We start from the raw sequence: 576716 nt of genomic DNA, 5'->3' as shown, positions 1-576716 counted from the left end.
GAGCCAGGGTGGTATAGTGGTTAGAGTGCTGGACAAGGTCTAAGAGACCCAGGTTTGTCCCCACTTGGTCATGAACTCACAGGGTGGGTCAGTTACACACTCAGCTGAAAATATTTCACAGGGTTGATGTGTGGACAAAATGAAGCCACTTTGGGTCCTCAGTGGAGAGGGCAGTAAACCAATGAAATGCAGTCTAGGAAAGCTGGCCATAGAAATAAGTATGATCACCTCCAACTTTCTAGCCCAGATGACTCATTTCAAGGAGGAATTCAGTTTCCTATTTCCAGAGAAATAAGTGAATTGGCTGTTGTGAGTTTTCCAGGATGTGTGGCCATGGCCTGGTAATTTTAGTCCCTGATGTTTCGCCAGGAACTGTAGCTGGTATCTTCAGGGGTAGGACATGGCAAGATAGGAAACTTTTTGTGCCAGAGTGTAGTGTGTGAACAGTTACTGGACATTTTGTTTACTTCTCAGGGTGCGTGTAGGTTTGTGTGTAACATCTCACATCCCTTTCTTATCTTGGAGTATCCCAGGAGCTGGAGTGGATTTTCAAAGCACCGTTCCTGTGTTTGGTTGGAGTTCATTAGCAAGTCCATTAGAAAGTGTTTTCCTGTATCTTGGTGGGGTTCATTAGAAACAGCCACAAAGTCTGGAAAACCCACAACAGCCTATTGACTCTGGCAGAGAAAAGCTTAAACATCCCAAATAAGTTAACTGATTTAAATAATGCCAAACTTGGAAGCAGCCTGGAAACATGGTTCAGGTTTGCACACTATTATGTATTAACTCATTCAACAAAACCTTATAGCTGAGTGAAAAAGAGTTGGAATGTAATCCATGATACACAGTTTAATAGATAAGGACATGAAGTCTCTTCCTTGCATTTTTAGCAAGTTAGATCAAACATATTTCTTTGGTGTTACCACAATTGCCAAAGTGACTGAAGTCACCTCTTTGCTGCACGGCTCAGATTGTTTATGTGATGCCTCTGATGGGGACAGGCTGGGTTAGGATTGACAAAGCCGCCAGATGTAAATCAGTTTAGATCCTAGTCTGCCATGGATTGTTAAATCAACTTGACAAGATCTGAGAAACCAGATTACTACGTGTACCTTAGGCAAAGACCTTAGAACAGGGGTAGTCAAACTGCGGCCCTCCAGATGTCCATGGACCACAATTCCCAGAAGCCCCTGCCAGCGAATGCTGTCAGGGGCTTCTGGGAATTGTAGTCCATGGACATCTAGAGGGCTGCAGTTTAACTACCCCTGCCTTAAAATGTTGCGAGACCCAGAAATTGCTGTGGAGTTGAGTGTGTGTGTGTGTGGGGTGTCTATAGACTGGGTGGGAAGGGAGGAGCTTTCAGTGTGTGCTAGAATTGATTTGGATATACTTGTGACCCCAGTTGTGAGCAACGATTAAAAGACAGTCTGTGTTGTGTAGTAGTAGGGACTAGGATGTGGGAGAGCCAGGTTCAATTCCCCACCCTGCCAGGGAACCTTGCTGGATGACCTTGGGCAACAAAACCTGGCTCTCCAGAATAGCTGCCCCTCTTGACTACAAAAGCACGCTGGCTTCAGGATCGTGAACACACAGAGGAAGGCAGTGGCACACTACCTCTGGACTTGCATACCCAGGGAATTGATGATCGCCACTATGGGATGGTAGGTAAATTTCCTCCAGGCCAGGTTGGATTCTGGAGATTTTGTGTGTGTGTGTGTGTGTGTGTGTGTGTGTGTGTGTGTGTGTGTGTGTGGAGGGATCACTTGGGCATGAAACTGGGGTCACTGTGGGTGGGGCAGGTAGTTGTGAGTGTCCTGCATTGTGCAGGGGGTTGGACTAGATGACCCTGGAGGTACCTTCCAACTCTGATTCGCTCGCTTTGACAACTCCAAAGGGATCGGCAGTGACTTGACACGCCAGAAAGAGAGAGAGAGAGAGAGAGAGGGAGAGAAAGAGAGAAAGAGAGAAAGAGAGAAAGAGAGAAAGAAAGAAAGAAAGAAAGAAAGAGAGAAAGAAAGAAAGAGAGAAAGAAAGAGAGAAAGAAAGAGAGAAAGAGAGAAAGAGAGAAAGAGAGAGAGAGAGAAAGAAAGAAAGAAAGAAAGAAAGAAAGAAAGAAAGAAAGAAAGAAAGAAAGAAAGAAAGAAAGAAAGAAAGAAAGAAAGAAAGAAAGAGGGGGGGCTTTTAAAGAAAAAAGCAGACCCTAAGAGGTAAATACGGAGCATGAGGCATCAAGGACACACCCACTTCGTCTTTTAGTATTTACCATTTATTGGTGACAAACACTACGTTTTACTTACATTCCATGGGGAGAAAAAATTCCAGCGTAAACAATGAACTGAAGCAGTACTTAACTTGCAAGGCTATCGTGCTTTACCTGGACCATATGCAAAAACTTTACTGCACACATCGCCGTGTGCAATAAACACAACATCAAAAGCAACACAGTTTTATATATAAACATAGGTAATTTTTTTCAGCCCTACATGGAGATGTAATTAAACAGTATAAAGCACTCAAGGAAAATCAACCTGCAGCTTTATATGCACTACACTGAGATCATATCCTGTAATGTACCGAGTTTGTGTGCCTTTACACAGACACACACACACAATTTTTTTTTATTATTATTGTTTTTAAAACAAAGCTGAGCGACCGTTGAGACTTCTGTTGCATTCAGGTTCCCCCGCCCCCTCCCCCTGCAAAATCAAAAGGATCAAATGAAGTTTAAAATCCCTAAAACGTGTAATTATTCGTTCAACCGTTGGACAGTGAGGCTGGGCTTGCCTCAGTTCGACGCGTTCTCTTTTATTCTTTTTGTTTTAATTAATGTCTTTAAATCAAATGGCAGGCACACCGTTTGTTTCCAGTGAAATTCCCCCCAACAATTTCATTAAAAACAACCAAAAAAAAAAAAACCGAACACATACACGGATATGATCTTCCCAAGTTAGTTCATAGGTTAAGTGTGTCAACCTCAGACAACAAAGTTTCTAAACTGTGCTATAGCTCTAGGTACAATTAAGAAACTTGTTTTCAACTGAAAAATTTATAGTGTCATTCAAAACAATGCAATGAAACTAAAAATTTTTGTTTTTTAGATCACTGTTTGGAAAAGCAACGGTTATGATTTAGACACTACAGTGATCCATGGCCGCTGTAGTGCTCTAAAACAGTTAGGTTACATTAATTAGGAAGCGTTTGATTTTCTCTGGTGCTTTCAGGGTTGGGTCCAGTCAGCCTTTTTAGGCAGTGGTATCCAGTGTTTGTCCCAAAGTGTTTGAGCTAGCCGGTTTCAGGAGAGGGTCATTTTCCATTTCTTGCTTCACGCATCTAGAGAAAGGAGAAAAGAACGAGAGAGTCCTTTGCATTCGGCCCACTGGCGTCTGCTCCTACGGACCAGCGGTTCTGAACAGATGATGCCCAAGAGAAGGCAAAACAGCAAAAGTGCCTCGAATGTTTCTATCTATTTATTTCAAGTGTGCTGCCAGACAGGAAATTAAGCTGCTTCTGGCAAGGGAAGCCTGCTCTGCTGAGCAGACTGTATAATTTACAGCACTATAAAGCATTTCTTGAGGAGTGCGGAATGGAGAGAGAGCATTATGCTTATGGCAACACATCCAAAGCTTCAAACCAGAATGACAGGACAATTTGTCCTCAGAAGCCACTGCAGGGCAGTCACAATAAGGACATAAAACCAGCTCTGCCACCCTTACCAGGGTCCAAAGCAAAAATGAAATAGGAGGAGTAGGACCCACTGAAGGACCAGATACAAGGCAAGTAATAGGGCACTGGGATACCAGTATGGTGTGTCAAATGTTACAGTATAATGAACAGACTTCTATGGAGTCTTCAAACTTCAGTATGACTAAGAGATTGTTTCTCTAAATTTAAATTTCCTGTTGAAAACACCGAAAAAGCCACACAGCAAAATGCGTTAGGATTTGTTTAATATTCTGGACGTTAAAGAACCACTGAAGTTTATAGGCTCCATAGAAGTCTGTTCATTATACCCTACCATTAGATGCACCATACTGGTATCCCAGCATCCTATTACTTACCCTTACCAGGGTGACAACATAGCTTTTGGGATTTGCAGGCCCAATCCCCCAAAAGGTTTTACACGAAAAACATTGCATAAAGGTTCGTTATCTTTCTTTGTGTGCTGAGCATTACAAAACTGAGGTTGCTTTTGCTTTAAAAAATAACATGTAAAAAAAGAGGGGAAATGTTAATATCACTTTTACTCACACAGACATTGGTCCATTTCCTGTTCTTGGCATCTCTGTAGTTTGTTGGTCCAACTCAGACAGCAATTTTAAGATGTTTAATGCAGCCTGGAGCAAGGAAAGAGGCACATGAACACTCACATGTTACCATGTTCCACAAGGATAGCTCCCAGTGGAGCTTTTCAAACTCACAAAGGAATTGGTTTCAAGGACAAACAGGACATTTCCCACCCACCAGCTTGTAGGAAAAGTCACCAGGAAACACTTGGTGTGGTCTGGAGTGTTCCCACTGGGCAGAGACAGTGATCCACATGACGGTCACCTCTAGGCTGGACTTCTGCAACTCACTCTATGCAGGCCTGTCCTTGACTTTGATCCGGAAACTGCAACTAGTCCAGAACACAGCCACCAGGGTCCTCACAGAAACACCTTGGAGGTCCCACATTCAGCCCATCCTCCAGCAGCTGTGCTGGCTTCCGGTTGAATTCCAGATCAGACTTAAGGTTACGGTTATCACCTTCAAGGCCATACATGGTCTCGGCCCAGTGTACCTGAGGGATCGCCTCTCTGCTTACACTCCCCAGTTCCAACTCCAGAATGTTCCAATATTTGAATACCTCAATAGGTAGGTATGCTTGATTACATGACACGTAACATTATCTGACAAACGCAACCTATATTTGTTGCTTCTCTCACGTTCCCGTTCTATTTAGCTGGGATGGGTCACCAGCAACAAGACCCCAAGTTCTACTAAGCATTCAACACAGTAAAAAACCTGGAGAGGGCCAAGAATGACGCCGTGCCCTTTAATCCGCAGGAAATTATGCCAACTAATAAGACTGAAATTTCTGAAAGGCAGCTGAGGGGATGAGAATCCAATTTCCTTACCATATCATGGCAAGATTCTACATCTTTTCCAATCCCATGGCTGATCAGGGGTGGCTGAGAGGAACAATTTATAAGAGACACAAATTCATTCTTGTTGTTTTTGGGGAAATCTTTGTATTCAACCTAAAAACGCAAAAAAAAAAAAAAAAGCTATTAACTTCATTCATGCCTCCATCTCCCTCCACACAGGAGACCACCCAAATGGCTCATTTTTATCCTCACATAGCTGTGCAGTAAATTAATTCTCAAGTGAATTAAGCCTTGCATTTTAAAATACTTTTAAAACCCAAGTTCTAAATATTAATTTTATGTATTTAAATGGTGTGTTTTAGTGATGTCATCCGCCCTAAACCTTTGGGGAAAAGTGGGATATAACAATAACAGTAACAATATAAATATAAATAAATACATATAATTAGGCCGAGAGAGGACGAGTGACTTACCCAAGGTCTCCCAGTAAGCTTCCATGGCAGAATGAGGATTTGAACCCAAGCATCCTGAATCCTAGTTCGGCACTCTAACTGCTACAGCACGCTACTTATTGCCAAATAATTGTCCACAGGCCCACTCACCAAGGACCAGCCCTCTGACCCTCAAGCAAGCAAAATTCCCAGCAGTCTACAGAGTCTCCCATCCCAATTTGCACAGCCTGACTTCTCTAGAGCAAGCAGCGGGAAATCCCTCTTTGGATGACAGGAGGCATCAACTCTCCCCCAGGCGCTCTGCACATGCCGACTGATGGGTCCTCAGCTCTGAGTAAGCCAAGCCAGGATTGATGGGCTCTTGTTTGTGGACATGCATGCTGGTGTTTCTAGATTAATATCATGATCAATCCATCAGGGTTCCTCTGACATATGGGAAAAAACTGCACTGAAATCAGAGGATGCTCGCCAGTGGCTCTGTTCACACACACACACACACACACACACACACACCCAATACAAATCTGTAAAACTGCCTGCTTTTCCTTCTGTTCTGGAAATTCGTGATAGCAAAGTCTTCTCTGAACCATATCTGTGCCTCTCCATTAAACTCTCCCATCCCTGCTATTAATTTATCAGTACCAATCTTCACTTTTTGTCTGTTTTGTCATAAACAGAAGTTTATGACCTGGATAGCCCAGGAAAGCCTGATCGCATCAAATTTCAGAAATTAAGCCGGGCAAACCCTTGGATGGGAGACCTCCATGGATTTGGGTGGTAGTTCCTCCAAGGAACACTAGTGGTCACAATGCGGAGGCAGGCAATGGCAAACTGCCTCCAAACATCCCTTGCCTGCAGCTCACACACTATACAATAAATAAATAAATACAGAAGCTTTGGCTCTAACCATGTTCCCTACAAGAGTGGGAAGGTAGTATATTTTGGGCAATTCTTCCCTTGCACTGCTGCTTGCTCTTCGGAGCCACCAGTCCCCAGGGATTTGAATTCAGAAAAGGGCACAGCAGAATTCAGGAGGGATACACCTCTCTAAGTCCTGCTCTGTTTGCACTAGATAGAAGCTGGGAACCTAAAAGGTTGAGCAGCAGAATATTTATTACGTATTAAAATGCATTCCATGAGACACATGAGAATATACTCAGGCTCAGAGGGTTTCTATAAGGGTGGCACTTTGAAGAATAAGTATTCTAATGGGGGAGGGGGGGGCTCCAAGAGATCTATTTGGATACTTTTCATTAGTGTGGGAGGCCCTTTATATGGTTTACCACCTTATAAGTCCCCATTATTAGATCACGTGATTGCATTTAAACATTAGACAACCGAAGAAGACCCCAAGGGGGGTTGAAATGCATTTGGTTATCTGTTTTTTTTAAATCATTTATCCATGTGTCAAAAGGTTGTGGATCTGAGCAATAGTGCATTATATATGTTTCAAAGCCTTATATGAGCACATGTATTGAAATAAATATTTGAATTTTAATTGTGTAGACCAGGGGTAGTCAAACTGTGGCCCTCCAGATGTCCATGGACTACTATTCCTATGAGAATTGGGAACCTGGTGTAGACAGAGAGGGTTACTTTGTTCCCTCTTTTGTTGTTTCATTGCACTAGATAGAAGCCAATCCACAGCTTGTAAGGTCCCCCAAAACAGGATTTCTACATTCTGCTTGATGCCCAGAATACTATCCTCTTTAAAAACAAACTGCAGTGTTTTTAAAAACTACAGAAATATTCATTGCTAATATAAATGCTCTCTTGATACCTAGGTACTGTCAGCAAAAGAAAACATCTTGGCACTTTAATCGGTGGAGGAATGGCAGTATCATAGAATCATAGAGTTGGAAGGGGCCATACAGGCCATCTAGTCCAACCCCCTGCTCTACACAGGATCAGCCCAAAGCATCCTAAAGCATCCAAGAAAAGTGTGTATCCAACCTTTGCTTGAAGACTGCCAATGAGGGCAGTAGTAAAAGTGGTTCACGCTCTATGGTCTCCAATGGTCATGCTTCTATAATCTAAATCCTTCAAGTGACACTTTTGTCAAATAGCTCAGTTCCTGTTTTTCCATGGTAACTTCTGGATCTACTATTCTACTTTACTACATGTAGTGATTCTCCTCCCACCCCCCTCCGCGCCTCCCCCTGAGGAAGCATTCTAATGCTTCAAAACCAGCTTGCTGGGAGCAGCGGTATATAAATGTAATAAATAAATAAATAATGGGAGTGACATTGTAATTGAAACAGTACATTTGTCCAGAGAGGCCACAGAAATTCCCCTGACTACATGCATGTCCCATCAAAGGAGCAGGGCAACTAAGCGCTCTGCCTAGTTATGAAGGGCACCATGTGCTTGGCGGGAAAAGGATGCATGAAGCACCATGGGCTGAGCCAGGGATCCCCTACCTTTTTCAGCCTGAGGGTACTTATGGAATTTTGATAATAGTCTGGTGGACACAGTCACAAAACGACTGCCGGAGGAGGAGGAGTCAGCTAGAAAATGGCTGCTGCAACTTTCCTTGGCTCATACAATGCAAATCCTTGTGCTGTTGTGGCAGCTGCAGCTGAAGCAACATTTAAAAAATCTGCAGTCCATCAAATCTCCAATGGCCAATCAGAAGCATCCTAGGGCAAAAGCCCCCCTGGCTCCACCCACCTTCTAAAAGCACTTGGTGGGCACCAGGAAATGTGTTGGCAAACACCATGGCACCCCTGGGTTAAGGTACAATGAAAGGAACGGCAGCTATGACCACTACTGTACTCTGTCAATTAAGATGTAGACAATGTAGCTTTCAGGGCTACCTGCCCTCCTCCAGAAGCAGCAGCCACTGGTTACAGCTTTGAGGAACAAGGTTCTCCTATAGGAAGGCAGATCCTACAAAGATGCTAAAAGCTGGTTTACCTGGATTCCCTGAACACTGGAAAGGTAGTCCAACTGTTCTGAGGGTCTAGCGAGTGGTCCATGGGGTACATGGCCCGAGGAGCTGTTTTTTAAAATGGTCTCGGCGGTAGGGGACGTGCCACCGTATAACAGCTCTCTAGCAATCATGGCCGTCACTGTAGCCTTGGCAGGATTCGGGGCTGCCCTACTGAACTCTTTGGTGTGGTGTCCTTGATTCACTCCTACAGCCTGCGCGACCTCGGGGACCATGGGCAGAATGCCCGCAGGGAGCTGTTGATGGCTGAGATAAGGCATCCTGAACTCGTCTTCTTTATTACCTAGGCAGAGATAAAAATTGGACAGCAATTATCTGTCATGCACACAATGAGAAATCGCTATTCTCCAGAATTACTTCTGAAGCCCCAGAATCCACCCCAGCCCGCAGGGAGACGAGCGGCACTCTGCATGGGAACAAGGCTTACATGCTCCTTCTCCACTGGCTGACTCGTTTGGCCTACGGTGTCAAGTCAGGCCATGCTAAATTATTTTAACTTTTTAAAAATTGTAACTGCTGCTTCGCAGAGACTTAACAGAACAAATCATGCCAATCAAGTGGGGCGGATGTAAACTTCAAGGGATCTGCCATTCCTGAAATGTTTTAATCCCCCCCAACTGTATTACATGGGAGCTAAATATAATTAAGTTCACTTACTAGCAGTTGTTTCTTCGGAACCGGGTTCAAAAAAGGTTACTTTTCTTACGTCACCTGGCTTCTTTACTGGTGTCTGCCAGGAAGAAAAAAAGGAAACAATTTATTTTGAAATCTGCCCACCTAACCTCTGAGGAGAGCTTACAGCACTTTAGAAATAAAAAAGCATTTATACGGTTCAAGTCTACAAAATAAATCTTGTAAGTCCAACCCCAACCGGTCCAATAGATAATTGAGACTTTCACAAGGCCTCAGTACATCATGACAGAAGAGCTATGTCCGGAATAGGGATGTGAGTTGGCTTACAAATACCCCTGTGAAATGCAGTAATGGGTTTAAACAACAAGTACAACGATACAGGCTAGATATCAGGAAAAAAAATTTTCACAGTCAGAGTAGTTCAGCAGTGGAATAGGCTGCCGAAGGAGGTGGTGAGCTCCCCCTCACTGGCAGTCTTCAAGCAAAGGTTGGATACACACTTTTCTTGGATGCTTTAGGATGCTTTGGGCTGATCCTGTGTTGAGCAGGGGGTTGGACTAGATGGCCTGTATGGCCCCTTCCAACTCTATGATTCTATGATTCTATGAAATATGATGTCATCCACAGGAATGGCACGACCACTGAGTGGATAATCTACACAAATGTGTGGGCAAGAGATGTAATCCTTTCCCCAGGCGACCAACCCATTCCAGATGTTCAAGCCCATAAGGAGGCAAGAAACGAGTTTGAGAGGGCAAGGAATTGAGAGGTGGAAGGGCACTGTGGCACAACATTCCCCAAACACTGCCTTTCTTGGCACAGACAAGGTCAGCTCTCCATCTCGGTCAAGCACACAAAGTCATCTGGTTCCACCATCTGCACCAGGATGACGAAGAGTTGGCTTTTCGTACTCCGCTTTTTGCTACCCAAAGGAGTCTTACAGCGGCCTTCCGTTTCCACTTCCCACAACAGACACCCTGCAAGGGTGAGAGAGAGGCTGAGAGAGAGCTCTGAGAGAACTGTGGCTGGCTGAAAGTCACTCAACTGGCTGCATGTGGAGCAATTAGTGGGGGATCAAAATTTGGTTCCTCCAGATTAGAGTCTGCTGTTCTTAACTCCTGCAACACACTGGCTCCCTATTGGTGGGCTCCGTGCTTAAACTCTTCTATCAGCTGTGGCCTCCAGAGTCTCATAGAGACACGCATCACTAATTCAGCCCACCTGTGCCGAAGCAGCAAGGCCATAGTTTAAGAACACATTACCTTTTCTTCTGTCTTTAGCGCTGGCTTTGGGGGCTGGGGTTGAGGGGCTTTGAATCCTAAAACTTCCAGCATATTTTCAGCTGCGTTTCGCTTTGCTACTTTCTTATTGGTTCCCATCCCGTCGGCTGTGTGCATCCCAACTTTCACCTGCAGCAGACAGAAACACTTAACGGCAAGAAACCCTCTTAAATGAAAATGTGAACATTGTCGACACTAGCCTATCCATCTCAAACATGGCCTGACAGTACAGCCAAATTTAACAGGGATTATTTTTTCCCTTGTTCACTGCAAGGTCCTTAATGCCGTTTAATCGCAGGGGCCGCAACCTAAAATACACAAAATAACTTTTATTCTGTGAACATTCATTCATTCATTCATTCATTCATTCATTCATTCATTCATTCATTCATTCATTCATTCATTCCATTCCATTTCATTCCATTCCTCGCCACTCCCCAAAGGCTCGTGCTGGGTTACAGTGTCAGATAACCCCTCACAAAAAAAGGCACTTATGTGCGTGTGTCGAATTACGCACTGGTGCCCGTGCCTCCCCCCCCCCCCCCCGTGATGTGGCGCTGGCTGCGTCGGCCTGGAACGGTTGATTCGGACGCTGCTGCGCACATCTTGAGCTTCATTTGCATTTTTATCCCTACTTTCTTCCACCAGTTTATAAAGGGCTAGAGAACAGATAGCAGATATTGGTTTTTATAGGCCACCGTTCTCTACCCGAAGGAGTCTCAAAGCAGCTTACAGTCGCCTTCCCTTTCCTCTCCCCACAACAGACACCCTGTGAGGGAGGTGAAGCTGAGAAAGCCCTGATATCACTGCTCCATCAGAACAGCTTTATCAGTGCTGAGACCAAGGTTACCCAGCTGCCTGCATGTGGGGGAGTAGGGAATCAGACCCAGCTTGCCAGATTAGAAGTCAGTGCTCCTAACCACTACACCAGGCTGTCTCTCTTTTCTTTGGGCATGTTAGCTACAGTTCATGTAATACCTCCCACTCCCCTGTGAAATTCACTGATTATTCATTCATTTCTGGGTTGAATTCTGCTTGATGAATTTAGCCTTTAATTCTGGGATCCTGGCTACTTAGGAACATTTTCTCTCATACTTCACTGTCTGAAGTGAAACCTCATCTAGAGTCAGCACTTGGTGTTTAATGGCATCTGTGATGTGAAATTTCCTAACCAAGGACATCCGCCGGACAGCTTCCCTATCTGCAAGGGAATTTAGCATTTTTCAGGCTGAAAGACTACTTCTGGTTTGAAAGTGAGATGCACTACTGCCGTGCATTTTAACGTCCTGCCAGGAAGTGTTCCACGGGGTTCTGCTGTGATTTTACTGTTGGGTGCTTTGAGGACCCCTTTGGCCAAAAAGTGCCCATGAAGCAATTAGGCCGCCAACCATGCACCTGAAGCCCTGCAAACAAACCTGCATAACGAACTCCCTGCGCCTGGGAAGCCCCCGTTCTGTGATGAGCATGTATTCGGGCTCCTTCTCTTTCTTGGCTTGCTGTATCTGAGCCAGTCTGCTAATAGGATTCATACCTTGACCGTATTCAGGGCTTGTCTGTAACTGGGGATGGAGAAAAGGAGGGGGAGGGGAGAGGAGTCAGCCAACTGCAACAATTCCAAGATCATCCTGCTATACTACAAACTATTCAACTTAGACCTCATATATTTGATGTTCCCTCGACCTGGCCAGCCAGAGGCAACATAATTATTTCAGATCTTTGAAGATAAGAAAGGTCAAGCCCTGGCCAGTCTTTGGATGGGAGCCCAGCAAGGAAGCTCAGGGTCGCCACACAGAGGCAAGCAATGACAAACCACCTTTGTCCATCCCTTGCCTTAAAAACCCTACAGGGTCGCCGTCTGTCGGCTGCTGCTTGATGGCACTTTCCACCCTCGCATCTGACACTATGCTATGCTCAGTTTCTGCACACAGTTGTCACAAGTGGGTCAAATGCACACATGCACACACAACTAAGGCAAGAACACCTTGTGAGTGTTCAACAAAACAGAATAACACAAGAATGGGTTGAAGACAGAGGAGAGCAGCAAATACAAGTATCTAAACCAATGGTTCCCAAACTTATCTGGCCTACCGCCCCCTTTCCAGAAAAAATATTACTCAGCGCCCTGGAAATTAATTTTTTTTATTTTAATAGTTATTCATCGCCCCCAAATGCACCTGTGGACCATCGCCGCCCCCCTGGATCGCTGCAGCACCCACCAGGGGGCGGTAGCGCCCACTTTGGGAATCACCGATCTAAACGAAGGCAGGTTTTTAAAATCAGCTTGTGTCCTTACTGATGCATCATACCCAGCATCAGTTTCCAGACAAGCCTGTCCCAATTGCCTAAGCCAGGACTGACCAGGAAGTCCAAGGTTACGATGCAGGCAGCAATAGCAAACCATCTCTGCTCCTCCCTTGCCCGGAACATCCCATGGACTGCAAGTTCTTCTACCAGGCTTCTGTAAGCCAGAGCTCCCTGGATCAGATCCATTTAGACTACTGGCAGTTCAGATTAGCATTCTCTACACCAGATGAGGTGAGCTCTGACTCGCAAAGGTGATGCAGGGACTCCCGTTTCTTGCTCCCTCGGACTTAACGCAGCTCCCCGCTTCCCATTTCCGCAACAGCCAGGGACTCGACTCACTTTTACTATCGATTTTGTTTTCTTTTTGATCCGCGGCTTCATTTTCTCCACCGTCGGGAGAGGCGGCAGCTTTTTCAGCTCTTCCAGGACAGCTATGGCGGCGTTCTTCTTGGAGATCTTCTTGCTCTTGCCTTCGCCCTCGCCCATGAACTCGCCGACCGAAACCTTAGTGACAAAGCTCTTCATGTGAGGCGGACCACTTTCCCGGGTCACCTGTTTCAGAGGGAAAAACTGAGTGAAAGCGTGATAAACACTAATTAAAAGTGGTAAGGTACAATGGTTGTAGCAAACTTCACTCACAAGAACTATACTATAAATCTAAAGAGGGGAGGGGTCAGCAAGGGGGGGAATTAAATGGGCCCATGCTGCTTGTTAAAAAAAAATAAATACAACCGCCTCCTGGCTTAATCTGAAACCCCTCAGGACACTCCCCTCACCCCTTCCTTTTGCAAGTCAAAAATGTAAATTCAAAGAAGCGTTAGCATATTTTAGGGACTTTATGCTTTTTATACCCTTGTTCCACTAAGTAAGTTCGATATTCACCGTTCGGAATGCACATCACACCCCCCCTCTTGCAACTGATTGAGTTTATATACAAGCGAGTATAGCGTATAAAATTAAAGCATAGTAAATCTTGGCATGCGGCCATGCTTCAATTAAGCAAACACCCAAATATTAGTTTGCAGGGAAGGAGCAAAGGCTGCTAAGCACTCTAACATGGCTCTGAACGAAGTCTGAGGCCAGGGGCACCTTTGGACCAATGAAGTTTTATTCTTTGACCTGGAATAAAACTTTGTTGTTCTTAATGGGGCCATTGGACTTAGACTTTGTTCTGCTGCTCCAGACCAGTCTTGGCAGAGAATAGCTCATAAACAAGACGCAATGCGTTATCTGAAAAAAATGATACACACTTGGACATTCATAGCACCAAACTGGGATTAATTAACCCTTCCCCATCTTTAACTAAGTTGCATCCAAATACAGCCATAGGTGGAAAGCAGCTGTAATGGAAAACAGTGTTGCACTTTCCTGCGAGTTTTGTTCATCTAGTTCTCTCTGTGCAGCATACATGGGACTGTTCATGTGCTCAGGCCAGCTACCTGAAGATTTCCAGCTAACATAGTAACGGAGGAGTGGCCCTTCCCAAATGGAGCCGAATGGGCTGTTTTCCTGCCTGTCACATGTTCCAGGGAGAGGCCCCACTTCCTCCTGCAGTTCTCCTTGACCACCGCTATGAGCCAACAAATAGATTCAAGGAGCTCACAGGAGAGTAGGAGGGAGGCATGTGTGCCTGCACAGAAATGACTACAAGAACAACGGTTTCAGGTAAGTGCAACACTGTTTTCATTGTCATTGTTCTGTGCAGTCCCACATGGAAGACTAGCAAGCTGACTTACAAGGTAGTGTGGTGAGCTATATTGGAAAATACCACTTTTGGTACAGATGGTTAAGGCTCTTGAGGAACCTCTTCGAAATCTCATGTGAGAAGACAGACTTCCCTTCTACTGGAGCATGGAAAGCATAGAATGCTGCTTAATGGACTTTTTAACAGAAAATACTGATAAATCTGTATTCTTTAACGATACTGACTGGTTGATCAGTGTTTCCTTGGCAGTGGTTCCAATGAGGACCTGCCCGGAGCCCGTTCTGGTGTCACGGAACATCTACAGTTCAGATCTGACCTCAGAACCGACTGGACTGAAATCACTGACAGAGGGCAGTAAATGTGGATCGTGTTTTCCCATAAGGCAGTCTGAAAGCAAGAAGCATGGTCTGCATAAGCCTTTGGGGTAAACTGCTGGCAGATCTTACATGCTGATACGTTGTGGTTATCCCCAAAACCCCCCAAACAGCCAGAGTGCTCATCCAGTCAAGTAATCTTCACAGAGCAAGAGGAACATTTTTAATAAAGATATCCTATTTTTTAGATGAAAAGACCTGAGTTAATGAGGAACATGCTTCTCAAGGGGATGGCAAACAGAAAACTGAGGGGGGGGGAAGGAAGGGGTCCCTCCCCAGAGTATATGATCACTGGTCAAGAAAACAGCCTGAACAGCTCCAACTGGGAAGGATCTCTCCTGCTCTGTTATTAGGCTAGCAAGACATCTTCCAGTGGCTGGCCTGTGTGCACATGCACAATGCCATGTGGAACGGTACAGAGCAATGATGATGAACTATGTTATTTCAAAGCCCAGCCAAACCATTATTACACTAAACCCTCTACAAAGCCTGTAACACACACCCCTCTCATCTTCAGAGTCATGAAAAGAAAAAAAATCCTATTTTATTTCTGAAGCAATATAAACAGACAATATTCAGTAAAGGGCTTGCAGTCAGAGTTGCATCCCCCGACAACCCTGCTAAAGTGCACCCCCACAAACACACAATTGGTCCCTGGGCAGAGGTGAATTGGTAGTGCTCGTTTGATATTTTGGAATATATCTTGTGCTACCAACACCCAGCCTCTCAGTTCCCTTTGTGATACATTTCAAGGACCCAAGGGTGAAGAGTCTGGACATGCTAACACATCAATTAAAAGGTCAGATATATCTGACCCAAAATGTCCCCCCCCCCCAACACCCCACTATTCTTCAGTATTCTATATAAAAAAGCCCGTGTTACAGCAATTAACTAAACCTACCTCAAAATTCACAGGCAAGTTCCTTTTAAGTGCAATCTCAAACACTTGGCTTATTTCAGATTTATTGAGATTTTCGTCATCTGGTTCTCTCCCATTAATCTAAGAGAAGAACAATGATATTGAGGAAGCTTCTTAAAACCGGCTCACTAACAGCACAAGGGGGTTAGTATCGAAACTGTACACATACTTCCTTTAAAAGCAAGGTTAAGCTGCCCTCTAGATGCCAGTTCTCCATTGCTCCGACATGCAAGTGAAATGCCTGAAAGTTACCAACCTGCCTGAAAACCAGCGTGAAAAATATTGAGTCTCTCTCCGAAAGACTCAGGGACCTAAGTTAGGAAATGTTAATCTCAAGGGATTTACAGAGAGTTACCTGAAGGAACTGGGGCTAGCAAGAAAGATCAATCAGGCTTTTAGCCTACAGTGATTCCAGTCAAGAAGGCTGAGGACCGTCACTCATCTCCTTGTTACAGGCCAGAATCTCAAGAGGCCTAAATATTTCTTTGTGTCTTTCAGAACTGGTACCTATTGTGTTATGGGGCATGCCACTTCTGGAACCAAGAAGACATGCAAGAGAAAGCTGCAGACAGGAGCCTGCTGCTCCAAGAAAAAGGAAGGAAGTACAACATCCCCATCGGCTGCCTCCAAGCCCTTGGAAAGTTTGGATTTCACCTACAGGTGCTGAATGCTGGCAGGGCAGAGGTAGTCCAACTGCGGCCCTCCAGATGTCCACGGACTACAATTCCCATGAGCCCCTGCCAGCAAATGCATTTGCTGGCAGGGGCTCATGGGAATTGTAGTCCGTGGACATCTGGAGGGCCGCAGTTGGACTACCCCTGTGGCAGGGCATGGCATATCCTTGCTTTATTAGAAACAATAACTATTGCAATAAATTATTTTCTACCGGGGAGGTGTTGGCACTTAACTACTTTTCTCTGCGTGGGATACAGCTGGATGTTGGGATGTTTATCAGGTTTTTAATGTTCATTCTGGAAGTGCAGAATACATATGTTTGGAGTATAGAAATGGAAGCGTCTTCCAGTTTAAGTCTGGCAGGACAAAGTTTTATCAATCTTACAAGCAAAAACAGTGCATTTTCTTTCTTCCCTTAAGCGGCTATGAGCCTTCGAGGAGGGTGGTGTATAAGTATAATAAATAAATAAATAAAGCAATCTAAGTTTAGGGCCAAAACAAGCTATTTTTGCAACATGAAGGGATGCAAATGTGCATGTAATTGCATTATTTTATTCTGCATCGGCTTATTGTAGAGAGAGGAAATTAGCTATGCAAGAAACCCCAAGCCTCGTCTTCTGGCACATTCAAATATTACTTCATAGAGGTCCCCCCCATAAATCTTAGAACAAAGTTTAAGGGACATCTTTGCAGTCATAAGGACTGGAGACGGGGGGGGGGGGGAGGAGTGCCATTAGGCCAGAGCCCACTTAACGGCAATCCTGTAAGGTTTCTAAGGCTTGCCACTGACTGCCTCCCTGTAGCAACCCCAGATGTGCTTGGTGACCTCTCTCCCAAATACTAATTGGGGCCAATTGTGCTTGATTCTGAGACCTGATGAGATTAGGCTAGCTGGGGCAATCCAGGTCAGAGCAAAAGGAGTAAGACGCCTGCTTACAAAAAAAAAAAAAAAACAATTTTCAAAATACTGATTTTTGTGACTCCTACCCAGTTTTTAATTCTGTACTAGCATGGAATCTTCAGGGCTTTAAAATGGAGGAGAGGAGAATTATTTAAACTGCTTTGGGTTGTGTAAGAGCCAAACATGCATCTTCCAAGACTCCAGACCTTTAGTGCTTTTCTATGGTTCAGGAGAGTCTGGAAGCTACATCATTAACGTTTTGGGCCTCCCTCCCAATCCTCTGCTGTCCCCAGCCAAGCCCATAGCTGACAAACTAAGCTCAGTGACTGTTGTCAACGTTGAGTTATGCCAATAAAGGTGTCTTGAATCTCGACTGTTATGCTGATCGCGGCTTTATTGTTTCTCCTGGCTTTATTGTTTCTCGTGGTTTTAAAGTGCATTGTTCTGTTTTTAAAGGTAAAGGTAAAGGTATCCCCTGTGCAAGCACTGACTCATGTCTGACCCTTGGGGTGACGCCCTCTAGTGTTTTCATGGCAGACTCAATACGGGGTGGTTTGCCAGTGCCTTCCCCAGTCATTACCGTTTACCCCCCAGCAAGCTGGGTACTCATTTTTACCGACCTCGGAAGGATGAAAGGCTGAGTCAACCTTGAGCCGGCGGATGGGATCGAACTCCCAATCTCATAGGCAGAAAGCTTCAGACAGCATGTCGTTGCCTTACCACTCTGCGCCACAAGAGGCTGTTCTGTTTTTACTGTTAATTAAATTTATTGGGTTTTTTATTACTCTGTTGTTCCCCACCCCAAGACGATAAATCCAAGAGGGGTGGGTACGCAAACTGACCCATAAATAAAATAATCGCAGGAAGCAGTCACCTAGTACGGAGAGCTGTCATAGAGACTGAAATAGTACCTTGCCCCTCAGAAATGAGCCCCCCCAACCCCACTTACATGCTCCCGAGAACAATTCTGGGAACATGATAAAAGCCTTAAACAGCAAGGTAAATAGGACCATACATTCTGAGCCAGAGAGCAGACAGCACATACTGGCTGTTGATGGAATGGTGAAGCACCTGTACAATTTCACTGTGTTTTATTCTATTTTATTCTGCTTACTGTTTTAAATGTTTAATTTACTGTTGCAAACCACCTCGAGCCTGCTTGCGGGAAGGGACGGTCTAGAAATTGAATTATAAATAAATCTAAATCTTAATTTTAATAATTGAATAAAACGTAACTAGAAGATAAAATGTAACTAGGGCTATTCTGATCCGCTGGGCTGATTCTTCCCCTCACAATATACCTATTCAAGCACGTATTCTGGCTTTTTTAGTCGGGGGGGGGGGGGATCTGTAAGCTTTGAGTTACAAAATAAGAGATTTAATTGTGCTACCAAATGCATTTTAAGCAGGCCACTGTACTACAAGCCTTTACTTTGGTATTTCCGCACACACACGATGTCAAATACATGATAAAAGTTATATTGTATGGAAAGGTTAATACCACAAAAGCGAGACGAAAACTGGCAGGGTGGATTCATCCCTGATAGCAGAAAAGTTTGGGGCAGAATCTCCCTATCAGGATACCTTCCACGTCTGAATGAGAGGCTTTAGTTATTACCAGCTCAGAAATTTTGTAAACATACAGAATTACGTTTAATTTTGTTAAAAAAAAAATAGGAATTTAACATTCTGTGTGAACTATTTCTGGTGGTGCCAGTTTAGATCCGATTCAAACACGCACAAACTTCAATTCTTTTTAAAGACCTAGCTAAAACCATGCACACACAGAAGTCTGAAGACGCATGCTTTGCTACTAATTCACAGGAAGTGGCTCCTTTGCTGGTCAGCTGGGCTATGTGGAAACATCAATGCATTCTGAGAAGCCTTCCAGCTACAGCATCCAAAGGCAATAAAGCGTATGGTATAGCGCTATGCAGTACATGCAATATCCCCCCTTTAAATTGCCATCATGCAACATCAGTCAGCTGCAGCCAACTGGAGACAGGACAGAGGAGAATGGCAGGAGTCAAAATACTAAAAAGGCTATTTTTTTTCTTCTTCTGCTCGACATCCCACGAGAAACCCACAGGCTCTAAATTGGTAGCTGTGCCTGGTCTTTATATTCTGAAATGCTATACATTTTTTTGCTGTGTGTATGAGCACGTCTGTGCCAATGAGTGTTTGGTGCAACTTAACACCTAGCCTGCCCCAGTGGCGTCAAATCCAAAGTCTACAACATCTTCTAGTCTTTATTTTAAGACTTACAGATCTGGCTGCCTGATGAAGAATTCGAGGGAAACTCCAAGGCTGGCTCACTGCTTTAAGACTTTTGGGTTGGGCCTAATAAAAGGCACTGCCGTTTTATGGATAAACAGACCAACATGGCTACAGGCAATCTTCAGATTCTCATTTTACTGTCAACAGGAAAACAGGGAGTAGAGTGAAGGTGAAATGGAAAACTTAAAACATCAAGGTTTTGAGAAGTGCCTGACCAGCCGAAATTTAGGGCTTGCATATACAGTGCAAGGCTCTCCTCTCTAGTTAAAAAGATTTCCAATAGTGATGTTGGAAAGGTTTTACGCCCAAGGCCTTGCAGCTGCTGCTGGTCAAGGTAACTGTAGTGGCAGGCCAAACACCTCTGGCAGATTTAAAAGCAAGGCCAAAATTAAGCAGTTTAAAATCCAGTTCTTCTCTCAGACACAAGTGAGTGAAGCCAGCAATTCAGCTCTGCTGCTAGCAAGCGGCATTATTCTTCACACAGCCCAACTATACAGGTGCAACTGGACTCCCTGTGAAACTTTGACTGAATTCCACTGCAATTTTTTTTCAGAAACAAGCACTGTGAAATGTGCTAATCATGATGTGCAGGCCATGAGAAATGTGCAAATCATGATGCAATTGTGGTATCACTTAAATACAGGAAAACTGGTCCTCACACACCCTTCTTACAGAGCTCCAACCCCAGGTATTAGTAACTGCTTTACTTCTCTAAATTGAATTCACTGCTTTTACAGGCTTGATAACAGATTTGCCTTAAGTGCCCTCCTCGTGACTCCAAAATGAGTTGGAGAAGGCTAACTTGGTGACCAAAATTTAACTTGCAAACCTGCCTCAGAGACAAAAACTGAACTCAACTTGTAGTGAAGTTCTGGGTAAAGCCATTGATTCCTAGATTCATTATGATTTTGCTGAGGCAGTGGAGTTAAGCTACGTAGTCACTCAAGCACCACCAGAAGATACATGTTGTATTTGTGAATGGCCTGGGACTAATGGGAAAGCACATCTGTCTTCTGGTGGAGCAACGAAGAGAGAGTACAAGATGCGAACCCAGTAATGGAAGAAGGCAGAAATATGGCTATTGCCCCCAGTTCTGTAAAACAGCAGGGGTCCATCTACAACCTATAGGGAATACTATTATTTACTGAAAAGTGGCATTTTAGACTACCGATATTGCGGCTAATCAGATTTTGCCACAGAGTACGAATTCCTATTACGTAACGGATACTAAACTGCTCTGACTACCAGTCCTGCAATAATGCAATTTCATCCCTACCAAATCCCATTTTGCTTCCTGTTGGCCGTTCCGCCAGCAGCTTGTACACATATTGCTGTGTACCACCTTCAATGCATCTAATGCCATGGCTGCATATACCTCCAGTTAGCTGCAAGTATTTTTAAGCAGTAGGGTTAGGTGATTTTAAAAGAATGAAAGCAAGAGAATTTGCCACAGAACATAAAGTAAGAGCCAAGCATCAAGATAACCAAAATGTCAAAGGAACCAGTATTAAATGTGATTGCATGTGCAAGCCTAACGCCGCAGCAATTGTTCACACCCAGCAAGCCAAGAACAGAAGCGTTCAATGATTTGCAAAGTACACAGACAAGTGGAGTTGGAGAATGCTTGAGACATACTACCTCTGGTTTCTCAGGCAAGGGCTCGTTTTGCAGGATTTTCAGTGCTTTAGCAGCTGCGTCATGCTTAGCAGCCTGTCTTGTTCTACCTTTCCCGCGAAACTGCTGTCCCCCAATAGAGAGCTCTACTTCATAGAGCCAGGGTCCCACAGGAAATGGATAGAAGTACCTGGAAAACGGAAAGACTTGACATTTCAGGGTTTCGTTTAACAACAGCGTCTATCTTGCCAGTAGCCAAATTTCAAACAAGGCCCTAAAAATGGAAAGCCAAGACTGAACACCACACAGTCACTGCTAGCTCTCAATGTTGGATTTCATAGCACTTTGGAATGTTTATCCAGGGGTAGTCAAAACTGCGGCCCTCCAGATGTCCATGGACTACAATTTCCATGAGCCCCTGCCAGCGTTTGTCTATGAACATCTGGAGGGCCACAGTTTGCCCACCCCTGGTTTATACCGCATGTTACAATTAACATTCAAAAGAGTAGCACCAACATATTAAAAGTTTATTTAAACTCCAATCAGCAGATTTCCACAGCCTGTGGCTATTTTCCACACTCAGATTTTTAAATAAAAAGTTATATGCACAAGTTTAAAACACATCTGCCCATTTTATTTTAGGCCAATCATCCGAAGGAAAGAGAGCAACCGTTTTTGAACAGCGCCAATAATGCAAAGCACTGCATGTCAATTTCTCTTGCCAGGTTTTTGCATGTCAAGAGGAGGGAGGGACCAGAACCAGTGGGATGAAATTAATTCAAAAGAAATTCCATCTAAACATCTGGAAGAAGTTCCTGACAGTTAGAGCAGTTTCTCAGTGGAACAGGCTTCCTTGGGAGGTGGTGGGTTCTCCATATTTGGAATTTTTTAAAGATAGCCATCTGACGGAGAGGCTGATTCTGTGAAGGCTTAAGGGGGTGGCAGGTGACAGTGGATGAGCAATAGGGATGTGAGTGTCCTGCAAAGTGGAGGGCGTTGGACTAGATGACCCATGAAGTCCCTTCCAACTCTGATTCTATGATTCTATGAGTTTTACCCAGAACTTTTCCAAGAGGTTGTCATGCTGCAAGGGAAAGGAGGAGAGCTATTGCACAGCTCCTCTGAGCACAAACAGAAAGGAGGCAGCCACCAGTTTACTCTGAACAGAGATTAAGAGCATCCAAAAGCCTCATGAGGAACGGGGCAGACAGAGTCTGCAGAAACGCAAGTTTATTGGCCAGGAGGTAAAACTTTCCTTCCCAGTCAGTGCAAAGCAGGAAGTTCTGCCAAAGTGTACATTTTTGGGCCACACACTTTTGCCCACATTCTCTCTTTCTAGCACAATAATACCCACTTCACAGCTCTTCTGAACACTGTGTCCCCACGTGGCTCTTGCCCCATGTTGCAGGAAAGTGGGAAAGGACTTTGACCACTGGGGCTTTCAGCTGACTGGCGGTTCATCTCCACTAGATGTGGGCACGGACTGCAACACAAACATCAAAAATGCACAAAATGGGGAGGTTCGGAGTTTGCACAGCCATGCTGTCCACGAGCCCCTACAGGTCTTTTTGGCTTTGGCAGCCACAGTGTTTTGTAGGAGTCTGCTTTTTCGCATGTGTGTCTCACACGCCAGAAAAGCTGACATGTCATGAGGAGGGCTTCATGGAAACTTCAACCTCTCCCCTCTGTACTTGACAGGTATCTACGGCAACCAATAGGATCCCTCCCATTCTTGCCTATGGGAACAGCAAACTATATATGTTTCCAGCAGTCGTGTGCAGTCTGGAATGGACCATAAAAAATTGATCTAACACTTTCTGGCGCAGCAGCAGCTAAAAAACCTGAATCCTAATGAGTTCATATGATTTTTATATTGAAATAAAATAAAACTACCATAATACCGTAGGCCATATCTTAGATATGATATGGATATAGGCCATATCATATTTTTGCAAGCACCGCAAAAATCACGCATGCAACGGGGCCTGGGGCCACACTGGCGCAAAAACATAGTTGAAATACATAGATCCTCATGATTTTTTTCACTAGATCATCCCAAACTCAACATCAGATCACTTATAATGTCAACAGCCACAGTGTTGTCCACAATGATCATGGATCCATGCCTTCATGGCAGCACCAAGGAGCAAAAACATGGTTCCAGGGCTTTCACACTGGGTCACCCCAACATCAAGATCAAATCACATATCATATCATTTCCATGGCCACAGCTCGTACCACAAAAAGCATGGATCTACACATCACAGGGTGCAGCAGAGCAAATGGATGTTCTCTCAGGTAGGATATATCATCAGCCACACTGCTCACACCTGGACCTGTGATGTGGGAAGGTAGGTGGGTGACCACCTGCCAGGGGCAGGGGGGTAGCTCCCACCCAGAAACCACGTCCACAATGAGGGGATGCACTCAGGTGGCTCCATAGTGAATGTCACATCTCTAGCACACTGGGAGGCAGCCTACCACGTAACAAAACCAAACTGGTCCAAGAACACAATGAGATTTGTGTAATTTCAGGGTTTGAGGTTTATGATGCCCCCCCCCCCCAACCTGTGAACCCCCCTCAAGCCTCCACTTCCCAGGTTCGCGGCCACTTCTAGTCTCCACCTTCAAATAGGCGCCACCAGAGGAATGGGATTATATGGATTCTGGGGCTATTAGCCATGTTGACGGAAGGGACCTTTCATGTTCAGAGGCAGTCAACCTCTGAATGTGCCAGGGGACAATATAAGGGGATAGAGTCTCAGCCTCTACACCTTGTTGTTGGCCATCCAGTGGAACTGGTTGGCCATCATGTAGGATAGGATGCTGGACAAGGTGGAACATGAATCAGATCCAGAAGGCTCTTCAGATGTTCTTAACAGAAAAAGCTGCAAGCCTCCCCAAGCTGCAGGCCTCTTGCCAGGGCTGGAAGTATATGCAGCTCTTTGGGCTGATGGTAAACACAAATGTGGTTCTCTGTGAGCCAGAGTGAGTACCGCTACTCTGACATCTCTGTGCAATCAGTCAAGTCTTCTTTGCATCCTGCTACCCAACCCCCAGGAGAATGCAAGGCTTCATCAGCTCATTCAGTCCTTTTCACCTTTGCTATATAGTCTTCAGGAAAGCAGACTCTACTTTTTCACCGAGGCCGTATTGCCCCAAATACTGGAGAACGTTTCCAGCGGCTTCCACCTACATTTCCATGCAGTTAAGTTTGAAGCTTTCTTGTTCTGAGAGACAGCTGGGAGTAGTTCCTCTGAAACTGTGATGCCCAGACTTCCATTAAAGAAGACAGAATCATTGCACAACCTACCGTGGGGGATAAGCACCACCTCTCATATTATAGTTGTAAGTGGATCTCATCTCCGTGTAAGGATCTATGGGCTTGTACATAGGTTTCTTCCCCAGTTTCATACAAAGCGCATTCAGCTCCACTGTGGGGGTTACACTATCTAAAGGAAAGGAGACAGAACAACTGTTAATACTGGATGTTTAGGAGAACCATATTGTGCCTTGAATGTTCATTCCCTTGGCAGTCAGGGGCAACAGGGCACATGTGAGAAGCACTGGATAAAACAAATCAAAACACGTGTTTTAAGTGATCACAGAAAGCAACACTGCAGAATCATGAATCTGACTATTAGAAGCATCTGTTAGTTGATTTATGGAAGCTGAATTTTAGTGCAACTAGCTCCCGAAGAACTTACATTTCCTGCTGCAACATATAGCTCGAATCGCATCTGAAAAAAGGTATTGGAGAATAACTAGCATTTGACAGGAAAGCCCAGTTCCTTGATGTGCAGAAAGCAGAAAAGCAAGCACAAAGCAGTTGTGTTGTTTAAACTAGTCCGTATTACATCCCTTTGGTTTGTTTATGTATTTATTGCAAGTTGGACTCAGGCAGGTTGGTGCTACTGATATTACTAGACCTCTCAGCAGCACTCGACACAGTTGATCATGAGCTCTTAGCTCACCGATGCCAGAATACGAGGGCTGATCTCCTTCCTCTGGGATCGTGGACAGAGGGTAGCAATAGGAGAGGGAACATCAAACTGCCGACAGCTTACTTGTGAAGTCCCTCAGGAAGCAGTCCTCTCTCCTATTCTGTTCAACATCTTCATGCACCCTCTTGCAGAACTGGTAAGGTGGTTCAGGCTGGGTTGTCATCAATATGGAGATGATACCCAGCTCTTCCTCCTAATGGGTGGCCGCCCAGACTCTCCCCCAGAAACATTAGCCAGCTGCCTGGAAGCAGTGACAAGATGGCTCAAGCAGAGTCATCTGAAGCTCAATTCTTCAAAGACGGAGGTCCTGTGCCTGGGTAGGGAGGGTCCAAGCGAGGAAGCGCGCCTGCCCACCCTTGATGGCGGGCAGTTTCCAATGGTTCACTCCGCCAGGAATCTGGGCATGATCCTGGATGCTTCCCTCACAATGGAAGCCCAGGTCACGAAGGTAGTGTGGCTGGCATTTTACCATCTCTGCAAAGCCAAACTACTAGCGGCCTACCTAGCCCCAGAACACCTAGCCACGGTGATCCATGCAGCGGTCACCTCTAGACTGCTGTAACTCGCTCTATGCTGGCCTGCCTTTAGTCTTGATCTGGAAACTACAGCTGGTCCAAAACACAACAGCCAGGGTCCTCACAGCAACACCATGGAGGTCTCGCATTCAGCCCATTCTCCATCAACTACAGTGGTTGCCAGATGAATTCTGGATCAGGCTAAAGGTTCTGGTAATTACCTTTAAGGGTATTTGTGCTCAGGGCCCAGTGTACCTGAGGGACCACCTCCCTGCCTTTGTGTCCCTCAAAGAGCTCTACACTCTGCCACCACCAACCGGCTAATGATCCCTGGCCATAAAGAAGCCCGCCTAGTCTCAGCCAGGGCCAGAGATCTGGGCCCTGACGGAGCTAAACAGTTCTGCAGGGCCTGCAAAAGGGAGCTCCTCCACTAGGCATTGGGTTGAGACTGAGAGAAACCAGCAACATCCACAGGGCTCCTGCTTCCTCTCCCACAGAAATCTATCCAAACGCTCTACCCTGGACCTGTTTGCACCAGTACCCCGGTTAAAGTTATTAATGTTAATATTATTGTTGTTGTTACAGAAAACTAAGTTCCATGTACTATTTTCTATGTTTTTACATAAAACTGCCCTGAGCCTCAGGGGACGACAGTATATAAATATAAATACATTTTAAAAAATGAAGTCACAACCAACTTGTCGTGACCCTGTTGGGTTCTGAAGGCAAGGAATGCTCAGGAGGGCTTTGTCATTATCTACCTCTGCATCCTGCCTTCTTGAGTGGTCTCCCATCCCAACACTGACCCTGCTTAGCTTCTGAGATCTGATGAGATTGGCTAGCCTGGGCCATCCAGGTTTAATAACACTGGTTTTTTGTCCGCTTCTCCTCAAGCCCCCATACTCCTTGTGCCAGTCTTTTGCATTCTGCATTTGCTGCACTGCCAGCCAACTCTCTCATTTGTGTACAGCTCTGTACAATGCAAAATCTTCCTCCTGGAAGGTCACAACCAGTGGCCAGGATGCCAAGTATTCTCTGGCTATGTATATCAGAGCGTACACACTGGCCTAGCATGGCATCCCTCAAAACCCACACACACTACTGACAGTCAGAGGACCCCAAGGAGATGCAGCTCCAGAGGGAGGAAAACCCATGCTCCCCCCTCAGGACTTGCCTGGCCCCTTGGGCTCCTTTGGGCACCAGGCCAAGCCATTACTATTTCCTCAATTAACTAAGGGGATTCTCCCCAAGGACTCTTTTAGTCATATGCTTTTAGACTGCCCTGCCTGTTGCATGTGCTTTTTGTGTCTTGGTTCCTCTCGCTTTGATTGCTATATTTTCATTCTGCTGCCTTGGCTTGCTTTATTGACAGGTTTTATTGTTTTCGTTCTGCTGTTTTAGCTGCAAGCTGCTCTGAGCAGGTCTGAAGAGACAACACACAAATTTCCTGAAATAAATAAATAATATCCCACCCAGAGGCTTTGGTACATGCAGAAAATGTGAGACCTCAATTGACTTTAGATTTTTGCTCAGCTTGCATGCTGTTGCTTCTATCCACAGAAAATGTAGTGGTTACGATGCTGAAGGAGGATCTAGAGCAGAGGTCCCCAACCTTTTTGAACTTGTGGGCACCTTTTGGAATTCTGACATGGGGCAGTGGACACAATCACAAACTAAGTGGATGCAATAAATTTGCATTATATTGCCCTACTTAGGCAAGCAGAGGCATGACCTAGCCACTCTGGATGACTTCGGCCCCAAATGTAGGAGAAGGACGCCTTTTATTTTGCACAGCCAATCAGAAGCTCCACAAAAAACTCCACATGTGAACCCACCCACTTTCTAAAAGCACTTGGTGGATGTCAGGAAAGGAGTCAGTAGGTGTCACAGTGCCTATGGGTAACAGACTGGGGACCAGACTGGGGACTCCTGATCTAGCAAGGAGGCTAGGATGTAGTAGCTACCTTCATACCAGAGGTCTGCATTTGGCTAATCTGAGCTGAAAAATACCTGAAAAAATCTTATTGGTACCTTTCGGATATTAATTCAGCCAGATTTTTTAAAATACTGATTTGGCTATCTGAAATGGCTGTCCCAAAAAATCCATAAAATATTTGAGGTTGTTCAGGACCTCCAAACAGCTGCAATTAAAGTTCATTTAAATGGCTCTCAGTCCCTTTAAATGCCTTTGGAGTGAACTCCCATATTGGAGAAGGCATGTTCCATGTTCCATTTAAGGGACCATGTTCAATTTAAAATTTAAATGCCTTTCCTCCACTGCAATGAAGGATGGGGGCAGGTTTTCGGGGGATCCACAGAATTGGACCTTGTGGTCCAATCTTTTTCAAACGTTTTGGTTCATTTTTTTTGAGGAGGCATGAGCACCTATGCTGCAAATCAGGTGCCTCTACCTCAAAAAACAACCTTCCCCAGCCCAAGATAGATGGTCTTTTTATAACCTATGATGTCCATGGATGATAATGGTCTCCATGAGCTATGATGGAGCCAAAAAAACCTGGCATTCCCAAATAGTTACTGAATCCATACCAGAACTGGGATTTGGGAATATCAGGAAAGACCAGTATTTTCTGGGTTCAATATATTGGAATACAAAAAATACTATTGCTGGATTTTTTGTTACACACCCCTACTTTAAACATTGGTGCTGCCACTGCAATTTTATGGCTGTTGATGTTGACCTTTGTTTTAAAAACTGATTTTATTGTTTCATTATGCTTTTTATATTGCCTTCTTGTGGTTTTACAATTGCTACTAGTTGCTTGTTTATATTGGCTGGTATCCTACAAAAAGTCAAGGGAACACTGATTTTCCCCACAGTCATTCTCCATCACTGCACAGGTGATTACTGAGGTTGTGGGGCCCACATGGACAAGAGGCATGCAGGGGGAAGGGCTGTAGTGAAGCATGGGGAAAAGGATGAAGTTTTGCCTCTTCCACACTCAGTGTATCTTCCATAGCACTTCACAGGATACAAGCCACAGTGGCAGGTTTTATGCAATTTTTTTGCCTAGGTGCGTTTTATTCTGCAAACACCTTGGATGATAAGTGAAAAAGATGGAGAAGAAATTATTAATCTGGCCCAGTTTTGCCTAAATTGGGGGCCTCCATCTTTGAAGGAAATGTCTTCTTTGTGAATGAAGGTTTCCTGTAAGCCTTGAGTCAATCAAGCTTATTTCCTGGAAGATTGCTCAGGATTATTGACTTTAACCCTCTCTAAACAGGCTCTGTTTAAATAATTATTAAAAGGCATGCATCACTTCAGACACTGAATACTTGGAGTGGCAGCTACATTTATGCCCATGTAACATAATTTCTGTTTCCCCCCACTTTCCTCTAATTCACGGGCTGCCTCTCAGTTTCACATCTGCTACCTGAAACCAAGGAACAAAAGGCAGAAGGCAGTCCAGGAGCAGACCTAAGTGTAAGTTAGGGGGAGGGCGGGATATAAATATAATAAATAAATAAAAATAAGTAAGTAAATCCTCAAAATTCTGGGGATTAGAGTCCTTACCACAAAGGGTTTGTTTTTAACGGAAATCACAGGATTTGCAAGTGACTTCTCAAGACTGTACAGAGAATATCTGCTGACACTATGACTTCCTTTAGCACATATCCATTCATGTAGGGCGGTGGTCCCCAACCAGCGGGCCGCGGAGGCCCTGGCACCGGGCCGCGGCTCCCTCTCCCCGCCCCCCCCACAGTAAGAAATTTCCCAGGCCGCAAGCTTGCGGCCTCGCAAGCTTCTTACTGTGTGGGGGGGTGGGGGTATAGGGAAGCAGGGCTGTGCGTGCGCACATGCACCATGCATGGCCGAAAACGCGCATGCGCGGATGCACGGAAGTCCCGCGCATGCATGGCATGCGCTGCCGGGCAATCGCCCTCCCTGCTGCCGCCAGTCCACAGCCTGTAAAAGGTTGCAGACCACTGATGTAGGGTACAATTCTTCTGGCTGCTGGGTCACCAAAGATCACCAAAATGTAGGGGCAGCAACTGTTGAATGAAGCTATACATTGGTTTTCAAGTCTTGGAACAGAAGGGACATGGCTATATCTGTACCAAGGTTTCGTGAATCCTTGAGGTTTCTTGATGGCCCTGGGACGGTTTCCTGAATGGGTGCGAGTTAATTTTAATATGTTTTTAAAATTTGTTAAAATTGGGTGGTATGACCATATATGGTCATGTTGAACCCCCATGGCCAATGATGGGGCGGTGCTTAGGTGGGTGTGTACACAGCTACACTTCCCAGCCATATTCCACATGACTGCACCACTTCCAGGGTTTCTTGAAACCTGAAGAATGCTTCACGGGGTTTTCTCAATGGTAAAAAAGTTGAGAGAGGCTGCTTTATACACATGAACAGCCACAAGCCGTTTTCCACCTTGAGCTGATTTTCGAGAGCAGCAGACTATAAATCCAATGAAGCAATAACAAAATAAATAAAGGAGACGGCACTCAGATCATTTAACCTCAATGTTCTTCAGCTCATGTTGTTCCTGCCACCAGTTAAGAGCCGCTGAGTGTAGGAGAGTTCCAGCAGCGAATATTGCTGAGCGAATCAGCCCTTAAGGTAGCCAGTGTCCCACTCTAAGTAGAACTGTCATCCCCGCTTGCCTCCTTTCTGCTGAAAACACTTGCCATCATATTCTCAAATGCCTCTCTAGCAATGGCAACTCCTCTGAAGCCAGAACTTCTCAGGATTGTAACAGAGACCACCTGGCACAATGGAGCCCCGTGCCTACCAGCCCGAAATCTGCTGCATCCACATACCTGGGTTCTTTCCTTCATTACGTGATGGGCGAGCTGTAGGTTTAGGAAACCGCGTCCCTTCCAAAGCTTTGGCAGCAGCTGCGTGTTGAGCTTTTTTAATACTAGTTCCTTCAGCTTCCCAGTGCTGGTCCCCAAGAGTCAGCTGCACTGTAAACACCTAGGAAAGGAGAAGGGGTCATAGGGATGATCTTCTAAAATGTTCAGGTGCTCACGCGAAGGTTGCAGGACCAGTACTGCAAGGCCAGTTTGGTGCAGTGGTTAAGAGTGTTGGCTCTTAGCCGCTGCATCTGGCAAGTCAGGTTTGATTTCCTGCTCCTCCACGTGCAGCCAGCTGAGAGACCTTGGGCCCGCCACTGCACTGATAGAGCTGTTCTGATCGAACAGTAACATCAGTGTTCTCTCATCCTCACCCACCTCACAGGGTGTCCTGTTGTGGGGAGAGGAAGGGAAGGCGATTGTAAGTGTCAGCAGATATTCTCTGAGACTCCTTCGGGTAGAGAAAAAGGGAATATAAGAACCAATTCTCCTTCGTCAGTAATATCAGGGCTCTCTCAGCCTCACCTCCCCCACAGGGTGTCTGTTGTGGGGAGAGGAAAGGGAAGGTGCTTTGAAACTCCTTCAAGTAGAGAAAAGCGGAATATAAAAAAACAACAACTCTTCTTCTTCTTCAACAAAAGGCAAAAATACAATGCAGTGGATCCAGTGCAAGATCTCCGTGGATGCTTCTGTTTGTGTATAACTTTTCATTGATTTCAATCTCCTCCTGAAGCACCTCTCTGACCACCCCCATCCTATTCCTCAATGGTTCCCCCCCCCCCCCCACCAAGCAACATAGAAGGGGATAGTTCACTCTGCAGAAGGAGGGGGAGACAAAAAGGCAGAGTCTGACAGGCGGAAATCCCTCTCATCCCTAGAAATTAAACACAGCTATCATATCACTCCTTGCCCTCTTCCTCCAAGCTACACATACCAAACTCAATCTTTCCTCATAAGGCAAGGATTCCAAACCCCTCTTAACCATCCTAGTCACTCTCCTCTGAACACGTTCCAACTTACTACGGTGCCCAGAACTGCACACAATATTCCAAATGAGGTCTAACCAGTGTGGAATAGAGTGGCATTACAAGTTCCTTTGCTCTAGATCAGTGGTTCTCAACCTGGGGGTCAGCACCCCTTTGGGGGTCAAATGACCCTTTCACAGGGCAAGCAGCTTGGCTAAGGGGACGCCATCCACACAACAGCCTTGTGGGGTAGATCGAGATAGAGTGTTCATCTGTCTGGAGCAGCAGAAAAGAGCGAGATCGGCATGGTGGGACAAGAGGCAGAACTGAACTGAGAAACCCCAGGGGAAAAAAAAAACAATTTATATACAATCATCAGCATTTGCTGACAGGGGCTCATGGTAATTGTAGTCCATGGACATCTGGAGGACCACAGATTGACTACCCCTGCAATCATGAATAATGGATCTTCACGCTATTGGTCAGTTTCAGTTTAATTTCTGTGAAAGAACCACAACATGAGGTATTAATGGGTCGCGGCATTAGGAAGGTTGAGAACCACTTCTCTAGATTCTGTGCTCCTAGAAATGCATATCACATTAGCCTTCTTGGCAGCCATATCGCACTGTTGATTTATATCCAATGTACTGTCCACCAATACTCCTAAGTCTCTTTGTAGCTATGTACTCCATGGCTGTGATAATGACATTATGCAGCATAACATGTATGCCTCCAATTTATTTCTAATGCTTATCCTTGTCCTAACAAATGACTTTGAGGGCAGATGACCATAGCACTTGGGATCACAAGCTGAATGCTTAACAGGGAACAGCCCCATGGGACTGCTGAGGCCTCTCCTTATTGAAAGATCATATGCAATCCAAAAAGCTGCCTGCAAATCATCCAGAGCAATCCACACAATAAAAGTAGCTCCACACTGAAGGTTGTAAAATCTGGAGAATTAGGCTAATATGCTCGGGCACGAGCATGTTTTTTGCAACCCAGCCATCAGCAGCAAGAGAAATTCAAGCTAGAAGCATCCATGTTGTATTCATTTTATCTCAGTAACCTCTTACAAGGCTTGGTCCCCTCCTTTTAGTATGAACATGAATGAAAAGCAACAATATTTACCTTTGAGTGAGCTGGACCCTGCTCACTCAAAAGCTTATACTCCGGCTGAATCTTGTTGAAACGGGCTAACTCATTCACAAGACACATTGGGGTTTTCTCTTTGGGGTTTGCCATGTTAGAAGGAACTGCAAGACAAGGCAAAAACAGCAGCTTTAGCATGTGGGAATAAAACTGATCAGCAACAAATCAAGAACTTGCCTCTTTAGGGCAGCTTTAAGAGGAACTTAAATTAAAAGCTGGAACGTACTGTGCAGACACATTGGCAGAACATATCAATCAAGCATCCCATAAAAAAAGGCTCGACCCATTTACTTTGAGGCAGGAGTCAAGCAGTTTCAGAAGATCTGTTCTTTTGGACTGCCCAGAGGGCCAGAAAGAATTAACATGGTGATCAGAGCAAATATTATAGTTGCAGGAACTGGCCAATAAGAACAATCCACTTATCTTGCTTTGCAAGGAAACCTCTATCAAGATACCACCATGCTTGCTTTGATGTTCAAAGGCTGTGGCCCCATTTTCGACCAGCAGAGGATGCTCTGTTCAGAAGTTCTCTAAACATTCACTACAAAGCCTCACCTGGAAATTTGGGGTGGGGGGTAAGGGATGATTCAGTGCTAACTTGAGAGCTCTGCTATCCCTTTGAGTATTCAGTGGCTTTGCATTTCTCCAAAGTCTTCATTACCTACTAGGGACCAAGCCCATTGCATTCAGGAATACAACAGGCGCTAGATTAGGGGGGTGGAGTGGAAGAACTTTGCGGACGGCTTCCCCCTCCCCCCAGGACCTGGAAAGGAAGCTGTTAGAGAACTCACTGGTAGGGGCAGCTCTCACACAGCAGGGATCTGCTCCAAGCCTCAGAGGGAAGTGGAAGGAGGAGGCAGTGGTCAGGGGTGGGGGACAGAAGGCAATTGGCTGGCTGTTGAACAGACAGGCAAGCTGGTTGGTGGAGGAGGCACTTAGGGGCGGGACAGCCACCCTGAGTGGGTGTTAAGCGCTGAGTGGCATTTAAGACATGAGAAACGATCCTCCTCCAAGGCCTTATCAGAAATATTAAGTGGAACAGATTTAAGCTACTTAAAAAGAAACCCACACAACTAAGTCTCTAGATTCATCCCTTCAGCTTCTAATCTGACTCCCCCTTTCCCAAGGAGAACCTATTTGAACCTCTCAAGCCTGACATGGAGTCCCAGTTAAGCTAGTCAATCCAAATGTCATAATTTTAATGATGAAAACAGAGCCCATTAAAGCCTTGCAAACAAGCCAGGCCCAACCTACAAAGGTTCTATTTGCTAGACAAAATTACATGAACAACTGGCATGGTAACTCTTGAGGTCTTGCCACATAGCAGTTCTAACAGCATGGAAAACTAGTCCTTGATAGTCTCTGGCAAAGCAGAGAGCTGAGCATGCAGGGTGCAATGGTTAATGCTGGATTAAGGTCTGAGAGATCCAGATTCAACTCCTCACTATGCAACCTGAGTGACCTCAAGCCTGTTGTGAAGAAGATATGCAGATAAGGACAAGGGGTTGGATCCAGACTGAACTGGAAGTTTATACCAATTTCCCCCTCAGACCTACTCATGTCCCTCCTCAGGGTCTACTACCCCTTGGGAAGAGCATTGAACACAGATCAATTGGCTGCAGTGGAAGGAGAAGGCAAGCCAACATGCAAATGCTATGTCTGAAGGCCATCATGTTCTATTCATTTCTGCAGCCTGCCACAAGGACCTCCAAGGAAGAGAAGAAGCTGGCAATGGATTTGGCCTTTGCCTCCCTCCAAATCGTTACGCTGGAACCAAACCGAAATAGCCAATGGATACCATGAAAGACGCATAAACATTGGACTAGGGGAAGCACAAAGAAGCCCATCAGTGCTGTAGGCACTCAACTTTGCAAGGTCTGCATCAGTGTAAGATTAGTCTCAGAGAATTAGACATGCCAAACAGTTAGGTCAACTAGCATGCATCAAAGGCCATGGTCCCTTTGATAGACTCCACTTTATACTAGATATTTATAAATTAAACAAAAAATATGCCTTATTATAAACACCCCCTGCATGGCATTTTTGTTACATTTGACACACATGGTTTGAAGAAAGGTTTTGCATTAAGCACAACAGATACAGAGCAAGAGTACTTTTTGGGCTTACCTGCAGCTACACTGGTAGATGTAACAGATGCAGAGGGTAAAGCAGAATTTTGAAGAGGTCTACCTGCATTTTCCGAGGGCAGAGAACTAGCGGGAGAAGGAATACTCAAGGGCTGTGCAAGAGATTGGTTCTTGTTTAGAATTTGGGTGCCGGACAGACCAACAGATGCGTTCTGAATTTGAACTTGAGACATGCTGACTTCCATCAAAAGCAAATCACTGCAGGTAAACTTGGCTTTGAATGCAGGTTATTTCTGTACTTGAATTTCTACCTTAGGAAGAAAAGAAAGACCATTTAATAATTACTCCCCTACCCTTTCCAGATGCCTATGGGCAATGGCATCTCAGTTCCTACAATTTGTCACATTTGAACATTTTGGAACTTATAACGGAACATATGGAACTCAATTATGGTCAACAACACCATGTAGAGGTTGCCATTTCTATTGCCCTCATCAGTACTATCGACTGTCTTTGAACCATTCAGTAAATCTACTTATAATTTGCTCCCTGCCAGAGCTACCACAATTCCGCAAAATGGACCTCTTCCGCCAGGCATTAGTTTGAGGTCCAACAGAAGCAACACCTACTGGGCCCCCAGAGCCCCTCCCCTCACACAGATGTGCCCTTGGAACAAACAAAAGGGCAACCCTGGACTGACCATCCTATATGATTCAGTTAGCTGGAAATGTTACTGTTAATATTCCACTTAAGAAAAACTTGTTACCACCAACTGTTACTGTTATTGTTACTACTGTTGTCATTCCGTTATCATTATTGAACCATGTTGTACTTGTATTATGATTTTTTATGAACAAGTTTTCTGCAAACCGCCTTGAGCCGCGAGGGGAGGGCGGTATATAAATGTAATGTATAAATAAAAACTAAATAATACTGAATCCAAACTGTTATTAAGTCACTCATGTCTGTAGCCAAGATTTCCTTGAGACTGCATCACTGCCCCAGGGAGTTAAATGTGTTGTTCTCAAACAGGTAAGCATTATAGCTGTTTACAGGAATATGATTGGAGGAAAAAGAGGAAGATGTGGGAAAACAGTGAGCAAACTGAAGCTACCACAGAAGCGGGTTGCTACTGGCCATGATTCCTAGATGTAACATGCTTAAAATCTTGCAAATGCTAAAGCCAGATTCTTTGTGATAAATACATAACACTATTCATGCAGGGGCCCCCTGTTCTTCTGTCGAAGATGAATGCTCCATGTGTGCAATAGGATATTCCCTGTGGATACCACAATGATCTTCCTTTCATTAAGAACAGGAATCATGGATGGTGGAAAGGTCTGGATTGTCTGTATCATATATTCATCCATATCATAAACCACTCTTAGAGCAGAAGATCTGTGTGATGTGCACTTAGATACTATTATTTTACACTGCCTAAGGGGTTGGGAAGGTTTTGAATGGCTAGAAGACGTTGTTTCCTATGCCATCTTATGGAAGCTTTAAAAACGTCTCGCACATACAGCGCTAGATTACAAGTTTCCAGCTTTAAAAAAGGAGCCATTACAAACTAGAATCTGGGGGTTAGCAAAAGCCATTTCCTTAAATATTCTGTAGGGCTCCAAGCACAAGCCACAACCAGGCCTTTAAATTTAGAAAGGATGTGTCTTACAAAGTTAAAAAAAAAACCCTTGTACCCCTGGAAATACAAAGGAGAGCACTGGAGAATTTTTAAAGGGTGTTCAAAAGAAAGGTCAATCCGCTGTCAGGCATATCATAAATAGGTTTTTTTTTAACCAGTTACACCAGTAACTCTGCCCCTCTGCTAGCTTCCTAAATTAGGCACATAAAAATTCCAGAGCTCCAGAAGACCCTGTTTCGTAGATGTACAGAGGTCAAACCACAAACAAGTCTGTGGATTTGGAAAGGGGATCACACAAGGAACCTCAGGCAGTGCTGAACTTACACACTGGGCTGGGCTTTTAGCCCTGTACATGAGCAAAATGGATCAGAAGCTCTGCAGGGGCGGTTAAGGAAGGACTGTTTGTTTTCAGGTCCAATTTCTTAGTTTGTGACTAGGGGGATACAGATAAAAGACAAAGCACTTCAAATTCTCCCTTAGCACAGACCAAAGCACTCTCCCAGCACCTGATAACTCCACAGCTTCCGGTGCTGCAGTAACCAATATTATGCGCATTAGTGATCGATAGCAGTCCTCAGTTATTCCCCCCAAATGTTTCCTTTTTGTCAGTTAACCAGAAAATAAATTTATAGCTTGGTTTCATTAAGTCTATGGGATGTAGCGGGCAACTCACTATTTTAAGTTTATGCATTTCCGATTCGGCAATAACACTGCCAGTAATTTACAACGGTCTGGCTAAGTGCCCCAAGTGGAAGGTCCCAATGGCTCATTTTGAAAAGCAGGAATGCCTCTACCTGCCACAAGCATAAAGCTACGTCCCGGAACGAGAAGAAAGCCCGCCAAGTCTTTAAAGATTGTGTTGGGAGAATGTTGGGATGAAAACAGCAAGAGTTTCAATAAAGAGGTGTCCCAGAATGGGCACAGCATGGACAAAACTAGAGCCAATCAACTAAGAAGTGACCTTTGGAAAGTTCTGAATGCTCATAGGGAATCAGCTGCTCATGAACAGAAGAGAATGACTGTTCAGGTGTAGGGTTGTGCACGGCGATGTCCGAATCACCCTCGAACGGCCGATTCGGACGCCGCCATGCACAACCCTACGGAGTAGCAAGAATCATCTTCCTTTTTGCTTAACATTACCTTCAGAGACAAATCCAGCTAGGTAAATTATAAAATCTAACAGGAGTTTCGCAGCTTCTCCTTTGAGACTGAGCACAGGGTAATGCACTACTAGCATAAATAGAAACTTGGGAAGAAACAAGTGAAGTCAGACCACTGAGCTAACCTGTACTAGTAGCAAAGCAAACAAATGCACTATCTAGACTGCCTAACAGAAGGCCTTGGCTCTCGAATGGCTGCACATGCCTCTCTGCCCCCCCCCCCCAGCTCCATTGTCCTTTTCAGAAAATCTGGGCACATCCCATTATTTCAACATGCAATTCATGCTTTTCACCTATAAAGACATTTGGAATGAATCACTACTGTGCCAGGAGCACTGAGTCACCTGGAGGCAACAAGGCAAAGCTGGATTCTCCAGTGAGTATTGACTTCAGTTTAATGCACTTTTCCACAAACCTCTATTAGAACCAGGATCCCCCAGATCTACAATCTGGCCAATGGTGTCCCCCACTTACAAGGACATTGCCTCAGTATGTGTACAAGTTCTAAAAACACCATCTTACACAGATTAATATGCAGGGTGTTACTGAAGTTTTCAATCAAGTTATTTTCCCTCGTTGCTCAACAAATCGCCAGGCAGCCATAGAATCTGGAAATCTGGATTGCGGCATCTGGGATTTTCAGCATTCGTATTATTGTAATATCTCTTGACAATTCTCAGTCGGACAAAGGTCTTTTTTCTTTCAACAAAATCTGTTTTATGGTATGTGCACCAAACTTTTTTATTATTACTTCTTGAATTGTCACTGGCAAAATCTTAGGCACTTTAAGGTGCTATTTAGGAGGGTTGACAACATAAGGGACGTCCCATCCTGGTAAAGAGAACAAAGCCGCTCTTTGCTCCTCCTTGCCTGTGTTTCATGCTTCTTTAAAATCACAGAATCATAGAATCATAGAGCTGGAAGGGGCCATACAGGCCATCTAGTCCAACCCCCTGCTTAATGCAGGATCAGCCCAAAGCATCCTAAAGCGCATATACTTTCTATACTAACTTTACACCATTCAATGGTTCTGCATGAATTCATTTCTTAACCAGCTGCTTTGTATTCTGGCTCCAGCGTTCAATTAAATGGGGTTTTTAAAAAGCAATAATGGAACTGTGACAAACTGGGGAGAAGTCAGGTTTAGGATCAGAGCGCAGCTTTTTGCTCTGGGGAAAAAAACTAGCAGGAACCCCTATTTAATAATTATAGGTTACAACACTTGTCATAGCTTTAATAAAAATTAAAGACACTGTGAAGATTAAGTTTCATGATAGAAATGATTAGAAAATATGGTCAGAGCAACACCACCCAAGGAAAAGGGTGGTGGTGGTGGAGAACAGCCCAATATATACTGGAAGACACTGAGCTGCCAAACATATCTGGAAATTACCTCTAGCTTTCTTCCCCCTGTCTCCTTTCCAACACTTAAGACAGACCAACATGGTCAAGGCCAAAGACATTAGTAGCAGCATTCCACTTAGGTTAAGATCCTTTCATTCTCAAATATGAAATACTGACTCAAGGATGCTTCTGACAGGAATAAGGCTGGGAGAGCAAAGCTGAGGAAGAGGACTGGAGGCAGGAGACAGGACATCAGAGAGACCAGAGAACATCTGCCTGAAAAAGGACGGAGGTGGGCAAAGAGCTGGAAAGCAAGGACTCAAGAAGGAAGGGTATAATACAGGCTTTCTCAACAAGGGTTTCGTAAAACGTTGGGGTTTCTTGACAGCCCTGGAAGGGTTTCCCAAATGGATGTGTTAATTAATTATTTAAATGTTTTTTAAGAATTTGTTAAACGATTATTGGGTGATATGACCGGATACGGTCCTGTCGTCCTGCCCCTTCCCTCCCCAAATGGTCGATGGTCTGGAGGGGGTGGGAAGGGGAGGGACTGAGTGGGCATGTACGCAACTAAGCTTCCCTACCGCATTCTGCACAATCACGCCACTTCTGGAGTTTCTTGAAGCCTGACAAACATTTCAGGGGTTTTTTAATGGTAGAAAGGTTGAGAAAGGCTGGACACAAAAGAACTGGCCAAGACTGTGGGCTGGACATCATGTGTTACCAGATATTGCACAGAGGTCTTCAGTACTTTTTGACCAAGACTGACAATGAGAGCAAGCAAACCTTTAGTAGCAGAATAGTTATCACAGGACTCCTGTATGTTAATACAGGCTATTAAAAACTTTTCTTAGGAATTTATTACCATCATTACAAGTTTCTGTACCTTTAGATGATCCAGGGACAGTGTACCTTTGGCTTTAGTTCCAAGGGGATTATTTATATGTTGGAGATTGCCTATAAAGAAAGAGAGAGAGGGGGGGGGGACATCATGTTAGAATGCTACTTGGAGAAATTAGAACAGAGTGTACTAGATCCAACCAGCTTTTCCTGTTGAAGAAGGAAGGAGTCCGCCTCAACGACCATCAAAAAAGCCTATGCTGGGGATCAAGGAACATGCATGGAAAAAAGCAATGCAGAACACAGCAGAAAAGCTTGTTCTTCCAATACAGAATGTTAGTATTTCACAATTCCTATTCATCACTGTCAAGAGTCAGGAGCAACGGACAAGTAGATTCTTCTCAGGCAAAAAAAGAAAAAGAAGAAAAAAAAAACATTTGGAGCTTACGGATGAACAGGTCAAACCTGTACTTGTAGATGCAAATATATTTTTGGCCTATTCTAATTTAAGCAACATTCAGTGAGACATGTGTATCATGGAGGATAATCAAGAATGAAGACCCATTTTAACTTTATTCTTCCCCAATTTAGGACAGGTGCCTGCGTTCTTAACTATATATTGGTGCTACCTATCAGCAATTCTTTCTGACCTAACACATATAAGTTTCCATGTATCAATCTAAACTTCACTAGTCTTTCATGTCCATGGTGCATGCATGGTGGTCCCAAAGCATGCAGCCATGCTCATCTCTTCCCATTTTTGGAGCAGGAAGGCTCTACTCCGTCATCCGCATCCTTCTGCCTGTTCATGAGTCCTTCAACCATCACACAAAACCATACTCCCGGATAGCTTCTGCAAAGGCAAAGAAATCTGGCTGGGGTTTGAGCATCTTTCCTACTCTGTATGGTTCTAAAAAGGACCAGGATGTAATGCAAGGCTGCCCAAGCAAACTCTGATTAAAGCACACTGATACGCAACTCTGGAAATAAACAATGAATTAGGCATACAGCTCGCCCCCCCCCCCTGCAACATAAAAAGCACATTGCTGAGAAAGGTAGGAAGACTGCAAATTTTATAGAGCTGCAAGGACAAGTTGGGCAAGACACAGATCTGGGAACAGGACCAACGTTACAATACTTGATTCCTAGATACAGGAGAGCTACCATGAAGGATGGATGCAAAGCACTGGGGAACAATCTGAGAGCTTTGTTCATCCAAGCAAAGCCTTCTGAAGGTGTCATTTTGCAAATAGTCAAGACAAGCAACTGACTGTTCAAGTGCCCTCTGCTCTGTGGTGGCTCCCGCACTGTAGAACGGCCTGCTTGCGGTCAGGAACATACCCATTCTTCTGGCACTCTGGACAGGCTTTCAGCCTTGCATTGTAGTTTATTATCTTATTTTTACAGTACGGTCATCTACATATGCAATTCCACTGTTGCACTGCAGGCAGCTGTTTGGGAACTCACTGGCAGGGGCAGCTCTCACACAGAAGGGATTTACAGCCGCAGATGGAAGTGGAAGGAAGAGGAGGTGGTCAGGGGTGGGGGATGGAAGGCGATTGGCTGGCTGCTGGGCAGACAGACAAGCTAGTTGGAGGAGGAGGCACTCAGGGGTGGGACAGCTGCCCTGAGTGGGTGTTAAGAGCTGAGTGGCACTTAAGCCATGAGACATGCTCCTCCTCCAAGCCCTTACCAGAGATATACTATGTGGAACAGATTTGTAGTATGGAAAAAATGTTGAGGCTTCAACATTAGATCATCATAATACCTATGTATTTTGTAGACACACAACTTCTCAAGATTTAAAAAAAATGTTTTGGCATCAACATGCTATAATGTGTTTAACAGTATTTAACAGTAGTGATAGGCACAAGCCACCCAAAAGTGGTTTGGTTCTGGGTGGCTCCCTAACTTGCTGGCTTAGTTTGGTTTGGGGCGGTGCTTTGAACCAAATCCCAAAACGAACCAACACCACCCCAATGGAGCTGGCAAATTCACTTCTCCCTTTCTCCCAGCTGTGATGAGCTAGGGGCAGTGACCATTCTCGAAAAGATTTCTCTTCTACTTTTCTCCCAGCTACGGCTCGTCAGGGCTGGGAGAAAAAGCCTGGGAATGTTTAAATGGCTGCCAGCCATTTAACCCATCTGGTTCACTCCCCCATGCTTCAACGAGGGGAGTTGCCAGGGGGTTTAATGACTTGCAATCGTTTTTTTTTAAAGGTAGAAGAAGAGTTGGTTCTTATATGCTGCTTTTCCCTACCCGAAGGCTTACAGTCGCCTTCCCATTCCTCTCTCATTCCTCTTGTGTGCCCCTCTCCCAAGTGGGGCACACAAAATATACAAAGTATAACAATGAAAAACAAAATATCATATGTCATGCTAGGCCACAAAACAAGAGTATGTCTTTCTCACACAATCATTTATTGCAGGGGTCCCCAACCTTTTGGCACATGGGGGCTCCATTAGCATGCCCAGTGCCTAAAGAGGGCCACATCTTAAACAAAAATGTAACAAAATCATTAACCTATTTATTTAGATCAAAAGTAAACATTCAAAGGTAAATGAAGAAATGTTAACTTTAATGCAATCCATTTTGGAATATTATTTTACTGTGGGATCCTTTTGTTTAGCTCCACATGCTTACCTAGTGTGATTTTTGTGACTGTTTTCTGTTAGCCAAGTCACTGATGTCCATGTCAAGGTTTGTGACAGACTTTCTTAAAATGTCATATAAATGTTCATCTGTAAGCCTTGACCTACACTTCAATTTCACAATTTTCATCTTGGAAAAGATTTGTTCACTGATGTATATGGTGCCAAGGACTGAATATGTTGATAAATATATCAGATAGATCAGAATAGAAATCTAACAATTTTCTTTGTAAATGTCTCTGAAATTATCACTGGCTTGCTAATCAATTAGTTCCATCAGAATAAATTTACTTGCATCTTCTGATGCTACTTCAAATAGATTCTGAAACATTCTTATTTCCTTTCCAAGCTAATGGCAATCAGTGAATCTGTTCTGAAATTCCACCTGCAATAAGCTTTGATGTGTCTTTCAACATTGAATTGTAAATTCCCATCCTTCTCAAATTTTAGTCCATTGCCGCATGAGAAGCTTGAACAGTTACCTTCACTAACTTGCTTCACAAAAATGTTTAGTTTTCCTTCAAATACTTTCAATTCAGTATACATGTCACACACAAACTTTCCTTTCCCCTGCAAACTTAGATTCAATGTGTTCAGATCCTCTGCGATATACGTTAAGAAAGCCAAATCAAAAATCCATTTAGGGTCAAAAAAATGCTTCTTGATGTTTTCCTTTCTCCTTAAGGAAGACATCAATTTCAAGATGAAGACAAAAAAAAATTGAGGACTTTGACTTTGCCTCTGTTAAGCCACCTGACTTCCGCATGGTACAATACATCCCCATATACTGCATCTATCTCTGAGATAAAATGTTGATACTGATGATGAGCAAGGCCGTGGTGCCTGATGTAATTAATGCTGGATACAACAAGACACATGCTTTCCTACTGAAGAATCTTACTACACAAGCCTTGCTGATGGATGATGGAGTGAAATTGCATGGAAGTATACCGTTTAATTTCAATATCTCTTCATTAATTTTTGCAACAGCACCAGTTTTACTTCCCACCATATTTCTTGCACCATCAGTTGTGCTTTTCAACTTATCCCAACTCAGACCAAGATTTCCCTACTGATTTACACACCTTCAAGAATATGTTTTCTACAGTTGTGGTGCTTTTCAAACTCTGCAGTACACACAACTCTCCTGTAATTCTGAAGGTGGAATCTATCCCACTGATAAAAATTAGAAGTTAAGCAGAGTCTATAATGTCATTGCTCTCATCTAATGCCAAAGAAAAAAAAATCAAAACTTTTTGCCTTGACAACCAGTGACATATGCAGCTCTTCCCCTAGTTCTTCAACACGCCTGGTGATAGTAGATGCAGAAAAACTGACACAACTAACATAAATACCTTCTCAGGGCACATTTCCACCATTACTTTAACCATGCCCCTTTTTTTTTTTTTAACAAAGTCATCATCAGAGAATGGTTTACCACTCTCAACAATACATTTAGCTACATGACAGCTGGCCCTCACAGTAGACAGGTTCTCTTCAACATGCTTTCTAAAACTACTTTGCTGTAAAAACATTGACTTTTTAAAGAGAGTTTGTCTTGTTCACCCGCACCTCTCCTTGATATATTGAGTAGCTTGTATGACGGGATTCAAAGTGCCTTTTAATATTGTACTCATTTAATGCTAAGACAGTTCCAAGACATATCAAGCAAACTGCTTTAAAACAAAGAAGTACTCAGTAGTCCATTTGTCATTAAAGACACAGTGCTCCTCTGCAAGTTTTTGTTTCTTTGAAACAGAACTTCCTTTTTCAGACAGTTGTGGAGTTTCAATGTTATCCTGGAATAAATAAAAATGAGTAGTATGATTTTAGGAGCCTAACTCCTCCATTTCCCATTAAATCCACTCCACTCTAGCTGCTATTAGCTGGGGATTTTCAATTCAACCATAGCAAAGAAAAGACCCCTGCCTACCCCCCCCATCCACTACAGTTCTCAAAAGTACTAGGCTATGATCTATTTTTTAAAAATGGATTTTGAATCTGGCCCACCAGATGGTAGAGTTGCAATTACTAAGTACATTGAATATTATGAGATTTATTTCTTAATAAACACAGTCCTTTGAAGTTTAAATATACAACTACTAATGTGATTTAATTTTAATATGCTAAAAATTGAGGGCCCTCCAAAAAAGGGCAAGTAGACAGAAAGAATGAATGAGGCCAACCTCGCACCTGGAACAGAGGATATGCCATTAAGTTTTCTTCAAATTATATGCAGGGTACACATACACATTACTGCTTGCAAGCCAAGTCTCAGTCATGAGAAGTAAAATGGCAGTAAAATGGAAGGGAACTTGGATGGAGGAAGATGTAAGAAGGGGAATGCCATAAGCTTCCCTGCTAAGAGAGTACTCAAGGGGCCAGTCACCGGGTCCTGCAATCATAAATATATAACAAAACTCCTAGCTGGAGTGAGGAAGGGAGGAGAGGCAGATTCAAGCAAGGCCAAAATTCAGAGCAACCAGCTCTTGTTGTGGAAGGAAGAATGCTTTTGTTTGCAGCAGCAACCACATCAGTATCTTTGGAAGCCACTTGCTCTGATGGGTAGAGCCTCTAGAAATGTTCAATATGCAAAACACTTTGTATCCTTTTTTTGCAAAAATGCCAGGGCTTTGACTGTACTTTTCCCAACATTTTTTGCAAAAGCAGACCTGACATCTCTTGAACCCACTCACACAGCAACTTTACCTTCCGTATATACATACATAACTTCAGGATAGTAATTTATGGAGAGGGGGAGTTAAAAAGCTGAGTGGTATGGGTGCCTGAGCTTTGCTGGCTAGCAAAGCATCTAGAATGGCCAAAATACTATGATGGAGGATAAGAACAAGAGGGGGCTGATGGAAAGAACCATGGAGACCAAAACAATGTTGCTATTGTCTTTTTTGCAAGAAAGGGACAGGATGAACAGCAGTAGATGGTGCCTCTTGAGGCAGGAAGAACAGTATGGGCCTGGGGGAAAACGCCCTGAGGGTGATAGCAGCAGACAAGCAGGTTGGCGGTCAAGGGCCACATGCGGCCCACAGGCCTCGGGTTGGGGACCCATGATTTATAGTAACATAAGTAAGCTGCTAATATATCCAGCACAATGTTATGACTCCACTACATAGCATAAGGCAGGGGTAGTCAAACTGCGGCCCTCCAGATGTCCATGGATTACAATTCCCAGAAGCCCCTGCCAGCAAATGCTGGCAGGGGCTTCTAGGAATTGGAGTCCATGGACATCTGGAGGGCTGCAGTTTGACTACCCCTGGCATAAGGCATTCCACAAAATGAATAAAATTAATGTGAAAGTCTTGGAGATGCGCTAAATTGTTTTATAATGTAGTAAGATGATTTTCCAGAGCATATCTGAATTTATTGCTGTGGAGATGTTAGACCCTGATTCATTGTAATGCTGTGGAGCCACAAGATCGAGATTTTCTGAAACAAATACTGGCTCCCGTACCTATGCGTTAGCCGATGATGACGATGTACTCTCTGAAGAAGGCTATTTGAGACGGGTGCCTGCTGAAGGATCGCATCTACATCTGCAACATAAATATTTTTCACTTGGAGAAAATCATCCGACTGCATTGTAAACCATTTGGTACATCTCAAGGACTTTCGCATTAATTTTATGTGTATTGCCTCAGGCTACGTGATGGAGTAATAACATTGTACTTGATATATTATCAGTTTACTTCTAATGTTACTATAAATGGCTGTGGGAGAAAGACGTATGCTATTGTTTTGCAGCGAATTGAACCTAACAACTAACTCTCACACCGGCACCTTCTCTGAACATTGGTCTGCGAACTTCAAGAAAGCCTAAGTGTGGACTGAATATTTGTTGGTGAACCTGTTCTGTTGTGACCCTATTAAGCAGTTCGGCCTTCTCAGCGCTATGAAGTTTAACTTGATATCCAAATATGCTGGCCGTCTTACCACTTGTAACTGTATCACGGTACTTCTGGCCGAACAATAGTTGGTTTGCTACAGAATTTATTTTCTACCTTCAACTTTTGTTTTGCTTTTCCTGCTCCCCCAAATGTAAAAAAAAGATAATGTGTAAAAGGTACAGCAGTTCATAACTCGCTCAAGAGTTGTCTATATTTGCAATGTTTCTTATAGGAAACAGAGAGATCTATAAATCAACAGATTTAGACAATGTAAGATGAATCACCTCATGAGAAGGAAGGACTTCCTGGAGAAGAGCCTAATGCTGGGAGCGAATGAGGGCAAAAGAAGAAGGGGACGACAGAGAACGGGGTGGTTGGATGGAGACACTGAAGCAGTCGGTGCAAACTTAAAAGGACTCCGGGGAATGGTAGAGGACAGGAAGGCCTGGAGGATCATTGTCCACGGGGTCGCTATGGGTCAGACACGACTTCGCAACTAACAACAACGTAACAAAGATGCATCATTTATAACTACATATAATTGTAGCATATGACATATTTAAGGGATTTAAAGTATGCTGAACAGTGCAATTGTATATAGTTACAAATGATGCTGTCGTTAAATCAGTAAAATAAGTTTACTTTTGATAGAAAAGTTTTGCACATATTTCTTTTTCCTAAAAGTGCTGCTTTTTTCAATGCAGTCCGCCCTCATAATTTTCTTCTCCTGTTGCTTCAAAGTTTTCAGAACTCTAAAATCTTCAGGCATGACTCTAAGCATGTTAAACTAGTGGCCTGGACCTCAACATAGGTACAATCTTTAACCGCTCCTGCGGAGTGGATAAAATGAAACAGTAAGGGCCCCAAGTGCGGGCCATGTCCGGGATGAGGAAGGGTGCCAATTGGCCTCTTCCCCTGGACTGACGAATCGATCCGCCCCCCCAACGTTGGTCACATGCGGCCGACCGCCGCCGCCATTTAATGCCTCGCCGTGGAGAGGGCAGGTCGTCGCCTGGCCGCGCGGCCAAGAGGAGCCGGCGGTGGCCCCAAACAGGACAGCTCGCCGCTGGCCCACGCAGGCAGGAGCTGCCGGCGGCGGCACCCGTGGCGATGGCGCCCGAAAAGCGACGGTGTCGTCTGTCCCGGCCCCCAGCCCGCCCGCTGCCATTTGCTGCCTTGCCCCCACCAACAGAGGTACGCGGCAGGACAGGGGGGGTAAGAGGAGGAGGAGGAGGTGGCGCCGGGGAAGCCTCACATGCCGTGCCACGGCCGCCCTCGGGTGTGGGGGTCCCGGGAAGGCGGAAGCCGCCCCGCCAAGACACGAGGCCCGCTAGTGCCCACTGTATTTTAAGTATAGCAGGCTTAGTTTCTAGTAACTATATATCTTTATAGCGTCAGCTTTATTTTTTAAAAATAAAACAGACATGAAGTGAAGATGCAAGAAGCAGCAAGAAGAGAAGCTAAGTGGACTCATGTTGCAAGTGGCTTTCAGGTTATGGAAAAAAAATAAACAAAACTTATGGATTTATGGCAGGGGTGGCCAAACTGTAGCTCTCCAATGTCCATGGACTACAACTCCCATGAGCACCTGCCAGTATTCTGAATAAGTAGTTCATTGATTTTTTTCAAGTGTCAAGCTTCAGCCCATTTCTTCCAAAGTCACCACAACTGAAAGGCATACACATTAGACAAATGTGAAATACTGCAGAGTACGGCTTATTCAAAGTCAACTGCCTGCTAATGGCAACATTAACAAAGGTTGCACATTTGGTTCTCAGAAGCTTCCAGTAGCATTTTGGCTACACTTTTGTTGCTCTGTAATCTCCTTTCCCCCCAAAGTCTTACAAGATGAGTGTACAAAGACCTTCCTAGTGATCCATGTGACAGTCACCTCTAGACTAGACTTCTGCAACTTGCTCTATGCAGGCCTACCCTTATCCTTGATTAGGAAACTACAACTGGTGCAGAACACCATGACCAGGACTGTCACTAAAACATAATGGAGATTCCACATCTGGCCGGCACTCCAACAACTTGGCTGGCTCCCAGTTGAATTCCAGATCAAGCTTAAGGTTCTGGTAAACCTTAATCACCTTTAAGGCCATACGCGGTCTGGGCCCAGTGTATCTGAGACTGCCGCCCTGCCTATACCCCCAAAAGAGCTTTACACTCCGCCACCTCCAACTGGCTGAAGATCCCTGGCCCCAAAGAAGCACAACAAGGGCCAGAGCTTTTTTGGCCCTTGCCCCCACCTGGTGGAACGAGCTCCCTGAAGTGATCAGGGCCCTGTCCGAACTCTCACAATTTCACTGGGCCTGCAAAAGGGAGCTCCTCCACTAGGCATTTGCTTGAGATCAACCAACTCAAAACATCTACAGGTCCCTCCCCCCCCCCCCCCCGACTGAGAGGTCGAACCTAACTACAGATTGTCAGTGTTACTGTTCTGCTGTTCTGGTTGGTGTGTTATATCATTATTGTTATCTGTTATATTGTTATATGTTCTATGTAAAGGTTTTACAATGTTTTATGTAAACCACCCAAAGCCGTATGGAAGGGCAGTGTAAAAATCCAAATAAGCAAAATAAACATAAAACACACTTGGGAAAATTAAGCCTGCTGTAAATGGACAAATTTACTAAAATGCTTGTGCCCACTGAATATACAGCAGTATTTTAGCACTCCTATTTTCCCACACTGGGCACAGAAAAGTACAGGGAAGTTCTACAGGAAACCTGCGCCACCCTAAAGACTAATGGATTCATAGTAGCATACACCTTTGTGCACAACAGATCACTTCATCAGAAGTGTGTTTGCTAGAGTCAGCCACAAAAGCTTATGGCGTAATAAGTTTGCACCTCTGTTTTTATTACAATACAAATTCATACAACCTGGGATATGCTAGTGCAGTGGTTCTCAACCTGGGGGTTGGGACCCCTTTGGAGGTCAGATGACCCTTTCACAGGGGCCACGGTAGGGCAAGCAGCTTGGCAGGAGGAGGGCTGCCATCCACACAACAGCCCTGCAGGGTAGATCGAGATAGAGCGTTCATCTGCCTGGAGCAGTGGAAAAGAGCGAGATGGGCATGGTGGGACAAGAGGCAGAGTTGAACTGAGAAACCCCCGGGAAAAACCAATTTATATGCAATCATGAGCAATGGATCTTCACGCCACTGGTCAGTTTCGGTTTAGTTTCTGTGAAAGAACACTTGCATAATTTTATGGTTGGAGGGTCACCACAACATGAGGAACTGTAACACGCGGCATTAGGAAGAACCGCTACACTAGTTCATAAACTTCAGGGAAATGAATGGGAGACGTCAAAGCTCTTGCACCATTCCCATTCATGAAGGCTTTCCCAATGAAATGCATCGAGTGGTTGTAAAGCATGCGGGGGGGGGGGGGGCGCACACAGCAAAATCTGTGCCATGCTAACCTGGTCTTTTTGGCCTTCCTCATCATCATCATTTTTAATAATGGGGAAAAAATCTGGTCTTCCAAATGCCAAGATGGCAGGCTGAGTATGTTTTGAGAGACCCTGCCAATTCCTGCATTGACGGCACACAATAAGGGGACCTGCAGTAATGCTTTTTGTTGCCCCACGGAAACTACTTCCTAAACAGCATACAAGAGGAAATACGTTCCACTAAATAAGGCTTTACAACAGACCATTATGCTAGAGAGCCAGGAGCTTCAATAGTCAGGGGAATGATTGCTTGGACTCGTCCATGTTTGCCAAAACAGAAGTGTGAAGACTATCCAAATACGCATTGCCCCTACATGATACATGACAACTGATTTTAACTAATGGGGGCTTCAAGCTTGGCCCTGAGTTCCAAAAATCTATGGGGAAGTACTGTGGCTTAATGGTAGAGCAACGTTTTTGCATGTAGTGAGTCCCAGGTTCAATTCTCCACAACCAATTAAAAGGAACCAGTGGTAGAGGAGGCAAAAGACCTTTATCTGATAACCCTGAAGAGCTGCCACTGCCGCCCAGAGTAGACAATACCTGCCTTGATAGACCAGTGGCCTGACTCAGTATAAGGCAGCTTCGTGTATGCATATGTCCAGAGGACCAGTGATTAACAATCATACAAACAACTCACATGGTCAGGAATTGTAACTCTACGCTAGGCAGAGGCTACATTCTCAAAGTTCACTGTTGCAGCCACTTTTATGAAGGCTGGGAACCTAATCATAACATTAGGTTCCAGGGCGCTCACACATTCCTGCTCAGCCTTTCAATAATAAATCACCAAAGAAATTGTGATCATTCACACACTTGGCAGCAAGCCATCAGGAATTGTGACATCAAGAGATAAGGAATCAATGACAGACACCACCTGCACGAATTAGTCCTCATTAAGTCCTTGCAGAGTCACGTCAGTGTCACAATGTAAGATTAGGTAAGGATGGCTCCTTTCTCCCAGTCCCTTCTGTGACCAAAAAAGCTTTCTCTCCCCAGCCCATTCCAATGCACGTTTTTGCTTTTGGTGGTCATTCCTTCACTTATTCTCCCTGACCTTTCTTGAACACATGAAACTACCTTATACTGAATCAGACCCTTACTCCATCAAAGTCAGTACTGTCTACCCAGACCGGAAGAGGCTCTGCAGGGTCTCAGGGTGAGATCTTCTGTACAATCAGATCTTTTAACTGGAGATACTAGAAGAAGAGTTGATTCTTACATGCTGCTTTTCTCTACCCGAAGGAGTCTCAAAGAAGCTTACAATTACCTTCCCTTTCCTCTCCCTGCAACAAGACACCCTGTGAGGTGGGTGAGGCTGAGAGAGCCCTGATATTGCTGCTCGGTCAGAACAGTTTTATCAGTGCTGTGGGGAGCCCAAGGTCACCCAGCTGGCTGCATGTGGGGTGTGTGGAATCAAACCTGGCTCGCCAGATTAGAAGTCCGCACTCCTAACCACTACACCCAGGGATTGATCCTGAGACTTTCCGCATGCTAAACAGATGCCACAGTCTATTCACATGTTTATTTATGTAACCTGTTTTACTCATTTGTTTATGTTCTAAATAAAAGAAATATTTATTTGGCAGCAAAGCTGTATTTAGCACCTTTCCGATGAGACTGGCTCTACAGTAGACACCTTGCGATGGCCGCTTTCGCCTGACCAAGATATTCCTTAGCAATTAGATATGACTGCTTGCATAACACAGAGTAGAAGGTTGATGCAGAGATGCTAAACTTGTTGTGAAACACTTGCTAGTAAAGCCATGTGCATTTGGAATCCAGTTGTAGAACAGGAAGGTGTGAGAACTAGTCCACTCAAATAAAGTAGTTCAGAGACATTTGGGGGCAGGTCAAACTTTTAAATGGTCAGTAATGATAACCTTACTAATGAGAACAAGCTGCGGTGACTATGTTTCAGTTCATTGTCCTAGTGTTATCAAAACTGAAAGGTTAACTTCTAAATTAGTCCTATTTGTCAGTATGGCTTTTGTTAAAAATACCGTGCAGTTTAAGCCATGTGGGCTGATGGTTTAATATAGCAACCACCACACTGGTCTCTTCATTACCAGTTATTCTGACACAAGATCTGGGCACATCTCTGTTCTTTAAATACCACATCTGCATGACTTCTTAGCTGTCACACAGAACTTCACTTTAAGCGCTTCTGCAGGGATCAAGTGTGCTCAAAAGATGGTGTCAAACAAAGTTTCATGTATCAAGAATTGGTAGAGCAGTTTTATTTCCATGAAACCCGAGATATTAAACATTTTCAAGGTCTCATGTTAATTGCAACTGGATAGCGGCTTTCCATAGCTATGCAACAGCTTGAGCTTTTTCCTTTGCACTTGTACACATTATTGAACATGATGCAACAGATGCAAAGGAAAAAGCATTTAAGTTTCACAAGTGATTTCAACTTGACAGTGACAAGAAGTTTAACACATCAAAGCCGTTTCCTATGTTGCTAAAGCAGACAATTAGATTTGTGGGCATGTAGTGTGTGTGTGTGTGTGTGTTTGTGTGTGTGGGAAATAAGCCATTACAGCCCTTAAGCCATTCATTACTTGCATTAAGCAGCTGAAAGCATTACATTTGTGGCAGAACTGCAAAAGCTCTTTTTGAACAAGAGTAAAATCTGGCAACGTTATTTCCAGGCTATAGTGAAGACAGCAGAAAGCTGCAGGAGCTAAAAAGAAAACTTATTTAGCACATAGCAGGGAATCCAAGCTCAGACCTCAACTTCAGAATATAATCTCCCTATCACCACCTGCAAATTCCGTTAAAATTGCTATGTTAGCATCATTTAAGCCTCTTTTAAGGCATTTAATATCCGACTGGCAAGACATCTTACTGACTATACATTATCAACTGCTTAGCAGAGAGTGACAAAAATGGGTTGCCATTTAACTTTGAAACACACATTGTTGTACAGGTATTTTAAGTGACAAGATGTGCATCCCTGCCTGCTTCCACCATCCCAAATGCACAGGAGAAACCCCAAATAAGAATCCAAATTATGAAGGAAAGAAATGAATGTGTGGAAGTGTGGTGTGTTGATCTTAGCTCTGGGAGACCCAGGTTCAAATCCTCACGCTGCTACAGAAGTCCACTGGGTGAGCACGAGACAGTCATTCTCTAAGCCTAACCTACCTCACAAGACAGTTGTTGTGAGTATATAACTTAGAGCAGGAGATAAAAATATTGTGAGCAGCTTGCTGGAAGAAAACCAAGGTCTAAATACCTTAAGCCTATCAATAAAAGCCCAAGAACAAATTGTGAGTCCAAAGACACCTTTAAGACCAACAAAGTTTTTTTTTCAAGGTGTGAATTTTCACGTGCATGCATGCTTCCTCAGACCTTTCATGCCTGCACCCGAAAGCCCACCCCTTAAATAAAACCTTGCTGGCCTTAAAGGTGCCTTCGGACTCACATTTTGTCCGGCTACTTCAGATCCACCCGGCTACCCACCTGAATAAATGCCCAACGCATTCAGCATTCAACCCTGGGGGACGGATGGGGCACCAATCCAAGCCCTTCCTCTCCCAGCCCACCTCAGGACAACCATGCCAAGCGGCACCCTGTTCGTCCAACGCCTCCCTCACACCGCCGCCTCGCATCTTCCCTCACCACGTCCGCACCAGGACTGCCAATGCCCAAACCGCTCGACGTGGTTTCAATACTGCTTTGACCTCACCCCCTCGCTTCATCACCGGCTTTTGCAAAAACAAAAAAAATCCACTCCCTTCATTCGCCAGGGCAGCCCGAAGAGGCTGAGGAAGCACAGGCAAGAAGAGGAGGAGGAGGACATTAGACTTGTACACCGCCTCTATCCCGCAAGCGGCTTACAAATCAGCTCGGGACTCCCAGCGAGGAAGCTGAAGTTCGGGGAGGGAGAAGGGCGTGAGCCACAACTGTGGAGGGGACCCCCTCCTTCCCTCGAGCGGGAGGCTTGAGCCCGCCGCAGCCTCCCGCCGCCCCCCGGAGGAGCCAGGGAGGGTCCCTGCAGCCCCTCCCCGCTAGGCCCCGGCCCTGCGCGCGGGCCCGGCCTGGGCCTCTGGCCTCCCCCTTCCCTGGCCGGCCGGCCGCCCCTCCCCGGCTGCCCGCCCTCCGCCCCTCACCTGGCGGCTGCCTGGGCTGCGGCTCCCGGGCCGGCTCGTGTGGGCGGCGGGCGGGCGGGCGGGCAGTCGGGCGGCTCAGTCCATGGGCAGCTCCCAGGCGGGGGGGTCCGGGGAGGGGGGCGGCGCGCGAGTGGCGGCGGCGGCGGCGGACACAGGGCAAACACTAAAGAGAATGAGCGGGGCCAGCTCCGGCGGGGAGGAAGTGACGGCGTCGCGCGAGGGCGGGGAGGGAGGAGCCAACCAGGCCCGCTGCAGCTATTTATGGCGCCGCCCCGGCCCGGCGCGCGCCGCCAATCGGAGCCCGCGCCGGCGGACTACCGCTCCCGGCATGCTCGCGGCGCCGCCGGCCGCTTTCCGAGCCGCACTACATGTCCCAGAAGGCGCGGCGCGCGGTCGACAGCCTCCAGTTCGCGGGAGGCGCTTCCCTGGGCGGGGGAAAGGGGCCAGCCTGGCGTGGGGAACGGAGCGGGGCGGCGCAAGCCGGAGCCTCGTTGCAGGAAGGAGGTCTTGCTTCTGAGTAGGTGCAAGCGGGCAGCTCTGCAGCGCGACAAAAGTTGAGTCCAAACGCCCCTTTAAGTTCAACCGGGATTTATTGAATAAACCTTGGTTGGTCGTAAAGGGGCGCTTGGACTCAACTTTAGTTGCTTCTGAGTGGCTGCGGCCAGGCTTTGGTCTGCCGCGTTCACAATCCCGGGGGGATTCTCAAGATGCGACTTGGAGGAAGTTCTGACGGTCCGATCCTGCGTCTGCCTGCCGGGGGGTAATGCTTGGTCTCCAAGCGCTGCAGAATGGGACGGTGCGGACAGGTAAAGGGGTGCGTATTTCCAGAACCAGGGGGGTGCAGGGGCTAGGGTGGCAGGCTAGGATTTGGGGGGAGTGGGGTCGGATCCGGATCCCTGCTCTGCCCTGGAAGATTGCTTGGGTGACTTTGAGCCAGCCGCACGCTCATCCTGCCCTGCCTCACAGGGGGTCAAACGAGGGAGAGGAGAACGCTGTTAAGTTGCTTTGGGTCCCCAGTGGGGGGAAAGCAAGAGCATAAGTACAGTCAGTAATAATTCTGTGTACATCGTTCTAGCATGCATGTTTCTGGACTACCCCTTTTTTGCCCGGATGTGGTGACTTTGTTTGCAGGAAGCTTTTATTTATTTATTTATTTAGATTAGATGTCTATACCGCCCGTTTCTTTGCAGCTCATAACTTACATGAAACGTGACAAGCCCAAGGGTTTACAGCCTATTCTTGTGACCTCTGGATTCTTGCTATCTTACTCTGCTGCAGATGTATAGACAAGGCCTACCGATTTCAGTGAGCTTGCTGCTTCGTTAGTATATGTTAGAGCAGGGATCCTCAACCGGTGGTCCCCCAGATGTTCATGGACTACAATTCCCATGAGCCCCTGCCAGCTTTTGCTGGCAGGGGCTCATGGGAATTGTAGTCCATGAACATCTGGAGAACCACAGGTTGAGGATCCCTGTGTTAGAGTACTGCTGTGTAGTTCAAGCATGTGCGTGCTTACTCAGGAGTAAATCCAGCCTTCTTTCCGGCTGATAAAATAACCAGCCTCAGGCAGATCCGACCCAGAAGGTCTAGTACTAACAGGCTGGCCAGCTCCCACTGTGAGTGAGGAATCCCAGGTCCCAGTTTAAAGCACATTTCCAAAATCACAAAAAAGTATAATTAATAACCTTCAGGTGTTAGGCCGAAGCAGCAGAACGAAGTTTGAATCCAACAAAAGTTTTATTTAAGATACACGAACTTTCTTGAACAGAACATCTTTGGTATTAACAACCTTGTGTTTGATATATTGTTCAAGCCAGCAGTGAACACTCATTTTAGTGATACTGAATTCATTGGATCATAGAGCTGGAAGGGGCCATCTAGTCCAACCCCCTTCTCAAAGGATCAGCCTAAAGCATCCAGAATTCTATTACACCATTCCTCTCATAACCCCCAGACACTGGCTGGGTTGTTAACATTCAAGAAACATCTAATCTGTGGACTCTACCAATGATATACTGCAGCTCTCTAAAATGTCTTTTTCAACACGTGACCTAAACATGTTATTTGAAACTCATCCCCAGAATAGAAGCAAACTATTCTGCTTAGAAAGGATCATTGATCTCTCCCCCCCCCCATACAGCTGGATCAGAGCACCCACCCACATCATCAGCTATTCTGATTAAACCTGTTACGTGCCTTTGGGGCATTTATAGACTACTGGGTCAAAAGTGAAGAGAGAATCCTGGGTCTTGTAGTCTCTACCAGGAAGGCCTCAAAGCTGCTAAGCCAGGCATGTTGCTCTATTTAAAGCCAGTCAGCCCCCAGGGGACTTCAGAAAAGTGCTTATGTGGCAATTGGGTGAGTGCTTCTGCCGGCATTAAATTGACACATGTCCTGATAGTACTTGCAGTGGCAAGAGAATGGTGCTAGATCCTTAATGCAGAAGAATCTCTCTCAGCATGCTCCATTCAGAGCCACAAATAAACGGGCGTCTGGCAGCACCTTAAAGGTAAAGGTAAAGGTATCCCCTGTGCAAGCACCGAGTCATGTCTGACCCTTGGGGTGACGCCCTCTAGCGTTTTCATGGCAGACTCAATACGGGGTGGTTTGCCAGTGCCTTCCCCAGTCATGACCGTTTACCCCCCAGCAGCAAGCTGGGTACTCATTTTACCGACCTCGGAAGGATGGAAGGCTGAGTCAACCTTGAGCCGGCTGCTGGGATCGAACTCCCAACCTCATGGGCAAAGCTTTCAGGCGGCTGCCTTACCACTCTGCGCCACAAGAGGCTCATGGCAGCACCTTAGAAATGAACATTTTATCGCAGTTGTGAGATTTCAAGGATTAGACCTATACAGCATGGTCCAAAGCTCTCCGAAGCAAATGTTGTGGAAGTCAAGTGGAGCTTATTCCTTAATGAGTGTGGTTATGTGGAAGTCAGTGATTCCAAATGAACTGAACAGGACTGATAGCCAAGTGAAAGTTGCTTTGTCTTTCGATGACATGTGTAAATGGTGGGGTTAGGATCCAGAGTCATCTTTTAATGGATTGTTAAATCCAGGTCCAAACAGCATCCATTAAAGGCTTAGGTTTAATAAGGTGACTGTCTTATGCATAGTTACCCTGTATTAAGCTCCATTAAACACAATGAGATATACCTCTAAGTCAGCCTTTCTCAACTTCTTTGCAGTTGAGAAACCTCTGAAACATTAGTCAAGCTTCGGGAAACCTCAGAAGTGGCACAATCATGCAGAATATGGTTGGGAAGTGTAGCTGAGTACACATCTACCCGGGGCCCCTCCCCTTCTCATCCCCTCCAGACCCATCAGTGGCCATTTTGGGAGGGGAGGCAGGTAGACATCACATGTCTACCTGATATCACCCAATTAATGTTTAACAAATTTAAAATATGCTATTCTGCAAATCCTACACCTGTGATGTTTGTTTGACTGTAGATTGGGGAAGACTGGGGATTATAACACCGTTTCATGGGTTTTTAATGGTATTAGGGGATTGTTAATTGATTTTATGGGAGTTTTAATCTGTTGTGTATCCCGCCACGAGTCTTTGGAGAGTGGCAGGATATAAATCAAAATAATAAATAGATAATAAATTTAAAAATTAACTCCCACCCATTCACAAAACCCTGGTTTTGAAAGCCTGCTCTAAGTAAAATCATTAGAAGTACTGTCAAGTCACCAACTCATTCACCTTCGCTTAAGAACATGGAAGAAGCCCTGCAGGTTCGGAGCAGTAGTCCACCTAGTCCAGCCACCCTGCTTCACTCAGTGGCCAACCAGTTGCTCCGGAGCAGGCTTTCTCAACCAAGGTTTCTTGACAGCCCTGGAAGGGTTTCCTGGATGGGTTGGAGTTAATTAATATTGTATATATTTTAAGATTTATTAAACTTTACTGGCAAAAAAATAGTGCAGACTACTGAAAGTCAAGATTTCAACTACTGATGAGGGTTAAAGAATAACATGTCGAAGCAGGATTATAGCTGAACTCCAAGAAGACAAAAGTAAATACTACAGAGGAATTTCACAGCTCTAAGGTTGACAATGAAGGAACTGAAATAGTTAAAGATTATTTATTCCTTGTTTTGACCATCAATCAAAAGTAAGTCTGCAACCAAGAAATCAGAAAGGAGGTTGAGACTCAAGTCTAGCTATGAAGGAAAAATTCTTAAGTATAAGGAAGTGCTGTGAAGACCAAGATCAACTTAATTCGTACTGTGGTATTCCCCATTGGTGCATTTGGTGTGGAAGTGGGAAAATAAAGACCGGAGGAAAATTAATTTCAAATGTGGTGTTGGATGAGAGTTTTACAGATCCCTGGACTGCCAAAAAGACAAATAAGAGAAGACCTGAGATGGATTGACTCAAAGAATCCATGGCTTTCAGTTTGCAAGAGCAAAGCAAGGCTGTTAATGACAGAACCTTTTGAAGGTTATTAATTCATCGGGTCTCCACAGGTCAGAAGTGACCCAATAGCACATAGCCCACACAGGAGATGGGAAAGTGAGCCTCTATCAGTCAGAGCAGCCAATGCTTGATGGGTCAGTAGTCTGGTTCAGTACAAGAAAGCCTCAGACGTTCATCTGAAGCTCTTTTCCTCCTCAAATTATTTTTCTCTTTCCTCCTCTGAGAAGATTGATGGACACAGGAACAAAGTCTTAGAGCTATAACTTCCAGAGTCGAAGTTGATGCTCTCTTCCTTCAGAACAGTCTACTCTGCAATGACACTTGTTGAGCAGGCTTGGATTGCAGTTGCCGATGGCCCTGGAAAGAGATGTCCTCTTCTGTTAACTTAGGCTTAGCATGGGAAATGGGCAGTTGAAGTTTTTCATGGCATAGAAGTCAACAACATCACATGAGAAATAACATCCCATTAGGTCTGTATTAAAAAGACAAAGCATTTTTTTTTCTTCTCTAGGTCTGTTGGAAACCTGAGTTTGGACCAGTTGTTTATTCCCGCTTCAGCCTAACCTACCTCACAGGATAAAATGGAAGAGGGGAAAGGATGGGATGAAAATGTTTTATCAGATGGAAATAAGCAGGAATCCCATGCTACCTTAAGAACTTAACATTTCATAGCAGAATAAACTTCCATGGACTGCAGCTCTAGCCCCCAATCCAATCCATGGCCATTTATATTCACCTCATGGAAATGTCTTGACAAAGGAGAAGGACAATTAGTCACTCCTCTCAGGATTTTAGTTGGCACATTATTATAAGGATGATATTCTACAGTGTGTTGGTTACACGTCCCTCTGAAATGAAACAGTGCTTCCTTCCAAATAACCCTGACCCAGAAACTTTGGTGTTTCTGCTTTTGTCGGTCAGATTTTTTCTTTTTTAGCAGATACCGGTTATGTAAATTTGGATCAAGCCATCAACTAACCCAATGAACCAGCTCAGATTTGTCTAATAAAGCAACTGCCCTCATTATAAGATTTCCCAGTAGGGCACACGGCCTTGAGGTCCGCATTACATGTATTTCAAGTTACATTATGAATGCAATTTCAGAAGGAAATGTAGCACTAAAGTGTGGGATTTCTTCCCCGCCCCTCACTGGGCAGCAAAACTGTGAGCAAGCATATTACCGTACTTCAAGTATTTAAGGTTGCCTGGAGTCCCCAATTTCACCATCACCATTCATTCAACTGATGACACAATAGCAGCTTCCAGCTTTCTAATTTACTCTGGAAGTTAGAAACTCATCAGAATTTGTTGTAATCCTAGCATAGGCTGGATAGAATTGTTGATTTGTTTTATAGTATACATTCAAATCACTGAAATAACTTCTGGGCCATCTTGATGGCGGTTTAAGATATCCCCCTATGTCTACCAAAGGAGGTGATAGTATGGGGTGTTTTTAGTACATCTGGGTTATTGGTAGATTATGTGATACTTTTATAAATTGTTAGGGGTAATTTTATTGGGGATTTTATGTATATATTTTGTAACCGGTCACGAGCCTTTTGGGAGTGGTGGGCTAGAAATCTAATTAATATAATCATCATAATAATTATTATAATAATTATTATACACTTTGAGACCTTTTAAGAGCAGGCTGGTCTAAAATGTGTTATAGTTTTAGAGAGTAGGCCCATTGGTCTATAGTAGATTCTGAATTCTAGTGCAGTAGCCCTTTAGAGACCAACAGAAGACCTGACAAAGGAATCTTTGAGCCTTGAAATCTAGTGAGTCATTTGAACGACACCCTCACACCATTTCAGAATGACAGTCATTTTCAGAATGACAAAGTAAACAGATGAGCTCTGCGAACCTACTTCACACGGTGGTGGTTGTTAGGGGGAAATGAATGTATTTTGCCTGAGCTGCGTGAGGAATGGCAGAGAAAAATGTGACAAATAACATGTATGAATTGCATGTTGCTTGACTGAAAGCTAACATCTTGTTGGTCTTGGTGTTTCTGGACTGGAATCTAGCTCTTCAAAGTGTAAGCTACAATATACCTGGGAGGCAAGTGTGGATTCAAATGTGGGTCTCCCAAATCTTAGTCCAACCACTGTACCACATTGACTCCTCAACATCTAACCTGTGTCTCAATTGAATTAAACCTTCATTGCAGGAATGATTGTCTCATTGTGTATTTCTGATATAGGGAACTTTGAGTCTTGAAAGCTTATGCTCCGAAAACATTGCTGGTCTTTAGGTGCTTCTGGACTGAAGTCTAGCTGTTATAATTTGAAAACCATCTCTGTAAAGAGATTTGGATTCATGTCACTATCAAATGCACCTTGGGGCTGGATCCAGCCATGTTTTCCACTTGTACAAAACAGGGGGTCCATTGCCCACACCCAAAGCTGTGTTAAGGATCATGGGACCAGCCTGGCTAAAAGCCAGATAAGAGGGCCGTAGTCTGCAGGTGAATTGGGCAAGATTGAATGAGAGAGGGTGGGTGGATGCAGTTCCCCACTCTCTTCATAAATCAATTTCTCATTTATCAGTTTGAATTTCGAATAGTTCTTTAATTGAAAAGCACATTGTTGAACCTTAGCTCTCGGCAAGCACACATCTGCATCCAACTTTCTTTTAAAAAAGAAATTGACAAGTTTCAATGTCTTTCCACCTCAATTAAAAAAAAACAGCGGCTGAGAATGAAGACATTTGCTTAATGCAGGGTTTCGTGAAACCCTGGGGTTTCTTCAGAACCCTAGAAGGGTTTCCTGGATGGGTGGCAGTTAATTAAACAAAAATTGTTTAATGTTTTAAGCATTTATCAGATGATGTGACCATATATGGTCATGTCAACCCACCCACCCCGCCCAAAATGGTCGCAAAATGAGTTCAGTATTTAATATTCTGCAACCAACCAGTGACGGTGTTAAGATTTTTCAAGGAAGGAGTAGCATCATGTAGCAGGTAATAGCTGCATTTCCACATCTTGTCTTGCACCCACAAGAGTAGCCTTTTGTTTATGATCATTACAGTCCAAGGACAGCTTAATATCCAAACAATATGTGGAAGCAGCCTTAGGTTTGGAGTTGTTATCCGATCACAAGTGCCACAAGACTGAGGAAGCCCTAACCATCAGAACTTCTATTTTGGTCTCAGTTCCCACCCTGCTTTCTTGCACAGGCTGTTCTACTTTGCATATAGACTATTTTATTTAATGATGGTCATTTACATCCCAGCTTTCTTCTGAGCAGGGACCCCAAAGTGGCTGTCATAGCTTTCCTGTTTTATCCTCTCTAGCCCTGTGAGGTAGCTTAAGTGATATGCAAGTGGCCCAAGGTCACCCACCAAGCTTCCATGGCATAGCTCCTCCAAACCTTCATGTTCAGGTAACTTCCTTTTTGGTTCTTTGTTTGGAGTCCAGGACCATCTTTGAGACCAACAAGATTGAAAGCACCCTTTCAAACCTGTTTGTCTACCAAAAAGACTTGAAAGCCTGCACAAGGGGTAGTCAACTTGTGGTCCTCCAGATATTCATGGACTACAATTCCCATGAGCTGCTGGCAGGGATATATGGGAATTGTAGTCCATGAACATCTGGAGGACCACAGGTTGACTACCCCTGGCCTACACTGTGAAACTCTTGGTCTTGAAGGTGCTCCTGGATTCCATTCTAAGTATTCTACTGCAGACCAATCTGGCTCCACTGAAACTTGTTTCCTTGAGGCACCTTTCCTCTTAACCAGCCTCTCTGGAGCTCTTCCTCACTGTCTTTTTTCAGACTGGTTACAGTACTTCCTGATCTATATACAAACATTTCTTCAGATACCTTCCTTCCCTCTGACCACCACCTCATTTCAATCTCTTCTGCTCTCAGCCTTAAGTTTCAAAGCCTCCTTCCACCACACTGTTCAACCCACTCTGTTTATGCCACCTTCTCCCTTCTGCCATTCAGCCTGTCTTCTCTTTTGCATCTCACAAGATTTTTCCCCTGTCCTCAGCAATTGCTTTTTGTTTTAAAATTGCCTGATTATTGAAAAGGACAAATATTGGCTTAACCATAAACAAGATTTAAAATCATAAAGAGATGGGATAATGGTTCTCAATTTTATAGGAAATGAGAACCAAAGACTCATGAATCTAGATAGATTAGCTGCTATAGCCTCTGGAGCTTTATTGATCCCTTTAATGTGTCATGTAGACAGAACTTTGCCTCCTGTTGATGATTTAGAAAAACAAGAAGCATTCAAAATGAACAGGAAGCATTTTAAATAAATACCTTAGTTCCGGTATGTGACATCAGGATTGTCAGCAGAAATTGATATGGAAATTATTTCATCAGTCATAAAAGCCAATCGTATGTGTTTTCCCTCTTAATTTTCTCCTACAAAATGGGGACACTTTCTCCCATTTTGCCCATTTAATCCCTTAGGGCAGGGATAGTCAACCTGTGGCCCTCCAGATGTCCATGGACTACAATTCCCATGGATCCCTGCCAGCAACCGCTGGCAGAGGCTCCTGGGAATTGTACTCTATGGATATCTGGAGTACCACAGGTTGTCCACCCCTGCCTTAGGGCATGTTGTAATTGCATATTGTTGTAAACTACCTTGAGCCCAATGGGAGAGAGTTGGTCTAGAAACTGAATAGTAATAATAATGGCAGAAGAGTACAATTCCTGAAAATTTAATAGAATAAAGAATTACAGCTGGAAATGTTTCTTGATGAAACCGGTGTTTGTGTAGGCAAATACCATTTATTTATTTAGACTTTTATCCCAGTGCTCCTAGCACAGCCGGCTCATGGCGGCTCACAAACATAAAAGCCAATACAGTCAATATCATGCCGCCTTACTACTGTACAAATGTGCAGGTAGTAAAAACCAAAAGAACCACATGAGTACAGGCGTATGGAATTATACTATTGGTTGATCCGGCAATCCCCCTCATTCAATAATCCGGTTTTGCTCTGCGCTTACTTTTAATTTGGGAAGATCTCTTGGAAACCTGTTGCCCTGATCTTGCATTTGTCTATCATTTCAATGGATAGAATCATAGAGTTGGAAGGGATCTCCAAGATCATGTAGTCCAACCCCATGCACCCCCTGCATAATAAGCAAGAAGAATGTGAAATGGCATCTCAACAAGCTCTTTAGGGAAAGACTCCCAGAGATTTTTATGAATTCGATAAACTTAAAACAAAAAAGGTATTTAAAGTGTGTTTCACTTGTGTAAGAAAAAGCATAGCAAGCCTGTAAACTTAGCCATTTTAGTCTCCTTGAAATCTGCATGAGTTTTAGGATGGAAGAGAAGACTGTGTAAAGGCAGAACACTATTGAACCGACATGCCTTGGAGTCATTGCATACAGAAGAATCTTTTTATTCTCACCACTTAAGATGCAGTAGTGATTTTCTCAAGGCCACCGTGTGGCTGAGGGAAGATTTCAGCCTGTACATGCAACAGCAGGTCCCACTATAAACATCCTAAACGGAACAGATTGTGCAGATACAATCACATTATGAAACATTGATGATCTTTCCATGTGCAACCAAAACAAAATTGTACAATTGGAATAAATCTTTTTTTTTCTCCAGGAAATCAAAGAGATACATGTTTCCAGATTTGTCTGGGAGCTCAACTTCCGCTGCAAATAAACATTTTTTCGCATTCACACTTTATTCAAAAGACTTATGTTACCCTTAGAAGTAAGGGTCACTTAGCCATGAGCCATCATGACTCTCTCCCTCCGCCATATTGCTCCCCCGCTGCATTGGTGAGCTGGCAGCAATTTTTGTGATCGCAGCAACCTCCATAGCAACAGAAATTGCAGCCAGTCATTTATCCGTGATTGTTGCCCAGTTCAGACATTACATTTTCTTATGTAAACATGTACCTAAGAAAGGCTGGGGATTAGGGTGTACACTTTATGTAAACAGCAAAAGCTCTAAGATATTCAAAATCATACAACGAAGTTCAAGGATTCACCTCTTGCCACCTGGACTGTGCTATACCAGAACCAGTCTCTGGTACTTCCAACATTCCTAGTTGCAAGCCCCCAGCAAAAAAGAATTTCAACATACATTCTTTAAAAAGAGGTTGATGGCCTTGTCCTGGTTTTCCTACAGAAAGTGTCTTGAGAACCCATCTCCCACACACAGATCCACGCTTACCTTCATCAGCAGAGGGGTGGTCTGAATTGCCACATTCACTGGGCCTCAGGCTCCTAAAAGGAGAGCTGCCTGGTTTTTACTCTCAAGGGACGTCAAACTCTGCACCTTTGTGAAAACTTCTAGCTCTCCTGTTTATATTGCACTTTTAACTTGCAAAGGTCTTTTCAATCTTCAGCAACTCAACGACATTCATTAGAGCAGGGGGAGTCAAACTGTGGCCCTCCAGATGTCCATGGACTATAATTCTCCTGAGCCCCTGCCAGCGTTGTAGTCCATGGACATCTGGAGGGCCGCAGTTTGACTACCCCTGCGTTAGATGAACCACTAAGAGGCCAGCAGTTCCCTCCCCACTTCCCATTTTCTTGATCTGTTTCTGCATTTTTGAAACCCCAAAACCAGCTTCACTGGATAACAGACTCTCTCAGATACTCACATCCCTATTAAATAAAAACTAGCTGATAATTCTCCCCAAAACAAAATTCAGCGACCTATGGATTCCTCTCTACCACAGATTTTCAGTGTTTGGATATTAAATTGCATAACACCAGCAAGTCTCAAAAGATACTGAACATAGTTGCTTAACAAGAACCACCTGCATGGATTACATTTAATACACATTTATTACTTATTTTTTTTAATAGCTATGAATTTCCTGAAAAGATCCGAGTATTTTTGTAAACGAGCACTCCTTACACCTCTTCCAATGGAAGTCAGAATGGTATGAAGGGGTCCCTTCAAATACAATTTTAACTTCATAATGGATCATGCCAGGGTGACAAACAAAGTTACACACACTGCATATGGCATGGGACCAATGGCACCATTTGCAGACAGTTACAATTTATTCTAACAGAGTAAGACATACATTGCTAGGCAGACCCTTTAAACAAGAGCTTATTTATTCACAATTCAGATAAACTTTAAAGACACAAACAGAAATAAAAATGACAAACTGGGTAGGGGGGGGGGGGGAGAAGGATTTTTAGTGACACAAAATGAGTTTTGCAGCCAGTGCTATATACCTTTTAAAATGTTACCCGAAACACGGCAGATGCGGAACCTCAATCGATTCCAAAATGAGAAACTCCTATTTACTATTTCCCTTGGAAAGCAAACTGGGGATGGGAAAGTCACTTTTGCTTCTGCATCTATGGTCGTGTGAATGAGATTGTTCAGATTCTGCGTCAAGCAAAGTATTTTTGAAGGGGCGACTTGCTTCGCCCCTCTCCGAGCTTGGCTTGGGAGTCAGTCAGTAACAGCGGCTTTTTGACACGATTTTGAGACTCGGATGCCAGAATCAAAGAGGTCAGAGTAATGTGACGCTCGCAGCCTGTAGGTATCCCTGGAGAAATTGTAAAGCTTCTGCATTCAGGCTTGTGCTCAGCATCGAGGGCACCTTAAAACACAAGTCAGGGATTAACACACACATTCAAAACCACACGATTAATGGCAGCTTCAGCTTAGCGAGAGCCCATACGCTGTACAACTTAGTTTCTCAGGTGGCAAGGCATTAAGGAGCACATGCTGACATTCGACAGGTATTTTGTTTGCCTGTTCGTTGAGGCATGGCTAGTTTTAAGACCACTGTCCGTCTGAGCCTCATCTTGTTTCCAGCCATTAAGGCCAGGAGTGTAAGAGAGGGTTAAACACTGGACAAAACGAGGAACAAGGAAGAGGTGGCACCCTGTATTCGATTCAGTGCTTTTGCCTGGTCTTCCCTTCCCCAACCATCCACTGCCAGCATCATATCAGTTGGAAAGGAATGCTGATCTTCTGCTCTCAAGTAGCTGAGGGAGGAGGCTAAGGATGGAACAGCTGGATAGAGCCAGACATCCCCCCCCTCTCTAACAACATTACCTGGAACAACATTACTCAGTTAGCCAAACCCAAGTGCTGGCAAGAGTGACGTGACACATTTGATCTCAGGATCAGATCTCGTGGTATAGTGGCTATAGCAGCTTTTTTCAATTTTTTTTGCCAAGGAAAACCCCTGAAACATTCTTCAGGCTATCGAGAAACCCCAGAAGTGGTGTGATTGTGCACAATATGGTTGGGAAGCAGAGCTGTGCACATCCCCACCTGGGGCCCCTCCGCCACCCCACCCAGGCCCATCACTGGCCATTTTGGGAGGGGGGGCAGGCTGATATAATCATATACAGTCATATTGCCTAATAAAAGTTTGACAAACTTTAAAAATCTATAAAAAATTAACTAACTCACACTCATTCATGAAAACCTGGTTAAGAAAACATGGGTTATAGAGTTATGCACTGCCATGAGACAGCAATGTCCAAGAAGATTGGTGTATAAATTGCTTAATAAACTAATAATGTGTCTGACTACACCTTGGGAGAGTCGGGCTCCAATTCCTGCTCCCCAACAGAAATTTGCAGGCCGTAAACCAGGGGTAGTCAAACTGCAGCCCTCCAGATGTCCATGGACTACAATTCCCAGGAGCCCCTGCCAGCGAATGCTGGCAGGGGCTCCTGGGAATCGTAGTCCATGGACATCTGGAGGGCCGCAGTTTGACTACCCCTGCCGTAAACTCTCAGCATCACCCACCTCAGAGTTGTTGGGAGGACAAAACAGACAAATTGCTTTGGGCCTGGACTGAAGGGTTGGGTTGGGGTTATTCGCTCTCTGTACAATGAGGCATTTCCCATGGGAATTTCCTTACATCCGCACTAGAAAAGGCAACGCAGCAAATATTTCAAATACTGCAACAGCCTTGGGTTCTGGTCCCCCACACATTTGGAATTATGACTAGTTGCAAGAGGGCTTAGCGGAGAGAAAATTCACTCAGGATTAGAATATGAAAACAAAGAAGCTTTTAAAGTTTGGAAAGCACTGCAGTTTAGGAGCAATGTCAAGAAGAGATGGAGTCATTTTCTCCACCGCAGTTCCCCTCCCCACAAGCCTATCCCCGAATTAAGAGATTACAGGAACACACTGAAGTTACTCACCCTGCCTGGACATGCAGTAGATAATTTATGAAGAGACTGTGCAAGGTGGATTTTAGGGTTGTTCACCATTTGGCCCACGGGATCGTGTTCTTTCTTCCCAGCAAAGGCGAGCTGGGAGAATGCGGTCTGGTATCCGGGTGTGTCTTCTATGTCAATGAAGTGCTCTTCATCCGGAAGGGTGTCGTCTTCAGGCAACTCAAAGAGACCAATGAGGGCCTGAAGGAGAGGTGTCCTAAACATGAGATACAGTGTCAGTTTTGGAGGACTATGCTAAGATTAGAGCAAAACTAGAACTAGAGCAACAGTAGCAGTAATAGTAAATTTAAGCAGAGGAGGATTTAGAAAATTCTGCTCTAAGGGAGCGAAAGGGTACTTATGCTCCAGATGCCACAATAATCTGAATGGTGAACTTCTATCAAAGGAACACCTACCAGAGTTTTGTGTACTCTGTGTCCATCATAGGAGGACATTCAGTGAGTATTTTCGTGATGCCGACGGCACAAATTTTCTTTTCTACTTGTCCAGACACCTTCTGTATTTCCGGTATTATGATCTTCTCCAAAACCATTCCAAACATCCTGTTAAGTGTCAAAAGGAACCTTTTAAAATGTTAACCACAGGAGTGAGATCAAAGGCATTTGTTAGGTGTTGCATTTAACAGGATTTAGAGAATGTACACGTTATGGTCTGCAATAACATTGACCAAATTATCTGAAGAGAGAGGGGACCTGCAGAGCATTGTGAAGAATGTCTCTACAACTCTGATGCTAACTGAACAGATGCCTACTCAATATCCTCAGTTGGATCCTACAGCAAAAATACTGGGACCTTCCCACCCACAATACTAATTTTGGGACTACTGTAGATGACCTCCCAAATAGTCTGTTCTCTGCTGAACACAACAGGTCTTATGGTGAACAGAAAAACAGGGTAAAGCTTAAAACTGAGTCAGTAAACACCCCTGACTAATCTTCCGCATGAGGTTTCTAAGCAGTTAAAAGCAACACTGCTCCTTTCACTTTCCGAGACACTTGTTCATGCTAGCCAAGCTATAAGAAACAGGGGGAAACATTGCTTAATTGTAGGCAATCACCACTAAAGAACTACTGAGCTGAAGATTGAGCAAAGGAATTTGTTTTTAGAAGTGTCTCCCCCACAATATTTATCTTTAACCCTCCCCCCCGCTCCAGAGGAGCGGGAGGAATAAAGGAGTAAGGGCAAGTGGGGAGGAGTTAGGGCGGGCCCTGTCCGGGATAAAAACTCGGAGGGCCCAATCAGGAGCCGCGAAGCGGCTCCTGATTGGGCCCTCCGAGTGTCACTCGAGGGCCAAGCAGCCAATGGGGAGCCGCACAAAGCGCGGCTCCCCATTGGCTGGTTGGCCCAGCCTCGCCTGGGCCGGCCAGGGAGTTGCCGCTCAGAGGAAGAAGCCTTCCCCAGCGGTAAGTCCTCCGGCCGGCTTCCCCTCGCCCAGGGAGCCTTCTGCCGGGCCCTGGGGCAGGCTCGCCTGCCCTTGGGCCCGCCAGAAGGCCACAAAGCCCACTCCTGAAGTCCTGAGCCTTCTGCCAGGCCCTGGAGCAGTCTCGGCTGCTCCTAGGCCTGGCAGTAGGCCGCGGAGCCCACCGCCCCCGTCCCGAGCCTTCTGCCAGACCCTGGAGCAGCTGAGCCTGCTCCTAGGCCTGGCAGTAGGCCGCGGAGCCCACCGCCACCGTCCCGAGCCTTCTGCCAGGCCCTGGAGCAGCCGAGCCTGCTCCTAGGCCTGGCAGTAGGCCGCGGAGCCCACCGCCACCGTCCCGAGCCTTCTGCCAGGCCCTGGAGCAGCCGAGCCTGCTCCTAGGCCTGGCAGTAGGCCGCGGAGCCCACCGCCCCCGTCCGGAGCCTTCTGCCAGGCCCTGGAGCAGCCGAGACTGCTCTTCGGCCCGGCAGTAGGCCTCAAAGCCTGCCGCCGCCTTCCCGAGCCTTCTGCCGGGCCCTGGAGCAGCCAAGCCTGCCCCTGGGCCCAGCAGAAGGTCCCAAGGCCACCTACCTTCCTCTGTTCCTCCCTTCTTCCCAGCATTCCCTTTGCCCTTTCCTTCCTCCCAGCATTCCCTTTGCCCTTTCCTTCCCTTCCTCCCAGCATTCCCTTTGTTTTTCCCTTTCTCCCTTCCTCCCTATCTTCCATCTGCCTCTTTCTGCTACCTGTTTCTCTCCCTCTTCTTCTGTCTCTGTCTTCCTCCTTTTCTTTCTGTGTTTCTGTCTCTCTCCTTTTCCTCCTTCCTTCGCCCCATCCCTCCACCATCATGCTAGGGCCCACTGTATTTTGCCCACAGTGGGCTTAATATCTAGTCAGAAATATTGCTGCTTACATAAAACCCATTCCCATCATGCTCATGTTTTGGCTTGGCCAAAAGGACACGGAACAGGGTTCCACAGATGGTGTGCTAGACTCAGTTGTCAGAGCTCCACCCTGCTTTTCTCAGAAGATGGGGCAAGTGAACGATAAATAAATTTATAAATATTTGCCCCCCCCCACTCCAACGGCCCTCTGGGCTGGAGAACAGCGTGGACCCCAAGGATATAGATATGAGCCTCCCCCTGACTGGAAACAAACAGTATTTTAAAAAGGGTACTGACTTTGGCTGTATACTGTCAAATATTTCTTGAAGTGCTATTGCTCCGTATCTTACACAGTACAAGTTGATAAAGACTAAGAAACCTGTTGAGAGAAGAGTCAATTTTTTTAAAAAGCTGTAAATGACACTCCTTAGAAGAGTTTGAGAACAAGGTGTTCTTGTTCTCTAGACTCACACCAGGTCTCTTGCAAAGCTGCTGTCATCGAGAGGGACTGAGTGCCACAAACCTTCCCCAGCCCACAGTAACAACTAGCTCAACCCAAAGCCAAAGCTTTCAAGTACCACCCACTCCTCCCTTTGCTTTTCAAACCCCATCGGTCCAGTTCACAGGTCCTTCCCCCTGGGGGGGGTGTGCATGTGGTGGGGCAGAAAAATCAATGAAACGTTTTAACGGCTCAGACCAAAGACTGGAGTGGATGCTCTGATGCTCAGTATATACATATATAAATGCAAATATAAATTAACATACATTTGATGTTAGTCCAATTGAAAACAGCAGCATTTCCAGGCAAACGTGTTTGTAGGATTGTGCTGTAATGATCACCAACTGTGCAATCCTATTGAGAGTTATTTCATTCTCAGAGCCCAGTGATTTCAATAGTCTTAGGATGGGAGTTGTGCTCCAATCTCTGACATGCGGGAATACTGGGAATTTGTTCAATCTAATAGTCTCCCCCAAATTATACAGCAACTGATGGAGATCTTACTTTTGATAAATTTTGTTGTTTTGGAATTCTGAAGTCTTTGGAATAGCAGAATGAAAATTTGCTTCCTGTACTGATCAATGGACTCACTGGAGATAGAAAAGGAACACAGTTTGTTATTCAGGCTACTATATACCCCCCTCCACCCCCCCATATTTGACATAAGCATCATTGGAAAGGCTAATAAGGAACAGGAGAAATCTAGGCATTTGGTACTCACGGAGGCATGTGTTCTATAATACTGTTGAGAAGATAGAATCCTTGGTGGTCATTAAGCTTAGAAGCAATAAGTTTCTGGAACACCCCCAGTAGTCCAGGCTGTAGGTTTTAAGACAGAAATGTTAAATTATTATTATTTGGTTCAAAAGAACTACCAAGCCGCAGAAACCACTCCAATGGAAGTTGTCACTTACTAACATCTACTACAGTTAAAAAAACAACAGTGTCTTGGAATCCAGTGTCTGCTCCTGCACCCAAACAGGAAAACATCTAGTATTCACCAAGTCAGACTGTGATTTTCAATTCAGACTAGGACCAATAACTGATGAACAAGATGATGAACAAGAGATGGAAAATGTGCATAACAGGAGTGGAGGGAATATTCAAGGCTGTGGCTGAGCCAGTCTGTAAAGGAATTTGTGCAAAAGCATTTGAAGAGAATTTGCCCAAAGCGTTTCTGGCTCACTACAGTAAAATACAAAAAATCTGTAGATTCTACTTTGGGGGACTGCCATCAGCGATTGCCTTCTGTCTCATGTTGCCCTTCGGCAGCTAAGCAGAAACGTAGCTGAATACAACCTTCAATTACTAGAGAAGAGCTTAAAAAAAATGCTCTGCTTTTCACTACCCAAAGCAGTCCTAAGGAGGCTTACAAGCACCTTTCCATTCCTCTCCCCACAAAACCCCTATGAGGTAGGTGGAGCTGAGAGAGCTCTAAAAGAACTGATCTGTGAAAAGAGCCCTGAGAGAACTGTGACCACCCCAAGGTCACCCCGGCTGGCTGCATGTGGAGCACTGGGGAATCAAATCAGGTTCTCCAGATTAGAGGCTGCCGCTGTTAACCACTATGCTCACCACTCATGTGATCTTCGTTTGTGTAGCCATCCAATAATATATGAGGTGGTCTGCCAATCTTTTCCCCTTTAAAACAGTTAAACAAGGCATTGCCCAGAATTCTGGTGTCGCAATCAACTTCTACGTACTATTTTGTCGGCTGCGGCGCTTGCTATCGTGTTGGCACCTCTTTCCAAGTAGGCCTGAAGGAGTCTCACCAGAGGGGGAATGTTGCCTGACCTTTCCCACAACACTGGCTGGAGCAGATGTGGGAACAAGGACATGTAGGATGACGGGATATCATTTTTATGCATCTCCAGCAGTAGAGACATCACTTGGAACACATATGGAATGAACTCTGCCAAAAAGGGCAAAAGGAAGTCTGTTATTACGTACAAGTAAGGGGAAAGATGCATATAGATGCATTTATCTAGAGCAGGGGTAGTCAACCTGTGGTCCTCCAGATGTTCATGGACTACAATTCCCATGAGCCCCTGCCCCTGGCAGGGGCTCATGGGAATTGTAGTCCATGGACATCTGGAGGCCCACAGGTTGACTATCTCTGATCTAGAGCACTTTTTGACTATACGTGTCTGGAGAGGGAGCTGGGGCTCAGTGACAGGACTTCCTGCTTGCAAAGCACTGGGAGGCATCTCCAGTTATAGAGGTCTGAGATAACAGGGGTGGGAAATGGCCTTTATCTGCCTGAAATCCAGGAAAGCTGCTGCCCATGAAAGAAGACAATGTTGAGCTCGACAGGCCAATGGCCAGACATGTTACCTGACAGCTTCATCTGCTGAACATGTTTTAAAGCAGGGGTAGTCAACCTGTGGTCCTCCAGATGTCAATGGACTACAAGTCCCATGAGCCCCCGCCAGCGTTTGCTGGCAGGGGCTCATGGGAATTATAGTCCACGAACATCTGGAGAACCACAGGTTGACTACCCCTGTTTTAAAGAACGCATCTCCATCAAAAAGACTTGGATAAGGAATAACAACCTCCCCAAAAGAAGCTGAAAACCCAAAACTCATTCCTTTTACTGCACTTAGCTTGTGCAAAACCTATGAGGTGATGCTTGGGATAAGCATGAAGCAATTGTCAATCTCTCTTTAAAGTAAAGCATGACACTGTGAATGGAGGTTAACAAAGTTGGATTAAATAATGACTTGCCTCCCAAAGGGCCGTTCTTTTATAGCAAAGAGGCAGCTTCTTGGATCACCCGTGGGGAGGGAGTATCTTACCACTTCTCCCCGCTGCTGCTTCTCCACACTATCCCTTTGGTGCCCACTGACCTGCAGGAGCACGGTTCTGAGAATTAAGAAAGCTGCAAATGAGGAAGAGTGACTGGGGGCAGGAGGGAGGGCCTTTAGCATGATTCCTTAAGATCCCAGCCTGTGTCATTTGAACTACGTGCACTTTCTGCAGCCCCTGACTTGGGCCATCAACCAATTTGCGTAGTTTAGTTCAAGCAACTTAAAATATATATATATATATTTTCATACCTTGCACATCATTCTGCAGAATTTCAGTGAACACCAAGAACAATGCCTCTTCGAAGCTTCCAACTGCGGCGGGGTTCGCTTTACAAGTTATCCTTATTGACAAGCAAATTGATTCAAACATGTAATGATTGAAATGAGGCTTGCTTGGATTCTAAAGACAAGACGACAGACGAAAAGCCGACAGTCACTGATGTGATTTCACAACAACCAGAAATAGGGCTTTTGTACCTTGTGTTAAATGAAAACTGTCTCACAGAACACTAGGCAGCTAACTACTTATATGACCATCCCCAGCTTCCCCCAAATCCTGCCAGGTACTTCCAAGTATTGGTACGTAGCCTAAGTCATTACCTCCCCTCTGGAATAACCTGGAGCCTTCTCATACTTTAATGTGCTTTAAACTACACAGTAACTTTACACAATGCTAAAATCAAAGTATACAGAGCAGCAGTATTCACACAATGGCTTGTAGAGAGTCATTGTGGACCAAAAGAGGCACATGTAGTTCCAGCCTCTGGAATAAGAATGGCAACTTACCCCATTCCTCTGGTGGCAGATGTTTCAAGGCAGAAACCACCTGCCAACCACAATCCTCACAGGGCAAGGGTTTTGCCCACTTTTAAAAACATGGGACAGGTGTGTCACTGCAGTAAAACAGTGCTCAGAAGAGCTACACATGACTTGTCAAGGAGCCACATGTGGCTCCCAAGCTACTGAGTATCACTGATGTGCATGACCTTATTGTGAGGACACAGAAAAATTGTCATTACAGTTCCACCCCTAAACTTGAATTGTGCCTGGTCCTTCCAGTCTAATCTTCATTCTAAGTAAATGCAAACACATCCCTTACACACCTAAGTATTCCATTCAGAGTGTTCTGGACATGTCTCCTTCTCTAGCAACTAATGAGTATCTAGATTTGTAGATTAGGTCTAGGGCAAGTAGTTATCCTTTATAGTAGTCACTGAGGTCATACAAATATCGAAAAGAAGAACAGGAAGTTCTCCTGCATATGTCAACAGCAGGGCTTTTGCACTGGTCACATTCCTTATAACAAGGTTAGCACAGTGGACTTGTGCTCCTAACACCTAAAATGTGACTACACGGGCTACAGGAGAGGAAAAGAAAGACCCACAGAGTGATCAGAGATTAGAACAAATGTTAGGTACGTTTCAAATTCTGAAAATGCTGCATGGAAAACGCCCATAGCAGCCAGCGTTCATCTGCACACGTCAAGCCATGCTACCTTCCATATGAAAAGACTCCCAAGTGTTTGTGAGCAACCAAGTGTCATTCTCCCCCCACCAAAGCAAGCCGGTAAACTCTTATTATAACTTCACAAACACCTACTTCTGCTGTTCAGGGTCTACTTATACTGTATTCAAAGCGTTAGAAGTCTAAGCAATTATTATGTTCTATGTACTATGAGCTGTAAACTTTTACTGTAAACTACCCTGAGCTGTAAGGGAGGGCAGTATAGAAATGTAACTAAAACAATAAATACTTCTCAGGCAACAAGACTGAACACACCTGGATACACAAACTAGCTTAGTGCACTTCTGGATCCTTGTCTAATCTCTTTCTTTGGGTTGGATCCCAAGACCAGAGAGGCGTTCCTTACAGAAGGACTCTTCCTGCCTCCTCTCTTACCCCTATATTGTTAAAAGCCTCCTTGTCACCTGAAAAGCTGCCCATGAGTTTGGGGAATCCTTGGGAACAGTGAAGGACAGCAAATATTAAGTCTGTGAAAATGGCACTCCTTTTCATCCTTGGCATGTGTTAAAGTGTCTTCTGTTCAAGCAGGCATACTTTTCAGTCTAACCCACCGCTTGGTCCTGTCATAACTGTACTGCACCCGGTCTACAAGCAAGGCTTGTGGTCTGCAGAATGACTGTAAACAAGCACCTAATCATGCTAACAAAAAATACCGGAGGGTGATGTCTTGATTAATAATGACCATGATGTATACATATTTACCTTACTGACAGCAAGCAGTTTCTGCGTGAGTTGAGTGATGAGAGAAGGGATATAAGGAATTATGGCTTCCTGAAGCAGAGAAAAGCTTCTCATGATGGCTGGAAATTCAGAGATTTGTATTAATGTAGGAAAGATTGCAATGTCCTTTTATAAACACCCAACTTTAGGGCTTACAGAAAACAGGCTGCAACTATAGGAAGCATTTTGTGAAGCAAAGGGAATTGTTGAGGTTCAAAAGCTTTACTTGTTGAGGTTCAAAAGCTGGTCCAAACTGATGTTGCTTTGAGGCTCAAGACCAAAGAACAAAAATGAAGCCCCTTAGATCATTCCTACAGTTTTCAGGAAACCAAATTAGGGATCAGTCAGTCAGTAACCTTTTATTGGCATAAAATATGTATAAGACATAAAAATAGGGTTTAAAATTTCAACAAAATAATAAAATAGGCCATGGGGTTACATAACCAAACAGATCTTAAAATGATTAAATAAACTATAAACGATAAAATACAAGGTAGGAAACCAAATTAGGGATCCTATGCTAGTCCACACCCCTAGCTACAGCAACTCTAAGCTCATATAGACCAATTTGCTGTCTCTTGGCTCCAGCTGATTTTTGTTCATATGAAACGTCACTACAACCTTACTGGATTGTTAAAAAAAAAAGAAGGGGAGGGAGAGCTGTAAACCTCTCTGCACACTAAAGATCACTGCATAAAATTTTTACATGGCTGCTTGTTTCAGCCTACCAAGCCTACCGAGGCTATATGGGCAGAATAAAATTTATTTATTCATATCCTGCCCTTTGGTTACAGTTCAAGGGTGGCCAGCTAACTTACAATTTTACTTTTTAACACATAGAGAAATTGCCTCAAGTTTGCAGAACAGGCTGTTCCAACAATCTGTGCCAGAAGAAAGGGAACGTGCTGGCCATTGGAACTGGCATTCCTCTGGTCAGTGGGGGAGGAAACACTTTCCAGTCCTTGCTAATGGGCTTCTTGTAGGGAGGGGCTCTGAGCAGCTGCTGGTCAACTGGGTGGTTGGTGAGGCTGTTCCGTGTTTTACCCTTTGCATAACCTTTGCATTAGGGGACACAGGGGGGGGGTTGTATACTTGCATCCACACATATAGCATCCCTGAGTGCACCTTTTTGTCCTAACACAACCTCTTACCTTTCATAATATACTCATTTTCAGATGATCCTGGGAGTGTCAGGGCTTTGAAAAGGTTTGTTAGCAGCATTTCTACATATGGAGCCATCTCTGCTGCTGTAATTCTAAAGAAGAAAAGGCAGTGTGTTCAGGAATCTCTAGCGATTTTAAAATTGCTCAAGAAGAAGAAGAAGAGTTGGTTCTTATATGCCGCTTTTCTCTACCCGAAGGAAGCTCAAAGCGGCTTACAATCGCCTTCCCATTCCTCTCCCCACAACAGACACCCTGTGAGGTGAGTGAGGCTGAGAGAGCCCTGACATTCCTGCTCGGTCAGAACAGTTTTATCAGTGCTGTGGCGAGCCCAAGGTCACCCAGCTGGCTGCATGTGGGGGAGTGCAGAATCGAACCCAGCATGCCAGATTAGAAGTCCGCACTCCTAACCACTACACCAAACTGGCTCAAAACCCCCCCCCTTCTAGGAAAGGCAGTCTATTGCAGCTGGAAACCATTGCAGGGATGTGTAAGGAACAGGAATGGAGGACAACACAGAGTAAAGCCTCTCTAGGAATGAAGCACAGTCCATGTGCCTGATTTTAGAACTTTTATCTCATTGTGGATGGTGTGATCCATTAAAAATACTTCGACAATACTTAAAATACATGTGATCTCACTAGAGCATTCAAGCAGACAAAAAAAACCCCCAGATATAAACTTACAAGGTTGTGTTGTTAGCCCCTTTCATTGTAAATAATCTTTCAAGCGCATGAGCTGCATATGTATGAACGACAATACTTTCTGCTTGAAGGTAATTTATTAGGAGAGGAATGGACACCAAAAGCTGGTCTTTAGGAACCTAAAAACAGACGCATGGGTTAAAGTATTTTAGAAGCACTTACCAAAAAGCATGGTAAAATTAACTCGGTTTCAACCAAGTTTCACCTACTATATTATGATACCTGCACTTGCTACGAGAACTGTTTTCAAATTTCTGTCCTTGATAATGGAGGGAGAAGACCACAGGCTTCTTGAATTGATAGCCGTATCTTTCTTAAACCTTTTAAAAGGGTCCTCACGGGGACCCCGTGGAGGGCTCATGTTCAACCTGCCCTCCAGCAGCTGCACTGGTTACCGGTGGAGTTCCGGATCAGTTTCAAAGTCCTGGTATAGACCTTTAAGGCCCTACATGATCTGGGCCCTGGGTGCCTGAAGGACCACTTTCCTCAGTATGTTTCCTGGAGAACACTAAGCTCTGCTAATACCAACTTGCTGGTAATCCATGACTCCTACTATGTTTGCCTCGCCTTGACCAGAGCCAAGGCCTTTTCAGCCCTGGCTCCGAGATGGTGGAATGTGTTGCCAGCTGAAATCCAGGCCCTGACAGAGCTGTCAAAGTTCCACAGGGCCTGTGAAATGGCCAGGGTTATGTTTGAGACTGTGGCTATTTGGGAATGGTTCGGGCCTCCCTCCTCGTCTCATCCCCACCCCCCGTTATAGCTTCTCCCAGTATGTTGCATAAAACTATTCCAGTTAGACATTTCAGAATTTAGACTTAACAATGCAACTTACTTGATTCCTGAAAATCATGATGTACTTGATACCATCTGCTTTAAGTACAGGAAATTCATTGACTGTAAAAAAAAAGTTTGTTACCTTAGCTGTCATTATTGCAGGACAGAAAATCCAACAACATAGTATGACACTTGAAAGAATTACAATGTACAATTCCAATTTACAAACAGAAGCAGTAACTTCACTGAGTTTCTCTACAGCTAGTGGTGAGACAGAAACACCTAGTTAAATTTATACACTGTCATCATTTTCTGCTGAACTCTGCACAGACTTTTCCTTGTTCTTCAGTTTATATACACTTTGAGTAGCTTTAATTGTCATAAATTCTTTTACATTAGTTTTGTCAGCTGACCTTTGGACTTCAACAGGTGGAAATCCATTTTTAAATGAAGACTTCAAAGTGGTCAGTTAAAATGTCACATCCACACGATTTGATTTTCCCTCCTCTATTTCCCACCCTGAAGAATTCCAACTTTGCTTCGGCACACACAATACCAGATTTTCCAAGAACTTTAAATCTCCTTAAAATTTTCCCCAAAGGAAAAACCAAATCATCTTGTTAACGTCTGAGTTTTTCATCAGCAGCTACACAGGGGCTTTCTGCTAGCAGGAGCTACGGAAGTCCTGATCAATTTGTATTTATATGTTTAAGAGAGACCGCAGATAGAATTCTAAACTTACCATTAGGAGACTTGAGATCTGGTAGAATATGGTTCACAAAGAACTCTGTCAGATTTACAAGTTCATTGGCTTGGGTTATTCCATGCTACCAAAAAAAAAAAAAAAGGAAAGAAAATACAGCAATACTTGAAATAATCCAATCCAGAAATTATCTTTAAGCTATGTGGGAATCCAGCCAAATGGGCACTGCTGAATTGCTCACACACTTTACAGTTTCTTCTTAGGCATTCTGCCCTGAGATTTTGAATTAAAGAAATAGAATGTAACCCGAGTAGTTGCTCAATAGATTTTTTTTTAGGTATTTCAAGCATTTAGGTATTTCAAGATTTCAGAAAAATGCTGGCAGGGGCTTCTGGGAATTGTAGTCCATGGACATCTGGAGGGCCGCAGTTTGACTACCCCTGCTCTAAAGTGTTAACTTAATTTAGGAGGAGATTTAAACTGTTATTTATTTATTTATTTATTTATCATATGGCGGCTACACACAAGAAGCGTATAAGATGCAAAATCATTTTTTAACTACTGATTGTGAAAAGAGGATTCAGTTTACAGATGACCACTCAAACTTAGGTCTTGTTAACATTCCTTCTGCTACCTTTCCTCTTAGTCTGGGAAGACATCATGAGAATACACATACGGACATCCTGGCTTGCCAGGCATGTGAAAATGGAGGAGAGAATACTTTGGGCAGAAAGGTGGGATATAAATGAAGTAAAATATAAAAATAATGTTAGACGACAGACATTTAGCATTTTTGAAGAGTGACATTTAAAATATTAACTAATGGTTTTGATTTTAGGGCCTACTGCAGGTAACTTCTGTAGTACTAAAGTGATTCCCATCAAGACCAATGGTACCTTTTGAGTCTGAGCTTTTGAGGCCAAAGATGTTACAAGGTAAATAGCAGCATCTTTGTGTTTCCAGTTGACCGAGGGATTCTTTGCATATTCTTGCAGCATAGAGTTCACATAACCAGAGAAGATCCCCGTCACAGGCCCTTCAAAAAATCTGCATAAACCTCGCACTAGATCACAAGCGGCTCTACGTCTGGTATCGATATCTGTGAGAGACACAAGTGAAAATAGAAGAGATGGCAGGTTACAATCAGCACCTTGATTTTGAAGAACTACTTGGCAAGGAAATGAGAGTAAGATACATTCCACTGTGAACACAGAGCAACTAATGTCCGAGCCTGTAATTTTATAGTGCTGGAGCAATTTCATTGAGTAACAGAAGCCTACTCTAATCGTGACAGGCGTATGAGCAATGAAGGATCACTAAACATGCTTCATCCAGGAGAAATATTTATCATCTGGTGTATTTGTGGATCATTTTGACCCAGTTGCCATGATGATTGTAGGTAGGATTTTGGGATCTGTGAGAACTATCATCTATGCTGCGGACCGTTGTCCAACCTAGCTGCTGAAATCAAGTAAGGATAATATTAATGAGTCCTTGGTGTCCATCATAAATCAACCACTGACTCGGGGTGCCTTTCCTCTGCCTCTCAAAGGTTTTCTCTGTTCGTTACTAAATAAGCCATTGCTACCAAAGGACAATGTGGCCAATGAACATAGAGGTTGCAGAACTCCCTATTGTCCTGGATGATACATCTACTCTGGGCAGAGCTAAAGGGAGGAGACAGTGCTGGTGGCTTCAATTCATAATCTCGGTTTCACTGTAGACGGGAGCCATCCATCTTTGCTGCTCTTATTAGATTTATCAGCAGCTGATACTGTGAACCATGCCATTTTATTATTGAGGCATCTAGAGACAGAAGTAGGTATCAAGGGATGTGCTTTGGAGTGGTTTAAACAGGTCCTTATGGCCTGGATTAGGAGGACTACTATTCAAATGTAGTTGTCATCAGTGTGGGTTGACATTAGCAGGCTGCTGTCAACCAGCTCTGTATTTCTTTATCCAAATTTGTTCTAGTGATCTTGAGACACTGCTTGACTTGTGTGGTTAAATGCCTAAGGGAGAACAAGATGAATCTGAGTCCTGAGAATACAGAGTCCCCATAATCTGAGTCCTGGCTGGTAATGCTGGGACTCCAAAGGTTACGCTGCTTTCTCATACTTGATGGCATCCCGTTAATTCTTGTTGACTTGGTGTTATCAGCCTAGGGAATATTCTGGACCCAGTATTATCGCTGGGGAAGCAAGCTAATTTAGCAGCAAAAAATATTGCTTTCTACAATCTTTATTTAGCCTGCAGGATGCTTCGCTACTTTAACTTGGCTGATCTGGCCATATAGATCCTTGCCACATTGACCTTGAGGCTAGACTATTATACTGTTCGTTACATGGGCTTGTCCTTGAAGGCGATGTGAAAGCTAGCAACTAGTAAAACACAAGCTAAGAAATGGTTACTGCATCAAATGTATCCCCCAGTAAATGCCACCTCCTTGTATCATGCCAGAATCTCAGGACAAATGTCAAAGTACACCCATTATATATCTAAAGCCTGAAAGGACAGCAGTTTTTAATACACTAATAACTGATTGTCTACTCTAGGATCAGAAGATTTTCAATTTTCTCTATCCAAATTAAGCAACTGTTTCAATTTCTTAATGCCAAGATAAAAACTTGTGATTACCAGATCCTTCTAAGTCTCTTCGGATATATTCTTCAGAATTATCTTCAAAAGCTTCTTCATCAGCCGCTGCAAAAAAAGTAGCCCATAGAAAAATAATTAGATTTGTATTAACATTAAACCACTCTTTTAATGAAGTCACTAGAATCAAGAAAAGTCTATCAGGGGCATTTAAAAACCTTAAGAAACCTTAACTGGGATTGAGAATATATGCAGCTGGAACTGATAAGTACAAAACTCTTATTGGTATCTGTGATCAAGTTCAGGATTCAAATGATCATGCAACTGTTTCCTCAGCCCATGCAACTTGTACTTTTGAATAACAATCTCCCTTGTTGCAATAAAAACTGCTTGTCGCACTAAAAACTGCTTATGAAGCCCTTTGTGAACAAAAGGGGGGGGGGGAAACGTTTATTCATTCAAATTTATATACTGCTCTTTACTATGACGTCTTGGAGTGGTATATAAAAAGAATTTGGCTGAAAATTCTGCAGACAGCATGAGACTCATTAGCTTCTGGATCCAATTGGCATGCATTTTGTGAAACAGTATGTTTCCATGGCTGCTAAGCATAGAAAGACTTGTGAGAATAACAGGCTGGGAAAAACAGAGTGGGTCAACAGCTCTTGCCACAGTTGTATTTCATTTCATTGTTGAATTTCGTCATGTTTTATGGGGATTTTATTATGTTGTGGAGTTTGTTCCTATTGTTACCCGCCACAAGCTGGTTACACAAGGGGTGGGCTATAAATTAAATTATGAATAAATAAGCTCAAAGCAACTTGTTTGTGCTGGAAAAAAATAAAACTTTGGGGGAGTGGGAGGTAAAATCAACTTTTCTAGTTATCTGAAGGAATTTCACTTCTTGTGATTAACATGTACAAGCAGAGGAGTGTTTTTACTATCCTGCCTACCCAAATGCATGTTGTAAGCCAACTTAAGATATTAAGTTAGCAAAAAGGCTATCGCTTAAATTGTCTGATGTAATATGCCAAATGTTCTGAAGCTCTCTCCGGTGAGCATTCAGCAATTCCTGCTTCCTAGAAAAACCATCAAGCTTCCTTTTTAAAAAGTAAAAATATTACCTCTGAATTCCATGTTGGGAACAATGACTTTCTCACAGATACTTGTGAGTGTATTCTGGTCTTCAAAAAGGTGTGTATAATGGGGTCTCTCACAAACTGAAGCAAGAAACTGGATTGCGTTGCTTACCAACTGCAAGACAGACACACAGCAAGCTTAATTGAAATAAGTATTAAAAAAATTCAACTCAATCTGGATACAAAACAGCCACACAGTTAAGCTTACCAAATCATATTTAACTTCTTGACCAGTTGTGACTAATAAATTCCAGATTGCTGTGACAAAACGTGGCAGGTAAGGCTGAAATTCTTCATCATATTTTTGGGCATACAAGGCTGCATTATCACAAATCTGGGATTTCAAAAGCTCTAGTAGACCGGCTTCCTCTTCATCCTAATAAATAAAAGCACATTCCAAACGCTTTATTATTTAATTTTGACTTTTACCCTGCCTGCTCCAAACAAACATGCCTATGTCATAAAACACTAAAGTAACAGAGATAAATAAAATAAATAAGAATAATACGCTGTTACTATGCTGGAAGGTTTAGGCAATTATTTCTTTATCTGTTTGTTAGATCAGACTGAATTTATTGCAAAAAATGTTTCCGTTATATGGAAATATTGCAAAAATTATGCGATTACTTACATCGGTCTGTAAGAGTTTGTTATCCAAAGTTAAAAGATTGTGGAAATTCATCATCCAGGTTTCCATGTTATCTTCAAAAAATTCAGGAAGGTCCTAACAAAATTAAGATCCAGATTTTAATTGGTTCAGTTAGAAGTAGCATATTTCTACTCTATTTTGGCAAGAAATTTGCTGAAAAAAAGGACAAAATATCAATTGAGGAAGAATACCAATACACCCATTCATGAATCCTGGAGGATGCTAGCTATACAGGGAAGGACATCTATTCTTACTTACTTAAATAGGCCTAGCACCCTCAGTTTAGAAACTGTCAAAAGCCATTATTCATTTTTCCCGTTGCTTCCTATCACAAGCTTTATTAAACTGATTTCTTAACAGAAGGAAGAGGAGAAGCATCCACGTATGAAAGACCAAGAAAATTGAATTTTTAATGCAAAGAGGGAACTTGCACATTCCTTTAGACTTGTTAATCTTGCTTAAATAATTTATCCTAGCACAAGATAGGCACAAGCACAAGATTATCCTAGCAGCCAGATTTTTGAGCAATTATAAATATTTCATCATCTTCAAACTAGCAATATTGAGGTCTTTGATCACCCTGCCATCTGCTACTGAAGTAGCCTCCTGAATTTTCAGGCACCTAGGGACATGTCAGAAGGCAGCTCAGAAGAGCAGTTCTATCAGCTAACAGGAAAACAACAAATGAAAATAAAGACGGCTTACCTGAAAATTTAAGCTGTAGAACAGCTTAGCAATCAGAATCAAAGAGGAGAAGAGCACTTTCAAAGCACTGGCATCATTTGCATGAGTACTGCAAAGCTCAATTGTTGCCTGGACAAAAAGAGATTAGCACCAGCAGCAAGATGTAAGTAGAATGCACCTGACAGTGGTTTGTTTCGGTTAAAAATATATTTATAGTGAGGGGTATAAAGGTAAACAACTTAACCATCAAACAAAACCAGCAGCTAGGCAGCATAAAGGATTTGATACTGCTACCAACATCTCTGTATTTATCAACCTTTATGTAAACAATAGAAACAAACCAAACCTCCCACAGAAAAGGTGAGAGTGTCTCACCAAATGTGCAAAAATATGATTTTATAACTAATTAAAAAACGAGGGGGGGAACCGCCAACTGAAACATACTAGACTGACATTGGATTGTTACAGCCAGATGAATTTAAAGGGAAAAAAGGGATAGGTAGGAGAAATAAGTCCTGAGAATTTAAATAATCCCGAAGGACAAAAATCGGATGTGTCCTCTTTCTTCCCCGAATGATTACACACAGGCACCCAGCTCATTAAAAACTTTTATAAAATAAAATTGTCTCACGGAAGGTGAGATTGTTCCATCCACTGGATGAGAAACTTGGATGCAAATTTCAATTCAGAAACTAAAGTGAGCAACCGTATCTACATGCATCAACCTTAGGAATGCATATTTCATACCCCAGGTCAAGTGAGCCCTAGCTACTTGATGCTGGATTTCATTCTGTAAGTTATTAAAAGTGCCACTGAACTCCTGCTTTATTTTGCAGCTACGGATCAATGTGGGTTACCCGTTTGGAGCAGGGGTAGTCAAACTGCGGCCCTCCAGATGTCCATGGACTACAATTCCCAGGAGCCCCTGCCAGCAAATGTTGGCAGGGGCTCCTGGGAATTGTAGTCCACGGACATCTGGAGGGCCGCAGTTTGACTACCCCTGGTTTGGAGTAATAAGTTAATCTCTTAGCCAAAAATTGCAACCCCACAGTCTATATAGCAACACAGGAAGGATGGCTGTGATGGGGAAAAAGACCTTTCCACAGGTGACAGACATTAAGAATGCAGAGACGAATTCTCTTAATGTAAATTCTAGACTTCCCAATGCTGTACCTTAAAAAGATTTGTCAGTGGCAGTGCAAAGGCGTCGAGGACAAGTTTGATCTCCGTCCACAGTTCATTTGATTTAAACTCGTGACGGTACCTGTCAAAAACAGGAAAGTCATAACTTGTATCTGATAAATTTTAGGAAGGTTAACAGCCAGCTGTATAAGGAAGCAAGGTGGCAATCAAAAGGCATTCTTGCGTTCTAATTGGAACTCAGAAATTTATGCAGCTTTTCCATACCTTTTAAACAAAGAGTGTGCTGTGCGAAGGACTCCGTTAATCACATGGAAGTCTCCACTCTGAAAGCGGTTCACCATTTCTGTCAGGAGGTCAGGCCACTTCTGAGGGAAATCTTCTCTACCAATGATGCTGATTGCATCGCTTAACTAAAAAGAAAGTATACGCATGTAGTGATTGGTAAGAAAATGTACCGTTGAACACACATGAAGCTGCCTGATATTGAATCACACCATTAATGCATCCAGGTCAGTACTGTCCACCTAAACAGGTAGTAGCTCTCCAGGGTCTCAGGTGGGAGGTCTTTCACAACACCTGCCATCCAGTTCTTTTCGCTGGAGATGCTTGGGATTGAAACTGGCCTCAACCAGCTCCAATCTAGTGGAACCCTCTCCCCTGATGAGATCAGGGCCCTCTAAGGGCCAGAGAGCCCTTCCAGAGAGCCTGCAAGACAGATCTGTTCCACCAGGCCTATGCCTGAGGCCAGGAAATTAACACTGAGAAAGTGCTCCCTGCTCACAAAACAATGCACCACCCATAAAACACCAACAGCAGAAATGGAGTTCTTCATCAGGTTTAATGGAGACCGTTTGATAATTTAATGAATATAGTGTAATTTAAAACATTTAATAATTATTTATCAATACAAATTTATGACTTGTATTTGCCACCCCTGAGCCAACTGGGAAGGGTGGGCTAAAAATTAAGTTGTTATAATAATTATTATTATTATCGTCATGATCATCATTATCTTTTTCATGACCAGCCAATGCTTTATGACTGAGCTACAGTTCCCTCCCCACAACTGTTAAACACACAACTGCTAATGAAAATGGTAGGAACTTGCCTACTGGCCCCGAATACAGCCTGTGTACTGTCTAGTACAAGGGTAGTCAACCTGTGGTCCTTCAGATGTCCATGGACTACAATTCCCGTGAGCCCCTGCCAGCAAACGCTGGCAGGGGCTCATGGGAATTGTAGTCCATGAACATCTGGAGGACCACAGGTTGACTACCCCTGGTCTAGTATATCCAAAGCCACAAGTTCCTGCATTTCTGTTTTTTGTTTCTTCAGCAACTTCCAACTCACAGTGCATGAGAGGAAAAAAAAATGCCAACCTGTCCTCTAACCAAGGAGCCTTCCTCCTACTTAAAGTGCCTTTCTGTTAGAGGGAGAACTGCTTAAGGTGAAGGAGCTGAGTGAAAGAGTAGCATACAGGCGAGTAACATGGATCTACAATCACATCATAGCCAAGACCATTTCCTCCCCATTCATGCTTAGCAAAGCATGAGCAACCCCAAAGACAGTAAAACCCAGATTCCTATTCTTGCCTGTCTATCCCTTGCTGAGCAAAGAAATCGTGGCTTTTACGACAATGGAATAATTATCAATTAACTTTTAAGAATCATTTCTATATCTGCAAGAATACACAGATATTCTAGCTGGGTTTGAAAACATTGTGTTTTGCTTGAATCATACATTCTGCCTTATTTTGCAATGCATATTTCACACCCAGCACAGCATTTTCCCCTGAAATCACACATCCCATGTTGAAATAAAAATGTTTCTACTTGATGTTGACACCTTCTCACCTGTTTTTGAATTTGTTCTGGACTGCTAAGCATCAGGTGTACTATGTTAGCTTTAATAGCTATCCTGTCTGCTTCACAGATTTTGTTTGGCTCATCTTCGATCTACAAACAAAATGTTCATTCATTCATTTAAAATATTTATATCTTCCCTTTCCACAAATCCAAAAGTGGCTTCAAAATGTAAACATATACCATTAAAACATATAAAACAATGTACAGCAGGTTAACAGCAACTGTTGCAGTATTTACCATGACCATTTGCCAGAGAAACATCAAAATAATTCTGCTTTGCACCTTTTATGTGAGAGAATGTGAGAGGCTTGCAGTATCATATCTAGAAGGCCGTTCCAAAGTGTGGCTGTAGCCATGAAAAACAAGTGTGCATGCGCTAAACATAAGCAGACATTCCCAAACCGAGAAGGCCGCCAACAATGATGCACAGGATCATATGGTGAAAGCTGGTCCACCAGATATGTTGGTCCCAGACAGTAAAGGGTTTTAAAAGTAGCAAATAGTACAATGAATTGTGACCAGAAACAAACAGGTAACCAGTGAAGCTGCCCAGCCAAGTGTTACAAAATCATTAAGGAGAAACTGATTAAAAAGCAGAGTTCTGTTCCAACTGAAGAGTTCTCAGCCAGCCTTTCATATAATGCATTACAATAATCTATCCTCAACATTACAGTGGCTTTTGATCAGCATTACCAGGCACTATAACACCAACAGCATCTCTGCACAAAAATGTTGTCTACAAAGAACACTCTGGATGAGCTCAATGTGTCTCACGCGCAAGAGCTATTCTATACAAATAGCAGCAAATATTTTACAAGAAACTTTCCAAGCTAGTGGGTCATGATTTTTGCATCGGTTTGAGCTGTAAGTGACACATGGATGCCCAAAACCTAATAAGCCTAGAACTAAAGCAGTCTGACACAGCTCCAGCTGTACATTCTGCTTTGGGAGAATGAATGCATCAGGATAGATGGGTGGAATTTGCTGATCAAAGCAAGCAAGGTTATGTTTGGTGCAGGCCTTACAAAAGAGATACAAATGCAGTAAGCTACTACTGGCTAGCTTCAGTTGTGAAACTTCCATTGTTACTCACACACGCTCAAAAGTACTTGCAGTTCTATAGGATCCAGTCCTACAGTATGCATTGGCACAATTTATCAAAATACTTACAATTCTCCAGTTCCTTTTGATGTAATTCTTGAATGTGACTGAGGCACAGACTTTGATAACATTATCTTGTGACTTCTCTAGCAGCGTTAAAAGTAGCAGTGGATAATTTTGGCTTCCTTCAACAGATTCAAGGAATTTTTCCGCTGTAAAAGAATATCCTGAAGTTACCAAAAACTTTGAACAATTTGGCAGAGTTTCACTTTAATAGCTGTCAGTCAGCAGTTGCTTACATTTATTGTGGCTCATAAAGGAAAGAGCTAGAGAATAAGGTTCTCATTTTTAGAATACTTTCAGTCTGACCAGGGCTTTAATTTCCGCCTTGTCAACAACAACCAGTTTAAGCTGTGCTTGCTTAAATTCTGAATCCCCCCCTCCCAATTTCTAGTGTAGTTCAAACAATGTTCTTGTTTTAATTCATTTGGACTCTGAAATGACAGATCAACAAGAGCATCCACCCAGTTCTAAATCTTCTTCAGAAAAATCTTAGCTAACAGCTGATTGTTTAAAAGTCAACACTGCATTAAGTAGAGAGAAGAAAGACAGCAATTTCCTAGGATATTTGAAGTTTGGAAATGTATGTGATCCTGCAAAAACCAGTCTAGGAGAAGGTGAACGTATGTTTTGCATAGATTATATCAGGGTTCCCCAACATTTTTGAGCCAGCTGCACTTTTAGAAATCTGACACAGGGTCAGCTGCAGAAGGTGGAGTCAATCACAAAATGTCAAGAGAGTTAAGTTATGCGTATTTCACGCAGCAGCTGTTTAGCAGGATGCGTTTCAAAATGAACATACTGAATACAGATATATGCCTAAAGAGCTGACTAAGACACACTCATCTGGCAGTATCTGGCAGATCTCCAATGGCTAATCAGAAGCTCAGCTGGTACCACCTGGTCACAGCCTCGTCCCAAAAAAACTGGCAGGCAGCAGGACAAGGACACTCAGAGGGACCACACTGGGGATGTCTGCACTATACATTTGACCGTGTAGAAAATTTGTATTGTTCCTCTGTTTTTGAGCTAAGAGTTTAAAAATCTTCCTATCCTAATTTGTCCAAAGTCTAATGAGTACAAGTGTGAAAAAAGGCCCCCAACAGGACTTAACAGGGATAATGGTTTCTTATCTAACTATATATGCTAACCTCATTCAGCCCTCACACCTGCATTTTAATATATTGCCTTCACTTTTCTGGAGCACTTCTACATATGGGTTTTTAATGTTGTAATCCACCCTGAGACTGCTGTCGGACAGGAGCAGCCAATATATCAAATCAAATAAATAACTCTCCTCCTACCTATATATAACACTTTAGGAAATTTGTTTCAGTGTATCTGAAGGAGTTTGCATCTACACATGCTAAGTCTCTGAACATCACTTCACAGAGGCTGGTGCGTTGGCTGCAGCCTGATGTTTGAGCCGGGGCCTGCTGCCCCAGCTCTTCCTGCTCCCACACGGGGGAGCCTTTTAGCAGCTGCACCCAGTCTGCCCCAGATCTGTGCCTTCACATAGGGAAGCGTTTAGGCTGGCACACTTTGTCCGCCCTGGATTTGTGCCTCCAGAAGGGCAGACAGGGCAGCAAAGTTCCATCGCACAGGTTTTTTGTTTGTTTGTTTAGGAAAGTGGTAGCAATACCACATTCCTGAACAACAACAAAAATACCCCAACTGGCTCCATGGTGCTACGTAGCACTTCTGAGCTGCCTGGGGCGTTTTTTTGTCCCTTCTGAGATGCCATAGTTGGGGCAGCAGCCAGACCTGGATATATCCATGGTCCCTGGCTGGTGCCGACACTGAATGGAACCAGAAATTTGCTCCACCACGGGACGAGAGGTAAGGTGGGGCAAATTCCTGGTGGAGAAAAAGGTATCTCGGTTCTCGCTTATACCCAGAATTGGACTTTATTGGTCTTGTAGGTGCCACTAGGCTCTTACTCTGTTCTCAAGTCTGTTTGTTAAGTCCGATTTGTATGCTAATGTATTGCCATTCATAGACCTTATCAACCATCTTAGTCCAAGCTCAGCCATAATCACTCAGTTACTTATGCAACTTGACTCTAACCAGCCCTTCCTGGCAACTAACCCCGCCCCACACTGATATGTAATGCTTGAGACAATTCTGTTTCACTGAATCAGAAGAAGTGCGCATGCACATGAAAGTTATATATCTTAAATAAAACGTTGTTGGCCTTAAAGGTGACAATTTTGTTCTGAAATTATTTCTGTACCTCTTCCAATTCCCACCTATTTCACCTGATCAGAACCTTGCTATTGGCAGCTTTTATATCAAACTGATTTTGTACGACATTGGAATTGTCAAGAACACTTTGAGAATTCTTTAACTTTTGAAAAGAAGACTGGTCTCATGCACAAGCTCCTGCTGGAGTCTAAATCATGGCTTAATATTATTTTCTTCTCCAAGGCACTGCATTCTTTTGTGGCACTGGTAGACAGCCTCATCTTTGGCATACATGAAGCTGTGTTACTTCTTAATCTGAGCATTAAGCCTGCTGCTTCAGAGAAATGTTATGTCCCAGAAAGTTTCAAGCTTGTTTCTTTAATATGGGATGTTGTTAGTCTGCAAAATCCTTAATTTTGGGGCAATACTGTTACTCCTGAAAAATATCTAATGAACATTTTGGCAAAATAGCTAAACAGACACCATTTTTCAGACCACATGCGGTTTACCAGGACGCCTTATAGCAGGATCAGGATCTAGCGTCTTCTTCAAATATTCAGTCAGAGTCTGCAAATTGGCATCACTCAGCTCCATAACTGTAGAACCTAAAAGGAGAAGAAGAGTTGTTCTTATATGCTGCTGAAGGAGTCTCAAAACAGCTTATGTACACTTGCCTTCCCTTTCCTCTCCCCACAACAGACACCCTGTGAGGGAGGTGAGGCTGAGAGAGCCCTGATATTACTGCCTGGTCAGAACAGCTTTACCAGTGCTGTGGCGAGCCCAAGGTCACCCAGCTGGTTGCACGTGGAGGAGCACGGAATCAAACCCGGCTCGTCAGATTAGAAGTCAGCGCTCCTAACCACGATACCAATCAACATGAGAACACTTTTAGGGTGTTAGATATATAGAACCACCAAGTGACCCATTTTATGCACCTCTGCACGCAAGTTTTTTTTAAAGGACCTAGTGTTAAGAATGTCTCCCTGTGATGGAAGAAAGTACAATATGCTACACACCCTCCTGCCAACAAAAATGAACTAAAAATATAACAAAAGCAGAAATAATCTGTCATTTAAATGCGTGGTTATCATCAGTTACACCCTGTGTGGCTGTTTCAATCCATTTAGGCACCTAAAGCATGAATTCTCAAATGCTGCCACCAAGTTCTTTTACTGTAGCAGGAGCATTGATCTGATTCAATGATTTATGGAAAGCAACAGACAGACTGCAGGTCACAGCTACAGTCCATTTTGAGAACTATGGGCCCAGAAAATCATTAGTAGCATTTTCCAGTCATGGGAAACTTTCAAGATAAATGTTTCCAGTACAGCAGGCTTTAAAAAAATCAAGCTAGTTTACATTTGTACTACCAAACAAGGATTTTCCCCTAGTACACCATTTAACAGAGGGCTTTGAGCATATCCATTCACTTTACTGCCTAAAGTAAACAACTTATCCAGCAGTTTGAAAAACATTTCAGGTCCTTTATATATGCAAGTATCATGTATTTAATCACCCATGCTACCAGGTGCCTAGATTTTCTCCATCATATTCTGCAGTCTGTAATAATCCACAGTATTGCTCCTCTTTCGACAGCACAGACCTTTTATGTCTCATGTTTGCCACAACATCCATTCAACAAGAGCTTTTAGGTTTCAGAAAAGTTTCAAAACAGAGACATGAAAACTACCCAAACAAACAAGAAACCAAACAGCATTAGCACTTCTTTGCTTATTAAGCTAGAGAATATTAATTTTCATCACTATTCCTACTGTACATTCGCAACAGCAAGAGACCGTCACTTCTAAAAATATCCTACAGCAAATACTTTAGAAGTCCAATTTAATTTGGAGAATTTTCCACTGAAAATGAGCTGGGGTCAGTTTGCGAGACCTGAGCAAGGCTGTTAATGACAGAGTCACCATAAGCCATAAATCAGAAGCAACCTGACAGCCTATAACACACTCACAGAACCTTTATTTAACTTGCATTTTATAAACAAAGAAATCCAGAAGAGAAGATGTGTTTGCTTGATACAGCTGAAATAACAAATAATCTCATGAATAATCTGAAGGCTAGTGAATGCAATGGGACGCGCGCTTTCATGAGGCAAGCCACTTTACCAAATGCATGGATACCTTACATAACATCCAGAAATATAGACAATGACCATATATAAACAAGAGCATACATCAGGCCTTCTCAACCAGGGTTTCATGAAACCCTGGGGCTTCCTGATGCCCCTGGAAATGTTTCCCGAATGGGTGGGAGTCAATTAACTTTTTATATATTCTTTAAATTTGTTAAATGTTTATCGGGTGATATGACCATATATGGTCATGTTGACCCACACCCTCCTCCCAAAATGGCCAATGATGGGCCTGGAGGGGGTTGGAAGGGGAGGAGCCTTGGGTGGGGGTAGACACAGATATGCTTCCCAACCGTATTCTTCACAATCACACCACTTCTGGGGTTTCTTGAAGCCTGGAGAATGTTTCAAGGGTTTCTCAACAGTACAAATTTGAGAAAGGCTGGCATACAGAAAAGGAGAGGGAAGAAATGTTACAGAGGGATGCCAAAAGGCTCAGCATTCCAAAACGTGAGTTTTAAATTACAAAATGGCCCACAGGAGAAAACAAGACCCAGTCTAGAAAACAAGTGATTCAATATATGAGCAAAGAAAGATGAATACAAATATACGTAATGACAAATGCTTTGTCAACAAAATAATTCAACGGTGTTAATTTGACATCTTCATATCTAATAGCCAAGTATGGACTGATGTGCAGATAACCCCCCCCCCTCCAAATAAAATGATGTTTTCTGTGGTTGATCTCAAAGGTGAGTTCTAGACCTGCATTGGGCTTGGCAATTGGGAGGGGCGAATTGCGATTCCTCCCATGAGTCTCACAGAACCCACTGAAGTTATATAAATCATCCAGTTGTTTTTCAATAACAAAAAGGAAGCTGGACAGAAAAATATAAAAATTGCAATAAGGTTAAGGTATCCTCTGTGCAAGCACCGGGTCATGTCTGACCCTTGGGGTGACGCCCTCTAGCATTTTCATGGCAGACTCAATATGGGGTGGTTTGCCAGTGCCTTCCCTAGTCATTACCATTTACCCCCCAGCAAGCTGGGTACTCATTTTACCGACCTCAGAAGGATGAAAGACTGAGTCAACCTTGAGCCGGCTGCTGGGATTGAACTCCCAGCCTCATGGGCAGAGCTTTCAGACTGCATGTTTGCTGCCTTATCACTCTGCGGCACAAGACGCTCATAAAAATTGCAATAAGGCACACTTAATATTGTATGTTTAATTTATTATAAATATTTAGATCTTGGTCTCTCTATGAAGCATGGAGAAGGCAACTGAGTTATTGTTTGTGTGCATGCGCATAGGTACAATAATGCACAGGTATCCCAATGCACAGTTCCTTGGAAAAATCTGAGAAAAACTTATTAGGACTCTGTACCTGCCTAATTTAACTGGTGGCATTTCATTTTGTTACTAATTTACATTGGTAAACAATGTTGTTTTTTCTTTAAAAAGGAAAAATATGGTATTTGATCATTTTCCATACAATGGTACTGGCTAATTTTATACAGGAAAAAAACCTACCCAGAAATTAGGGTACTTTGACATTCCTGGTAAACTCAGGAACAAGTTTCAAAGAGCTGCAGACAGCGGACTAGATCCTAGGCACTTACAGATCCTAATGGAAACTGGCATGCTCTAGCACAGTGGTCCCCAACCTTTTTGAGGCTGGGGACCGGCAGCAGCAAGGAGGGTGATTGCCCGCATGCGCATGCCAAGCACGCCTGGCAGCACACGCGCGGCTGAAATCGTTTATGCGCGGCACTATCACGCATGTGTGCAAGTGCTGCACAAGCACGATTTGGCCGCACATGGTGCATATGCGCACGTGCAGCCCGGCTGCGCATGCACAATGCGCATACGCGGACCTGCTACCCTCTCCCCCCCCCCACAGTAAGAAGCTTGCCGGGCTGCAAGCTTGCGGCCTGGGAAGTTTTTTACTGAGGAGGGGGGCGGGGAGAGGGAGCCGTGGCCCAGTGCCAGGGCTTTCATGGCCCGGCACCAGGCCACGGCCCGGTGGTTGGGGACCACTACTCTAGCAGATGAGGATGCAAAGGAAATTAAAGCAGACTTGGTGTCTTTCCTCTCCATTTTTTATGGTAGCCATAGATTGCAAAAAGATTACCAGCAGCTTTAATAGCATTAGATTATCTCTATATCATCGATATACATAAGGTTAAACTTGTTGAAACTATCACTGAATTCTGACACTATGAACAACATCATTCGCTTAATATTTATCATGTTTATCATGGTTGGCTCTCCAATGGACTCCCTCTCTCTTCTGAAATAATTATCAGAAGATGACCATTAATGAGGTCAGCTCAGTGGGAGCTGGGATGTTTGCAACAGGCATATTTTCTCCACAACAGAAACACAAAGTGACTTACAACATTCTCACCTCATGAGTTAGGCTAGGCTGAGAATGTGTGACTGGCCCACGGTCACCCAGCGAGTTTCCATGGTAGCGGAGATTTGACTCTGGGTATTCCAGATCCTAGTTCAATACTCTGACCAGTTCAGCGTGCTAGCTGATACAATTATGCAAGCTTTTATATATCTGACTGAAGCTCTTCAAAGTGATGATCTGTAGTTTTGAAGGTTGTTAAAACAAAAAACGGTCTTGTAGCCACCCAGAGAGTAAGATTTTAAAGCATGAGAATGAGTATTTGTATACATAATACATCTTACTTTTTACAAGATGCTTGTTTTGCTAGAACATACTATATACCTTTTGGAATTCAGAATAAAAAGACATCAAAATACTGATAAGAAAGAAAAAGCCAATGTGGGGTATGGTAGAATGCTTCCCATTTGTTCAATGAAGCTCATTGGACGACCTTGTGCAAGTCACACTCTCTCAACCTAACCTATCTCACTGGGTTGTTGCAAGGATAAAATGGAGAGATAACAATGTAAGTCAATTTGCGAGAAAGGGGGGGTACAAATGAACATAAATGACACAGGCATCTGTGTTGCATTGACCACACACTCAGGAATTGCTGGGCTTCCTTTTCTGAGTCAGAACTTGGAAGTAGTGTTTGAGGGGGGGGAAGTCAACAGATTAAAGATGAATCTAGACAAAAACATCCATACCAAAGATAAACAGTTCAAAATCAACATTATGAGACATTTATAACCACTTATTTATTCCACTTACTAATAAGCACAAGCAATACCAAAATCATTGAATTGTAGACTAGGAAGGGACCTCCTGGGTCATCTAGTCCAGTGGTCCCCAACCTTTCTGAGGCTGGGGAACGGCAGGGCCACGGGCCGCCCCCGCGCATCGCACATGCGCAAATGCGTCACGCGCAGCCGAAATCGCGTATGCACTGCACTTTCGCGCATGCACAAAAGTGCCGCGCATGCGCAATTCCGGCCGCGCATGGCGCATTCGTGCATGCGCGGTCCTGATTTCCTCTCCCCGCCCTCCCGCAGTAAGAAGCTTCCCGGGCCGCAAGCTTGCGGCCTGGGAAGTTTTTTACTGCGGGGGGGGCGGGGAGAGGGAGCCGCGGCCCGGCGCCATGGCCTTCGCAGCCCGACACCGGGCCGCAGCCCACAGGTTGGGGACCACTGATCTATTCCAACCCCCTGCTTAGTGCAGGACACTCTCAACCCTATCACTAATCCACTCTAACCTGCCACCCCCTTGAGCCTTCACAGAATCAGCCTCTCCACAAGATGGCTATCCAGCCTCTGTTTAAAATTTTCCAAAGATGGAGAATCCACCACCTCCGGAGGAAGCCTGTTCCACTGAGAAACCGCTCTAACTCATTCTGCCTGTGGAATCAAAACAGACAGCTCAGTTTCTACTAATTTCTAGAGATTCTCCTGTATATTATAGACCTCACCTCAGTGAACAGCTCATAAAATTTATTTTACAAGCGTATAAAAATTCCCTTAAATTGATTTGTTACTCCAAGATGTTGAATGGTTACTCTCAGCAGTAACTGATTGATGACTACTATTCTAAACAAAATTTTATTTCCAAATATTTATGCAGTATACAGGGCACTTTAGAACAAAGAGAGAACAGAAAGCCAACCATCAATATTTCTATAGACAGAAAAACAATAAAACGAGGGAAAGCAATTCAGATACTTCAAGAACACACCTAAGAGGACTTGCCCAATTATATTTTTTGTTGATAACATATGGGCATGTTCACACAACAACAACAACAACAACAACAACAAAAAGAACAGTTTCTGCACTCTGCAGAAGCCCTTTTCGCCAGCGTGCTTAGTGCATCCCCCAAAACCAAGGGAATTTTAGCAAAATAACAAAAGGGCACTTCTCAGATCCAATCTTTACTGAAGTTGCACTGAAATAAATTGGATCTATTTCCAAGCACTTAAAATTGTGGTGAATGCAATCACACCCTTAAGGATACAGCAATTTCCTGATGATCCCACTGATTACAGGGCAAACATCAAGGTTGGCTGTGGCTCAGGTACAGCACCAATGCCCCCAACATTTCATGCAGAAAGTCCCTGGCATGTCCACTTAGAAGGAACAGGTAATAGGTGGTGTGAAAGACCTTTACCCAAGAAGGATGCAAGGTATACTTGCAAAATGGGAGCAGAGTGCTTTAAGCATGCTGAGCTTTAAAGAAACAGCATGCTTTGAGCATGTGTAGACCTAGCTTTCTCTTACAACTTGGTACTTCCACCAAACCTTTGCCCACCTCGTATTAGGGGGGGGGGGCGGTATTTCCATAAAGGTCTCCAATACACCCCAGCTTGTTTCAAAAAGGTATCAAGGTTCACTAGCTGCTCTTTACATTCCCCCTACCTATTTCTCTCGTGGGGATGAAGGCCTTCTTTCCTTCCAGCCAGGCTCAAGGTGTCAAAAGATGAGCTTACTCCTCCTGGGTCGTTAGCGAGGGAAGGAAAATGGAGGGGGGGGGTGAGAGAGAGGCAGTGTGATTGAGGCTGTTCAGGCCACACTAGCCCGTCACCCGCCAGAGTGACAGTTTCGAAGGCCAATCAACGCGGCCCTTACATTGCGGAACAGGCCCAGGAACCAACGCCGGCGCGCGTAGCCAAAAAGGGGCGGGTCCGATGGACATAGCAAGTTCAGTTGCTTCCCTCCGTAGTTCTGCGGGCCCACAGCCCGACCACCACCCAAGGAAAACACGGGAGCCTCGAAGGGCCCTCCCGGCTCCCCCCTTCCTCTTCTCTCAGCTTCCGGGGAAGGAGAGGCAGGCTACCGCTGCCAGCGACGCACCCTCACCTGACGGGTCTCCCGACAACACTGGCGGCGGCGACAGGAGCAGCAGCAACGCCTCCTGTAGCTCCGCTTCACATTCAAACCTCGGTGAGAGGGCGCGGCGGAGGCGCGCTGACGTAATGTCGCGGACGCCGTGCCGCTTTCCCGCCGGGAGCCAATCACGGGCCGGTTCCTCCACGGAAGCCAGCCAATCGCAAGCGCGGTCCTTCCTGAGGCGGACGAACCGCATCTTCGCAGTGCCGTCCCAGCATGCAACGGAGTCTGGCCAAGCCGCGTCGAGGGAGCCCAGCGCGGCTGCACGGAATGGCCTCGTCGCCTTGGCTGGAGGGCAGATGGGCCGGGGCTGCTTGGGGGAGCTGGCTTCAGACGCCAGCATTTGGGGGGGGGGGGGGTGATGTAAGAGAGGTTCTCGCCGAACCCTTTTCTCCGTATTTTGTGTTATTCAAAACAGGGATAGGCGCACCTTTCTTCCAGGTAACTGTAACTCGGGTCAGGTAGCAGCGGCCGAACCAACATGAAACACAAATGCTTATGGTGGGTAGTCTCCAAAGTCGTCTCCTGCCATATACCGCAGTTTACAAGGCCAAAGATAACACAGATTAAAGCATTATTTACTTAATTTATATACAGCCCTCCCAGGAGGCGGTATATGCAATACCTTAAATGTAATACCTGCAACACGCTGCTACCCCTCATAAAATTCAGCAGGCCAAATAAACAGGGTTTTTTTAGACCCTGATTTTCACTACCTGGAGGAGTCTCCAAAGTGTCTTACAATCGCTTACCTTTCAGCAGTGGAATAGGCTGCCTAAGGAGGTGGTGAGCTCCCCCTCACTAGCAGTCTTCAAGCAAAGGTTGGATATACACTTTTCTTGGATTCTTTAGGATGCTTTGGGCTGATCCTGCGTTGAGCAGGGGGTTGGACTAGATGGTCTGTATGGCCCCTTCCAACTCTATGATTTATGATTCTATTCTTTCCTCTCTCTACAACGGATCCCTTGTGAGGTAGGTGGGGTTGAGAGAGCACTGAAAGAACTGCAACTGGCCCAAGTTCACCCAGCTGGCTGTAGGTGGAGTGGGGGGAAAGCCTAGTTTGCCAGATTAGAGACCACCGACCTTAGCCACTACACCATGCTGCCTCAAGTCTTGAGACAACAAATGCACTATGAACATTCCACATTGGAACTGGAATAGAGACAGAAATTGCTTGTTCTGGGAGACATAATGGCCACAGAGAGTCCAAAACTCTCTACTTTGTAGGGGCTGAAATAATTGTTACTCGTGATCTGAGTAAAAACGCATGAGTTCATACCAGGAGAGATTATCCTTTGCATGGGGGGGGGGGCGGGGTTAAGATAGTGGAACAATAAAACAATGTGGAAACAAACTAGAGTCTTCAGCAGCCTTCAAACCTAGTTCTTATTACCTCATACAAGCTTTTATGGATTGACTTCCATTATCCAAGATGCCTTCTTCCCATCCAAAAGAAATATCCTTGTTTATAGGAGGCTCATAGTCTGTGACTCTGCCATTTCATTGTTTTACAGAGAGACCAGACCACTGTTTAACCTTGTCAGTCTACCTTTTTGTCAAGTAGCATATCGTTATGGCACAAATTAGTCTCATGCAGAAAAACCCCAGTGCATTCAGAAACGGATATCACTTCATAAAATTTGAGAACCACTTATCTAGAGTAACTGCAGGATCGGTATCCTCAGTTTAGTAATCTGAGCCAGTGTTTTGAGTAGATGGAGATGTGGAGTCATGTTTGTCTGTAGCAGCAGAAAGGAAGCAGGAGTCCAGTAGCACCTTTAAGGACTAACAAAATATGTGGCAGGGTATGAGCTTTTGTGAGTCACTGCTCACTTCTTTTGAGTAGTGAGCATTGCATTAGGGCTTGAGAAAGGGAGACTGAGTTCCTAGCTCAGCTATATACCTCGCTGGGTAATATTAGGCTACTCACCATGACTTAGTCCAGCAATGCACAACAGAAATTATTCAGGGGCTGGAGAGCCTTCCTTATGAGGAAAGGCTTTTCACTTTACAAAAGAGACAAGGGGGTTAATGATAGAGGTTTATGAAATGATGCGGTGATAGCTTCTCACTCCTCCCTTAAGAACTCAACCTCAGGGACATCAATAAGTCAATGGACAATAGATTTATTACAGACAAAAGGAAATACCTTGTTACTCAATGAGTAATTCAATTGTGGAGCTTGCAGCCAATGGGTGAAGCGACTATGAGCCTTTTCTTTTTTGGCAACCCAGTTGGATTTTCAGGCCAAAAGACATTCAGATAATTATTCATATGAGATTATTCAATTTCTAGACTGCTCCGAGGGTTTTTTTTAATTTTGGTAATTTAATTACATATTAAAATTCTAAAAATAAACAGTAAGGCTATTACCCCTAAGAAATTAAATACTAAGAATAACCAACAAATTTGGCTGCCTAATCTGGTTAGTTTGCCATTGCCTGCCTCTGTTTATCAACCCCAGTATTCCTTGATAGTTTCCTATCCAAATGCTAGCTATGGCTGACTCTGCTTGGTTTCCAATATCCGGCTAGCCTGGGCTATCCAGGTCAGGGAGACATACAACACAAGCACACTTAAAAAACCAATTTAATTCATAGTGGAGAGTTCCAGCAAAGGGCTATGACCATTTTTACTAAAGGAAGCCTTCATATCTAGAAGCAGTAAACATCTGAATGTGAAGAGGCACTGATGTACTTTTTAACCCTGCAGAAAAACCGGTTGGTAAATTATGTAATTAGGAGGCTGAACTAGGTGGACCATTGGTCTGGTCTAATTCAGCGGGGCTCTTCTGTCTAGCCTGACCTACCTCAGAGGATAAAAGGGAGAGCTGTATATGCCAGTTTACTTGGAGGAAGGGGAACAGCAATAAATGATATCTATGTGACTGGGATTCTAAAACGAGTGATAGTTTGGTGCCATGTTTTCCTAGTTTTGCATATAATCGATTATTTGGGTACTTAAATCTGGTGACACCAGGCTTGCAGAAAAAATGCAATTTTATAATCCCTCGGTGGCATATTTCTAGGCAACCACAGCATTTTCAAAGCTTGGTTGTCAGTAAAAGCAGGGGGAGAACGCGGGACTCTTTCCAGACCTAGTTTGGCTTTTGAGGGAAGACTGCTTGGGCCTGGCTAGGGTTGCCAGCTCCAGGTTGGGAAATTCCTGAAGAATCTGTAGTGGTCTGAGAAGGGCAGGGTTTGGGAAGGGGAGGCACTCAGCTGGATATAATCCCATGGAATCTACCCTCAAAGTAGACATTTTCTCCAGGTGAACAAACCTCTGTTGTCTGGAGTTTGTCATTGAAAGGTATTTCCAGACCCCACCTGATGGCTGGCAATCCTTGGCCTGGCAGCAACCTCTGGATGACAGATACCACTTGACTTGCATAACTCAACTAGGCCTGGCTGTTTTCTACTGTACAACAGCAGCCACCGTATGATAGCCGGTGTGGTATAGCAGTTAGAGGTTGAGATTAGGATCTGTGAGACCCAGATTCCAATCCCTATCTTGCTGTTGAAACTCACTGGGTGATTTTCGACCAGTCACATCCTTTAATCTACCTCACAGGGCTGCTTTGTGGATAAAAAGGAGAGAATAATGTAAGCCACTTTGTTCCTACTGTGGAGAAAGACAGGATATGAATGTAATAAAGAATATAGCTCAAGATGGGAAGGAAAATAAAAGTTAGGTTGGTGACTAGTTTAGAAGACGCTGAGGCAAATAAAGGGGGATAATATGGGGGGAAGGGAGCGAAAGAGTAAATAGTGTGGAGAAGGGAGTACAGGGAAAGTGAGGCACCTGTTTCCACAAGTACTTGTGGATTCCCTGTCATGCAAGCAGCCCTGGCCCAGTGGCTTCCACTACATAACTGGACAGTTTTCTTAGGTACAGAATGCCAGGGAGGCGGGCAGATAAAGGTTGTGTGGGGAGGAGACAGGGTAGGTAGGCAAATTCTTAGAGGATTGGGGACTTTGAGGAGCAGGACTTCAGAAGACTATCATGCTACAGATTCCACGCTCCAAACTAGCCATTTCCTCCATGGGAACAAGGGTATTTGGTGAGAGGTGTTTTCCTGTTCAGAGCAAAGACAGTTCCACTCCCATATGTATTACACACATTGTTGTTTTGTAGAGAAAATGCTTAATGTAGTTCACTCCAGTTCAGATCAAATGCCAAACTATAGGTTGCAATCCTGGAAATAACAAAAGCCACATCAAATAATTCGTATGAACAAGCCTGAAGCACTCTCAAGATCTACTGCTACAGCTGAACCATGCTTCTGTTTTCCTCTTGAAAAGCCTTCAGTGTCACCAGCAGACTGGATGTAAACAAAGCGTTAAATCACTACATTTAAAAACTGACATTTGTTTTTAAACTTTATTTACCACCTGATTAAAGCATGGAATACAACAGTATTATACATAATATTTTATGTAAAAAACTTTACATCACTTTTCATATTATATAATTATTCTGCTATTCTCTCAAAAATGTATACATCCATCGGGCAAGGAATGCTTTTCATTAACTTAATGATATTAAATGCACTTCATAATAGAAGATCTCTTAAGAAAAAGTAGCTCGTAACTCATTTTAGGCATTATAGAGATAAAACATTTGCACAAAGTATAGTTTATTTAAAGTTGCAAAGATATTCTGGACAAATGTCAAGACATTTAGGGAATGTCACTACTTTGTTGTTCGCTTCGAAAGCCATGGATCACGTCGCATCATTCGGTTCATTCTAAAATTTTCAGGGGCAAAAATTTTCCTGGCCATTTAGAGTGGCTTACATTAACTTCAGCAGTGACCAAACTGCTGTTCTAAAATACAAACTATTTCACCTAACCTGACTAAATCAATTTTTATTAAAACTAAGCCAGCTTATGTGCAAACATGCAGGCTTAAGACATCGGTGTCCTGTATAGTCCTGGTGTGAAGTTGAATCACTGAATTTTAGCTAAAAGAATTGTGCTGGGCATTTGTTCCATGTTTCAGAATTCACAGAAATAAAAGCTCTCTTTCAGATAGGGCGTAAAAGAAGATAATGCTGCTTGCTCCACCACAGAATAATGCAGGGATCGAATTTAAAGTCATCTTAACAGCTTCTCTCATCAATAGGTTCACCCTTTTCTTTCTTACCTGTTTCATGCAGGTTGCCACTTCAAGTACTGACAGAATGAGACGTCTACATGTAGGTCTTATACATTTTGTAACACTGCATTTTACATACCCATTTGTAACTTTTCTGTAACCGTAAGTTGTGAATACTTGTTTAAAATATAAACGAAAGTATGGTGGCCCGCTGCAGTAATAATGCAATGATGGTTAAGAGATCAGGAGCAAACTAGGCTTCTGTACTCCTGTCTTTTCTGGTAGAAATTTCTCCCTTTTCTGCTTCAATCATAGTTCAGCATTACATCTGCACTGCCACTAAGTATGGTTAGCATTAACTAGGGAACACATCTTCACAGCTTGAAGCAGGTTTGCCAACCAGGGTAAGGAGAAAGCCTATTAATGTTCCATATGATAAACCACAGTGTAAATGCAGTTCTTAACCATGATCAAAGCTGGTGGGGGGAGGGGGAGGGAGAGGAGATTGCACTAAACAGGACAAAAGGGCACCTGTGTCCCATGGCTTGCTTGATCTCTTAGCCATGATTACATGGACATTGTAAGGGCAGCAGATGGAATTTCTGCAGAGAATACATGCCATAGTTATGACTGTCCATGGAATTTGGTGTTGCCAAACAGAAAAAGGGAAGAAGAGAATATACTGGAGAAACAGCCACTGCAAGAACACATTCAGATATTACATGTACTACTGCATCACTCTCTACAAATCTAATACACGCACGAACTCTCAAAAACATCTGGAATAAGGCTGTTATGGAGCCTCTTCCCATCCCATGATAACACACATGGTAATCTAGAGTTTTATTTTCCAAGTATCTTTAAAGTTCAGCCAGTTGAAAATGCAAATGTTGACTGCTAAACGTAGTTTCCTAAGGAAACAAAGTCTTTAACTCTCAGGCTTTTAAAAGGTTCTACGTTTTATGATCAGAATATTCTACATATAAGCAAATATCTCATACAGCTATAAAGCTTCACAGTATTTTACATTGCAAAGATTTGGAAGATACTATTTGAATCCCGTATGTATTGCACTTCTCATTCAAATTTTGAAAGATTAGTTATAATGCTGCCATAAGTTTCTAAAGTGAATCAAATGGAACAGGTGACGTTTGACAAATAGGGATGGGACCAAGCTACATTTGAACTACACATTAATAGCAGAACCATAACAGTGAAAAATAAATAAATAATCCAATTACAAGATTGTGGAGCAAGATAAAGAATTTTAAAAGTATATAAAAATAAATGATTTGCAAAACATAAGTCTTAATTTGCTTTCCACGTAAATGAAAGTTAGACTCTTTTTTTGCACTTAATCTTTTGCCTGTAACTAAGTGCTACCCATGATACTTTTCTTATAAGTTAGCTTTAGTTTTGCCACCATACTTTACATGGGACAAAATGCTGTACTTGTACTGTAAAATTCTTTGGTAAAGAAATTAAATCTCAGAAACGGTTTTCACTCATCCTATTGATGACCCAAAGCAAAATAAATGTAAAACACAAACTGCTCAGCTATAAACAAAAATTAAGGTGACAAAAAGAGAGCGCCAGTAAATAATAAAATAAACTCAGCCAACAATTCCAGTCCTCCAGTATCAAACACATTGGCCTCCAATGCTAAATTCATTTTAATTTGTAAGCCACCATTTTCAAAGGAACTCACTTGAAAAGATCTTTGTTTAGAATTACAGTTAATGACTCCCCCTCACCCCATTTTAATACTTTTACAGTTCTCATTTGCAGATATGGGTGGCGTAAAATGTAATTGATAATACTTTTGCAATTGCATTGTTAATACACTTGGACAGAATCCATTTCCTTCTTCCCCTCTCATACAAATAATATACTTGTTACATCAAAGTCAAATTCAACTATACAGGTGCTAACCTGCCATCCCTTACAAAGCTACTATTGCCTTCAGTGGGCCAAAAATACTAAAATGTGGCCTTAAAAAAGAAAACAAAAAAATCCTACAGCCAAAAATGTCAGAAGAGCTAACAGAATTGGTCTGATAAAAATTTTTAATTTATATCCTATTGCCCTCTAACAGACTTTCATTGCAAGTACATGTGCACTTATTAATCAGGTGGTCCCAAAAGGAACCTGACTTTTCTCCCTTTTACCACCACTGATACTAACCAAGCAATCAAACAACCACTTCTCTCAGTTCCACAGTAAAAAATAGAATATATCGACACACCTTAAGGATAGATTGCTTCTACCCAAACGCTAATCTATGCCCTACTCAAAAAAGGGTTGATCAACCGGTATAAATTTTAATTCATTCCATGTGCACTTCGGAGATTTACAGTTTCATTTTACCATTTGTTCCATATTAAATATTTAAAAAACCAGAAGGACTTCCAAAGCTCTCAACAGACCTGCCCACTCAAATTATCAGAGATTTCAAACTGGATCAAGAGGGTGTGATAAAGGCCTCGTGCTGGGTTTTCAGGGGGCCGTATTTCGTTTGTAACATCATCTCTTCACAAATGACTTGTTGAAGTTGGAGACCACAGTGTGGATTTCCACAGGTGGTGGAAAATGAACTACCAGCTACAGGCCAATCCAATATGGCCCATCGTGTACTACCATACTGCACTTGCTCTGTAACACGCAGCTAGTTGGAGATATAGATGGGTGCAGACAAATACTGCTTTGGATTTTTGCTGGCTCAGACTTCCCAAACATCCTCGTGCCATGTGCTTACAAGAAGAGACACCGTAAAACCATTTGAGAAAAAGGACCCAGTTTAAATTTGGATGTACAACAATGAAAAAAAAAAGGAGAAATACTCCAGCTCGATTTTTCCAATGATCTTCACTCCCCTTCTTATAACTTAATATATTTGCTAACATCACAAGCCTATATGAATATATTCAGTATTATCTGTGGGAATTAGTTTCTGTTCATTAATCGATTCCAGCAGATTAAGGGGCATTCGCTGAAAGGCATGAAAAGAGGGAACCATTGCAAACAGATTTGAAGAGACAAGCTTAGTGATAGGAATGACTTGACATTTACTGCATTAAATTGTGAAAACGCTAACAGCTATTTTATAGGAAAGCCAGAGTGGACGAGGTTTCCTTCCTTCAGAAATACCAGCTCGATCAGTTTAACCCTGCAGCTCTCAAGGTTTTTCTTCTTTTTCTTCAGACGGACCTGCTAGTTATGAATGTCTCTCCTCCTGCCACCATTCTTTAAACAGATATTGCGGAAGAGCAGCCACGGAGCTACCATGCAAGCGAATGGGTCCCAGTTGTCCGTAACTGTTCTTTGGGAATCCAGATTTTGAACACTACACCTATACGCAGGAAGAACTTCCGCAGCACAGCTCGGAGCTCTGGGATCAGGTCGAACTGCATGATTTCACAGAGATAGGGGTAATAGGTTGACGCGTGAGCCTTAAACTTGGGAGGAAGAAGAAGAGAGGAGAAAAATTAATGACCTTACGAAAACAAGAGAAAGGGAAAAGTTACTTTCTGTTGACTTGGTTATTACTATACGATTCTGGCATAGCTATATCTTGGTCTGCTACTATCAACAGGTTTTGGACCCATCACTAAGCCTACTCACTAATTTCTTATCAAACCAAGACCCATCTAATGTAGATCTGCTAACTGGCAACCTGTGAGCCAGATCTTGATCCTTTTCTTTATGTATTTACTTCTTTATGAGCCTTTCTTGGTGAGACTCAAAAGTAGATTATACAGGACATAAAACAGTGCAGGCAGACCACTTAAGAGAACCAAACACTGCTAGAATTACAGAATAATGTATATACTATATACAAAACCGAGTTGATCACACAGTACAGGACAATGTAATAAAAGCAGGTAATCATTCCCAGGACTCCAATCATCTCATTATAAGGCACCCTCCTGGACTGTTTCATTCTCCTCCTAGTTCATTGTAAAAAATGCCCTCCTAAAAATTTCTGTTCTGTACGTTCTGTGGAACGAAAGAAACATAACTAAAAATTTCCACCAGTCCTCTGAGACTGGCATGAAGTAGCCAGAGCACCCCTGACTGCATACTCTTTGCGCCTGTGAACTGCTTCTTGTTGACCATCCAATGATCTAAACAATGCATTTTCATTTTGTTATCTCAACATGTAGCTATAGATGAATGGCTTGAGAACAGCTTCTCACAAGCAAGGTGGCTATTTGCAACCTCTTAAAAGAATTCAACCTTCATGTCTCACGGCCCAAGGAATAATATACTTAATTTAGTGGATGGTCATGCAGTGTGGTTGTCATTCATCACCAATCTCTTCTTGTCAGAACAAAAGTGATTTAGGGTCTCTGTATTTTGCTTGACCTCACATTAAACCTTGAAAGCAGGCAACTGCTATCCCAACTTTTCACCCAGAAAGTTGAATTAAAGACTGCCTGGGCTCCATGCAGTTGGGATGGAGTTGCCTTTGGACCCACAGTTGAGGCTCTAAATGGTGTGAACCAAGTAATTTCAATCCGTACTGGTAGAGCGACTGAATGGGCTGGTCAGCTTCTACATTTTTGTGAGTTTCTCTTTGGGGTTTTGAGGAAATCCCAGCAGCCAGAAGGGACTCCTGAGCCTAACTTATCTCTTGTCGCACTTTCTTGAATGTGATTTTGACTATGAGACAGGAAGGCTGCTTTTCTTACATAACTTCATGTACATAAACAGATACTTCTTGCAGAGCAGTGTGACTTTTTTTTTGTCCTGCTAAACCCATTTGGAATCAGCAGCCTAGATCCTCTTCCAGAACCAGAGGCTATTACAGAACACACGCAGCTTCAAGTAAAAGTGCAAAGGTATATGAATGAAACTAAGGTGAAATATAGCCTATTTGAAATATAGTTTATTTGAAATTCCAAATCAGGTCTAGCTCTCAGTGTTGCAGAGGATCAATTGAGATCACATGATGGTGTTTAGCAAGATTAGGTGGCCACCACAGAAACTTTATAGTCACATGAGTTCCTTATTGGAACTCAATTCTCAAGAGGGCGGCCCTCCCCCATACCATTTTCCCAACCTGTAACAGCCCCTGGGAGGAGTTGATATTTGCCCTGTTGGTGGTTTGTACATATACTGGTGGGCTGCACATGTAGTTGCCACTGCATCAAGCAGCACCCCCCAACTCCTGTTTCAGGTCACAAAAATGGCCCAATGGAAAGCAAGAGCCACAGCCCCAATCCAGATCAGGTCCCCACACGCTTGAGAAATGAGGTCCCATGTCGGATTTTAACTCCATGTGGTGGTAATGAGTCAAAGGCTTCAACGTCTTCAGACAACTCCACATCTGCCACTTCATTCTATCCACAGCTTGCGCACTGGTCGTGGCATTTGGTTAATAAAAACTTATCTCTTGAAACCCAAACTGATGTTGAAGTATGTACCAGATTTCAAAACTGTAAGAGTTCTAAGCACATGAAGTGCTTGCTCATAGGTTTCCTGCATGGAGTCTTGCCACTGACTATCGGTATTTCTCCATCTTTGATCTGTATATGTAGTCTTCCTTGTGCATTATGTAAAAACAAAATCCCTCTGCTTAATCCAAAGGTAATTTTTAGAAGCCAGATGGTTAAATGATCGTTTATCTTGACTGGGACCTCAAGACTGTATGAACCAAGGAGAAATCTTCTGCATAAACTTGTGTCTTACCGCTTCATTTCTTACCTTTTCATCACTGACTTTAAGTGTTTTTGTTAAAAGCAGCAATAAAAGATTCGTCCAGGCTTCTCTGTGGCTTTCCGAGTTCACAGTTATAAAATAGGCCAGTGCTTCACTGCATACACTGGAGGGAAATTATGGATACTTTAGTTCATACAAAAAGGAAGAGTAGCCTAGTGATACATGCAGGTTTTGATGGGAGCAGTTTAAGGAAAGGAGGAAAGGAGGAGTTTAAGGAAAGCTGCGGGAGCTTTTGACGTTTTGCAGGGCCTGCAGAACAGAGCTCTTCCACCAGGTCTATGGTTGAGGCCGGCGTGCCAAGGAAGATCTATATGACCCCCCTTTCATGATAGAGCATTGTGTATGGCGGCTTCAGGTTCCATCTGCTCCCCTCTTCTCTCCTCCCTTTCTGAGATTGCTAATGGGGGGGGGGGATGGATTGATTGTTGGAACTGGATTTTTTCTGCTGTATCTTTTCTTGATTTGTGATTTGGATTTCTGTGTTTTATGTCTGGGGCTTTAAGGGGAGTTTTATTGGGGATTTTATTCAGGCTGTTGTTACCCACCACGAGCCACATGGGAGTGACGGGTAATAAATTGAAATAATAAATAATTAAAATACCTCCCCTTTTTTTAAATGTGTGGAAATATAATGTTGCTTTTTACAAAATCCTACTGCTGAAGACCTTACTGAATATGTAAGTGTTGTCACTGACTCAATAAAGGGGTGAGTTTCTTCATCTGGCATACAAAAGGCAGTAGAATAATTCAAGAGTTAATTCTATCTGGCTTTCATTATTTTCTGAAGGAAATAGCCATTTTCTGCTTCTTTGTCCCAGGAGCTTTTGCTACAAGTTGAAGCTCTTTATTTGATTTTGATACTGCCCTCCCAGTGGGCCGGCCCAAGGCAGTTCACAGCATTCTACATAAAACAATGTTTAAAATACAATGGATTAATTAGATAAAAATATAAAATTAAAATTGATTTGCCAATGACACTGCACTGATCATCTTAAACCAAACCCTGAAAATCATGAACAATGGATCTTCAAGCCATTGGTCACTTTCGGTTTAATTTCTGTGAAAGAACACTTGCATAATTTTATGGTTGGGGATCACCACAACATGAGGAATTCTATTAAAGGGTCGCGGCATTAGGAAGGTTGAGAACCACTGTTCTAGGAGCTCCTTCCACCAAGCAGGGGCCAGGATGGAAAATGTCCCGGCCCTCTTGAGGCCAGACATACCTCCTTGGGGCCAGGACCACCAACTGATTAAGCATCTAGCGCTATCAAATCGAATTAAATCTGCAACATTCCCTACATTTCATCATGCCCTGAAACCTTCCTCCCTCCTTTTTTTGCTTTTGAACATCTAGCCTGATGAGTTCTAGAGAACCTTGCTCTTGTGACATTTGAGGCTGGTTAACAAAAGACATTTTATTGGGTCAGTTTTGATTTTGGGTCCCCCCCCCCGATGGACCAACTTGGGGACTTGTGATCATTTTTCTACTTTAAGGTGACCAGATTTTAACATTGGTAAAGCGGGACACCATTGACCGGGGGGGTTCTTGATTAAAAATTTGGTCTATATGGAGCAACAAAAAGTTTCATAGAATGCATAGAACGCAAAAATAGTATTGTAATACATATTTTTTAAATTTCAGCATAAGTACAATTTGCCAGGTACCCCCAGATGTCCCTCCAGAAGTGGAACAATCTGGTCACCTTATTCTACTTGGACTCTACTTCTAACCTGCCACGAGCCGTAAGGGAGTGGCGGGCAATAAATCGAAAGATAATAATAACAATAATAACAACAATAACAACAACAACAACAATAATAATAATAATAATAATGGGCCAAAATTTGCCTTTTTCGCCTCCAAACAACTTTGCTTATCTTACTGGAAAAACAGCGGCACACTGAAATCAAGATCAATGATCCCTTGAACAGAGTGGCATGGGAGGTGGACACATCCAAAGCCAGATATCTAGGAGTACCCGCACACTCCCTATCCACTAGCTTCAACAGAAGAATTCAATCTGCTGCATGTTTTATAAATGGCTTTTTTTGGGGGGGGGGCATTTTCATTGGACTTTGGGTGTTGCTTGTTTATCTCCTTTTGATATGAACATATGAATTTTGGTAGATAGGTTTAAATTTTAAATAAATCTTTTAATTAAAAACAAAACAGAAGCATTCAATCTGTGTGCTTATCCTGTTCCATGTCTTAACCATGTTCCTATAGTGAAAAGGAGGGCCTGGAAAAAGAAATCTGCTATAGGCACTCGAATCCTGCAGACATAAGCAACCAGCATCCCAATGCTACAAGGGAGGGAATCATTCTTACTTCAGAAGTCTCTCTTGTATAGCATCCCAGGCATCTCTACGGTTTTCATCAACATACATTCGGAAAAGGATTCTCAGACAACAAGCCAGACTGCTGGTTTCTTGTTTTAAAAGATTGGGTTTCGACTTCCCCTTGAATCCTAGAAAAACAAGGGCAGTTAGCTGACGTAGAGATGTAAATTACGGCCAAACCAATTTCACATCTGAAAGCAGAGAGCAGTAATAGCCTAGTTATGGAGCCTAATGGGTCCAGGATCTGGTTCTTAAGATTTCAATGTTGATCTGGTAGTGAAAGATCTAGCTGTTTTTAGCACTGCAAGGCTCAAAAATCAGGAGCCATGGAAGCCAGGTACTATGGCTTGGATCCTAGAGCCAAGTTCCACACACTCTTAGTTCCAGCCACCATGCAGTTCACTTCATCTTAAGTGAGTATTTTTGTTCATGCAAGATCACTGGTTTTCAGTAAGCCTTGCACAAATGGAAGTCCTAACAGTGGTGGAAGCAAGCTGGGATGTGGCCGGACCAATGCACATGTGGAATGGAGACACAGGATCCCAACCAACCTCCTTACATACTGTATCACTAGGGCAGCTGGTCATGGAGCAGAACCACCACGGGAAAAACTCTCATAGCCAGCCAAGACTTATTAATTCAAGGTGATGGGGTTGAGTAGGTGGAAGGAGATCAACACCAATAAATGGATGCCAGGATGCATACAGACTGATAGCTGACATCTTTGGAAACATATGGCAGCTCAACAGCCCTTTTCTAAATGGAAAAGCCACTCGGGGTGGGACAACTGGTTGTAGACAGTACAAGAGGTTGAGAGCTAACCCCTTAGTAGTCCACAGCTCTTCTAACTCAACCCCCCCTCAAGCAGTTTTTATGCCCTGCAAGTTTCAGGCAATGTGACAGGGCAATTCCCACGGGCAGCTGGGAAAGTGAAATGTCCCTGTTATTTTACTGCCTCTCCAATTCTGGCCACTCCCTTATTTGCACTATCATTTCATGGATATATGTGAAACAGGTAGTTTGTCTCTGAGCTAGGAGTTATAAGGCTTTGTTCAGCGTGTGAATAAGAATGATATTCTATAGAGCTGCTGACAAATATGCCTTGAGGGACATTCCCAAAGTTTACAAAGTTGGCTCTACCATCTTAATGCTTCAGTTCCGGAGACTCAAATCTGAAGAATTATTCAGTGATGCAAGCAGCATGAACAGCTATTACACCAGTGGTGTATATTTGCTGAATACTCTGAATTACACATTTAACAAGAAAACCAAAGCAATGATTCCATGTCATCAGAAGAACATTTTAAATGTTTTCAATTTCAGGTTTCAATCAGTGTAATCTGTAGGATCACGAAGCAGAGAAACTTGAAAGGCGTTTTATAACCTCTATATGCTTCACACTTTTATGTGCTTACCAGCCCTCCACAGGACAGTCCGTTGTTCATAATTTGAGTTAAAAGCTTTTGAGAATGAATGAGACTCTTGCAGACAGTCCAGCAGCTTGAAAAGGTGTTGTGAAGACATGTATTTGTACATTCCTTGATCTTCAGTGTCAATGTGGATGTCTGTATCTAGGGTATCCCTCTGAAGAAGAAAATCCAGTTATACAAAGCCGTGCTGAAAGCCCAAGTGTTCTAAAACCCAAATGTTTCCCCCCTTTTCCAGGTACTTCTCAATTTTGCACAGTGGCGGTTTTAGTGGGGTCTAGGCAACATTTAAGGATGGACCCGAGAATCACTCAGGCGGTGTGGATGAAGGATCAGCTACAGGGCAATGGGAGTCATCACATACAATTCATGTATTGTTCATATGTTATATGTAAACCGCTCTGAGCCTCCGGGGAGGGTGGTATATAAATATAATAAATAAAATAATAATAAATAATAATAATAACCCTACAGCTCATCACTCTCTCCCTGTGCCTGAGTCTCGGGCAGCACTGAGGATCAGTGCTGACTATTTGGTGGTGGTGGTGGTGGTGGGGCCCCCAGTGCAGTGCCTGGGGCATCTGACCCATATTCCCCCTGTTTGAGGTTACCAGTCCTATTTGTAAATGCACTGTGAAAGCACTGGGGGCCCATGCACCATCAGAATCAGAGGAGCACATCCTAAAGATTTTCTGTGCCAAAATCAGTGAAAGTCCACATGCTATGCTGAAGCACAACTGATTCAGAAACAAGGTGTAAATACCGATTTGAATGTGTATTCTCTCTTCTATACCATGAGAAGGGGAACACACACAGACACAAATAGCAGTTGCTGCACTGAAGGAAAGATATAGAGCACAATTTCAGTCACAGTTGACAAAATATTAACTTTCGCATACACTGGGTTGGACCTGGCCAGTTTTCCCGCTCCATGCCACCCAATTCCTCTCTTGCTAAAAGTCCCTGTTCCACATGGCTTTTGTCCATGCAGGTCCTATGATTTGCAGAATAGCCTTTCTGGTATTCACCTTTAAGACCAACAAAGTTTTCTTCTGCATATGAGCTCCTCTGCACGTGCAGAATTCAACTTTGTTGGTCTTAAATGTGCCACTGGACTCAAACTTGGTTCTGTTCTGACTTCAGTACAATTAGAGACTTGCAATATGTACTTTAAGAAAAACTTGCTTAGTTCAGTGGCTCTGCCATTCTGCACAGCATAGGTGGAGTTCTACACCCATTGAGATGGACTAAATGTATTTATTTATTACATTTATATAATGCCCTCCCACTTGGCTCAGGGGACATGAGAACCAAATAACAGATACAACGTAACTGCATCAATTTAACAATAACGCCAAGAACAATAGAACTGTTAACATTTCAACCAGAACTCTGCAGGTTTTTTTGCAGATCTTGATTGGCCCGCAATGTGATTAATGGACGTATCTGAATGGGAGGGAGCTCTGGGGGCCCAGTGGGTGTTGCTTCTGTTGGACCTCAACCAAATGAAGAAGAAGAAGAAGAAGAAGAGTTGGTCCTTATATGCCGCTTTTCCCTACCCGAAGGAGGCTCAAAGCGGCTTACAGTCGCCTTCCTTTTCCTCTCCCCACAACAGACACCCTGTGAGGTGGGTGAGGCTGAGAGAGCCCTGATATCACTGCTCAGTCCAAACAGTTTTATCAGTGCCGAGGCGAGCCCAAGGTCACCCAGCTGGTTGCATGTGGGGGAGTGCAGAATCGAACCTGGCATGCCAGATTAGAAGTCCGCACTCCTAACCACTACACCAAACTGGCAGAAGAGCTCCATTTTGCAGGCCTTGCGGAACTGTGCTAGCTCTGAAAAACTGGCTTCAGGAAGAATTCAAATATAATCCATATGATCCTTCCTCCCCCCCCCCCCCCCCGCCATACCAAGAAGCAAATGCGAACCCATCAACAAACGGAGAAGCTGTTGTGGACCCGTAACAGGTGAGAAGTTTCTCACCTGAGCAGCAGCCATATGCTCAGCATCTTCCTTCTTGCTAGTTGCTGGGTAAAAGACTATGTTGTCAATGGTCTGAATCAGTTCCAGTTGTACAACACACTTGATAAGGAGGCTGGCAAAAAGTTTCTGGTCTGGAGGAATAGCAGGGTGATGGCTTTTAGTCCAAAAGCAATTTCAGTTTGTTCACAAAGTTCAGCAGATGTAGGCACATATGCCACTTTGACCCCAAAGACCCCAGACCATTTCTTTCACAAGCACATACTGTATGGCCTCCTCTGCAACAGGGACCTGTGAATATCCTGATCCAATGCCCCCTAAACTACTACCAGGTAGCAAGCATTCTAATTATGACTCTAGCTATTGTATCCCTGATCCCTGTTTTCAGGTGAATAAATCAGTTGACTTGAATTTCACTAAAAAGGAAGGAACTAGAAAAGCATGTCTGAGCTATTGAATGTTGACCTCTGAATCGAATTATGCCATACACACAGGTCTTCAAGTGGGGGTGGAGTGAAACTAGGGGCTTAGACCCTATGAACCGTGAGCAGATCAGAGTTCACAAAGGATTTCTGTGACCACTCGCTTCTCACTGGAGTTCCTTGAAGTCTGACTTTCCAAAGCTACTACACCTGAGAATTTGTGGGCTCTTCAAAATAACTTGGGATGTGGTGCAGGAAGCAGCTGCCCCTTTCCTTGCTATAATATAAGCTTTTGCTCCATTTATGAAAGGACTCACACAAGATGGGGGGGGCACTTCTCCCATCTCCCATTAATCCCAAACTTGTCTAAGTGTTCTCTTGACTATCAGGAGCAGCTTTTGGATGGACTTAGGGAGTTCTAGAGAGAAGACAGAGGTGGCAAAGTTCTCTTCTATGACCCATGCATAGGATTGGAGTCAAAGTTTCCAAGCCCCTTGGAATCAGACAAATATGGCAAGGTGTCATTACAGTGGATGTCTAGAACAGAGCATGAGAAGTGTATGTATGTACTTCCAAAGGCCAGGAGAGCTCTACAGCATCATGGCGTAGACCACTAGGATCTCTCCTTAGGGCATTAGGAGCAGGGCTGCTTGTAAGGATGCCTGCAGATGCTGAGGAAGATGAAGGCAGACTTACTTGAATAAGGGCCACCTTTCCAACTTTCATCTGTGGGATTTGAATATTGGCTCTGTCCTCTTTCTGAAGCATTTTTATCAATACTGCTTAAAGACTGGCGATCCAGGTCCACTTCCTGGGAATAAACAGAATCTGCATTTATGTTTGTTACAACATTTCTTTAGAAGCTACGCAAATTGCTGCTACTATCACTAATTTCAAGTTTTTAAAATTGTTTTCTTCAAGACCTTACAATAACAAAGACATCCTATCTATCTATCTATCTATCTATCTATCTATCTATCTATCTATCTATCTATCTATCTATCTATCTATCTATCTATCTATCTATCTATCTATCTATCTATCTATCCATCTATCCATCTATCCATCTATCCATCTATCCATCTATCCATCTATCCATCTACCCATCCATCCATCCATCCATCCATCCATCCATCCATCCATCCATCCATCCATCCATCCATCCATCCATCCATCCATCTATCATTTAAACTTGTATGCCATCGCTCCCAGCATGGCTCGCGGCGGTTCTCAAAAAATACAAACAATATCCCATAAAATCACACACTATTAAGTGTCCTAAAAGCAATCCCCAACATCGTACAAAATGGCAGCGTACAATTTGACCCATGGGGCATTGGTATGGGTGCAGATGATAACTGTGACAACTATGTCTGGCAGACAAGAATGGAAAAGGGCTCCTGGCACGTCTAGCACTGTGCCCAGGAGCCAGGAGAGGGGGGGCTTTTCCCAGTGGAGATACGGTTAGAGCACTTACGAAGTGCTTTTCGGATGAATCGTCTTCCATTCCTGCCGGCCTCCATGTCAGCAATCTGCAAAGGAAGAAACAAATTCGATTATAACAGTGATTGTGAGCCATGGGAAAATATTTTGTAACGTGTGGAATTCTACTCACACATGAGGAATTGTGGTTTTGAAAATCTCTAGCATGCAATTGCAGGTCTGGTCCCAGACATCCGGACTGAATTTCTGCCCATTTAGTATTACCAGGCTTTCTAGGCAGTTGGTACCTGATCGAGCCAGCTGCTCGTTATCTGTTGGGGGAAAAAAGGAGTTAATCTTTTTTTTTTTTATGTAAATCAAATTAACATTTACTGTGACTGATTTTTTCTGGATCCAAGGGTGTTTGTAAGCAACCAGCGCTGAAAACTGGATATGCTGACATGTAGCACTTATTACCGTCTGAACCAGGGGTAGTCAAACTGCGGCCCTCCAGATATCCACGGACTACAATTCCCATGAGCCACAGCCAGCAAATGCTGGCAGGGGCTCATGGGAATTGTAGTCCGTGGACATCTGGAGGGCCGCAGTTTGACTTACCCCTGGTTTGAACCAACAAAATGTTGCAGAACTTAATCAGGAGCAGTTCACTCTCTGGTCCCTAAAGAATCATAGCCTTATGCTACCCATTCAACGATAACCATGGTTCACTTGAAAAAACAGGCTTTAAAACCATAACTTGGCTTGTACATCAAGCTTGATTTTTCTAATGGTTTTTACCAGCGATAAAAAGAAAAAATTACAAGTGGGAAGGTGACGTTGTGGGACAATTACAGAATGGCCTACTTGAGGAGTCTATTTCCTATAGAGCAAGAAAAGTAATTCAGTGAGGGGGTTAGAATTTGTGGCAGGTGGCTGTCATAAGCTACAGGGTTTCTTGAAGGCTGTTTTAGATTTATTGTATGTTATTGATATAATTTTAGGGGTGAGGGTATTGATGTTGTATCCTAGCGATGCATTTGTAAGCTGCCTTGAGTCTTTGGAGGAAAGCTGGATATAAATGTTTTAATAAACACTAAAGCAGGTTCATTGGTAGAGATGATCAGCAGAAACATATAAAACACTATTTTTTGTGTGTGTTTCTCACTTCCAGGGGGAAAAATGTTACATATGATGTTAAAAATCCAGAGGCAGGGTAAAGGTAAAGGTAAAGGTATCCCCTGTGCAAGCACCGAGTCATGTCTGACCCTTGGGGTGACGCCCTCTAGCGTTTTCATGGCAGACTCAATACGGGGTGGTTTGCCAGTGCCTTCCCCAGTCATGACCGTTTACCCCCCAGCAAGCTGGGTACTCATTTTACCGACCTCGGAAGGATGGAAGGCTGAGTCAACCTTGAGCCGGCTGCTGGGATTGAACTCCCAGCCTCATGGGCAAAGCTTTCAGACAGCTGCCTTACCACTCTGCGCCACAAGAGGCTCTTAGAGGCAGGGTAGTGGCTCCAAAATGCATAGAAAAATTTAGAGGGCGATTTCTGTTCCAGCCAGTGTTCCAAATAGCCCTAATAGGACAAGCCAAGAACTATTCAGCTCAGTTATTCTCAATGGGGGTCAATGTAGCCTCCCTGGGATGCTGTGGCACATTTGAAGGGGCCACAGACTGGAAAATGTGAGGAGACCAAGGGATTTATGGAGGCTCCTTGGCCACAACCAGGCTGAGAATGGCTGGTTTAGCTGATCTACTGAAATTTCAGAGACTAATTTAGCAAATTTCAGCATTTAAAACACCACAAGTGAAAGGTAACTGAAGGGATGGGGGAGCTTTTAAGACGCAATTCTTCATAAGGGAAATCAAAGTAAAAAAAAATCAAAAAAGTTCATATCAAAATTGTAAAACCTTTCCCGAACACAGTGTTAGCAACAGCACCAAAAATGGTTTAATTAATGGGTAGCTGAAAGCATCCCATACTTAAGGTAGTAAAAATGTATTCATTTCAAGGGGGGGGGGGAAATCAGACTTTTCCTTAAGCATTTATTATACAAAACCACCAGAGAGGGATGGAAGAATGGGGAGATGAAGATGTGATTTTTATATATACCTTCCCACAAATGGTATTCATTCAGAATAATGTGACATGTATTTAAATAAGCTACCTTGTTTTACACACCAGTGTAACTGTGCAAATATGTCAGAAAGAAGAATCTCATTCAAAGCTTCATAGAAATGTGTGAATACGTCACAGATTGCATAAAGTGCATGATTACATGTCGTAGTCATCCATTCGGATTTCTGTTGAGAGACAAAGCCCTTGTGTTAACGTTGTCTTTGCTGCTAATTCATTCTTCATTTGCAGTTGCATTTTGACAAACTCATTGTGCTGTGCAATGCATCACAAAAAGAAAACACCACCCTCTCAATTGAGAGCTCCTAATTTCATTAACACCCTGAACTGGATGGCCCAAGATAGCCCCATCTTGTCAGATCTCAGAAGCTAATCAGAGTTGGCTCTAGTTGGTATTTAGATGGGAAACTACAAGGGGAAGCCAGGGTTGCTACGTAGAAGCAGGCATTGGCAAATCACCTCTATCTCTTGCCTTGAAAGGCCTACAGCAGGGGTAGGCAAACTGTGGCCCTCCAGATGTCCATGGACTACAATTCCCAAGAGAATTGTAGTCCATGGACATCTGGAGGGCCACAGTTTGCCCACCCCTGGCCTATAGGATCGCCATAAATCAGCTTTAACGTGATGACAATAAATACATAAAAATAAATTATTTTTCTGAAGCTGGCTTTGATCATTGCTCTGAGGAACTTGGGTTACTGGTTTATAAGGGTCCCTTTGGCAAGAACTCTCAGTTACCTCCGTTTGCTGCTCTGGTAGCTTCATGTTATCAAATATCCTAAACACAATGCGAAAGAGATCCTGCCACCAGTGCTTCTCAAAGGTATGACCGTAGCTCTTCATAATTTCAAACATAACCGTTAGGCCTCTGCAAGAAGAAAAAAGACAATAAGAACGCCAGTGAATAGGGAAGAAATCTGAAAAGCTGGAGAGAGTTCCAAAGCCCCAAGCACTTTCTCACTTGTTTACCTTGTTCGTACGTCTAGCTTGCACCGATTGATAATACAAGAAAGCTCAAATAAAATGGGAAACCATCCTCGAACCCAAACTCTGTCTCCTGGAGCAACATTCATGTCATCACTTGTGTATTCTCTCAAAACCTGTAAACACAGATATAAATATATATACATAAACACACACGCAGGTGACAGTGCAATCAGCTTTAAGAGAGCCAGTTTGTTGTAGTGGTTAGGAGTGCGGACTTCTAATCTGGCATGCCAGGTTCGATTCTGCACTCCCCCACATGCAACCAGCTGGGTGACCTTGGGCCTGCCACGGCTTTGATAAAGCTGTTCTGACCAAGCAGTGATATCAGGGCTCTCTCAGCCTCACCCACCCCACAGGGTGTCTGTTGTGGGGAGAGGAAAGGGAAGGCAAATGTAAGCCGCTTTGAGCCTCCTTCGGGTAGGGAAAAGCGGCATATAAGGACCAACTCTTCTTCTTCTTAAATAAATGCTTATGCTAGCTAATCAAGCCTCACAGCAGAAGTCAGACATTCAACAGCTTGATGAAATGAGAAAAGCTCAGCATAGAGCAAGAGATTCATGAAACTGAAATTTATTTACGCCAGGAAGTCACCCAAGAAGAGCTGTCGCATTTTTATCCCACCTTTCCTCCAAGGAGCTCGGGAGAGCATATGTGACTCTCCTCTTCCATTTCAGGGAGAAATTTTAAGTATGTCTGCACAGGAGTCGTCCCATACTACTCAGTAAGGCAACCTTATTCTTGAAAGAGCCCCCATGACGTAGGTCTTTCTGAGTATGAATGACTAATCCCAACTTCACCCACTGGACTTCACAGCTGAGGATGGATTTGAAGCCGGTTCTCTCTAAACACAGCTCAACACTCCAGCCACTATTTCTAGTGTCTTTAAAATAAGTTTAGTATTTATATATTAGTATTTTTGCTCTCCTGGTGATGATAGAATGTTAGATCCAGGATATTAAGATGTTAAATCCAGGATATTTCACGATACAACTTTTCCAATGCATGTTAACTTTAGTTGTGGCAGGAAACAACTAGGATTTCCTAACGCAATGGTGAAAAACATATAGGTTTTTCTAACTAAACATTACAATGAAATATGAAATAAGGATTCCTCTGCTAGAAAAGAAACTCACGATCCTCTTAAAGTGAGTCTGCAAAAGGAAAGAAATACAATTGAGAAAAGAAGAAAAAGAAATACCTGAGGTCTTTCCGAAACATATTTAGCACAAAACCGAATAAGTCTAATTGCTTCCATGCTGGTGTCTGGAAATGCAGCATTGCAAGCAAACTCTGACAAGCATTTGACAGCATCCTGGAAGGAATCTATTGCTGCAGGAAAATGCTGCTGAAAAATGTTGGCTGAGGGGGGGAAAAAACAGATGAAGAAGGAAAAAAAAATCACCATCTGTCAAATTACTACTGTGCTGGTGCATCTTTATTTTATTTATTTATTATTGTATTTGTTGTCCACCACTCTTGGCTCAGCCAGCTCATGGCGGTTTACATAAAAACCAGACAAAAACCTAATCCATAAACCAATATTGGAGGCAGATAATCCGCAATGTACATCATCCTCCATGGTAGATTAAAGGTAAAGGTATCCCCTGTGCAAGCACCGAGTCATGTCTGACCCTTGGGGTGACGCCCTCCAGCGTTTTCATGGCAGACTCAATACGGGGTGGTTTGCCAGTGCCTTCCCCAGTCATTACCGTTTACCCCCCAGCAAACTGGGTACTCATTTTACCGACCTCGGAAGGATGGAAGGCTTAGTCAACCTTGAGCCGGCTGCTGGGATCGAACTCCCAGCCTCATGGTCAGAGCTTCATACAGCATGTTGGCTGGCTTACCACCCTGCGCCACAAGAGGCTCTTAGAGAGCTCAATAAATGCAGAGGCCAAATCAGTTGGGCTGTAAATGACCTCAGCACACCAATTGCCCTTCTGTAATAAATACTGACACAAACATATCACACACTTGCACTTTGGACAGCTGATCAACTGAAACTGGCCTGTATAATATGGAACCCTCCACCATGCAGACTGTGCCTGGCCAAGGCTTAAGAAATAAACCCTTTCTACTACGTGCCCAGGTCTGAAATCCGTTCCTTGCAGGCCACACTTACTGGCTCTATTTGGCTCAAAGTATCACATGTTGAACTGCAACAGCGGAATTCACCATAAAACTATACTTGCCTGACATTTTTCCTACATGACTTGTCTAGCATTAAACATGGGGAAGGATGGAACAGGACAAATTAGCCACATCCCTTAAAATGTTCTTTAACTACAACACGATAGTTGGAAGCCAATTGTCAGAAAGGTTAACAGCAATTGTTTCTAACAATTTCCACCACTGTTTTTAAGAGGGGAGTAAAAAATTAAAAGGACTTATTACACGTACGTGCTTTTTAACAGCTGCCAGTAGCAACTACTGATTGGAATGTGGGAAGGCAGCACACAAGGGAAGAGGGAAGAGGAGAAGAACGGCACTCTTAGAATTCAAGCCACAGTTCTGATTTTGCTAACAGGGTATTCGGTGGCAGTACAGCAAGCGGCCCGGCTCATTCTCAGAGTAAGCCCTACTCGTGCATCATACATGAGCAGCAAAGAGTGGCAAACGCTTGCAACACTGTGTACAGAAACTCACTCAGAATGGCTGCCAATGACAGATTCTCCTGCTCTCTCAAGTGAGATACTGCAGGGGATTCAATTTCTCCTTAAAATGAATTTCTTTGAATTTTAAAATAAAAATACCTTTCCAGGGTTTCCCATAAGGTGAAGAAAAAACAAATTAACTCAAGTGTGTGTGCTCAAAGCAGATTTTGACCTTGGCTTCTATTACTCTTTTGTTGCATCAGCCATGCCAAACTTTACTTACTAACTATATGTCCTGTTGTCTGGAAGGCCAGCTCCACAATGTTCCCATCGTGATCTGATGCTGCCTGATGAAATACCGCAAAAATATTTTTCCACCCTGAGCGGATATTAGCAGCTTGAGAATTCACCATCTGAGTAATGCAACGGATCACCATGTCACGAATCGTGGGAGATCTTATTTTCAGAGAGGGAGAGAAATACACCACCTTATTTATGGTACTGTTTATGACACCAGCATAGTATATACTGTATACCAGGGGTAATCAAACTGCAGCCCTCCAGATGTCCATGGACTACAATTCCCAGAAGCCCCTGCCAGCATTTGCTGGCAGGGGCTTCTGGGAATTGTAGTCCATGGACATCTGGAGGGCTGCAGTTTGACTACCCCTGCTGTATACTATATGCACATGTATAGGAAAGCAAACTAACTGTTGGAGTTGGAAGGAACACTTGCCTATTTTTCTTCATGATGTGCTCAAAGGGTCTCAGAAAGTCCTTCTGGAACCGGAAGTTGGCCAGTTCTCCCTTTTCTAGAAACTTCATTGACAGCTGTCTCAAGGAATCAACGGCAAATATGGCCACATCTTCATTAGGATTACAACCAACCTTCCAAGGAGAAAATGGCATTGCTTCAGAAAAGAGGCATGCTAAACACATACATAGGTATAATGAAGCACAGGCTTTTCAAGCCAACTGATAATATGAATGGGTTGTAGAGGCATCACTCCAATCACTATACAAAACAGCCAGAGTTGTCAGAGCTAACCTAGAGATGGGATTCTCAAAAGAAGCATGAAATGAGCCTCCATCACTCTAATCCTTCAGTTCAGCCATAATTTATAGGCAGAACCTTGCTGATTTCAGTGAGGCTCCTTTCTCTGTTTTTGGCTCAGCAAACAAATCTAGAAAAAAAATCTCAAGCATTCACATATAGCTATGACAAAAGTTCCCATCAGTCTCATGCAAGACCACCAGAGGAAAACACTGTAAAGCAGGACAAGGGATTCACAATAAAACAAGAAGGCAGACCTAGTATGGTATCGCAGAGACTCTGCCTCACATGGCAAGACATATTTCTCTATAGATGTTCAGACCTACCATTGGACAACCTCACATGCTACATTTTAAACAATGTATTGGCTAATTACAATTTTAACTGGTATAAGCTTCTCCATCTGGAAGCCTGTGATACCTTCAAAATGCTAACCATTTTATATGTGGTTCCCTCTAAGCTCCCGAAGTATAATTCGCAAGTGGAATAATGCTATACCCAACAGATGTTCAGTAACCGTGCTCGAAATGGGCAGAATTACTGACCTTGTTATCTCATGAGGCCTTCAGACCAGCTGGAGGATCTTTCTAATTCCACTGAGGTCACTTTCCAGTCATATTCCAAATACAGGCTTGAATCCAACCAGGTTTTCCATGGATGAAAAAGGGAGGGAAGGGTCCCATATGACCACCAGAGTGGTGATGCTGGAGATCATGGGACTCCCATAGAGAAAAATCACTTGGGACAGGGGGTGTAGTGAGGAGGGGAATGAAGCACGACTGAGTGAAAGAGTTTACTGTATCAATCAGCGTATTTCTACCTAGCGGTGTCGATATCAAGTTCAGTCCTTAAGAACAGGACAAGGGAACTGCTTGCTGCCAAAGGGAACAGGAGCTTGAAGTTACACCAGTAACTGTGTACACCAGTTACCCTTGGCATCTAAAGTGACAGTGAAGAGCGGCTTATTCATAGCCTTTACCTTATTGAAATGATCTCCAATCACATGCCATATTCTGGACCACTGTAGCCTAATTCTATTCATGTTGTAGTAGGAGATCTCGACAATCTTCTGTAAACTGAACATGCGAGGATGGTGAGGAGAAGCCAACTCGTCCATGGAAACAGCACACAGCCATCGAACAAAGTCAACTGAACATTTTAAGAGGAAAGACATGTCAGGAAGTAAGAAATCAGCCCAGTCCAACTGGCTTTTCATTTCAGTGTATTTTGCAAGACTTACTTACCGATTGCATTTCCATCCAGCCTTGTTGACCCCGTAAATATTCTGTGGAGTGACAGTTGGACAGACAATGGTGAAGACTCAATGCGTGAAAGAACAGTAAACAGATACTTATAGTGGAAATAAGAGAGGCGGGGCCTAGAGCAGAGGTCCCCAACATAGTACCTGTGGGCACCATGACACCCTCCCTTTTAGAAAGTGGGCAGCAGGGCTTCTGATTGGCTGTGCAGATTAAAAGGTATTCTGCTAAACAGAGCATCTGCCTGAAATGATGAAGAAGTGCTATTAGACTTCGCTGTATCCTCTCTCCGCCTCCTGTAGCAGCCATTTTGTGAATTTCAAGGATTTCAAAGATGCCCACAGACTCAAAAAAGGTTGGGGATCCACAGCAGGGGTGGTCAAACTGTGGCCCTCCAGATGTCCGTGGACTACAATTCCCATGAGCCACTGCCAGCAAACAATGACAGGGGCTCATGGGAATTGTAGTCCATGGACATCTGGAGGGCCGCAGTTTGACTACCCCTGATCTACAGGATCATGAGCAGAGTTCCACACATTGAAAGAGGTCTTCTTGTCTCCTCTTTCATGCAGTAAGCACCTGAGCTCACAGCAAATCTTCTACTGTGGACAGAGGGACCCTCTGGGACAGCATGAAATATGGCAGAGAAGATTGTAGTTGGATAAGAAATGTGAAAAACTGAGACTACTGCTACCAGCTTTACACAATAAGCAGGGACTTCTGCTCACACAAGTAGGGGTTAGGATTCAACACAGTGAATGTTACAAGTTGACTGTTCTAATAAGGAAGTCTTCATTTTATAGAATTCCACATCAATTAGGGAAAAATATGGTTTTAGATTTAGGGCAATATATCCCAAGGGGGTAGGCAGAAAGAAAAGGATTTGAGATACAGCGATGGTCACCTCTCTTTTGTTCCCCGTTCAAACTTTTTTCTGGCACCTTGGTCCACTTGGTCCAGGGACCTATTCTGAAATATTGCTGTATTTTAGAAGTAGTAAAACAACAACACCACACTTTTGGGGCCCAAAAAGAACATATTGTGACCACAAGCATAGAGTTTCACACTTAAGTGCAAAGCCAACACACGCTATTAGTTACCTGTCGACCGCCACCACCACACTTTGTGAACTGGTTTCTCCCACCGATTCTTGAATGCTGGCTATTTGCCTTTTATCGACTCCTCCACCAACAAGATTGCCTGTTCGGGAAGACAGCCCCCCCCCAAAAAAAGTTAAATCCAATGAAGAGCACATCACTAGTATCTATTATGATTGTATTAAGGTTTCATGAGGAGGTTGACAACCAAAGAAAACGCAAAACTAGAGGAATAGTGTCAAAGTAGAGTTTCAAAGAAAGAACTCAGAACTCAAAAGCTAATCCAAGTTCAGAATGTGTTTCTGCAAGACTTACAAATAAGACAACAAATCATGAGCTCTCAGGGATGAATTACCAGCAGGCTCCTGAAAAATCTATCGATTATCTGGCACTAGCAATAAAGCCCACGGAGCGAAAAAATACAATAGGCTCTAGAAAACTGTTGCTCAGGAGAAAGGTAGACACATGGGCATTTTTTTCTTTCTTTATAAAAAATGCATCTTGTGGCCCCCAACAACTCACTTCTTAAAACAGGAGGTGAATGGCTTCGAGTGGGGGTATTCTGCCAATAGAAGAAAGGCAGTCAAAGGGATCAGCCCAGCAACCACTGACAAAACCAGACTGCTTTTTTTCTATTGGTAGAATACGCCCCACTCAGGCCCATAGCCGTTCTTGCTAGGTGAGCAAGCCAGGGCTGGCACTGAGGGAAGGCCAGGGGGAGAGCCTTCCTGGCCCCACACAGATCATGAACTAATTGCCTCCTAAAGTCCCGCCTCTCCTCCAGACCTCTGAGCCAATCACCTCCAGTTTTAAGAAGTGTGTTGTCTACCAGTACGGTATGCATTTTATTATATGGGAAGCACGCCTGGCCTCGACCAGGTCCTGGCCCTTTTCGGTCCTGGCCCCCGTCTGGTGGAATGAGCTCCAGGGAGAGCTGCGGGCCCTGCGGGACCTTCCATCGTTCCGCAGGGCTTGCAAGACGGAGCTCTTCCGCCAGGTTTACGGCAGGCTTAACATCTATGCCCCCCCGGGACCTGAGGATTGGGATTAAAAAGACAGGTACCATCAGTATCCCCTCTCCACCCGCTAGTGGGAGAATGGGTAGTTGATTAGCCGCTCTTGCCAGGCAGCTTTTAATTGTAGATGTGTCAATGGGATTTTAATGTATTTTATGGGGTTTTATACTGTTGTAACCCGCCACGAGCCGCAAGGGAGTGGCGGGTAATAAATCCAATAATACTAATACTAATACTAATACTAATACTAATAATAATAATATGGAAAGATAATGACAAGCACTTTGATAGTAGTCAGAAGTACTCTTTAGATGACAAGTAGTGTGTAGTGCTCAAGATGTCATAAGGAGTAGGATCTGCCATAACATTAAAAAGGCATGGCTTGACACATGCAGAGCCAGTTGACAAGGTCTTTCTCACACAATGACCAGGGCTTGCAGCTCCCTCACTGCTACCATCAAGTACAAAGAACACCAGCTTTCATTAAAACTTATTTTGAAGTAAACTTGGTTCTGCTACTTGTGACCAACATGGCTACCCACCCGAATTTCAAGTAATGGCATTTTAATTGTTTCTCTGTACTGTTTTATTTATAAGCCAGCCAGCTTCTGATGTGAATACGCTGCATAAACCCACCAACACCAGGTCTAGAACCCCACTGGTCACATCACCTTGCAAACAGGTTGCCACTTTTTATGTTGCATTCATCTCCCCCTCCTTTAAAAACACACGTACACTTAAAAATGGCAGTGAGGTCAAACATGTGACCCACCATAGGATGGGACATTACCAAACTCTCAGTCACAATGACTACTGAAGGACAAGGTAACACAACAGAATATCCTGTGTAAAAGAAACAAAGTCTGCACACCCTATTCACACCCACACAAAGAGTACAGTGCACACCTTATTCAAGTAACAGAACCTGATTTTCCTGGATTCACAGGGAGTAACTTAGAACTGAAGCATTGTATGGAGACGCATTGCATGCATTGTAAAGCACACGGTATATATTTGGGTAAACTATCTGCTATTTTTATAATTTACACTTATCCTCTTCATATACTAATTTATGTGCTGTAAGTGTAGGGGACCTTTGTCCATTTGATATCCCAAGAACATCAATATTAATGAATGGCCCTCTGCCACAATTTATTAACTGATCCAAAGGATTTGTCTTTTGCTCAGTTTTTAAATTTTCAAACCACCTGAATTCAGTGGAAAACATGTTATTAACTGTGTAATAAGAAGTCTCCCTGTACTTAAGGCAGCTACTGATGAGATTATTCGTCAGTGACGAATCAAATAGATGCTTCTTACCTAGCCCAAGCCCCATGAACTCTTCACCTCCTGATGTAAAACCTTTGAGGCTCCCTTCTCTCTCTCGCCCAGACCCAGACAGGTAGCGCGTTTTAACTCCAGTACCTATGAGCTGTGCTAGCTCCAGCTGGCTGATGCATTTCAAGATCTAACAAAATACATACAAATACAGTATCAGCGCAAGCAACTGCAGGCTACATGAGAAGTTCCACAGAGTTTCCCTGCAAATGCAAAAGTCCAAATGACCAATACTTTTCCATTCACTTTCAGTAATCAAAGGCAGGCTGGTGTACAAAACGGTCTTGGGAACACACTTGCTGGAGGGCTTTACCCAGCAGGTGTACACCTACTCCTCTGGGCCACACCTCTGAGCTACTAACCACTCTCTATGACACTATCCCATTGACAGGTATAGGTCACTTGTGGAGTGGTTGCGAAGGACCCTCTATTTCCAGGGCAGGGTTTACGACCATCAGTTTCGCTAGGTGCAGGAATCCTTCTAGTTTCCAAGCACACACTTCTGTTAGATCAATAATGTTCAGAGTCCTAAGGGACACTGAGTGATCCCCAGCTTGTAGTGAACATCAATCCAGGCCATTGAAATATAAGGAGGCAAAATTTACTGATCCATGCTCATTGAAATGAAAGCATATAGGCAAGTGTAGAATAGAAGCTAAGATCAATGCAAGCCTCCATAAAGAAGTTAATTACAAGCTTTACTACATTCAGTTGAAGATATTAACTTTCTTCAGATGTTTGCCTTTTTAAACAGAACTCATTGGAGAAGGATTTAGGGCCTAAGCCAAGACAGCTCCCAGAAAGGCTGTGTTTATATATGATGCTAATTTGGTCTAAGCCAATGTTAATACGTTTCCAGCAATTAGTACTTCTGACACTCAACATCCTCTGTAGCTAAAATTCACTTAATATGTAAGGATACCATGTAGACATGATTTGCTTATTTTATTAGTTTTTCTAGAGGATTAACAGAAAGAATGTATCAATACTTCAAAGATACCAATGAGTGATTACAGCAAATAGAAAATAACCGTAAAGTAGAAGATGTTTCTTTTTGTTTTACACGCATCGCTCAAGTCTTGTCAGAGTTTGCATAAGGTGCATTCAAATGAGTAGCCGTGTTGGTCTGAAATAGCACAATAAAATCAGAGGCCAGTAGCACCTTTAAGAAGATCATAGTCTGACGAAGGGTGCGTGCACTCGAAAGCTCACGCCTTGAACAAATCTTTGTTGGTCTTAAAGGTGCTACCGGACTCTGATTTTAAGGTGCATTGTTCACTTTGATGACCAGCAATATAGGGACAGAGTTCAAGACCAAACACTAGTGAAGAGTATGCTATTCGGGTCTAGTGGATCTGAAATTTTGGGGGGAACTCTCAATTTTGGGAGGGTCCAATAGGCCTGAGAAGGAAAAAAAAAGAATTTAGCCCAACCCTTGGGTTGGCTTCCTTCCCCTGTGGTGTGGTTTAAACCAGGCTGCAGGAGAAGTGGTCCCCTCCAGGAACTTCATGGGATGGGGAGATCTCTCCACACCTTGCACAGATCCAACTGAGAGTACTTCAAAGTTTAAACTGCCCGGCAGCAGAAGCCACGTGCAGGATGTGCTGGAAGGCTCTCCCTGCCCCACGCTATCATAGCTATTTTTCCTAACACACATGAGATACACTCTCAGCACAGAATTATAGGATAGCGAAGAGTGGTGAGCCTAGGCATATGCCATAGGAGGTGGTCTCCAAAAAGTCAAAAAAAAAATTACATATCAGTCGGAGCCATAATCTACAGATCCCACTCAGCTACACTTTATAATTAGTTCAGACTTTGTATATAGAGTGTATTGTTATAATTCTGACCACTGAAGAAGACCCAGTAGGGTCGAAATGCGTTTGGTCTTATGTGCAATTAGTTCTGTATAGTTTTTATGTAGTTCTTATTCTGTTTTTAAATTGTGCGCCACAATAAATAATTACTGTTTTTATAATGTTTTATTGTACAGCTCAACTTCTGAGTTCTCACCTATACCAGTAGCCATTCAGATAAAGAATCTGTAATTGGCTTAAATGGTATCTGAAAAAATACCAGTAAAATATTGGGGGGGGGGGGAGAGATTTGGCTCTGTTTAGCTGAATGCACACCCCTAGTGAGGACTCCATCTGTTAGAGGTGACACCAAGGTTATAATGAATAATACCAGAAAAACTATCCAAACCATTACACAGCTTGTATTTTTAAAACACTCCGCCTAAAACCATTCTCTTAAAAGACCTACACAAAGTAGCAGTGGGATATTTTCACCGAGAGTTCTACAGTCACAGGTACTGAGTAAATTAGGCCTGATCGTCCGATTAATTCAAGGCAGCCTCTGCAAAAGGGATAGCACACTCCAAATCTCACTTGGCGTTTACCTCGTGCCAGGAATTCCCTAGATAGTTGCCGTCAGTGTGGGCCACAGTAATAAGAGTCTTGATCGTATCTATGTTCTTTTGTTTCATCTCTGTGATGCTGGAGCTGGCGGTCAACAAGGAAAAGCGGGCAAGCGCTTGCACATAAGCGTCTCTCTCAAGCTAAAACGTAAAGAGACATTAAAGCAGAAATAAGCATGGGAGATAGGACAAAATAAAGAGGACGTTGAACATTTGAGGACTCCACTCCTCTTTTTTAAACAGTGTGGGTGCAAGGAAGAGACAGCCTGAAAACAGAGGACATTTCAAGGGAGTGGGATGTGAAACTAGTCATCATCACGGTGGGAATAAGGTGGATTGAGGTTAACGGAAGGGGGAAATGCTTTTTAAAATTCAATGAAGCCAGGTTGGATAAGTGCAGTTCCTTGGAAAAGATGATGAAACATTATTTACGATATCAGTTCTGAGTAGAGGCTGGTAGGCACTGGGTTGGATCCAGACTAAATTTTCCAGTGGCAGAACGGCACTCTCCCATCTCCCTTTTCCAAGTGACCTCCATGATCCTTGGGGACAGGGGGGGTCTGAAGAATGACATGAGGGGAGTCAGAAGCAGAAAGGGGAAGGAACTGCCAGTTTAGTCTGAATCCATACACACTTCGCTTCAATAAACTTTGGGCTGGGCTGTCATGAATACGCAGAGGACCCCCAGCTCCATCTCCTCATGGATGGCTGCCCGGACTCCCCCACCCCCAACCATTCGCCAGATGTTTGGAAGCTGTAGCTGGGTGGCTTGAATACCAGTTTGACAGGATCAGGAACTTTAATGCCGGCCTAGATACAGTAAGCCTGCTACACACTCACTTGCATGCCAAAAATGCAGGCTATTCGGATAGCACATCGTATTCCTTCCAGGCACAATGATGCCACTTCGGTGTCATCGCAGTTCTGAAGGCCGACACTATAAGCAGCCAGCAATGGAGTCCATACGAGCTAACAAAAGATATAATAAGAGTTTGTGCATTTAGACTGAATGCAATTAGTCAGTCAGTCAGTCAGTAACCTTTTATTGGCATAAAAAGTATAAGACATATAAAAATAGGGTTTAAAATTTCAACAAAATAATAAAATGGGGTTACATGACCAAACAGATCTTAAAATGATTAAATAAACTATAAGAGATAAAATACAAGGTAGGCAGCATATTATAAAAGCATCTTAGTTAAAACTCTGGCAACTAAAATGGTTATCTCTGGGTCTTTGTCAGAGAGCAGAAATTGCAAGGTCATAGATTTACTTACAGAAGGCTTGTTTCCCAGCAAGGCAACAAAGCTGTCATCCCGACACTGCTCATATAAGGGGAAGTCTAACAAAATGTGTGAGACAGAGTCAGGGCAACCAGAACCACACGGACAGAGTCTCGCATGGTATGGGATATGGTGGAATCTTCCCTCTAAGACCTTTGAGGGGAAAGCATACTGAATGCAATTAAAGGTAAAGGTAAAGGTAAAGGTATCCCCTGTGCAAGCACCGAGTCATGTCTGACCCTTGGGGTGACGCCATCTAGCGTTTTCATGGCAGACTCAATACGGGGTGGTTTGCCAGGGCCTTCCCCAGTCATTACCGTTTACCCCCCAGCAAGCTGGGTACTTATTTTACCGACCTCGGAAGGATGGAAGGCTGAGTCGACCTTGAGCCGGCTGCAGGGATCGAACTCCCAGCCTCATGGGCAAAGCTTTCAGACTGCTGCCTTACCACTCTGCGCCACAAGAGGCTCATCTGAATGCAATTACAACTACATTTTACCTTACTTTAAAGATCCACATTTACAGGACATTTATCGGGAGTATCACAATTTTGAAAACATTGAAGGCATCTTCCACCTGCTCTCACACTCCATTGTTTCTAGCGCCCCTTCTACACTGGTGCAACTCATCACTACAGATTCTTGAATAGCTACATCTTCTTTGCAAATATGCCTTCAAGAGAAGAGATGCACAAATTTTGCAGCTGGCCTGTTTGGAAGCCACCTGTGACTTCAGATTCCCTTGTACTCACTTTGAACATTGGCCTGACGTGATCCAGGTGAGTTGCACTAGTAAAGGGGGCCTTTGCATGGCTTACTGCCTCCATCAGAGCTTTAGCGGTCTTTGCCATCTGCTCCATCTCCAAGTTGTACAGCAACCGCCGCTGCTTCTCACTGGCTACATCTAAGAAAGGCACACAAAGCTATTAAACATGCCATGCAGGCAATCCCATGCGTAATTTCCAGACAAGTCACAATTTAGACTTCCAAACATATACCACTTTCCATATTCCAAAAGAAACAGCCCCTTAAAGATATTCACATTTCATGAGAGACGTTTTGTGCTGAACATAAACCAATCTAAGAACATAAAGATAATTTATAGTATTTCTCAAGTGTTTCAGTGTTATAAATATAGGGCTGTCACTGTCTGTCAATACTACTCTTTATTCCTTTCCCCTGCTCCCTGCTGAGAAGGTAAAAGACTACCATCAGTAGTTTGACAGCTCTGAGCAGACAAAAACCAGCTAATTCATGTCTGTTTTCCTCTAGGAAATTAGAAAAATGTTCATTATGCACAGTTACCATTATTTTATCAATAATAGTTTTTAAACTATCATCTTTCTTATAAAATAAGGGACTCGGTAACATTGAAATTGCAGTGCACTGTTTAATGCCAAAATTCTTCATTTATGTACAATATATGAGATCTAACACATTATTCCGTGTGTTCGAGAACAGTAGAAAGTTCTTGGGAATACAATTTGTATCCAACTTCTTGCCCAAGTTTGTATACTCTCTCCTGCTCACATTACGTGAACAAAACATCCCTAGGAGTTTATCTAAACTTCATCTTTCACTGCCACCCCAGCCTGACTTTTGTTTGTTGCAGACTTCAGGAAGAAAGTAGACAGACTTCCACACCCTTGCTTTCTCTCATTCCAATGCAAGGTGCAACTTTCATTAAGCTGTAGATAGGACTGAAGAAAAGTCTGCAGGGCTTAGCCATGTAGCAGTAGCTATTCCTACTGTTGTTCTTCCTCTGCTGGTTCTCTCAACCCCGTTTTCTGGGGACATACCAGAATTAAATCAAACTCATGGCATCTGTACAGAACACCCTGCTTCCGTTAGCAGGTTATCCTGTATCACTCAGGGATTCTGCTGAGGCAACAAGCAGCAGCTCAGCTAGCAAAATTACAGGCAGATGCAGCAGTGAACCACCTGGCTTCAGTCTTCCTATAATTCCCACACTTGTTGCATATGCTCCAGATACTGTTGCATTAAAATGAGGGTCTATAGTTAATGACAGGCAGTGGAAAGAGACCTCAGGAATTTCTAACAGTGCATAAGAGTCTTCTTCACTGATGGAAGTCTTCCCTAGTCTAACTTTTATAACGTATTTCACTCAGAAGGATTGGTATCATGAAGGGAAGCTTAGCTTCCCTTTGAAATAGCCACAATGTACAGCTAACTCCTTCGTCTTATCCGAGTCTCAGTTCATTTGCACATTAAAACAAAGCTTCTCTTTTATACAGCTACATTCCAATAACACCTCCACCCCTTCCCCTCTACTGGAGCTGGGTAACAATGCTCTTTAGGTTATTTCAAATGTTGGGCTTCAATCTCATTTCATGGTAAGACAGAAATCCAAATGACCTAAGTGTTCCATTGTGCCTTGTTTGTTGAGTGCTCCTGTTTTTCTCTTTCTTGCACAGGAATGCATGCTGATGAAGTTGAAATTACCTTGTAGAGCTGGCAAGATTGTGGTCCAAACTCCCCAAGACATTGCAAGATCAAATTTCCCACCACACCCAATCAACTGATTACATGTACCTTCTTGGAGGAAAGGGAGGAATCAAGTAGATGCACAATTTCATCCTCACAACCCTATGAGGTAGCTTAGATTGCGTATCAGAGAGGCTGACTCAAAATCACCCGCTGTGCTTCAGAACTGCATGAGGACTCAAACCCCATATCTCCCTTGAGTAAAGTCTAATAATCACCCATCCAGTTATACTGTGTGCCAGCAGAAGTTATCCCAAAGCAACAAAATGCCAAAATGCTGGCCTTTTTATCTGTTGAGATTTACTCCTGAAACCTTACTTGGCTTAGTAGACTTAGTTGCAATTGCATATTCTTTTGTATCTTTCATTGCTATTTTCTTCCCCTCTATTTCATCGTAGATAGTAGACAAGTACTCCTCCGGAAGATCTTTGCTGTCATTGATGCCACGATTCATTTTTATGTATTGCTCTTTCGTCATCTTATTCTTAACCTTTAAAGGCAAAAGGGAACGTCAGTAGGTATGTTCTGGGACCTATGCAGAGATCGACATGTCCACAGGAACTTGTGGCCTGTTTTTCTCCCCAATGGAGACCCAAAGAGGCTTATAACATTGCTCTCCATTTTATCATCATGACCGTCCAGTGCGAAAGATCAGGCTGAGCAAGAGGGACTTGGCCCAGGGTCACTCACAGAACTTCCACGGCAGAGGGGATTCGAAGTTGGTCCTCCTGAATCTAGTTCAGCACTTTAGCCACTAGCTCAAGAGGGACTACACAGGACTAGCATCATAGAGTTGGAAGGGACCTCCTGGGTCATCTAGTCCAACCCCACACACAATGCAGGAGACTATGTCGTAGATTTCGGCAAACTCAGGAATAAAACCCCAAATTTGCGGAAAAACACAAAAAAAGGTGACGAGGGCTACCTAAAAAGCTCAATAAAATAAAGAATGATATGTGCACGTGCACAGACATCGCAGAAAGAAAGCACAGACTTCCTTGTCGGCTGAGTTCTCACAGGAACATATGACCAGTTCTTGGTTACCATTCTGAGCTACAGAGACAAGAGATCAATGTGAACGAGTCCTGTGGGGAATCAGCAGCAGGTCTTGGTGCTTTCCTTCAAGCATCAGGTGATGCCTGATAGAGGGAACTAGAACCTACAGCCGACTGCCAAAAGCACGATCATCCAAGGCAGAGCCCTCGTCACTGGGAGGAGTTGCTTGGGTAACGGAATGCTCTGGCAGCCGGAGTCACAATGAGGAGGAGGAGAAACGGGGGAGGGGGGGGAATTAAAGAGCTATGAGTTGCATGGGAAGTAACATTATAAAAAATAGATACCTGAGGACTGTGCAGGTCTGTTGTCAGCATTATAATAGAATATGCTAAAACATAGGCAGTGTCCGCACTAGCAAAAAGAGTCTGTCTGGAAAGGAAAGAAAACAGATCTTTAGAAATCTTGCTCACGCATGTCATTACATGCAGAGACCTGATTAAGAGAAGAAACCCTTAAGAAGACAGCACTGCAGCCATTCCCTAATGAAAAGCTGACGTTAAGCTCCTCATCCAGCTGTAGGGTTGGGTTGGGTGGGGTACCTGCTTCCAAAGCTTGTATTGATGTTGTCAAAGGTCAATTCTACAATTTTGTAAGCTCAGGAATTCAGAGTATGGCAGAGTCATGGTGTTTACTCAACCATAGCAGGGGCAGGAAGCCCTCTGCCTGCCAAATATCTAGTGCCAAGAATATGCAGCAACACTCATATGGAATTCAGTGTCTCATTATTAAAAACTACAACATAAACATATATGGTCAAATTTTTCCTCAGGTACAGCTATACCTTTATATCTAACCTAGCAATTTATTTCCTTCATGAACATCAGAGAGGCATTTTATTTTTGCAACAACCCTGCAAGATAGGTTAGGAGGAACGTGCAAGACTGGCCCAAGGCTACACGGGCAGCTTCAAGGCAACATGAAGACTTGAACGCAGACCCCAGACCCTTGACTCTCTAATTGTCTTAGCATTCTAGAGTTTGGACACAAGACGTTCATACTTCTAGAATACTTGTTGATTTGAAGATGCAAGTCATTGCTGATCACGGCCCATTTAAATAAAATAGGTGTAACACGTGGTAATTAAAAAGAGATTCCTTTAAATAACTATGAATGTACTTTCTGCCTGGACATGCTCATAATCAAGGGTAGCCTAAGAATCATCTATTCTGAACTGACACTTCTAAAGATGAACTTTTTTAAATGATGGTTTGACTGATGAGTTTCAAGTTACCCTTGGTTGCATTCAATATATCTAGCAGCAAATTTTTCCATTAGCCTATCAATCTTCTGGGCTTCACCAGGTAACCGAAATCCTTCCAGAAATATACGTAAAGCAGAAACAAAGTCCTTTCCACAGAAATCAAGTTGATCTACATAGGCATACATCACTTCCTTGTTGAACTTGTTACTGTCCCCCAGAAATTCTCCTACTTGGCTCTGGCAACAGAAAAGGAAGACAAAACACAGAAAAGAAAACACACTTGTGAAATATTTCTGAGCAGCTGACACTTATAAATTGCTTCAGATATATATTGCAAGGCCAAATCATCATGTTCACCATCAGAACTGCCACAACATTAAAAGCCATCAATGGAAAGTAGGGAATGTGAAGGTGCTCATGTTCCACATGGTCTCTGTGCAGAAACAAGAGACTTAAAGTACAATCTCTTTACTGGAACTTGATCATATGTGTTCATGCTCCCAGCAAGACCACTCTTCTTCACAGTCCCAGCTCAACCTCTGTGTTTTTCTTCAAATATCAACATCATCTAAAACAGTGGTTCTCAACCTTCCTAATCATAGAATTGGAAGGGGCCACACAGGCCATCAAGTCTGTGACTGTGAAATTTTTTTTCCTGATATCTAGCCTATATCGTTGTAGTTTAAACCCATTACTGCGCGTCCTTTCCTCTGCAGCCAACGGAAACAGCATCCTGCCCTCCTCCAAATGACAACCTTTCAAATACTTAAAGAGGGCTATCATGTCCCCTCTCAACCTCCTTTTCTCCAGGCTGAACATTCCCAAGTCCCTCAACCTATCTTCATAGGGCTTGGTCCCTTGGTCCCTAATGCCACGACCCTTTAATACAGTTCCTCAAGTTGTGGTGACCCCCAACCATAAAATGATGCAAGTGTTCTTTCACCGAAATTAAGCCAAAACTGACCAATGGCGTGAAGATCCATTGTTCATGATTGTATATAATACATTGTTTATAAATTGGCAGCACCTTCAGGAGGAGCGGCAACAGTGGTGGCAACCCTCCCCCCCCCCCGCTACCAAGCTGCTCGCCCTGCCGCGACCCCTGTGAAAAGGTCATTCGAGTTGAGAACCACTGATCTAAAGGCATCTCAAGGCCTCATATCGGCCACTTTTCCAAGGCAGCACAGACTGACACACAGCAGATTACACTGGACACTCCTGCTGCATACAGAACTCATTCGGCTGCAATCCATTTCAATTCAATTTAGAAAGGCACCTTCTACAGAATTTGTATTTTAAAGACAGAATTACCACTGCAAAAACATGCCTGAGTGAAAAAAGTTGTAAATCACAGCAGCAAGGCGTGTTAACTAAGCCCTGTGGAATCCGCAAACAAATCACACTAGTTCCTCTGTTAAAATAACTTGGCTGCCTCATTCAGGCTCCTGTGGATCGAAGCAGCCAAATACCATTGGCAAGCTCAATGATGTGATATTTACACACATATACACAGACACATATTCCCCAGGTGATAAGCTGTGTGAAATGCTTAGCGATGTGCACCACTGTTGAAAGCACAGCATTTGGGGGGGGGGGAGAATGAAAAGTTCACTCTTACAGAACAGAGGCGTTCTTCTTGGTGTAGAAACTGTGCTATTTCTTCTACCGTTATGCCAAGCATTCCCTGCTCCTGCAAGTACTGCAGGCCTCTCTTCGATTTTTTGTTAAACCTGCCGTGAGGAAGGAAAGATCAGTCAGATTCAGAAAAGAAGTCATTTGTATTTTTAGAAGACCAAAATAAACGTGCAGCCTGAAGTATGTGTGGTCAGAAGTTATGAAATACAAATCAGATTTAAGACATGCACTTGAATCCCAACTAAGTATGCTACAGTACAGGGTTGTCAGCACCTCCAGCAGGGGACTGGGGGTGGGGTTGCTAGATCCAGGTTGGAAAATATCTGGAGATTTGGGCATGGTGCCTAGGGAGGATAGGGACCTCAGTGGGGTCCAAGGCCATAAAGTCCACCCTCCAAGGAATGGGATCTCTGTGAACTGGGGATGAGTTGTAATTCTGGGAGATTTCTAGGTCCCACCTGGAGGCTGGCATTCCTACAAAGTATGTTTCATATTCTATTTATACCACGTGCCTCCTGACTGGTTCGACCTCTAGTCAGTCAGGAGAGGGGCTTATTGGAAGGCACGCCCGAATGGCTAGAGGTCTTGTCGGTCTGGGTGAGGGGCCAATCGGAAGGCGCTTTGTGCCTTCCAATTGGCCCCTCGCCCTGACTGGCCCTGTCCACTCACTGCCCACCTAGGCCTTAACAAATTATGAAGAGGAACAGATTCACAGCATCTCAAGAAATAGAGGAAAGCTGTACAAAGACAGTTAAACAATTTATAATTACTACCACATGAGATCTAAGTTTTTTAAAAAGTGCTACATGCTTTTAATTCAATACGTTACAACTAACTATACAGGCCAACTAAGCAACAAGCAGAGTCATTCTTTGGTCACTGTAATCTTCATCATGATCTTCAGTCTGTGGTCTGTTAAAGACTTTTGCTATTAATTTGTCAGTTTCTCTTTAAGCTGCATGATATAACACAATGCATAAGAAATGTAAGAGAGAGATAAATCTCTCAAATGTGCCAGCTAAAGAATTTACAGAAGATTTTACGCAACCTGGACGGCCAATGCTAGTCTAATCTCATCAGATCTCGGAAGGTAAGCGGGGCTGGCCATGGTGAGTATTGGATGGGAGCCCACCAGGGAAATTACACCCAGGCAGGCAAAGGCCAAACCGCCTCTGCCGGACAGTCCCACTGAGTTGAATGCTAGTTTCTACCCAGGAGGTGTATTTACAATACCAGCCTTAATGTTTCCATGCAACATCTAAATGACGTTGCCTCTCTTTTTCACATTCTTTGCTGCCACCCTTCTTTTCATTTCATTCATGCGGTAAGTAATAAAGCAAGCCCAGCAAGCAGAATTACCTGCAAAACATACCTGAGTAACAAAAAAACAGTTGGGACTCACAAGTGCAAACACACCCGTAAGCAATGCCCATTTCACTCTATTTCCATTACTCCCACTCACAGTTCAATCCCGTGTTCTATTATCTCTTTTTGTTGCTTGATGACCTCAAACTGCTCAGGGTCGTCATGGAACGTGGCTTGGGCGCAAACGCTCCCAATTCCCGAGGAGACGGTTGAATCTAAGGAGCTTGCGCTACTTCTTCTCCCTCCCATCTCCAAGCATTTGCCTTCACCCATTTCCTGATCAGAAGACTTATCGGGACCTACGTATGAAAGTGAAGCACAGGAGATGCTCTTGTTTAAGATATAAGTGATTAGCAAAATAAATTGGCAGAAAACAGACACTTCACTCCCGGGAATCACACCACATTTATGCTCTGCAGGCTGAATACTTTTGCCCGCAGCTGAACTGAGGGAGCAGTTTGTATAAATCCCACTCTCTGGTCGCCTTCGTCCTGGTCCTTCTGGCATGATTGAATGCACTGCTCATGTTTTGTTATCCTGCAATAAATGGTCCTCATTATGAGGGCTTTGGCTCCTGCCCATTGTGGGCAAATATCATCTTCCCCAGGGGTAGTCAAACTGCGGCCCTCCAGATGTCCATGGACTACAATTCCCATGAGCCCCTGCCAGCATTTGCTGGCAGGAGCTCATAGGAATTGCAGTCCATGGACACCTGGAGGGTCGCAGTTTGACTACCCCTGATCTTGCCACTGAACCCTCTTTTATAGGCTGATGTTAACTCAGAGGCAACACAAGTTGTGGCCAAATTTGTGACTTTTATGATATCCGTAAGACACTCCTCTGCTACGCATTAACATGACAACTTCAAAGGTTTTGTATCCTTTAATATTATCAGTGACATAATCCTTTTTAGATTTTATTATTTGTAATAATATTCCTGACGTGCTCCTTGTTTTAAATATATTGTATAATTCACCCCAAGACCTCAGGTGGATGGGACTTTATTGTTAATACATAAAGAAAACAGATACTCACTGACAATTTTATATAACAGAATTAGATTTAGACCAAAAAGTAATGTAGTCCACCAGTTTACCCATTCCTAAAGGCTTGCACCCCACCTAGAATGTTTACAGATGCAAGGGGAGGCAAGATTTATGGACCCCACCCTCAGCAACAGTCTAACACCCCACCCTGAGTTCTGCTCCTGGATGATGAGGGATCCCCTAGGAATAGCTTATGTCGGTATCAGAAGTATCCCATAGAACAGGGGTAGTCAACCTGTGGTCCTTGAGATGTTCATGGACTACAATTCCCAGGAGCCCCTGCCAGCAACTGCTGGCAGGGGCTCCTGGGAATTGCAGTCCATGGACATCTGGAGGACCACAGGTTGACTACCCCTGCCATAGAAGGCAGAATGAGTGCAAATTATCCCCCAGGCTTTCATGTGCAGAAATTCTGAGAGAATCCAAGCCGATGTTTTCCCGTAAGTTTCTGACAGGCCTGTGTCATAGGACCAACTGGCTTTGTACAGTAAATGGGGTGCTTACAGCCCTGGGGTGCCTCAGGACAGGAAGCCCCTTTTTTCATCACGATTTTTTCTTATGCAACAGCATGGAACCAGGAAGCTGCCATCAATACAGACCCCAGCAACTTCCTGAGGTACATCCTTGCTCCCTGTTCTTCAGTATTTTTTTTAAAGTCACATTACAAAGCTTGTCTCAGAAATTCCTGCACTAGGATAAGACAAATTGGCTAAGATCAAGCCACTGGAACGTGAGGGAAGATAGCCAGAAACTTATGGGCACCCTTATTTTAAGTATGCTTTTCTATTCAAAAAACCACAGCAATGTCTCACCGAGGCTGGCCTGATGGTTTGGGTTCACGTATAGATCTTTGCTCCATTCTACCATGCACTTTAAAACAGAGACTAAACATTCAAGACCTTTCTTCCTCAGACTTAATTCCTGTATAGAAATTAAAAAAACAAAAAAAAAAAAAAACAAAATGCAGAAGGAGCAACTATGCTATCAACAGGTCAAGGACTTCACGTACCAAGGATTAAAGGAATATGTCAAGCCAGATATAATTGAGAACAAAATACACAGTGTGACCTTCCAAACACAGAGTGAAAATTCAGCTTAGATCCCCTTCCTTGATTTTCTTTTCTTTATGGTAAAGACGCTAGACCAGCCTTTCTCAGCTTTTTTATCGTTGAGAAATCCTTGAAATATTCTTCAGGCTTTCAGCGATTCTGCAGAATATGGTTGGGAAGCATAGCAATATACATGCCCACCTGGGGCCCCTCCATTTCCCACCCCATCCAGGGCCATCAATGGCCATTTTGCGAGGGGGCGGGTGGGTCAACACGACCATACCTGGTCATATTACCCAATAAATATTTGACATTAAAAAAATATATATATATTAAAATTAATTAACTCCCACCCATTCAAGAAACCCTTCCAGTGTTGGTAAGTACTGGTAAGTTGAGAAAACCTGCTCTAGTAGACTCCGGGACCAGAACTACAGCTTTAACTGTGGTTTATCACCCCAAATTACAGTTAACATAAACATGCCTGTAAACCAAATATGACAGCATGCCAAATTCAAACCATGCTTTATAATTCGCCAGTCAATCACCAGCCATGTTCTCCTAGTGCGTAAGTCTAACTAAATCATAGTTAAGTCTTGGCATTTGGCAAGATTTCTGAATAAAGCCAAAATACAAAAACGTAACTTGACATGGATGTAGGAATTACCAATCACCAAGTCAACAATAGTCAATGGTTTTGGTGGAAATATGCAGTTAACCGGATTTTAGGAGCTGAAGGTTGGCTACACAAATTTGATGCCTCCCCTTACATCCCCTGACCTATGTATGAGTCATCACCATTATCTGCATTCATTTAATTTGGTCTGAGACAAAGTCCTATCTCAAGGTGCTATCTCAAGTTATCAACCAAAAACTGTCCATGAGAACAAGCTACTGAAGTTAACAGAAGAACTAGAAGATGCTAATTCAAGGAATCAGTAACACAAAATGCTGATGTCATTAGCAGCGCAATCCTAAACAGTTACTCTAGTTTAAGCCCACTAATTTTAATGAGTTTAGACCAGGGGTAGTCAAACTGCGGCCCTCCAGATGTCCATGGACTACAATTCCCAGGAGCCCCTGCCAGCATTCGCTGGCAGGGCTCCTGGGAATTGTAGTCCATGGACATCTGGAGGGCCGCAGTTTGACTACCCCTGGTTTAGACTGTGTAACTTTGCACAGATTCAAGTGGGTAGCCGTGCTGGCCTGAAGCAGCAGAACAAATCTAGAGTCTAGGGGCACCTTTAAGACCAACAACGTTTGATTCAAGGTATGAGCTTCTGTGTACACACACCCTCCCTCCAATGTCATGGAATTAAAGTAATCTGTTCTAATTTATAGGTAGAGAGTGAGAGTAAAATTAACATACAGCGTAATATTCTGCACAGGATACTGCTGTAAAAGTCTTACCTGTAGAGGTGTCATTCCTAATTCATGACCACTCCGTCCCTGTGCAATTTTGGACAAGTCATTTACTAGTCGCTCAAAAATATTAGCAGCATTCAAATCACAGTCATAGTTAACGTATATGTCCACGACACACTGGGCATCTGAAACAAAGGTTTACGTGAGGAGAATTTAGTAGCCTGAGAACAGAGCACAAAACCAATACCACTCCACAAGTAGGATATATTCCATTTTTTTAATATAGAAAATGCATAGGAAAGGAACAAAGGGCAGGTTAACAAAATATACTGGCTGTATTAGAACATTAAAACTTAGGGGTTTTTTGTTTTAATCTGTATTTCCCCTTTAAAAAAGATATCAGCACTTAATGTTCAGAAGGCAAGGAATGCTTGATGTTCAACCATATTATTAAGATCTTGAGGTGCCAGCTCTGGGTGGGGAAATACCTGGAAATTTGGGGATGGAGCCTGAAGAGAGAAGGGACCACAACAGGGTACAATGTCATAGCATCCATCCTCCAAAGCAGCCAATTTCTGTGGAGTAACTGGCCTCAGCCTTTACAATATACTATGTTCTGTACCTGAGCTGTGTAGGTCACAGGCTTAAAAAAAAACAAGTTGAAAAAAAAATTTTTTTCTCGATCGAAACTAGCTGAACACTCGATTCCTAGTTCTTTATTGCCTTCTTCATTGCTTACTATCAGCATCAACAATTTGTGTTGAAAAAATAAACTCTAAATTCAGTTTGACAATAGAGTTGATGGTTTTTCTCTCCACCTGGAAGCTGGCAACCCTATCAAGATCTCTTACTTTGACCCAGCCTTCCTCTATACTCCAAGAATCTCCAGTCTTTGTCCTTTGACTGACTATATCAGTTTAACAATATGAGCAGAACAGAGGGGTACATTTCAATGCAAAATGCTCAGTTCTAAATCCTTCCTCAGCCAGCCACCAAACATTCTACACAAGTGGTCTTCTCCCTCAACTATTCTTGGAGAAATGGATATTTATATTGGGTTGGATCCAACCGCATTTTCCCCTGGTGGAAGAGGCTGTGCTGGGAATCACTGGGCCTGCATGGATAAAAACCACGTGGGATGGGGGTAAGGAGAAAAATTGGACAAGTGAGAGGAAAAGCTATCTGGGCCCAAGCCGTTATTGTCTACCTTTCTATTCCTACCAGTGCTCCTCCTATATTTACGTTCTAAGCAACTACAAAAGGAAATGGTCCTTCAATGAGGAGAAGATACTTATTTCTAAAATGAAATACCTGCAGAAATTCTAGTCAAGGTCTGAATCACCATCCATTTGTGCTCAAAGGAACTAGAAGAGGTTTCTAAAATGTTCAAGAAGATTTCTTTGAAAAATACCTGTTGAAAGAAAAGATGAGTTGGTTCTTATATGCTGCTTTTCTCTACCCGAAGGAGTCTCAAAGCGGCTTTCATTCGCCTTTCCTTTCCTCTCCCCACCACAGACACCCTGTGAGGGAGGTGAGACTGAGAGAGCCCTGATATTACTGCTCGGTCAGAACAGCTTTATCAGTGCCGTGGCGAGCCCAAGGTCACCCAGCTGGCTGCATGTGGGGGAGTGCAGAATCGAACCTGGCATGCCAGATTAGAAGTACGCACTCCTAACCACTACACCAAACTGGGAAGCACAGATGACATGAGCCTATAGAACACAAGTCCATGCTCTTGAGTACCTCATTACTTTTTTATGAATACAGTCACCTGTTACAAGAAACTATTTACCACTTATTTTCAACCAGGTAAAAAACCAGGAGGAGACAGAAATGAATAAAGCAATGCGATTTCCTTTTATGTTTTCATATAACAGAAAGACTGTCAAGCACGCAAAAACAATGAAGTCCTCTTACCTCAATCTGCATTTTTAAATGGGTCTTAAAGTTAGAAAGGAGGGTGAGGAAGATGGCCAGAGACAACTCGAAGACATCAGGGACAGAAGACACCCCATTTTTGGATAACGCTACGCAGAGATATTGCTTGATTGCATTTATAAACATTTCGTGTGTCCGGAAGACTGGGCCAGCATTTTGCAGAACTGACAGAAGCAGCTGGAGAGACACTATCTTGGAGCGCAGTTCATGGGACCTGAAAATAGGAAAATTGAATCAAGTTCTTTACGGGGCCCTGCTACAAATTGCTTCAATTTCACAGTGTTCTGGACTGCACCTCACTGTTCCACAATGGATATTTTCTAAGCCAGGGGTAGTCAAACTGCGGCCCTCCAGATGTCCATGGACTACAATTCCCAGGAGAATTCCAGCATTCGCTGGCAGGGGCTCCTGGGAATTGTAGTCCATGGACATCTGGAGGGCCGCAGTTTGACTACCCCTGTTCTAAGCCATTTCAGTACATACAATAGTTTTGGCTACACCCATTCCTTTAAAACAGAGCTTTCCCAGTGCTAACTTTTGCAATGCTGGAGTTTCACTGAAGGCCACTTTTAAAACATATACACCCTTTACTTATATACCCGATGAGTACCTTCATCTGTTTTATATTACAAGAAACTAAACCATCACTCAAGACTATCTCAGGCTCCTCTGCCTTCTATCGATAGATGGGTAGAAAGATGGCATATAAATGTTTTAAGTAAATAAATACATATCCCTAAGGTGCTATATATATTCATTTCTTCTGTGTACAATAACTAATGTGGTGGTTCTCAACCTTCTTACCGCCGCGACTGCAACTGCGGCAGGGATGGTGTGCACAGGCACGCGGGGGCTCTGCCACTGCTGCCCACCATGGGCCACCACCACCAACCCCTGCCACCCACTGCCGCCTGCCGCCGCCTGCTACCACCGCCACCTGCTACTGCCGTTGCCGCGGCCACCAACCCGGGCGACCCCATGAAAGGGGCCAGGTAACCCCATTTGGGGTCAGGACCCCAAGGTTGAGAACCACTGAACTAATGCATACACATTAGTTTCTGCAGGAAACAGGAATAACACACAAGCCTTTGAGCCTGTGAAGCCAAGCCAAGCAATTGCCCCCACTGGAATTTCTGAGAACGTGGTCTCATTCCATCAATAATTGAAAAACACTGTCGCTTACTAGTTTCATTAATGGGTAACATTAACAGCCTCAATGCCAATACAAGGCACATTCATTATACATTGATTTCCCTATACACATGGCAACAGACAGAATCCTACTACTCTACAGGGAGAAGGCGTAGCTCTTGAGTTCCTTTCCATTATGACGGCCATTTCTAACACTAAGAGGGAACAGACCCAAGGCTGTGCAATCTACGTGGAGGTTAGCCTCCGGGGTGGGGGGTGGGGCACCTGGAGTAAGGAGTGATGAGTTGAAATTGCTCCTCTTCTCCATTCTGTGCATCCAGCTCCAATGAGGGGAGAGGGCAATTTCATCACCTTGTCTTTCTTCATCCCCTCATAGCTGTTTCTCCATGCAGATCCAGTAACCCGGGAAGTGGTCTTTCTAGCAATCAGATGGAGCTTGAGTGAAGGGGTGGAATATGGGAAACTTCCATGTGTCTTCTGCACACTAAACACTATTTGGATTTTCCAAACTAGCTACATCACATGGATAGTTGAACAAGAATCTGACTTTATTCTTTCATTTTGGTAATAAGAATTATGGATGGGGTACAATTTAAAAAAATGTATCTTTTTTTTTACTTGGGATCTGGTGGCCCATCACCCAGAGGTTTCATGGAAAGCTTGCACAGTGACCGGAACACAAGGAAGGCATCCTTCTGTAAGATATGGGAGAACTTGGCAGCTGCCTGTGGACCAGGGACATCTGTTTCCTAAGATGCAAAGTCAGAAGCCATTAGTTAGAACAGCAGCCATAGAATACATAGATGTTTAAAAGCAGGATATGGCCTACAGCATTGAGATTAAGTTAAACAGGAATGTTTCTCAGCCACAATGCTTATGTCAGGTTAAGAATGGAGAGAAAGTAGTATTTGTAGTCAAAAGAACAACACTGTTTACGTTGTCAGAGGACCCAAGAACTAAGCTAATCTAAGCTACAGCCTACCAAATCAAATAAACACATCAGATAAAAACAGAGAGACTAAACCCAACAATATTACGCCAATGGGCAAACAACTGCCCAAAGCTATGAATTTCATTTTCATGTGAACTACGGCTCGACACTGCATTCTAGTGACCACACTATAGTTGCTAGAGCTGAACTGTATTTGCAACCCGGTCTGGAGGGAGAGAAACCCACTGTTTGGCAATTCAGATGCAACACCAAACAACTATATTAGGTAACTCACAATCAACTCCAACTGGATATAACTGGAAGGAAAACAAGCATAGGGTTTGTTCCCACATTGTTAAGTCATGCTTTGGTGTTACATCAGAACTAACCTTTATCTTTCCAGAACAGCACTGTGAATATGGGTATTCAGTTAACATTTAATTGGAAAAGATCAACTTAAAGATGTATTGGAATCTGTGAATGTCGCCCATTTTAACACATACACACTCTGAAAAAACTTCTATGATCAGCCCTCTGGCAAACAAGTTGCTTAACCATTTCAGCCAATTAATCATTAGGTTAACTAATTAAAAATAAATACCACACATACAAAGCCTCTTATGGTCTTGGGCTCTTAGAACCTCTCCACCTATATCCCACTATGACATCTTTGCTCATCTGAACAGAGCCTTCTACTGGCACCACCCTGCCAATGGGCAAGAGCAACAACTGCCTGAATATGTGCATTCTCTGTAGTGCCCACTCTATGGCATGGTCTGCCTGATGAGGCCAGAAGTCTCCCACATGTTTGGTTTTCCACAAACTATAAAGGAAACATGGCTGTATTGCAACAGAATGATTCAGCCATTTCTGCTATAACATCCAAGTCACAAGAGCATGGATGAGTGCACCTGCAGCCCATAAAAACCCTGTCAGATTGTCCACGGGAAGTCTGATCGATCAGGATTTGATCTGCTAAGCAACTGAGACACTGAGGAAAGGAGAAGACCTGATGCAGTTGTGGAAGCTGATCTAATAAGATTTTGTAATTACCCTGATCATATAAGCCCATGATTTCCGATCAAGAGAATAATGTGTGTAAAAGACCGTTTTTGCACACAAATCCCCTTAGCCAAATTGAGGCAATAATGAGTTTTGGTAACCACCTCCTGTCAGTTAGCTAATATGTAACGGCGGAATCTAGTACTAGATGGTGTGGGGAAATAAACCTGCCTTGAATCTTCTTGAGAAAGGTAGGCTACAAGCGCTGTATATTAAATAATATGAAAATTCCCTGTGTTGTCACAAAATCCTTTTATAACTGTCAATTTTTCAAGCTTTACACTCAGGCTTAAACAAGAGGCTGATGGAGCATGTAATGCCCGGCTGTCATGCCTGCTGTGGAGCCACTTTTAGTTATGCCTTTCAAACATTCTAGTTTCATTTCATCTCTCTCTGCTTCCTACCGATCCTTTCCAGAAAGCCAGGGAGAACTTGGCAGCTGCCTAAGCTAAACGAATTGCACACTTATGAATCCTACCAGGTTATCAGTGGAAGAGACCGACTGTCTGTCATCTGGAATTCCATTTGCTTGTGCATTTTCACTGATCGCGCTGGGAGAGGCAGGGGCTACAGTTTCCAGTTCAGACGGAATTCTATCCAGTTCAGATGCAGCTTGCTTTTTTGTTTCTTCTTCTAAAGAGGCTAAGAAAACAAATGTTTTACCATACAGTTTCTCATATTTATTTTTCAATAATCTCAGACAGGTCAATTGAAAAACACTTGATAGAACACAGAACAAATTTACAGATCAGTGGCACCTTTAAGACCAACGAAGTTTTATTCAAGGTATGAGCTTCATAGAACACAGTATTGCTAAAGAATCAGATATTTCTCCTGTTTTATGACAGAGACAAGAGTCTAATATAGAATTCCTATAAGTGGAAGACACTAGCTGCTTTCATATTTAACAAATTCAAGACCTATAGTTTAGGAGAAAGTGGCAAGAAGAGAGTAAGACTTTCCCAAAGACGTTTTACCTCTAACAGCTGAAGTGACCACCTCCTCCAAGATTTCTTTAATAATTTGTTTGCATCCATCAGTTTCTTCTTCTGATAAAATATATATTAAAAGTCATTTGAGAATGTGTCCAATATCTTAAAATTTATTTTAAAGATATTTTCAAGAATTAAGTTACACAACACCACTTCATAGGTGAGTTTGTCCTATTTCTGTCGGGTTTTTGTTTTGTTTTTTACACACAACATGAACCTCCGGCTACAAAAAACTGCTCAGGCTCATTCTAGTCAATTATGTATTTATTTAGTGCATTCCTGCACTGTGTCTCCAGGGAAGCTGCCTGAGGTAGAAATGGCCCTACCAGTACAGGTTATTCATTTCCCAGTGGTTCATGGTTACTATTAGAAGGCACAGTGGCCATTTGAGCATTCCTATGCACCTCTTGTGGCACAGAGTGGTAAGGCAGCAGACATGCAGTCTGAAAGCTCTGCCCATGTGGCTGGGAGTTTGATCCCAGCAGCCGGCTCAAGGTTGACTCGGACTTCCATCCTTCCGGTAAAATGAGGTCGGTAAAATGAGTACCCAGATTGCTAGCGGGTAAACGGTAATGACTGGGGAAGGCACTAGCAAACCACCCCTTATTGAGTCTGCCATGAAATTGCTGGAGGGCATCACCCCAAGGGTCAGGCATAACCCGGTGCTTGCACAGGTGATACCTTTAGCCTATGATCAATGTAGAGAGCAGAAAGTTTGGGATACAGAGTAACAGCAAGCAACTCCTGGCCTTTTAAATTAATCATCTTCGTATCACAATATCGGTTACTGGGGATTAATATTAGTGGTAAGACAAAAGCAAGGGCTTTGATATTATATGCACTTTACACTGGGGGAGTGACTATATCAGCAGCAAAGAGCAGTAGGTGCCTCACAGAGTGGCCTAACAATAAGTGTATTGCATTGTTCCAAAATCTGGTTTTCCAATTCCCCAACCAGGATTACACCAGACGCATAACCCCAGGATTACACCAGAGCACTGGAGGGATTACGTCGGCCCAGCAGCGGGCAGGGCTGACCACTGGGCAGCTTTTGGGTGGGTGGAAACAGGCTGAAGTGTCAGGGCGATGTCACTTCAGGGTCATGGCCAGCATCACTTCAGGGTTTCCTCAAAGCCTGCAAAATGTTTCAAGGGTTACTCCACTGTTCAAAGATTGAAAAAGGTTGGACTAGAGCAAGAGGCTGCAATAAGATGTCAGGATAAGCTGAGGTGAAAGGGTGAGTGTGGCCCCTTGCCAGTGCAAGGGGATCGGGTCCATTTGTTCTGCCCTCCACCCTTCTCTTCTTCAAGTTTCTCTGAAAACACTTCCTGGAATGATCAAGCACCAACTGGTATTGACATCCAGGCACAGCTGCCTCTGTAACCTGATGTTTATTCCTCCACAAGCCTGGACTCTTTATATACAAATACCCACTTGCCCAGGCACCTCCATATGGATATCATAACCAACCGGAGCATGATCATTGTAGGAAATTTCAAACAAAGTTCCATGAAGGAGAGAAAGGGAAACACAAAGAGAAGTGTTGGCACATGGAAACAAGCTGTACTAATGGGCAAGTACATTAGCTGTACTAATAGATTGTCCCAAAATCGGACTGTAGCCATTGTGCAACCTCAGGAGTACAGCACAGAAAGACATAAACATTAAACAGCTGGCGCCAAAGGAACAGCACTGTCAGATCTCTCTTTCATTAATGTTTCATAAGGTCCAGTCCAATGCTTGCAAATAAAAATGGTTTAAAATAAGCTGGTCCCTCTATGTCTCATTCTATGGATAAGTGTCTAATATGTAGAGTCCCAGTCCCAGATGTAATACATCAAAGCATAATTGCAACCTCATTTGCTTAATTTCTCACTGAATGAATCACTAGTTTTCAAAGCTTAGACATAGTACCTATGTTTCGGCAATGTGTTTACAAATCTATAACAATTTCCCCTACTAATAGTCTCCAGGAAGGCTGTGCACCTTGTATCATAGTTCCAAATATAGTACTGAAAATCAAATAGTAATTGGTAATGTTAGAGTAATGACATTTTTATCTCCATTTTTTCCTGTGGCTACCTATTCTCCATGCAAATAATTTTTAATATTGCCAAACAGCGTTCATTTCATATTTGATACTAAAAAGCTTGGAGGAAACTATTAGAATCTATCGACTGCACACATGGAGAAATTGCACTGTTTTGAACTTCTAGGATTGGAGAAATTAGTGTTTTAGTTTCAAAGCAGTAGATAGGAATTAAATCTACATATAGAAGAGCTAAATGTTATGAATTTCAAAAGCTTTGGTGACTTGCAACATGTATAGCAACAGGAGTTCGTAATATTTTGCTTATTCTTGACGAGTGGGGGTTAAAACCTGCAAGAGCAGAAAAAAATAGCTTCTTAACAATTGTTAAAAGGAACACTAGCAAAGCTCCAAGGTATCAAAAGTCTCCTGAGAGGAAGTATAAGTAAGCGTTCTTCTAAACAAATCATGTTACTTTAAGTCAGCACAAACACCACAAGCTAATTTACCGAATCCTGGAGGAGTCAAATCATTCTTTGGCTTCTGCTCTCCATTTTCTGTACTTTCTGGCTCACCATTAGTCAGGTCTGCTTTTACAGGAGTTGAAGGTTTGCTCTCCGGTAGGCTATGTTGCAGTCGGCCAATCTTTGGAGACCCTGACGCAGTATAAATCATGGGAGAGTGGGATTTTTGCTGATTTGTTTTTTCTAGCTCTCTAGCCTCTTGTATCTAAAAAACAAAGGTGGATATGTTTCTAGAGCATACACAGAATAAAGCAAAGCAGTATTTGACAGGGAAAAAAAGTTGGCTTCATGCAGTTACAAGAAGCCTGCCCATTTACTGTGTCAAACTTCCATAAGCTGGATCCACCTTCCAACCCATGACCTGAAACAATTTCACAAGTGTTTGGATGCAATTCTTGGTGAGCATTCTCATGGTTCACCCAATTCAGACTTCAAGAACTATTTGCCTCTGTTTTGTCCGCTGTTCAGTTTCAACATTTCCACAATTTATTCAGGGCTCCCATATTTAAAACTGCTAAACTCAGATCAGGAGCACCTTAAGAGACCAACAAGGCTTTTGGAATATGAACCTTTGAGAGTCAAAGCTCCCTATCATATCTGCAGGCCATAGTCTGGAGGCAATTCCTGGCTACTATATCATGCTTAGAACACTCTGGACATCCTGGAGAACTATAATTCCAGCAAATCAGGGAAGGAAAGAGGACTCTGTGTACAAAATGGAGTGCATAAGCCCACAATATGCTCTCCAACAACAAACTTAATTGGACTAATGGAGCCAAAATGCATTGCTAATTAAGCCATTCTTTCTATTTTACCAGAATTCCCCTGGAAGAGAAGCAGTAGCAAAATACATGTTTTCTAAATGAAATGTTATAGATGGATAAGTAAGTCACTACATACTGCTTGGTTTTCCATTCGTGTGAAAATAACGTTCAACATCTGAGTGAGGGTAGCCTTGGCAGTTGTCTGATTGATGAGATTTTTACTGGCTAGATAGATGTTATAACAAGTTCTAACCGTCTGAAGAATTGTTCCCTCATGGATTTCTATATATGGGGATGTGACAGCAGTAAGAAGAGCCTGAAGAAACAGAACAAAACACAAGAGAACGACAACAGAGGAAGAAGCCTTATATATCTATATTTATGTGCACACACAGGAACAGTACTAGTAATATACAGCACTCCTAAACAAAGGCCTAATTTGATTTAGGGATGAAAGAAGAGAAATTCATTTCATAAAATAGTCAAGGGTGCACATTACACTCATGGTTCCCTCGGGAGTGGGGAATTGATGAAGCACTCTGGAGAAGAGCAGCCTTTTGCTAGCAAATACACAGGCTCTTTCAGAATATCTATTAAAGGTTGGGGATCTCATCACTGAACTGAATAGGGCTAAAGGTATCCCCTGTGCCAGCACCGAGTCATGTCTGACCCTTGGGGTAACACCCTCTAGCATTTTCTTGGCAGACTCAATTCAGGGTGGTTTGCCAGTGCCTTCCCCAGTCATTACCGTTTACCCCCCAGCAAGCTGGGTACTCATTTTACCAACCTCAGAAGGATGGAAAGCTGAGTCAACCTTGAGCTGGCTGCTGGGATCAAACTCCCAGCCTCATGGTCAGAGCTTCAGACAGCATGTCGGCTACCTTACCACCCTGCACCAGAAGAGGCTCTTTCTGAATAGGGCTATAGTATCCTAAAAATGGTAATGACTGGGGAAGGCACTGGCAAAACCACCCTGTACTGAGTCTGCCAAGAAAATGCTAGAGGGCATTACCCCACGGGTCAGACATGACTCGTTGCTTGCACAGGGGATACCTTTACCTTTTTATCCTATGAGCTTAAAAGTTAGTCAGAGCCTTTAAAAAAAAAAGCAGTGAATTTTCTCCTGCGAAGGCAATTAAGATTGGCTTTGTTACCAGCTCAAAAGGAGTCTTAAAATAGTAGAGGTGATGCTGCAACAAGACATATCACATAACCACTGTACACAGTCAGTCAATATCCACTAGGCAATGGGAAATCAGATCCAAAGCTATAAGGGGCAGACGCTAACAAAATAAAACTGGGTCTAGAAATAGAGGACACAAAAAGCAGACAGCATTCATATTTAGCAAGATGTCAACCCACTGAATACACACAGTTTGGTACCTGAAGGAATCAACTGTTGAGTCTCACTAAATTAGATCTGGTGATTCCCTTACTGAGATATAATACAAGCTTTCTCTGTAAGCAAAACTCTCAAACTAAACAACAAAGCAAAACCAAAATACCTTTATTATCTGTAGCTGCACGCCTTCATCAGTTTGAGGACCCTGAAAACAATTGCAGATTGTTTCAACTATCCGGTCTATCAGGCGTTTCCCAGGAGCTCCACTGTCAGGAGCATTACCGGTGATATGTCCATACGCTATGAGTTTCTAGGGGGGGAAAAACCCTGAATTAGCAGCATTTTCAAGCACTAAATACTTTAAGTTATCTAAGGATACAAAATGTAATACCTTCGGGGAGGGGGAAGGTTAAAAGGAATTGAAGCCGCTGATAGAAAAACTGACCACAAAATCTAAAGTATACTCTGATGCTGCATCTAAGATCATAGAGAGACCTTAGATGCATCATCAGATTAGATTTATGTATGACATAAAAGCCCCATCAGAAGTGCTCATTAACCAGAGCATTGCATATGCAAAATGATAGAGTGTTTGCAAAGCTAGAAGGAAAAACCAATGATAAAAGCCTATAAACTAAAGACTCAAGAAACTTCAGAAATTCGGGTACAGGGAAAAGAAATGAAAGCTATCCATTTTTTTAAATCTCATATTTGCTGACTAGCAATAGATATGCATATTCTAATCACATCACTTATATAATAAATAAAACTGCAGCAAAGCTTGGTGACATCTTAGTTTAAATGGGATACCTGTAAGCAGTCCAAGGAGGTGCTGACAATTCGCGGAGACTTTGACTGGCAGGCCAGTTCAAATGGCAGGAAATATTTATCTGCTTCAATGAAGTTTGCTTTTGGAGTGGTTACACTGCCTGGACTAATGAGGAATAATAAAATAAAATAAAATCACTATGTTAATGAACTCAGAGACATGCATTTTCCAATTAACTTCTCAGTCACAGAAAGCAGGCAAATAAAAACATTCAACAGTGCAATTTTAAAATATGAATTAGATCCAAGTTGTTCCTATACCTGAAAAGGGATTCATAGAAACTAGTTGTGCATAACCAGGACCAGACTAGATTTGTAGAATACACAGAGCTGACTGTACACGTCTTTTACTGACAGTCCTTTGTAATTCAAAGACCAGGGCTGCAATCTTTCATACCTGCTTGGGAATAAATTAGTGAGCAGGCGAATGAAGACCTGAAGACCAGGGCCACAGTCCCAGATGTCCATGTTTGTTCAAAAGCAGCAGACACATACGCAGGGGCTCTCTCCATACTCTCTGGACAACTGCAGCTCACTGCCAGGCTCCATTGTGCAACGCGACAATCAGCTTAGCTGCACCCTGAGTATATCTGCTGGTTGAGAAAAGTCTATGGAGAAACTCCCTCTTGCATGCATGGTTTTTAGGACCACAAGGTGTGGTTAATTGAATGGCTCTAAAGAAGGCATATCAAAAATCTCCTTCCGTGACCCTATTCTGATGTTTTTTATTAGAGGTGAAATCCTTAAATGTGAATCAGTTTACTTGCAACATTATTCCTTCTCTTTTGGCTTAAAGGGAAAGATCATCAGTCTAAATATTTTTAATTGCTCACTCCAGAATAATTCAGTAGAAGAAACCTCATATGAATCTTCTAACTCCCCATACGACATATCTGCAACATGGGAATACACCTGCATCCTACTACCATGTCCAAAATCCAATTTAAAAATGAATGAACTGGGAGGGGTAGGTTCCAGTGAAGAAACAAATATGAAATAGTACTAGTAAAAATAATGTTTTTAAAAAAACATCTGAAACTGAAGAGAGACGACTCTATTTGGATTTATTATTGCCATATTGGTGTCCCAGTGCATCTGTACTACTTCAAAATCCAATTTAAGCATGAAAAGAGAAGGATTAGCAGGTCTACATACAGTGGGGCAGGGGAAGACGTGTGAAAATAAAGGTGATCAAATGTCAAGGTAACTCCCTAAAGCAACAAAGTACCACCTGCAGTTTTTATGGACCATGCCTCCATATTTTCAGTCAATTTTAGGCAGGTAAGGAAGGAAAATGCAAAAGCGCCCAAAATTCAAAGAAATCCAATGTGAAAAGCGACCAATATAGTTTTTGTCTGGGCTTCTTTAACGTTATAAAAGACTATTATTAAGACTCTTCCTTAAACATCATTAACTCTGTATCAGGCACAGCATCCACTAAGGAAACAGCTATGCAGGAAACCACAACAGAACTAATTTTAAAAGCTAATAATATTAGAGAGAAAGCCAAACATCAACAGGCAACAGGGTTAATTAAATACAACTGTAGACTGGTATCTGATCAGGCGAATTAAAGCCATACTTTGTGACCAATATGAGAAAGGATCCTAAAGAAAGAAAGGTAACAAAGAATTTCTGCTAGTAAATAAGGGCCAGGTCATCAAAAGCACTGAAAGAAAAATCTAGTTGAAAGAAAAGGAAGTGGTAAAAAACGATATCTTTAAGATGTGTGGGAAGTCGTTTCTTGCAACTGAAATACAGTGGTACTTTTTATCTCTTACCACTTGTAACTGCAAGAATTGCTTAAACCTGTACATGTTCTCCATAGTCTCCCATATGATGCAACTACCTCCACTGGAGACGCTTCTGGATGTGCACTTGCCACATCCCAAACCGTCTTGCTGTATTTATTGCTCAGCACCACACAGCCAGGAATGTGGCTGTGATCCTGGATGCCTCCTTGTTGATGGAGGTCCAAGTCACTGAAGTAGCTCAAGCTAGTGTTTTTCCATCTATGCCAAGCGAGACTACTAGTGCCCTTTCTGGTCCCAGAACACCTGCCTATACTGATCCATGCAATGGTCATCTCCAGATTAGATTCCTGTAACTCACTCTACACAGGCCGTCCCTTGTCCTTGATGCAGAAACTGCAGCTGATGCAAATGGAGCTGCTAGGGTTCTCACTAGAACACCGTGGAGAGCCCATATCCAGCCGGCGCTGAAGCAGCTGCATTGGTTGCCAGGTGAATTCTGGATCAAGTTCAAGGTTCTGGTTTTGACCTTTAAGGCCATTTGTGGTCTGGGCCCAGCATATCTGAGGGTCTGTTTAACTCCCTATACCCTCCACAGGACGATTCTTTCTGCCAATATCAACAGGTTGGCTATCCCCAGCCCGTGTGAAATTCACCTGACCTCAACCAGGGTCAGGGCTTTTTCAGTCCTGGCCCCTGCCTGGTGAAATGAGCTCCCAGAAGAGCTATGGGTCTTGCAGGAGCTAATGTATTTCTACAGGGCCTGTAAGATGGAGCTCTACTGCCAGGCTTTTGGTTGAGGCCAGATGGAGAGGACATCATGGGCCCCTCCTCCTCCAATGCTACCCCAAATCCCCATCTGAATCATAGAATCAAAGAGTTGGAAGGGTCCATAAAGGCCATCTAGTCCAACCCCCTGCTCAACGCAGGATCAGCCCAAAGCATCCTGGGTGGTATCTTCTTTTATATGGGTGGTATCTTCTTTTATTGGGTGTTGGCAGCAGGGCAGTTTGGTGGGGGGGGGGCATTTTACTATTTTAATGTAATATGTCTTGTTAGTTTTCATTCTGTATTTTGATGTAATGTTAACCGCCACAAGCTGGCTGGCTGGAAGCGGCAATCTACAAATATGATGATGTTTATGATGAGGAACCATGCACAAGCAAGCTTGAAACATGCATTCAGATATGTCTGTAGCACACAGAAGAGAACATACCCCTGACTGTTCATCATTTGTGTATCACTGCTATATTTTAGAAAGCTGCCTGAAGAGATAAATGAATTCTGGACATGCCTTTTCGTGCAAAGTGCAAAGCATGTTGGTACCTAAAAGCCATGCTTACATTTGCACACTAGACTTGATCTTTGATTTTCAGCCTCCAAATTACAGCATGTACTCACCTTTGCTTTTCGAGTTCTGCTTTTATTTCATCTGTCAAATGGGAGAAGGGAAAAAAAAGAACTGTTTACGCTGCAGATTCACATCATGAACTAACTGCTGATACCAGACAAAACTTAGCAACTTTTAGCACAGATACAAGACCCCAGCATATATATTACCCATGCAGAGCAAAAGGCACATAGAATAGCAGTATTTGGATAAGGAGACTCATTTTTCCAGATGTCTTTTAAAGAGTTCTTTTACAAATAAGAAGCAATAGATTATTATGCCTGATAAACAGCTGCCTGAAAATTCTGCTGACAGCAACACTGCTCATGAAGCTTGTAATTAATATCTCTCAATAGCTAATGCACAATTTAGGATGACTAATTTTTTATTACACCATACAAGATTCTCCAAACACTTGCATATCTTCCACGGGAATAACCCTTGGGTAGGAATCAATCTGTAGGATCACTTTGTTCACCCTGTGGGTGCTGCAAATCCATGTAGAGAAACACTATGTTATGCAAACGGTCCGACTTGCCCATATACAGGTAACGTTATAGCCAAGAAGGAACAAAAAATTAACTTTTATAGGAAGAAGAAGAGTTGGTTCTTATATGCCGCTTTTCTCTACCAGGAGGAGTCTCAAAGCGGCTTACATTCGCCTTCCCTTTCCTCTCCCCACAAAGACACCCTGTGAGGTGGGAAAGGCCGAGAGAGCCCAGATATCACTGCCCGGTCAGAACAGCTTTATCAGTGCTGTGGTGAGCCCAAGGTTACCCAGCTGGTTTCATGTGTGGGAGTGCGGAGTCAAACCCTGTTAGCCAGATGGGAAGTCTGCACCAAGGAGAAATAATCCTTCCTGGGTACTATGACAATCAACTGATCAGAATGAACCAATCCCTAAAAGGTATAGGGACCAATAACAAACATCATATGGACCTTGACTTAGGAAGCCTTCCATACCTGTGCTGGATACAAAGCTGGAAAAGAGGTATTGGTAGTTTTTAAATCCTACTGAAGCACTATTAGAGACAAGTGCAACAATATAAAAGCATAACTAGTCTCAAAGCATTTAGAATGTCAACTATTTCAATAGGAAATTGACAATAAGTTGCTGTTTACCAGTGTCAATTTCTACATTTCTATACTCCACATGACAGTGGCAAAAAGTTGGGGCAACAACACATACATTTCCCCACTGTTTCCATTTAAGATAATTAATGTCTTGGAACAATCATGCTGCTATTTTAGAAAATGGTTTCCCTCATTCTCATGGATTATTGAGGGGTTTTTTTTGAGCAAGAATCTATATACTATTACCCACCTGCAGATCACTAAATTTGCAGATTAGGACGACATGGAGGTTAATGAGATTTTCCTGTAAACTTGGACCACTTTGGACTTGCCTCTGCTGTTGGCCTTGACAGGACCACACTGGCAGAGCAGCACGGGAGTCACACTGGGCTCACAGGAAGAGAAGGCACAGGCCTAGGAGTCACACAGGACACATGCCTGGCAAGAAAGTGGAGGGAGTGAACCCCCTGCCGTGAATATTATCGGCCTACTTCTAATATCTATTTTCAAATGAAACCTATCCTTTCATTCAATCAGGCACGTTTTATTGCACAAACCAATTGCTAAGAGGTTTTTCACTGAAACAGCAGGAGATCAGTGTGATTCAGAAACTAGAAGACCAGTTCCAAGTGTAGTCACTTGAATTAAACAATTTAAGAACTGGTCTGAAGTGAATCATACACAATACTCAGCAGAATCTGTTCTAGAGCTACCTGTGTGGGAGGTCACATATTCAATACTGCTTCAATTATCTGCAAATCCTTTAATTTTCTGTTTGAACAGAGCAGCACATACATATCGCTAATGTTGTGGTTGAGTAAACTGCTACTCCAAAAGTGGTCAGGAATCCTTTGGGCTATGTACTGCATGTACTACATATTGCACATGTACCACAAAAACTTTGTTTCTCCATCCTTACAACATTCCCCTTTCCTGACACAGCCAATAATTTACATGGGCCACACAATTCCAGAACAGTCTTCATGGAAAACAAGAGATTACAAGATAAAAGAAGACTGCAAGGGAAATTCACGTATTTTTATGGCATACAGGTTGCTTTAGCCATGTTTACCATGTTGCATTTTACCCCCTCCAAGAAATTATATCACCTGTACATAAGAAATGACCAGTACAAAATCAACCTACGGAGATAACAAAGTCACATGTAATCCAGGACTAAGTCAAACTGATACCTTAACTCACACATGGTGGCAACTCAGGAAAAACAGCATCAGACAGAATGAAGAGGGTATTGCATAAGATTTTCGGTGCTAATGCTGCCTTCAACAGCCAAGAAATGTTTTATACCACCAATATTCTACTTGCCCAAGAAAATTATAGCTAGAACATACTGGCCCTACTCTTTGTGAATTATGCCACAACTTCTACTGCAAGGGACAAGTCCTTTTGATCCAAGTTTAAAATCTGATTCAGCAATGGAGATCAGCTTGGGTCAGGCATTTTATTCAGCCTAACCTACTTCACAGGGTGGTTTGGGGAGGGGCAGTTGAAAATGAATGATTGGAGGCCTCTCTGTGTTCCTTGGAAGAAGGGCGGATAAAATACGACAGCCAAACACTGTGCAATGGGAAGGTAAGAGTATAACTTTATCATAGAGTTGGAAGGGATCTCCAGGGACATCTAGTCCAACCACCTGCAGAATGCAGGAAATGCATGGCTTCCCTTTGCCAAGATCTGTTCTGAAAAGTGTGCATGTATATGGGAGGGAGGGAGGGAGGGAGGGACTGGCTTTTGTGAGCAAATAAACAGAGAAGCAAGTAAATGTGGGAACAACCAGTTTTCTGTAAACTGCTTTCTCTGCTCAACTCCTGCTAATCTAATTGCATCATTAGAAGTTAAAATCCAATGCTTCTTCAGCAGAAAGAACTAAGTAGTCCATTTCCTATTCCATGAAAACAAGGCATCTTTGGGCTTTTATTTATTGAACATCAGCTTTCCTGCATTCTCTCCCCATTCGACATAATACACTGCCTCAAGGAGACTTTCCACGTGCCTTTCCTTTCTTTCCTGTACCTGGAGAACTGCAGATAAAACCACTTTTGCAGAGTCAGCTCTAAATAATGCCTTCAACCCCTAATCTGAAGTCATGGAGCAAAATGGCATCAAAATGGAAACATCTGAGGCAAACAATTTTTGTAAAAGGTCAAAAGTCAAAGAGCAAATTTTCTCAAGCAACCACCAGCATCTACTAGGTCCTTTCATATGCATACTGTTATTTGAGAAACCCATCGCACTTTGGTAAACTCCTCTTTAGCAAGATGACAGCTGTCTTAACAGCCGTCTTCAAAAGAAATGGCATGCGAAAGATAGGGCACCTGCTTTATGGGATCAAGATTAACAATTTTCTGCTTTCTATAGTTAAAGAACTGTTTCTATCATAAAATGTCCCCCACATACATGTACAATTTTTGAAGCAAAAATTAAATTAAAGTGAAATCCAGGCACTGGAAGACCAACAATGCAATCCTCCTATGCAGAGTCACTCTGGTGCAAGCCCAATGAAATAAATAGGCTTAGACTGGAGTGTGCGTTGGATGGCACAGTAAATGGCCTTTGAGTAAGGCTGGTTCTAGATAAAAAGGAGGCTTGTGAACAATATTCTTGAACATCAAGACTGCATGAAACATGCTTTGGGCTGATCCTGCGTTGAGCAGGGGGTTGGACTAGATGGCCTGTATGGCCCCTTCCAACTCTATGATTCTATGATTCTATGACATTTAATGCTGTTGACATGAGAGAAGTCTCATGACAAGCGTCTTAATTACCGATTGAAAATATTTACTGAATGAAATGAAATATACAGTTTTGCTGTTCTGGTTCTGTTAAGACGCCAATATACAAAGAGCACACAATCTTTAAACCTGTACTCTCTCACGTGATAGAATACGCAAGTAATTAGAGTCACATTAAACAAAGCTTACTTTAAAATTATGTAATAATGTGATTATGTATCTATAAATTTGCTCATTTGGTTGTCTCTTTGTCACAGTACAGCATGGTCAGTAATGAAACTGAGAGGCTTCACTGTTCTCATTAAATTCAGTGCTCCAAAGTAAATTGGCTACATTCAACATTGTGGAACCTGGGTCTCCAAGAAATTGGGAACATTCAGGGAGTTTTAGGGTGCAACACAGCTGTGTGTCTGAGCACACGCATCTACTGCACTGAGCAATTCCCACCGTGTGATCAGCATTGTGCAAAATGCTTTTAATTTTTTTTAAAATAGGGATGAGAAAATTAACACATTTCATATGGGGCGCTAAAAGATTGAATGGTAGTAAACCAAGATAAATATAAGGCTACAAGGGTCTATGAGGGGAGGGGAGGAGGCTTGGTACAGCCTCATATCATCAGATCTCAGAAGCTATGCTGGGTTGGTATTTGCAAGCAAGATCACCAAGGAAGTCTGCAGAGGAAAGCAATAGCAAGCCATCTCTGCTTCTCACTTGCCTAAAGAGCCTCATGTTGAGGTTGCCATAAATGGATTCTAATTTGATGGCAATTTGTAAACATAGATACATGGGTCCATGAAGGGCTCCCTAAAAGTTGGTTGTTTTGAGAATACAAAAGAACATAGAGTTGGTTTGATACAGAGAAAGACAATGAGGTTGCTCTAGGCAAGCAAGCAGCATATATGTCAAGTGTGATTAACAATATCTGTTCCATAAGTAAGTGCCCTGACACTTTGTTCATAAACAGCTCATTTACTATAAACATACACACCAAGAATAGGTTCTCTTTGACCTTTTCCGCACTGCAGAAAATGGGCTGGGCTGCTGGTGGCTCTGTGCAATGGGGCAATCAGCCCTGCCACTTCCTGGGCACTCATGAGGGAAGATTTCCACTGACGGACCTGGTCTGACACAGATTTCTGCCTCCACATCGAGGCAGCCAGGGCAGGAAGGTTCTGCGTTGTTTTCACGTTATCACACAATCTCACCTTCATTAAAATTTTAAACTGCCCCTGTGGTGCTGCAAAGCGTTGTGGAACCAAGTAGGGGCATTTTCTGTCCCCTCAAGGACAGCATAGGATGGGGAGGAGCTGGGCCTGGAGAGCCTGGCTCTTCCCCATCCACATGTGCCTGCACCTGGATAGGGCCCCTCAGAAGACTAGGGAACGTGTTCCCTTGCCCGGAGCAATGGAGGGCCTGGGATGGGGACAGGCAGGCCTTTTCTGCCTGTGAGGAAAGAAGTTCTTCTGTTCACAGCTACAATACTGGCTACCATAGAATACAAGCTGCTTCCTTTCAGACTCAGGCAAACTACTGCTTGCTAGTTAGACTGAATCCCAAATTGGATTTGTGAAACCATCTTAGGCCAGTGTAAGATCAACTTTATACAACAACCTCCTGTCATCCTATTGACTGCCCATAACCATCTACTTCACTGCTGCACAAGAAGTTCAAAATCATAACTTGCAAACGTCCGAATAAACCTTTAGACATATATTTTACTTATCACACATCAAATGTGATAAATCCTATAGGCTTCAACAGTTTCGAGACCAATTAGGCCATGTCAAAAAATGCTTCTTATAAGCATGCTTTCCCAGCTTCTACCATCTTATAATGTGCGTAGCTATTACATTGGCTGTCATATCTCTTCTGTTAATTACCAAATGTTAGTTCTTCATAAAGATGATTCCATGCTTTACTTCAATCTATTACTTACAGATTAAACCATTACTAATTTGCAAACAACACTCCTGCCTCATGTTTTCGGCCCTATATATTGTCTCAGCGACAGCCACCATGTGGCAGGAGATACCCATTGGAAAGAAACCCTGGGGATGGCTCTGGCAAACAAGAGAATTACACTGCACTGATGCATGCATTCTATCTCCAGCTGGCATCTCTACTTTCTCTCTCTCTCCACTACTCAAGACGCATGAACACATGAGGCAGTCAGACCACTTAATGGTCTATCTAGGACAGCACTATCTACTCAGACTGGCAGTAGCTGAGCCTAAAGTATAGGTCTTTCCTATCTGCTACTACCTGATTCTTTCATAGCTGGCCTAACACTTAAAACACATCTCAGCTGTCTAAATTAACTGGTGAAAAAACTTGTTAACAACATTTAAATAGATGGCCTGCCTTAGACGTGATATTTCACAACAGAAAATGATGAAATCAGTTTTCAGTTATTAGAAAAGGCATTTCATGCACTTTACCTGGAAAAATGTAGAGTCATAATAAATGAATAAAAACTCTGTTGACAGTGTGGGTGGCAGTTTCTTAATGGTCACATCCAACAGCTAATTCCAAGAAATGTTATTCTCATTGCTTTCATTCTACTAATCCTTTAAAAACTCAGAACTCTAGTGATAATGTACACTTCGTTTTTATAGCAAATTTATAAAATGGTTTGCCACAACTTATTCCAGAAAATACAACTGTATCCATCAAAACATTACAGACAGTACAGTTTTCAGTAACAGAAATAAATATGTTTTACTTAGACACAGCCCAACCATTTTTTTTTTGTAAATCCCTGGCTTAATAAAAAAGGGTTGCTCCTTGCTGCAAACCATCTGCAGCAGTTAGTACTGCCTGATACTATCAGATAAGCAAGGTGAACCTTGTGCTTTCTTTTGGGAAGGGGGAGGAACCTTTACTGTTTCTCACCACAAACAAACCTGACCAGAGAATATGCTAGACACTTCCTGTCAGAAGACAGGGAGGTATGTCATCTGCTCATTTGCAGGGGAGGATCCAACGTGGCAGATAAATGTGCCAGGCAGTGACTGATGACAACTACACTCACTAAATACACTCAGCTGTTTATTAACACTTGCCAGTTGGAACATGTTCATCTGGGAGTTAGGAAAGCTGGGAAAAATACTTATATATCAGGAAATGCCCAGGGGGCTTGACAGGGATCCTCCAAGCACCTAAATCCCTACAATAGCCCACTGGGAACAGGAATTGTTCATGGGATGATAAAACTTGAACAGCACCTGGCCTGTAAGATATTAAGAACACAATATACAGGACCTTCCCTGTCAAACAAGAATATAAGTAATGATTTATGAAAAATGTGGTTGTAAAATGCGCCTTGGAGGGGGTCTGTCATTTAGTTCTGTTGTGTTACACTGCAAATGAGCTATGGTCAAAGATCCTACAGTCACATTTGGCATTGGACTCATCAGAACTTCTTCTCTGAGCAAACATGTGTGAGATCTGATTGAAACTAGGCCAGTCACCCCTACCAAACCCTGCTATACACGAATCGAGTATGTGATGCTGGAAATAATTCGGCTACGGAGTTACAGAGATGTAAACAAACATCCATTCATGAGAAGGTCTTTCTCCCGGAGACAAAATGCAGGTTTGGTTCTGAGTTTCAGGGGGTCACCTGGTTGGTCCCCTTCACCTGCTTGTGTAGGGATTGTGCACAGGATTTTTTAAAAGGGGGGGGGGGTTCAAGTACCTTCCAGAACCTTTGTGAAACTTCTCAATCACTTCTTCCTCACTTTTCCTTTAATGGTAAAGCTCTTTTCCTTTTATTTTTCTACCTCGTACCATTGTCAAGAGATTTCCAACGATTCAATGAGCAGCTTTTTTTTGGTAATATTTCTTTCACTTAATCTTTTTTTGCGGGGGAGGGAGAGTTAACCCCCCCCCCCACCTTACCCCCCCGCTCATGGGCAGGCTCTCATTTCTATGGGAGTGGGCCCCACGGAAGCCGCCTAAGGGCGGGGGCAGCCCGAGCGACCGTTGGCAGGTCGGCCTCCGTGGGCGGCGAGCGACCTATGCCGGGCTCCCTCTGAGGCTCCTCGGACTCACCCAGCGCCACCTGGCAGGCTCTCCGCAGCTGCCCGTGCGGGGGCCGCTTCGCCTCCTTCTCGGAGAGGATCTTCTCCAGGGCCCGCGACACGAACATGCTCTTGGTCCGGGTGTCCTGCTCGCGGGCCGAGGGCGGCGGCGGCTGCATGGCCGTGACGGGCCGTCGACCCCCGTGCCGGTCCTTGGCCGAAGGGCGGGAATCGGCGCTCAGAGACTCCGGCCGCAGCCGGGCTCCATGATCCGGAAGAGACGCGGCTCCCTCGGAGGGAGTGGACAGCGACACGGCGCCGCCATATTGGAACCGTCACGTGACGCGCCTCCGCTCCTCGAGGCCGCCTTACCGAACGGCTCTCCCCCCCCTCAAAGCTAGTGACGTCAGGGGGCGGGGCGCCCGGAGGGGATGAGTGAGGGAGGGAGGATTACTGGGCGGAGCTTGCAGAGCCAGGAGGGAGAAGTCGCACTCTGCACAGACTGACTCCGGTGGATGCGCGTTTGCGCTGGTGCAGACTTTGTACACTGTACGTCCCGCACGTGTAGGAAAATGCACTTCCGATGTTCTCTCGCAGCTGGATTTTCCGGCGCAGTAAAATCGATTTCTGGAGTGCATTGCAAGTGCCTTAACCATTTTTTGCAGAATAACTTGATGGAATGAACGCAGCCTCTTTGCGGAGCTCTTGTCCTGTGCCTGGCGCTGCGGAGCATGGCAACAAACATGTATAGAGCCGAACAAAGCCTTGAATAAAACTTTGCTGGTCTTAAGGGTGCCCTTGGACTCTGCTACCTCAGTTCAACATGTGCTACCCACCTGAATATGTCTGTAGAGCAGTTGAGCATGGCAGCAAGCCTGTTTATAGAGCAGAGCCAAGGTCCAAGTGAAAGCCAGAAGAATTTGGAAAAAGCCAATTTTTATCAAGGACTCCCCCCCCCCCCTCCAATAATATTTCCTGTAGAACCATGGGAACAGAAACTGTGACAGAAACCAGGATGTGCTTTAAGGCAGGAATTGGCATACAGGCTTCACCCAGGCACAGAAACAATAGAACTCACACTCAGGATAGGGATCAATGGAACTGGCTGGTTCCCTAGCTTGTGGCCAAGACTATTAAAGCAGGAGGGGAAATGTTGCAGACCCACTCCAGAGCTCCCGCAGACCACTGGGGGTTCGTAGACCCCTGGTTGGGAATCCTTCATCTAAGGCAGGGGTAGTCAAACTGTTGCCCTCCAGATGTCCATGGACTACAATTCCCAGGAGCCCCCTGCCAGTGTTCGCTGACAGGGGACTCCTGGGAATTGTAGTCCATGGACATCTGGAGGGCCGCAGTTTGACTACCCCTGATCTAAGGTGTACTGTTGCATTTGATATACTGCTTTCAGTTGCTTTGTGTTTATGTATCTGCTATTTAATACAGCAGGCAGAGTTTAAGGTTTGTGCACTTCTCCATCAGTGATATTTTTATGGTGCCCTCCCTACAAGGAACACAGTCACTTGGATCAACCACTCTCTCTTAGGTTCATCTGCCTCACAGTGTAGTTAACAAGATAAAATGGAGGAGAGGTGAATGCCACTTTGGGTCCTTGTTGGGGAGAAATCAGGGTTATATGAATAATAGTTGTGAGGATTCAGCCCACAGTCCTGCTTCTGCAACAGAGGGTTGCGGTGGCCACCACAAAGCTGGGCTGATTCTGCACGAACTTGGTTTTTTCCATTGTGGAGTCTGCTGAATTCAGATCGATTTGAACTCGGGTCTTCCTCTACCCCCCACCCCAGTTGAAACAGAAAGTGTTCTGCACTTAATTGGGGAAGCTCAGAATGGGGGAGAGGGTGAGCCAAGCGCAGCAGGAGCCTCTTTCTTTTCTTGAACGAGAGGGGGAGGGGAGAGGATTGGCGACAGCAGAGGAGGGGGGGGGGACCAAGAGGCAAATCTCTGCTGAGAGAAGTTAGGGCTTCTGGAGCTCAGTCACTTTAAGACAAGCCTTGCAACCAGGATCCAGGAAGTCTTTGAACTGATGCCGTCTCCAATCAGGGAAGACTTATTTTCTGCGAGACAAGGAGTTAAGTCGAAAAAAGCAAAAATCTGCACACTTCCTGATGCTGGGTTTTCCAATATTGAGGGATATCGTGGGGGGGGGGGGGAGGTAGGGTCATTCTGGATCAATCATGCATGTTGCAGAGGGAAAATTTAAAGCACCCAAAATCAAAATAGAATTCAGTGTAGACGGGAGGGATTTAGTTGATCTGGGAGTGGGTAAAAAGCCCCGTGCAGACTGCCTCCTAGGTGTAATGGGAAACAAGGATTGCAATTCTCCGTGCATGTCAAACTTAACATGCTATTGAAACAATAATAATATATGGCAATAAGACAGCTGAAGGGATGGATATACATATGTACTAATTCCCAGGAATTTTAAAATACACTTCAGATATTGATAAATTTGGGGGCTACAACCCATTTTATCAGGTGCATGAAGTGATTCTTAAGTGGACACAGGGACACTTAGATGGGGGGTGGGGACCAGAGACAAAAACTCAGCCATTTGCTGGGGAAGGAGTGGAGGAAGAATTAGGGAGACAATTGTTGAGGCAGGAAATGGGGAAGAGCTTCAGCTTCAGAAGCTGAAGAAAAGTTGAAGCCATCCCTAAATCACTACAGTAAAGTGAAATACAGGGTAAAAATTCCTTCATTTAACCAAGGAAAACAAACATAATATTTTTATTTATTTATTTATTTTGTTATATTTATATACCACCCTCCCCTGAGGCTCGGCAGTTCACATAAAAAAATGGAAAAACAGTACATGGAATTTAGGATGTATAACATAATTACCTAACTCTACATAACATATAAACAGACTACAATAACACTGGCAACTGAAGGTAACATTCTATTTGAAATAACAGTTTGAACAGGTCCATGGTTCAGAACGGGTGTATGGATTCCTTCATTTCCAGACGTAAAGCTGCATAGGGGACACAATTTGGGGTACCAAGAATGTTAGATTGAATACCTCCCACAGCTTGGTTGAATGAACTAATCCAGACAGGAATGCGATAAAACAATTGGGACATCCATTTGGAGTTGAAGACACAAAGAGCTGCTGGCACATATTGTATTTAAAAAGCATGGTATTGCCAACATACAGATTTTGGCAGTAGCAATTGCGTTTTTCCGCTGTACAACCCAGCTTGCATTTTGTTGGAAGTAAATCCCTAGCTATTTAAACTGTTTACATGATTCTGTATAGTTGCCACTAACTCTCCATTTAAAACACTTCTGGGATTTTGAAAATACCATTATTTTGGATTGCTGATTGGGAATTCCTGCTTTCAAGTGTCACAAAACACTGATTGATAGCAGTTCAGCTGGTTGCTGCTTATCTAATTTTGATTAATGCTTTTCAGCTAATTGGAACCTACCAACAACATGCTCATGTCATCATTGTGGTTGAGGCCCACCGTAACACCCCCTGAAATATCTGGCCTCACTGTGAGGAGGAGGAGGAGGAGGAAGAGGAGAAACTTCCTTCTTAGAGCACTCCCCTGCCTGGGTATTTTAGAGTGGTTGACTGTATATGTTGGTTGTTTTAAAGTTTTAAACTGTATGCTGATTTTACTGATGTTACCTGGCTATGAATAAAAAAGTTGTTGTTGTTATTATTATTATTATTATTATTATCATCATCACCATTATCATCATTATTATTAATTGGCTTTAATATACCTCCCATCCCTGCACAAAGGCTCAGGGTGGTTTACAACATGTGTCACATGTACATTGTTTATGAAATCACAGCTAAAATTTTTATTAAGAACTTATGGTGCTACGCTACTTCTGCTTCTCAATTCATCGATCTGCCTTCTGGTCTGTTTCATGGACAGTGATACTTTAACTGGGTTCTAACGCAGTGGAGGGAATAACCAACAGAGGAATGGAGGGAGGCCCATAGGTTTTACGGGGTGCTAGTTTGTTCTGGCTTCAACCAATGGCCTGGTGGAAGAGTGCTGTGGAACTTAGGTAGTTCCATCAGGGCTCCAACAGACAGCTTGTTCCACTAGGCTGGGACTACGGCTGAGAAGATCCTGGCCCTAGTTGAGGCCAGACATGCTTCCTTTAGGTCAGGGAGCCCTGAGGATCCTCAAACCAAACTTTAACCCTCGGTGGCTTCTGACCAGATCAGCAGAGTAAACTTATGTAGAAAGACCTCCCACCCAAAGCCATTGAAATCAGTGGGAGTCCTTCTGCATAGAACTGCACCATTAGCTATAAGCACAGGGCTCAGAGATTTAATTTTGTCTGACTGGTGGTGGAAAGTGCAGCTAACTTATGGCAACCCTGTAAGCTTTTCAAGGCAGGAGACATTTTTGCCATTGCCTGCCTTGGCACTGTAACCCTGGACTTCCTTGGTACTCTCCCATCCAAATATTAAATTGGAGTGATCCTGCTTAGCTTTCAAGATCTGATGAGATCAGGGTAGCCTGGGCTTTCAAAGTCAGGCTGACTAGCACTATCCATTAGTGCCTCCAGCAGGACAGTAGTGGGTTTCCTGAGATGCAGGCAATCTGAAGAAGAAGGAGGAGAAGGAGGAAGAGGAGCAGGAGGAGGCTCTACCCTACCCAAAGAAGGCTCAAAGCAGTTTACAGTCGCCTTCCCTTTCCTCTCCCCACAACAGACATCCTGTGAGGTGGGTGAGGCTAAGAGAGCCCTGATATCACTGCTCGGTCAGAACAGCTTTATCAGTGCCGTGGCAAACTCAAGGTCACCCAGTTGGTTGCATGTGGGGGAGTGCAGAATCAAACCCGGCTCGCCAGATTAGAAGTCCACACTCCTAACCACTACACCAAGCTGGCTCTCTCTGATTATCATGTGCTGACTGTATCTTACTTCTCACCTGGAAGGCCAGTATTATGAAGAGGCCACCAATCTGTGGGCTAGTCCCTCCCAGCTATCATCAGTGCAAGAATGAACTATCTCCTGGATCCAAGTCGTGACAAGCTATCTCCAAACCAAGGCAGTGAGGACCTGGCTAAAGGTAGTGAAGTAGCAAGCCAAGGGTGTACTTTTGCTTTAGGGTCTCAGTACACTGGATCAGTGCTGACCACCCTAAATTCTTTTCCAGTCCACAGTTCCTGCTTTTGGTCTTCTGGGCTGCGTATCTGGCTGCTTCGAATCTTGGCTCAGGTTCATTGTTGTGCTTGTAACCCTGGTCAAATCAACTCTGAAATTCACCGAGTAACCTGGCGCCAGTCACTACCTTTTAGCTTAACTGAATTCTCAAAGCTAGTAGGACAAAATGGAATGATAAACTTTTAGGCTGGTCTGAGCGCCTCAGAGGAAAGATGAGATTTAAAAGTAACAAATGTTACGGACAACATGTAATCCAGGTTGGGAAGGGGAAAAAAGCAGACATTTCTGACCAATGCAAGGATGGGCTTAGTTTTGCTCCCTAAGAGGTCTTCCCCTCAGGCAAGCTTGGCATTGTAAAATAGGTACAAATATTCTTCTGTAAGATGGAGATCACACAATTACAGGATGTAGCTCATGGAGACAGTATTTGAACTCCTAGAGAAGGTTTTGATTTTTGTTCGCAAGTACTGAGATTACCATGTGGTTTGGTTGCGCAGGAACATTTTAGCAAAGCTCTCATGATGCTCATAAACAAAGGCTCTCAGCTTGGACATAACCTGTCCTGACAGCCACCAATTCTTATAATTAATCTTTTTAGCTTTCCAGAGACATGCTTGTCAGGTTTATTTTAATGCCAAGCAAAATCTAAGAAATGGCATTCCTGAATGGGGGATGTTGCTATGAAATGGATATATATGGGGAGATATCTCACTGATTGGAATTCAAGTGGCTTTTGAATCTTAGTAAGGGACCTCTGTTGGATGAAGATTTGTTTTTTTATTCCCCTCTTCTCACTAACCAAAGCAGCTTACAATTGCCTTCCTTTCCTCTCCCCACAGCAGTCACTCTGTGAGGTAGAGGGGAGTTAAAAGAACCCTGAGAAGAAATGTGATTGGCACAAACTCACCCAGCTGTCTGCATGTGGAGGAGTGGGAAATCAAACCCAGTTCTTCAGATGAGAGGTCGCTGCTCTTAACCACCACACTCGATCTGCTGAATATATTACGCCTTGGGAGATTTTCAGACCACTGAAGGTCGTAATCCAGGGGTAGTCAAACTGCGGCCCTCCAGAGGTCCATGGACTATAATTCCCATGAGCCCCTGCCAGCCTTCGCTGCAGGTGCTCATGGGAATTGTAGTCCATTCAGATCTGGAGGGCCGCAGTTTGACTATCCCTGTCGTAATCAGACAAGTTCGGACCTAGCTAGGTTAGATTACTGCAGATCAAACAACCTGATCACAAACCCCTTGAGGCAAGAATACAGTATGTCGTCACCACTTGGTATATTCCACCTTTCTCCACAGTGGGGACCAAAGCTTCCATCATTCTCCTCTTCTCCTTTCTAGGCTAGGCTGAAAGAGTGTAACTTGCTTAACATCACCTAGTGTGCTTCCATGGCAGATTGATGATCTTAAACCTGGGTCTTCCAGACCCTGCTCTGAATTTCTAGTTGCTACACCGAACTGGCTTTTATAAGGTGATCTTATGTTGAACAGTAGGAAGCAGCCAGGTCTAGGTGACTCATGCATATATGTGTGTGTGTGTGGACGGGGGAGGCATCAAGTCACTGGTTGCTGCCAGGTCTGGCTCCTCCCTCGAAAACCAAAACAGCCCTGGAATGGGCCCTGGCAACAACAAAGCTTAGAATGTTGTGGTTGCCTAGCAATGGCCCCTGCAGGCTTCTGGTATTTAAAGCTAAAGGTGCCCCTTTTATCATCTTGGGTTTCCTAATCCCCTATTTGTTTGTTTGTTTGTTTATTTATTTGTTTGTTTGATTCCAGATTTTCCTGTAAATGTGAGGCATTTTCCTGGTTTACAGAAAGAACTGTCTTGTCCATTCAGGACTCCCCTCACCAGATCTAAGTATCCTCAGATTTGGCCAACTTCAGTATTAGAATATTTGACATCAATTTGTGCTTAGCTATTGTACCAATAGCAGGATTTATCTTTCTATAAACTGGAGTTACTTCTGTCTCAGGCCAACTGCCCATGTGGGTTGCATTGCTGAATGCCCAGTTCAGCACAAAAGCCCAGTGCTGCCTTAAAAGGCCAGACTTCTGTTTAATTTGCTGCAATAGAATAGCTTGGCTACCCTTAAAATTTACATAGATTTTGATGATGATGTGATGATGTTATCTGTTCAGTTGTGTCCGACCCTTGGCAATTCTATAGGAAAGTTTTCGCCCTACGTTTCTGTCAATGACCTCTTCCTTTAGTTGGTTCATGGTCATCCCTGTATTGGCTTTGATCGTCTCGAGCCAGCAGATCCTTTGGTGACCACGTTTCCTTTTGCCGCTGACCATGCCGAGCATTAATGATTTTTCTAACGAATCTGATTGCATGATGTGTCCAAAATAAGTGAGCTTTAGCCATAATATATCACCTTCTAATGACATCTTGCTGGTAACTTTGGCTGCCCATGGTATTCGCAGCATCCGTCTCCAACACCATAATTCGAAGGCATCTCTTCTCCTCCTGTCTTCCTTCTTCAGGGTCCAGATTTCGCATCCATAGGTTGTTAGGGGGAAGACAATGGCGTTGAGTAGCCGGGTGTCGGGGACCCGCTTGCTAACTGAAAAAACAGGGTGCCCCTTTGAAGAAAACGTCACGCCAGGCCTGGTGAACGATACAACAGGAGCAAGCTTTATTTCAGCAACGTGGAGTCCGCTGGTATGGAGTAAGAGCTTCCACCGAACTCCAGGTGGAAGCTCCCTTTTATACAAAACCCACCTCCTTAGGCTGTATTGCCCCACCCAGTACTTGCGGAGGGAACATGCTGATACAATCATGACTCATGCACATATGCGGGGTTTTCCGGGGTTCCTGATGGCCCATTTTCCTGGAACAAAGGGCCATCTCCGGGCCCTTTTCAAAAGGTGGAGGGGGACATTGAGGTTCTTTAGCGGCCATTGCCACCTCAACGATCGGGTGGGGCGCCCAGCTGCCGGCTTGCCTATGATCACCATGCCCTACCTCCGTGATCGCGGGCGCCTCTGATGGCGGGGTTCGGTCCGGTTCCCAAGCCACCAAGGACCGAACCACGACATTCTGCCCCCCCAAAGGTCCATTCTCCAACCCCCCGGGACGGCCAGGATACCGCTTGTGGAAACGTTCAGTGAGTCGGGGCGCAAGGACGTCCGCTGCCCAGACCCATTCCCGGTCCCCCAAAGCGAAGTCCTTCCATTCCACGAGGTACTGCAACTTCCCCCTGTGGAGTCTAGAGTCCAGGATATCCGCCACCTCGTGGTGCTCCCCCCCCGGCAGGACCTCGGGCGCTGGCGGGGAAAACACGGGGTGCCAAACGTCACCGTCCGGAGTTTTTTTTAGAAGGCTCACGTGAAAGACGGGATGGATGTGCCGGAGGTTCTTGGGGAGCTTGAGCTTGACCGAAACTTCGTTGATCGGGGCCAAGACCTCGAAAGGCCCCAAAAACCGAGGGCCTAGCTTCTTGCTGGGCAAATTCAACCGTAGGTTCCGGGTGGAAAGGTAAACTCGATCCCCCGGTCGGATCTCCTCAGCTGGTCGTCTCTTCCGGTCGGCGTCCTCTTTCTGCGCTGCCTTGACTTTGTGGAGCTGCTCCTGCAGCGACTTCCAGCAGCTCCCGGCACGCTTCCCCCACTCGCGAAGGTCGGCCGATTCCCGGGCGGGGACCTCTCCAAGCTCCGGGAAGTGTCTCAGGTCTGTCCCGTAGACGACGGCAAAAGGCGACATCTCCGTGCTGCTGTGGTCTGCGTTGTTGTACGCGAACTCGGCCAGGGGGAGCAGGGGCACCCAGGTGTCTTGATGATAGGAACCGAAACACCGCAAGTACTGCTCCAGTACTTGATTAACCCGCTCGGTCTGCCCGTCCGTCTGGGGGTGGTAAGCGGAGCTCAGCCCTTGCTCGATGTCTAACAGGCGCAGGAAAGCTTGCCAAAACCGGGACACGAATTGTGAGCCCCGATCGGAAATCACCTTGTCCGGCAGCCCGTGCAGTCGGAACACGTGATCCAGGAACATCCGAGCCAACTGTGAAGCGCTGGGGACACTGGCGCAAGGAATGAAATGGGCCTGTTTGGAAAATAGATCTACCACCACCCAGATCACCGTTTTCCCCTTGCTGGGAGGCAAGTCTGTTATAAAGTCCATGGAGATCACTGACCACGGCCGGGTCGGGACCTCGAGCGGGTGCAGCAGACCTTTCGGCTTGCCAACCCCCGGCTTGCAGGTCAGGCAGACAGGACAACCACTGACGTAAGCTTTTGTGTCCCGCCGCAGACTGGGCCACCAAAACCGCCGCCGGGCCAACTTCCAGGATTTTACGAAACCGAAGTGCCCGGCGGTCTTAGCATCGTGGCAGAGGCTGAGGGCTTCCCGTCGTAGCCCTTCCGGGACGTAGACAGCCTCCCCCCTCCGCCAGAGACCGGAGTCCAAAATCAAAGAGTCCCGGAGCTCAGCCAGCTCCTCGTCTGTCCCGTAGGCTGCCACTAGGCGGTCTCGGAGCGGGGCGGTCGCCGGGTCGGGCTCCCATTCCTCCCTGGCCCGACGCCTAGTGACGACCCCCCGTCCCAGCTGCTCCTCACCAAACACGGACCTGGTGCAGGGAGCGTACCCCTCCCCATAATGCGGCAGACGGGAGAGGGCGTCCGCGAGGAAATTCTCTTTGCCGGGGATGTGACCAAGCTTGAAATTGTACCGCGAAAAGAACTCCGCCCACCTCATCTGCTTGGCGTTCAGGGATCGCGGTTGCCGGAGCGCCTCCAGATTCTTGTGATCTGTCCAGACCTCGAACGGCTCCTCTGTTTCCTCCAGCCAATGCCGCCATTCGGTGAGGGCGAACTTAATCGCAAACGCCTCCTTCTCCCAGGTAGACCAGTTCCGCTCCGTTTCGGCGAATTTTCGTGAGAGGTAGGCCGCCGGCCTCAGCTGTCCCGCCTTGTCTCGCTGCAGGAGAACCGCCCCGGCTGCTGCGTCACTGGCGTCGACTTGTACCACCATCGGCTGGGTTGGGTCGACGTGCAGTAGCGTGGGCTCAGACGCGAAAGCTTGCTTGAGGGCCAGGAACGCTGCCTCCGATTTCTCATTCCAGCCGAGCGCTGCGCTGGGCCGCGTGGCGCGAGGACCTCTCCCCTTGGTACCTAGCAAGTCCGTGAGGGGAGCCACTACGGAGGAGTATCTGGGGATGAAGCCTCTAAAAAAGTTAGCAAACCCCAGGAAGCTTTGTAGCTGTTTCCGGGTGCGGGGCCTTTCCCAGGCCAGCACCGCCTGCACCTTCTCGGGGTCCATAGCTATGCCCTGGGCTGAGATGCGGTAGCCCAAATAGTCCAGGGAGGGACGGTGGAATTCGCACTTAGCCAGCTTCACGTATAGGTGGTTTGCCAGCAGGCGCTTTAACACCTCCCTCACCAGGGTCACGTGCTCTTGGGGATCTTGGCTGTAGATCAGGACGTCATCCAAATAAACAACCACCCCCTGAAACAGAAGGTCCTGCAACACCTCATTAATTAGACTCATGAAAACCCCAGGTGCCCCGCTTAAACCGAACGGCATCACTTTAAATTCGAATAGTCCCAATTGACAGTTAAACGCTGTTTTCCACTCATCCCCCTCCCGGATGCGTACCCGGTAGTACGCCTCCCTTAGGTCCAGCTTAGTGAACAGAGTCCCTTTGCCCAGCCGGGCCAGCAAATCCGGGATCAGCGGGAGGGGGTAAGCGTTCCCCGCTGCGATGGCGTTGAGGCCCCGGTAGTCCTGGCACAGCCGTCGGGACCCATCCTTTTTCCGGACGAACAAGACTGGAGCTCCCATGGGACTGGAAGCGGGCCGGATGAAACCTCGGGCCAGATTTTTACCCAAAAACTCCCGGAGGTCCTTGAGCTCACCCTCACTCATCTTGTAGATGCGCCCTTTGGGTAGTACCGCCCCCTCTGGGATGTTGATAGCGCAGTCCGTGCGGCGGTGTGGGGGTAGCTCGTCCGCTTCCCGCTCGCTGAAAACGGCTGCGAGGTCTCGGTACTCTGGCGGGACCTCGGGCTCTGGTATCTCCTGCTGCGCCGCCGCCGCTCCCCTGGGACGCGCCGCCGTCCTCTTGTGGCTGGAATTCTCGTGGGGGACCCGATGCCGTGCACCCACCGTCAAGTCGAACTTCAGGGTCCCCGCCCGCCAGTCCACCACGGGGTTGTGTTCCTTCAGCCAATCCAGGCCCAACACCGCCCGATATCCCGCTACGGGGACCTGGATCAGCCACCGCAGCTCTTGGTGGTCCCCTATGTGGATGGCGATAGGACCCACCTCCTCCCCGAAAGGTCCCCCCTGAATCGGGCTGCCGTCCATCTGGACGAAAACCAGGGGAACCTTCCGAATGCGCTTCGGTAGCCCCAAAGCCCGGGCTATCTGGGGGTGGACCATGCTGTGGTCGCATCCAGAGTCCAAAAGAGCCTCCCCCACCCAACTTAGTCCGTTCTCCGGGTTCCGGAGCTCTAAAATTACCACGTTCGGAGGTCGCGCCTCATGCTGTAGGGGTTTTCCCTCGCACCGCGGGACCTGCTGCCCGGCGCCGTCTACAGCAGGTCCTGGCCGTTTCCCGTCGCCTGGGCGCTTCCCGGTTCGTTGCGGAGGTCCTCCGCCCGGCGTGCCTGCTGGGGGCGTGTCGCACCTCCCCCCTGGGAGAGCCCGCGGTCCTCCCCCCCTTGCCGTTGGCACGCTGCTGCGAAATGTCCTGACCCCCCGCATTTCAGGCACAGACCTTCCCGGCGTCTCCTTTCCCGCTCGGGGTTCGGGGGTCGTTTGGGGCGAGAGTTGTCGGGGCCCGGTCTCGGCGCCTCGGCTGACCCGCCTTTGGCCTCCCGGGGGGGTGCGGCGGCCCAACCCAGGCTGGCTTCCAGCTTGGCGACCACAAAACACCACCCCTCCAGTGTAGACAGATCTTCTTCCGTCCCCTTGATCACGGCCCATTCCCTGAGCTTCGGGTTAAGGCCCTCCCGGAAGTACTCGATTTCGGTCTCCTCGTTCCAGGAGAACACCTTGCCTGCTTCCCTCCGGAAAATGTCTATATAGTCCATAACCCCCCTAGTACCCTGTCGAAGTCCCTTGATCCGACTCTTTGCCTTGTCCTCAGCCTGGGGGTCCTGGAATCGTCGGCGGAGCGCGACCACGAAGTCCTGCAGGTCCCGAGTTGCCGGGTCGCCGCGCTCGGCCAACCCTAGGTACCACTGACCCGCCTTGCCCTGGAGACACGAGGCCACCCCCCAGACCAAGTCCTCGGAGTCCTCATACCGGTCTCCATACCTCCGGGCATGCGTCAGCGCGTGGAGGAGGAACTGCGGGAGGTCGTCCGGCGTCCCGTCGAAACGCGCCTTAAGCTCTGGGGGGGAACGTTTTGGAGAGTAGTCCGACCCCCTCCGGATCCGGGATTCTCGGCGTCCGCCGTCTCGTCCTGCTCCGCTCCACCGGCTACCAACTTGCCCAACGACGCCGTGCCGCTCCCTGCCTTGCACGTCGCTCCTGCGTTGGTCCGGCTCTCGCCGCCCCGTCGGCTCACCCGCTCCCCCGAGATCCTCTGCTGTCTCGCCTCTCCGCTGGCCGTCTCGCTTACTCGGGACTGAAAACTGCTCCGGGTCGGGGTCCGGGGCCCGCTCACCAGTGCCGGGCTCGTCCTCGTCGCTGGAGACGTCCTCACTCGACGCGATCCCCTCCGCCGTTGTATTACCAGTCCCTCCGGGCCCGGCCCGAGCTTGCTCACGGGCTTCAGCTGCCTGCAAGCGCCTGGCCAAGTCCGCCATGGCCCGCCGCAGGTCCTCTAGGGATTCCTCAGGTCCTACCGGGCGAAGCGCCTGCCTCAGCTGGGTGTCCCAGGTTGGGGCCAACCCCCCAGACCTCGGCGCGCTCCCCGCCGTGCTTGGGAACCCCATGGCCCGGCGCCTTCCCTTGGCCGCCGCTGCCGAGGGTCTCGGGGTCCCGGACAGCTGCTCCTGGCCCCCCGATTTTCGGAGGAAATCTCCCGGGGACATTAAACTCATGTTCCCGGGGTTCGTGGGGGTCGAGACCGCCCCGTTGCTTGAAAACGCCATCTCTGGATCCGTCCCGATAAGCGCTCGGATGCGATGCCGACCCTGGAGTTCGGTGGGAAGCTCTTACAATATCGGGGACCCGCTTGCTAACTGAAAAAACAGGGTGCCCCTTTGAAGAAAACGTCACGCCAGGCCTGGTGAACGATACAACAGGAGCAAGCTTTATTTCAGCAACGTGGAGTCCGCTGGTATGGAGTAAGAGCTTCCACCGAACTCCAGGTGGAAGCTCCCTTTTATACAAAACCCACCTCCTTAGGCTGTATTGCCCCACCCAGTACTTGCGGAGGGAACATGCTGATACAATCATGACTCATGCACATATGCGGGGTTTTCCGGGGTTCCTGATGGCCCATTTTCCTGGAACAAAGGGCCATCTCCGGGCCCTTTTCAAAAGGTGGAGGGGGACATTGAGGTTCTTTAGCGGCCATTGCCACCTCAACGATCGGGTGGGGCGCCCAGCTGCCGGCTTGCCTATGATCACCATGCCCTACCTCCGTGATCGCGGGCGCCTCTGATGGCGGGGTTCGGTCCGGTTCCCAAGCCACCAAGGACCGAACCACGACACCGGGACTTTGTATTAAGGCTGATGTCTTTACTTTTCAATATTTGGTTCATGCTTAACGTTGTGTTCCGGCCCAGTGTTATTCGCCATTTTATTTCAAAGTGCATCCACCACTTTGAGTGATCATAGAGCCAAGAAAGATGAAATCATCAATACCTTAAATGTTCTCATTCTCAATTGTGACTTTGGTTTTAGCTGCATCTAAAACCACTGTTGTCCACTTGAGGGCACCATTGATCTAATTTCACTGCAAGAGATGTTTTTTTTTGTCACTTAGGTAGCACAATTCTAAGCCTGTTCCCCATACCTCTTACTGACCTCAATAACTGTAAATGTCTATTGCCAATTTAACAATAATTATAATAATAAGCCAGTAACTACAGTGACACTGACTCCCCAGCAAATGTGTTTAAGGTGTATCTTCAGCCTGAACACAATATCCAAGCTATCATTCTTAATCACAGTCAGTAACACTTCCTCCTGTAAATTTGTGCTTCTTTCTTCTTTTGATAGCTCCAAACAAAGGATGACACGTTGCTTTAGAAGTTATGCTTGCATGTAATACAAATGCTTCTATCCAAACTGGGGCACAGATTCTTTTGTTTATTTATACCCTACTCTCCCCCCTCAGTGGGGATCCAACATGGAATATCAGATTAGGATCTGGGACACTCAGATTCAAATCTCCCCTCTGCTATGAAAGCTTACTGGATGACCGTATGCCAGGCATGTACTCCCAGACTAAGCTACCTCACAGGGTTGTTGTGAGGATAATCGGGAGTGGCGGGAAATAAATTGAAAAATAAATAAATAAAATAAATATAGAGCAGGGGAGAATGCCGGAAGCTTCTTTGCATCCCTGCTGGGAAGAAAAGTAGAGTATAAATGAAGTGAATAAATAAAAATTCTCCCCCAGTACCACCATTTTATACTCAGAGTGCGCCTGCACTGGCTCCCAGTTGAATTCCAAATCTGCTTCAAGGTGTTGGTATTAACCTTTAAGGCCCTATGTGGTGTGAGCCTGGTGTACCTGAGGGACTGCTTGCCTAAATATACCCTCCAAAGGACCTTAAGATTGTCAAGTAAAAATAAATAAATTAGTGATCCCTGGCCCCAAAGAAGTACATTTGGCCTCAACTGGGCCAGGGCTTTTTCTGTTCTAGCTCTGACCTGGTGGAATGCACTCCCAGAAGAGCTGAGGGCCCTGACAGGACTGGTCCAGTTCTGCAGGGCCTGTAAAATGGACGTCTTCCACCAGGCATTTGGTTGGGGCCAATGAACATCTACACGACTTAACTAAACATCACTGGACTCCCTATATATCCCCCCCCCCGGCAAAACCAACAATCAAGATGCTCTTGTTTTAGTCTGGCCGTACAGCTGACTGACTGTTTTTAGATTCTTTTAATTTTTAAAATGTATAACTGTTATAAATGTATTGTATATATTTTGGGGATCATGTTGTAAGCCTCCCTGATCTGGCAACGCTGGGAGGGGCAGGATATAAATAAATACAGAAATATAGGAAGGAAGGAAGGAGGAAGGAAGGCCTCTGTGAGGTAGAGTAAGGAAACAGAGTAATGGGGCTTAGGTGTCACTAAGTGAGCTTCACTGGGAGCACAACCATTTGAGCCAGCTTGGTATAGGGGTTAGGAGTGCAGACTTTTAATCTGGCTAATCGGATTTGATTCCCCGCTCCTCCCCCACATGCAGCCAACTGGGTGACCTTGGCTTGCCACAGCACTGATAAAGCTGTTCTGACCGAGCAGTGATATCAGGGCTCTCTCAGCCTCACACACTTCACAGTGGGGAGAGGAAGGTAAGGCTGTAAATCACTTTGAGACTCCTTCGGGTAGAGAAAAGCAGCATATAAGAACCAACTCTTCTTCTTCTTCTTGAACCTGAGTTTCCCAGATTTTAATCTGACACCAGCATTAAACAAAATTATGCATCTCTGTGTGGAGCCTGTGGTACAGTGTTTAGATTGCCAAGACCTGGGATGTGTTTTGGGAGCTAAATATACCAGCCCAAACGTCTTGAAGGAAGGGTGGGATAAAAACCGAGAACTAGTATAGGCACAATAGGGAAATGAGATGCTCAGGATGTACATCCTGACTTTCCCTTCAAAGGTTGAGTCTGGATCTGTGCTAAATCTTAGCGATGCAACAGGTCTCTTCATTTTTTTTTTTAATGTGGAAGCTGCAAATTGGCACGGCTTCTGTTTTGAATTTGTCTCCAGCCCTGGTTAGCTCAGATGTTTCCGCAGCATTCTTTGAACAGAAGGGGTGATTTAGCGGCCTTTTATAAGTATTAGACAACCACTTCCTTCATCTCTCTGCACAGCTGCAGCTGCATGCAAGCCACACAGCTCTTGCTAAATCCAATTCACAGGCACCCCAGGCAACTGAGCGTTCATTTGATGTTGTATGTAAAGGGACATCTTACATATGCCCAGTGTGTTTTTTTCCAGGGGCAAGGGGAGTTAATGTACTGAGTATCTTTGTGTTTGATGTTTCAGATCCCCAGTTAATTTTAATGTCTTCTTTCTTTGCTTCAGTCTGTGCTGTTGTCTTGTCCACCCACAACATGCGTGAAAGTGAGCTGTGTAATTGTCTGGGTTGTCCCTTCTGCCATGCTAGCGGCTAAGGGTTGCCAAGCTGTGGGTCTCCAAATGTCCATGGACTACAATGACCATGAGCTCCTGGCAGCATAGGGCTACTGTGCTTTTCATATGCAAGCTCTGGCAAGGGCTCATGGTCACTGTAGTCCATGGACATCTGGAGAGCCACAGTTTGAGAATCCTTGTTCTAAACTACCAGCAGGAGCTCATCTTTCTGGGATGTACACTAGAACTGATATCAATGTATACCTTATTCCATATGTAATTTTCTCACCCCCAGAGTTCTGAGTGGGCTGGAAAGGCAGCATGGTATAGCCCGATCCTCTCAGATCTCAGAAGTTGGGTCAGTTTTTGGAAGGGAGCCCTTCAAGGCAGACTTTGCAGAGCAAGGCAATGGTCAGCCACCTCTGCTTCTCACTTGCCAGTTTGGTGTAGTGGTTAGGAGTGCGGACTTCTAATCTGGCGAGCTGGGTTCGATTCTGCACTCCCCAACATGCAGCCAGCTGGGTGACCTTGGGCTCGCCACGGCACTGATAAAACTGTTCTGACCGGGCAGTGATATCAGGGCTCTCTCAGCCTCACCCACCTCACAGGGTGTCTGTTGTGGGGAGAGGAAAGGGAAGGCGACTGTAAGCCGCTTTGAGCCTCCTTCGGGTAGGGAAAAGTGGCATATAAGAACCAACTCTTCTTCTTCTTGTCATGAAAGCCTCTTGCTAGGAGTTGTCATAAGTTGGCTGCACCTTGATGGCCCTTTATCCACACAAGTCCTGGATGCGGCTTTACCTCTGACCTTGTGAGCTGCAGTGCAGTGGAGAGCCAGTTCAACTTGGAGCTACAATCAGGACCTTTCTGCTTTTGTGCAGATAGGCCACAAATCAATTCTGCCTGGGCCGTCCCTACTGTCATGCTAGGGGCTAAGAGTACAACTCAGGCTAGGGCTCCCATGCCATTTGATGCTGCAAACATTCTTCTTCGTCAGATAATTGCCTTTTTTTTTCCTGCTCAGGAGGCTGTCTTTCCTGTCTCCCCACATTGTCAGCGTAGCTGAGACTGTGAGGAAGTGAGCTTTCTATTTCTGCTTTGCAGAAATGTGCCTGTTTCTGCTTTTTTAACTTCCTCCAGCTGGTTCTGTCTTAATCCAGGGCATAGTTTGGAAAACGGATCCTCTTTCAGAGAACTTTTCTTTTCCTAAGCCATTTTCAGGCCCGTTGGAGATCCCCTTTCGCAAAAGAGTTATTTAAAGCCAGGTAACTGTTAGCTGTTGCAGAAGATGCGGTAGGCTGAGCTAGCAGAGACATTCTCTAGTAGGCAAAATGAGTCTCCATCCAGAATGTTTAGGTCCAGCTGGGCTTGCCCTATGTGAGCATTTCTGACAATCATTGAAGGTTGCCAAACTTATGCCAAGAAAGTGACATGGGTAGAATGGGGTGTGTTCTGAGGAACCAAATCAATCAGTGGAATTATTCAAACATAAAAAACCTCTGGGTCTCAGTACGAATTGAGCTAAGGCTCTTGCAGTTGCAGTTTCACCTTCCTTTATTGTTATTGTTGTTATTGTTATTATGTAAATGTTGTTATCGTTGTTGTTAACACCTTACTGTTACTTGAATGATGTTACCTGTGCTATTTTGTTGTTTCCTGTAAACCGCCCTGAGCCTTCGGGGAGGGCGGTATAGAAATACAATAAATAAATAAATCGGTGTGTGTGGGGGGGTAGGAATCAGATTTCCTACCGGGTAGGGTTGCCAGCTCTGTGTTTTGGAAATACTTGGAGACTTTGGGATGGAGCTGGGAATGTCCAATGATCAGGACTTGGAAGAGCACCCACCCCCCTGAATAAAGAAGATACCATTGCTCAGTGCCACTGAGGGGTGTGGTGGAAAGGGCCTTCAAGTCCCAGCTGACTTAGGCAACCCTGTAAATCTGCCATTGCCCGGTCTGCGTAACGGATTTCCTTGGTAGTCTCACATCTAAATATTAACCAGGGCGAACCCTACTTAGCTTCCAAAATCAGAGTTCAGGCTAGCTTATGCCCTCCAGGTCCAGGCACGAAAATAAGAAAGACTTGCTAGACATAATCATAGAACTGATGCTCTCTGCTTAGTGGGTTTCTCTTTGAAAATAAAATTTGCATCTTTCCCCCTTTCACATTGCTTGGATAGCTAGTTGTGACCCTTGGGGAAATTTCTGCTCCCTTGTCTGCTGATGCTTGCTCTTCGAAGCAAAATGCAGTCATTGAGAAATGGGGAGGAAGTTTGGAACCACTCTCATATTGATGAGGTGATACAAAACTGTCACCTGTGTTCCGTTTTTTTGGGAATTCCAAAGCTTGCGAAGCTTACGATAAATCCGCCAGTGATGGTGTACGAGAAGTAACAGCCTGGCTGGTGTCTAATGCTGCAGTTCCCTCCCACCCACCCCCATTAAAAAGCAGAGGAAACTGAGTACAGAGAAAAGAAATGGGGCTGGAAACATGCCCACATCCATGAAATCTGTCTGAATCTTGGTTGTCCAAAACACTTGTGGTTGATTGTTCACCTACTCTAGCCAGGATACGGGAGGTTAGGGGCAGGGTCCTTGATTTGTCTGTCGCTGAGCTGGATGGCAACGTGGTTGCTGAGGCCATCAGCACAATCCTAAGCGGACTTATACACTTAAAGGATGCAACTCTGCATAGAATTGTACTGCAGATGACTTCCGGTATTGCAAAAACTGAAGCGTGTTCAGTGGTTTCACAAAAAAGTAAAAACTTCTTGCACTACCCAGAAGCGTGAAACCATCCCATGATTTCCCCAGTGTAGTGCCCTCCTCTTTCCCATCACCTCCTTGCTGACTCAAGAAGGGCTTCTGATTTGGGTTCTGCATTCTTTGCATTCACTGGATGCTTTGGACTGCACTGGAAATCTGACTTACTGTACATTCGGTGAGGAAATGTCTTTGGGTTCTAAAGCAAGTCTGTAAAGTACAAAAGAGGGCGGGGCTATGAGTCATGCTTTGCATGGAGAAGCTCCTTGGTTCAGCCCCTGGCCTCTTCTGCAAAAAAACATTAGAAGGTGGGTGATGTCAAAGACCTCACTTGCCCAGGATTACCTAGAACAGTGGTTCTCAACTTTCCCAATGCCACGACCCTTTAATACAGTTCCTCATGTTGTGGTGACCCCCAACCATCAAATTATGCAAGTATTCTTTCACAGAAATCAAACCGAAACTGACCAATGGCGTGAAGATCCGTTGTTCATGATTGTATATAAATTGGTTTTTTTTCCGGGGTTTCTCAGTTCAGTTCTGCCTCTTGTCCCACTATGCTGATCTCGCTCATTTCCGCTGCTCCAGACAGACAAACTCTCTGGGCCATTCCGCACCAGAATCTATGTAGCAAATTGGTTGCGGAATGAAAAAACGCCATTTTAAATAGTGGAATTCGTCGTTATGCATACCTGCCTTTGAAGTGGAAGTCAGTTGCGTTTCTATCGTTTCCCACAGGTTTCCAGTCTCGGCAAAAATCGCTAGCCAGGAAGCGATATTGCCGAGCTTTGTCCCGCCCCTGGCCGTTAATCAAACGAGAAGCCAATGGGCGGCCATTATCATGCTCCCGAAAAGCCCCTTTCCCTTGAAGGAAGGTTTTTTAAAAAAACAACAACACACATTGCAACAAATCCGCGAAAATAGAGTGAAAAATAAAGGGAAAATAGAGTGAAAATAGAGTGAAAAATAAAGGGAAAATAAACCAGAAAACGTGGCTGTGTGTTGCTTGGTGCTTGGTGACTTTAAACAGCTCTGGGGAGGGACTGCAGCCGGGGAAGCCTCACTGGGTAAACCAAGGCTCACCGGTGGGTTGATCTCCGCTCGCTCCAAGAAAAAAAAATGGCGATTGCTTCGCCGGAAGATCAGAGGAGAGAGCCAGGGGGAGGGACTTTGCACAAACTGCAACAATGGTAATGCATAGAACTTTCCCGCTAGTGTTGCAGATTGGTTGCAAGAGTGTAGCACTTTCCAGAGGGTGAATCCACTTTTGGGGATTTCCCTGAAAGCGCTACAACGAAGCGCTTTTTGCAGATCGGTTTCAGGAGTGTTGCAGATTGTCAACAACGTTGTGCATAACAGCAAATCAGTAGCGATTTCAATTTGCAACCATTGTGCAATTTTGAACGAGTGCGGAATGGTCCTCTATCTCGATCTACCCTGCAAGGCTGTTGTGTGGATGGTGCCCCCCCCCCAGCCAAGCTGCTTGCCCTGGCGTGACCCCTGTGAAAGGGTCATTCGACCCCCAAGGGGGTCCCGACCGCCAGGTTGGGAACCACTGACCTAGGGAGTTTCAGAGTAGAACAGGAATTTCACTTCTACCTGTACCCTTCCTATTTAGATAGAATCAGGTGGGTATTGGTCTGAAGCAGCAAGACAAAGTTTGAATCCAGTGGCACCTTTAAGACCAACAAACTTTTATTCAGGGTATGAGCTTTTATGTACATTATGTACATTATTCACTGTCTGTATCTGAAAAAAGTGTATATACACATTAAAGCTTATACCTTGAATAAAACTTTGTTGGTTGTAAAGGTGCCTTCACACTTAGGTTAGACCTTTGGCATATGCTGCTCTACCTGCTCATGAAGTTATTTCTGCCTGTATGTATTTTCCTGATCTGGACAGCCCTGTTGTGTTTGTTGTCAGCCATTCAGCTGTGTCCGACACTTGGCGATCCAACGGCACAGCTGTCATCACAATCCCCAATCCCGCACTGCTCCCCTCAGCTGCGCAATGTTCTGGCCGGTGCCCATTTTGATGATGTCTAACTACCGGGCTCTTTGTCAGCCTGGTTTTCCACTGACCAGTCCTAACAAAATAGGCCTCGTGCCCAGGTTTGGCCACATGGATTGCTGGGAACTTGCATTCCAACTTGTTCTCCTCCACCAACATGAACTTGTTTTCAAGTGCAGGAACACCCTGATGGTGATGACGTTAGCCATTCAGTCATGTCCAACTCTTGGCAATTGTATGGGTCAACTGTCACCATATTTTTCAATTTTCACTACTACTTTTAGTAATATAATGCTCCAACCAGTTTCCATTTTGATCGTATCTACCCACCGTGTTCTTTGTCCTCCTGGTTTCCTCTTACCACTGACCAATCCTAGCACAATCGCTCTCTCCAATGAGTTGGATCACATGATATGGCCAAAGTAAGTGAACGGGAGTTTCATGATTTTGCCTACCAAAGAAATATCAGACCTAGGGACAGACTATTTGCCCATTGGGGAAACTGGCATGTACTAATTACTATGGCTACATTTTCCTAAGGGGGCAAACAGCGGCTCCCTGGGTCCATTTCAGGTTGAGAAAACACTGGGCAGGGGGAGAGCTTAAGCCCCTTCTTCTTGTGCACCATGGACCTAATCGAAATCTGAGTTCCCAGTATGGAACTCCAAGCACATGTCTTAGAAGTAGTCTACTATGTAGGCTTTGTAATGTGTGAATGAATGCTCTGGCAATGGAACTGAAGGAAATTCATGCCTGCCTGTTGTTTATCCTGAAAGTGAAAATATCTGTCTGAGGGATCAAAACAGATGCAGCTGAATTGTAAAGCTTGGCTGTAAACAATGGATCATTCGGTGTGTTTAGGATGGTGAAGTGTAGATACGTATAGTGTTGTCTAGAAAATGTACTTCTTGTGCGGACTGGCTCATGGTCAGGTTGATGGGGTGGAAGTTGCTGAGGGCCTGGATAAATAAAAGTCAGGTACAAGAGGGGGGTTGATAGCTGGTCATGCCACCTGCTAAATGTTTAACAATTTTAAAAATATATATGAAAAAATAATGAACTCCCGCCATTCAGGAAACCCTTCCAGGGACGTCAAGAAACTCCAGAGTTTCACAAAACCTTGGTTGAGAAAGTACAAAAGTACATAGGGTTGGAGAATACAGTTTATGTATTCAGTTACAATTATGGTGCCAGTGCCCAAGGCTGGGTTGTTAAATTTGTGTGTTTTGCATAGATAATAGTAAGTGCTTGTTCAAGGTTTGTTTGTTTGTTTGTTCATTCGTTCGTTCATTCATATGCCCCTCCCCCCTTTGAATGGACCCGGGGTGGCTTACATCAGTCAATAAAAAAACATACAAAATTAAGATGCCATACAATAAAGATGCCGTATAAATGCCATACAATAAAGCCAGTACGAACTAACTCCAAGGCTCCTACAACCTGACCATTAAGAGGTTCAGCTACTGGCCAGGCACAGAATGGAGGATGATGGGATTTCCGTTGGGGGCCCATATAGATTTGTTCCTGTTTCTGTGGGGGAATCCCTTCAGAAGCCTGCTTAGTTATTTTTGTTATATACTGAAAATCACTAAATTAGCCTTTTCACTGTTTTTGCTGTTAATGATATGGAGTCTGATGGAGACCCCAGGTGAGCTACTGTACAGAAGCCATTTGGAGTAGGGCAGTGTATTCTTGGTGCTTTGGGGGGCAATAGTGGAGGGCTTGTGGAGCTCTGGCTCTGCTGGCTGAGAGTACCTGGGCTTTGGCCACGATGTAACACAGAAGAGTGTTGGTCTGGATGAGCCTGATTCAACACGGCTTCTCTTATGTTCTTATGGAATCACCAGCTCTTCCCTTTTAATACCCTTGCTCTTAGATGGGAAAACAGGAAACTCCATTCAACTATCCGGGAAGCTGATAGGATATCAGGGTGCCCTAATAAGGACATCCCCTTCATAATTCCCAGTGCTAGGGATACTAGCAGTCAACAATTATAAAGGAAATCTCTTTCTGCGGTGTAGCCTTAGGCAACCACCTGGTGTGAGATCCTTTTTGAAGCTATTGTTTTCCAAAAGGAAACCAATTAAGCAAACTGAAACAACATTTTTTTTAAATTGTAAGGAAGCATTCTCCTATCAATAGAAAACATTTTTAAAAATGTCGTTTTACATGGAGACCATAATTTGATGCATGAATACCAGGAGAATTTGGGGGAGGGGAGGAACTTACCAGGCTCTGAAGAGGCATCCTAGAAAAATCCTAAATAAATAACACAAACAATTCCATCAACATCTCCTGATCCTAAATAACCTTGTCAATACCTTCACCTGTGCTTGAGGAATCTCTGTGGTTGTTTTGGTAAACTGAAACTGAATTTTCAGAGGTATTTCTGCACCACATTTTCTGAGCTGAGATGTAGCTTTGAAAAGCTGGAGCTGATTTCATTCTATCCTTGGCCATGTGTTTAGGGTCTAACTAGTTGAGTGCCCATAAGAGCCTCTTGTGGCGCAGAGTGGTAAGGCAGCCGTCTGAAAGCTTTGCCCATGAGGCTGGGAGTTCAATCCCAGCAGCCGGCTCAAGGTTGACTCAGCCTTCCATACTTCCGAGGTTGGTAAAATGAGTACCCAGCTTGCTGGGGGGTAAACGGTAATGACTGGGGAAGGCACTGGCAAACCACCCCGTATTGAGTCTGCCATGAAAACGCTGGAGGGCGTCACCCCAAGGGTCAGACATGACTCGGTGCTTGCACAGGGGATACCTTTACCATTAGTTGAGTGCCCATACTTTAAGGATCTAATCAGGTAGTTGTTGTTGTTATGTGCGAAGTCGTGTCCGACCCATCGCGACCCCATGGACAATGATCCTCCAGGCCTTCCTGTCCTTCTAATCAGGTAGGTGCTTTTATTTCCCCATCCCCTCCAATACCAGTTCTTGTATGTATGCCACTGGCAGGGTTGCCAGCTATGGGTTGAGAATGTTTTAAGGACTGGAGTGTGGGATCTATGGCATTGTTCCCCACTGAAGTCCCTGCCCTCCCCAGGCTCTATCCCATAAAGCAGGGGTAGTCAAACTGCGGCCCTCAAGATGTCCATGGACTACAATTTCCATGAGCCCCTGCCAGCAAATGCTGGCTCATGGGAATTGTAGTCCACGGACATCTGGAGGGCCGCAGTTTGACTACCCCTGCCATAAAGGATCAAGGCGTCACTGAGACTAACAAAATTATATTCCTGCATTGCATTCGGTCTAGTGCTCAATTCTTCCAATATAGTGCTGTGGTTCTTCGCCAGGCAGACCTTTTTTTAAAGGCCTGTAATGACGACAAGTCTCTGGTGGTGCCAGAAAATCATGTCCCTAATAAGAGTCTCGGTCCGAGTGGTGTGTGTGTGTGAAATGCCATCAAACCGCAGCCAACACAGGGTTTTCAAGGCAAGAGAGGAGCAAAGGTCATTGTCATGTGTCATGACCCTGAACATGAAGGATGTACGCATGGACATGTTGCTGGAGCATTAGGATGCTTTAGGCTGATCCTGCTGAGACAGTTTGGTGTAGTGGTTAGGAGTGCGGACTTCTAATCTGGCATGCCGTGTTCGATTCTGCACTCCCCCACATGCAACCAGCTGGGTGACCTTGGGCTCGCCACGGCACTGATAAAACTGTTCTGACCAGGCAGATAAAACTGTTCTGACCGAGCAGTGATATCAGGGCTCTCTCAGCCTCACCTACCCCACAGGGTGTCTGTTGTGGGGAGAGGAAAGGGAAGGCGACTGTAAACCGCTTTGAGCCTCCTTCGGGTAGGGAAAAGTGGCATATAAGAACCAACTCTTCTTCTTCTTCTTCTTCTAAATGGCTCCTTTCAGCTCTGTGAATCTATGCATACATACCTGGATCTAATTCCCATGGGATTAACTTAACTAGACATGCATAGAGTTGGGTTGTGTGTGTGATTAGTTCATGCAAAGTCATTGACCTGTTTTTTTTTTTATTCCAGACATAATTTTTTTTTAAAAAAAGCTTTTTATGCATACAAATGTCAGATCTTAAGATTCTGAATGCCTGGTTTGACAAATTAGTTGTACTAATATCCTGAGGGATGTTCCAGAGTATTTCCATTTGGAGAGATCAGGAAAAAACATGTTGTTATTCTACCTGGTTGGAAACGGGTTACTGAGGGGTTGCTTCCTCATAGGGTTGTCGGGTCTCCTCTGGCCACTGGCAGGGGATGTGGGGATCAAGGGGGGGGGGGGAAGAATTGTCAGGACCAGTCTGGGAAACTTCTGGAGATCTATGGTCGGGGCCTGAGGAGGATGGGGACCTCAGTGGGTACAATGCTACAGAGTCCGCTCCCCAAAACATCTATTTTCTACAGGGGAATTAATCTCTGTAGTCTGGAGATGAGCCGTAATTCTGAGATCGCCCCTGGAGGCTGGTATCTCTGTTTCCTCACGACAACCTTCTTGCACTGCTGATGGACTCCTTTGTCTGCAGTTGTCTGGAGACAGTAACCCACAAAGCCCCTCATATAAATGTGTTAAATAATAAGTCTCCTGGTCCTTGTGATCATAACAGCAGCAGAATTAGCTCACCCGCATATAAGCCTACAGGCTGAAAAGACCCCAGGAATGAACAGATCCTTATCCTGGATGCTTTAGGCTGATCCTGGATTGATCAGGGGGCTGGACTAGATGGCCTGTATGGCCCCTTCCAACTTTAGGATATTATTTAAAAGAGAACTTTTTAGATTACCACCACAATTCCTAAAGTGGCACGGTGATGATAAAGCATGTCCTAGGACCAATATATATATATATATTTAAATTAGGTAAAGGTAAAGCTATCCCCTGTGCAAGCACCAAGTCATGTCTGACCCTTGGGGTGACGCCCTCTAGGGTTTTCATGGCAGACTCAATACGGGGTGGTTTGCCAGTGCCTTCCCCAGTCATTCCCGTTTACCCCCCAGCAAGCTGGGTATGCATTTTACCAACCTCGGAAGGATGGAAGGCTGAGTCAACCTCGAGCCAGCTGCTGGGATTGAACTCCCAACCTCATGGTCAGAGCTTCAGACAGCATGTCGGCTGCCTTACCACTCTGTGCCACAAGAGGCTCTATATATGTTGGATAATGCACTTTAAATGCACTTTCAAAGTAGACTTTCCTGTTTCACATAGGAAAATCTAGTTGTAATAGCACATTGAAAGTGCATTATGCAACACTCTGCGCCACAAGAGCCTCTCTATATTTAAATTACACATGCCTATTGTGTATGAGCCACTGCTTACTAAGCAGAAAAGCAGGATAGAATTATTTAAAGTCAATAAATAAAACATAACATGCTTCCCTCATATTTGGGGATCAGCAGAGACTGGAAGGGTGAGGTTACACAGAGCAAAACTACATACATTTTCTCTGCCCTCTGGTTACAGGTCAGAGGATATTGAGTATGGTAGTACAGGATTGACAGTTGGAGGGAGCATCACCCCAAACAACCTTCCTTTGATTGCAGCATGCCATACGGTTTGGGAACCAGCATGGTGTCGTGGTTGGAATATTGAACTAGGATCTGGGAAACCTCAGTTCAAGTCCCTATTCTGCTATGGAAGCTTCTTGGGTGATTATTATTGCTATTTATTTCATTTATGTGCCGTCCTTCCATATGGCTTAGGGTGGCTTACAGGTTTAAAATACACACATGCAAGTATAATATGAATAATATGAAAGTTACAAAAACATCACAATTACAGTAATTTGAAATGGTTGGTGCCTGTTCCATCGAAGACATTTTCTGTTTCTAGGGATGGGGAACAGCAGTGCGGGTGTAAATAGGTGGGTTTGGGCGAGGAGGCCAGCAGATGTTACCTGTAGTCCTCAGCCTCAACCATAGGCCTGACAGAACAGCTCTGTCTTCCCAGACTTGCAGAACCCTTTAAGGTCCCACAGGGCTCTGATTGCATTAGGCAGCGCATTCTACCAGGCTGGGGCCAGGGCTGAAAAGGCCCTGGCCTTTATTGGGGCCAATTTTATCTCTTCAGGGCCAGGGATTGTCTATAGATTTTGCCGGCTGGCTAGACTGTGGCCCTCTCAGGGTGACATTGGAGAAAAGGCAGTCATGCACATACAATGATCCTGGGCCAGTCATATAATCTCAACTGAACCTATCTCTCAGGTTGATGTGCTGCTACAGACCCACACGGCTACCCACTTGAATCTACCTCTCTGGTTGTTATGGTGATAAAACGGAAGAGAGGAGAACAATGTAAGTTTCTTTGTATCCCCATTGAGGAAAAAGTCAGGGTACCAAAACGAAGACTGCAACCAAGAAATCAGAAGGAGATTGAGGCTGGAAAAGATAGCCATGAAGGGGTTCAAAAAGATTCTTCCAGGTGAGGATGTGTTGCTGGTGGCCAAGATCAATGTAAGTCATAGCACAGAATTCCCCATTTCTGTGCATGGGTGTGAAGACAGGAGAATGAAGAAAGCTGTCAGGAAGGAAATTAATTCATTTGAAAAGGGGCGTTGGACCGTCGAAAAGACAAATAAGTGTGCTCTATATCAAACCGAGCCTGAACTCTCTCTAGAAGCTGAAAAGACTAAACGGAGGCTGTTGTCCTTTGGTCACATTATGGAAGACAAGAGTTATTGGAAAAGACAGTAATGCTGGAGAAGTTGAAGGCAGCAGGAAAAGAGGAAGAGCCAAGATGAGATGGATTAACTCAGTCAATGAAAGACCTGAATGAGGCTGTTAATGATAGGGTGGTTTAAAGGTCATTGATTCCCAAGGTCACTATAAGTCAGATGAAACTTGATGGCACTTAACACATAACACATAAATGGATGGATACTGTTCTGTGGATGAAAATGGAATCAGCTGGGCCTACTAACAGATCAATAGGTGCAACAATAATGCTTTTGGGTTCCAAAAACAACTGCTAGCTTTAAGTGACAACGCAATGGATGAGAATCTGCAGTATTCAGTGTATGTCGGTCTTAGACCAGGGAAACCTGGGTTTGAGAGCCAGCTTGGTGTAGTGGTTAGGAGTGCGGACTTCTAATCTGGCGAACCAGGTTCAATTCTGCACTCCCCCACATGCAACCAGCTAGGTGACCCTGGCCTCGCCACAGCACTGAGAAAACTGCTCTGAATGAGCAGGAATATCAGGGCTTTCTCAGCCTCACCCACCCCACAGGGTGTCTGTTGTGGGGAGAGGATAGGGAAGGCGACTGTAAGCCGCTTTGAGCCTCCTTCAGGTAGAGAAAAGCAGCATATAAGAACCGATTCTTCTTCTTCTTCTGCATCCATGCCTGGGCCAAGAAGCTGATTGACTGATGTTGGGCTCGTCTCTCACCTGGGCAGCTTAACCAGCTTCATAAGGATTTGTTAGGGGGGAAATGGGATAATCCCTCTCTAATCTCCTGAAAGGAAGAGTGAGACAGAACGAATGACGAGGGGAGAAAGCTGATTTTTTTGGCCTTTGTTCAAAGTGCAAGAAGCCTGACAAAGCAAAAGGCAGAACTGTACATTTTGAGACTCGAGATGTGGCACTGGCTGAATAAGAACCCACTTTGCATTCCTTCCGGCATCGGAGAGAGGTGATAATGAGGCTCTCTGGCAATCTTGGTGTGGAGTGGCAGCTACTTGATAGACTCTCAGGCATCTGATTGCCATCTAGATACTTGTCTTGACTTGTGTCTATTTAGATAAGGATGCTGTAGTTTTAACTTTACCTTCCTCCTAAAACACATGCATTGCTGCCCTTCAGACAGCATGCTCCTGAGGCACAGTCTATAGCAGGGGTAGTCAAACTGCGGCCCTCCAGATGTCCATGGACTACAATTCCCAGGAGCCCCCTGCCAGCGAATGCTGGCAGGGGGCTCCTGGGAATTGTAGTCCATGGACATCTGGAGGGCCGCAGTTTGACTACCCCTGGTCTATAGGTACTATGGGTGCTTTCAGACAGAATAATGAACAAAAATATTGCTGACATTGCCTTAACAAAGCCAGTTCACTGGTGGAAATTAGGAAAAAGATAAATAAATCATTCATTCATTGTGGGACAGGCAGTTGGAATAGCCCAGGCTTGTCAGATCTTGGGAGATACCAGGGTTGACCCTGGTTAGCGCTTATGTGGGAGACCAATATGAAAGACAAAGGGTTGTCGTGCAGAGGAAGGCAATGGTAAACGATCTCCGCTCCTCTTTTGCCTTGAAAACAATAAGATCCTGGATTTGCCATGAATCCTTTGTTATCTGACGGCAAACTATTAATATACTGTGGAAATCAGCAATATTCTAATTCACAAAAAGTCAGTCCACATGCTATGCTTTCCCCACTTTGTGCATTTATTTGCATAAAACCAGTCTAAATTGTCCTCTGCGCAACATTAATTCAGGCTGGGACAGGGACATTGACTCCTCTATAAACTGACTAGCTTGGTGTAGTAGTCAGGAGTGCAGACTTCTGACCTGGCGAGCCAGGTTTGATTCCGCACTCCCCCACATGCAACCAGTTGGGTGACCTTGGGCTTGCCACAGCCCTAATAAAGCTGTTCCGACCGATCAGTAATATCAGGGCTCTCTCAGCCTCACCCACCTCAGAGTGTGTCTGTTGTGGGGAGAGGAAAGGGAAGGTGATTGTAAGCCCCTTTGAGCCTCCTCCAGGGAGAGAAAAGTGGCATATAAGAACCAACTCTTCTTCTTCTGAAGGTCACCTTCAGAGGATCAACTGTGTTCTGGGCACTGCCTTTTGGAGGTGGGCTAGGTGAGCATGTTGCAGCAAGGAGGCTTTGGATCTCCCACTGCACAGATGTTTGCCAGGCACCATATCTGCTGGTTAAGACTGGTGGCTTCTAATCTAGAGAGCTGAGTTTGATTCTAGGCTCTTCCACGTGCAGCCAACTGAGTGACCTTGGGTTAGTCACAGGCCTGATAGTGTTGTGCTCACAGAGCAGTCCTGTCAGAGCTCTCTCAGCCCCACCTCCCTCACAGGGTGTCTGTTGTGGGGAGAGAAAGGGAATGCAATTGTAAGCCACTTTGAGACTTCTTTGGGTAGAGAAAAATCAGTAGCAAAGAAATCTATGAACCAAAACACTGTGGCAAAGATAGCATGGCCATAGCTGATTCTTACTGGCCAACCGTGATGTGGGAACTGTTTCACTTGTGGCTTCTTCCCACGTGTGTACAAGTAAGAACCGTGTGCATGAGGACAATAATGTGGTTCCTTCTCTGCAAAGTGTCACAAAGCTGACTGGGTGGAGGGCGCAATGTTAACACCGGAAGACATCGCATTTTTAGCTCCACCCATGTGGTTCTTTCTTGCACACGTCACCAGAGTGTTGTGTGTGGGGGAAACCATGGCAAGGACGTAGCCCTCACACCGATGCTGTGCCTGTAAACATGAATCACTTCTGAAAGCAGAAGAGGCCTAGGAAGCTCATACTAACCTTCTAAACAATAGCGCAGCTATATTGAAATCCTGAGGAAATGGTTGCCACACAAAGATGCCGAGGAAGGAAGTGCCTCCTGGGGTAGCTCAGACAGAAAGGTCCGGATCCCGTGAGTATAATAACATAGATATGAGCATGAGGCTCTAGGCCAGTGGTTCTCAACCTTCCCAAGTTCCTCATGTTGTGGTGACCCCCAACCATAAAACTATGCAAGTGTTCTTTCACAGAAATTAAACCGGAACTGACCAATGGCGTGAAGATCCATTGTTTGTGATTGTATATAAATTGGTTTTCCCTGGGCTTTCTCAGTTCAGTTCTGACTCTTCTCCCACCATGCCGATCTCAGTAGCAAATCTCGCTCTTTCTACCCTGCCAGGCTGTTGTGTGGATGGTGCCCCCCCCCCCCGGCCAAGCTACTTGCCCTGCTGCAATCCCTGTGAAAGGGTCGTTCGAGCCCCAAAGGGGTCCCAACCCCCAGGTTGAGAACCACTGCTCTAGGCATACACTTACCTTGGGATCTTTGAAAAAGCTTTAACAAAACTGCCAAAGTTAGTGATCACATTGCGCATTGAGGGGACACTGCTGAAAAGCAGCCCTGAATGCTCTGCTCACTGGCTGTAGTGTTTAGCTACCTTGGGGAGAATTTCAGTGAGCCTGACAATAGCTAAGGGGACGGGTATGCGGAGGAATTCTGTAGAGAGCAATGACATTTTTTTGCTTAGAGTAAGCCATTCATTCAGAATGCAGCACTCAGCAAACACAGTTGTTGTTATTTATTCAATTATTAAATTTCTATTCTGCCCTGCATGAGCCTCTTGTGGCACAGAGTGGTAAGGCAGCCGTCTGAAAGCTTTGCCCATGAGGCTGGGAGTTCGATCCCAGCAGCCGGCTCAAGGTTGACTCAGCCTTCCATCCTTCCGAGGTCGGTAAAATGAGTACCCAGCTTGCTGGGGGGTAAACGGTAATGACTGGGGAAGGCACTGGCAAACCACCCCGTATTGAATCTGCCATGAAAACGCTAGAGGGCGTCACCCCAAGGGTCAGACATGACTCGGTGCTTACACAGGGGATACCTTTACCTTTACCTTATTCTGCCCTGCCTTGGGTGACTCGGGGCCGATAACATCATAGCAGCTTCTCTGTGGTAAGTTCTAAGACCTGTGAGAAGAGGTAGAGAAATGGGAGACTTCCCACTCATTGAACCCTTTCATGGATGATGGTGGATAATGCCACCAAGTTGCAGCAGACCTCCTAGGGTTTCAAGGCAAGAGACCAACAGAGGTGGTTTGCCATTGGCTGTCATTGTGTGTCAATCCTTTGACTTCCTTGATGGTATCCTGTCCATGTATTAACCAGGACTGAACCTGTTGTCTTCTGAAATCACATAAGATCTGGAAAGCTTGGGCCGTCCAGGTCAGGATGCTGAAAAATTACCACTTGGGATACAGTCAGTCACTTATAGACCAATTCTATCCATGAAATTCTATCCAGTGTGGCCCCCAGAGACAACTGTTTGGCTACACGTGTGATAATTCTTCACCCAGTTACTGGGATGCCCTCCCTTGAGCATGAGCATCACTTGATAACTGCAGCGTAGAGTCATATGTTTATGGGCCATCTGTCGATAGTTCTTCCTTGTCTCCTGAGATTGCCCCAGACACTCAAATATTTCTTGGCTGCATGGTTTATTTCTCTCTAGTGTGTTATGTGTGAGTTGCACGTGGGTGTTTAAACAGACCTGTTTTTCTCTAACCACTTCTACATCATCTCTCTTTTCATGTAGGCCGATCATATTAATACAAGATCATGGAGTTTTCTTACAACGAAGATCAACTGCTGGAGAAGGACCAGAAGCAAGGAAACAAACCATTTACTAAAGATGAATTCAAGTGTGTTGGTCTGAAGCAGCAGAATGAAGTTTGAGGCCCGGAGGTGCTGTTAGACTCATACTTTGTCCCGCTTTTTAATGATACAGCAATTTTTGCAACACAAATAGCTACATTTGTGCTCAACATTACTTCTGTTTTACAAAGAATAATAATAAAGTATGTAGGAATGAAGAGCATGCTCTAATTTTTTTTCCATCCAGAAGAAAGGAACACTTTCTTCTTTCCAGAAGAAAGGAGAGCCAGTTTGGTGTAGTGGTTAGGAGTGCGGACTTGTAATCTGGCATGCCAGGTTCGATTCTGCACTCCCCCCACATGCAACCAGCTGGGTGACCTTGGGCTCGCCACGGCACTGATAAAACTGTTCTGACCGGGCAGTGATATCAGGGCTCTCTCAGCCTCACCCACCCCACAGGGTGTCTGTTGTGGGGGGAGGAATGGGAAGGCGACTGTAAGCCGCTTTGAGCCTCCTTCGGGTAGGGAAAAGCGGCATATAAGAACCAACTCTTCTTCTTCTTCTTCTATTTTGACAGTTCTTAAGTGTGTTTAATTCGATGCAGGTTTCTTACCTTTAATGAGCCATGCTTCCATTGTGCAAGGAAACCAGAAGGCAAATTTTAACTTGCTTCTACCTGGAAATAAAAGAATACAGCTTGCCAATGAACGGTGGCTGGACATCTTAAGGCAAGTTATTTTATTCATTCTGTTTTTATCCTCCTTTCTTCCAAAGACCTCACAATAGTATATATAATTCTATCCTCCTCTATTTTATAACAACTAGAAGAAGAAAAGTCGGTTCATATATGCCACTTTTCTCTACCTGAAGGAGTCTCAAAGCGGCTTACAATCACCTTCTCTTTCCTCTCCCCACAACAGAAACCCTGTGAGGGAGGTGAGGCTAAAAGAGCCCTGATACTACTGAAGAAGAAGAGTTGGTTCTTCTATGCTGCTTTTTTCTACCCAAAGGAGGCTCAAAGCGGCTTACAGTCACCTTCCCATCCTCTCCCCACAACAGACACCCTGTGGGGTAGGTGAGGCTGAGAGAGCCCTGATATTACTGCTGGGTTGGAACAGCTTTATCAGTGCCGTGGGGGAGTCCAGAATCGAACCCGGCATGCAAGATTAGAAGTCCGCACAGCTAACCACTAAACCAAACTGGAGTCACAGGCAGGAGAACTGAGGTTGGGACAGTGGCTTTGGCATCACACTGCTGTGCTACATCATTTCTGGCGCAAAACTGGAAGTCACGCCGTGATGTTGACATAGCAGACGTTTTTGTGAATCCAAGAGCACCGTGTCAACATGACAACATCCTTTCCAGTTTTTGCACAGCAGAGCTACTTAAAAGCCTCCACCCCATCTTTCTCCTGTTGGCTTGTCATCATATATATATCATTGATTAACTCCCACCCATCTGGTAAGCCCTTCCAGGGCCAGAAAGAAACCCCAGGGTTTCACAAAAACCTGGTTTGAGAAAGCATCCCATATACTCTGCACTTTCCTCCAGTGAAGCTGTTTTCTGTGGTCTGGAGTTGTCATTTCAGGAGAATTCTAGACTTCACCTTGAGATTGATGATCCCAATTACAGGCAGGACTGCTAGGTAGGGTTGCCAGCTGGCCGGAAGAAAACTGTCCTTTCCTTTTAATCCAGGCTTAATGTGTCGAAATGGATAGTGGAAGCTTTTCAAAGCATGGAAGTAAATAATGCCCCCTATTAAGTAAAATCCTATTAAACTTCTAGTAAGCAAACAGGGCGTTTTTCTCTTGACCAGTCAGTAATCATACTTCTGAACTGGGGAGAAGGGGGCAAAAGACAACATTCTGGAGGTGGCCATAAGGAGCTGAAAAAGGAAGGTGCTCAGAGGAAAAGGTAACAAATAAATAGTTTGGGGGCACATCCATTACTGCTTGGATGGACAGTTCCCATGTTTCTGAGAAATAAGTTTGCAACATGGACATGCCCTTAACGTGACAAGGTCCTTCATATCTATGTATTGCTGTTTAAAAGAATAATGGAAAAATTCCTGTTATTTCCTAGAAATGTTGTTAAGCTTAAATGTTTGAACATTCTTAAATTCTCATCCAGGAGTTACAAACAAATGAGCTGTATGAAGTCCCTCTCAAGCTGGTCTCACCTCTGAGAAGAGCTCAATAAATGGTCTTTGCTGAGCCTCAAGGGGTGGAGCCTCAGCCCCACCCCTTGAAATATGGGCATCATCATAATCTTATGCATTGTTAAATAGACAGCAACTAGATAATGTAGGCAAAGCACAATGAATGCACTAAAATGCTGAATAAATGCTCATTGTAAAAAACATCTGTTGCCAGACTTGGATAATATTGACTTTGTGGCCGTCTTGATTTAAATCCATTCCTGAAGTCAAGAAAACCAAGGATTTAAAAAAAAAATTCTGTTCTTAATACTCATGCTGAAGATGCAAATACTCTACTGGAGACTGAGAAAAACATACTTTGTTAATACAAATCAAATGCAAAGACCTACCCGGCGTGAAGCTGCCAACCACATAACTCATTTCCACCAGAGAAATCCCCTTTACTTTGCAAAGAATTACAGGGGTGTAAATGCACAGGAGATTGCCGTAGCCACCACTTTCACCCAAACCAAAAATGTTATATATATATATTAACTTTGTTAAACATTTATCAGGTGATATGACCATTTTTGGTCGGGTTGCATGCCCGCCCCCTCCCAAAATGGCCAATGATGAGCCTGGAGGGGGTGGGAAGGAGAGAGACCCTGAGTGAGCATATACACAGCTATGCTTCCCAACCACATTCTGCACAATCACGCCATTTCTGGGGTTTCTCAAAGGTTGAAGAATGTTTCAGGGGTTTCTCAATGGTTAAAAACTTGAGCAAGGATTCCTTAGACCAGGGGTAGTGAACCTGTGGTCCTCCAGATGTTCATGGACTACAATTCCCATGTATTGTAGTCCATGAACATCTGGAGGACCACAGGTTCACTACTCCTGCCTTAGACTATTGTGGCCAAATTATTTTCTTGACCAGCCATCATTAGTAGTTCTGAGTTAGAAAACACCTGGAAATTTGAGGGGTGGAGCCTTTGGAAAGTGGAGTTTGTGGGGGGGAGGGGCTTCAGTGGGGTATAATGCTGTAAAGTCCACCTTCAAAATCAGCCATTTTCTCCAGGGGAAAGGATCTCACTGGCTTGGGGATCAGATATAATTCATGGAGCTCTCCAGGGTGTTATCTGGTGGCTGCCAACCTTATGTATCAGCTTACTACTCAGTAGAAAAGACAGTCCAAAGGAAGTCTGTTACACTAGCACTGGGGTTGCTCTTCATCTGTTTTTGGATGGCTTGGTCCCATGTGACAATAGCAGGATGCTCATGCATATAACTACGGTCAAAGAAGGCAGATTTGCTTAGGTTTGTTAAATATGATTGATCTTGTTTTGCTTTCAGTCGCAAATGCAGTTTTTTTCTATTCCTGCTAAATACAGGGACGACTTGCCAACCTCCAGGTACTGCTTGGAGTTCTCCTGCTATTGCACCTGACCCCCAGATGAAAAAGATCCATTCTCATGGAGAAAATGGCTGCTTTGGAGAGTAGACTCCATGGCAGTATATATCAATGAGATTCATCCCATCCCCAACCCCATCTTCGCCAGATTCCGTATTTTCCAGCCCATATTTTCCAACTCCACTCCAGTCAGTATTGTAAGGGATGACAAAGCAATCCTAAGCAGAGTTACATTGGGATAAACCCATTGAAATAAATGGGCCAAGAAGGTTGTAGTGCTGCTTAGGATAGCACTGTCAGTCTCTTTACACATTCTCATAAATGTGAGATATTATGTTAGATTTATTCACACTCAGTAGGACTTGCTTTTCAGTCTATGGGAACTTCCCAGGGGCTCCCCATCCTTTCCCCTATACTCTTTCTTAATGGACTCAGCCACAAGCATTGCTGCCACTGCCATGAAAGCACGGAACTGGCTGTTTCCATTGACCTGGGCGTGGTGTTCTTGTATAGTTACCACTCCTGGAAAAGGAGTGGAAACCACCTCCTTTCTTCCCTCCAGTCCTTCTTGGACATGGTGGAGAAGCATGGCCAGCTGACATCATTTCTGGCCTGATCCTGGAACTCCACAGAGCCTGAAAAATATTTCAGTGGCTCCTCCACAGTCCAAAGGTTGAAAAAGGCTGGTCTAAGTAAACATTCAGGTTCACATTAACTTATTTATTCAGTATTTCTATCCCCCATTTCTCTCCACTAGGGATTTACCAAAAAAAAAAAGTTGACAAAATTAACTCAGACAAAGCAAAAACTCAAAGTAAAGTAACTAAATAACTAAATACATGACCATTAACTGGAACCCCAGGGCTGACTCATTTGGGGCTATAGGTTGCAAGGTGAGTCTGAGGTTGTTGACTTTCAGTTTGTGCCTCTAGCAAAATACCTGCAATGGAGGAAGGGCAGATGTTCAGCCCAGATCTCATTCAGGTAGCATAGATGTCCCTAGTCTCTCTCCTATGATAGAGAGGCTTTGGACTGCTCCCTGGTTAAATACCTACAAGAGGAGGAGCAAAAGGCTAGATCTCATTCAGCTAGCATTGAGATGTGCCTAACCTTCCTCTTTTGCTCCATTCTACAATCCAAAGCAAAGGCCAAGAATACATCAAGTGTTAAAGTTCAATGTATTTGTGTCTGTAGAATAACAGGAGGATGTAGGATTCTCAGTTTCTGTGAACTTTGCACACCTTTTCTTCTGTGGTTTTGTTGTTGCTGGTCTTTGTAGAGCCTAATTTTGATAATTTTGTAATGTTGGTCTTGGTGAGAAAGGTGGATGATAAAAATTATTAGTATTATTATCATTGATTACATTTCTATACTGCCCTCCCGGAATCTGCCCCATGTTTACCGCAGTCCTCCTATCTATCTCTGTTTTTTTCACTGAACGCTCAGTAACATTTAAAATCTTAAGAAATACATAATTAAAAATCAATTGAGTCTGAGGATTTCATTTAAAAATAAATAAATAAAAATGAGTATGATTACAGTAATTTATGAAAGTTTTCCTCGTCCATATGATGGGGCAGGCTAGTCATGGATCCATTGCAGACTCTTTCTGCTTCTTTTGTAAGGCTAAAAAATTAATATTGACATTAAAGTACCCACTTATGCGCTTGTAAATCAAACTGGATTGGGGATTTCTTTTCACATTTCACCTTCTCAGTAAATTCCCAGGATAGGTTCCTAAGACCGATTCTGCACGAAGGCATAAAACTCGCACTGCCTCCTGCTTGCAAACACTCAGTTGTAAGCTGTGAGTTTGCAAGGTTCCTCATGGGAGACCCCTCCCATGTTTTCCCGCCACCTCCTCACAGCATTTTGCCTCCCAACGAGGTTGCAAGGGAAAACATTGTGAACTTCTCCCCTCCCCGCTCCTCAGCTTGTCAATCACCACAAGCCACCAATCCCATCACAGCGGTTATTTCAGGAACGCAAACTACCTCCCCCCCAAACCCCTGAATTATTTTTTTAAGTGCACTTCCACGTTGCTATGGAGAAACGCCACAACACCTAAGCATTTTTTTAAAAACACTTCCCCGTTGCTGCGGGATCATGCCACAACAATAAAACATCCCCTCCTCCTTTTGGGATTCTTGGTGTAATGGTCTCTATTTATGTTTGGGTGGATTTGTGATAGGCTGGCCATGGTAACTGGACCCTAATGAGTGATTGTTTGTTCATAGTAAGGTGTTAAAACAAAGAGCATGGATGCTTAGCCGGGAGAGGGCTGCTTCATCACATGCCTCCCTTTCCCTGTTCATGCCCCACCACCAGAAAACACAAACAGTAATGTGTTTTGGCTGCCCGATCCCAAAATTACCATGCATAGTGAGGAGGTTTTTTTTTAACATAGGGCATGTAGCTTTGCAGTCCTGCAGCAATGTGGACCACGCCATTTTTTTCAGGAAATGGAGAGGGGAGGGTGGATGTGAGGGTAGGCAAAATGCTGCTGAGATTGTTGCATGTTTCTCCTCCCACGCAGGATTGCCCCTGATTGCTCCCCGGATTGCTGCGTGGCAAGAAGCGGCAAATCGAGTTTTGGTGGTTTCCCTCATAGTGGAGCAAATCTGCTGAAAACTCGTGCCAACCCTTGTACAGCCTAGGGTTGCTGCTGATGTCATGCGGAAGCAGCACTAAAACCCGAGAGCAACGAGAGGCTGTCCTTGGGGGCAAATTCCTCATGCGGAATCGGTCTAATATTTACTCACTAGCATTTGTGACATTTCCCCTCCAGGGCATGTTGAGTTAGTCACGCAAGGCATTCTTGTTGTTCTTGTCAGTTTTCTAATTGTTACTTGTTAGTTTTTGCTACTTCAAGGCCCAACTTTGTGCTACAAGCTTTGCTAACACTCTGTTAAAAAGTCACTACCTTCCAAGAACCGGCAATTTAACACAACATAATACTCAACGCATCGGGTAGTCTTTCTCTGTTGACCCTCTGGCATGGACAAGAAAAAGTAGTGCTTGAGCTGACATGGAGAAGACCAGAGTCATGGTTTGTGGGATTTGCAATCTTCTAGCTTAGAGTCATCCCTTGGGAATAGACTGAGGAGTAGCACTGATATCTACAGTTTTAATGAAATATCATAAATCAATTTGCATCTCAGACAACCTAGAACTCTCAGACTAAGGAATGGGACAAGGTCTGCTGTCCTTAACAGCAGGAAGGAAAGAATGAGGAATTCATAACACATTCACACCATACACACTTCCCCCATTTTGCGGGGCAATTTTTCTAGTGATTTCATAAAATAAAATTGGCCCATTCAAGTGTTCAGAAATGGCTTGCATGAATTGTTCCAGTGACATTCATAGCTTTAGATGGGTAAAGGCACCAGGGCTGCTTTGTGGAATGACCTCCCCAGTACAAAACCGCTGTATTTTCAACTGAAGAGAAATATACCAGGCAACGTATGTTTACCATAAAATGAATAGCAGTTCTGGCAAACTAAAACAAGAACTGCAAAGTAGAATGTCACTTTTTTGAATGGGTTAGGTTTTCTTGAAAGCCTTTTGATGCTTATCAAAAGGAGTCAATCCTTGGCCAGGAGCTGCTTTATTACCCCAGAGCATCAGACAATACCTGATACCCCCCAAAAAAAACTACAAAATGCAACCTTGAAAACAGCACATGGAAGTCAAAACCAGACTTAACGGTTGGTGATGAATAATGCTCTTCAATTACTGAGTGCAATGCTGAACCCTTGAAAACTTTAATGGACTGGAGGAAAAGATTTCATGTTGTCACATTGTACATTTTCCCTTTTAAAATGACAGTAAAACCACAAAATGGCACACATTGTACAGTTTCTGGACTAAAGTGACAGTTAGGTGGACCCTTAGGCTAAGTGTCTTCTGTTAAAGGGAAAAATAAAATAATGTAGATTTTGTAGGGGGAAAATACAGGGGAGATATTCACTTTTAAGATGAGTAATAATAGTAGTCGTGGTAGTATCTTACCCGTCCCGCTTGTCGAAAATCGGCTCGCAAGTGGCTTACGGTGGTTAAAAACTCAACAAATATCATCAATTGCAATAAAATAAAAAGAATCTGGGGGTGGGGTTTTTTGGTAAGGTTTCAGCTGACAGTGGAATGAATCTTCCTACCTGCTGCCTCTTCTCTGAATGTCTCTTGCCTCAAAAACTCGACTCAAGTTCAGATCAGCCCTTTGCAAATATTAGAGTGGTATTGATTTTATTTTTTAAAAATCAACCACCATTAAATGGGTGGCCATAAAGCTGCTTTTGTTATTTTTTCCATTTCACATCTCAGTCTAATGACTTACCTCAGTCTCGTAACCTTGAACCCATTTCAAGTGGATAAGGACACACATGAATCAGACCATTGTCTACTCAGGCTGGCAACAGCTCTCCAAGGTCACAAGCAGAAGTCTTTCATATCTCCTACTGAGATGTGAGGATGGAACCCAGAACCTCCTGCATGCAAAGCAGAGGCTCTCTCCTCAAGTAGGCAAGTTCTATTTAAACAGCTTGACCACTCCTGTTTCCGAGGCTCCAGATACATAACAGGAGTTTCCCTAGTTTTGATGACTGCATACACATGAATACATGCCTTATATCATATCAGTACATCAAGACCAGAATTGCCTACTTAGATAGCAGGGGCTCTCCGGAGTCCTAGAAGATGAAAAAGAGTTGTTTTTTATACCCCACTTTGAGAAATGGGGATGGTCTCCTTCCATTTTAGAAGAAGAAGAAAAAGAGCTGGTTCTTATATGCCGCTTTTCTCTACCCGAAGGAGTCTCAAAGTGCTTACGTTCACCTTCCCTTTCCTCTCCCCACAACAGACACCCTGTGAGGGAGGTGGGATGGAGAGAGCTCAGAGAGAACTGGGACTAGCCCAAGGTCACCCGCTGGCTACATGTGGAAGAGTGGGGAATCAAAGCTGGTTCTCCAGGTTAGAGGCCACCGCTATGCCATACGAGCTGCTAGGCAGATCTACTGTTCAATCCTTTCAGTTGGAGACGTCAGGGATTGAACCTGGGACCTTCTGCATGCCAAGCAGATGATCTGCCACTGATCCATGGCCCTCCCCTAGTTGTAGGTCTAGTTGTGACTACTCTTGCTCCTCACTATGACAATTGCCTGAAGAGAGAAAAGATGTCCTTAAGTTCCTCCACAAATCTAAAACAACGGAGCCCCTCCCCCTTTGGAGCTGAATAGACACAGAGTCTTTATCTCACTACAGATTCTAATTTTCTGCCCCCAGTCATTTCCTCTCCACTTTAATCAAGCTGATTACAATATGCATTGTACCTTTCCCTCATTTACGGCACCCCTTCCACCTTCTGACTTCTGACAAGGACTTCGATCTCCATTGCTAATCTACTGTGTCTGGGGAAGGGAAGTCTCAGAAGTTTATAACCTGAACTTCTTGTTGTCCTCTAAGGTGCAACTAGATTCCAACCTAACTGTTCCACTTGTCAGTATTACAGTGGAAAAAACCCTGCATTATGAGGTATGAAGAAATGAAGCAACATCTTACTATTTGCACCCCTGTGTACTTTACCTAATCTGAACGTCGCTGACCACTGCCCCTGTTCCCCTCCTGACTCTTTACACTAAACATTCCAGAATGAAAGCAGGTTTTTGCTGGCACTTGACATTTGCGGAAACCGACGGCAGCACTTCAGCAACTCTAATGGATTCTCAAAGCAAGGCCATGATATTGCTTCTCATTTGGGAATTAACCATCAGAAAGGGCTTATTTTTTAAAAAAAATCTGAAGGAGTTACTTGGCAGCAACATGAACAAAGGAGGTGTCCGTGCAAAAGGGTACTTAACAAATTGCTCAGAAAGCAAGTTATTGATTGTGTAATTTGACTCCTGTATCATCATTTCCTTCAATGCAATTTAAAATTTTCAAATCCTCTCCCCCCTTCTGAAGTAGTACATCTAGCTTTAAGAACATCAGAAGAAGAAGGAGGAGGAGAAGTGGTTCTGACATGTTGCTTTTCTTTACCAGGAGTCTCAAAGCAGCTTACATTCCCCTTCCCTTTCCTCTCCCCACAACAGACACCCTGTGAGGCTGAGAGAGCCCTGATATTACTGAAGAAGAGTTGGTTCTTATATGCTGCTTTTCTCTACCCAAAGGAGGCTCAAAGCGGCTTACAGTCACCTTCCCTTTCCTCTCCCCACAACAGACACTCTAAGGTAGGTGAGGCTGAGAGAGCCCTGATATTACTGCTTGTCAGAATCAGGACTATGATGAGCCCAAGGTCAACCAGCTAGCTGGAGGAAGAGTGGGGAATCAAACCCGGCTTGCCAGATCGGCGCTCCTAATCACTACACCTGGCACTATACCAAGCTGGATGAGATCAGTGGTCCATCTAGTCTAGCATATTGGACTAGAGCACACCCCGAGCACATCTGCGCCCTCCCTGGGCCACTGGCTGTGCTCGACATGAGCGGGGGGGGGGTCTTCAAAGCCCGTCCTTAGGGAGTCTAGTTAATGAATGAATCCATAACGACTGAAGAAAACAATGAAATCAAGCGTCAAATCAGATCCATTCTTCAGGGCTTGTCCATCACTGTTGTCTCCCATGTCCCTCACCTGTAAAGAAGACTGCAAATAAGAACTATTTGTGCAAAAGCAGGTACCAGGCTCCCTTTAGCACTGGGGAAGCACATGCTGTCCCCTCTTAGCTTTGGGATTATGGACATGCCATCTCAACACCCAACACGTTAGGGGTTTGCAACCTATGATAAGGCTCAGTGAGGAACCAGATGCAGGTCTCTTATAAAGGAAAAAAATAAACATTAGGGTATATTGGAGAAATATGTGGGATAACCAGTATGCAAAGGAATAACTAATATGCAAGTATAACCGGTATGCAAAGGAAATGACAAGCAAAGATTTTTTTATGGGACTGAAAAGGTATTGTACAGAAATGGAGCTGACAGAGGTGACAAGTGGCTAGTAATCCAAATGCAAACCATGCACAGATTTATGCTTGTGCATTGAAACAATCGCTCAGGATGCTCCTGCGTGTGTTTATGAATTATTGTGAGCTTTCACACGTGCCATTTCCTAATAAAGAACTTGAAGCAACCTGTGTTTGGGTTGTTTAAATATTATGGATTGTTAATCAAAATTGTTGTTGTTAGGTGCGAAGTCGTGTCCGACCCATCGCGACCCCATGGACAATGATCCTCCAGGCCTTCCTGTCCTCTGCCATTCCCCGGAGTCCATTTAAGTTTGCACCGACTGCTTCAGTGACTCCATCCAGCCACCGTTAATCAACATGGGAAGCTGTATATTTTCAATGATGGATTCCCTTTATGGATCTCACACTCTGAACATTGGCATAGCTTGACTCGTTACTTGTAAAAGCTTGCAGAGTCCTGCAATAGGTTCGCCTTTCCTGGAGGGCAGCAAAAGTGAGCCCACAAACATGCCGCTAAAGACTTGGGCACATGGCCACCCAGAACTAGCCTGCATGTGACTGTCTACAATGTGGAGCTGTTGAATCAGGGTAACAGTTGTGGTCTTGCACATGATTTCTAATTTTGGAATTTAGCAGTTTTTTTTTTTTTTAATAAAACTCCTCACCCTGACGCAATGGTCAGTTAGCTGAGAGCACTTCAGGTCAAAGAGAGAGGAGAGGAAAAGCCAAGAATGCGGTCTGAGATTCGGCACCCTGATTCTATCACTGGCTTCTATGCTACGGGGGAATGAGCAATCGGATCTCCGTAGCTAGACATGCACATGGTTGTTACTTGGCTTCATTAAGCAGGCACCGACCTGTGGAAGCCCCATGATAATATTCAAATGGAAGTAATTTCGGGTGCCCACAAGGTCTCTAGAACAGTGGTTCTCAACCTGGGGGGAACCCCTTTGGGGGTCGAACGAAACTTTCACAGGAGTCGCAGTAGGGCAAGCAGCTTGGCTCCGGGGGGAGGGGGGCCCATCCACACAACAGCCTTGCAGGGTAGATTGAGACAGAGCGTTCGTCTGTCTGGAGCAGCGGAAAAGAGCGAGATCGGCATGGTGGGACAAGAGGCAGAACTGAACTGAGAAACCCCAGAAAAAAAAAACAATTTATATACAATCATGAACAATGGATCTTCACACCATTGGTCAGTTTTGGTTTAATTTCTGTGAAAGAACACTTGCAAAATTTTATGGTTGGGGGTTGCCACCACATGAGGAACTGTATTAAAGGGTTGCAGAATTAGGAAGGTTGAGAACCACTGCTCAAGAAAGTGCTGTTTCAGGTTCAGTGCGTCTAGAGGGAGAATTGTTCACTGTTTTTCACTACCCAAAGAGCTCTCAAAGCGGCTTATAATTGCCTTCCCAGTTGACTGCATGTGGAGGCGTGGGGAATCCAGCCCAGCTTTCCAGATTAGAAGTTGCTGATCTTACCCACCACTCCTAGCTGGCTCTAATCTTAATGGTGTAAACTGGCAAAGATGCTTCAGCCTCCTGTGCTCCCTGGCTCATATGTCACATGGCATCGGGAGACCAGTATTTGCTTTGTGTCCTGCCCACCCTACTGCAGGCTCCCTGCCTCAGTTCCGGAAGTGGATTCTTCCAGGTGAAAATCCAAACACTCTTCTTGAGTTTCTTGGACACCTTTGCAGTGCAGATGCAGGCTAAGAACCCGAGAAAGAACATCTGAAACACACCTGAAAGCATCCTCCTAGGCAATGTTACTCCTTTATAAGCTCACTGAAAGGGCTTTGACTGGAGTTATTCTTCATAGGATCACCTTGCTAGCTCTGCAGGGGTGAGACATGTGCCCACTCCAGTCCTCTGGATGTTCCCTCGAGGGTCATGAAGCAGCCCTCTTTTTCTTGTGTAGGTACCATGAATTTCTAAAGACATCAGTTGAACGTGGAACCTGTGCCTAAACAACTCCCCTGCCTTTGGCATGTGTTATTGATAGAATCATAGAATCATAGAACCATAGAGTTGGAAGGGGCCATACAGGCCATCTAGTCCAACCCCCTGCTCAACGCAGGATCAGCCCAAAGCATCCTAAAGCATCCAAGAAAAGTGTGTATCCAACCTTTGCTTGAAGACTGCCAGTGAGGGGGAGCTCACCACCTCCCTAGGCAGCCTATTCCACTGCTGAACTATGACTGTGAAAATTTTTCCCCTGATATCTAGCCTATATCGTTGTACTTGAAGTTTAAACCCATTACTGCACGTCCTTTCCTCTGCAGCCAATGGGAACAGCATCCTGCCATTCTGATGGAGATGACAGAGTCAGGATTCAGGCAGATTGCCACATATAAATACTCCTGCCACATATAAATACTCCTGAGGTACCGCATATAAATACTCCTGAGCCTCTGAGCACATGCGTGCAACACACTTAGAAATGCAGTTTTCTGTAGTCTCAAACCAGGTTTTTGAATCTACTCAGGACAACCATGTCAGGAAACGGCATTTACAACTGCATTCCACCTTCCTGTGATTTTTGTGCCACACTGTCAAAGGGTGCGTGTTGTCCAAAATGTCTTTAAAGTGTGCCTACCTTTCCACTCATTTTTTCTATTGAAAAGGGCAGTTTGAAATTTGAGTGTTTCTTCCCCCTGTATAGGACAGGGAAGGCAGTGAAAAGACTTTTCTCCTTTTCTCACCATACAAGAACTCATAAGCACTCAATGGAATTGATGAGCAGGAGGCTCAGGACAGATAAAAGGAAGCCCTTCACCAAAGAATAGTGAGCACATGGAATCCAAAGCCACAGGAAGTTGTGATGGCAACAAACATAGCATCACAAACGGACTGGATCTGGAGCAGAGGGCCTTCAATGATTATTTAGCCTCCAGAAATAAATGGGACATTCTGTCTGGGGAATGGTATTCGATATTCTTGATGCTTGGGGGCAACAATGGGAGGGCTTCTGGAGTTATGACCCTGCTGATGGACCTCCTGATGATCCTTGGGGTTTGGCTACTGTGTGACACAGAGAACTGGACTGATCCAACATCAGCCCCTATTCTTCCCCTTCCTCCTTTCCCTTCTGGTCTTTGGAGAAGCTCACTAGATAGACAGAAAGCCTTGCCCATCTGAACCGGCCAGTTTCTCTCCCCCCTCCTTTCTCTGGACTGTAGTGAAATGGATATGTCTGTTTCACGGAGGTGTATGTTTTTCCTCCAAAAAAAGGCACACTCATACCTCAAAGGAAACAAGCAATCCAGACGAGGCTCAGTCATTCTCAAGGGACTGACTTTTTCAACCTTTGGACCGTGGAGGAACCTCTGAAATATATTTCATGCTTCGAGGAACCCCAGAAGTAGTGACCTGCCCCTTCAGAGAAATGGCGAAGTAAGATGCAGGAGCCAGCCAATCGATTGATCATTTGTGGTTTCCATTTTTGAGAAAGAGACAAGGCCTGTAGAGCAACAGGGGAAGTGGGCTCCAGTGACCTCTAGTGATGTCAGCTGCCATCTTTACTGCTGGGAAAGGTCACATAAACCAGGGTTCCCTGGAACCTGGGTTGGGAATCCATGCTCCAGGGGCCGCCAATTTCACCCGAGATGGGAGAGGCCAGAGAGAAACAGAAGGCTCATATTTTGTTAACAATATGTTAGGACGTCTTGGATGTTAATAGCTCAAAAGGAGGATAGAAATTGTCGGCATAGCTAGAGAGAAAGGGAAACGGCATGAGCAATTAAAAATAGCTTCTGAAATACTGCATGCTTTACTATTACTGCAGTTGTAGAGAACTCCATCGTACTTTGGTTGCAAGATGAGCAGAGAAGCGTCACTGAAGAAACGCTAGGAAGAGTTGAATGCAGCAGGAAAAAATAAGGACAAACGTGAGAGGTGCGGACTTAGCCCATGGCATTCAGTTTCCAAGCCCTGAGCAAGGCTGTGAATGACAGGATTGTTTCGGAGGTCATTAATTCATGGGCTCAGCAACAGTCAGAAGTGACAAGTGGGTTCATGTGTCACAGGTAGTGCAGGGACCCAAGTACCTCCTGGCATCTGACCCAATCACGGTTGAGGAATAAGCCTGGCTAGCTCCTGCTAGAGGGCGTCACCCCAAGGGTCAGACAGGACCCCGTGCTTGCACAGGGGATACCTTTACCTTTAGCTCCTGCTTTGGGGGAGGGCTCTCTGGACAAGTTGGTGAAGGGTGGCAGTGAGGAGGTGCAGTGAAAGACCTCTGCCAGTCAGACCAGGCAATGCCAGGCACTGACCAGCCGACTGACTCGGCAAGGCGCCTATTCCTGCAGCGCGTGCCTGCAGATGACTGACGGTAGCCATGACGAAGCAACTCCTCTTCACCTTGCAAGTCGCAAGCGCTGAATCACCGGCACGGGGGCGGGGGGAGGTGGTGGTGGTGGTGGTGGCGACGGAGGGCCGTCCCTCCGAGTCCAGAAGCTCCCTGAAACCCGCTCCCGCGTGATGAAAGCGCGGCACTCCAGCGCACAAGGCACCTCCTCCCCCCCCCCCCCCGGCGGACCCGTCGCGTGCCCGTCCTCACAAACGCGCCTGTGCCCCGGGGCGCTGTAGACACGCGGCGTGAGCCACCTAGGACGTCCCCCCCCTCACTCCCCCCCACCCCCCCGTGTTGCTTCCAGCCCGCCGTAGGCTCGCGTGGCACGAGGCCGAACTGCAGGCAGGCACGTGGCGCGCGAGGGGCTCCGCCGGCCTGGAGCGCGCGCCGCCCTCCCGGGTTTTCGCACTCGGGCTCGTCCCGCCACTGCGCCCCGTTCCGCCCCCCGCCTCCCAGGGCCGCCCTCGCCCGGCCGCGGCCCTCCCTTCCCCAGCGGGTCCTCGCCACGCCCCCCGCTCGCCCTCCCTGCCTGCCTGCCTGCCTCCTTCGTTCGCTGGCTCTTGTGCTGGCTGCGCTTCCCTTCCCTTCCTCCGGCTCCATTCAGTGCCGCCGCCTCAGTCGCGTCCTTTGGGGCATGTCCCCGGGCGCCGGGAGCTGCTAGGCGGGCCGGGGCAGCGCTCTCTTCTCCTCTCGGGGATGGAGGGCGCCTGAGGCGGCCAGTGCGGGGCGAGGGACGGGCGGCTCTCGCGGAGGCAGGCAGGCAGCCTCGCCATGGAAGCGCAGCCGGCGGCGCCCGCGGCGGCCCCGGGCCCCGGCGCGACTCCCGCCGAGCTGGCCAAGGATACGGAGCGCCAGTTGCGCCTCCGCCTCTGCGTCCTCAACGAGATCCTGGGCACCGAGCGCGACTACGTGGGCACCCTGCGCTTCTTGCAGTCGGTGAGTGCGGGGCGGCGGGGCGCGACCGGGGGGCGCGCGGGGTCATCCCTGCCTCTGCGGCGCCCTCGGGCCCGAGCACGGAGTGGAGGTCGTGCAAAAGAGAAGCAACCCCCTCCCCGCCTGTTTGAATGGGCAGAGGCAGCTTTCGGAGGGGTTGGGGGCGCCCTCCGGGGAACCTGGGAATTCGGTCCCGGGGTTGGACCGGGGCTTCGTTCCGACGTGCAGAAAGAGCGATCCCGCCCCGGAGACTCGCCTGCTCCGCTTGGGGAAGTGCGGCCGGCCCCCGAAGGAGTTCGCTGCTGGAGGCCGGCGCCATCTCCCCGGCCGGCCGCCGTGACCACCTGTAGCTCCGAGGCCAGCCCCGGGGCCAAGGATTGCCCTGGTTCGGCGGCGAGGGAGCTGGGGGCGCGGAGCCCGGGAGCCCTGCTCTGCTCTGGCACGGACTTGCGGCGTCGGCGTCGAGCGTGCTCCGTCCTGGAGGGGATCAGGGTGGCCCAGGACATTCAGTCCCGGTGTGGGGAACGCGCCGGGCGCTGGCACGACCCGCAGTCCCGCCGGCCCCGCGTTGGTGAATGGTGGGACGTCCCCCCGGCACAGCAGCCATTGTGTGGGTTTCCTGCTCTCCGCGCCGGCTGGGCTTCCCGCGGGGCGCAGAGGGTGGTCTTCCTGGCGGGCGGCGAGTGGCAACACTATGGAGCGCCCGCGGGGGAAACTGACCCCAGTGGTGACGCCTGGCACGGGGTTTAAATCTTCCCTCTCCCGCTGGACACGCACTTGATGCTTCCTCGGGTACCTGAGTCGGCATAAGAGGGAGCTCTTTGCAAACGACAGTCGCGGCTGCGTTGGTGGAGCTTGTTTGAAGGACAAAGCAGCCCATCGCAGCATCGCCTCTTAACATTCGCTTGCCTTCAGTTGGTTTTGATTTCTGGCCCTTGAGCGAGGTTCTGCCAGAACATATGTGCATAATGCTTTTTTTGCTCTTCTGATTTTCCCAGGAGTGAGGTTTTGGTGCTGGGAGACCCTTTTGCTTTTAATTTGCGGTTAGTTGAGAAAGTTAATTCCTGCCCCTTGCAGCCCAGCTGGAAACTTTCTTTGCTGCTTAATGCATCTCCCCTCCCCCATCCTTGTAAAGTTCGATGCAGGCATGTGTTTTCGTCTCTCCATGTGTATCCTTGGGCAAATAAAAAAAGTCACCCCCTCAAAAAAAAAATCTGGCAGTCCTCCTTTGTAATTTACAGCTGTGGCATTCATTAGCATCCCGCCACATTTCTGTGTGCAGCTTTTGCACACAACCCCTTTGTGGCTAAGTCGGTTGTACCAAAACTGCAAGAAGGAACAGTGAGTTTTGAGCATTGCCTGCAAACATCCGCAATTGTGCTGCTTTTCTAGAGAGTCTTTGTTAGGGGCGCAGAGAGCTTGAATTGGCAACAACCTTCTGTGAATTCATGGTGCCTACCCTGTGCCAACATCGTATGCTCAAATTGGTGGAGTATGCTTCTGGATTATGCACTAAGGAAGTCTGAATAATTCAGGATACATTTTGCAGAGTGCGGATCTGCATTATTTTGCCCTTGTTTTCCAAATGAGGCTTTCAAGTGACGCTAGTTTCCCCCTGGTAACAAGGTCAAATGGCTGGATGCCCATGTGCTCTGAAAAGACTGCCAGGCAGCCTTTCCCTGACTACGTCCCCATTGCCCAATCCAGCCACCTTTTAAGAGCTTTTCTGCCAGCGTTGCTTGGAGGCCAGGTTGCACAATTAACCTTCCTTGGGTATCGTAAGTAGTAGGATACACCTTGTGTATCATAAGTAGTAGGATAGAAGGCTACACCTTGCCTTCTTGATCACCGAGAATACTGGTCTTGCCTGCTATGCTTTGGGATGTGCATGACTGATGTATCATGCACTTTGGTGCTTATAGTTTCTCTATGCATGGTTTTTACCTTTAAGGTTCTAAACACTTGGTATGAGGACACTTTGAAAACCACCTCCTCCTGTACTATCTAGACCAGCTGTCCCCAACCCCCGGGCCAGGGACTGGTCCCGGTCCGTGGATCAGTCGGTACCGGGCCGTGGCTCCTCCTCATCCTCCTTCCTGGCTGCTGCCTCGGGGGCTGCCCTGCCACTCTGCCGCCGGCTCACCTTTGGTGCTCTCCAGTGGCCGCCATGGCTGGGGCTCCCCCTCGGTGTGGCACTGCATAGCTGCTGCTGGCAACACCCCCCCAATGGGCAGCGGGAAGTCAGGGGCACCGGCGGGAAAGCAAGCAGAGCAGGAGCTCAGGCAGCGGCAACGTCCGTCAACAAAAGACTACCCCCCCCCCGGGCCTCAGTAAAATTGTCAAGCGTTGACCGGTCCTTGGTGATAAAAAGGTTGGGGACCACTGATCTAGACCACCTTTTAAGATTTTCTCCCCCAAAGCTTCTCGGTGTCCTGGTCTGCAGAGACGATGCAGGCAGTGGTTGTTTTAATGATGATTGATGCAGGTTTGATGGCTGCTTTTATGGCTTAGGAGTGATAATTCTTATGTGGTTTTAATGATTTTGTTGTACTGTTATTGCTTTGAAAGCCCACTTCAAACAAACCTTTGCAGAGGTGGCATGTACATTTTCTAAATAAATAAAATACATAGTGTGTACGAAGTCTCTTTACCAAATATTTCTGGTATCAGACAGACAAGTGAAGCACTTTTCCTCCCCATCCGTTTCCCAGCACACATGGGCCGACACATCTTCTGAATTGGCCCAGGGTGTTCTAATCTTTCAACAATCCTCAGGGATAGGAATTCGCTCTTTATAATGGAATCCGCTGTTCCCGGAAACCAGATTCTGCCTTCGCATAGCAAAACAACATGCTGAGAATGTTGCCAACGAGACTTCATTCATTCATTCATTCATTCATTCATTCATTCATTCATTCATTCATTCATTCATTCATTCATTCATTCATTCATTCATGTGGCGGTTCACAACTCACAACAATAAAAGCTCATAAAATAATAGTAAGAATCGCAATGTCAACCCCCCCCCCCCGCTCTACAGACCTTCTAAAAACCAAACCTCAGAGGAGATCTTCCTAGGGGGGAGCATGTTGAACTCAGTTGACCTTTAGAACCTAAGAAGAGCCCAGCTGACTCAGCCGGTGGCCCAGCTAGTTCAGCATCTTGTTTCCTACAGTGGCCAGCCTGTAGCCCTACAGGGCAGAAAGCCTAAAGTACTCTCTGCATAATGCCCACTAGTCAAAGGTCTACTGCCTTTGAATGCAGAATTTCTCTTTAGTCACCAAGGCTAGTAGTGATTGATAGACCTCTCCATCATGAATCTGCCTCATCCCCCTTTAAAGCCAGCTCATGCTCATGCCTGTCTTCCTGCATGGTTATTGACCAGTTTTAAAACTCCAATAAAGGAGCATTTAACACACATTGCTGCCTTTTCCATGAGCATGACAACAACAGGAGAGCAGCCTCATGTGTGAAGTCCCTCTGAACGTTATGCACAATCCCTTGGTTCCCTTTTCTTGATGTGCACAGAAGTTTTCTTCCTCTTTCTTCCTTCCCGTGCTCCCTTTTATGTTTCTAAAACTCGGCAGCATAAACAGATTTATTCATGGTGGAGTAGGAAGATGGCTGCTTTAAGAATGACACTAATTTCCATCTTGGTTCTCTCTTTCCCTAGTGGTTATACTCCAAAAGTATGTGATTATTAAAACCTCCCAAATTCAGAGGTTCCCGGCTTCATTTCTTGAACGCGTTTCTCTCAAGAGCCAATGTCCCTCCGAGGAAACAAAGCAGACGCACCTGACCCAAGTATTGAATTTGTGATTTTTTCTTTTGTCATTCCCCAGGTTGGAATCCCAGTCAGTGACTCTTTGCCAGGAATGAGCAGCAAAGGTTTAACTCTGACATGTCACAAATGTTTATTTTGATTAGTGATAGGTCCTGTAACCAGCTCACAGAAAGATCCCCAGCTTTTCCTAAGATAAGTCAGGGATGGGTTGTTTGGTAACAAACTGGTTAAAGTTTCCGTCTTAAAGGTAGCTGTCTATCGCAGCTGTCCCCAACTCCCGGTCCAGGGACTGGGACCGGTCCATGGATCCGTCGGTACCGGGCCACGGCTCCTCCTCGTCCTTCTCCCTGGCTGCTTCCTTGGGGGCTGCCCTGCCACTCTGCCATCAGCTCACCTTTGGTGCTTTCCAGTCCCTGGCGGCTTCCATGGCTGGGGCTCCCCCTCAGCGAGGCACTACGCAGCTGCTGCTGGCAGTGCCCCCCAGTGGGTGGCGGGAAGTCAGGGGTACCTGTGGGAAAGCAAGTGGAGCAGGGGCTCAGGTGGTGGCGGTGGCGATGTCTCTCTGCAAAATACTACCCCCCCCAGGCCTCAGTAAATTGTCAAGCATTGACTGGTCCCCGGTGATAAAAGGGTTGGGGACCACTGGGTTAGATGTACATGGCACAGGCAGACCAGCGTCAAGTGAAGGAGAGGCTGTAGCTCAGAAGAAAAGAAGGGACGGTCTTTATATCTCGCTTTTCTCTACCTTAAGGAGTCTCATAGCAGCTTTCTCCTGCCTTCTCTTTCTCTACCCACATGAAGCATCTGGTGAGGGAAGTGAGAGGGACTGGCTCAGGGTCACCCAGTGGGCTTCACATGGAGGAGGAGTGGGGCATCAAGCCTGGTTCTCCAGATAAGGATCTGCCTCTCTTAACCATGAACCATGTTTGCTCAGCGATAGAGCATTTGCTTGGCCTGCAGGAGGTCCCAAGTCCAATCCCTAGCAAAGGATAATGTGGCAGGCGATGGAGAGCCACTGCACATTTGAGTAGACAGTGCTGACCCTAATGGACCAATGGTCTGATTCAGTAGAAGGCATCTGCGGATGTTCATGAGTCTAGAAAGGTGGAGGAAAACAGGTGCTTGGAAAGAAGGCAGGTAGCCATGTAGCAGGAATAAGGCATCAGGATGGTCTTGCGGGAGCATTGGCTGGTGGGAGATGAAACATGTCTGATGATGGTAACAGAAAATGGCATTTGTACAAGTATCACTTGCCAGCAGATGTTCATCTGTGTGAGATCACCACTCGTAAGCTACAAGAATGAACCCAGGTCACTAAGGAAATGTGTTTACATGTGACAGGGCATGTGTCCAACACTTTCACGGACAACCCATGACTACCATCATGTCCATGGCCTCTTTCAGAGGTGCACAATAGATGCCTTGTTTCACAGATGCATGATTGGAATGAAGCTTGCTCCAGTGAAATATTAGAAGAAAAAGAAGTGTTGGTTCTTATATGCCACTTTTCTGTACCCGAAGGAGTCTCAAAGTGGCTTACAGTTGCCTTCCCTTTCCTCTCCCCACAACAGAAACCCTGTGAGGGAGGTGAGGCTGAGAGAGCCCTGATATCACTGCTCGGTCAGAACAGCTTTATCAGTGCTGTGGCGAGCCCAAGGTCACCCAGCTGGCTGCATGTGGAGGAGGAGCAGGGAGTCAAACCCAGTTGGCTGCTGCTCGTAACCACTGCGCCAAACTGGCTCTTCCAGCTGACATGAGGAAGATTCTCTCAGGGGCATCTCCAAACAGAAGCTTCTTTTCTTTCTTGTTGTGCCTCCTGAAACTGCTAGTAGGATCCCAAAATGCTGTCCAGGATCCCCTAGGGCTGTGCTTTCTCTGTATTGTATTTCAGGAAAGTTGTGTTAAGCAGGTGTTGTTTTGACTATGTCTGTTCCTAGGGTGGGGAAGTTCTACCAGCCTTCTTCAGCACACCCACTTCCTCTGTCTGAAGAGTGAGAAGCAATACTTGGGTGAGGGCCTTGTTAGGAGCTTTTGGTTGTTAAACCTTGCCTTGCCCACTGTGGTGCAAGGGATGATGGGTAATCCAAATTGTTGTAGGCCCAAATCAGGATTGTTTCAAGTCCCGTGTGATGAAGTCCCTAGCTTCAGAGCTGAAGTCCCTGGCTTCAGAGCAGCTTGTTTCAAGACACACACCACTAGAAAGTCTTGCGGAGGTGGGAGGAGGGACTTCTGTTTTACTGTCTTGTATTGTCTTTCCTAGAGCCTCTTGTGGCGCAGAGTGGTAAGGCAGCGATATGCTGTCTGAATCTGTCTGCCCATGAGGTTGGGAGTTCAATCCCAGAAGCCGGCTCAAGGTTGACTCAGCCTTCCATCCTTCCGAGGTCGGTAAAATGAGTACCCAGCTTGCTGGGGGGTAAACGGTGATGACTGGGGAAGGCACTGGCAAACCACCCCATATTGAGTCTGCCAAGAAAACGCTAGAGGGCGTCACACCAAGGGTCAGACATGACTCGGTGCTTGCACAGGGGATACCTTTACCTTTACCTTTATTGTCTTTCCTTGAGGAAATAGTTCTCTAATTTTTTTCACTTGTGACTTCTTGGTGTGAGGACCTTTGGGTCCCCAGGCATACATTGTGGTTAACATCTATGGTTTTCAGCCTCCAGGTGGCATCTGGAGATCTTCTGCAGGTACAGTTGATCTCCAGGTGACTGTGATCAGTTCAGCTGGACAATATGGCAACTTTGGAGTGTTTTGCTGAGGTCTCCACCAACCCTCCCATCTCCAAGCTTCACCCCCCCCCCCCAAATCTCCTGATATTTTCCCAGCCTGGAGCTGGCAACCCTTTTAACATCCCACCTTCTGTGAGAAACATGCTATTCTTGTCTTTCCTGTCCATCTTTAGGTCCACCCTCCTGTACTGAGGGCAATTTGTGTACTGGGTGTGGCTCCTCATTTCAAGGCTACTGCTATCAACTAGGGGTGTGCCACTTGCTCCCTGGCCTTGATGAGTTGGCTGTTTCTGCAGGGATTGGGAGATGCTGGCAGGATTCATCCTTAATGTGGGGTGCAGTGATGACAATTACACACTGCATAACTAACAAACTATGGCTCGCTGAAGGTACAAACTATGGCTTGCTGAAGGGATGAAACAGAGTCTGGCTTGCGCTACAAGGAGCCAGCGTAGTGTAGTGTTTAAGACTGGGAGCCTCTAATCTGGAGAGGTAGGTTTGATTCCCCACTCCTCCGCATGGAGTCAGCTGGGTGACCTTGGGCTAGTCACAGTCCTGATAGTGCTGTTCTCACAGAGCAGCCCTATCAGAGTTCTCTCAGTCCCACCTACCTCACAGGGAATGCGATTGCAATCCACTTTGAGACTCCTTCGGGTAGAGAAACTAACTCACTACTACTACTACTACTACTACTACTACTACTACTTCAGACTGTACACAGGCATGGATCAGAATGAAGTGTGAGTCTTCCAGGAGTGAAGTAATTTTGCAGTCTGGCCTGGTGCCCCATGTAAAGCATTTAGAATTCATGCCCTGGACTTGGTCCTCCCAATAAATAACGTGACGAAATCCAGCCGCAGAATTCAGTGAGTTGTAAGATAGCAGTTCTGACTTCCGGGCTTCCCTGGTCATACAAAAGGATCCTTCTCTGCGTTTGATGTTACGACCTGGCGTATAAATCAGCCTCTATTACTGGGGGCATTATGCGTTTCTTAGAAGTCTAGAATGTGGCCTTGTCGCATTTAAGGGAAAGTTTTTCTTTTGTGTTGGCCTCGATACTTTTCTTTGAGGTGAAGGTTCTTTCTCTCTCGCAGAGGATCTGTTTTATTTGCTCTGTATTAAAAAGACTCTGTGGCCTTTATTTTATTTCTGTGAGTCAAAAGTAGGAGGTGGGGCAATGACGGTGGGAAGAGAGCAGGATGGAAGTCGCAAATGCATGGTTTTCCAAGTCCTCTGTTGAAGACACAGTATGAGCCATGTTAAAGGGACGTGTTTTCTTTTTTAACACACAGTATGATTTAAGCACTGACCTTAAAAAAGGTTGAGGTTAGAATTGTAAGGGGGGAAATATTTGTTTCTTTGGACATCCACTAGCAGATTGGACAGGTTGCATAATTTCTATGAAACTGGACAAACGGGACAGAATTTTGAAAGTTGCAATCATGGGTTTTGCCTTTAGCATGCTTCAATTTCAGCTTTTGCTGAATTTTGATTGTCCTGGGGCTGCTGATGCCCAAACAGCCTCATGGGGATCAACCCTCACCCCCTATATGCATGTCCAAAGGGTTTTAAAACTATTTCCCCAAAAGTTGGCTCTCCCCCCCAGCACTGTACTGTGTGCCCACACTGGGTCTCTAGATCCCCACAAGCAGGGGTGACCAAAATGTGTCTCTGTAGATGTCCATGGACAGAGGCTCATGGGAACTGTGGTCCATGGGCATCTGGAGAGCCGCAGTTGGGCCACCCCTGTTTTTTCAACAGATGTTACAGAGGGCAGCAATCGGCCCAGAAAAATCCCTGTGCACTTGGAAGCCTGCATGCGTACCTTATGCACCCCTGTTTTATACGATCAATCATTTTGTATATTATGCAGTAGGCAAAAAGAAAACACTTTCATCTGAATGAAAGCAGTGAAGTAACAAGCCTTGCTTTAGAAAGGTCCCAATGATTTCCTGAAAGGTTCAGTGGACACCATGGGAAGTATTGGTTGGGGAAACATGTTGTGAGGCATGATGTACCATATCATGCATAACGTGTGCTACAAAGGTAGAAAGTGCAGTAAAAGGAAGTTGACGAGTATAATAAACATTGCATTGGACACCAATTTCAGTCCTTTAGAAACAGCCTCTTGAGCTGTTCCATTGTACTGCAGTTGTTGTTTATTTATTGTTTGTTTATTTTTAGATTTGTGTACCGCTCCTTTCAGAGTTACGGACTCCGGGTTACGTTGATCCTGAATTGAACAGAGAGTTGGGCTAGATGAGATACTTTATTCTCTAACTTAAACATGAAGGACACCAAATAACCCCGTTTTGCTGCAATAATATGTTTGCAAAAGAGCAGAAATCAAAGGAATTTTTTCAATGTATCCAGCATGTAGGTTTTATCCATTGTTACCCCCTTGCCAGCTTTTCCATTGGGGCAAATATTTTATTACATACATATGAATTCATGTGCGATCCTTATCATTAAAATGTATAACACATGTGGGGAGAATTTTGTTAATCTTGTGTGTGAGCCAGTGGAAGACGTTTGTGGTTGCAAAGGTTCCTCTAACACACCAACTGTTATTTATATTTTTAGTTTGAAATGTGAAGGAAATAATGTTTGTGCATGTGGGGAAGGAGAAAAAGCCCTAGATAACCAACACAGATAAAGTAATGTACAGCGGAGGGGAGAGAAGGAAATGGAACAAGTCAAGGGTTAAGTCTGAGTTTCAGGTGGAATAAGATCTTGGTTTTCAGTTTGATATCTTTAAAGAAAGGTGTTGAAAGTCTTGGTGGGATCTTGCAGTTATGTCAAAATTGACTTAACCTAGTATGCAGAAGTCCTCCAGAAGAATTTACAGACAGTTGGCTTCGGCCCCCCCCCCTGAATTTGTGGATAAATAAGGCTATGTATATTTGATCAGATCCTATTCTTGTAGCTGGAGTCTGTAAACAAACAATATCCTGACTATGAAAGACTTTGACATTAATTTTCTCGGGGGAGCCTGCTGATTACTTGCTTGATTCAGTGTTAATTGTATTTGATAATTTATTCCTGTACTTTATTTTTGGGAAACGAAAGTAAATATCAAAAGGAAAAGAAAAGAGGGAGAATATGAAAGTTCAGTTAACTGTTTTTCAAAGCTACAATCTTTTACCATTTTTAAAATTAAGATTGATCCCTGGTTTAAACATGTTGTTTCGACCTCTGCGTCTTTGATCTTCTTTGCTCTGAATCAAAGTAGGAATCTAATGTCCCCTTTTGAAGACTGACAAAATGTCTTCTAGTTGAGCAGGGGGTTGGACTAGATGGCCCCTTCCAACTCTATGATTCGATGGTTCTATGATTCTAGTACAGGGGTAGTCAACCTGTGGTCCTCCAGATGATGTATGATACATGTTTTTGCAAATGTGCATTGGCCATGTTCATGCTTTAGAACATAGAGTACTGTCTGGCCATTTGTCTGGGTTCAGCATTTCAAAGTGCTCTTTGTGGAAAGTTGCAGCCTATCCTACTGCAGAACTTAAAGAAATGGTCGCTAGCCGAAAGGTAAATCTGGGACTGATTAGCGGCAAGCGTGTACAAACGTATTTACTTGCTGCACAACTCGCTGTACCAAAGGCAAATCTGCGCGCACACTCAGTTTCAAAATTCATCACCTTGTGGGTTGTTAGTTAAATATCAGAACAATAACCATATTCGTGTCATCGTATTTTGGATTTTGAGTACGGAATTGAAAGCTGACAGCATAGTCTTACACCACGATTTCACTTTTCTAAGTGGGTTGGAGTCAGCGGGTTTAGAAAGGTAGAACTCTGCTGGTGTTCAAATAATGCCCATGCTAGCTTCTTCCTTAGTTTTATTTGATTGTTAATCACCCTATTCCTCTGAGGAGCTCAGGGAGAAGGTGTTCACATGCCCCTTGTTTTCTTCTCCCAGCAGTCCTCTGAGATAGCTTTTGTGGCTGCCCAGTGGCACCATGGGCCCATTCCGCACCTGTTGCATAATGCACTTTCAATGTGCTATTACAACTAGATATTCCTTTGTGAAACAGGAAAGTCTACTTTGAAAGTGCATTTAAAGTGCATTATCCAATACGTAGAGCCTCTTGTGGCGCAGAGTGCTAAGGCAGCCAACATGCTTTCTGAAGCTCTGACCATGAGGTTGGGAGTTCAATCCCAGCAGCCGGCTCGAGGTTGACTCAGCCTTCCATCCTTCCAAGGTTGGTAAAATGAGTACCCAGCTTGCTGGGGGGTAAACGGTAATGACTGGGGAAGGCACTGGCAAAACCACCCCGTATTGAGTCTGCCATGAAAACGCTGGAGGGCGTCACCCCAAGGGTCAGACATGACTCGGTGCATGCACAGGGAATACCTTTACCTTTACCTTTATCCCTTTCTTTATCTCCCTTTCCTTGCAAAGTGGGAATTTGAACTGCAGCTGGGCCCCACACCCTGAGTGCTACAGCACAGGGTGCATGCATCGCCCGATGAACTCTATTACTAGCCCCCCCTTTATTTTGCAAAGGAATCTGGAACTCTTTTGCCACCTATTGTGTAAATGTGCTCTGCTAGCACATACACTGCCATCAGATAAAAAATACCCACATCCTGCTGGCTTTAAAAGTATTTTGTTCGGCAACGCTGCTAAATAATCAGCCGCCTGGCGAAGCTGTCCTGCCTCCTCTGCCTCTCTTGCGATTCCGATGTTTGCAGCTCTTTTGTACTGTTCCTCGGCAGCAGCATCTTCTGTGGTCTACGATGGGTGCGGGGAGGCACACTTTTTCCGGCTGCTGCCTGGCTGTGGAGTTTCCTTTCTTGCCTCTTTGCAGCCTCCATAGGTAGTGATAATGAAGCTTGGGTTTGCAAGGGGGAAGGTCTCCCATCTGGTTTGTGTAAAAACAAGTTGTTTCCTTTCCTGCAAGGCGGCCCAGGGAGGAAGGGAGGGAGGTGGTGAAAGAAAGAGCAGGGCAGGTCGCAGAGACCTTTTCCTGTTGTTGTTGTCGTCGTCCTCCTCGTTGCGCTGGTTCAGATGCATATGCTTGGCAGTTGCACTGAGGTGTGCGTCTGCAAGAGCTTGTGTTTGCGCATGAGGATGTGCTTGTTTGAAAAAGCCCTGGCCTGTTTTGTTAGTTCAAAGATGCTTCCTTCCTCTGCCACATCCTCCCTTCCAGAATTGTCTTCTTTTAACTGCGGGGCGTCTGCTGAAACAAGGATGGATTCAGCCCAAGGGAGGGGGTGTCTCTGAGAAGCAGCTTAAACATGGGAGGCAATTGAGATTTCCATCTCAGGGAAACATCCTCAGTGTAGAAAAGGAAAAAGAAGCAGGCCCTTGAGAACGGGGAGGGGGGGGGAAACACCTTTGAAACATCTGATAACTATTCTTCAATCAGTTCTCAAGTAATTGGCTCCTACAGATTTGGGATTGTTTGTGGTGGCCTGTGGAACTGCCAAAGTATGGCATTTGGTTTGTAGTGGCCTTTTCTTTTTTTGGGGGGGTGGGGGGGGGTGGGAGGCAGAGACACACGTGTGGCTATTAAGCCAATAAGAAGGGTGTATTCTCAAATAATGTGCTGGAGAACATTGCAGTCAAAAGCAGGTGGCATTTTAAGTGAGAATTGAGAAGATTACTTCAGAGTTTTGCAGACCTTCATGCTGATCACAGAATGAGCTTCCGATCCTGGGAGCCGGGAACTGTTTCAGGAATGTTGGAGGTGGTCTGAGACAGGCCTTGCTCCTCAAGGTGCACACAGATTTCCTTTGTTCCACAAGTGCCTCAGCTCCATCTGGGTTTGTGTTTTTTGGGGTGCGCGTGTGGGGGCACAATAGCTAAATTTGCAAAACTTGTCTGCCACTTCCTTAATGAGGACTTGCAACAACCAATGTTTTGGCTGTGGAAACTGTACGAATTATCAACTGACAGACCAATTATCTTTAGAGTTTTACAGTTTTAGTCATTCAGATGGACTTTTTCGTTCCGGCTCCTTATCAATCACTTGGTCTAAATTTCGACATAGTCTTTTGCTTTTTAATCGCAAAAAAGTTGTGGCAGTCTGGTTTGAAGGGCTGGCCCATGAGCAAGGCCTCCCAAGCTCTGCCCAGTGTTGACATTTTTCTTTTGTCTTCTTATCCTGCCGCGTGGCTCCGTAAAGCCCCTGAGGGTGGCTCACAACAAATCAAAGATAAAACAATAACATACGCGGCACGAAGTAACGGAATTAATTAGTGTAGGAGGAGGGGAGGGTGCCGTTTGAATGTTCTGCCTCAGGCAAAATGTCTCCAGACGAGAGTTGTAAATCGCCAAAGTTCAGAACGTTGCCGATAAAAACAAAAAGAATAGTGGGGGTGCATTACCCAACAGCCCTCATTCCTATCCGAATCACGGTGGGTTAGGGGCTCTTTGGTTGTTGTGAGGGCAAATTTTGAGATCTCCTGAGGTACAAGCAGAACATTCCGGTATCAGCTCAGAGCAGGCGAACCATAAAAACGCCAGAATGTCTCTTACACCAATATTGATCCTTATCTTTTCTCTAAAGAGGGGGGGGGGCTTTTTATGGCTTGTGTATGGCCATTCTGACAAGGCAGTTACTGGGAGACTTTATTAAACAGCAGTCATTACCCAGCTCCCCTTTAATCTGAGAAACCTGCCACCCTTAAAAAAAAAACTTAATTAACTAAAGCTCATAACACAACATGAGGGAGGGGTTGTTGTCTGTCCCGTTTGGCAGACAGAAGGGGCGGGGTGGAAAGAGAAATCAAACCCAGACACTCGAAAGAAATTGGCAGAAGGACCCAGCAACAAACCAAATTCAGAATTGCCCCTGCTTTCTCTATAGAAAGTTATTGAGCCTTCCAGTCCATATGGAAAGTGGCTGCAAAACATTAGTATAATTATTATAATCATAATCACATTATCAGTGCAAAAATATAGAGCTCTCTCACAGTCTCCTGTATGTAAATAGAAGTCAAGGCTATTAAGATTCGCATGCATCATTCACACTTAAATATTTGACAAAAAACATATTCCTCAGTGGTTTCATTGTACCAGTTATTTTGCATATCACACCGTCTTGATTTGCATGGCTTTTAATTGTCTCACACAGTCCACACTGCATTGTTTTAAACTGTGCGTCCACTTTGAGTCTCTGAGAGAAAGGTCTGCCTTTCTTGCTGAGACTCAAGGCAGGTCACATGCGGTAGGTCAAGTACAATCAACAGGATAGGAAATCCCACAAACAAAAGCAATAAGGTTAGGGCTGCAGAAATTTCAAAAAGGAACTGAAACAAAGCCAAACCAAAACCTAAACATTAACACAACATGTTAACAATGCAAAAAGTACAGAGTAGAGTCATACTTAACATCACCAGTAGGACACAGTAGGATAGTCCACACACTCCATCTTATTTCTAAAGTGTCTTTCGGAACCATTTTTTAAACAGCAAAGCCCTATTACTTGTGTAATAATGTTTTATTCAACCATGGCTGGGGTGCCACCTTGGCATGGCACTGTGCAGCTGCTGCTGGCAGTGCCTCCCCAGTGGGCAGCGGGAAGTCCGGGGCATCGACGGGAAAGCAAGTGGAGCAGGGGCTCAGGCGGCAGCAGCAATGTCCCTTGGCAGAAGACTACCCCCCGGGCCTCAGTAAAATGATCAAGCGTTGACTGGTCCCCGGTGATAACAAAATTGGGGACCACTGCTGTAAAGTTTTGCTAACCATGGATTTAAACAAGTCTGCACAACTGCCCGTGTCTTTTTGTATTCTGCTAGTCGTCTTCTGTACTTCATGTGGCAAGTCAAGACTTTGTGTGGGCCTCTTGTTGTTTATCAGGTTACTGATATCGGGTGGAACTGATTTCACTCATGTTTGCAACCATTTGTTCCCTCAATCATAATTTTGAGATTGCAAGATTTGTGTAGATCTTATTGCCGGGTGTCAAGACTTTAGTCTGGATAGGATGCGTCAGCCGTGTCCTTGTGGACAGGTAGCATTCTGGTTTCACTGATCTTTCTATAGACATGAAGAAAAGGATCTTGTCTTCGGAGGGAATGAGGTGGCACAATATAGGCAGCCAATAGGTTGGAATGGGTTTAATACTCCTGGCTGATGGTTTTCATTGTTGTATTGAGTTGGGCATCAGGTTTATGGACGTGGGGGCTGTTGAGGCACTGAAGCACCGGTATCATTTACCAGCCACCTCCAGCAGAGAAGTGATGAAGAGGACTCCTTGGAAAAAGGGGCACCTAGCAGACCTGATCCAAACTCAGAGCCAGAAACAAAGACATTGCAGAAGGAGGCAGTCTCTGAGGATCTTCAACCCAATCCCAGTACTATGGCCTTGCAGCCCTTCAGCTGCAAGGGTTGGGTTGAGTTGAAAATGGAGAGTTGTCTGTTGGCCAGTTCACCTCCCCTGTCCCCGGAGCCTCAGGAACAATGGAGGAGAAAGATAAAAGGGGAGCTGCAGGACAGAGGTGCAGTGCTAGGTTGGCTGCATGGTGCGGGCTCCCTATCAGCAACGAGGATAAGTGGTTACAGGAGCACAGCTGAGATGAATGCAGGAGAGGAGCAGAGATGACTGGCAGGTGCTGAGCATATTGTTAAAACCACCAGCAAGGGAGTGGCTGCATGGAAACAACCTGTCCATTAGTTACTGACCTTGCAGCCTGTATCTCTGCCTTGGACTTCGTCCTGTGTTTTGCAGCTCTTCTTTTGGATTGCCTCTCAGATTTGATGCTGTGTGTTTGGACTAACCAGTATTTGGACTTTGGATTGGCATTCTGACAAACTCTTGATGGGGAGTTACTTCCCTTGTCTAGATGTTGTGTCTGTAAGCGGGACAACCATATTCCGCAGCAGTATATACCAGCCCCCAAACTGAATGTCTGCCTTTCTCAAGAAATATTCTTCAGGCTTCGGGTAACCCTGGGAAATGATGGAGAACAAATTTAGAGTTCAGTGTCACCTTTTAAGACCAACAATGTGTTATTCAAGGTATGAGCTTTTGTGTGCATGCACACTTCCTCAGATAAAATGTCAGTAATCAGTTAAAACTTAAAGGTAGAGTGTGAGAGTAAATTAACATACAGCATAATGAAAACTACCCAGCTGAACCTGGAAAACAATGTCAGCTGGCCACACCTCCCTACCATGCTCCCGGAAGTAACTTGTTTACAGTGTGCATGGCATCACTCAAAAAATAAAATGCTTGTTAAGTAAGAAGTTAGTTTCATTTAGCGATAGGCACGTGGATTCCTGGGAGGCACCCAGTATAAAAGGTTAGAATTTGCTACTGTGTGTTCATCTTAATAGAGAAACAGCTGGATTTGAGACCGAAAATATGAAGTTGTGCAGTATGATTTTTTAAATTAATTTTATGTACTGCATTTATATCTTGTCTTTCTCCCCAACAGGAACCCAAAACACCTTTTAAAACGCAGTTTTAAAGACAGATCTACGAAAGACTTTGAAAGGCTCATGGCACTTTCTGAAGTAGCAATCTGAGGCTCAGGTTTCTTTTCCTGGTTTAAGCCACTTTGGAAGACCAGAGTCAAAGATGTCCTCCCTGCCTCATTTCCTTGTTCAATAAAATCAGAGTCCAGTAGCACCTTTAAGACCAACAAAGATTTATTCAACAAAGATTTGTTGGTCTTAAAGGTGCTACTGGACTCTGATTTTATTGTGCTACTTCAGACCAACACGGCTACTCATTTGAATCATTTCCTTGTTGTTCAAGAACATTTATTGCCAAATAGCATCAGTCTCTATATAAAATGACCCTCCTTCCTGAGGCTGCGATTTCAGCAAACCCACTGAGGACTTTTTCTCACCTCCTCAGAGCAGCTACATAGAAGGCCCAGCAGATACCTCCACAGCTGCCTTTCTAGCTGTGCAAAATCCAGAGCCTTTTGTTGGGGGCTTTGGATGACAGGAAAGAATGTGCAGTTCATTAGTGCTGGTGATTTACTTCCATCCACTTTTGTATTGGGGTGGGACACTTAATCCGTGTTTACACAGCAATCTTTCTGTTATGTGCCCTGAATTGACAGACAATCCCTTGATGGATAGAATCAGCAGGGTGGTACTGTTTCAGAGCACATGAGGACTCGTTAGTTTAAAATGTTAAAAAGCTGCTGTATCAGGTTTTACCTTCTGTTATCTTCCTTTGTGGCTGACCTGGTTCCTCCTTTTGCTCTGTCCTGTGGTAAAATTCCTCTGTAATTTGCACCTTCTTTTTGTCTCTTGAAGGAATTTACCTTCCACAATAACGTTGTTGAAATCTGTCTTGTAATAGCTTTATGGCAGTGGGGAGTTTGACCAACACTATTTGTACCTGTTGAATATCTCTCACTGTTATGAGGCGATTCAGATACATAGAAACATGCCTTGAGGCCAGCTGTAAACCTAGCCTGCTATTGTGACAAGAGGGTGCTAAAGGATGACTGTGAGACTCTGGACAAAATTGGATCCTGTGCCCTGACAGTGACCTATGTGGTAAATTGACATCTCTAGATACAGCATGGGCGGACAGCTGTTTCCTACAGTTTCTGCATACAAACTATCCCCCACATCTGATTATACATCAAGTCAAAGTGCCATTCTGATCCTAATGCTAGTCGTTAGTGGTTCCATTTTGTATTGGTGGAAAGAGATTAACCTAAAGGCCTTAGGGAGCATATCTGGACCTTTATAGTCCAGGCTACCTCGATGTCTTCGGATCTCAGAAGCTAAACAGTGTGGATGGAAGACCTCCAAGGCAGTGGTCCCCAACCTGCAGGCCGCAGCCTGGTGCCGGGCCGTGAAGTCCATGGCGCCGGGCCGCGGCTCCCTCTCCCCGCCCCCCGCAGTAAGCTTCTTACTGCGGGAGGGTGGGGAGAGGGAATCAGGGCTGGGCCGCGATTCGGCCGTGCATGGTGCATTTGCGCATGCGCAATGGGCGCTGCCCGATGCGCGGGCGTGGCCCGCGGGTGCTGCCCGATACGGGGGCGTGGCCCGCTGGCGCGGCCCGATGCCCTGCCGGTCCCCAGCCTCAGAAAGGTTGGGGACCACTGCTCCAAGGAAAACCAGGGATGTGGAGGCAGGCAATGGCAAACCAGCCCTGAATGTCTCCTGTCTTGAAATCCCTACAGGGCCACGTCAACTGAGACACAATGGGGCTTTCCACCACCACCATATAAGGAACATAAACCTCTACATTTTGAGGAGAGATTTGAAGGGAGAGAGGGCACTTTATACATGTTTAGAGAGGAATTTTCAGGCATAGGTAGCAGTGACTGAGACTGGAGGTACATGAGAGACAAGACTTTCAGACTTCATCCCTTGAGTGTTTTCCCAACCTTAAACTGTTCCGGTAGGGAAGAAGAGGTTTTTATAACCCGATTTTCTCTGTCTTAAGGAGTCTCAAAAGTGACTCACCATTGCCTTCTCTTCCTATCCCTACAACAGGCATCTTGTAAGGCAGGTTGGGGCTGAGAGAGTACTTAGAAAACATGTAGCAAGCATTATTTGAGGAAACCTGTGTATTCCCTTGGAAGTTTTCTCCTAGAAGAAAAAGAAGAGTACGCTTTTATGCCCCTCTTTTCACTACCCAAAGGAGTTTCGAAGTAGCTTAACAATTGCCTTCCCTTCCTCTCCTCACAACAGACACCCAGTGAGGTAGGTGAGGGTGAGAGAGCCCAGATATTACTGCTCTGTAAGAATACCTCTATGAGAACTGTGACTAGCCTGAGGTCACCCAGCTGGCTGCATGTGGAGGAGCAGGGAATCAAACCGGACTCGCCAGATTAAAAGCCATTGCTCTTTACCACTACACTTACCGCCTCCTTAGACTGTTTCATGGTGGGAAAATGCCATAGAGGTGAGAGACAGAAACCTTTCTCTATGTGTACTGCAGTGCTGATCTGAGATAGTCTTTGCACTTGCAGGAATTGTATTAACTGTGTTAATGTTTGACACTGGGTAGGACCCAAGCTATACCCTGTGCTCCATATGTATGAATCAGTAGCGGTCATTCTAGATTTCGATCCCCTGTTGTTCTGATATGGTAATGACTGGGGAAGGCACTGACAAACCACCCCATATTGAGTTTGCCATGAAAACGTTAGAGGGTATCACCCTAAGGGTCAGACATGACTCGGTGCTTGCACAGCGGATACCTTTACCTTTACCTTTATTGTTCTGATTTAATCTAAATCTGGCTTTTCACAGTTTAACTACATTGGCATTTGTCTTATTCTTCTTGGATACGGTGAGGCATATTTTCACCCTTCTGATCTCCTTTTACATTCAAGAACACTGCCTTCTAGTCTTCTTTGCCTGAACTGATCTTTCTTTCAAATGGGCTGGCTTTTAGGCCATTTACTATATTTACCGCTTTCCTATGGTTTCTTTCCAGATTGTCACATGGCCTTTCTGAATTGTGGTGTCTAGACGTGAACATTGAGAAAGGCTCTAATACCCAGGATAGATTCAAATGAGTAGCCTTGTCGGTCTGAAGTAGCACAACAAAAATAGAGTCCAATAGAACCTTTAAGACCAACAAAGATTTATTCAAGGGGAAGGGGTTTCATGAAACCCAGCCTGCAATACAGGCTGCCACTCTGGACCCCCTTCCCCTTCAGCTGCTCTTCTGGATCAGTTATGATGGTCGTTCATTTAGTCTGAGGAAGGGTGCATGCACTCGAAAGCTCACGCCTTGAATAAATCTTTGTTGGTCTTAAAGGTGCTATTGAATTATATTTTTGTTGTCCTACCCAGACCAGCTTCCTGTAAGTCAACTAGAACCACCGGTAAAGTGGGTCTAGGAAGTGAGATTTCATTGGTCAAAAAAACTTTACAGCTTAACCCCCCTGCCCCTCCCCTCCCCTCCTCTCCCCTCCCCTCCCCTCCCCTCCCGGTCCCTATCTGGTATCCTGTACTCTGTAGAACTGACTTCCTTAGAGAGGCCCAAGGGTCCTTTGAACTATGTCAAAGACTAAAGGGAGAGAGAAAACAGCCCCCCAGGCTGTCTTTCTCCCTCCTTTGTCTGGGTGATCTGGAGGCTTTCTAATTGGAAACCTCCCCTCCTCCCACAGCTGATGGCCAGATGTCAAAGTGCAGGAGATCTGTAGCCAGTTGCTGAGTGGCAGCTTTTGATAAATCATTGTAAGTTTGATGGCAGGGGGACTCAGCCTGTGCTTGAGAATCACACACACTGCTGCAGTTGTGAAGATTTGCAATCCTGACTGGCTGCTGGGTGTATGGCGATGTAGAAGAAGAAGAAGAGTTGGTTTTTATGCTCCACTTTTCACTGCCTAAAGGAGTCTCAAAGCGGCTTACAATCTCCTTCCCTTTCCTTTTCCCACAACAGACACCCTGTGAGGGAGGTGAGGCTAAAAGAGCCCTGCTATTACTGAAGAAGAAGAGTTGGTTCTTATATGACTCTTTTCTCTACCAGAAGGAGTCTCAACGCGGCTTCCAATCACCTTCCCTTTCCTCTCCCCACAACAAACACCCTGTGAGGGAGGTGGGGCTGAGAGAGCCCTGATATTATTGCTTGGTCTCTTAGAATAGCGCTTCCTCTTTATTTTCTGGTACATATATGATTGCATAGCGGGGTTCCCCAGGTTATTGGACCCCTTTGAATAGAAAGCCAATTCCTTATGGACAAGCACAAGATATAGATTGGAGGGCAGGCAGAGAAGACTGTGACAGATTTTGTAAATTCTGATTGGCAGCCCAGGGAGGGTGAGTCCCTTGGCATACATGATGCTTTCTCAGTAAGTCAGCAGCAGGCTGTCTACCCTGATGGGCAATGTCTCTCCACAAGGCCTTCAAGAGGTCCTCCTTCCAGCACTGGGTTCTTTAACAGATCATAGTTCCAGCTGCAGTTTGCAAACTTTGGTGGCTTATAAGGCTGAGCTTCTCTATCAATGGAGCCATGGTGGTGGGAAGTGCTGTTAAGTCACAGCTGATTTACATTGACGTATAGCTTGCCCATAGGGAGCCTTGGTTTCCTTGGTGGTCTCACATCCAAATATTAACCAGGGCTAAGCCTGCTTAGCTTCTGAGATCTGACAAAATGGGGCTAGCCCAAGCCATACAGGTCAGAGCAAACTGAAACTTCGTCCTCCTATATTGTAACCTGAGCCCAGAAACAACTTTTCTCTGTCTCTTGCTTTCCCCTTTACATGACAAAGTGATGGAAGCAGAGAGGCCTTTGTGGAAGCCCTGGGTCCCCTTCCATCTGTGATGTCCTGAATGCTGCCATAGCAGCTCTGGTGCCACTTTAACATGCATCCACATACTCCAGACCTTTTTTTTTCAGGAGATGGTAGAGTGTGACCATGAGCCTTGAGGCTCTGTATCAAATTTCATTTCAGCCCTGAACTTGTTATATCAGAACTTGTTATATCGGGGCTCCATTGTGGTGCCTGGGAGTGCCATAATTCCTGCCAAAACCTTTCTTGGCATCTGGAAACATTTGCCAGTTATTTGGAAGCAGTGTTTGGATGGCTCAGGCAGAGTCGCCTGAAATTCAACCCCTCCAAGACAGAGGTCCTGTGGCTAGGTAGAAGAGGACAGGATCAGGAAGTGTGCCTCCCCTGCCTGTATGGGGTGCAGCTTATGGCTGTGCCGGCGGCCAGGAATTTGTGGGTGATCTTTGATGCCTCCTTGTCCACGGAGGCTCAGATCATGAAGTTTTACCATCTATGCCCAAATGACGTTTTACCATCTATGCCAAGCTAGGCTACTAGCACCCTACCTGTCCCCAGAACATTTGGTCTCAGTGATCCAGTCACTTCCAGATTAGACTTCTGTAACTTGCTCTAAGTGGGCCTTCCCTTCTCTCTGACCCAGAAATTGCGGTTTGTGCAAAATGTGGCTGCTAGGGACCTTACAAGATCATCTTGCAGGGCCCATGTCCAGCCTATGCTGAGGCAGCTGCATTGGTTGCCAGTTGGCTTCTAGATCATGTTTAAGGTTCTGGTTCTTGACTTTAAGGCCATCCGTGGCCTGGGCCCTGCATATCTGAGGGACCATTTGTCTTCTTGTGCCCCCTGCAGGGGTCTTTGCTCTGCGGGTATGAATTTGCTGGTGGTCCCTGGCTCCCAGGAGGCTCGACTAGCCTTGACCAGGGCCAGGGCTTTTTCAGTCCTGGCCTTGACCTCGTGGAATGAGATCCTGGAAGAGCTGAGGGCCCTGACGAAGTTGTCAACATTCCGCAGGGCCTGCAAGACCCTCTTCTGCCAGGCATTTGATTGAGGCCAGGCCAGGAAGATTGGGTCCTTCCCTATATAGGCCCCTGTAGTGGGCATGGATTCTTCTCCCGAAGGATGATGGTGGCTATTGGGGACTGACCAGAATAGGGGGTGGGTTTTGGATTTTGTTTTCCCGCCATCAAGGATTATTTTTGTTCCTGTTGTATGGAGTTGTATTGTTTTATCCTTTTATTGGACTGGCTTCAGGAGTGTCAGTGGATAAATCTAAACAAGAAATATAGAAATAGACAAGCACACACATTTAAATAAAATAAATCTTAGCAGGATAAGGCTGAGCTTGGACTTGTGCTGCAGATCCCTGACCTAGAGTGCCAAAAGTTACGCTACATTTGGCACTGTGTGCTTCACCTGCTGGAGATTTGGGCTTGTCTTGTGTTCAATGGGTTCAGCAGCTGTTTGGCAAACAGCTGGAGCACAGTTATTTGCATGTCGGAGTAGTTAAGGCCTAGATCTCCTTTGCTGGAGACCCCACATGGCTGTGGCCTCAGGTTACCTTTCTGCTAATTAATGCACAAAATCAAGTATGTGCCACGCTTCTCTGACATCTTCGCTTGATGATAACACAGGGGGCTTCCTGCAAACACAGGCAGCCTATGTGAAAAGATACCATGGATGCAGCATTATTTTAAAAGGAATCAAAATGTAATCTTACTAATCTTGTTAAAAGCCGATGCAATTTAAAATAGCTTCTTGCCAGAGTTACGTTCTGTAGAAGGCTGCTCCAGTATGATTATGGAGCAGGCTGTTCTGTAGATTTCACAGAAAAGGGCTCCTTGGTCATTTGTACAGTTCATCGGAATCTGTGTTAAAAGACTGAGATAGCTTTAATTAATTGCTGTTGAATCCTGAGGCTGAGCTGGGGTCGGAACTCAGTTTGAAGTCTTGATGGTGGGGCCATTTGTTTGAAATGCTTTTTGAATCTGGGTGGCAGAGGATTCCCCCCCCCCCTTTGAAGGATCAGTAACAACCAGCAGTTAAACTTTTGGCCTTGGTAAAATACAGCAGTTCTCTCTAGTCCATTAATGCTTACAGCCCCCTGAGTAGTTGTTAGGCATTTAAAGGTGTTGCAATCTTCTCTGTTGTTTTTTTCTCTTCTCCTTTCCAACAGGAGTTCTGATGGACTGCAAAAGAGATGTGCCCTATAAATTAAATTAGTTAATTAAATTAAACCTGATTGCTATAGTAGAACTCTTCCTGAGACTGTAGTTCAAAAACACTTTTGTGGGAGTAACTCTGTTCTTTGGATCATACCTGTTGAGGATTACTCTCTAAGATTTGCGCGGAAAGAAAGAAACCACTGCATTAAATATTTCAAGTTGTGTTCAAAAATGTGCCGTGCCAGTGAAACTCAGATCTATCTCCGGTATACTTGCATTATCTTTGATGTACGTATGCATGTGCTGGCAAAGAGAGTTCTGTTTTTAGGGTTGCACATGGTTCTTTTTTTCTTCTTCAAATGTCGTGGACACATCTTTAACATGCCCATGACATTTGGAACATTTCTTAATTGGGGCCATGGATGCCAATATGAGGGACCACAGGCAAAAAAGCAGGGAGAGTCCCTATAATAGTAACTGCTTCTACTAAAATGAGTCCTGAAGGAGAGGCACTGACAAAGAAAGAGGAGTCTCTTCTGTCTCTGACATAACCTGTAAATAAGGGTCATTGATTAAAACATAAAACATTGATTAAAACATAAACAGAGCACTGCCAGAAAGCTTCCTGTACTATTGGCGGCGAAAATGGAACTGAGGGAAGGAAGGTGGCCCTCTGTTGGAGCACATGGCACATTGGGCGGGAATCCTGGGGCTGTACCACTGCAGAAGGGGACGGGGTGTCTCCCTTTGGAGTTTTTAAGCTAGAAAGAAAATGCCCACAGCCTGCGCAAGTGCAGTCCCAATGCGGGGCTACAGGAGAATACAGAAGATGAAGCAAAACTACACACGGATACAGCGTGCAAGGCAAATGCATCTGAAGAGAATGGGCAATAGAAGCTCATTGGCATGGGTCTTGTTGCTAAGTGGGAATAGACTGAGGGATCTGCCCAGTCCAAAAGGGCCGCAGAAGACCACCAGATCAACAGAGACAGTGAGATTTTGGGAAATCCAGCCTACAGTCCATTCACACAGCTAATGACTGCAGTTACCCATGGATAGGAGATGAGTGATTGGGATGTGAGTGTCCTGCATAGTGCAGGGGGTTGGACTAGATGACCCATGAGGTCCCTTCTAACTCTATGATTCTATGATTCTATGATTCTAGGAGCGTCCAAAGAGAAACGGTCTTTTGGAGGTTGCTTTTGGCCTTTCCAGGCACGTTCTGACAGTATCTGCCTAAAAGGGCATATTAAGCTGCTATGACCTCTGCTAATCAGTGATCGATACCTAATTTTGCTCAGCAAAAACACTGAAGGCTTTTAAAAACTGTTGCTCAGTGTGGTGGCTTGAACTGCATTTTCGATACTATCAGTACTCACCAAACTTCCAAAGCACTTAAGTGCCAATGATGGATTCTCTGTGGGCTTGTTTGCTCAACAGTTAATTTTCCGTGGTCGGTATCTACATGCAGATGAACTGCCTTCAGGATTGAAACCTGCCTCTTGTGTTCTACGCCTACGAAAAAAAACTCTGTCTGTACTCCTTGTGGTTTACCTTAAAGGTATGTTCATGACATTTGGGAAAGAATCCCCCTGGATTCAGTGGGAACCGATATAGCGGAAGCTGAAACCTCAGAGTGGGGCAGTATCAAAACGCTGAGGGCTGGAAGAAAGACGTTGAATGCCAGGACAATGTGGTTTGGTTGATATGTGGCGGCTGCTGAAAGCAGCAATCTTCCTCTCTCCTCCGTGATGTTCAATAAGGCAAATGCATTACATAATTGAGTTTCAGGTTTCCCCATCTCTGCCCAGCTTTGCCGGCTGCTGCCTTTAGGGCTGGGGAAATTCAGAAGGCAGTCATGTCAAGTTATGGATTTTGCATTGCTACATTTTATGGGGAAAGACGGGAAAAGAAGGGTTGCTGGTTTGGGCCCTTTCTGTCCTAATGCTCTGGTTTAAGGGTGTTTTAGGGAGAAGGCTGGAACAAAAGGCTTGGAGTTTCTTTTCTCCAAAATGTCAAGGCCAGTGATGTGTGAGCAGCGTGACTAAATGCATCATGTTCCGGTCTGGAGCCAAAGGAACAACACATATTGGTGTCCAGGAACTCACAACCAGATAAGAAAGAGAGGAAAAGGTTCCAGCACACGGAGGAGGAACTAGAGCAGCCTTTCTCAACTTTTTAACTGTTGAGAATCCCTTGAAACATTCTTCAGGCTTCGAGAAACCCCAGAAGTGACCTGATCGTGCAGAATATGGTTGGGAAGCAGAGCTGTGGACATGCCCACCCAAGGGCCCTCCCCTTCCCACCCCCTCTAGGCCCATCATTGGCCATTTTGGGAGCAGTGGGTGGTTCAACATGACACTTAAAAAATTAATTATCCCGCACATTCAGGAAACCCTTCCAGGACTGTCAAGAAACCCCAGGGTTTCATGAAACCCTGGCTGAAAAAGCTTGAACTAGAAACATCTTGCTGGAGATAAGCTGATTCTGATTTTGCCTTTAACTGCAGACTCCAGTTACTTCTCTTAAAAGGAATGATATCACATGTAAGAAAGGGAAAGACCCTAAAACTAGATAAACATTACATATATCTGTCATGCAATCCTAAACAGAATTGCTTCTTTCTAAAACTGCTGAAGTCAGTAGGGTTCAGGATTGCATTGCAATTTAATTAGATTCAGTGACAGGAAAGACTAATGACAGAAACCTTGGATATTAAACCTGACTAAGTAAAATAAAATCAATCAGAGCTTGCGGTGGATTCATGCACCATGTGGACAAAAGGCCCTAATTCCGAGTTAGGCTATTGTTCTGTTTCATCCAGGACTGCCTGTTCTGCGTAGGAGTCAGCAGTCAAGGAAACATGATTCAAGACTATAATGTTGACCTTTTCTTAGCCTTTGTGAACTGAAATTGTTCGGCCGTCTTCTAAAGTCAGGTGGAGAGCAAAAATGAAAAAGATCAAGTACCTGGGATTTCTTTGGAGCAGGAGCTTCTAGTGGCCTGTTCTGGTTCATTTTGAGGCTGATTCACACATTGATGTTAGAGTATGAATATGTTCTCTCTATGTGTATGAACCACCCATCTCGGACTAAACATCAGAGGCAGAACTTTCTGACCATGGAAGATCTTCTCCAAAAGAGAGAGCCCAGAATATTTTCAGTTGATTTATAAAAGAATCAAACCTGCACTCTGGGCTGGTTACCAGTTTACTCTTCTTCACCAAAAGGAGCCTGCAGAAACAGGGCCAGGGGAAGCCTATGCTACTGTGGTCCCCAACCTATGCCAGAAACAGGGCCAGGGCAGGTCTATGCAGCTATACTACAGATCCCGTATCATTCTTTTCCTTAGCTTGTGCTGCTTAGTGTTTTTTTGCAGGCACTGAGATGCTGCAAGAAATAAAATGAATTCATCCCAAAGAACTGAAACGCACAGAGGTTGCCTTGTGTATCCTTGCAAGGCTTCCTGCTCTGGGCTCTTCCTGATCAGTAGGGCAGGTGACTTTGCCCAGTTTCTTCATTGGGCCATTGCCTCTGGCCTCAGTCTTTTTGCTACCGTCCAGTCAAGCTTCAGGGACGCTCCCCACTGGGCGATGACGGGTCAGCATGGAGCCAAGTCTGTGTCATGGCTCCACTCAGACTGTCTCCTTTGCCCAGAACAGAAGCACAGACAGAGAAGAGATATAAAGGGAAACAACCTGGTGGACGGAGGGAAACTTGGGTTGACCCTCCTTGCCCCATCTGTGGGGGAGAGGGAATGGCTCAAGTACAGCTGTATGCTCCAGAACACCCAATCTTAGAAGGGGACTGTCTGTTGAGTCTCTGCATGACTCCTTGAAGGCAAAAGGCAGAATCTTCTGAGTCACTCATGTATAGGTACTTCTTGCCCTTCTACACCAGGGGTAGTCAACCTGTGGTCCTCCAGATGTTGCTGGCAGGGGCTCATGGGAATTGCAGTCCATGGACATCTGGAGGACCACAGGTTGACTACCCCTGTTCTACACCAGCTGTGAAGGATGGAGAGTGTTTCTATTTGTGATTCAGAGAAAGCGTGATGACTCAGACTTCAAGGCAACTTAAGGACCTCTTGTTGGCTAACTTAACACAAAACGTTTGCTTTCTTCCACCTTAATTATGACTCTCCAGCTTTTTAGCAATGTTGGAAAGGAAAGAGGAATGAGCTCACCTCTAGTCCTCTGGAAGAATGCCGGGGGAGAGTCGCCTTTTGGACAGCAAAGAAACTGCACATCTTTCTCAAGCCATTGCTTAATGAAAGGCACAAACTCTGGTCAGCAAAGCATGAACTAAAACTTTTCTGTGTGCTGGCAAAAGAACTGAAATTTGCAGAGAGGAAGTTGCAGCGTCCGCATTTGGAAGGGCAGAGCATCACAGCGTTTGCTTTGAGGTGGGGCATTCACCCAGGTTTTCTTTTAATGTGGTTCTGGAAGAATGTTTAGGATGGCTTGGTATCAGGAAGTAGCCTAACCTGTTGAGAAATAAATTTCCCCTCCCCAGGCTGGCAGGCTTGGGAATGAAACAGAACGCTCCAACGTCCGTCCGTCCCCCCCCCCCCCACTTCCTTTTATAGACAACAAAAGAGAACAAATGGTAGTCCATGAAGTGTATTTAGCTAAAGGGGTGGTATAAAAAGGTAGTTCTGTTCACAGTTCTGGCAATTCTTTGGGAGCCTCTGAGGTGCCAGTAGAGGATCTCAGCCGAATTCTTGGGGCCATAACAATTATGTGACAGACTTGATCTCATTTGTGATGGAGACACTCGGGAATGCCTAGGGAGAAGAAGCAGACAGGTACTTTGAGTTGTCTTCTAGTTCAGGACTTTGAAGACATTTGTTTGAACCCTTTTTCCCTTCTTCCCCATCTTATAAAGAGACCTTTCAACGACTGAAAGCTGCTATTTTTTTATTTAGGGAATGAAATAAAGCAAAATTAAGGTGTTGAACCACTGTGTGTACTGAGTGCACAGAGAGGGTGCCTCATCCTCCACTGTTTTCAATTAAGGGGGAGGGACATTTAAGGGAAGGTACTGGGTTTTGCTGGGTACTAGTAAAACTTTATTCAAAGAAAAGCATGTTGAAAGCAACCTCTTTTCCTCCACATTTTTACACATCAATTAGTGCCTTTACCCCTCTGTACCTCCGCTGATCCAGTTATTGTTCTTGATGCAATTCCTGATTCTCTGTGGATGTATCTGAAGGCGGGAGGCAGAGAGGAGCAAGGGAGACTGCCAAGTAATTGCTTAAATTAGTGTCTAGGCACACCTAAAGCCCTGATTGTATTGCCTCTTAATTGAAGAAGCACTATGGGCAGGCTTAACTTGTGGTGCGGCTTACTCCTGCTGACTTCAGGGTGCTATTTTTGAGGCCAGGGTGCACCCCTGTAGGCCTGTGAAATTAGGATGCTTTAAGACACTTCACGTATTACACTCAGTACAGAATCCTACAAATGTATCACTCATCTCCTTTTTCACAAGTTACACCCATGTAAAATGCTGTGGAGAGAGATGATAAAGCTTCTTGGCATGTTTTTTGCAGTGCTTAACAATTAGAACCCTGGACTAAAACTAGGGGGAGTTGAGTCCAGATCTTCAACATGTTGCTCATGTTGGGTCAGTTGTTCTTTTTTTGTTTGCCTTAATCCTGTCTTTTACTGGAAAGACACATGTCGGCTGCCCAAAGAGTGGAATAAAAATGGGATTGATAACATCCATATTTTTAAAATGGGGGAAAAAGACTTACGTAGCATAATTTCTGACATGGACCAACTTTACTGCAAGAAGGTGAAACTTAAACGGGTTGGAGGGAGAGCTTCACCACGCCAAAACTGCAGTGGTTGTAATTTTTCAGCAAAAAACGCTTTAGCTCTTATTAAAGCATATGGCCCTCCAAACAGTCCTCTTTCCTGTACTGGTCTTGAACTGCAGATATACGGAGCAGAACAGGAATGTACAAGAACAAAAAGGGACAAACACCAGACGAAGAAATCAAAACAAGGTGCTCTGGCCTTCTTCTGGCTGCAAATCCTGAAGCGTTCCACATTAGACTACTGCTGGCCATATTACTTGCTACTCTGAGCTGTAAATAAACAAAAGCATTTTATTTTATGCCTTGGAAATTCGTTGGAATGGTAGTGGGGGGTGCCAATTTGGAGGCACACAAAAGTAGCTATTGGCACGGGATGTGGGCGAGGGCACTCCAGGATAGCTTGAGGATGCCAGAGGGTCTGATGAGACCTTTGACTTGAGTCCCGTGCTTGGCTGAGATGTGAAATTGACTGGGAATAATGCCTGTCCTTTACATCCACTCTCTCGCACCAGCAAGATAATTTCAGAAATATTATTGTATTAGCTTCAAAGCCCGTTCCTAAGAACGGGCCTTGAAAGGGCCCTCTCCCCTGGCCCCTCGCCAGGCAGCTTAAGGTGGCTTTGGGCTGCAGCTCGCAGCCGGATGAAGTGGGGCTGAAGTGGGGTGGGCGGGGGCTGGCCAGCTTGTTAGCAGGTCCAGGACAAAACTCCTTAGCAGGCAGTCAGCAGGCCGGGAGGGGGTGTGTGTGGAGATGTATTGTGCTGATTGCTGAAGCGCTACACAAATTTCTCAGGACTCCCACTTAAACCTGTAATTCAGAGTATCATAGGCAGCACTGGGCTACATTAATACGAGGAAGTAAAAAGGACTTATTCATGTCTCAGTGGATCTTACTAACACTTTCCCCCCAACTCTACTTGCCTGCAATATTACTTTCTTTGGGGGAGTTCTAATTGGGTGAGGGGGGGGGCTAAAATTTATGTTTCCAAAGCACTCCTTTTTTAAAAAGCTGTCTCAAATTATGTGGAGTTCAGTTTACTGAGTGTTGTCTTGCCACATCTTTCTTCAATCAGCCCTGAAACAAGAGCTGGGCTAGGTGGGCATTTCTTTGCATACCACAACTCCCATCCTTGCCAGAAGCTTTCTGTTTGTTTGACACAAAAGAAGATTTTTAAAACTTTGAAATAGCAGCTGTCTTTTGTCAGATATTTTTTTTTGCAGGGGGGAAAGATATCTAAATCTCTTCATGATCTTTCAGTTTACCATATTTGAAGCAGCATTTTATAAGTGACAACAAAGCTGGAGGGGAAGATTAAGCATCATTCCCTACTCTTCCCAGTTCAATCAAAATCTGAGACCCCCTCAGGCTCACAGGCAAAATAACCCACCCTCCGGCCCCCATTTCAGCTCCTGTCCGCTTAGCCTCAGAAGTTGATTGCAAAGCCTGCGAAACTGGGTTGCAGGTTTTTGCAGTTTTATTAATTTGTACAACCTCTTTGCCTCCCATAGTGGATCACCAACTCAAGTAAATTTGGTGCGTAACTTTCCAGGAGCAGGCCCACCCTTGTTGCCAGAGCTGCCCCAAAATTGACCCCAGGGTGTTTAATTGGGAACCCGCAGGGAACCCCACCAGCAGTAGGGGGGCATGGCATGGGCCCTTGAAGGCAACCCCAGCCCCCAGCTGCCAAACCCTACAGCAGAAGGTGGGACTCTGCAACTAGGCCTTTTAAGGCTCACTTCAATCACTGCCAACAGCTGCTGCCTGTTTAGCCCAGCTGGGGCAATGGGAAGGGGGAAAGAGGCTGCAGGTGCAGGCAGAGATTCCCCTGAGGTCTCAGGAGATGCAAGGCTTCAGAGGAATTGATTGAGCAGCTTCATATGGGACCTAGAAGCAGGCTGGTGAGGGGATGGCAGTGCTCTCTTGTCTTCCAGTCTGGCCAGGCAAGACCTTATGGAGATGAAGAAACAGGTGCTGCAAGCCCCCCTTTTCACCCCAGTTCTGAGGCTTTGCAAGCCCAAGCAGGGTACAAAAGGGTGTGATGGATAAAGGAGCTGTTGAGGGTATGGGAGGCTCTTCACCGTGCCCCATGCTTATCATGCTTTGATAAAAAGCCTGGGACCTGCAGACTTAAAGGACCTAGGGTAGTAGATCTGGGGAAGGTTTTTTGCTTGTAGTCTTAGAGCAGAGGTGGCCAAACTGTGGCTCTCCAGATGTCCATGGGCTACAATCCCCATGAGCCCCTGCTGGCAGGGGCTCATGGGAATTGTAGTCCATGAACATCTGGAGAACCACAGTTTAGCCACCCCTGGCTTAGAGATCTGGATGTCGCTAGTCTGAGGAAGCAAGACTGGGATAGTGGAACCAGTGACCTGACTTGGTGTAAGGCAGCTGCATATGTTCATAATCAACCTCCTTGATTTTGCAGTTCTGTTTTTAACTGCTGAGCAAGGAGTAAGCTGGCCTAAGCAGGGAAATGTGGTACTTTCTTGCGGTCAGGCTCAGAAGTTGCTTGCTGTCTGTATGAAGCAAATCCGATTTAATTTATCTGTTTTAAATCTATGCCATTAATATACCTTCTCGTTCACATATGGCGGCTTCTGCATTTCTGACATGTGTGAAGTGGTCTGGGGCACTCAAAGAGCCCAGGAGAAAGTGGAGTCAAAGGACTCCCATAGGTGCTGGTAGTGCATAGGGTCAGGCTGCTGTGAGAGTGGCACTTGTTGTCCTGCACAAGCCAGATATGCCCAGGCAAAAAGGACCCCCCCAAAACCCCGGGAGATAGATGCCATGTGTTTTCCAAAAGTAATTGGCTGAGCATTCTTGCATGGTAGGAAACATTAGCATTTTCCTTGGGCTGGTCCCATAATACATTGCTTCTACTCAATGCCTCAGAACGGCAGTTAGTTCCAGATTTGTCCTCCCCCTGAGATTTATTAAACTATAAATGTATTTTCTGTCAATGTCTGTTTTCACTCTTACCTTTGTTACCAGCTAGATTTACTGTAGCAGCCATTATTTGAGGTAGTGGGTGTCTGGGGCATTACCGGAGATTAATATCCACCTCTTCTGTTTGCATAGCAAGAATAACTTTATATGCGTCGTCCATTGATGCGTGGTACCAACTTCAAATTCAAATGCCGAGATTCAAATTCTGGGTGGGTCTGGAATGAGTTATGAAGAGCAGTCCTGCATATTTTTCCAGGAGTTGAATATTTATGATGTTTCTACCCAGCAGCTTCATTCTTCCTTTCATGGATTCTTACTCTTTGTCTGTAGGCTGGCAGCGAACTCACATATTTACACCAGTTATCCTAGAGATATCTCTTACATCTGTGTGTAATACAACAACATGACACTTGGGGAGGAAGTTTTAACCAACAGTCACGGCTGAAAATATTCTACAGGGTGTGAATTTGCTGAAGAAAGTATCTCTGGGATCTTGTGGTGATGGGGCAACCTCACAGGGTGTGAAGTTCTTCCTTGTGACAATTTTGAGTTGAATCTAGACCAGCCTTTTTCAACCTTTATACCATAGAGTAGCCCCTGAAGTAATTTTTCAGGCTTTGAGGAGCCCCGGAAGTGAGGTCAACTGGCCACACCTCCCTGCACCCTGAAACTGCATGCCACCAAAAGCATCGTCACCCTCATTAACAGGCAGGCTCAAGGAAGATTGAGGGAGGAGACAAGGAAAAGGTTTAAGGTGGGAGTAGACATTCAGGCTCCACCGCCCTACAGGTATAGAAACCATGAGAGAATTCACTCATGCTTGGAGGGGAGGAGGGTAGCAATGGACTGGGTCCTTAGCTTGAGGCTGAGCCCATTAAGGTGGCAGGTGTGTGTGTGGGACACCCCATCCCCAAGCTCCTGCTGAACCCTGGTTGCGGAAACCCTGATCTAGACTGAATTTTCTGTCAGCAGAATGGAATTTCCTGCCTCTTCCTGTTTTCCATGAAGTGCTGCTCCTGGAACTAGGGTTGCCAGCTCCAGGTTAAGAATTCCTGGAGATTTTGGGGGTGGAGTTTGGGGAGGGGAGGGGATATCAGTGGCCTGGAATCCGCTTTCCAGAGTGGTTATTATCTTCAGGTGAACTGATCTCTGTAACCTGAAGATCAATTGCAGTTCGAGGAGATCTCCATCCATCCTGCTTGGCAGACCTACCTGGAGGATAGGGAACCCTGAGGAATGACACAAGGGGAGTCTGATAACAGAATGGGAAAAATCAGTAGAAATTGCCCTTCCCCTTCTATTAGAAGAAAAATTATTCCCGATCCCACTCATTATGTTTTAGCTGTTGAGTGAGAAAGGTATAGGGAGAAGTAGATTATCAAATATAAAGTGAAAATTGGAAAATACATGGTGGTTGGTATTAGGCAAATAGATATTATATTTGTTGTTGTTGTTAGGTGCTAAGTCGTGTCCGACCCATTGCGACCCCATGGACAATGATCCTCCAGGCCTTCCTGTCTTCTACCATTCCCCGGAATCTATTTAAGTTTGCACCTACTGCTTCAGTGACTCCATCCAGCCACCTCATTCTCTGTCGTCCCCTTCTTCTTTTGCCCTCAATCGCTCCCAGCATTAGGCTCTTCTCCAGGGATATTATATTAAACAGGTTCGAATTCCTGCTAAGCCATGAAGCACATTGGGTCACTCCAGACTCCTCAGTCTTTTTGAGCCTAATTTACCTCACAGGGTTCTTGGGTGGGTGGGAATGAATTTTTAAAAAAACAATGCCTGTTACCCTCAGCTCCTTGGTGGAAGTTGGGGTAAGATGTGATCCCTAGTTAGACAAATACAACAAATAGTAAACAGCTATTTTTTTTTTGTTTATGCTTTGCTAAATATAGAAATGAGATAAATAGGACAGACACACACAGATTCAAACCATCCACCAATGACCTAAATGGAAAATCTCTTATGAGTTAATGGGACACCTGCCTTGTTAAAAATCATGTCACATTAATATGATGAGCCATCTTGTCTACACAGCTAATGCATTATTTAATATTAAAGGATTATGAACATCTGCTTTATGTGTTGCTACAAGATGTTGCCCATTCTTCCTTTTCATTGTTTAATACTATGGCAACACTTAGCTTTTAATGAGATTTTTTTGTTCATTTTGATTTCTACGAAGTTCTTCCTTTGGGACTGCAAACCTACTAGATAGGTCAGACGTCTCCTTCCCTCTCTTTATTATTTGTCTTTCCTCACGCTTCAGATAATACTGAAAACTATAAGCCCGTCTGTCTTATTTCAGTTGTAATTAATACTGGGGTTTAGCTCGGTGACTTTCCCCCTTGACTTTAAGGATTTTAAGAACTTGAGTTTTATACCCTGCTTTTCTCTACCTTAAGGAGTCTCAAAGTGGCTTACAATTGCCTTCCCTTCCTCTTCCCACAACAGGTACCTTGTGAGGTAGGTGGGCTGAGAGAGTCCATGTGGAGGAGTGGGAATCAAACTTGATTCTCCAGATTGGAGTCCATTCCTCTTAACCTTTATACTCTTCTGCCCGGTCTTTGATTGAGGCCAGGGCAGTGAGGAAGATCACACCCCCTCTCCCAGGGCTGGTGTGGCACCTGGGCATTGCCAGCTAGGCCCTCTCTCCTCCCTGATAGTGGGTATCAGTCTTGGGCGTGGAGCTTGTTTTATTTATTGCCCGTTGCTGTGTATTTTATATTCTATATATATTGTATCGGTCTGTCCTTTTAATGGGTGTTTTAATGGGATTTTTAATGAGGGCATTGTAACCCGCCACGAGCCATTGTATGAGAGTGGCAGGCCAGAAATCAAATCAAATAAATATTCTGGGTCCAGAGTGGAAGACAACCATTCCTTTGTAACATCTGTGTGTAATAATAATATAATATTTAATACTGCCCTGAGCCCATATGGGAAGTCATAATCCGAACAATCATCAAAACATGCAATAAAATGAGTTACAGTAACTTACAGTATTTGCCCACAGAGTTCAAATGGGGACAAAACCAGGACCACTGGGAGGTGTCTGGACAAGAAATCATACAGAATAGATGTTTTGTTGTGGTTTAATCTTCACCCCCCCCCTGCATTTTCCTTCTGGCTGTCTTCATGTACCAATTGTTGTGGTAGTTTGTTATTTCACTATCAACTGATCAGTGTGTACATGATGATTGTCTCAGAAATTCTTGCTGGGACAAATTTTCTAAAAGTGCTACGGAAATAGAAGTGGTTTGGATAAAAACAGAATATATGATTCAACACTGTATTCATAGGTGGTTTTCTGTGAGCCATATTCTTTGTTTAGCAACCTGAATAGCCTTCAGTAGCTTGGTTTTTGTCAGATGGAAGCATAGCAGTTTTGGATCTGGTTGATACTTGGATGGGAGACCACCAAGGTAAATTTGGGTTGCTATGCAGAGGAAGGAGCCTCTTGTGGCGCAGGGTGGTAAGGCAGCCAACATGCTGTCTGAAGCTCTGACCATGAGGCTGGGAGTTCGATCCCAGCAGCCGGCTCAAGGTTGACTCAGCCTTCCATCCTTCCGAGGTTGGTAAAATGAATACCCAGCTTGCTGGGGGGTAAAACGGTAATGACTGGGGAAGGGAATGGCAAACCAGTCTGTATTGAATCTGCCAAGAAAATGCTAGAGGGTGTCACTCCAAGGGTCAGACATGACTCAGTGCTTGCACAGGGGATACCTTTACCTTTACCTTATGCAGAGGAAAGCTATGGCAAACTACCCCTGTTCATCTCTTGCCTTGAAAAGCCATGAATCAGTTGTGGCTTAATGATACACAGTTATGGTATCCTTCATTTAACTCAGTTAGTTGCTAAATCATAAGTGAAAAAGTGGCTTGCACATCAATCCCATGTAGAGTTACAAGTACATCCTTCTAAGCCCTTGGGTGCCAGCATATTTAGAAAGGTATAATTGCACTTAGGATGGTACCATACGTCTGTAGAGCTTTGACTGAGGTTTACATGGGGCTTGTTTGCCACTGGCCACCACCAACAGGGTCCAGGATCCAAAGAACTATAGGATCAAAGATAACAGGCTTCCAGGTATTCCGTAGAGGTCAAGATCTGCAGGACCTGGGAGAGCTCTCAATAAGAGTCTTCTGGAAGACAGATGTTATGTCAACATCATGAGCTAGCTGGGCATCTAAAAAAGCAAGCCAGAGCTGCTTGCTGCCCCCACTTTAGCTGAGAGCTAGCAATATGGCAGAACCACAATTTTGTTGGATGGTCTCCAAATGTATCCTTGGTCTTTTTTTTTTTTTTTTTAAAGAGAGAGCATAAAAGTGAGTGAAGAGGGCTTGCAGAGGTGGTAGAACCTCAGATTCTTGTTCCCGAGTAGAGGAAAGGCCTCAGAGGCTGAGCCAAGCATGAAGTTTCCTTGCAGATATATTCAACTGTTGCTGGATTAATGAAGGATACCTCACTCCTGCTCACCTATATTAAAGAATCTTATTCTATCTTGGAATTGCTGGCCAAGTATGTATAGACTTGGCAAAAATTTATCCTCTGCAATAAAGCTATACCAGGTGGTTTTCTTATGCCTACTGGTTCTCTGCTTGTTCCCTAGCTAGATTCATCTACATCAATTTTGTATTGCTAGTTTTACTTCCCACTTCATTGTGTTGGGTTTTCAGACAACAGAAGGGAAGCACTTTGTTCCGCATAGCATCCAGGCATCTATATTGGCCCATGCAGCAATAAGCATCCTGACTAATAAAAAACATTTGATTACAACAACAACAAAACCCCCAGTTGCCTCATTTGTGGTGGTGTCAGCCAAATTACTCAGGGAGTTTTTAATCAATACTGTCTGCTGTCAAGGGCATATGTCATAACTTCTTTGTTCCGATGTTATTGTTATGTCACTTAGCGATTTGTGTGTGGGTTTGTAAGGTTGCGGTGACCTTTGGCCATGGGACCGCGGGCATTCTGGAAAGGCTGACCAGTTTGGTTAGAGGCTAAATAAATTGATCAATAAGGTTTGAAGCAGAGAGAAAGACAGACAGGCAGAATTTTGGCGGGTAAGAAACTTCGTAAAACATGTTGCTGAGCACATTATATAGGCCAGTTTATGTGATTGACCTGTTCTTCCTGAACAGGAACAGAAGCTGTCTCTTTAAAAGACCTTTCCCTTATGGATTGGGACTCATTTTACTGGCACTTTTTGCTGGTTAGGAGAGGGTGGTTATATCTGTATTGATGCCTTTCTTGTTACTGCAGCTTGCCCTGATGCATTGTTCTAATTATGAATTTCTCTTACATTTTGCTTCTGATCTTGTGGCGGACACTTTGGGCCAGGCTAATCTTTAAAAATGCTTTACCCTGTTGCTAGGCCATCTCTCCCTGCCCCACACGCGCCCAATAATACTTTCTCTAGTAAGAGAGGGGTATTAGGAACACTTTGAGTAAGGGACACTCTGTGTTAATTTTTCCAAGAGGAGATGCAGAACACTAACAGGATGTTCTGCAATATAAGGAAGTACAGATAAACAAAAGGAATTAGGGTTTTATGAGACAGCGCCATACAAAGAATCATAAAATCTTGCGGAAGGAACTAAAGAAATTCTTCCCCTCCCTCCATGTTTCTATAAACTCTCCGGTCTTTATCAGGCCAATGTCTCCATTTCTTTTCCTTCCTTTAACTATTTCACAGTTACTGAAGAGTTCCAGGGCCAACAAGAATGCTCTTGCCTTATCTGACTCTTTTAGGGGTGTGTGATTTTTTTAAACGCAGAAGAGATATTTTCTTAGGTATCTCCATCTGTCCCCTGACATCTCCAAGTGTTCTCAGCTGCTTTTGATATTCCTTGCCTCCTTTAGCGTGTGCAGATCCATCAAGCCTCTTAAAAAAATAAAACAACCAAACTTCCAGTTGGAGTGTGTGCGTGTGCACATGCGTACGCATCTGAATATGAATATCTGGGGATCACGCAAATCCGTAAGAACATGAGTCTTAACTGTTGGCAACCTCTTTTTCTATTTTCACCACCCACTTGACTATTAGATATAGTAGCGTTGGGGGATAGAAAGAGAGATCAATCTCTTGGAACCAGTCTTTTCAGAATTCTATAAGCCAGGGGTAGTCAAACTGCGGCCCTCCAGATGTCCATGGACTACAATTCCCAGGAGCCCCTGCCAGCGAATGCTGACAGGGGCTCGTGGGAATTGTAGTCCATGGACATCTGGAGGGCCGCAGTTTGACTACCCCTGCTATAAGCTCTCAAGGATTTAGGCAGGTTGACTTCCCCATCACTGTCTGTTCCCCCGCGCCCCCCCTTCTTCTTGGAACTGTCAGTCACTTCTAACATTTCTGTGCCTCCTGAGTATGCCTATCTCTAATCAGATGGTTCTGTGCATGGGGGAAATTCTTTTGATTAATTTACAAAAACGTTATTCTTAGTTCAAAAGTGCGGAGCCAAGTCTGTACAACTCCCTCCCTTGTAAGGGGATTGCCTGGTTTTGCTGCTTTCATTATTGGAATGAGCCATTTGCCTTTGTAACCCCAAGAAGAGAACACCCTTCTAAGCCCATTGACTTCAATGGAAGGGTCTAACTCTGTTTAGGACCACACATTTGCTATTGGATGTGATGATGAGGCCCAGGCTTGTCAGGCAGGGACTTAATGACCTCTGGATTTCTCATATGATAGAACCAGTGGCCATGAACTGGCCTAGCTGCCTCTGGTCTCTCTTCTTTGCCAGAATGTCTAACTGGTGATGGAAACGGTGGTAGCTGCTGGACCAAGCAGCCTTCTCTGTCTCTCTGTCTTTTTGCTAAGCTGCAGAATGTCCAGCTGCTTGTTGGAGTTTGAAAAGGAAGGAACCAGCAAGGCTGACGGATGCTTATGCTTTTTTTTTCTTTAACTGACCATAATACAAGAGCCTCTTGTGGCGCAGAGTGGTAAGGCAGCGACATGCTGTCTGAAGCTGTCTGCCCATGAGGCTGGGAGTTCTATCCCAGCAGCCAGCTCAAGGTTGACTCAGCCTTCCATCCTTCCGAGGTTGGTAAAATGAGTACCCAGCTTGCTGCTGTGGGGTAAAACGGTAATGACTGGGGAAGGCACTGGCAAACCACCCCGTATTGAGTCTGCCAAGAAAACGCTGGAGGGCATCACCCCAAGGGTCAGACATGACTCGGTGCTTGCACAGGGGATACTTTTACCTTTACCTTTAACACAAGAGCAGCCCTGCGGAATCCAACCCCTTTGCAAAGGATATCTAGGGCTTGGCTGGTCTGAGGATAATCTCCCCCTATAGATCAGTTTTCTCAAATCAGTCTTCAGGTGTCCTGCATCCCCCACATTTTCTGAGGCAGAGCTTTAAGAAGATAGGCAACATCTTGAGAATATTAGTTAGGCTTTAGAACTAGTCATATTTCTTTCTAGGAACATATGTATTTTCCCAGCATTAGCGTCCACTGGTTCACTTACGTCAGCCAAAAGTATTTCCGGTAAGAAGTACCGCATCCCTGTAGTTGGTGGCTAACCAAACTTGCAGGGGTACATGTTTAGTTTGGAATATATCTTCCACTCAGTTTGATTGATGGCATTTTATTTATGCCTTTCCATTAACGGGGAACTAAAATGCCTCTACTTTTAACGGCTGACCAAGCAGATGTACAGTTAGTGATTAAAATCAGGCACCATGCAGTAAAGGCAGCAACAAAATAATAACAACACAAAAGGGCCACAACATACGCATCATATTTAATTCTGATTTATGTAAGTTTCAGAGCATAGCTCAAAAAATTGTATGAGAGGCGCAGTTATCGAAAGGGGAGATGGCCCTGTGCCAGGCGTTCTCAGTCAAGCTTTCCTGAAACACTGGGGTTTCCTGATGGGCATGGAAGGGTTTCCCAGTTGGGAGGGAGTTAATTAACGTTTAACAAATATTTAATAAATGTTGGACCATAAGGAAGGCCGAGCGTCAAAGAATTGAGGCTTTTGAACTCTGGTACTGGAGAAGACTCTTGCGAGTCCTTTGGACTGCAAGGCGAACAAACCGGTCAGTCCTAGAGGAGATCAACCCTGACTGCTCCTTAGAAGGCCAGATCCTGAAGATGAAACTCAAATACTTTGTCCACCTCATGAGAAGAAAGGACTCCCTAGAGAAGAACCTAATGCTGGGAGCAATTGAGGGCAAAAGAAGGGGACAACAGAAAATGAGGTGGCTGGATGGAGTCACTGAAGCAGTAGTGCAAACTTAAATGGACTCCAGGGAATGGTAGAGGACAGGAAGGCCTGGAGGATCATTGTCCATGGGGTCGCAATGGGTCGGACACGACTTCGCACCTAACAACAACAACAACATGTTCATGTTGACCTGCCCACCCCTCTCAAAATGGCCAATGGTTGGCCCAGAGGTGTGGGAAGGTGAGGGGCTCTGGCTGGGCATGTCCACAGCAATGCTTCCCAACCATATTCTGCATGATTGCAGCACTTCTGGGGTTTCTTGCAGCCTGAAGTATGTTTCATAGGTTTCTCAATGGTGCAAAAGTTGAGAAAGGCTGCCCTACAGGCATGAGGGGAAGCTGTGATTTGCAGAAAAACCCAGAGAGTTAAAATTAAGAGGGATTAACTCTCTGACATGAAGCAAAGACCATGAGCTTTTGCATATACTGCAACATAAAAAATGTTCAAAGATGTCATGCAATAATGACTAGCATTAGGGATTGCCTAGCAATACCACACTGATGGATATTTTTTTTAAAGTGAAGAGTAGCCACAGAGTGAGAAGGTAGTGGTGGCCACAATAAGTGGCAAGAAGAAAAAGAAGTGGTAATACAGGTAGGAGTAGGATTTGGCAGTGGCAAGAGGAGAGTGGGAAGAAAGGAGGTTGTAACCCTATTTGGAGCATGTCCCCCAGTGAGGGCCAATCAGAGCGGCACATCGCTGGAAGGACCGTGTAGTTTTTATGTGATATGATGATTATGACATCTCAATCGTCTATGTGTCCTTCTGAAATCAGCTCAGCATTTAGCCCTGTTAATTTCAGTAGCATTTAAACTCTCTTCAATTCCTCTGGATTCCTCTGGATTATTCACTTTCACAGAATATGTGGGCAGGTTGATCGCTCTCTGGCGTATTTGCTTTTCCATTGGCTTGACTGCATGAATCACTTTTCTAAGGCTGTAATCTTGTGCGTAGTTACGGATAAGCCTCACTGAAGCTGGTGGGCTTTCCTTCTGAGGAAGTATAATTTGAACCGTGTTGCTAGTCTATGAATTATCACTGCAAATGATATAAAGTGACAGAGATACATATTTGCAAATTTACCAGGTAGCATTTTATCAAATAGTCAGGTGACCCGTTAGGAGTCAATAGCTGATTCAGTTGGGAGATTAGCCACTATGTTACATGCTATTGAAAAGTCATGGGAAGGAACTGTCTGTGAATAAGGAAGCCAAACAAAGTGACATAAAAAGACGCAGAAGAAAAGTTGGTTTTTATACCACACTTTTCACTGCCCGAAGGAGTCTAAGTGCGGCTTACCATCACCTTTCCTTCCTCTCACCACAACAAACACCCTGTGAGGTAGATGAGGCTGAGAGACCTCTGACAGGACTGCTCAGTCAGAACAGCACTATCAGGACTGTGACTAGCCCAAGGTCACCCAGCTGGCTGCATGTGAAAGACCTGGGGATAAAACCTGGCTCGCCAGATTAGGAGGAGCCCTTGCTTTTCAGCCTGGAGAATGTTCAGCCTGGAGAAAAGGAGGTTGAGAAGGGACATGATAGCCCTCTTTAAGTATTTGAAAGGTTGTCACGTGGAGGAGGGCAGGATGCTGTTTCTGTTGGCTGCAGAGGAGAGGACACGCAGTAATGGGTTTAAACTACAAGTTCAACAATATAGGCTAGATATCAGGAAAATTTTTCAGGAATATCAGGAATAGGCTGCCTAAGGAGGTGGTGAGCTCCCCCTCACTGGCAGTCTTCAAGCAAAGGTTGGATGCACACTTTTCTTGGATGCTTTAGGATGCTTTGGGCTGATCCTGCGTTGAGCAGGGGGTTGGACTAGATGGCCTGTATGGCCCCTTCCAACTCTATGATTCTATGATGATCTTCTGCAGCATGGAAATGATCTGCCACAATACAAAACAGATCAAGTGATTATTTTTTCTTCACCAACTCACGATAGGGTTGTCATATGCTCCTTGCCCATTTTTGAAGCATCCCTGTGACTTCTGCATGCACAAACTTTGACTTTCCCCTGTGGGCATGGCTGCCCCTGCTCAGACCAGCAAAGCTTGATGGGGGTCCAGAGGATTTCTCTTAACTCTGCACGGTCAAAACAGGCCCCTAATCTGTAGGTGATGTCATTCTCTGGGACCGACAAAGCAGCAGCTGTGATATAAAAACTTTGAGCATGTATCAGATGGCAATCTCTGCATGTGCTGTAAATTGCTACAGGAACAAAATTTCTTCCTGTCCATTCTTCTGCTAATATATCCCATATTTCTCCTTTAAGAAACAAGGGCTTGTAGCAGACTGCTCATCTTTGTTCTTAGCAACTCCATCAGCTATGGATGTGTTCGTAGAATATGTTGCTGGATAAATTCTGGTATAGTACTGGGTTAGAGTATTATTGTAGTGAAAGCAGAATTAGCAGAGCGCTCATTTATTTATTCAGATATTTACTCCTTCCATTCTCTCTGCAATGAGGACCTAAAGTGGATGTCCACATGGTTCATCTTCCATTTTATCCTAACAACACGTGGTGATGGTTTTGCTTTACTCTGCTCTAGTTAGACCTCACTTAAAGCACTGTGTTCAGTTTTGGGCACCACGATTGAAGAAGGATGTAGACAAACTGGAGCGCGTCCAGAGGATGGCAGTGAAAATGGTGAGGGGTTTGGGGACCAAGACGTAGGAGGAAAGTTTGTGGGAGCTTGGTCGTTTAGCCTGGAGATAAGATGACTAAGAGGTGATATGAGAGCCATCTTCAGATACTTGAAGGATGCCATATTGAGGATGGAGCACAGTTGTTTTCTGTTGCCCCAGAGGTCCAGATGAGAACCAGTGGGCTGAAATTAATTCAAAAGAATTTTTGGGTAAACATCCGGAAGACGTTCCAGACAGTTGATCAGTTCCTCAGTGGAACAAACTTCCTCGGGAGTTCTCCTTCCTTGGAAGTTTTTAAGCAGAGGCTAGAGAGCCACCTCTCAGAAATGATGATTCTGTGAATTTAGGCAGATTATAAATGGCTTGGAAGAAGGGATTGTATCTGAGCTTGGCTCTTGTGGACTTTTCTTGCATGTCCAAGAAAATGATGATTGTCACTTTGGGGTCGGGAGGCGAATTTCCTCCAGGCTAGACTGGCCAGGGATTCTGGTTCTTTTTTTTTGGGGGGGGGGGATATCATTTGGACATGGAATTGGGGTCACTGTGGTGGGCAGCTAGTTGTGAATTTCCTGCATTCTGTAGGAGGTTGGACTAGATGACCCTGGAGATCCCTTCATAAAATCATAGAGTTGGAAGGGACTTCCAGGGTCATCTAGTCCAACCCCCTGCACAGTGCAGGAACTCACAACTACCTACCTTTTTCTTCTTCTTCTTCTTACCAGAGCAGCGTAAAGACAGAACATTACCTCACGTGATCTGGACACTATACTTCTTTTAATACAGCCCAAAATTCCATTTGCCTTTTTAGCTACCGAGTCACAAAGCTGACTCATGTTCAGTGTCTGGTCCTCCAAGACCTCCAGATCCTTTTCCTTCTAACTCTATGATTCTACGAACATCAACCCAGTGAGGTAGGTCTGGCTGAGAGGGAACGGTTGGCCTGAGGGCACCCAGCAAGACTTCCAACCTGGTTCTCCTAGGTCTTAGTCTATCATTCTCCAAGTTCCCAGAGCTGATGCTGATTTTGTTATTACTACCTAACTGTCCATGCATGCAATCTCTTAGTCATGTCACTGTCCTCCTCGAAGAATAAGCTCGCACGAGATTGCCCCTTCCTACTGTAAATTGTACGTTTTATTTCTCTTTGTGCTGCTTTGCCAGGTCTGCCTGAGTACTCCAGGTTTTACAAATACATTTGTAGCACTGCCATTGTGCCAGCCAGCCTGGACGAGGTTGCAAAACGGATCCAGATGGTGCCGTTTTGTGAAATCTGTTTCTCAAATCTGTTAGCATGATCCGATACGATGTAGCAGATGCCTGGTCAATGGCTTTGAGGGAGATCTCACATTTCAGGGTTGGGGCCAGAGGTACGCTGTCAGATTCACCCTTCGTCAAGACAGGGTCCTCCTTAGCAGCTGTTTTGCCGAGTAACTCATGCAGCAGTACTTGCCCAGAGTGAAAAGAATAGTAAGAATTGGGGGCCAACACTGTTGAATGTTAGCTTTCCATCCTCAGAAGCTTATCAGTTGTTAAGAACACAAGAAGTTGTTAAGAACAGAAGAAGAACCCTGCTGGATCTGACCACTGGTCCGTCTAGTCCAGCATCCTGTTTCACATAATAGACAACCAGTTTCTCTGGATGGCCAACAGCAGGGCTTAGAGGTCAAGGTCTTCATAAGAACAGAAGAAGAGCCCTGCTGGCTCAGACCAATGGTCCATCTAGTCCAGCGTTCTGTCTTAACACAGTGGCCAAGCGGTTCCTCTGGACGGCCAACAAAAGGACTTAGAGATGGAGACCTTCCTCTGATGTTGCCTCCTGGTTCTGGGATTTAGAGCAGGGATAGTCAACCTGTGGTCCTCCAGATGTCCATAGACTACAATTCCCATGAGCCCCTGCCAGCAAACGCTGGCAGGGGCTCATGGGAATTGTAGTCCATGGACATCTGGAGGACCACAGGTTGACTACCCCTGATTTAGAGGATCAGTGCCTCTAAATGTGGAGGTTCCCAGTAGCCATAGATAGACTTATCCACCATGAATCTATCCTATCCCCCTTTTAAAGGTATTCCTGTGGCCATCACTGTTCAAATTCCATTTTAGCCAGTCCTTCGGATAATGTTGGTTTTGCTTCCTGGTTTTGCACATTTGATGTGAGAGGTGGCTGTTCTCCTGCAGCCCCTTTATCTGGCTGGCTTTGCTGTTTCTCTCAGGGCAGCAGAAGCACACAGCTTCCAAGGAATAATGAACATTTAAACCCAGCGGCTGCAAAAGGAGCCGGAGGGTGATATTATGGAAAACTTAATGATTGGGAGGTCATCTTTGTTTTAGAAAAAGGTGTGGATGCCATCACTTGTTGCCCCACACATTATATTATACAATGGCATGCTGTGGAATAGTCAAAGCCGCCATGCTTGTATTTCCCTGGGGAACAATTTTATGTATTCAGTATTGGCATTTTGATTGCTAGGAAAATACGACTGGTGCAATGGAAATGCAGCCTTGCTGGAAGATTTGCAGCACATGCATAACAAGTGAGGATCACTGGATGAATGGATTGTGCAGAGAGGCTCTTGCAGGCTCGGTGGGAACACCTACTCTGGAGACTCACACTTTAAAAACAGGTTGCTGTCTGAATGTCAGCACGAAAGGCGGCCGTTTCTTTAACAATGCATGTGCTGAGGGCAAGATGTCATGATGTCACTCAGAGATCTCTTGCCCTGGTCTCTCTGTGCCCGCTATCAGCTCACACCGTATTCATTTCAATCCTCTGTGCCAACTTCTCTCCGGAGTAAACTTGGTGTCTCTTTGCCGTTCTCAGTATCCATCTCTCTTGCTTTGTTCAACTGTCACCCTTTGTGCTGGGAGGAATGAGTAGTCTTACTTTCCTAGATCCTAAATACTCAAGGGGTAAATTAGACTTTGCTTCCAGTTAAACACCCATCTGGACTCATCCTTCATATAATTCAATGTTACAGCTTGTCACGCCTTTCCATTCACCCGTTTCCTTTTTATTTTACAAAGCCCTGGGCAGGGACCCTGAAATTTGTGGCACAGTACCTAGCATGTTGTTTGATTAAATAATGACAATGATGGTCAACAATGAACTCATAAAAACATAGAGTTGGAAGGAGCTTCAAGGGTCATCTAGTCCAACCCCTTGTACAATGCAGGGAATTCACAACTATCCCCTCCACTCCCAGAGGAAGGCAAAGAACTACTAGGATCCCTGCGCCAATCTGGCCCAGAGGATGATTCCTTCCTCACTCATGCAATTGGCATGACCTTGGGCATCCAAGAAAGGGCCACAAAAGCCAAGCACCGACTAATCCTTTCCTGCCCTCCCTCCCTCTCCTGAGCTGCCTAAATTCACAGAATCAACATCACTGTCAGATGCCCATGTAGCCTTTAAAACCTTCAAAGGAGAGCCCATCACCTTCCGAAGAAGTCCGAGGAAATGCTCTAGTGCAGGGGTGGTCAACCTGTGGTCCTCCAGATGTTCATGGACTACAATTTCCATGAGCCCCTGCCAGTGTTTGCTGGCATGGGCTCATGGGACTTGTAGTCCATGAACATCTGGAGGACCACAGGTTGACTACCCCTGCTCTAGTGATCAGGCAGCTGGTTATTTGATGAGTTGAGGCCACACATGATCAAATCCGTGAACAAAATGCATCATGCAGAACTTTGACAGCCCGTAGGACAGACTTTTTCAGCACGGGCTTCGTGAAACCCCGAGGTTTCTTGATGGCCCTGGAAGGGTTTCCTCAATGGGTGGGAGTTAATTAATTATATACTTTAAATTTGGTAAGCATTTATTGGGTGATATAACTCTATATGGCCATGTCAACCAGACTCCCCACCCAATGGCCAATAAGTGGCCTGGGGGGGATGGGAAGGGGACGGGCCCCGGGTGGGCACGTACACAGCTCTGCTTCCTAACCATATTCTGCACAATTATGCCACTTCCGGTGTTTCTCAAAGCCTGAAGAATGTTTCAGGGGTTTCTCAATGGTAAAAAAGTTGAGAAAAGCTGCCATAGAATAAAAGAGATTAAACCCTTTAGTTTTCTATAAACTGGAGAAGGCATTTAGACCTTATCCCTAATGTTTGATTGGTAGATTTATTCATTACCTTGAAATCCATGCCAACCAATTTAGGAACAGGAAACATCCTCCAATCAGGATTCAGGTGCACCTTTTCTGTCTGGTGATTCTGTCTCTGGTGCTGTGGACAGCTCCTGTGTGGTTGAGTAGTCAAGGTGTCTGCTCAGACTTGTCTCTTCCTAAGACTGTGCCCAGAGGGTTGCTAAAGGTGCGATTTACACAGGAATGGTGGCAGTTCATGATCTGCTGCAGGGTTCTGCCAAAGGTCAGCTGTACATTTATAATGTTGCTGTGAATTAAGGTTGTGCATTAAATCTATTGGATTATTTTAGCTGGGAAGACACACCTGGAGGGTAGCTGATGTCAGCAGTACATCCCAGGCAAATGCAAAATCTTCTTGGTTGTGCCAGGGCTGTTCAGTGTTTGCCTGTTTTACTCTGGCCTGGTTTAGAACCTCCCGGCTGAGAAGGCCACTAAATGGTGTCAAGCTACTTTCAACCCGTGCCTGCTTGGCATCACAATTATGCTACTGTGCTTTCCACAAGACAGCCAATATGGTGGGGATCCCTCCAGACACTCCTGGGTGTTTGTGAAGCATTTCCTGCTCGGATGAAATGAATAAAAGATAACGTAGGCTCTTGGCTTTGTTTCTGCCTCTGCTTCCCTTATCATCAGTGGAATTCCCTTATGAGGCCAACAGCTTCTTCCCTTATTAGTGACTTGGTTTGTTGCCTTTCATGTGACTGGGAGATGCTCCTGGTCCAAAGACCAGCTTACCACCTGAGGATGGGGACCCCTCTGCCACTCACATTGTCCCCTAAAGCAGATGTATTCTTTGTATGAAAGGTCTGCCTCAGAGTCTAGTCCAGTGGTTCTCAACCTGGGGGTCGGGACCCCTTTGGGGGTCGAATGACCCTTTCACAGGGGTCGTGGCAGGGCAAGCAGCTTGGCTGGAGAGCGCTATCCACACAACAGCCTTGTGGGGTAGATAGAGAGAGAGCGTTTGTCTGTTTGGAGCAGCGGAAAAGAGTGAGGTTGGCATGGTGGGACAAGAGGTAGGACTGAACTGAGAAACCCCGGAAAAAAAACAATTTATATACAATCATGAACCATGGATCTTCACGTCATTGGTCAGTTTTGGTTTAATTTCTGTGAAAGAACACTTGCATAATTTGATGGTTGGGGGGGGGTCACCAGAACACGAGGAACTGTATTAAAGGGTCACGGCAGGAAGGTTGACAACCACTGGGTTGGTCCCCAGGGCTGTACATTGGACTTGTTGCATGTGTGTGACAGTGTGTCTGCATTTATTTTCGGAGGTGGAAATGTCTCGTGAGCCAACATCTGCCTCATGAAACTGTAATTCGAGAAGCAGCCCATTAAAGTTTAGTTTGCCTCTTGTTTGTGGCTTTTTGCAGACAACCTTCCTGAGGGGCTTAGAAGCCTCTCCTCACCTGCAATTCCTTTGCAGTGGCCAAACTCCCCTTTGAACGGCTGAACTCCTGTTCAGACATAACAGCAGATGCTAGGCAGTGTTTGCCCAGCGTTTACCCAGGAAGGAGAACATCTCAAGGAGAATTCTAGTGCATTGTGGGCTTCACACATCCCTCCAGTGTAACAAATGGCTCATTTTCTCAGAGCTCTGAGTTTTCAGCAAGTGGCAGATTTGCTTTAACAAGATTAATAAGGGAGGTGTGTGTAGGGGGGGGGAAGGAAGCGAGGAAAGGGGAGGGGGGAAAAGTGTGCTGGAATGGGAGGTTGTAAGGGGGGAAACACCGAAAGAAGAAAGAAACAGAGGAAGAGCTGTTCCCCTCTTGCAGGGGGAGGCAACCATCAAATGAAGATTGCGGAGTGTAGCTATGCCGGCCAGTTAATACCCATGAATTCGCAATTAAATGTGGAAGTGGCAGACAAGCAAAGGGGTAAAAGGAGATATTGTCCCCGGCTCAGTGGCAGAGAGGATGCAGGCAAAAAACTGGGGGAACAGTTGGAGCCAAAGTCATGAATCAACATTCAGTTTCCTGGGATTTGCTGCTGTTGTTGATGGTGTGTGTGTGTGTGGGGGGGGAGGGTAGGGCAGGACAAAGGGTGGGGGGAGGAAGGGGAGCCTCTGTCATTCAGAAATGTTGCCACGGCAGAGGTCCTTTGTCATTCCCCCGCTGGATAGTGGCACAAAGGAATGCTTTATTTGGTTTCTCGCTCCCAAGCCGGCAGTCAAAGAGAGGGCGGGGGATGGGTGTTGCGTCCCCAGGCCAAACTCCCAGAGCCTCACTATGAAGTCTGATGGTTGTTTGGCTTGGAAAGGCCTTGTTTGCAGCTTAGATTTTGCTTGATCTTTTGCCTAGATAGCCTCCGCGGGTTCCTTTTTTTGTGTTATTGAAAATTCTGTGCACAATGTGCAGTGGGTTATTCTTCACTTCTACTCCAGGTATTTTTTGGGGGGCGGGGGGAGGCGTATAGAGGAGACACTTGTAAATAATCAGTCTTCTTACTTATCTGGCTTGCTTCAAGCCTCCTTTAGCTTTGTATTTTGAGTTAGGTCAAAGGGTGAAAGTTCAGGCTCTCTCCCTTAGTCACAATTGGCTCAACACAGTAAGCGCCCCTAGTAACTTCTATTGAGGGTGGGAGGGGGGGGGAGAGGAAGAAATATTCTCAGACATTGTATTTAAGCTCTGCTTACCCTCACTACTGGTGGTTGGAACAGATATGCTTATTCTTGGTCGCCTTGGAGGGAAATTGGCATAAACGATTTGTGATTCTCTGGGCTGAAAGGTCATGCTGTTTCAGAGCCCTGACAACCCGCTTCTGCCCCCCCCCCCCAAAAAAAATTGGGGCTCAGAAGAATCTCAAGATTTATTACATCTCTTGCAAAACATAACCATTGACCAGATCTGCAGAGAGTCTGATGTTCACAACCTAACAAACATGGTCAAAGCCTCGGCCAAAGAATTAATGGACACAAGTCTGATATCAAAAACCACAGGACTGAAAAACCTGTAGGGGAACACTTCCAGGACATTCAATAAGGGACCTCAAAGTAGCTGTTTGATTGCAAAGGAACTTCAAGAGCAGACTAGAAATGCAAGTTATTACAACACTCAAAACAATGGCATACTCTGGACTCAACAAGGACATAGTTTTTTTTAATCTCACTATGCATGCTAACCTAATTCAGCTCTTATATCCACATTCCTTACAATCCCCTCTGCTTTTTATTTTATTGTATTTAGGACAATGCGACTGTAATATAATGTTAGTAATATGTAAAGGACACGTAACATTCTCTCTTGGGTGGTTGACCCAATTTATTTATTTATTTAGCGTTGGGGAACAACCTTCTGGTCTATCTGACCAGCTTGCTGAAGATGGTTGCTTACATCATGTCTTCCTCAGAGCAAATCTGGACATTATGAGTTCCCTTTTACAGAAATGGTGCTGAAGCAGAGGAAAAATGCATTTACCAAAACAAGGAATAGAATCTAGCTCTCATACAATGATAGATTCCTTCATCATTTCTCACCCTAACTCAGTTACTTAGTGATTTCATGTTTAGTAGAAGCCAAACTTCTGTTGTGTAAAACGTCTGTGTTAGTGGAAGCTACATCTCCAAATTGGAAAACTGCTTTGTACTTCCTTCCCAAATTATGATTATAAACTGCTTTTTGAAGTTGGTTTGCAAATCTGGTGGGGAAGGGAAGGGCAAGCCATAGTTTGCCAGTTCCAACGTAATAACAAACTCTGGTTTGCACTGACGGAGAGTAGGAAGGACTTATTCATAAACCACATTATACAATGACAGTACCAGCAGGAAAAGTTCATGTCTGGCCGGGGAGAACAAATCATTATATTTTACTTGTACTCAAATGCCCAATGTTTGATATTGCAGCCAAACGTTATTTTTAGAGAAACTGCGTTGTTTAGCCAGGTTTTCAAAGAACTGGGAATTGATTGCCTGACTGAGAATTATTAAAGATGCATGAACAGATTGTGCATGTGTACTTACAGCTGGGAGAACTTTGTACCATCTGACAATTGTGAATTGCATTTTTGTAAAAAATTGATCTGAAAATGAGCCAATGCAGTGTTTATAGAAGAAGAGTAGTTTTGTTTTGTACCTCAGTTTTTACCACCCAAAGGAGTCTCAAGTGGCATACAATTGCCTATCCTTCCTCTCCCCACAACAGGCACCCTGGGAGGTAAATGAAGCTGAGAGACCTTTTGAGAGAGAACCGTGACTGACCCAAGGTCACCCAGCTGGATGCATGTGGAGGAGTGGGGAATCAGACCTGGTTCTCAAAATTAGAGGCCACTGCTCTTAGCCACTACACCAAACTGGCTCTTAAATGCTCGACGTCTTTCTTAAGGTACTTTTGGCTTGGATCCCAACTAAACTTTCTGTAGACTGAAGGATTTCAAAGCTTTCTCCCTCCTTTCTTATATAGCAGCCCCCAGGACCTTCCAGAATGCTGCTCTTGGGAGACAGTGAACCTTCCAAGATTAGCAGCTAAGATTAGCAGGCGGCTAAGTTTTCTCTGAAACCAAGGGAATTTTCTTCATCTTGTGCGTTTTGAGAAACTGTCCATGTCCTTCTCATCCCTAAGAAGAAATGTAGGAAGTTGCTGCCTTATCAGTAGACCTTCTTTGTTGTGGCCGCCTCATGTAGATTAGTCATTACCATTGCCTCTTAGCTGCCTGCTAACTATTGTCATTGCCTCTTAGCTGCCTGCTAACTATTGTCTCTTGAGTTTGTGATGTGTAAATGGGTGGCTGTCAGTGTTACTAACTGTATGATGAAGACAAAAGGTGCAATCTGCTCTTAATTTTTTTTAGTTTACTTTCCATCATTCAAGCAAACGCTCCAGATGGCTAGAAAAGTGTATTAAAAGAACATCTTTTTTAAACAAATTTTTTTCCTTAAAGAACTAACAAAATGTTGTTTTTTAAATTGTTGTCAAGTTGCAGGCGACTTATTGTGGCCCTGTGGGGTATTCAAGGCAAGAGACCGAGATGGTTTGCCTCTGTGTAGCAACCCAGAATTTCTTGGTGGTCTTGGTGGTTCAAGGGGGTGGCAGGTGACAGTGGATGAGTGATAGGGTTGTGAGTGCCCTGCATAGTGCAGGGGGTTGGACTAGATGACCCAGGAGGTCCCTTCCAACTCTATCATTCTATCATTCTTTCCATCCAAGTATTATCCAGGGGTGACCTTGCTTCAGTTCTGATGAAATTGGGCTAGCCTGAGCTATTTAGGTCAGGGCAACAGAAGATTAGGAGTGCCTTATTAATAGATACCCATTATCACATAGTTTCTCCTCCATCTCTCTCTATTGAAGAAACAATTTGAAAATGTGATGCTTTTATATTTTGCGTTATAATTGGGATAGGTAATGATTCAATATAGGGATACAGCTTTGGGATAATGAACCTTGTGTTACAATAGATTCAAATGAGTGGCCGTGTTGGTCAGAAATAGCACAATAAAATCAGAGTCCAGTAGCACCTTTAAGACCAACAGAGATTTATTCAAGGTGAAAGCTTTCGAGTGCCGTCTGAGGAAGAGTGCTTACACTCGAAAGCTCATGCCTTGAATAAATCTTTGTTGGTCTTAAAGGTGCCACTGGACTCTGATTTTATTGTGTTACAATGCAGTCTTATGCATGTATTTCTCAGAGGCTGCTTCCAAGGTCAGCTCCTGTGCCTTTTGACATTCACCACTCTGGTGCCAAGCTGCCACAAAGCCATTACAAACCTTCCAAGAATCTACTGCAATCCAGGAATCCTGTTTAGTGCAGACCAAAGTATTACTAGCCTCTCCTTCCAAAGCTCAGTGCAAAGGAAGCTTGCTGATGGAAAAAGGTATAGGATTTTTTGGCAATCGTGATGGGGAGATGAGATTCAACAAAATCCATAAGGAAACATACAAGGGCATTTTGCAAATCTGCTTTACAGGTCATTGGATTTATGAAAAATTTCCAGAACCTCCATAGTCTAGCTAGTTCTATAAGATCCAGAGCAGATCCAGAAGGGAACTGGACTTCTCTTTCCTAAATGTAGAGCTCACAATCCGTTCCTGTACAGAGAATCTTCCTCCTTAGTTTTTCTTGTATTTCCTGCTCGATTTATTAAGCTGAGGGGCTCTCGCTCAGTGACAGAGCATCTGCTTGGCCTGCAGACATCTCCAATTGGAAAGGGGCAGGGAGGTGATGCAGAAGACCTCTGCCCAAAACCCCAGAGAGCTTCTGCCAGTCTGAGTAGATAGGACTGGCCTTGATGGACTGGGATCTGCTTCAATCAAAGGCAACTGATTGTATTCAAGCCAGGTCTGCATTTTTTAAAATAGTTTCAGTCCCCCCACTTTGTGTCTTTAGATATTTATATCCCACTTTCTTCCCCAGTAGGGAGCCAAAGTAGCTTACAACATTGTTCTCCTCTCCTCACAACAATGGACCTGTGTGATGGGGAAGGCTGTTAACTGGCCCTGGGTCACCCAAAGAACTTCCAAGGCACATTGGGATTTCGAACCTGGGCTCTCTGAGCTCTTCTAGCAATAGCTATTTGGGTGGTTCTAGGTCTGAGGTAGACCTGACTTGATTCTGACTTGAAGCCTCAGTGGAAATGATGTGATCGCTTTATTTATTTAAGACATTTGTTAGTCGCCTTTCTCCTCTGCAGAACTCAAGGCGCTTTTTACCTTTTCCGGTCTCTGTCATTTTAGAGAAATAGACAATTGTGCACTCTGTGCACCTGATGGTTGTGCTGCTGTTTTGCACAGCTCAGTCCGGGGCCCCCAGTCCCAGTTGCTCCAGAGGAGCCTCGATGGCATATTTTTACGAGTCCCAGATTTGGCAGGGCCACTGTCACCTGAGGCCCTGATGATGTCAAGCGTTACCTCCGCTGGCAGAGGCTGTTGGGAGTAGCAATTATTTTGCACAGCTTTGACAGACGACTGAACAACTGTTGTCGAGTGACATGCGTTACTCCCCCGCCCTCACATTCCCTCCAGATCTTAAAGTAGTAACTCCTCGAACTGTATGTGTAAGCGCAGTAGCGTGCTGCGAAAAGCTGCTACTATGCCCTGAGAAATGCGTTCATTAACTAAGTGGCATTTCCTGTCAGCTCAGAGCGTCTGCTTATAGAGGTGGCTGTTTGTTGCCTGGCTGTGGGATTCCCTACCTTGCCTCTTTCTGGTTAGCCTCTGCTGAGATGGGTAATTCTGTTCCATATTTTTGTTGGACACAAATTTGTTATTGCTCATGCAGAGGCACAACAGAATTGGGTCGTCCCCTCCCGCCCCCCAAGAGGCTGCCCATTGCATTTCTGCATGTTACTGTTGCAGGGTAATTGCATTGCAGCTGTGTATGAGACGCAATTAGTTGCTCAAAAACGGAGCAGAATTATTTTCTGTGTGTAGAGGCTGCTTATTGCATCGCTGTGTGTTCCTAGCTTGTGCTCAGCAGCTTTAATGCTGGAAAAAAAACATTGATTTAAAGTTCATTTTAAAACATATCCTGGTTTTCTCTGAACATTTGCCTTTAATTATTGAATAAGCATTTTTAAAAGTTTAATTTCTGAAAAGAGGGCTGAAAAAGACACCAGCATGAATTTTCAACAATTCACTTGGCAATGGCCATTTTGGATGTCCAGCATGTTCTGCCAGAGAAGGGTGGGAACAAGGAGCAGTTCTGGAAAGATGGATTGCATGTTAACAGCTGGAAATGACATATATCTGCGCCACCTTTGCGGCTGTCCCAAGCCAGAAGCCATATGGTGGAACGAAGGAGGAGTGACATTTCAGATACTGGCCAGCTGTCCTGTCCAGCAAAACAGCACCTTTTAAGAGTTCTGAAGTCCCCTTCCTCTCTCCACTGCTCTTGGGTTTTTTTCATCTTCTTTAGAACAGCACCTGTTAACATTTCTGCAAACAAAAGCTGTAAGGATTTCTCTCATAAGTTTAGTGTATTTCAGGCTAAAGCCTAAAACGAGTCAATATTAGACACAATCTGGCTTAAATATAAAGTTACTGTTTTTGATGGCTGCTTGACCCTTGCTTAACATGATCTCTGGATACTCTTTGGAGATGATACTGATGTGTGAATATATTTATTTATTATTTAGACTTATTACCCACCACTCCCAAATTGGCTCATGGCGGGTTACAATCTGTCCATATAAAAACACAGTAAAAACCCCATTAAAACAATTTCAGACATACATACAATAAAACAGACTCTTGAGAACCATAGCGGTCTTCAACCCACTACCCCCCCTCCAAATCTATATAGAGGAGTGGGGAGAGGGAACATGGATGACAATGCTAAATGCTGGCCCTATTTGCACTGTTGGCCCCATCAGATCTACCTTACTTTGCTGTCCTCAACCATAAACCTGGCAGTAGAGCTCCATTTTTCAGGCCTGCAGCTCCTCCAGGAGCTCATTCCACCATAACAATATAGGCAAAGGAGCTGACCTAGATCTGAAGATCCAGTTTGCACTGCAATTGAAAAATCTTAACTGTTGAAGTTTCTTCCCATGAGGTCCCAGGAATCACTGTTCTTTGAGGAGCAAGGGGATCTCTGGTAGAATTTTCAGCTAATTCAAAAAATGACAATTGTTTGCACTGCTTGTGGGAAAGTGGAATGCTCTTCAAACAGGATTATGTTGACACTTTGGATCACTGAAACCAGGACATGAAAGCTGTTATGACTGCAACATTTTCTCAAGGACTGCCGTTTGTAGGGCATATAGCAAGCAAAAGACTTACTGTAAAACATTAAGATATGTACATTTCCTCTGTAGCCCGCAGACGTAGCCTCCTGAATAAATGGAGAAGGCATTGCAAAGAGGACCATAGACATGGACTCAGCAGGTCATAACTTTCCCATTGTATGCTTGTGTTTGTTTGCCCGCCATCCATCCATCCATCCCACCCCACCCCACCCCACCCCACCCACCCACCCACCCACCCACCCACCCATCCATCCATCCATCCACAGATGTATTAGTACAAGGGGAAGATGAAGGGAAAGGTGGTCATAAGACGCTTTGGGACTTCTTTGAGTACTGACGTGGGGTTCTAAAAATGTAGTTCTTCTTCCCTTATCCAACACCGTTTATCACACTGAAGGTTTTGTGCTCCATTCTGGGACTCCATTGTGGAGTCCCACAAGGAGCGGTCCTCTCTCCTATCCTATTCAACATCTTCATGCGCCCTCTCGCACAGCTGGTACGGATGTTTGGGCTGGGTTGCCATCAATATGCAGATGACACCCAGCTCTTCCTCCTGATGGATGGCCGCCCTGACTCTCCCCCAGAAGCATTAGCCAGCTGCCTGGAAGCAGTGACGAGATGGCTCAAGCAGAGTCGTCTGAAGCTCAATCCTTCAAAGACGGAGGTCCTGTGGCTAGGTAGGAAGGGCCCATGCGAGGAAGCGCGCCTGCCTACCCTGGATGGCGTGCAGCTCTCTACGGCTCACTCTGCCAGGAACCTAGGCGTGATTCTGGACGTCTCCCTCACAATGGAGACCCAGATCACAAAGGTAGCGCGGCTGGCATTCTACCATCTCCGCCAAGCCAAACTACTAGCGCCCTACCTGGCCCCGGAACACCTAGCCACAGTGATCCATGCGACGGTCACCTCTAGACTGGACTTTTGTAACTCGCTCTACGCAGGCCTGCCCTTAGCCCTGACCCGGAAACTACAACTAGTTCAAAATGCAGCAGCCAGGATCCTCACGGCAACACCGTGGAGGTCCCATATCCGGCCTATTCTCCATCAGCTGCAATGGCTACCAGTTGAATTCCGGATCAGACTAAAGGTCCTGGTAATTACCTTCAAGGCCATACGCGGTCAGGGCCCAGTGTACCTGAGGGACCGCCTCCCCGCCTATGCCCCCAAAAGAGCTTTACGCTCTACTGCCTCCAATCAGCTAAGGATCCATGGCCCTAAAGAAGTCCGTCTGGTCTCGACCAGGGCCAGAGCATTCTGTTCTGGCCCCTACCTGGTGGAACGAGCTCCCAGAGGAGATCAGGGCCCTGACGGAGCTTAAACAGTTCCGCAGGGCCTTCAAAAAGGAGCTCCTCCACCAGGCATTTGGCCGAGACCAGATGTAATCTACAGCGACCAAGGGCCCCTGCTCCCCCCCACCCCCCCTCAGAATTAAATCAATAAGCCACCCCCCTCAGAATCCCATCAACAAGCTTTGGACCTGTTTGTATTATGATTGTTTATTGTTATACTGTGTTGTGTTTGGTTGCAATTGTTGGTTATTGATGTACATGTTCTACAGACTGTTTTATGTATGGTTCTCTGTTATAATGTAAACCGCCCTGAGCCTCCGGGGAGGGCGGTATAGAAGTATGATAAATAAATAAATAAATAAATACTCCAGGGACTTTTCCCTCCTTGAAATTAATAGCACTTTTATAGGAACTGAGTTGTGGTTATGGAAGAGTCTGGAAAGTGAGCACTAGTTTTTCCGAGATTTTAGAGTCCCATTAAAGAGCCAGAGTGCCAATAGTGTAATTTGTAAATCCGTGAACTTTAGAATTAGTCTTTGAAAGGCAGTGGTGCTGCTTTGGGGTAAGTGGGTTATAGATTGTAGCTTTGGTCTCCAGGACCAGCCAAATAATCTGTTTTTTTGTTGTGTGTTTTTAAAAAACACATTATTGTTCTTTTATTGTGATTTTTATGCATGATTATAAAGACTATTAACATTCTAGCTATTTTTTGGGTCAAACTTCTCATTTTTTTAAGCCACCATGTTGTTACTTTTTAATGCTATTTTTTTTACACTGTTGATTTGCAGTCACCCAGGGGAAAAGGCGCCAGGTTAAAGAGAATTATTACAATCAGGTTGCATTTTAGTAGTCAAGAAAAAAAAAGGCAATTGCAGTTTTTCCCTGAGATCATCTGTGAAATATGTACATTTGAATCTCATTAGATTAGAAGGTTGCAATGCTTAGTAACATCTCAGTTTTTTTCGGGACCATGATGAATGAAAGATAAGCAATTAAGCCTTCCTGTGAAGCTGCTAATGAAATGCATAAAATCCTTGATGGGAATGAGTCGGGGAGAGAAAGGTGAAGAAATGAGGTGGCGTTCAGAGCGTTACTGTTTTGTGAAATTCCCAGTGTTCTTGTCTACATTTGTGGTGACACTGTAAAAAGAAATCGTGTGAGCTGGCTATGCAGAAGAGTCCTCCTGGGTCAGACCAGAGGTCCATTTCATCTTCCACCTTGTATCACACAGTGGTCATGCAGTGAACAAAAACAGCCCAGAAGCTAACATCCTTCCTGAACCTCTGCCCTGGGGCTGGTATTCAGGGATTTGCTGCCTCTGAGGATGGAGTGTTTCTCATTCATCGTGGCTAGTAGCCATTGGTGGTCCTAACCTCCATGAACCTTATTTTCCACAAGGGTTGCCAACCATCAGGTGGAACTTTGAGATCTCCTGAAATGAAAACTGATTTTCAAACAACAAAGGTCAGTTCCCCTGGAGAAAATGGCTGCTTTGGAGCATAGACTCTGTGGCAATATACCTTCCTGAGGTCCCACCTCTCCCCCAACCCCATCCTTCCCAGGTAAACCCCCCCCCCCATCTTCAGCCCTTTCCCATCCTGGATGTAGCGATCCTGTTTTCACACTATATTTTTCAGGTCTTTCATCTGTAAATCAGATTCAAATGTAAGCAAAAGAGAGCTTTTGTACAGGGACATTGAAAAGTCAGTGATGCATTTTTCTTGCTTAGTATACTTTCTGACATGGAAATGGGTTCTGTTACTTAAAGCTTAATAAATCCATAACCGTGGAAGGGTCCCTGCATCTGTCGCTGGTTGGTGTCAGTTACCTTTCCCCCTTATTCCTTACGTAAACATGTCAAGCAGAGTAAAGCGGTCTGATTGCCGAAGCAGATGCAGCGGTTTGCACTGTCCTAAAATGTGCCTGTGCATTGGAAACACATGCATATATTTAAGGCCACATCAAAAGCTCTGTCATAAATAGAAGGAGGTTCCGATGCCAGGAGAGGGAACCTTAAATTAGGGGCATGGCAGCATTCAAAGTGTTGCAGAATCATTCCCAGGGAAAGGGAATGAAGTCCTCTGGATTGCACTGATTTGTTGTTGTTTCACTGTCTTCATGCCTTTGTGTACGCTGGGTCGAGCAAATGCTGATGTTTTCACGCAGCTCCAGTTGGCTTTATCCCATTAACATGCATTTAGACACATTTTTTAAAAATCCCAGTTGTAAATGCTGACCTTAATTGCTGTTTGCCAAGATCAGGGGTAGTCAAACTGTGGCCCCCCCAGATGTCCATAGACTACAATTCCCATGAGCCCCTGCCAGCATTTGCATGGACATCTGGAGGGCCACAGTTTGACTACCCCTGGCCAAGATGTAAGGTGTAAGCATTTCGTGTGCAAGCATACTTTGCATACCTTGCTTGCATGCAAAAGCATACTGTCCTTGCACACGGAAGCTTGAATACCTTGACTAAGACTCTGTTGGTCTTTAAAGGTGCTCCTGAAATCAAACTTAGTTCTGCTGCTTCTGACCAACACCTGACCAACCCACCTGATGCTATTTCATCTGCTTTTGGGGTTGAAATTGCTTCGTGCCCACTTTCACTATAATCTTGACAGCAAGCCTGTAAGGTAGGCCACTTCTAGCCTCATGCTAGGGCGGGAGGGGGCTACAAGCTCAGAGGGGATGGCAGAAGGTAGAAGTGCTTCAGCGTGGGACTCTGTGGAAAGGGGATTTCATCAGAAAAGCAAAAGTATAAACCAGGGGTAGTCAAACTGCGGCCCTCCAGATGTCCATGGACTACAATTCCCATGAGCGCCTGCCAGCATGGGGACAAAGGATAATTTGGCCTCCAGAAATTCCAACTGTTTGGAATTTCGTTTGGGAGGCTGATCCTGAAGAACTCTGTCCATGGAAGGTGATGTGGCTCAGAGCAGCCAAACGAACGGTCGCATGCCCATACGGCACTCCTCATGATTTGTGATTACCTTGTGTCTTGAAAATGAGATAATAGTTTTTAAATTGCATTTGTTGTAGAGCGTTAAAAGCTCCTTGCCGTTTCTAGCTCTGCTGCACTAGGGGACTTAATTACCGATACGTATGCTGAAGCCAGAAACCATTTTTTCCTCCCCCCCCCTTCCCTTTGCAAAGTGGTATAGCATTAATTTAAAGATTTGGCTATAATGCCAACTCTGCAGATACACAACATCTTTTCATGTGGGTCACCAACATGATTTCCTCTGTCAGGATGGGGGCTGGTTTTGAGCTGGTTAGAGCAGGAGGGTGGATTGTGGACAGACTAGAATTTCTGAATCCCAGCGGGGCAGGAGACAGGATATTTACCCATTCAGCTAGCCAGCCGTAGCCTCCAGCATTTCACAGATGAAAATAGGACACATTCAAGATTCTTTTGTGGGAAGCCATAATAATTAACAGTTGTGCTGCAGAAATGCCCTGGTTTTAAGTAATTCCAGTCCACAGATTCCACGGACGGTGGACTTCGAGTCTCCCACTGAGAAATACTGGCCAGGTTTCATCTGCATCCATGTGGCCGTCTATTATATTTGTTTATTTTGTTGAACTGAAAAGCAAAGGCTGCCTTTGTTCTTTAGAACAAAGTTTGAGTTCAGTGACACCTTTAAGACCCACAAAGTTTTTATTCAAAGCCAGCCTTTCTCAACTTTTTTACCATTGGGAAATCATCAGGCTTTGTGAAACCCCAGAAGTTGCACGATCGTGCAGAGTATGGTTATATCGCCCACGAAGCAAATGTAAAAAATATTTAAAACATTCATTAACTCTGACCCATTTGGGAAACCCTTCCAGAGCTGTCAAGCCTCGTATAACTTTTTTGAGAGCATACACACACTTCTCCAGATACGTTAAAATGGAAGTTACCAGTCCATACAGATAGGTTATATTTATATTTCTTTCACTGTGGTCCACCCCCTCCCCCCAAATTAAACTCAAACAAATGTCAACCACATATACTAAGCTTGTTATCCCTGTTTGGTCCTTGAATCTAATAAACATTTTCATTATGTTGCATGCTAATTTGCTGCTTACCCTCTAGCTGTACGTGTGGACTGGTAAATTCTATTTCCATGTATCTGAAGAAGAAGAAGAGTTCGCTCTTATATGCTGCTTTTCTCTACCCGAAGGAGGCTCAAAGCGGCTTACAATCCCCTTCCCTTTCCTCTCCCCACAACAGACACCCTGTGAGGTGGGTGAGGCTGAGAGAGACCTGATATTACTGTTCGGTTCAAACAGCTTTATCAGTGCTGTGGAGAGCCCAAGGTCACCCAGCTGGCTGCATGTTGGGGAGTGCAGAATCGAAGGCGGCATGCCAGATTAGAAGTCCTCACTCCTAACCACGACACCAAGTGTGCATACACACGGAAGCTTATATCAGACCAACAGGGTTACCCACCTTTGTTCTTCAGGTTAACGGAATGTCACAATGTTCTTGGAATCAACAGTTGAAATTGAGTCTCTGCAGCATAAGGAACAGCAGGTTGTTCCCTGAATGGCTTCAGAATTCGTGGGCAGGTAGAAACACCAGCAGCACCTATTTCTCAGATTTAACTTACAGCAATCCTGTGCAAAATAAAATACTCCTAAGCTTCATAAGAGAAACCCTTACAGCTTTTAACAATGACTATGGTAAAGCAGGAGCCGTGATCAGAGGAAGGGGACTGCAGAGCTCTAAGAAGCCCTGCTTTGGTGGACTTGACAGCTGGGCACCATCTGAAATGTCACTCCCCCTTCATTGCACCCTGTGGAAGAGCTGCAGAGGTGGCTCAGATGTGTCGCTTGCTCATATCCCATGAAAGAGGAAGGAAGTGCAGCGGTTCAAGGGCCAGGTGAGAATCTGGGAGACCAAGGGTGGAATCCCCCTTGGGAACTCGCCAAGTGGCTGTGGGCTATTTGCTCACCTGCAGTCACACCTACCTCACAGGGTGGTTTGTGAGTGTAAAGTGGAGACAAAGAGAAGTGTCTTTGGGTTCCAGCTGGGGAGAAAGGGTGGAGATGTAGCAGAAGTGAATTAAATATCTTGTCATGGATCTTTTGGGACAGAGAGCTAGTTCGGTGTAGTGGTTGGGAGTGCGGACTTCTAATCTGGCGAGCCGGGTTCGATTCCCCACTCTTCCTCCACATGCAGCCAGCTGGGTGACCTTGGGCTCACCATGGGGGCTGATAAAGCTGGTCTGATGGAGCATTGATATCAGGGCTCTCTCAGCCTCATTTCTCTCACAGGGTGTCTGTTGTGGGGAGAGGAAAGGGAAGGGGATTGTAAGCCGCTTTGAGCCTCCTTCGGGTAGAGAAATGCGACATATAAGAACCAACTCTTCTTCCTCTTCCTCTCCCTGGCAAGAGAGCCACTTGCTGGTCTCCCCTTGCCCGCTCATTGTACAGGCCTCTGCGTTTACAAATTGCATCCAAGACTAGCTTCATTATGTCAGGCTGCTCCTAGCTGGCAGAGACCTGAGAGCCCTTCTCAAGGGCAGCTGTGCTGGCTCCTTGTAAGGACCTCAGTCATTAGTGCATCAGTTCAAAGCTTCTTCGCCATTATATATCCATCGAAACCTCCGCTTTCAAGGGAACTGCAGGCCAGCTCTCCTGGGCACATTTACCCAGAAGGCTTATTTTGATATCCAGTCATCAATTAGTATATTTATAACAGCTTCCCCCCTCCTGTGTGTGCATCTAAGAAAAACCCCCGAAGGCAAGATTTTACACAATTCCTTGGAAAGGAAATAGTTGTGTGTGCTTTGATTTAATTCTATCTCATAGAATCATAGAGTTGGAAGGGGCCATACAGGCCATCTAGTCCAACCCCCTGCTCAACACAGGATCAGCCCTAAGCATCCTAAAGCATCCAAGAAAAGTGTGTATCCAACCTTTGCTTGAAGACTGCCAGTGAGGGGGAGCTCACCACCTCCTTAGGCAGCCTATTCTCTTGCCCTAAAAGTATTGAAAAGTTCTAAATGCATAAATGAGTTCTTACAATATTGCTTTTCTCCCAACGGGATGGGGCAGAAATGGTTTCCCCAAATTTCGCCACGGACCTCGCAAGGGAGTAAAGGCAGGGAAGAAAGCTTGGGTCTCTCTATTCCCCAGAGTATTGTCACCAGCAACATGGTAGGGAACAGCTTCTACTCTCCTGGTGTGCAGGGAGAACTTTCCCAGAGTTCCACCCAATAGCCCCCAGTACAATTAGAGGACTACAAAGAATTGACCTGAATGGGCCAAGCTAAGCCAGTCTCTTCAGATTTCTGAAGCTAAGCAGGGTCAGCCCTTCTTAGTACTTGGATGGGAGAGAGATCCAGAGTTACCTCCACAGAGGCAGCCAATAACAAACCACCTCTGAACATCTCTTGCCTTGAAAACTGCTGGCAGGAGCTCATGGTAACTGTAGTCCATGGGTATCTAGAGAGCCAGTTTGGCCACCCTTGGCCTGCCGCCTTCCTCCCTTTTCTGCTTACTGGGAAGTAAAAGTAAAACTGAGCAGAGCCAGCCCCTTCCCCCTAAACCACATCTTCTGCTTCTTGTGCAGAAATCAGCAGGGAAAGTTTTTCAGGGGTGCTGTTAAAGGCACAGGCTGATAAAATTGGCAATGCTTTTTATTCGTGAACTGTATATGCTGTTGCTCCCTCCTCTCTTGTTTACACCTTCTAGCGTGCATACCAAAGCTTGGTCTTAAAGGTGCCACTCAACTCCAACTTTGTTCTAGCCTGATTCTACAAGGCCTTGTAAAAAGGTGAGATGGTGCTTGGCTAACCCTGCCATTTGGGTCTGAGTTCCTTGTTCAGAAGGGAAACTCTCTAGCAAGGGCTTTGGACTCTCTCCTCCCTGCACGATCAGTCTGTGCCAGTTCACATCTAGAGTACGGAAGCAGAGGCCTAGCCTGCCTGGAATCTCTCTTTGCATGCAAAGCACATCTGAATTGTGTAAAAGGGGAGCTCCCAGATGCAAAATATCTAGAAAATAAACCAGCTGGAGCAGTTTGCCTTCCTAAGAAATGTATAGACCTTGGGTACTTCTACCTGCAGTCTTTATATCCCCTGCTGTATTATCCCCTGTTGATTTCAAGGTTCTTTTAATTATGCCAGGCTACGGTGATTAAGAGCTTTCTGGGCTCTTAACAAATGTCTTGTCACCTCGCATAGCGTCTTGTGCATTGTAATGAGATTTTCTGCGGAAAGCCCCAGGGATTAAGAAAAGGAGGAAGCAGGAGGAATTAGAGAACTTGCTAATTAATTGTTGTATTTACCCCATTTATACCCCACCTTTCCTCCCAATGGGGATCCAAAGCAGCTTTCGTTGTTCTCCTCCCCTCCAGATTGGTGTAGTGGTTAAGAGCCAGTTTGGTATGGTGGTTAAGTGTGGCGGCCTCTGATCTGGGCTGTCAGGTTTAATTCCCCAATTTTCTACCTGCAGCCATCTCGGAGACCTTGGGCCAGTCGCAGTTCTCAGCGCTCTCTCAGCCTTGCCTACCTCACAGGGTGACTGTTGTGGAGAGAGGAAGGGGAACCACTTTGAGACTCCTTTGGGTAGGAAAAAAAAACAGCCCTTCTTCTGTCACCCTCACAACAACCCTGCGAGGTAGGTTGGGCTGACAGTGTCTAGCTGGCTCAAGGGCACCCAGCCAGCCTCCCATGATCTCACAGCAGGTTCCTTGGCCACGGGCGAAGTCCACACCCAACTCATTCACAACTGAAATAAGAGCCAGGAAATTGGATACTGAGTATTGCTTCTCCCACCCCAACCTTTTATGGCTTGTAATTTTGTGATCATGTGGCTTTAGTGTTTGCCTGAACTGGCCTGTAATTAAAAATTTAAAAAAATTCTGAATTGTGTTTGGTGACAGAGAGGTGCCTCAGCTTCTATTAAAACCTTGCAAAAGCTGTTTTTATTTTAAGTTGGGGGCAGGGAGCTCACTTTTGGAAAAGGAAAGTTGGGCCGACCACAGTGAGGGTCTTTGCAAAATTTCCCCACTGCTCCAAACAAGCTGTTTCCTCAAGACTGCAAATGATATATACATCCTTAATTGAGAATAAGCCTTTCAGGGGGGGGAAAGTTGGCACAGAATTGCAATCCTGTGCATGCTTCCTAGAGAACTTGGTGGCACTTGCTTGTTAGTTAATATGCACAGGGTTCGGCTGCGTGTAATTTATGGTCACCATGAGCGAAGTGTAGTTTGTTTTGCTTCCCCAGGAGTGAGTAACTTTTCCCTTCCATTATAACGGGAGCTGAAGTACAGCCTTATGCATTACTTTTTGTAAAACGATCCTCTAAGCTTATATTTATGGAAAAGGTGTACCAGGATGGATTATCTGCGTAACCTTTCCAGAGACATTCCTGGAAGCAAAGGTCCTTGCCTCGTTCCTGGAAAAGTTAACTTTTTCATGGAAGTGTTTCAAAAAACAGAAACCATCCCAGGTGTGAAATATGAGCTCAGAACTGGCCCGCACACTCTTTTGCCTTGAAAAGCGATAGAAACTGTCCAGCCTGGCAGCTACAGAGTGTTCCTGGCAATTAAATGGGAATCTTTTACTTTTAGGAAAGATTACGCCTCCTGGACTGGAAGAAGTTTTCAGCCTGGTCTGTGCTTATTTGGGACTTGCTTGGATAGGGTTGCAGTCTTCGTGCTGCAGATTCTAAAGTTTCTAGTCCTGAGTTATTAATTAAGGTAGTTGTATCCTGTATTCCGATACACCCAATTGAATGCATGAATGCAGAATTCCAGAGAAAAGCTAGAAGAGATAAGAATGCCTTCTTAAATGAACAGTGCAAACAAATAGAAGAAAGCAATAAAATGGGGAGGACCAGAGATCTTTTCAAGAAAATTGGAGATATGAAGAGAACGTTTCATGCAAAGTTGGGTATGATAAGGGACCAAAATGGTAGAGACCTCACAGAAGCAGAAGAGATTAAACAAAGGTGGCAAAATTATACAGAACAACTATACAAGAGCGAGCTTAACATCCCTGATGACCACGGTGGGGTAGTTACTGACCTGGAGCCAGACATCCTGGAATGTGAAGTCAAATGGGCCTTAGGAAGTCTGAGCAACAATAAAGCTAGTGGTGGTGACAGCATTCCAGTTGAACTATTCAAAATCTTAAAGGACGATGCAGTAAAAGTGCTACACTCAATATGCCAGCAAATTTGGAAAACTCAACAATGGCCACAGGATTGGAAAAGGTCAGTTTACATTCCAATCCCAAAGAAGGGCAATGCCAAAGAATGTTCAAACTACCGCACCATTGCACTAATTTCTCATGCTAGCAAAGTTATGCTCAAAATCCTACAAGCTAGGCTCCAGCAATATGTGGACCGAGAACTTCCAGAAGTACAGGCAGGATTTCGAAGAGGCAGAGGAACTAGAGATCAAATTGCCAACATACGCTGGATCATGGAGAAAGCTAGGGAGTACCAGAAGAACGTCTACTTCTGCTTCATTGACTATGCTAAAGCCTTTGATTGTGTGGAGCACAACAAATTGTGGCAAGTTCTTAAAGAGATGGGAATACCAGAGCATCTTATTTGTCTCTTGAGAAATTTATATGCAGGCCAAGAAGCAAGAGTGAGAACTGAACATGGAATCACTGACTGGTTCAAAATTGAGAAAGGAGTTCGGCAAGGCTGTATACTGTCGCCTTGCCTATTTAACTTATATGCAGAGCACATCATGAGAAATGCGGGATTAGAGGAGTCACAAATTGGGATCAAGATTGCAGGGAGAAATATCAACAACCTCAGATATGCAGATGATACCACTCTAATGGCAGAAAGTGAAGAGGAACTAAAGAGCCTGTTGATGCGGGTGAAGGAGGAGAGTGCAAAAGTTGGCTTGAAACTCAACATCAAGAAAACAAAGATCATGGCATCCGGCCCTCTCAATTCCTGGCAAATAGATGGGGAAGAAATGGAGATAGTGACAGATTTTATTTTCCTGGGCTCCAAGATCACTGCAGATGGAGACTGCAGCAAAGAAATTAAAAGACGCTCCTGGGGAGGAAAGCTATGGCAAATCTAGACAGCATCCTAAAAAGCAGAGACATCACCCTGCCAACAAAAGTGCGTTTAGTCAAGGCTATGGTATTCCCAGTTGCAATGTATGGCTGCGAAAGTTGGACCATAAGGAAGGCCGAGCGTCAAAGAATTGAGGCTTTTGAACTCTGGTGCTGGAGAAGACTCTTGCGAGTCCCTTGGACTGCAAGGCGAACAAACCGGTCAGTCCTAGAGGAGATCAACCCTGACTGCTCTTTAGAAGGCCAGATCCTGAAGATGAAACTCAAATACTTTGGCCACCTCATGAGAAGGAAGGACTCCCTGGAGAAGAGCCTAATGCTGGGAGCGATCGAGGGCAAAAGAAGAAGGGGACGACAGAGAATGAGGTGGCTGGATGGAGTCACTGAAGCAGTAGGTGCAAACTTAAATGGACTCCGGGGAATGGTAGAGGACAGGAAGGCCTGGAGGATCATTGTCCATGGGGTCGCGATGGGTCGGACACGACTTCGCACATAACAACAACAATCCTGTATTCCTCCCTGATGGGAACTCAGAGCAGCTTGTAGCATCATTCTCCCCAAGTCTGTTTTGTACTTGGCAACAGGGTGGTTAGGCAGAGAGAATGACTCACCCAAGGCTACCCAGCAAGCCTCCGTGACTGTTTATGCACTGGAGGTTTCATGCCGGGCTGCAGGCTGGAGTTTTAGTCGTGGCAGGTTGCCCCACCTCTTACTGCACCCACGTGGGGGAGCATTTTGCCTGGTGTGTCTCATCTGCCCTCGATTTGTGCTCCTGCACAGGAGCTGGAGCAATGAAGTTCCCAGTGCATAAATGGTCCGTGGCAGGCCAGAGATTCAAAACGCGGTGGGGCCAGATCCTCATCCAGTGCTGTAAGGCAGGGGTATTCAACCTATTTGAGCCTAGGGGCACCTTTGGAATTCTGACATAGGTGGAGACCTTTGCTCTAAACATGTTGCCACCCTGGCTCTGTCAACAGGCTAGTAATTGGCGTGTTTGCTAACTTCACAGGTCATTCTCCTCCATATAGTGAGGGGATGTGTTTCTGGGATGCTTTTCCCCTTAGGTTACTTGCAATACAAGTTACAAATCCTGTGCTCAGAGGCACTTAGGCATTTGTCTGTTTCACTGAGCTGAAAGTCTTCCCATGCCTCTCGAATGTATGCAGAGTTTTAACTCACTGAGATGTTTGCTCCGTAGCAATCAAGGGCCACATTGTAGGATTCGGAAATATGCTCTGGCATTCTTGCTTTGCTGGAAATGGCGTATCCCTTGGCTGAAGGCCTGTGCAATTTGCTTTGATTGAAATACTTCTCCTTGGAACCCCAGTACTGCTCTAAGCTGCAGCCCCACTCCTTTCACCTCCTGATCCTGACTGATTTATAAAAGGAAGTTTCCCTTTGGATTTCAGTAAAAGGACTCTGATTGTGAAGTTGTCGTATTATATTATTCCACCCCCTGCTTCTAGTGCTTTTGTTTTGCTGTGCTTAGAACTCCACACTAACATGCAGTTCAAGTCTGGTTGCATGACATTTGTATGTCATGTACAGTCAGCGAGGTGACTGTGTTATACAAAAGCCATGTGCCGTTACCTTTTCTCCCTTTTTTGTGGGGGAAGAATCACACAAATTGGTCCTTTCTGCATATAGCCCACATGATATTTATAGTCAGAGGCTATGTGCATGTGGTGGGGAAGAGGGGAACATGCTCAACTTTGTGAAGCACATCACCAGCTTGGTAAATGTCTGAACTGGGCCACAGAGTCCCATTTCAATTCTGTACCCAATTTTGATGAGGTGATGGTGTTCAGTCCTTGTTAGTGAGGTCATCTTTGCTCTTTCCATATACTTGGTTTTTGACCCTTCAGGCTCATGTGCTGGATGGTCACTGGAATGATCCAGTGAGAGCAAAGCTCCTTTGGAGGACATTCATTCATTCATTCATTCATTCATTCATTCATTCATTCATTCATTCATTCATTCATTCATTCATTCATTCATTCATTCATTCATTCATTCATTCATTCATTCATTCATTCATTCATTCACCGTCCTCCCCTGCGGCTCAGGGCAGTTTACAGTGAATTCATGGTATAATACAAAGAGTGTTCATCATTGAGAACATATAATAATTGTGAACATCTTATATTTTAACAGTAGGGCTCATAACAATAGAATATTTAACATTTGATTATAACATCATAACTTTACAACTCATGATTTTATATTATTCCAGCGTTGTGGCTTGACACGCTCGTCTGCGAGACATAGTTGGTGGTGAGAGGGGTCTCTGGGCCCTGGTTGGTGGAATTGCTTCATTGGCTTTGACTGAAAACCGCTGTGTGCATGCTTAATTCTTGCAGTGAAATCAGTGGGAATTTGAAGTGCTTCATCTATATTAGAGTGTCAGCTTGGTCCAGTGGTTAAGAGCAGTGGTTTCTAGGCTGGAGAGCTGGGTTTGATTCCCCACTCCTCCTCCACGTGCAGCCAGCTGGGTGACCTTGGGCCAGTCACAGTTCTCTCAGAGCTCTCTCAGCCCCACCTACCTTACAAGAGTATATGTGGTGGAAGAGGAAAGGAAGGCAATTATAAGCTGCTTTGAGACTCCTTTGTATAGTGAAAAGCAGGGTATAAAAATAACTCTTCATTATTGTTCCTCCTTGATCGCAGTCCCCACTTGATTTTTCTGTGCTTCTTTCTTTAAAGCACAACTAAGTACTGAGGTTGTACAGAACTCTCACATTGAAGAGCTCCACTCCCCAAGGCCAGAATGTTTGTCCTTTTGAAAAATTCAATGATTTTAGGACTTGGGAGACTTGAGGGAGTAAACTGGGGGAGGGGAGAGCCTAGTAGCCCTTGTGGTCCCTCGGGTCATTCATGTGGATTGGTAATGATGACCCAGGGTGGGATTTGCGTTTGATCCAGGAATGTGTGGGGCCTGCCAAGTCTCTTGTCTGCGGAGCCAGCACAGAAGCCAATCAGCGGTTTTTGTTTTTTCCTTGCAAGTGCTGAATGTCAACTATCAGCTGTGGAACAGGGTTTATTTATAATGTTTGTGGGCTGCTTAGCTTTCTTTTGGGGGAAGTTCTAAAAGCCATACACAAAATGGGGGAAATGCAAACTCATCCCGTTACACTGATTTTTTAAAAGCGGGTAGCTGTGTTGGCCTGAAGTAGCACAACAAAATTTGAGTCCATTATTGTTGTTATTGTTGTTAGTTGCGAAGTCATGTCTGACGCATCACGACCCCATGGACAATGATCCTCCAGGCCTTCCTGTCCTCTACCATTCCCCGGAGTCCATTTAAGTTTGCACCTACTGCTTCAGGGACTCCATCCAGCCACCTCATTCTCTGTCATTCCCTTCTTCTTTTGCCCTCAAGAGCTCCCAGCATTAGGCTCTTCTCCAGGGAGTCCTTCCTTCTCATGAGGTGGCCAAAGTATTTGAGTTTCATCTTCAGGATCTGGCCTTCTAAGGAGCAGTCAGGGCTGATCTCCTCTAGGACTGACCGGTTTGTTCGCCTTGCAGTCCAAGGGACTCGCAAGAGTCTTCTCCAGCACCAGAGTTCAAAAGCCTCAATTCTTTGACGCTCGGCCTTCCTTACGGTCCAACTTTCACAGCCATACATTGCAACTGGGAATACCATAGCCTTGACTAAATGCACTTTTGTTGGCAATATTATTGGCTTCAAATTTTCTTCCACAAATATTTGTTAAAGTTGCTCCTGGACTCTTGCTTTTTTCTACTGCTAGAGACTCACAGGGCTTCCCATATCGATCTAGCAGGCAAGAGGACCCTGGCAGACAGGCTCTTTAGCATTTTGGCAAATAGCTGTAGTGCAAGGCCCTGATTCAGAGTGGAACTGTGTGCACGTGTGGCTGGGGGTGGGGGTATAATTCTCCTTCTTAGTCCTCTTTCCTGATCCCAAAATGATCTGCTGGAGTTCTTGTTTTTCTCTGTTTTGGGAAACATACAAGTTTGCTATGATGAGGTGTGTGTTATGTTTTTCTTACAAGGCAAAGAAAAGGACTGAGAAGGACTATTAGAAGCCAGGGGAAAAATGTATATTTGTGTTTGTGTGTGTCTGTGTAACATAACTTCTTCTCTTACCATGGCTACGGTCTGAATTGTGGCTAAGATTTGCCCAGGGAAATGCACTGTTGGCTGATACAGCTCCGTCATCGCCGATAGTCTGTAAAACAGTCCATGCAAAGTCAAACAGAAGGCAAGAGCCAGAAATGTCATGCAACAAAACCCTAAAACATCAATGATGGTCCAGGGGATTGTAGAGCCTAAATCAGAAAATCCCAAATGGGTTTGGAGATCCCGTCACAACTGAGGTCTCAAATCTTTTGTACTTTTACTTGGAAGCAAGTTCCACTGAAATCAGCAGGGCTTGCTTTGGAGTAAATTTACAGAGGATTGTGCTGTTAATAATGCATGGATGTTTCTCTTTTTACCATCTCCCAGAATGTGAAGTCTGAAATGGGTATAATAGCAGGGCCTCTTCCACCGTTTGCTATTTTATGATTCTGAATACAAACAAATTTATGTTGGTAGTTAGCTACTGTGAACAGCCCAGGCGCACCCAATCTCATCAGATTTTGGAAGCTAAGCAGGGTTGGACCTGGTCAGTATTTGGGAGTCCTCCAAGGATACCTGGGTCATGACTCAGAGGAAGTCAGTGGCAAATCACCTCTGAACAGCTCTTGGGGTCACCAGAAGTGGCTGTGACTTAGTGGCCCTTTCCACCACCATCCATTAGCTGCTGTACAAGGAAACAAATAACAGTCAGTGGATTTTAACTGGAGGGAAATGAAGGAAAAACTACCACCGTCAGTTTGCAGCCTCCAAATGTAACGACATTGTAATGAAGTCAGAAATAATCTGTCTAACCAGCCCTGGGGTATTCCGATCAAAGATGAGTAATCCCTTTCAAGTGGCTTTGGCATACAGTTTTATGCACTTGGGCAAAACGGATTCAGGAAATAATAAAGGAAGGGATGGGAGTGCAAAGCAAAGGGTGGCGGTAGGGAGGCCGATTAGAAAATAGCAGAAGGGGAAGGAAAATCCCTAACATTTCTTGTCTGCCTTTGCACAAATTTAACAGTATTGTAAGCAATTAAATAAAAACAAAAGATCTGGGGCTTTCTCTTGCATGCTAGCCTACCTGCATGTACCTGTGCTGGGAGGCTGGGAAACCGAAGCAAGGGGTCTGCATACTGGGAGCTGCTGTATCTCATCAGCCAAGAAAATGAGCGAGCTGGGAGGCACCCATTGCCGATCCTATCTCTGCAGGAAAACAGTTAGATTAGGGGTAGTCAACCTGTGGTCCTCCAGATGTTCATGGACTACAATTCCCATGAGCCCCTGTCAGCAAATGCTGGCAGGGGCTCATGGGAATTGTAGTCCATGAACATCTGGAGGGCCACAGGTTGACTATCCCTGAATTAGATGACCTGAACCAAGCTTTGCTTTTTTAGCCTCCAGCCACATGAAGCTGTCGCATATTGAGAAGAGTTGAAGAAGAAGAAGAGTTGGTTCTTATATGCCACTTTTCTTACCCGAATGAGGCTCAAAGCGGCTTACAAACTACTTCTCTTTCCTCTCCCCACAACAGACACCCTATGAGGTGGGTGAGGCTGAGAGAGCCCTGATATTGCTGGTCAGTCAGAACAGTTGAGTCAGGCCATTGGTCCATCAAGGTCAACGTTGTCTATTCAGATTGGCTGTGGTTTTCCAGTGTTTATGGCAGAGGTCTTTCTTGCCACCTACCAACAGACTCTCTTAATTGGAGATGCCAGGGACTGACCCTGGTACTTTCTGCATGCCAGACAGATCCTCTGCCATGGCTCCTCTGCAAGACACGGAGAACACTGTCATCCTGTGTTCCAGTGATCATTCAGGGAGCACGTTGAACAACAACTTCTCCTGTGGCCTGGGGTGAGGCTGCCTCAACTTCTTGGAGAAGGGCTTCCCTATAGACAGCCAGGGCCACTAATCTTTTTGTGATTCCTGGAGGAGAGGTGCTTATTTCTTGGATTCCATATTTGGCCTTGCCTCAAGGCAGACAGATGCACTCTGTCTTAGTGTCTTCCTATTTGTTTTGGTTTACTTTTCTTCTTTTCCTTTATGGGGAGGACTCCTTCTGTTATTCAGCAGCAGACGGAACTGGGAGAGACTTGCATTGGCGGGGATCCTTCCCCAACCTTCTTCGCCTTCCAGGATCTTCCAAGCTACAGGGTCTCTTGTCTTCAGGTTCGGAGCTTTCCCATTTGTGCTCCCAGTAGGAGGAGGCTGCCTCATTGGAGTGCCCAGGCCCTCCAGGCAACCTTCAGAGGCTTACTGGGGAGGGTGGGGGGAGCTGAATACAACAAAGGCCTCATTTGTCATGGCTTGTGCACAGAAAAACTCAAGAAAAAATAGATAGCTTGAGAGAATAAGACCATCCTGCAGCTTCTCCCCTTGTGTCCTGAGATTTTATAATCTTTCCATGGGATGTTGCCCCCCCCCCCTCGGGTCAGTTCTGGGCTCATTCCGCACACATTGGATAATGCACTTTAGAAGTGGATTTTCCTGTTTTGTGCAGGAAAATCCGGTGGCAAAAGCACATTGAAAGTGCATTATCCAAAGTGTGCAGAATGGTTCCTGATTTTCCTGACCCAGAAGGAAGAAACAAGCTCTGCCTTGGGGTGAAAAGTCTCTGTCTTTCAGGTGTGATATTCTAGGTGAGTTTTCAGGTAGTGAATCCTTTCCCCCACTTTGTCCATGGCCATTTGCTTCTCCAAGCACTGATATGCTTGGGGGTTTGGTGACTCGTTCCCAGTACCTTTCTGGTTTGCCAGCTATGAACTGGCAGTAGGCCTTTGGTATATAGCCAAAGTGGTGCCCTGATAATTGACATGTCTATGGGAACTTTAGGGTGGACTGCATTGTGTACCCCCTACATCCCCAGTTAACTGAATCAGGTAACAACTGATGTGAAAAACCTCAACCTGAGACACCCAAGAACTTCTTCCTATCAGGACAGGCATATAGTGTCTGCAATAGACCTAAAGTCTGATTCAGTGGAATATAACCTGTTGCGAGTACCAGTAAGTACCTCCAGGGCACTTTGCAACTGGACTTTACTGTGCGAAATGCCAAAATTCCCTTGCAGACTATCACTAAAGTGCACTTGGGAATGCATTACTCACTATGTCTGTTTATGCACTGGGAACTTCACTGCCCCGGCTCCCGTGCAGGAGCACAAATAAGGGGCAGATGAGGTGCGCCGGGCCCAATACTCCCCTGTGTGGATGCTGGAAGAAGTGGGGCAATCTGCCGTGACTCAAACTCCAACCTGCAGCTCAGCATGAAAACTCCAGTGCATAAACGGTCTGTGTGTGAAAGTGCAATGGAGCTCATGCCCAAGTTTGACGTAAAATACCAGGGACCACGAAACACTGTATTTTGGTGAAATTGCTGAACTTTGCTTCTTGATTACACATCTATAAATCCTGAATGTTGTTATACAGTTTCCTTCCCTTGTAAGGGCTCCGGCAGCCTCTGTGTGTGGGGATAGGATAACCAAGCACAGTGCCCGGCCTCCCTGAAGCATTCAATTATTGACCAGGGTATTGGAAGCAACTGGAGGAAAGCTGTGTAAATTAACACTGTGATAATGAGCTGCTGACACTGGCCGAGGGAGGGGAAGGGTGGCTGAGGTCAAAGCTGTTTCCTATCACGAATGCTGGCCCAGTTAATTCTGCACATTTGTTCTAAATATCAATCGTTTCATGATTGCTGAGAAAGGGAGGACCTATTAACTGGTGGCCAACATTGAAGGTATGTCATTGGGACAGTCGGTGCAGGGAGAAACAACTCGGTCTTCATTGAGAGCAAAAAGAGGGTCACTCATGATTGCTTTGGGTGAATGCAAGTTGCATTTGGTTATATAATGTGTTGAATGGTTGGTTGGCGAGCGAGCCGCACACAGCTGTAGAATTTTTACTCTGCATTATTACCCAAGAGTCCCTAACTTTTTTGAGCCTGCAGGGACCTTTAGAATTCCGGCTGCAACGACAAAATGGCTGCCACAGAAGGCGGAGCAAGTAACCAAATAGGTGCCATAATAGCTGGAGCCAGACTCAAATGTCAGGGAGTGAGGTTTTGCATCACTGTTAGAGTAACACTTTTTTAATATTATTATTACCGTATATTTATATTTATTACCCGCCGCTGTCAGCAAAGCCATCTTGTGGCAGGTTACATAGTAAACCCCTCCACATAAAATACATATTTTATATACTATTATTAGTGGATCACTGAAATTACTTGCAGCCATTTAGACTCTTGGGTAAACCCATCAACTGTCAGGTTTAAATAGCCCAACACCCTCTGGATGAAAGGTCTGGGAAATTTTTGGGGTCTGGAACCAGTTTATACCCATCACTACTTTACAGAAGTTACAATAAGTTTTCTCCAGAGCTGGGCAAAAGTGGAGTGCAGGTTTCAGTTCCCGCTTTACCAGGGTTTGGTTGATTTTCACTACAAGACAGTTTTTGTATTCATCTTGGCAAATGAGGCCTGCCATACAGTTAGGGCAAGGCCCTTAGCTGGGCTGCTGGCTAAGAAGAACTGGACCAAGGACTTTCTTCCAACTGCTTACAGGGGATTTTGTTTTAAGCCCTGTTAGGCTCACTGCAGATTTTGCTGCCTAAATGAAACAAAGAAAGCATCCATGTGAAATATTGAGAATCTGCACAGATTTCAAATAAGAGAGAGAAGGAGAAAAGAAAGGGGGCACCACATGATGCAGAAAGGAAAGAGGCTCTTAGTCACCTTATGCAATATGTAGCAAGGAATTGGAGGCATATTCATTGCACTTACAAAATAACCAGACACACTGTCTGGGGGAAAGAATGGTATTTTCCCAGCAATAAAATTTGAGTACTAGAAGAAGGAGAGATGCTGGTAACAGAAATTTACAGCTGTGTGAGAAGACTTGTGACTTTTGTACTGTGAAACAACTGCTCGTTAGTTGCTTATTCACACAATAAACTGTGCCTAGAGAGGCTCTTTTTATTAACAAAATTGTCTCTGCTGCTTTAGACCAAGGTTTTAGACTCATCAACCAAGAAGCGTGAAATGCCAACACACTACAATTTCCCAATTAAGGAGTCTTAAAACATATCGGTATGTAAAGTAAACAACAGATTCATGGATGTTCAACCAAGAGAGGCGGCCAGAGACGATGGATACAAACAGAGGATACAAACCTTTCCCAAAGCCAGCTAAATATGTTTCAACCATCCTTAGGAAAGCAGGCAGGGATGGTGCCAAATTACTTTCTGCAAGGAGGGTGTGCCAGGCTCTTAAAGAGCCAGGTTGGTGTAGTGGTTAGGAGTGCAGACTTCTAATCTGGCGAGTGGGGTTTGATTCCCCGCTTTTCCTCCCCGTGCAGCCAGCTGGATGACCTTGGGAGACTGATGTCTCTCAGCTGCACATTAACTCTCTAGACTTACTACAGAATTATGAGCCAGTAAGAAAGAGGGAGGAAAGGCAACATGATGTAGTCCAATCTCATCAGATTATCAGAAGCTAAGCAGAGTTGATACTCAGAAGGGAGACCACCAAGGAAGATTTTGCAGAAGAAGGCCATGGCAAACTACCTTTCAGTTGCCTTGAAAGTTGCTTGTTGGGAATTGCGATAGGTTTGTTGGGAATTGTAGCACAACTGGGCAGGGTGAGCTATAAAAATGAAGTTGAAGTCGTTGTTGTTGGAATTTAAGGACAAGTGCTGTGCCCTCTGCTGGGTGCTTCCTCTGAGTACCCCCTCTTCCTTGTGGCACGGGGGGGGGGGGTGGAGGCTGTTGAGTGGACAGGAGGGCAGAAGGTTGGGTGGGTTGGATGGGGTATTAAGGGTTTGTGTTTTAAGTCGCCAGGAGCCAGCTGGACCGTTTCTGCACTGGAGGCTTTGTGCCAGGCTGTGGGCTAGAGTTTCAGCCAGGGCAGGTTGTCCCGCCTCTTCCTGCTCCTGCATGGGGGAGCATTTGGCCCAGTGCACCTAGTCCGCCCTGGATTTGTGTTCCCGCACAGGAGCTGGGGCAGCGAAGTTCCCAGTGTGAAAATGGTCCTGGACTGGGAATGGCAGTCAGCAAACAAACGTCTGACAGGGCTGAGTGACCAAGGTCATCATCAAGGCAAGAGAAAAAACAAAAGAGAAAATCCGGGTGGTGGGCGTTGGATGAGAGATGTTCCACCATTACAAAGCTTGTAGCTGGGACAGGAATGCCATAGACGGAAGCTGAGAAGTTCTGGTGAGTGGGGAAGGTGATCCTTTCATACAAGGATATATGAGAAGGGGGCCTGGGTTGATGTTTTTATTGGAACTGGCAATGTCTGGTGTACAAAGAAGAGAAGAAGACCATGCTGGGGGCAGCAAGAAGAAAGTTAGATGGGATAGTGAGGTCAGAACCTTCCCTCCTGTTAAGTGTCCTTCCTTGTCTGTCTCCAGTTTGCTAGTCTTAGGGGCAAATTCCGGCTTCTTTGTTTGCATCCTATTGGAAACAATGACTAAGTCCCAGGGTGTTGAGGTTAACCCTTTGGGCTAGTATCTGGGCAGTCCAAGTTCAAATGCGGTGGAATCTTGCTGGGTGACCTTGATCCCGTCACATGCGCTCGCCCTAATCTCACCTCACAGGGTGGTTGTGAGGATTGATTATTAGACGACGGGGGAATGAGGTGTGTTGCCCTGAGCCCCTTTAAGGAAGGAGGTGGTCATGAATAATAAGATACTAAATAGGTCAGTTTTACTCTTCAGTGTGGTTCTGCAAAATAATATCGGGAAGCAAGGCATTTGCCAAGAAACCTTTTTTTTTTGCTGATTTAAAAAAAAAACAACTAAGTTTATTTTGCTCACTTTGAAACCTTTTGCAAGTTTTCAACTTCAGAACAGGGTCAAGAGGTGCGATCTTTATTTTATTTTTGTTTTCCCTCCCTCCTGACTCTATTTATAACTTTCAGATGTTGGCAGGGTGGAACATGTTATCTCCTCCAGGACCTTCATTACAGGCCTGTAATGAGAACCGGCGAGGTCTTCACTGACCTTTAAGATTGTATGGCATTGCATCGCCTCCTTGCAAGTGGTGCGCTCTTGAATAAATAAAGAAGCACTATAAGGCCATTTGTGCACCTGGCAAACAGAAGCCAGAGGATACATAGGGCTCTTTCCGCTCCAGTGGCCAAGATCCATAAGGCTGTTAAGCCGTCATCTTCTGCAGGTGATCATGACTTGGTTATGATTTGCGTACGTTCCTGGCAAGTAACAGCACTGCATTCCTCGCGGAGAACAACTTGTTCCTTCATTTTTTTCTTAACGAATGCTTGTTACTGTACTTGCAGGGAAGCTGAGCATGTACAGATGGCTGCAGGAGTTTTGGAACCTTGTGCTTTGCAATGTTTGCGTCCCATCCCAGGTCTTAATAGCCATTGGGATTTGTCATGGGTATATCTTGAGTTTGAAAGCCCAGAAAGGCTTGCAGTAAGTGGTCATCGGTCAGTCCCCTCCCTAAACCCTAGATCTGATGCAACCGCTGGGCACATGAACAGAGACAGCTGCCTTCTACTGAGTCAGTCTATCCAGGCCAGCCTTGCTTATTCTGACCGGCAGCTGCTCTCCAGCATTTCAGGCAGAGCACTTTCCCAATATCCTATACTAGGCTGCTTGTAATAGAAATGCTGGGGATTAAAGTTGGCATTGCCTGCCTGCAAGGCAGATGCTCTGCTGCTCCCTTAATTGCTAGGCACCCCTCCCTCCCATCTGTCCTTGAAACACCTCCAAAGCAGGGAAAGGTAGAAACACAGGCTCAGGTGTGAGAAAGGAACTTGGCAGATGGACCAGAGGAGGTGATGTGGCTTGTTGTCTTCTTTCCCTTGAGGAAGGTGTTTGAGCTACAGGGGAAATGCTCATCATGCTGACCGGCCACGTGTGGGGTTTCATGTTTACAAGACAGAAGGAAGGCCTTCCAAAGGGGATGAAATCAGCATGTGGAAGAGGACCCTTCCCTTGTCTGATTGCATAATGTCAGGGATGCTGGCAGCTGTTTTGTGGTGGTGTCAAGAAGGGGAAATGTTTAACCTCTGAGCAGGGCTTCACATCACTGTTGCTTTCTTCCTGGCTTTCTATGCATGGGGCTACCTATTTCCAGTGTCTAGTTTGTGGTCACTCCATGGTAGACAATAGTCAGTTTTTATTTGTGTCTGTGATAGGATATCTACTCTGCCAAGAGGGGGCTGAACATGTCTGTCTTACAGTGGTGCTGGGTCATGAATCAAGTTGTTACGGTATCAGAAATCTGAAAGCTATGAAGAAATGTGGGTTTTTCCCAGTTTTTTAAATAGCAGTTTTTTGGGAAATGGAATATATCCAATTCTGCTTTCGTAGCAAATCTAAGCACGTTTCACTGCTGTAACAACATAAAATGCCTCATTTAGCATATGAAAAACTGTACTGTTTGACATATTCATGGCACTTAAATGTCATAGCTTTCTACAACCAGAACTGCAGACACTTGGAAGGGAACACATGTAGGGTTACGACATTACAGTGCTATTCTAAACAGAGTTACAGCCTTATATGCCCATAGAAATCAATGGGCATAGAAGGGCATAACTTTCCTTAGGATTGCTCCAGTGTTTACACAAGGCTAGGTGCACCGAGGTTTATAAATAGACATTAATAAGAATGTATTTTTTAGTGTGCATGTAATTTATGGCCAAACCAATGTAGTCTGAGTTGTAGTGGTAGAAAGGGCTTTCAAGCCACAGCTGACTTATGTCGACCCTAGGGTTTTCAAGGCAAGAGAGGCTCACAGGTGGTTCACCAGTATCTGCCTCTGCGTCATGACCCTGGTATTCCTTGGAGGTCTCCCTTACAAATACTAGACAGGGCTGACCCTGCTTAGCTTCTCAGACCTGTTAAGATTGGGCTAGCCTGGGCTATCCAGGTTGGGGTAGTTTAATGTGTAAAAAGCCTGAAAACAGCATCCGCAGCATCATTGAGAAGGAAAGAAATTGTGCTATAAGCTGTGCTTTAGCATCTGATACAGTTTAGTGATGGAGTCTGGATGGAGTCACTGAAGCAGTCGATGCAAACCTAAATGGACTCTGGGGAATGGTAGAGGACAGGAAGGCCTGGAGGATCATTGTCCATGGGGTCGTGATGGTTTGGGCACGACTTCGCACCTAACAACAACATAGTTTAGTGAAACATCCAATGTCGTCTCTCCTCCCCCCCCCCTCCAATAATTCTTTGAAAATACAGTGGCAAACAAATCTCTGACAAATTCTGTGCCTTGCAGAGTTTCTACATCCGTCTTTTGGGAATTTTGAGTAGAATTCCTGTAGAACCCAATAAACCAAATAGATCTTGTCTGGCCTTTTAAAGTGGATTATTGAAAAGACGTTTATCAGGGGGGTCTGTGAGATATTCTCCACCCATTGCTTTGGCCCTTTTGTACACAGGATATAGAAAAAGGGCAGGTCAGGATAAAAGAAACCCTTTAAGGTGCCTTTGCTCGCAAATTGGAGGATGAGGATGCCTAGCAGGAGTGCCTTTGAAGCAAGCCACCTAGACTGTTCCAGGCTCCAGGTCTTATCTGAAATCCCTGCCAGAACTTCCTGCAATGGTCCAGGCTAATAGAAACAAGTCCAGCTGACCAGTACTATCTTGACAGGAAAGATAGCGGATGGCATTCCCAGAGTTTGGAGGAAGGACTACTAAAAAATAGTTCTGCAGCCTTGTAGGCTGGAGCAAAATACCAGTTGTGTTTTGCGGTGGTCTGTTAATAGAGACAAGGGCATCTTCCATCAGGCTTACCTGTCCTGAGTTCACTGCAGTTGGGAAATGAGGCTTTTTCCTGCCTCCCTGCAGCATTGAGCAGATTTTGTGCAGCTCTGTGGGTTTCTCTTGCTTTTCTCCAATCTTTCTCGAATTTGCTTTGCTGTAAAGCAGGCCTTCTCAGCTTTTTAATGTTGAGAAGCCGCTGAAACATTCGTCAGGCTTCACGAAACCCCTGTAGTGGCGTGATTGTGCAGAATATGGTTGTGAAGCATAGCGGTGTACATGCCTACCTCCTCTTCCCACCTTCCAGCCACACCATTGGTCATTTAAGAGGGGGTGGGTGGGTTAACATGACCATATATGATCATAAAGGTGAAGGTAAAGGTATCCCCTGTGCAAGCAGAGTCATGTCTGACTCTTGGGGTGACGCCTTCTAGCGTTTTCTTGGCAGACTCAATACAGGGTGGTTTGCCAGTGCCATTTTATCGACCTCGGAAGGATGGAAGGCTGAGTCAACCTTGAGCCGGCTGCTGGGATCGAACTTCCAGCCTTATAGTCAGAGCTTCAGGCAGCATGTCTGCTGCCTTACCACCCTGCGCCACAAGAGGCTCACATATGGTCCTATCTCCCAATAAATGTTTAACACAGTTAAAATATATTAAAATTAATTCCCACCCTTTTGGGTGAGGCTGTCCAAAGAGCCTGGTTGAGAAAACCTGCTCTAAATATTTGGGAAAGCAGGGAAGTCTGCTGTGAGGTGAAAAACTTGGATTTTTTCCTGGCTCTTGGGGGCCAGAAAGCTAGCATGTTGTTGGAAGCACAGACACAATTTTATGTGGTATGATTATGGTGTTCTTATTTGGTGAGTCACCTGGTGCGAGGCAGTAGATCTGTTTCCTAAATAAATGATTCAAAAAGGGGGGGGGCAAGGAGTGTCTACAAAAACAGTATCAACCTGTTTGTACCCAATTGGGGTGTAGTAGTGCCCAATGTGATGTTTGAATGCGGTATTACCCAGATCAGTGGTAGTCAAACTGCGGCCCTCCAGATGTCCATGGACTACAATTCCCATGAGCTCCTGCCAGCATTCGCTGTCAGGGGCTCCTGGGAATTGTAGTCCATGGACATCTGGAGGGCCGCAGTTTGACTACCCCTGCCCCAAATGCTTTCTATACATGAAAAACAGTTCTATAAATAGGAAGGGTATCTTTTCCTCCTTATGGAGGACATTCATTGTATGTATCGAGCATTTGCAGGACTGTGGCCTGACTAATTAGGAAGTAGACAACATAAGCCTTGTGTAGGCATGTGTTTTGTATGCGTGTCAAGGTCTTATACCAACACTGTTTGAAAAGTTTGAGTGGGTTTTTTTTGCCTTGGGTCTTAGTGTTGCTTTCTGTGCTGTTGTTCCTGTTATCTTATCAATTCAAAGAAATAGGAAGGAAGCATTGGGTCGCTGCCTAGCAACGTCCTGATATCCAGCCCTACCTCTAAATGGTTGGAGAGCTTGGTGGCCGCAAGACAGCTGCCCTTTGCTTCCCCTTCCAGCCTTTGGAGCTGGCGAAATGGTCAGACATGGATGTGACTGTGATGTGTGGGTCTACCTCAGGGGTAGTCAAACTGCGGCCCTCCAGATGTCCATGGACTACACTTCCCATGAGCCCCTGCCAGTAAACGCTGGCAGGGGCTCATAGGAATTGTAGTCCATGGACATCTGGAGGGCCGCAGTTTGACAACCCCTGGTCTAGCTGTTCTGCAAGTGTGAGTCATTCTGTTGCAGCACTGTGTTTTTGTTCAGTACCTAGATCCATCAGACAAAAGCCCAACATTGTGCAGCTTCTCTTCACCACTGCCAGCTGACTTCCTTCTTCAGCTGTGGTGTCATGAATGAGTTGCCCTGATTGCCTTATGACTAGCAAAAGCAAATCAGCCGGGTGTTTTGGAAGGCTTGCAACAGCTCCACTGGTTGAACAGATGAATTCATTCATCACCTTTAGAACACAAAGCTGTCCAACTGGAAAGGGTGTCCAGTGCTGATAGTAAACAATTCATGGCATCATGAATTGCTTACTATAAATGCTTTTGTATTTTCCATGAAGCCTCTGAAATAGTTCCAATATTTCCCTCTTATGATCCACAAATCAGGAGCTCAGATTCATATAAATTATTTTATTGTACTGTTCCTTCTCTTTAAAGTAGTGGTCCGCAACCTTTTTCCGGTTGAGGACCGCCTCCAGGGTTGAGGGAGAGCTGCCGGCCCGGCTGCGCGCATACGCATTTTCAACAGTAGGTGGCGCTAACACACATGCGCAGAGTAGTTGCACATGCACATTTTTGCCAGCAGGGGGAACTAACGCGCACTCACGGCAGCTCCGAGCATGCGTGTTTGCGTCAGCTGGCATGCTGGAGGCCACGCCTGCCTCTTCCCCCCACTCTCACAGCAGGAAGCTAGCCGGGCCGCGAGTGAAGCGGCCGCTTTGGCGGCCACTTTGCTTGTGGCCTGGCAAGCTTCTCGCAGCGGGGAGGCGGGGGAAGAGGCAGGCACGGTTGCTTGCTGCCTGGTACCGAGGCCTTCACGGCCCGGTAATGGGCCACGGACCGGGGGTTGGCGACCCCTACTTTAAAGGACAAATTGCTGCTCACTATTGAAATCTGTGTTTTTAAGATGATGCAGGCATGTTTATCATCAGGCACTGTTAGAAGAGACATTCTGTCCAATGTGGGAAGGGAAAGAGAATGCCACTTCTAACATGGCGCGTGCTTTGGGAAACATTTTTTTAACATTATTATAAAGAATAATCAAACCAGTCCTGACAGCCAGCCCTACTTCTTGATTAAATTTCATTGATTTTGTTTATACCTCAGCTTTCCCCTCAATGCTTCTTACACCGTACTCTTCTCTGTTTTATCCTCACAACAACCGTAAGAGGTAGGTCAGTCTGAGAGAGTACGACTGGTCCAAACTTCTATGTCACAAGTGGGAATTTGAACTTGGATCTTCCAGCATTCTTAACCACGGCACTACACAGGCCGCCTAATATTATTAATTGGTCTATGGATTAAAAAAAGAATTTATGCATTGCAAGGCATGAAATTGGGGTCACTGTGGGCAGGCAGGTTGTTCCTGCACAGTGCAGGGGGCTGGACTAGATGCCCCTGGAGGTCCCGGCCAAGTCTGTTATTCTATGATGAATCTAGTAGCCCGGGCAGAGGTTGAATCTTGCATTATGCATAAAGAACCTGTTTATTTCACTGGCAGGGGCTGAAAGCTCCGCTGGGTGCCCAGAATTCCAAGAGGCTTCGTAGCTGTACCACAAATCTCCTGCAGCTCGGGAGCGTTGCTTGTTTATGAAATCCGAGGGTATTTTTCCACTCTAAATATTTCATTGCAAATAAAAGCCCTTCTCTGCATGAACGGGGAGCGACTGGCAACCAGCTGAGCTGGCAGCTGCGACCTGGAGACTTGCGAGGGTGACAGGCAATCCAGTGTGTCTGTCGGGGCGTGAAGGGTTAAATCAGTTATTTGCCTTGGCTTGGGAAGCCCTGGTGGGAGCGCTGCGCTGGCAACCTGATCGGGACTTCCTTCAGGGTGGGAGGCTGGTTAAAGCAAGGGCAGTATGTAGGGAACGCTGTGTGGGCAGCAGGTAGGAAAAAGAAGAAGATGCTGATAGTTTTTGGGTGGCAAGCCCCCCCCCCCCCTCCTCAAAGGGTAGTCTGAATGCTGGCGGTGTTGAAGAGGACTCATCCTCATTCGCCTCTCCGGCCCTGAACGTAGGTGATGCTTTCCAGGCTGAAATGAAAGGGCTACTCAAGGAGGAGAAAATGGAAACCCCGATGAATGGGCTGCTTAATGCTGCAGGTCAGTGTGTGTGCATCATCAGCCTTGCCTGCTTAATGTGCTTTTTGGAGAGAGCGCTGTTTTTAATGATGAGGTTGGGAAGCCTCGATGTGGATGATAATCCCCCCTTTTAAAGCCTTGGCTGTCAAGCAGTTTGCTTTTGTGGTCAAAACCATCCAGTATCCAGAGTAGAGGCCTCTAATGGCTGCTTAGCTGGGAGGTGACATCCATTTGGAAGAACAATTAAAGTTTTCCATACCTTTTACCAGCTAAAATTGGAAGGATTCGCTTTGCATTCTGGCCACGGCCAGGTTAAACTTCCCATGCCTACAATAATTGTACAGCAAGTTGGAGTGTTATTGGAATCTGGTTGCAGAGCTAGGGACCTGCCATGGCTAGAGTGCCAAATAGATAATGTAATTTCAGTGCACTTTAGAAGCAGATTTTCCTGTTCTGCACAGGAAAATCCAGCCGCCAAAGCCCATTGAAACTGCATTATCCTATGCGTGCGGAATGGGCCCTGGGTTTGAATCCCCATTCTGACAAAGAGCTGTTGGAAGACTGTAGATCTATTAGCTCTCAAGGCTAAACTACCTTGCAGGGTTGTTGTCAGGTTAAAATGGGAAGTGTAGAACCATGGATGGATCCTTGGGGGGGAGACAAAGATGAAAATAGTCTAGATAGGCAGCCCTTAAGGTTTCCAGGAAAAACCAACAAACTAACTTTTGGTTCCTATGTGAGAGGGATACACCAAAGTAGCTGCAAGTTCTTCATTTTTTTTAAATACTGTGTGCAGTTCTGGTTTCGGTATCTAAAAAAGGACACTGGACAAAGTACAAAGAAGCAACAAAGACAATTAGGGGGTGGGAAGTACCTTTCCCGTGAGGAAAGGCTGGAGAATCCAGGACTTTTGAGGCTAGAAGGAAGACAGCGAAGGGGGCATCATAGACATCAGAAGGGGGCATCAAAAGATGTCATAGAGGTGGAGAAAATAGCCAGAGTTTGTTCTTCCTTTATAACTCTGGAGTAGCCAATGAAATTGTTGGGAAATATGTTCAGAACAGGCAAAAGGAAATGTTTCTTTGCTCAATAACTAATTAACCTATGGAATTAACTGCCAGGGAGGTGGCGATGGTCATGAGCATAGATAGCTTTAAAGGGTGGGGGGTAGACAGATTAATGGGAGAGGGGCCCATCAGTGGCTACTAGCCATGGTTACTAAACAGGTCCTCCATATCCAGAGGCAGCACACCTCTGCATTCCGATGCTGGGATGCAGTACCAGGGGAAGGCATTAGCCCTTCTGTCCTCTTTATGACTCTCCAGGGTAACTGCGTGGCCACTGTCAAGCAGGATGCTGAACTAGCTGGACCAATGGTCTGATCCAGCAGTCTCTTGTGTTATTACAGACAAGGGTGCTTCTGGGCAATATATTTGCCCCTGGGCCCATTCTGCACATAACACTTTCAGTGCACTTTAGAAGTAGATTTTCCTGTTCCGCACAGCAAAATCCAGCTGCCAAAGCACATTGAAAGTGCATTATCCTACGTGTGCGGAATGGGCCCTGGTGTTCTGTCCACAGTTGTGATGGCAAAGGCAGCTTATACAGGATGGCTTCTTCAGTGAACATGGAAAAAGTTTCTTCCTTTTCCCCACAGCATTTCCACAGTCCCATTGCAATGTCACAGAGGGAATACAATCAGGTGCCATCCGGACACGCTCTCCCGCATAGGTGAGGAAGCAGAAAAGCTCCCTGCATCTCAGACTCTCTGCAAGATCTCTTTAATTGCTTCTCTGTCTATCCCAATGTTCCTCTCGCAATATTTTCCTCTGCTTCATTCGCGACGAGCAGGGCGATCTCCTGACGTGTGACACGCATACAAATCTTGGCTCTGCATGGAAGAAATGTCCGGCATTGGGTGTGCATTGGGTTGCATCTGCAGGCGCTGCATGGCGCCTGCACTGTTAATGAACAAAGCACACACGAAACTGGCCTGTTCTGAAGTTGGGCATACATTGCACAGGGTGTGTGAGAGACCTGGATTCCAGACTGGCTCCAGTGAATCACAAAGGAAGGGGAGCCACAAAAGGAACCTCGGGCATCCTGCCAGGAAATCGGAACAAGCATCCCAACGGGAGTTCCCAGAGCCAGGCCAAATGTATGGGAATGCTGGGAAGAGGAGCTCCTCGATTCGATTAGCATTTCATTGCTGTGTGCCCTAGCAGGCTTCTTTCTTCCCTCAGCTTCCCCTTTATGTTGCAAACAAGAATGGCCTGATTCTTTTCCCTGAGCAAGAGGAAATTGGCACTTGAGGCGACTGTGATATGATTGTGTTTTCTTTGCAAGAACAGTCGCTGGGGAAAGAAATGCTGCGGCCGTCTGCGAGAATAGGTTTTTCTTAATGTATTAAAGCAGAGGAAGCAGAGGGGTACGGGAAATTATTTCAGTGGAGCCCTGCCATGAAGAAAACTAAACCGTGCTCCTCTGCGGGATCCTCTCGTCTAGCAAAGTGTCCTTGGCTATCAAAGTCAATTAGTGGCCATCGAGAATTTGCTCCAGAGGATCTACACAGGCCAGCATCCCATCTGAAATTGATGAGTGCCTAAAGTTAGAAAAGGGGGTGAAATACCTGCGAATGTATACAGGCAATGCAAGGGGATATTGCTGGAAATGGGAGATCTACACAGACTTCCCTTTCCCTACAGTGACTGATTTCTTCTGACTGTGTTGGTGCAGGGAAATTAAAAACATACAGGGCTCTATCATGTCCTGGTTAATTTCTCATAAGCATTCTTGCATTTGCACTCTACTGGAGAAAGCATTGCATTTCATAGAATCACAGAATCATAGGATGATAGAGTTGGAAGGGGCCATACAGGCCATCTAGTCCAACCCCCTGCTCAATGCAGGATCAGCCCTAAGCATCCTAAAGCATCCAAGAAAAGTGTGTATCCAACCTTTGCTTGAAGACTGCCAGTGAGGGGGAGCTCACCACCTCCCTAGGCAGCCTATTCCACTGCTGAACTACTCTGACTGTGAAAACTTTTTCCTGATATCTAGCCTGTATTGTTGTACTTGAAGCTTAAACCCATTACTGCGTGTCCTCTCCTCTGCAGCCAACGGAAACAGCATCCTGCCCTCCTCCAAGTGACAACCTTTCAAATACTTAAAGAGGGCTATCATGTCCCCTCTCAACCTCCTTTTCTCCAGGCTGAACATTCCCAAGTCCCTCAACCTATCTTCATAGGGCTTGGTCCCTTGGCCCCAGATCATCTTCGTCGCTCTCCTCTGTATTTGAAAGGGACCCCTGGGAGACCCTAGGAAAGTATCCCCCAGTGTGGTGTAGTGCTTAAGAGTACTGCACTAGGAGCTGTAAGCCTAAAGTTCGGATATTCATTCTGCCATAAAGCTTGTTGGCTGATCTTGGGCCTGTCACCTTTTCTCAACCTAACGAGGTGATGTTTGGGATAAGATGGAGGAGGGGTAAATGCTGCGAGCCCCAATGAGGCAGAAAGGCAAGGAATCAAAGTATTGGTTTTAGATTAAACCCAGTCTCCTATTTTGTTTTAGTCAAAGGCACACTGTGAAACAGAATGGTATTTGTCTCTTACTTTTAACCATTTAAAATCGTTCTGTCACTATTGTTCTAAGCGACTTATGGATTTTAGAGCAGGGGCAGTCAAACTGCGGCCCTCCAGATGGCTATGGACTACAATTCCCAGGAGCTCCTGCCAGCAAACGCTGGCAGGGGTCTCCTGGGAATTGTAGCTCATGGACATCTGGAGGGCCGCAGTTTGACTACCCCTGTTTTAGAGTCTGGGGATTTGTTTTAATTTTGCAGATTGTTTAATTCAAGGATGCTATCAGTAGAGAGGATGGTTGTGCATAGTGTAGGGTACTGGTTCTCAACCTGGGGGTTGGGACCCTTTCACAGGGGTCGCAGCAGGGCGAGCAGCTTGGCCAGGGGGGCGCGCCATCTACACAGCAGCCTTGCGGGGTAGATCGAGACAGAGCGTTCGTCTGTCTGGAGCACTGGAAAAGAGTGAGATGGGCATGGTGGGACAAGCGGCATAACTGAACTGAGAAACCCCAGAAAAAAAAAATACAGTTATGAACAATGGATCTTCACGCCATTGGTCAGTTTGGGTTTAATTTCTGTGAAAGAACCCTTGCATAATTTTATGGTTGGGGGGTCACCACAACATGGGGAACTGTATTAAAGGGTCGCGGCATCAGGAAGGTTGAGAACTACTGCTGTAGGGATGTCTGTATGCAACTTACCACTGTAAAACAAAACAAAACAAAAAACAACCCTTAGGAAGTGTGTGTGTGTGTGTGTGTGTATATATATATATAAACAGAAATAAATATGTGTATTTTTAAAGTCTAGTAAAATAAAAGTTTGTCACCAGATCTTTCAAAAAGAAAAGCCCTCGTGATATCCGAAAAACAATATTTCAAGTATTGGCACAGCGCAAGGAATGCTTTAGTGTCCTTTGCAAGTAGTGTGGATTTTAATTGCTTTTCCATTTATGCTTAATGGTCTGCTCTTTTAGCCCTTAGATGCTCATACATAAAGTGACTTCCCCTGTCTGCCAGTTTTCTGAGGTGGAAGAATCCACAGCAGGGAGATCTCAGCAGGCGTTTGGGTTTCAAAAGCAGCCGAATAAACCGTATTAGACACACATGATCTTAGATAATAGAGAGATGAAAGGAATTCTCAGGTTCTAGACTTTGCTCCTTTCCTCGGACTTCATCCTGTCATCAAGACAGAAAGCTCTTGTTTCCATACTAGTACAGTTCCCCAGGAAAGATACCACGGAAGCATTTTACGCTGTTCACAGAGATGCCGTCCAATTAATGTCGGAGTTTCCCTGCACATCTGCAGGCCCACGTGTAGCCGAGGCTGCCATCGGTAGTGCGTAGGAGAAACTGTTGGAGCCGAGTCTTCTTTTAGAAATGAAAAATCTGCCTACGCAATGCTTGTTTGCTTTTGTTATAGTGGTGCCAGAACAAACACATGTATTTGCGTTGGTCATTCTCACTTCATGTAGTACTCCTGGGGCCCCTTTAGAATCCAGTAACTATTTTATCAAAACCCAGGCACTGTTTCCACTAGATTCTTATTGAGTGCTAGCAAGTTGCAGTTTGGATTTCCATCTGCACAGAAAACATGTGTGTCATTGGGTTGGCCAGCTTATGTTGTGGTGTCAGGGTTCACTAACTGGAAAATAGTGCTAAGGTAATTTCATTCATTCATTCATTCATTCATTCATTCATTCATTCATTCATTCATTCATTCATTCATTCATTCATTCATTCATTCATTCATTCATTCATTCATTCAGCTTGTATACTGCCCTCCCTGAAGGCTCAGGGCAGTTCACATAAAACAGAACAGAAACAATACAGATAACTTAGATTAACAATAATGAATGAAGTGAAACAACAAGCAACATGGAACCGTAGAAAAATTAAACATTGAAGTAACTCCTACTGATAGCCCAGTGGGTTGGGTGGAATTATGGTGGGTGCCATAGGAGGGGGCTCAGGAGGAGGGCCTTTGGGAAGCGGTGGTTCAGGTCAACCTCAACCAAATGCTTGGTGGAGGAACTCCCTTTTACAGGCCCTGTGGAACTGTTCAAGTTCCATCAGGGCCCTGATCTAAGACAGTGAAACTATACTTAAATACTATATGAAGGCATCACCAATCTCTTAGAGCCAGTGGGCATTTTTGGAATTTTGAGGACCACAAAATGGCCGACATGGTGTGCTGTGGCCAATTGGGAAGCGGCATGCTGAGCTTCTTCCTCCAATTAGAGGCAGCGTTTTCTGACTGTGCTCTGTGCAGGAGCAATGGTGATGCCTCCTGGGCTTGTCTAAACCACGTCCTGCACCATTGAGCTTGAAGGAAGCCACGTTGTGCTATTTCCGTTAGGGCCAACGGGCACTAGGAAGTCCACTGACAGGGACCGTGGTGGCCTCGGGAGCCAAACTAGGGATCACTGGTATACGATAGCAGACTTATATTTGCCACTGGAAGATAGTTAAAGAAAGATAGGACTGTTGGTTCTGGGAAACTATCAAGAATAATCAGGGGGCTGCATCTATATTCTTATTTTATCTTGGAACATCTTACTATATAATCAGTACCATTGTCAATGCCTCAGGCAGGAGATGGGAGCGAGGAGACAGTGACTGAAGGGTGTGGCTAGGTCTACTATCTCAAGCCTGGTGAAAACACCCTCCAAGACTTTGGTTTGTTTCATGTTGGTTGGAATAATATGCATAGTGGTGCAACAGCTGTTTCCCCAGCATGTTAGCAGACGGCAGGCTGAGCCTCAATCAGTTAGACATTTCAGTTCTCTCACTATTCCCTTGATAACAGGTCCTAGATAGCAATATACTTGGTGGTCTGTCTCTTTCTGCTTTTCTCAGAAAAATTGGAAACCTTCCTTCAGCTCAAGGATCTTTTCTTTCATTGGAATAAGTCTTCAAACTCTGCTGAGTGGAAGGGGGGGGTAGTGTATGAGCCATTGTGGCTTGCAAAAAAACAAACACAAAATAAAGCACTACATTGAGGAAGCATTATCCAAATTTAACTCTGCCAAGATCCACTCTGGATTCTTTGACTCTAGCCTAGACTCTCAGTTTTTTTTACTGTTAAGAACCCCCTGAAACATTCTTCAAGCTTTGAGAAACCCCCAAAATAGCACGATTGTGCAGGATGTGGTTGAGAATCATAGGTGTGGACATGCCCATCTGGGGATCCTTCCCTTCCCACCCCCTCCAGGCCCTTTATTGGACATTCGGGGGCAGGGCGGTTGACATGACTTTATATGGTCATATAACGCAATAAATATTGCTCATGGGAATTGTAGTCCATGGATCTGGATCTGGAGGGCCGCAGTTTGACTACCCCTGCATTATCCTATCCTTTGAACTGGAGATACTGAACTTGGGACTTCCTAGATGTTCTGTTGCTGAGCTGTGGCCATTCCCTGCTCAGCTGGGTCTAAGATGGCATCTACCATAGAAACAGCTTCTGGTGTAAACTGGGCTCTCCATCCCCATACCTGGTCACTTGGAGTGGAAAGGGTTTAAATCTCCACCACCGTGTTTCAGAGCTACTTTCTGCCGAATGGATGAAATCAGGGTAGGAAAATGTCTGACTGTTATTAGGTCCCTGATGAATTGGTTTTGCAGCCATGACAAAGCAACAGCACTTTGCTATTCAGAAAGTTTTGGGTGTCTGCCAAGTGCTGGCAGTTGCTGTCAAGACCAGGAGAGGAAGACACTGCTTGGGTCTCTCTTTGGTGGTCTTCTGGACCAAGAGCCAAATGACACACAAAATCTGTGCATTCGCTGCCATGTGGGGTTTCCATTGTGATCCAAGTGATGCTATGAAAGGGAACTCTGGCCCAGGAGCTGGTGGAGGTTGAAGAAGACTGACATTTTGGACCAGCAGGAGCCAACTGTGTGTCAGCATTGCCCTTCATTTGTAAATTTGCACTTTTAAAAATCCTATTGTTAGATCTTGGCAGGTTGTTTCGAGATCATCCGAGGAGGGTATTTCAGGAGGAACCCTGCCATCAGCTATGTGTCAGCCAATAAAATTGGCTTCAGTGATATTGGTTGTGAGGGAAAGTTTCTAGACAAAGGATCATAGGAGAGAAGGCTGAGAGTGGGGGAAAGCCCTTTGTACTTCATGTGAACTGGCATTCATCCAGAGAAGTCTTTAATTATTTTGAGGAGCAAAACACTATTACAGCATTCTGTAGTTTTCCCTGATGAGAAACTACAGTTATTTTTTTTTAAGTAGTGGAGCAAAAGTGTATTCAGTATCTTAATTTTTCTTTCCTGTGGGCTCTTTAATCCACTTTGAATTTTAAGGAAAATAGATTTTTTTTTTCAAGTTTCAAACACCTTTTTTTCAGGTTTCACCTATTTCCCATAACATATAAAGCTTGCATCTGGGTTTCCCAAAATCTTCTTTGCTTCAAATTTTTGTTGTTGCGTTTTATTCTTAAGATACGTGAAACCTTTTTTAGAAAATGTGTTTGCTCTCAGAAGTCAAAATGGTTTAAAAAGCCCTTATGAAAAGAATCTAAGTACTAACTTAGCAACGTATCTGTCCTGAACAGCCCACATAAATAGGTTCTCTGCCTCCTAGCAGGGAAAACAAGTGCACAGTTTTGAATATGTTAATTAGCTATGCTAATTCAGTGTAATATATGCAAATTTATTATTGTAGCATGCAAATTTGTACAGATTTAGATTTTCTTTTAAAAATAGCATTTCAAATACTTGCCCTGGAGCTTTAAAATAAACCGCAGAGGCTTTTGCAAAGGACCTCCTGGGACATCTAGTTGGAAGGGACGTCCAGGGACATTAGTCCAACTCCCTGCATCAAAAATCTCCAGAATCCATCCTGACCTGTGGAAATTCACCTACCCTCCCACAGCAGCAATTAGCAGTTCCCTGGGTATGCAAGGAAGGGCCACAAGAGACAGACGCTGGCACATCCCTTCCTTTCCACTCGCTCATAATTTGCCTAAGTTCATAAAATGAGCATTTCTGTCAGATGACTATCTAGTGCCGGTGCCCACAAACCAGGAGGTGCGCCTCCCTCCCCCCTCCGCAGCGCTTGCTGCATCGGGAGCGATCGGCACTGTCACATTTATACGCCGCTTTTCACTACCGGAGGGAGTCCCAAAGCGGCTTTCCCTTCCTCTCCCCATAACAGACAGTCTGCAAGGGAGGTGGGGCTGAGAGAGCTCTGACAAAACTGCTCTGTAAGACCAGCTGTAAGAGAACTATGACTAGCCTGTTTGGCTGCATGTGGAGGAGTGGGGAATCAAACTCAGTTCTCCAGATTAGAGCTTGCTGTTCCTAACTACCATGCTGAGGGAAAGAATCCGCTGGTGGCCAGTTACTTGAACAGATTACAAAGGCAGTTTGAAAAAGGCCATTGTCTTTCCACAAACTGTAGAAGCATTCAGGAGGGCATTTCTGTAAAATGTTCAGGTGGGGCCTGGAGATCTCCCAGAATTACAGATGATCTCCAGAGATCAATTCCCCTGGAGAAAACAGGTGCTTTGGAGGGAGGGATCACTCCTCAAGCCCCACCCAAAAATATCCATTAATTTTCCAACCCAGAGCTGGCAACTCTAGCTATAAAACCCAGAAATGTTGAGGAAGATGCTTTTTACAAAGCATGAGATTGCATACCAGACCACTGTATGGAATACTCATTATCTGTTTGCTGTTTGCCTTGTCTTCTGCTTAAGTAGTGCGGTTTTCTGCATTGTTTAGCTATTGTGCCTAATGTGTTTCCCTTTGTTCCAAGTTTCTGTAATCCTGGTTTGAATCCATTGTTTCTTAGACAACGCGTCCTATTGATTGCGTTGATTTACACTGTGTAATCCACCTTGACTCTCAATGAAAGTAAAATGAATCTATAAAGTGAATAGAGGAATGAATAAATAAAACATTGATTCTGCACACACATAAGAGGAAACAAGAGCCCCGACGAAGGGAAGCCTCCGCAGCGGCTAGCAAATAGCACGAAGGGAATGATGAAGATGGTTTATTACATTTCTATAGTGCCCTCCCTGTGGACTCAGGACAGTTTGCAATATAAAACAGTTAACCATTCAGAATCGTTAACACCAGTTAATGCTATAAATGCTGTTATTTAAAAACCTAAGAGTTGGGTGGGGAATAAAGTGCTATATCAACGTACTCTGTGGTGATGAGATGTTATTCCTATATCCATGTGTGTGTAGGGAGGCCACCGGTTGCGTAGGTATTCTATGGGTCTCCACCATAGCCCTAGTGGATTGATGATGGCCTAGAATCCAGACCTTTGTCTTTAGGGAACAGCCTTTTCCGGCCCTCAAGATACCTTACATGGACTGTTTCTTCACTAGGGTTTTGGCTTTGATTTCCATTTCTATAGGGTCAAGTATTTTGTCCATTTCCGCATTCAAATTCCCCTTTTCCGATGAAGATCCAATTTGCCCCTCTGCAAGGGGAACTAGCAGGGTGTGAAGTGGGGCTGGCCAATGTGGACATGCTTTCATTCAGGTTTTTGTGGCGCTCGCCGTTTCGTGTGCGTGGACACACCCCTTCCCACGATGCCGTTCTCCCTCCCCCATCCCTTCCTCTCCCTCCCATGGTAAAAATGTCCTAGTGCTCAGCTCTTCTATATTTCCTGCATCCTCCCCATTTCACTCCATGTTCTCTCGATCAGCTGCCGTCTTTCACCCCAAGGTTTTTTTTTTTAAGCAAAAAAACCCACAAAAAACCTCAAGGTGATTGTGCTTACAACGTTGCGGGACTTTAACAAGGAAGTGGATTTTTGGCCCCAGAGAAGGCAGGCACATACTTCATACTTACTAGAACCCAGTTCCCAGGCAGTACAAGAATGTGAAACGTACTTGTGATCCAAGTTGAAGCACTCCATTCACACAAATATGCTGCCCTGCCATGGCATGGGGCTAAGATTGGGGTGGAAAGCCCCTTAGCCTCCCCTTCTGACTCTTCCTCTCCCGGCCCACTGCCTGGCTCCATGCTGTGTTCTCAGCTGATCCACCTAGCCTTCCTTGGACGAGTGAGTCTTGGCCCTAGGTATTCTCGATTGTTTGGGACCAAGCATTGGCTCTTGAAATTTAATTTTAAAAAATTCATTGACGAATATGGTATCACAGGCAAGAAGAGTGTTCTTGTGGATGGACTTGCCATGCATTTGTTTTGTTCTGAGGAGCAGAATAATAATCCCCATAATCCCCATATGCATTTATAAATATACAGCTTTGGTCTGATTGTATCTTGGCCATGAGCAGCCAAGAGCTATGCAAGCTGCTCTTTGTTCAGATAAAAGAAAAGGGATCCACAGACCAACCAAGTCACTTCTGCTTTTCCTAGGCTTATCTAAGACATTTATACCTTGCATAAACAAGTTCAGTGTATTGCAAATTATTCCTGCTACGTGTGTTGCTTGGCACTCCTTTTGGACTGGTTAATAAATAGAGTAACCTATGGATTCAGAAGCAAAACAGGCTTATTTGGGGGTTCAGTTGTGCTTCCCTTGCAATTACTACTCCACACAAACAGGGAAGAAGTGGAGTCATATGCATACTTTCTAAGGGGAAGAACAGTTGATTGGCTCGGCTGTGGAATTTGTGACACAATGGCCATTTCTGTGAATGCTGGCCTGCAGTTTCTTTATGGAAGGGTCATAGCTCAGTGGATAGAGCTCCTGTTTATGGAAGGGTTCATTGCTCAGTGGATAGTACAGCATATATTTTGTGTCTCCAGGTCAATCCCCGGCATTTCCAATTAAAAAATCCCAAGGACCAGGCTAAGGAACTTTGGGTTAGACCCTTCTCTACCTGAGAACCTCAGGCCATCAGAGCAGCAGGCAGGACTGAGCTAGATATAACAATAACAACAACAATAACAATAACAACTGTATTTTTATAGCCTGCCCTTCCCGGTTGCCCCAAAGGAAGTAACAACCAGAAGTATCATTATAAGAAAGTAAGTTCTTGCAGTCATGCAGAGAGAGAATTCAAATGCAGCAGCCATGGCTCCACTGGTGTTGGAGCAAGATGCTGATTTAGGCATAGAGGGCAGAGGAGCTGGCAACCATCTCCCAAGTTAATATTTTCAAGCATGGGTGGGCTGGACTCTTGTTGTTGTGTGATACAAAGGATTGGCCTGATGGTATTTCACCTGTGGCTTCCTGTTTCACCCCTGACCTGGATTGCCCAGGCTAGACATCATCAGAATAAAGGAAACTGGTGAAAAGATATTGGTCTTGAAAGAGAAACCACCAAGGAACTCCCTAGTTGCTCTGCAGAGGCAGGCATTGGCCGCAACTTGACGGAACGTTCCACCACTGCTCTTCCGATCCTGATTTAAGTTTTGGAGTTCCCTGTCCTCTTGCATACCGTTTTCAGGCCACGATTTCCAGGTTCTCTGGTATTAAAGTCAGCAAGACAGAGAGCTCTGTGTTCGGAACTCTCAAGTTCTTGTTCTTCCCTTTGCAAATAGCACGTGCTGGGACTGGAACTGCAGGGCAGGTTGCAGGGAACAGCTTAATTTTGCCATCTGTATCATTTAGCCTTGTTGTGTGAGACTTGTGTGTCCCAGAGTGGCAGGAAGCGTGCCAAGCAGTGTGGGAAATGGCAGCTCCACGGAAATTCTTGGTGTCCTCATGGTGTAGTGGTTGGTGTGTCAAACTAGGATCTGGAGGCCCAGATTCTAATGCCCACTCTGTTACAAAAAATTGCTTGGGCCCAAGGTAGCCAACCTCCAGGTGGTGGCTGGAGAGCTGCCATTACAACTCTCCAGGCAACAGAGATCAGTTCACCTGGAGAAAACTGTTGCTTTGGAAGGTGGACTTTATTGGCATTATACCACATTGAAATCTCTCCCCTCCCCAAAACTGCTGTCCTCAGGCTCTACTCCCCCCCCCCCCCAAATGTCCAAGTATTTTCTAACCAGATTTGGCAGCTCTGCTAGGACCAGTCACTCTCTGTCTAACCCAGAGGTAGTCAAACTGCAGCCCTCCAGATGTCCATGGACTACAATTCCCAGGAGCCCCCTGCCAGCATTCAGTTTTGCATTCGCAGCATTCGCAGAATTGTAGTCCATGGACATCTGGAGGGCCGCAGTTTGACTACCCCTGGTCTAACCAATCCCACAGGTTTGTTGTTCTCAAGATACTATGGAGAATCTTGCTGGAAGTTGGTGTGGCACCTCAATGGGGATTAAAGTGGAGTCTATATAAACAACATGGCAACGAGCCAGTTACCGGGAGGAGTGGGATATAAATTTAATTAATAAATAAAAATAAAAAATAATTATGAGGGGATTAAATCTTTCCTCCTGCTGCATGTGGGCTGGAGTCTCACACAGCTGCTATTTAGGAAGAAAATCTCTCTGCCCTATCCTTTTAGCATGTGAAGTACCACAGAGAAGGGCCAAGCGGCCCTCAGGAAATGTAAACCGCTGAGAGCGGAGGTCATATGAGTCCAATTATAAATAAAATAAAAGGGGTTTCAAGCACCCCAGCTGTCCTTCTGTACCAAAAGTAGCAGCATCCGAAATATTAGTAGTAAGGATAAGGAAGACAAAAAAAATGTTTGTATTCTCACAAGACCTCCAAGGGCTGGTTTGGTTTTTGGTGTGACAATCAAATAAGGAACAAGCATAAATGAAAAAAAAAACTGCCTTTCCTTCCCTGCCTTCTTCTTTTCATTCCTGGAACACTTTAATTAGTCCCAGGAGATTGTCTCCTGGATGCCTTTGTCTGATTGAGCCTCACCTGCAATCTCTTGTCTTCCTTCCCCACAGAGAAGGGAGGGAAGATCTCTTCCAGTTTAACCCCACAATGGCCAAGCACTGTTGATGGTTTATATGACATTATGGATGTGCTCTGTGAATTTCACTGCTGCTTTTAGCGATTCTCTTTCCCTTTCTTTACTTTTGCCTGCCTTCAAAATGTAGAGGGAGCCCTTGGTGAAACCCATTTGCTTGTGAGTCTCTGTCTCGCCTGTGTCAGAAACAGAACGTGGAAGTTGCCGTGCCATTCTGAAGAGAGTTAACACTTCTCTAAGTACATTGACGTCAGATTCAAGCGGGTAGCCGTTTTGGTCTGAAGTAGCACAAAAAATCCAGAGTCCAGTAGCACCTTTAAGACCAACAAAAACTAGTCTGAGGAAGAGTGCTTGCACTCGAAAGCTCACGCAATGAATAAATCTTCATTGATCTTAAAGGTGCCACTGGACTCTGATTTTATTATTCTGTCTAGAGTTAACTCCTAACATTGAGGTCAGTGACTTTATGAGGTAGGTGACTGTAGTGACTCTGTAGATAAGCCATGTGTTACTCCGCCAAGCGGGGTTCTGGATTGGGCAACCCCTGGAGATTTGGGGGTGGAGCCTGAGGAGGGTGGTATTTAGAAGAAGAAGAAGAGTTGGTTCTTATATGCCACTTTTCCCTACCCGAAGGACGCTCAAAGCGGCTTAGTCGCCTTCCCATTCCTCTCCCCACAACAGACACCCTGTGGGGTGGGTGAGGCTGAGAGAGCCCTGATATCACTGTTCGGTCAGAACAGCTTTATCAGTGCCGTGGGGAGCCCAAGGTCACCCAGCTGGCTGCATGTGGGGGAGCACAGAATCGAACCCAGCTCGCCAGATTAGAAGTCCGCACTCCTGACCGCTAGGGAGTGGATGGACCTCAGTGGGTTATAACGCTATAGAGTCCACCTTCCAAGCAGCCATTTTCTCCAGGGTAACTGATCTATGGACTCTGACGATCAGTTGTAATTCCAGATCACCAAACCCCACCTGGACCTTGGCAAACCTACCACCATGGCAGTATCTGACAGGCATTGTGTTGATGACTGCTGTGACTAAACCAAGTGACCAATAACAGAGACTACAGCCAGGTGGCTCCTTATGGGCGGCCATTTCCGGATTCCATCATGGAGGCTCTGCTCAGGAACGAGTGCAGACACATGAGATTATGTTTCGACCCTGCTTCTAAACCTCAGTGTGCCTTGGGTTGCAGAGAAATTGCCCCCCTTCCCCAGTCATTGCAGGGCCTCTCCACCCTCTTCTTGGACACTGATCCCTTCTGTTTGATGAGACCCAGGCCTCTTGCCTTCCTGCCTAATCGTGTCAAAACAGCCGCATGTCGGGGAGGAAGGAGGGGAGGTCTCGGAGGGGCTAAACAAACGTTTCCTTTGACGTGCCGATGGTACCCGATATGGAAGCAAAATAAGTGTCAGGAACGCTTCAAGAGGGGAAGGATGCTTGTTGCCAGGCGAGGCCCAAACAACTTTAAAGCCCTGCCGCTCACTTGTTTAAGATGCCGGGTGTCCAAGTAATGAAGCGCTGCCTGTTTTGATAGTTTTAAGAGCGTAAAGTGATCTGCCCTTTGCTCTTGAAAGCTCCGGATTTGCATCGGGGTGGCTGGATGCTAATGAAAGCTCTGGAGAGCAGTGAAATTAAAACAGTTTAGCAGTAATCCCCTCCCTCCCCCCTTACTGTTCCCCTACAGGCGTTTCTGCACAGAATTAGGCAGAATGCTGTGGACAAAGCTGAAAAATACATCACAGAGGAAAATGTCAAGGTATGTATTTTAGAATCCTGTTGTTGTTTTTTGACAAATGCTTGGAATAACAATGGCACAGGCTGAACAAATTTTGAATCCACTGCCACCTTTAAAACCAACAGAGTTTTATTCAAGATATGATCTTTTGAGAACACACACGCTTCTTCAGATACAATGTCGTGAAATGGAGGTCATCAGTTCATACCTGTAGGCAAAGTGTGAGGGTAAATTAATATACAGCATAATAAAAATGGGTAACAGATTCCAGAGATAAATAGGAAAGAACTGCAGTTTGGATGTGTTTGTATTCACTTGAGATTGAATTGCATGGGAAACATCTTGAGTTCATTAAAAATGTCCACATTAAGAGAATAATCAGCAACTAGATAGACACAGGCTGGTTTTTGTAGACACCAAGTGCCAACAAGGCATGTTTGTATTTATGTGAACACTGGATTGTTATGTAGCGACAAAGTAAGGGGTTGGTTGCATCATTTCTCACGCACCTAGATTCTGCATCTTTTCTTGGCAATGCAGCAATGGGAGAAGCTTACCTCTTCCTTGCAGGCTGTTACACTGCAGTTAAAGCCACAATTCCACTTCCATTTTTTGAACGATGTCTGGGCCCAGCTTCAGCCTCTGGTCTTCTGTGCCTTTTTCCCCCGGGGCCACTGGAAGACAAGTTGAGTAGATCTTGCGATGCCAGGTTCCAGCATGGAGTCTGCTGTGCCTTCTGCAGCTCCTCCCACTTCTCTGAGACATACCTGAGGTCTTTGACACTTTAGGGAGTGAGAGAAAAACAGGTGAGAGCAGTGGTAGTAGAGGCAATATCTAGGACTGGAGTGGTCAAAGTGTGGTTCTCCAGATGTCCATGAACTATAATTACCATGAGCCCCGATTAACTTGGTAGGGGCTCACAGCAATTGTAATCCATAGACATCTGGAGACCCACTGTTTGGCCACCTTTGTTCTAGGACAGGGGTAGTCAAACTGCGGCCCTCCAGATGTCCGTGGACTACAATTCCTAGGAGCCCCTGCCAGCGAATGCTGGCAGGGGCTCCTGGGAATTGTAGTCCACGGACATCTGGAGGGCCGCAGTTTGACTACCCCTGTTCTAGGATGTACTTTGCGAACTTAGACCCTGATATCCATGTTGTCCCTGGGCATGGGAGCCACTGATCTCCCAGTTTCCTTTGTTCATCCTCCACAGCATTGTTTCTGTGACCCTCTCTAGGTCATGGGTTTGCCAGTAGGTTTTTTTTGGCAGGCTTCATCTGCTTGTAACAGCTGCAGGACAAGCCGAGTGAAGTGTTTTCTCAAACCTGCAGATGCAGCAGCTGGAAAGGTGCCGATGAGCAATATTTCTCTTGTTTTTCTGTTAATTGATCACCTGCTAAATATAAATGTCGCGCAATAAAATACCATGTCCAGAATTATTTGCTTTCCATTGTTGAGTTGCAGTGCAGCCCTTCGAACAGTGACACCTTGCTAAATCCACTGGAATCAGCAGAGGGAGAAAGGGATACGCATGTTTAGGATTGGGCTGCCATCCTTTGCCCAGTTACTCTGCTCTAAATCTATTGATTTCAGGAGACTTAAGTGGAGCAACTGCACAGGATTGCATTGTAAATGTGTTTGTGTCGGAACTGCCTGTGTGTATCTCTGTAGATGGACCTTGATATATTATTTTTTGGTGTGTGTGTGTTGCTGGAATGCACTGGTAATGGAAATTGAAAGACTATATTTTCATGAGTTTGTTGAAGCAGGATTCTAACCTCTTGTTGCACATTAGGTAAAGGTAAAGGTATCCCCTGTGCAAGCACCGAGTCATGTCTGACCCTTGGGGTGACGCCCTCTAGTGTTTTCATGGCAGACTCAATACGGGGTGGTTTGCCAGTGCCTTCCCCAGTCATTACCGTTTACCCCCCAGCAAGCTGGGTACTCATTTTACCGAGCTCGGAAGGATGGAAGGCTGAGTCAACCTTGAGCCAGCTGCTGGGATCGAACTCCCAGCCTCATGGGCAGAGCTTTCAGACAGCTGCCTTACCACTCTGCGCCACAAGAGGCTCATTGCTCATTAGGCCGATTTGAAATAGTTTTGGAGCTCACTGTGAGGACTCCAGGAAATGTAGTATTACTCAGGCTGTAAGCCTATAGTTAGAGCCTCTTGTGGCGCAGAGTGGTAAGGCAGCCGTCTGAAAACTTTGCCCATAAGGCTGGGAGTTCAATCCCAGCAGCCGGCTCAAGGTGGACTCAGCCTTCCATCCTTCCGAGGTCGGTAAAATGAGTACCTAGCTTGCTGGGGGGTAAACGGTAATGACTGGGGAAGGCACTGGCAAACCACCCCGTATTGAGTCTGCCAAGAAAACGCTGGAGGGCGTCACCCCAAGGTTCAGACATGACTCGGTGCTTGCACAGGGGATACCTTTACCTTTTTTTAAGCCTATAGTATGCACACTTACCTGGCAGTAATCTTAACTTTTTGAGAAATTGCTTAAATCCTGTGAACACTAAAATTCCATGTTGCTTATCTACTTTGATTCTGAGGACTCTCCACTTATTCCTGTTTCCTGCTTATACCTCTTCATTCTTGATTAATGCTTTGAGTGCAGATACCTGCCTAATTTCTTGATATAATCTAATTTTGATGTTGGTGCTCATAATAAGCATTAGCAAAGCGTCTTTTCTTGTGCCTAACAGACTGTTCTTTCATTGCTGATAGCTTTCTAGGATGCTTATTTCCTCTTCTCTGGCCTTCCTTTAACTTTCTGAGCTGTGGGGGTGGGGGGCAATAAGTTTGTTCTGCAGAACTGATAACTAGCATTGATCATTGATTGGTTGGTTTCTGTACCATCATTCTTTAAAAGTGTATTCAAGGTGGTTTACCAAGAGGTTTAAAGAAGATCAGAGTAGATGTAAAATGGTACCCAGAAACAGGAATCCGCCATTCAAACTCAGAGCAGCTAAGCTATCCAGATAAATAAGGTAGCCATTTAAAGGGGTACACGGTTCTGGATATACACACAACAAGATGTTCCTGTGTAATGGTCAACAATAAACTTGAAAATTCAACTTGAAAGCTGTAATAAATATTCTGAAATTAACATTCAGGAGAAATAGCTTGAAGAGTCTTGTCTTTTATTAGAGAGATATGCATACATTTTGATCTTAAGATCTTTGTCCGTGGAAGAAATATTCTAAAAGTAAAACAATATTGCATAAGCACACATCTGTACTAATAAACCAAGAACCAGAATTGGGCAACAAAAATTACTATAAGGGTTAACTCACCATTAAAGACCGGTTTTTCTATGCATCGATTTTCAGTGAGGTTAATGCCTGTGTTTAAATTGATATTCTGAAATATACACCGTGCAAACACAAAGGTTTATAACAAAGTTCTTAATGAAAATACTTCCCTTAAAACAGAACCTACCGAAAAACAACCTTACATTAGCAACTCTTTAACCAACTTGTTCTGAATTTTAATTTCAGAAGATTTTGTTACAGGTTTCTAGTTGAACTTATAATTTTCAAGCTATAAGGCAACTAGCAAAACGTCAGAGTCATGGTACAACAGGGCAATGTTTGCTGGTAGGGTTTGGTGCGGGCTGCTTCAGGCAGAAATGGCCGCTTTGGACACTGAAGCGCCAAAAGACCTGTTTTGGGAAGTTGTTCCCTTAAGGTTATCCCACTGGTAGTTGTTCATTCCCAGGTGATGATCTCAGCTACTGGGTAAGAAAAAGCTGCCCTTCCGTTCAGTGGTGCATTGGTCAGATGGTGCAAGAATCTTTAATGCATCCCCCCATCCCAGACCTCAAACTGACGCCGCTGACCCCATCCTTTGAAATGGACAATTCCAAATAGGGGTTTTCCGTCCTCTGATTTAGATGATCACAGTCTGAAAAGGACGCTAAGACTTTATCTAAATCCTTGCAGTCTTCTGCATATCTTCTATTAGGAGTCTATTAAATCAGGCCTAATTTAAATTGGTTGTTGGTTAAAACTGCACTGGCAAATTGCAAAGTCCTCTGGAGCTTTGACAGCTGGCTGGACTGAGGAGTGTCTTCAGCAGGAAGCAAGCAGGTGTTGACAGATGGAGGGCCATGCCTGCCAAGGAGATAATTAAGGCCAATCAAAGCCCATTAACATCGGTGGCCTCTGCTCTGTAGCCCACTGCATGCTGACAGGGGGGACTGCAGATGTATCAGACAGATTGGGCAAGAAAAGCATGTGGAATGCAACTCTATGGGGCAGGTCCTGGCATGGAATGGTGTGTTTGTGTGTGGTTGGCATGGCTGGGTATCTGGCTCATGGCGAGCTGATCGCCAGTTTCCCAAGGGGTGAAATCTTGAGGCCAATGTGATCATAGGGTAACTGTATCTCACTTCATTTTCCTTTTCCAAGCAGCCCTGATGTCCCACAGCAGTGACTTTTAGCAAGAGTTGCCACTGTCATTGCTTCATAGAGAAGCTGGCCACAAACGGAGCCACAATTGAGAGGAGGGTGGGCATGTTGAGGGGGGAACAGGGAGCTGTGATGGTGGGGCGCATGGAGGTTCTCTCCCAGGGAGACTCCTGGAGTCAGCACAGACTCCTTTTGTTAAACAAAATATGGGAACTTCTTAAATCTTTCTCCCTCATTGACTCCCCTCCCTGACTTTGATTTCCAAGGAAAATAATCCTATGAGCGTCCTGGGCAATTTCTTCCACTGCCTCACACCTAGGGAACTATTCCCTGGTAGCCAGCTTAAATGTTCATTGCTGTAGTTTGAACCCTTTTTGGGGGGGTTGGTACACGGTTTCCTCGAGGTACCTGGAACACCCTACCTTGTCTGTTGGTTGGTTTTGCTGTGTTTGTGATTGTAATGGTGGTCATCCATTTGACTATTAGATACAATGACAGGCTTTGCACTCACAATGGCCAAGGGCAGATAAAACAATTTGGAAATCTTACCCTACTTCTCCAAGACTAAGCTCTGTGGAAGTTGAGGAGGTGAATTTTTTCCCTCCCCACTTTTTGCCTTTTAAATGATGTTTACTGTTGGTTTTTTTCTGTTCTTGTTGAGCTTTTTCTTTTAAAATGTTCCAGAGAACAGACTCTATGGTATACCATAGATTTTAACTGAAACCCCTCTCCAAATTTCTGCCACCCACAAACACTGCCCTCAAATCCCTAAAGGTTTCTTAAGCCAGTTAGTAGTCATTTTATATCTTTTAACTGTTAGATTGCATGGTGAAATGAAAGGTTACAAAGTAAATAAGTATGATATTAGACAGTGTGTGTAAACAGCTACGGAGTGTAATTGAAGGCCCTACTCTGTTTACACTAGCAGTTATTACTGGATAATTTTTTATTTCAGATTTTATTTTCCAACATTGAAGACATATTGGATGTTCACAAGGAGTTCCTGACTGCCTTGGAATTTTGCTTAGATCCGGAACCTCAATCTCAGCATGAGCTGGGAGATGTTTTCTTAAAATTTGTAAGTATGATAAATTTAAATGCTGTTTGAAAATGCAGCTGTATGGAGCCACCTTTCCTGAGTCTTTGTGAATCGACCTTAGTGATGTATATTTTATTGTATATGTAAATCAATGCAGAAAGTTTTATGTAATACACTGTAAACTGTTTCAAACATGGTTGAGCCAGAAAATATCTTAGCTGCCCCTTTTCTCCTTGAGAAACAATTCATACCTCCTCTTCTGTCCTCTCCTCTTTTTGTGTACTTCATGTAAAACAGTTTCAAGGGGGGTACCCAAATTCAGAGGCAGCAAGGAAGAAACTAAGTACAGAATAAGCTGAAGAACTGAAAAAATTCACAATATTTCCAACTGCCTTCCCTCCATCAGATTTCATTCAAAGACAAGTGTGGGGCAAACCTTGACTATATTTCCTCCTTCATGTCCTCCTTCCCCCTACTGTGTGACTGAGTATATTAAACTATCTTGTACGGCGTCAGTCCATTGGTCCATCTAGCTTAATATTGTCTCATCTGACTGGCAACAGCTCTGCAGATCTGTAGAATGAAAAAATTGGGGCATTTTAAAATGTCACTGTGTGAAACAGGATGCTGGACTAGAGAAAAGCTGAAGAAAAGCTATTTTTATACCTTGCTTTTCACTACCTAAAGGAGTCCCAAACTAGCTTACAAGCACCTTTCCCTTCCTGTCCCCAAGGAAGATAACCTGTGATGTAGGTGGGCTTAGAGAGCTCTAACAGAACTGCTCTGTGAACAGCTCTAAGAGAACTGTGACTAACCCAAGGTCACCCACCTGGCTGCACATGAGGAGTGGGAAATCAAACCTGTTTCTACCACTCTTAACCCCTATACCAAGCTGGCTCGAAATGGACCATTGCTCTGATCCAACAGGGATTTTCTTTCGCACATGGACCTCTGCTCACTCATTTTTAGACAGATGCTGCTAAGGACCAAGGTCCTTGGTAAATGCAGGTTCAACTTTCCACAGCTAACATCTGTAGTTATGCAACTAATAATTTCTTCATACAGCAGTGAAGCCTCAATGTCACCCAGAGAGGAAATTAAACACTTCAGGCACGGCGTAATTTACAAGCATCACTTCCATAGTTGCGGATCTTGTGCACGAAGGGCAGCTGAGAAGGACTTGATGAAAGCCCTCTAGCACGTGTATAATTATTGGATATATTTAGTGGAGTTTTGCCAGGAGATGTCATGATCTAAATATAACCTCTAAAAGGTTGCCGAAGTCATAGAGCGGCAATTGCAACTGACAGATGACTTCGGGCCTTATCTGAAGAGGGTGCTGTGGTGCCAACAGCTTCTGTGTGCAAGAGGCTGGTTTGAGGTAGTGAGAGATTTAGGACTGGTGTCAGGTATTCTGGGCTGCTTATGGGAATCAGTGTTTATCATCTGTGTTTATGACTCAGTTTATGTGCCACTGTTCTGTATTTCTTCCATGGACATGATTTGCTCATGTTGGTGATCCCCAGGCCCTTGCAGGACTTTCAAAGTTCCGGAAGGCATGTAAAGCGGCAATCTTCCTCTCCAGGCATTTGGTTAAACCCAAGGTCGCACTCTGACCATCTAAACAGCACCTCCCACCTAATCCCCTTGCCCAGGTTCCTGCTTGAGCCATCTTCCCCCATCTAGGGTAGGCCAATTGTCTGCTCCTCAAATCACTATTACATAAGCCCCGTGGGGATGCTTTAAGTGACGGGGTGAGTGGGTAGTTTTATAGAGACTATTTTTAAGGATTTTAATGTTTTATCGTTTTTACTATTGGAAATCCATCTTTCTGCTGTCAGCCACCCTGAGACATTGATGGTGAGGGACGGCCTAGAAATTTATGAAATAAACAAATAAAATATGGTAAACAGAAATATTGCTTATGGAAGCTAGCTCAGTGGAGGAACATCTGCTTGGCTTGCAGAAGGTCCCAAGTTCAATCCTTGGCATCTCCAGTTGAAAGGCTGAGGTAGGAGGTGATGTGAAAGACCTTTCTGAGGCTCTGGAGAGCTGCTACTGATCTGACTGAAGAATCCTGGCCTTGATGGACCAGTGGGCTAATTCAACTTAAGGCAGCTTCATGCATTCATTATGTTAAGTATCTAGTTTGCAATGTTTTTGTGTAGGGGGGGAGGGGAAGCAAAAACAAAAACAGGCAAAAGTTACAAATGTGCTTGTACCCGGTTACTGAACTGACTCAGATTCAGGAAAGGAGAGGAAAAAAAAAAAGATTCACCATCATAATTCAATCTTCTGGCATTTTATTTATTTGAAACGTTTGGCTGTTGCACTTGCTACGAAACTGTTTGAGGCAGCTTTTTGTCATTTGGATTGTACACCCCATAAAGTGTCACTAATAAAACATGAAAACGATATAAAATAGAAGATAAAAGGAATGAAATTCAACGAGAGAGAGGGAGACAGATGTGATAATGGGGGAGCAGAAGGAGGTGAAACAAACAATGCACAAGGGATTTCTGTAGTAATATGTCAGATCCTTAGAGCCCTCTTTAGAGAAGGGAATAAGGGCTTTGTGACTGGCAGGCAGGACAGCAAGACTTTGGACTGACCAGGTCATGTTCATAGAATCATAGAGTCGGAAGGGGCCATACAGGCCATCTAGTCCAACCCCCTGCTCAACGCAGGATCCGCCCTAAGCATCCTAAAGCATCCAAGAAAAGTGTGTATCCAACCTTTGCTTGAAGACTGCCAGTGAGGGGGAGCTCACCACCTCCTTAGGCAGCCTATTCCACTGCTGAACTACTCTCACTGTGAATTTTTCCCCCTGATATCTAGCCTATATCGTTGTACTTGTAGTTTAAACCCATCACTGCGTGTCCTTTCCTCTGCAGCCAATGGGAACAGCATCCTGCCCTCCTCCAAGTGACAACCTTTCAAATACTTAAAGAGCAAATCATGTTGATTTGCTTCTTGGTGCCTGTGTGCATTTAGACTTGGGAGATGGGGCAGAAAATAAATACAATTACAAAGGAAACAGAAATGAATATTTCCCACAAAGCGGCTCTTTCTCCAAGCTAAGAGCCTATCCTGCTTTTTTCCTTCCATTGCACTGGATCAGGAGGTGTTTCTGTCTGCTGGGAAAACCCATGGAAACAGGTGCCTCGTCATAGGAGAACGCTTGGCTTGGAACCTAGTGCTTTTGGAAACATCCCAGTGTTTTGCGATTGGACTGAGCCTACAAATCAGCCATTTTGTAATTGCTTTGGGGGACCATAGCTGCTGCTGCGCTGTGGCACCTTATTATTATTACTAGCAGAAAAGCGCATTGTACAAATAATACAACGGGCTCTAGCTTGACCCCCCTATTTGGGCAGGTCCGCCGAGGCTGTGGCGAGGCTGTTTGGGGCAGCGGGGAGCTCTGGTGGGAGCTCCCTGCCTCCCTCCTTCCCCAGCAGCTCCACCGTGGTATGCCAAATGTGTTCATTGAGAAAGTCGCCAAAGGTTGACATTAATGTCCTCCAAAACATCCTGTTATCAGCCTTGCTCAGGTCTTGCAAGCAGAGGGCTTTGGCTTCCTTGATTGATTCAATCCATCGTATCTTGGCTCTTCCTCTTTCCCTGCTCCCTTCAACTTTTCCTAGCATTATTGTCTTTTCCAGTGATTCTTGTCTTCTCATAAGGTGACCAAAATACAATAGCTGCCATTTAGTCATTCTAGCTTAGCCCTCCATAGATGCAGAGGGAAATACCCCTCTCAGTTCTGTGGCCTTTCTGTTTTCTTCCCTTTCTGTGTTGCATGTTCTTTTTTATTTAAAAAAACCCCAAAACAAAACCACAACAGTCCCAACACTGCCAGTTCCCTCTTTTCTGTTGCATCACACACGTGGTCCGTTTCCTACATCTGGGGTCAGGATCTTCCATCTTTTTTATTATTCCCAAGCTTTGACTCAGAACTGCCTGAAACTGAAACATCTGTAGCTCCAGATGCGCAACATAAAGAGAATAAAGCTAGTGATCCAGCCGCTGTTCAACTCCTTTCCTTCATCTTTTTGTGGCTCCTGCTGTACTGGCTGCCATTGCTGTGTTTGGCTGCAAAGATGAATGAAAAATGGCAAAGCACCCATCTCATCTCAGTAGATTAATAAACCAGGTCTCGAAAGAGGGGGAAGAGCTATTACAGTTCACTGGAACTTTCAGCTTGGATGGAGACGGCGATGGGAGGTGATCTCTTATTCCTCCCTATAGCTACCTTGCTGGCCTCTGCTGGAAACAGCCTGGTTGGCTACATGGACTTTGCGGTAATAACACGGCAGCCAAGCCAGAGTTTAGATATCTATACCTGAATTATACAGGTGGGATCCAACCTGGTTTTCTTCTTGGGAAGAAAGGGAGCAGAGAGTCTCCTCTAATCACCCAAAAGGCTATGCTGGGGGTCATGGGACCTGCACAGACAAAAGCCATTTGGGACTGAGCAGTGATGAGAATGGGAACTGAAAGCCTGAGGAAACAAGTTGGCTGGATCCAACCTTATGTATCTGTTCTCCAATCAAAGTCCAGTTGCTGGAGCCCAGGAAGAGCACAGCAAGAGAAGATACTGCTGCTAGACAAGACCCAATGGCCAGACTCCTTCTAGGATTGATTCATATTGGTTGGCAATTGCAGGGACTGATTTTGTGCACCCTTTCTCTGTGTTGGAAGAAGGCTCACATTCCTCTGCATCAGAAGAAGCCCCACACTCTGACCTTGGAGTCCTTCACAAGTGACCTTTGAAAAGCTCACACGATCACACCTGAAGCTTCTTTCTCCTGAAATCAGGACATTGCTCTAGCAAGCTCAGTACTGCCAGTTTGGTGTAGGGGTTAGGAGTGCAGACTTCTAATCTGGCATGCTGGGTTAGATTCTGCACTACCCCACATGCAGCCAGCTGGGTGAACCTGGGCTTGCCACAGCACTGATAAAGCTGTTCTGATCGAGCAGTAATATCAGGGCTCTCTCAGCCTCACCCACCTCATGGGGTGTCTGTTGTGGGGAGAGGAAAGGGACTGTGAATGTAAGCCACTTTGAGACTCCTTCGGGTAGAGGAGAGCGGCATATAAGAACCAACTCTTCTTCTTCTTCTGCCTATTGCAACTGACAACAGCTTTCTAGGGTCTTCGGTGCAGTTTTTTCCTATCACCTGCCACCTGATTTTAACCATGGATGCTGGGAATTGATTATGGGATCTTTTGGGCGCAAACATGGCTGGGCTGAGAGGGGCGGTCTTATAAATCTAAGTATAAATAAGATTTTAAAAAGCAGATACTTTTCCATTGAGCTAATGCCCACTGACGTATTGCACAATTGTTGGTGTTTTGGGGATTTATTTTGTTATCACAAGTATACCATTTGCGCATTGATTACATATTAAATTATATGATCATTAGGGGCTGGTAAAGTTTTGTGGTTCAAGCCATTAAAGGAGCCTTGGATGTGAGCCCAGGGTTTCCTGATCCATCCAACAGTAAGAATGAATTACACTGTCTTGCTCTCAGTCATTTATGGGAAGGAAATCAAAAGCAAAACCAAGCACTGGAGTCGGTAATTCCCATTTCCCAAGATGGATTGAATGGCTTGCATCCAGTGGCTGCATGGAATGGAGCATTCTCATGGAGTGGACATTCCGTTTGTCATTTGCCACTAAAACTTCCTCACAGTTTTGTTCCTGGCTTTCTGTGGACACTCAAGAACATCATAGGGTCACATGAACACATGAAGCTGCCTTATACTGAATCAGATCCTTGTTCCCTCAGAAGCCAATATTGTCTGCTCAGACTGCCAGCAGCTTTCCATGTGACCTATTACATGACATTTTTAACTGGAGGTGCTGGGGATTGATCCTGGGACCTTTGGCATGCCAAGCTGATGCTATGCCACTGAGCCAAGGTTCTATTGTAGACTGCAAAAAAAGAAATGGGGCAGCTTAGAGCAGAATCCCATCTCTGTTGGGGCTCCCCAGTCCCACCCCAGTTGAAGGATCTGCAGTGGGAGGGACAAATCAGTGGGAAGTACTTTCTCTAACAAATCGGGAAATGTTTTCCTCCATAGACTGAAGACATAGTAAAAGTGAGTCACTGGATCCAACTTCATGGAAGGGAATCATTGGATTCAACCTTAGTATTAACTTTTGGCTTTATACTAAATGGTATTTAATTACAAGCTTGAACAGTACTGTATGAAGAACATGTGTAGCAGCCAGTAAGATGCCAGATGATCAGGAGCTAAATGAATCTTTAATGCCAAGGAAATCTCTTAGTTTTCCTGCTTACACCAGTGCCAAAATTCTCCCAGCAGGCTTGCTGGATATCCAGCCGATCTCTGTCACCCATGAAAGATTTTATTAGTCCTTATCTGATTGATTCAGGCATGGAAGTGGTTTTACTGCTTCTTTAGAAGACATTTCATGCCATTTTGCAGATGACTTGGTGTCGGAGGAGGGGAGCTTAGCATAGCATATCTGATCTTTATGCAACAGGAGAGATTTCTTCCATCCATCTTAACTGTGATATAGAAAACATAGTTATAGCTTCTGGCGTGTTATGATGTTTGCAAGGAGGCACAATTAATTTCAGTGAGAAAGCTGCAGTGTTTGTGTCAAAGAAGGAGGGTACGTGCGTGTGGGAGACAGAGGAAGAGAGAGAGAGAGTGAATGAATGGATCACTGTTTTGGTTGTTTTTGAGGATATTTATCACAGACATAGGTAGGTCCAAAGATTTGATGTACACATGTTCAATAGAGCTCTGTGTTCAGCTGCGACTGCATTTGCTGTTTTTGTGAAGTAGCCCTCACCACTGAAGATACAAAACACATCTTTGACGTTGGATAATGTTACATCAAGAACAACTATACTGCAGTCACGTAGATCATTCCCTCTCCCTTATGGCATATCAGATCTGTGGATTTTGATTGTGTGGCGTATTCCTGCTTTACACACATGCTCATGAAGCTGCCTTATACTGAATCAGATACGTGGGCCATCAAACTATTATTGAAATACGAAACTGGGACAAAACAAGTTAAAAACCGTAGGGTCAAATGAATGCAAAATTGGAACCGTAATGTAACATTAAATGAATGAGAACAATTATGGTGTAAAAAGATCAAACTTACAAATTGTCAAACTTTGAGAAAAAAGTGGTATAGAATGTTTTACAGGTATTATATAACCCCAAAGGGAATTAGTAGAATGTCGTGTAAATAGGATGGAAAATGTTAATGTAATGAAACAATTAGCTCTTTTTTCATATGTGATGGGCATGTGAAAAAATAAAAACAATTTGGGTCAATGTACATAAGCTGTTAGAAGGAATGTTGTGTTGTAAATTCCCAATGTATCCTGATTCTATGCTATTGAGTGTACCACCAGATGGAATATTGGTCCAGGCAAGATAATTTCCCCCCCACGCTACCACTGCCGTGAGACTATTACTTGCTCAAGGTTAGGGGAAAAAAACAACAACAGAATTTACTAGCCAGGTTTGATTGGTTAGATAAAATTGGAGAATTGTGTAAAATGGCAAAACTTACAAATTTAGTAAATCAAAGTTCTGCTGAAGAATTTCAGGAACAGTGCCATTTTTATATGGATTATATCTACCAGTAATGCTCTTTGATTTGTATTAGTTAAGAGAAAAGTCTGGATGATAAAAGGGTGACGTTTGTTAAGACTGTCTCTGTGCTGTTTATTTTTCTTCTTTTTTGTTCTCTTTTCATTTTTTGTTTATTGCAGTAGAAATTAAGAAGCCAGTATTGTCTCCTTAGACTGGTAGCAAAGCATATTTTCTCTTAAGTAGAAATCATCCATAAAGTGTTGTAATAGTTTCTATAGACTGCCTGTCACAAGAGATTCAATAATGTCCATTTTTGGTGAAACAAAATACTTGCTGACAGTTGAACGAACTGGAAATCCAGTCTAATAACTCAACAACCACTTTGAACTACTTGAAGACCAACATAACATCATTCAGACTTACTTTGTCTGAAAGTCATGGAAGTTTGTAAGGCAGTTTGGGAGCCTTTCTAAAATGTGATATGAGCTTTAATAAGCAGCAGAAGACAGGCTCCCCAATGATAGGCTATCCCATAATGGCATATGTTTGGCATCTGTATTTCTGTATTCCAGATGCGCATGACATCTGTATTCCTTTATCAAATGCTTTTCCCTTGTATTTATTTGAAAGGAGGGGGGGGGGAGAATATACAAATTGGAGGAATGTCTTGCATTAACATGGCTATTTTCTATTCTTGCCTCTCTTTGCAGAAAGATAAGTTCTGTGTTTATGAGGAATATTGCAGCAACCACGAGAAAGCGCTCAGGCTTCTCATGGAACTGAATAAGATTCCGCCTGTTCGAGCATTCCTCTTGGTAAGCAAAAGATCTTTGGTCCAAATTAACATGCCATATCCAGTGGATATTGTTCCTGATGGTGCCATGTTGCCCTTTGCCGCAGAAGCTGCAATTTGCATTAAGGCCAGAGTATGAAGAGCAGAACATTGTAGCCTTTCCAGCCCAATAACTTTTCCTCTAAAATCAGCCACATCTCCACCCTGTACGGAGAATAGAACCCAGTCGTCCTCAGGAAGGAAATGCAAGGGTTCCTGGAGTTCTTTGATGTTTCCTCTTCTCTCCCATTTCCTATTGAGGTGCCTTCCCTCTCTGCCTCTGTTTCAGCACCTTTCTTAAAACAAAACAAAGCCTCACTTCCCAGTTCCTGGCAATAGAATTCCACAATGTGTAAGTACATCTAGTGCTTAAACACTGTGTGAGAGACCACAGATTATGGGTAGAAAATGTTTCTGGGAGTAAATTGTGGTGACATTACTTCCAGATTACTAAAATGTCTAGACTCTTAGACCCATTATGCACGGGGTTGGAAATCCAGAATGGCGGCAGCAGGGCAGCCCACTGCCGCCATCCCAGCCCTGGCCCATCACAGCGCCCCGGAAGACCTGCAACAAGGGAACGTGGAATCTTTTGCATTCCCTGGAATGCTGCGGGTGCCAGTGGAGTCTGGGTCAGGCCAGCCCCGTGCATAAAGGGAAGAGCCGGCCCTTATGGCCCAGTCCTTCCCTCAACCTACGGTGTCCCTGGAGGGACACTGCAAACCCCTGTTGGAGCGGACCAGGGTGTCCCCTCATCCCCACCTTGGTGGAAGAGCGACATGGCACTCCCCGCCATTGTGCAGTGGGGGCCCCATTCCCCCCTGTTGCTGCCTCCAGGCAGCGTGTCAGGCTTTCCAGCGGGCATGTGCCCGCGCTATGCTGGGGCAGCCCGCATACTCCGGGGATTCCTCCCCCGTGAGTACATGGGAAGCACCAGGGCACGATGCCCGGCGTGGCTGCATAAAGGGTGTTAGCATGTTTAGTGAAAGGCTGCCGGCTGCTTTCCTGTTACTGGGACACAGAGGGGGCACCTTGTATCTCAAGCCCAGTAAATGTCACTGGAGAATTCCCTTGTTTGGGACCATGATCCCTCCCATACTCATCGCTACTTTGTTGGAAGACCAACCTGCTCACACCACTCCCCTAGTCTTACAGGGCACCAGCACTAGGCCCAAAGCGAAATTGAGATAAGTGAGGCACTAGTTAGGCAGACTTAGGAGACAGAGCCGAGGCAGTGCGAGCAGTGCCTGTCATCATGCCTGGAAGAATGGGGACCAGTTTCTATAGGCTCTTGGGGCTTGCATTGGCTAGGCAGCTGGACTAGGCAGGGAAGGCTATAGACTGGTTTACCATTCTTGCCCCATGGTTTTTAAAGCAATGTACTAAATCGGTGCTTGGTGGTTGTGTCCCCTTGCATCACTCCTTCTTCTCAGCCTGCCCTCTCTGCTCCTACCCAGCCTTGTAAAGTCACCATCTAATGAAGTCACATCAGAATAAAAAGAGCTTTTTGTATGAGTGGAATTGGCCTAGGCCCTCCCAGAGTCTGAAACAGAGACCCATCTTTGGAAAATATGGGAATACTTCAGTTCTGAAAAGGGCATGATTTAAAGGGCCAGTGAGGGGGCAGGAGGAAACAACAAGAGGACAGAAATGGCTTATGATTCACACAAAAGCACTGGAAAATTGGAGGGAAGGTGAGGGCCGGCATGTCCAGTCGTAAACATTCTAAAGAATGGGTGCGCGGGGAGGAGGAGAAGTTTATGACGGGGGTATGGTGAGAGTGTTTCTGAAAAGAGAAATCATTCAAGCTATACAACATCCCGTCTAGGTAATTACATTAGGAGTTTCACTGGAAAATTCCTTTGTGAGAATCCAAAATGTGGCAAGCTCAGGGCTCGAAGAGATCTATGTGCAGTTCTAAGTTTAGATGTTATATCTGAAGGTAACACTTCCATTGGCTTGATCCATTTAGGATAGCTCCTCATTTACAGCATTCACGTATGTTGACAAAGGCAGACCCAAAAGTACTAAAGTAGGCTTTCTCAACCAGGGTTTTGTGAAAAACTCGGGTTTCTCGAAGGCCCTGGAAGGGTTTCCAGAATGGGTGGGAGTTAATTAATGTATATATATTTCAAAAAATTGCCAAACACTTATCAGGTGAAATGACACCCCTCCCCAAATGACCAATGATTGGCCTGGATGAGATGGGATGGGGAGGGGCCCCAGGTGGGCATGTACACACCGTATTCTACCTGATCGCACCACTCCTGGGGTTTCCCGAAGCCTGAAGAATATTTCAGGGGTTTCTCAATAGTAAAAATGTTGAGAAAGGCCGCACTAGAGTCATATAATAGGACAGGAGACCCAGGTTTGAATGCCCGCTCATCCATGAAATTCACTGGATGACCTTCAACCAGTCATTCTTTCAACCTTGAGGCTGTTGGGGAGGCAAACTGGGAGGGTGGAAACCATATGTGTTACCTGTGCTCCCTGGATCAAAACTATGGTAGGGAGAAATGGTCAACCTTGCCTGTTTAGTCTTGTGTTGACTGCATTCATTTGTGAACCAGGGTATGTGAGGATCTGCTTTTAGCATCATTTGTATGTGGGCAGGAGGGAAGAAACTGAAACTTTCCTTTTCTCTTATCTCCTTTTCCCATGTTCCATTGCTTCTGGTACTTCTTTGTCAATCCAACTCATTTCCTATGTTACAGCCAGTGGAAGGAACTGGGACCCTCCAAGACTGTTTATGCACTGGAGGTTTCATGCCAGGCTGCAGGCTGGAGATTTAGCCATGGCAGGTTGCCCCACTTCTTCCTGCTTCCACATGGGGGAGCATTTGGCCTGGTGCACCTCATCCACCCCCAATTTGTGCTCCTGCACGGGAGCTGGGGGAGTGAAGTTCCCAGTGTGTAAATGGTCCAAGGGAGTATATTATGGAGGAAAATAGGGGGTTGATGAAAGAGCACTCCGTTTTCTTTGTTAAGGATCATCAGTCTGAAATTGAACTGGAAATTGAACCCATTGAGGTGCAAGAACCATATCTTCTTCTTTGAAACTTTATGGGAGTCTGGGCTTACAGACAGAGATGGAGATGCTGATCATAAGAGTGTGCTATAAAAGAGGAAGGTTCCAGAATGCTATGATGACTCCTTGTAGATCCATGGTTCTTCTAACTGGAATGCTGTCAATAGTTTGGCATATCCTAGAGTCTTCAAAGTTTTTATAAGGCATTGTATTGATATATTGAAAGAGATTTGTATAAATGCAGAAATTTCCCCTTTGCACCCAAGCAGGCTGATTTGTATCTTACTTTAAAAAAAGTATCCATGTATGCATAGGATTTCAGTTCTTGAATCTGGAAGAATCAGAATCCTAGAGTTGGAAGGGGCCATACAAACCATCTAGCCCACCCCCCTGCTGAATGCAGGGTTAGCCTAAAGCATCCAGGATAATTATCTGTCCAGCCACGGCTTGAAGGCTGTCAGTGAGGGGGAGCTCACCACTTCCTTAGGCAGCAGATTCCACTGTTGAACAATTCTGGAAGGTTTTGGTGGAGAATTTACTGGGTGGTGAATATTATCTCTTTTCATTTTCTGTTTTGCAATGCATCTATCTTTTTCTCAGTTCATAGCTTGCCTGGGACTTTGTAGAGCTCTGTTCATCTATAAAAATACTGTGTGTTATCTGGAGGCTTTGTGTCAAAGGTAACATGATCGTTCTTTTCTCATTACAGAGTTGCATGCTTTTGGGAGGGCGGAAGACAACAGACATTCCACTTGAGGGTTATCTGCTAACTCCAATCCAGAGAATCTGCAAATATCCACTTCTCCTGAAGGTAACACAGAAAATGAAGAATTTGGTTTGATAGCGGTGTTCCTTCCTAACCTCTGTCAGGTTTCAACTGTGGCTGCTGCACGCTCTGTTCTGTACTATTGTATGTGCTACAGTCAAAAAGGTGGAAGCTGGGACTCGGTGGTAGAGCACCTGGTTTGAATGGCAGAGGTCCCAGGTGCTTAATTTTGGCATCTTTAGTTAAAGCATATAAGATTGCCCATGCTAGGAAAAAAAAAACTTTCTCTATTTGAAACTCTGGAGTAGGCTTTCTCAACAGGGATTTCATGAAACCCTAGGATAAAAAAGTAATTTTAAAATTATAGGGTGATATGGCCTATATATAGTTATGGCGACCTCCCTCCCTCCTCCCAAAATAGCCAGTGATGGGCCTAGAGGAGTTGAAAGGGGAGGGGCCCAGTCATAAAAATCCTTGCTGACTGAGGGTCATTGCAACTGGAGTCAAGTGAGGTAAATATTCTCATTTTAACTGCATTGGTGAGGTATGACAGGGAACAACAGAGTGGCAGATGGCTGCCGTAGCTGTGTTCCCAGCTTAGCAGAATAGGCCACTGGACCATTTATGGTGATGGAGTGTGATGTCACATCCGGTGGGAGTGTTTGGGGGTGTCACTTCTGGTAACGTGACTTCCAGGATTGGGGCAGGGAGGTATGGCCTGTTGACATCACTTCCAAGGTTTCTTGAAGTCTGAAGAGTGTTTCAGGAGTTTCTCAACAGTAAGGCTGCTCTGGGTTTGAAAAAAATAGTGTCAGAGAGTGCATGCTTTGTAGAATATCTTAGGTTCATCTTCAGTCTTTTGTGCCGTCCTACCGGAGACTCTTTTCCTCGGTAATTTTAAAAAGTAAGATATTCTGAGTACAAATGAGTCAGCTTGAGTGCAGTGGGGGAAAGGTGGAGGGGGTTCTCTGCAGAGGATGAGACTTTTAGGGGGGAAGACAGCCTCTAATGAGCTCTACAGGGGAGGGGCTCCCTTTGGCGTATTAAAGAAATACCATACTAGATGAAAGAGAGCCTCCGGTGGCTGGCTTGTGCAAGTGCAGTCCCTGTGTGTACCTGCAGGAAAGACTCCTAGATCAGGGGTAGTCAACCTGTGGTCCTCCAGATGTCCATAGGCTACAATTCCCATGAGCCCCTGCCAGCAGGGGCTCATGGGAATTGTAGTCCATGGACATCTGGAGGACCACAGGTTGACTACCCCTGTCCTAGATAACCAACAGCTACAGGTATGTGCAGCAGTGTTTTCAGTCCTTGGCATTGCGAAGTCATGGAACTGCCTAGCAGGCCACATTTGCCAGAGGGAGAAAATCACACTGATAAAGCCCAGGAAGCATTCTTCTTTCACAGACCTTTAAAAAGCGATATTAAACTTTTTTGATTTGGTATTACTTAGGGAATGTAGACAGTCAGAACCAGAGAGAGTCCTTGATGAACCAGCTTCATAATGCGAGATTGTGCTTTTTAAAACTGTAGTCGGACCGGTGTACATGGGAGGCAAACCAGGCCTAAGCCTTCTATGAAAAAATATATATTGTCTGATAATAAGAAGTTAATGAGCAGTGACGCTTGAGGAAGGGCAATGCTGCAGGATGTACCAAAGTCCTATCTGCTTTAACATACCAAGTATATGAGTCAGAGTGTGACAAATCTAGCAAAAGCCTTGCTTTAAAATGCTGTCTTGGTTTTCGCAACATGCCGAACTTAATCCTGCTGTGTATATTGGCCCTGGACTATTTTGGGTGGGGGGATTGGTGCCTCTTCTTTCCATGGATTTGGGATTATGCGTGACACTCAGGGGCTTTCTTAATAAAGCCTGTAGGATGCAGGCAAACAGATCAGAGGGAGAAGGGATTTGATAGACGTGTTCTGTGTGCATTCCTTCTCAAGGACCTCTGTGGTGTTTATACTGCTTTCTCTATCCCTTTTGGGGTCCTGTTGCTTGCTTGGCTCCCAGTTGTTTAGAAACTCAGAACGGAGCAGTCTGGAAAGCTGAGATTCTTAAGATTTGCCAGAGATGGGCCTTGTCCAGAGTTGCTTGGACCGTGATAGTGTTCTATTACCAGCATCCAAGCCACCCCACCTCACTACATACCTGTTCCAGAATGCCTTCCTGTCTGTAGCACATAGCTCTGTTTGTTCTGGATCTGGCATTAGCCTGAACTGTAAATTACACTATGGGTGGCTTAATGTGAGCTAAAATGGCCCCCAGAATTAGTTTTGCTGGGCATAGATTTCAGCTCTTGCGAGTTTGACAGTAAAGTTAAGCACATCTAGACATGTGCAGAGTGTGACCTTCAAGGGTAGTCTTCTGTGATGGCTTCAGAGGGCACAACTCCAACTTACAAAATAAAAATAATTAAAAAAGAAAACATTAGATAATATTAATTAAAATCAAACTTGAATCCCCCTCCAAACCAATATCAAAATGTAGATCATAAAAGCAGACCACAGACAGCTTAAAATAACAGTTTCCAAATAAATTCGTGTTTAAAAAAAATCAAATCTGGGTAAACAGAAACACAATGGTCTGGTGCCTAAAACAAAGCAATAAGAGTGCCAGGCAATCTACAAGGGGAAGGGCATCCTTTAAACAAGGTGCCAGCACTGAAAAAGCCCTGTCTCTGCCGCTCACCTCACCTCTGAATGTGAGGGGATGGAGGACAAGGCTTGTGAGACAGGCCTTAATTGGCGGGCTGGGCAATATGGGGGGAGGTGGTCCTTCAGTGTTACCTGTACATTTTATTTTGTTCCTGTTGTGTTGGTTTAAGTTGTGTAAATCTGCCCAGAGTCTCAATGAGAAATGCAGAGTATAAATTAAGTGAATAAGCAGTTAGAAGAGTAGTAATTGGAACCCAGGTCTCCCTGGCCCAACATGATAACCATGATGCTACTCTAGCCGTCTTGATTTTAGGACAGGTTGCTTGCAATCACAACAGCGACACACCACAACAGCATGGCTGCATCTTAATGAGCAGCAAGAGTGCAGTTCCCTGGTGAGGCAGCCGTTGTGTGATTCCAACAAGTTGCCTATGTTTTAGAACGGGCAACTCCAGCCTGGAGGGGGAGCACAGACCCCTGCGTTAATAACACCCTTTAGGTGGGGATTAGCAGGGCTTTCCTCTGTTCTCTTGCCTTTCACTGTACTAGGCAGATGTAGCCACTAATAACCACTCCCTTGGAGACCCTTGATTGGCAGCTGTGCCATGCAGGGATCAAGGATGCTTGCTGTGATCCCCCCCAAAATTTCAGCTACTTTTGCACTCCATTCCAAGGCCATTCTTTTGGTGGCCATGCCTTGCAGCAGAATGAGCTACTTAAAAAAAAAATACAGCAGATAATTATAAGCTCCATCCTGGGCTGAGAGATTCTCCAACTCCTAGGAAGGGATCACCTGGAGGCAGAAAGTGAACTGCCAGTCTCTCAATCCACTTGAAAGGCAATGCTAAACAGGGTGGCATTTGCAAGCTGTAATGATCGTAGGTGTCTGCAAAGTGAATGGGTGGGAGTACAGATAACAAGGGTGATGGAAATCTGACAAGGTGCCCTTTATTTCCCCCCCTGGAGTGATTTGAAAAGACAGGATGCGGCTAATTAGCTAGAGGTTAAAGTGCTGAAAGAAACGTAGTCTTCTCAACTCCAGATTTATAGTTGCATGAGCTCAGAGCCTCGCTGGAAAACTGAAATTAGTTTATTTTTAATTCATAAGAATAGTTTTTCATCCTAAAATAAAACTGGCTATTAATGGGTGGGCAAAAATAGCCAAAAATACCTTTATTAATCAACATAACTCTCCTTCCCTCTGCTTCTACAGTGTATTTCCTTTATGAATCTGACATTGGCTTCGATCCACCTGAATGTCTTCTCTGATGGAAGGCTATTCACCTGCGAGCGTCACTTTCTTTCCACCCTTCTCTTCTTGTAGTTCGAAGTGCCTCCTGAAAAGCAGCTTCTGGAGCGGGGCCCCAAGTCCTCCAGGAGTAGCATTTCAGGGAATACTTTGGGCTGCAGCCAGAGGGGTTGGAGAGATGAGCCAGTCATGCTCTGTGGGCAGAAAAATCAGTCCTTCTGCCGAAATGTCCCAGTGGGTCCAAGCCATACCTCTGTAGTGTCTGCTTAGGACCTGTGTAAGCACTTGATGAACAACCCTAAACAGGACCATACCCATTCTTAGGTGTATTCCATGGGACTTACTCCCAGGAAAGCATTCTTAAGTAGAGTTAGCAGACTACACTAGCAAGGCTCAGTCTTAACATTTCAGGTTGCAAATAGTAGCTTGGGTGTTTCAATATTCTCCCCCCCCTCCAATATATGAATACTGCATATAAGAACCAACTCTTCTCCTTCTCCTTCTCCTTCTCCTTCTCCTTCTCCTTCTCCTTCTCCTTCTCCTCCTCCTCCTCCTCCTCCTCCTCCTCCTCCTTCTCTCCCCCCCCCTATACAAAGACTACATCAAGGTGAAAGCTAAGAAGAACACATTGAAGTGTCTCTTTGATTTGCTGGTGTTCTGTACGCAAGGATTCTTTTGTCATGGGGGAGTAGTTCAGTATTCGAGTTCTCTCTGCAGTCTGAAGTGATTACAGGCTGTGGGAAGTCCTACCATTACCTGTTTATTCTGCTCATTGTATGAATCAGTACTGTGGCCCAATGCACATGTTCAAAACCTGCTTTGAAATTTGACAGCTGCTCCTCTGGGCAAATTGTTTAACACACAGTGTTCAGCAATATTGTTTTCTCTTTACCACATGGCCACAGGCAGCATGGGTTAGCAACAATGTGGCTGAAATGGCCACAAGTACCTGGTAAGCTGGTTCACCTGAGTGGTTCACCTGAGTGTGTCAGTCATGCTGATGTTATCAGTACCCACAAACCACTTAAAATAGCAGAATCACTTTTAGAAGAAGAGTTGGTTTTTATACCATGCTTTTCTCTACCCAAAGGAGTCTCAAAGCAGCTTACAATCGCCTTCCCTTTCCTCTCCCCACAACAGATAACCTGTGAGGTAGATGGGGCTAAGAGAACTCTGACAGAACTGCTCTGGGAGAACAGCTCTAAACAGGACTGTGATTAGCCCAAGGTCACCAGCTGGCTGCATGTGGAGGAGGAGTGGGGAATCAAACCCGGCTCACAAGGTTCAAGGCTGCCACTCTGAACCGCTACACTAAGCAGGTGCTCTCTTTGAGGCCAGCTTGCCTGCTCTGCCCTTGCATAGCTGCTGAGAAATCTGCTTCTGTTCAGGCTCCGTTGGGAATCAAGTGCAAATCCATTGCTGGCTCAAGGACAGCTGCTGACATAGCAGAGCCATTGCTTCCATTTCCACCTCAAATGGGACGTGCCACTCAGGGAGGCTTATGTGGCTCTCCCCAGGACAGACAGCCCTTTGATACAGCAGCCTCAGAACCACTGGGCCAGTTTCCGAGCCTCCACATTAGCACCGCTTTTCATTGGTAATTTTTAAAAAGGGAATGTCACTGATTTTTTTTAAATGGTAGATGATGTAAACCGATTGCACCCCCTCTCCCCCAAGCATGCAAAAAACCAGAAATCTGCTGTTAGGTCATAAAAGTCTGCTTGCTAATACCAGGATTTCTATAAGCCGAATTCCATCGCAGGCCATCCCTGTGCTGTAGGCTCATTAATATGAGCAGAATGCAGATTGAAGATGGAGAGAATGTGTTTTTTCCCTAGCTGGGAAAGGTTGCTTCCCATGGTGCCAGCAGAAGCCCTGTATTTCTTAGCATATTTCAAGGAAATGACCTACCAGGAGCTTCCAGCACTCACTTTCTGCATGTGTTTTTGGGGCATATATGAAGCTGCTCTGAGTAGCTGTGTGAACTAGGACTTATTTGCTTAAACCCTATTCAGTTATGTTTTTTTTAAATCGTTTTATCTGCATTAATTGTACTGTTCAAAATCCTGTTGAGCTTGTAGACACGGGACAGGAAATGAGATTGATCTGTGCAATCTCTCATTTTGTGATTAGTCCTACAAGTCTGTAAATTTGTTCTGAAAGAGCACACTGCCTTTTTATCACGTACATCAGTGAGCAGAATGAACATTCCATTGGGAAAAATTATATGATACTTTCTCCAAGGGGAGTTTTTCGAAATACAGGGAGGAAGGAGTGTGTGTGTGTATGTGGGGGGTATGTGGATGGTTGTAATTTTCATCAGTAAAAGTATGTGCTCTGCTCTAATGTACAAATGAAAACAATCATTCTGGGTTTGAGGAAGGCACAGAGGGTGGTGGCTGCGCAGAGAGGTAAAAACAATGCTAATTTTAGTAGAACAACATCCTCTCTTCTAGGAAATTTAAATGCTGAGATTGGTTTCTTTCTTTCTTTCTTTCTTTCTTTCTTTCTTTCTTTCTTTCTTTCTTTCTTTCTTTCTTTCTTTCTTTCTTTCTTTCTTTCTTTCTTTCTTTCTTTCTTTCTTTCTTTCTTTTCTTTCTTTCTTTCTTTCTTTCTTTCTTTCTTTCTTTCTTTCTTTCTTTCTTATTTTATTTTATTATTTTATTTTATTTTATTTTATTTTATTTTATTTTATTTTATTTTATTTTATTTTATTTTATTTTATTTTATACTTCTTACAAAGTGATGTCATAAATTCCCCTCCTCCCCTCCCCTCCCCTCCCCTCCCTTCCCTTTTCTTTTCTGAGTGCGTGGAGCTTGGTGGAGTGGCCCATACTGGTTTAAGCTAGTATGGTGTAGTGGCTAATATGGACACTTTTAATCTGGTGAGCCAGGTTTGATTCCCCACTCCTCCACATGCAGCCACATCGGTGACCTTGGGCCAGTCTCACAGGGTGTCTGTTGTGAGGAGAGGAAGAGAAGGCAATTGTAGGCCACTTTGAGACTCCTTTGAGCAGTGAAAAGTGGGGTACAAAAACCAATTCTATTTCTTTCTCTTTCTCTTCTGCAGCTCCTCCTCCTCCTCCTGTGCAGTCTTTCTAGTATATTTGAAAGCAATAAGGCAGAGTGAGATCTGTGTTTAAAAGGTTAGGAAGCCTGTGGAAAAACTTACAGGCAAAAATAGTTTGGCAGTTCTGCTGTTCTCTCTATTCAGAAAAATTTATATTATTCAGGATGCTCTCGTTTTTTCTGCTGTCGATCAAAGTGGCAGGAGGAGAAAAATTTAAACAAAAACACATCGACATCTTGTGCATCATGATGCCACTTCTAAGCAAAACCTGGATGTGACAGAATAGCTCTAATAATCACCAGAAATGGTGACTTCTGGTGATTCCTACATTTGCCCTGGAAGTGACATTGTAGAATACATGAACAACAAAAATGGCTTTATTGTCCTGGAAAGGACCCCCAAAACCTTCTAGAACTTTCCAGGCACAATCTGGCAACTCGAAATATTATCTGTCCCAAAATATGTTCCCAGATTTATTTATTTATTGTATTTATATACTGCCCTCCCCTGACACTCAGGACAGTTTACATCAGTGGTCCCCAACCTGCGGGCCGCGGCCCGGCGCCGGGCCGCAAAGGCCATAGCGCCGGGCCGCGGCTCCCTCTCCCCACCCCCCCCGCAGTAAAAAACTTCCCAGGCCGCAAGCTTGCGGCCCGGGAAGCTTCTTACTGCGGGGAGAGGGAATCAGGGCCGGGCCCTGCCCGCGTAGCCGGATCCACGGGTGCGGCCCGCGGGCGCGGCCGGGCGCGGCTCGCGGGTGCGGCCCGATTCACGGGTGCGGACCGCGGGCGCGGGCGGGCGCGGCTCGCGGGCGCGGCTCGTGGGCGTGGCCCGCGCGGTCCCTGCGGGCGCGGCCCGCTGCCCTGCCGGTCCCCAGCCTAATAAAGGTTGGGGACCACTGGTTTACATGGAACGCAAAAAAACAATAGATGGAACTTAGTTTTTTCCATAACATACAAATAACTACTATAACAATAATAATATTAACATTAATAACTATAACAGAGGTAATGGACTATAACAGTGCAAATAGGTACAGGGGCAGAAGGCATGAATGGATTTCTAGGAGGGAGGGAGCAGGGCCCATTAGATGTTGCTGGTTTCACTCGGTTTCAACCAAATGCCTGGCGGAAGAGCTCCCTTTTGCAGGCCTTGCAGAACTGTTTTGGCTCCATCAGGGCCCTGATTTCCTCCGGGAGCTCATTTCACCAGAGAAGGCTCTGGCCCTGGTTGAGATTGGGCGGGCTTCTCTAGGGCCAGGGATCATTAGCCGGTTGGTGGTGGCGGAGTGTAAAGCTCTTTGAGGGCCAAAGACAGGGAGGTAGTCCCTCAGGTACACAGGGCCCTGACTGCAATGGCCTTAAAGGTAATTACCAGAACCTTTAGCCTGATCCAGAATTCAGCTGGTAACCACTGCAGTTGATGGGGAATGGGCCGAATATGGGACCTCCATGGAGTTGCTGTGAGGACCCTGGCCGCTGTGTTTTGGACCAGCTGTAGTTTCCAGATCAAGGTTAAGGGCAGGCATATGTAGATTGAGTTACAGAAGTCAAGTCTAGATCTCTTTCTTATGAAGTTACCTTTATGTAAGGTTGTTCTTTAACATGCATAGTTTACTTTCCAGGACAATAAACTTTGTTTTTTTCCTTAAAAATCTGTTTTCCTTCGTACTTCACTTGGGTAGCTGTGAGATTAAGAATGTACTGGCCAGAACATACATATCTTTGGCCTCTTTCTCAGCTGTGCTTGGTAGTGTGATGGGGAAATGTGATGTGGTCAACAGTCCTCAGTCAATCCCCAAATTGATATATACTACCATCAAGAGGACAGTGGCAGCTTTTCCCGCCCAAAATATATCAGTGTCTGCTCCTGCCATCCTAAGTTACCACCCCCACCTCCAAATAAAAAGCACAGAACCCATATCCCTGTAAATCCCATGGTCTGGTTCATTCATTCTAGGACCACAGAATGAGTCCCGAGGCCCTAGAGCCCTTTGATTCTTACCAAAAGGCTTCTGCCCCTGAGCCATGTTTATGGCTTTATCTCTGCAGACAGAAAGGGATGGGAAAACTACGACTTGATAGCATGCAGCTGGTGACCTTGTTTCCCGGTTCACTTCCCTTCCCTGCCAAACGTAGTATCTCCTTCTGCAATATTTTACCCTCAAAAGATGATTTAATTGAGCTAAGATTCTGGGATAAACATTCAGACGGTATCAATCTGTGCTTAAGGAAGAGTGTTCAGATTCCTAGATTGTTTTGAGGTGTCACTTAAAACAAACAGAAAATCCTCCTGACAAGCTCTTCTGAGACAAGATACAATTCCAGTTTTCTTCAATACAACCCATCACAAGTAGATCCAAGGCTTCCTAGACCAAGCATTTCCATTTTGTCTCTATGTGTGAAGGAGAGAAAGACAGTGTAGGCCAGGGGTAGTCAAACTGCGGCCCTCCAGATGACCATGGACTACAATTCCCATGAGCCCCTGCCAGCATTTGCTCATGGGAATTGTAGTCCATGGATAACTGGAGGGCTGCAGTTTTACTTCCCCTGATGTAGGCTCTAGGAGATGAACTGGTAGTTCCCATCTTTGGTATTCAGCCCCCCCAGCCCCCAATAGTGAATGTAAATTGTGTTCACACCTCTCTGGGAAGGCTGGAGCTTAAGCATGACTCAGTGCAGATGTTCTCCCCTCAGTGGGGTTATCTACACAAGTGAGTCGCCATACTGCATGTGAGGTGTCAGTCATGACGAATTTTCTAGCTTCTGAAATACTCTTAGAGGCTGCAGAACTTCCTGTGGCTGAGATTTGTGAACTCTCGAGTGATGCATTACGTTGCTCCCACACGTAGATGACAACTACAAATCAAGAAAGTAACACTAAGCAATTCTGGAACTGCTCCCGAGAGTATAAAATGCGTGAATCTTGCTCTGTAGGGTGATTTCCTGTGGGCCTTTCCCAAAAGCAGAATGCAAAGCTCCCAATCACATCACATCACATCACATCACATCACATGAATGGCTCAGTTTAGAAGTAGGTAGAGTAAATAGGAACTTCAGCTATTAAAACTGAAGGCATAGATAGGGAGCGAGCCGTCTTGCACAGTTAGCCCTGTGCCCTTAATGGGGATTCCTGGCTGTCAACACTTAGTACTTCCCCCACGTCAGGGGGAAAAATACATTGCAAATCACAGATTTTATTCCCTAGCTGTCTCCCTTTCTGGAAGGAAAATGTATAGCCTAGTTTCCCTCAATGACTTCTTCCAATCACAATGTGCAAGCAAGGACAGTGATAAAAGGAGAAGTAGAAAAGAAGAAGAAAATGAGTTAAAGTAACAATCTTGCATTTGCAAAGGAGCAGCTGTTTGGCACATTATTAATCCTGGTCTCAGAAAGAAGAATATTTACAGTCAGCATCCTCAGCCTCCTGCCAGTGGCCAAACCATGATCCTGTGAAGCCATGAGAAAAGAGCACCAGGGACATAGCCAGCTCTTGAAAATGTGCCAAGCTGTCTCGGTCTTGAAGGTACTCAGGGCCTCTCCAAGATGCTTTTGGTCTTGGAGTTAACCATTTATGTTGTTCCAGGCTGTCCCGGGGATATGAGGCAGGAGCCCGGTATCCTCCACCGTGCCTGTGCCCCGTTTCACTGCAGACAGCTTTCTTCCCTTTTCCATGGCTCAAAGCATCCGAGAGAATGGAAGCATATAGCCAGGCACCCTTCCATCATGACAGATCCTAGTGCTGATATTTTGTGATGTAATTGCCTGGATTTGGATCTGACAGCTGCATTCCACATGCTCTGGTTTGCTATGGCAGCAGAACAAGCTTCCAGTGCTGCAGCCACTTCCGCTTGCACCATGTTTGTCAGTGCGTCTTTGAGCAAGCGGAAGTACACTCTGCAGAGGGGGCTGTCCAGCATGTATGGACTGCAGACATAGGATCATCCAAGGCAGTCTTTTGGAATTAATGTAAATCCTTTAGATTAGCGATCCCCAACCTGTGGGTCGCGGACCACATGTGGTCCGTCGACTAATTGGAGGTGGGCCGTGAAGGACGCCTTCTCTCCCCCCCCGGACCTTTACTTCACCCCCCCCCCTGGACCTTTACAACACACTTCGGGTGTCATTGTCTCCCATCACTCCCAGATGGGACTATCTCGTTGCAGAGAAACAAGCTCAGGGTTCCCATTGATTTATCATTGTCATGAGTTAAAATTTCCATGAAAATAAAATGTTCCTTATGTTCATTGTTGTGGCGTGTCTGTATCTTATTTTGAAGGGATGTTTAAACATTACCATAGCGATCAGAGAGCGTCAGGGCAGTGGCTGAGAGTAGAGGAGTAAACTACCCCCCCCCCCACCGGGCCTCAGTAAAAGGCATTGAGTGGTCCCCGGTGATAAAAAGGTTGGGGACCACTGCTTTAGATGGCACGTGTTGAAAAGGAGGCTGGATAGAAATACGGTATTTTTAAAGAACTTTGAAAGCCTCTTTCTCATAAAGAACTTTGAAAGCCTCTTTCTCATAAAGAACTTTGAAAGCCTCTTTCTCATGCCTTTATGGCATGAGCAAACAATAGCATTCAGAATGAAATCATACAGATGAGAAAGGCTTGATTTTTTGCGCTTAACTGTCATGTTTACGTTGTCAAGTGGACTTTTTGGTCCTTTGGCTGAAGAGAAAATGAAAATGTTGTTATTGGACTGTGAAAAACTCTTAACACTGGCTTGGATCCATCAGAAGACATCCATGTACACGAGGGTTCTTTTGGAAGTGTGGGAAAAACCCCCTCATGCTAGCCTGTTATACGAAGGTGAACATAGCACATTTCCAGAATTATTTTTTCTGCTTATGCAAGACATTGCACAACCAGGTTTTTTGATGCTATAAGAAACAAGAAGGAAAGTGCTAGGTATTGCGTAAGATCTTGCAAAGACAAACTGCAGTAAGTCCATTTGTTTTTCCAGTTGTGCATCACTAGATCCAAGCCAGAGTGGTCTGATGACAGAGCTACCACTGTTTGCACATTGCATGGCAAGCACATGTTTGCATGATGAATACACAGACAAGCACTGCTTCGGTTAGGACAGTGGTAGTCAACCATTCCAGGCTTGGGATCCACTGAGTGTGGGACCCATTGAGATACAAGCAGACAACAGGAAGTCATGTGATAGGAAGTAGGGGAGTCAAAGGTAGGAAGTCTCTGGCTTCCAAGCCATGAGTATAAGTGGAAGATCGAGAGATCTGGGGACAGGAAACACAACCCAAACCCTAGAAGGTATGCCATAATATGGAGGAAGCTAATGGTCAGAGTCATGGGCTGGGAAGCATAATGCACTTGTTCTCAGCACAGCAGTTTCCCCCCAAAAGGTAGACAAAAAATAGGGCTTGTAATATAGTGGGGGGTGTAATTTGTGGCTGAATCCATTAAGGCAGGAGGGGAAAGGTTGTGGACCCCCTCTGGAATTCCTACGGACCCCCAGGGATCCATGGACCCTGGTTCGGAATCCCTGCCCTAGTGTGTTGACATTACTTCTGGGTCACATCAGAAGCCATGTTATTGCAACAAAGACCCAGTTGTGGCTCTTGTAAGTGCCACCTCCTGCCAGTTGCCTTGTCCTCCTGTGCTTGGCAAGTCTAAGAGTGAGTGAATATATGCTCTCTTTCAATATGTACTCAGGTTATAGAACCAATCTTTTCTTGAGGCATGCTAGATAAACTTGGCTCAAAATTTGAATTCCTTTTATCCTTAAGCAGATTAAGCAGTCCCCTAGAAAATATATGGATATCGTTATGTAGCTTAGATGATCAGTAGCTCTGTAACGCTAGCATGCCAGTCACATGTAAAGTTCTCCTCTGGAAACGTGGAATAAGGCAACTGTGCAGCGATTTTGCCATTTGGTCACAGCTAAAAACTATCAAAGCTAAGTTTAAGAAGCAACAGGAGTACTGGGAGAATGCGAAACATTCCAGACAGGCTAAAAATGTCGTATTTTAAGCATCCTATTCCGTACCAAGAGGAAACAAAGACGTTCAGTAGAGCCTTATTGAAAGGACATTTTATTCAGAAGTGTCTGGCCATGAAATATTATTGGTCTATAAAAATGATTCATTCTGCATCGATGCTGCCATATTGTTGGCCAAAATGTTGTCATTGTTGATTATTGTCCTTTCCCACAGTTTTTCCATGGGTTGGTTTCCAGCAAGGCAAGGTTAGGTTTGGCTGCTGTAACCTGAACCACTAAAACCGTTCTGTCTCATAAATCCTTCACTCGCAGCTGATTACTTCCTTTGAATTACTATTTGTGGAACTCCTTGCTGCTGAAAATAATGTTGGACACATTATTGTAAATTCATATAATGGGTCTTTCTTCAACCATCAACCAGATGGGTTAAATAGAAACCAATAGAATCTTAATCAGTATCAGAATCCTAGTTGGGTCTGTTTGGTGGAGCTTATTTAAAGGAAAGTGCTCTCAGGGTTACATGGTAAGTGACCATTTGCTGGTGTTATGCACTGAGATAACTTGCTGATTAGTTTTGAGCAGGGGTAGTCAAACTGCGGCCCTCCAGATGTCCTTGGACTACAATTCCCAGGAGCCCCCTGCCAGCGAATGCTGGCAGGGGGCTCCTGGGAATTGTAGTCCATGGACATCTGGAGGGCCGCAGTTTGACTACCCCTGGTTTTGAGTATAGAATCAAGGAGGAAAGGACTTTTGGAGCAAGACCAGTATAAGAAATATCACTGATACGCCTTCAGAGCATTTGTGAATTATGGCCAGCCTGGTAAGACAGGGAAGGGAGACTTGGATGATAGAGCCCCAACATTAATGGATGCTGAGTTCAGTTTTTGCATTTGCATCCATCTTTACTTCAGTTGGGTCTCTGGTTGTAAGAACATAAGAAGAGCCCTGCTGGATCAGGTCTATCTAGTTCTAGTCCATTGAGTTGTTTCACACAGCAACTGTTGAACACATGAACATATGAAACTGCTTTACACTGAATCCGACCTTTAGTCAATCAAAGTCAGTACTGACTACTCAGACTGGTAGGTGCTCTCCAGGGTCTTAAGCAGAGGTCTTTTGTATCATCTACTGCCTGATATTTAAACTGGAGAAACTGGGGATTGAACCTGGGACGTTCTGAATGCCAAGCAAATGCTCTACCACTGAGCCGCAGTCCCTTCTCTGGAGGGCCAGCTAACCTGCAGGTTTTGCAGCATGCCATTTTGCATTTCCCATTTCCATGAAAGTTGCCACTGACGGGCCAAACAACTCCTATGGTGCTGGTGACACCTTTGAGGTTTGATTCTGCTTGTTCTTGGGCACTAGCTGCCATGAAGAGCAATGGCCCACCTGCATGGTAACACGATATATTCTGCTGTTTAACCTATAGGGTTTATTTTATTCTGCTTTGTCTTTTCTCTCATAGGAACTAGCTAAGAGGACACCCATGAAGCACCCAGATTATCAAGCTGTCCAGAATGCGTTACAAGCAATGAAGACTGTTTGTAGTAACATCAATGAGACCAAGAGGCAGATGGAAAAGCTGGAGGCTCTTGAGCAGCTGCAGTCGCACATTGAAGGATGGGAGGTATGGCTGGTGGTACGTGGCCCATTAGGGTTCCTTCTAAAATTGCAAACCTGTCAGTGGTAAATTTCCGGGCAGTGCAATCCTAAACAGAGTTACAGTCTTCTGAGTCCACTGAAGTCTTCAAACACAGTGGGGTTGACTACATTGCAGGATTGTATTGTGTAAGCTGTCTGCCTGCCTGTCTGCCAGCCTGTCTGTCTGTTTTGTAAACTGTGTAGTTCCTCTTGGACTGATCACAATACACAATACAGACTACCTTCAATTTCTTCAATGTGGCAATCCTAATCAGAGTTACACCATTCTATGACCATTGAAGCTGACAGGCTTAGAAGGTTGTAGCTCTGCTTAGGACTGTAGTACTACGTTTGTGAATGATTGGACTGTAAGATTAAAAAATATCCAAGGGTTTTTACAAAGGAAGTCTTACAAAAATCAAAATAAAGAACATCTGAATTCCATGCTAGTTATGCACCAACAGATACAATTCATTCATTCATTCATTCATTCATTCATTCATTCATTCATTCATTCATTCATTCATTCATTCATTCATTCATTCATTCACTCTTTTATTAATTCAATATTACATATTCCAAAAATATTAATGAAATAATCTACTGGGAATCTTTGAGACTGGCTTCCGTAATGTGTGATTTAAAAGCAAAAAAAAAAAAAAAAAAAGCCATAGGGAATCTAGAAGAAAAAGAAAGTGTTGGTTCTTATATGCTGCTTTTCTCCACCCGAAGGAGTCTCAAAGTGGCTTACAGTTGCCTTCCCTTTTCTCTCCGCACAACAGACACCCTGTGAGGTGAGAGAGCCCTGATATCACTGCTTGGTCAGAACAGCTCTATCAAGGTTATGATGAGCCCAAGGTCACCCACCTGGCTGCATGTGGAGGAAGAGCGGGGAATCAAACCTGGTTCACCAGATTAGAAGCTGCCACTCTTAATCATTACACCAAGCTGGCTCTCCAAGCCTAGCTATCTACAGGGGATAGCTAGGCTTAACTGTCTTCCCATCTGTACATTTCACTTTTAGATCCTCCCCCCCCCCCAAAAAAAAAAAAAAAAAAAAAGCTGCTCTTGACTTTGTTAGGTGCTCAAGCTTTACTGGTCTTTTCCACCTACCAGGCATTGAAACAGCCCAGGATGGGTTTTTGGACTAGGCCATGAGAGATCTAGGCTTAACTCCCCATTCTGCCATGAAGACTTTGTGTCAGTTACATTCTCACATGCTAACTAGAAACTCACAGGGCTGTTTTGAGAGAAGAAAAATGTGACAGGATGATATTTAGTGTTTATTTAGAACACTTAATGCTGCTTGTCCAGGAGCCTGCCTGAGGCAGCCTACTAAGTAAATATAATAAAAATGTCAGAAAATGTTAATAAAAGCTAGAATTAACAAAACCCCACCACGGCATTAAAGAAGGCTACTGACAGCTTAACGTAAGTTTCCAGGCTAAAATCAGATTAAAACATACCCATTAGCTAAAGGCATGGGTGAATAGACACATTTTGGCCTAGCGCCTAAGAAAGCAGTGTACCTGACAAATCTCAAGGAGAAAGGCGTTCCACAAGGAAGGTGCCACTACTGAAAAGTCCTGTCCTTGTTTGCCATGTGCCTCACTTCTGAAAGTTAGGGTACAGAGAGCAGGGCTTGAGAGGCAGATTTTAAGGGAGGAGGCGGTCCTTCAAGTTTCCCGGCCCCAAGCAATAGAGAGAGTAAGAGATCTCCCTGTCCCTCAGGGCCCATCCCCAATACTTCCTGCCCAGAACTGAATACAGTTTTTGGATTCTCTGCAGTTTTGAAGTTCTGTGTCATCATATCCTACATGCATATATACACACACACACACAAACATACAGAGAGAGAGAGTGTGTGTGTGAGGGGAGACACTCTATTCATCTTTTGTATAATTGCACATTTCCCCCCTTACATTACTGGTGATATTCCAAATGGGTGACTCATGCATTTGTAAGACCGGAACATTGTGGTAAAAGGAGGGAATTGTTTGGGCCTCTGAAATAGTGAACTGAATGAAAAGTGGACAGTTTTAAAGATTTCCAGTTTTAAAGATTTTTTTGAGGAAGCATAGAATAGTTCATAAAAGAGATGAAGTTCTTAAGTAATTTTGTAATTTTATTTATTCAAAATGATAAGATTTCAGTTTACCACTTGCACCCTCCCTCCCCCTCCCCCTCCCTTCCCTTCCCTTCTCTGAGCAGTAGCAAAGTTGGTAACAAATAAGAAAACGTTCTGCAAGCTTAAGTCAAGGGACCCTGGTGTTTTTGAGCCTGCAGGCACATTTGGAATTCTGGGTGGGCACAGCAACAAAATGGCTGCCACTCATAGGGTTGCCAATCTCCTGGTGGTGGCTGGAGATCTCCTGGAATTGTGAATGCTCTCTAGGCAAAAGAAATTATTTCACCTGGAGAAAATGGCTGCTTTGGAGGGGGACACTGTGACACTACACCTCATTAAAATTCCCTCCCTTTCCCAAACCCCTCCCTTCTCAGGCTCTACCCCTATAGTCTCTAGGTATTTCCCTAGATCATTCCTGTCCCTCTCTCCTCTGTGATCTCCTCGACCACATAGATATTACTCCAGGTGGGCCCTGTCATCCTGGGAGTAGATGTTTTCTAAGTAGATTGTGGGATTCAGCTCTAGGACCCTGAGGTCAATAGACATGCTGGAGCAGTTAACAGATTCTAGATCACTAACAGTGTTTGAGGAGTGAGAGAGGCCAAGTACCCAGAAGAACTAGAAGTAGATGGTCCATTAGCTAATGGTCTCCTTGGCAAAACTGAGGGAAGTAGAATAGGAAGCAGATTGCTTAAAGCACCCTTGTAAATAAGTTCACAGACATTACTTGTCCTCGGAAAGTTTATCCTCATATAAATAGATTAGTTCTTTGTGCCTGCTTAAATATTTCAGTCTTTGAAAGGCTGCTACCGAGAGGAGGGCTGGGAACTGTTCCTCTTGGCAGTAGAGCATGGGACTCACAACAATGGGTTAAAATTATGGGTGGAATAATTGAAAGCTGGATATTTTGAACTTTTTTTTTTACAGTAAGAGTAGTTCAGCAGTGGAATCAGCTGCTCAGGAGTTTGGGGAGTTTCCTCTCACTGGCAGGCTTCAAACTGCGGCTGGCTGAACACTTGTCAGGGATACTTGGGTGATCCTGCTTTGAGCAGGGGCTTGTGGCTAGATGGGCTGCATGACCCCTTCCACCTCTAGGATTCTAAATGCCCGGAATAAACAAAAGAACCATCTATTTTCCAGTCTATAGAATTGTTCCTTTTCTGGTCATCTGGAGATTATTTCTATTCACCACAGTTATTTAATAGCCTGGCTAGGAGGGAAAGGAAATAACAGATAACCATTGTGATAGATGCTGTTTAATAGATTCTCCAGATCTGGATAGCTAGGGGAGTCTGACTAATGGGAGATTAGTAGGCGGAAGTGCAGATTTCAGAGTGACAGCACATTTTCATTCTACTATCTGGAACCCTGGTTGTTAAATGACTTCACTGACTTATTGGTGTCGGGAGAGCTGAGGGACTGACCGTTAAACTATGCAGGCGGATGGTTGCCAGCTGAGGGCTCTTCTGCTGAAGCCATCTTTCAGGAGGTCATGTAAACTTCCTCATGTTCAGGCTATTGGGCATGCTCCATGACTGCCACTGTTGTTTTGTTTCAGGCTTGCTCATTTTTCCCCTTTCAAGATGTTCTTGGCATCCATCTGGAGCTGTGTGAGCAATCCTGAGCCCCAGCTGCGTGTGTGTTTTTGGACAGGAAGTGCAACCAACAAAGCTCAGATATAGTGTTCAGCCTTGCAAAAATCCCAACAAAGCTGAAAAGCTATTTGGAGTTTGCTGTCTTAAAGCTTGGGAGGGGGCAGTTTGGAACACTGGGCCCCTGGTGGCCACTTTGCCAGCACATCTTTGGTGGGTGTTGGAGGGTCATGTTCTATAAAACAAGCATGGGTTTTTAGAGGGTTTAAATGCCCTATAATACAAATGCTGGGAACGGGAACATTTTGTTTTGGGGGGATGGGGAACCACTGATCATGGCCAGTCACGGTTCCCACAGAGCTCTCTTGGCCCAACCTACCTCACAGGGTGTCTGTTGTGGAGAGAGGAAGGCTGTTTGTAAGCCAGTTTGAGACTCCTTTGGGTAGTAAAAAGCAGAGCTCTTCTTTAAAATGAGAGGCTTTTGTTTTAGCATTTCCCAAACACTCCAGCGGATTTTCTTAAGTATTTTTGGCTCTTTTGATTTCCAGAAGGCAAGGACACTCTATTCAGTACCCAAACTCTTTCACTAAATGCACCAGTATTCTTCTTAAGTTTTAATTGACTCCTCAGCCTTTAAAAGGCAATTTATTAATACACTAGATCAGTGATCTCTCCATTCTTCAGAGCTGTCTCTCTGTTTTAATTGAGTAGGGAAATTCTTCTCTCAATAGAAGGCCTATCTCCTTTTCTGACTTGAATGGAAGTCTTCGCCTAACTGCCCACTCCTGCCAACCTTTCCAGTACTCCATCTGTGCCTTCAGTTAGTACTAAACACAAATCCTGTCACCTTTCTCAGTGAGGGCTAGACTCAGACTCTTGTCAGTATTAGACTCTTTTCTCTCAGGGCTGAGTTCAGACTGAATTTGGCCTCAGCTTTCAGCTCTCAGGTCTTTCTCTGCTCAACTGATGCTAACCAATTGAATTCCTTGGAACAGCCTGTCACTGAAGACTCTCCGGCTCTGTAAGGAATTTACCCATACACAGCATATTATACCTACTATATGTAGTAGCACAGAGTCCCAATCCATTTATAAGTTACCTTTTGGAACTATTTTGTTATAATATAGCCCTTTTGCCTTTATAAAAAAGCCCTCCTAAATAATTTTGTTGATGAGAAGGCATAGGCTACTCTGTTACTCTGATACCATCTTAAAGAGGAGAATACACAAGTGGATGAAAATTAATTGAAGTTGTGAAGATATATGCAAGTTGAATTTCTTGCAGACCAGCTTCTGGAACTTTGCATAATCCTTGTATTGAATCATAGAATCATAGAGTTGGAAGGGGCCATACAGGCCATCTAGTCCAACCCCCTGCTCAACACTGGATCAGCCCTAAGCATCCTAAAGCAGGGGTAGTCAACCTGTGGTCCTCCAGATGTTCATGGACTACAATTCCCATGAGCCCCTGCCAGCAGTTGCTGGTAGGGGCTCATGGGAATTGTAGTCCATGAACATCTGGAGGACCACAGGTTGACTACCCCTGTCCTAAAGCATCCATGATAAGTGTGTATCCAGTACCTTTGCTGGATACTGCCAGTGATTGGTCACATTGGCTACTGCAAAGAAGCTGTGTCCTCAAAAATAGGTAGGCCACCCTACTGGAGAATCTCTATCACATGGTGAGAGAGTGAATGTAATGTAGCATAGTGTTACTAGCAGGGAATAAATATTTTAATAAATTAACAATGTAGGGTCAGTGAGGCTGAACTGTGAACCTAGAAGCCCCCAGTTTCATTCTTAGCCTTGGTATGACTTTATACATGACACTGGATAATTTGCAGCATCAGCCTGCCCTTCTGCAGCATTGAATAAATAGTGTTGAACTACCCTGAGAGGTTGCTGTAAAGATTACCGAAATAATGTGTGTGGAATTCACTGAATAGGCTGAAATGCTATCGGTGTAAATTTCTCCCTTCCCAGCTGCTCCCCTAATGTTGCAAGCGAAAAACTTCAGTTGAATGTTTGGTGAAAATGGAAAGGAAGTTATCCTGCTGACAGGGTCAGTTTCACAACTCTCAATTCACTTTTCTCTTTTTTTCCAGTAAGGCATCACTAGGTCAGATTATCTAATCCATTTCCTCAGTCTAGTTTACACAACAGATAAGGAAATCATTATATATATACAAGGTAAAGGTATCCCCTGTGCAAGCCATGTCTGACCCTTGGGGTGATGCCCTCCAGCGTTTTCTTGGCAGACTCAGTACAGGGTGGCCTTGCCATTCCCTTCCCCAGTCATTACCATTTTACCCCCCCAGGAAGCTGGGTACTCATTTTACCGACCTCGGAAGGATAGAGTCAACCTTGAGCCGGCAGCTGGGATTGAACTCCCAACTTCATGGACAGACAGCTTCAGACAGCATTTCTTATACATAAAATGCGATTCATACTTCTAACAACCGCCTGAAGGTTCCACAGATTCTTATTGGTGGAATCTCCCCTCCCCCAGGGCCAATTGCTCAGGATTCCGCACCCCCCCTCCTCCCTTCAGGCCTGCTGTGAAGGAGCTTCAGACAGTCCCTGACGGGAAGGATGCATTTCTGAGAGCAAGGCAGGGGAGTCTGTGGGCATGGGCATGCTTTCCTTTTGAGGGGGAAAGCTTTCCCATTCTGCCTAACCGCTGGCTGACAGGGAGGCCACAGAAAAGCTCCATCTCACTTAAAATGCCACTGTGGCTGGCCTCGCTGCTGGAGGGGAGATGCAGTCAAGCCACGTGTGTCTCTTCTCCACCGCTTTCTGATCATTTGATGCCTACCGTGCAAGGTTGTTGTGCAGATGAAACTAGATACTGTTGTGAAGGTTATTTGGCCTCCTTTTTCATCAGCACAACAACCCTGTGCCGTAGGCCTCGAGTGTTTCATCTCCACAACAATCTGTGTCGGAGGCTCAAATGTTTCTTTTGCACAGTAGCCCTGTCCACTCTCCAAAGCAGCCATTTCTGCCTGGAGAGGTGATCTTTATAGTCTGGAAATGAGCTGGATTTCCAGGGGATTTCCAGGAGATCTCCAGGCCCCACCTGGAGGTTGGGTAACTCTGAGTTGGAAATTTTCCTTGAGGTTTGGAGGTGGGGCCTCAAAATGGTGAATGCCTCAAAGTCCTACCATCCTGCAGAGGAGTTCACCGAGGTGGCCCGGAAGGAGCCAGCACCACGGTGAGCAGGAGCTCTAGGGGTCCCGGAGCTGCGGTGGTTGAGAACCACTGATTTAGAGCAATACAGTATAACTTGAATTTTAATGGTGTGTTTTTTCCGGCATAATTTCTTTCTTTCTTTTATCTATCATTAGCTTTCTTGACTGAGCCCTCCCCACGAGCAGGCGCGGGGGGTAGGGGAGGAGTTAAACAACTCTAAAAATATATATAATACAATATTAAAAATTTATAAAATCTAAAAATGCACTGCCATTTCATTCAGATCGTCATCAACGTGCTGGCAATTTTCAGCTCTTTTGGTAGTAGTGGGGCGGCTATAATGGGAGACAAGACTAAAGATCCTGGTAATTCAAGGCCATATGCGGTCAGGGCCCAGTGTACCGGAGGGACCGCCTCCCTGCCTATGCCCCCAAAAGAGCTCTATGCTCTGTCACCACCAACCGGCTAATGGTCCCTGGTCCTAAAGCAGTCTGCCTGGCCTCGACCAGGGCCAGCACATTCTCTGTTGTGGCCCCCACCTGGTGGAATGAGCTCCCGGAAGAGATCAGGGCCCTGATGGAGCTTAAGCAGTTCCTCAGGGCCTGCAAAAGGCCCCTGCTCCCCTCCCTCTCAGAACTCCACCAGAGAGCTCTGGACCTGTTTGGACTGTTTATTGTAACATTGTTTACACTGTTTATTATTACAACTACCTGTTATTAATATTGTATGGTTATTCATGTGCTATTGATTGTTTTATGTATCATTCATAAGTTCCATGTAAACCGCCCTGAGCCCCCCCCCCCCCCCCGGGGAGGGCGGTATATAAATCAAATGAATAAAATAAAATAAAATAAAAGATAGGCAGGGAAGATATTATTATCACTGTTATTTTAATTGATATTTTTGATATTGATATTTTATTGATAAATAATATTTATTTATAGTACTGTCATTTATTATCACTTCAATTTCTTATGTCGTGCAACAGCTGTGATTCTGAGAAGAAAATTAATGTACACTCCTGCTGTAACAGATTTCTTAAAAACAGGAGAATGTTTAGTTCTGAAGACAGGAATAAGTAATGCACAGATGCAGGGGCATGTGGGGAGAAGGGGCAGAAAGCAGCGCATTTATTGTAAGGCTTTCACCTTGCAATCAAAGTAACCTTCAGCAAGATGGAGTTGGTGATCATAAACATCAACCATGGAAATTCTTGATTGCAACTTCAATGAGGGGAAGATTTGAGCAAACTGTTGTTTTGTGCTCTAGGGATCCAACCTGACAGACATCTGCACCCAGCTCCTGCTCCAGGGCCCCTTGTTAAAAATCTCAGCAGGAAACATCCAGGAGAGGACGTTTTTTCTTTTCGATAACCTTCTGGTCTACTGCAAGCGGAAATCCAGGTGAGCCCCCCCCAACACACATCTGTGTCATTTTGGGGGATTATTAACCATCCAGGATGTTTGTTTCAAATTGCATACGCTGCATTTTATTTACCTTTACAGCACTGTAAGTCAAGCCCTGCTTCAAAAGCAGTGGTGTCAGATCTAGTTCATGCATAACCAAATTAGGAAGTAGCAAGTTAATTTTGCGGTGGGGATGTTCTAGTGCAGTGGTCCCCAACCTTTTTATCACTGGGGACCTGTCAACGCTTGACAATTTTACTGAGGACCGGGGTGGGGGGTAGTGTTTTGCCGAGGGATGTCACCACCGCAACCTGAGTCCCTGCTCTGCTTGCTTTCCCATCGGCACCCCTGACTTCTCGCTGCCCGCTGGGGGGCACTGCCAGCAGCAGCTTTGCAGTGACACGCCGAGGGGGAGCCACAGCCATGGCAGCTGCCGGAGAGCACCAAAGGTTGAGCCGGCAGCAGAGTGGCAGGGCAGCCCCCGAGGCAGCAGCTGGGGAGGAGGATGAGGAGCAGCCGCGGCCCGGTACCAACTGATCCACGGACTGGTATCGGTCCCCGGCCCAGGGGTTGGGGACCACTGTTCTAGTGCATATGGAGGAAGCTGCTGTTCCAATGCCTCTTCTTCCCCGACCTCCACCAGCTAAAAGAGATGGTGCTCAGCCAACATAGAAAGGGAGATCTATGAAAACTCCTTAGTCCCAATCTTGTTGGATTTTTCCACTGACAATGTCCACACCATACAGGAACAGGGATGTGGGGGATCTTTGGCTTCCTTTTAGCTTAACAAAATAAATATAAAGGAGGGATTGTGCCAGTAACAGTAATCAGATTCGCTCTCAAGCATTTTGATTTGCTTTGTTTGCAGAGGGTGTGGGGGTGGGTGGGAGGTGCCCTGATAGCTAGGGAGGAGGAGGAGGGGGAGGAAAAACTGTAAAGAAGAAGAAGCTCCTTGAAAGCCAGTGTGGTTTAGTGATTAGACCAGCCTTTCTCAACCAGGGTTCCGTCAAACGTCCCTGGAAAGGTTTCCTGAATGGGTGAGAGTTAATAATTTTTAAATACATTTGTTAAACGTGTATTGGGTGACCATATGTTGACCCTCAATGGCCAATGAAGGGCCTGGAGGGGGTGGGAAGAGGAGGAGCCCTGGGTGGGCGGGGACACAGCTATGCTTCCCAACCAAGTTTGCCATGATTGAGCCACTTCTGATGACAAGACTCTTTTCTCTCCCTTTTTCTGCCTGATTTGACCGGAATGGGGGCTGAAACTGGTCATTTGTCACATGGTTAAGGAAGAGGCTGCCTGAGACAGTATATTCTGATACATCTTTACTTTGTGCCACGAGGATTTCCTGCCTCAGGTGCCCCAATGTGAGGTAGGGGAAGGGCTCTCGGTTTTCCACACCTGCTGAGGGAGACACACATCCCACTCTGAGGCCCATGGCGGTAGAGGATGCTGTTATATGGCACCACCAATGGGCACTCCACTGTGTGCTGCTGGAGTGAGAGGAGATGATGCGTTGCACATCAGAAATGATGCGTCCTGGCCCGAAGCTCAGCATCAGTCTCCGAACTGTGCAACTTTTCTCAGAACAGGTGGTTAAGGCAGGAGCAATTGGAGACTAGGCATGCTGCCAAGAGTAATTTGGAGGCTTTTTCAAGCTTGGTGTGAGCAAACGCATGGGAATTCCAGAGAACACCTCAAGCAAAGCAAGTGACGTGAAAGGGAGGATGAGCACAGCAGTACTGAGGAGGAAAGAAGAGAGAGTCATTTAGCCATCTGCAGCCTGTAATTCTTCCTAACTTTTCCTCCCTCCTGCCCCAATAAATATGTACTTTCCTTATCTTTTGATAGGATGGGGGGATATGGAGATTTTATCCATCCATTTAATAGCCAAGCCTTGGAAACAACTTGGAAAGTGTTACTGACAAATCAATCAGTCAGCTTTCATATTTCTGTCTCTTTTTTTTATTTCCCAATTTCAAATTTTTTTAAATGCCAGAGAAATTTTTCTCACCCTGTCTCCTTCCTAATGTTGTTCATTCTACATCCACTCTTTCACATCCCCTTTCTGACGAATCATTATTATTGAATCTTTCCTGGCTTCCTTCATTCTTCTCTTACCTTTTTTCTCCTCTCCCTCTTTGATTCTTTCTGGTTCCGTTTGCAGTCGGGATTAAGGCAACCCCTTCCTTTCTGCAGTTTTCCGGGAACACCAAGTTTTAAGAAACAAAATGTTCTGCTGCCTTTCAAGAGCGTATTCTTGTTTTTATAGAGCAAGTGCGCTTTCTGCAGCTTGGCTTGGATTCGGATAAGGCAGCTCCGAGACGTTGCGTTCCCCAAAGGATCTGTGTTTATGTTTCCTTAACCACAGCAAGGACTGTCCAAATCACGGGGATCTGATTTTCATTAAAAAACCAGAGGTTTCGAAGAAATCTGAAGCGTGTGACCTCATATTTAAAGCTATATTTAGACACAGCAGCCAAGCCGAGATACTTCTGGAGGGTTCTTCTGTCTGCCTGCTATTTAAAGCCTGGTCCAGGGTGGGATGGAATAACTACCCACTTGTAAAAGCTGGCCAGAGGCAGGACTCAGCAGGTGACATGCTAATGGATGTGGCATTGGGAGGCTGCTTTACATTATGTTAATAGGATGCAGCTTTCCCCCAAAGCCGGAGGAACACATGATTTCACTCAGGTGGACTTTAAAACTTCTTGCAACACTGAATCAGCTTGCATTGTCTGCTGATGGTTCCACTCTGAGGCTTTCCCCACATATTTCATTGCAGTAACTGTACTCTCTGTGATATGTGTGAATGCCAGAACGACATGGATCAGGGCAGTCACATGGGTCTTTCTTGTTCTGTCATCGCCTGATTCCAGAGGGTGGTGTTGGGGGCTGATAAGACCTATGTGATTGCCCTTGTCCTTGCATTTCCAGTATCCACAGCTGCAGCATTGCCGTATTTAGTTCATCCCTTGGACAGCAGTGTCTAAAATGGACATTCCAGGAAGGGCCTTGAGAGTCATTAATGCAGGTTCCTATGGTTTAGATCAGTGTATCCCAGCCTGCACGTCTTGATTCAAAACTGGGGCACAAAGCCTATAAAAATGGAACCCAGGCTTTTGTGGTTTTATGATTTGCATAAGTTCTGTTTTTTTAAATTAGGTCATCGTACCAAGTAAATTTGGACTTATGGGTCTCCATACCAAAAAGGTTGGGAACCGCTGGTTGAGATGGCCCAGAGCCGAATAACAACAGACCTACCAATGGCTTCATTCCCTGGGTTTAAGGTTCATATTCTCCCTTCTTGAGCACATTTTCTGGCAGTGAAATCATGGCTAATTGCACCCTATTATAGCCTTTAAGGCAGGACTCACTGGAAAAAAACAGTACTGCTAGGAAAGATAGAAAGCAGCAGGAAAAGGGGGAGACCCAGCATGAGAGAGACTGGTGCAGTAAAGGAATCCACCATCTTCAGTTTGCAAGGTAGAACATTTAATTGATGCATGTGGTCACCATAAATCATAAGCAACTGGACAGCACAACACACACACACACATTTTAAGAAATGTACACTGTGCTGAGAAGAGGATATGTTGGTTGCTTCTACAAAGACATGTCTTATGGGTATAATATGCTGGTTTGGAGTAACTCTCTTGACGTTCCAGCATCCACAGCACCACCAGTTTAGTATAGAGCCAGGTTGGTGTAATGGCTTAAGAGCAGCAGACTCTGATCTGAAGAACTGGGTAGGATTCCTCACTCCTTCACATGCAGCCAGCTGGGTGACTGTGGGCCAGTCACAGTTCTCTCAGAGCTCTCTCAGGCTTATCTATGTCACAGGATGTCTGGTTGTGGAGAGAGGGAGATGATTGTAAGCCACTTTGAGACTCCTTCAGGTAGTAAAAAAAAGTGGTGTTCAAAAAACCAACTCTTCTTTCTCTTCTTTGTGGCCATGATTCCTAAGTGTGCAGATAGGTTATTTGAAGTATCAGGGTTGAAGCATGTGGTGGATAATCTTGAGTAGAGAACAAAGAGGATGTCAAGCAGGGATCGCATCTCTTACCCACCAAAATAAGGGGAAAACTGCAGAGAAAGCACCCAGCCTGGCTAGGATGTAGGTCCTTGACACTCTGTAAAGACTTCCAGGCTAAGCTCACTTGCTGGTTTTAGCAGTTATAGAATCATAGAGTTGAAAGGAACCATACAGGCCATTCAGTCCAACTCCATCCAGGATAAATATCTGTCCAGTCGCTGCTTAAAGACCAAGTGAAGGGGAGCTCTCCACCTCCTTATGCAGTCCATTCCACTGTTGAACATCTCTGATTGTGAATTTCCTCCCCTGATATCTAGCTGGTCCTGTTCACGGGCAAAGATAATTGGGCATCCTTACCTCTGTCTGAATTCATCATTGCTCTGCATTCATCTGTGCTCATAACAGCAACCACATAAGGATTCTCATGGTTCTAATTACAGAACACGCTGTTCTTAAAGAATGTTTCTCCTCACCTGTCCCTGTGCCCCAGCTCAAGTTTATAGACCCTTACTATTAAGTCCACAACATGGCCACATAACCTCCGTCCTCGTTAAAATTATAGGTGTCTGGAAATGTTATGTTGAAAGGAGTCGGGCAGTATGTTTGGGAGAATCATTCTGTTGCGACTGATTTCCATCTCAAAGGAGCTGGGAGAGACCCTGAGGTCACTAGAGCTTAGGAAGCAAAAGACTCGAGGACTTGCTCAGAACTGTCAACAAGGCAAAGTTTTGGTTGACATGTGGCCCGACAGGGGCTGCATGCTTAATGAGGGAATCGATGCATTTGTAATTAAACAGTTGCAGAACCACAAGGAGCTAAATATAGCTCCCCGTTGGCATGCCGAAGGCTTCGGCGGAGCAGACCGATTGTCCCTCACGTCAGCGAGACGTAAAAGAAGATGTATGGCACCAGCTACTTGCCTTTATTTTGAGGTTGCGTTGGTGACATTATTAATTAATTAGCCTCGCTTTGGACTGCTCTTAAAAAAAGAAAAGAAAGGAAAACAGTTTGTGTTCAGTAATAAGGGCTCATTTGTTACCAAACCAAGTTAACCTTCAAACAGGATTTCTCCGTATGCGAAAACACTAATGTGCGTGCATGTTTTTTTTTTAAATGTGATATTTATTTATTTTTTTACTATTTTTAAGTCAGAAGACGGGTGGAGTGGAGAAGGGTGGATCTGGTAACACCTTGTGTCAGTGAAACCTATAGCTCCCCCTCCCCCTTTCAAGAAGTCAGCACTGGGCTGGGGGAGCCTTCTAATAGAGTTGCTAACCTCCAGGTGGGCCTACATCAGATGGGGGTCAGAGATCTTTCAGAATTACAATGGATTCCCAGGCTACATAGCATATTTATTTATTCAAAATATGTATTCTCCTTTTGGAGCAAATGGCTGCTTTGGAAGGTGGACTATATGTTTTTTTATACCCTGTTGAGGTTTCTTCCTTTCCCAAAGCACACACTCAAATCTCCAGGAATTTCTGAACTTGGAAATGGCTATCCTACCCCAAAGCTTAAAACGAAAAGTTGAGAAAGGCTGCTTTAGAGGATGTCCTAACCCTTTTGCCAACTCCTTGTTCTTTGTTATCCAAGGATTTTGGACTTTCTTTGTTTCCTTACTCCTGAAAGGAAAATAAAGCAGGGTGCAGGGTAGAATTTTCATTGCGATGGTCCATACTCTCTGGAACTCTCAATCTAATAAAATCAGCCTGGCAGCTTCAGGAGCCTCAACCTTCTAAATTCTTATTTCATAAAATCCTTTTGATTGATAGTTATTGAGTTCTTGGGTGACTTTACTGTTTTGGCCTTCCATTTTTGCTGTTCTAATTAACACAGTAAAAGAGACGGATGAAAGCTGCTTGGGGGTCCCATTATTATTATCATTATTATCATTATTATCATTATTATCAATCAATCAATCAATCAATCAATCAATCAATCAATCAATCAATCAATCAATCAATCAATCAATCTATCTATCTATCTATCTATCTATCTATCTATCTATCTATCTATCTATCTATCTATCTATCTATCTATCTATCTATCTATCTATCTATCTATCTATCTATCTATCTATCTATCTATCTATCTATCAATCTATCAATCTATCAATCTATCAATCTATCTATCTATCTATCTATCTATCTATCTATCTATCTATCTATCTATCTATCTATCTATCAATCTATCAATCTATCAATCTATCAATCTATCTATCTATCTATCTATCTATCTATCTATCTATCTATCTATCTATCTATCTATCTATCTATCAATCTATCAATCTATCTATCAATCAATCTATCAATCTATCTATCTATCTATCTATCTATCTTCTTAGCCGCCACTCCCAAGTGGCTCGTGGCGGGTTAAGGTGGGATACGGATAAAGGAAATAACTAAGGAATATAGCTGAGGATGGGGGCAAATAAAAAGGTGAGCTCACTGGTGGCAGGAAGGAGAGGAGGAAGCAAGGAATGGTGAGGATATGGGAGCTGATAAGACGAGGGAGGAAATACTGTAGGAAGGGGGAAGTCCACTACTCTCCCTCCCCCTGACCCAGTTCTTTGTGGGTTCACACTAGCAGTGTGTAACTTGGCCAGGAGCTCGGGTAAAGGTAGGTTAGCTGATTGGTGGGAAAGTCAGAAGCAAACTGTAAAATGGAGAGACTATAGTGGCTTTAAGCGAAGGAAAAGAGAGCATAGTGGGGGAGGAGAAATTGAGGACCTCCCTCCATATTCTGATACTTGTAGACTGTAAGCTAAATATGAGTAGACAGTGTGATGCATCAGTAAAGATAGCAAATGCAGTCTTGGTTTGTATCAGCAAAGGCATCCCATCAAAATCACAAGATGTCATAGTCCCACTGTGTAGTGCATTAGTCAGACCCCACCTGCAGTCCTGTGTGCAGTTCTGGAGGCCTCACTTAAAAAGGATGTGGACAAAATTGAGAGGTTGCAAAGGAGAGCGACGAGGATGATCTGGGGCCTTCGAGAAGGACAGGGAAAGGTCCCTGTTAGCAGCAGAGGATAGGACCCCCAGTAATGGGTTTAGATTACATGTGGAACGATATTGTTTAGGCAGCAGGAAGAAATACTTCACAGTCAGAGTAGTTCAGCAGTGGAATCAGCTGCCTAAGGAAGTGGTAAGCTTCCCTTCACTGGCCGTCTTCAAGCAGTGGCTGGATAGATACTTATCCTGGATGCTTTAGGCATTGAGCAGGGGTTAGACTAGATGGCCTGTATGGTCCCTTCCAACTCTGTGATTCTATGATACATTTTTTAAAAGCACCATCTTTTGATTCTGGGTGGTGGCTTAGTGGCAAAGCTCTTTCTTTACACGCAGCTGGTCCCAGTTTCTGTTCCTGGCATTTCCAGTTAAATCGCCTCAGATAGCAGGTGTTGAAACTTATTGGAAAATGATATTTTTGGATATGTATTAAAATTTTAAAAAATGTGTATTCTTATATTACAAGCAGAGAGCCAGAAGGCCACAGATACAAAGGTTCCAAAATTGCTGTGCAATACATGATCCACCAAACAGAAACATAGTCTACAAGCCATGTATGAAAAGGAGTTCAGTAACCTTCCTTTGTCATTGGCAAAGCAAGAAAATTTGGATTGCCAAGGATCTGATGGGCTACATGGCTGGGGGCTTATGTTCACCTAGTGCACAGGCCTATTACAAGGCAGGGAGCAAATTTGGTGGTGCACACCCCCAGCCAGATGACTCTGCAACTCCAAAGGAAGTTGTGGGGAAAAGTAGCAATCAAAATGCATGATAACCACACTTTTCCTCACTGCAGAGTTGCTGGGAAAAAGACGTCCAAACGCACCAAGTCGATCAATGGATCTCTCTATATCTTCAGGGGCCGAATCAACACAGAAGTCATGGAGGTTGAAAATGTGGAAGATGGAACAGGTAAGGGATATTTAAACAAACCTTTCTCAAAGGGAATGCACAGCTGTGTTCCTTTTGGGGGGCTGACACTGGATTCGAGTTGTTGCAGTTGAGAACCATTAGTTCAAATGGTTATATAATGAAGTGATATTTGTCTGGCCCTTTGTAAACTCTGTTAGCCATTTTGAAATTTTCTATAGGATCTTGTTACTAACCTGCCCTTTAAAAGATAGGATCAGTGCCCTGCATCTTGCCACTCTTCTCAGCAAAGTATGAAGCCCTCTTCCAGCCCAAGGAGCCTTCTTCCAATGGCTCTTCCACAAGCGGAAGCACCACTTATTTTGAAGGAAGTCTCAGGCTGGCGGAAAGATGCCGACTGAGCAGAGTGGGGAGGATATGTGCTACTGTAAGTTTTCTGAAGCGAGCACATCTCCTCTTCTCCCTGCTGTGCAGAGTCAACATTTTGCCTCGAGTCTCTGATAAAGGCAAACTATAAATAGCACGAATAAAAATAAATAAAATCTGCTTGTTATTTAATGTGTCACCAGTTTCTTTTGGGGTTGTGAATTAGTAAGAAGGAAGGAATAGCGCTTCGTGCAACTCTTACATTATTACCACATTGCTCTAGTCCTGTCAGTTATAACATTTTAGACCTTGTGTTTTTACCGCATTATTTTGCTTGGGTAGCTATCAGTATATTGTTAGGGTCTTTGGCCTCATGCAGTAAAAATCTCACCTGCTGCCTGCCTACATACTGCCTACATCAGGGGTAGTCAACCTGTGGTCCTCCAGATGTTCATGGACTACAATTCCCATGAGCCCCTGCCAGAAAATGCAGGGGACCACAGGTTGACTACCCCTGGCCTATATTGTCTCTAAAAAAATCATCTTTGGTAGTTGGGAAGGAAACGAGGCTTCCCACAGATCAAAGAAGCTCATCTGCTGAGCATATGAGAGAGGGTCTTTTGACTGGCAGCCACACGAATTTGGAGCAATATTCCCCTTCGTGTTTGATCTTCAGGAGACCGTTGAAGGTACTTTGATTAAGGACTCTGTTTGACTTAAAAAACAACAACACTTATTGACAGTCCTAATTGGAGATTATATATTGTGGACTTTTGGATGTTTTAAAAATAATTTCTCATTTATTTACATTGTAAATAATGGCGACTTTGGTCCAGTCTCTAATTGTGGTCTGCGGGCCTTAATTCAGTTCTGGTATTTGAAGCTCTCAGAGATGCAGGCCTTGCAAGGAGTGTGATGGACAGCTGGACATTTTTCTGCTGGCTCCTTCCAATGGACAATATTTCACAAAGTCTCAGGACTTGCACTCACCGTCTCCTCTCCTTTCCCTTTGGTACTTTTGCAGCAGATTACCACAGCAACAATTACACAGTGACAAATGGCTGGAAGATACACAACACTGCCAAAAACAAATGGTTCGTCTGTATGGCCAAGACGGCAGAGGACAAGCAGAAGTGGCTGGATGCTATAATCAAGGAAAGGGAGCAGAGAGAGAGTAAGTTTGTGACTGGGAGGAGGGTTATCTGCTGAGTGAATAAGAAGCATAAGTGGCTGCATGTTTTGTGGCAAGCTTCATCTGAGAAAGGAAGAGAGATCGTTTCTTAAACTATCTCGGGGTCGTGTGATGTCTCTTTAATGCATGTTGGGTAAAAAGCTGCTCCCTTTTTCACTTTTCCCCTTGGAGATTTCAATGCTCAAGATGCACTGTGCTTACAGGAATTACACAGCCAGTTTCTGTTGTGCTCTGCAGAACTTTAGAGCATTGTTTTTACTTAATGGATTTGCAAGGTTCTTTTTTATAAATAGCCCTGGGAAGGAAAGATCCAGCCTTTGGTTCTTCACCAGATGCTCATTCAGGTCTTTCTCTTTCTCAACCAGAGAATCTGTATTTTTCTAAAATGTGCGTGTCAAGTGTGGCCAAGTCGCTTCTGATTAATGGCAGCACTGTGAACTAATGTCCCCCAAAATGTCCTATCCTAAAAACTAACTTGCTCAGGTCTTGCAAAGGTAGATGAAGAACTGTATCACTTTCCCCCCTTTGCAGTGTGAGAGAAACAACTGCCTTTGTATCCAAGCAGTGACAGACTACCTCCACAGGAGACAAATTACACAGTAAACCACAGAAATTCCTAGAGTTACGTCATGTCATTTCTGGCTTTCCCTAGAAGTGACATCAAGTTGTGCATGATCATAGCTAACTGCACAACTGCATAAGCATCATAACAATTATTCAATTGTCCTCAGAATCCTTTTTTACAAAACAAAATTTAAGAACATAAGAATGTTGCTGGATCAGACCACTTGCCCATCTAGTTGAGCATCTCGCTTTACACAGTAGGACACTCCAGAGCAGAGGTAGTCAAACTGCGGCCCTCCAGATGTCCATGGACTACAATTCCCAGAAACCCCCTGCCAGCATTCACTGGCAGGGGCTTCTGGGAATTGTAGTTCATGGACATCTGGAGAGCCGCAGTTTGACTACCCCTGCTCCAGGGAAAGCCCCGGGAAGCTTGAACTAGGTACCCTGACCTATATGAAAGAGAGTCCTTCAGGTGTCATAGAATCATAGAATCATAGAATTGGAAGGGGTAATACAGGCCATCTAGTCCAACCCCCTGCTCAACGCAGGTTCAGCCCAAAGAACTGTACAGTACATATTAAACAGCAGCAAGTTAACAAAGAATGCAAGAACAATTTTTAAATATGCCTTGTGTGTGTGAGTTGTTGGATGCTTGCCAAGGATAACAACAAAAGCCATTTCGGTGTGTGAGAGGAGCTTAGCCTAGATTAATGAGGATTTGTAACTTCTGGCTTGATGGATTTAAGGGAACGAATGCCCCCGAAGACAAGCAAATTAAAGGTTCTCTATCTTCCAAAGAAAATTCATATACATTTGAAACCCATTGTTTAATCCTGGCAGGAAAAGGATGACCAAAGTAGAGTAGTTTAAGTTGGATTGTCACATATTTTTCTTCGGTGTTCAGCACAGAAGACAAGCTGCAATAGGGCTCCCTTTTTTCCTTTCTCTTTTTTGCATCTCCATTGCCTTTCTGCTGCATAACTTGTTTCTAGGCTATGTAAGCTTTTTCTGAATAACTCTAAATATCCATGCTCTGGGACCCTAAACACTCTGCCCATTACCTTGGGTAAACATGTTTGAATCAGTGCAGGGGAATGATTAATGTGTCAGACAGTGAATGTGATTTGGAAGACTGTAGTTCAAATGCCCACACGGCCACAAAGCTTGTTGGGTGACCTTGGGCTAGTCACATCCTCTCAGACCAACTTCATACAGGATGAAAGAGAGGCGGGGGAAATGATGTATGCTGTCCCGAGCATCTAAAAGAAAAGAAAAGGCACTTTATTTAGATATTAGAAACTGTTTTTTGATTAGTAATGGAAAGCAAAAATTTACATGTAAATATCAGCTAGAGATCAGGAAGAAAGTTTTTTCACAGATTATGAGCTGCGGAAAAATACTTCACAGTTCGAGTAGTTCAGCAGTGGAATCAGCTGCCGAAGGAGGTGGTGAGCTCCCCCTCACTGGCAGTCTTCAAGCAGCCGCTGGACAGGTCCTTATCCTGGATGCTTTGGGCTGATCCTGCATTGAGCAGGGGGTTGGACTAGATGGCCTCTATGGACCCTTCCAACTCTATGGTTCTGTGATTTGTCTCTTTTCAGGCTGGATGATTTAGTCTGCAGTATGATGCAGCTGCAGCAAAGCCTAATGCAGTTTTTGGCTGTGTTGGCAGAAACACAGTATCCAAGAAGAAGAAGAAGAGTTGGTTCTTATATGCCGCTTTTCTCTACCTGAAGGAGGCTCAAAGAGGCTTACAGTCGCCTTCCCTTTCCTCTCCCCACAACAGACACCCTGTGAGGGAGGTGAGGCTGAGAGAGCCCTGATATCACTGCTCGGTCAGAACAGCTTTATCAGTGCTGTGGGAAGCCCAAGGTCACCCAGCTGGCTGCATGTGGGGGAGTGCAGAATCGAACCTGGCTCACCAGATTAGAAGTACGCACTCCTAACCACTACACCAAGCTGGGTCTCCAAGTCACAGGAAAGGAAAAGCCTCTATTCAGGAGTGGTTTAAGGATTTGTAGGACCCATAGCACCAGAGCCTGCTTAGGATTTTACAGGGCCCTAGCAGAGATAGAGCTTGGCAAACCAATGGTTTGATACAGTATAGACCTGTGTCCAAAGAGCAGCTGCATCAAGGTGTGAGACGTTGCTGCTAAGATGAGACATCTTGACAGTTTTGCCTTTTAGTGTCCATCCTAAAATGACCTGGGTAGGAGATACATTGCTGTCTTCTGCTTTTCTCAGAGTTTGATAATGTTGCAGGCATGGGAAGGGAGAACGCTTCACAGGCTGCTCTCTCTCACAGCCTGACTTTGCAAATTACCTTTGGCAGAATTTGTCAGCAAGCATAGCTGAGTAACATCATGGTATGGGGGAAGATGGCAGCCTGCCAGGATGCTTGCTCTGCCAAAATCCTTTCACCAGACATCAGCTAATGAAAACAAATGTAGATTCCGCAAAACAAAACATTACATATTTTTTTCAACACTCAAGAGCACCTAATGTTGGGGCTTGTGCCATATGCTGAGCCCTACCGGTACAAGGGTGCTGTTCCAATTTGCTCCCCAAATAATAGGCAAAATAAGTGTATTTGTTTAGATACTTATACTTAGATACTTATACTTCACTGTTCTTCCTAGTAGGGACCCAAAGCAGCTCATGGCACTCTCCCCTGCTTCATTTTTTCCTCACAACAACCCTGTGAGTGGTTATCCTGAAGGGGGATGGAGAGAAGGAGAGAGAGAAAGAGAGAAAGAGTGCTCTCAAGGGATAATTTTATACAGTAGGTAATTTATCAGAAATATTCTAGCGGGTTCTCAGTCCATTGAATCAAAACTGCCTTATGATGCCTTAAAGCAGGGGTAGTCAACCTGTGGTCCTCCAGATGTTCATGGACTACAAAACTGAAGCCACACAGACAGATCTCAGAAAGCACAATAAAATCAGAGTCCAGTAGCACCTTTAAGACCAACAAAGATTTATTCAGGGCATGAGCTTTCGAGTGCAAGCACTCTTTGTCAGACTAAGACCCTGAATAAATCTTTGTTGGTCTTAAAGGTGCTAATGGACTCTGATTTTATTGTGCTTTCTGTAATGTGTCTATCTGTGTGGCTTCAGTTTTGGCTTTGGAGCACATTTGTTGTTTGATCCAGGGAGAATTTAAGGGGGAAACCTTGCTTCTGTATTCCAGGTCTGAAGTTAGGCATGGAGAGGGATGCCTACGTTATGATCGCTGAGAAAGGGGAGAAGCTGTATCACATGATGATGAACAAGAAAGTGAACCTTATCAAAGACAGGAGGAGAAAGCTCAGCACTGTTCCCAAGTGCTTTCTTGGCAAGTAAGTGACCGTTTGGGTTGAAAAGGCCCTTTCATACCAATTAACGGAAAGGGCTGCGGGTTTTTCTGTGGACGGTATTGTGAAGCTGAATCAGGCATGCTTTGATGGGACTTAATTGGAAAGATCTTTAACCTCCATTACCATTAGTTTATTAAAATTAATCATTCATTACGGCTTCATGCTCTTGGTGCATGCAATGGGAACAAATCTGGTGGTGGGAAGGAGGGAATATCTCACAAGCGCTATTTCATATCTGCAGAAAGAGTGACGAGAAATTACATGCACAATGAATATGGGAATTACGAGTGTGAAAATGCTTTTGACAGCACATCTCCCTTGTCTTTCTACTTCTCTTTTTTTAATCTAGAAAACTATACTTTTTTCCAATTACTCTTCTGGCTTCCCAAGAGCTGTGTCTGCCTCAGTATCAAATCCAGATGCGTAGAATTAACAGGACGCCTCCTATCTTGGGAAAGACAAAACACTTTTTCGAAGGGGGAAGAGAAGTTATTTTGAAGGGGGCAGAGATTTGCTCCAGAAAGACATTCAGCATGGGAGGGATAGAAAACACAGTCAAGAGGCATGCGACAAACAAGAGATTTTTATAAGGTCTTCATGCTAACAGTTATGCTTCAATATTTAGCACAGATCTGAGAGGGCTCTTCTTGACCATTGGACACGGAAATGATCATCTAGGAAAGTCTGTTCTAAGGGCAGCAAATCCAGCTGTCTGGCCTCCCTTGTCTTTTCCCCGAGCATCATAAAAGGCCGTTTCAGTGCTGTACAACAGCAGTATGAGGATGTGCCCCCCAGCCCAACTGAGAGGCAGGCTTGAAAGGAAGGCTGGTATTTCTGTCATGGCAAAATCACAGAGCCAACTTTGATAACTCGGAGGGGGAAAGAACAGATAAGACTTTCCATGTTTGGCAGACTGAGAAGGGACACACATAGCCAAGTCTCCTCTGAATATGCATTTTTGCTATCCTTATTACCGCTAATGCAAACGCCAGCTGCAGAAACTCTTGTTCTGCTTTTTTAGACATGTTTCTTAGGGGGTGGCGGTAGCGGTGGTGGTAAATATTTCACCCTGGTCATTTAATTGCCTGCTCTGCCTGGAACTTGCCCTAAAAATATCCCTAAAGTTGCTGCCACAGTGCATTTTTTAACATCTTGATGAGAAGCTTCCTCCTCCTGCATTTTAGTCCCGGGCTCCAGATACGGAGCAATCAGCATGCCTTAATCTTATCCTGTAGCAATCTTGCTATTTCTGGCACAGCTCCCTAATCCCTTCGAGAAATAAGGGGGGGAGGGGAGAGGAAGAAGAAAATTCTTTGTAGATTGCTAACTATAGCAACTTGGAGGCTATTCTAGTCCTGACCACCCAGCAGAGCTCAGCCGATATACTTCAATCAGCCCAACCAAGACTTTGTTTCAATCCTGTTATTTCACATCTGCCCTTCCCTTAAACAGTCCCTTTCCCCAAAAACTTGACCTGCATATTTTCTTGCCATTTCAGTCTCAAATACCAGACAAACCTCTTGTTATGCATATCGGATTGCACTTGTGTCATTTGTTTGACAGTTTTGAGTTGTATACATTGCTGTCGGCAGAGAATTTGGTTTTGGCCGCAAACAGTGTTTGCTCATTTTGTAACGGCCCCGCTGAATTCTTTCCTGATCCAGACTTCTTTGGTTTGGGATCAAAGTTGAGTCTGACATAAGGTTTTGCATCCCGAGTCATGTCTGACCCTTGGGGTGACGCCCTCTAGCGTTTTCATGGCAGACTCAATACAGGGTGGTTTGCCAGTGCCTTCCCCAGTCATTACCGTTTTACCCCCCAGGTACTCATTTTACCAACCTCAGAAGGATGGAAGGCTGAGTCAACCTTGAGCCAGCTTCTGGGATTGAACTCCCAGCCTTATGTCAGAGCTTCAGACACCATGTTGGCTGCCTTACCACCCTGCACCACAAGAGGCTCTTCGTAGAATCACTAAAAAACTCCATGGTTTTACCAGAGACTTTTGGCCAATTCCTACAGAGGTGTGATATCACTTCCAGATTAATCTGGCCCCCCTAATATACTGTTGGTAGAAGAGATCACCCAAAATACCAATGAGACAAATGGGACAATTAAATAAAGTTTGAAACATTATGAGTTCTGTTTAGATACAGTTGCCTAAAGGTGCAAAATAACAAGGGATTCCTTTATAACCCCCTGCATGACTTTTTAAACGTTCCTTTTGTTTCTGAAAGGACTACCCAAAGCTTAAGTGAGTCCGCCACTCAAAAACACAGGCTAAAATATGAGGTTCAGAGTTCTATAATTGGATACTTGAGTGCTGGTTTTGATAAGCAGCAAACCTACGCAAGCTGGAAGAGTTATAGCTGTTTTATTGAAGACAGATTTTTTCTGCATTGTGCTGCTTTCAGACATCTTTTCATATGCATTGTGTATATTTTGGATAATTATGGAGAAATTGCTGTCTAAGCCGGCAAACAACAGTCCTTCCTTCCAGACACCCGCAGTGTCCTACTCTTCTAGCTTCTTCCCCCTCCTTACCAGTTCTCTTTCTCTCTCTTGCTTTGTTCGTTGCTAGACACAAAGCAGAGGCAAAAATGATGGTGCAAAGTATTTATTATATTTTTCTCAAAGATCCCTAAGTTTTTTACAGGTTGCTCGGTTAGGGATCTATAATCATCATCATCATCATCATCATCATCATCATCATCATCATTATCTTTAACCACTCCGCAGGAGCAGTATAAATAAAGCAGTAAGGGGGGGGGGGTTGGGATGGGCCCAGTCCGGGATGGGGAAGGGCACCCATTGGCCACGGACTGGGCCCAACCCCTGGCTGCCGACACGGTGGGTAGGCGGCTGGCCGGCCGACCGACCCAAACTGCCCTGCAGGCCTTGGGCAGGTGGGCGGGGGGACTTCGGGGCTTGCAAAGTGGGCAGTCCCTTTGCCTGGCCCCGAAGCCTGGCAGTCTTCAAGCAAAGGTTGGATGCACACTTTTCTTGGATGCTTTAGGATGCTTAGGGCTGATCCTGCGTTGAGCAGGGGGTTGGACTAGATGGCCTGTATGGGCCCTTCCAACTCTATGATTCTGTGATTCCCTGCTCCTTTCTCCAGGCCGGGGATCCTAGCTCTCTCTGTATTTTGCATTGCTTTCTAACAACAACAACAACAACAACAATAACAACGACAATAATAATAACAACAACAACAACAACAGCAACAACAATAATAATAATAAATGAAAATAGACAAGTGCAATTTGAACACAGCAATGCTATTGTACAGGGATTATATAATGTTCTTTCCCCCACCGCACGATCATTGTTTCTTCTCTGCTTTGACTCTGTATTGACGTGTTCCCCCCTTCCCCATTGTTACATACAATCACAGTTTATCCGGATTTGAACTCTTAATGTGTATTTGGCACTGTTTCTCGGTTCACTCAGAATTGGTATAGAACTTTACCATGGAGGAAAACAGGACCATCCCCAGAAATTTCAGCTGTCAATTTCTGTAACATCCCTGCTGTAACATATACAGAGAAAGAGATGTTTTAATATAGAGAGTTCAGTTTACCACTGAGCCCAGTGGCACCTTTAAGACCTAAAAGGTTTAATTCAGGGTATAAACTTCTGTGTGCATGCAGAAATGTGCATGCACACGGAAATTTATATCTAGAATTCACCTTCATTGGTATTTACTTTTTTCTTATTTATTTTTTCTAAACCGCCCCTCTCCAAAACTTGGTTTTGGGGCAGTATACATCAGTGCAAAGGCTACAAAAAATGATTAATCTGAATTAAAATTCTAAAATTCAATTAAAACCATTTTCCCAAGTCCTATTAACCCGCTTCATTCTAGACAAAAAGCTTGGCTCGAGACAGAGTACTCATCTGACAGTAACCCCTAAAATCGGGGTAGGCAGGGGGCCCAGGTGGATAGTTGAGGTGTAGCCCAGACCTCAACCAAATGCCTGGTGGAAGAAAGCCATTTTGCCAGCCCTTCGAAATTTTGAGAGTTCTATAAGGGGCCGTGTTTCTGTCGGCAGCTCATTTCACCAGGCTGAATCCAGGACCAAAAAGTCCCTGGCCCTGGTTGATTAGATCAGATCAATGTTTCTGGAAGGGCAGACTAAAATAAATTATTGTCCTCATCTGGAATGATGTTTCTGGGATAGGAAAGGACTGCTTGAATGTGCCTTATGTACACATTTCTACCTCCCATGTAGACCTTTTCAGTTTTTCTTTTAAAAGCCCATCTTAATGTGTACACCCATACTCTGTGATCATTTTGATGCAGTGGATCTGCCTTTTGCTACATATCTGAACAGCCAGATATATGGAATTCCGTGTGCAAGAATTATCCACACCTCTGCCTGTTAAATGACAAATGGGAAGCCCAGGGCTCAAGGATGGGAAAACCCCATCTTGTCTTTGTGAAAAACACGCTGATGTCAGCAGACAGAAGAGCTGTATGTATATCAGGATTATCTGAAAAAGTTGGTTGAGTCAGTCTTGATTCGTTTTTTCCCCATGCAAGTCTAATGAAACCTCAAAATATACTACAGTATATGGACAGTAAGAAAACATGAACTTAATACAAGCTCAGCCCCATGCCATATTTGTGATTTGCAGGGATAAGTCCTCCTGAGATTACCTTCACAGTTCAGATTGCGGACTGAAGCACAGCAACACCAGAAACCTCTTGTGTAGACCTTTTGTATTTTAAAAGAATTTCAACAGAACCAACCTTTTTGTATGCACATACAATTTGCTGCCATTTTGTTGCAGTGGATCTGCCTTCTGCTGTGTGTCTGAACAACTAAATATACCGAATTCAGTGAAGCATTGGGCAAAAGATGTCCATGGCTAATTTCTTTTCACAGCAGACCATTTCTCCAGTGGTTTGGCAGACCGCTCCTCCTCCCTTCCCAGTTTTGCAGTGGCCTAAGATGCATGTCTGTATATTTGCTTGGCTTGCTCAATGGGAACGGGACTAACTGAGGTCGCTGCTCTGCTTCTCTCTACAGTGAGTTTGTATCTTGGCTCATGGAAATGGGAGAGATCAGTAAACCAGAGGAAGGGGTCAACCTGGGTCAAGCGTTGCTGGAGAATGGTATCATTCATCATGGTAAGTGTTTTGTATTGCAGTAAGCAGCAAAAGAGCCTATTGGGTATAGTAACATATCGGAGGCAGGAAGCATTCAGTTTCATGCACATGGAGTTATCCCAAAGATGCTTAGGCATTTACGGTCAGCATTTCAAAGGTCTTTCTTTAACTCTGAGTAGGTCTCGGTGGGAAAAATATCCTTGCTGATATTAACAATTCATTTCTCAGTATCTGTTCTTCTGTGAGCATGTTTAGAGATGGGCAGGCCTGGTGTGGGTGGGATAGAAAAATTCGACCCCCTCTTTCTCCCCCAAGGCCCTTTGTTCAGTTGTTCTGATGGAAATGTACATTATGATAACAAAGCCGATAAAATCATCCATGTAAAATCATAAAAATGATCATCCAGTTGATGCCTGTTGTTACTTCTGGTATCCTGCCTGGTAATCACTCCTTGAATTCAGATGGGTGTATTTATATGGAGGGGAACCCAGTAAATGTATCCTCATTGGCCCCATCCAAATGCCTAGTGGAAGAGCTCCATCTTGCAGGCCCTATGGAACTGAGCTAGCTCTGCCAGGACCCCCAGCTCTTCTGGGAACTCATTCAACCAGGTAGGGACCAGGACAGAAAAGGCCCAGGCCTAGTTGAGGTCAGACATACATCTCTAGTGTCAGGGTTCACCATCCAGTTAGAATTGGCAGGGTGGAACACTCTTTGGGGGATATAGCTAGCCAGGTGGTCCCTTAGATATGATGGAACCAAACTATGAATGGCCTTGAAGATAAAAGCCAGAACCTTGAACCTAATCTAGAATTTAACTGGGAGCCAGTACAGCTAAGGACGTGCCAGATATGCCTTTCAGTGTGTACTAGTGAGGACCTGTGCTGCTGCATTCTGGACCAATTGCAGTTGTAGGAAAGCACAGAAGCCCACCAAAACCCTGTTGATTTATTTGGAATTTTCAGCGTAGCATCCATTTTTCAGTTATGGGCTGGCTTCCACATTTTTTCCAGGAGAAGAAGGTTCACTCTTAGCAGCTATAGAAGCCTTATCTACCGCACAGGGTGGATGTGAGTGTAAAATGGAGAAGGAGAGAATGTTGTAAGCCACTTTGGATTCTCATTGGGGGGACAGGTGGGGTACAGATGAAGTAGAATAAGTAAATAGCATTGGGAAAGAGCCACTTGTCTTTCCCAGGAAAAGAGCATATTTATGTGTATTTGGTGGGTTGTATTCTCAGATGAGCTCCAGTACAACTATTCATCCAAAATACTGGAACCATGAAAATGTGGCCCCTATTTTAAGCTTAATAGAAAAACCTGGTGACATCTATAGTTATTAAGTCTGTAGTACTAAGTCAAAGTGTGACTTGGAAAGCACGGAACAGGTCCTCTGTCAAGGATGGTTATTTTTCTGTTGCTTCAGTTTCAGATAAGCACCAGTTCAAGAACGAACAGGTGATGTACAGGTTTCGTTATGATGATGGGACTTTTAAGCCCAGAAGTGAACTGGAAGATATCATGTCCAAGGTATCCATCTTTTCCTTTTCGACCTAGAGGCAAACTGTCAGAAGCTAGCTAATAAGAAATGAATAGTTGTTTACAAGTCAGTTGGTTTAGAAAGGCATCACTGTGCTTGAGAAGACTTATTCTGCTTCAGCATTTTTAATAGGAGATAAATGAAATGAGCGATACACGTCTCCCTCTAATGCAGTTTAGGATTCAGAGATTTGGACCGGCAATCAGCAAAATATCAATGCAGCTAAGTTGCTCCAGATTTGCTCCAGTGCTCATGTATGTGTTTTGGATCACTGCGTGCCTGCTTTGAAATTAAGAGCCTTCATTTGCTTTTCTCTGCAGGGTGTGAGGCTGTATTGTCGACTGCATAGTCTTTACACTCCAGTGATTAAGTAAGTCTGTTATCGTAGCGCTCTCATTTTTTTCCCCCATTCATTAATTTGCGCAGATTTGGTTGTCAAAAGATTGTAAAAGAAATGAAGATCCTAATTTTTCTAAAACAAAGACTGGGTAAAGAAGCATGACTTCTCTTTAAAAAGGTTAACCTTGAGCTGGCTGCTGGGATTGAACTCCCAGCCTCATGGGCAGAGCTTTCAGACTGCATGTCAGCTGCCTACCACCCTGCGCCACAAGAGGCTCTTATGACTTCTCTTAGAGACAGACTATTTTATTCAAGGGGCTGTGGCTGAATTAGGCACAGCCTGTTCTCTCTTGTCCTGTATTTCCATAATGATCCATGACCAAAACAAGTACAGAGAGGAGAGAGGGGAGTCCCTTCTAACTTGCTTTATAATTCATCTGCTTCTAACTGTGCATACCAAGAGACATGTTGGTCTTGTGCTCTGGCAACAAGTCCTGAAAAGACATGCCAAAAAGAGAAAAAGGAGGCTTTCTATGGCCTCATGACTCAGATGATGGGGCTGCGTAATACACCTGGGGTTCCAGACCCAGGGATTGAAGACCACTGCTTTCGTTTTACCATCTCATATGGGCAACAGAAATTGAGTCCAATGGCTCCTTTGAGACCAACAAAGATTTATTCAAGGCGTGAGCTTTCGAGTGCAGGCACACTTCCTCAGACAAAATGGAACAAGGATCATGAGAGTACAGATATATAGAAAAGGTACTTTAGTGGCAGATTCGTTTACTAATAGTTTACCAATTTAATCAATCAATCAATTAATACTTTACTAATTTGCCACTAATTTTATATTTTTTGACTATAAATCAAAAAACCTTACCCATAACTACACGTGGGTAAGATTTTTTGATTTATAGTCAAATAGCAGCCCTAAACCTTTGGGAATGATCGTTGACTAGCATTCCCCGCAGTACCCTAGAGAGCCTATGGCCGATTGATACTAAAATATTAGCAATAGTAATATAAGGACTGGAGGTTTCAATCACTGATGAAGCCAATGAAAACGGAATTGATCTAGAAGCCGTTATGGTTGTTCCTTCTGGTATATAAAAGATGTAAAAGAAATTGTATTGACTCATGGTATATATTATTACAAACATATTGCCTTAGAAAGGTTCCCTGTTCTCTTATTTGGGGTACTGGGCTGCCACTTAGCTGATGCTTTGTTTCAACTCTCAGATGAACAGCACAATTTTCTTTTCTGTGTTTTTACATGGGAAGCTCTGATATTTGGGGAGGAGCCAGCCATGAAAGATGCACACTAAAAGGACGAGGTTGGAGTCCCAGTTTCTGCAGTTGACCTCCCATTCCCCAATTATTTAGCAGATGCAGTGATGTGAGTGGCAAATCCCTGTCATGCTTGTAGCATCTGGAGATGTTTCATGCATCACGATGCTGCCTAATTGAAAACACAGTTAACCCCCAGAAAGGGGGGTGGGTGTCTGAGCTGTGAGAAAGGAGAATGGTGTGTAAGCGTTAGTACATATGCATGCTTGCACACATGCACGCTTCACCCACTAAAATAATCAATTTCTGCGTAAAGCAAACCCCCCCACAAAAATTGATAATCAGCTTGCTGAAGAAATGCTGCCTGGCCCCCAGGCATGCCACTAATTGTTTGTTTTGCATGCATTAGTCATCAGTAAACAACAACAATGGTTCCTGTCTTCATCTTAGGAAGACAGCAGAAGTTAAAGTTCACATTGGTTAGGGGAAGCATCTCAGGAGCCAGCACAAATACCTAATACAAATGTCCATATCTCCACAATCCTGTCTTGTACATATGGCATATGCGTTGTGACATAAAAAAAAACTGTTTCATTTTTGAAATGAAATAAATAGACCTTATCATCAGAAGGTGCCCCTAGAATTTGAGCACCACCAAATTATAACTTATACCACCAAATCCCAACCCAATGGATATTTGTGACCCTTGCAAAGAACCTGGGTGTGATTCTGGAGTTCTCCTTATCGATGGAGGCCCAGATTGCAAATGTCATTCATCAGGTATTTTTCCACTTGATTGAACGACCTCACCTCTCGACACCCGACCTAGCCAGGCTGATCCATGCAGTGGTCACCGTCAGGTTAGACATCTGCAACTCGCTCTACAGACATGACACCGGTCCTCACCCAACTACATCGGCTCCAGATTGGAGACTGGATTAGATTCAAGGTTTTGATACTGACTTTTAAAGCCTTAAATGGTTTGGGACTAATGTATCTTGGAACCACCTCTCCCATTATATCCCATGAAGAGCACTTTGGTTGGCAGACCAACATTTGCTCAGGGTCATTGGCCCCAAAGTGGTGAAACTGGCCTCAGCCAGGGCCAGGGTCTTTTCAACCCTGACACCAGTCTGGTGGAAAACTCTGCCATCCGAGATCAGGGCCCTGCAGGATCTCATTCAGTTCCACAGGGCCTGCAAGGCAGACTATTATGGTTGAGGCTGGGAACCATACCAGCTAATAGCATCATATTAGCTGGCCTCCCTCCACCCAGGAAATGTCTACGGGAAAACATCCATTGGAGCACCAAGGGCGGTCCATCTGCTTTAAGAATGAAACCCTCCTTAATGCTCAACCAACCAGTGTATATCTTGGGGAAGCTCTAAAAATGTTTTAATGTAAGTGTTTTTAATGCTGCTTTATTGTATTTTATCTGCTAACATTAACCACCCTGAGCTTCACGGGAAGTGTCTGTTATAAGAATAAAGATTTATTTATTTAACCTCAAACGAAAATAATTATCCTTTCAGCTGAAGAAATTATAATGACCTTTGAGTGTACCATGAATCTTAAATTGCACAACAAATCTCATAAACTCTCACTTTGACACTACCCATCTTCTCTTGAAGCCCCTGCCCATTTTCTTCTTCCCCAATGCTTGGGCCACAAGAGAAACATGAATGAGCTCTATATCTCAAGGTGTTCTGTCATCCCAAACACTTGACTTAAAAAGAATTAACACATAATGACAGCACAACATGCCTTTATGGCAGCAAACACATTTGCAAAGTATCATATGATGGAACAGATAATTGCAAGCTGTAATTAGGCTCAAATAATCTGGTATGGACTCCGGGGAATGGTAGAGGACAGGAAGGCCTGGAGGATCATTGTCCATGAGGTCGCAATGGGTCGGACACGACTTCGCAACTGACAACAACAAGTTTGGTATGATCTGTTCTGCTGAGCTCAGCCCTGCCTGGAAGGTCAGTTCACATGATCAACAGTTTTTGCAAGTGAATTCTACCAATAACCTTAATGGAGGCTCACTATAAATGCCCCAGCAGCTACTGAGAATTATTGTACTCTGTGCCGACTCTCCTTGGCTGAAATGTGGCCATTTGTACTTCATTATCTGCCCAATAGTATTTTTAACAAAGCTTAATTTTAATTTCTGATTCAGAGACCGAGACTACCACTTGAAGACCTACAAGTCTGTCATCCCAGCAAGTAAACTAGTGGATTGGCTGATTGCTCAGGTAATGAGAGCACACGGATATCCATATTGCTCCAGCTCTTAATGCTGGCAGCTGTGGTTGAGTTTCATTCTAATTACACATCTAAAGATCCAGCTTGGTGTAGCAGTTAAGAGCGGCAGACTCAAATCTGGAGAACCGGGTTTGATTCTCCACTGCTCTTCCACATGCAGTCAGCTGGGTGATTTTGGGCCAGTCAGAGTTCTTACAGAACTCTCTCAGCCTCACCTACCTCACAGGGTGCCTGTTGTGGGGAGAGGAAAGGAAAGGTGTTTGTAAGCTGCTTTAGGACTCCTTTGGGTAATTAAAAGCGAGGTTCAAAATACCAGCTCTTCTTCTAGATCTGTAATGCGCCCAATTATCTAACACAGCACTAATTTTTGCACTGCTGATGGGAAACACCCAAATGTAGGTCAGTGTTATTTGAGTGAGCTTCAGACTTGTGCGTTCCCACCTGCCCTTGTGTCCTCTCTTCCCTTTCTGCTTTGCTGCAAATCATAGTTTAGTATTATATCTGATCAAAGCAAACTCTGGTCTGCATTTGCCCTCCAAACCAAAATTGGTTATGATCTTTAAAGTCCTTCACAAGTACACATTTGAAGGACTGTCTCCTTCCTTGGAGATAGATTCAGGTAGGTTATCTGAAACAATAGGACAAAGTTTGAGTCCAGTAACAACAAAGTTTAATTCAGGCTATAAGCCCAGAATTAAGCTTCGTTGGTCTTAAAGGTGCCACTGGACTTAAACTTTGTTCTGTCCCCTTCCATGTGACCCTTTTGCAGCAGCTATGGTCATCTGGCAGTCATCCTCTGGCCATCCTACCACTTTTTATTCAAGGTGTATTCAAGGCACAGTTATTTATTCAAGGCACGGTTCTTCATAAAACTACAAAGGAGGGTTTGTTTCAATTTCAGGAAGAATTTCCTGATTGTGAGTTGTGTTTGACAATGAAGCAGGCTCACTCAGGAGATGGCAGATTCTTTGTCACTGAAAGTTTGAAAGTATCGATTGGATGCCTAGTTATTGGAGATGTTACAGACGTGGGTAGTTCTTGCATTGACAGGGGGTTGGACTAGTTGACCCTATTGGTTTCTTCCAACTCAGAGACCAAATTAATACATAGGGATGTTTGGAAATAAATTCTGTAACTTCCTGAAGCAGCAAGAATCACGTTCCAGATGTTTTCTGGAACCATCATTCAGCTTAGATATTTAGAATTCATACAAGGCCTGTGAAACATGCGTTCTCCATAAATGTATGTCTTGTTCTCATGTTAAAAATAAATTGTGACTGTTCTGACTTCAAGCCGGAGTGTTAATACTTCTGTCTCAAAACAAGATCAAAATCTTGACGGACCTCTCTTGGTCATAAATATGTGTTAATAGAACTATTTAGAATAAATGTGCCAGTCCTGTAAGTAAGTATTGGAGAGAAAGTGAAACTCCATGACTTAGCTCTGACAAAATATTTAGTGAGACTTAAAGAAGGAAAACAAAACATCAACACTTTCTTACAAGGAAGAGGTACTTTTTGATTAATTACTAAAATAATAAAAATCAGACCTAAATTATTATAACATGCTTTATTTGTAGTTTGCTTTCCAGTTTCAGTTGCTAAGCACTACGCACTTAGGTGATATTCCTCTGTAGGCTTTTGGAAATATGATGTTTTATTCTAACGGGGGATGGAGTTGGTGATCTGTCAGCAGAGCTTTTATATGACTAATGACCTCCCCAGATCTCCTCCACCCCAAGCAACCACTTTTGACGCCAACAAAACTGCATACTGGATTGGTTCACAAAATCAGCATTTCTGTCAGATGACTATCTAGCCTCTGCTTAAAAACCTCCAAAGAAGGAGAACCCACCACCTCCCGAGGAAGCCTGTTCAACTGAGGCAACACTCTGTCAGGAGGTTTTTCCCAGATATTTAGCCGAAAATTCTTTTGAATTTTTTTCAAATAATAATTGGTTCTGGTCCAACCCTCTGGAGCAACAGAAAACAACTTTGCTCCATCTTCTATATGACAGCCCTTCAAGTATTCGAAGATGGTCATCATATCACCTCTTAGTCACCTTCTCTCCAGGATAAACAGATCAAGCTCCCTCAACCTTTCCTCGTAAGACTTGATCTCCAAACCCCTCACCATCTTTATAGCCCTCCTCTGAACATGCTCCAGTTTCTCTACATCTTTCTTCAGTTATGGTACCCAAAATTGAACACAAAGTGGAGTAAAGTGGTAACATCACCTCACGTGATTTGGACACTATAGCCCTTTTAATACAGCCCCAAATCCCGTTTGCCTTTTTAGCTAACGAGTCACATTGCTGACTCAGGTTCAGTGTCTGATCTACTAATCTAGATGAGATGTTAGTTCCCCCTGGGGATGTGCCACCATTTTAGCAAGTGAGTGTCTACCTGGAAACTCCTTTAAATTGTGTTTGTGGGGCCCCCAATTCTGGTCAAGACCACTGGGGTGTGGGAGAATGGAGGGGATCCTGCCTTCATCCTGCACTGTTTTCTCTCCCTGAAATGGCACAGGGGGGTTATTTGCCCATATGCTCCCCAGATACCATTTTGGTTAGAAAAACAGCACAATGGGGAAGATAAGAATCTATGCGCTTCAGCCCTGTTTTCATACTGCAATGCGTGCACAGCTTTTTGCAAAAATGAGCCAACACATTCTCATTTTACAAATGAAACTGGGGACTGCCACTTCCATAAATGTGGGTTTTTATTCACAAGTTCAACTTTATGTGTCCTGAGGGTGACATGAGAATTACTCCATGCACATACAAAGGAATATCAAGCGTACATTGCACATAGATTGTACATACATTTACACTAACTGGTGAGCGATGTTAATGACATCCTGCTGTCTGAATATTTTAAAGTGGTCTTTCTCTAACATCTTAATTCCTGTTTTCTTTGCATTGAGAATACCTTTACGTTATATCTGGAAATATGCAAGGAGGCTTTGAAATATTCTAATCTTAGTCATGCACTTGACCTGGAAATTGCTGTTTTGCAAAGACCAAGCTGCAAGTGGTCAAGTTTGCAAGAGAAATCCTCTCCTCTAAGATGTTTGCATTTCGTGGCTTATATACAAATTGGATTCCCAATGGCCAACTTAAAAACGGTGTCGAAAGGCATTTCCTCTTCCATTTACAAACAGCTTAAGTGTGAATTGATATTGTGAATTCTAGTAATTATATATTAGGCACTACTAGTTACTCTAATAAAGTATCTCATATTGAAGAATAAAAGTAGCCCTGTGGCAGAACGTGAAAATGGAAGAAATGTACAGCTTAGAAATTCTATTGCATAGAAAATTTCACTTAATATTTATCAATACCTTCTGGTTTGCCAGTATGAGGGTGGGGGGTTTAGATATTGTGGAGTAGGTTGGATCAGTACGTGCAGCTTTTGTGTTGTGCACCTTACAGGCATTTTCCTCTGTTATTGCAAAATTTTGCAAAATTAAAAGTGACTGTACAAGTCCATACTGATAAGAGTAAGGCTATAATCCTAAGGATGCTTTCTTAGGCCTAAGCCTCCTTGAGTAACATGGTGCCTACTTCTCAGTAGGCCTGGTTAGGAGTGCTCCCTAATTGTATCAGCATGTGGGAAGACTGAAATAAGGTATCATGTATGGCCCAGTCTCTATGCTTCTGTTTCAGTTGTTGGTTGTGATAGAAACTACAGGCATCAGTTGCCTCTCATTGTCCTGAGCTTGCAGAAAGTACAAAGTTTCTGCTGCTCAACCATTTCCAGGCAGTATCTCAGTTCAGCAGGCAGGGAAGAAAAATAAATCCATGTTGCCAGGCTATTTTGTTTCCTTATTTCCCTCTAGTCCGGTTGCTTTCCTTTGTTCTTTGTTGCAAGGAAAAGCATTAATACCAAAGACAAAAAGAAAACAAAATAGTGGAGTAGCTTAATTTCCTTGTCTTAAGCCCTGATAAGGCAGTCTATAAATAAAGCAACTAAATAATATGAAATATATACTGTCCCTACTGTCACCAGAATAAGTAGAAACGGCAGGCCCTCCCAGCTACATGTTTCTGTGGCAGCTGGGGATAAGCTAAGGTGGCGCTCACATGGCAGTGGGGCAAATCCCTGCTGACGTATGACATCACCATCACCCTGGCCCCTTCCTGGACCTGGCCCAATTTAGGGCCTCTGATGCCCTGTGATTTAGGGTCTCGTGGCCCGGCTCCTCCTCCCCACCTATGGTGTCCCAATAGGGACATGAAATGCCCCATTCAACTGAATGATGCTTTGCAGTGCTGCGGAACCGAACAGGGCATTGTCCCCCCCCCCCCCCCGTGGTGGGATAGCAGCGTGCTGTTATCCCACTGTTGTGCAGGGAACCCCCCGCCCCCCCACCACTGTGAGGCATGGTGGAATTTTTCTCCCCTGGAGTTGCACATGCACAACTTGGGGGCAGACCGTGTACATCGGAAGTGTCATGGCATGTTGCCCCACCGTTGGAAACTGGTAGCAGCTTGATGTGGCTGCCACTGTGCATAATCGGTCTTGGTGCTTCTTTTCAGTAAATTTGACCTCACAGTTAGAGGTATGCTTGTTACTGCCACACTAGTTTCTCACCTTACCAGAAGGATGCCAGACTCCTTGGAATTAAGAACCTTTGGAAGACTACAAAAGAATAGGAAAGCCAAATTCTGTCTATTCCAGGCCCTTTAATTAACTGGTTGGGCATTCTTTTCATCATTCTCCCACCCTTCTAAATTAATCTCAACTGTCCAAACCAGGGGTAGTCAAACTGCGGCCCTCCAGATGTCCATGGACTACAATTCCCAGGAGCCCTTGCCAGCATTCGCTGGTGAATGCTGGCAAGGGCTCCTGGGAATTGTAGTCCATGGACATCTGGAAGGCCGCAGTTTGACTACCCCTGTTCCAAACCAAAGTGAGAACCGATTGGGTGGGATCTGGAAGACAGATGGACTCAACAACCTTTCCAAGTCCCTTCCCTCTCCTCACGATCCTCTGTGCAATTTCACAGGGGAAAGATTCCATTCTTGAGGAGATCTATCATGAGAAGATCTTACCAGCTAAAGATACTGTATAATATGCTAAACACCTGTTTAGTTGATCCTAAGTAGAAAATAAATAGAAAATACATATCTGTTGTAGGAGCAGTACAACTCCACACTGCATAGTGCTGTTTCTTAGTTGGGGTGCAACCTCTGATGCCTCTAAAGAAGTGGAAAGCATCTCCAAGTTCATAGACTGAATGAAATCCTTCCTGAACTCAATGGGGCCTCTCTTTTTTCAGAGCAGAGGGGAAATACATTAGTGTTGTTTTAAAATAGCTCAGATCAAGGGGGAGCAGCTTTCGGTTTATCCATGGAGATACGTCCACATGGTTGATTTTCAAGTGGCTGCTCAGATGGGTTGTGGTGTAGCTAGGTACTTTGAACCTCAGACACCAAAACAAAACATATTGCCCACATCTGCAGGTTGTTCCAAACACCGATGGAGGCATTCTTGGAAGTGCTGGGTTCCAAGTCTAGTAGCACCTTAGAGGTCAACAAATTCCCTCTCTCAGATTCCATCCTCTACAATGATGGGAGCTTTGCTGGTTGAAAGCTTCTACCTTGAAAATCCTGCCCATTTCTAAGATGCTAAGATGTAGCTCTTTAGCTGCAGACTAGCACAACTTCCCTTCCGAAACTATATTTTTGGACGCTCATACTAATGTGATGGAGGGCTAGATTTCCTTTTTTTTCTCCAGCCAGTCTTCAATCGGACAGAGGGAAAGCAAACTGAGCAATATTGGAACTGTATCTGATCTGATCTTAGCAAAGCCTGAATAAACCATGCTCACCCCGCCAACCCCTGCATGGATTTGGCTGCTTCCCATTCTGAGGATGTGCTTTATTGTCTATATGGCCACTGGGCAGAGAATTCAGACTATCACAGCTGCCAGTTAAAGAAGGTCTCCACATGGAGGTAACGTGCTATGCTTGGGTTGTTAAAACAGCTGTTTTCCGGAGCCCTGGCTTTTGTCCTTCCAATTCCTGTGAGGGGGAAGCGGTGCTATATATAGGAATGAATGAGATTTAGGCAAAGGGAGCCCTGTTTTAATTGCTTACTATTGTTTCTTTGCGTCAAGGGCCATGCTAATTTGAGAGCGGAGACCCGGTCACAGGCCAGGGGGGAAACTGTTTGAATTAGGAAGTGGTTTAAGAAGTAACATTTGTCCTCTCTTGTTGCCAGGGAGACTGTCAGACGAGGGAGGAAGCTGTCGCACTGGGTGTTGGATTCTGCAACAATGGCTTCATGCACCATGGTAATTCATTGATATCTCCTTATCCCAGCCAATTAAGAGGGGCGTTGTATTGTCTTTTTGGCCAGGAAATGTGGTAAGGGCCTCCACTCCAAAGGTACCAATGGCTCATTGAGGACTGTGAGATGCAAGGAGAGCTGAAAGCCTCCATATTGACTATGTTGCCATATGCATGAAAAGTGTAATAGATACAGTTGCACTATCCTAGGGGCCCACAGGCGTTCTGAGCCGGTGGGCACTGTTAGAATTCTGACACAGGTGGGTGACCACAACTACAAAATGGCTGCTGCAGGAGACAGAGCTGACCAAAGCACATCAGAAAGTGAAGTTCTGTATAACTCACAGTTATTGCTTCAGCATTTCAAGAAGATGTTCTGCTTAAGATGTCCTTTAAAATGAACATGTTGCTTAAAAATATGTTCTTGTTTGCACACAGCTTACTTTTAGTTGTGCACTGAAGACACTTGTGCTGTGGTGACAGCTGCTGGCCAAAAACAATATTTTTGAAGGTGCTTAGCCAATCAGAAGCCCTGCTGGGTGAAGGCTCCACCTGGCCCATTCCACTTGGTGGGCACCACAAAAGGTGTTGAGCGGGGGGGGGGGGACCACGGTAAGCGTGAGCAGCACATTGGGGACCCTTGCTTGATATGGCAGTTGCCAAGGGAGTTGAAATATGGTCTTTGGAAAGGGCCAAAAAGAGCAGTTCTTTTCAAAACCCCACAGATCAGTCTGCAGCACCTAGAGCAGGGGTAGTCAAACTGCGGCCCTCCAGATGTCCATGGACTACAATTCCCAGGAGCCCCCTGCCAGCCTTCGCTGGCAGGGGGCTCCTGGGAATTGTAGTCCATGGACATCTGGAGAGCCACAGTTTGGCCACCCCTGATCTAGAGAGCAGAGAGTGGAGGATGGCACAAGCTTACACAGGGACATGTGCTATAGACCAGGGGTAGTCAACCTGTGGTCCTCCAGATGTTCATGGACTACAATTTCCATGAGCCCCTGCCAGCAAACACTCAGGATCCCAATTTCTCTGTCACAGCAGCAGAAATTATATGAGTTAGCCTCCTGTACACTTCCTTTGCCATTTGGGGGTGTTGTGTCCAGTCATGTGGTTAATTTAGGACATATCTCAGTGGGACTGCCGTATCCTTAGGACATACCCCTCTCGTAGCATGGGAAATTAAGGAAATGAACTGCACATGTTGACTCCTGTTTGATTTCTATTTCGCGGTTCATTCACCTGGTCATGGTTAGGGTCTAGTTCTCACAGGTTTTAAACCTGTGTCTGAAGATGTGCTGCTCCACAGGTGGGGTTTCCTTGCACTGAATGTTTTTTCCGTGCAGAAGGACTTCCCAGATAAAAATCTAGCCTAATGAGGAAAAGGCCAGGCTCAGGGGCATTTAGTTCTTAGAAGTGTGCGCACATCTTCCATGGCTGAGTTATAAACTCAGTCCCGTATCTTGATTGCTTCCCAGCCGGCAGTGAAGATCTGTCCTCCAAACAAAGACTCCACTCTCCCTACATCAGCCATTCCTCCACCCTTTTCCTTTGTGCATGGTGCAGTAAACCTAAGTCATAATGAGACTCAGCAATCTCTCTGACAGTTTGCCAGAAGGCTTTGATTAATTAATGCACTATATTTTCCTCCCCCTCCCTTCTCTTTCTCCCTGCAAAGGTATTGTTTATGCATTTTTGGATACTTGAAGGGCAGATGTATGACATAGCCTCATGTCTGAATTGGGAACGAAAACCTAAACTTCTGTATATGAAGACAAATACATTACTGTATTAAAATACCTTCTAAATCAGTGGAGACTCTTTAGGGGGCAAGATTGTAGGTGACACAGATAATGCTTGTGGAATCTCTGCTGTCACTGAAAAGAAAACCAGAAGGTCTTTTAATAGATTTGGGGGTGGGGGATCAGGAAACCAAAGGTTCATACTGACCAATGACATGAAGATCCGTTGTTCATGATTATATATAAATTGTTTTTCCCCCGGGGTTTCTCAGTTCAGTTCTGCCTCTTGTCCCACCATGCCGATTTTGCTCTTTTCTGCTGCTCCAGACAGACGAACGCTCTCTCTTGATCCACCCCGGCCAAGCTGCTCGCCTGCCGCAACCCCTGTGAAAGGGGTTGTTTGACCCCCAAGGGGGTCCTGACCCCCAGGCTGAGAACCACTGCTCTACCACATATTTTGCTAGTCTTTAACATGATACTCTTTTCTACTGCTACAGACAGAGTCACAGCTACCCATCTTGATCTGTCTTCCTTGATTGTGGAAGTTTTTCCTTTAGACTCTTCTGATTCTCTTGCCCATCAACTTCTTTGGGTGCCATCAAGTTCTACTATTATGGGAGAGGGAGGAAAAGTTCTCTCTGTTTTCTCTACCCCAAGCATAATTTTATAAATCTCTGTCATATTATTCCTCACTCATCTATTTCCTTGAGGGCAAAAGAGGAAGGGGACGACAGAAAATGAGGTGGCTAGATGGAGTCACTGAAGCAGTCGGTGCAAACTTAAATGGACTCCAGGGAATGGTAGAGAACAGGAAGGCCTGGAGGATCATTGTCCATGGGGTCGCGATGGGTTGGACACGACTTCGTGCCTAACAACAACAACAACATCTGTTTCTTAAGCTGACAAGTCCTACATGCATTAGCATTCCTAATACAATGATGCTTCAACTTCTGAATCAACTTGGTTGCCCTTTTCTCTCCTTTTTCCACCTTTGCAATATCCTTTTTGAGATATAGGACCTGGAACCAATGGGTACAAAATCACAATTCCTTCATCTTCAGGACACATTTTGTACAATTCTTCAATCATTCATGGTTTGTGAAGGCCATTCAGTATGATGTAGAAATATGAGCAATGGCAAATTAAATGGCTGCAGACTGAGATTATAGGAAGGAATATCGGCCTGGGCATCAAGGGATGAAATGGATGAAGATAGGGAGGAACTCAGATATAGCTGAGTTCTGTGCAGCGCCTTCTGTAAGATTGCTATAAATCTTTCACAGTCAGCTGTAATAGTAGCAATCTGAGATATGTCCCTTAAAAAGTTGAGGGTGGATATTAGGACATGACCTCTGTATTCAGACTAGTTCAACCAGTTCCAGCCAAGTAAATGATTTTAAAACTGCTGAAGGAGAAGAGATGCAGCTGAGAAGTTAATTTAGTGCTCTGGTCATTCTCTGTCTTTCTGTGGAGTTGGCTGGCCTTTGGAAGCCTCACAATGGTCCTATGTTTACTCACTGGAATTTTCCCAAGATGTGGATGAAAAGCAGCCGTTGTTTGTGTCCTCCCTAGGTTGTTTCAGATTCTGTGTCAGCAGCACAAAACGTAGGCCCATGATCGTCCGCTGGGACAGAATATAGGCCTGCTGAAAAGAGAGCAAACTTATTCCATTGTGAGATGTAAGATAAACATCTACAGTGGTGGAATTATGGGTAGGTGGTATCTAGAGTAGCCATTTGTGGATGCCTAAAGACAAAGGGATTTCGGATGCAGCGGGCTTAACTTCTAGTAAATACATAAAGTTGCACCCTTCTAAAGCCATTGGTCAAGAGCCTCTTATGGCGCAGAGTGGTAAGGCAGCCGTCTGAAAGTTTTGCCCATGAGGCTGGGAGTTCGATCCCAGCAGCTGGCTCAAGGTTGACTCAGCCTTCTATTCTTCCGAGGTCGGTAAAATGAGTACCCAGCTTGCTGGGGGGTAAACGGTCATGACTGGGGAAGGCACTGGCAAACCACCCTGTATTGAGTCTGCCATGAAAACGCTAGAGGGCGTCACCCCAAGGGTCAGACATGACTCGGTGCTTGCACAGGGAGTGTGCAACTATATTTAGGATGGCACTCAGTCTTTACTTGGAAGTAAATGTTATTAAAATTAATGGAGCTTATTTCCAGGCAAATATGTATGTAGGATTACAACCTGAAACTCTGAAGTTTCAAGGTCAGGAAGAGAATGGTGGTGAATAGTATTTGCTGATTAGAAAACGTTACTCATTTCATACCTAGGTCCCCTCCCCCAAATAGGCACAATGGATTGCAGTCAGCATAATTTTATTTTTAATTTTTCATTGCTGAATAAGGGGTTTCCCATTGATGGGATGCAAGAATGGTACAGTCCTTCATAGTTAGACCTTAGATAGACTCCTCCAACTGAAAACAGTTTCACGTGTGTCGTGAGTGGGAATGAATGCACCAAGAAGCATTTTAAAAAAAATACTCTTGCATTTTCCCATGTTTGTGACATGGTTATCTGTTTTCCGCTTATTGGCTTCCAGTACTTGAGAAGAGTGAATTCAAAGACGAGTCTCAGTATTTCCGCTTCCATGCCGACGAGGAGATGGAAGGAACCAGTTCCAAGAGCAAACCGTTGCGAAATGACTTCAAGCTTATTGAAAACATCTTGGCCAAGAGCTTGCTGGTAAGTGAATGATATACTGAGATACTGGTTTCATGATCTTCATCATACTCCGTGTGTGGAGGAGAAGCAAGAACTCCTGGGGGAAGAAGTGCGTTTCTTCAGTGCTCTGAGACATGTGATACCTCCCTATCAGTGCAGTGCCAGTGAAGGTCATGCCAGTGAAGGTCAAGCAACCCAGTTTTATGTAGGGACAGCTGTTTCCCATATACTGAAGAAGTGCCATTGGGTGGGGTGCTTTTACATTTGAATGGCAACCAAGTACTTATATGAGAGAAACGATCCAGCTACAGCCATGCACACCAACAGTTTAGGCTGCTCAGAGGTCCCCACGCTGGTGCTTATGGATGATACGGTACCCATCAACACCATTCCAGGTGCCCACCGATGATTTTTAGAAAGTGGGTTGGGCCAAGTGAAGCTTTTGCCCAGCAGAGTTTCTGATTGGCTACTAGAGATCTGACCCGGCTGTGCAGATTTTTAAAAAGTGTTGTTTCAAGCAGCGTCTCCAGAGCACAAATATCTTCACTGTATGACTGAAGATAAGCTGTGTAAGGTAGTATTTTCAAACAATATGTTCATTTAAAAAGACATCTTCTTGGACAGAGCTTCTGTGAGAAATAATGAAGAGTTACGCATGACCTTGACATTTTATGACTGGCCCCACCTCCTGTGGCGGCCATTTTGTGGTTGCGACCACCACCTTGTGTCACACTTCCAGAGATGCTTTCAGGCTCAGAAAGACTGGGGATCCCTGGTGTGTTTTATGTTGCTGTTATGCTCTGGCTTGTTTTAATGGTATTAGCCTGATTTTGATTGATTGAGTCCAACCCAAATGTGCAACCATCCAAGTTCTATTATTAGACAGATGTTACAAAAATTAAAGGGGAAGGGAATTTTCCAGGTCCAGATTTTAAGATGTTCTCATGCCAGCTTTTGATGTTGAATGCTGGAAGTCTCATGATTTAATTACTCTAGATCAGGGGTCCCCAGCCCCCATGGGCCGCATGCAGCTTCCAACCTCTTTCTGTGCAGCCCTCCAATCTGTTTGTCTGCTGCTTTCACCCTCAGTAGGTTAATAATTTTGTTACATTCTGGTTTAAGATGTGGCCCTCTTTATGGGCACACTAATGCGGCCCCTATGTGCCAAAAGTTTGGGAACCCCCGTTCTAGATGTTAGATTACAACAACTACATTCTGGAAAGAAGAAACAAATAATGGAGGCTCATCTCATTCGAGAAAACAACAACCATAAAAACAAATCCCAATCTAAGCCGATTGATTTCATTGGCACAGACTGGATCAGCTTTGCATAAGAATGATGAGGTTGACTTCACTAAGCTTTAATATTTAGTGAAGCAGAAAGACGAAGCCAGGCTCTCATTCATTACTGCACTGGTATCAGAGTAGCATAATATTACAGCACTGACATTATTTTCATGGCCTTAAGAGTGCTCCTTCTTCAGAAGAGGAGTCGGCAATTTCCACCAATTGCCCCTCACACTGCAGAGCCCTACCTTCTGACCCAGGTTGTTCCCGAGGGACCATTGACTCCCAGGAATAAATTTGGGAGGCTGAGAGGATTGCAACGGGGAAGGGGGGGGGGTGAGGCCTGGGTCTGTCCTATTCCGCAAGGTGAACTTCATAGGCAGGTGTTGTTAGACATGAACTTCTGGGATCAAGCCAGTTTTCATGAAAATAGTCTGAATAGTTCATTCTTGGATGCAGTTATTCTAAATGCCCTTTCCAGAAATGGCCATTGGCATCTATGGAACCTAATGGGCCGAAATTGGCTTTATTGTTTCCAAATATTCAAAAAGCCACACATTATTGCTGTTGTTATTATTATTAGATTCCAAAAATCACTTTTGGATTCAACTCCTACAGCCTAGCCTGGAGATTTATATATTTATGATGATGATTTTAATTCTGTGAACTATTTTACTCCTCTCTTTCAAAATGTTGAGTGGATTTGTCCGGTCATCACTGCTGTCCGTCTTCAGGACATTGTTTCCCAACAACGGGCCAAGTTAATACCACGATCATCGCTGGCTGAATGTAAAAGCACGGAGAGAGCTCAGGTCATCAGCAACTGAAACAGCATGTTAGGAAAAAATCCAAAAGCCCATTAAAGGGGGGAAATGGTTTCCCTCTGGATGCCTTCAGTGGCCCCTTCCTTTTAGCACAGCAGGCACATAAATCAGCATTTCTTAACAATGCAGATCATAAGCAGAAAAGAAAAGTCATGCTCCTCTAAGCCCATTGAAGTTTAGAGGTTAGGACAAAGCTTACTAGCCCCCATTAGGACCAGGGGATCCTCTGCCCCAGCACATATTTCCCACTGCTGCCCTAAGAGGTAGCAAGAGAATGTGTTTTAAGTGTTTCTTCCTTTTCCTCTTTATGGATAGGTTTTCAGTGCTCCCCAAAGTGAATTAATCTTGAGTTTGTACTACGTTAAGTTTTTTTTTCTTGACAGCCAGTCTCTTTTTAAATATGCCCCACCCTTTTCTTTGCCCCGTATGGGGCTCAGCCTGGCATTTCCATTGCCACAACTATGGAAATATCAGACTCAGCTGCCCCTTGGGGCACTGGTATAAAGGCGGGGTCCATCTCTCTACCATGTACACTACTGCTGGCCCTTATTGGTGACCTATGCACAGTTCAGTGCATCCCCATGACGTTCATCTGGCAGCTATTTCCTTGTGGCTTATATCTAAGGCAGGCTTTCTCAGCCAGGGTTTCGTGATACCCTGGGATTTCTTGACGGCCCTGGAAGGGCTTCCTGAATGGGTGGGAATTAAATAATTAATTGATTGATGTGTATATTTATATACTGCCGCTCTCAAATGTTTTGTGGAGGTTTACAAGATCAATAAAATACAATTCAATCCCCTAAAATACCCCATTATTAATATAAATAATAGCACAGCAAAATAATAACATAGCAAGATGGCAAACAATAATAACTTTCCATTAACTATATATATAAATAAAGGTGTGTGTGTGTGTGTATGTGTATGTGTGTTAAACATCAGGTGATACGACCCATTTTCCCCCACCTACCAAAATGGCCGGTGGTGGGCCTAGAGCAGGGGTAGTCAACCTGTGGTTCTCCAGATGTCCATGGACTACAATTCCCATGAGCCCGTGCCAGCATTTGCTGGCAGGGGCTCATGGGAATTGTAGTCCATGGACAGCTGGAGGACCACAGGTTGACTACCTCTGGCCTAGAGGTTGTGGGAAGGGGAGGGGCCTTGGGTGGGCATGTACACAGCTGTGCTTCCCAACCATATTCTGCATGATCACTCCAGTTGTAGGGTTTCTCAAAGCCTGAATAATGGTTCAGGGGTTTCCCAACGGTAGAAGAGCTGAGAAAGGCCGATCTAGGGCATGGTCCAACTTGTCCTTGTTTTGAAGTTGGAGGTCACGCTGAAGAGTAGATGTTGCATGTTTTCAGGCATGTACCTAAGATGCATACAGTGCAGTCGAAAGAACCATTATGATAGCCACGACTGTCTGCAAGTCTCTATTTGAGAATAGAAGTGCATGAAGCCGCTGAAGTTCTTGCACTTCTAGTCTGGAACACCGCCTTCTGTTGCATCATCGTTACTCATATATCACTTTGTCAGGCCTGTATTTAAACTAGAGTAAAGGTAGGTTGCCTTACCCTGGTGGGTTTTGAAATGTCCATCTGCAACACACGCCGCGTTGCGTAAGGCTCAACTCAACAGCGTCTCTGTATTCCCCCTGGTCTTTTATCCCTCACCCTGACCTTGCACGCGAAGGATAGAACAGCAGATACCTTTTGCCAAATCAAATGTATGGATGCCAAAGGAAAATTATTCCAGTGTGAGGAAAACACTCTTCAAACGCACAGTTAATTTCATTTGCTTATGAAATTGTTTCTGCTCATGATAATAGATCCTGTCCTGCTAAGAAAAAATACACAGAATTCTCTGCAATCTAATGGAGAATTAAACCCCAGGCCTACTTCCAGATGCTAAAAATTGTAACAGTGTCCTGATATTTCCTTTGTAATTTGTAACTGAGGGACTTTTCATAAATAGGAATGAGGCTCGAGGATGGGTGGTTCCTGGGAGTTTCCTGCTGAAAGGAAAACCCAAGATGTTTGTAGAGCTGGCAACCTCTGAGAAGTTGAGCCCATTTTATGCTGCATTTCTGTCTATTATATGGGGCTTTCTTCAGTATTTTTCCATGCCACTATCTAATGAAAAGTAACTAGAGCTTTTAAATATATCTATGCCCATGACCATGTTTCTTCTGCTCCAGCAAGGGAGGTCCCCATGCAAAAGCAGGTTCTTGCATATGCTGGCCATCTGGATGGCTATCTGCTTCTTCTTCAGAGTTGTTCATGTTAGATCTTTGGAGGTAGATGGAGAGCACAGCCTAAGCTAGAACCACTAGCTCTTGCTAAAGAGTGTTTACCTATAGCTAGATAAAATGCAGATACAATGGCACCTTGAAGATGAACGTTTATATCAAGATGAGCTTTGGTGATTCGCAGCCCATTTTATCAGATAGCTACATTAAGGGAAACAATACTGGGAAATCTTATGGGGAAGGTTGTAGGGCAGGAAGTCAAATCTTGATGTGAATGACTCTGTGATCCTTTCAAGTTTAAATGTCAATGTGAGAGTAGATGCATGGCCCTTTCCAACTCTCTATGATCACCTGGGATCTTACTGGCTTCTCACATCATCGGATCCCCACTGGAAAGCAGCAGTACCCTTTCCAGCCATCTGCAGCACTAGTGCAACCAAGCTGAGGTTAGCTGTTCCCTCTATTTGCAAAGTCCGAGGATACTGTTGTCAGCAAGTCTCCAGTCAGAGTTCTCTGGAATGTTATGCTAACATCCCTGCTTCTGAAATGTTTACCACATATTTTAAAAGGTGAGTGATTCACCAGCTGGGAATCACTGAACTTAGAAGGGTGTGGCCCTGCCTGGGATTCCTCCATAAGATTCTTTTAATAGTATCTGAACATTCCTATCCATCCTGATCCCTAAGAAGAAACAGGACGGATAAATACAGAGCTTTCACATTCTTTTGGTGAAACTGGGTAGCTTTACACACCCTGGTAACACTGCAAGTGCCCCTGTTGCTTTATTTTTTGAATGCAGAGAGGTTAAAAGCAAAGCCCTCGCCCCCCAATTGTTTTCTGCGAAGCTCTTTCAAGCTGCAATGAATCATCAGTAAACACTACCCCAAAAGTGCTTTGCTTTGTTAAACTTCTCAAGGGTTAAGGTTTCCTGGGGTCTGGAGAGGGGGCACTTCCAGATGAATTGTAAAAGCAAATTGCACCCCTTCGCTCTGGTGTTTTGAAAGAAGCATGCTTTCCAGACAAGACTAGCTGTCCCACAGCTTTTCCAAAAGAGAAGTGGAAAGATGGAGAGCCCTATTCCCCATCCTGGTCACAGAACTTACAGGGCCATAAAGTGTGACCTGTGCTAGAGGATGCAGCTCCGGCCACTTGTAAACTGAGCAAGGCCAAAGCTTCACTGGCGAGGTGCTGAATTCCAAAGAACTCTGTGTACTCAGCATCCTTGTGTACACCATTGTTCTCCTGTGTGCATCATTGTTCCTGGTCCCAAAGGATTTTGTTCGGTCACTCCAATCTCAGCAGCAGCCTGGCTGAGTGGTCTCCCCTTAATTGCCCCATATTCTGAATAGATATCCTCTCCCCAATTTAAATTATAGGAAGCCTAGAGTACATCGCCTTCAGCTTGTAGTTCCTGCAGGGAAGAAGGCCCAGTTTCTTGAATCTTGTGTTTACGATGAGCTTTTGCAAGAAAAGGCAGCTGATTAAGCTAATCACGCTCCTTTGAACCACATAGACCGAATTCTAACCGTGTATAAGAAGCTGGAACAGATTGAGGGACCTATTTTGCTTGCGAGTTTGTCTTAATTTCCTGGCAGACCATAGTGAAAGGAGACTTTGATTTAAATGGTAAGAGTGCGGTATAGTGGTTAAGAATTGGAAGCTCGCTGGGTGACCTTGGATCTCAGCCTCCCCTTGTTGTTGTTAGGTGTGAAGTCGTGTCCGACCCATCGCAATCCTCTAAGCCTTCCTGTCCTCTACCATTCCTCAAAGTCCATTTGAATTTGCACCGACTGCTTCAGTGACTCCATCCTGCCATCTCATTCTCTGTCATCCCCTTCTTCTTTTGCCCTCGATCGCTCCCAGCATTAGGCTCTTCTCCAGGGAGTCCTTCCTTCTCATGAGGTCGCCAAAGTATTTCAGTTTCATCTTCAGGATATGGCCCTCTAAGGAGCAGTCAGGGCTGATCTCCTCTAGGACTGACCAGTTTGTTCGCGTTGCAGTCCAAGGGACTCACAAGAGTCTTCTCCAGCATCAGTGTTCAAAAGCCTCAATTCTTTGACGCTCGGCCTTCCTTATGGTCCAACTTTCACAACTTTCATAAAAGACGCTTGCTCCTGGGGAGGAAAGCTATGGCAAATCTAGACAGCATCCTAAAAAGCAGAGACATCACTCTGCCAACAAAAGTGCGTCTAGTCAAGGCTATGGTCTTCCCAGTTGCAATGTATGGCTGCGAAAGTTGGACCAACCTCCCCTACCTCACTGGATTAAAACGGGAAGGGGAAATGATATAAGCTGCTTGGGTTACTCTTGGGGAGAAAGGTATCGTATATATAAATATGGTATAGATATAAATAAAGGTATGGTATATATATAAAAATAAAATAAGTATATAAAATAAAATTATCCAATATCTCACTGGATGTTTTTTGCTCATGAAGGATCACAGAGGGCAAACATTTTCAGAAATTTCAAAGGCATGGTTTATTTCAAAAGTGTGGATATTCAACACCTGTTCCAAACCTAATTTTGTTGCTTTAACAATATAAAATGGACTGATTGATTGATCGATCGATCTTAAAAGAGAATCGTCTCCAGTTTTTCGTGCCTAGTTTTTGAATTCGGTTCACCTCTTTATACTTTCCTTTATGACGATATAATTTACGGGGGAAATAACGCAAAGAGTATTTTGTTCTAAACAGATACGGAGCCGGGAAGAAGAGAAGCTGTTGAGTCAGGGATCAGTTACTATAAAACTTGGGCCTTGCGTGGTTCTCAAAGATGCTCTTTGCCTCCCAGGTCTTGCCAGAAGAGGAGGACTACGGCTTTGACATAGAAGAAAAGAACAAAGTCCTTGTGGTGAAGTTTGTCCGACGGGGATCACATGCGGAGGTGAAACTTTCTGACATCTGTAAACACTTCCCTTTTAGTCTGCGAAAGGAGAGCAAATCCTTTGAAAGGGCCCAGAAACAACACACTTAAGCCCATTTCATTTTAATGGCCGCGAGTAGGAAATTGGAGATTTTTTTTTTTTGTTTGTAGTTCCTCTCACAATAAACTGGCTTTGCGCACTGATAGGTTTTTGGCTCCTTTCTAACCACATTCTTGCAGCATAATTTCATTAAGAGATAAGGCAGCGGGGCCTCCCTCCCTCCCTCGGTCCCTGGGAGACGATGGCAGACCTCACGCTATGTTGCAAGATGCGATCGGCAAGGCTGCTCAGAGACTAGTGTTAAGTAGCATGCCTATGAAGCTAAAGAGCGCTGAGCCAGCTGGAAATTGCGGCCCATTGGGTAGCAACAGCAGTGCCTGCCCTGCCTAGCTGACAGGGTAATTAACACGGCAAAGGTGCACAACCTGATGAAAGTGTAGATAAGTCTTTAATCAGGGACTAAGGCACTTGACAGTGAAGAGGAGAACAAAATCTGAGTCCAGCTGCACCTTTAAGACCAACAATGTTTTAATCAAGGCATTAGCTTCCGTGTGCACACACACTTCTTCTGAAGAGAGACAGAAATAGTGGCCTAACTACGTCACCGGTTGAGAGAGATTAAGTGTGGAATTTATGAGAAGAAGCAGGATGTTGCCCTGCCCCCCCCCCATCCCCCATGGCTTTCCTGGTGTCTTCCCCAGCCTTCCTTGCTTTAGTGCTTCTTTCTTCCCTTCTCAGTCCGTCTCTGATGGTCTGGCCTTTTCTGAGCCAAGCTTCCCAGGGGTGGGGGTGGCTCGTTCCTGGTGGCAGTAGAATAGGAGGAGACAGTGGGAGGGGTGTACATCCCTCATTGCTCCCCCTCCTCCCTGGTCTCAGGCTCTGCTGACTCCCATCCTGCATTGGGGAGGGAGGGGGCAATAGATATTGGCTAAGCTCATCATTACCTCCTGAAGCAGCCTGGTCTGAGCCCCTGAGGTGCTGGCAGCGGTGTTGCCCGTGACTTGCTCCTGATTGGTGGAAGCACAAGAAGAGGGAACATAATGTATACCTTTCCTTGTCTCACAGACCCATGCTGGAAGCAGCTGAGTCCAGTATTCCTCTGCTCCAACCCAGGCAGTTTTAAACCACAATTGGAGAATTGCTGCTCTAGGCAACCCTGAAGTTCTCTGCCCATTCAGTTTCAGGGAAGGCCCAGATCTGCTTAGCTTTAGAAATGGAGATAATTCTTCAGAATCTGTCCTTCTCACTTGGGGTTGCCAACTATGGGTAGGGGAATTCCTGAACATTTTGGGGTAAAGTCTAGGGAGGGACCTCAGCAGGGTATAAGAAGAAGAAGAGTTGGTTCTTATATGCCGCTTTTCCCTACCCGAAGGAGGCTCAAAGCGGCTTACAGTCGCCTTCCCATTCCTCTCCCCACAACAGACACCCTGTGGGGTGGGTGAGGCTGAGAGAGCCCTGATATCACTGCTCGGTCAGAGCAGTTTTATCAGTGCCGTGGTGAGCCCAAGGTCACCCAGCTGGTTGCATGTGGGGGAGTGCAGAATCGAACCCGGCATGCCAGATTAGAATTCCGCACTCCTAACCACTACACCAAACGGGCCATAAAAGTCATCCTCTGGTGTTGCCATTTTCTCCAGGGGAACTCTGGAGATCCATTTGTTTCGGGGAAATTTCCAGGTCCCCCTGGAGATTTACAATCTTATTCTCGCTAATCACATATGAGTACGTGGTTGTTGGTGAGATTCCTTGTTTTTCATTGTTACATGAGCTCTGGCAACACCGAGATTTATCTGCTGAGATTAGCCAACGATTTTATGAATATGAAGTTCTCGGTAAAGAGATGCCTGAAAAATAATCTCTCTGTCATTTCTTTGGACAGCTGCCTATTGAACACTCGGTGCTGGGCGGAAAAAATAATCTGTGTTTTGAGACTACAGAAGCACACAATTTTCAAAGGAATTTTTTTCTTGACTTTCCAAGAATAACTTGCTTTGACCAGTTGCCCTTCTGCCCTGTTTGACCTTAAAATATTGCTGCAAACAGGAACAGCATCCAAATCCTGGCAAACAGGAGAGCTATTGGCTCCGATCACCAAAGATTTGAAACCTAGCAGTCATGCTTTTTATTGCATTCTTGGGCTCTTCAATTGCGCTTCGATACTACAAAGCTGTTCAGCATATGGTGCAGTGCCAGTGCAGCAGCTGTAGACCACTTGGAAAACCCTCTAGTGGCTTGATGCTCCCAATGGGGGAGGGGAGAAAACCAGGGTCACCTACCAAATGCAGCGTATTTTCCCTGGCATTTTTCAGCCTTTTATTTTCAAAGAGATCAGTGTTAAATTTTTAATTAGATAACCCTTCATGGCATTAAAGATGGCAGAACTAAGGATGTAGGTAAGGGTCAGTTGTACCTGTGGGCTGATTATCAACAGGGCTGTGTGTGCCATACTATAAAAGAATTGCAGTCAGGCACTTTGTACTAATGTATGCTGGTTGCAGAATATGGATTGCCTAATTGCAATTTTTTAAAGATGTATGGCATACGCAGCCCTGTTTATACCTAACCTAAGTTAGTCTGCAGTTTATAGTATATTTTATCACACCCTTTGTCCAAGGAGCTCAGGGTAACATACATGGTTTTCCCTTCTCTGGTTTATTCTCATGACAAGCATGCAGGACAGACCGAGCAAGCATAACTGACCCAAAGTCACCCATTAAACTTCATAGCAGTTGTAAGGATTTGAATATTCTAGATTCTACCACAGCCGATTTATGGCGACCCTGTAGGGTTTTGAAGACAAGATGAGCAGAGGTGGTTTGCTATTGCCTGTATAGCAAATGTGGACTTCCTTGGTGGTCTTCCATCCAACCAGGGCTGACCCTCCTTAGTTTCTGAGATCTAACAAGATCTGGTCTCTGAAATTGTTGTTGTTGTTGTTATTGTTATTATTATTAAATTTATTACTCACCACTCCCAAGTATGCTCGTGGCGGGTTACAGATGTCCAGTTAAAACCCCCATTAAAACCCTATTAAAATGGACAAAAAATACAGATACAGTAGACTAACAACCCAACAACATGGCGGAACCCCCCCAAAAAACCCCTACCCCTACCTCTAGAGGTAGGAGGCAGGAGGTACGTGCTCCGATGTTCAAGGATATCTTCCCAGTCACAAGAACAGGAACTTGCCTTTTTGAGAACAAAAAATTTCTCAAGAAGTTGTAGCCTGTGCCTAGTCCAACATTCTGAACTCTTGGGGAATGCATATAGCTCTGTTTATAGACAAGATCCAAAGGATCTGGTAATGCTTGGTATTTCATGCTAACTCTACTCTATGTAACTTGAACCACTTATAAATTCATTCATAACATTTTATGTGTGGAAGAATAAACATGTACAAATTATTTCATGATGATGTGGGCTTTTGGGGAAGAGTAGGGCAAGTGGTGAAAGGATAGCTGTGTTTAATTACGTAAAAGGTAGACATGTTGAAGAGTGGGCCAACTTGTTTACCTACCTTTAGCAACAAGGACGAGGAGCAGTGGGATCAAATTATGGGAAAGTAAGTTCCACTTAAATGTTAGAAAGCATTTTCTGATGATAAGGGCTGTTCGTAGATGGAATATACTGCCTTGGAAGGTGTTGGAGTTTTCTTTGTTGGAGGTTTTTCGGAGTAGGTTGGATGAGCACCTGTTGGGAGTGTGTGTTTTTTAAGTCCACGAGAAGGTGAGGGGGCTGGACTTTGTGGTCTCCTCCAACTCTGTGTGATTCTGATCTGAGGGGAGGAATGGACAAAGCAGCTAGCTTGAAGATCTTTCATATAAGATACCTGCAGATCATTCTCTTGTCTGTGTGTTTCTCCAAATGTACTCCTACGTAGAGCTGGAATAGGTTTTCAGGCCAACGTTTTGTTCTCATCTTCTAGATCTGAACTTGTTAAAAACAGGTCAGTGTTTATATAAACGCTATTTTCCTAGAAACATCTGGCTGCTGTAAATGTCAGCTATGACTTAATATTTGGTCAGATTTACTGAGTCGAGTTCAGGATGTCTTTTTCTCCTTCTGAATGTAGGCGAAATCAGCACACTTCTGATACTTTTACCTTGTATTTTTACGTTTCAAAATTCTGTTTCCTCTGGATCCAGTAGCAGCTAGCCCTCAGTTTGAGTACCACAACTGTATACATCTGTTCCCTGAAGTATGAAAGGGTTTGTTCTGATTACCCTCTAGCCAGCTATCTGTTCCAGAGTGATCCCTTAATATGGAGTAATACGGCACAAAGCCACCAACTCTGACCATATCTGGTTGAAAGACATACCCTTCCATGGTTGAGATGATGTAGGAAGGCCCAGTGATGCTCTCACCATATATAGCTATTGGGGGATATGTCTTAAAAGTCAAGGCTCTTTTCCCCTTCCAGTGTGACCAAATAGCAATGGGGAAGACTTCCTGGACTGGAATTAACAGTGCTGCCCTGACAGGTCTCACTAGATACAACCAAGGGACAGAGAAACAATTCTGGAAGTGCATCATCCAATTTGTCCCTTCATAGGTCTAATTCTAGCCTACTTCCTTTGGCCTACCCCTAGGTCTCCCGGGTGAGACAATAATGGTCAGAGACTGAAAAGTTCATCCATGTTGGTCCATTGTTGGAAGTCATAAAGACTGAGTACATGGAGGTCAAATGGTTCTCTTCCACAACCCCAACAAATGAGGACTACATGTCCAGCTGTACTATCTCTGGGGAACATTAAGGAACCTCCCCCATTCACTTCCTCATTCTTCAAATCTTGCTGGCTTGCTGCTGACATTGCCACGGCTGTTGCTTAGCAGCTTCTGCCTTTTCTCACCTTCAACATTTTATCAACCAAAAGCAACAAGTAGGCTTCATAGGCTCAAGAATGTCAAGAACCACTGGATTATGTCTAATGGTTAGCAGTTCTGCCAGCCACTTAAGTATTTGAAGTCTCCACACTACCTTAACCTTGGTGTTCCGTTGGTGATGCAGATGGAAGGCTAGATACTGGTCTCTGTATCGAGATGGGACTGCATGTGAAGAAGAAGAAGACTCTTCTTCTTCTTCTTCTTCTTCTTCTTCTTCTTCTTCTTCTAGATGTTGGTGAGAAGGAAGTGAAGCAGGCAGCCATTTCATATTCTATTGTTACCCGAATCAATTAATAATTGGTCATACAAATTTAGTTAAATATGTGCAAATTAGCACCTTTAAGAATGTTCTTATTAAAGCTAATATTCCAAGTGACTCTATCCCTTTCATTGGCTGGGCTATGTATACTAAAAATAAAAAATAGTTTGTAATAATAGCAGCTAAATCCTGATGGATAAAAATTATTGTGCAAAATAGATCAGGTTTGTATATTTTTTGTCCCTTTGGTGTCAATCGTTCAGCTTTTGCTAGTCTGAGAAAGGAGAAAGAGCAGGATGGGACAGTGAAGCCCATTCCCCTGACAATTCAAAATCTCCTTCAGCCTCATTTGCTTCTGAAAATTTTGGTAGGCATTGCCACAATTCCACACCTGTTTGCATTTGAAAATCTAAACTTGGGAGGTGGCATTCTTAGGAAGTTGAATTCTCCACTGGAGTTCATGGTTTGTCTGCACTTGCTCAGAATCACAAAATGCATATAGCCATCCATTCAGAATGCTTCATCTCTACAGCAAAACATTACCTACGTGTATGGTAGAATAAATCAATATCAAAGGGATTTGTTGGAATGCTTCAGTCTTTGCATGTTTTATAGTGCAGTCCTAAGCAGAGTTATACCCCTTCTAAGCTTCTTGACTTCAGTGGACTAAGAAGGATATTACTCTGCTTACAATTGCACTGTTAATTGTGGATTTGCAATCGATAAGCCCAGAGCGCATTAGGGTTTAATGGCAGTAAAAGAGGGATGCTATCAGGAGGCATCTTGAGTGCTATCTTGCTTGGAAGAAGCAATTAACAAACAGATGTCTGATAATTCATTGGATTTTGTCCAACATCCTTTTGGCTGTTGGCCATGCCAATTGATAGCTCTTAAGGAAACCCTGTGTCCTGTATCTAGACATTGCATTCACTTGTGAGAAATACAAACCACAGAAAAGTTTCAGAAGGCAAAGTATTGTAGACTGTCATTCCAGGCTGGTTCATTCCAGGCATGTCCATCATGAGGGCTTCTTACTAGACATGTCCTTGGAATTTCTACATACTTTGAACAACTGTGTTCTATACCTGAACTCTCCCTAGAAGCCAAAATTACTAAACTGGGACTATCAAATCAAATTTACTTAATACAGCACTGCTGCCAGGTAAAACAGCAAAAAACACTGCACAGCAGAAATGACATAATCTGGGAACCAATGCAAAATATAAAAATATTTAAAGTTGCATGATTAACAGGTACATTATAAACAATTGCATAGTAAAATTCCTCTAAAACACTTTTAATTAAGCTTTAGTTGTCTTCCCCACATACTAAGTACATGAGCACAAAACTGGGACTATCATACTTTGGTCACATCATGAGAAAACCATACTCCATGGAAAAGTTAATGATGCTAGGAAAAGTTGAAGGGAGCAGGAAAACACCAAATGAGATGGATTGATTCAGGAAAGGACCATGGCTGTCAAGCTGCAAGGCTATTAATAATAGGACACTCTGGAGAACATTAATTCATAGAGTCACCATAAATTGGAAGCCACTTGACAACACTTGACACTCACATCTTCTATACCAGCTTAAGCATCTTAGTTATCTTCAAGGGCAGCCCCAAATAGGGACTACTGCAGTAGCCAACTATTAATAAGCATCTGAGGAATTCTAGGTTGGTGAGAACACAACACAAAGCCCATTGGTCTAATTTATAATCCTGAATAACTCCAAAGTCAAAGTGTGGTCTTGTGTGTGACGATCCTGTGTCCTTTCAGATGGCTGGCTTGCAAGTTGGACGGAAAATCTATTCCATTAATGAAGACCTGGTGTTCCTGCGTCCATTTCAGGAAGTGGAGACCATCTTAAACCAGTCCTTCTGCTCCCGGAGGCCTCTTCGACTTCTTGTGGCGACTAAGTCTAAAGAGTAATACTCTTGCTCTTGGAGTTCCTAAATATCAGTTATTTGTTTGTTTATTGCCTGCTGCAAAGAGAACACCATAAGCATTTTACAAGTCCATCTTCTGGTTCAGTTTGGACAAATGCATACATGAAAACAGAGATAAAGAGAATTAATCGTGCCTTTTAATGAACCATAAAAAGAATATGCAGCAGATTTTTAATCCAGTGGAATTAATACTTTAGGCTTCAGTGCACAAATGAAATTGAATTAAAGGGAATATGCATTTACTTTTCATGAAAAATTGTCTGGTACAACTTCTTGCCATGTGAGACCTTTAGAACTAATGGGTGCTTTTTTCAGTATTGATTATATTTGTCTCATGTTATTTTCTGTGGATGGTTTTATTTCCTTCTGTTTGGATTAATAGCCTGTAATAGCCATTTTCTTCTTTCCCCCTTCCCTTATTATGATAGAATTATCAAAATCCCAGATTGCAGCGAAATATTGTGCTTCCAGATACGAGGAGCGGTGCCACCATACGTCCATGCTGTGGGGAGAGGTAAGAGAACTGAGTGTGATATGAGAGATGGACATAGAACATAGCCTCTTTGGCCTGGAGGAAAGCTTCAAAACTTGCTAAATGGAGCAGTCGGATACAGGACGGGGGGCTCGCTCCTGTGTAAAATTGCAGCCTTGCAAACCAGGCCTCCCTAGAAGGTGGGCCTATGCCTTCAGGGGATGTACATATTGACCTTCCATTGTGTATAATTGCTGCCAGAGTATAGCATATAAGTCTACTGAGGGCTGGCTGGAGTGTGTAGTGAGACAAGGGTGCAGTCTTCTTGTACTCATGGAGATGTGCCCATGCACGGTTGAGAAATGGTTCCTGTGGACATCTTTTCTGGTGCTCACCAATTGTTTTTAGGAAGTAGGCAGAGCCAAACAGGGCTTTGGCCCAGCAGGGCTTTTGATTGACTATTGAAGATTTGATTGGCTGTTCAGAATTTTTTTTTAAGCAGATTTAACAGCAGCTGCCACTGCAGTGCAAGGATCTGCCCCGTGCTACTGGGATAAAGCTGCAGCAATTGTTTTGTGGGCTGTCTCTGCTTCCTGCGGCAGCCATTTTATGGCAGCTGTTTTGTGGCTGTACCCACCATGCCACGTTGGAATTCCAAATGGGACCACAAATTCAAAAAAGTTGGGGACCCCTGCTATAGGGGATGTTGGATTGACCTGGGGCAACAGTTTCCCTGCTCTCTGCACAAAGGTTATCCTTAAATGGACTGCATTTGCTCAGGTCTCAGTCCCCCTTCTGGTACGGAATAGATTAGAATGGCTCAGCCCTTGTGATTGGAAGGCAGCATGGATTGGCCATGCCCTGTATAAATAATAGGAGTTGAGCCTTCCTGGACCAAGAGAGCCCCCCCCCCCCGTTTTTTTTTTTTTTTACACTTCAAGCTTCTGCAGTTTGACTAGATGAAATTGTTGACATCAGGGACCTAGAGTTAGATGTTATAGATTTGGAAACAACCTAGTCTCAAATAGGTTATAAGGTTCATGAATATTCACACTATTAGAAGTCCTTTTAACCAGTTCTTAGTGACAATTTTTCAAAAGCACAACTGGGTTGCTTCAACTACCCCCCTTTGTCTTGTCCAGAAAACCTTGTTTCCTTCATTGCCGTGTGTTATTAACATGACTCCTGTCCTCTTCTCTTCAAGGCTCAGTAGCTGCAGCAGTTGGGCTTCATCCAGGGCAGTGTGTTTTGAAAGTTAATGGAAATAACGTGATGAATGAAAATTACACTGAAGTTCTGGAGCACTTTACAGCATACAGAAACAGGCAGCAGGAGTTTCTGGTGAGTGCACAGGTACTGATTAGGAAGGTGGTGTTTTCATAAAATTATTTGTTTGTGGGAGGAAAAAAATGTACTATCGCACTGTTATGCAACTGAGTGCTGAAGAAATCTGCTTTGAATTACATCCCTTCATCAGCTAGGGAGGGTGCTTAGAATCCATGGCTAAGTTAGAACTCTACATTTCTTGTAGCCACAGAGATTCCTATGTAGACAATAACAGATGCCTTCCCTTTTAATAGTAGGAACAAAAATAGCATTTGGTTCTGAAACTTGGACACACACCTAAATCTAGGGTGGCATAAACAATCTCTAGGATTTTGTTTTGCATTATCTAGAGCCACATTGTTTTTTTTTTTTAAAACTTTTGGCTGATCTTGGAGAGCCAGCTTGGTGTAGTGGTGAGGAGTGCAGACTTCTGATCTGGCGAGCCGGGTTTGATTCTGCGCTTCCCCACATGCAGCCAGTTGGGTGACCTTGGGCTCATCACAGCACTGGTAAAGCTGTTCTGACCGAGCAGTAATATCAGGGCTCCCTCAGCCTCACCTCCTTCACAGGGTGTCTGTTGTGGGGAGAGGAAAGGGAAGGCGACTGTAAGCCGCTTTGAGACTCCTTCGGGTAGAGAAAAGCGGCATATAAGAACAAACTCTTCTTCTTCAGTAATATCAGGGCTCTCTCAGCCTTACTTCCCTCTCAGGGTGTCTGATGTGGGGAGAGGAAAGGGAAGGCGACTGTAAGCCGCTTTGAAAACTAGACCCATTGAGCTTAAGTGACTGGTTAACACCTGCAGACTGAATTCCACCATGCCCATTCCAAGGGATTCCCAACTCCTGGAAACTCTCTCTCTCTCTCTCTCTCTCTTTCTCTCTCCAAGCATATCCTGAAGGGGTCCAGGAATCTCCTTCCTGGAGTTTCTATAGCATTTAAAACCTTCAAATCTCTGATCGCTGCTTGGAGAAGGGGAAGGAGGGCTGACCATTCCATTAACTTTAGGCCCATTTGCATTTGTATAAAGGTGAGCTGAAATGAGCATGGAGAGCCATTCCCCAACCCCCTTCCTCTCTTGTCCAGAAAAACACAAGTGCCAAAATGCTCATTTCAAACCCTCCATAGCAAAGAGGTTTCACAGGAGGATAGCTGGTCTCAACCATCAATTGGGGATCCTCTGACTTTGGATTTCCATTGCACCATGCATGGGTTGTACTGGATGTCCTGTAGACTACCTCCACCTCTGTTATTTTACATGGGGGGGGGGGCACATGGGAAACAACCATAAGCAGGTATACTCAGAATCCGACTGATATCTGTTCAATGGCCATTGCTCCCAGGAAAGTGCTCTTAGGTTTGCAGTAAAAACCTGGAAAAGAAATAATAGAAAACAATATTCACAGTATTATGGCTTGTTGGAGGAGGGCTCTCTGTTACCTTCACTCATTATATAACAAAAATGTGTCCGTTTTCCCATGTGGAATGTTCTTGGCATTCCACACAGTGTGTGCAGTGAATGTGCTATCTGGGAAAAACATCCTCTTTTTCCAATTGCCCTTGGGATGGTGCAAAATAAGTCACCTCTTTCATGTGCACAGTAACAGAGCTGTAAAGGATTAGGTTTGTGCCAGAATACAATCAAGAATTGTAAAGGGCACATTAGATGTGATTTGCCATGAAATAAAATTAAAAAATACAATAAATGTGGGGGTTGGGTGCTGAACATTCCCTGTTTGGCACCCATATCCTGTATGCTTATTTTACAAAGACCAGACCCTGTACCTTCTACTTTATATATGTTGGGTTGACATGTGAAAAGGACTAGATCTCTGCATATCGTTTGGATCTGAGAGCCTTCTGTCCACCCAGGGCTCATCTCCCTGGTCTGCATATAATTTAGCTCAGGGGTAGTCAAACTGCAGTCCTCCAGATGTCCATGGACTTCAATTCCCATGAGCCCCTGTCAGCCCCTGCCCATGAGCTCATGGGAATTGTAGTCCATGGACATCTGGACGGCCGCAATTAGACTACCCCTGGTTTAGATCTAAGAGCCTTCTGTCCACCCAGGGCTCATCTCCCTGGTCTGCCTGTAGCTTGGATCTGAGAGTCTTCTGTCCATCCGAGACTCATCTCCCTGATACTGGATCTCACTCATTGCCTCTTTTACCACTCATGATTCTCAGCATGTTTTTTTTTAAAACAGTTTGGATTAAGTGTGTACCAAATCATATTTGCAGCAGCAGCACTTATCTTTTTTCATCAGACACATGTGGCGAAGTAGACACAGCTGCTTCAGACATGATGTTCACTTTTCAGGATCAGCATGAGAAGGCACATCTAAGAGCCTTACGTCTTTCTCTCACTCATCCTGTTAACAGTCCTGTGAAGTGTGAGGGCAGGTGTTTTGCAGATGCGGGTAAGGTCCAATATCTTGCCCGTAGCTGTATCAAAATCTGTCTGAGTAATGGTTGAGACATCTACCTCCCATATGAAAGCCCAGTAGGCCATCACGTGTCTACGTTTGTAGCTCTGAGAAATATTATGTCCCCCCCAAACCTATCAATCCCAGGTTTCTTTTAACTAACTGCTTCCCAGCATCTCCTCAATGTCTCCGTGTTTCAAATCTGGGAACCATGAATGGTAACTACTGCCTATTACAGTTCAGTGAACAGAGAGGTCAAATTAGAATCCAGGCGTCTAGCACAAAGGGAAGACGGTTTTCCCTGTCTGGGCCAGACGGAATAATCTGCTTAAGTAATAACAAACGCCTGGAGCAATGCAGTGTGCTAAACATCACTTGCATCCACTTTATTATTCTTCATGATTAAATGCCTTACAGGGATATCATTTTTTTGCATATAATTATTAGTCGGAATCATTGTGATAAGAGTCATCATGCTGCAGCCACAAGTGCATGTGTTAAACTTTCCAATAAAGTGGGAGAACGTCCTGTTGTCTGCTCTAGTGCCAACTAAAGGTAAAGGTATCCCCTGTGCAAGCACCGAGTAATGTCTGACCCTTGGGGTGACGCCCTCTAGCGTTTTCATGACACAGTCATTACGGGGTGGTTTGCCAGTAGCTTCCCCAGTCATTACCCTTTACCCCACAGCAAGCTGGGTACTCATTTTACTGACCTCAGAAGGATGGAAGGCTGAGTCAACCTTGAGGCGGCTGCTGGGATTGAACTCCCAGCCTCATGGGCAAAGTTTTCAGACAGCTGCCTTACTCTGCGCCACAAGAGGCTCAAGTGCCAACTAAGCATGTGCATTTCCGCCCACTCTGACTAAGCAATGCGCATTTGAGTCACCTGAACCAGAAAAAAAAACACCTTTTTAGTATTTCTTCAGTATTTCTAAGTCGAATGAGGATTCTCTAATCATCTTCGGCTGTCAACATAGCTGCCCTGAATAAAAGCTGAATTTTCCAGCTTTTATTTGGGCCTATTCAGAGCTATGTCTTAATGTTGTAAGGGGAGTTTTGTGGGGCACTTTGTATTCTGTTTTTGTATGGTAAGCCACCATGAGATGAGATTGTTGAGAGTGGCGGGGTAAATCAAAGCATAAATAAATAAATATCTGCTGGGCATTTAAATTTAACAGTCTGATGATCAGCTGTTCAGTTTAAATGGCTGGCAGCCATCTGAGGGCCCCATTTTGTTCCCCCTCCCCCTTCCAAAGGGAAGGAAGTGAATGAAAGGGACTCCTGCAATGACCGCCAACCTGCAGGATTTGTGGGGTGGGTGGTCCAAAGCCCCCTCCACACAGCCCAAGCCAATCCTGCGGAGAGAGTGCTGTTGTTTGGCGGACATTTAAATAGATCTCGGTTCCTTTAAATGCCTGGGGATGTCGGCTTTCCCAAATATGTTCTGAATTTCAGTACTATACCAATAGGGATTTGGAATATCGTGAAATAACAGTATTTTGGGGGTCCAATATACTCGACCGCCAAAAATGCCGACGAGCTAACTTCCATCCAGTCGGCAAAACGCTTCTGGGGTTGGCATGAAACCCCAGGGTTTCATGAAACTCTGTTTGAGAAAGCCTGTTAATGCATGATCTAACAGTTAACGCATGATCTATCTGTCTCTACATCCACACAACTGGCATCATTGGTGTTAACGCTACTTTCTCAAGTAAAGGCCTCTGCTCTAATTATTTTACAATTTGGGGGGAAGGCAGGAGATATGGCAATTATAATGGGAGGAATTTGCACAAATATCGTTGCACAAGCATATTTTCTGTAGGGGAAGCAGACTACTGCTGAGTGTTTGCATAACGCATCATGTAGCATTTCCCAGTGACACATGCCTAACGTGGTTGCTTTCTTTGAAGGGGTTGTACCAGTGGGTCTATCGAACGCATGAAGATGCTGAGGAAGACAGAGCTCAGCAGTCGGCATCTAACTCCTACTTGAACGGAAGTAATTCTGAGTCTTGCAAAGGAGACCTCTCTTTTGAAGAAAACGCAGATCTCGATCCCTTGAGTGACAACCAGCAAGAAGAGGAAGGTATGAGGAGTCTATTCCTTGTCAATGAAGGAAGCATTCTCGGAAGAACCTTTGGCTCTGGTCTGCTAGGGGGAGTGGCCATAGTTCAGTGTAATCTGTATTTTGCATTTAGGAGATCCCAGGTTCAAGCCTTGGCATCTATATCTGAAATGGGTACCTTAGAAATCCACGGCCAGTGAGAGCAAAGAGTACCAGTTACACTAATGGCCTGATTCTGTATAAGGCGCCTTCATGTGTGGCATGTTAGAAGTTAAGTAGAATGGAACTGAACCAATGTTGTTTTTGGCAAACCAACATGACAAAAGAGTAGTCAAGTATAACTGGATTGCTCTAGGTCATTGGTCTTCAACCCTTACAATCTCAGGACCCTCCTTTAATCCTTCATGTGGCAGCATGAGATCCACTGAGTTGCCAGTACACAGGAGGAAGTAGCACGACATTGGAGTCATGTGACAGGAAGGAGTCTTGTGTGCACTGAAAATGAATCTTCTCTGTACTGGGAGGACCTTGCCATACTGTCCCACTGCTTCTTTTCTGCATACATGCAGAGAAAGGCAGATGGTGTAATGCCCTTGTTCTCTACACATGCATATCCAAAACAGGTTTCCAAACAGCATGTTTTGCAACCTGAGAAGCTGTGTGGGTAGCATATATCCATAAATATTGGAAGCTTAGTTATTGTATTGCCTGGTTTTAATTTGTTGACATTTTCCTGGATGATATTATATTGTTCTGAGCCACCTTCCACAAGAAAAACACAGAGACATGCATACATTTTTCAGTAGACCTTACAAATGCATCTGTACGCTTTTCACTTCAATAGTATCAAGAGTGGTCTTGGAGGAGAGGAAAGGAAAGGCTAGCAGGAGAGCTCTCATTCAGAGGGACATTCATGCAGCTACCCTATAACCTGAGAGTATCTTTGCTATCTCCCATGTTGGTACTTTATTTAGAGACTTTATATACATCTATTTTTTTTTATTGACTTAGCCATCTGCAGTAGAAAACCACTGAGCCCCTGGATGTGGTGGTGCAGGGCAATTAACTTGGCAGCTCTAATGTCAAGCCACAAACCAACATAACGGCCTAGCATCTTGGCTTGTGGTCAGTGTATGTCACATTGGGCAAAGCTTTTGACTGAATAACTGCATCTCTTGTGCCACGTAGGATGCCAGCTCATACTGTCTCTTTCTATTTACCCAGATGGAAGAGATGGTCTTGCTGCCAAGCTGTGGGATTCTTGACGAGAAAGTTTTCCAGTAGAAGGGATTGGGGAATAGTATTTACTGACAATCCAGTAGCTGGCTAAATCTATATCATGAGAAAGAGAGACCGAGATGACGGAAGGGCGAGACCACATTGCAGAATACACAAGTTGAGTCTGGGTCCCAGCTAGGGTTGCCAGCCTCCAGCTGGGACTTGGAGATCCGCCAGAATCACAGCTGAACTCCAGACAACAGAGATCAGTTCCTCTAGAGAAAACGGCTACTCTGGAGGGTTGGCTGTGGCATTAATACTTGACTGCAGTCCCTCCTCTTTTCAAACACTGCCTCCTCAGTTTCCTCTCCCAAATCTCCAGGAATTGCACAACAGAGTTAACAACCCTAGTCCCTGCTCTGTATCAGATGCAACCCATGTTGCAGGTTCTCCTCCTGTACAGTTCTTAGAGTTAGGATCAGGTCCACCTTTCTCCCAATCTGAAACAGCCCTTCTCCCTGTTCCCAAGAGAAATCACAGACACACACAACAGCTGTGACTCGACTCAGTAGAATAAATATAGGAACTTGCATTTCCCCCAGTTCCCTGCACACCAGAAGGCCTAACACCCACCTCACAGGGTGTCTGTTGTGGGGAGATGAAAGGGAAGGCGACTGTAAGCCGCTTTGAGCCTCCTTCGGTTAGGGAAAAGCGGCATATAAGAACCAACTCTTCTTCTTCTTCTAACAGCATCTTGATCAGCCCCGTTTCTCTAGAGAAAAAGGTCCTGGAGGGAACTGTGCCCCACTCTAGTGCCATGAAAGTTAGAACAATAGCAGAGCCAGTCACGGCTTTCCAGTATCTCATGTCGTGTGGCCCTTAGTATTCACTGAATAGAATCCCATCTGACTTGAGGATTGTTCCTGTAGTTACGTGTGATCTCCCGCACATCAAGACTTTTAAGTTGTTTTGGTGGTGTAGAAATGGAAGAAAGGCCACTGACATCATTTTCAGATAATGGTTGACTGAGCAGAAGCTCAACAGGGCTTTTAAAGTTCATCAGTAATAAGAACATTTTAAATCCCTTCTGAATATTCATGGTTGCATTCTGAATCCTTGGCCTACTCACAGCATGATATCATGTAATCTGATTGGATGAGAACCTCTCCCCCTTCCCTGCAGGGGTGAAATCTTTTGGTGCTGTAGCAAAGAAGGAACGGGAGGGGGAGTGAATTGAAGGGCTACGCCATTGGCCTGTCTTCAGTATTGATGCTTGTCTCCATCACAACTACATACATCTAGTAGGCAACGGGACAGGGGGTTAACCTGCCTTATAGGTCTGGAAGTTTTCATCAGCAGCAAAGGGTGTTCCAGTTCAGACTTTTAAAAAACCTCAGAAGCCATTGCTAGAAGTCCAACAATAATGAAGGAGTAAGGCTTACCATTTGCCTTCTGTCTTCTTGCTGTTAGCCACGCAGAATGTGAGTGGATTTGGCCATTGCATACATTAAACAGTGCTTGAGAACAGGCAGCTAGGCGGTAGAGGACCCTGAGCATCAGATTTGACATGTATCTTTGACTCTGCTGAGTAGAAGGAGATGATTGCTTAATACGATTAAACATTGGTTTTCAGATATGGCGCTTCATACTTTCGGCCCGCCTCTGGTTATCAGTGAAGACACACCTCTCATCAGCTTAACAGTGGACAACGTACACTTGGAGCATGGTGTCGTATATGAATACGTCAGCACTGCTGGCGTCAAATGCTTTGTCCTGGAGAAGATTGTTGAGCCAAAGGGGTGTTTCAACCTCTCTGCAAAGGTTTCTATTTGGGCATTATTTATCTGTTTATATATCTTGACCTCTTTTTTGTGCGTGTCTTTGAGAGCTAATATCTAAAACAGGACTAACAAATTTAAATGGCTGTATATGGCAGACAACTAAAGGCTTACCTGAATGTGAAGGATTTGTCGTGCTTGCCTCAAAAGGAAGAGTCTTCCAAAACTAAAGAATAAATGCCAAGAATGGAGATGGTTAAGCAAGACTTATGGGTTCCAAAAAGTGCTTTATTTACTACTCAGACGTCATTGGCTTGGAGATCATTTTCAACAGGCCATAGAGATTGCAGGACTGAAGGGAGGAGTTTGTCTTATTATGTATTTTTATGTTTAGGAATCAGGAGTCACATTCTCTCTACTTCCAGTGTAACTAAAGCAATGTATATCTTTTCCCCCATAGAACAACACTGAGTGAAACAACAATTAAAAACATAAAAGTAACCAATGAGAATAAACATAAATAGAAAAAAATAAGCCATAGCTAGAGAGCTAAAGCATGTCAACCATTATATGGATCAGATCTTTAGCTGCTGCAATAACAGTCTGGGTATTTGAAAATGTCTTCCTAATTAAGATATTTCAAGGGAAGGCCTTCTGAATGCAAGGAGCAGCCACTGAGAAGACCCTGCTCTGGAGATTTTAGGGGAGGATGGAGTTTGAGGAAGGAAGGAACCAATAATGTCGTAGACCTCACCCTCCATTTTCTCCAAGGAACTGATCTTTGTGGTCTGGAGATCAGTTGTAATTCTGGGGAATCTCCAGGCCTTACCTAGAGGTTGACAACTCTGCCCCTAGCAAATCTTACCAATGTTGAATGCAGTCCAAGCCCTGCAAATTGAACTGAGCCCAAAAGTGTAGAACCCAGTCCTTGTAGGGCTTTAGATTTTAGGGTAACTTGACCTGTGCTAGGAACACTGTTGAGTAATAAGCTGATTCAGTAGGATAACAACGTCCCACCCCTGTCAAGTGGCAGACTGTCACAATCTGAGCCAGACAGTGATTCTAAAGAATTGTCCTGGGTAGGCCACATAAAGTTTATTGCCATCGCTGAGATTACAAAGGAATGAATAAATGACTGTCAGAGTCTGAAAGAAAACTAGACTTCCTTTGAGAGCACCGTTGGGAAACCCATAACTGAGCTATGCCTCTTGTGTTTGGTTTGCGAGGAGTGTTGACTGAGCAAATGATAGTATTTACTGTGCTTGGAACTTCTGCTGATCAGTAATAATGTAGTGGAGTGACTCCATCTGGTGCACTGTTAAGTGTACCCAATATTCCAGTTGGCCATTGGGTGAGGCATTTGAGAGGGTGCCTCCCAGAAATTTCAAAGATTTCACAGTAGAAATAAGCTGAGTCAAAGAGCACATTGCAGTTTTTATTCCTGTGCAGCTTGATTTCATGCATATTTATTCAGAAGTAAGTCCCGCTGAATTTAGTTGAATTTTCTCCCATGTCCTTGTGAATAGGACTGCAGCTTTAATCCAGCACATATATTCATTCATTCATTCATTCATTCATTCATTCATTCATTCATTCATTCATTCATTCATTCATTCATGGATTTATATATCACCCCTCTCAGATATACCGTCTGAGGGCAGTTTACGGAATCTAAAGCTCAGTAAAACCAATATATTGCACAATCTAGAAACAAACCACAAATTAATCAGCCAAGATTATTGGGATTGTTAACAGTTTCTAGCCAGCCAGATATTGGATATTCGGTAGCCAGACCACACTGTGAGGCTTGGTTATGATCATAAGCACCCTTATTCTAGGAGCCTGCTAGAACAATGGAGAGAAGAGCCCTTGTGGTGTCTTGAACCACCATTGCCATTCACCATTCTTCAGATCCAACCTCAGCATATTTACAACATAAGAAGGGAGTCATTTTCCATGGATTTTGACAACTTTTTTATATAGCCTTTGGGTTTCAAAATTTTATCTGGTTTTGATTGTTGCTCGCTTTGCGCAAGAAGTAAGGTGGGGTACAAATATTGTAATTTAAAAGAAATAAAAATTACGAGGCCATGTTTTTCTTGTAGAAAAGAAATTCTTAAGGAGTTGGTGGTAGATCACTCAAGTCAATAGATGATCTACATCAGTGGTTCTCAACCTTCTTAATGCCACGACCCTTTAATACAGTTCCTCATGTTGTGGTGACCCCCAAACATAACATTATGCAAGTGTTCTTTCACAGAAATTAAACCAAAACTGACGAAAGCATGATGATCCCTTGTATAAATTGTTTTTTTTTTCTGGGGGCGCTGCTGGAGTGGTTGGCAGCAGAGTGCGGGCACCTGTAGGAGGAGCAGCAACAATGGCAGTGCCCCCCCCCAAGCTGCTCGCCCTGCCGTGACCCCTGTGAAAGGGTCGTTCGACCCCAAAACGGGTCCCGACCCCCACGTTGAGAACCACTGATCTACATTCAACCTAATAAGACCTCTACTTTTGGAGTTCTTAGATATTCTGTGTTTCTTCTACAATTCATTGCCCAAAATGTTCTCCAGTGGTACTGCTGCTAAAAATGTTGCACTAAGAAAAACAATGTTATTTATCTTGCTTTAGATTTTAGAGGCCTTTGCTACTGAAGACAGCTGCTTTGTGAGGAACTGCAAGAGGCTCATGTCCCTCAGTAGTGCTCCTGAGACTTTCCCACAGTATGATTTCTTGCAGATTTGTGACACAAAGCTGGACAGTATCAGCAGGAGAGTTGCCAGCTATCAAGAGGTAGGATTCCTGTACAGAAAACTCATAAGACAGATAGTATCCTCATAACGGTGTCTTTAGACAATGTGCTTGCATGTGCCCATTAAGATTGATTAATATATTTGTGCATATATTTAATTATACTATACTTGTACAATCTAGAAGTGCTCCTTGTTTTAAGAACTGCAAAAAAGATCACAGCAGAGCCCCGTATTTGGGTAATATTAACCCGAGCAAACTAAGGTTGGCTTTATCAGCCCTGAGATTCCAGCTAATGCTTTCAGCTGTCCTGACTAGGAGGTATGCCCAAATTCCCTTATCACCGCTGCATATCTGGGAATCAATCAGTTGAAGATCTTCTGCATTACTTATTGGATTGTCCACTTTATGAAGATCTTAAGGAGAAATTTCTATACAAAATAACTTCAAAGGTCCAGGTTTTGTGAACATCTAGATTGAGCAAAAACAGTTTATCCGGAAACGTATCTGTTCAAGAATTACCATGAACAGTCGCCATGAACTTTACTTCAAAAACCATGAACCAGACAAAATTTATCATGAACTTTAGTTCGTGAGCCAATTTGAGCCTAAGCTTAACTATGCCCAGTCCAGCTGAGCCTTGTGAGTATCTCAAATCCAGCATTGAACACTGTGTCAATAATATCTTTTTCAAAAACTCATTTTGTTGCTGATTGGTAATGTTCCAGTGTTTTATGCACACTGTTCTAATTACTTTTTTGACTTATGGCCAAACTTGACAAAGTGCTGGATGGGTATTCCATATCCAGAGCCCAGCAGTTTTAAATTTGTTTACTAACTGTACAGGGACCCAGTTTGGACGAGGACTATGGTATTGGGAGGGGGAACCTTTTCTCCTGTTCCATTTTCCTAGTCTAAATTAGCTGCCATATACCTGTTGGGGATTGGCTGCTGAATACGCCTTATTGGGAATTAATATCAGAGGAAGGAATACAACTGCTTCCATTCTAGAGGGCTGGGGTGAAGTGGGAAATTCTATTAGTGTGAAGCAGCAGTAGGTGCCACCTGCAGTGAAGACATTGTTAGGAAGAACTTTTAGACTTAACATAGTTGGTGCTTGAATTCTCATAAGGAAAGTGCATCCTTCAGGAACATGGATCTTAGGCCACAAAGGGCTTTAAAGGACCAGTACGTTGAATTACATTTGGAAGCACATTGGTAGTCAATGGTATTATTGGCACAAGAAAGAACTAACAGCTGACATCAATCAACAGTCTGTATTAATTGGAACTTCCTAGTTGTCTTCAAGGGCCGTCCCATGTAGAAGGAGTTGTAGCAGCATAGTCTCTTTTTTGCCTTCAAGTCACAGCTGACTTATTCTGACTCTGTGGGATTTTCAAGGCAAGAGACATACACAGGTGATTTGCCAATGTCTATTTCTATATAGTGACCCTGGTATTCCTTGGTGGTCCCCTTTCCAAATACTGACCAAGGCTGACCTTGCTTATCTTCTGAGATCTGATGAGATTGGGCTAGCCTGGACTATCTAGGTCAAAACCAATCCAGTCTGCTGGTTACAAAGGGCATCCCTCAGTGTGGCCAGTTTAGCTTAGCTTAGGATGGAAGACAACTTATTGTTGAGATGACTGTGAAGTTAAGTACTGCTCCCTCAAGTACTTGCAGCAGCTTTTTCATCGTATTGTATTTTTATTGTATTCTGTTGGGTTTTTATAACTGATTGTAAACCACCACGAGCCAGTAGACCTGGGAGTCGTGCTTAATAAAAACTAATAATTATTCAAATGGGTAGCCATGTTGGTCTGAAGTAGCATACGAAAATCAGAGTCCAGTAGCACCTTTAAGACCAACAAAGATTTATTCAAGGTGTGAGCTTTCGAGTGCAAGCACTCTGCCTTAGTCTGAGGGAGAGTGCTTGCACTCGAAAGCTCACACCTTGAATAAATCTTTGTTGGTCTTAAAGGTGCTACTGGACTCTGTTTTTATTGTAAGAAGGAAGGAAGGGAGGGAGGGAGGGAGGGAAGGAAGGAAGGAAGGAAGGAAGGAAGGAAGGAAGGAAGGAAGGAAGGAAGGAAGGAAGGAAGGAAGGAAGGAAGGAAGGAAAAAAGGAAGGAAGGAAGGGAGGGGCAAAACTGAATCCAGGAACACTGACACGTGTCACCTGACTGACTAATGAGAGCCAAACTCCATTTGAAATTGATAAACCAGTCCTATCCAAAATATCATCTTTCTGAACTAGCTTGATCTCTGTTGAGCTGCAGTTTGTTCACTCCTAGACTATAGTGTTCAGACATTACCTAGTATCTCTTGTAAGCAGTTTCCCATTGTCATCCTTCACCTCTCCCAGGCTCCGTGAGTATTTCCAATATTTCTTATGTAGATAAACATGGATTTGTGTAGTTTCCTAAGAAAATACTTTTTCCCTCAGTGACCAGGGGCATGATCTACCCTAATCCCAACTTTGTGGTAATGCCGGTTGAATAAAAGAAGTCTGTGTTGCATTTGGTGTTTCTGGCTCGATGTGGCCTGGTGTGCTTGCACAATGGAATAGACATTTCTTCCCTTAGTTTGCAGATGAGTTGAAAATGAACGTGAGCCCATCCTTCAAGCCGGCCAGAATGGAGCCTCACTCCCTGAACTGCATGGATTTCTGCCCCACCAACTGCCACATTAACCTCATGGAAGTGTCGTACCCCAAAAACACTACCTCAATGGGAAGGACGTTCAGTATCCGCCTTGGACGAAAGCCTTCTATAATTGGTCTCGACCCGGAACAAGGTGCTGATGAGCTCTCAGAAAGCTGTTGTGGTGCTATTGGATTTTGATGCTGTGTTGTATTTCAAGGCCAAATCCAAGAAGAAGCAGCTTATATGGTGGTGGTAGCGGCGGGGACCCAACGTTTATGACATGAAAATATGAGACAGGCTTTGAAGTCTTCGTCATGACATCTTACTTGAACATAACAACATAGGGAAACAATGAAGGGCTGAACACACACACACAGATATTCACTTATTTATATAAAATTTAAAATATATTTTAAAATGGTTTGCAATAGATTCCTCTTGTAAAACAGCGGGTTTATTGATTGGAAGAATTTTTGTGAGACAAAGTAGAACCACACAGTGCAAATGTGACTTGGCCACAAAGCTTAGAAGCTGTAGACAGGCAATCAAGCATGAACAATCTTCTCTGGGCTTTGGTAGTAAATGCTATTTCCTCAGCAAGTTGTCCTGACTTGATGCAGGGAGGTATTGATCTGCTGTCAGCGAAGAAAGGGGAGGTCCACAGAGTTAATCCATGGCTCTGGAGGCACCACAGACTGACCTCCAGTACATTTCCAACTAAATTTCACAAATGGATTTAATGCCTCTGTAGCTTCAGAGTATACTTTGTGCAGTCACTGAATCTTATATGCTGTAGCTCATTGAAGTCAGTGGGCTTAGAAGGGTGTCGTCTTTAGGATTGCAGAATTTATATTGTAAAAGGTTGTATCTATGTGTCTTGGCCTGTTCACAAGTCATGTGTAATGACTTCATTAGTGCACTGTCCTTTATTCTGGGGCCAAAACCTAATGTTTCAGAAGTCAATGTCCTGAATTCCTTGCCATTGAATGAAGTTTGAGCCAGCATGGTGTACAGCAGTCAATCTCAACTTTTTGGGGGGCCATGGCCCTTTTAGGAGCTCTTCTCAGATCTTGCCCCCTCCCGTCAACCAAGGATACAATCCAACATGAACAGATAGACAGAAAATCACTTATCATTAAACACTGGGAAAACTTGAACATGCAGCCAGCTGGGTGACCTTGGGCTCGCCACAGCACGGATAAAGCTGTTCTGACCGAGCAGTGATATCAGGGCTCTCTCAGCCTCATCTCCCTCACAGGGTGTCTGTTGTGGGGAGAGGAAAGGGAAGGCAACTGTAAGCCACTTTGAGCCTCCTTTGGGTAGAGAAAAGCAGCATATAAGAACCAACTCTTCTTCAGTAATATCAGGGCTCTCTCAGCCTCACCTCCCTCACAGGGTGTTTGTTGTGGGGAGAGGAAAGGGAAGGCAAATGTAAGCCGCTTTGAGACTCCTTCTGGTAAAGAAAAGTGGCATATAAGACCAACTCCTCCTCCTCCTCTGTATGAAGTTAAAGTTTAGAACATTTGACCAAGAGAAGCATTTGCATTCACTTTTTCCCCTTGAATGCATTAATTCAAGCACACACAAAGGAATGGATTACATGATTTCTTTTTCTTTCCCTTGACAAAGGTCAAATGTTCTAGCAATGAATGACATCATACATGACAAAAAGGGTATTTCATTGGTTCAATTACCAGGGACCCCCATAAACCCTTTGGGCTCCCCTTCTCACATTTTTCAGTCTGTGGCCCCCTTCAAATGTATCAGGGCCTGCCAGGGGGCTACATGGTCCCCACTGAGAATGGCTGGTGTACAATATGATACTAGGATCTGGAAGACCAGCTTTGAATCCGCACTGATTCCTTGGAAGCTCAGTGGGTGACTTTGGGACAGTCATATTTTTTCTGCTTAACCTACCTCCCAGGGTTGTTGGGAGGCTACTGTGGAGGAGAGGATAATGATGTAAGTGACTTTGGATCCCCATTGGAGAGAAAGGTGTAAAAGAAGTAAATAAATAATAAAAATAAAAAATATCTATAAAATTAGTGCAATAAATGACAGGGTGCACCCAAATTATCAAGGTTTTTTTTTTTTTTTAATTCTGCTAACAGAAAGTTAGCATTCCTGCTTTCATTAAACACTGGGAAAACTTGAACATGCAGCCAGCTGGTTTCAGTTTATTTTTATTAAATGTTGCAACAAACCAAAGTTTTCAGCCAAAGCATCCTCCTGTGTTTGAAAAATAACTATGAGTATAATTTTTTACCTGACTTTGAAAAATGTGCTGTCCTTAATGAGCATTTCCCCTTGTTTACCAGGTAACTTAAATCCAGTCTCCAATACTCAGCACTGCATAACCACCATGGCTGCACCATCATGGAACTGCTTGTCTTCCGAAAACGGAGACGTGAGTCTTCACGGACAGTATGATGGATGCTATGGCCAAGAGAATGGAGGAAACACTCCAGAGGAAAGAGGACTTAGCTTTCTGCTGAAGCAAGAAGACAGGGAGATTCAGGACTCCTACTTACAGCTCTTCAACAAGCTAGACGTTGCCGTCAAGGAAATGAAGCAATACGTCTTTCAGATAAATAAGTAAGCTGGTTACATTTTGCATTTGGATGTTTTTTGAATGCAGTTCTAAATGCTGCAGTAATGTTCACTTAAGAGCCTCTTGTGGCGCAGAGTGGTAAGGCAGCCGTCTGAAAGCTTTGCCCATGAGGCTGGGAGTTCAATCCCAGCAGCCGACTCAAGGTTGACTCAGCCTTCCATCCTTCCGAAGTCGGTAAAATGAGTACCCAGCTTGCTGGGGGGTAAAACGGTAATGACTGGGGAAGGCACTGGCAAACCACCCCGTATTGAGTCTGCCATGAAAACGCTAGAGGGCGTCACCCCAAGAGTCAGACATGACTCGGTGCTTGCACAGGGGATACCTTTACCTTTACCTTTTAATGTTCACTTGTTTCTTATTTAAAAAAAAAAGAGGCCCCACATTTTCATACGCAGGAATAAGTGGTCAGAAAATAAATTCTTTGTTCAATGAGACAATTTGTTTGACTTCTTTCTAAATGAAAAAAAGATGAGGCTTATCTATTACTCCCATGCACTGAACTGGCAGAACGACTCCTTGTGATTTTTAAGCTTTCCTCATCTTCTGTACATCATCAGAACGATCCATTATGAGCTGAATCTTCAGGAGAAAACAAGTGACAGCTACAGATATATGGAGAGAATATGAGACCGGGACTGGTGCAGTTGTAACGATCCTGGTACCGTAGCTGTGGCTAAGAAAGTGGGGCTAATCCTCAGGACTGAATAATTGCTTTCCTCTCCAACATGGGTGCCTCCTATTTTTGCTAATGTTAACCATGGTTAAAGCATGAGAATTTGGACTGAAGACCACCAGGGAATATCAGGGTTGTGATGAGGAGGGAGGCAATGGCAAACTACCTCCCAACTTTTCTTACCTTGAAAACCCTACGGGGTTGCCATAAGTCAACTGTGACTTGATAGCAACAACAACAACAAAAGGATGCATTGTCAATGATATCATAGAATCATAGAGTTGGAAGGGGCCATACAGGCCATCTAGTCCAACCCCCTGCTCAATGCTGGATCAGCCCTAAGCATCCTAAAGCAATTTTTTCCCCTGATATCTAGCCTATATTGTTGTACTTGTAGTTTAAACCCATTACTGCGTGTCCTTTCCTCTGCAGCCAACGGGAACAGCATCCTGCCCTCCTCCAAGTGACAACCTTTCAAATACTTAAAGAGGGCTATCATGTCCCCTCTCAACCCCCTTTTCTCCAGGCTGAACATTCCCAAGTCCCTCAACCTATCTTCATAGGGCTTGGTCCCTTGGCCCCAGATCATCCTCATCGCTCTCCTCTGTACCCTTTCAATTTTATCTATATCCTTCTTGAAGTGAGGCCTCCAGAACTGCACACAGTACTCCAGGTGTGGCCTGACCAGTGCCGTATACAATGGGACTATGACATCTTGTGATTTTGATGTGATGCCCCTGTTGATACAGCTCAAAATGGCATTCGCCTTTTTTACTGCTGCATCACACTGCCTGCTCATGTTTAGTTTACAATATTACAATATTAACCATGGCAAACTAGCCAAAATATGCTGTTAATTAAGGCTTGAAGCTGGTTTCAGATTCTATGTTAATAACAAGCCCAGTTAGCATTAATCAATTTTAAGGTTGGTACTTCATAACCCTTAATCCTGGCTAAGCCCAGCAAGAGTGGAGACAATTGTTTTGGAGTGGAAAGGAACCATGGAGCATGTAATTTCTCTGTTCCTCATCAGGACTCTGCTAGGTTGAAACTAAGATCAGTTGCAGTTTGCTTATCCTGTTCGTGTGCCTCATAGATTTCAATCAGGTGAATTTTTAGTTAATTTTAATTTTATCATACAAGGAGCTCGACTTTTTCCTTCTTTGTCTGGATGGAGGTGTCCAGTAGGTAAAAAAAACAACAAGATCTTCTTTTGATATATGTGGTTGCAGGTGGTCTGATTCAGAAACTCTGAGGCAACTACCATGCATTCATGGTAGTTGGTCCATCTTAGGTCCATCGTGTCTTACAGACCACTCCTTCCTTGAGTCTTTGTACAACCTTTGATATCCACCAAGGATGACCACTTAATGCTACCATCCATGCACCTGGTTCATTCAGCAAAGGGCACCAAAGAGCGAAATTCGCTTTGGGGATGGCTGCCAGAACTATCTGCAAGACCTTCCTGTTTTTCAGCTGATCCTGGAAAAACATATCTAAACACCGCCCGTGGCGCCGCGGACTAAATAATTCGCTAAGGGGTTCTGGGGCGGGATGTGTCCGTGATGAGGAAGGGTCCGGATTGGTCCGGATCACGCCTGGCAATTGGTCCCTCTGATTCCCAGCCCCAGCAACTGCGAGCCGCACGCAGCGCGGCTCGCAGTTGCTCCTGGCCTGACGCGGCGAGAGGCGCTTCGCGCCTCTTGCCGCCTCAGGCCGCCCCCTCAAAGAGCCGCCGACCCAGAGGACCGCCGCCGGGGGACACGCACAAAGGTTAGTTCCTAGCGCCCGCTGTATTCCCCATACAGCGGGCTATATTACTAGTTGTAGTATAATGCCATTATTCTGGATTGTAATCTATCCAAAACATGGAGGACATAATGAAAATAAATCAATAACAGAACAGACTTTTAAACGTATGTAGAAGCTTTGTTCTTGCCTTCCTTTAAATCTGAAACATTGAAAAGGTTTTGCAGATTGAGTTTTCTACATAAACCAGAGGCAAACATGACAGCAAGTGCAAAATTTCTGCCTGCCATTCCACAGAATTCAGTGTCTGCACAACTGTACAAATAGATATTATAAGTTGATTCTTTTTTTATTTCTGGCATTCTTTGTTTAAGCTATATCCAATGAGAGATATGTTCTATTTACAGGCTTTTGTCTACCATAACTGAACCCACAGCAGCTGAGTTGTGTGAACCTCCATCCACAGAGGAGACACCTCCATCTTCTTTGGTAGCTGAGGAGAGTGATCTTGACAAAGCTGAGCATGGCGGGAAAAAGAAGGTTGGCTTCAAAGTATCTGAGGAGGACCAGGAGGATTCGGGACATGATACCATGAGTTACAGGGACTCCTACAGGTGGGTTCTGAGGCACACAGTCCTTTGAAGTGTTTGCCTTGGATATTGAGGTAAAAAAGGGGCAACATTTCCTTCGTAATCAGATGAATAGCTTGCTGCACAACTGAATTAGGTTAGCATTTTTGACTTTGGAGTACACTTTACTGGGATTATGCTACTGAGAGCCAGCATGCTGCAGTGGTTAAGAGCGGCAGCCTCTAATCTGGAATACTGAGTTTGATTCCCCGCTCCCCTGCATAGAGTAAGCTGGGTGACCTTGTAGTTGGTCATTCTTCTCAGAGCTCTCTCAGCCCCATCCTACCTCACAGGGAGTCTGTTGTGGGGAGAGAAAGAGAAGGCGATTGTAAACTGCATTGAGATTCCTTTGGGTAATGGAAAGTGGGGCATGAAAACCAATTATTCTAAGCCAAAGCAGTGACTCAAGAGTCTAACCCAGGGGTAGTCAAACTGCGGCCCTCCAGATGTCCATGGACTACAATTCCCATGAGCCCCCTGCCAGCATTTGTCCATGGAATTGTAGTCCATGGACATCTGGAGGGCCGCAATTTGACTACCCCGCTGTACAGTTTTCAGAGCAAGAGGAACACAAACAGTTTGTTATTACCTGCCTCTGCGCAATGATCCTGGAGTTCAGTGGTCTCTTTTCTAAGTACAAAGCAAGGCTTTGCTGCTTAGCTTCTGATATTTATTTATTTATTATATTTATATACCGCCCTCCCATGAGATCTGGCTAGCCTGGACAATCCATGTCCTTCGCATGCACCGCATTAAAAGAAAACTTTCTTAATACTTCTACCCAATCTAAATTTGTCCTTTTAATACTTTTCCTCCTTACCGCAAAATTTCATAGAACATGGTATACTGAATGCATGAAAGAAGGGCTTTGGTTATTGGCAAAAAATATTTCTGCTGTTTAGGTGAGATATTATTGCTGAATAAGAATCCAGTCTTGGTAAAGTATATTATGGCTAAACCTCACTGAATTATCAATTAAATGTTTGAACAGGACTTGAGCTAACTTGAACGAGGTTGTATTATGTGTACGTTATGCGTAATAACATACAGATCTTGCCTCCTATGATCAAAGGAAGATCTGTAACTAGAAAACAGAGCAGGGACTTTAAAACTTTATGGGTTGCTCTTCTGGGCTTCCTTGTTCCTTGAATGGCGAAGAGAAGTGAGTTTTCCCTGAGTAGTTGTGTTTTTGCTAATACTAGTCTCAGTAATATGGGATTGCAGGAGATGAATTTAAATTGGCACCCTTTCTCTGGAAAGGTTGTGGAATTTTCTGTTAATATTATCATTGTAATCTTGGGTCACACCATGAAAGTACATCATTGGCCTCTGCTTGTCTGGAGACCACAGTTTTCGGAATAATGAAAGCATCATAGCTCTAGTAAAGTCTTTGTGTGTCCTGGGAATAGCATTCAAGGGTGAAGCATAGTTGTTTATTTAGACCCTGGGCTGTGTGACGGGGCAAGCCAGACCTTGGGCCATTAGGAAAGAAAAGCTCTGCAGAAAATAACCAAGACTTGAGAATGCCAGATTCATGACAGATGAGGTGCATTAAGCTAAGATTAATTTAAGTAGTGATGTTAAAAGAGGAGCCAGAGGTAAGAAGGAAATACACCTGTTGGCATCACGTCCCACGCTAATATTCATGCAGTTAGTGATTGAGCTTGGGAAAGGAAAAGCTGTGAGTGGGGATGCATTTTAGCTAATGCGCCCATCTAGCCATGTCACAAATGGAGTACAACTTTCTTGTCCCCATCCTCACCCTTGATGCAAGGAATTCTTAATGAACGATTCCAGCCTATATTGTTTTGTGGTGGGTGTGATGGAGAGGTGGAAGGTAACAGGCCTCCTGCAAAGTGCAATCTGCGGCTGTTGTATTTTTCAGGTTGCGAATTTTGTGTTTCTCTTCCGTGTTTTAAGCTGTAGGTTCACATGCAATTGTATGCATTGTTATTGTATGCATTGTTATGAGTGTATAAAGGTGTACGTTTAGAACATGCATGTGGTATGTATGAATAAATGGGTTGAATGCATCCATGAGAGTGACATATGTGAACACAAACGGAAACATTGTCATACTGTGATGGTCCTAATAAAAGGGCAGTACTTAGGTTTTGTTCTTGATTTTGGATTTTGCATGGACCAGTACGGTTGTGCTACTTCTTCTATATACGAACATGACATTCTCATGAATGTGGGCGAAAGTATAAGAAATAATATGACTGCGATCTGTTCATGTCCATGGATGTGTGAGAGATCATTGTTTTTGTCGAGGGGTGTGTGTGTGTGTGTATGGGGTGAATACAAAATATGAAAAGCTAGTATTCATGAATGTAAATGTGTGAGAAAAAGGTATATGAGTGCATGTCCAAAGATCCCTTTCCTCCCTGCATCACTCATCGTACACAGACTATTGCTTTTTCTCCATTTCTTTTCGTATCTCTGAAATAGTCCAATAGACTAAACATCAAAAGGTCTTTAACGCTTACTGGCTCTTCTGCGGGAAAAGTGCTGGAAGCTTAAAACGAGGAAGCAGGTTTGTCCCTCGTAGGCTTCAGCCTGGAGCAGGGGTAGTCAAACTGCGGCCCTCCAGATGTCCATGGACTACAATTCCCAGGAGCCCTTGCCAGCATTCACTGGCGAATGCTGGCAAGGGCTCCTGGGAATTGTAGTCCATGGACATCTGGAGGGCCGCAGTTTGACTACCCCTCGCCTGGAGCCTGTTGCAGTACAGTGGCAGACAACGCTGTGTCGCTTGAGACAGGCCGTCATGGCTTCTCCTACAGTATGCATTTAAGAGTATCCAGTTCAGGGTTCATGACAATTTGATACGGTTCACGTGTCCGTCACAGGGCCAACTTCCAGCAGGTCGAGTGAGGTCAGGAGAAAGAATTTCCCCTTGATCCAGCAAAGCACTGCAGCTGGAAAGAGGGAATCTTCTGTGGGTTTTTCAGAAGCAGAAGCTTGTAAGTCTGAGACTTGCCCAACAGCTGTTGTGAGTGAAACTGATAATTTGCTGTCCTGTGTGTACAAACACAACGGTCCACAGAAAACACAGACTAATTGGACTGGAGAGTTGTGATTATGCCGTCGGCAGAATCTTCGCGTGACTCAAATCGGGAGGCACCGCCAGTCTGAGGCGCTTCAGAATAGAAAAAAAATTAGCATCAGCTCCCTTCTTCGGGAAGATCCGACAACCAGGAATGTGGGGAAACCCTCACTGGGCTTTTGTGGCTTTGTGACTGAAATGGAATAAATGTAAATGCATGAGGAGGGTAGAACAAAATAGGATGGATGGTTTCAGAAAGAGCTGGCCGCCAATGAGGGGTCCGTGACCTGTCCAAATTAAAGCTGTACAGTGGGGCTTCAGAGGGTTCGAGGTCCGTTTCTCTGCAAAAGCCTGACAGTTGGAGGTGACTTGACTCCTGTCCATTTCTTCTGAGATTTTTCTCTCAGATTTCTTTTTTAAGTGGGAGAGTTATCTGTACCTCACCATTGTGTGGTGGTTAAGAGTGGCGTCGGCCAGTCTGAAAAACTGGGTTTGATTCTCCTCCCCTCCACATAAAGCCTGCTGGATGGCCTTGAGCCAGGCACAGTTCTTTCAGAGCTCTCTCAGCCCCACAAGGTGACTGTGGTAGGGAGAGGAAGGAAATGTGATTGTAAGCCATTTAAGACTCCTTAAAGAGAAAAATGGGGAATAAAACCTACTCTCATCAAGTTTCACTGGAGCCTTGTCTAGTTATTTTTAGTCAACCTCAGGGCAGGAAATGCATTTCAGTCGAGGTGTTCAGGCCTTTCTTCCTGTTGTCCATGGATTCCTTCCCCCTTTCTCAGCATACCCAAATCACTTTGAGGCAGGAAAAAGCTGTTCTTTGAGTTGATTTCAGTCCAAATCCTCTGGCTAAATTTCATGCACCCTGCATTCAGTGGTTTGTGGATCATAGCACCAAGCTGAGGCACTTGCGCTGCAGAATACTAATTAGGCATTCTTAATGTAAGGTTCTTAGCTGCCAGGGGCAAGCAACCAGTGTGGCTTCAAGGTCACATTTTTATCAAACAACAGCAAAATTGGTGTCCTGGCTATGCTTAGAATCATAAAATCATAGAGTTGGAAGGGATCTCATGAATCATCTAGTCCAGCCCCCTGCACTGTGCAAGACGCTCACAACCCTATTGCTCACCCACTGTAACCTGCCACCCCCTTGAGCCTTCACAGAATCAGCCTCTCCGTCCAGCCTCTGTTTAAAAATTCCCAAAGATGGAGAACCCACCACCTCCCAAGGAAGCCTGTTCCACTGAGAAACCACTCTAACTGTCAGGAACGTCTTCCGGATGTTTAGACGGAATTTCTTTTGCATTAATTTCATCTCATTGGTTCCGGTCTGTCCATCCAGGGCAAGAGAGAACAACTCTGCTCCATCCTCGATATGGCAGCCTTTAAAATACTTGAAGACCGTTATCAAATCCCCTCTCACTAAGTGGTGGAAAGTACCATCAGCTCACAGCCAACTTATGGTGACCCCATAGAGCTTTTAAGGCAAGAGAGAAACAGAGGTAGTTTACCATTGCCTGCTTCTGCATAACAACTCCTGGACCTCTTTGGGAGTGTCCCTTCCAAGTACTAACCGGGGTCAACCCTGCTGAACTTCCCAGAGCTGATGAGATCAGAATTGGCCTGGGAACCAGCTCAATCATGTTAACCCCTGAATGCCATACAAAATCCAGGGGTTTAGGGGAGAAACGTTTTAGCTGTATAAGCCCATGATCCAATGGCGAACACACATGAGCTTTCTTATATATACTGCTGGTCTTTCTGCTCTGACTGGCAGTATCTCCCCAAGGTCTAAGATGCATCATTTACTACTAGGATTTTTTTCCTCCCCAACTAGAGATACCAAGAATTGAATTCTGTATGCGAATCAGATGCTCTACCACTAAATCATAGTCCATCCCCAGATGGGCCCACTATTTGCTCTGCGTGCCATATGGCAATGAATTGCAGTGTTGATGTAAAATTCTCGGCCTGTTTGGATGTATTTAGAATAGCAGTACTTGTAAAAAAACAACAACAACACCTTTCTTCCATTTAAGTCTGTAATTTTCTTCTCGGAAGACCAAGATGTTGCATGGCAAAATAACAAATGTCTGGATTTTGCCTCCCCTCCTCCCTTTTTAAGTTGGTTTGGAAAACCACAGTTCCCAAATATTTATTCAGGTGTCTGAAAAATTTTGTTTTTACAAGGCAGGACTGACCTGTTGCTTCTCCTGGCATATTTGTCATCAATGAAAACATCAAATAGCTCAAGCTGGGCCTTTTTTCTTTTAAACATTGAGCTGAAATGGAATTGTACTTTCCAGTAGAAGGAAAAGTGTACGTAATTTACAGAATAACATGGCAAGCTAGAGGCAAGTTCAGTAAAGATATGAGATTCTCAAAGACTAAATTCTATGCTCCTATTTAGGCCAAACTAGATACAGAAGTCTCTTCTGTGTTTCTTGTAAAAGGCATTTTTTCCCTTTTACAAACGCAGCTGTTGAACTACTTTTATCAATAAGGCAAATTGCATTGGGAGGCTATTTAACTCTTTCCTTACCCACAGTTTTCATGCTGAAAATATTGCCCTTTAACTGCTTTAACCCCAGGGAAATCTTACCTGTATTATTTTTCCTAGCCCAGGAGAGCACTTTGGGTTAGCTCTGTGTGTGTGTGTTAATGAGTTAAAAATTTGCTTCCCTACACTGTTTTCTTCCTGAAAAAGAATCCCTAGTGGCTGCATTTGGAAAAGAAAGAGAAAAAGAAGTCTACTAAAATGTTCATGGAAGAAAACATAACATGCGATTTGTCCATTAGTGATATCATTTGCAAGGAAATGTTATGTTAAGGATTCATTCAAAGATTATATGTTTCCTAATAGTTATACCTTAAGAGTTACTCCATCAGCATTTCTCAACCTGAAATTTTACTCCTATTTGCTTCAACAGTTTGTGCAAGCTTGTGCCCTCCTTCAGAGCAGAGCCCGTTGGTAAACACTGTGATATGAATGGTTTATGTTGGCAATGTCATGAACTGTTAATAGGTATAGAAAATCACCCTGATTGGCAGTAATGGGGGAAACAAGAAACCCAACAGGAAATACTCCATTTAAGAAATATTTAATGTTTTGAGGAGTTAGAAGTTACAATTCCCTTCGACAGATACTAGTCTGTGTAGACTAGCAGCATTAAGATCCCCCTCCAGGTGGGGGCTGAGGATCTCCTGGAATTACAACTAGTCTCCAATTTATAAAGCTCAGTTCCCCTGGAGAAAAAAGGCTGCTTTGGTCTCCAGATTTCAGTTCCCCTGGAGCCTGGCTTTCTCAACAGGGATTCTATGAAACCCTGGGGTTTCTTGACAGGCCTGGAAGGGTTCCTGAATGGATGGGAGCTAATTAATTTGTAATAAGGTGTTAAACATTTATCGGGTGATATGACCATATATGGTCAAGTTGACCTCACCCACCTTCTGAAAATGGCCAATTGTGGTCCTGGAGGGGGTGGAAAGGGGAGGGGCCACAGGTGGGCGTGTACACAGCTATATAGCCCAACCGTATTCTGCATGATCATGCCACTTCTGGGGTTTCCCCAACGCCTGAAGAATTTTTAAGGGGGTTCTCAATGCTAAAAAAGTTGACAAAGGCTGCTGTGGAGAGAATGACAATTTCGGTGAACATTACCTTCCAGCTGAGCTCCCTTCCCTCCCCATATTCTGACCTCACTGGACTCCGCCCCCAAATTGCTAAGGAATTGGAAACCCAATGGCTTGAAATGGAATCACCCTTATATTCTGTTGAGGAAGATGCTTTCTTTCCTCTAGCAAATCAACAGTAAACTCGTCCATGTATTATCCCTCAGGTTGCTGAGAGCACTCTTGTTTAAGTGGAATGAATATTTCTCCTGTGTCTACATGGCAAGGAAACGGAGCTTTACGTGAGCTTAAAATGGCAGCGCTTAAAATGTCTGCTGAGATCTCAACGCTGCAGAGAAACAGCCAAGAACTGTCAAATTGGGTGGCTTGATAGAAAATCCCCAGCATGTTTTGCAATCGGCACATTAAACAAAATAGGCCGTAGCAATTCAATTAGGAGTGCTATTTCCTTTCCTTTCTAAATTTAAACCACCACTGTCACGGGCTCAACATTCCTAGTTACAGGAATTAACAGCGTTTATTTTCTCTGAGAGCTGAGCACTGAAGAAGCAGAAAAGCACATTTTTCATGGCTTAAATCCCTAGTTTTGGTACCACAGGAAAAAAATGATGCACTGTGGACATATTTCAGCTGCAAAGAAATAATCTTACCCACCATTTCATACGACGCCTACTCTCACACTGCGTTTTGTTTAATGGGTTCTATCATTGAGCCTAATCTGCCCAGGATGACAAAGTGCGATCAAAGGCAATTCCCAGAGGGTCTGTCACTTGTTTCAGAGTTTGGACATAAATGAGAGATGAGAGAGATTATTCTGTCTTATCTCTTTTTAGACCCAGACAGACAATTAAGCATACATAACATATATAATAGCTATTCAAGGGGGAATCAAGCGTGTTTTGATGGTTCTCAGCCAGAAAATGGATACCATGGTGCTTACAGGAGTGAGCCAAGAATGTAGAACTAAGAGGATACTTGCCTACATTCTCCATGCTTGGATGCAGAGGAACTAATTCACAGCCACTTGACTTTCCACAGCGATCTTCTTAAAAGTGGTGCATCGCTTTCAGAAATGCAGAGAAATACAATATCTTTGAGAACGTGTATATTATGAGCAGACATCAAGTAGAGATGGAGAGAAGGAGTTTTTTTCTTTTTCATTACAATCTCGGTAAACATTACATAGGATTATTATATGGCATGTAAGCAGCAGGATTCCAACAGAGTCACGGAGTCAAAAATTGGCAGGGCTCTGCCACCAAGAAGCAATTTGGTATAAAGGTCAGAGTGGTGATCTACGATCTAGGAGACCCAGGTTCAAATCTGCACTCAGCCATGGAAATCTGTTTGAGGACCTTGGGCCAGTCACTCCCTATCAGCCTGACCGCCTTCACAATGCTGTCGTCGTGAGGACAGAATGGAAGAGGACAGTATTATAAACTGCTTTGGGTGCCAGTTGTGGAATAAAGCTGGGATAACAGATGGGCAGAGGTCTTGCCCCTTTATCATTCACCAGCCCCCTGTGGTGTGCCTGTTTGGTGTATGCACAGAGAAGCTAACAAGCTGTCAGGGCCCATGGATGTCTGAGGAAGCCAGGTAGGAGAAGGAAGCAAGTACTAAAAAGTTGTTCCACTGTCAGTTCAGTTCAGCTAGGATCTCCAGAGTGTTAGTTGGAAGAGTAGTCTGTGGGAAGTTGGGTTAGAAACCGCTCCAGTCAAAGTATACAGCACACCACCTCTTTTTAAATAGCATCTAAAACCCAGACCTTCATACAAGGTAAAAAATATCTAAACAAGTCAAAGCAAATTGTTACAGACAGCATCCCTTAACAGAATAGTGGAACAGTGGTCCAGCGAACTGAAGTTCACATATAGAAGGTTGGCTCTTATATGCCGCTTTTCTCTAGTCGAAGGAGTCTCAAAGCGGCTTACAATCACCTTCCCTTTTCTCTCCCCACAACAGACACCCTGTGAGGTGGGTGAGGCTGAGAGAGCCCTGATATCACTGCTCGGTCAGAACAGCCCAAGGTCACCCAGCTGTTTGCATGTGGGGGAGTGCAGAATCGAACCTGGCATGCCAGATTAGACATTCATACTACTAACCACTACACCAGGGGTAGTCAAACTGCTGCCCTCCAGATGTCCATGGACTACAATTCCCATGAGCCCCTGCCAGCAAACGCTGGCAGGGGCTCATGGGAATTGTAGTCCATGGACATCTGGAGGGCCGCAGTTTGACTACCCCTGCACTACACCAAGATGGATCCACGTTCTGGCTGGGTAGGGGATATATACCCTTATGCAAGCCACTGTCTGTTGGGCCTCCTGTTCACATCACATCTGTTAAGGTGCAGTTTGAAACCAAGCAATGAGGGGAGGAACCGGATGATCTTAGACAGATGACTTAAGAAACTTATTCTGGTTTGAGGCTACTGTGCCTCATGTAGGGGAGTGAGAACCAGGATCCTATGGTGTGGGTTGGTCGTGGGGAAGCACAGATAGGAGGCAAAACAGGGTCACCAGAGAACAATATTTCTTCATTCTGTGTGCTAATACAAAGTTCAGTCAGATCTATATTTTGGAGTCAAGCAGCTGAGATTATTGTAATGAGTTCTTTGTGCTCACACACCACGGAGAATCAAGTACCCTGGGTTTAATTTTGAACTGCTAAATCTCTCTTGGTCATTCGTAGGCGGTCTGGTGGCCTAAAGTAGCGGCCCCCAACCTTCTTGTAGTCAGGGACCGCCTCAGAGGGTGGGAGAGAGCCGGCAGCCCGGTCACCGCAGCTGCACGTAAACGTGCACGTGCAGTTGCCGCATATGCACGTTTCGGCCACTAGGTGGCGCTAACGCGCATGCGCAGAGCTGCCGCACATGCGTGTTTTCGCCAGCAGGGGGCGCAAACATGCACGTGCGCCAGCTCCGCGCGTGCGCGTTTGCGTCGCTGGCGTGCCGGCGGCCGCGCCTGCCTCTTTCCCCCTCTCGCTGCGGGGGGGGGGGGGAGGCAGGTGCGGCCGCTGGCAACCCGGTACCATGGCCTTCATGGCCCGGTACCGGGCTGCGGACCGGGGGTTGAGGACCCCTGGCCTAAAGGGATCTACCAATGTTGCCATCCATCTTCATCAAAACAAGAGCTCTTCATGTAGAGTTCAAAAGGTGGCCAGCACTCAAAGATCGTATCCTTTTACTGTCTTGGATTAAAAGAGCCGTTGTCAGACCTAAGTCACCTTGAGCTCTTAGAAATGGGCAGAATAGAAAAGGGAACAGAACAGGGTTTTTTTGTCTTTGTTTCAAAAACACTAACAGAAGGGAACAGAAAAGTTTCTTTTTTTAAACCACTAATGGAAGTTCTTCTACAGAGAGAGTCCCTTAACATTTCTTTGTTCTCTCTTTTTTTTCCCAGTGAGTGCAACAGTAATCGGGACTCTGTGCTGTCCTACACCAGTGTGCGGAGTAACAGCTCGTATTTGGGAAGTGATGAGATGGGATCAGGTGAGTCAGTGTTTTTGTAACATTGAGAACCTAAGAACAGCCTGGCTGGACGAGACCAAGAGGGTGCCAATTCTAAACTTGCAAATTCTTGGAAGTTTAGGGAAGGGGCCTGGGGAGGGGACTGACCTCAGTAAAATATAATGCCGCAGATTCCACCCTCCAAAGCAATCATTTATTCTAGTCTGGAGGTCACTTGTAATTCTGGGAGATCTCCAGGCCCATCCTAGAGGTTGGCAACCCACCCAGTGATTCTTTTGGTCTTACATTCAGTCTCCTGCAGTGGCCAACTGGGTTCCCAGTAGGGCCAGCAAACAGGGCCTAGTTTCAGGGCTTCTACTCGTGCTGCCTCCTAGCACTGGAATGCAGAGATTTACAGCCTTATGAATGTGGTGGTTCCCTTTAGTCACCATGGGTAGTGACCACTGATGACCCTATTCCCCATGAATTTGTCTAATTCCCTTTTATAGCCATCTATGCTTGTGGCCCTTGCTACAGGGTGTGGCAGTGAATTGCACTTTTTAGTCTCCAATTGGGTAAAGAAGGATGTCCTTTTGGCTGTTTTGAATCTGTTACCCATCAACTCCTTTGGATGTCCCTGTATTATAGTATTTTAGGAGAGGGTTCACTCTTTCTCCCGCCTGCACAATTTTATAGTTATCATATCCCCCTCCCAGTCATTTTTTTTTCTAAACTGAAAAGTTCTGGACTCTTTAGCCTGTCCTCATAGGGAAGATGCTTATCTTGGTCAGCCTTGTGTACTTTTTCAGACATGACTTTAATACAGGTATTATCTGGTCCCTCTCCTTTCCCCTCCCCCCAGTTGCTATGTGCAGTATTAGACTGCACCAGGAATCCTTTGTCATTCTAACAAAAATTGCCAATCAATAGTGCTAATATTGCCATCTGTACCGGTCCCAATGGTTCAATGTGTGAGAAGATTTTTAATATTAAACTGTGTATACTGCCGTCTTGTGTGATGTTGGGGATTGGGTTTTAGGATTATCGGGGATTGTTTTTAGGATATATATTTTAAGTTGTGATTTGTTATCTATCGTTTTATTTTTTCTGTGAACCGCCGCAAGCCAGCTTGCTGGGAGCGGCGGTATACAAGTCTAATATAAATAAATAAATAAAAACAAATTAAAAGAGAAGAGTCCAACAACCATTGGGACATAAGTCTGTTGCAGTCTGCAAGGGCCTGCCTGTTTAACAGTTTCCCTGTTCCCCATCATTCATTCGCGCATTCATTCTCAGGGGCTTTCCGCACCGGGATCCTTGTAGCAAATTGTTTGCTGAACGAAAAATCGCCATTTAAAATAGTGCAATTCGTCATTATGCATACCTGACTTTGTAGTGGAATCCAGTTGCGTTTCTATCGTTTCCCACAAGCTTCCGGTCTCAGCAAAAATCCCTAGAAAGGAAGCGCTATTGCCAAGCTCGTCCCGCCCCTGGCCGTCAAGCAGCCAATGGGCAGCCGTTAGCATGCTCCCAAACAACCCCTTTCCCTTTAAGAAAGGTTTAAAAAAAAAACACACACACACCCATTGCAACGAATATGTGTTGATTCGTTGCAACGAGAGACCCATCAGCTGGCAGGTGTGTTTGAGCTGTCGTTTCATCGTTGCCACGCTCCCCCCAAGTGAACCCCCCCCCCCCCCGGGCCCAATTTTCGGCCGAAAACAGTGTAAAAAATAAAGGGAAAATACATCAGCAAACGGGCTTCTCTGTTGTTTGTGCTTAGTGACTAAACAGCTCTGGGGAGGGACTGAAGCCGGGGAAGCCTCTAAACAGGCTTGCTGGTGGGTTGAACTTCGCTCGCTCTGAGAAAAAAAAATGGCGATCGCTTCACCGGAAGATCAGAGGAGAGAGCCAGGGGGAGGGACTTTGTAGAAACCACAACAATGGTAACGCACAGAACTTTCCCGCTAGTGTTGCAGATTGGTTGCAGGAGTGTAGCGCTTTCCGGAGGGTGAATCCACTTTTGGGGATTTCCCTGAAAGCACTACAAGGAAGCGCTTTTTGCGGATTGGTTTCAGGTGTGTGGCAGATTGTCAACGACGTTGTGCATAATGGCAAATCAGTAGCGTTTTCAATTGGCAACCATTGTGCGATTTTGAAGGCGTGCGAAAAGCCCCTCACAATTTCTAATCCATCTTTCCATACACTAGAAAGAGTTGATGGAATCTAGATATCAGAACTAAGAGAAAAACAGAGGGAGCTGGGAATCTAGCTCAGGGGACTAAAACCAGAATAAAAGCTGAGTGAACAAATAAAAAAAAAGTCTTACTATCTTTACATTACCATTGAAGTAAAAGATTCTTGGAGCAAAACCAGATTGTACTACTTTCATTATTAGGTGATGAACTGCCCAATGACATGAGGATACCCCTGGACAAGCAAGACAAACTCCACGGCTGCCTTGAGCATCTTTTTAATCAGGTGAGTGACATTTAGTGCAAAGCTCACAGTAGCTTTGACTCCAGGCTATGAGAACATTCCATGATCTCTGTCCTTCAGTCATGGCTGGCAAGTAGCAATAGGAAACTATGTTCAAGGCGCATAGTGCTGATCATATGCTGGTAGAACCTAAGTTCTACTTCACTGTGCAGAAGCAGAGCAAAGACCTGCTTGTGGCAGCATTCAGTCCAGATCTCACCAGCTCCTGAACTCATGTCATTAAAGCATGATGATTATGTCAAACTACCAACATTTGTCCAAACATTTGGGATTCAGAAGTGCCCTTCATCTGAACATGGAGATTCCATTTACCTATTATATTTCACAGACTTAAACTGCATACAGATGGATAGCTATGCTGGTCATAAGCAATAGAACAAAGTTTGACACATGTCTTCATATACTTCTTCAGATCTGTGCATGCACACAAAAGTTTATATCTAGAATTATACTTTGTTGGTCTTAAAGGAGCCACTGGACTCAAACTTTGTTCTGAACTGTATACATTTGCCTAATTAGCAGTGATGGCCACAACAGGACATACTGAATTCTACACTCATGTGGGACCTTAATCTATATTTGATTGTTTCCTATTATTGTTCAATTGCCAAATAATAGGAGTGTGGATAATAATGGAAAGGCCTGGTCTGTGGTTTATTTTCATACAAATGATCCCTGCAGATATAGGCCTATATCAACGATATAGGCTAGATATCAGGAAAAAAATTTTCACAGTCAGAGTAGTTCAGCAGTGGAATAGGCTGCCTAAAGAGGTGGTGAGCTCCCCCTCACTGGCAGTCTTCAAGAAAGGTTGGATGCACACTTTTCTTGGATGCTTTAGGATGCTTAGGGCTGATCCTGCGTTGAGCAGGGGGTTGGACTAGATGGCCTGTATGGCCCCTTCCAACTCTATGATTCTATGATTCTATCCTTGCTATCAACTCCATTGGATGGCTAATGAAAGATTTCTTCACCTAGCAGTCTAATTAAAAAATCCCACTTTCACAGTGAGCCATAATTTGCCATGTCACGTCCCTTCCAAAAAGTATGGGTTGTACTTATCCCTACAAACCTGATTTCTAGGGAAGTGAACAAACCGTAATTTGCATTTTGATCTTAACAACAAACTGTGGTTAACCACGAAAGCTATGATTAAATTGCTGCCTGCATGGCTAGGATATAGGATGGATCCCGTGAGCTTGCAGAAGCATGAGGATCCCCCAGGGTAATTCTGCTTGATGGTTCAGTATTAAGTCTCGATGCTGTCCTGTCCTTCCTGTGTCTTCAAGTTCATAAGCCTGCATTGTTTTATTTATTTATTATAATATAATTTGGCTTTTATACTGCCACTCCCTGCAAGTGGGCTCAGCATGGTTCACATAATAGCGATAAATATATATATTAAAATTAAAATACAAATATTTATTATGTATTTATTCATTTAATTTACACACTGGCTTTCACTGTGACGTCAAATGCACATTAAGTTTTAAAACATTAAGACATAATGTATCAGTCTCCGTGGCTGAACATGGTCTGGCCATAGACCAAATGCATTTCAACCCAGAGGGTCTTCACCGGTGGTCAGATAAACTATATGCACACATATAATGGTACACTATAACAATGAGGCCTGGTTGATGGCACAAGAATCATATAACATGAAGCTCCAAACGATATATAGTAGAGCTCACAATCAAAACTCAAAACTTAAGAACCACCATACTGTCCAGGACCAAGATTCAATCCTGAGTGTGCATCCTCACATGTAAACCAATAGAAAGTTGTTAGCACTGGACAGAATGGCAGTTTAATGTTGCTTTTAAATCTTTTTAATGTGCACTTAATAATAAATAACTGTAGTTTAATTTTTACATACATTTGCTTTATATAAAATTTGTATAACCCTTTGGGTTCCTGACTTGTTTTCTCAGGTTGGGCTTTTGTTCCTTTTGTCTTATATAATAGCAGTAAAACATAGCATTAAAAATTCACTAAGCACGTTAAAAACATTAGAGAATCCAGTACAACCCCACCCACCCCATTCCCTACTGCAGTATTTGCCAGATACTGTTTCATCAGATGAAGAAGCCATTTCTATTTGAGCAAACACCTGTTTTTCTAAAGTTCAGCATGTTTAATTGCTTGTCTGCCTAGTCACAATCTCACTGGAAATTCCTGGAGCGTTTTAGGAATGACCATAGATGCTTCTTTCTGCAGGTGGACGCGATCAATGCCCTTCTCAAGGGACCAGTAATAAGCAAGGCCTTTGAAGAAACCAGACATTTTCCAATGGACCACAGTTTGCAAGGTAAGCTTCAGAAGGATCAAGAGCACAGGAGAATAAGCATTCCTTAATGGCCTGGTGAATATATTACCTCCTCAAGCTTTGCCTGTTATTAGGAACTTGAGACTCTGCTATAAAGTCACAATGGTCTTTCCTCCTCTTCCTCCCTCCTGTATTCTTGCACATGAATCCATTGTCTTCCCTTTTGAGGGCTAACCATGATGTAATATTGCACATTCACCAGTGTTAACATGAACCACAACTGACTTTACCCAGAATTTGCAAATTTACTTCAAACATTGATGTGAAGCTTAACCATGGTCAAGGGGCAAACGCAGTGCTCTACCATGGGTAGCAGCCGAAAAGGAAAGGAGTGAGAATTCATATATAAAAGTGGAAGAAGGAAGGATTCATCCCTTCTTTCTAGGCTTGTACTAAGAAATCATATTTAGTAGATTAAGTAATTTAGTTGCAAAGGAATGTTTCTATGGACACAAAAATTTTCATCTGCCGTTATCCCATCTCCTTTCCCTTTGCAGCCTTAAAAAAATGCCCTCCCCTGTGCAGTTCTTGTGGGTCTCCTTTCCCTGAGGATTAGTATTTGGGGGGATATTTTAGAGCACAGTGGAAGCAGGGAGGCAAGGTAGTCAGGCTCTAGTCTAGATGATAATCCTTCCATCTGCAGAAACATCCCATGCTCTTTACATTTTTAGAATCAGTTTATTTTCTTAGAAGGAAATAAAGTGGTAGGGTAGGATTCATCATAGTCTTTTGGGATAGAACCCATGTCTTCCATGTTTGCAGATGAGGTGCAGGGTAACAAGCATCATGCTTGTTCACATTTTACACAGAGAAATGCTCCTCTGTAGAACAGAGGTGCAAAGCACCAGGCACTTAGAAGCTGCTGATGGCTCAGAAAACGGAACCTTGCCTCTGGCACATGGGCAGGTTGGGGCTCCTCTCAGGTGTGGTTGAACCACATGGGTGCTCCCTGCATCCAGAGTGGTGTTGTGGTTAAAGTTGTTGGATTAATATATAGCTGAGCTGGGTATGGATCCTTGTTAGTGCCGTGGAAGCTGGCTGGGTGACCTTGTGCTATTCTTGCTTTCTTAGTCTAACCTACCTCACAGGGTTGTTGTGAGGAGAAAAGGGAGAAAAAGGGAACGGGGAGAAAAGCATAGTAGAAATGAAGTAAATAAATAATAAATGAATACAGCATTACTTTCCTAGTGTAGTTAGCTCCCCCATCACAAGAAAACCGCAATGCAAATGAAAGGAATTGCATTTTTTCACTCCAGAAATAAACCAGGTTGCCATAAATCTGTGCCCTCCACACACACACACACACACACACACACACACACACACACACACACACACACACAGACACTGATTCTGAGATTTTTTAATCCCAAAATGTAATTTTGGGGTTTATAATAATAAGAATAAGAATAACAACAACAATAATGAATTATTAATTATTTAATAATTAATAATAATAATTAATAATTATTATTTATAATAATTATATAATTATTAATAATAATAAATAATTATTATTTATAATAATAATAAACAAACAACGATTTGTTTATTTTTCCTGTCAGCCTAGATATGCATGCACTTCAGCTAGGATTTTTGTCAACCTTTTAAATATTAGGATCTTTAAAGAAGAAATACTATATTTCTTTGGAAGACCATGTGCTCTGCTTCTGGATATCTCTAGCATTGTAATGTTCATCCAAATCTCTCTCTTTAAGCACCAAACAGCTGCAAGTCTGCAATTAAGTCATATAACACACTCTCCATTCAAACACCTTGGCCATGAGGTCCTGATATTTTGCTAAGAGTTCTCCTTGCAAAATATTTTGCTAAGAGTTCTCCTTTTGTGTGTGTGTCAACTCCTTGAAATGAGAGTGATTGGCATTATGTCTTTCCCATAATCACCCATTCTGCATGCAGTGGAATAATATACCATTGTAATTGAAAAAAGAGGGGTTTGCAGGACTATTGGTGTAAGCCTAAGACTTGACCGTGGAATGCTTTGACTGATGATGCAGAAAGACCTCCAAAGTTTCATGGAAGATGAATTGCTTGAAAATGTCGGGAACCCGCTTGCTAACTGAAAAAACAGGGTGCCCCTTGAAGAAAACGTCACGCCAGGCCGGGTGGACGATACAACAGGAACAAGCTTTATTTCAGCAACGTGGAGTCCGCTGGTATGGAGTAAGAGCTTCCACCGAACTCCAGGTGGAAGCTCTCTTTTATACAAAACCCACCTCCTTTGGCTGTATTGCCCCACCCAGTACTTCCGGAGGGAACATGCTGATACAATCATGACTCATGCACATATGCGAGGTTTTCCGGGGTTCCCGATGGCCCATTTTCCTGGAACAAAGGGCCATCTCCGGGCCCTTGTCAAAAGGTGGAGGGGGACATTGAGGTTCTTTAGCGGCCATTGCCACCTCAACGATCGGGTGGGGCGCCCAGCTGCCGGCTTGCCTGTGATCACCATGCCCTACCTCCGTGATCGCGGGCGCCTCTGATGGCGGGGTTCGGTCTGGTTCCCAAGCCACCAAGGATCGAACCACGACATTCTGCCCCCCCAAAGGTCCATTCTCCAACCCCCCGGGACGGCCAGGATACCGCTTGTGGAAACGTTCAGTGAGTCGGGGCGCAAGGACGTCCGCTGCCCAGACCCATTCCCGGTCCCCCAAAGCGAAGTCCTTCCATTCCACGAGGTACTGCAACTTCCCCCTGTGGAGTCTAGAGTCCAGGATATCCGCCACCTCGTGGTGCTCCCCCCCCGGCAGGACCTCGGGCGCTGGCGGGGAAAACACGGGGTGCCAAACGTCACCGTCCGGAGTTTTTTTTAGAAGGCTCACGTGAAAAACGGGATGGATGTGCCGGAGGTTCTTGGGGAGCTTGAGCTTGACCGAAACTTCGTTGATCGGGGCCAAGACCTCGAAAGGCCCCAAAAACCGAGGGCCTAGCTTCTTGCTGGGCAAATTCAACCGGAGGTTCCGGGTGGAAAGGTAAACTCGATCCCCCGGTCGGATCTCCTCAGCTGGTCGTCTCTTCCGGTCGGCGTCCTCTTTCTGCGCTGCCTTGACTTTGTGGAGCTGCTCCTGCAGCGACTTCCAGCAGCTCCCGGCACGCTTCCCCCACTCGCGAAGGTCGGCCGATTCCCGGGCGGGGACCTCTCCAAGCTCCGGGAAGTGTCTCAGGTCTGTCCCGTAGACGACGGCAAAAGGCGACATCTCCGTGCTGCTGTGGTCTGCGTTGTTGTACGCGAACTCGGCCAGGGGGAGCAGGGGCACCCAGGTGTCTTGATGATAGGAACCGAAACACCGCAAGTACTGCTCCAGTACTTGATTAACCCGCTCGGTCTGCCCGTCCGTCTGGGGGTGGTAAGCGGAGCTCAGCCCTTGCTCGATGTCTAACAGGCGCAGGAAAGCTTGCCAAAACCGGGACACAAATTGTGAGCCCCGATCGGAAATCACCTTGTCCGGCAGCCCGTGCAGTCGGAACACGTGATCCAGGAACATCCGAGCCAACTGTGAAGCACTGGGGACACTGGCGCAAGGAATGAAGTGGGCCTGTTTGGAAAATAGATCTACCACCACCCAGATCACCGTTTTCCCCTTGCTGGGAGGCAAGTCTGTTATAAAGTCCATGGAGATCACTGACCACGGCCGGGTCGGGACCTCGAGCGGGTGCAGCAGCCCTTTCGGCTTGCCAACCCCCGGCTTGCAGGTCAGGCAGACAGGACAACCACTGACGTAAGCTTTTGTGTCCCGCCGCAGACTGGGCCACCAAAACCGCCGCCGGGCCAACTTCCAGGATTTTACGAAACCGAAGTGCCCGGCGGTCTTAGCATCGTGGCAGAGGCTGAGGGCTTCCGGTCGTAGCCCTTCCGGGACGTAGACAGCCTCCCCCCTCCGCCAGAGACCGGAGTCCAAAATCAAAGAGTCCCGGAGCTCAGCCAGCTCCTCGTCTGTCCCGTAGGCTGCCACTAGGCGGTCTCGGAGCGGGGCGGTCGCCGGGTCGGGCTCCCATTCCCCCCGGGCCCGACGCCTAGTGACGACCCCCCGTCCCAGCTGCTCCTCACCGAACACAGACCTGGTGCAGGGAGCGTACCCCTCCCCATGATGCGGCAGCCGGGAGAGGGCGTCCGCGAGGAAATTCTCTTTGCCGGGGATGTGACCCAGCTTGAAATTGTACCGCGAAAAGAACTCCGCCCACCTCATCTGCTTGGCGTTCAGGGATCGCGGTTGCCGGAGCGCCTCCAGATTCTTGTGATCTGTCCAGACCTCGAACGGCTCCTCTGTTTCCTCCAGCCAATGCCGCCATTCGGTGAGGGCGAACTTAATCGCAAACGCCTCCTTCTCCCAGGTAGACCAGTTCCGCTCCGTTTCGGCGAATTTTCGTGAGAGGTAGGCCGCCGGCCTCAGCTGTCCCGCCTGGTCTCGCTGCAGGAGAACCGCCCCGGCTGCTGCGTCGCTGGCGTCGACTTGTACCACCATCGGCTGGGTTGGGTCGACGTGCAGTAGCGTGGGCTCAGACGCGAAAGCTTGCTTGAGGGCCAGGAACGCTGCCTCCGATTTCTCATTCCAGCCGAGCGCTGCGCTGGGCCGCGTGGCGCGAGGACCTCTCCCCTTGGTACCTAGCAAGTCCGTGAGGGGAGCCACTACGGAGGAGTATCTGGGGATGAAGCCTCTAAAAAAATTAGCAAACCCCAGGAAGCTTTGTAGCTGTTTCCGGGTGCGGGGCCTTTCCCAGTCCAGCACCGCCTGCACCTTCTCGGGGTCCATAGCTATGCCCTGGGCTGAGATGCGGTAGCCCAAATAGTCCAGGGAGGGACGGTGGAATTCGCACTTAGCCAGCTTCACGTATAGGTGGTTTGCCAGCAGGCGCTTTAACACCTCCCTCACCAGGGTCACGTGCTCTTGGGGATCTTGGCTGTAGATCAGGACGTCATCCAAATAAACAACCACCCCCTGAAACAGAAGGTCCTGCAACACCTCATTAATTAGACTCATGAAAACCCCAGGTGCCCCGCTTAAACCGAACGGCATCACTTTAAATTCGAATTGTCCCAATTGACAGTTAAACGCCGTTTTCCACTCATCCCCCTCCCGGATGCGTACCCGGTAGTACGCCTCCCTTAGGTCCAACTTAGTGAACAGAGTCCCTTTGCCCAGCCGGGCCAGCAAATCCGGGATCAGCGGGAGGGGGTAAGCGTTCCCCGCTGCGATGGCGTTGAGGCCCCGGTAGTCCTGGCACAGCCGTCGGGACCCATCCTTTTTCCGGACGAACAAGACTGGAGCTCCCATGGGACTGGAAGCGGGCCGGATGAAACCTCGGGCCAGATTTTTTTCCAAAAACTCCCGGAGGTCCTTGAGCTCACCCTCACTCATTTTGTAGATGCGCCCTTTGGGCAGTACCGCCCCCTCTGGGATGTTGATAGCGCAGTCCGTGCGGCGGTGTGGGGGTAGCTCGTCCGCTTCCCGCTCGCTGAAAACGGCTGCGAGGTCTCGGTACTCTGGCGGGACCTCGGGCTCTGGTTTCTCCTGCTGCGCCGCCGCCGCTCCCCTGGGACGCGCCGCCGTCCTCTTGTGGCTGGAATTCTCGCGGGGGACCCGATGCCGTGCACCCACCGTCAAGTCGAACTTCAGGGTCCCCGCCCGCCAGTCCACCACGGGGTTGTGTTCCTTCAGCCAATCCAGGCCCAACACCGCCCGATATCCCGCTACGGGGACCTGGATCAGCCACCGCAGCTCTTGGTGGTCCCCTATGTGGATGGCGATAGGACCCACCTCCTCCCCGAAAGGTCCCCCCTGAATCGGGCTGCCGTCCATCTGGACGAAAACCAGGGGAACCTTCCGAATGCGCTTCGGTAGCCCCAAAGCCCGGGCTATCTGGGGGTGGACCATGCTGTGGTCGCATCCAGAGTCCAAAAGAGCCTCCCCCACCCAACTTAGTCCGTTCTCCGGGTTCCGGAGCTCTAAAATTACCACGTTCGGAGGTCGCGCCTCATGCTGTAGGGGTTTTCCCTCGCACCGCGGGACCTGCTGCCCGGCGCCGTCTACAGCAGGTCCTGGCCGTTTCCCGTCGCCTGGACGCTTCCCGGTTCGTTGCGGAGGTCCTCCGCCCGGCGTGCCTGCTGGGGGCGTGTCGCACCTCCCCCCTGGGAGAGCCCGCGGTCCTCCCCCCCTTGCCGTTGGCACGCTGCTGCGAAATGTCCTGACCCCCCGCATTTCAGGCACAGTCCTTCCCAGCGTCTCCTTTCCCGCTCGGGGTTCGGGGGTCGTTTGGGGCGAGAGTTGTCAGGGCCCGGTCTTGGCGCCTCGGCTGACCCGCCTTTGGCCTCCCGGGGGGGTGCGGCGGCCCAACCCAGGCTGGCTTCCAGCTTGGCGACCACGAAACACCACCCCTCCAGTGTAGACAGATCTTCTTCCGTCCCCTTGATCACGGCCCATTCCCTGAGCTTCGGGTTAAGGCCCTCCCGGAAGTACTCGATTTGGGTCTCCTCGTTCCAGGAGAACACCTTGCCTGCTTCCCTCCGGAAAATGTCTATATAGTCCATAACCCCCCTAGTACCCTGTCGAAGTCCCTTGATCCGACTCTTTGCCTTGTCCTCAGCCTGGGGGTCCTGGAATCGTCGGCGGAGCGCGACCACGAAGTCCTGCAGGTCCTGAGTTGCCGGGTCGCCGCGCTCGGCCAACCCCAGGTACCACTGACCCGCCTTGCCCTGGAGACACGAGGCCACCCCCCAGACCAAGTCCTCGGAGTCCTCATACCGGTCTCCATATCTCCGGGCATGCGTCAGCGCGTGGAGGAGGAACTGCGGGAGGTCGTCCGGCGTCCCGTCGAAACGCGCCTTAAGCTCTGGGGGGGAACGTTTTGGAGAGTAGTCCGACCCCCTCCGGATCCGGGATTCTCGGCGTCCGCCGTCTCGTCCTGCTCCGCTCCACCGGCTACCAACTTGCCCAACGACGCCGTGCCGCTCCCTGCCTTGCACGTCGCTCCTGCGTTGGTCCGGCTCTCGCCGCCCCGTCGGCTCACCTGCTCCCCCGAGATCCTCTGCTGTCTCGCCTCTCCGCTGGCCGTCTCGCCTACTCGGGACTGAAAACTGCTCCGGGTCGGGGTCCGGGGCCCGCTCACCAGTGCCGGGCTCGTCCTCGTCGCTGGAGGCGTCCTCACTCGACGCGATCCCCTCCGCCGTTGTATTACCAGTCCCTCCGGGCCCGGCCCGAGCTTGCTCACGGGCTTCAGCTGCCTGCAAGCGCCTGGCCAAGTCCGCCATGGCCCGCCGCAGGTCCTCTAGGGATTCCTCAGGTCTTACCGGGCGAAGCGCCTGCCTCAGCTGGGTGTCCCAGGTTGGGGCCAACCCCCCAGACCTCGGCGCGCTCCCCGCCGTGCTTGGGAACCCCATGGCCCGGCGCCTTCCCTTGGCCGCCGCTGCCGAGGGTCTCGGGGTCCCGGACAGCTGCTCCTGGCCCCCCGATTTTCGGAGGAAATCTCCCGGGGACATTAAACCCATGTTCCCGGGGTTCGTGGGGGTCGAGACCGCCTCGTTGCTTGAAAACGCCATCTCTGGATCCGTCCCGATAAGCGCTCGGATGCGATGCCGACCCTGGAGTTCGGGGGGAAGCTCTTACGATGTCGGGAACCCGCTTGCTAACTGAAAAAACAGGGTGCCCCTTGAAGAAAACGTCACGCCAGGCCGGGTGGACGATACAACAGGAACAAGCTTTATTTCAGCAACGTGGAGTCCGCTGGTATGGAGTAAGAGCTTCCACCGAACTCCAGGTGGAAGCTCTCTTTTATACAAAACCCACCTCCTTTGGCTGTATTGCCCCACCCAGTACTTCCGGAGGGAACATGCTGATACAATCATGACTCATGCACATATGCGAGGTTTTCCGGGGTTCCCGATGGCCCATTTTCCTGGAACAAAGGGCCATCTCCGGGCCCTTGTCAAAAGGTGGAGGGGGACATTGAGGTTCTTTAGCGGCCATTGCCACCTCAACGATCGGGTGGGGCGCCCAGCTGCCGGCTTGCCTGTGATCACCATGCCCTACCTCCGTGATCGCGGGCGCCTCTGATGGCGGGGTTCGGTCTGGTTCCCAAGCCACCAAGGATCGAACCACGACAGAAAAGTTCACAGCGGGTCAGTTGTGTTTTGCTGTGAAGCAATCCACTGCAGTCCCCCCCCCCCAAAAAAAAAGTTTTTCAAACTTTCTGTTGCTGCTTTTGGCTTGGAGTTGAACAAATTCCTGTAATCTCATCACTCATTTTTATACAGACACTGTTAAATGCATGCAGCAAATAGTGCATTTAACTGATTTTCTTCTACAAAGCAGAGAGTATGAGAATTTGAGAGAGAACCCAGGATATGCTTGGGTGTGTTTCTCCCCCCTCCTTCCTCCATCCCTTCTCTGTAGCCGATACAAGACACATTTCCTGATCATGAGCCACGTTTCCTTTTCCTCTCTAAATCTGAATTCTCTCTTCGCTGCATTACAAATGTTGTGGACGAAGAGGCCGATATATTTGGTTAAATCAGCAGATTTAGAACAAGGAAGTTTCCTTTATTTATTTCTGCACAGATGGTCCATAGATGTCTACTGTAGGGATTGGAAAGTCCCTTTGCATTTGAGGGGTTCTCCTATAGATTGCATCTATTTTAGATGAAATCCAGAGAATGATTAAAATGTGGGATTCACTGCCAGAGGACAGAGTGACAGGATGCTGGACTAGATAGACCAGTTGTCTGATCCAGCAAGGCTCTGCTGAGATGCATGGCAGAATCTTTGAATTCAGTATCTGACCACTGGAGTGGCTCAAGCTGGAGCTTGAGGTTATTAGTTACATGGACTGCTGCTGATAATAGTAGCCCTTTGTAGTATTTAGGGATGGGCACAAACTGGCTGACGAATTTGGGCTGGTTCATGAAGCAATGTTCACAAGCTGAAGAACTGCCACGAACTAGCACAAATTTTGATGCAGTTCATGGCAGTTCATGAAGAGGAGCTTAAAACACGACTTTCTGCTCTTCATGAAAAACAGCTTAGCAGTGGTGAGCAAAAAGCAGGGGGTGAAATGACTGTGAGTCATTTAAACCCTTACTTTCTGCTCCCCATGGCTTTTTGCAGGGAACAGAAAGCAAGGGTTTAAATTTGAAGTTGCTCATGAGCTGATGCAAATTGGGTCAGTGTGCAAAACCAACCTCCTGATTTGAATGGGTTTATGGTTCCATTTGTGTTTCAAACAGAAACGAAACCACAAAAATGTGGTTTGTGCCCATCCTTAGTCTCATTCTCTTCCCAGATAGCATTTTGGTGCATGCTGTGACTGCCACACCCTGAAAGCAGCAACCATTGAAATGGATATGCTGGGGGGAGGGATGTGAACTGTGATGGTATCATGCCACTGATTTTGGATTACTAGATTATGCGGGCAAAAGAAGAGGAGCTGTTGCAGAGCTGCTGCTCTCTACGACAGCCATGTGACTTTCATATAATGTAGTTCCAGTCTTAGCATCTGTTTTACTGCTTTCATTAAACTATATATTTGCATTGCTGCACTGTGCAGACTCCCAGTTGAGTTATATGTTCCTTCTTTCTTGGAGCAATTAGGCAATTAAGAGAAGGCTTGGCAGGGAGTATATTTATGCATTAGCTCAATCAATCCTCTTAACTACTCTAAATAGTGCTCAGTTGCTTAGACTTTAAAGTATCTTGTTTCCACAGAATTTAAACAGAAAGAAGAAACGACAATGCGGAGCAGGAATAAAATACAAGTCAGCATCCAAGAAGACCCTTGGAACCTTCCGCTCCGCATCAAGAACCTGGTTGAAACCATCCAAAAATACGTGGAAGGTCTGTGAATGAGAAGCTGGAGGAGAGCTCTGTTATTAATCTCATTGTTGCACAAGCGTTACAAAGGATGTGGTCAACAAGGGTGGAGCAAAAGGGGAGGGGAATGCTTCAGACTACACTTGCTGCCAAATTTCATACAGATTGAAAATTGCTAGGAGGTTGTTGTCCCCACGAGTAACTGTGAGCGAGTTCCCTTTTTTTTGCTGACATAGGCTCAGTGGCATCATCGATCTGATAGGTGTGGCAGCTCTGAAGGTGAGACTTGTTCCCTGCAGGCAATCAAAGCCGAAGTCCTGAATGCTCCTGTGCATGGGGTCTGTACTTAACCATGATGCATTGATTTGTTTATTCTCAAGGCAGTCACATGCAGTTATACACCTTAAGCCATCCAGTGAAACAATGCAATAGGGATAGGACTTCAACATTTGAAGACAGCCCAAACAACCCCTCCCCTACCACATAAATTCCTGACATACAATAAATGCAGAAAATGGACTACAAAAGTGGAGGACAAGAGAGCAGAAGCAAGAGAGTAATGCAATAAACAGTGCAATAGACTACAGTCAAAGTCCCTTTATAAAATGAGCCTCCAGAATGATTCCATTTTATTGCAGTTCTGTTTCCTTCATTAAAATGTCCTCCTGACCATTTCAGTTTTACACAATCTGAGGTCTCCAACCTTTTTAAGGTTGTGAGAATGAGATCTTGGGGTACTCGTGGCCTGTAAACTAAATATAAGTCGACACTGTGATGCAGAGATTTTTAAAAAGTGAATGCAGTCTTGGGCTGCATCAAAAGAGGGATGACATAGAAATTGTAAGATGTCATAGTCCCCTTCTATACCGCATTGATCAGACCCCACCTGGAGTCCTGTGTGCAGTTCTAGAGGCCTCACTTCAAAAAGGACGTGGACAAAATTGAGAGGGTTCAGAGGAGAGTGATGAGGATGATTTGTAATCTGGAGACCAAGCCCTAAGAGGAAAGGCTGAGGGATTTGGGATTGGGACTGTTCAGTATGGAGAAGAGGAGGTTGAGATGGGAAATGATTGCTCTCCTTAAGTATTGGAAAGGTTGTCACTTAGAGAAGGACAGGGAGCAGTTACTGTGGATGGAACCCACAGTAATGGCTTTAAACCAGCTAGATATCAGGGGGGGAATTGCTGTCAGAGTAGTTCAACAATGGAATCGGTTGGTGAGCTCCCCCTCATTGATGGTCTTCGAGCAGTGGCTGGATGGATACTTATCCTGGATGCTTTAGGCTGATCCTGCGTTGAGCAGGGGGTTGGACTAGATGGCCTGTATGGACCCTTTCAACTCTATGATTCTATTCTATTCTAATCCTGCAGCTGCCTTTGGTGGGCACAGCCACCCAGTGGCTGCCCCAAATGGCTGCTGCATCTTACCTTGTGCTGTCGATACAAAGCCTAGCCAATCTCCAGTGGCCAATCAGAGCCTGGCTAGGCAAAAGTCCCAGTGGACCCACTCACTTTCTCAAAACACTTGGCAGGCACCAGAAAAAATGTTCATGAGTATCGTGGAGCCCAAAAAAACACCACATTGGGGACCCTCCTTGTGAGGCTGAGTGTGATTTTTGTGACCAGTTGAGCGCTCTTAGGCAGTCCTATGCCTCTTTGAACACAAGAGGCCGCTTTCCAGTCAATCCAGCCCTTGGTCTGTCCAGGACAGTATTTTGTACTCTAATTGGCACCAGCTCTCCAGGATCTGTGGTAGAGATCTTACTCATCACCTGTTACCTAATCCTTTCCACTGGAGATGCCAGGGACTGAACCCAGGACCTTCTGCATGCAAAACCAGTGCTCTAACACAGGGGTAGTCAACCTGTGGTCCTCCAGATGTCCATGGACTACAATTCCCATGAGCCCCTGCCAGCATGCATGCTGGCAGGGGCTCATGGGAATTGTAGTCCACGGACATCTGGAGGACCACAGGTTGACTACCCCTGCTCTAACGAGGACCCAGAGCTGCTCTCTCATTTACGTTTGCAAACTGTTGTTCCTTTGTGCCAGGATTCAGTGGGCCACTGTCCTGTTCAGTGACAAGCAAGGGCAGAGGGATGGTGGAATCCGGAGCCTCAAAGGCTTCAGTCACCCTGTGCACAGCTGGGAATATCAAGCTTCTTTGTGTCTGCTGAACTCCCTGCATTTTAGAAATGAAGCATGGAGCCAAGCTTGAATTAAACACAAGACGATTTGCCAGTTCTTATTTGTCTTCATTCTCCTTTCTAGATGGGAAGAACCAGTTGCTGCTGGCCTTGCTGAAGTGCACAGGTAAGAGAGCTCTTTGATTTGCTGCCATTGTTAAAGCACCCAGTCAGCAACGTTTGGAGACACATGCGTGATTTACATGCCTATTTGCTTCCTGGTTCAGAGGAGGGGAAAGCATTAAGTTGATTAGAGGAATGCATGTTTGATAGCATTAAAAAAAATATGCTTGTCTTCCATGCATATTGGATTGTTGGCACAAAGCCCCCCATTTATAGGCCAGTCTTTTTGCCCAGGTTTAGTCATGATTGCTGTCTCTATTCCCTTAGAGAAAGATAAACGCTATATCCTGTTGGAAGGTTTGGTCACAGTGGAGAATCTTTGCTGTAAACATGAATTGGAAAGCTGGAATCCCCTGACAAACAAAGGGAAGGGAGAGGATTCCACGAATAGCTCTCCAGTATATAAGGTTTCTTCTTGACGTGTGGAAAATGAGATCAGAATAATGGAGTTGTTGCTTTTTTTTTTCATTTGGTCCTGCCCTCCATTTCTCTCCAGATACAGATTTGCAGCTGAGACGAGATGCCATTTTCTGCCAGTCCCTGGTGGCAGCCGTGTGCACGTTCTCTGAGCAGCTATTGGGCGCTCTCAACTACCGATACAATAACAATGGCGAGTACGAAGAGAGCAGCAGGGAAGCCAGCAAGAAGTGGCTAGAGCAGATTGCAGCTACTGGGGTGTTGCTCAACTACCAGTCGTTGCTTTCCCCCAGCGTGGTAAGAACCGGCTGTAGTTTCCTCAAACAAAAACCAAGACAAGGAACTGTACCGTTTTCAGCTTACTCATCTATTGGCCATGTAGGGAGAGCTGATGGCTCTGTAAAGAATGCCCTGCATTCTGCTCCAGCATCTCCAGTTGATCTAAGGCAGGGGTAGTCAAACTGCGGCCCTCCAGATGTCCATGGACTACAATTCCTACAATTCCCAGCGAACGCTGGCAGGGGCTCCTGGGAATTGTAGTCCATGGACATCTGGAGGGCCGCAGTTTGACTACCCCTGATCTAAGGTAACGGGTGTTGGGGAAGAGATCGTGGAAAGCCACTGTTGGTCAGAGTAGATGGTATTGACACCAATATTTTGACTGCATACAAAGCAACTCCATGCTTTTCCTAATTCATACTGTGTATATCTTCAAGGACTGGCAAACTGGAATTGCTTTTTTTTTTGGTGCGCTCTATTGTCTTGTTAAATGTAATGATCAAGGCCACCTTCATAAACTCCCCCAACTACATGAGAACTTCCTTCCATCGGTGCCCTCCTGCACGGCCACAATGTGTATGTGAATATCTGACCCAGCATGGTCATTATATGGGCAGACCCTTCCCAAGAGTCTTTTTTAAACCTTCTTTGCATTCTGCCTGGGGGGGTGGGAAAGATTGTTGGCCCTGTGTGATGTGGTATTGTACCTGTACGGTAGTGGCACGAGCAAACACCAGCTCTTGCTAAATTCAGCTGACCAGCTGACATTCTTAATCTCAGACTGTAGTGTAAAATCCTGTGTTATGACCAGTGGACATCAATGTCTGTTTGTCAGCCCATACTGAAGGATGCCCTGAAAAGAATAGAATAAATAGAATAAATCAAGTTGAGTGCCGTGGGGCAGCAGTTCTTTTGAAGCTGGGCCCTTAAGTGATGGAGAAGGACATGCTGGTGTCTTTAAAGAAATGTGAAAGAAGGAATTTCAGCAGCTGCAGGTCTTTTTTTTCATCCCTGCATGACAAGCAGCATTTGCCTAAATTCTCTCTTCTAGGCAACCATTAAAATTACAGGATTTCCCAGCTTTCTTGGCACACAAGAGTTAAAAGCAGAGTGAACCTTTCAAAAATAAAAAGTAGGTTCCAAGTTGAAAGTTGTGAATAACGGTGGGCTGTCATCCTGAAAAACTTGTCATCCTGAAAAACTTGAAAGCTAGTGCTTCAGATTCTAGGGTGGAAGAGATTAGGAATGTTAGCATATTTTGCGTAGTCTTCTGTCCTCTGCTGGTGGAAGGGTATAAAAATTGTATTAAAATGTCCATGCAGCTTCTGAAGTAACAGAGTACTGCAGTCAAATAGAAAGAGGTACATTAATCATGACTACACCCAAAAACACACACAAAAGTGTTGTTCCCTTGCTTAGTAATAATAACAGTGATAACAATAATAGTGTCTTTAAACAATACTTAACTGTATGATACAAAAAAAAATCTGTATTTAACAAGTATCTATGCCATTACCAGAAGGGTTTCCAAACAATGCAAAAGCAAAGCAATTTCAAAAAAACCCAATATAAATGATTGCAAAGGCAGTAAAAATGCAACCAATCCCGTCAAAGCATTTGAGTGGCAACCATCCAATTAAAAACACCAACCAAACCTTCAGATCAGATACAGCATAAAAAGCCCTCATTAAGACCTCTCATGAGAAACCATCAGTTGAAAATTGGATTAAAATATCTATATGCCTGCCTGTCCACTGAGCATCTCAGAAGGTTCTGCAAGCCCCCCCCCCTTTTTTTTTAAATGTATTTTGCTATCAAGTCACAATTGACTTCCAGCAACTTTGTAGGGTTTTCAAGACAGGAGACTACAGAGCTGGCTTGACCCTAAAAGAAAAAAAAATGGGGAGGGGAGGAGAATAGCAGCGGGGAGGGGAATAGCAGCAAAGCCTTATTAACTGCATTCCCTTTAGGGATTGACATTTATTAATTTATTGTATTTATTTATTATTAAATTTATACACTGCCCCTCTCTGTGAACAGGCTCAAGGTGGGTTGCAACATTTTAACTTGAGTTTAAACTAAAATAAAACAATAAAGACACCATCATGCTCCATTTTACCACTACTCCTCTATGTGTTTGGTGGTGGAATCCTGTTCTGGAGAGTCAATGGGATTTCATTTACTTGTTCTGGCCTCAGCTTGGTGTAATAGTGGCATCTTGCAGGCCCGTCAAGACTGCAGAAGACAGCCCAACAATCAGCGGATCTGCAGGGAGCGGTCTCCACGGACTCAGTTGAGCTTTGGGCTGGCTGCCCGTGAAGCCTCATTTAGATGAGGCTGCATGAGAAGCCAACCCAAAGCTAGCTCAGGCAGGAATGCTCTACTTCTCTCCAGCTCAGCTGAGCTTCAGGCTGGTTTCCCTTGCAGCCTTGTTTAAAGAAAGACTGCACAGGAAGCCAGCTGAGAGCTGATCCAGGCAGGAGCACTGTGCTTGTCTCCAGCTAAGCCTAGCTTAGGGCAGGCTGTGTTTAAATGAGACTAAAAGAGAAGCCAATCCAAAGCTGCCTTGGCCGGGAGCACTCCTCTTCCCTCTGATTCAGCTGAGATTTGGGCTATCCTTTCCCCTCTGGATTCACACAGCATGGGGGAGGGGAAGAGGAGCGTGCTGGCGATTCCTTGCAATCTATCCACCTACTCCTGTTTGTTTCTTCCTTAGAAAGAGGAGCGAACGATGCTGGAGGACATCCAGGCCACCCTTTCGGAACTGGACAAGGTTGCCTTTTACTTCAAGCAACTGGATGAGTGCTTTGTGGCCAGTGAGTCTGTTTGTGAATTATTCCATGGAGATCGATCAAGATGGGTAGCTCTGTTAGTCAGTCTGTGGCAGTAGGGAAGAGCAAGAGGGCAGGAGTAGCTTAAAGGCTAGCAACATTTGTGGCAGGGGAGGAGCTTTCATGAGTCCCTGCTCACTTTTTCAGATACTTCTTCCTTGAGCAGGGACTCATGAAGGCTCCTAGCCTGCTCTTTTCTGCCACTACTCTGGGGCTAATTTTCCCCGCGACTTTGTGCTCACTGCTGAAATGCACTGAGCCATCTGCTGTTTGAAGTGTTATGGTTCCTTAATCTCTGTGGATTGTTAATTAGAGCTGCACGTACCGCAGGTTTTGCTAAACACCTGGCAGGAGTGCAGTTAATTCTGAAATATAACTGTGTTCAATTGTTTACTTAAGTTTACAGTTTTATGATATTGTTACACAGCGCCTGTGGAGGCAGTGGATTTTTTAAAAAAAGAAAAAGAAATCCGCCCTCAAGTGGCCACACTTAGTAGAACTGATAAACATTTAATAAGCAGTATTAAGTCTTTCTTTAAGGCCACTGAATTCAGTGGATCTGGAAAGGTATAACTCTGCTGAGGTTGGCTCCTTACACCAAAAGCCAGCATGGTGTGGAGATTAAGAGTGGTAGCTTCTGATCGCCAGAGCTGGGTTTGTTTCCTGCTCCTCCATGTGCAGCCAGCTGGGGGACCTTAAACCAGTCACAGCTCTCTTAGGCCTGTTCTCACAGAGCAGTACTGTCAGAGCTCTCTCTGCCCCACTTACCTCACTGGGTGCCTGTTGGCGGGAGAGGAAGGGAAGGTGTTTGTAAGCCAATTTAGGACTCCTTTGGGAAGTGAAAAGTGGGGTATAAAGGCCAACTCTTCTTCTGTCAGTTGTTGCTAGCTGTGATAATGAAATCTAAACTCCATGTAAGTGTAAACTCTGAATTTAGGGTACTAGAAACAAGTAGGTAGGGAGTTCCTTGCATATGTGTCCCTAGGAACCAGATGCTAGATTAGCTGGACCTTTATCCAGCGGGCCTGTTCTTTTTAAAAAGATCTCTGTTAGAAATCTCTCATTTCAGAGTTTCAGTTCTACAGTCTCGACATATCAGCCATCTCAGCTGCCAGTTTCCTTAAAACACTGGAACATCATATCCTTGTTTCCCCAGATACCCACGTCTTCTATCATGTCGAAGGGAATCGGCAGCTTCTAAAGGTTATCTTTTACCTGGACAGCTACTACTTTTCCAAACTGCCTTCCCGGTTTCAGAATGGAGGAAGCCTGAAGTTGCATGCTGTGCTTTTCACTAAAGGTACAGGTGAAATCCCCAGCCCTTTGAATCATGAGCTATAAATATAGTTGGCATGCACCAGGTTTTAATAACAAAATGAACAATATGGTTGAATCACACCCCTTTCCAGAGAGCCAGCTTTGTGTAGTGGGTGGGAGCGCAGACTTCTAATCTGGCATGCCTGGTTCAATTCTGCAGTCCCTCACATGCAGCCAGCTGGGTGACCTTGGGCTCATCACAGCACTGATAAAGCTGTTATAACGGAGCAGTAATATCAGGGCTCTCTCAGCCTCACCCACCTCACAGGGTGTCTGTTGTGAGGAGAGGAAAGGGAAGGTGACTGTAAGCCACTTTGAGAGAAAAGTGCCATATAAGAACCAACTCTTCTTCTTCTCCCTATACAGGTAAGTAAGGAATGAGGCCATGGGAGTTAAATTTTTAAAAGCTTAAACCTGATCACAACAAGTAAATGCCAACTAAAAAACATGCTTGCGGTGCAGAAACTGATAAAATGTTAAGGGTTACATGTTAAGGGTTAGACCTCTTTGTTAATTTAGACCCATCTGAATCTCATAAAGTGAAGGCACCCATTTTTAGAGCAAAAGGCGAGTGGAGTGGTGAACATGCATGGGCATGTGCTGAGCCAGAAATAGGCAACCTGTTTGGTCTGGGGGCAAAGAAAACCCTCAGCATCTATCTGTGAAGATGTCAGTTGCTGGCAAACAAAGAGGGAGCAAATTGGGGACAGCATTGCACTTAGCCAGACATGCTGAGCCTTAGAGGTATTCCCAGTGTCATGGGGGGAAGAAGGGGACCACAGTTCCTTGATCGGAGACTTGACCCTGCACACCAAGCAAAGTGGTTTGGTGTGGCTCTGGTTGCCTCTCCCTGCAAGGCCTCCTGTCATCAGCCCTACATTAAATTTGAGTGCAGCCACACACATGGCCAGGTAACTCAATGAAACAGAGAGTGCACGCTTGGTAAGCAGTGTCCGGTTACAATTCTTTGCTCAGTCTTGGCTTTTCCATCTGTAAAATGGGATGGCGGCTGTCCTCCTCATTGGGCAGTGGTTGAAGGTGAATAATTTGAGGAGTGTGATATATTAAAAAGCGCTGGTCTCACTGCATTGCAATGGTTTGAAAACCAGAGGGAGTATGAGGATGTCCCATAGAGGCATGACAAGCTTTCATACACATCTTTACAGCCCTTGAAAACCTGGAAGGCCAATCCCAGCCAGGTGGTTCGTCTCTGGAAGAGATTCAGCAACAAATTAACGCCTCTTCTCTCGGGAAGGTGCAGCAGTATTATCGCAGGCTCAGGTACAGTAAGCCCCAAAAGTACATTGTTTGTTGATAGTAAGCATTTTCCTACAATCAAAATGGATTGTGTCACTATTGCTGTTGTTGTTAAGCAGTGGTCTGTATCCAACCGCATAGGTAGAGACACATGAATAACCTTAACCTTTCTTAAGAGACAGCAGTGATTTCTGCTGATTTCACACTCCACTGCAGCCCAATGGTCCCCACGGAACTTTGCTACTTGGGAGTAGGGTTGCCACCCTCAATGGCGGCCCCGGGAGATCTCCCGCTATTACCATTGATCTCCAGAGGATCAAAATCAGTATCGATGGAGAAAATGGCTGCTTGGGAAAGTGAATTCTGTGGCAGGGATAGTCAACCTGTGGTCCTCCAGATGTCCATGGACTACAGTTCCCATGAGCCCCTGTCAGCGAATGCTGGCAGGGGCTCATTGGAATTGTAGTCCATGGACATCCGGAGGACCACAGGTTGACTACCCCTGCTCTATGGCATTAACCCCTTTTTGAGATTGTTGTCCTCTCCAAACTCCTCCATCCTCAAGCTCCACCCCAAAAATCTCCAGGTATTTCCCTGGAGCTACGGGGGGCTACTGGGAGCTCCACTAACCATCAGGATCAACATAATGGCAGTCTGTAAAAATCAGCAGTTGCAGCCCCCGCTTAAGAAAACATGAGTGGTCTTAAGTCTTCAGGATGTGGTTGGACTCAGGGCGGGGTCACAGATAAAAAACAGGTCCCTGCTTCAATGAATCTACCATTAAAAATGCTTTTTCAACCAGGATTTTGGGAAACCCTGGGGTTTCTTGATGATGTGACCATACACGGTCATATCAACTTGCCCCCCCCCCCCCCGCCCCCTGGCCTGGAGAACATGGGAAGGGGAATGGTCCCAGGTGGGCCTGTACACAGCTATGCTTCCCAAACATATTCTGCACAATTGCACCATTTCTGGGGGTTCTCTAAGCCTGAAGGATGTTCCAGGGGTTTCTCAACAGTAAAAAAAGTTGAGAAAGGCCAATCTAAAGCAATGGAATTATCCACCAATTGCTCTTGAATCAGTATCTTTAAACTGATAGACTCACAAGGAAAGATTTCTTCTAGCATCAGATAAAACAAAAATGAACCCTGTTAAGTAGCACGAGAGTAATAAACAAATGGAAATGTATGTCTGTGCAGGCCTATACAGAGTGAGTCCAGCCTAATGACATTGCTTTCCATGGGGTTAGACTGGCATCACTCTGTGTAGGATTGCACCACAAGGAATGGTGTTCACATGCTCACAATCCAAGAAATCTTGTCTCGTCCATGCTGTTTTGAAACTCGACAGTTCCAAGCTTATGCAGCTTATTTAATGCTTTGTTTCAGGGCATTTTACCTTGAGAGATCCAACCTGCCTACAGATTCCAACACAGCAGCTGTGAAGATCGATCAGGTACAGAAACCCTTTTTCTGTTTTGTTGTTATGTGCGAAGTCGTGTCCGACCAATCGCGACCCCATGGACAATGATCCTCCAGGCCTTCCTGTCCTCTACCATTCCCCGGAGTCCATTTAAGTTTGCAGTGACTGCTTCAGTGACTCCATCCAGCCACCTCATTCTCTGTCGTCCCCTTCTTCTTTTGCCCTCAATCGCTCCCAGCATTAGGCTCTTCTCCAGGGAGTCCTTCCTTCTCATGAGGTGGCCAAAGTATTTGAGTTTCATCTTCAGGATCTGGCCTTCTAAAGAGCAGTCAGGGCTGATCTCCTCTAGGACTGACCGGTTTGTTCGCCTTGCAGTCCAAGGGACTCGCAAGAGTCTTCTCCAGCACCAGAGTTCAAAAGCCTCAATTCTTTGACGCTTGGCCTTCCTTATGGTCCAACTTTCGCAGCCATACATTGCAACTGGGAATACCATAGCCTTGACTAAACGCACTTTTGTTGGCAGGGTGATGTCTCTGCTTTTTAGGATGCTGTCTAGATTTGCCATAGCTTTCCTCCCCAGGAGCATATTATTATCATATTATTATTATTATCATATTATCATATTATTAATCTAATATTTATAGAGTGATGTTTTGTAGAGAAAACATCTGGCTGTTGAGAAAAGAACCGCTAATTGTTCTATTTATTTATATGCCTTTCTCATTGAGACACAAGTCAGATTATGCAGGGTAAATCAATATGTTCAGAAACCCAAAAAAGATTCACAGAAAGAGGAATGGCTGCAGGCCTAATGTGAGTGCATCACAGAGTTTCTAAAATATGATATAAAAATACCGGTATTTTAACACAGCCCGCGGCGCCGCGGGCACCGCGGACTAAATAAAGCCGTAAGGGCTTTGTGGGAGGAGTTAGGGAAAGCTCTGTCTGGGATGAGGAAGGGTGCTGATTGGCCCCTTCCTCTGGACAGACCATCAGCCGGGCCAATCAGCAGGCGCTTCGCGCCTGCCAATTGGCCCGGCCGATTCCCGCCCTGCCGACAAGGAAGTTGCTCCCTTGCCGGCAGCCTGATGCGGCCTGATGCAAAGCGCCTCTCGCCGCGTCAGGCCACCAGCCAAGGGAGCCCCCGGCGGCTGTGCTGCGCGCGACTGCCAAGGGCTCCCTTGCCTAGCGCCCGCTGTATTTTTTTTACAGCGGGCTTGATTACTAGTTTATTAATAATACAACAATATGAATTAAAAACACCCAAAGATTTTATACATAGCTTCAGATAAGATCATGCATTGACCAAACGCGTTTTGATATTGCTGCCTTTATCAGTGGTCTGTCATATATATAAGTACAACATACAGGAAATGTAAAATGAATTTTTTAATGCTGGCTACTTTACATAGATCAGGCTATTTCAAACAGGGTTTTATGGTTCGAATAGCTCCAAAAAGTACCCAAATCAGCACTTCTCATCTTATCTGAACTGAATTGCCCACCCCTTACAGTAGTATAGTCTATACCAGTGGTTCTCAACCTGGGGGTTGGGACCCCTTTGGGGGTTGAACAACCCTTTCACAGGGGTCACGGCAGGGCGAGCAACTTGGCCGAGGGGGGGCGCCACTGTTGCCCCTTCTCCTGCAGGCGCCACACAACAGCCTTGCGAGGTAGATCAAGATACAGCGTTCGCCTGTCTGGAGCGGCGTGAAAGAGCGAGATCGGCATGGTGGGACAAGCGGCAGAACTGAACTGAGAAACCCCGGAAAAAAAAACAATTTATATAAAGTCATGAACAATGGATCTTCACGCCATTGGTCGGTTTCAGTTTAATTTCTGTGAAAGAACACTTGCATAGTTTTATGGTTGGGGGTCACCACAACATGAGGAACCGTATTCAAGGGTTGCGGCATTTTAAGTTGGATTCAGGGTATATACTGTTATATGGTGACAACTATTAGTTATTAATATTATTGTATGGTTATTCATATGTTATAGACTGTTTCATGTACTGTTCTTATGTTCCATGTAAACCCCCCTGAGCCTCAGGGGAGGGCGGTATATAAATATAATAAATAAATAAATAAATAAATAAATAAATAAATAAATAAATAAGGAAGGTTGAGAACACTGGCCTGTACACTGTGCCATGTTGCGAACATCTTTTGCACTTGCAGCCGAAGTCTATCTCTTTCACTAGTTTTGCCTTTGTACCACTCCACAATTTACATATTTTAGGCCTGCACATAATTTTTTAAAAAGTGAACCTGACAACTCTTTGAAAACATTTTAATTTCCATCTATTTTAGCCCTTTAAAAATATTTAGCACTTCTAATATCTTGCTGTTTTTCATGGTGCTGAGTTACCATAGTTCATTTTAATATAATGTCTCTAATTGACTTTCTGTTGCTTCCTCCAGGGCTGCTGTGTTTTATAGCTGCTGTTTTATACGGGTTTTTAAATATTTTTATTTGGTGTATATATTCTGAGCTGAATTTTTTCATGAGCTACCCCCAGAGCCAGTGAGCTAAATGATGCCTAGAAATAATTTACCAAAATGAAGCCACACATAGTACAGCTCCTCAAAGAGCATGGATTGACTGTGGCTTCCTGTTGAGTGTGCTGTCAGGGACAACTCATTCATTCATTCATTCATTCTTTCATTCTTTCTTTTAATTTCTTACCTGCCACTCCCAAATGACTCATGGTGGGTTACAGAGTCTGTATAAAATCCCCAATAAAATCCCCAATAAAACTCCCCTTAAAACCACAGACAAATTTACAATCAAAAAATTGAAATGATGAAATAGGATACAGCAGAAAAACCAATTTCTGTGCTGACTTAAACTTATTCCCCCTGACTTAATCTCCTAGAGGGAGGAGGGAAAAGGAAGAAGATGGAATCCATGGCCACCATTCACATAGCTGTATCCTGAAGGGGGGTCATACAGATCTTCCTTAGCGTGCCGGCCTCAACCATAGACCTGGTGGAACCTAGATGTGTGAAGTGACCTTTTGACTGCCTGTCAACTCAACCCACTCCCAAAACTCCCAAAGCAAATCATCTGTATTCCAGCTTCATGTATTTCGAATTGTTCTTGTTGTAAGGGGTCAAACCGGGTACAATTTCTGGCGAATCTGTAAGTACAGAAAAGATGAGGACACGACCCACTGATGCAGTCTTTTTCGTTGTGCTTCTTTTTGCAGCTTATTCGTCCTATCAATGCAATGGATGAACTTTGCAGGCTGATGAAGTCTTTTGTCACCTCCAAAGGCAGCCAGTCCAGCATTTCTGTATCAGGGGCCGGACTGTTGCCCATATCTTCGGAGCTCTGTTACCGTCTTGGCGCCTGCCAGGTCGTCATGTGTGGCACGGGCATGCAAAGGTGGGGGGTATTTCCAAATGTCATACTGTTCCAAATGTCATACTCATAACTTATGAGGTTCACATCTAGTTTTCACTGAGATGAGACACATGTGCTGAGGCTTGTACTGCATCACTCAGGAGAGGGAACGTGACTCTCCATGCAAAAATATTCTACACATAGAAAACTCATTATTAGGAGATGGTGCAATCCTAGGGATGCTTTTCTGGAAGCAAGCCCTACTGAATAGGCCTGCAAAGCATTCTGGGTAGGGCTGGATAAGAGACTCCCCTTGTCAGATGTAATATCTGGTTTGGACTTGACATTAATTAATTAGATGGCCACGGTCATGGCTTTATTGTTTATTATTTGACTGCTGTTTTAAGATACTGCCATTTTCTTATAATTTTAAGATGCGTCTGTATTTGCCTTGCTGTTTTAATTGATCTTTTAAACGGATAGGCTTATTTATTAGGATGGTGGTGTTATTACACATTTCTGTTACAGTAAGCTGCCTTGAATGTTTTTAAAAACAGAATAAACATTCTCTAAATTAATAAATAAATAAACCAACAAATAAATAAATAAATAAATAAAACTTAAAATGTCAAGAGTGAGGCTTACAGAATTGTTCTCCTGAAAAAAATGGGGGGGGGGATGACCTTCAGGTTTGCTTTGCTAAGAGCAGGTCATTTGACATGAAACGTAATGACAAAAATCTTTGTATCTCGTTCTTAGAAGTACACTGAGTGTCTCATTGGAGCAGGCAGCCATATTAGCTCGAAGTCATGGACTCCTGCCCAAGTGTATTATGCAAGCAACAGACATAATGAGAAAACAAGTAAGTATCAAGGAACAGATCAATAAATCCCACCAACAATAATATATACAAGGCGTGTCTAAAAATTCTGTGAATTGAATCAGAAATCTTCCACTTACCCGAATCTTCCACTTACCCGATGTGTGCACCATGCCTTTGCTAATGCCCAATATCTCTGCCATCAATTGTAGAGCCGGTTGCTGATCTCATGCCAGCATTTGTCACGCTCACTCAGTCATTTTGATGGCCAATCCTCGGTCGTATCCTTCCTATCACAAAAGCGGTCGAACGAGTCGTAAACACATTTTTTGGTCACGGCTTCTATCCTGTACACTTGTGCCAACATTTTCCCCAATTTGTAGCAGAACTTGATGTTCACTCATTGCTCCATTTAAATGTGAACCTACCTTTCATGTTAACTATGTTCAACTGCCCACAGCGGGTTTACCCTGACGGCCACATGCATTCCACGTTAGGTGGTGCTCCTCAACATGTCTCTGGATAGCCATGTGCGCCTGGCCCATGTTGCAATTGAGATATTGGACCATTCACCAAACCTTTTAAACACACCTCATATATGAGAAATTGTATATTTCTGTACGACGGCTAAGTTCAACAAGCTGGATAATAAGAGATGCCAGATGGCAGCTTGATTATTGTAGTAAGCCCCTCCGCATTTCACTGTAAAAGCTTCGTCGGGGGAATCTGAGAGTTCTAAGGACACCATGTTCTAAGGACACCCAGAAAGCTTCCACAACAGCGCGGGGATTTGAACCTGGGTCTCCCAGATCTAGTCCAACCCTTTAATTATTTCACCAGGCTGAGTTTCGTATGGCAAGCTGAAGACGAGGCCATGGGTCCGTGGAAGTACTTTGCATTTAGAAAGTGCTGCATGTAATCCCTGCATTTCTAGTTTAAAGGATGAAGTGGTAGGTGGTACAAAAGACCTCTTAGACCCTGGAGAGGTGCAGCCAGTCAGAAAGGATAATGCTGACCTTGAGAGAGTCAGTGGTCTGGCTCAGTTTCATGCAGCCTCATCTATAAGCACTGAGATGGGAGAGGTCTTTAAAGTACACAGACCAGGCAAAATGCCTCACCACGCAACCTTGTACCTTCTGTCTATCTGCAGCCCATTGTATTATGGGAATCTCATGGTGCTGCAAAATGCTCTGAGAATCCTTTCAAGTTAAGTAAACACAGAAGACTAATGTGCTACCTTGGTGCTTTCCAAAGCCGCTAACGGAACTTAATGGATTTTTAAATAAAAATCATATAGTTCTGTTTTAGTGTTTTCCCAGAGGGCTGAGATGTTTTACTGGTAATGTCAATACCATCCATTCTTCTGTTTGCTTTAGGGACCAAGAGTAGAAATCTCTGCGAAAAATCTGAAAGTGATGGATCAGATGCCACAGTCTGCACCCCGGTAGGTAGCTTTGTACAGATGGTACTTGGACTGTAGAAACTAATCTGCAAGCACAAAGATGCAACACAGAGACACAGGCAACCAATGTTATGCTCCCAAAATGCTGCGGAATTTTTGGTTTTTTAATGCTGCAGAACTTTTGGTCTTTTACTCCACCTAAACCATCTTAGAGCCTCTTGTGGCGCAGAGTGGTAAGGCAGCCGTCTGAAAGCTTTGCCCATAAGGCTGGGAGTTCAATCCCAGCAGCCAGCTCAAGGTTGACTCAGCCTTCCATCCTTCCGAGGTCGGTAAAATGAGTACCCAGCTTGCTGGGGGGTAAACGGTCATGACTGGGGAAGGCACTGGCAAACCACCCCGTATTGAGTCTGCCATGAAAACGCTGGAGGGCGTCACCCCAAGGGTCAAACATGACTCGGTGCTTGCACAGGGGATACCTTTACCTTTTAAACCATCTTAGGGCTCTTGTATTTTTGTATAAAATAAATCAGAAGTGGTCGTCACAGTATTGTCAGCTTAGGAGAGTGGGATTGACATCCTGATAAGCAATCATGATTCAGGAGGGATTGCAGCCATATTAGATGAGCATAGATAATCATAATGATGATAAGTTTATTTTTATAACCCACTCTTTTCTGGCTGACTCAGAGCGGGTAACATCAGTAAAGAAACACTGGAATTCCACATGCATATATACCAACTTGCAATAGATTAGTTAAGCTTCAAAACCTAAAGTTAAAATCATACCAAACCTGCCTTTTTCACAGTTTAAAACTACTGAGGGGTTAATCGATGTTTCATTTATGGAAAGTCAGGTAGGCTCGAACTGGGAGGCCAGTAACTTTATGGTGCTATTTCCTGGTTTCGACCATAGGCCTGACAGAACAGCCCTGTCTTACATGCCTTCTGGAATTGTCTAAAGTCCTAGAGGGCTCTGATCCCTCTAGGGAGAGAGTTCCACTAGGCCGGGGCCAGGACTGAAATTGCCCTTCCCTTGGCCAGTTTTACTTCCTTGGGGCTGGGGACCCTCAACAGATTTTGGTTGCTCAACCTTAATTTGGTTGTATAGCAGAAGAGGCAGCCCCATAGATACAAGGGTCCCAGACCATTTAGGGCTTTGGAAGTAAGTGTCAAAACCTTAAACCTGATTTGGTCTCCAATCTGGAGCCAGTGCAGCTGGGAAAGCACAAGTGTCCTATGTGCTTTCCATTGGGGCCTGGTAAGGGATTGAGCTGCTGCATTCTGGAGCAGTTGGAACTTCCAGAGCAGTTTTAGGGGCAGCCCTGCTTAGAGTAAGTTACAGAAGTCTCGTCTAGAGGTGACTGTTGTATGGATCACAGGGCTTGGAGCAGAGGCGGCGAAGAGCAGCGGCAGCATGGTGCTGGCCTCCTCCATGCCGCATTGGAGCTTACAGAGAAAACTGTGATTGGCTCAGGGTCACAAGGCAGGCTTCAGGTGGAAGAGGAGTGGGCAATCAAACCTGCAACCAAGCCTGCTGCTCTTAACCACTATGCCACACTGGAGCACGATGGTAGCAATGTAGTTCATTAACATTCCTTTTGTAACAGCGATTTTTTTATGTTGCACTTCTGCAGAATTTACAAGTTGTGTCAGCCACCTTCAGATGGAGACTTATAAAAAGGAGGAGGAGGAGGAGGAGGAAACACCTTGTCCTGGGATCGCGGAAGTGTTCAGCAGAGCATAATGCTGCCAGAGCCCTGATCCCATCTTCTGCCAATGGTGCTGAGTCCAGAGAGAGGACAGGACTAGGCTCTGTGCTTCTGGGCAGTCCAGTGCACTGAGAAAAACTGCCTTTCTACTCATTCCTTGCATGGGATGCATGGTTGCCCCTTCTTCTGGGCTGCTGCAGGAGTTCCGAAAAAATACCACCCCACCCCCGCAGTTTGGTCTGAGGGATTGCCTTCTGCCGATGCCGGAAGGGAAGAGGCGAAGGATATGGCGGATAAAGCAAAGGAAGGATTTGGCTGTGTTGTTGACTGACCGTTGTGACTTGGGAGTATGGGTGGGCAAAAAGCAAGGCCAAGCACCTTTACCTATCAACTGGTATTTGGGGCTTTTGCCCAGTTTCCAGCGCAGTCCTCGACCAGTAACTTTGAGTCTTACAAGTATACCATCTTGCACTTTTGGAATTTCAAAGAGCACACATCTCTGTTTTATTCAAAGGATTTATTCTGGAGGCATTTTCCACTTAAGCCCCGTTTAAACCAAACTCTACTCTGCAGAGTGTACATTCCATTGGGCATCCTTACCAAGAATTTCCTTTAAACTTTTACTGTAAAGTTCAGGGTTTGCAAATTAACATTTTTTTTACTAATGGTCCATGATGTATTCTGGAAGTACAGTGATATTTTACATTAGCAATGAAGGATTATTATTTTATTTTTTTTGTAAAGGAAAAGACATTACAAAAGGGTAGTACATGTGGTTCTGTACTCTAATAATTTGAGCAGACAAGGGTTTTTAAAACAAGGAACAGAGAAGCTATACTTATTTATGTGGAGTGGAATATCTGTTTTGGAAACATGTTATATATACAAGATTTAAATAAAGAAAGGAAAGTATTGGTTTCAAATGAGACGGGGCCAACATGCCAGGAAGTCTGCAGCAATTTGCAGCTCACTGAAAATAATTTTACGTTATTTAAAACCTTTCAGTATTTAAGTAATATGTGTTGTTGTTTTTAAAAAAAAAACAAAAATAGATTCCAGTGGATTGTAAGTAAAAAGAGAAACTTGTGCTTGTGTATATAATGTACGGTATGATCCCCCTTCCCCTATTTTAGAAACGTTTTCTGTTTGATCAGTATTATCATTAGCACAGTAATTTGTTTCCAAATTACTGGCTGCGATGTAATGAAAAATATCATCAACCTCAGGCCTGAAATAACATTTGGAGTGAGTGCCTTAAGCATTTGAATCCATGTGGATCGAGATACAAAAAATAAAAAAAAAAAGAAGGAAAATGGGTATAAAAAGCAAACTAACACTCTTCTATGTCGTCATAGACTAAAGCCATAGTCTTCTCTAAAACGTTTGTTATTGGTCATGTATAGAAGCTCTTTTGGGTGTCTGTATCTAGCACATGGAAAGGAGGGGTATTTTGAGTTTGGCTAAAATAAGGCATTTAATAAACTCCAACATTTCTTAACAATCCAGTCCTTCATCTTTTGTGTTACATTTAAAAAAAAAACGTCTGATCATATTTTGGCTGCGGAAGGCGTTTCTTTTCAATTAAAGAACAGAGGAGGGAGAGGCGGAGGAGGGAATTCTCAACTGTAAGTGAGTATTTAAGATGCTAGTTTGGACTGTTTCTTTAGTGTGTATCCTGCCGCTCCGTGAACAGAATTCAGACTGTCTCCTCCCAGCATTCTCCTCTTCCGAAAGAACGGCCCAGCTGACGAAATAGGTTGGCTTCGTCTTTCTGTCTCCAGACAAACAGACCCAGAAGGCAATTCCTAACCATGGAACCTACAGCCCCAGCGATTATTCTTCCAGGAGTCTGAAGGGTCTGCAGGAATGGAGGTGGACACCTGTGCCAGAGGTAGTATTTGGGCATTATAAATCTGAGATGGAAAAAGCTTGATCTTAATCAGGGAATTATGGCAGTCTTCAGGAGGATTTAGCACCCACAGGGGTAGTCAAACTGAGTCCCTCCAGATGTTCATGGACTACAATGGGAGGCTCATGGGAATTGTAGTCCATGGACATCTGGAGGGAAGCAGTTTGACTAACCCTGCCCTAGAGCATCCCCACAACATGGCGATGGAAATAATGTAGCAGCATTACAGGATGCAGTTTTGATCCCCCTCCCATTTTCTCCATCCCCAAATCTCCAGAGGAAGCGGTTAAGAGCAGCAGCCTATAATCTGGGGAGTTGGGTTGGATTCCCTACTCCTTGGGTGACCTTGGACCAGTCACAGCTCTGCTAGTGCTGTTGTGACAGAGCAGGGCTCTCTCAGCCCCACTTAGCTCCCAGGATGTCTGTTAAGAGGAGAAGAGAGACTCCTTGAGGTGGTGAAAAGCCAGGTATAAAAACCAGGTGCTTTTTCCCCTTTCTCACCCTACTGAAGGGCAGGTAGGGACTGAGGCCAAGGCAGGCAACATGGTCTCCCTGACTTGAACCCTTCTAGAACTGGCCGTCTTGCAGGAGCTTAATGGAATCCAAATCAAATTCATTTTGGGCCCTGTTTGAAGCAGCTGTTCCTCTGATGTCAAAGTCTCATCCCCACTTTAACTGCGGTCCCTTCATGCTGTTGTGCTGCTATTCTTTCATGAGCTTGATGAAAAAAGATAGCAATTTCCTTGCACCCTGCCAAATTTCTGGAGCCTCTCCTCGGTGTGGGAAAATATTATTGTGGGAGAAGACTGGCATAGGTGGGAACCTAACAGAAAACATGTCTATAGTTCAACACACGCCTGATTCATTAAAATCGGTGGCTGCTCAACATATATTTGTGCAAGCTGAGAAGAGCTTTATTAATAAAGGCATGCCCTTTGTATTGCTCAGTAGATAAAGTAAGACATTTTCCAGCAATAATTAAAGCAAAATGTTCACCACCAAAACAGGGACCTAGGCTGTAGACTCCCTTTTCAAGGATGTTGAAGAATTTTTCACATTGTCTACTGAGAAATATAAAGGACACAACTTTATTAATAAATCACTTTCTTGAACAACCGCATTTGGTTCTCTTCTCAGCTTGCATTCTCTTCGGACTGATGATCTTTATCCAACATATTGTGCCTGCAAAGATTGGAATTTGGTACAGAAAGCTGCCTTCCTGAGAAATATTATTGCTTTTATTTGCAACAATGCATTCCCTTTGGGCTTGCAAAGGGTTGCAAGAGAGCTACAGAACATTATAGCTGTTTGCTTAGAACCAAGGTCCACATATAACATTTATGCCTCAACTTTGCCCTTTCATGTGCAAAATCCGACTCCAGGCTGATCCATTACTGGTCATTAAGCCATTCTGACCCCTTTTGCACTTTTCTTTCCAATGCTTTGGAAAGTAGGGGGGAAAGCATGAAAAAGGTAACATCCAAAGAAGTGCTGGGCTCCTCAACCTCCAGGTAAATTTTGGAGATCTTCTAGAATTAGAACTGATCTCCAGATGACAAAGATTAATTCTTCTGGAGAAAATGGTTGATTTAGAAGGTGAATGCTATGGCATTACAATCACTGAGGTCCGTCTCCTCTCCAAACCCTACCCTCTGCAGGCTCCACCCCAAACCTCCAGGAATTTCCCAACCTGAAATTGGTGACTCCACGAAGCACACACATGCTTCCAAGCCCATTCACTTCAAAGTTGTCAGAAGGGAGTAACTCTGTTTAGGATGGCATTGCAGATTATTAGTATGTTTAATTAGCATCCATGCAGCCATACCTGCTAATCTTGTTGATAAAACATCAGATGACCAGCTTGGAGAACATTGGAGTGCTCTCCTAAGCAGAGAGACTGCCTTCTAATCATGGTGAAGTCAATGATGTGAGGGTGTTTAGGGTTTGACTGGTATTTGAGAGATCTAGAGGCAAATAGGGATGTGAGTCCCCAGGCGAGTCCTGGGGATCCCCTGGAATCATCTCTAGGCAACATAGATCAGTTCCACTGGAGAAAATGGATGCTTTGACAGGTGGGCTCCATAGCATTATACTCCACTGAAGTCCCTTCCCCACCCCAAATCCCACCCATTCCTGGCTCCACCCCCAAAGTCTCTAGATAATTCCCAGCCCAGGGCTGGCCATCCTAGAGGCAAATGCCATCGCTGACAGGCAGCTTGCTCATCCTGTTGGGTCAGCCACCATCTCAGCCTCACAGGATTGTTGTGAGGATTACACCCAGAAAGGAGAACCTCAACTCCTTGGAGGAATGGTGGTGTAAAAATTCAGAAGACAAATAAATGGTAAACTCTCCTTAATAATGGCTATGGCTGTAAATCATAATTTTATTATATATTTATACCTGCCCAATCTGATATAGGTATCAAATTGTCTAGGTACGCCTATGCAATCGAGAAGAATTTCATCCAGAGGTTAAAGAGATTACATTCTGAGCATGCACCGGCAGCTGCTTTAAGCCTCTGGTCTGGTGCATATTTGTAAATATCTTTGTTTTAATCATCAACTCAGCAAAAATTTCAGGGCCATAAAGCTCAACCAAGTTTTGCAAGTTGGAAAATTGTCCTATTGGTGCCCACTCCATGCAAACGTCAGTGAAATGTTCTGGGAGTGAGGGTAAAGGAAGAATGGGGGTGGGGTGTTTAAAAATAAAATGCATATGCTCTGCAGACTCTCCCAAATGTTAATTTGTTTTAAATTAGTTTTGTAAGTCATCATTAACGCTTGAATTATGTCTTGACGTCTCTTAAAACTGAACTTGTTCTGGAAAGCACTCTGAGGCCAGAGAACAGTCAGAGAGAATCATAATTATTTAATTAGCTTCAAATTACTTGCATAACTGCTCGCGAGGGGCTCCATTTAATTTCCCGATAATTAAAAACAATTTGATGTGGCTATATCACTTGCTATGTGTAAATGTCAAGCTTAAGCCTGTGTGCTGGGCTTGCAAATTTACCTCGGTGGAAACAAAGCCTCAAAACTCCAGCGATGTCGTGGAGGAATGCTTGGAGCTTCCGCCTGCCACGGTGGCTGAGAGGCTGCATTTCCCACAAGCCCTTTGGGCTTGCCGGCAATAAAATGGGCCTAACTTTGTGCCGGTGCTTTAGGTGGGCCTCGGAGTTCTTGTAACGTGAGGGATTACTGGGCCAGATGCGTGGTGGAGGCAGACCATAAAGAACTGTCACTTGGCAGAAAACTGGTGATGAGGGGAATAGCAGGAGGGCCATCGTCTGTTACTTATTGCTTATTTACTACTTGTCAAAGGTATTGTAAAAGATGCTTTATGAGCTGTCAAAGTGAGCTAAGTGCTGCCTAGGGGTGCACTGAGAGGGAAAAACAGCCCTGGAAAAGGCCTCCACTCATCCCAGAAAGAAGAAGAGTTGGTTCTTATATCTCTACCCAAAGGAGTCTGAAAGTGGCTTATCTGCCTTCCTTTTCCTCTCCCCACAACAGACACCCTGTGAGGGAGGTGAGGCTGAGAGAGCTCTGACAGGACTGATTTGTCAGAACAGCCCTATCAGGGCTGTGACTGGCCCAAGGTCACCCAGCTGGCTGCATGTGGAGGAGTGAGGAATCAAACCCGGCTCGCCAGATTAGAAGTTGGCGCTCCTAACCACTACACCAAGCTGGAGAATGTATCTGCCCAGCCAACTGGGGGCACCTCATTTCCACTCTTTTCTAACGCCCCCCTTCATGGGGCACAGACTGTTCCTCACTTGGGGCTGATGTAGCCCCAGCAGGGGAGCAGGCTTTGAGCAATTGGCCCACTAGGACATTAGCCTAGTAGTCAAGCTCACTTCAAGCTTTGTGGGCCTTTGCAAAAGATTCTGGACACACCATTTAGATTTCATGTTAATCCATGGTCACCTTAACTAACTTGGCTGCCCCAACAGACTGCTTAGGTTGAGGGACAGTTGGGCCAACCAGTTTCCCAGATCTTTATGGTTTGTACCATAGAGAATTAGGAAATTCCTAGATGACACAGCATCACTTGCTGGTATGTAACCAGAAATGAACACGTGAAGCTGCTTTATACTGACCCTTGATCCAGCAAAGTTAGTATTATCTACTCAGACCAGCAGCGACTCTCAAGGATCTCAGGCTGAGGTCTTTCATATCACCTCCTACCTGATCCCTTCAACTAGAGATGGTGGGGATTGAACCTGGGACCTTCTGCATGCCAAGTAGGTACTCTGCGAGAGAGACACAGTCCAGCCCCTCAGAGTTCCAAGGACTTGCCAGCAGAAGCTGATGACCCTAACTGCAATTGTTCTACCTGCTGTGGCCCCAGCTGCATGTGATGCCCACCTAGCGTTGCCAGTTATGGGCTGGGAAATACCTGGAGAATTAGGGGTGGAGCCTGGGGACAAGGCGTTTGGGGAGGGGAGGGACTTGAGCAGGACATGACACCATGGAGTTCACCTTCCAAAGCAACCATTTTCTCCAGGGGAAAGGAACTTGGTATGCAAGTGGAACACAACAAATGCACTCCTGGCAGGCAGGGAAGCAGCACTCCCAGCTGCACATACTGCCCAGTGTTGCCAGGGGGAAGGCATCTGTAAGTACAAGTGGTGGGGGAGTTCCCAAGCAGATGGGGAGGAATACACAGATAGGTGGGGGGCAATGCTTGAGTGTATGATCAGGGTAGGGATGCCAGCTTCCAGGTGGGACATGGGTTCTCCTGGAATTGCATCTCATTTCCAGATCACAGAGATCAGTTCCTCTGGAGAAAATTGCTGCTTTGGAGGGCAGATTCTATGGTACTGTACTCCAAGGAGGTCTTTATCCTCCCTGGCTCCATCCCCAAATCTCCAGGAGTTTCTCAACCTGGATCTGGCAGCCCTACCCCCATCTCCTGCTGATGGCTAGAGGGGACTGGCAACCATGGATCAGGGAGATCTTCATGGGTGGCCTGATTGGAGACAGAGGGGATTCTTGGGCACTGGGTCCTACCCCTCCTCCATTGCTTCATTTTTAATAGCTCCTGTGACAGGCAAACACCGACACCCCGCCCCAAGCCAGGAATCCCAGTGGGTTGTTTTTTCATCTGCCCCTAAATCCAACCCTGTCTGAACTTCATATAATTCAGCTGATGCAATGCTTGGGACACTATTTTGTCAAGATCATTTCCTTCTCCCCGGTCTTCATTCATGCAGAACTCCTGCAATCATTTAATGCTAACAAAGCCAAGCAGTTACTTCTCAGATACTTCTAGGGCCTACAAAAGTAACATGAGCTTCCTGGTGCCCCATTATAGTGAGATACAAAACCACAAAGTCTCTCGTAGAGACATATAGATAATTGCATAGAAATGTATCCCCTTTTCCAGCCGCATAACTGGGTGTGTGTACGGGTAATGGTTGCTTACAATTTAGTATAGCGTTACACACGGTTAATCCTCTTTCAAATCAAAGTGTCTTCAGTGTGTGTGGCTCTGTGCTGGATTGTGGCCAATGTTCCTACTACGAGAACTTGATACATGCAGACATTAGCTTGTAATGTCTTTTCCATCTACCGCCAATGATGCTAGCAGCTTTTGGAATTGTCACACTGTACATGAATTGATTGACTTCTCAATAGACTTCCACAGCCTATCTCACTTTTGGTTCTGCCTCCAGGGACAATCTACCGTTACCGTTCTTCTTCTGGGGAAACAACCTCTTCAAAATTTGCCATGTGGACAATCCCAAGTATATAACATGCTTCCCTTCCTCTTCCCTTCTCCCTTAGGAATAATGAAAACCTCATCATGCCCTGCAGTTATTTTAAAAAAATCATCATGCCCTGCAGTTTTTTTTAAATCATCATGCCCTGCAGTTATTAATAAAAATATCTTGCAACAGTGAAAAGCCTGGGCAAGGTTGTAGCCCAATGCAGCATTGTTATGTTTTAGCCTTAGTATCCATTTCTCCCTTTCCTGTACACTGAAAGGAGTACAGTTTTTTTCTGGCTTATTTCTTCTTGTTAATATTTTGGAAGCTTCCTGTCTGATTCTTTTCCAGAGGCATAAAATAAGTAGAGTAATTAAAAGGCCCGTAGCATTATTAATCATGATGAACTCCGCTGGAGCCTCATTAAAAGCTCAATATGTTTTGATGTCAAAGACAATCACTCTTCTTCACTGTATCTTAATCTATAGTACAGATTTCTTCCCAGTGAGGACCGAAGCAATTTGCAGCATTTTGCCCTCCATTCCCCTGATCTGGATAGCCCACGCAAGGCTGAGCCCATCGGATCTCGGAAGCTACGCAGGGCTGATCCTGGCTTGTATTTGGATGGGGATGTCCAAGGAGTTGGATGGAGTTCCTCCAAGGAACACTAGGGGTCATGATCTGGAGGCAGGCAATGGCAAACCGCCTCTGAACATCCCATGCCTAGCTGCCGGACAATCCTCTCCTGGCTACACTACACATGCCATGTGATAAATAACCCTCCGTTTTAGCTTCTGTGAAGTAGATTAGGCTACAGACCTGAGTTGGGTACAATGCCATACAGTCCACCTTCCAAAACTCCAATTTACTGGTGGTCTCAGAGCTGGGACTAGGTGAACAAGGCCCAAAATGCTCTTGTTCTTTTTTTTTTATTATTCCCCACCATTGATCAGAGAGAGATACACAGACACATCCTCTGATCCAGTCCTAAGCTGTACTCCGTAAGATATCTGTAATAGCCCCTGAAATATTTTGCAGGCTTCGTGGTAACCTTGAAGTAAAGTCAGTTGGCCATATGTCCCTCTCACACCCCTGGATATGCCGTGTCATTGGAAGTGACATTACCCCGAAACTCCAAGTCCCCTTCTCCCTTCCATCCACCCAAGGTTAAAAAACCCTACACAACACCCCCGTGCCCCAAGTGGCCTAGCGGCCTGCTTCACTAGGCCAAGCCAGAGGCCAGGGTAGGCCTTTCCTCTCCCTCCCACCCAACCAGAGTAAAAAAAACCAAACAAACCACTAGCCAAACCAATCCCAAGAGGACTCATCAGCTGGGGAACGGCAGCTGTTCTGTCCACTGACATGTCTAAAAATATAAATTAAAAAAATGAATCCCCCCTCCAACTAGCATATCCCCTCTGGGGCTTTGGTATATCCCTGGGGTTACATGTAACCCTAGTTGAGAAATGCGGAATTAGTGTCTTGAAGACTCAGATTCAAACCCTAACTCTGCAATAAAGCTTTCTGGGTGATCCAGAGCCAGGCACTATCTCATGGGCTGTCCTACCACTATAAACTCCTTGAAGGTAGGGTAGGATAAAAACATAATGAATGCATGAAACAATGAAATAAATAGTTTGCTAGCTGCATTTCTACAAGTATCCAAGAGAGAACATACCCAATTACAAAGGCATGATAGAACTTGCTTTTTGGCTCTTGGGCTGCTGAATTACTTTTAAAACATACTATGTTGATCTTGTTTCTAACCACATAATTAATCCAAGAAATTCATGATCCAGACGAGATACTTAGAAACAAGCTACATTGTCATAGAATACACTGCAATGATGTGCATTTTTTCTGGTGACCAGGAGATGGTGCTAATTCCTTCTACATGTCCACAGTTTTCCAAACTAGCCCAGAACACCAGAGAAGCTTTACAAATGAAAGTTGACATTTGCCACTTTCAAGCCACATGAGAAAATCTTTGTTGCTTCATGCAGTTAAAGGCACACCAAAAAGGGGGGAAGGAGGGCTTTTTCTTCTTTCTTCTTTTTTCACAGTTTATTTTTGTATTATTTTTTTAACCATTGGGCAAACAGCTGTTGGACTCCAGTGTCTTTAGAGGAACTGTACAGAAGGGTAGATTCAAATGAGTAGCCCTTCTCCCTTCATAATGGAAGAGAGTCAAAACAGGTGTAATGAAGGAGGTTTCTAATCCAGTACCTAAAAGCTGGAACCAGTTGACTGGAACAGACTAGAAGAAAAAAAAGGGGGGGGGGGACATGTCACTGATCCTTTCCACTGGGCCATGTCTCTTATTGGCATCACCCTACATCAAAGCTGCAGTGAGATGTAAATTTTTAAATGTTAAAATAAATGCCAAAAGACCCATCGCATTGTAATTACAAGACAAATGAAAGACAAATCCATTGGCATGCATCCGCCAGAGAGTCGCCAAGGGCAGATTTCTTCGCTAGCAAAGCAGGACTTTCTCACCTAACAAATCTGGTTGCAACCTCAAAGCTCCCTGCAATATGGCATTTCAGAAGGCATCTTGGGTTGCTGCAGAGGGGGGAAACAAGGAAATTGCACTCCACAGGCAGAAATCCATCTGTCCACAGAAATGTTTTAGTGTATTCAAGCCAAGATACCAATAGTTGTTGCTTTATACATGAAATCACTGTGTGTGTTATTTGCCATCAAATCACTTCTAGGTAATGGAAACCCTATGAATTCATGACCTCCAAAACATCTTATTATTTAACAGCCTTGCTCAGGTCTTGCAAACGGAGTCCTGTGAATTCCTTGATGGAGTCCATCCCTCTCCTGTTGAGTTTTCCTCTTTTCCTATTGCTGTCAACTCTTTCTAACATTGTTGTCTTCTTGTTTTCTCGTGATGTGACCCAAAAGTAATCAACTGTGATTTTTAAAAGATAAATTACTGAGGCTGAAATAGCTATACTAACACTGAAAAGAAAATCAAGGTTGTTTATAAGATTACTGTTCAGTCTTGTTCTCATAGAACAGCAAGACAAGTAAGAAAGTGGTACTTCAGCATGCTCTGGTTCTAATCAACATCAGAGCATTATATGATCAATGTATATGCAAAGATAATTTTTATTCCACTGCTTAATGATATTATGTTAGGTCGAAACATGTTATACCACCTTCATATTTAAGACCGTTTATGCACTGGGAACTTCACTGCCCCACCCCCCTGTAAGGAGCACAGATCGGGGGCTGATGAGGTGCACCAGGCCAAATGCTCCCCCATATGGGTGCAGGAAGAGGTGGGGCAACCTGCCATGACTAAAACTCCAGCCTGCAGCCCAGCATGAAACCTCCAGTGCATAAACGGTCAAAATCTCTGCAAAGCAGAGAGAACAACTCCAGGATTCTTGGCTGCCAGAGGAAACTAGACAATTATTTATTTTTTGAGATAAATATATAAGAACATTTTCCAATAGGAATTGGTTTCTTTTAAAGATATGGTCACAGTCTTCAAAGTGGCAAACCAAGATAGCCTAAAATTAGAACCACATGGAAGATATTCTTTACAAAATCTAGTTCCATGAAGTAGATCCAGCATTTTACAGAAGACCTCCCAGATTTCCTGTTAGCCTTATGTCCAGGTATAAAATAGCTTTTACAGACCAGAAATGGTATTTAAATCAGGGGAATGTGGTGGATTTACCCCTCTGCCACTAGATTTCCAAATTTTGTTTTTAGATCTCCTTGCAGGATTTGGTTTAATTGGGGCAGAGGTGTGACAGAGGTGAATTCCAATTGGAGACTATATATGTCAACAGGGACCCATATAACCACTTTCTCCATATGTTCATTTGGATGGAGATGAATATGGACAGTTTTCTTCACTAACAGTCCACTGGTTGAAATGCTGAAGTCTTGAGATACAGACTGGTCTAAGGTGACTGCTAAAACAGTTATCTCATATTTGGGGTGGTGGTGGAAAGAATCCCTCAAAAGAATTCACCTTTGGCCCTGAGGAAAGATATGGTGGGTCACACTCCAGATGGGGAAGCAATGGTTGCCTCAGACTTTAATCAGAAAACAACTGAAGCTGTCTCCAATGTGAATATAGGGATACTATAAATTCCATCATGAACATATAGGACAGATGCAGTCATCATGGAGCTGGGATTAAAAAAGAAAAACTTTTTTGCCAGTCTGTTGTCCATCATAAATTTTGTTGAACAGCTTTGAAACTGGACAAGAGCTGTGTTGGTGAAGTTTCATCCCCTTCACCTTGCAGGGGTACTTTCACCTGAAGAGCAGGTAAGACTACCCAGAGGTTTGGATGGGCAAGTCAGGTAAATAAATGACGTGAGGGAGGAAGTACACCTTCCATAGTGTCACTAATGCCGACTTAAATGAATACCAAATAGTCAGATATTTCAAAACTGCAGTATTTATCGTCACTGGCAGCATGAAGGGGTTAAGAGCAGTGGGTTCTAATCTGGAGAACGGGGCTTGATTCCTTACTCCTTCAAATGAAGCTGACTGGGTGACTCTGGGCCAGTCACAGTTCTCTCGAAACCCTTTCAACCTCACCTCCCTCACAAGGTGACTCTTGTGGGGAGTGAAAGAGAAGGTTATTGTCAACTACTTTGAGACTCCTGTAGGTAGAAAAAAGTGGGATACTCTTCTTCTTCACTACCTCAGTGACGTAAAATAAGTTAATGACAGGGCTTGTTACAACCACAGAATACATCAGGGGTAGTCAAACTGCGGCCCTCCAGATGTCCATGGACTACAATTCCCATGAGCCCCCGTCAGTTCGCTGGCAGGGGCTCCTGGGAATTGTAGTCCATGGACATCTGGAGGGCCGCAGTTTGACTACCCCTGGTATACATGCATGGACCCCGGAGGGAATAGAGTCACCCTAAAATTGGTCAGAAGTGCTTAGTCCCATCCCTCCACGATTGTCAATGGCAGGGGTAGTCAAACTGCGGCCCTCCAGATGTCCATGGACTACATTTCCCAGGAGCCCCTGCCAGCGAATGCTGGCAGGGGCTCCTGGGAATTGTAGTCCATGGACATCTGGAGGGCCGCAGTTTGACTACCCCTGGTCAATGGAGTCTGAAAATGGGCTTATGCTGTGATCCTTTGGGTGTGGATTTCTGTCACACCCTTGTCTGACACGAGGGCAGCTGCTTCCCAAGCGAGGTCTGTTAAGATGGGAGGCAAAACAGGTCACTAGTATTTGAGCATTTCTGTATGTGCTTCCTGAATTGTGGTGCATTAGGTGGATGAAGAGAAAAGAAATCCCTTTTCTCTCAGGGGTGGGAGATTCTCTTGTTAGTATGCAGAGGAATTTCAGAGTTTGCACGGATAGTTGTCTGCTCCGTAGAACAGTGAATGAGCACCTAGCTTTTGTTTACGCTCTTTTAAAAATTTCTATTAAAGTATGTTTGCCTCTTTTCAAAGCACTTTAAAAATGCTTTTCCATTTGCTGTGTGCGCTTAATACTGTTCCCAGCTTAGTTATTGATTCCCAGCAGGCTTTTGTTGTCAAGTGCAACAATTTAATTTTGTTGCCATGAATATAGCATTTTTCTCTTCAGTGTATTTCCTTGCCTTTCGAGGGTTTGGTACACCCAGTTTATTCCAGGCAATTTTAGTCATGTCTTCTCTATATTTTTGAAGGGCATGGAGTTCACAGAAAAAGAACGTGGGGGGGATAAGGATAAGGAAAAGTTGATAGCGTGGCTTTAAAAAAAGACATAATTAGGAGGAAAAGACGTATTCTTGTCTTTATGATAACTGTGCCTCAGGATGCCTTTGTGTCATTGCTCTCCCACGACCCTCTGCTCACAAAAGCTGCTTTTAACTTCCATAATTTAAGCCCAGAACCTTAACTAAGCAAAGGTATTTTTCTTCATCCTGAGGTAAAAAGTCTGTTCCTTGAAGCAAAGCTTAACTTGAACCAGAATTCATATTCCTTGTAAACTGTTGAGTCATAATTTGGGTATGGTCGAGGCTCTGTGTGGAGGGAGAGAGGGAGGAACATCACTGCCACGACATCTAACCTGTGTGTTTCCTGTTTCCAGGTATAAATTTGGGAATTGCTGGAGATTCTTGGCCCTTAGCTGTCAGTCCATGACAAGTGTCCTGTGACCTTGAATGAGGTGGCCCATTGAATTCAATATATCGTTTATTTTGCCAAGATATGGCAAACCACCCCATATTGAGTCTGCCAAGAAAACGCAGGAGGGCGTCACCCCAAGGGTCAGACATGACCCAGTGCTTGACAGGGGATACCTTTACCTTTACCTTATTCTCACCATAGGTTTTTAGCAATGTTGTAAGCAAATTTAGCTTTCTTTGGGGAGAAAACGAATATATTATTTTTGAAAAACAATATGGACTTTTTTAAAGTACTTTTTGGTCTAATACTTGTTTTGGATGTCTTATGAGGTGATAATGGAAAAAAGAATCTTTCTTAACAACAGCGGAATGTTGCTCCCTCACCAGGAAGATTCAGGGGCTTTACGCACCGGGATCTTTGTTGCAAATTGGTCACTGAATGAAAAATCGCCATTTAAAATAGTGTAATTCGTCATTATGCATACCTGCCTTTGTAGTGGAATCCAGTTGCGTTTTGTAGCGTTTCCCACAGCTTCCGGTCTCAGGCAGAAATCGCTAGAAAGGAAGCGCTATTGCCGAGCTCGTCCCGCCCCTGGCCGTCAAGCAGCCAATGGGCAGCCGTTAGCATGCTCCCAAACAGCCCCTTTCCCTTTAAGAAAGGTTTTAAAAAAACAAAACAGACCCATTGTAACGAATCTGTGTAGATTCGTTGCAACGGAGAGACCCATCCAGCTGCCTAATGTGAGCTGTCGTTTGATCATATGATCGTTGCCACGCTGCCTCGAGTGAAAAAAAAAATCCCCCCCCCCTCACGGGCCCGATTTTCGGCTGAATGAATGTGTAAAAAAATAAAGGGAAAATACTTCAGCAAACGGGCTTTTCTGTGGTTTGTGCTTAGTGACTAAAGGTGAAGGACTGAAGCCAGGGAAGCCTCTAAACAGAAAGAGGCTCGCTGGTGCGTTTATCCCCGCTCGCTCGGAGAAAAAAAAATGGCGATCGCTTCGCCGGAAGTTTGGAGGACAGGCTCAGGAGGAGGGACTTTGAAGAAACCGCAACAATGTTAACGCACAGGTCTTTTTCGCTAGTGTTGCAGATTGGTTGCAAGAGTGTAGCGCTTTCCGGAGGGTGAATCCACTTTTTGGGATTCCCCTGAAAGCGCTACAAGGAAGCGCTTTTTGCAGATTGGTTTCAGGTGTGTGGCAGATTGTCTACGACGTCGTGAGTTATGGCAAATCAATAGCGTTTCCAATTGGCAACCATTGTGCGATTTTGAAGGCGTGCAAAAAGCCCCTCATTGTTAGCCATTCCTCATGTTCTTACCACACTCTTTCTCCAAGGAGATCATGGGGAAGACATTATGGTTTTCCTCATAGCAATTTTTCAAAGTTGGTTAGGCTGAAAGAACAGCTGGGCAAGGCCATCACCCAGTTTGCTTTGTAGCCTTAGCTCTCCCAAGCTAAAGCCAACCACTGGTCCACTGTCAGCCCACACACCATCTGGATTGAGAAATAACCTTACAGTGCAGTCTTTTACAGAATTATGTCAGGGTTTGCTTGGTGAAATCTATGGATTTAAAGCAGAATAATTCTGCATAGCACTACCTTGTCAGAAGTTACCTGATGGATCGGACCAAAAATCCAGATGGGGCCTGCCAAATGTCTCTCAGCTCTCAGGTCATGAAGAAAATGACCTTGATTTTTTGTTCTCAATATTTGCCATTCTGGAGATATACTTTTTTCTGAGAATGGAAGAGAAATTCCGGGGAGGACGGTATACAAACAAACAAACAGTCTTAGCTAATATGATGGGCTTTTGAGAGCCAGTCTGTAGTATTTCCAGTCTGTAGTATTTCCAAAGAAAGCTGAGCTTTCCTCTTGTCTCGTGTTAAAAATGAACCACTAGAACACGCAGTTTGCCTGCTTATTTTTTTTGTCTCTTTAATGCTTGAACGCAGATGGGATGACACAAAGCTTTCACACGAGAAAAGGGAGAAGCCCTTTGAAGGTTCTGCTCTTCGGAGTTCACCCTTCTGTTATCATTTCCCAAGGACACAGCTCAGGTTAGCTTAAGTGGGTTTGTAGGCCCTTCGTAGTCTACATTTGCTCCTTTCCCCATAGTATTTTGGCTGTTCCACCACAGACTGCTAAGAGAAGCCATCAGTAAATATAGCGTTTGCTTCCTAAGCCCCCCTATAATTCTTGTCTGAGTCAACAAGAGGAGATTGCAGTGTCCTATGATCAATGCCTCAGTCCTCTAGCTGAATAGATATTTCCCCCATTTGTTTGCTCACCTTGCCCTGGGAGATCAGTAATTGCTCTCTTATCATTGTTTTCCCATTTCTGTTTTTAGCCTGAAGTCCAAGGGTGTCTGTCCTTTCAACCAGACACTGTGAATGTTGCCATCCCTCCTTGTTTATAGCCTCGATGTGGGCTGTCTCTGCGGGGAAATATGGCAGGCAGAACTATGAAAACAAACATTCAAAATTGCCACAGCACAACCCCAGAGCTTACATGATTATGTCAAGGTGCGTGTAACCTTGCTTCCACAGTTCATCTTATATTCGGCTGTGTGGGCAGAAGGCATTTTTCCTTTTTTGGGGAGGGGCAGTGGCTCGGTGGTAGAGCCTCTTCTTGACACACCGAAGGTCCCAGTTTCCACCACTGGCATCTTCAATTTCTAAAAAAAAGTATCAGGTGATATGAAAGAGCAGGGATCTACCATGCCTGTACATCCAGGGTGGTTTTCCTTGGTGATCAGGTTTTCCATGATGGTCTGTCAAACTGCCTTTGCAATTGTGATCTGGATGGCAGGAGGTAACCAGTTTTCTCTCCACCATTAGCTGTGGCTTCCCTTTCACTCCCAATGTGCATTAAAGCCCCTCCTCCTGTGTTCTCACAGGACCCTCAGGATTCGCCACCCACCCTGTTTAAATTTTATTATTTTGAGGAGTCACCCTCCCCTTCCTCCTGTTGAAAAAGTAGGCTGTTTAAAATAAAAATCTCCATGAGTATGCCTAACATTCCCTAGCAGCCCCTTTCAACCTTTTGACCGGAGAGGTACCGCTGAAATATTTTTCAGGCTTCGGGGTGCCACAAAATAATGTCAGCTGGCCATGCCTCCCTGCCATGCCCCCCCCCAGAGGTGAGAGAAGCCTTGGCTGGCAAAGGTTTAAATGGCTGGAGCCCCTCCCCTCCCTACCCCCTTCAGCCCCGTCATTGGCCACTTTGGGAGGGGGTAAGTTAACTTGCCCAAATAAGGGTAGCAATTTTAAAAAAATCAAACCCTTTTTCTTTCCTCTTAGCTTGGAGCTGAACCCCCCCCCCCCCACACACACACACACAAACAGAATTCTACCACGCCTTGGCCAAACTTCCTGAAATCAAGCAAGCAAGCAAGCAATCATCTGTCTGCCTGTCAGTTAACTATTTTAATGCCACCTGCCCATGGAACTTACCCAAGGCAGCTTATGAAATAAAACGTATGACATTTTAAAAATTCTTAATTAATTAAAGCTAGGCAAGATAAGAGGGAAAATGTGTGATTCAGAAATGGTGCATGGCAAGGATATGGATGTTTCAGCTGATCAGAAACAGGCAAGTGATATGAATCATAGAATCATATAGTTGGAAGGGGCCATACAGGCCATCTAGTCCAACCCCCTGCCAGTGAGGGGGAGCTCACCACCTCCTTAGGCAGCCTATTCCACTGCTGAACTACTCTGACTGTGAAAAACTTTTTCCTGAAATCTAGCCTATATCGTTGTACTTGTAGTTTAAACCCATTACTGCGTGTCCTTTCCTCTGCAGCCAATGGGAACAGCATTCTGCCCTCCTCCAAGTGACAACCTTTCAAATACTTAAAGAGGGCTATCATGTCCCCTCTCAACCTCCTTTTCTCCAGGCTGAACATTCCCAAGTCCCTCAGCCTATCTTCATAGGGCTTGGTCCCTTGACCCCAGATCATCTTCGTCGCTCTCCTCTGTACCCTTTCAATTTTATCTACGTCCTTCTTGAAGTGAGGCCTCCAGAACTGCACACAGTACTCCAGGTATGAGTATAATGAATAAGTTTCTAGCATGATCTGCTGCTATTTAAGATAAGGATAACTGAAGAGGAGAATGACACTGACCTACAGGTGAGGGGGAAGGAAGAATGATTCTCCCAGCATGGCTTAGTTTCACTTGGACAGGGACAGCATTTGAGAGAGTAGTGTTATAGTAACATTAAGGAGTTTTTGGGTGTAGGCTCACCAGATTGTAACCACAAGAACATGCCTACACCTTTCAACTGCATGTTGTATCAACAGATGCAGCTGTGAATTCTGCTCTTTCCCTTTTCACTTCTGTCTGCCACCTCCTACTGCGTCTGCTACATGACATATCTGGTGTCACCCTCTTTAACACAAGCAGAGAAAAACTGCCAGGAATGAGGAAAAGTCGCAGCTGCATTACAGAATTACAGTCTCTCTGTACATTCTTTGGCTTGCAACCCAGCAAGCCCCAATTTGGGCATTTTTATTTTTTCTTGGCAACAGGGGTTTCTATACATCTCCATTTCCTTGCAATTGTAGAAAGCAAGGACATTATAGTACTTAATGGGACCCTGGAAACCTTTTATATGCGCAGGAAAAAGGAGTAGGCAAGGGCAGAATAAACGCTGAAAATGAACAAGGCCACCAAAATATCTACACCACAGTTTTGAGGAGACTGAAAGGATCAGGAACAGGAATATAACCACTCAGGAAATGGTAGGTAATGAAAAAAACATTTACAAGGAGATTCATCAAGGCCAAGGTTGCTTTGAAATAAAAGGCTGAAAAACTTATTTAAGTGCCACAGAATCCAGAGATGTGTTAAGAGAGGAAATGGGTAAGGTTTTTCTTTCTGAGCCCAATGGGCTCTTGTTTCTTTCAATAGTTTTGATTAAAGGGAGCTTGTTTCTGCTTTGCTGAATGACGATACGAATTCTCATACCTAGATCAAAGAACCTGATATAGATTTAACAAATTAAAATGCATCTCTCTTTATCCCTGTGAGCTCTTAAGTATGCACTGTTACAAGGTATTGCATATGGGTACCGTCATTTCCGTTAACTTCTAAATAGCAGTATAATTTTGGGGTCTGAGCCAGAGATGCGAGAAGCTATTTTCCCCATGTACCAGGACTGATATTGACAATAATTAGAGTTTAAGGAAGCTTTAAAAGATGAGTCTGATTTTCATTGTCACATTTTCCTGGGGCTACATTCATTTTGTTGTTGTTAGGTGCGAAGTCGTGTGACCCCATGGACAATGATCCATTGTTGTGACCCCATGGACAATGATCCTTCAGGCCTTCCTGTCCTCTACCACTCCCCGGAGTCCATAGGTAACAACAAAAAACCCCCTTGCCATGATTGGAACAGGTTTGGAGGTTTCTTGGGTCAGGCCCACTTTCCTTCATGCTCCTCCCTCACATGTAACTCAGAAATGCATTGCTTCTGCATTTAAATGCACTCTGTGGTCACATCTGATTCACAAGCTGAAGCATGTTCTCTTTTCTCTAAACCAGAAAAAGAAAAGTTGGTTCTTATATGCTGCTCTTCTCTACCCAAAGGAGTTTCAAAGCGGCTTATTTATTTATTTATTTATTTATTTAGATTTATATTCCGCCCTCCCCGAAGGCTCAGGGCGGTTTACATTAAAACTAATCAACGATACAGTCTCCTTCCCATTCCTCTCCCCACAACAGACACCCTGTGAGGGAGGTGAGGCTGAGAGAGCCCTGATATTCCTGTTCGGTCAGAACAGCTTTACCAGTGCTGTGGCGAGCCCAAGGTCACCCAGCTGGTTGCATGTGGGCGAGGAACGGGGACTCAAACCTGGCTCGCCAGATTAGAAGTCTGCGCTCCTAACCACTACACCAAACTGGCTCTCATATGAATGACCTTTCCAACGGGGACCAGGGAGAGCCCCTGCTGGCCTGTGTAGGCAATGCTGCCCTTGATGAACTGATGATCCTATATTCAATATAAAACAGCTTCATATGTGTTCATCATGAGTCTTCAAACTATAACTTGCTATCAGGTCGCTATCAGATAGTACAATCATATGTCAGTGGAAGGTGCTGACATCTTCTTGGCTTTTCTCTAACGCCAGCAGTCCTTTCTGACATTTTGAAAGTTTATTCCCAGGGTCACAGGATCAGCATGGAATAATAACCATGTGGGTCTTTACTGCAGTGGTGAGGAAGAAGGGGCCAAATTGCCTGCTTCTCGTAAAATCAAGGGAACCCCACTCTTGGAAGAGGCAGGAGGGAAAGATTTTGCTCTCTCCCCACTGCCAAATACTTATGACTCCATATGGGTCCTGCAACCCTGGGAATAAATTTACAGGGTCCAAAGGGATGGCTGGAGGTAAGGGAAAGCCAGGAGGATCTGCAATCTTTATGCACTTGACCCTTGTCTTGGATCCTGTTCAAGGTGTTATGAATCATACCAGTGTATATGGCTTGGCTAACCTGTTTGTCATCTGGGCTTGATAGTACAGCTCTGCTCCTAAGAGTTCTGGGCATCTGTACACAGCCCGTGGCGCCACGGGCGCCACGGACTGAATAAAAGAGTAAGGGGTAGTGGGGAGGAGTTAGGGCGGGCTCGGTCCGGGATAAAAACTCGGCTCCTGATTCGCTCCTCCGAGTGTCAATCCTGGACCAAGGAGGCAATGGGGAGGCGCACGAAGCGCGCCTCCCCATTGCCTCCTTGGCCGCCATTGTCTCGGAGTTGATGCGGGGGAAGGAGCAGGGCTGCCGCGTCGCAGACGCGGCGGCCCTGCTCCTTTCCAGCCGCACAGCCGCCCGAGTCGATGTGGGGGAAGGAGCAGGGCTGCCGCGTCGCAGACGCGGCGGCCCTGCTCCTTTCCAGCCGCACAGCCGCCCGAGTCGATGCGGGGGAAGGAGCAGGGCTGCCGCGTCGCAGACGCGGCGGCCCTGCTCCTTTCCAGCCACACAGCCGCCCAACTGTCCGTTCTCCCGGCCGCTGGGTCGCTGTGTGGGGGGGGGCCGCGCCGCCTTCTCCCGCCTGCTCCGACGGCCAGGAGCCACCTGAAGACTGCTGCTGTCGCCGGGCTGCGCCGTCCCCCCTTTTCGCCTCAAGAAGCCTCTCCATGGCTTGCGGTGGGGGGGCGCGCCGCCTTCTCCCGGTCGTTCCAATGGCCGGGGGGCGGCTGAAGATCGCTGCCGTGGGCGGCCGCCGCCCTCCCGCCTTCTCCCCGCCGCGCTGGAAGAAGCCTCTCCATGGCTCGCAGTGGGGGGGGCGCGCCGCCTTCTCCCGGTCGCTGCAATGGCCGAGGGGCGGCTGAAGATCGCTGCCGTGCCTGGCCGCCACCCTCCCGCCTTCTCCCCGCCGCGCTGGAAGAAGCCTCTCCATGGATCGCCCTGGGGGGGCCGCGCCGCCTTCTCCCGGCCGCTCCAATGCCCGGGAGACGCATGGAAATGGCTGCCGTTGCCGCCCAGGGCCCTCCCACCTTCTCGCCGCCGCTGCAGCGCCCTTGCAGCTTTAGGATCGTCGCCCCACTGCACCTGAGCTAACAAACAACCACGGACGACGCCCACAAGGTCAGTCTAGCGCCCATTTTATTAAAAACTAAAATGGGCTTAAAATCTAGTTTCCCATAATATAGAAACCATTCTAATTGCCTTACAAGATAGGCTGGTATTATCCTTGCAATTCAGATCAGGGGCTGAAGTTGATGGAAAGTTGCCAGACGTGTCATCTGTTAGCTTTATTGCGCTCGCTTCTCTTGGCCGTTCCTCATTTTAATTCTCCTTTAAAGAATGTTCTGCCCCTTGGTTGTCATTTTGTACATTTTTGAATGCTTAACTTGTCCAAAAAGATGTGCTGGTACTAGGTGCCAGTAGTTAGTACTGAACCTTGACCTGGTTCAGATCTCAGAAACTAAGCAGAGTCAGATCTGGTCAGTATTGGGATGGGAGGCCACCAAGGAAGTCCAGGGTTGTGACACAGAGGCAGGCAATGGTAAACCACCTCTGAAGGTCTGTTGCCTAGGAAACCCTTCAGGGTCACCATATGTCAGTTGCAACTTGACAACAACAACAACAACAACAAACAACAACAAAACCCGGTAATAATGAATACAATTATACAATTATAAGCATTTTTTGTTTTTTTGTTTTTTGTTTTTCTGTAAATGCTTTTATAAGAACAAATAACAGTAAAAAAATGCTTATAAAAAAAATGAATACAATCACCAAAAAGCCCTTCATTGGTCCAACAAGTGAGTTGTTGGCTGGGCTGAGCTTTGAATCAGGGACTCCCAGGTGTATGGGAGTAGCCACTGTGCTTCCAAGACTCCTTGGCTCTGCAGCTACATTGGTCTGAGTGCTGCAATTTATATTATGAAGTAGCAAGAAAGCCTGATGTATCTACGAATATAATGGGCGCTAGCTGCGCCAGTGTGTCCAGGCTGTTCCAAGGGCTGGTGGTCCTCAGAGGTCCTGCCCTGACCAGAGTGGTGCCAGCATGCCTAGGCTGCTCCATGGGCCAGTAGCCCTCAGAAGCCCCATGAATGCCACCTGCTGCCTTGACCGGGTTGGTGCCGATGGCACTCGGCACTTGGGGCAGCAGGTGGTATTTGCAGTGCCTTCTTCCTCCCTGGATGGCCAGCACTGAGGCTGGGGCAGGGCCTCATCCCAGGCCCTCCCTTCCTCCCAGCCCCTGCTCTCTGGTTGGCTTACCTTACTGAGGTAGGCCAGCAGAGCAGCAGGTGGTTTGTCTGGCTGGAAGGAGGAGGCGGGCATTGGGAGGGAGGCATTCCACACCTGATTGGTCCTCTGGGGTGAGTGACTCCATGCGTGTGTGTGGGGGGGGGGAGCAATCAGGTAGGCCAGGGGTAGTCAACCTGTGGTCCTCCAGATGTCCATGGACTACAATTCCCATGAGCCCCTGCCAGCATTTGCTGGCAGGGGCTCATGGGAATTGTAGTCCACAGACATCTGGAGGACCACAAGTTGAGTACCCCTGAGGTAGGCTATGCATTGTTTTCATTTTTGTTGTTTATAGAAGACTGTTATATGGACAACATGGGTAGTATCTGGCAGGGTGATTGTGATAGTTGCTCTCTTAATCAGCATATTAGAAAGCAGACTTCTGTTCCAGGCCATGATTCTTTGGTTGTAGAGGTCAGGCTTTTAGTGCAGTGGTCAGCAGATGTGCATCTCCTTAATTCTATTGAAGCCAATAGGCTCAGAAGGACATAACTCTGCTTAAATTGGTGCAGCCAGTGATTCTGCATGGACAGAAATCAGGAGTCTACCATTCCAAATTAGAAGCACACTACAGAAATCAAAGTACACTATTCCAGTCACCATCGTTTTTTTTTTAAAGAACGAATCTGAGCAGGTCAACTTGGAAGTAAGTTCAGTTTTTTTTCTATGGAACTGTAGCCTTAAAAATCCAGTGACACAATCCATCCATTTAGTGAAATTCTTTAAAAAAAATTATTAGGAAAACAGTTGGAGATAGACAAAAGAAATGGGAAAGAAAAAGTAGGGGTTTTATACAATATAATTGCATTTGTCAAGGACAATGATGTAGTACAGGGGCTCATGGGAGTACAAACGCTGGCAGGGGCTCATGGGAATTGTATTCCATGGACATCTAGAGGGCCGCAGTTTGACTACCCCTGATGTAGTATAAAATATATAAGACAAAAAATAATTTCCCTGACATCCCCTTCATTATAATTTTATAGTTCAGTTGGGTTGTTATTGTTGTTGTTGTTAGGTGCGAAGTCGTGTCCAACCCATCGCGACCCCATGGACAATGATCCTCCAGGCCTTCCTGTCCTCTACCATTCCCCGGAGTCCATTTAGTTGGACTTCAGTTGGGTTACGATTGTATTTAACATTGGTTAAGTTTCAAATGCTGTAACAAATCTGGCTAAATTATTAGTTTCATTATTACTATATATTCAGTCTTACACATTTTCGCCACTTCTGCATATTAATTAGAACCTTTAACCGATAAATGATATATCAAGATGCAAAGGAAGGTCTCATATATCTCATAACAAGAACCTGTTAGTATTTGAGAGATGGCATTTAAAACAGCAATTAGTGAAATTCTTCTGTGTCCAGCTGACTTCAATGGGGCTTAAAGAGGTTAACTTTGGTCAGGCCCCAGGTTTTTACTCTTTTGAGTAAATAGTGCCTGGTAAAACCACGGGTGAGATAGATCAGTGCTGAGGATGCGAGGCCTCTGTGTTTCCTATCACAAGAAATAAGAACAAATAAGAACAAAGTTTGAATTCAGTGGTACCTTTAAGATCAACAATGTTTTATTCAAGGTCACTTTGGGGCCAGAAGGCAAATTTCCTCCAGGCAAGGCAGGGCAGGGATTCTTGGGGTGTTTTTTGGGGGGGAGGAATATGGGCATGGGGTCACTGTGGGTGGGCAGGTAGTTGTGAATTTCCTGCATTCTGCAGGGGGTTGGATTAGATGTCCTTGAGGTACCTTTCAACTCTATGATTCTATGAGCTTTCATGTGCACCCATACTTTGCCAGATACAATAAACAGAATATTCTCAATGAGATTTTGATTCCTGCCCTAATCCAAGCCATTTGGGTGTAGTGGTTAAGAGCAGCGGCCGATAATCTGAAGAACTGAGTTTCATTCCCAACTCCTTCCCATGCAACCAGTCCTGTTACAGCTGTTCTTGCAGAGCGGTTCGGTCAGAACTTTCTCAGCTCAACCTGACTCACAGGGTGTCTGTTGCAGGGAGAGGAAGGGAAGGCGATTGGAAGCCACTTTGAGACCCTTCTATTATCTCTTAGGCACCTTCACTCTAGCCAGCCACCACCCTCTCTCTACCTATATGTAATGGTTGAGATTATTTTGTTTCATGGTATCTGAAGAAGAGTTCATGCACATGAAAACTTATACCTTGAACAGGTACGTAACTCGTTAGTTTGGAACCTGGAGCTTGGTGACCTGGGGCGGGGGGACCAAACCCCATAGCTGCCCCAGAGAGCCAGCCCATGCCTCGGTCCATCCAATCACCTGACACCCCACTGCCTTCCATATGGGCAATGGAGGAGGGGCCAGCCACCTCAGCCTGTGAGTCCCTTGCCCCTGCCTTGTGGCTGCAGCATCTGGATGGGTACCACACACTGACATCCTCTACTCGTAGGTGTGGCCACTGCCATCCTCTGCCCACAGGATCAGGCATTAGGAGTGTGAGCAGCATCCTCTTGTGCCCACAGCCCTCCTCCCAGTGGCAGCAGCTTTTTGAGATTTTGAGATCTGTGTTTCCCTGTCTTCATAATGGCAAAAACCACCTTGAGTACAAACTTTCTGGAAATATCAGTGTGGCAGGGGAACCTCAGAACATAGACATTTGCACACCAATTTTATGCAGGCGCTCAGGACCCGGCCAATACTATGCTATTGATCCTTGTCTTGGATCCTTGTCTTGGTTGAGGCCAGGAAATTGACATCAAGAAGATTCCGGCTTCCGTGCTTAACCCATCTGGCCAATTAATCCACCCAAACCTTGATCAGCTCTCCTCAGACAGACTTCATTGAAAGAGAAGAAGAAGAAGAGTTGGTTCTTATCTGCCGCTTTTCCCTACCCGAAGGAGGCTCAAAGTGGCTTACAGTCGCCTTCCCTTTCCTCTCCCCACAACAAACACCCTGTGAGGTGGGTGAGGCTGAGAGAGCCCTGATATCACTGCCCGGTCAGAACAGTTTTATCAGTGTTGTGGCGAGCCCAAGGTCACCCAGCTGGTTGCATGTGGGGGAGCGCAGAATCGAACCCGGCATACCAGATTAGAAGTCCGCACTCCTAACCACAACACCAAACTGGAATGGGAAGGCGACTGTAAGCCGCTTTGAGCCTCCTTCGGGTAGGGAAAAGCGGCAGATAAGAACCAACTCTTCTTCTTCTTCTTCTTCTTCTTCTTCTTCTTCTTCTTCTTCTTCTTCTTCTTCTTCTTCTTCTAAGGAAACAAACACAAATATTAAGACCTAAATTGGGCATGGTATATATATAATTTGTTGCATGGAATGTTTTAACTGGATGTCACCTGCCAGGGAAGAGAGGGATACAAAAACAAAATTAGTGTTATTTGCAAGGCAAGACAGAATGAAACGTTCATGGAGAAGCAACCATGCATTGAAAAGTAAACATGTAGCCCAGTGATTCCTCTGAAGTCCAAAGGTTTACCCACTCCAAGGGAATCTTGGTTGCTGATTGGCAACCAGCAGCTTTTTCAGAGAGGCAATCGCTCATGTCTTAGAAATGCTGCTGGTTTTGATTAGCGATTGTATCAACTATGTGAAATGCCATATGGCCTTAATAACACGCCTGTCACTATTCTGAAACTAATTACTTCGGCTTTGGCATGGGGCATCTGTAATGCTGGCTTTTGGGGAAGGGGATGATCCTGTAGCAGCATAATATGAAGAGTGATCAACATTTCTATGGACAGGCAGTAAGTAGATAGCGGGCTGCAACTCAGTTAAAGCAATGAAGAGTTCAGGCCAGGATTTCTCAACCAGGATTTTGTGAAACCCCGGGGTTTCTTGACAGCCCTGGAAGGATTCCCTGAATGGTTGGGAGCTAATTAATTTTTATATATATTTTCAAAATTGTGAAATATTTAGTGGATGATATGATCATCTATCATCATGTCGATCCAATGTGCCTCCCCCCCCCCCATAAAATGGCCAATGATGGTCCTGGAGGAGGTGGGAAGGGGAAGGGCCCTAGGTGGGCATGTACACAGCTGTGCTTCACAATTATATTCTGCACAATTGTGCAACTTCTGGGGTTTCTCAAAGCCTGAATAATGTTTCAGGGGGTTCTCAATAGTTAAAAAGTTGAGAAAGGCAGATTCAGATAGAGGGAAATTTGGCAAATCAAACCAAGACCAGGGGTGAGATTTTTTGTAGAGGTGGAACCTCACCCCTGGTGGAGCACTCCCCATTGAGGGTCACCTGACACATCACATGCTTAATGTGATCAGATTTAAAAAATGGTTAAGCGGGACATGGGGGGGAGGCATGGGAGGGCTTTGCTGGCAGGGCATCCTCTGCCGCCCCCCTCCGGGTCCCGCGTTACCATTTTAAAAATCTGGTCGCCTGGCACTTCTTGTGGAGCTCCTGCGGGGTGGGTGGGGGTCTCCTGAGCAGAGGCAGTGGTCTCGCCCTGCCTCCCCACCCCCACCTGCCAGCATCCAAGTAGTTGTGGCAGCAGTGGAGACGGGGGAGGGGGCGACCAGCGGGACAATTGGAGACTGCGGGCGGGATGCGTGAGATTTGGGGGGGGAACCCGGGGCAGTCCCGCCATTTGCGGGATGGTGGTCACGTTACACATGCTCCCTCTTAGGCACCAGGCCAAAACATTGCTTTTTACCCTGCCTTTTAACTGATGTGGTTTGGTGTTCTTAAAATTGTTTTACCAATCTGCTTCTAGCCTAAGTACTGTTTGTTGAAGAACATTTTAGGCTGTTAGACGTTTTCTGCTGTTTTGATGCTCCGGATGGGTTTTTATGGATTGTTATTTTCAGTGCTTTGTATGCTCTTTTATGGTATGTTTTCTTATATGCACGCAGCAGATACATTTTGTGAATAAAGAAATGAAATATTCAGTTCACAAATATGACCCGAACACCATGGTTTCAAATACGTTTGTTGATGGCATGTGAAACGGTACTGCGTGTGAGATGAGGTGCAAGATGAGATGACAGTGCAAGATGAGGTACCGCGTTCCATAAACTTTTAATAAACAAATGACAGTTTTTATATCTTTTAAAAAGTTTTCACGCAGCTGTGATTATGGCAATTAAATGCTCAATTAACTGATACGGTCTGATTTTTCTTTTCGCTCTCGAGAGCTCAGCCCTCTTTTGATTTGTTATAATATTTGAAATTAAAGTATTCAATACTATGTGACATGGAATTTTTCATAATGCAGGCATGCATTAAGCAAAGATTTCAGATTGTCCTAATGCAACCTCTCTTTTCATGCGCTGGTGGCAGTGACGAATGCCTTCATTACAGGTGCTCACATTGCAAGAAATACATCTTTTGAAGCACCAGTCGTTTGATGCTTCTTGAGCAGCAGTTCCCAGATTTTTTGGTCTGACGACCTACGAATCCCAACCAGGGCCTGAGCCTTTTCTGTCCTGGGCCCCACCCGGTGGAACGAGCTCCCAGAGGAGATCAGGGCCCTGATTGTGGCCGTGAGGAGAAACTGGAGGAAAGGAATGATGCTCTAAGTCAGGGACAGAAACTGGATATATATAATAATAAAGAAAATATAAATAAAGATAAAGAAGAACAGTTGGTTTTTATACGCCACTTTTCTCTACCAGAAGGAGTGTCAAAGAGGCTTACAATCACCTTCCCTTCCTCTCCACACAACAGACACCCTGTAGGGTAGGTGGAACTGGGAGAGCTCTGACAGTACGGCTCAGTAAGAACAGTACTATCAGGACTAGCCCAAAGTCACCCAGCTGGCTGCATGTGGAGGAACAGGGAATGAAACCCAGTTCTCCAGATTAGAAGCTGCCAGTCTTAACCACCACACAACATTACTCTTAACCACCACACCAATACCTAATCTATATTTGACATCTGCTAAGAAATATTATCCCCAAGAAGCTGCCAGAAAAGAAGGAGGAGGAGGAGGAGGAGGAGGAGGAGGAGGAGGAGGAGGAGGAGGAGAGTTGGTTCTTATATGCCACTTTTCTCTACCCGAAGGAGGCTCAAAGTGGCTTACAGTCGCCTTCCCATTCCTCTCCCCACAACAGACACCCTGTGAGGTGGGTGAGGCTGAGAGAGCCCTGATATCACTGCCCGGTCTGAACAGTTTTATCAGCACCACGGCGAGGCCAAAGTCACCCAGCTGGCTGCATGTGGGGGAGTGCAGAATCGCATCCGGCTCACCAGATTAGAAGTCCGCACTCCTAACCACTACACCAAACTGGCACAAGACAGTACCCGAATTAGTTGTGGTGGTACTAAGGCTGATTTCTAAAATGAAATAGTTTGATTTATTAACCAAAAAGAGTGAAATAATGGCATTGAGAAAATAATTCTGAATGGGCGGCGAGAGCCTATTTTCATGATGGAAATGATATTCACTGGCAGGTACAGATTAGTTTCTGATAACCCCACGGCAACTCTTCAGCAACCATCTATCCTTGGCTCTTGTGGGCATTGTTGGGAGAAATTTTCTCTTGCAGATACTCACCAGCCTCCTGTGATAACAAGCAGACTGGCTTTTCCACATAGAATCACAATCCTGAATGAGAGATGTTGTATCTTGAGCTGGCTTATAATGCATTCAGAGATGACGGCTCATTGGCAAGACGACCTGGGTCTCTAAGGTGGAGCAAGGAGACAGAATCAGGAATGGTGACTAACTTTCTGATACCTTTTCCCTTTTCCCCGCCCACCAGGCTCTGGAGAGCCCAGGACTGCCTGATCTCATCAGATCTCGGGGACTGAGCAAGGTCAGCCTGGTTAAGTCTTGGATGGGAGACTACCAAGGGAAACTATGCGGAGGTAGGCAATGGCCAGAAACCTTTGAATGTCTTTTGCCTTGGAAAAACCCTATAGGATCAAGTCAGCTGCAACTTGATGGTACTTTCTCCTACCTTCTCTGGATTCCATTTGTTACATAACAAATAAGACAAAGAGTGGCAACTCTTCCAAATTCCCAGGCACACAACTAATAGTGCAATCCTATTCAGGGTTACTGCAGTCCAATCCTATCAATTTCAATAGGCTTTAGACTGAAGTAACACTGTATGGGGCTGCAGAATAGATCACTCTGTCTGTAGCTCAGTGGTAGGAGGGTTGTCACTAGGCCTGGAGAAAAACATTCTGTCCTGTTAATAGAGGCTAAATAAAAGGAGGAAGCACCTTTTCTCCGGTCAGCTGGCATGCCTAGTGGTAGAGCATCAGCTTTGCATACAGAACAGTAATTCTGAAAGGATCTCATAAAAGGATCAGCCACCACATAGTGGCAGTCTGGACTGGACATTGACCTTAATATTCCACTGAGTGTGAGCATAAGGCAGCTTCATATGCTTGCACCCTGCCCCCCCCTACAAGTAGCATTACGTAATAGCCCCCTTCCCAGTGCCAGCTGACTCCCACAACAGTGTTTCCTCCCAGGTATGGCGTAAACCCTTAGTCTCTGAGATCATCTTGGCAAAATGAAGCAGTTAGAAAATGTAGCTTCAAAAAGTCCAGGCATTAAGCAAGATAGATGCACATAATTGTGCCAGGCCACATGTACATGCAGCTCCTCAGTTTCCATTTGTGAGATGTTCTAAGCCTGTAGTGCATATTTGACAGATGCCTGGATTTATAATTGGCCCCAATCTCCCTTTGTAGGGCACAGGCGAGCCATATGTAGCTGCATATGACTAACCCAGAAGTCTCTCTGTAGTCTCCAATTACCTACTGCCACCTTCATGCCTTTATTCCCCCCCCCCCAAACCTACAACCATCATGATTGCTCACAAGCCAACCAACAGATGGAAGCAGAACTTAACAACGAGTGAAAGAAGCAAGTAAAAGAACCTTTTGGAAGCCCCTCTTTATCCTGATCATTGTCTGCGGTTCAGTTATTAGAAGCAGTGGTAACTCTGTTATCATTATGGCTGGATTTCTGATTCTCCTATCCTCTGAATGACCCTAGCAAAAGGGTACCGCTGAAGCACCCTTGAATTCCTGGTCATGTAACCAGAGGATATAATCTTCACGTTAGGTGCTCCTAGGTGAACAATCTTTGGATCTTTATTCTCCCCCAAAAGGTAAAAGTATCCCCTGTGCAAGCACCAAGTCATGTCTAACCCCCTAGAGTTTTCATGGCAGACTCAATACAGGGTGGTTTGCCATTCCCTTCCCCAGTCATTACCGTTTACCCCCCAGCAAGCTGGGTACTCATTTTACCAACCTTGGAAGGATGGAAGGCTGAGTCAACCTTGAGCCGCTGCTGGGATTGAACTCCCAGCCTCATGGTCAGAGCTTCAGACAGCATGTCGGCTGCCTTACCACCCTGCACCACAAGAGGCTCTTTCATTCTCCCCAAAGGACTACTGTAAATGCACACAAGGCAGTCGCAGCAGCCTAAAAGTAGGAATTATTGGGGAACACATGAAGCTGCCTTATGCTGAATCTATCAGGGTCAGGGTCATCTGCTCTGATTGGCAGGAGCAGAGATCCTTCCCATCACCTTCTTCCTGGTCCTTTTAACTGGAGGCGGCAAGGACTGAACCTGGAAAATTCTTCCTGCCAAGCAAATGCTCTGCCACTAAGCCATAGCTGATTCCTGCACCTAGCTCTTCTTCATTTTCACAAATTTCATACCCGAAATTTCACTATTAAAGAGAGTAGATTTTTCTCATCCTCATGTTGAGCAGAGGGCTAGTATTTTTTAATTTTCCACAACTGAAAGGGTTAAGCACAATACCCGTTGGCAAATTGCTCTGTATTTTGGGGGGTCCCTAACGATAAGTGATAGTGGTAAAGACTGATGGACAGGCTACAAATATTCGACACGGCTATTTGGGCGATTGCCCATGAATGTACAAAGACAGCGTCAAGGCTATTATGGAGATCGTCACTTAATTTCATTAGCGATCAGCCAGAGTGCAGCCCGGTGTGGATGTCTTATGGATCAGTCATTGTGCATCGTTTGTCAGGAGGTGTCATGGGCAGACTCTTTGGTGATGTGAGCACAGTTCCCTCAATGAGGAGGCGAATCAATGCGGCATGGTTAAATGTATCACCTGCCAAGTAAGCCGACCCTTTGAATTCATAGTGAGAGCACTCAGGTCTCTAGGTGGGCAGAGAAGCTAGACTGAATAAAGCAAGTGCATTGGATGGGTAAAGTCCTGGGCCCCTAGGTGGGCATTGACACAAAGGGCAAGAAAGCCCTCTTGCTTACTTGCTGTCCTGGGCAGGGCTCAGTCTGATAGGCTTGTGCTGCAGTATGCCCTCTGAAGAGAGCCCCCTGAGAGCTCCTGTGCATGCATCAGCTGTTTGTCTCTCCAAATCTCCACCTCCGAATGATGTGTTTCCAAGTGACATGTCCAGGTTCACTAAGAACTTAAAGGGAAGAAGGAAGGTCATTGAACCCTGTGCCGAATGCTTTCCCACGTGGGCAATTACGAATAAGAAACCGTGTTCCGGAAGTACTTATGACGATGCAAAAATTTCATCCATTAATATTGCTGTCATTTCTTATCTCCACTTAGCTTGCTTTTCTTCCCCCAGCAGTTGGCTCTGAAGTGATCACCCTTGAGGCTTTCTTACCCAGTCTAGTGTAAATTCTCCTAGAGGATCTCTGTGTTGTCTTTACTTGCCTCTAATTAGCCGAGGTTACTCACCTATCGAGGCTCATTGGACTCACCATTCATCACTTAGTTTACCTTGGCCTTTCTAATGCCTCCTGTTCTTCTCCAGGGCCTTGTTCTTTCCTCTCCCCCTAACTGATGAGGAAGCTGCCTTATCCTGAGTCAGGCCATCAGGGTTAATACTGTTTACTCTGACCGGCAGCAGCTCTCCCAGATTTCATGTCACTGTCTGCCACAACCTGATCTTTTAACTGGATGTGCCAGGGATGGGCTTCCTCTGTGCAAGGGAGGTGTTCTTCCGGAGAGGCTGTTTGGTATAGTGGTTAGGAGGCAGGTTTCTAAGCTGGCAAGCCAGGTTTGATTCCCCGTGCCCCCATATGCAGCCAGCTGGGTGATCTTGGGCTCGTGGCACTGATAAAACTGTTCTGACCAAGCAGTGATATCAGGGCCCTCTCAGCCTCACCCACCTCACAGGATGTCTGTTGTGGGGAGAGGAAAGGGAGGGCGACTATAAGCCGCTTTGAGCCTCCTTTGGGTAGAGAAAAGTGGAATATAAGAACCAACTCTTCTTCTTTTTCTTCTTTGACACAGCTCATCTATAATCCATGGCACCTGGTGCTGTAGTTAGCAAGCAAAGATTCCTGCTTGTTCCAACAGGAGATGTGCTGATCTCAGCAAGGTACAACCCTGTCTGCCACCATGTGATAACATCAGCCCTTCTAGGGATGTTCTCCTGAGTCATGGTGAACAAAGCTTTCCAAAATGGTACACAAAGCTTGTTATGCAGTAAAACAGCTGGTGCTGTGGGAAAAAGAGATATTAAAGGTGTGACTAATGAATTGTTTGCCTAACCAAGGCAATGAATAGCTGATTTAAACTTGCAGGAGAACAAGAGTCGATTAGCATCAGCTAACGCATTGATCTTTTGTTCATTCAAGATAATCTATAGATGATTGAGTCTTTCTCATTGACAAGTTGGTCCCGTTGTACTCCAGAGCAGCCTTAGTTTAAGGATTCATGGGGCCTGTTGCACCAGAGTCAGTTTAAGGATTCATGGGACCCTAGTAGAACACAACATGCTGTAACAGTGGGGTACCCTTAACAGGGATAATTGGAACTTTGGAAACAATGGATAGCTTCCCCCCTCCCCCCTGTTCTTGCAGTCCTCAAGCCATATTATAAAGACCCTTTAACAATCACAGGGTGAAGCCCCCCTAACTGTACATCACTGTGGGGCCCGTAGCATGTACAACACGTGCTACTAGGATAAACCACCTCTGCTCTAGATAATTTTTCCCCTTTCCATCAAAATTCTCAACTTGGAGCTGAGCCACCCATTTGTACTCCTCTCCACAACCAGGAAGCATTTGTCTTTTTCCTCCTTTTTAATTTTTTTAAATGTTTTTTGTCCTGAATATGCACGCATCTGAGACTTCCAATCCACCATCCTAGTTTCAGAACTGCATAGGGTGCTCTCCTGGGGGGGGGGGGGGGGGTGAAATTGACTAAGGTTCTGCTCAGCTAAAACAGCCTTGGTCAATTTCATTTTCAACTCTATACTGGGAGACAACTCCGTCATTTGCTTAAACAGAATGCAAAGGCCATTGGACAGCTGGTAAGAAGGCTCATAGATCAGGATCTGATCCAGGGGCCAGTCCATAGGGAAGGGGTCTGGTGTGATATTGAAACCTGATTACACTTTTAATAGAATCAACCCAGCAATTTCTGAGGACAACTGAGATGTCACCACCACCTCCTTTAATAGTTCCTTTATGAGCCTGAACACTAATGATTTATTCCAAGGATTACTGCAAAACGAATGAAAAACATTTCTGCCATGTTTATTTTCCAATTGTTTAAAAAAAAACAAGCCCCAACTTGGTAAATCTTCTGAATAGAAGTGTTAGAATAGGCAATGTCTGGTGAACAAAGAAGAAGAGAAGAAGACCCTGCAGGGGCAGCAAGAAGAAAGTTAGATGGGACAGTGAGGTCAAGACCTTTTCTCCTGTTAAGTGTCCTTCCTTGTCTGTCTTCAGACTGCCACTCTTGGGGCAATTTCCTGCTTCTTCTCGGAAGCCACACTTCCAGTCTCTCTCTCTTTCTTTTAGCTAAGGATGTAGTCAGCTTCTACCTCTGTCTCTCCTCTGCAGTATCAAGTATGGTAATTCCTGAATAAAACTTTACCTAAGCAGAGTCTGCACTTACTTTGTTTATTCCATTGTCAATCCTGTTGAATTCAGATCAATTTGAACTCGGGTCTTCCTCTCCCCCCCCCCCCCCCCGCAATTGAAACAGAAAAGTATTCTGCATGTGGCTAGGGTAGTTCAGAAGGTGGGGGAAGCCAAGCCTCTTTCTTTCTTTTCTTGAAGGGGGAGGGGGAGAGGAGCCAAGCAGGGAGCCTCTTTCTTTTCTTGGAGGGGGGGGGGAGAGGATCGAAGAAGGCAGAGGAGTGGGGAAAAAATCCAAGACCGACAGAAGTTGAGAGAAATTAGGAGCTTCTCCTTTAAGGCAAGCTTGTCACATGACCACCTTTGGCCATTCAAGGCATCTCTACCACGGAGGTTGCTTTCTCTAATCTGAATCTTGACATATTGAGAATTAAAAGCACTCTAAGTTAGCGATCCAGAACCTGTGGGCCGCAGACCACATGTGGTCCTTCGACTAATTGGAGGTGGGCACCGAAGGACGCCTTCTCCCCCCCCCCCAGCCCTTTACTTCATTCCCCCCAGCCCTTTACAACACACTTCATTGTTGTGGCGTGTCTGTATCTTACTTTGAAGGGATGTTTAAACATTACCATAGCGATCAGAGAGCGTTAGGGCAGTGGTTGAGAGTAGAGGAGTAAACTACCCCCCCCCCACCGGGCCTCAGTAAAAGGTGTTGAGTGATCCCTGGTGATAAAAAGGTTGGGGACCACTGCTCTAAGATATTGCACAATAAAGGTAGGGTCACCCCAGATCAATCCTTGCTGCAGAAGGAAAATTTAAATCGCCCCAAATCAAAATGGAAATCGCATTCTGTGTAGACTGAATCAACCTGGGATTGGAATAAAAGCTCCGTGCAGTTTACACCCTACTCTTAAATCAGGGTGTGCCTTATTTACTCTGCTAACAAGAAGTACAGCTTTTCTAAGCAATGCGTTTCCTTCTCATTCATTATACTGGGTTAGGAGATGCGGACTCACAAGAGATCCTGCCAAAAGAAATTCCCTCCCCAAATCCTTCCTTTTGTTGTACATTCAGTATAATGGATGGAAATGGATCCCTTGAGCCCTGCGAAATCTCATTTTTATTTGCTGTGCAGGAGACAGCAGTAAGTGATTAACAGTAATAGGATTTATTCAAAAATTGGTTGTTTTTATTGATGGGGAAAGAAATGAGTTGAAAGGAAGATGCCTCATCTGTGCCTCTAAAGCTGTGCAAACACAGAATAGATATTGGCTGATAAATGTGCTCATGATCCAGAGGTCTGGAGGTGCTTTGAGCACACAGGGAGTTCCTCTCATCCCAGCACAGTTAGTTATAGCACTTCCTTTTCTGTTTGTGGGAATTAGGGATCTATTGAAGGAAATGGAACCGTGTTTAAATGGATTGTGGCGATGGGAAGAGCCATCGAGTCTCAGTGGACTCAGAGGTATCCTGTAGGGCAGGGGTAGTCAACCAGTGGTCCTCCAGATGTCCATGCAATGTCAACCTGTGGTCCTCCAGATGTCAATGGACTACAGTTCCCATGAGCCCCTGCCAGCATTTGCTGGTAGGGGCTCATGGTAATTGTAGTCCATGGACATCTGGAGGATCACAAGTCGACTACCCCTGCTGTAGGGTTTTCAGAGCAAGAGACGTTCAGAGGTGGATCGCCATCTCCTGCCTCTGTGTGGTGACCCTGAGCTTCATTGGTGGTCTTCCATCCAAGTATCTGCTTAGCTTTTGAGATCTGATGAGACTGGCCTAGCCTGGGCCATTCAGGTCAGCTTGGTGTAGTGGTTAGGAGTGGCGGCTTCTAATCTAGAGAGCTGGGTTTGATTCCCCACTCCTCCGCATACTGCCAGCTGTGTGACCTTGGGCTAGTCATGGTCCTGACTGTGTTGCTCTCACTGAGCAGTAACATCAGACACACCTACCTCACAGGGTGTCCGTTGTAGGAAGAGAAGGCAATTGTAAGCAATTCTTTCTGGTTGTGAAAAGCGGGGTATAAAAACCAACTCTTCTTCTTCTTCTTCTTCTTCTTCTTCTTCTTCTTCTTCTTCTTCTTCTTCTTCTTCTTCTGTATCCTCAAAACCCATTGGTTTTTAAGGGGCTCAATTTCTGCACATCCCACTAAGAATTTCACCGCCCACCCACAAAGCTCTCGGTGAGAAAATATGATGGCTTCCTGTCACAGGTAAATTGAGCCTGGGATTGCAAGTGCTGCTCCTTTCACAGAGCAATGAGCTTTTTTCCCGAGGCTCGAGTAAGTGGGCAGGGAACCTTTATTGCAAGACTACCATTAAGAAGCCGCAGCCAGATCAATAGAATAAGACCGGGTCTTTGCTCGATCATTGTAAGAAGAAGAAGAGTTGGTCCTTATATGCTGCTTTTCCCTACCCGAAGGAGGCTCAAAGCGGTTTACAGTCGCCTTCCCATTCCTCTCCCCACAACAGACACCCTGTGAGGTGGGTGAGGCTGAGAGAGCCCTGATATCACTGCTTGGTCAGAACAGCTTTATCAGTGCCGTGGCGAGCCCAAGGTCACCCAGCTGGCTGCATGTGGGGGAGCACAGAATCAAACCTGGCATGCCAGATTAGAAGTCCGCACTCCTAACCACTACACCAAACTGGCTCCGCCTGTGAGCAGGGCAAAGAAAATAATATGCTTATTGTCACCCTTGACTCTTCCCCCAACTCTGGCGCCCCAACCTCCAGCTTCTATTTTCCCAAAAGGCTTGTTGTCAGATTTGACATGATCACAAACCAAGGTGTGTGTGTGTGTGTGTGTGAGTGAAGTGAGCTGAAGAAACATGGGGAAGTATTAACAAATAGGCATGGGGAAACTGCTGGTCCATCCTCTGGGTTAGCCTCCAAATTGGGGCCTGCTAAACTGGCTTGGAAGTGGCCAGATACAAATTGTGTGTGTGTGTGTGGAGATACAATGATGATCCTGTACTGATGGCAAGCATGACACACTTTAGAGATTTGTAATACTCATCTTCGGAGTGAAGCCAGCATGGTATTGTGGTTAAAGTGTCAGACTAGGCCAGGCCTTGTTTATTTCTTTTATTTATTTAGATTTATATACCGCCCTCCCCGAAGGCTCAGGGCGGTTTAAAGACATGCAGGGCCTTAGTACAGCACAACTGATGTTGTTGCTTGTGTTCCATCTTTTGACAGGATTAGCCCTGTTCTAACACATCTTGCAGTCATGACTAACCTCCACCCCTCCCTGCTTTGTGGTTAAATGGGAATATTGAAATATCTCCAGGAGGCGGTAGACCTGAGATCTCAACAAATCATGATAAAGGTGCAAGCACTGAGTCATGTCTGGCCCTTGGGCTGACACCCTCTAGCATTTTCTTGGCAGACTCAATACAGGGTGGTTTGCCAGTGCCTTCCCCAGTCATTGCCATTTACCCCCCAGCAAGCTGGGTACTCATTTTACCAACCTCGGAAGGATGGAAGGCTGAATCAACCTTGAGCCTGCTGCTGGGATCGAACTCCCAACCTCATGGACAGACAGCTTCAGGCAGCATTTATGCCACTTACCACTCTGTTGTTAAACATTTATCAGATGATGCAACCAGATATGGTCATATCAACCTGACCCGCCCTCCGAAAATGGCCAATGATGGGCCTGGAGGGGGTGGAAAGAGGAGGGATCCAGGTGGGCATGTACACAGCTCTGCTTCCCAACCATATTCTGCATGATCAGCTCCCTTCTGGGGTTTCTCAAAGCCTGAAGAATGTTTCAGGAGTTTCTCAACAGTAAAAAGGTTGAGAAAGGCTGGGCTAAAGCATAAAAATGGTGGATGCTTTATTTCGTTTTACCATGCAGGTGGATGGCTTTATTTCGTTTTACCATGCCAAAAAATTACTCTGTGCAATCCTATACAGTGTTACACCCTTTTAAGACCTCATATTTCAATGAACTTTAGAAGAACGTAGCTCTACTTAGGATACTGCTGTTATTCTGTTTGGAGGCCTGAACACTTCTTGGAAGCTCTGCAGCCCAGCAGCTGCCAAGAATTATTGTGTTGTTCCCACTCCTTGTGAAGTTATGACGGTTTGAGGTCTCTCTGCCCTAATTTGAATTCTGTTTTGTGCAGCCACCTTCCACGTAACTTCTGTTTTCAAAGGCTTTCACGAACCGTGTGCTAATGAAAGAGAATTTACAGTATTTATAAGGCTACAGTATAAATGGAATTTAATAGCCAAGTGTCGGCAGGGAACTATCTAACCTTTATCAAGCACTCATTAATGACCAAGGATTTCTGGTGGAATAATGAGCTTCTGTCTGGCTTCTTTCCAGTTTTTGACACTGGCATCCATGTAAATCTGCTAACAGCTAGAGGAATACATGCATTAACTGAGCTATGGCTAATTAGTGGCATTTCAAACTGAGGATGATTATGCCTTTGAAATCCAAGGAAAAAAACATCCAAATCAAGAATGACCACAGGCATGCAAGGGGGATGCAGCACTTCCCCTGCGCAAATAGCCCCCAAAGTGGGGGCTCACATAAAATGAGAGACCACCTGCTGAGCATCTCACATATTTGGAATAGCCCTGTCCTATTTACTTAGTAGGAAATAGATGCTTTCCTGTTACACGTTTGCAAAATGGTTCCTGCATTTCTGTTGTTGTTGTCCATTCACTGGTTTTCCTTCAGGAAGAGGTACATTTATACAAGGGAGGCTCAATGGGAAAGAAATGGAGTATTTGTTTTGGGATCTGAAAGAAGGAGCCAAGGTTCCAGAAACCTTCCACAGCAACAAGGATCAGACAGCCCCAGAACACAGCTAAGCTGAATAGCCCGTGAGGCATGACCATTGCCAGTGAAGGGTCTGAGCCACAAATGAGGGTCTCAGATCCCAGCAGAGTTACTGGGCTTGGCTCTGCTTAGTTTTAGCCTCCAGTGGGCCCTGAGGGTAGTGGCTCACTGGGAAATTTCCCAAGTGACATGGGCATTCCTCCGGGACAGGAAAGTCCAAGAGTCTCTTGGATAGGTAGCACCAGTCATTCTGGGATGGTCAGTGCTGTAGGTAACAACAATGGCAAGAATCAGCAACAGGGGTAGGAATATGAAACATGGGAAGTGACTCTGTATGGATGGGGGAGATGTGGAATAGAGGCAGTAGCTTGGGTGTATGGATGGAGAAGGTTGGACATGGTAAACTCCCTGAGCATTGAAAAGTGGGAAGACCAGAGACAGAGGTGTTGCTTTGTTTTATTCATTTAGAAGATTCGATTAGATTTCTGGTCTGTTGTTTTAGTTCTCCCTGATTTGTGATTGGGTTTCTACATGTTTTTAAATTGTGTATACGTGCACAGTTTTTAAAAGTACAATGGATGTCGCTGGTATATCTAGTAGCTAAGATTTAGTTGAAAGTTTCCACTAATAGAAGTAGCATTTTTTTCAGTGATTTCTGCAGACCTCTGACTCCGTCCTCATGTTGTTCCTGAGAGAGTGCCCCTTGAGGAGGTCATCTGGGGCTGCAGTGGGAGGGGGACAGGAGGAAGTCACCCTGCACTGATGGAAATCCTTTCTGCCACTGGAGATTTTCCATTGGATCCAAGCCAAGCCAATTTACTATCGTACAAATAATATTGGAAAATTCATGGGGGAGGATTCAGTACAAACAAACAGAACGTTGCACAAATAACCAACATGGATTTGATTCGTGCAGTGTGGTAAGCAAAATAGAAATAAGGATTATCATGTTAAAACAGCAGGAATGAGAAATTTAAAATCATGTCTAATTACATAACTATATCTGTGCATTGGAGAGATGTTCTGCAATGTCATTTCACTGGATTTTTAAAGTGCAGGGACAGGCTGGAGATATAGCAATGTAATATCAAGGTGACCAGTAGATGGCGCAAAACACATGTAGAAAAGAAAATAAACCTGTCACAATAGGGGTGCAGGAGTAATGAAAATGAGCCAAGCTTATTGGAAGACCGAAACCACAAACCACAAAACCACAAACGATAGTTATATGTTTTGGAATACCAATTGAGCAGCATTCAATATTAGAGTGATATATCCCACAACTCTGAAAAGGCGTTAGAAATTTGAGTGCTCCTCTAGACTTTAATTTGTTGCTTTGTTGGCAAACTTGGTTCTCTTCAGAAACCTTAGCAATGTCATCAGTGGATGCTGGGGAATGACTTCCAGCTTAAGCCCTGCACTGGAATGGCTGCAAGGAGCTGGTAGAGAAAAGTGGCATATAAAAACCAACTCTTCTTCTTCTTCTTCTTCTTCTTCTTCTTCTTCTTCTTCTTCTTCTTCTTCTTCTTCTTCTTCTTCTTCTTCTTCACAATGGAGGCCTGATTCTGGTGAGGATTGTAATGGTGTGGGGAGAGGAGAAGCTCCTGCCTTCCCCCTGGCTGGTTTTCTGACCCCAAACACTGCCCCTTGGGGCATATTGGCCAACAACACTCTCCAGGGCCATTTTGGGTAAGGAAAACATCCAGGGAGGAAGGGCGGGAACCTTTCCTTCCTCTACACACTGGTGTTTCCAAGCAGAATTGAGCCCTCACAGATGAAAGAAGATTTCCAGAGGGGATCTCACTCTATAAAATAGTGGTGTGTCCCTGGGACGTAGAGATTGGGAAGTTATATTGGGTGTCTTATGAAGTCAATCTTTCTCTCCCTGTCCCCCTGCCTCTTGTTTTCTCTCACTAAGATGTGCAGGCATCCTCCCTTCTATTTGGAGTTTTATTCAGGAGCCATCTTTTGTGCTCCGGTTATTACAGTCATTGTCATTCCTCTGGGAGAAATCCTAGCTCTTTTGTCATGTGCCAGCCAAGAAAATGTTGGTGTGATTCCTGCATTTCACTGCCTCTTGTGAAGGGCTGCAATGGCAGACTCCTTTGAAGCTACATAGAAAATAAGCAATTATTTATTGTGCCTGGAAACATTTCCTTCTGATGCTCACTGTGGAATTTTGCTCTTATAAACACAGATGCCCTGGAAGCCAAATTCAAACTTGAGAGAGTTCAGAAGATATCTGCATAAGTCCCATCCTATTTTCTTACCGTTTAGTTTTACACAACACCTGCTTCCGGCATGCATGAATATGCATCAGCAATGCGGTGCATATCTAACAAATTATTTTGAATGAATGGATTGATGCATGAATATAGATGAAAAGTTTTGCAGAAAGAGCTGCCTTTCTTTTTAATTTTTTTTTAAAAAACACACACCCTACAATGTCTAATTAGTAAACCTCTGACTAATTAGCATTCCTGATTAAAATTTTAAAAATGTACAAGATACCTAACTAGCACGTCTTTCATCTTTATGTCAGAATTAAAAGCTGTAATGCGAACACAAAAAAGAATTCATACTCCCTTTTATTTACCAGCAAAGTTAGCATCATTATAATGGCAGTGATGGGTGTGCTTTTTATCTTGCAAGGATGGGTGCCGATGGGAGGTGGGCGCCGTTTATGCCAATGCACTCTTCTTTGCATAGAGACTGTCAAACATGCCTCAGATAAATTCTTTGTAGCTGGTATTCTGCCATACTTCCAGTTGCGATTTCAAAGGAATTAGGGAAGTATGAATGGTTTCCTCATGACCAACAGAATTCTAGAATCTCATGGTCGAGATTAATATATGTGTATATGTGTGTGTTGAGTACTGACAAGTCTTTTCAACTTATTGCGACCCTATTAATTAATGACTCCCCCCCACACATCCTGCCATTTAACAGCCTTGTTCATGTCTTGCAAACTGAGGGCTGTGGAATACCAAGGCTGAATATTGTGCCTTTTTTTAAAAAAAGCTCAGAAATCATAGAATCATAGAATAACAGAGTTGGAAGGGATCTCCTGGGTCATCTAGTCCAACCCTCTGCACTATGCAGGACTCTCACAGTCCTATCGCTCATCCACTGTCACCTGCCACCCCCTTGAGCCTTCACAGAATGAGCCTCTCCATCAGATAGCTATCCAGCCTCTGTTTAAAAATCTCCAAAGATGGAGAACCCATCACCTCCCAAAGAAGCCTGTTCCACTGAGAAACTGCTCTAACTGTCAGGAACTTCTTCCTGATGTTTAGACGGGATTTATTTTGCATTAATTTCATCCCATTGGTTCTGATCCATCCCTCCTTAAGCAAGAGAGAACAACTCTGCTCCATCCTCTATATGGCTGCCTTTTAAATGTTTGCCTCCTTCCTTATATACGTAAAGATAGATAAGATATACAGCTTATGAGGCTTTGTTTGTCATAGATGTGCCCTTTTTCAACCAGGGTTTCCTGAAACCCTGGGGTTTCTTGATGGCCCTGGTAGTGTTTCCCAAATCCCGATTGGGTGGGAGTTAATTAATTTATAATATATTTTTTTTAACTTCTTAAACATTTATTAGGTGATATGACCATATATGGTCATGTTGACCCCCAAAAAGCCAATCATGGGCCTGGAGGGGGTGGAAAGGGGAGGGGCTCCGGGTGGGCATGTCCACAGCTATGCTTCTCAGCCATGTTCTGCACGATCACACCACTTCTGGGGTTTCTTGAAGCCTGAAGAATGTTTCAGGGGGTTCTTAATGGTAAAGAGTTGAGGAAGGCTGCCGTAGGGGGCATGTGGAAGGGGACCCCTCCAGGTATCTTATTCGGACTGCCAAGCTGTTTTCTTTAGGAACAAAACTGAAAAGATGTAGATAAGTCCTGTGGAAACACTTTTAAGCAGGTCAACGTAGTATCCTACTCAAGTCTGTTCAGTGGGTTTTACTCCCTAGAACAGGGGTAGTCAAACTGCGGCCCTCCAGATGTCCATGGACTACAATTCCCAGGACATCTGGAAGGCCGCAGTTTGACTACCCCTGCCCTAGAAAGTGTTCTTAGGATTGCATTGCAAGTCCTGTCAAAAAGTGAATGGAGCATTTGCTTTGCATGAAGGTCCCAGGTTCAATCCTTGGCAATTCCAGTTAAAAGGGCCAGGCAGGAGGTGATGGGAAAGACCTCTGCCTGTGACCCTGGAATGCTGCTGCCAGTTTGAGTAAACAATACTCACCTTGCTGGATCCATGATCTGATTCAGTATAAAGCAGCTTCATGGGCATTCCTGTGACCTCACAGGCCCCGCACAACTGCCAACCCTAAGTGTGTGCTGGCATGGATGAGCAACGAGAAACATCTGAGCATGTGAGATTGCATTAAAGATCTGAAGGGTTTCTAAAACCCCTGGAGCACATAATGTTTTCTAACATGTTCCGGCTTGCCTGAATCTGCAACAACATGCTGATCATCACAGACCAGCTGAGGAACAGAACCAAAGCATGGGCAGCCAAGACCCATCTGCCCCACAAAACACTTCATTGCATTTCTGCCAAAGGTGTCAGGCCCACTGGGCATCTGAAACAGGAGGCCCACCTACGACATACGCTCTCGGCACGGACTTGGCATTGGCAACAACGGTTATTGGTCATAAGAGCTCCATAAGGCTTACTGTGCGTGAAGGTGTGGGCTATTGGCCAACCCGAGTCACACATTTGGGTACATTTCCTTCTCCCTAATCAAAGCATCTTGAAGCATTCACAGCTAGATTGCTTTCTGTCGGTGTGGAACTGAAATATATGCGCCAGCAACCCATGGAAAAAGCACGCAATGCTTTGGCACTAAAGAACCTTCTCAAATGGACTGTTTGGGTAATGGAACAACATAACAAGCCGGCTTAGGTTGCTCACCCATTAGGAAAACGCCTGCATCCTTTGAACAGGGAGGCCTTATGAGCAATTAGAAGGGCTGACTCTTTCCGTCCCCAGACCCCATAGCTTTGCAAAGGCTGTGACTCGTGTGCTTCTTGCCAGAGCTTTGCACTTTAAGAGCTTTGCACTACATTCCCCCGTGCGTACACCTGTTCGTTGCCTGTCCAACTCTCTAACCGTGACTGGAATTCTGAGTCCAAACCACCAACTGCATCCTCATTGTGCATTACTTTCCCCTTACTAAGCAGTTATGTGTTATCGCAGTGGCACCAGTGCCTCTTACACACATTGATTATTTGACACAAGAAGGATTTCCATCCCTCTCGCACCAGAGAAAGAAACACAGTGTCTCGGCGGGGATGAAGGGTCATTAACATTTGGTTGGGGGCATTCCTGCACCTCAATCCATTTTATGCAGCTACTGCCGAGATTGAACATGGCCTGTTTTCTGTGTCCGGACTCTCAAATGACCAATCTCTTCTTCTGCGGTTCATGGTCTAGTCATGCTCTGTGGCAAACAGGCTTTACCTGCCCATAGAGGAAAGTGGATTGAAGCTGCCAGATATCAGAAGCTATCAGAGAGCCTTTTGAATGGCTCGGACAGGCAAGCATCTTATATGGATTTTGATTCAGAAAGGGCTGGTAAAGGAATCCATCTTTCAGCATTTATTTAGTTTCATGTCTTTAAAATATGACCTCTTGCTTTCCCCTTGAAGGGCACTGAATTACAAGTTGGCCGGCATAAGGAAGAAAATGTGATTTGCCTGCAGTAATGGTGGCTGGGTTAGAATGGGTCTTCTTTTGCTCCAAAAGAGAGTCTTCTTTTGCTCCATGACAGGCCAACATAGAGGGCTAGCCTAGGAGTTAGGCCTTTGATATAGGACCTCTATGCCACTAGCACAATCATTAGCTTGAGCCAAGTATTCATACCTGATAATAAAGTTTAAGAATCTAGAAAACTGCAGCCCCATACCATCTTACTTTAACATCTCATTTACAGTGCAACCAGCGTAAACCATCTCATTATGTCTTTGGAAATTATGCTTTCAGGCAGTGGTCTTTCTGTCTGTGGGGGCTTCCTGCTGCCTACTTACTTATTCCACTAAACATCTCTTCCCTACATCTAAGAGCCAAATTTTACTCCACTTCACCAGAGTAGGAAGAGCTTCAGGAGAGCCCAGGAGGTATTCCCTTTGTGTCTGCAGGGAGCACCAATTTGGAAGCTGCCTTCATTATGGAATCTCTCAGTATTTTGTGATGACTGCCATTTTTTTGTGGCCATCAATATCTGTCCTCAAAATCCCCCAAATTCCCAGTAGTTCAATAAGGTTGGAAATACCTGCTTCAGGATCTTCTTACCTTCCTTTCTTGATCAGGTTCTTTAAATGCATCTATGGCCTCACAAAACCTAAAACAGAACTTCTTTGATCTAATTTTATATGGACAGATGCAGAATGATGATAAAATAAACTGGAAATATCCATGTCCCTGTCTTTGATAGGAAGTGATTTTACTAAGTGTTAAATAATTTATATTTTAGCTTATGGCCAGGCTAGCTTGATCTCATCAGATCTCTGAAGCTAAGCAGGGTCAACCTTGGTTAATATTTGGATGGGAGACCACCAAGACAGGCACTGCCAACCATCTCTGAATATGTCTTGCCTTGGATATTCTACTGAGTTGCCATAAGTTAGTCACAACTTGACACCACTTTCCCCAACTTATTCCCCTTGTCACACACATACACACTCATTCTCTCCCTCTCTCTCACACACACAAACAAACCCTGCAGAGTTTATTTTAAAAGCATGAATATGACTTATCCTTGCTACAATATGATTACTTCAGTTTAGAAGAAGAAGAGTTGGTTATTATATGCCAGTTTTCTCTACCAGAGGGAGTCTCAAAGCGGTTTACAGGCGCCTTCGCTTTCCTCTCCTCACAGCAGACACCCTGTGAGGGAGGAGAGGCTGAGAGAGCCCTGATATTACTGAAGAAGAAGAAGAGTTGGTTCTTATCTGCAACATTTATCTACTTGAAGTAGTCTCAAAGTGGCTAACAATCACCTTCCCTTTCCTCTCCCCACAATAGACACCCTGTGAGGGAGGTGAGGCTGAGACAGGACTGCTCTGTCAGAACAGCTTTATCAGTGCTGTGGTGAACCCAAGGTCTCCCATCATGTGAAGGAGGACCGGGGAATCAAACCTGGCTCACCAGATTAGAAGTCTGCACTCCTAACCACTACACCAAGCTGGTAAAGTTCACAGATGTTCGGACATGATATTGGACACTTGTTTTCTCTTTAGCGCTTCACATTAGGGGTTGTTGCCAAGTTCGGAATCTACTTCACCGTGGCCCTTTTCTGGCACATCTCACTCTTTACAAACTTACAAAGATACCATTGCCCCAAAAGCCATGTCTGGGTTTGGTATGTGTTAATTTGAATATTTAAAAATGTGTTCCCCATTTTCTTGAGCCTATACAATGCAAAAATCTTAATTAAACGTGCCAAAGAAACAACTACAGCATAGACAGCAGGATTATCCTAGATGGCTGTAACGAAGTGTGTTCCCCCTTATTTTAGCCAAAAGCCCCTCTGCAAGAGTGCAGCTTTACAAGGGAAAGACTTAGCCAAAATCTCCTTGGCAGGTTCTTCCATTGCCTTGAGGCCACCACATTCAAGAAGCAGGCTGTCTTGGTGGCCAGCTGTACTTGCAGGTTGGATGGAACTGCCAGAAGAGTTGTGTCTGCTGGTGGGAGCCAACAACAAGAGGCAGGAAGTGGATCACAGGCCAAGAAGCTCATCAAAGGTTTAAAAAACCCACATCAGGTTGGACCCAGCAGCTCTTCCCTACGTTCCTCTCCAGCCATGTAGGTTGGGAGGCTGCAGTGAGGAAGAAGAAGCAGATAACATCATACTTCCTGCCTCCAGGGCTCAACCAAGAGCAAAGGAAGAGGGGACTGGTTTTACCCCCTTTTCCCTGCAATCCACCAACCCAGGTAACTGACGTTTCTGAGATACCTCCAAGGGCAGCCTTAGTGTGGAGCACGCTGCATCAGTCACTGTGTCCTCCTATCTTTTCATTTCAGCAAGATGTACTCATTCAGAGGATTTTTGTTAAGAATAAGGGAGAACTGTTTGTTGTGGTGGTCTAGGATGATCCAGTTGTTTACAACAGTGGTCCCCAACCTTTTTATCACCGGGGACCAGTCAACGCTTGACAATTTTACTGAGGCCCGGGGGGGGGGGTAGTCTTTTGCCGAGGGATGTCACCGCTGCCGCCTGAGCCCCTGCTCCACTTGCTTTCCCGCCGGTGCCCCTGATTTCCTGCTGCCTTCTGAGGGGCGCTGCCAGCAGCAGCTGCGCAGAACCACGCAGAGGGGGAAACCCAGCCATGGCAGCCGCTGGAAAGCACCAAAGGTGAGCTGGCGGCAGAGTGGCAGGGCAGCCCCTGAGGAAGCAGCCGGGGAGGAGGACGAGGAGGAGCCGTGGACCAGTACCGACTGATCTACAGACTGGTACTGGTCCCCAGACCGGAGGTTGGGTACCACTGGTTTACAATACGGCTGTTTTTCACCTGCTTAATTTGGATTTCATAATGGGCACCTTGTATTCTAACTTTGTATATTGTCAGCTGCTTTGGGAAGACTTGGGAAAGGTGAGGCGTGCATGGAGTGTTCATAAAAGGCACACCTTGCCACCTTTGGACATGCCCGCCCACAAGAAATTAGAACAAGAAGAATCTTTTGAGTTCTCTACAGGTTTAGAGAAGGATAACATTACTTCATTGAGAGCTAGCTTGGTATAGTGGTTAAGAACAGCGGCCTCTAATTTGGAGAACTGGGCTTGATTCCCCACTCCTCCTCCACATGCAGCCAGCTGGGTGACCTTGGAGGCATAGTTCTCTCAGAGCTCAGAGCGGAGGCAATTGTAAGAAACTCTTCTGGGTAGTGAAGTGGGGTATAAAAAACCAGCTCTCCTCCTCTAGCTCAGGATAGGCTTGGTCTCCTGGATTTATTCACCTTCCTTGCCACCCTCACCTCCATTCTGTGTGGTTTCCATTTCAACACATTCAACCTCCTCTCACTTGACCTCCAGTCATCAGCCGAAGGCAGAGGGCACAGGGTCCAGATATGTTGCTAAAGAACCCGAGCACTTGAGGAGATGCCTGCGCTAGCTATTCGTGAGAAAGTTGTGTACAGTTCTCAAGCAACACCAGATCTTCCTTTCCCATCTGGACTACAGATGGATGCATATTTCCATCAACTCTGTTTTAAAAGACACAACTTATACAGAAAGCTATCTGAGCATAAAAGCTTAGCCCAGCTTGAAAAAGAAGAAGAATTGCTTCAGCAGGACAGGGCTGAAAGCTTCATTAACGTTTGGCTTCTAGCATGACTACCAGAATCCCATCCCATGTGGTTGCTGCTGGGATAAACATGTCCTTGTTTTCTATGGCCAGACTCTCGAATACCTCTTTGCTGGCTGACTGGACTGCACATTATGCTAGATGATTTAAAACAGCATCTGCGCCGCCTCATCACTGCAGGCAAAGTTTACAGGGAACGCATGCTGGTGTGCAACTGGCAATGCAATCTCTGCTGTGCGCAAGCAGCACCTCTGGTACGATCACTGAGCGTCTCTGCAGCTGAGAATCTGCATCAGTGGGTCATCGCACAACAGGGCACGCCCAAAAGGAGAGTCACATTATGTGGCTGTCCACATATAAATCACGAATGGAAGCTGCATGCTTCCAAATACAGAGACAGCCTACTTACCTGTCGCAGGTGGACCCTGTATTCCCAAGGCCCTTGCAGATGCTTGTCTTTTCTCCCCCCTGTGTGTTGTCTATGGCATAAGTGCCAAGATAGCTGGTAGGGTGAGGGGCTAAACTGGGCTGGGATCCCCTTGTGGCTGGACTGAGTGGGTTAACAGGAGATAAGTAGAAATAGGGTCATGACCACCCTGAAGAATTAGCATGGTGTCATGGATAAAGAGCAGTGAGCCAGGTTTGATCTCCCCGCTCCTTCACATGCAGCCAGCTGGGTGACCTTGGGCCGGTCACAGTTTTCTCAAAGCTCTCCCAGTCCCACCTACCTCACAGGGTGTCTGTGGTGCGGAGGGGAAGGGAAAGGTGCATGGAAGCCACTTTGGGACTCCTCTGGGTCGTGAAAAGCAGGGTATCAAAAACAGCTCTTCTTCTATTGAGGGAGTTCACCCAAGCCAGCAACTGCTCCCTTGGGGCTTAGCACCACTCAGTTGAACCTGAGCTGCTGAACAGCCCAAGGGTGGGGCTCAGTACCTCTTGACCCTGTTCTGTGAAGATGCTGAGATACAAGATGAAGCAACCTTAGCTGCACTGGAATATTATTATTATTATTATTATTATTATTATTATTATTATTATTATTATTATTATTGCTATTATTTAATTTGTTACCCACCACTCCCAAGCAGGCTTGTGGTGGGTTGCAGAATGTCCAGTTGAAAACCCCATTAAAACCCCATTAAAATGGGCAAAAGTAACAATACAATAAAACCAGCAGACCACAACATGGCGGAAAACCCCCAACCCCTACCCCTACCCCTACCCCTAGAGGCCGGAGAAAGGAGAGACAAGAAATAATAGGTGGAATTTGACATCAGTGGGGCTCCACTGATTTTCACCCACTGCCCCAGCCTCAACCGTAGACCTGTGGGAAGAGCTCTGTTTTGGGTCAAAGGGCCCACAGGGCCCGAAGCTCACCCAGGAGCTCATTCCACCAGGTCGGGGCCAGAACCGAAAAGGTCCTGGCCCTGGTTGAGGCCAGGTGTGCTTCTCCGGTGCCGGGTCTGAAGCCAGGGTCTGGTGGGTCTTACTCCAGCAGCATTTAGTGTGCTGCTTAGAAGTCGAACAGAATTTGTATTTTGCTGCAGACCAGTTTCTCACAAGCCTGGTTCAGCCCATGCACCTATCTCGTGCCTTCATTCTGGGGTGTGAGCTCAATGGTGTTTAACTTCCTTCTAGTTGCTAGTTGTGTTTGTACTGTTGGAAAGATGCTCAGCATTCGGCAGCATGTACAACAGAATGTGAATCCCAGTGAACTAAACCCACAGAAATAACTGTTCTTGGGATTGCACTGTGAATCTGCAAGCAAGGTTGTTTCTCCACACTTGCTACCTCAGGGACTTAAGGAATCCAAGACAGCTCATGGCCTCCAAGCAGCCAGCAGAGATGGGGGTGGGAGTAGAAACATGGAGGATGGCCAATAGCAGTGGCATGACTTCACTTCTGGGGAAACCTGGAAGTGATGTCATGCCTCATTAGGAATCGCTGGAAATTCTATAGGGAAGCCATCTAAGACAAGAGAGCTGGCATAGTGTAGTGGTTAGCGTGTCGGACGAGGATCATGGGAAACCTGGATTTGAGTCTCTATTTCTAGATTGAAAGATTGCTGGGTGACCTTGGGCTAGTCACATTTTCTCAGCCTAACCTACCTCATAAGGCTGTTATTTTGATAAAACAAAAGAGGAGAGCCTACCCATTGGGAAGAAAGCAGGATATATTAAGTAAATGCCTCTCAAAGCAAACATTTACCCTGTGGCAGAACTGTTTGAGAACCTGGGGCTGCCTATCTGCCCCAGCAAAGTCCCAAGTTCTCTTGGTGCCATGTTCTTTTCTACAGGACACAAAGCCCTTGCCTAGAAATCAGACAACCAAAAAATTGACTCAGTTTATTCTGTAAAATGTGGCTGCAAAACAGTTCCTTTAGCAAGAATGCTTATTAAATCAGAAGTAATTGCTTGTAGAATGTAAGTGTAATCAAAAGGAAAATAAAAGCTTACTTAGGCAAATGTCTTTCTTCATGGATTACTTGAACAGGATTACAAAGCAGGACTCAAAATTGCAGGTTGTGGAAATCCCCCCTCCCCTTGACGATTTCAAAGAAACCTCTCTCCAAAGAATGGTTGTTTTGGATCCACAAGAGATTGTTTTTGGGTGTAAGGATTTCTACTAGTAGGGTTCACTTTTCTTGCTTTCCCCCTTCTTTCAGCACCCTGAAATGCCCCCCCCGCTATTCTTGGCACACAGAGGATGCCTAAGAACAGAATTTGGGGGGCATTTGGTGGCTGCTGCTAGCAGAGGGAGGAGAGACAGTAATGTGCTGCAGGTGGAAATCCTTGTGTTGTGGAAAAACATGGGCAGATTCAAGTCATTGTGTAGAGTTCTAGTGATGGATCCAATGGACGTTTTTGCGCATGTTGGTGGAAGTGTAGTGACAAGACTATTCCAGCAGCTGGCCCTACAGTAAGTCTATGATAGCCCAACCGGCATTTCCACTTGGGCAAAGCACTGCCTAAGTCTTTATTGGAATCGACAGCTGTGAATGTGTCTTGAGCCCTGTTGCTTGTACAATAATGACTGGAAGCAGCAGGTGGTAGTGTACAAAAGACAGAGCCTGCCTAACCCTAGTAAGACACACTTCAGATTGCTCTATCAGCCCAAGCTTACTCAAGAAACAGAAGAAGAAGAGTTGGTTCGTATATGCCGCTTTTCTCTACTCAAAGGAGTCTCAAAGCGGCTTACAGTCCCTTTCCTCTCCCCACAACAGACACCCTGTGAGGTGGGTGAGGCTGAGAGAGCCCTGATATCACTGCTCGGTCAGAACAGCTTTATCAGTGCCGTGACGAGCCCAAGGTCACCCAGCTGGCTGCATGTGGGGGAGTGTAGAATCAAACCCGGTTTGCCAGATTAGAAGTCCCACTCTTAACCACTACACCAAACAGGATCTGCAGGTCAAGAAAACACAAACCAAGCTGTAAATAGCAGAAGGGCTAGAACTGGAAAGGAGAAGAAGAAGAGTTGGTTTTTATACCCCGCTTTTTACTACCTGAAGAAGTCTCTCTACCTAAAGCGGCATATAGTGGCCTTAACTTCCTCTCTCCATAACTGGTACCTTGTGAGGTAGGTGGGGCTGGGAGAGCTCTGAGAGAACTGTGACAAGCCCAAGGTCAGTCCGCTGGATGAGTGGGGAATCCGAAGGCCAGAAGATCCAGTCTTCCAAGAAAAGGTGTGTTGCAGATGTAGGCAAGATACAATCTAGTCAACAATTCCCCTGACATGGGCGTGGACTGCTCCCAATTGCTGATGAAGTAGCAAAGTAGGAGGAATCTACATAACCCACAGAAACCTTCTGGCAAATATTAGTCCATGTCTAAATTTCAAAAATGAAAGTTGTGACCAAATCCCCCATCTCTATTGAGCGTGAATCCGATAGTGTCAAATATCTCTATGAATTCCAGTTCAGTTTTGCTGAGTTTGAAACTCTTTTGCTGTTATAAAGATGTTATAACTGGGTCATAAAATCAGACCTGGGACTCCCCCCCCCACATTCATTTTTAAAAATTGTGCAGCATCTGACTGATAAAGTGTGCTATAGAATTCAAATGCTTAACTAAAGTTTTGTGCTATTTGGGTTAGCCTCAATAAAAGATGTTTAGTTTAGTTTTTAGTTTAGTTTAGTTTATTCGATTATTAGGTTACCACTCCCACAAGGCTCGTGGTGGGTTACAACTGCTAAAAACCCTGGATAAAATTCCCCTAAAAATATACAATCCAGAATCTCCTATACAGTCCAAGATATAATATCATATAATATATAATATGCAATACGGCGGCATAGAAACTAAGAATCCCCCCTTAAAATAACACCTCTGGGGGTGAACATGGGAGAAGGATCTCCAGTCGCCAGTAGAATGATCTAAGAGGGGGGGTCCAGCTCTCCCTTAGCGTGCCGGCCTCAACCATAGACCTGGCAGAAGAGCTCCATCTTGTTCCTTTTTCTGGATGATGTGTGGGCCAATACAGCTGTTCGCATCTTTTTTTCAATTGAATGTAACACTTCCTACACCAGTCGAAGTGGGCCATGGCTCACCAGAAATGTATGCTGCAATAAACTCTTTAGGATTCAAGGTGCAGCAAGATTCTTTGTTGCAGCAGAATAACATGGCTGCCTCTCTAGAATCTAAAAAGGATATAGGGCAGGGGTGGGCAAACTGTAGCTTTCCAGATGTCCACTACAATTACAGCAGTATGGCTATGGCAGGGGCTTATAGTAATGGTAGCCCATGGACACCTGGAGAGCCCCAATTTGGCCACCCCTCATCTAGGGAATTATTTGCTAGTACTCAGTCCCTAGCAGGCTGTTATGACTGCTTTCTTGCAGAGACCCAGTGTCAAAGTGTCATTGCAGAATTGTCTGTTCGTCATGCTATCTATTATTATTTATGGAAACATATTAGGGCCTGCACCTCTTGTGGCGCAGGGTGTTAAGGCAGCTGACATGCTGTCTGAAGCTCTGACTATGAGGCTGGGAGTTCAATCCCAGCAGCCGGCTCAAGGTTGACTCAGCCTTCCATCCTTCTGAGGTTGGTAAAACGAGTACCCAGCTTGCTGGGGGATAAAACGGTAATGACTGGGGAAGGGAATGGCAAACCACCCTGTATTGAGTCTGCCAAGAAAACGCTAGAGGACATCACCACATGACTCAGTGCTTGCACAGGGGATACCTTTACCTTTATTAGTGCCTGCATGAGCAAACACCTGCCAGGCTATTCATGCCTAACATTTATATAGCCCTTTGAAAGGTTCAATGCATGTCACATAATTTTCTTGTTGCAATCCTTACAACTCAGTAAGGTAGGACAAGGGTTGAGGCCCTACGCACATCGATTAACAAAACTGGCCTCCCTATTGAAGTCCCGTTCTCTCTTCCCCTCTTGCCGCTGAAAGATTAGAAATAGACACTGAAGAGTACAATTGTTTTCGCTGTTAAGATCTTGATTGTTTATTGCAGACTATATTTTTATATATTTTCATCTGCCATATGTTGACGGATGCAACCCACCCCGAGTCTGTAGAGAAAGGGTGACAAATATAATAAGTTATAATAATTAATATTCCCCACACAGGGTCTTAGAGTAAATGCTTTGTCAAAGGCCCCTTAATAAGTCCATGGCAGGTGAGATTTGAACTGAGAATTTCCTAACTCATAGTCCAGTCTTTTAGCTCCTACCTTACTCCAGGTCTTAAAGCTTGGTGTGCAAAGCAGAGGAATGTTAATATTCTCTTCTGCCTCTTTCTTATGGTGGGGGGCACAGTTCAGTGGCACAGCACATATGACGTCTCGAATTTCAAAAGGCTTACATTCTGTGCCCGAGACTATGGAGAACAGCTACCAGTCCGGGGCAATAGTGCAGAGCTAGAAATAGGAATGGCCTGACTCCGTGGTCTGAATCCACATGGCAAGGATTCTCTGTTCTGTATTCATTGCTGCTGCAAATGCAGGGCCATTCATTTGGTAGTAGAGTTGCCACAGGGGAATTTCCTTTTAACTTTCTTCCCTCAGCCACCATTCCCCCGTCATTTTAATCCCACTGTGCCAGTAGAGGACTTTATGAGGCCTTTAAAATAATTGGTAATTGCTATAGCACTATAGTGTTATAGTGCTATTCCACTATATCCAGTACATTTTTTTTAAAGCCCACTGATAGCACAATGTGGAAATCAGAATCAAACTGAAAGAGACCACAAAGGGCCATCCAGTCCAGCCCTCCACCTTCTCAGGGATCTAAAACTCATACACTCCTCACAGGTGCTCATCTAGTCTCCTCCTAAAAGCTTCCAGTCTCACCATCAGATAATGCTTTCCAATATTTAACTGGAACCTCCTTTCCCATAATTTAAACATAATTTATCTCTAAAGCATCAGTAAACAAGTTGGCCCTCTCTTCAACATGTCTGCCTTGCATAGCTAAACACACCCTCTTCTCCAAGCTACACATACTCAACTCTTTCAACCTGTACAGATTCCAAGCACTAAGCTATCCTCGTCGCCCTTCTCTGAACCCGTCCCAACTGGTCAATATCTTTCTTGAGCTGCGGTGCCCAGAACTGGCCACAATATTCCAAAAGAGGTCTAACCAGTGCGGAATAGAACTTCCCTTGCTTTAGATTTTATGCTCCTAGCAATGGTAGCTTAATATTGCATTAGATTTCTTAGCTGCCAATGGCAGCGGTGAGACGCTGATAGAAGGAAAATAGTGCCCAAGCAGGGAGAGGCCCTGAAAATGTGCACCTTCCCATCCAGAGAATGTGCTACACAACTATGACCGCATTTGTTTTGGAAAAAAAAAACCTATCACAAAAGTAGGTTCCAGAAGAAGAGCACGGACAACGGGAGTATTAGAGGATGATATCATCTGGATGCCTGCCTCCCAGAAAAGTGCTTCTCTTTGGAAGCAAAAGTGGAGGGAAACATCCATGTCATATGTTTAGGTTCACCCGAGTAATTTCATCTGTGCAAAGTGTTCCATGGATGCACCAATGGGCATCCTGCCCAGATTTGGGTCTCTGTGTGCCTGCGTTCGGCAGTGAGACATCTCGCATCTTGCCTTGTACAGTCAAGTACATCCCTGTCTTTCTTACTTTATTTGATTAATGCAAATGAGTTGCCTGGAGCAATCAGACTCTGTTTGCCAAGATAGTCATTATACGGTGACAGAGATTAGTGTGGTACCTAATCAAAAGGAACAGTGATTGATACTCTGTCAGCTTTGATCTTTAATCAGGGAAGCTTTCTTCAGATCATCAGCTGTTAAAGAGCCTCATTTATCTGATTACTTTTGGAGAACTGGACTTGGGGAAAAAATAATTTCATACTCTGAAATACGACTGCTGTTGGTAATACTTTTACGTTACTGTTTGTGTGGGAGAGAAAAAGTGTTTGTTATCCTGCCTTGCGCCCAGCCTCACTTGCATATATCCCTTTGTCCTTTAGCCTAGCGATCCCCAACCTGTGGGCCGCGGACCACATGTGGTCCGTCGACTAATTGGAGGTGGGCCCCGAAGGACGCCTTCCCCCCTCTGGCCCTTTACTTCATCCCCCCCCCTTTACAACACACTTCGGGTGTCATTGTCTCCCATCACTCCCAGATGGGACTATCTCGTTGCAGAGAAACAAGCTCAGGGTTCCCATTGATTTGTCGTTGTCATGAGTTAAGATTTCCATGAAAATAAAATGTTCCTTATGTTCATTGTTGTGGCGTGTCTGTATCTTATTTTGAAGGGATGTTTAAACATTACCATAGCGATCAGAGAGCGTTAGGGCAGTGGTTGAGAGTAGAGGAGTAAACTACCCCCCCCCCACCGGGCCTCAGTAAAATTGTCAAGCGTTGAGTGGTCCCCGGTGATAAAAAGGTTGGGGACCACTGCTTTAGCCCATCAATTCCTGACCTGGTGATCCCCAGCATGAAGTCTGCTGGTGCCCATTTCTTTTTTTCCCCACCAGATAACATCCCCCCTGCCCCAAAGCAAAGACCAATTCTGACTTTCCTCTATCTCTTGAGAGCAGTAGGTGCTTAAGAAGAGACCAGGAGGCATCATATTTCCGTCTGAAGGAGCACCTCCAGTTTCATCAAAGATGGATGCCAGGCTTGGAATCTCCCAATTTTGACAGAGACAAACACTGGCACCTCCTGGCCACCCACTCACCACCTGCCTACGTTCATAAAATGAGCATTTCTGTCCGATGACTATCTAGCCTCTGCTTAAAAACTTCCAAAGACAGAGTTCTCCCACCAGGCATCCCAGTAATGTAACTCTGATGGACTCTACTAGCAACACGGCAGGTTTTAATGCCAAAAGCTGTGCGTTAAATGAACTGGATTTGATTGTAATTTAATTAGATTTTTGTTAGAACTACGGTTTTGTTATTGCTGCTGTTACTGTTTGGTCACGTCGTGAGTCGCTCCAAGCCCCAATCTGGGGGAGGGGCAGGATACAAATCTAAATAAATAAATAGATGAAATAAAAAGGCTTGGTCCCATCTCTGTCCTCCATACTTGCCGTACGTGGTCCCAGTTTGCCTTCTTTGCTACTGGATTTCCATAGGACTATCGAGCTCTAAGGAACAAGGAATAGAACACAGGCTGAAGTCAGAGTATGTTCCGGAGTGAACTTTGATGAATTACACTACCACCCAGGGCTAAATTAGATTGTCAGGCTAGAGAGAATAATTACACAGGAGAGCCCAACGTTCTAGTCTACAGTACGAAAGTTTGTAAAGATAGTTCAAAACCGCTGCAAAGGGTCAATTGACTGAATAGACGGCAAAAGCAGGACTGGAAATAAATAAGGAAGCTCCCTAGGGTCAGGATATTTTGTGTGGGTTTGTTTCTTGAGTCGGGGGCGGGGGGGGGGAGGCAGAGCTGCAAGTGGAGCTGTGTTTCTCACGGAAACCAATGGGAATGAGACAAGGTAACAATGAAAAAGGCTTTAATAAAATGAATCAAACAGAAGACATATCTGTCTGAGTACATCCCTAGCAAGGCCACTGGAGAAGGGATTCTTGATGCCTGGCTCCTATTTCATCCACTGTCTTCTCTAACCATTTGGAATACAATATTCATCTATCATGAACAGTGTTTTGTTAGTTCAAGGTTTTGGTGATAACCTTTAAGGCTTGGGCCCTACCTATCTGAGGGGTTGCTTGTCTCCTTATGGCCCCTGCAGGGGTCTTTGCTCTGCAAGTGCTAACCTGTTGGAGGCCCTAGGGTAGTTCACCTTGCCTTAACCCGGATGAGGGCCTTTTAAATCCTGGCCTCTACCTAGTGGAATGAGCTCCCGGATGAGGGCCTTTTTAGTCCTGGCCTCTACCTGGTGGAATGAGTTCCCGGAAGAGCTCAGGGCCCGGTCAGAGCATGCACAGTTTCATAGGGCCTGTAAAACAGAATCTGTATTTTGGAGCCTTCCAATGTCCACTGAAGAACCAAATGAAAATCATTGCCCTAAATGTTAGGTTAAACCAAAGGGCGTGGTTGGGCTCTCCTGAGACAGGTGAAATGTTTTAATAGGACAAAGATGGAGTGGAAAGGTGACAGTGGAGGGACTTGGTAGCCAACAGGTAGAAACTCAAGAACTGGAGCCAGTGGTTTCAACTTGATGTATTATAGAAAGCAGAATTTATTCACACCAATTATAGTCCCACCATCGGGATGAAAAGGTGATTATATTTGAAGGGGGAAAACATGATGAGCCTATCATTACAGTCCCTTCAAGACAATGAATATAAATTGTTTTGAAGAAAGCTGCGCTATTTTCTCCTAAAGCGTTCAGGAAAAAAAGATACACAGGGCTGTGTGAATTTCTCTCAGCCCTGTCAGACGGAATTAAGCACAGACACAACGAAGGCTGAGGAAGGCACTGAGGAGTGGTAATGGGGAAAGCCGGCTCATAGACTGAATTGCTTTCTGTATTAAAAAAAAGTAATAATAACAGCCCAGAGGGAAGATTGCTTAATGCTTATTTTCTCTTTGTGATGGATCGAAAGCATTGGGAAATCAGTTTTGCTGAATGCAGCAGTACTGGAGGAAATTTCGGCATCCAAAAATCCTACTTAGAATAGATCATGCTAGATTGTTAATTATTTAGAAGTCAAAATGCTGTTGGTTTCCCTAACAAGCCACCGGTATTGATAGACCACCTACTGTCATATGCCCCAACCTTTATTTGGTGGGAAGGCTACAGCATCTGAAATAAAACAAGGCCTGCTAAACAGAGCTCTTCCACTAAGTTTCCGATCAAGGCCAATGAAAGGTTCCTTTACTGGGGAAGGGGCCATGGCTTAGTGGTAGAGAATCTAAGTCTCCTTCAATCTCTGTCATGTCCAGCTAAAATGATCAAGTACTAGACAATGTGTCCTCGGACCACTTGGCTACAGTGATCCAAGCAACGGTCACTTCCAGACTAGACTACTGTAACTCGCTCGATGTGGCCCTGCCCTTGGCTTTGACCCAGAAGTTACAGGCGGTACAGAATGCGGCTGCTAGGGTCCTTACTAGGACACCATGGAGGACCGGTGCTTCAACATCTGCACTGGTTACCCGTCTGTTTCTGGAATAAGGTTTTGGTACTGCCCTTTAAATCTATATGAGGTCCGGGTCCTGTTTATCTGCTTAGTTGCTTATGCCCCCCACAGGGCTTTTCGCTCTCTGGGAAGGAATCTACTGGTAGTCCCGGGCTCTCTGGACATTCACTTTCCGTGGGGCCTGTAAGACTGAGCTCTTCCGCCAGGCATATGGTTGAGGCTGGGGGAGGGGTCCCCGACATTTGATCTTGACTCCCTGTGTCCATCTGAGTGATCTCTCACCTCACCCCTACCAATAGAACACCAATAGAACAACAGGAGGGTTGCCCCCGGCTGGATGAGGGGAATAGATAGCAATTGGGCTTTTTCCGCCTGCCACCTGGTGTTATGTACTATCATGTATTATTATTAAGGGAATTATAGGTTTTATGCTTTTTATTCTTTTACTGGGTAAACCGCTGTGAGCCCTGTCGGGAATCAGCGGTATATAAATCTAAGTATGTATTGGCCTTGGCAGACCAACCAAGGTTTGACTAACCAGGAGACAGGTGTGTGCCTATGTCTAAATATCGCAATGAAACTGAATTGAAATAATAGAACAAATGAAGACAAGTTAAGTTGAATGTGTAAGTGGATACATGCCAGCTTGTTTAAAACACACACACACAAGCCAGGAATATGATACAACCCTCTCGGGACTGTATCAGTTCTTTAGTCTAGGGGTGTATGCTGTGGTGAAGTCATGCCTTAACCCAGGGATAGTCAAACTGCGGCCCTCCAGATGTCCATGGACTACAATTCCCAGGAGCCCACTGCCAGCATTCGCTGGCAGGGGGCTCCTGGGAATTGTAGTCCAGGGACATCTGGAGGGCCGCAGTTTGACTACCCCTGCCTTAACCCATAGGCAATGTGCACAACTTCAAGGGGAAAAAATAATTCATCTTCTACCGTTGCTCAATATTGAGTCTGAAAACATCTTTCCCGATAGGACAAAGACTGGGAAAAAAGCACTTCAGCTTTCAACCCACTGGGAATCAATGCAGTCAATTATGTTCCCAGCAGGAGCAAGCATGTTGAAGACACTTGGCACAAGGGATAGGATGTACCTAAGAGAAAGAATTTCTTGGTGTAAATGAGAGCATCCTCTGGGATTCAGGGGGAGGGGGAGGAGAGCGATAGATAAGCCTGCTTCATAGGCTGGAAAAGAAGGAAGCGATATATAGGCCCACAAGAGAAAGTGTGGCTTTCAGGAGGGAACTCCCCTTCTAGCCCGGACAAAAAAAAACAACAACCCACAACAGAAACAGGAATTCAGATAATTTCAAATCACTTGCTCTGCCTTTTTGAGTGGATGTGAAAAAAGCTGGCTACAAATGAAGTAAATAAATTGCTGAAGGGAGAAAGGCTTCTATTTATTGCTAATTTTCCCCAATAAAAAACGTTTTCAATTGCAACCTGATTTACATCATCATTTTAAAAATGTTTGTAATTCTGCATTCTGCAGGAAACTCTTGAATACAACATGCCAAGCGGTTCTACATCACAGTCATTGTATCTGCCTAGCCCCCCCCCCCAATGGGTTTTCCAGTGTCTCAAAGCAGCTTACAATTGCCTTCCCTTTCCTCTCCCCACAACAGACACCATGTGAGGTAGGTGAGGCTGAGAGAGGCCTGATATCACTGCTTGGTCAGAACAGCTCTATCAGTGCTGTGGCAAGCCCAAGGTCACCCAGCTGGTTGCAAGTGGAGAAGTGGGGAATCAAACCTGGCTCACCAGATTGGAAGTCCGCACTCCTAACCACTACACCAAGCTGGCTCTAGGACCTCTAGGGAGGTCAAATTGGCCTCAATCAGAAGCAGGGTTTCCTCCACCCTGGTTCTGGCTTGGTGGAATGCTCTGTCACAAGAGATCAGGGCCTTGTGGAACCTTAGACATTCCCATGAGACCTGTAAAACAGACCTGTCCTGCTGGGCCACTGGCTGAAGCCTACAGTAACATCTACCTGCCAATGACTCCTCCTGTAGCCACCAGGCCATATTCCTCAGTGAGGACTACGTTAAGTGGAGCCGCCCTCCCCAAATGAGCACACTATTAAAAGCAACATCAGCTGTGTGCTTTTAAAACGTTTGAACTGCATTTAACTCATTTTAAATGTTATTTTGTATATTTTTTAGAATTTATGACATGGAATAAAAGTCCAAACACACATACATAAACCAATTTAAGTCCCTCCCCCAGCTCCACCCTCCTCAGGCTCCACCTCTAAAATCTCCAGGTTTTTCCCAGTTCATAACTGGCAGCCCTATCAGATTGTACGTGCATTATCTGCAACTTGCAAATCAGTTTATTGAGATGGACCTGGCCGGAGGTCAATTTCTCTGGGCATACAGAGACAGATGACTCCCCTGTCCTCAAGTATTAAAGCCATCCTTCCATACACACCCAGCCAAACAGGCATTTTCCATGTTTCACACAAAATGGCCTGTGTCCTATTTCAACAGTGAGTTTTAGAAACACGTTTAGCTTCTGGCACAGTTAGTAGGCAGGTTTCTAGACTTGCATAGCCTTGGCTTCAGGTATCTGTACAATAAGGGGATATTTGAGCAGTCTTCACATTCCGGTGATTTGTGGCGTACATGGCAATTAACTACTGCGTAAGCAGGATTGACGGATCACTGGTAACGTGCCGCTTGCAACGCTGCACGAGAAGTCGATTTTGCACAGGAAGGAGCCTCTTTCTCATGCATGAATTCAGGACCACACCTGGTGCCTAACCCCTCAATATGTGCCAGTCTGAAACAGAACAGGTGCTGCATATTTCCATCAGCCATTAAATATAAGGAGCTCTACAAGAAAACCAGTTGCTTAGATCTTCCGCCAAGCAGATAAATGAGAATACGATGGTTCATCTGTCAGATAAGAAGCCTTACTTCAAAAGAATTTGATTGATTGATTGCATTTCTAGAACTGCCTTCTTGGCACAGCCGACTCAGGGCAGTGTGCAATAGTTTAAAACCAACAGACAAGAAACAATGCATTAATTTAAATTATTTAAAAACTATCGCAAGACAGCAGTCAATACTTTTCCGTTCCCAAGTCTGATTCATCTGGGTGATCTCAGGTGGTCCAAGGGAGGGGAGGGGGGCTCTATAGCCTGGACCCAAACAAATGCCCTGCAGAAGAGCTTCATTCTGTAGGCCCTGCAGAACTCGGTGAGCACCGACAGGGCCTGTGTCTCCTCTGGAAGCTCATTCCACCAGGTGGGGGCCAGGCCTCAAAAGGCCCTGGCTCTGGTTGAGGTCAGGCGAGCTTCTTTCAGGACAGGGGTCACTAGTCGGTTAGAAAGCGTAATGCTGGTGGAGAGTAATGCTCTTCGGGGTGTGTGTGTGTGTAACTTTCACTTGCATTATGTGCATCTAGCAAACTTATTATTATTATTATTATTATTATTATTATTATTATTATTATTATTATTATTTAATTTTTAGACCGCCCTTCTCCCAATAGGTCTCAGGGCGGTTTACAACATAAATAGTTAAAACACAATAAAATCCCCATAAAAACCCCAATTAAAAGTTACATATAACATATCACATAACATGTAGCGGCGGTGGTCACAATTCTGATCTTAGTTCAGCCTGGTGGAGAGAATAATGTTCAGAAGAGGGTGGCACCAATACAATACATCTAACCATGATCTCGGTGTTAGAGATCTCAATATTGGAGGGGATCCTCTGATGGATTAGTGGGAGAGCTGCCCTGGCCTCAACCATATGCCTGGCGGAAGAGCTCCGTCTTACAGGCCCTGCGGAAAGCTGGTAGATCCTGCAGGGCCCTTAGCTCTTCTGGGAGCTCGTTCCACCAGGTTGGGGCCAGGACTGAAAAGGCCCTGGCCCGGGTCGAGGCCAGGCGAGCATCCCGTGGGCCCGGGACAACCAGTAAATTCATACCCGCAGAGCGGAGTGCCCTGCGGGGGGCATAAGCAACCAACTGAGACTGGTGGCCAAATTTAAGCATAGAAAGGAACCGCAACGCAGATGCAAGTTTAAAGATGCGCCATAACAAAGCTAGATCTTATGGTTTCTGCAAAATCCTGCGTGATTGATCCTGGGCAAGTGGGAAACTGGGGAGTTTGGTTAGGTCAGACTAGGATCTGAGAGAGTCACAGTCAAAAAGGTTAAAGGCTGGGCTAGAGGGAGCATTTTTCTTTTAAAATATCACTGTGTTGTCATTTCTGGGGGGAAAGTGATGGCAGTCCAGTCTAGGAATCAACAACGATGTCATGCTGTAGCCTGACTATTCCACTCCTCCCCCCCATGTGCCTGGCCCTCCGGACTGCCATTGGTTGCCAGGCCAGGCCAGGCCAGGCCATCCCAGCAGGAGGTCAGATGAACACTGAGCCATAATAAAGCATCTCATGAAAGAAATCCCTTCCCCCCTCCTCATGATGAGACAGTTTTCTTCTGGTGATGCAACTAATTGCCTGAAATGCTGTCTAGAACAGCCGAGAGTCTTCAATTAACTGATAAGGACCAAGGCGACGTGACAAAAGGCCTTTGGTTCTTACTTCCTTCGACTGTAAACCTTCCCCTCAGTGGCAAAAAGTTAACAAATCCTTTGTTGCCAATGTGATTGGCTAGGTGCTCCCGGGAGAGAGGAAAATGGCCAAGGGAGATGGAGACATTATTCACCTGCTGCATTGAGACAGCAAGCGTGTGGCCTGTTCCTGAGCTACAGTGCAAGAGTAATGCAGGAGTGACTTTTACATTTTTGGAAATTTTTAGATAGAGGCTAGATAGCCATCTGACAGAGAGGCTGATTCTATGAAGGCTCAAGGGGGTGGCCGGTTACAGTGGATGAGCGATTGGGATATGAGTGTCCTGCATAGTACAGGGGGTTGGACTAGATGACCCACGAGGTCCCTTCCAACTGTATGATTCTATGACTGTCAGAGAGGGGAAACCAAGTCAGGTTGCCTCCCAGAAGCCCAGCCTGTGGTCAAGCTAAGAGAGAAGTGTACTGTAAAACTCAAAGCTTAAGAGGTCTCCATTAGCCATTTGGATTTTCCAGTCCTCAAACAAATTAGGCAGGGTTCCGAGCTCTAAATGTTGGCAGAGTTTGAAGATACAGAGAGAATGGACTGCCAGGCTGCTTAAACAACAGAATACATTTATTTAGAAGAGAAACAACTAAGTATAGAAAGATGCCACATCTAGCTGTTGTCTCCAGTCATTTTTCTGTTCAACAACTGCTGTTCTGGGGGCGAGCTGGGAAGAAGTGTGCTCAGAAAGCAGGAAGCCTCCTGATCAGCCAGTCAGGACATAGGCAGAGGTAATTTTGAAAATCATTGGGAAGTTCCTAGCCTATGTTAAATATACATCTCCTCCGATGCCCCCTGCAAGACACCCGTTACAATTTGCTCAATTATGCACACTGCAAATCTTGAATATTCCAACACTAAACAGCAGCCTTCCAAATGTTCTCCTCTCTAAATCTCCACTTCTCCTGGCTGTGTTTCATCTGGAGGACCACAGTTTGACTAACCCTGACCTAGAGAACTGGCCACTTTCATTGTCTCCCCCCCCCCTCTTCCTGAACATGAGTGAGTTCTCTTGTGGTTGCTGTGCATGGGAGGAGGTAGAGCCTGCACGCCTACTCCACCCTCAAACCGCCTGCTGTCTCTCTTCCCCCAGTCTTCCTTGAGTCTGTCTGTTAATGCAGGTGGTGATGACACTTCGGGTGACATGGCACTTCTGGGGTGGGGTGTGTGACCAGCTGACATCACTTCCTGGGCTCCCCAAAGCCTAAAAATTTATTTCAAGGGCTCCTCCACAGTCAAAAGGTTGAGAAAGGCTGATGTAGACTGTGAATCTAGCAAATTTCATTTCTGCCTTGCCTCTTTTGAATGTTTTAATAAGTAATGAATGAAAATGATGAAGGATGACGACGTGGATTGGTGGCCCCATTGGAGTTCGGTTCTCCACAAATACACCAAAGAGTCTTTTTTTTTTTTTAATTAAAGGACGTCTCAGTTTTTATGCACAATAACTGGCATGTAGCAGTCAAGGTTACCCGCGAGGCTTTTGATAGGAATAATACATCCCAAAGTAGAGGCGATCTAATGGAATAAAACTGTGCAAACATGATAGGAAAGCCCCTGTAGAAACGGGAGCCTCTGTAGGCAGACACAAACACAACCCGTGCCACATTTGTCAAGGGGGTGAAGGATGAAATGTCATAGGTGGAAGAGAGAACACTTAAGAGAAGGTAATTTATCAGCCAAACAGGAAGATGCTTTCAACCAGCCAACATGGCTGCAAACAGGACCTTCATTTCACATTCCTCAGCCCTGCTGAAATGGGATGTGGGTGGGTGTTAACCGTCATCAAGTCACTTCTGACCTACAGGGACCCCATGAATCAGAGGTGTCAATCTCATTTGTGACGAGGGCTGGAACCGACACCAATGTCATTTTGTTGGGAGGGCCACGTGTGCCACAAAATGCAATGCCAGGGACCAGAGATACAAACTGTATATAGGACAGCAGTTGGAGTGCCTTCCCTGTAAGATCCCATGAGCTGGGTGTGTGTGCAGAGGAAAAGCTGCCAGTGGCACATGCAAACCCCTTCCCCACTACCCATGCTGTGAGCCTGGGCCTTAAGGTAAGAATGCAAAGGGATGGGTGTTACAAGCTCCCCCTTGCCCCCAAGCCACCCCTTCTCCCTTCCTGAGCAGCCTCCTGTTCCTCCCAATACACCGCTTGCTCATGGGCCAGATAAGAGCTTTGGATAGGCTGGCTCAGGCTTATGCCTGACAGCCCTTGACTTACCTCCCAAACAACCGATCACTAATAGGTTCAGGTCTTGCAAATGGAAGGCAGTGGTTTCCTGGACTAAGTCCATCCTGGTTCCTTGGTTGCAGTTCCTTTAGGCTGATAAGGGACAGCTTGTCTTCTTATGCCCCTCACAGGGCTCTTTGCTGTTCAGGTATAAATCTGCTGGTTGACCCCAGTCCCTGGGAGGCATGCCTGGCCTCAACCAGGCTAGGGCTTTTTCAGTCCTGGCCCCAGCCTGGTGGAATGAGCTCCTGAAAGAGCTGAGGGCCCTGACAAAGCTGTTAACATTCCGCAGGGCCTGCAAGATGGAGCTCTTCTGCCAGCCGTGTGGTTGAGGCCAGGCCAGGAAGATCAGGTCCCTCCCTGCAGAGGCCCCTGTAGAGGCTCTGTAGAGACTTGGTCATCTGTGGTCATCTGTGGTCATCTGTCTTGGTCATCTGTGCATGGGCACGCCACCCTGAAAACATATCCAGGTATTGAACACATGAAGTCACCTTGTACTGAGTCAGACCCTTGATCTATGAAGGTCAGTACATACTCAGATTGACAGCAATTCTTCAGGCTCCCCAGGAGACATCTTCAGATCACCGACTATTTGCTCCATTGGAATTGAACCTGGACCTGGGACATTTATATGCCAAGCTGATGCTCTAGCTCTGAGCTCCAGCCCCCAGCCTGAACTGAAAAGTAATTTATTGTTATTTTTAAAGTCTTCATTTTAATACCTAAAGTTCATTTTGTACTCGTGTCCAGATTATCTATGGAACGGATGCTTCTGTGGCTTCTCCCTGGCCACTACTCCTTATTAAGTAGAAAACAGAAAATGGATTGTCGTTGTTGTTTTTGTAAGGAGCCAGATAAATAGATAGCAAGAATCACAACAACAATGGGATATTATATGCCTGTCTGTCAACATTCAATCATTTTGTGCCGCTTAGGGTATAAAAATGCGTCTGTTGCTTAATATGATGGACTTTAAAGACCTGTCACCGTCTTCTCAGCTTGTTTTTCAGGATGCTAATAAACACCATCCTTTCCCGTCATCCTGCTGCTTTTGTCTTCAGAGGAAAAACTTCATCCCTCCCTCCTTCATCGTTGAAAGATGTCCGGAAAGTGGAACATTCTTCTTCTTCACTAAAAAGTGCAATTTGTGGAGTGCATGAGAAGTCGGCAAACCAGAACCGTCCCTTCTAGCAAGAAGGCTTCCTCGAGCGCATTTCGATAGGGAATGGAGCATCTTTGACCTTCATCCATTCAATGTACACCTTGGTATCAACTCTGGCTGCTGGGTGATCAGACAGCAACAATTAATGCGAGGAGCTGCAAACAGTGCTTCTAAATTGATAGATCCTTTGTCCTTAATTGGAATCCCGGTCGAGTGAATATATTTAAGATAAAACATCAGAGAATCTGTCTCAGTTTATTGAAAGGAGATTAAGAAGTTTTGTGCCACAGGATTTTTTTTGTAGTTTGAAAGGACATTTGTTTCCTACTAATAAACTTTCATCTTACTCTGCTAAAAGTTCAAACTTTGTCTAGGCAGCAGATGTACTAACTACCTTAGTACACCAGCTTGGTGTAGTGGTTAGGAGTGCCGACTTGTAATCTGGCGAGCCGGGTTTGGTTCTCTGCTCCTTCTTCACATGCAGCCAGCTGGGTGACCTTGGGCTTGCCACAGCTGTTCTGACCGAGCAGTAATATCAGGGCTCTCTCATAGAATCATAGAATCATAGAATCATAGAATCATAGAGTTGGAAGGGATATCCTGGGTCATGTAGTCCAACCCCCTGCACTATGCAGGACACTCACAACCCTATCGCTCATCCACTGTAGCCTGCCACCCCCTTGAACCTTCACAGAATCAGAATCATCCACCTTGAAAACAGCCTCACCCACCTCACAGGGTGTCTGTTGTGAGGAGAGGAAAGGGAAGGAGATTGTAAGCCACTTTGAGACTCTTTTGGGTAGAGAAAAGCGGCATATAAGAACCAACTCTTCTTCTTCTTCTTCTTCTTCTTCTTCTTCTTCTTCTTCTTCTTCTTCTTCTTCTTCTTCTTCTTCTTCTTCTTCTTCTTCTTCTTCTTCTTCTTCTTCTTCGCTTTCGTTTTTTAAGAATGGCACCAAGTTGACAATAACATCAGGACTTAATATGTTATCTATGAAATGAGGAGAGGAAGAAACCTAGCCCCACCATAATGGGTCTGAAGCATATTTTATCCCTAGGCAACACCGCAGCTTAGATTTCAGAGTTTAATCTCTTTGTATGGAAATTGTCAAGGCTCTGTAAGAGGGGAGGGGAAAACAAGGTAATTGACCAATTCAGACAATCAGAGATCCTGAACTGAAATTACTTCTCCCTCCATTATAAATAACTCTCCCTTAAAAACTTAATTAATACGTGCACCCAGGGTGGTATATTGATTTTTCTCCTTCTGTTTTACTGGAGTTACTCTCTGCCTTTGGCAAGCGGAAGAGGCTGCCTTGATATGTGAGCCTATTTCAGGATAGCTACCAGGCACTCCATCTTTTCTCTCCTTGCCAAAATGAACTGAGGGAAGTGTGTAAATCCAACAGGCTCTTGGGTTGCAGGGAGGCTGAAATAGATGAATCTTGCAGGGCTGGCTGTTTTGCCTCCAGCAGAGCCCAGAGCTACAGGGTAGGTGATATGACAGGAAATCTCCATCATTGTGAGCTCATTGTCTCATTTTACTTACATGGTGCAATTATTTTACAATTATTCAGAGCTGAATTCATGGTGGGCATTGTACTGCGTGTACAGAGGGAAGGATCTCTGCCCACAAAGCTCAACTTCACATCAGATAGATGAGAATGGACTATTTGGTCTGAGAGGGGAAGAAGAAAAAGAAGAGCTGATGAATTGTACCCCACTTGTTGTTGCTGTTGTCAGCCATTCGGTCATGTCTGACTCTTGATGAGCCCATAGCACAGCTGCTGTCATGATCCTCGATCCTACACCACCTCCCTCAGCTGTGCAATGTTCTGGCCAGTGTCCATCCTGACCGCATCCAACCACTGCGCCCTTTGTAGGCCTGGTTTCCTTTTTCCACTCACTAATCCTAGCATAATTGCTTTCTCCATTGAGTTTTCATGACAGAATTGTGCCAGACAATCACCTGCACCATTCCTTCTCCAAGTCTGAAGTTGCCAATAATGTCTCTCTCTGCCTGTGTTCCAACGTTTGCATTAAAGTCACCCATTATGTAAATGACATCCTTCTTGGGTACTTGTTTTAAAGCATCTTGAATTGAACTATAGAAGTCTTCAATTTCCGCCTCTGTTGCATCAGTTGTCAGAGTGTATACTGCGATACTTACTGGCTTGGCACAAATTTGAATTGTCATGATTCGATTGTTGATTGTTGAAAAACTTTCCACTGCTCGAGAAAATTTTTTGCTTACAATGAAAGCCATGCCGTTCCTCCTTATGGAGTTGTGTCCTGAATAGTAGATGGTAAAATTGTCCGATTGAAAGAAGCCATCTTCTGTCCAATGTAATTCACTGATGCCAAGGAGGTTCAACCTGACTGTTTCTCTTTTGACAATTTCCAATTTTCCTTGAGTAAGAGAGCCAGTTTGGTGTAGTGTTTAGGAGTGTGGACTTCTAATCTGGCATGCTGGGTTCAATTCTGCACTCCCCCACATGCAGCCAGCTGGGTGACCTTGGGCTCGTCACGTCACAGATAAAACTGTTCTGACCGAGCAGTGATATCAGGACTCTCTCAGCATCACCCACCTCGCAGGGTGTCTGTTGTGGGGAGAGGAATGGGAAGGTGACTGTAAGCCGCTTTGAGCCTCCTTCAGGTAGGGAAAAGCGACATATAAGAACCAACTCTTTTTCTTCTTCTTCTAAGTCCTCTAACATTCCACGTTGCTATTCGGTGCATCTTCATGAAGCACAGATGCTTGCTTTCACCATTGGCAGCATCAGCAACTTGGGTACCTGGTGGATTTGCCCCAGGCGTGTCATTAAATCCAGGGCTACCTGTTGCAGGTCCTTGCTCCTCCCCAGTCACTTGTTGGGTACCTTCTGATCTGAGGTGCTCACCATTGGGCACCATATCAAAATACTTTGAGAGTTTTACCATAGGATTTTCTTAGCAAAATAATTTTACAAGGTAGGTTGCCAGGTCTTTCCTTAACCCTCCCCATTTGCCCAGGCCTGGGACCGGCATGCTAAGGTGTGCATGGGTAGATTGTACCCTTCTTAGCACTACCTGGAGGAGTCCCAAAGCAGCTTACAGTCACCCACCCTTCCTCTCCCCACAACAGACACCGTGTGAGGCAGGTGAAGCTGAAAGAGCCCTGAGAGAACTGTGACTGGCTCAAGGTCACCCAGCAGGCCTCATGTATCTCAATGGGGCTAATGTTTACCTACCTGTCCTCTCCCCACAAAAGACACTTTGTGAGGTAGGTGAGGTTGAGAACGCTCTGAGAGAACCCAAGGTCACCCAGCTGGCTGCATGTGGAGGCGGAATGGGGAAACAAACCCAGTTCTCCTTATTAGAGGTTGCCGCTCTTAGCCACCACACCAAGCTGGCTCTCTCCAGCATGTACTCAATGCTGCTAGACTATATTTGCTGAGCAGTAACCAGAACTTGCACATGTGTGATAGGGTGGACAACCTCCAGATGAGTCTTGGACATCTGCTGCAATTACAATTGATCTCCAGACAACAAATATCAGTCCTCCTGCTTAATAGGATGGCATTATACCCCACAGAGGTCCCTCCTCTCCCCAAATCCTAACATTTTCTGGGCTCCACAGTTAAATCCGCAGGGGTCTCCCAATCTGGAGCTGGCAACCCTACAGAGAGAGAAAGGCTAGAGTGACAGGTGTCTGCCATTGATGAGGAGCAAACTAGGAAGTGGAGGAGGTCGGCTGAAAGAAGGCAAGAGCTATTGCAAAAAAGTCTCTAGTGATCTCCGGGGATGTAATTCCAGAAATTGTGGTTAGCCAAGTGCTACCCTGCTGCGCTGTAGATGGCACAGGTTTAGCACAACTTGGACTCCATCCGGACCAATGTACGGAACTTTAATTGACTCTTGGAGAAAATAGCATCAATATTTCTCTTCAGCTAAGGAGACAAGCAGCTCTCAAACCAAGGTGCCCAGGCAAATAACTCACCAAGAACATCCTCAAATGTGAAGCCAGGGTGACCAGCACTGATGGGTCAATTGAATTTCATTCTTATGGATGAAGTCATACAAGCCGACCACCAAAGACAGGTCAGCTCTGGTCACAGATTAACAGATTAACAGAAGAACAGCTCTTAATGAAACTACTGGCAAATGTATGCTGGTACCAGAGATCCTGAACAAGCTGAAATTATCGAAGAGCTATCACATGAAAAACCTTTGTCTGCAATACCTCATGCAGTGAAGGCAACATGAAGATGCCGGTTTCACATTATTTGTTCCACTGTTTTACCACTGATTTATCTTTAAAAGATTTTTTTAAAGTCTTCTTGATGAGTGGGGGATGAAGCTTCTTCTTCTTCTTCTTCTTCTTCTTCTTCTTCTTCTTCTTGTTCTTCTTGTTCTTCTTCTTATTATTATTATTCTTATTCTTATTATTATTATTATTATTTAATTTATTGCCCACCACTCCTAGAACCGGCTCATGGTGGGTTACAAATGTCCAGTAAAACCCCAATATAACCCCATTAAAATGGACAGCAAAAATTACAATAAAAACAGAACTACATTGCAGTAACACTTCCCCAACCCCCACCCCCCAAAAAAACTTCTAGGGGGAAATAAAGAGGGTCACGATGACAACTGACTTCTGAGTACGCCAGGGGGCCCTCGCAGATCTTCCTCGCTGTCTCCAGCCATAGAAAAAGCCTAGTGAAGCTTAAACAGCAAAAGTCCACTTTAAGGTCTGCGGCCTCACAGTTTTAACACAGTTGTTAAGCTTATGCTGTATTTGCAATGGATTCTTTCCACACATCTAGAACAGAAGCTTTCATATCCAATTTTACTTGCATTCATTGGGTAGTTCCGGATGTGCGGAACTGTTTCCCCCTAGGCCCACTTCCCCCCTTTAGGCAAACAGAAACATATGCATACATCAACGAGTTTAACTTTAGCAGCACTTTGAAGCCCACATGCTTTTTATGTGGGCAAATGCTGAAGATGTGACCCATGCAAGCAACCGAGGGCAGCGTAATGCATTTCCTTGGCCTCGTTGCTATTTTTGCAGCACCAAATGAAGGTCAAAATGACTCATGCATGCGCTTTTCCAATCGCAGAGCAGCAAAGGACGTGTAGATTGAAAAAGTGCTGCTGCAATCTTATAACTGTCCCTGTTTATCAGTGTTTGTCTGCATCTAATTTAATTTACTCATTCATGTTTTTATTCTGCTCTTTCTGCAAGGAGCTCAGGATAGGACAGCATACCTCAGCCTTCCATCCGCCATTTTATGCTCATAATAACAATCTTGTGAGGAAGGTCAAATGAAGAGAGACTGGGCAGCCTAAGATCACACAGGGCTCTCAAATCCTAGTCAAACACACTAACCACTCCATCTCCAAATAGCACTCCTAAGAAGAATTATACATGCCTTTCCTCTGAATCTCCCAACAATATTGCTATTTGGTAGTGAAACCCTTGGCAATCAAGATTAAGATATTTCCTACTGCAGTATTCCTCATTCCTGATGATGTGCTGGGAGCATCTTCCATGGGGAGAGGCTATGCTCATTGGTCATGACCACCTGACACAGGGGAAGCAAAGGGCATCCTCCCACAGCCAGAATTGTGACCCCTTCCATTCCCTTTCATGGCACTGAAAGCCTAACCAAGCAAGTGCCCAACCCAACCATGGCCTGTTCAGCTTTGGAGGGACCTGGCTTTATATTTGTGCTTCCAAGGCTGGAAAACACCACCCTTACCATCATCTAGCATTTCCGCGCCAGAGTTTCTAAGTGGGTTTCATTTTCCAAGCCACCTAGAACTGCCCCTGAAAGCTTGGAGATTCCTTTGGCGACCACATGCACGCCAAACATCGCCTCCTGGACCTGTTCCAGCTGGAATTTGGCATGAATTCATGCCCAGGGATGAGTTCATGCCCATCCCTAGTAGGGACCACCACAACATGTCGAAGTAGCACGTTACAGAAATAGCGGGTTTGTATTGCAAGACGGTAGGTTCCCCAGAACTCTGCATCTTGACATTCAATCTTCAAAATGTATCTATTCCTATTATTTATTTAGATTGTTTGCTGCTGCTCCATAAAATATGTCCAAAGTGGTTAACTGTAGACTGTAAAATATTGTAAAAAAAAATTTAATATCAAACCATTCCTCCTATTTCTTTCCGTGTAGAAACAAATTTTAAGCAACTCCCAAGCCAAATATGCTTTTTGACAGATGAATGGAAGGTCTTAACAGCAGTTTTCTAGCTTTGAAAGTACAGTGCCACGACTCTGATAGACAATGCCCATTACTTATTCAAAGGATGTTGTTTATAATCCTTCTTTTTGAAATTCTGTTTGTACTTTGAAGGAAGCAGAATTAAAGAACAAATAAGCCCACCGTTTTGGCTGCTCAGCAGGGGCTCTGGACATGTATAAAAAAACAAATAAACAGCCCTGGATTATCAATGCCTCAAATGTACGTCCCTTCTGAAAGGGACGATTTGCCAGGAGTTTTGAATCCTAAGGTTCTCTACAAATTGCTGTCGCCAGAGAAACTGAGGAGAAAGAGAGAGAGAGAGAGAGGCCTTTCAAACAGTTTTTATACTCCATTTTAGTAACTGGTTGCTAATGGCTTTCTGGGGTTATTTCAGGCAGACCCGTTTTAGTAACTGGCTGATAATGGATTTTATTTATCTTTTCATACAAAGCCGCTTGCATCCGGTTAGCAAAACGTGTTTAACCCATTTTGGAGGGAAACTGCTTTCTTCTGTTTTCATGTTTCGGTTGCAGTTCTGAATCGCTGTGGTGTATGTACTCTTTAAAATGTCGTCGTGCTTCCTACAATGCCACCCCCCCTCCTTTGTTTGAGGAAGATCACGCTGCAAAAAAGGGTGGTGTGTGTGTGTGTGTGTGTGTGTGAAGCGGCACTGTTTGAAACAGGGGTAGTCAAACTGCGGCCCTCCAGATGTCCATGGACTGCAATTCCCAGGAGCCCCTGCCAGCGAATGCTGGCAGGGGCTCCTGGGAATTGTAGTCCATGGACATCTGGAGGGCCGCAGTTTGACTACCCCTGGTTTGAAAGGACGGATCATTAATGGAAGGAAATTCACTGTGTGAAACCCCCATCCCTGTATTGCTTTACTTGTGGGCTGAGGACCATCAATCTATTCAGACTTGCAGAGCAGAGGACTCTGTGTCGGTTATAAGGAGTTAAGATGGTCCCTCAGGTATGCTGGGCCCAGACCCCAGATGGCCCTGAAGGACAAAATCAGGGGTAGTCAAACTGTGGCCCTCCAGATGTCCATGCTGGCAAGGGCTCATGGGAATTGTAGTCCATGGACATCTGGAGGGCCGCACTTTGACTACCCCTGGTCAAAATCTTAAATTTGATCTGGAATGCAACTGGCAACCAGTGCAACCTTTTTGGGCCAGTCACACGCTCTCAGCCTAACCTACCACACAGGTAGGGTGGAGGTGAATATAAAATGGCGGAGAGAAGAACCATGCCAGCCGTTTTAGCTGCCCAATGAGGAAAAAGGTGGAATATAAACATAAATAAATAACTGCCCTTCATTACCACCGTTCTGCTTCTTGATTCCTGTCCCTGGCAAGCAGCTTTCCTGTCCCCCCCACCCCCTGCATTTGCCTCTTCAAAACACAGTATGAAGTTGTCAGTGTGAACGGCTAGAAATCTGGTTCTGATCTACAAAAATTATATCTCTGCAGAATGGATGACTTCACAGCATAGACACGAAGACACAGAGGCATGAGCACGAAGACATGATGAGATGCACAGCCAGTCATTCTGCATACTGCCTAGATCTGCTTCGTGGCTAGTAATAGATTATAAGAAAATTAGGTTATTCTCATGTAGGTTTACCACAGTCGCTTTATTGGCCTTTAAATCAGCAGAGTATAGGCTATTATACAGCACATGAATATGGCTTAAGGCAGGCAGAGTAGATCAGAACAGACCACCAGACAGCCCTGCGGGCTCGGGCAGTGACCCTTGATATGAGAACGAGGATGTTCCCTGCATATTGATATTTCTATCTATGGAATGCTAAAGAATCTAGCCATTCCTCTTCTGGGTTTCACCACCTTGTACAAGCTTGGCATCTTAGAAGGGGGAAAAGGAAATGGAAAGCAGGTATTGAGACAAGGGTCATGGCTCCACTGTGAGGCTGGTAACCCTAGTCTACAGGTTTCCCTGGAGAAAATGACTGATTTGGAGGATTGACTCGATGGCATTATACCCCACTGAAGTCTCTCCCTTCCACCCAAAATCTCCAGGGACTTTTCAAGTCCAGGTTGGCAAGCATAGCCAAAGCACACCAAATCTGTACCTTTTCCTGGCAAGTGGTTTAGTTAACACAGTTTCTGTTGCCAGGTAAGGCAGTGGTCCCCAACCACCGGTCCTTGGCCCGGTGCCGGGCCGCGAGAGCCTCAGCAGCGGGCCGCAGCTCCCCCCCACCCCCCTGCAGCGAGAAGCTCGCCAGGCCGCAAGCAAATCGGCTGCCAAAGCAGCCGATTAGCTTGTGTCTCGGCGAGCTTCTTGCTGTGGGAGTGGGGGGGGAGGGAAGCGGCATGCTGGCAGCACAAACACACATGCGGGGCAGGTCTGCGGGCCCTGGGTTGCCCTCCCCCCCACTTGGCAGTGGTCCGCAACAGGAAAAAGGTTGCGGACCGCTGATGTAAGGGTTTGTCCTGGTGATGCCGTGTTTCAAAACCAAGTATCCAGGAAAAACACCTCATCAATCAATGTGGTGTTTTAAGGAGAAAACAACAACAATCCTTCCTTCCTTCTGTGCTTGGTATAATAACAATATTAATTCCTTGGGTGGAATCGAATGTCAGAATGTGTTCTCACGAAGAGCCGGTGCACACTGCCTGTGCAGTCCTGTAGAGATGAAGGTATCATTGCTTGCCCTCCCATTCCCCACCCCACTTCTTTAGCACTGGGCTTGAAAGAGCTGCTCTACAGCAAGCCAGGCAATGAATGAGGTAACACCTTTAAGTTTAGCGCACTGGGAGGATCTGGAGGGGCTTTTAATATCAGCCATTTGTGGAGCTGGCAGCTGTAAACTTCTGGAAAGGGATCTGAGGCTTCCTGGGGAGAAGCAGGCAGTGGGAACGTTTTATAGCATTTGAATGCCATGTAGGCATCGGCAGGGAGAAGGCTTCTCCAGTTTCAAATGGCCCCATCTCATAAGCCGCCTGAGAAGGGGAGCCTTGCATTTGAGAAGGTAAAACCCCAGGGCACTGATACTGGAACCTGACTGTAGCAGGCACACATGCACAACTGCAACTACTGGTTCTTTTGTGCCTCCGTGGTTGCCTTTCCTCCAAAGTTGTAGCCCTCTATACATAACATTACATGCACGGAAATGAATGCACTTAAGAGGGGGAACGGGAACAAGCGTTTTGTCCCAAAGACTGGGCTCACAACCTGAGGCAGGTGAGCTTACAGTCTATGGCTGCTTTCACACATCGTTGCACTCTCAATGGACTATAGCCATTGTTTGCAATTGGCTTTTCCTGCGTGACACAGGAAAATCCAATTGCAAATGACGGCTGTAATGCATTGAGAATGCATGGTTCAATGCATAGGGAACCTCGCTCTCTGTGATGAGGAATGTTTGAAAAGGCAACATTGTGGATGAAAGAGGATGCCTGCTTTCCGTGTGCCTGCATCATATCTGCGAGCTGGTAGTCATACATAAGCAGGGGGCAAAGACAGAATTCTCATGCCTCTCCTCCTCTACATACCTTGGTCTCAAGTGCAGGGAACTTGTCTTGTAGATCAGGTAGTCAACCTGTGGTCCTCCAGATGTTCATGGACTACAATTCGTTTGCTGGCCGGGGCTCATGGGAATTGTAGTCCATGAACATCTGGAGGACCACTGGTTGACTACCCCTGTTGTAGATAACATGGTTATCCGTAGCACATAGAGGTCAGTGGTAACAAGGAGGCCTTTTATGGCTTTTTATGCTCTGCTCTGTTAGCAAGCATCAAGTTTGGAAACAGGGACAGTTTCACATTTCTCCTCCTGCGGTTCTCCCACATTCTCATTTTCCTTGCTTAGGTGGTCCTGTCATTTTAGAGTTTCCCCCTTCCTGTTCTGCATGTGTTTTGCTCCCTCTGCTGGTCAATTAGATGCTACATCTCTGTATGCCTGGCATAAAATAATATAATATCAAATCGACCACAAGGGGAAGCAAAGCATGTTCAGAATAGACCCCACCTCCCGAGCAACAGTGAGGAAAATGAGGATGCAGAACCCCCCCCCCCTGCTCCTTCAAATGGAAAGTCCTCATTGCGATTTTGTTTGTCTTTCTTTTGCACAATGGTTGGTGTCCTGCACTGAATTTTCTCAGTGATATCAGGGCTCTCTCAGCCTCACCCACCTCACAGGGTGTCTGTTTTGGGGAGAGGAAAGGGAAGGCGACTGTAAGCCGCTTTGAGCCTTCTTCGGGTAGAGAAAAGTGGCATATAAGAACTAACTCTTCCTCTTCTTCTTTTGGGACACATCAGTGCAGTACAAGCTGCGTATGGAAACTCTACAACGTGTGTGCTGTATCAGTGGCTCGGTATATCCAACAGCACAAAAGCAGAGAGATGATACTGCTGACCAAAAAGATCTTAAAAGCAATTAAATGGTTTCATAACTAGGGTTGCAGTTGCACATTCTTGGTTGTTGCACTACGGTTGTACGACAGCCACCATTTGCAACTGGACTTGTTTGTCCACACCACCCTGTGTGGTTGCATTCTTATGAACATGGGCAGCAAAGGGGGGTTTCTGTACATCCTTGGGGAGACCGCAGAGAACTAAAGAAGCGTCAGATCTCACCAAGAAGCTGCTAACTGGTGGAATGCCAGAACAGCAACCAAAGTTTGTTGAGAGAATCTCAACAGGTAAAAGATGAATAGCTGTAACACACTTGCATCATTTCTAAATTGCATTGGGTGCTATGGGGGGGGGACCCTCTTTCTTTTCTATAAACAGCAGCATCTGCAGAGTTAATTGCAGCTTAATACAAATAAATGAAAAAAGGAGCTTTCAGAGTTCCAGTCTGCCTTTTTATAAATCCAAACAGAACGAATGTCAGATATTGTGGGGGTGGCATTTCGTTGGCTTCCTAAAGTGCGACAGACTGATAGCCAAAGAAGGAACGCCAGCTGCCGTGCTATTCATAGTGTGCACTGAAATCCACTACTATAGTGAAGGACCTTTATTGGGGCATTGGAAGAAGTCTGCCATTGTGTCGAATTTAGATTTCTACTAGCGGTCACTGGTGGAGGGCAGCATCAAGACGAACCATATTTAAGAGCTAAATCACCAAGCGTTGTCAAACGGAGCAATGCAAAAGCATTTAGAATACAATTCCCTGGGAAGGGACTGCTGCTTCCCGGCTTAGCTGCCTCTCCCAAGGGGGCAGGCTGCTGGGCTAACACTTAATTTCTTTTTAAAATGGATTCCATTTGTGAGATGAGCCTCTTGTGGCGCAGAGTGGTAAGGCAGCAGACATGCAGTCTGAAAGCTCTGCCCATGAGGCTGGGAGTTCGATCCCAGCAGCCGGCTCAGGGTTGACTCAGCCTTCCATCCTTCCGAGGTCGGTAAAATGAGTACCCAGCTTGCTGGGGGGTAAATGGTAATGACTGGGGAAGGCACTGGCAAACCACCCCGTATTGAGTCTGCCATGAAAACGCTAGAGGGCGTCACCCCAAGGGTCAGACATGACTCGGTGCTTGCACAGGGGATACCTTTACCTTTACCATTTGTGAGAAGGATGTGAGTTTAAGGCCATGTTGTTCAAAGTTCTGATAGCCAAGGGCCAATTTAAAGTGAAAAGCACACTTAAGTTGCTTATTTTATTTATCTGTTTTTGTAGGCCACCCCTACTGAACCGCTTTTCTCGGGGTGGTTTACATCCTTTAATAGAACACAATGAAATACAGTTAAAATCAGCACAACAATTATCAGTCCATATAATTAAAGCCTTTTGAGTCAGATCTAATTAGCTAAGCTGCTCAGCTGACATAACTAAAATACAGAAAAATGGTCAGAAAAGGAGGAAGAAAGTAAGCTGCAAATAAGGAAAAGGAACAGGGGAAGACCACAGACATTCTGTTCATACGATTGCCCATACTGGCCCCAACCATAAGCCTGGCAGAAGAGCTCCATATTGTAGGCCCTGAGAAATGGTGGCAGCTCCATCAGAGCCCTGATGTTCTCTGGAAGCTCATTCCACCAGGCAGGGGCCAGGGCTCAAAAGCCCGGGCCAAGGTCAGATATACTTATTTGGGGCCAGGGACAACCAATTGGTTTGCTGTAGCTGACTGAAGCTCTTTCTGGGGGATATATTCAGACAGGGGTCCCTTAGATATGTAGTGCTCAGACTACATATAGCCTTAAACCTTGAAGTGAACCCAGAACTCAACTGGGAGCCAATGTAGATGCCGCAATACTTATCTTATGTGTGTCCTCAGTCAGGTGTCTAATGTAAGGCCTGAGGTTTCCCTTTTCCGTGGGTCATGCCCATTCAGTTACATCAACAGTACGCTGAAACTAGGGATGCCCTTTTGCTTTCTTTTGGGTTCTGCATGCCGTTGTCCTGAATCTTTTCATTTCATGATTTGTGTTGTTCCAGATTTGCTCATTTCCTTTACGCCAGTGGCTCTCAACCTGGGGGTCAGGACCCCTTTGGGGGTCGAATGACCTTTTCACAGGGGTCACAGCAGGGCAAGCAGCTTGGCCAGAGAGGGTGCCATCCACACAACAGCCTTGTGGGGTAGATCGAGATAGAACGTTTGTCTGTCTGGAGCAGCGGAAAAAAGAGAGATCGGCATGGTGGGACAAGAGAAACCCCAGGAAAAAAAGGCCAATTTATATACAATCATGGACAATGGATCTTCACACTATTGTTCAGTTTCGGTTTAATTTCTGTGAAAGAACACTTGCATAAGTTTATGGTTGGGGGTGACCACGACACGAGGAACCGTATTAAAGGGTCACGCCGTGGCAGAATAATGCAAAATTAGGATGCACACATGTAATGGAAACCATTCAGTGCAAGGAAAGCCAAACAATAGGTGTGTGAATGTGATTCATGCACAGGGGGAAAAAAATTGAAACGGGAGTCCAGTTGGTGGGCTTGCAAAATTCGGACCCATCCCAAGGTAAACCTTTTGTTCTTCTTGCTGGGAGCCAGTCTCTTATCTTTGCCAGCTATCAGGACCACACCCCAGTTGCTAGGACTGCTAAATTGTGTTCCCCTGCAATACCCAAAGAAGAGATCTCAATCTACTGCCAGGAGATGAAAGGAGGAATTAATGAGCCACTATGTGGCAGCATTGTTAAAAGTGTTGATGTTCCTTTGATCTTCGGTGCCCATGGAAATGTTTTGCTACCTCAGGGAACACGAACCACGCCCTGTATCAAAAGACTATGATAAGCTTAGATAATAACACCGCTGGAGCCAAGCACAGTGAATCCGATTCTACCTGCAAACAACAATTAAACTGGAATAGCATTTCTACATAGCAATTTCCTTCTTACTCAGACAAAGAGTATAGTTAGAGGGGTAGCTTGCCTTTGGACAAGTCCGGGCACCGTCAGAATTAACAGCAAGTATTGCATTACACATTCCATTTCCAGAATCTCAGACCACATCTGCGCATTATGTGTAGGACAATAGGGGTAATTGTCATCGTTTAGTTGTTCTGGTCTTGATGGAAGCCCTGATCCAGTCATAGTTGCCTGCAATGGAATACTGACCTTGACAACCGATTTGGGGGAAGTGGATTTGAATTTGCTTGCAGGATTCTCAGAGGAAATAAAAACAACTTGTAAAATGAAATCAGTCCCTCATTCACATTTCTAAAACTGCCTCTTATTGCCTGAATCTTAGTAATTCTTACTACAAAGCTGGGCTCAGCCCAGCTCTGTAGTACTTCAGCTCTGCACTGGGACGATACTGTTTTTAAAATATTTTTCTTTGCTTTCTTTCCAATAAAGTTGTCCCCCTTCTTTATGGCGTGTTGCGGTGAGCCTACTGGTCCAAACCCAGGTTAAACTTGGCTGTGTTATCTACACAGGGGCTTTCTTCAAGGTCTCAGGTTTGAGAGAGGGAAACAAATCTCTCACCCCAAAGCTGGTCAGCCTGGACAGATATGCCCCAAATCCTAAAACCACAATGAAGAATAATTCTATTCCTTACATACTCACCATGCTTGTTAAATGAAACCTCCATGTTCATAAGAAATACATCGTGCATGCTCATTGCTGAAGACAAGCCTTCACACCCTGTCTGTGCCTGGGACCTTTGGCCAGACAACTGTGGTGTTCCCATAAAACTTCATTTCATAAACTGTACTTTTTCTTGAAATGCAGAATTTCATATGTTCTTTATCCAGAGGTCCTGGATTTAAGGCTTGGACAGCAACAAAGAAATGCTTTCACATTAGGATAGGGATGCCAGCCACCAGTTGGGAAATGGGTATCTCCCAGAATTAGAGCTCATCTTCAGACTATAGAGATCAGCTCCTCCTGGAGACTCTCTAGTATAGTAAGGTAAAGGTATCCCCTGTGAAAGCACCGAGTCATGTCTGACCCTTGGGGGTGGTTTGCCAGTGCCTTCCCCAGTCATTACCGTTTACCCCCCAGCAAGCTGGGTAGTCATTTTACCGACCTCGGATGGATGGAAGGCTGAGTCAACCTTGAGCCGGCTGCTGGGATTGAACTCCCAGCCTCATAGGCAGAGCTTCAGACAGCATGTCAGCTGCCTTACCACTCTGCGCCACAAGAAGCTCTCCTCTAGTATAGTATCCCACTGGAGTTCTGGTCCTCCCCAGGTTCCATCCCCAAACCTCCAGGAGCTTCCCAACTTGGAGCTGCCAACTGAACCCTCCACCCCCTGCTGGTAGCCCAGCAAGAAGGGGAGAGGGAGATGGGACTTTGCAACCCTACACTAGGTTCAAACTATGTGAAGGAAACCAGAATTTTCACTCAGCACAAGATTTTAAACATTAGCCAATTTGCAATAGAGTTTTTAACAATAAGAACGACAACAGTTAAAATCTGATGATTCTTTTAACATTTCTAATCCTGTCGCATGAACGCTGGTGCTGGAGAAGACTCTTGTGAATCCCTTGGACTGCGAGGCGAACAAACCGGCCAGTCCTAGAGGAGATCAGCCCTGCCTGCTCCTTAGAAGACCAGATCCTGAAGATGAAACTGAAATACTTTGGCCACCTCATGAGAAGGAAGGACTCCCTGGAGAAGAGCCTAAAGCTGGGAGCGATTGAAGGCAAAAGAAGAAGGGGACGACAGAGAATGAGGTGGCTGGATGGAGTCACTGAAGCAGTAGGTGCAAACTTAAATGGACTCCGGAGAATGGTAGAGGACAGTAAGGCCTGGAGGATCATTGTCCATGGGGTCGCGATGGGTCGGACACGACTTCGCACCTAACAACAACAACAACAACAATCCTGTAGCAAGTGTTATACTTGCTACATCCAAGTATATCAAACATTTTGTTGATATTCTTGCATTGTGCAGGGGGTTGGACTGGATGACTGGAGGTCCCTTCTAGGATTATATGCTTAGTACACAGACCAAATGCTGCATCTTGCAAAACAGCCTTATGCATTGTGTGTGCATGCAGGTGTGTGTGTGTATGTGTGTGTGTAATAAAAGGATACATGCAAGAATAATCCTCAAGAAAAAAAATAATCAGAATTTTTATGTGCTGTGAAGCTACACCAGAGCACTATTTGGAATAATCTGGCTCTTGTCATTGTTGACAAAAATGATCTGATGCACTTAGCATTTGAAGTAAAATATTAACCAATTTAATTCTGCTGTGAATACTGAGCAGGGAAGTCATTTAGCACATGCTGGCTTCTTAAGAACCGGCATCAATGATTCTTCCTGTTTTAGAGAGCACCAATGAAAACAAGATATACAATCCGGGCCACAATTTGTCAGCACCTTGAGTGGTTGCTTTGCAAGGGGGCTTACCAGGCGATATTTTAAGATGATTCATGCAAGAGAGCCAAGCCACACAATAAAGGGAAAGGCAGTTTGTTTTGATAAAGTGACTTTCTGTGCAATGTGCAATTTGGCTCGCTTGCATGAATCATCTGAAATTATTGTTCTCTAAGTCCGTCCTGGGATGCAACCTCTCTGGTTCATGACAATCTGTGGTCTGGATTTGTGTGTTTGAGGCACTGTTGGTGGGATGGCCCTTCCTTCCAGCTTCAGGGCCAACTCAAAGCATGCTTTCCCCACCAGGTGGAGCTGCTGAATTTCCAGCAAGGCTTTGATGGCAAGGTCACTGATTTCCTTCGGAACAGCAGAGATGCCTGGTGTGGTGTAGCATTAGGACCAGAGAGACCGAGGTCCAAATCCTCACTTGCCATGAAGTTTTCCGAGTGAACCGGGTTCAGCTAATCTCTGTCAGCCTTTTCAGAAGGCGTTAATTCTATAGTGTGCATAATTTAACAGCAAATATGAGGAACATCCTACAGGGGCATCAGAGGAGATGTGTAGTTACCATATTTCCATCAGGCACTAGTATTTTTCCAGTACTCTTCTCCTGTGTCCTGATTGGCTTGATTGGAAGCTTCCTGTGCCTTTGAGCTCACTTCCTCCCTGATTGCCTTCAGGTGCAGACTAGTCAGTTAGATTGCTAGTTTTTTCTCTCACTCTCTCTTTACAGAGTTATTCCTATTCTGAATAAAGATAGTAGTCAGTCGCTTGCTTCTTTGCATATTTATATTTATTTATTTATTTTAGATTTTTTTAGATTTTTATACCGCCCTTCCATACAGCTCTGGGCGGTTTACATATAACATCATGGGGTAATTACATAGAACACTGCAACAAATATAACAAATGTAACAGTCACAACAATATTTAAACAGGAACAGGAACATTGACACAGCTCTGGGTTGATCAGATTCTTCAGTCATGGGAGGGAGGTGTCTGGGGGGGCAGTGGGTGTTTTGGGGCTGGTCGGCCTCAAGCAAATGCCTGGTGGAGGAGCTCTGCCAGCAAGCCTAATTTGCCTCACAGGGTTGCCATAGGGAAAGTGGAGGAGGAAACGCCAAGTGTGTCTCCCTGTGCTCTTTAGACAGGGCTCTTTCCGCACATATTAGATAATGCACTTTCAATGCACTTTAGAAGTAGATTTTCCTGATTTGCACAGGAAAATCTAGCTGCAAAAACTAATTGAAAGTGCATTATCCTCCATGTGTGGAAGGAGCCCAGGATACAAATGCATGAAAACAAATAACAAGAATCTTCTTGCCAAGTCTATTTTTACATATTTTATATCTTATTTATTTGTGTGTGTGTGTGTCTATATATATTCATTTGTTTATATATTTTAATTTATATATTTTATTCATTTGTATTCTGCCTTCTTTCCCAGTGGGAACCGGATTGCCTGGAGGGTGGTATATAAATCGAACAAATAAATATGTTAAATAAAATAAAACCCAAAGTATTCTCCTCTCTTCCATTTGTCCTAATGACAACCCTGTGAGGTAGGTCACCTTGTAAACTTCCATGGCATGAGTGGGGATTTGAACCTGGGTCTTCCGGATGCTAGCCTGACCCTCTTAACCCTTGAACTACACTGGCTGTGGATTGTCATCATCAGAAACATTAAATAAATTGCAGAGGACGGCCACCCTGGTCTGCAGGCGAAGTGCTACGTTCAAGTCCATTAGCACCTTAGAGACAAACAACATTTTCAAGGTATCAGTTTTTGAGAGTCCCAACTCCTCTCATCTGGTACACTTTGACTCTTGAAAGCTTATCCTCTGAAAATCTTGTGGGCCTGTAAGGTGCTATTGGACTTGGATAAAGATAATAAGAAAGCCTTTTTTTAAAGTTAAAATGGTTGTATCGACTTATAATGATTCTCTTGCTCAAATCAGTTCCTCTTTAACCACTCAGCCATGCTTACCAGCCTAGCAACTGAAAGGAGATTCCCCTTCCCCCTAAAATCATTTATGTATAACAGTGATTTTGAAAAATTGCCCTCTCAGCCTGGCAGAACGAACTATTCGCGCTTTTGGGAGACCACACCTGCCAATTATATTTTGTGAGTAGATTTTTTTTTCTTGTTCTGAAAAGGAGCAATCGTTCTTTACATGGAAATGTCTTAGAAACAGAGCAAATGCGTTCCAGATAGGAAGGCGTACCCACTGGTCCCACCCTGGTTACAGGCCTGAGGCATCTTTGCGTGAACTGGCAACACAGCCCAAAACCTCTGGAAAGATTGTAGAGGATTTTCAGTGTACATTCTCATTTCTTGAAAGCTGGCTAAATTGTGTGAATAAGGTTGTCAGCTCTGAGATGGGAAAGGCCTAGAGATTTGGGGGTTGGAAGGTAGGAAAGGAGGGTTTTGGGGAAGAGAAGGACCTCAGAAGGTTACCATGCCATAGACTCCACCCTCCAAAGTAGGTTCTTATATGCCGCTTTTCCCTACCCGAAGGAGGCTCAAAGCGGCTTACAGTCGCCTTCCCTTTCCTCTCCCCACAACAGACACCCTGTGGGGTGGGTGAGGCTGAGAAAGCACTGATATCACTGCTTGGTCAGAATAGTTTTATCAGTGCTGTGGCGATCCCAAGGTGACCCAGCTGGTTGCATGTGGGGGAGCGCAGAATCGAACCCGGCATGCCAGATTAGAAGTCCGCACTCCTAACCACTACATCAAATGGCTCTTGTTGGTAGATCAGGGAGGTCTGTAACTGGGAGGCCTCCAGGTGCCAGTGGGAGGTTGGCAACCCTATGTGCAGAAGTGCAAGATTCTCCCGGCATAGTGGGGACCTCTGAATTGTGGGGTCCTGAGAAGCTGGCTCTTTCACGGACCATGGTAGTGATATTCAGCAAAGGATCAAATTATGTAGGTTTTGTTTCCCTCCAAACTTCCCTTCAGTCAACTAAAATTGGCTTTGAACTTGTATCTTTGCTGATTGCAAATGGGTCTGTTTTTCTGCAGACTGCGTAAAATGATGCCCTTTAGTGATCAAAGTTATGGCAGTGCTGTTGGTGGAGGCAGCGGTGGAGACAGGGCAGGGATTAGGAGAGTTTCCTTTTGTTATAGTACCTCTTCTTAAAAGGCATGAAAATAGCCGCATTGCTAAGCAGGGGCAGGAGAGAACAATAATCTGTTGGAGCAACACACACACACACATACAGTGAGGCAGCAAATCCTATTGAGTTAGACCTGCCAGAGTTATGAGCCTCTATGAAAACAGGGAGAAGTCCTTTGCCACGATAACACTGTCCCCATGAAATCCTTAATGCAATGTGTGAGCAAACTTAAAAAACAATCTGAATGGAAATCCTCCCAAAGAAATGTTTTGCAAATCTGCCAAATGAGTTTTGTGAGGCCAGACTGCTGTGGTCTTCTCCCTGTTCCAGTATCTGATTGCAGACAATCAGAATACAGACATAGAATCGTAGAATCACAGAGTTGAAATCTAGTCCAGCCCTGTGCACAATGCAAGATATAGCCACAAAAGCCGAGCACCTACACAATTCCTTCTCTCCCCCCACTTACAATTTGCCTAAATTCACAGCTTTTCTGCCGGATGGCTATCTAGCCGCTGCTTAAAAACTTGCAAAGAAGGAGAACTCACCACTTCCCAAGGAAGCCTGTTCTTCTGAGGAACTGCTTGAACTGTCAGGAACTTTTCCCAGATGTTTAGTTGAAAGGTGTGCTGTTATTGACCATGCACTATTCCAGGGGTAGTCAACCTGTGGTCCTCCAGATGTCCATGGGCTACAATTCCCATGAGCCCCTGCCATCAAATGCTGGCAGGGGTTCGTGGTAATTGTAGTCCATGGACATCTGGAGGACCACAGGTTGACTACTCCTGCACTATTCCATTTTGTGTCATCGCAGTGAGCTGCACAAAGTTCAAGGCTGCAGCTATGGTTATTCTGCAGTTTGGCAAAGACTACAGAGTTTGAGGAATGGCTGCAACTATTCACTCCATGGAAAAGCTCAAGATATTTATTCTCCACATCTCTCACCAATGAAGACCCAAAGGGGCTTCCAATACAGACATGAACACAATTGCTCTGCCTTATACAGAATCAAATGCTTGGTCTAGTGTGGTCAGCGTTGCCTTCTCCACCCACCAGCCGGTAGATAGAGGGCTTTTCTACATGTTCGTTAATGTCGCTTGCAAGTTCCTGTTTCTTTGGGGAGATTAATTTTGACCATCTCCACATGGAGGGGTAACCCCCCCCCCTACATTTTCCCTCTGCCCCATCGTGGCTTTTAGCCTCCTGACAAGGCTGCAAGGGAAAACAGGCCAAACGTCTCCCTCTGCACCTTGGCTTGTCAATCACAGCAAGCCACCAATCACAGCACAGCAGTTCTCTTGTGGGCTGAAACTCCCCCCCCTCCCATCCCCAAAATCATTAAAAAAAAAAGTCACTTCCACGTTGCTGTGTGGTCATGCCACAACAAAGATGCATTTTAAATAAAAAACAACACTGTCACATTGCTATGGAGAAACTCCCTTTTTTTTGGGGGGGGGATTCCTGTTCTTTGGGACTTTATTTCTGTCTGGGTGGATTTCTGAGATGCTGAACATGGTCCCTGGAGCCCAAAAAGATATTTTGTGTTAATGGTTGGCTTAAAAACAAGGTGTTCAGACCCCTGTATGATTGGGAGGATGCTTGAAACTCCCCTCTTACCCAGTTCATTCCCAACCTCCAGAAAACAGAAAAGGAGCTGTGTTTTGTCTCTCTGATCCCAAAAAGACTGTGGACACTTTAGAGAAGATTTTATTTTACCTTTGAAAATCTAGGTTTGTGGTTGCAAAACAGGTGCAGAACAGGAAAATAACTTGGAAGAACAGGGACTTACAAGCAAGGAAAATGAAAATGCGGAAGAGTCCAAAATCTTTCACATCACCTAGTACCAGAGGATTTTACTTGAATTTCAGACCTCCTGCATGTCAAGCCAATGCTCTGTATGTGAGCCTTACACCATCCTCTCCTATATTTTATTGCTGCAACTGGACTGGGAGGAGCATATTTAATTGCAGTTTTGTTCCGTTTAAATCTGCTCAGTAAAATCATGGTCTCCTAACTCATGATAATAAATGAGCAAGACCAATGGGTGGTGTAAAATGTCCTAAGCACAATTAATATTTTTAAACCTACTGTTACTGTCCTTCCCCATCGGTCCTTCAGATTTCCCACTAATTCCTCTTAGTCATTCAGAATTAAATTTCCATCCTGCCAGCTGTTTTGATGGTTCCCCTGTTTGGAAGCTGGCATGTCTTTCATCAGAACCTCATGTGTTAAAATTACCTTTTAAACTGACTGATCTTCCCTCTAAGGAATTCGTGGCTATGTACATAATTCCCCTATTAATCCTCATAACAGCTTTGTAATGCAAGGTAGGCACAGAGATAGTGACTGACCCAGAGATAGAAATTAGGTTTCCTGAAAAGTGGGAATTTGAAAGAGGATCTCCGAGATCACTGTCCAACATGTTAGCTTTACACAACATGTGGGAGCCAATTTTTTTTTTTTTTGGCTATACAAGATAATTTGAATCAGATTTTTTGGGTAGGAATATGGTAGGGATGTGCATTCGGATATATCTTAGGGCTGATCCTGCGTAGAGCAGGGGGTTGGACTAGATGGCCTGTATGGCCCCTTCCAACTCTTTGATTCTATGATTCTATGATTCTATCTGAACCCAAAATATACCTGAAAAATACTATATTCCCAATTGTATCCAGGTTTTCTGGGGGGAGGGGAGAATCCGGAGAAAATCTTGGATATATTTAGAAACTTTGAGTAGATCTGGAAACAGTGGAGAAGCAGGAGCAGATTGCTCCTGCCTTTCTGCTGTTTGTTGGGTAGGCTCATACAGTCCCTTTAAACTTTAAGAGACTGCTGGGGTGATGGGGAACTGAGCGCTCCCCACTGCCTCAGCTGTGATGGGCTTCTCTGGCAGCCCGCTTTAGAGAGAGAGAAGCCAGGCCAAGATCAGCTGTGTTGAGAGGACAGCTCAGTGAGTGCTGTGGTGCCTGTGGAGAGACAATTGCTCCCTACAGGCACAACTTCATGCTGCCTTCTCCTGCCACCCAGTTTAAACCTGGCAACAGAAGAGGGCAGCCAGTTCTGGCGGCAGGAGAGGGCAGCCAAGATGGAATTGGCTGTGCTTGTAGGGAGCCAATCATCCCCTGCCGGTTTAAACTGAGTTGCAGGAGAACCTGGAAACTTTCAGGATTTCTGGAAAATGCCAGATCCAAATAGGGAATCTTTAAAAATACTGGTTAAAAAAAATTGCATATCCCTAGATGCTGCCCACTGACATTGCCTGAGGCTCCTGTATTTTTCTTCATACATTTCCCCAGTGTTTCTGGGGGAACACACACACACTCTCTCTTTCTCTCTCTCTGCATTCTTTATGCTCTCTGGCATCTACTCAGTCCTTTATTATAGCTCTCTAGCATCTCATAGGAGGAAGAGAGAGGTATTGTTTTTGAGCAGCTTCAGTGAGTTTCAGCAATTTGCTCTCTCTCTCTTGATGCATTTAACCAAATCCACCATTTAATTTAATTTATTGATTCAGTTTATATTTATTCAGCTTATATGGTGCCTCTCACTGTGATCTGATGTAGGGGTTAAGAGTAGCGGCTTCTAATCTGGGGAGTTGGGTTTGATTCCCCGCTCCTCCACACGCAGCCAGCTGTGTGACCTTGGGCTGGCCACAGCCCTGATAGTGCTGTTCGGACTGAGCAGTCCTGTGAGATCTCTCTCAGCCTCGCCTCCCTCACAGGGTCTCTGTGGTGGGGAGAGGAAGGGAAGGCGATTATAAACAGCAGTGTGTGAAAAGTGGGGCATAAAAACCTGTTCTTTTTCTGCTCTATCCCTGAGCCATGACGTCTCTTGAAACGTATCCCATGTATCTTGTCCTTCAGCTGCAATTCATGATATTCTCATAAAAAATGTTCTTGGATATATCTCAAACATTCCTTTTACAGAGAATAGGATACTTTGGAGCCATTAGACAAGCCCAGTATGTTTTCCAATTCTGCATTAGCTACATTAGGTAGATGAAAAAGTTATAACATCCCAGATTTTACTCCTTATGCTTTGTTACTGAGCATTTCTGAGTTTATAGATCTAATAGTGCCATGTGGCGACCCCCCTCCCTACAAATATCTAAATCCGTGGATTGGGGCCATAGGGATACTAAACAAATTTTCCTGTAAACTTGGGGGACTCCCCAAGTTTGCAAAAAATCTGAATTAAAAACTTATTATGTGCACATGCAGACATTGCACCGGGCTTGGCAAGGGGGGGGGAATGAGATCCCCCCCATGAGTCTTGTGGGCCCTTGCTTGTAAAATTATAACCCCAAGAATCTGTAGTTTTATGGCAGCAGCCAACCTCTCCCAAAGTTCTGTCAGCTATACCAGGGGTAGTGAACCTGTGGTCCTCCAGATGTTCATGGACTACAATTCCCATGAGCCCCTGCCAGCAGTTGCTGGCAGGGGCTCATGGGAATTGTAGTCCATGAACATTTGGAGCACCACAGGTTCACTACCCCTGAGCTATACCATATTTCCCTTCAGTCCAATGTTACTGCAGATGATGCTGTTGAACTTGCTCACTCAAGCAGATGTCCAGAATACATTTCCTTATGTAGATCTACATCATGTTTTAAGAAATGGATCTCTCCACTGCTTGAAAAAGGGTGGGGGGGGCGAGGGGGGACATGATTATGATGCAAGCGGTAATGAAGCGTGGGAAATAAATGAACCCACAGAAATGTATAGATGGAAAGCATTTCCTGCCAAGGCGGGAATATAATCATCGAGGAGCGGAATAGGAGGAGGGAAACAAACACAAATAAATATCATTTCACACCTGAATAGGTGGATGTGGAGTTCAGGTTCCCTGATCCATCACACAGAAATCGGTCCGAGTTTCACTGTTGACTCATTTACGGGAGCAGGAATAGCTTTTAAAAGAAAAGCACTTATGCTGAGATGAACAGCTACATGCAAAATGATGGATTAAAGGGCTGAATCTCAGGGTAGCTCTTGGGAATTGGAACTGCTTTTGCACTATTTTTTTTTTACCCCAGCTTTACCTCTCCAAGGCAGTGCATGAGATCAAATTTGACATAAAAGAACCCCTGTATTTTTTTTAAATCAAAATGAGGATGTTAAAAAAGTACAACAGTATAAGTACTTCTACCAAATCAATCCTTCCAAAGAAAAATTAATTTAACCTAAGAAGCCTCAAATCACCCACACGGTCATACAATATATTTTAAATAAATCTTAATCAAAAGCCAGGTGGACTGCTGTGAATTTCATATCGAAGATGCTTGCAAGGTGAACTTAACCAGGTTTGAATGCAGTGATGAGGTGGGACCTGATAACCCAGGCTGTTCAGGTTTCTGCAAAAAATTCAAATCCCTGTCTTTCTCCCTAAAAAAACCCTGTGCGCACCCAAACAGATCAGCAGCCAGGAGGACTGCAAAAGACTGCACGGATCAGGGGTCCTCAATCTTTTTGAGTCTGGGGGCGCATTTGGAATTCTGACATCATAGTGGGCACAGCAACAAAATGGCTGCCCCAAAATGGCTGCTGCAGGAAGTAGAGCAAGCAAAATGATTGCCATAGTTTAACTTCAGTGACATAGGGTAGACCTTTGTCCCAGACTGTTTAGGTCTGTGAATGTGAGAGTCAAAACCTCGAACCTGATTTGGTCTCCAATCTGGAGCTGGTATAGCTGAGAGAGCACAGGTGTAAAGTGTGCTCTCCGGGTGCACTCCGTGGGGGTTCTCATAAGGACCTGAGCAGGGACATTCTGGACCAGTTGGAGTTTCCAGAGCAGCTTCAAGGGCAGCCCTGTGTAGAGCGAGTTACGGAAGTCTAGTCTGGAGATGACTGTTGCATGGGTCCCAGTGGCTAGGTTGGACATTGGCAGGTGAGATGCAAGTTGTTGTGCCTGGTGCAGATGGCAAAATGCTGAATGGGTGACCTCTGTGATCTCAGCATCCATAGACAGGGAGGCATCTAGGATCACTCCCAGACTTCTGATGGTGGTTGAAGATGTTAACTGGACTCTGTGAAGGGCTGGGAGTTGCACCATGCTACTCTTGGCATGTTGACCTAACCCCAGGACCACCATCTTAGCTGGATTTAACTTCAGCCAACTCCATTGGAACCAACCCAGCAGGACCTCCAGGCACTTGCCCGAAGAATCTGGGCGTGTTCATGGGTGTTCCAAACAAACTGTTGCCTGGGAGAAATTTCTTGGGGAATGGCTGTCAAAGTCTTCAGCCATTCTGATTGTTGCTGCTCTGGCCTCCTCCTTAACCCTGCCCTGGGCATCTTCTGCTGGATCCAATCCCATGGGTCCCCATCTTAGCTCCATGGAGGGAGGATGGGGTGAAAATACAACAGGCAGCTTTTCTGCCGCTTTCGCTCCTTTAATTTTCAGCATATTTTCACATGATCCATTATGGTGTTTACACGCAATCAATAGAGCCTGGGGTACAAGACGAGATTAGAATTGTGCCTCTGCGTCTCATTGATGATAACAGGTTTTAAAGATCCTTGTTCTAGGAAATGTTTTGCATTACCAGAAAGCTCCAATCGCAGACAGCATTATTGATCTGAATGTCAATCTCAGGATCCTTGTTACCACTCGGTGCCTCCGAGACAATTCTGTACTTTCTGTCCAAACTGAAGGGGGGTGGGGGTGGGGGAACGACAGAGAAAAAAAAAGATTCCCTTTTTGCGTCTCGTACGAAACTGCCCTTCTTATTCATCTTGCTATGTGACATTTTGAAGAATTGGGTTGTCGGAGTTCCTATCATATATTAATAATAGGCTCAAAAATTGGCCACTGCCTGCTCCATCCTTCCCTGCTGCTATTTCTCTGATGTCTAGGAAACAGAAAGCCTAGATTCTTGGGCACATGCTAACTATTTCCAGGGTACTTTAAATCCTGGCCAATATTTCTCCCTCCCTTTGTTCAGCAGAGGTTCAACGCTGCCATCTCTGACAACACCAATCACCCATTTGGGCAAGTCAGCAGGGTGCCAGAACAGCATATGACAAAATCATACTTCCTTCAGTGCTCAAGTGGATGGTTTCCTCCCAAGCAGTAGCTTTTTGTCCAGAGAAGGGTATTTTCATAGTCACAAACCTGTTTCATTGCTCAGGCCAATCATTCTTAAATTGGAACCCACCAGGACCATGGATAGATTTCAGGGGGCCTGTGAACTTGGATGGGAGAGAAATTACGGTACATCTTTATTTTCACTCACCTCTAACTGAAATGTAGCATTTCTTTCCATTAGGAATGCAGGCCACAAAGCACACTAGGGCAGAGTCTGCACTTTCTTTATTCCATTGTCAATCCTGTTGAATTCAGATCGCTTTGAACTCGAGTCTTCCCCTCCCCCCCCCTCCCCATTGAAACAGGAAAGTCTTCTGCACGTGGTTAGGGTAGTTCAGAAGGGGGGGGGGAGCCAAGCACAGCCTCTTTCTTTATTTTCTTGAGGGGGGGGGGTAGGAGCCAAGCAGAGTGGGAGCCTCTTTCTTTTCTTGGAGGGGCGGAGGGGGGGAGAGGATCGAAGAAGGTAGAGGAGGGAGGAAAAATCCAGGACAGACAGAAGTTGAGAGAAATTAGGGGCTTCTCCTTTAAGGCAAGTGTGTCACATGACCAGGTGTAGCCTATCAGAGGTTCTCTACCACGGAGCTTTCTTTCCCAAATGGATATTGAGCATTAAGAGCACTGAGATATTGCACAATAAAGGTAGGGTCACTGCGGATCAATCCTTCTTGCTGCAGAAGGAAAATTTAAATCGCCCAAAATCCAAATGGAAATCACATTTTGTGTGGAGGGCAGGGACTGAATCGATCTGGGGTTGGAATAAAAGCTCCGTGCAGTTTACACCTAGGATTACCAGTACCTGTGACTTTGTCATCAAATCAAAGATATTTTCATATTACATTACAGTTGTTGCAGATATCTTGAAATATCATTCATGTTTATCACTACTTTGGAATTACGGTAGTTATTAGACCTGCTGCTAGATCATACATGATTAAGAAGCCCAAAGGCATCGCCAGGCTGCCAAAGGAATCCCTGGCACAAAAGAGATTAAGAACCCCTGGTTTGGATTTATGTATTTATTTGTTTAGATTTTGTCTAGTTGCTGCTTAAAGACTGCCATGGGGGGATGGGGGTCATCACCTTCTTAGGCAGTTGACTCTACTGCTGAGTTACTCTGACTCTGAATCCCCCCCCCCACACACACACACAATATCTAGCTGGTGCTGTTCTACGTATAGTTCAAAGCCATTACTGCAGATCTTCTCCTCTGCTGCCAACAGGAACCTTTCCTTGCCCTCCTCCAAGGGACAACCATTCAAATACATAAAGACAGCAATCAAGCCCCCCTCTCAGTCTCCTCTTCTCTTACTAACAAGGTCACGTCTTGACCTCAGAAGCTAAACAAGATCAGCCCTGGTTGGATGGAAGACCCGCTACTTGGATGGAATACCCGCTAGTTGGATGGAAAGACCCGCTACTTGGATGGAAGACCTGCAAGGAAGTCCAAGACTGCTACACAGAGGCAGACCCTGGCCCAAAACTTCTACATGTTGCCTTGAAAACCTCATGAGGGGTTGCCATAAGTCAGATGTGACTCAAAGGCACTTTTCCACCACCAACATGGCCACAAAGCCATTTGAGAAGGCAAAAAAGCTAGACAGTTCTCTCTCTCTCTCTCTCTCTCTCTCTCTCTCTCTCTCTCTCTCTCTCTCTCCTTTCTACACAAAACTATTATCTTCTTTTAAGCTCTCTGGTGCTTTGCTCTTCTTTGCATGTTGAAACTCTGCCAAGCCTAACGGCAGCATGCAATGTCCCACAGCAGGGCAAGCACCCCACACAGCAATTTCAATTTGAGAAAACAGCATCAGAGGGAAGACTGAAACACTTTCTCCCCAAAGGTTGTACTCCTGACCCAAATCAAGCCTTGGAGTGCTTGGGAACATTAGTTGTCCAATACTATGTATGCTCCTCCCCCAGCTGGGCTCATGTCACAAGCATCATTTAGTGTGGCCCTGATGAGCCAGCAAGAGTGTTCAGAAAACAGGGAAATAGGGACCGCAGCATTTACAGTCTAGAGCTTCTCAAGGCAGGCCTTTCCACAACTCATCTGTTCTTCTTGGGGAGGATGGACTTGGAGCATCTGTTAGGATGTTTGCAACCAAATCTGTTGCTGTACTGGAAGTGGGAAGATTTTAATAAAATGGGAAGGGGAAACAGTAAAACAGATAGCGGCTCTTGTATTGTTGTGCTTGGAAAAGATCCCTGTAATTTCCTGCAACTGACATCTGTTCCGTATTTTGTTGTTTTGAAGAGCTTGTTAATTCTACCTCATTCTGCATTAAATACAGGCCTTTAAATACAGATAATGATTTAACGGGCATGGATTTTTCTGGCGGTTGTTTTCGTACAGCCTTACTTTTTGAGCAGACCGCTTCATTTTCTGAACTAGAAAGATGTTTGACATTTGAAATATATGCATGTCCTTTAGCCTCTCCCTGACTCCTTGTAAGATATACAGCATCCTTCCACTCTCCTCTAAGATCGCTCACTTCCCTGAAAGGTAGCAAAAACTTGTTGTTGTTTTTTGCTCACATGTGTGTTAATTCTAACAGGGTACTAAAAGAACTTGCAGATGTAATTTCTGAGCCTCTGTCCATTGTTTTTGACAGTTCTTGGAGAAAAGGTGAAGTGCCGGAAGATTGGAAATGGGCAAATGTTGTCCCTATCTTCAGGAAGGGGCAAAAGGAGGATCCAGGTAATTACCAACCCATCAACTCAAAATCTATAGTTGCCAAAATGGTAGAACAAATCATCAAACAGTCAGTCCTTGAGCAGCTAGAGCAGATGGCTGTAATTACTAAGAGTTAACATGGCTTTCTCAAGAACAAGACATGTCAGACTAACTTTATCTCTCCCTTCAAGATAGGGTTGCCAACTGCCTGGAGAAGAAAATATTCTGTCCCTTTAAGAGCGGCTCAATGGATGTTATTTGCCAGCTGATGCTGCTGACCTCCATGCCATGAAAAGCTATGCATTTTCCACAGTAAGCCTCTATTAAAGTAGCAGGACATTTTTCTCTGGCAATTGTCCTCCACACAACTAAGAACAGCAGTCACAGTTCTTTCTGCCTCCCCCCTTTTATCCACACAACAACCCTATGACGAAGATTAGGATGAGTAAATAGTGACTGACTTGGGCTTCAAGCAGCCTTTTGAATCCAGGTCTCTCTGGTCCTTGTGCATCTCTCTAACCTTTGCATCACACTGGCTCAAAGTGGGCATATGTGCGTATTGGAAGCAAACTTCTTATATGCGTGTCTTTAGAGGAAGACCTCCACGCACAAAGTGGTGTTGTTGCACATGCAACTTCTTCCTTTGGTATACTTGGTAGGGTTGTATATGTGTAACCTCTGTCAACATCTTTATCAATCAGAAGGAAGCGAGATGGATCTACTTTCCTTCCATTCTCCTTTTCGTCAAACAGCATATTTTGTGCCACCGGTGATTCTCTGATGTGGCTGCCTAGGCATGCACAGTTGGTTTGTGAAAAGTACATTTTAAAATTATTATTCATTTTTCCTTTTTGTACAAGAGAAAAGAATAGCGTGATATCACATAGTAAAAGAAATGAGCTGCTACATGCTTGAGCAGATAAGTCCTGCCCATCCTCCGTCCAAGAATCTTCTAAGCTTATCTAGCAAGATAATCCAAATATAAGCTCCACTATTCTCAAAAGCCTTCTTCTGTCTTCCTGTTAACAATCGTTAGTTTTGCCATTTTGGCTAAGTCTTCCATTTTATCTAACCAGTCATCTATCGACGGTAAGTCATAGAATCATAGAGTTGGAAGAGGCCATACAGGCCATCTAGTCCAACCCCCTGCTCAACGCAGGATCAGCCCTAAGCATCCTAAAGCATCCAAGAAAAGTGTGTATCCAACCTTTGCTTGAAGACTGCCAGTGAGGGGGAGCTCACCACCTCCTTAGGCAGCCTATTCCACTGCTGAACTACTCTGACTGTGAAACATTTTTTTCCTGATATCTAGCCTATATCGTTGTACTTGTAGTTTAAACCCATTACTGCGTGTCCTTTCCTCTGCAGCCAATGGGAACAGTCCTACGATTTCTGGCCATTACCAGTCTGGCTGCCATCATTGCATAGAAGAATAGTGTCCTTGTTTGAGCTGGAAGGCACTGTGAAAAATACATGTTTTTTGTGGGATACATCACATGGCTTTAAATTCACTGTTACAGGCTGAAACCTATAAGATAGGGCCAGCTATGAATTTAAATTTGAAAGAGGGGATCAGCGAAGATGAACACAGCATGGAAAGGTTATCGCTAACGTACACGCAATAGATTCCTAATAAAAGAATGTATGATATAGAGGAGTTATTAGAAAACCCTTTTGGATAATCTGAAACTACAGGACAGGATCAAAAAGATCATGTAATGCAAACAAAAGATATCTTTTATACTTGGGAACTCTCTGCCACAATAATTGGCCAGGCGTAATAACGTAAAGAGCCTCTTGTGGCGCAGAGTGGTAAGGCAGCCATCTGAAAGCTCTGCCCATGAGGCTGGGAGTTCAATCCCAGCAGCCGGCTCAAGGTTGACTCAGCCTTCCATCCTTCCGAGGTCGGTAAAATGAGTACCCAGCTTGCTGGGGGGTAAAACGGTAATGACTGGGGAAGGCACTGGCAAACCACCCCGTATTGAGTCTGCCAAGAAAACGCTGGAGGGCATCACCCCAAGGGTCAGACATGACTTGGTGCTTGCACAGGGGATACCTTTACCTTTACCTTTAATAACGTAAATGAGTTCAAATGTGGCTTTTTTAAAAAATCACTTTTTTTTCCTTCTGTTTCTGGTGGCTGCTGTAACAGATGAATTATGCATTGGTTCTTCTGCATTTTGATTTTCTGGCTTGCCACCCATTTTCTGTGCTTCCCTTAAAATTCTCTTGGCCACAAGGCAGCCAAGAATCAAAGCTAATGAGCATGTTGGCAGCGAAATGTTAGTTGGGGAACAAAAATACAGGCGTCGTCCTCTGCCTCTGTGCTTTCACATCACCAAGCATTAGACAAACCACGCTGAACACTGTGGCTTTTCATTATGCACTAAAATCACCATTACAGCAGTGTCGAAACTGACCTTGGCCTTTGCGTCGTTTAGTACAAATAAGGAAGCATTTGCACTTTCTAGAACCATAAAATAATAAAAGAAGAAGAACATTTAACCTAATGAGAATGTATGCAGGAAAATTAAAAAGATAAACCACAGGCCTATTACGGGATTAATATTGCTCCGGATTCGCCGTAGCATCCCTTGTTCCAGAAGCAAAGGTCTGGGAAGGTAGTTATAGTGCAAACCTTCTTCCCTTAAAATTCTACCGCTTTTTTCCAAACAGAATAGGACACTTTTTTTCTTGGATGCTTTAGGATGCTTAGGGCTGATCCTGCGTTGAGCAGGGGGTTGGACTAGATGGCCTGTATGGCCCCTTCCAACTCTATGGTTCTGTGATTACAGGGGTAGTCAAACTGCAGCCCTCCAGATGTCCATGGACTACAATTCCCAGGAGCCCTTGCCAGCATTCGCTGGCGAATGCTGGCAAGGGCTCCTGGGAATTGTAGTCCATGGACATCTGGAGGGCCGCAGTTTGACTACCCCTGTTCTATGATATGATCAGAGCCCTCCTAATGTTTGCCACCGAAGGACATAAGGACTTCAGTTCACATGTCCAGGGGGCATTTTGTGCCCCCCAGACTTGTCTGTGTCCTTCCCTTCTTCCTTTTCTTCTTGCAGGTATGACAGGTGGGGAAAACGAGCCGAGTCCAGCCTCCTTCTTGTGCTGCTTTCTCATCTTCAAACCACACTGTGGTACTGCTATGGATTCCATTGCGATATTTACATGCCGCTACGCATGTTGCATGATTTCACAAGTGGAGCCAAGGCTCCTGTTTGAGGACGCACAAAACGGCACAGGAGGGAGGGAGCTGCCAAAGTTCCACGGGGCCTGTAAAACAGCACTCTTCCACCAGGCTTATGGTGGAGGCCGTGGTGTCCCTGAATGGACAGGCCTCACCCTTTCCTCCTTTCCTTCGTTCTTCTTTCCCTCCTGTTTTCTTCCATCTGTACATCCCACGCTAAATAATCTCCACCAACAAACAGACAATCTCTGATGGCAAATGGAGGTAGCTGGTACCCTTTCCTCCTTTCCTTCATTCTTCTTTCCTTCCTGTTTTCTTCCATCTGACCATCCCACACTAAATAATCTCCACCAACAAACAGACAATCTCTGATGGCAAATGGAGGTAGCTGGGGGGGAGTGGAGGTGGAGGAGAATCAAAGACTCATATAATTTGAAGGGATCTCCAGGGTCATCTAGTCTGACCGCCTGCACAATGCACTTTATTTATTGTATTGCTTTTTATTATTGCTTTTATTGATGTCCTATTGACTGTTTCTGTTTTATGCTGTAAACCTCCCCAACCCCATCTAGGGGAGGGATAGTATAGAAGATGGGAATGATAATAAAAGGTTACTCCTTCCTCTGTACTATGGTCATGAGCCAATGAGGACATGGGTGTGTCTGGGAAGTACAACCCCCCCTCCCCACTGATCTATAGACCTTTTGTGGTCCTTTACGAACACGAGGGCTTTGTAATGAGTGAAGGGTGATAGTTCCTTCTCTCCCACTCTTTCTGCCCAGCATGAAGGGTGTTGAGCCGCTATATAAGGTTCTGGCATCTCTCAATCACGTTTCGATTACTAAATGAGTTCGTTCTTCTTCCTCCGTTCAGAAAAGGAGATGAATCTGCCACGAGTAATGCTGCCGCGACCTGTTTTGCCCGATCGTCCTTCACTTTCTCATCCATAATCAATTGACCCTGGAGGCAATTTGTTACATCCAACTTACATTTTTGCCAGCCTCCATCTAAAACATAGCTTTGAATTATTTATTGAAAAATTAAATGGCAACATGCCGGAGAGCTCAAGTGAGGATTTCTTCCAATGATGAATCTCGTATTTTTCGTATGCTAAAGATACACACCACTTTCCCTCCAATAGCCATTTAATCCCAGATGGCTGGCATAGCCGTGCAACAGATTGTCCATCCATCCCCCCAGCCCCGCCGTTCTTGTCACGCCTTTGTCCAAGGGAAGGCATTATATGAGACTTACTGCCGAAGCTGTTCAAAGTTGTAATAATAGTAGGCTGGTGTCACTTTAAGAGGAATGGAATCTCGGAAGTGGAGCTGCTTTGACAGCTGACAGTTACATTAAGGTGACAAACGAAAAAAAGCGGAAAGTCTTTTCTGAAGAGCCAAATGTGTTTCTTTTTCCTACCCCAAATCTATTGATGCTGAAATCTTTGCAACAAAAAAAAGAGAGAGGGGGGGAAAGTGCTGGAAAAGAGACCGTGGTCTGCTGTCAGTGACTGTTTCCTCTGCAGAAGCATCTCTTTGGCAATTTGCTCCCAACTCAAGATGATCAAGGCTGTCCATGATTTTGGGTCCGCAGAACTGGTGTCATCCAGCATGGCAGTGGGTATTGGGACATACATCACTGGTGGGTGTACATATGCCCCCCCCCAGGCCATTGTGGGTAGGGCATATAATCAGCTATGGTTTGGGCCCAATTTTGTGCATATTGGGAGGAATTTCCTAGAAAAATTTCCTTTTCCCACCACCAAATCTCTGTTGAAGTATAAGCATTACGTTTCAAGTTTGGATTCTGTAGTCTGTCTGTGTATTCAGTCTGTTTGACTGTGACTGCTGTTTCCTGCCCTGAGGCCGTGGGAGAGGGTTGCCAATAAGAAAATAAATAACCGGGGAAGGACTGCCTACTTCTCTTTGGTCTTCAGCTGCAGCCCTGCCACAGCTAAATTGGGAACTCATAGAACAGGGTGGCCTCAATGCTCATTGACTTTGGTGATGAAACCAAGAACTTGCTCCTGCATGATCAGCACGGACGGACAGATGGATTTGTTACCTGCTGGAACTGCTGTTCCCGACCAATGCGGGTTGCAATAGTGATAAATGTAAAGTTCTTTATTTAGGTAGGGAAAATCATATGCATCACTATAGAATGAGAGAGACTTGTCTCGGCAGTAGTATGTGTGAAAAGGGGGTCTTGGTAGACCAGACACTGAACATGAGCAGTGTGACTCGGTGGCTAAAAAGGCAAATGGGATTTTGGGCTGTATTAAAAGAACTATAGTGTCCGGATCATGCGAAGTAATGTCACCGCTTTATTCTGCTCTGGTAAGTGATGGGACTGCTTTACTCCGCTTTATTCTGCTTTACTCCGCACACTTGGAGTATTGTGTTCAGTTTTGGGCACCACAACTCAAGAAAGATGTAGAGAAACTGGAGTGTGTCTAGAGAAGGGCTACAAAGATGGTGAGGGGTTTGGGGACCTGGGCAAAGTCTGCACTTACTTTGTTTATTCCATTGTCAATCCTGTTGAATTCAGATTGATTTGAACTCGAGTCTTCTTCTCGCCCCCCTCCCCATTGAAACAGGAAAGTGTTCTACACATGGTTAGGGAGGCTCAGAAGGGGGGGGAGGCAAATGGAGACTCTTTCTTTGTTTTCTTGAAGTGGGGAGAGGGTCAAAGAAGTCAGAGGGGGGGAGGATTGAAGAAGGCAGAAAAAAAATCCAAGACGTACGGAAGTTGAGAGAAATTAGGGGCTTCTCCTTTAAGGCAAGTTTGTCATATGACCACCTGTAGCTAATCACGGGTTCCCTACCACGGAGGAGAGCCCAGATTCAAAACAATGCGATTTTAAAATATATTCAGGATTAAAAGCACTCTCAGATATCGCACAATAAAGGTAGGGTCACTCCGGATCAATCCTTCTGGCTGCAGAAGGAAATTTTAAATCGCCCCAAATCCAAACGGAAATCGCATTCTGTGTAGAGGGCAGGGACTGAATCGATCTGGGGTTGGAATAAAGGCTCCGTGCAGTTTACACCCAAGTCTTATGAGGAAAGGTTGGGGGAGCTTGGTTTGTTTAACCTGAAGAGAAGAAAACTAAGAGGTGATATAATACTTGAGAGGATGTCATATAGTATTCAAATACTTGAGAGGATGTCATATAGAAGTTGGAACAGAGTCATTTTCTGTTGTCCCAGAGGGTTGGACCAGAACCAATGGGTTGAAATTAATTCAAAAGAATTTTCAGCTAAATATCCGGAAGATGTTCCTGACAGTTAAAACAGTTCCTCAGTGGAACAGGCTTCCTCGGGAGGTGGTCAGTTCTCCTTCCTTGGAAGTTTTTAAGCAGAGGCTAGATAGTCATATGACAGAAGTGCTGATTTAATTAACTTAGGCAGATTGCGAGTGGGTGGGCAGGAAGGGAATTGCTGATAGCTACTGTGGGATGGTTGGTGAATTTCCTCCAGTCTAGTCTGGCAGGCCAGTAGCCCTCCCTTGGGTCCCTTAGTGGCAGGCAGGCTGTCCTTTGGAGGACACACAGAGGGTGGGTGAGCTGGCTGGTGGAGGAGACATGAGGGGCAGGTACATCAGTAGAGAAACTGCAGGGGTGGTATCTGCTGGTGCTCACCTGACTTTCTCCCTCCCACCAGGTGCTGGTCCTTAACAGGCCACTGGGAGGTTGCAGTGGGGATGGACATTAATTTTAATATGATGGAAGTGGTGACAACAGTTCCTGCCTAAAGTTGCTGTGAGTCTGGGATGGAGTAGGGTGAGTGTGGCTCCTCCTCCCCAAATGGGCAGTGGGCAGAGGCAGACACTTAGAGGCACTGCCCCTGGGCACTGGCTTCAGTCCAGGGCAAGACTGGGCCAGGTATGCGGTAGCCCAAAGGGGCAGAGCTGGAGCCTCTCTCTGGACCCCCAGGTAGAATAGCAGCCCCCATAAACTTGTGCTGACACTCTTGAGCATGCACCTGCTCCCCTGCCTCTGTGTCATCAAGCCTGACACACCTGCTAGCCCCAGGCCCCATACAGTTTAATTACACCCCTGGGACTTATAGGGAACTTCTTCTTCATCTCCACAATTGAACAACTCAGAGGCACCAGAGAAGCCGATGGGCAGTAAATTCAGAGCAAACAGAAGAGAGTACTTCTTCAATCAATGATTAATTAATTTGTGGATCTCACTGCCGACGGGTGTTGTTCATGGCCACAATCTTAGGTGGGTTTTCGAAGAGGGTTAGATAATTTTATGGCTGGCTGGTCCATCAGTGGGTTTTCGCCATGATGATCACATGGTGACCTTGTGGATGCTAGTTCTGGAAGATAACTCCTAACAATTAAAAAACATGGCGGTCATTACCCCACTATCCCCTAAAAAAGTGGGAGGAGGGAGTGCAAATCATATTGTGGGCGCCATGCTCTTTACGCTGGGGGCCCATCAGCTCTTCCTTGCCACGCCAGCCTCAACCATAAACCTGGTGGAAGAACTCCGTTTTGCAGGCCCTGCAGAACGCCAAACCCCCCGACCTTTGCCCCTCATTGGCAAGACTTCCAGAAGCCCCTAGCTGGTCACTGTATGAAACAGGATTATTGTTGTTGTTAGGAGCGAAGTTGTGTCCAACCCATGGACAATGATCCTCCAGGCCTTCCTGTCCTCTGCCATTCCCCAGAGTCCATTAAAGTTTGCTCCGGCTGCTTCAGGGACTCCATCCAGCCACCTCATTCTCTGTTGTCCCCTTCTTCTTTTGCCCTCGATCGCTCCCAGCATCAGGCTCTTCTCCAGGTGGTCCTGGAGAAGAGGATGCAGGACGTAGCCCATCATCCGCCTGGTCCGCCACATTTGTTCTTATGAAACAGGATGAAGCCCATCAGGCTGGCCTGCCACAGCTGTTCTTATGTTCGCAGTGGGGAAGCTCCTCCAGAGCTTGTCCTACTCCAGAAAGAATTCTTCAGATCAGGGTGAAAAAGCCTGTGTCTATGTGAGACATTCCCAACATATATATATATCGTAGCTTCTTTTATATTCAGCCTTTTCAAACATTTTGCCCATCAGATTGGAGGAAAATAGAATATAAGCAATTTTTATTTTTTCTTCTTTTTATTAAAAAAAAAACACAACAGATCTCTTAGCAGGTCACCTTCAGTAGTAAAAGCGGGTTGCCAGGGCTGTGACTAATGAGGTATTGATTTTTATCTTGAGAGCTGGTGACTGACAGAGCTTTCCCCTCCTGGAGTCTGCGCGGGGAAAACTGTACGCTGCTTTTACAGCTGCCTTGCCTCTTCTGAGGGACTGGAGGGGAGGGGGGCGGGCTCTTAAAAAAGGAATCCATCCATGACACCACTTAGCCAGGAATTTCACATTGCCTGTTCCCTTTCAATTTCCCAAATGACTAAGGAGCAAGGTAAGCTCACAACATTTCGAATGAAATAATATTAATTATATTGAAAACGAAGACCGCCACGTGCAGACGGAGCGGATTTCTTCGTCTCATAGGAAGCCGCCTTGACTTGAGTCTCATATTGCTGATCTGTTTAATTTGGTGTTACCTGCCCTGATTGGCAGCTGCTCTCAAGGGACTTGGGCAGAGAAAGTGGGCCTTTTCGCACGGGGATCTTTGTTGCAAATTGTTTGCGGAATGAAAAATCGCCATTTAAAATAGTGGAATTCGTCGTTATGCATACCTGCCTTTGTAGTGGAATCAGTTGCGTTTTTTAGCGTTTCCCACAGGCTTCCGGTCTCGGCAGAAATCGCTAGAAAGGAAGCGCTATTGCCAAGCTCGTCCCGCCCCTGGCCGTCAAGCAGCCAATGGGCAGCCGTTAGCATGCTCCCAAACAGCCCCTTTCCCTTTAAGAAAGGTTTTTTTTTTAAAAAAACAGACCCATAGCAACGAATCTATGTAGATTCGTTGCTACGGAGAGACCCATCCAGCTGCCTAATGTGAGCTGTCGTTTGATTGTATGATCGTTTGCACGCTGCCTCGAGTGATAAAAAAAAATTCCCCCCCCCCTTCTCACGGGCCCGATTTTCGGCTGAATTTATGTGTAAAAAATAAAGGGACTTTATTTCAGCAAACGGGCTTTTAAGTGGTTTGTGCTTAGTGACTAAAGGTGAAGGACTGAAGCCAGGGAAGCCTCTAAACAGAAAGAGGCTCGCCGGTGCGTTTATCCCCGCTCGCTCGGAGAAAAAAAAATGGCGATCGCTTCGCCGGAAGTTTGGAGGAGAGAGCCAGGGGGAGGGACTTTGAAGAACCAGCAACAATGGTAACGCACAGGTCTTTAGCGCTACTGTTGCAGATTGGTTGCAGGAGTGTATCGCTATCCGGAGGGTGAATCCACTTTTCTGGATTCCCCTGAAAGCGCCACAACGAAGCGCTTTTTGCGGGTCGGTTTCAGGATTGTTGCAGATTGTCTACGACGTCGTGGGTTATGGCAAATTAGTAGCGTTTCCAATTAGCAACCATTGTGCTATTTTGAAGCCGTGCGAAATGGCCCAGTGTTTCCCACTTCCCAGCACTTGCTGCCTGAGATCCTTTAAGTGGAGAATGCCTAGAGCTGAACCTGAAACCCTAGTGCAGGGGTAGGCAAACTGTGGCCCTCCAGATGTCCACGGACTACAATTCCCATGAGCCCCTGCCAGCATTTGCAAATGCTGGCAGGGGCTCATGGGAATTGTAGTCCGTGGATATCTGGAGGGCCACAGTTTGCCTACCCTTGCTCTAGTGGTTAAGAGCTGTGGCTTCTAATCTGGAGAGCCGGGTTAGATTCCCCACTCCTCCTCCACATACAGCCAGCTGGGTGGTCCTGGGCTAGTCACAGTCCTGTTAGAGCTGTTCTTACAGATAAGTTCTGTCTGAGCTCTCTCAGCCTCACCTACCTCACTGGGTGTCTGCGGTGGGGAGAGGGAGGGAAGGCGATTGTCAACCACTTTGAGACTCCTTTGGGCAGTGAAAAGTGAGGTATAAAACACAACTCCTCCAACTCCTCATTCTCCCTCTCCTCCTCCTCCTCCTTATGGTTGTGTGTTCTTCCAATGAGCCACAGGCTATTCTGGCTGCTAAACCCTTACATTGAGAGGAAATACCACAAGGACGTTGATGACAGCGCCCTGCCCCTGTTGTTAAGCAATGTCCCTCTGTGGTCCAAATGCACAGAAAGGCTCTCTGCTGTCATGGACGCCTGGTGCATGGGAGACTGAACTCTGGCCTTGAATCACACAGGCAAGCGGTCTTCATTCCAAACAACAGAAAAGCTACATCGAGTCTACAGAGCACGGTGTTCCAAAAACTGAATGCCAAGAAACTGTAGATCCAGTGGAATCGTGCCAGCAGAGAGCTACGTGGTAAGTGTGTTTGGATATTGCAGCCAAAGCCATGAGGGCCCCTCGTGGGAAAGCTGCTTTCAACATCATCCCTGGAATGTTTCTGACACACACTCTGGCAGAAACAAAAGTTTTACCTTATCCGACTTGTTTGGGAAAGCGTTTCAGGTCTGGAGAGCGGCAGCCCGCTCGTTTTTGCCCGTCCTCTTTGGAACGCGAAGACGTTGCCTTGACTGTCATCAAAATGAGATAAAGAGGGAGAATGTTCGCAGCCAGACGGAGATTTGGGGCCAACACTCTCCATGATGCTGGCGGTTGAAAATTGGAAGTCCAAATGCAATATTTGGCTTTGAAAAGGATTGGACATGGTACCTCCGTATCACGTTGCCAATGTAAAATGCCACCCACCTGGCTGCTTTAAGCCCCAGTAAGAGAATAAGTGGGGCTCCATCTTGCCTTTAAGGCAGCCTGGGAACCATTTCAACAGGGAAACGAGGCACGGAGGAAGTGTAATTCACCTCCAGAGAGAGTTTCGTGGTCCAGCCCTGCTGCTGCCCCACCCCTTGTGGCTGATTCTTAGGGTCAAATAACACTTTTAAAGTCCCAATCATTGAAATGCACTCCCTGGAGCATCCCACCCCACAGCACATCTAGGCAACATGCAGAGAGGGAGAGCTGGCACAAGCATGCTGATCCCACGCCTGATTGTCAGCACCATGCCTATGCATGGAAGAAGTATGTGCAAGAATACTTCCTGAGAACCAGAGTGATATAGTGGTTAATAACGGCAGAGTCTAATCCAGAGAACCTGGTTTGATTCCTTGCTCTTCCTCCATCTTGCAGCCAGCTGGGTGACCTTGAGCTAGTCACTATTCTCCCAGAGAACTTCAAAGTTGTGGGGGGATGAAGGGGAACATGTTCGTAAGCTGTTTTAGAACTCCTTCAGGCGGTACAAAGTGGGGTATAAAGCTATTCAACTTCTTCTCCCCATCACACATCAGACCTTGGTGGAGCAAGGTTGGTGTAGTGGTTAAGAGAAGCAACCTCTGATTTGGAGAGCCAGGTTTGATTCTCCGGTCCTCCACATGCATCCAGCTGGGTGACTTTGGGTTTTGCCACAGTCCTGTTAGAGCAGTTCTGTCAGACCTCTTTCAGCCTCACCTCCCTCACAGGGGTGTCTGTTGTGGGAGAAGAGAAGAAGGTGGTTGCAAGCTGCTTTGAGACTCCTTTGGGGAGTAAAACTCTGGGTGTAAAAACCAACTCTTCTTCTTTTTTGTTCCATCCAAGTTAATAGTGTCTGGTCTGACTGGCAGTAGCTCTTCAGGTTCTCAGGCAGAAGTTTTTCAAAGCACGTACTGCCAGCTCCTTCAGCTGGAGATGTTCCCAAGGAAGCATTCTGGATATCTGCCAAATGAATTTTATGGGGCCAACCTGCTGTGGGCTTATCCCTGTTCCAACACCTGCTTGCAGAAGATCAGAAAACAGGCCTGCAGTCCTGAAAGGTGTGCTGGAAGGTGCACTGCCATCGACAATGCCGTGTTCTGTTTTTTGGCATCACAAGGAGCTGCACAAAGTGCTCCTCTCCAGTTCTGGTATTTTTGCACTTTTTCAGAGTGGTAAGGCAGCCGTCTGAAAGCTTTGCCCATGAGGCTGGGAGTTCGATCCCAGCAGCCGGCTCAAGGTTGACTCAGCCTTCCATCCTTCCGAGGTCGGTGAAATGAGTACCCAGCTTGCTGAGGGGTAAACTGGGGGGTAATGACCGGGGAAGGCACTGGCAAACCACCCCGTATTGAGTCTGCCAAGAAAACGCTGGAGGGCGTCACCCCAAGGGTCAGACATGACTCGGTGCTTGCACAGGGGATACCTTTACCTTTACCTTACAGAAACAGCAGATTTCAAGGAAATAGAATAAAATGGTTCACTCCATGGAAAAACTCTCTATAGATATTTATACTCCACATTTCTCACCCGTGAGGACTCACAGTGGCTTCTGCTATACCCATTAACACCTAAATCTGCCTGATGCAGATACCAATCACTGGTCCATCATGGTCCATTTTGCCTACTCTGCCCAACAGTGGCTCCAGGTCTTTCACCTCCCCTAGCACCAGAAGATTTCATTGGAAGATGACAGGGATAGAACTTGGGGCCATCTGCATCCAAAGCAGATGCTCAGTGACTGAGCATGGCCCCTGCCACATCAGGGGCATCACATCAAAATCACAAGATGTCATAGTCCCATTGTATACGGCACTGGTCAGACCACACCTGGAGTACTGTGTGCAGTTCTGGAGGCCTCACTTCAAGAAGGACATAGATAAAATTGAAAGGGTACAGAGGAGAGCGACGAAGATGATCTGGGGCCAAGGGACCAAGCCCTATGAAGATAGGTTGGGAATGTTCAGCCTGGAGAAAAGGAGGTTGAGAGGGATGTGGCCAAACTGTGCATGGACTACAATTGCCATGAGCCCCTGCCAGCATGGCCAATAGTCAGGAGCCCATGGGAATTGTAGTCCATGAACATCTAGGAATGCACAGTTTGGTCATGCCTGCTCTAAGCAAAGAATGCAGAGTGTTTATTTCAGGGTTTGTAACTCTGCAGCAGACGCAGACATGTCCAGGGCAGAGTCTGCACTTACTTTCATTATTCCATTGTCAATCCTGTTGAATTCAGATCGCTTTGAACTCGGGTCTTCCTCTCCCCTGCCCTCCCCATTGAAACAGGAAAGTGTTCTGCACGTGGTTAGGGAGGCTCAGAAGGTGGGGGGGAGCCAAGCCTCTTTCTTTCTTTTCTTGAAGGGTGGGGGGAGAGGAGCCAGGCAGGGAGCCTCTTTCTTTTCTTGGAGGGAGGGTGGAGAGGATCGAAAAAGGCAGAGGAGGGAGGAAAAATCCAGGACCGACAGAAGTTGAGAGAAATCAGGGGCTTCTCCTTTATGAGCCTCTTGTGGCGCAGAGTGGTAAGGCAGCAGAAATGCTGTCTGAAGCTGTCTGCCCATGAGGCTGGGAGTTCAATCCCAGCAGCTGGCTCAAGGTTGACTCAGCCTTCCATCCTTCCGAGGTCGGTAAAATGAGTACCCAGCTTGCTGGGGGGTAAACGATAATGACTGGGGAAGGCACTGGCAAACCACCCTGTATTGAGTCTGCCATGAAAACGCTAGAGGGCATCACCCCAAGGGTCAGACATGACCCGGTGCTTGCACAGGAGATACCTTTACCTTTCCCTTTAAGGCAAGTTTGTCACATGACCAGGTGTGGCCTATCAGAGGTTCTCTACCACGGAACTTGGTTTCCCAATCTGGATAAAGGTATCCCCTGTGCAAGCACCGAGTCATGTCTGACCCTTGGGGTGACGCCCTCTAGCGTTTTCATGGCAGACTCAATACGGGGTGGTTTGCCAGTGCCTTCCCCAGTCATGACCGTTTACCCCCCAGCAGCAAGCTGGGTACTCATTTTACCGACCTCGGAAGGATGGAAGGCTGAGTCAACCTTGAGCCGGCTGCTGGGATGGAACTCCCAACCTCATGAGCAAAGCTTTCAGGCGGCTGCCTTACCACTCTGCGCCACAAGAGGCTCATCCCAATCTGGATATTGAGCATTAAAAGCACTCTAAAATATCGCACAATAAAGGTAGGGTCACTCCGGATCAATCCTTCTTGCTGCAGAAGGAAAATTTAAATTGCCCAAAATGCAAACGGAAATCGCATTTTGCATAGAGGGCAGGGACTGAATCAATCTGTGGTTGAAATAAAAGCTCCGTGCAGTTTACACCCAGGTGTAGGGCAATGGCGTCTTCTGATAAAGGATTGCAGTTCAGCAAGGAGAGAGTAAGCCCCTGCCTGAAACTTTGGAGTGCTGCTGCCTGTCAGAGTCACTGGTGTTCAGCTGCAGACTTGGTGCTTCCACGGCTTCCTCTTTTCGATTGTTTCCCATCTTTGTTCCCCCAACTTTCCATCCGAAAAGTTTCCCATGGTGGCTACAAATGGTCATAAAAGCAGTGATGACGTTTTTTAAAATAATGGAAAACACACAGTCATCAGTAGACCTCTGAAAAAGCCAAATCTTCTCAGCTTCCTGAAAAGCAATCTGTGATGGGACCAAGCAGGAACCTCCATCTGTATTGAGAAAGCACAGCCATGGATCCAGCCAGCTTTCCCAAGCAACCCCTCCCAATTCACCTCTTTACCACAGCTCTCATCCAACATGCTTTTTCTTTATATGTGTCCCAGGAGTACCAACAGAGCCTTATTTGGGTGGCTCAGATGGACCTCTTCTTCCTTTCTCACAAGTAAAAAGCTGGTCGGAGCCAGTCACTGTGTTGTGTGCATATATAAAACATATGTTAGCAGTATCTTCAAGTCAGTCTCACCATCTCAGAAAAGCATTCACAATGAAAAATGAGCAATCCGATGCAGCTCCATAAAACAGAATGGGGGTAGACCAGCCTTTTCCAACTTGAGAGAGGCAGCTCTTAACTGGCGGGCTGGACAGCATGGGAAGAGACAGGCCTTCCGTTACTCTACTTTCAAGCAGACCATTAAATAGGGTTGCCAGCTCTGGGTCGGAAAATTCCTGGAGACTTGAACGGAGCCAGCAGTCAGCAAGATTTGGAGCAAGGAGGGGTCTCGGTAGAATATAATGCTATGGAGACCACACCTCCAAAGCAGCTATTTTCTCCAGGGGGACTGATGAGATGCCTGCAGATGAGCTGTAGAACCAGGGGATCACCAGGTCCCACCCGGGGCCTGGCATCTCAAGCATTGAGGGGCGAACCAACACTGTGTATTGTGCCTGGAAACAGATGGGCAGCCAGAACAGACCTGTCATCTTCCTATGTTGGTAGGCTTAGTACATATGATCAGTTCCCAGGTTTTATTTGACATGCGGAGAGCTCGGCAGCCCTATACACATTGGAAATTATGTATGTAAATTCTATTTTAATCCCACCCCACGTGGGTACCCATTGGCCTTGGAAATGGGACAGATGAGCCATCTGTCTGGGTGTCCTCCAACCATGCATAGGACCATGATTAGGGAATGTATCATTCAGAGGAAGCCAATATAAATGACTGTGTTCTTTTCCCTGTGAATGCTGCCTATAAGTGAAAACATGTGTTGATAATGTGAGATGCCTTCTCTTGGCACAGCGTTTTTATCCCATTGCTGCAGTATCTGCCATGACCCCGTTATGTTGACACAAGCTTGCATATTTATCCACAAGGAGCATTCTGAATGTCAATGTTCTCTTTCCTGCTCTGCCATCCAACCCGAAACATGAACTGAATCCTTTGCATTCTAATAAATAAAAGCACTTACTAGGATTCTGTCTTTATTATTATAATTATAGCTGTTGTTGTTGTTGTTGTCAAAAGGAATGTGAAAGTAGACAGGAACACACAACACCAGCTGGTACAAGGTGCAATGCAACGTGGAAATCAATGTACATAAATGTGCCTAATATCATTGGATTAATGCTCCCGTTTTCAAATGCTGCCTTACTGAGATAAGATGATGTGATATATTACACAAGTGGTCCCCAACCTTTTTTCACCGGGGACCACTCAATGCCGGGGACCACTCACTGGGGACCACTCAACGCCTTTTACTGAGGCCCGGTGTGGGGGGGGTAGTTTACTGCTCTACTCTCAACCACTGCCCTAACGCTCTCTGATCGCTATGGTAATGTTTAAACATCCCTTCAAAATAAGATACAGACACGCCACAACAATGAACATAAGGAAAATTTTATTTTCATGGAAATTTTAACTCATGACAATGACAAATCAATGGGAACCCTGAACTTGTTTCTCTGCAATGAGATAGTCCCATCTGGAAGTGATGGGAGACAATGACACCCGAAGTGTGTTGTAAAGGGCCGGGGGGGGGGGATGAAGTAAAGGGCCGGGGAGGGGGAGAGAACGCTTCCTTCGCGGCCCACCTCCAATCAGTCGAAGGACCACATGTGGTCCGCAGCCCACAGGTTGGGGATTGCTATATTACACAACAGGGATACAAAAATATACAGTTCCAACCACTGGGCAAATGCTGAGACATTTTGGGGGGATGGCACCTGGGAAAGTTGGAATTTGGGGAGGATGTGATGTCACTTAAGGGTGATGCTCTAGGCTGTGCTCCCTGGAGGAGAGAGACAGAGACAGAGAGTAAAGAAGATTAACGAC

At 45.0% G+C, this 576716-nt stretch overlaps 4 protein-coding genes across 26 annotated transcripts; 1 reads left to right on the top strand and 3 right to left on the bottom strand.

Annotated features, from left to right (window-relative positions):
• Positions 1-2248: 2248 nt before the first annotated feature.
• Positions 2249-54042, bottom strand: STAU1 (staufen double-stranded RNA binding protein 1). Of its 14 annotated transcripts, none has more exons than XM_077335575.1 (18): positions 53838-54042; positions 39748-39818; positions 34756-35026; positions 32608-32732; positions 30476-30632; positions 24876-24908; positions 24482-24620; positions 22523-22651; positions 21193-21358; positions 15684-15782; positions 13043-13255; positions 11815-11958; positions 10382-10528; positions 9144-9216; positions 8453-8769; positions 5115-5237; positions 4249-4334; positions 2249-3330 (listed from the first exon to the last, which is right to left on the bottom strand). In XM_077335575.1, exons 3-18 carry the CDS (start codon positions 34958-34960, stop codon positions 3243-3245), a joined length of 2244 nt encoding a protein of 747 aa, XP_077191690.1. In that variant the 5' UTR covers positions 34961-35026; positions 39748-39818; positions 53838-54042; the 3' UTR covers positions 2249-3242. The 14 variants fall into 14 exon arrangements, with proteins under 14 accessions (XP_077191690.1, XP_077191689.1, XP_077191688.1 ...); XM_077335574.1 differs by having other exon boundaries at positions 13043-13273; positions 34756-35022; XM_077335573.1 differs by having other exon boundaries at positions 13043-13273; positions 53838-54041.
• A 9571-nt stretch (positions 54043-63613) lies between these two features.
• Positions 63614-97523, bottom strand: CSE1L (chromosome segregation 1 like). Of its 3 annotated transcripts, XM_077335572.1 has the most exons (26): positions 97350-97431; positions 96909-96984; positions 90525-90620; positions 87841-87983; positions 86659-86760; positions 85070-85215; positions 84836-84926; positions 83684-83791; positions 82961-83053; positions 82538-82705; positions 82315-82444; positions 81233-81298; positions 79492-79694; positions 78635-78719; positions 77951-78012; positions 77101-77237; positions 76406-76509; positions 75237-75334; positions 73260-73410; positions 71907-72115; positions 70925-71022; positions 70708-70793; positions 70002-70083; positions 67823-67969; positions 67392-67623; positions 63614-65824 (listed from the first exon to the last, which is right to left on the bottom strand). In XM_077335572.1, exons 3-26 carry the CDS (start codon positions 90607-90609, stop codon positions 65735-65737), a joined length of 2916 nt encoding a protein of 971 aa, XP_077191687.1. In that variant the 5' UTR covers positions 90610-90620; positions 96909-96984; positions 97350-97431; the 3' UTR covers positions 63614-65734. The 3 variants fall into 3 exon arrangements, with proteins under 3 accessions (XP_077191687.1, XP_077191686.1, XP_077191685.1); XM_077335571.1 differs by lacking the exon at positions 96909-96984 and having other exon boundaries at positions 97350-97523; XM_077335570.1 differs by lacking the exon at positions 96909-96984 and having other exon boundaries at positions 97344-97474.
• A 4222-nt stretch (positions 97524-101745) lies between these two features.
• ARFGEF2 (ARF guanine nucleotide exchange factor 2) lies at positions 101746-165118 on the bottom strand. 4 transcript variants are annotated; one of them, XM_077335566.1, is made up of 39 exons: positions 164783-165116; positions 156911-156941; positions 153741-153864; positions 153094-153240; positions 151725-151904; positions 150810-151029; positions 148257-148328; positions 147758-147921; positions 145905-146035; positions 144114-144348; positions 143508-143607; positions 142242-142381; positions 140595-140703; positions 138834-139035; positions 137355-137466; positions 135767-135972; positions 134820-134904; positions 133798-133969; positions 131727-131878; positions 130533-130661; positions 129675-129833; positions 127256-127403; positions 124923-125022; positions 123808-123848; positions 123543-123712; positions 122246-122397; positions 121793-121965; positions 120114-120274; positions 118898-119028; positions 118667-118796; positions 117960-118095; positions 115985-116123; positions 115847-115901; positions 115066-115180; positions 113951-114081; positions 111956-112124; positions 110530-110668; positions 108183-108300; positions 101746-105931 (listed from the first exon to the last, which is right to left on the bottom strand). In XM_077335566.1, the coding sequence occupies exons 1-39, from the start codon at positions 164928-164930 to the stop codon at positions 105755-105757; spliced, it is 5403 nt and encodes a 1800-aa protein (XP_077191681.1). In that variant the 5' UTR covers positions 164931-165116; the 3' UTR covers positions 101746-105754. The 4 variants fall into 4 exon arrangements, 3 of the variants coding, with proteins under 3 accessions (XP_077191681.1, XP_077191682.1, XP_077191684.1); XM_077335567.1 differs by lacking the exon at positions 148257-148328; XM_077335569.1 differs by lacking the exons at positions 156911-156941; positions 164783-165116 and adding an exon at positions 154156-154311.
• Positions 165119-212568: 47450 nt separating this feature from the next.
• On the top strand, positions 212569-465746 carry PREX1 (phosphatidylinositol-3,4,5-trisphosphate dependent Rac exchange factor 1). Of its 5 annotated transcripts, none has more exons than XM_077335562.1 (40): positions 212569-212971; positions 312373-312444; positions 317789-317911; positions 326173-326277; positions 330031-330132; positions 344493-344654; positions 352846-352979; positions 360829-360944; positions 362293-362442; positions 366218-366365; positions 371414-371514; positions 372919-373022; positions 373353-373402; positions 376844-376919; positions 383157-383229; positions 387516-387658; positions 394793-394885; positions 401850-401998; positions 402448-402533; positions 403696-403832; positions 408149-408323; positions 411154-411341; positions 413927-414088; positions 416632-416842; positions 419010-419286; positions 422132-422338; positions 432440-432528; positions 434885-434967; positions 437206-437296; positions 447031-447159; positions 449406-449447; positions 449940-450157; positions 452856-452955; positions 454127-454270; positions 455454-455568; positions 456933-456999; positions 460178-460356; positions 461074-461176; positions 462511-462578; positions 464171-465746. In XM_077335562.1, exons 1-40 carry the CDS (start codon positions 212807-212809, stop codon positions 464211-464213), a joined length of 4980 nt encoding a protein of 1659 aa, XP_077191677.1. In that variant the 5' UTR covers positions 212569-212806; the 3' UTR covers positions 464214-465746. The 5 variants fall into 5 exon arrangements, with proteins under 5 accessions (XP_077191677.1, XP_077191678.1, XP_077191676.1 ...); XM_077335563.1 differs by having other exon boundaries at positions 344493-344666; positions 360892-360944; XM_077335561.1 differs by having other exon boundaries at positions 344493-344666.
• The last annotated feature ends 110970 nt before the right edge of the window (positions 465747-576716 follow it).

The sequence above is a fragment of the Paroedura picta genome, chromosome 4 (assembly GCF_049243985.1).
Source record: "Paroedura picta isolate Pp20150507F chromosome 4, Ppicta_v3.0, whole genome shotgun sequence".
In the NCBI taxonomy this organism is placed as follows: Eukaryota; Metazoa; Chordata; class Lepidosauria; order Squamata; family Gekkonidae; genus Paroedura; species Paroedura picta.
This window is presented reverse-complemented; position numbering and strand designations above follow the sequence as displayed.

Bases quoted from the DNA above. Each gene is read 5' to 3' on its own strand.
- STAU1 (XM_077335574.1), bottom strand. From the start codon at position 34,960: ATGGAAGTCAGCATGTCTCAAGTTCAAATTCAGAACGCATCTGTTGGT. The intron at 15,783-21,192 runs GTAGTATGTCTC...TTCTTCTCTTAG, and splicing joins CCTTGCCTGAGAAACCAGAG to ATTAATGGGAGAGAACCAGA. The intron at 3,331-4,248 runs GTGAGTAAAAGT...TCCTTTCTCTAG, and splicing joins GGAAATGGACCAATGTCTGT to ATGCGTGAAGCAAGAAATGG.
- CSE1L (XM_077335571.1), bottom strand. From the start codon at position 90,609: ATGGAGCTGAGTGATGCCAATTTGCAGACTCTGACTGAATATTTGAAG. The intron at 83,792-84,835 runs GTACAGCATTGG...CTTTTTGTCCAG, and splicing joins CACTGACAAATCTTTTTAAG to GCAACAATTGAGCTTTGCAG. The intron at 82,706-82,960 runs GTAAGTAATCGC...TTTATTTATTAG, and splicing joins ACAAACTCTTACAGACCGAT to GATGAAGAGGAAGCCGGTCT.
- ARFGEF2 (XM_077335566.1), bottom strand. From the start codon at position 164,930: ATGCAGCCGCCGCCGCCCTCGGCCCGCGAGCAGGACACCCGGACCAAG. The intron at 153,241-153,740 runs GTATCCCATTTA...TTCCCCCCCTAG, and splicing joins CCTCCTTGGACTGCTTACAG to AAACTCATAGCGTATGGACA. The intron at 123,713-123,807 runs GTAAGTAAGTCT...TAAAATGTTCAG, and splicing joins GCTGGATGGAAATGCAATCG to TTGACTTTGTTCGATGGCTG.
- PREX1 (XM_077335561.1), top strand. From the start codon at position 212,807: ATGGAAGCGCAGCCGGCGGCGCCCGCGGCGGCCCCGGGCCCCGGCGCG. The intron at 432,529-434,884 runs GTGAGTCAGTGT...TTTCATTATTAG, and splicing joins AAGTGATGAGATGGGATCAG to GTGATGAACTGCCCAATGAC. The intron at 460,357-461,073 runs GTGGGGGGTATT...TCTCGTTCTTAG, and splicing joins TGTGGCACGGGCATGCAAAG to AAGTACACTGAGTGTCTCAT.